A 492,214-nucleotide genomic window follows, 5' to 3' on the forward strand; every position below is an offset into this window, starting at 1 on the left:
TACCGAGACGCAAACAGCAGCACTGGCAGGAATCCTGCCCTGTGTGCAAATTGCACAGCACCCATTGCAGGGCTGGGTTTCGGGTGGCCATTTGATTGACTGGTGGAACCTTTTGAAAGTTCAGCACAGTGATGACTTCAGGACAGAAGTCACTGGAATTATGTCAGCTGCCATTGATGTCCCCCCATGGAGGCTGGAGAAGGAGGTGGCTATTGACTCTCCCAATGCTTGTTTTGTACTGAACTGCGCAGTACAGTGTGCACTCATAACATATCATTAGTAACATTAATATAAAGGCTTACAGTTTCTTCCACTGTGCACGTACCAGAAGTGTATCCTCAATAGCACCCCCTCCTCTTCGGCTGACAAGCATCAGGCTGCATGACAGTACCACAGAGAAAAAACTGTACCATGTAGCAATATCACAGTACGTACGCACCTGGCTCATAGGGCCTGGGAAGCTTTGTTACTGTGAGTCATAACGGATAGTTAGAATGTGAAAAGCACATTACCCACTGCTTCAGCATACTGCATTATTGCAAACATAACAAAACAGCTGAAAATGCCAGACCTCGGGGCATTTCAAAAAGTTTGATGTTAAACTTCAAAACAGGCAAACAGCATTGTGGTAGAAAGGGTTTTAGGTTGAAATAACAACGTAGAGAGGAAGTACTAAAGGTAAAGACAAAGAAGGATAGAAGTATACAATTCGAAGTGATTTTCATAGCAGACACTTAGCCCAAGTCAGCAAATAAATTGCCAACTGACAAGAAATTGGCATATGAACTCGGAAGGTTTCTCAAGCCAAATGTCCTGGAATAAAGGGATGCTAGTGAAATGACTAGGCAATGAAAGCACAATCAGCCACAAATTAGCTGGATACTGGCGGGCCTCTAGGGCCCTGTGGAGATTTACTTCTCCTAGTGCAGAGGGGGTGAAGCACAACGTCCTGACGGTGACAGTCAAAAGTCAACAGTGATGCAGTAATTAACATTAGTTCATTATATGGGTCTCTCCACTTTCCTTAAAATGCCATGCTGTAAAAACCACTTGGGATTTAAGGGACTAACAGTGCAATTCCAGCTATTTTGTTCCACTCTAACTAGCCAGTGCAAAACCCTGGTGAACTATGTGACGATGACTGGACTCTCTGTAAAAATCAACAAATCTGATGTCCCACACATACTCAGGCCTCCGCTCGCATAAACACAGGGAGATGCTGCGTGCCAAGGGAACACAGACACTTTACTGATAGCCATTATGGGAAAATCACACAGTGCATGTTCACTATTTTAGCCATTGATGTTCGTGACATAGGGGGTATTATCTGATCAGTGTGATTTTCGTGCCATTCATGGCACTGAAGACAAGGTTTAAACCCTTGGGGAGGAATCCTAAGAACAACACTGTGCTTTGAGTTTTCACGAACACAATCAGGCATCTGGTCTGTTAAGTGCGAAAAGACATTGCAAATTTGGCCGTCAAGATCAGTTAATAAACACCTTTTGCTCACTGTAGTAGGGAAAAATGGTTGAGTGTAGGTGTGGTTAGCTCAGTTAGCAAATGCATTTTGAACACTTAAAAGATTCCAGCCACTGTGCTAGGCAAAATGCAGTGCTTTTCTTCCAACAGCTTACTGTCTAATAAGGTATCTTGTGATTGGAAATATGGTAATTATATTTAGAGACACTACACATAATGCATCAAATAAAGATGCTTTCTGGATACCACTGGAGTTGCATTCAGCAATTTTCTGCATAGCTTTCAAAGTTTCTGATTCTGGATCTAATACTGATTGAAAGAATTAAGGCATTCAATCTAAGATGATATGAAAATAATTTAAAAAACTAAATCTTGGTTCCTGTTACACACACTTTTCTTTATTTTGGAACTTTGACTAATAATTAGGAAAATGCACTGCAAATCCAATACGGCAGTGGTGGTGATTTATTTTGGTCTGACTGACCTTCCCAAACCCTTCCTGGATTCCAAACATTACTAAATCACTCTTCACACGAGGTACGGGTAACTTGGAAATTACCTCCCATGATGCTACCAGCAGAAGGTAAATAATTAATCTGTTGGTAAAAGACAGTGTTGCTTTTGTAAAATTAATCAAACATTTGTATAAAGTTGTATAAACATTTGTATCAAGTTGAAATCAGTACCAAAATAAGCACGGGTCTCCCTCTCTCTGGTGCTTGCCACTTTGATGAGCATAAGTTACCACAAAAGGACTGACCACTGGTAGGTTTCAAATGTGCCGTCTGCACATGCAGGACAGAAGAGGATTCCTTTCCCATTCATGCTTTCCTCATATTTCAAACACCTGGTTTACAGACCCCAGGAAATGCTAACTTATTCTCTTGTCGATGCCTATTTTGTTTCCTGTTCACTTGTTATCACTCTCTGAAAAAAGCAATAAATAGTAAGTATTTAAGGGTAATGAAAATTTAGCCTGAACATCTACGTGCGCGAACACTGCATGGGAAAGTTTTTCTCAGCTGCTCTCTGGTACCAGTATCTGCGACTGACTACACATCCCACTGAGAAATATAAAGAGTCCCAAAGGGCAAAACATCTGACCTCAATCATGGGCGTCAGGATAAGAAATGCATAACACATGGTCGCAACTCCAAAGCAGGGATCTCGAGGTTACTGCAGAGGATGGCAGCTGTTCAGTTGGACATCTGCATCTCGGTGGCTCCAGAACTGGATTGTTCTCACATGAGATCTGTCTGAGAGGCTCAGCCCATCCTCGGTCACGGTTCTGAGAATTTGTATCTAATCTGCACGTAGTGCCCAGCAAATGATACATTTTCACATGTACACAAAAGATTCATGTTTCTGGGAAGTAGAGGTTGCCCCAAAGAAAAATGTTAAGACAAGAAGCATCAGTTTTGGGTTGTATGACTGTATCCAAACTGGCCCTTCACCTTTAGTGTTGATACTCAAAAAAGATCAAGATTATGTAAGAGCCGTGGCTATCTTCCTGTATTATTTATGATATTATGTAAATATGTACATAACTTTTTATCTGCTTTTTAAAAGCTCAGTTTCATTCTTTCTTCTAAAAAGAGCAGTAAGTAGCAAGATGTTGATGGATAATGGAAGTTTAGATATGCAATTCTAGTTGTTATCAATTTCAAATGGTATATAATTGTTATAGTTTGTAACTAGGAATTATAAAGTATACACATATTTAAACATATATATGTCCACCTCATCAACTTTATCAGTGCACCAAATGAAGGAAATATATTTCAGTTCTTAAAAACTACAAGGTTGAGTCTGGTAATATCTACAGACTTTTTTAGACAATTAAGCAAGACATACTAGGCTTACATTAATTTATTGATGAATAAATAAATGGATCGACCACTTAATTAATAGCAGTAATGCTTTCTTGGGTGGATGGCCACAGCTGCTCAGTGACTTATGGATGGTAAGTATGTTGTTGGCAGAGTCCCTGCTCAGAGATAGGCAATTTTTCCAAAGCAGGTAGCAGCATGTGTAATAAAACACATTTCCATAATCATGTAGCCTGTTTTAAATTTTATAAATTATCTATATAACCATTTGGTACAAATTCCAAACCATAAAATACTTGAAGACATTTTAAACACAGTTTGAGGGGTTATGCGTTGGCTAGAGTCTCTGGGCATTGCTGTTCATGTAAGACCTACCCTTGTATCTCTGGGACTGACCAGGCGGAGGCGCTGTCCTTGGCAAACACTTTGAACGGGATCTGTCACATTGTAGTTGCTTAATAAATAAGCATTCTTCCAGAAAAACACATTTTCTTTAATATACAACATAGTGTAACATTTATGTATTTTTTTATATTTAAATAAAGTATTCAGAAGTTGAGAGTTATTGAAAAGATTTAGGTAAAGATACTTTAGGAGAATTCTGTGTAGATTTCTTATTTAGTCCATCCCTAAGCAAATAAGGGTAAAAAGAAGCAGTGTGATTTGACACAAACATTTCAAATTATTAATTATGTAAAATTGGGGGGTATAAAATGTAAGATAAAAGGACAAGAAAAATTATTATGAGTCTTTCAAGAACAAAGAGATGGAATGATACAATAAATCCCTGATCTCCGTTGTAAAAAATGAGGAAAAGCTGGTTGAGATGTGAATGTTCAGCGTTCATCAAATCAAAATCTTTACATGACAATGTCAGTCTGGAAATGTTACTCTGATGGATGACTGTGAATGGTTGGTACAGAAAGGAAAAAAAAAAAACCGTATGTGAAATGGTAACACATAACTAAGGCCCTAAATCAGGTTGTCCTCAAATACTGGGAAGAGAGGAAAAAGAGGCTAGGAACCCAGCCCCACAGAAGTTCACATCCTTTTGATAATCAAATATTGGTTCTACTCTTGAAACCAGAGAGAAGAACTACACCTATAGGTCGTGATTTAGTTGAATGCCTCAATGGTAATCCAGGTGGAGAGTTCTGGTTAATGGAAGTCACCTAGGCAGAGCAGGTGGGGAAGTGACCTCTGGTAGTAAATTAACTACCTTTGGAAGCTGCTTTAAGTTCCATACCTGAGTCATCCTTGGACTGGGCTCATAGCTTGGACACCTAGGAGAATACATGATAATAAAAACCAAATTTTAAAAGGGCGCCCTTGCACATCACTTGGAAAAGAAACCATGTTCTTTTCTTTCCTGATGCACTAAAACTCAGAGAATGTTATAATCAAATGAAGGCAACTTGAACTTGAGCATTCCTCAGAGTCATGGGAGGACTTGTTACAACACATACTAACTGGCCCCAGCCCCAGGGTTTCTGAATCACCAGGCCCTGAGATGGCCAGAGAATCTCAAAGTTAACCAGCTTCCAGGTGCTGCTGCTGCTGCTGCTGTTGCTGGTGTGGTGGTTTGGGGGCTACACTTTTGAGAACCAGTGCTTTAAAGAATACCACACAGAAGGATATGTAGCTTCCTCACAGAACACTCTGATTGATTCTCAATGAAATCTAGTGAGTAGGTTTACATGCAGTTAAAATTAAAAATTGAGCACTGACCACTACTGTTAATTTGGAACACTCAAACTAACCTCACAAAAGACTTCTCCGATGGAAAAAACGGGAAACTCTTTCCACGGTACACATTGGCTTTATTGGCTGTGGTCTTACTCAAAGCACAGAGCGAACCTTGGCCAGCAGCATGAGGTCTCTCAAGCTTGCAGCTGTCGGGAGGAGGCAGCTCTGCCAGTGACTGGGGGCAGGAAGTACCTCGTTAGAACTGATGCATCTATTTTGCTCAGCTCAGAAAAAAGAAAAGGGCAAAAATTCCTAGGGTTCTTCCAACTTTTTTTACAGCCCAACCTCCCCAAGGCCACCATGTTAGATGGCTATTTGACTTCTGGTAATGGACAGCCTAAGGTTCTGTTTGATGGGAAGTTTTCCAAATGCTAAGCCATAAATCAAGCCTGTATCTGCACTGCAGTGGGCTTAGTGATCGCACAAATGAGATGAAAATCCACAATGACACTCAGACTGAAAACTCTCTGAAGGGAGGCCGCTTTGCATCCACGCCCATAATGCCAGCCGGAAGTCCATAAAAAACAAGAAGGTTCAGTGCCACTTTCATCAGAGAAGGACTTTGCAGTGCACACCAAGTTCAGCAGGACTTCTCACAATGCCGCCTTCCAGGACCCTGCATCAGACACAGGATGGAGTGCTACTGCAGGTTTCTCTTTCAAGAGTGCTGTTTAAAATGTGTGTTGTTGAAGGCAACCTGGCTTCCTCTGGGTTCGTATCATTTTACAGAACTCCTGCCATCCTTCATGTCCTTATCTGGCTAAGAGCTCAGCAACAATGGACAAACAAAATCTAAATTAGCATTCCCACTATCCTAGGGATAACCCTGAATATGAGTTATGCAGAATGATTGGAGAATAGCTAGCTTCAAGAACCAAAAAGAAAAAAAAAAGCTTGCTAAAGGGGTATCTTAGACATTTAGATTTTAAATAGTATGTGCAACACAACACACATTTTCAGAATAAGGTAGACAAGGTGATTAAATAGGTTCTCCTGATTTATGAAGTACATATAAACACTGCTCTAAAAATTAGCTGAGAGCCAGGACACAGGGATGAAGAGAAACAGTCTTGTTTTACCAAGAGTAGCCTTTCACACCTGGGTAACAGACCAGCCCGCACCATGAGAAAAAATTTGTGTTTCATGTATTAATCTCACTAACTCTCTAGGGTTGCCTGTACTCTGATGGCTTAAAATGCACGCATAGGACAAGCAAGCATGACTCTAGTCCACAGGTTGGCCCAAACAAAGGATACGAAGTCACTTCCAAAGACCCTTGCACAAATGACTGTGGATCCCAGAGAAAGAAATAGAAGAGAGACATTTGGGGGAAATATTCATAATTAAATTACAGTATTTCAAAAACAAAGAGATGCACTATGTTGAAGTGCAAGTTTTCGCATTGTTGGCCAAGTGTTTGGGGCCTTTAAAAGCCATTTGAACTCTTGGTGGCTTCAGTGACTCAAACATACACCTGACTCTAAACTGAAAAATTTCTAAGGAAAAAAACAAAAGGAAACTGTAATTGGATGGAAAACTTGATACTATAAAAACAAGACTTGTTCTTTAAAAAAGAAAAAAACTATGATTTTAAGAAAATACTAAAAAAGAATTTAAAGAAGACTGTCAATTAGTGACTAATAAGAACATAATATTACCCTCCTTTCCCTAAGAATAAGATATTTTCTGACTTTTAAATTATAACATCTGAACTGTTGGTAATTTAACATGCACTAATTTTGTTCTAAAAAATATTGCTTCAAGCCAGTTTTATGATCTTTTATTTCCAGTGAAGTGTACAGCTAAGATGCCACACAGTGCCAATATCTAAGGCTCCATTGTGACTTTTGTTTTGACTTAAATATTCAGTCAAAATGCTTTTCTAAAGAATACAAAATGAGTGGGTGTCAAGTTGTGGGAATCTATTGAGAGATGATAGAAGACAGTGTGGGCAAGAAAGTCCTGCGTTTGCCAGTTCAAGAAAACCAGGGAATAGCAAATAGTGCAACTTCGACTTTTGAAAACATAGCACGTTATTGTTAGAATTACCTTTCTATTATGGTCAGTGTGCCACGGCTTTATGTTGGCTGTAGTGGCATTTTTCCCCATGTTCTCACTTATAGGCTCAACAGCATAAGATTCTACCTTTTGAAAGGAAGAGTTCATTGGATTATATATGGCTTTAACTATCCTCCTGAGAGGGAACGAACATACTGTGTTTAGAAACTCAGTACATTCCTGCAGAGAGCAAGGCAGCAAGTTCAACACCCATGGTTGTCACGTGACTTCGTACCACCTCAGAGTCAAACTGTGTTACAAAGAAAAGATACCCAGCTACAAAGGTATTCTTAGAGTTTCAACGTGAGAGTAGCAAAAGACATGTGACATTTAAATCCTTTTCTAATTGGCTGGTTCTGACAGATATGCAGATGCCCCAGTCTGCCCTTTGGTTGTGGGTTTTAGAACCACTAGACTGTGGAGGTCAACAGTAGGGGTTGACTTGGTAGAACACTGAGTGAGCCGGGTTGGGTTTTGGTTTGGGTAGGATGTGAGCGTAGGCCTGGACTGAGCAGGAGAGACTAAGATGAGGGCAGATGAGGTTAGAACTTGAAGGTCGGCTGGTTTCACCAAAGCAGAGCAGACTGGTTTACTTTGCTACTAATCAAAATCACGGGAGACTTCTGTGAAATTTGTTTGGGGGCTTGGAATCTACAGTTCTGCTTCTAGACGTAAGCATTTTTCCTAGCCTTAAATTAGATGTGTCGTGTTTTCTACGGAAGTGAAACTAAATGGAATCTTTCATGGTTTAAATTTCTTTTCTCAAAAAGGGATAAGTTGATATGTTTTTATTGCTAAATATTCGAGAACTTAAAAGTTGAAAGACGTAACTATTTTTATATTGAACTTTAGTGCATGAAATGTCTTTATATACAAACTTTCCCAAATTTACTTTCCAGCTTAAGGTTCATGGTTTAGTTTTGATCCAAGAAAACCAGATGCTTTCATGACAACAACTTCCTCATTTTAAGGCCATTAAAATCACAAATTTTCTGTTTTGTTTTGAATGGACAGAAAATACTGGGACAGTTTGTTTGAGGAGCAGTGGAGTAATCTTGGAAAAGGAATCACCCAATGATCACTCCCGTTCTGGGCTACCATATCGCGTGTAGTTGGGGTTAGTACAAATCCTGACTAAAACAATTTGAGATATTTGCCTGTTCCCACCAAAGGGTTTTGCTAATCAATTTACCATATAACTATATGTAAGAATTTGGTCCCACTTAAAACAGCATTTGTTATTTCACTATAAGGTTCAGTATAGATCAGAAAAAAATGTAACAATTACTGTAACTCTAAATGCACTTTACATATTAGTGACCCAAGCCTCAAAATGGAAAATGGATTTACTGTAGTTGAAAGGAGAAAAATGAAGAAAAATAGGGTTAATTGTTTTCTTAGCTAAGTAGGTAGGCATTTTTTTTTATCCATGTAACCTTTAAATCCAAATGCCTTACACTATTTAGTTAAGCTACAGATTTTATCTCTTTATTAGTAAAAATGTGTAACTATTGTATAATGCTAAGAAGACAAGTCTGTTGGTTCTGGGAAACTGGCTGCATAAGATGTTATATAAGTTGTTCCCCACCTTCAAATCAGACACTACTAAACTAGGAAGTAATGATGACCTTAGCCAATGGGAAAAACATCAAGCCAGATTTCTCCCAGCTGTTTCTCCTCTCTGTGGCCTTCAGTAACTCCAGCGGAAGCTTAGTAAGTTTAGCGAGAAAGATGGCCAGAAGATTCAAAATTATTAAACCAAAAAAGTCAATCTCCAAATTAAGTCTTGGACCAGGCTCATTGAAAGACTAAGGCTTATTATCCCATCCAATGTCCCAGGGCTACAAGCAATATGGCTGACCAGCCACAACTCAGATGGGGCTGATATCACAGGCTCTGCTGCCAAAGGGGTGAGTAAGGGAGGAACAGTTGCTGGCTTTGAAATGTACAAGTCAGTCTATTAGTGTTTTCCTAGCATTCCTTTTGATTTCTCACTCCAGCTTATGGGACTGCAAGAGATAGGAAAAATCTTCTGAGAAGACAGGTCCTTGAATTTAATTTCATATAAACAGAGGGCCAAAGAATTTTCACAACACATTGCTCACAAAAAGTTGACTTTGCCTTTGAAGTTCTTGTGTGTTTCATATTTAAAGTCAGACACCTCCATTCATCCAACAGTAAGTAGCATAAGGCCTTTAATAATGTGACATAGTGGCTTTATTTTATTTTTCAGATTTAAAAAGGTCTTTCATAAGATCTCTCTCCATTCTGTTATAAAACCATCAGCTAATATGTTTTCAAGGGTTTGCCAAGTAAATAATCTGAGTTACCTTAAACTTTCAGGTCTAACTGTCCTGACATAATTTTTTAAATGACCACAGATGTGCTAATAATGGTTTAAATCAGTTCCTATGAAACAGAATGTACTGCATAAAGTTCCTACTTGTACATTAAGGTAAAGCTTTTCAACTGTTATCTGTAGGGTTTGAATAAAACCTGTTCATTTTCTCCCCAGATCCAAGGAGACAACATATTGTGATATTGGTCACAACAGCAATGACAATACTGCCACAATTTCTTAGTGGCCCAGAGATCACCAGAGAGTGACAGAGGTGGTGTGCTGCACCAGGCGTGCGAGCTGCTCCTTCAAAAAAAGACCGTCCTCGCTAAAACCCCAGAGTGCTCATCAGCACATTAACGACCTGAAGTCCTGAGATTAGACAAAACCAAACCAAACCTCTTCAATGTTCTCTAATCCAGAATTTTGCCAGCTAGCCTGGGCACATCAGCCCTTTTCATGTAATTCCTCACCCAAACTAAACTTGAGACATGAACACCTCCTTTTATGTTTTTTTGTTTGCCTTCCTAGCACAATGACTGGCCTCTAGTAAGAACTCAGTAAAAGGTTTAGGGAGTGAATAAATGATAACATGCGTGCCTGTACTCTCGGAGGTTATGTAGTTTGCATTATGTGATTTGGGGATATAAAAGCTTCATCTTCTGTGGTAACTGTAGCATTTATGTTCATGGAATGAGAGTGTCACGTCTTCTGCCCATTGAAATATTCTAAGTTAGGAAGACACATCTTGAGTGGCAAGGGAAGCCTCTCTATGACAGATGAGAAATCTAACACACACAAAATGTGATGCGCATTAGGAAGGTATTGTTTTATTGTCCTTGCCTCTGTGCAGAATTTTTCCACCATGACCCAATGGGGATTTAGTTCCTGGATGTTTGCCATTGTTTAGCATTGAATAGAAATCCTTCTCCTCTGGTACATCAGCGTGCAATGAAGATAAGCTCTTAAAGACACCTTGATGTTGAAAGAGCTGAGACGCTGAAAGGAGAAAGACAGTACCACGTCGTATGAGGACTTTTGTGGAGCAATCTCATGGACACAGGGGTTCGGTACTATGATTTTGATCAGAGTCAACCAAAGACGGTCCAAGACATAACTGAAGTGATCACAGTGGGATATTTGGCCACAGAAAGACAAATAAATAAATTGTGCAATGAATTCTCTACAGTGCTCTACAATTCAGATAGCATTGTAAATTAAATTCTTTATTGCTATTTAATATGGGTGACTGGAAATAATGTTGAGATACGGCATGTAGTAATAGACTGCTGAGATGATGAATTTAACGATCCTGAGCATTTATAAAGTGAGCTAATATTATATTTGCATATTTCCATGGCATGTTATAACACATGATAATTTACTAGGAAGAAAGCACGTTAAAAAAATCAATTGTATATAAATACTCCCTGAATCTAAAGTGTTGGCAAATTCTGCCTGAAGGAGAATTCATTTCCCTCCTTTTTAGCCAGTCATTTTTGAAAGACTTCAATTATAAATCTGAATTTTGGTTGGAAAGATATGACTGACCACACCTGAAAAAGAAAATGCAAAGTGAAAAATATTACTTTCTCTGCTGGTGTAAGTTGCCAATAAGTTCGTTGTAAGTCATTCACAAGCTGATATTATTTGGATTGGTTTAATTATATCTTTCACAAGGACCAACTGTATTGTTATCTTAGTTGGTGTTTGGCAATGCTGAAGAGCATCAACTTCAGATATGTCTGCCGATAATGTGGGCCAGGTTGCAGCAACGGTGGATATGCTATTATTTGTAAAACACTCATGTAAAGCAATTAATTACATTTTGCTTTTTTTGCTTTCGTATTCCTCCTTTTTGGATAGTAGACTTGCTCCATCCATTGGTAATCTTGTGGCATCTTCCTTGATTGAAGGTGAATCGGGAGCAGATATCCTTGTGGTAAATGCTGATGACATAAAAAGAGAGAGAGAGAGAGAGAAATAAACCCAGTTGAATGTAATCCCTGGACCGAATAACTATCATTGTTATACCAAATCATTGATTCCATCTTGTTTCCTATAAATTTACGTGGCCTAACAGACCTTCAATGTAGGAATAAATTTAATCAGTTTACTATATTTTCAAAAACATTCATGTGATTTAATTTAGGGGAGGTGGATTTGAAGGATCTGAGAGTGGGAAGATGTGTGTGGTCAGTATATAATGATATAAAGCACACAGAATTTTGGAAGGAGAAATCTTAAGCAACTCCTTTTTACAGAATATACTTTGTTATAGGAAAGGAAATTGAGACTAGATTTGGAATCTTCATTTACTTGTTTTCTACCACCTCCTAACATTTCTTGTGAGTTCCAGCTATGTGAAATCTTCCTGCCTGATTTCTCATCTCTGATGCCTGCCCATCCCGTACTCTTCTCCATCTCAGAAAATGACATACTCAATCACCTAGTTTCTCAGATCTTGCTTCCTTCCTTCCCTTGTCCTGCCTGTTCCACCCATCCAATTTAGGAGTAAGTTCCAATGGTTATACCTCCAAATTCTCCTGAGTTCTTCTGCTTTACACCATCTCTATCACCATCACCCCAGCCCAAGCCACCGTTTTCTCTTTCCCTGTTTTGTCTTGCCCCTTTCTCCACACCACAGTCTGAGCTAAATCAGATTAGGTCATTCTCCTGCTTATCTACACCCCACCTCCACCTTGCCCCAATGGCCTCCCAGCAAACTTAGAGTAAAATCCAAGCATCTGACTTTAGCTCCACTGGGACCTCCTCTCTATCTCCTCTTCTCTCTGTCTCTCTCACTCGCTCACTTGCTTGCTTGCTCAGTGTCCCCTCTCTCTAGATCATGTCCCTTTCTTCTCTGGGTCCTTTGCACTTGTACTGCTCCCTCTTCCAGCTCAGTTTTAACTCAGCTGCTGCTTCTTGCCTTTCAGGTCTCACTCAACTCAGTGGGAACCTCCTCAGAAAGACATCTCCTGGTCACTAATTCAAAGTAGCGGTCCTGTTCCAGGTATCTTCTACCATTTTCTTTGATTCCACCAATCACCATGTTAAATTGTTTGCTTGTTTACTACCTATTTCCTTCATGAGATGAGGTGATCCTGCCTGTCCTGTTCACTGCTGTAACCTCCGAGCCAAACAGAGAGCCTCGTACTTAGCCTCTTAGTAAATGTTGCTTGAACAAATGAATATATTATGGGATTTTTATGAGATAGCTCTTTGGGAAATTTCCAGTTGCTTTCGAGAAAGTACCTTGTCAAATTGCAATAATCAGAACTCAATTATTTAAAAATCTCTGGCACCTAACTGGTCAGGGAAATATAGTCACACAAAAAAATCCCTATCATGTAAAATGAACCTATGAAATGGAGAGACAGAAAGGCCGTGCTGTCATGAAATAAAAAAATCATCCCCCCCAAACAAAACCAAACATTTTTTTCTTATCAGTACTGCAACATTTTTCCTGCCATAAATCCTTGTCATTTTATTCTACAAGTTCGAGGACAGACTCCATGTGAAGTGTCTACTCAGAGTCAGCTGGGTGGGTCCTGAAGGACAACGCGGAAGTGGAAAGAGTGTGCTGTTCTTGTGGAGAAATTGTCTTTCATCCGAGGGACTTAAACTCCCACAACAGGCACCTCATCATATGAACTGAGAATATTTAACTTTTCTTTTCCTTTTATAGCAACGAAAACTGAGGTGAGGAAGTGAAATAGAGTTCTTTTTTTTTTAGCAACGTTCATTGACTTGCTTTTCTGAGACTATCAAGTTAAACCAACAGGCATGATTCACTTCCAATGCCTATAATCATCCTCAGATAACATTTTTCCCTAAGAAAAATCAGTCCTGTCTTTTTGGGATCATTTATTTACTATAATAAACATTATTTACAACAGTTTTAGAATCACAGAAGATTTGCAGGCAGCATGTCTTTTTACAACTCAGTTTAGAGATACCAACTCCACAACCATCAAGCATCTTAATCTCCAAGGACTCGAGAACTGGAGAAGTCGTCACATCACTACAGACCTCACTCAAGTCTGGTCTGCAGGCCTGTCCTGAAGTGTGTTCCTTTAGACTAAAAGGAGCTATACATGGGAGACTAGCGGTCAGTCACTACTTATAAAAAGTAAAAATGACAGTTTAAAAGCTGGCGTTATGAGTCTCTCTTACTAAGCCCCCACTGTCTACAGGCTGAAGGTAATGGAATCCAAGTCTTCTAAAAGAGTGTCCTGAGTCACGGCCACGACTTCTAGCCAGCCAGGATAAATTTGGTAGTAATCACGGCTCGAAATAATGGATTTCTGTGTTCCCATTTCCAATGGTAATATAAACTTACAATTTATACATTTCTCCCCTTCCTCCTGGCAGAAGGAATCCACCTTTTCTTGAATTGACCTGAACTACACAAAGCTGACATAAATTACTACTTAAAACAAACTTTCATTAATGCTGGATCATTTCAGAGACCACAAATTATGCAGTATTTTCCCATTTCCTTTGTTTTTTCCATGGTCAGTGATTGTACGTGTTAGTGATTCTACAGTTTGACAGGGCGCCGAAGGCAGCAGAATGAATGCCTCAGCGTCTGCAGCATAGACAAAAGGGTCTCATCCAGTAGAGATCCCAACTCGAGTGAAAAGGAGCCCGTCCTGCAGGCTCATGAACTCATCGTGCCGCCTCAGCCCCTACAGTGGTCCGCTCCTCACGTCTCCAAACTCCAACCCCTGGCTTTCATGTTTGGAAGGTAACAAGAAAATCAAACACTTGCTAGTCAGACATAAAAGCTGGGATTTTCTTAATAGCATTTTATTTTAATCAGATGCCTTTCTTAGCCTAGGTATACTTCATAAATATATCAGATAGCACCAAAGGGCTACATATTGTGGAAAGACTACAGTCTCTTGCCCCACCCCTCCTCCCAATCCCACAATCCTGCTCCCTAGAGTCAACCACAATCAACTCTTTTTGATTTATTTTTCTGTATTTACTTTGATTTTTGTAAATAAAAGAAGCTTATATTGCTATTTTCTGATTTATCATTTTTAGACCTCTCCACACCCACCTACTTCTCCTCACCCCCTTCTCCCTATATAGTTACCTCTGAACTTCAAGTTATGTCAATAGTGAGTGTTTATATTACTACAACTATGTAAACACGGCTCACGCAAACTTAATAGGTATACTATGAAAATGTTTCCTTTCTTGCTCAATTTCTTCCCTGGAATTATTAATTGACTCATGTTTTATTTTTGTTTTTTATTTGCTGTTTCTCTATGACCACCCTTAATTGTTTCTAACAGCTCGATTAGGTCTGCTGTATTTCTATTAGTAGTTTGTTTCTGAAGCCCTCAACTGAAGCAAATAATCTATCAACTCTTCTCTGTGTTTATTTCTCAAAGATTTCCCTGATGGAATCTTTCCTTTCTTCCTTCAATATTATAGAACAGAAGAAGATGAGTGCCCAGATTAAAAGGGCCCACCCAGTAAGTAGCTTGTAAAGTAAATAAGACAAGACCCACAGGGAGGCATATCATTACAAACTCAGTGGGGTCAAAAAGATCCCAGAAGTTCTCTGGGCTGAGTAAGTAGTTCGTGGTGATGTAGCAGATTACTTCAAAGGACTAGAAGTCAAACAATAAAGACAAAAAGTTTTCAACAGCAACGTTGGATTTTGAAAAATAATAGTGCAATCACTTCAGAAGTCACTTCCCACCTAAAATTTTATAACCACTCAAAGTTTTCACTAAGTACAGGGAAAGAAATACATTTTCAGAAATAAAAAGACAAAATATTCACCTCCCTTTTTTTTTAAAGATTTTAATTATTTACTTTTAGAGAGAGGGGAAAGGAGGGAGAAAGAGAGGAAGAGAAACATCAATATATGGTTGCCTCTAGTGTGCCCCCCCACCAGGGACCTGGTCTGAATCCCAGGCATGTGCCCTGACTGGGAATCGAACCAGTGACCGTTTGGTTCACAGGACAGCACTCAATCCACTGAGCCACACCAGCCAGGGACCCTTTTGTTGAAATGAGCAGAGAAAGGCACGGGGTCTGGGGTCCATGGGCATCAACACAGGAGGAGGGTGAAGGGAAGTCTCTGGAAGACAGCAGTGCAACAGGTCTTGTTGGCTGGGCCTTTTGAACCAGCCCCCTTCTGGCCCTTGTCTGCTCTCTGTTCTCTTATCCTAAGACTCTCATTAATCAGGTATATTGAATGGATTTTCTAAATATTGGGTTGGCCAAAAAGTTCATTTGTTTTTTTTTCCTCTGTGATGGCTCTATTAGTGCTTAGTTGTCTTTAACTTCATTTGAAACAATTTTGTTAGATTGTATTGTGACAGATGTCATATCAATGTGTATTTAAAAGAAACTTATCAAAATTGGTGAATTTTTGTGTAGCCATTTTAATATTGAAGATGGAAGAAAATATGCAACATTTTTGGCATATTATGCTTTATTATTTCAAGAAGGCTAAAAATGCAACCGAAATGCAAAGATTTGTAAAGTGTATGGAGAATGTGCTGTGATTGATCAAATGTGTCCAAAGTGGTTTGTGAAGTTTCATGCTGGTGATTTCTCGATGGGCAATGTCCATGGTCCAGTAGGTAGACCAGATGAAGTTGATAGTGATAAAATCGAGTCATTAATTGAAAACAATCAATGTTATACCACACGGAAGATAGCCAACATACCCAAAATATTCAAATCAATAGAGTTATTGTGAAAATGAAAAATGTGTCTTTTATGGAAAAAAAAGTAACAGACTTTTTGGCCAACTCAATATCTTATCTTCTCTCTCCTATTGCCCATTCTTTATTTCGTTCGTCTACTTTCTTTGTGATTTTCTCAACTTTGGTTTTCACCTTTCTAGTGTCACATATTTTAAATTATGAGACTTCTTATCTTGTGTTCCTTTTTCTTAGCATCCTGCTCTTATTCTATGAGGGCATTAATGATACTTTTAAAGACAACTTCAATTCTCTTTATCATGATTTACTGAAGGCGCTGTTTTTCTCTTTGTTGGGGTTGACATGTCTCCTTTGTAATTTCAGAAGTTTAAAAGGAGGTTTAAGAAAAATTACAGAACAATTTCTATAAATAAGCTGACATTGTTTGTGATACAAAAATGAAGATGTATTCAGGGTGATCCTAATCCACTTTAAAACACCACATTATGAAAAATATATAGAAAATTCAAGTTATATCAGAAAAGCAAATAAGAATAAATGTGATTTCTACAAATAAGTTTAATTCAGTAACATAAAATGTTAATAATAAGGTGTCTATTATTAAATTTTAGAAGTATCCTGGAAAACATTTAGGTAAGTATGTGAGAAAAATCATTAAAAACTTGTCAAGAAGATTAAAACAAGGCTATGAATTAATGAAATGCTGTATCAATAAACTAAGAAGGAGATTTACTTTTGAAGCTATTTTTTTACAATATAGGCAACACCTATTTTTAATCCTAGTGACATTTTCAGTGATTTTTTTTTCCTATTCTTATTCAACTGTATTCTAGAGGAACGAATGGCTGCCTGTGAGGAATATGTCTTTGAGAAATGACCACGGCTGCTCATGAAATGCTACTGAGTGGAAAGCTGAATACAGTTTCTCTCACTGCCTGTCATAGTAGTAAATAAAATTCTACAAGTCTTGGTGTTTTCCCCCTAATGCCTCCTACCCACTTTCTTCCAGGTGCCTTTCTGCGGAGCCTTACGGGAGTCACAACGGCAACATTAAACAGAAGTGGAGCAATGACTGGTGTGCTCCTGTCGCAGTGCTGTTGACTTCCGGGTGCTCGAATGCCCTACTGGCTGGGACAGTACGTCTGACAGTGCTTCACCCCCACCCCCTCCTCCACGTTTGCGTCTATCACGCAGACCTGAGAAAATGTTTCCATTTCCTAATGGGAAAAATAAAAGAAGGCCTGTGTATATTAGATCCTGAGGTACCAAAACCAGCCTGAGATACGATCCGCAATAAAGGGTGGCTGCCTGATTAGAAGAGCAGAGGGTTTGTGCAGATATATAAAAATCACTTGCTAAAAATGGTTAAGAAAGGAAAAAGAAAATGCTTAGCTTTTGGAATAAAATAATCATGATGTAATGAAAATCAAACATTATTAGAAACTGATAAATATTTATTCAATGAATCCATAAATATAAATCAGCAAAAAATGAGAGATCACTTTTGGATTTGACCTACTTCCTTCTGGTTTATTTTGGTATTTTATTTTATAGCAACCTAGATTTTGTTTTTAAATAAGAGCATTGTCAGATGTAATGTACAAACTCTATGCTCATGGTAAATCAAAGAGCTGTGTGATTATTTACATAATCCATTAAATAACGTTTGAGTCCCACTGGTTTGGATAGAAGTGATCTAAAAACACAAAGCACCAACACGTACGCTCATTCGTCTGATGCTAACTGAGCCGTTCACCATGTTCCCGATACTACGCAGGGGGGCGGAGAAGCAGCGGGGAGCAGAACATACATCGCACCTATCGTCATGGATGCAACTCTTTGGTGAGCAGAGGAATCAATAAAAAGAAAATAATAATAATAAGGCACTCAAACAACAAACAACTCCATAATTATTCTCAGAAGGGTTTTAAAGAAAAATGTTAATGTACTATGGACACTCATAACAGAAACCATGCTTAAAACTTTACATTCCACGGCTTCTCTAAGGGCATGAAATAGAAGCTGAAACTTGAAGAATAAGTAGAGCAGGGAGGGGCGGGAGTGGGTGGTATCCTGGGTCAACAGACCACTCACTTCTTGTTGGTGCGGATGGCATTTTATCAACACCCAACAACACCCCGCTGTTTCCTGTATTCACAGCATGAAATGTGGCCTGTAATCATACTACCATCCTGTTCACTGCAAGAGATTATGCATTTCTGAATAGTTCTGCACAAAGGTTTTCCACTTTTTGATGATCTGGGTTTTATTACGATACCCTCTAACTTCCCTTGCCCACTCATCCACACTTACCAGTGACCTCCACACAAAAATGTTACTTAAGATTATGACCTTGGGGGATTTATTTTAAGTTTTTCTGATAAGGGTAAGGTCTACAAAAAAGGTATCTCATATGTATCTGTACTAAATTGAGTAATATTGTAAATGTACTTGGGGGGCATTATTTGTGTGATTCATAATGAAATCTCTTTCAAACACACAACGTGATTCTTACTATCATGTGCTAACCTTGCATTTCAATCTTCCCATTAGTTGCATTTCCTTTTTAAATCCAATTTAAAAACGGGTACGGGACTTAATTACTCACAGCTAAAGTGTGAAAACTGTGGACTAGACAGGAAGTGGCTGCGGTCCTGCCAAGAGGCTGAGTGATCTAACCCATGATGAGCGTGGGAGCTGTCGGCAAAGGCTTGGTCGTCCTAAAAAAAAAAACAAAACAGTGCAGCATTTCAGCTCACTGATTACAAACGTAAGAATTGAGATTCATCTAAATGTACTGTGAGTGAAATTAAACCTCAATATACAAGTTAGGCTATACCATAATTTAATATAATTATAACCCTTGTAAAAAAATAAAACCTGTGCATGTACAAAAAAAATTATTTTTAAAGAGAAGGAAATCACCCATAGCCATTAACAGCATGACCCATTTCTTTCCAGTCTTTTTTTCCTGTGGGTTGGATTTGTAAGCATTGTCATAAAAGTCTGTGTTCATTTATTTACATTCATAATATAAACATTTCTGAAGCCATTGTATTATCCTAATCTTTACTATTTGGGTTACTCATATACTATCTAGTGGATATACTTACCATATTTTGCTAGCATAGCATGCTTTACTGAGCATTTAGGTGATTTCCAATGTTTTACTCCAATAAATAACACTGTGAAAAATATCTTTAAATATATAACCCTTTCAGTATTTAGGACTATTCCTTGTGACAAATTCTTAGGTGGAAATCTGGGTCAGTAAAACCAATTTGATGTTTTAAATACATTGAGCTAGATGGCTTCCCATGATTATATTAATTCTCTTACTCATTCAATAAATATTTAATACATAAACAAAAATGAACACAGAAAAGGTGCCTTCCTTGTGGATTACATGAATGTGTCCCTTTCCCTAAATCTTAGCTGAAAATTGGAATTATAACTTCAAATAATTTTACTAATATGATTAAAATTAGATGTTTTAATATACTTTTCTGTGATACTAAAGTTGCAACTTTTTTTCTCTTGAATGTTTTTTAATAATTTACACAATTCATTTTTTTCTTTCTTTTATTCATTCATTCAACAATAATTTATTGGTACCTACTATGTGCTGGTCAAATAATAAACAAAACATTGAGGTATATGGTCATGAAATCTTCCAGCTTGCAGAAGAGAATGACATTAAACATGTAAAATAAATAAGAATAAAATGAAAAACTATAAGTGCTATGAGAAGAAGAATAGGAAATAGAAGGAAACTAAATTTGTGGTCCAGAAGACCCCTCTGGGAGGTGGTATTTAAAACAATACTCGAATGCTGAGTATAAATCAATAAATCAGCCAGGTGAGAACTTACGGGCGGAAGGTGGGAAAGTTGGAAGTAAGGGGAGCGGAAGACAGGGCTCAGGGGATGATGATCCAGACACACGTGAAAGGGTCTGGGAAGGTAAATGGCGTAAGAAACGGTGGCGGGTTTGAAAACGGAAGGCAGGCCCCATGGCTTAGGAAGACTGAACCCGGGGGAAGAGGTTACAGTGCGACCCCGGGGTGACGCTTGGACTTGGGGTATTTATTCTTACATAAGTCAGAAAGTCAGGGGTTTTGAAGAGAGGAATGGCGTGCTTTGATTTATATTTCTCCAAGATTCCTCTGGTCTCGGTAAGAACAGACTGGAGTGGCACAAGTGCTGACATGGGAATAGCCGCTAAAAGACTGTAATGGAGGATGACTGCGGGGTCGAGGGAGAGGGCGGATCAAGAAGGCTGCCGAGGATTCCAGGTGAAACTGCGGGTCAGGGGCCCAAACAGAAGCCTCCGTGTCCAGCAGAGCCTCACATAACAGGACAAGCTGCTGATTTAGTTGCTGTTCTCTATACCAAGTACCAAGTTTGTATTTTATTTCTTTTTGTGTGTGTGAGCTAAGACTTTATTTATTTTTATTATTGTTCAAGTACAGTGGTCTCCATTTTCTCACCACCACTTTCCCCTGTCCGACCCATCCCCACCTCCCACCCTCAATGCCACCCCCCCCCCCCCCCCCCCCGTTGTCTTTCTCCATGGGTCCTTTATGCATGTTCCTGGACGACCCTTCCCCTTCTTTCTCCCATTCTCCCCTTCCCTCCTCCCCTCTGGGTACTGTCAGTTTGTTCTTTATTTCAATGTCTCTGGTTATATTTTGCTTGTTTGTTTGTTTTGTATTATGCAAATGCAAAAGAAAGACCAAAAAGGACATGGTTATATACGTTTGTAAAAAGCCCATTGACTCTGCACTCATATGGTTTAAGATCACTACTCTTTATGTACTGAAAAGGGAGTTCAAGTCTATTGAAGAAGAACGCCCTGAAGTTTTTTTTTTTTTTTTTTTAATATATTTATTGATTATGCTATTACAGTTGTCCCATTCCCCCCCCCACTCCACTCCATCCTGCCCACCCCCCTCCCTCCCACATTCCCCCCCCCCCATAGTTCATGTCCATGGGTCATACTTATAAGTTCTTTGGCTTCTACATTTCCTACACTATTCTTACCCTCCCCCTGTCTATTTTCCACCTATCATCTATGCTACTTATTCTCTATACCTTCCCCCCCTCCCCCTCCCACTCCCTTATTGACAACCCTCATGTTCTAGTTGTTTGCCTAGTTTGCTCTCATTTTTGTTTTATGTGTGGTCATTAATAACTGTGAGTTTGCTGTCATTTTTACTGTTCCTATTTTTGATCTTCTTTTTCTTAGGTAACTCCCTTTAACATTTCATATAATAAGGGTTTGGTGATGATGAGCTTCTTTAACTTGACCTTATCTGAGAAGCACTTTATCTTCCCTTCCATTCTAAATGATAGCTTTGCTGGATACAGTAATATTGGATGTAGGTCCTTGCGTTTAATCTTGGGTAATGTAATTATGATGTGCCTTGGTGTGTTCCTACTTGGGTCCAGCTTCTTTGGGACTCTCTGAGCTTCCTGGACTTCCCAGAAGTCTATTTCCTTTGCCAGATTAGGGAAGTTCTCCTTCATTATTTGTTCAAATAAGTTTTCAATTTTTTGTTCTTCCTCTTCTCCTTCTGGCACCCCTATAATTCGGATGTTGGAACGTTTCAAGGTGTCCTGGAGGTTCCTACGCCTCTCCTCATTTTTCCAAGTTCCTGTTTCTTCATTCTTTTCTGGTTGGATGTTTGTTTCTTCCTTCTGGTCCACACCATTGATTTGAGTCCCAGTTTCCTTCTCATCACTATTGGTTCCCTGTACATTTTCCTTTGTTTCTCTTAGCATAGGCTTCATTTTTTCATCTGTTTTTCGAATAGATTCAACCAAGTCTGTGAGCATATTGATAACCAGTGCTTTGAACTGTGCATCCGATAGGTTGGCTATCTCTTCGTCGCTTAGTTGTATTTTTTCTGGAGCTTTGAAGGGTTCTGTCATTTGGGCCATTTTTTTTTTTTTTTGTCTTGGCGCGTCTGTTACTTTAATGGGCAGAGCCTTAGGTGTTCACCAGGGCGGGGTAACGCTGGTCTGGTCGCTGCGCTGTGATGCTGTACGTGGGGGAGGGGCCGAGTGGGAGCAATGGCGGCCGCCTCACTCTCATCCGGATTTCAATCTTTCACTCTGATACCCACAATCAAACTGGGCCCCTCTGGTGCTGGTTCTCGAGTGGGTGGGCCTGTGCACACTCTAGGCCCCTGTGGGTCTCTCCAACAACCTCTCCTGTGAGGCTGGGAGTCTCTCCTGCTGCCGCCCCAACCCCCAGGGGCGCTTTCAATCAGAGGTTTGAGGCTTTATTTCACCGAGCTGGAGCCCTGGGTTGGGAGGTCTGCTTCGCTCCCTGCCGTTCGTCCTGTTTATCTGTGGGCGAATGTGGTGCCCACAGATAGAGGGTGCTACCCGCTGGGTTTATGTTCTCCGCCACTCTGAGTCTGGCCCTCTGGGTTTATCTGTGCAAATGTGGGGCCGCAGGGCCTGCTAGTGCTCGGACTGCCTGCGCCATTTGTCCCACACTCCGCCAGACTCAGTCCTGCCACAGCCACGAGAGTCCTCTCCACCCCAGTGCCCGTCTCCGCCCCTCCTACCAGTCTGGATGAATGTCCATTTTCTATTTCCTTGGTGTCGGTGCCCCCCGCTGTTCGATTCTCTGTCAGTTCTGGTTGTGCGAGGAGGCGCAGTGTGTCCACCTATGCCGCCATCTTGGTTCTCCTCCGCCCTGAAGTTTTTAACCAAGTGATTGATGGGGATTTCATAAGAAACCAGAAGTCATTCACACAGGACTTTCGGAAAGGAGGGGATATATACTGTGTCCCAGCGACTGTAGAGGAGCTGGCCCTGGGCAACTGGAGGCAGGGCAGTGGGCCTGGCCATCTCAGTTCCGATGTGAAGTACCAACGGCCTGGGCAGAGCTGGAAGATGCACCAATGAAAGGAGAGTTACGTTATCAACCAATGCTCGCAGTCTCTATGTAATCGTGGTTTTTATATGAAGCATGAAAGAGAAAAGCATAAGAAAGGGGGTTCCTGGTAAAAGATGCTTTAACAATTATGAGCCAATAAGAGAAAGGAAAACTTAAGGGAACACAAACACACTCACGTTTTGCCCACTGACACCCGGACAGTCAAAGGCAGTGAGAGAAGCAGGTGTGGGCTGCAGGAAACAGATGGGGCAAAGACAGCCTCACAACATACCAGCTGGGGGAAGGAGACACCACACAAAGATGTAAAACCTTACTCATTTTTCCCAAAAGGCATGGTTTTAAATTTCCAAAGCAAAATCAACTGGAATGCAAGCACAGGTTATACCTTTTCTGTTCACAGCAAAAGAATAATTTATAGTTTTAATTATAAAACCAGTTTCTTGGCATATGACAATTGAAATATGGCGTTGATATTTCATTTTTAGCAAATGTGGAAAATACAGAGAAAATTGAGAAGAAAGTAAATTAAACAAATTAAACACAACAAATTAAAAATAAACCCATTAGCCTAGTTTAAGGGTAAATTTTTTCTAGTTCTCATCTATAAATATCTTTATAAATTGAGACCACCATTTGTTGACAATTTTGTTTTTTTCTTTTTTGATGTAACATTATATTTGGAAATTTTCTGTTATCATTATCATCATTATGGTTAACCATAGTTTTATTTTACTAATCTCCTATTGTTGGAAATTTAAGGTTGACTTAACTTTTTTTCTATTATAAATAATCACTCGATAAACATACTGGTGCATAAAGCTTTGTCCACATTTTAAATTTATTGTCTCAGCATGGATTCCTGGAAGTAGAGTCACCAGGTGGCACATTTTTAGGCTGTTTGTATCCATCTCATCTCAGTTATCACATTGATTGGCAGAGCAGTTCATATGTATTTCCTAATTATCCCTCTAATGTCTGTAGAAATTCTAGTAATATCTTTTCATCCCGTTACTGAAAATTTGTATCTCCTCTCTCTTTTTTCCTAATCTGGATAGAGGTTTTTAATATTATTGATCTTTTCAAAAATCCTGGTTTTGATTTATTTCCTTATTTTTATAATTTCTATTTCATTGATCTCTGTTCTTTAATATTTTCTTTTTACTTAATTTAGGCTTGATTTGCTCAACTTTCTAGTGTCTTTTTTTGTTGTTTTTAAAGATTTTATTTATTTATTTTTAGACACAGGTGAGGGAATGAAACAGCAGTGTGTGGTTGCCTCTCATGCACACCCTACCAGGGACACCGCCTGCAACCCAGGCATGTGCCTTAGACTGGGAATTGAACCAGTGACCCTCTGGTTCACAGGCCAGCACTCAATCCACTGAGCCACACCAGCCAGGGTAACTTTCTTGTGTCTTAAGGTGGAAACTTATATTATCTATATGAGACTTTTCTTCTTTTACAATATATAATTTAATGTAATAAATTTCTCTCTGAGTACTCTTTATCTGAATCTCATAAGTTTTATTAAACAGCACTTTTATTTTCATATAGTTAAAATATTTTCTAATTTTCTTTTTGAGTTCTGCTTGGACCCACCCATGGGTTATTTAGAAGTATGTTATTTAGTTTCTAAATATTTGAGAACTTTCCAGATATCTTTCTGTTATTGATTTCTAGTTTCATTCCATCATGGTTAGACAACATCCTTTGTATAATTTCAATAGTCGTAAACTTATTGAGATTTGTTTTGTCGCCCAGAATGTAGTCTGTTTTGGAGAGTGTTTGATGTGCACTTGAGCGTGTGTGACCGGCGGTTGTTGGGTGGAGTGTTGTATAAACGTCAGGTCGAGTTGGCTGATGGTGTTGGTCAAGTCTTCTACAGCGTTAGCGATTTTCTGCCTACTGTTCTATTACTTACTGAGAGAGGAATGTTGAAATCTCTAACTGTAATTAAGAGCATTTATTTTTTGCTTATAGTTCTATCACTGTTTGCTATATATATTTTGACACTCTATTAAAGGTACATAAAATTTAGAACTGTTGTCTCTCCCCTTTAAAATCATTGACTTATTCCACCAGTCACATTTTTTTTCACGTATAGCAAATAAGGCTAACCTCTGATATATCTTTAAGTTCCAACATTGTATCACTCTTAAAAAGACTGCCAGAATCCGGAGAACCAAGATGGCGGCGTAGGTAGACACACTGCGCCTCCTCGCACAACCAGAACTGACAGAAAATCGAACAGCAAGGGGGACCAACACCAAGAAAATAGAAAATAAACATTCATCCAGACTGATAAACCGGACGAACGGCGGGGAGAGAAGCAGACCGCGTAACCCAGGGCTCCAGCTCAGGGAAATAAAGCCTCAAACCTCTGATTGAAAACGCCCGTGGGAGTTGGGGCGGCAGCAGGAGAGACTCCCAGCCTCACAGGAGAGGTTGTTGGAGAGACCCACAGGGGCCTAGAGTGTGCACAGGCCCACTCACTCGGGAACCAGCACCAGAGTGGCCCAGTTTGATTGTGGGTAGCGGAGTGAAAGATTGAAAGCCGGATGAGAGTGAGGCGGCCGCCATTGCTCCCACTCGGCCCCTCCCCCACGTACAGCGTCACAGCGCTGCGACCAGCATTACCCCGCCCCGGTGAACATCTAAGGCTCCGCCCCTTAAAGTAACAGACGCGCCAAGACAAACAACAACAAAAAAATGGCCCAAATGACAGAACACTTCAAAGCTCCAGAAAAAATACAACTAAGCGACGAAGAGATAGCCAACCTATCGGATGCACAGTTCAAAGCACTGGTTATCAATATGCTCACAGACTTGGTTGAATCTATTCGAAAAACAGATGAAAAATGAAGCCTATGCTAAGAGAAACAAAGGAAAATGTACAGGGAACCAATAGTGATGAGAAGGAAACTGGGACTCAATTCAATGGTGTGGACCAGAAGGAAGAAACGAACATCCAACCAGAAAAGAATGAAGAAACAAGAACTTGGAAAAATGAGGAGAGGCTTAAGAACCTCCAGGACACCTTGAAACGTTCCAACATCCGAATTATAGGGGTGCCAAAAGGAGAAGAGGAAGAACAAAAAATTGAAAACTTATTTGAACAAATAATGAAGGAGAACTTCCCTAATCTGGCAAAGGAAATAGACTTCTGGGAAGTCCAGGAAGCTCAGAGAGTCCCAAAGAAGCTGGACCCAAGGAGGAACACGCCAAGGCACATCATAATTACATTACCCAAGATTAAACGCAAGGACCTACATCCAAGATTACTGTATCCAGCAAAGCTATCACTTAGAATGGAAGGGAAGATAAAGTGCTTCTCAGATAAGGTCAAGTTAAAGAAGTTCATCATCACCAAGCCCTTATTATATGAAATGTTAAAGGGAGTTACCTAAGAAAAAGAAGATCAAAAATAGGAACAGTAAAAATGACAGCAAATTCACAGTTATTGACGACCACACATAAAACAAAAACGAGAGCAAACTAGGCAAACTACATGAGGGTTGTCAATAAGGGAGTGGGAGGGGGAGAGGGGGGTAAAGGTACAGAGAATAAGTAGCATAGATGATAGGTGGAAAATAGACAGGGGGAGGGTAAAAATAGTGTAGGAAATGTAGAAGCCAAAGAACTTATAAGTATGACCTATGGACATGAACTATAGGGGGGGAATGTGGGAGGGAGGGGGGTGGGCAGGATGGAGTGGAGTTGGGGGGGAAATGGGACAACTGTAATAGCATAATCAATAAATATATTAAAAAAAAAAAAAAAAAAAAGACTGCCAGAATCCAACATATTACCCTGAAAGACAACTAATGGAATGAAACCTAAATGGATACTCTAAAAGAAAAATACTTCACAATTCTTTGAACAATCAATATACTGGAAGGTGAAAAAAAAATACCTTCATGTCTTCCAATTATAAAATGATGTTTAATTTGTGGAATTTCTATAATAGTAAATTTTACAAGGTGATCATAAAGTGGATTTTTTTTGTAGCTCCTACCTACTCTTTAATCAAATACTTAAATATTAAAAAGAAAAATATTTCTTAAAAAGGAAGGTTTTTTGCAACTTTAGCAATCCTAGCATTTGCTTTTTACCAATTCTTATATCCTTAGCACAAGGACCTATTTTTATTGCTGTCTTAAGTCTCAACAAGTTAGCTAGCCAGAGTTCTCTGAAAAAATTCCACTGGGTGAAGGGACTTGCATTTTCTAATATTTTCCCTGGGTTTCTTCCACTTCTCTTTCATAACCCACATTGTAATTGGTTTCTTAAAAGCTGTTCCAACCTGACTAAAATGTCTTTGCTAAACTGATCTCTAATGATTAATATTTAATGACGCCCACCAAGGACTTTTCTCTCAGGAATATTATAAGTTCAAAGTTTATAAGACAAATGATACATTTAATTTTTTAAGAAAATTTAATTTATCCAACCCTTCCCCTGGAGAGAAGGAAAAAACATTTATGTGTTTCTGAGTCTGTGGCAGAAATGTTTTCCAGAATTTGTCTCCACACTAACAAGATACTGTCCCTCCACCTCTTCTCCGTTCTTTATTCCCAATTCTCTATCAGTGCTTGAAAAAGCTTACCCTCTTCCTCAGTAAATTGTGTTCCTATTTGAAAGATAAACCTGGGCAGACAGTTTACTCTGAGCCTGCCCTCCCTATCTGCCACTGCATGGCTGCTATTTTAGCTTTTAACCTCCGAGGGCGAGCGAGGCTTTCACTGTCTTTTTGTTCTTATCTACCCATCCTATAGCCCACAATTTGGCACAGGGCTATTGGCATTAAGGAACTCAAAATGGTCAGATTCACAGATGTTCATTTTTCTTGACCAAAGTACAGAAATGAAAGTTTGCTCTGGTGAAAGCCGGGAAATAGAAAACTTCCACTCTTACATTCTCTGTTTCTGCATGTAAAAAAATGAGGATGCCGGACCAGGTCCTCTCTAAGTCTTCTTGGCACTAACATTTTATGATTCCAACCTATCTGAGCAGAACTACTAAACAACCAGTACTTCTAACTATGCAAACTACCTTTACCACAAGAAATCCAAATGCATACGATGGTACTATAAACCCAAAGCCACACGCATTCACAGATGAACAGACTCATGAACATACTGTGCTAGATCAGGCCATTGGATCAACTTACCTTTATCCAGTTGATATCTTATTATATAAAATTTAACAATCCTAGCAACTCACTAATGAAAAGGATCCTACTCAGTTTTTTTTTATTTATTTTTTATTTTTCCAAGTCTACTTCAGACACAGCTCTGCATTGCTTTAATCCACATTCAGAAACCCTATCTACTCACGGTGGATACAAATTTGCCATAAACAAGGATACTCAGCAGAATGTGCCACTGACTTAACAAAGGCAAAGGTCCAAAGATATTTTAATGATGGTACTGCATTGGACTTGGTGCTTTTTCTCTTAAAGTAACTATTTTAAAGAAAACATTGATCGTTTGCATGAATATGTTATCATATTAAGACATTTACTTGGTATTTCTTGTGCCTTTAGTATCTAGAATTTTGAACTTGAGATTATTAAAAATAGTATCTTTATACATGAATTTCTTCAGAATCTTTCCTTTCTTAATGCTCTTGAGTAAATTAACGGGCAGAGTGAAAGCAGGTGGCTTGTTAAGGGAACTGGGTTTGGTAGGGTGGGGTTCAAGGAAGTTAAAAAATGAATGCACTCATCTAAGTACCCATATTGATTCCTAAATAAGCACTTTTGATCCATTGCTATTTTCAGATTTTACAATAAAGGAAAATCCCACTCATCTGGCAACCTTTTGTTTAACTTTTAAAGAGCAAAATGAAATCAACCATTTAAATATTATGGCTGGCAAGTTAGCCTTGATCACTTCAAAAGAGTAAAAATCTCTTCAGATTTTAGCAGGATTTGATTGCCTACCAGGTTTCATGTGTCTGAAATTAAATTTTTGTTAGAATTTCAGAAAGCCTAAAGCTGGAAAAGAACGTTTCATCACAAATTTAACAGGTTTGTGTTTTCTGCGTGTTCTGGAGTCAAAGATGAGCCCGACACTATCTGCCCTGAAAGCCACACCATCTAATAGAGCAGCAGTTCCCAAATTTCAGTATTCATCTACAGTTACACTTCCTAGCTTCTTTAAGGTAACTCACAGGCTAGCTTTGCACCCTAAGTCTCTACATGACAGGCTTAAAGAATGGCCAGTTGGCTGAGGTTGGGGGAGGCACACAGCTATATTTGCACAGCAGTTTACATATGATTTTTTTGGGGGGGGGGTTCTTGGATTTATTTTTTATTTTTTATTTTTTAAAATTTTTATTGGAAGAGGGGATTACAGGAACTACATATGATTTCTTATCGCAGCATGGAGAGAGGTGGTTATAAACGAGGTAATCCGGGTGTTGGGCGGTTAACTCTCCCTCAAATCCCACCGTGTCGCCACTGTTATTCCCAAGTAATGTTTGTAAAGTTACCTGAATAACACACTAGTGACATATTTTAATAGTTATTAAATAAAAGTCACCTACGATCTTGACCTGCGTCAGGAGTTATGTACGCATGCGTTGGAAGTTACTATTGTAAAGATTTAAGGCATGTGCAGAAATAGTTGACCTGAGAGAGAAAGTCGAACAGCCATTAACTGCTCCGAGCAAAGTATAAACAACTCAGGAAGAGACTCAAAGAGGGCAAAACAGCTCCCAGGGGCAAAGCGTACTTAATACCATACACATGCTTGCGCTGAACAAACATGACAAAGGGCTTTGGCAAACTGTGCTTTCATAAACTGCTGCTGAAAGACATTATCAACACTTCCTCACCCGCCTCATCTGATCCTACAAAACGTCTGCTTCTTTAAAAAGAACGTACGGACCAACTCCTCAACTAAAACTGAAAATCATGAGTTTCCTTTCGGGAGGAGGAAGGATGGGAACAAAACATGCCTTCTGTGATTTTACTAAAACCCCCTGCTAATGAAGACCATGTATTTAGTGTGGGTAGAGAGCACAAAATGCAGGCGGCGAGTGGGGACTTCTTAAACAAAACCATGCTCCTCCGTGAATTCAGATTAGCGATGCTAGGCTATTGGCTGACTCTGGAAACAGCTGGGACAGCAAGGGAAACTGTCCCACAGAAACCTCCTTCGGCCTGATCAAAGGGAGGCCCTGGCATGCTACTCTTGTTGACACAAAGACAGAGACAATGTGTCAGGTTCAGCTTTAAATTAAATCCTAAATCCAAACTTTTAGATTAGACTTTGTTCAGTTACTCGGTCAGCTTAGAAATATTACATTACACTGACCTGACTGGTGAAACTCAGTGGGTTGGGCATCGTCCAGCAAAGGGAAAGGTTGCTGGTTCGATTCCCGGTCAGAGCATATGCCTGGGTTGCAGGCCAGGTCCCCAGCTGGGGCTATGCAATAGGCAGCTGATCGATGTTTCTCTCACATGATGTTTCTCTCCCTTTCTTTCTCCCGCCTTTTGTCTCTCTCTAAAAATAAATAAATACAATCTTAAAAAAGAAAGAACAATATTATATTATGCTCTCAGCAATTGTGGACATTGGTCCTGCAGAAAAATCCCAATAGGTTTCTAGAAATCTGATCATTTCTGTTCTGCTGATTGCCGTGAGAGCAAATCGCAGGAGGCGGCTCTTGCCTGGGCTGCAAAAGAACCTGACTTCCTGCTCACCCCTCCCTCCATCAGCAGTGTGGTCAGATGGACGTCTCACTGCCTTCCTACATTGGCAACAGCATGAGAAGTCAGTTCCCAACATGGTTCTCCTATTCCAAGAGTTATTTGTCTGTCAATAGTAATACAGTCAGGGTTGTACAGCTGTAACACTAATAGCCACTCTCTTCCAAAGAGATGGGGATAAAATATTTCCCTGTACCTTGTCATCTCAAACTTTTCAAAAAAGACTTTGGAGCTCCTTTCTTTTCTTTGAACTCCCATTGCGGTCTGTCGAGGTCTCTGCAATAGCATTTATCCCTTTCTCCTTTGCATGACAGTCATTTGTGGGGAGGCTTTGAATTCCTGAGGCCTTGGTCATGATTTTTCCTATTATGCCATTCTCTTTAGCCCTAGCAGAGTGCCTGTGTACAGTGGAAACTCAGTAAATGTTTGTTGAATGTTATATTTAAACAACAACAACAAAATGGGTATTCTACAATTAGAAGGGAAGCTCCAAGAAGGCAGGGATTTTTGTCTATTTAGTTTAATGATGTGAGTCCCATGCATCTAGTACGTTCCTGGCACATAGCTGACACTCACTGAATATTTGTCAAGTGAATGGATAAGTGTTATGATTTTCCAAAGAGCTTGAGCAGTATTTATTTGATTGGTAAATAAAGAAAAGGGAATATTTTATATATGTGCAAAGGAAGAAAGACTAGATTGGTAATTTCTCCTTTCTCTGGACAAGGAGTTGGCAAACTTTTTCTAGAGGGCCAGAGAGTGAATATATTAGACGTTTTGGACCATACAGTTTCTCTTGCAACTACTCAAGTCTACTGTTGAGTGTGAAGGCAGCCATATACATTATGAGAATAAATGAGTGTGGCTGTGTTTCAATAAACCTTTGTTTACAAAAGTAGATGGCAGGCAAGATTTGGCCCATGGGTGACAGTTTGCTGACTCCTGCTCTAATCCATAAGGGTGAAGACAAATTGATAACTATTCCCTCCTAGAAGACAATACTTTCTGCACCTTTACACGTCCCACCTGCCCATCTCTGACAGGTGGCGCAGTGCTGTGCAATTTGGTAGCTGCACAGTATATGTTCGTCGAATTAAACTAAACCCCTTCCGTAACTGATTTCCAAGAACCAGTTTTCAGTAGAAGCAATAAACTCAGTCCTTGCAACGTGCCTTGTCTTTGAACTCTGTCCTTGCAAAACATGTGGGAAGTTAATAGCTGCTGAAATAGTGTCTTATAAAAGTGGGGCATGTTCTCTCTTGATAGAAAGAGTCCCAGTGCCCCTCATTTGAAGCATTTTCTTCAGGATGTCAGTGATTAACCAGAAGTAGCTCTCCTGATTATCCAGAAGCCCAGAAATGATTAACAACTTTCTCTCTGCCCATATGAGCTCATGCTTCCTTTGAAGCTGCCTCTCCTCTCAGTCTTTTTAAATAAATTATTTTCATAAAAAGCATCTAAGTAAATGATCATTAGTATTACAACTGGCAAAAACGTCCTCCCACATTTCCTTCTCTAATGACTACAAAAAACTTGATATTTGCATAAGTTTTGTTAGATAACTGTACTATTTCAGTCCAGACACGTGCTACCTATGGTGAAAGTCTACATATTCATCACTGAAAAGAATCAATGTTTTACAATGTTTAAGTAGTACTAATGTGGAACAATGTTATCATATTAATGTGGCCCTTTCCTATACTTGCATCACATATTTGCAAAACATATTTCTCATTTTGCTAAGTGTTGGCCTCACTTACGAACCAGGCCTGATTTCTTCTTCAGCTGCAAATTTAATTTAAAAGAGAACTCCAATGAGATTACTTGCTGAACATGTTAAACATTCATATGCTATTATGCAAAATGCCCTGATTCATATCAATTTGGGTGCAGCTAGATAGCGCTGATTTCACCGGATAGCAAGAAATCATTTTTAAATGCAAATAAAACACTTTAAAAAAGAAATAATTTTTAAAATGTTGTATTTGCATCTTGACCTTTGTTGAATTAAGAAGAATGTATTGTGTTTATAAATTTGTGGAGACAACTGACTTTTTACATATTAAAAACACAGTTCTAAGTGAAATAAGCCAGGCAGTGAGGAACAAATACCATATGATCTCACCTTTAACTGGAACATAATCAACAAAAGAAAAAAGCAAACAAAATATAACCAGAGACATTGAAATTAAGAACAATGTAACAATAGCCAGAGGGGAGTGGGGAGGGGATAGTGGGGAGAGGGGTTGATAGGAGGAGCTACTATAAAGGACACAAGGACAAAATCAAGGGGGAGGGTAGAGGTGGGGGAGGGAGGTGGGACTGGCTGGGGTGGGGTGGAGGGATGGGGAGAAAATGCAGACAATTGTAACTGAACAAAAATTTTTTTTAAAAAAAGAATAAAGAATCTGCCAGTAAAAAAAATAAATAAATAAAAACACAGTTCTATACTTGGTGACTTCCAGAAAAATAAGATGTATAAAAGTCCAAATTTATATTGTAATAACCTACTAGCCAAGGGCATAGATTACTAGAGCTAGTAATCAGGTTTTAACTCTGATTCAACCACTGGATTGCTCTAAAACCTTGCTTTCTTCAATGGTAAAAGACAAAAAAATGAGGCCAACCCAACAGAGTTGCAATGAAAATTAAATGAGATAATGCATATAAAGCATGCGACACCTACAAAAAGAGTAATTTCCTGTGACTGGCCCAATAATGAGTAGTTGTTATTATTAGCTATCGATGTCTAGACCTTGTATTTCTGTTTATGGTCAGCAGCACCATTGTAAATAAATGGAGGAGAGATGCTTGAGTATATGGGAGCCCAATGGGAATGCTGGAAAATGATTTGGCAAACTTAAAATTTGCTGTATAAAATAACAAGGTCCCCACTATAGTCCACAATACCAATCTGTAAAAAACAAAGGTAAAATGGTAGAAAGTCACAGGATTCCCTCTTCACAATAAGGGCATCAACAATATGGCATAATAGTGTTAAGTTTGGGGGGGATTGAGGAAATGGAGTGCTCATTTTAAGCACACTAGAGAGGAATAGAGAAAGGAACACTTTTTATATCCACTGTATATTCTATCACATTACATTCAGAGGAGACAGAAGCTCCTTAGAAATCATTATATTTGGCTGTAATAAGTAAACATAAACAGTGTCATGAGTATTCATACATACTTAAGTTTGTAAGAATATACAAAAGCCCACAGAGCCTTTAGCTTTCCCCCCCTAAATTGACTCGGAGCAAACATTCAAATATAGATGGATTCCCTCTAGATCAGTGTTCTCGGTGGGGGTCAGTTTTGCCCTCCAGGGGCCACGCGGCAGGGTCTGGACACAGTTTTCGATGCTGCAGCTTGGGATGGGGGATGCCATTGGCATCCAGTGAGCGCACTCTAGGGCTGCTGCTAAATATCCTGCAATGCGAGGGACAGCCTCTGCAACAGTCCTCTGACCCAACTGTTCGTAATGCCAAGGATGAGAAACGCTGCTCTCACTAATAACTGTTGAGAACAAATGGTTCTAACATCGCCCATAGCCCAGGTGGGTCTTCAGGAGAATGTAGGGAATGGTGGACTTTTTGTCAACATGGTCAAGTCTTTCCAGTGTCCTATATGCTGGTTCCGCCCTAATGAACCAGCCGCTTGAGTAGTAGTATGGAGTCTGTATCTTCAGGAAAAGACTGACGAATGACTGTTAATGCCAAGATCATAGTTTACAATGTACTACACCTACTTTACCTGCCGGGGACTTCAGCACTGACAGCAGCTGAACTTCTGCATAAACAACAGCAACCATCCACACTTAGCCTTTAACCGACCAGGAGACTAAGAGTTTCAGGGCCTAGGATTTCTTAAGCAACATAAATTCCCACAAACAACATATCAGACAACAATAGCATAAAAGTAAAGATTAGTTCCCGTGTAGAAATTAAAAGCACTATCTTTCGGTTCTCTACTCCCACAAAATGGGAAATCTATTTCTTGCATCAAATAGCATCCTTTCTTTTACAAGTACTCTTACACGAACCCTGGAGGAGCTGCTGAAAGGTTGTGGCCGTAAACATGAGTAGTGCCCAAAGACTGAAGTGTATATAATGGACCTTACTTTGAAGCTTCTGATTCTGTACTTGGGCTCCTCTCGGCGCTGCTGAAGAGACTCTCTGTGAACTCTGTATTTGGAGTATCTCCCATCAATTCTCTCGGATGAACTGTGCAAATCCTGGAAAAACAACAAAGTGTCTAAGCTGCTAGAAGAAAGGAAGCTCAGAACTTGAAATTAGAATGAGAAAGTATTGATATGTAGAAACACATAATTACAGAAGTTTAGAGAGATACTTAGGGGAATCATATGCACCTGGAAGGATAAAAAGGAGATGGTCACTTTGGATGATACCATAAAAATAAAACAGGGGCCCACATTGGTTATTTGCATTGTTTTTACAACTAGTCCCTCGCCAATCTGAAATGATTGACACCCTTTAGTAAAGGGGAAATCGTTTCAAGTAAACTGCCTGGAGATGGTCATTAATGACATCATGCCACCTTTGGATGTGTGTGCTGTCCTCGTACTTGGTATAGAAAAGGTTACCTTTAAAACCAGAGCCCTTTTTCTTCATTAATTCTTAAATAACAGTTTACTTTTTAACTATTACAGCACATAGATTTTTTAACTTAAGGATATCTCATCTGACCTTAAAAGTATAAAATACTCAGGTAATGAAGAAATTTAAAAAGCAAAAATTCCCAGGGCTGGTGGGTCTCCCTCCCTCACTTCTTTCCTTCTTCCCTTCCTCCCTTCCTTCTTTTCCTTCATTTTGGGAGAACAGGAAAAAACACAGCAGTCACTACAGCCATTTATTTAGACATTAACATTATAAATTAGAGAGAAATTAGAAAATTAGAATGAGGGCAACTGATTTTCATGTGTAAGAAAAATCACCCATGGGATTTAGTTTCCCAAATAGTCCCAAACTAGAAGTATTAAAATTCCAAAGTTCTCATTTTTCTGTAAGAAAAGCTATAGCGCCTGGGAAGCTAAGAATGAGCTGTCCAAGGCTAGGCAATTTGTGGTGGATGTTTAAACGTGGGCTTGTAGAGCTGAACCACTTCTTTCAAAATGCGGTTAAAAAAACGAGAGAGTATGACACATTTACAGAACAGTAAAGTCAAGACTACATAAACGGGATGTGGTTCGTATTCACACTTGGGGTCACAGACTATAGCATTACACAAGACAACTGCGAGTGACTCCAGCACGAAGCAGGAACATACAGATGATATTATTCAAGCCCCTCACTTTCTGGATGAAGAACATGCCCTGAGATGCAATTTTGTCCGGTGCATGGGCGCAGACCAGAGCCTCGTTCTCTGGATTCTTGTTCACAGCACACTGAGTTTTAGAAAGTTTTAGAAGTTTGAAAATTATAATCCACAACAATCTACATCTAATGATTTGAAGGCTTTATGTATTTTTATTTAAGGCTCTGTCTAGCTCAAACTAAATTGATTAAACGAGCTCTTTTTAACCACGTAGATGGCTTTACAGTACATATAGAATGGGTTTCGAGCTAGAGGCAGCAGGGGAAAGCAGATGAGCTTTGTTGTTAATACTGAGAATTACATCCCAGCTCCAACTAATTTACACACCCCAAGCCTCGGTGCCCTCGGCTGTAAGATGGGGGGCAGGGAGACCCTCAAAATATGTAATGCGATGCGCGTAGTCAGTGCCTGCCGCAGAGCGGTGCATAATACTCGCTAACAAACTCCTTTCCATTTTAAAGTGAAAGGGTTCAATTTTTATCTCCAATATTGGAAAGTACAATTCTAAACTTTGAAAAATATTCTCCCCCCAAATTTCACTATACAGGCATCTTCAGATGTGAGTATATATATAACATAGACTTGTGTATATTCAGTAGCCTGTATGATAAATATAATTAAAAAAACCCTTTAGTAACAGTAGAAGACAGAACTTTTAAGTTATACTTATGAATATTCTGTTCTATGTGGACCACTGGGGGAAAAGTGAACTGTCACTGAAGATTAAACTTTATATTTTTATGCTGGTATAACACAGGCATCTGTTTCTCAGTGACAAATGCCACCTGTTTCCAATGCCCTCTCTTGTCTGCCCTTCTTTCATGTAGACGACTTGTATTTGCTACAAAGAAAAAGGTAGAAAGGATATGGGTATAACATGTTGCCCGCTGTCCACATAGGGTAATAAGGGTGGGTACAAACCACATCTTCCCGGACACTGGTTTCATAACACTAGGGTGGGGCTTTAGGCTGCAAATACATAACCAAATCATGAAAAAGAACCAAAACTTTAAGCACTTGCTTTTGTTCTCTTTGTGACAGTCTAGATTTCTGCATGTGTCATCTCAGCTCTGGATGCCACCCAAAAGTGTTTAGTAAATGAAATACCAAAATATGCTTTGAGAAAGGTAAGGCAGTACAGATGTGGAGAGGCTCATCATACCAGCGCCTGCGATAAAGCGCTATGGCATAACTGAACTGCCTTTCCTATTCATATATCCTCAAATAATATACTAGATTTAAACAGAATATAACATAAGTTATATTTTAAAGACAGTGTGAAACAGGAGGTTAAAAGTTTTTCAAGTGAATTTTCACCATTGTTAGCTTCAGCCATACGGGGTGAAGAAATTACAAATCTCTGGCACTGGCCACGGCATACGCATCCCTAAGCGGGTGTGTGAGGATGCTCCTGGCCCGACCTTGTCTGGCAGAACTGGGTGGCAGTGTTATTTGATTTGCCTCTCTTTCTCTCTGCGAGGAACTTTGAAAAATTACGCTGGGTAAATCCACACATATAATTAATTGGATCTTTAATGAAATGCTTTGTGATTGGAATTCTATCAATGGCATGGGGTATAAAACCTAAAACTCCATGTGCACTTCAATTTACGTGTCAGTGTAGAGGTGACCTGGGCGCTGCTGTCACCTCTCTAAAGCAAACGGTACTCTGGAAGTTTGTAATTAAAAGAAGACAATTCCGAAATTGAAATTGTTCATCAAAACAGTTTATCAATGCACTGTGCAACCTCTTTTAATTCTTAGGTAATTCTAAATCAGAGTTAAAGCTTTAGAGGGCCAAATGAGCTTCTAGCCGTAGAGTAAAAGCCTCTATTTTCTTATATTGTGCTAACATGTTAGTTCCATTGGTTTCCACCCTGACATCACAAATGTCAATAAACTCTGACAAAATGGAGTGTTAGAAGTCCCCAGTGTTTTTTGGTCTTCCCTCCCCCACTACAATTTTCTTTGCACATCAGGAAGATGTCAAGTGTTCTCACTAAGATGAAAATACTAAAAGAGACAAGCCAACTCTTTCTCACTCGGAAGCCTTTGAAATCCTCTAGCAGGCTCAGTTTCTCGGGCACTGACTCCAGATGGTCCAAGGCCACTCGGGTGCTCTGGAAAAGAAGACATTAGGCGACCAACATTATAAAAAGTTTATCGACACTCTCAGAACCCAACTACTAAAATTCAGTTGTACCACTGGTATAAGCAGTTCAAGCTATAGACTTAGGGAATCAAATAAGAACACATATAATAGTATTTCTAGGATAAATATAACTTTTTAAATCAGAAGAATGATTTCCCTTTACAAAGTATATGAGACTGACTCAGAAATAAAAACTCTTCCTGGACAATTGCTCTCAACTGATATTCTATGAAACTTCATATAGAGTATTGCATATTAATATTAATTTACAGAACTGCCGCAGTGAATATCAAAAATAAGCCGCAAGGTAATATCAAGAAATAGATGAACTTGCAGTTACTTATCTACAAAGCACGTTAGAGATCCTCATGTGTTGCCATTATAACAAAGAAAAAGAGCTCTCAACGATTATTTTAGTTGGAAAAGGGAACAGTTTTCAAGACTTGGGGGAAATATCTGAAATTAAATATTTGCAACAAGAATACTAGATACTGTTAATTTATGAATCAATTACTCACAAAGTCTTTTGATTAGCTGGTCACTGATTTACACCTACCAGTATAAACACTACGAGGAAATGATCTTCTAAACGTTATTTCAAAGCCAATGTGAACTAGGGGCTTAAATAGTAGAATAACGCTGAGACCGGAGGCTGCACCACATGCATCTCTATGTCAGTGCTGTCACAGGGCCAGCACACACCAGGCAGGCAACAGGTATTAGCTTTTAAACTTGAAGTGAGTCGTAACTATTCAATGACATAAATGACCAACCCATGGCTGGTGCATGAGAAGGAAGTGAAGAGTCTCACAAGAACCTGGACATAACTTGGCACACGGTTGTAGAGAAGTTAGTGACCACGCACTATTCCATGCGCTCTCCCACATCCCCCAGGTGAACGGCACTATTCCATGTGCTCTCCCACATCCCCCAGGTGAACAGTTCTGAACACTACACTGCAGTTGCAAATGACATGTGTCACTTCTGGGATGAGAAAGTTAAGTGTGCCAGGCTCTTCCATCCGAGTCTCTACCATGAGGACTGTGGAGGCGCATGCTCTATATGGCATGGCTGCAAGATAGAGGAGGGCCACTGATTACAGTGAACTTCATATGAAGGAGACAACCTCTATTGTGTTAAGCCATGAGGTTTCAGGGACTGTTAGATACCAATCCATATAGCACAGCATTAATTATTGCAAATAATGCCTGAGACCTATATAATTAAATGTAGACTCATCAGGTGGTCACCGGCTTTTTTTTGGTGGGGAAGTGGGGCAGGAATAGGGTGGAGGCTCCAAATTAGGAATACGTGATTTTTTTTCCCCTTAGGGGAAGTTCAGTTTTTCTGAAACTAGAGGAGGTTAGGAACTGGTGTTCTCATTTGGTATACCCACTTTCACTTAATCTTCCTATTTTAAATCCTTTTTTCACTCCAACGCTGTTCTCTGTCATCATTTCCAATCCAAAGGTGCTCCAGAACATATCCCTATGTCTCCGCAGGGTTTGTGTGGGGACCAGCATGGAGACAGAGCTGAGGGTGTAACCCCTCCTTGCAGACACTTTCAGTGTCCTCATTTCCTCCCTCTCCTTCTGCAGTAATTCATACCTCCAACTCCAAAGCCTTTGCAAAATTCTCCATGAATGATACGTGCTCTCCATTGCTATCCCCTTGACAGACACCTGGTTTTCACTTTCTCTGTTCTGAGGCATTTTACCATTTTTCTCTCAGTGTTCTTCAACTTCAAATTATATATGTCTTCTAGCTGTCAACTCGTAAATCCGTGTTTCTATTTCTTCATATCCTTATTTTTCTAATGTTAATGTTTGAGAGAAGAGCAGAAACAACCTTAGTTCACCGTTTTGAAATTGGAAGTCACATGTGCTTTTTATTCAAGTTCACAAAATCTTCCTTTCCAAGTTAAAGGATTCAGTATTTTGCTCCTTCTGGTTAACATTTATATCAGTGAGTTTCAAACTTTTGCCTCTCATGGCACACATAAACTAATTACTAAAATTCTGCAGCATGCTAAAAATGTGTATTTTTTGCTGATCTGACACAAAAATTTTTTTGATTCATTCATACTGGACGGCTATTGTGTTGGCTGTTGTCATTTTTTAATTTGACAATCCATGGGAAAAGAGGCCAGTGCCCCTGACTAAATAAATAGTCAGGTACTGCATGCTTTAAAAATTCCTCCAGCACCCAGTGTGCTTCTTGCTGAAGCTGATTTATAGGCTAGTTACACTTTTTACTCACACGTGGTCACTTAGAGCACCATGCATTGTAAATGGCTTCACTTAACTTCTTCATGTGTAGGACACATTCATCAAAATGGCACATTTCTTAATACAGGTGCAACACAGAGGTTGAAGAGAGCAAGTAGTTCATATGTGCTATATGCATTTAAACAGTAAAATTGTAAATTTCCTCAAGAATTATATTGGCCCTTAAACAATACAATAAAAATGAATGCCATGGTGATTTTCAAGCAAAATTTTATGCTTTGAATAAAGTTTTCATAAAAAAATGATTCCAACAGACTTGTACTTTAAATCCTTATTTCTCTTCTTTATCCCATAATTTTTCACACTCAGAAGTGACACTCTGAATATGGGTTAAATATGTTAAACTCACTTTGTTATTTACATAAGCAATAATCTCTTTTCCTACTGTAAAATCCAACATATTATGCATATAGTTTTGCTTAAAATTTTCAGTCAACCAAGCGCTGCACGAGACATGTTTTTCTTACGTGTTCCGCACACTAGTTTATTTTGACTTTTTGGTTGTGCCTTTGGATGCACACTTAGATGCCTCCCTTTCTGAGTGAATCATAAATGTGTTGGCTCCTTCTGAAATGCAGTTACTTTTCTACTCTTCACCCCCACACTCATGTCTCTTCACTAATATCTTTATACTTTCTTATCATCCATTTTTAGTTGTGGCTTATTTCAGTTTATATGTTGTTTCTAAATATCTCCCTCGACATCACAAATACTTTCTGGTACATATGTCTTTCTGGCAAAGCAAATGATCTTCATCCTTATATTCTAGTCAGTCAATTAACATCAAATGCATATCTAGATACCATAGAAAGACTCACAAGACATAGTGTAGTTCCTGTTCTTTTAAGTTAATAGGAGGAGGAATATACATATGCAAAAGATGTAAGAATTACACACACAAAAAAGCCAACTGTATTTATTCTAAGGAAATTACACATACAGATGCTAAGATTTCTAGGTCACCTGCAACAATAAGAGGCAAAATAGTGAAGGCAGTGAGTCCGGGCCTCCAGGCATCTTAGGTCTCATAATTTCATGATTGAGAGATACATTGGGGGCACATTTATTTTCTGACTGTCCCCCCCTGTCTATATGAATGTAAGGGTGCTTAAAACCACCATGTAGGCATAGGGATTTAAGGGTGTCCATAATATGCTCAAACTTCTTTTTTTTAATATGAGATTGGCTGTCGTTCTGTGGTTAAAGTCTTGTCACATTACATGTCTTTGCAACCTGACTTTTTTTTTGACTGAAGTTTATTTTATTTTTGATTCAATATTTATTGTATCTTTTCCATTACCATTTAATCCCCTTATACTCCCCTTCCCCCAGCAATCACCACACTGTAGTCCAAGTCCATGAGTGCTTTTTCCTTTCTGCTCACTCTCCCTGCCCCTGCTAGCTTCATCCTGCTCTCCACCTATGAGTCTGTCCCCATTTTCCTTGTTAGTTTAGTTTGTTCATTAGATTCCACACATGAATGGAATATGAAGGAATTTGTCTTTCTCTGACGGGACCTTTACACAATGGAATATTACTCGGCCATACAAAAGAAGAACATTTTACCCTTTGTGACAGTAAGGATGCACCTGGAGAACATGATGCTAAGTGAAGCAAGCTGACTTTTCCCCAAGAACTAACAGTGCTAGAGAGGCAACGACCAGTAGCAGGTGAATAGTCCACATAAGAAACATGTTAGAATCTAGAGATGCCATGAGAGCGAAATACCTCACCTAGAGTCAGGGGAGCTTTTTATATTTTAAGTTGATTAATTTACAAGTCGCCACTGTTAGAATTAAGGGAACAATTTCTCAAGTTTATTTGATAAAGACACCAGCAAGTGACAGGTGCTTAACCTGTCTTTAATATCCTTAAATCAATTTTCTAGAAGAACTAAAGGGTCAAAGACTGTTTCTCTTTTGAAAAATGTTACAAGACCTTAAATTTCATATAAAGTCTCAAAACAAAGAAAAGTCCACAATTAAGACTTATTTCATAAAGGACTGATGGTGCATATAATACTTAGTTTGTCTCAGAGGCTTAAAGAGCCAACCTTCCACTGGCCTAGGAGAGGTGGCAAAGCAAATGATCAATTGTTCCAAACCCTGTTAAGTAGGCTAGTAAAAACTAAGCCATAAAAATGCCATTCAATTTTGAAAAATGTCTTCATCCTCACTTCACCCTATGATGTGATACTGTTCTTATCCCCATTATACAGATGAGGCAACTGAATAGCCTCCTCACAGTCTTCTGCTAGCAAAATGCTGATGTGCATCCAAGTTTTCTGTTGTAATGTGGCCATTTTATTATATAATTGTTTTGTGGTAAATCACCAGCTGAAAAGGAGACCAACCAGAAGGTATAACAGTGAGTGCTTTATGTAATTCCCAAGTCCTCTCAAGGTCTTAACTCTTAGCAGCTAGAATTCTGGAGATATGTCCTTGATGGACTTATTTCTGGGAGAGAAGTTTCATGAACCCAGGAAGAATTTTGATTTGCTGGTGCTAAAGAATCTCTCCTCTAGACAATGCATTCAGGCATATACACACACACAAAAGGAGTTAGGATATTCTTTGTGTTGATCAAAGGAAGTATGAGATCAGAGTTTTATGGTACTAACATCTTCTTTTGGTGGGGAGGGGGTAACATTTAGCACTAGCACAGTACATTATCTGGCCACAAGAGTGGTTTCAACAAATTTTGGCTGAATAAAGCCGAAGGCAGAGTTACCATGTTCTAATTAACCCTCCTACTCTTGGCCTCTTTATTAAAAACCCAAAAGCAAAATTTGCTGTTGCATTTGTTTTCTCTAGACTAAGGGCAAGATCAAGTGACAGAAACAACAGCGACGTTCAGAAATCCAGTCTAATAGGCCCTGTGGCTTTTGCACCTACACGTGTGTTTAGATATTTGTTGAAAAGGCAAAGAATAAGCTGGCAAGTTTACTCCCCTCAAATCTGCAATGCACACCAAACTGTGTGGAGCTGAGCACTGTGTACTGAGCCCACAGAACACTTTTCTTCAGTCGTCCCTTTGTTTCAGAAGACCAGACATACTGAATGGAGTAGTATGATGATGTAAGTAGTGGCACTTAAGACTAAGGATGGGGTTTCATTGCAGCTCTTAGATTCTTGGTTCCTGTAGAGAAAGCTTAAGAAACAAATTTAACCATAGGAATATTTTAATAAATATACTTCTTTTTATAAAAATGCATGTGCTTATTTCCTTATTAACATACAACAATTGCAATTTTCTTACAGTGCTATTGGAATCACATGTTTTGAGGTTCAGACTACAAATAAAGAAGATGCTGTCTATAATTTTATTTTATTTTAAAGTAAGTGTGTGCATTTTTGGCACTACACAGATATTAAATAAACAAGGTTATGGAGCAGCTTCTTTGGGTTCAAAAATGCAATTCTATTTCGTTTGGAAAGAGATCCGCTGCAAACTTTTGACAAATGGCTGAAAGATGGTAAAAGGACCTGAGTAAACAAGTTTCAAGGAGAGGAAGGGTGAGATCATAAAAAGGACAGACTGTCTGACTTTTTGCTTGTGGTGACTGCATCCAGCACAGCTGTACTGGCTTCACAGGGCCTTCTTTCCATCCAGGCTGTGGAAGGCGCTCGCTGGAACCGAGCTGCACAGTAGCAGAGAACAGGACGGCAAAGTCTTCTGCTGATGCATGTTCTTCAAAGCACCCCCGTGCTCAAAGGTGTGTGGATTTCCTGGAGTGTGAGGAAAATCTTCTATGTCTAGATTGTGCACATTGACAGAGGTCCAAAGATCAGACACCCTTTTTGAGGTGTTTGCATGTGTCTTGGGGTAAGAGGTGCAAGAGGCTCATTCAATAAAAATGCCAGTTAATGTGGCAATACAACATCAGTGACTACATTTGAGCTAATATCTCAAAGAATTTTTGTCAACAAATTCTATTTCACTTCATACAGCACTGTTCTAATCAAAAGCAACAGATCTTTAAAAAGTAAAAATGAATAAAAGTGGAGAATAATTAGTATATCTTTATTGGAAAACTTGGATGAAAAAGGCCTTCTAGGTATTTTCTCCCATTCATAATAATTTTTTTAATGATGAACTACATGAAATCTACAGAACCTGCCACTCCAGAATAGTGCTTTCTTACTTTTAGACATAAACAAATTATAAGTTCCAGTCAACCCATGACCTTATTGTTAGTTTAATTTGGGGATTTTTTAAAATGAATGAGTTGAAGGAGAAAGGAATACAGAGGGAATAAAGAAACATATCTCTTCCCCATGAGATTTTTCTTGCCTCTCTGACATAAAGGAAAAATCACAAACAAGAAAAATGAGGACTAGTTGAGTGGTCTCTGTATGCTGAACAGTGAACTAGACCCTCATAACTGGTCTGCAAAGAGGAGGGTCTTGAGATCCACTAACTAATTTCTGTAAAATAATTCACAGAAATTTCTTAAAATTGAAAATAAAATATACTTACAAAGAAAAGAAATTTAAGGATTTTGCCCCAAAATGTGATCTCCTGTTAATAATGGGCAAACAGTATAAGCAAAGGTTTCCTGGAAGAGACTGAGCTTAGCAATTTCTGTGAAAGTGGCAGGTAAAGAAACTGCTTCTGGATGTACCGGTCCCAGACAGGTGTTTCAAGCTGGCCAAGGAACAGTGGTAAGGTGGAAGGTATGCTGAACCGGAAATCAGCATATCTGCTTATGGATGGGCATAGCTCCAGTAATGTCACTTTCTTGTATTTTGTAGTTTGGGGTATACCACTTTTCCCTTTTCCCTGCCCCTCTAAGCTTTGGCCTCATTCATTCATTCATTCAACCATTCATTCACAAAATGAGGACAAATCGTGATGTCCTCATCATTTCGCACCCACAGGAGAGCTGTCATCAGGTGAGCCCATGGATGTGAGAGAGAGTGCACTGAAACTGGCAAGTGCTCTCCAACAGCAGGTATTTAAAAACAAATGCTGGTTCTGTGAGGGCAATCAACTCTAGTGACTCCCAAATATAGAAAGGGAGGTCAATGATAATTTAAAATTAGAGCTAATAAAAATTAGTCAACAGAGTAGAAAGCACGAACAAGGCAAACTTAATTAGCACTGTACCCAATATTTAGAAATATATCTACTGCTCTACAGACTCATCCAAAACATAAAAATAACAAGCGTAATGGCACATACATCACTTTTGTACATACGGTACCCTCAGCGGAGAATGTTCCCTCCAGTCTCCTTATCTGGTTAAAACTCCCTCCCCCAACATTACGAGCATTTTCAAGCATACAGGAAATCTGAAAGAAATTGAAAGAGATCACCCATATACCTACCACCTAGATTCTGCTATCAACATTTTCTTATATTTGGTCTATCACACATGAATCCATCTATCTATCTTTACTTCTATCCATTAACAACTTATTTTGGGTTTTTTTTTAAAGATTTTATTTATTTATTTTTAGGCAGAGGGGAAGGGAGGGAGAAAGAGAGGGACAGAAGTGTCAATGTGTGGTTGCCTCTTGTGCACCCCCCACTGGGGACCTGGCCCACAAACTAGGCACATGTCCTGACTGGAAATCGAACTGGCAATCCTTTGGTTCACAGGTCAGCACTCAATCCACTGAGCCACACCAGCCAGGGCCGACTCATTTTTTGCATACACTGGTACACTGTCCCCTAAAGACCTTAGCATGCATATCATTAACTCCACTTGAATATTTATTTTTTACTGTAAAATTTACATCTAATGAAATGTATAAATCTTAAGTGATTGGTTTACTTTTGTCTTTCCAATCTCTCATCACTTCTTCAGTGAAGGCAAACGTCAAACAAGCTCTCCCACTGCATCCTGAGCCTTCCCTTTGCAACATCAGAAAACTACTGTTACACTGGTTTGTGTGATTATTTGATTACTGTTTGCACTGACACTGGGTGGTAAGCATCAGGAGGGTAGGAAATGTCTGTCTTGCTCACCAGTGTACCACCAGCACTTCATTACAGTGCCTCCATAAAGGATGTATTGCTTCTTGAATGAGCAAATGAGTCATTCAACAAAGGAAATGCTTTCATTCATTTATTCAATCTGCAAACATTTACTGACTACCTACTCTATATTCTACAAATGAGCTGAGGGAGAGCACAAGATGAGAACAGAGATGCCTGGGGCAAGATCCTAGAGAGCATTTTAGGCCACAGAAAAGTTTTTGTACTTAATTCTAAATGAGACAGAAGGTCTTCTGACAGTTTTGAGCACTGGAGTGGCATGCTTGCATTTACAGCCAAAAGGATCCCTCAGATATTTCCTGCAGATTCCTAGCCCCTCATCCCCAACCAAGAGAAAAAGGGAAGTTTGGGAGTCCTGGGAGAAAATGAGACAGGCATCTCACTCCCAGGCTGGGGACCTGCTGAGTAGCAGAAACTCTGAGACCTTCCTCAGAGGGGCCATCTAGGTGGACCTCTATGAGACATTTATTGGGAGAACATACTGAATCCCGGGAAGGCCAATGGTGCCACAGCTAAAACTCTGGATTTACCCCAAATGCTATTACAAAACATCACAAGAACATGCATAACATTAGATTATTTATATTAATTAGATAAGATTTTTATTTGTAATAGATAGCTATCTGTTTGAGGATAGGCGGCAAGACAAAATTAATAAGATCAGTGGTTAGAAATCCAGAGATACAAAGTTATATCTCAGTTGTATGAACCCGGGAAACTCATTTAACCCATGGGCTTCAGTTTCCAAATGAGGAAAATAGGAAAGTAGGGTCTGAAGATGTCTAAGGGCCCTTCGGGCTCTAGATTTAGTCCACTGTAGCTTTAGCTTCTTTTCAGAGTGGGATCGAATCTGATTTTTAAGCTTCAGAAGTTGGACAAAGGGTAGAAAATGACTTTATAGAGAGGAAGTAAAATAAAGTGAAAACCATACATGGGATTCTAGGGGTTGATATTTACCCCAGAACACTGGTGGGGTGGAAACACCTTCACTCTGCAAAGCTACCGACTGCATGAGAAACGCAGGAGGAAAGACATTTTTTGTCTTCTTGGGCGCTTTCCCCATCAAACGACCAACTCCAAATATTGTCATTTTGTGTTTTTAGAAGAGAAACTTCCAAAAGTAGACAAAGAACTTGCTTGTTTCTTCCCCTTATAACTGTCCTAACAAAAAAAATATTAAGATTTTACCGTTTTCCCCTCTTCTACATACAGCTTGCTAAATAGATTTTGGTTCCATTCCCGTAAGTGTTATTCCATAATGTTGCTTCTCTCCTCCAGCTCTGTGCCATCATGCCTTTACAAATGAAGGCCCATCTGTCAAAATGTTCTCTACACACTGCCATCAGCTCACTGATGCTCCTGCTGGTAAGACCTGGCTGGTCACTACCTCCTCTAACATGACATTTAGAGGCACAGGCTCTTGAGCAGACCGGCCTGAGACGAAACCTAATTTAGTCACCTACTGTCTATGTGTCCCCACAGAAATGCCTGGAGATCTCTGCAGCGGGAGTCAGTTTTCTCATCTCTAAGGAGGAGTCACAATAATACCCACAGTGAAGAGTTATTGTGAGGATCACATATATTAACACAGGTAAAGTCCTTAGCAAGGGCGGGGCCCTAGTCAGCAAGGAACACTGGCTATGATCACAATGACAACACTAGTTATTGTTCTGTAAACTTCTCCCCCGAGGTCTGGGTGAGGTGCCCATCCTCAGTGCCTCCTATGCACAAACTTGTCTCCCATCACATGTTTAATCATTTCCCCTCTGTAGGTTTACTTGTCCCTTTTAGTAGACAGCAAATTCCTCAGAGGTAGGACTATATTCTTCCATATATTTCCAGTGCTGACTACTTGTATTACATACAATAGATTTTAGTGTTATCAATAAAACCTCCCCAAAGACCAATAAAGACACAACTAGAAGGTAGAAACGTGAAAAGAAAAATATAGCGCTAGTTATTTTGGAAAGTAGAATTTGAAAAAAATGACTGTCTTCGAGAGTCAGAGAATGTTTCCAAATAGACTCAAAATTAAAGAAATAATAATTTTTAAAAACTGGAAGAAAAATGAGGGACAGTCAAGTTGTGTCAAATGGTCTAGACAGTTAAAGAGAGGAAAATGAAAACAAAATCTTTTGGTGGACCTGACGAGATAAAGCGCAAATGCGTGATGTGAAGAGCAACCTGCTTCCTGTGGATGAGATGAGGAGGACAGAGAAAACAGGGCAGACACTGAAAGTGCCCATCATTTCCCGAACATCGCAAAGCCCTGGCCTCAGGTGTCAGGACGTGCTCCAGTAGGCAATCACATTTGCCTCTTGCATAGTTAACATGGAACGGGGGTCCTGATAAGGAGCAATGATAAGGAATTAAAATTGTTCTGGCTGAGGTAGGGTCCAGGCTAATTTACTTAAAAGCACTGAACATAATTAATCTTCTCTGTTCTCAAAATAAAGGGTTATTTTCTTTTTAAGAGATGCCCTACAATCTCAAAGGGAATGACAGAACAAATTAATCACTTTCCATTATTCCTCACACAGCACACGGACGCTGAAAGAGCATGTGAACAGTTAATCCCCCATATGGATGAATTTCTGGTGACAGGCAGATCAGATCTAAATAGAAATCAGGCAAGGTGTTTTATTTTCATTGTCGTGGCTTTGAGATTTCATTCAAAAATAACTGAGATCAACTCTGCCCACACTTTTAAAGTTGGCTTTCACAATTGATCCTTTTTTGAGCACTTAGAAACACTTTTTTGTATCTTGTACAAAGAATTTTCCTTGTCAACTGTTGCCAAAGCAGTGACTCTCCAGAATTCTTTAAAGCCATCGAAAATTCACCTGAACTATCTTTAAGGCATCGCAACTGCCAGGACATACTTAGCTCCCAGCACCAATAATTTGAAGTTACAGCAATATATCTTGGTAGATAGCTCACTAAAGGTGAACTCAGAGTATATTGATATGTTCTGCTAGTGTATGACCTGAATGGCTAATAGAAGGGCAAGAGGGGACATGTGAGTATACGAGACCAACTGTACAGATACTTAAAGTCAGTTTCTGAATGTGTAGCCATTGGCTGTGAAAGACGGACCACGAAAGCCAGGGGGCAAAATCCAGCTGACAGCATTATTCGGTGAGCAAATTCACCCGACATTTGCCACAACCAATTGTTTTCCTGAAATTTCAATTGCTAGAAAGTTTTTTTTTTCTCTTTTAGAAATGAAAGCCACAGTCATTCAACTGGATGACAGTGAAGCTTTGTGCCCTGGTGGTTAGTACGAAAAGGAGTTAGTCTTGCCAAAGCAATCCGAAATTTTGAACTTAGGTTCCCCCCACTCCCTGCCCCACTTCATTTTAACATCTCAACTGAAACGAACAAGTTCTGTAGCCTTTACTAGACACATTAAAGAAAATAAGTAGTAAGTAGGCAAAACTATGGCTTCAGACATTTAAAATTCATTATGAAAACTAGAAAACATGCAGTACTCTGGAAATTGGGCAGGACTACCCCACACTTACATAGAAACTGCATAGGATATTCAGTCTTTCCTTTATCCGACAAGCACTTACTAAGCATCTGCTGTGTGCAGATCAAACTATAGCATCACTGCAACAGACCTCATTCCTCAAACGCTGACCAGATTTAGATCAAGTACATTCATTTGGTTCCTGAATGAAAATAATTAGAGCAACAGCAAGAGATTGCAATTTTTCATTAACTGCCTCTTTTCCCACTCAATTCGGAAATTTTAAGGATAGGAACTAGGCCTTACTGTTTTCTATCTATGTATGGTGTTAATACATATAGCTATTCAATAAATATTATATTTGGTACTACAATTGCCTCTCAGTCACCTAGTAACTTTATATATGCAATGATATTTTGTAAATTTGCTAATGTGAAAAATCAGATAACTTCCACTTGATTGGGGAACAATGCCATATGCTGTCAAGTGAATCTGGGTATGTAAGTTCTAGGATACACTTTAGATGAAATAACGAAGTTGCAACAAAGATTAAATTATATGATGACTCCTGCTCCCCACATCTTCTTGGGATAGTCTAAGACAAAACACCTGTGAGAAGTCCCAATTAAAAAGACTAATATTCAAGTATTTTATATTGTTTTCCCCACCACCACCAAACTTCAGTTGGAAGCCAAAAGTGAGAGCTTTGGTCTCTGTTACTTCTAAGAGGATGCAGACATAGGTGTTATCTCAAAGTCGTGGAGAGCCCTACTAAAAGTACATATGCTCTCTCTTCCTCTTAAACTTAGAGGAAACTCAGTGGTTTAAAGAACTTTCTGGAGATGCCGACAAGATGCCTAATGACAGTGAAAACTGGGTCTGTGACATTTATAGTACTGTCACTTGGAGTTAATTGTAACTTGCACACTGTGTGAACCAAAGGAGCTTCATGTGTAACAAAAACAAACCAACCACAAGCAACAAACAACAAACAGAAAGGTAAGGATACGGAATGGCAGTTTGCTCCCAGATCCTATAACACGGCAGTGTGCTTTTGCCTAATCCTTACTATATTAAAAAAATTAGTAGTGTGGTCACCATTTATTATTGTGGTCCAATACGTGGAAGTTTTTAAAAGATATTTTAGTTGCTGATAAATAATTTAGAGGAAAAGAGAGAGAGTGAAAAACAACTTCATTCAAAATTTTCCTGAGGATTTAAGCATATTACATGTTCTCCTGGTTTTGAAGGTATGAATGCAATGGACTGCTCGATAACTGTCATTCACAGTCCTGGCAAATACCCATCTTATTGTAGAAATACTGATTCCAGATTTCAAATCTATTTCTAATGTGTTGTAGCTTATTATAACTTCTGGTTTGTTCTTCTTGGATTTGCATCTTCAAAACCCAGTATTTCTAAACTGTACAGCTCCTAATATTTTTAAATTGACAAGATCATCATCTTCTTTACTACATAATTACAATTTTTTCATTTTTCAGATTTATAAGCATGATTGATTCAATGAAAATTTTCATTGCTGTATCATCTTTTCCTTCCCATCACATTTTTGTACAATCTGATTTCAACATTTGCTCACTTAGAAACCACATGAAGTTAATTTTGGTGCGCAAAGATAATAAAAGATGAAAGAATACTATCAAACATTCTTTCAGCAAAATGGGTAAGTTCAGGTTCTTGTTGTAAAACATTACATAATGAAGCCCTGCTTGTTGGATAGCTAACCAGGTGAGGGCACTCAATTTTGTCCTTAGAAATATATTGTTCATTTATTGATTCCTGAGTTTGCATAAATTCATACAGGGTGTTATCATTTGAAGACTTTTTGCTTATGTGATCAATTTCCCCATCACCATTATTATCTAGAGTATCACTGTCTCTTTATGTTCATCCTTTGATTCACCTAGTACCTGAAATGTCTTTCTCTGTCAGTTTTCTTTGTCATGAGAGCAAGTGAGAACTTCTGAACTCTCAATCTAAGTTCAATGAAAGTAATAATACTAATGGAAAAAACTTAAAAACTTGTTCTTGAACGATAATACAATATTTTGTGGGAAGGTACTGCTCCAAGGCTTTGCATGATGACTTGTGATATCTGCTCAAGGACATTTGCACAGAGAACAGATCTGGAAAACAGAGATAGTGACTGTGTCTGCGACAAAGGTTGGGTAGGATTTTCTGTGGCTCCCTTTATAAAATCAGAGGTTGCATAAGCTCAGGGCTCCTCACATGTAACGCAAATTCCCTGTGTGTGCAACAGCCGCCTGCACGCATCTCCACATTGCCCCCACAGGACTCGGGAACAAAGGAACTGATGCAAACAGGCGCTCATGGGGCCTGCTGTGCTAGGAACAATGAAGTCTTTACCATGTCTTCTCCAGCGTCTGCGAAAGTGGCTAACTCGGTAACTTGCAAGCAGAGTAAAATCTCAGGCTCCTCCAACGATTGGACAACACAATAAGAAACCTCAGATCTTATATAATAGCTCACTTATTGTAACATCCTTCTATGTGATTCTATTATTCCTTCATTTCCATATAATTTGTCTTTTTTAGCATAGTTCAAAACAACTGATGGATAACAATAAAATAATTTCTAGGATGATAAAATAAGAAAATGCTACAAGAAAATAAGATCAAGAAAATCCATTATGTATCTTAGATTTATAACAAGGCTTAACAGACCCATATGGATTTTGTATGACAGAATGTGACTTTTCCTATTTTAAGAAAAGAAAATTTCTCTTTGTTCTTTGGAAGATCTCTTTAAAAAAAAGAAAAAAAGAAAAGTAAAAAAAAAAATCATCCCTTACCAAAAGAAATTAAAAAACCAAGAGTGAGTCCAATTGACCCTGGTGGTTTACTGAAGATGAAACCACCCCGAAAAGCCTTTTATCGTCACCTGCTCTCCATCCTTTAGCACCAAATTTCTCATTCCTGAGCCTTCCTAAACCACTTCTGTGGGGTCTGATGTGAAGTCTGAGAGTTCACAAAGTCTTTGTCCTACATGACCTTGCAAGATGAACTATGCCCCAATTGTCCTTTGCATGAAGTAGTTGGGTGTCATATGTTGAAAGGAGGAAGGAATAAAAGGTGTAAGTATGATGGCATGAGGGGATTAACCCAAAAGCAGTAAGGGGGAAACTAGAAAGAAGGGACAAGGGAGGCAGGTAGTTTACATAGTTTTAGTTAACATGCCCAAAGCAAACTAAATAGCCAATTTATCTATATAGTACTTACAAAATGACTTGTTTTTGTCATTGTTCATATAGTGTCCAAAGATACTGTTTTTGTAAATTGGCCAATTTGTTAAAATCAGAGAATTAGTGATGTGGTGAATTCATAACTGGGCAAATTTGCTCTCAAAATTAGGTCTAACAAATTTAAGTTTTAGTAAGATGCTAAAATTAAGTGCCCTAGATTCTTGGAAAATTAAAGAAAATGTTTGAGAAAGAAGCTCACAACTGTTGTTTTGGTAGATTAGAAAAAAATGCTGGGGACGGAATACACAATGTTATCAACTGAAAAGGCAGGAACGGAATTCCGGGGAAATAAACAGCACTGAATTCAGTAGACATGAAGGCAGAGTAATAGCATGCTCCAGGGGATGGGCATCCTCAAAGGGCACTTTGAAGATGGCCGAGCTCAGTAATTCTCAACCATGATGTCTCATTAGGACTATCTGAGAAGCTTTACAAAGTACTGGGAGTTACTCCAGGTCAACTGAATTTGGGGTGGGAGTGTGCTGAGCTAAAATTATTAGGATTATTAAATAAGGGCTATAAATTGAAATTTCTCAGAGCCCAAACTTGACACGTACAACTGAATTGCATTTTGGAGGTAAAATCTGTGTAACATAGAAAGCCCAGACACAACCCGCAGGGCACAACTGGGATGAAAATTCCAATGTCCTGAGTGATGAGTCGAAACCTCCCAGTCCGTGTACTGCTCTTGAGACTGGTGGTGGTAATGCACACATAGGGGGTAGTATCTTTAAAAATAGGAAAAGGACTTTCCCATCCACTATCTTCCCCGCCAACCTGTGACAGCACAAGACAAGTACTGGTGTACTTCATTTCATAGATGACATAAATTAGGCTCAGAGAGGTTAAGTGAGTTGCCCATTTCAAAGTGCCAGGATTCACAACCAGGTCTCCAACTCCCAGCCCACAAGTCCAGATATTCTCTAAGAAATTTGGAGTTCACCTGACTTCTTCCTTACCCTCTCACTCAACGCCTACTTGTCTGGGAAGAAACACATTCTCCTTCAGGGAAAAACTAATGTCTAATGAGCTCCTCCTTACTTTGAGGTATTACCGAGAAGAACAAATTCTGAGAAATAAGGAATAAAAATAGATACAGAAAGTTCTCTAAAAAATATGTAAGGGAGTACTTGATAGAATCCAAGTGGTTTAAGTCAGCAAGTCCATAGTTAATGTGCCTGTCTGGTTAATGTCTGAGGGCAATAAAACAAGCAAGTCAAGGATGTTCCACTGGGCTTTGCTGTAGCTGCAGGGAGACCCTAGCAGAGAAAAACATTGAAGAAGTTCTAGAAAATCATTTATGGAACACGAGCTATCCAAAATAATTAAGAAAAGAGCCTAAAGAGAATAATGGGAAGGGAAGGTCTATTTTGATGGTTTCACCAATTAAACTCTTTGATGTTTAAATACAATGTAATTGAGGGCAATGATAGGTTGAAATTGTTTACTAATGTTAAATAATTAACATAAGACTACTTTGGATATTTATATTAATAGTGCTAATAGTGACAATTTATATTCTCTCTAGCCTTTCATCTCAGATGAAAGTTTACTAAAAGCCCTTAAACTTTTTAAACACCTGTGTAAGTGGAATTAGAGCTGGTATGCAGATGCATTAAAAAAAAAGATCGACTGAGACATTTGATATCACTGAGCAAGCTCAACTCGTAATGCAACCGAGGGGCATGCCAACTCTTTTCTTTAAAATGATGAAAACCAGATCAAAGTGGCTTTGTGAAACTCCATTTACCATCAAGTTGAGGGCATGTTCTGACAACTCTGAACAGGGTCCAAGAACGACAGTAACCCATTTATGAGTCTACTTCTTGTCCTGCTCGAGGCAAATATAGGATCTGGTTGTTAATTATCTTCCTCTTCACTTTGTGGCATCCACTAGACATTGCAAAGCGTTCCTTGCTTATGACTTCATTACCCTCACTGACGGTCACAAGTGGAATATGTACAATGAAAAGAACACTGTCTCACTAATGAGAACACCTGATTTCTAGCCCAAGTTTTACCACATTTGGCAGTTTACAAACTACTCTGGCCTCTAGACTTCTCACTTGTAGGGTGAGGGGTTTCACAGGAAGCTCTAAGAATCCTTCCAATTGTGACAGTACCTAAAATATAAGACCCGTGGCAGCAGGGACCTACTCTGCTACGTGCCCTAGGATGCTACTGAGATACATAGGGATTAAACAAGTATTGTTGTATAATATGACTAAATTAGTTGATAGCAACTACTGACAGAATAGAAATCCTGTGAAGATCAGATTTTTAAGTCCTCCTACACTAGACGATGGCCAACTGGGGACAGGATCTTTCAAATACTGCTACCTAGTCCAGCCCACTCATTTAAAAATAAGAAAATTAAAATGTAGAGTTTAAGCAACTTGCCCAGGGTCGTGTGCTTGGCTATGGTAGAGAAGTGGCTAGAACCTAGCTTTTCTGACTCTCAGTCAGATATTATTTGTATCATAGCACCATTTTTTAAATTAGGCATATAATAATGTTCAACTGAAACTCATATGTAATTGACTGAAATTAGATGCAAAATAAGAAAATTCCCCAATCAGCTTTTGATTTAAAGGCTACTTCAAAAATGTGTATAACACACATTATTCACACCAACTATATGTACAATGAGGGTGTAATACTAATATTTTGTTTTATAGTTAAGTTAGGATCTTAAAAAACAACTTAATACGCAATTACTCTGAGATTTCACCCAAATATTCTCTCTTAAAGAGAACAGAAAGCATTTCATATATATATTTTTTCCAAAATACTTTTATTGTGTTTTATAATATACATTCATATTATCCTCACAATATAAAGCAAGAGATTTTACCCACAAAATGCATTATATTACTGATAGTGTTTGGAACAGAACTATTAAAATACATTCTCAAAGAAGGTCGTTAGAGAGGCAGTATGACTGCTTATCAGCATCAGATATGAAGCTGTCAGTCTGACCTCCAAACACTGAGCAATTCCATAATACTAAATTCATCTGCTGGCGAAGTTAACATTCACTAGGTAATTTCTCAATGATACATTCCCTGTGTTGCCGTGTATATGAAAAATTTGACAGGGCTGTAAGAAACCATTACTGCAGGTTGAAGTAAGTCTTACGTTTTTTATTTGGTCATCATCACCTTTTGCCACAAGGTTGCAACTCTGAATAAAGAGCCTACTTGTTTTAGTAGCATTTTTTTTCATTTGACCATAAGCGCGGTCATGTTGTAAAAATGTAACCCTTTGGAGATGACCCCATTATTGGAAAACATACATATTTTGAAGCTGACTAACACAGAATACTGGCTCTGTGTTTGGGGACAAGGTGGCGAAAGGAGAATGTCTAGATTGTTGCAACCAAGACCCCTCATGAGAGATTCATGAGGGCACTTCCGCTCGCCCTCGACGCGAGTCTACAGAAGGCAGGCGAACATTAGAGCAGTGGGGAACTTGGCAGAGCGGGCAGCACAGGGTTTGTGCAGAACCTTTTTCCGGTTTCAGTTTGAATGGGTTCCCAGGAAGTGTCAAGTTTGAACAAATCCAAAATTTTACAATGTAGCTTAGCCAAGACTGCTGAGATTCACCTGATTCTGGGTCAAAACTGTACAGAGCACACTGCGTTTTATTTGGTGGGAAGCCAATGTGACTGGACCTTTCAGGCAACCTCAATGAAGAGGCAAGTAGCCTTGGCAAAACCGAAAATGAACCTAACTTGATCTTTGGTTTTGAAACAGTAAGTTCTGGCTTTATAAAGAGATAAATGCAAGTTTTACTTAGCTTTAAGATTCTTACAAATCGTTAGAAGAGGCACTGCAAATAATTAACAGTTATTTGGCCAGATTTACATACTCAAGTCAGTTCTTTCCTGAGATTAATGGGGACACTGGAGTAAGTACATTAACTCTCTTGGGTCCACGTTCTCCTAAGTGCCCTAGAGCAGTAGAGTAGTTAGGGTTGTGACAAAGAACAATGACTCTTCTTCAATAACTCATGTCCCTGTAGAGTAAACTGCACAAGTAGTAGGATGAAGCACAGTTGATAGCTAGATCCAGGGTGGGAAGAAAAGGAAACTAAAAATAAAAACTCTAACAGCCACTGTCTATTCTAACGGCAGACACGTGAATTAAGAGTACATAGCGTCACTCAGTCATCTCCATGGAGACATATGGGCATATTTCTGTCCTTGGACACCAAGATCTTGAAGATAACTGGCGTGCATAGTTCAAACCTGTTACCACTGGCATTAGCTGAATGAATCCTTTAGAGTTGTGAGAAAGACTAACACGGCGTGAAAGATAAAAATCCTATTTCTAAAAGTTTTCCAGTGTTCTGTAATTTTTGTTAACACAGGCAAATTTATGTATGTTTTCCTCCATATAGCTACAGGTTAGCATTTATGCTATAAGTAATATTATCTCTGTAAGTATATACTGAAGATAAGGGAGATTAGATTGTTTTAAATAACAGTGTTTTGAGAAGCTGATTAAACACTGACAAATTTCAAACACATAATCACACATTTGCTTTATGGCAATAGTTTTCAAAATTTTGAGTAAATATTCCCTAAATAATTTTTTAAACTATGTATCTCCGTTGTACCCCCCCCCCATTTTTAAGTTGTCTAAATGCTTCCATCATACATTTAAGTAGTTGCAAAGGATGAAATTTCTATAATATTGTAAATATTGACATATTCAAAGAAAACTTTTATTACTCATATAAACTTACCCAGTGAATTTTAAATAGTTCAATAATTTGTTCAACTATGTTGATACCGCCATTTAGCCACTTAGAAAATAACTAAGATCCTTTTTAACTTTATATTGTTCCTCTTCCCTTTGAATTTATTTCCAATCTTTTTCTCTTACAGACTTTTATTCTAATATAAACTATATTTATGCTTGCAAGACTTTTTATTGGCTATCCTATCATACTACATTCTTTGCTGTAAAAAAATAAAACACATATACAGAGAAAACTGATTTTTAAAACTCCTTGTGGCAATAATGCTCTAAGTGTTATACATTTTTGTGATTGAATTATTAAGTATACTAAAAATGTAAATGTAAAAAAAAACCAACCTAAATCTTCTAAAAATGTATCTGTTAGTGGGATGGATATATCTTCCTGTTCTCCTGCACTGAATTAGCTCATGTATCCCGGGGTAAATGCTAATTTTTGTTTAGAGAAGACAGGGGTCAATTTCACCTGTGTATATTATTTCAATAGGTTCAATCACTGAGAAATCTTACTCACATAAAAAAGTACATGAGAATGGAAATAGTTTTGTTATAACAATGTCACTCAATTTCTTGAATGCCTTCCTAGTTTTATGCAAAGATTACATAGTGATCTGTCATCAAAAGTTAATTTGAATGATCTATTCGCTCAATTAGGTCCTCCCTTCCATTTTGTTGAAAGCAAAGCATTAGAAACCACTTGACTTGCCAAAGGATTGTAATGTTGTTACTAAGGTCGTTCACTTTCCATTTCTGGAAAGTGTATCAACAAGACTTTATTTACAAGACCTATCAAATGACTAAAACTGTTCCTCTTTCACTGGTATTTCACTAAACTCAACATAGGCAAAAGAAATTCAGGAAAATAAAAAATTTGGTAATTTTAATACCATTCTCCCAGTATAAAAATTTTAATACATTTATTTTAGCTTAACATTAAATATATTTTCATCAAAACCTTAGAGCTGCAGACTGGCAAAGCCAATTCTCATTGTCATATCAACCAGCCAAATCAGGTTTATTTTTTAGCAGAATATAGTCTCGCTTCATTTTTCAATTTGATGAAATGTGTTGATGTGTCCCTGTGACAACTGTCTCACTTTTCAATTATAATTCTAAGACAGATAACCAGATAAGACACGGGCCAGATCAGGACTTGTCACCTGAATGAAATAAAACAATGCTGCTTTCAATCACGTCTTCCCTACGCTTCCTGGTTTTGTTTCTGGAGCTATACATTCTCTGATTATAAGAGGGTGGTAGAAGACACTGGGTCATTACAGAAAATTGTCATTACTCCTCTTCAACACCATTTAATGATGTATGTCGATTTCAGAACACACCACTCCCAAATCCCCATATATCTAATAAAACTCTGTCTTATCAAAAAATACACAGGGTCCAGCACAAGTAAGGATGGTAGAGTAAATGATAAGGGTTTAATAATTTATAGTTTTATTTTGAACATTTTACCTCAAATGTCATATGGCGTGCTTGAGTGTGATATGGGTATGTTACAGAATTACACGCTTATGACTTTGTAATAAAAAAGAGGTGTTGTTTGTGCCAAATCCTATATGAGGGAGACAAGTAGTAATGGGAAAAAATACACTAAAAATTAAAAAAATAAAAAGAGCTAAAAAAAGGAAATATATAAAAAATATGTATGACTAAGGACAAGAAGCCTTCCTTACCTGAGTGACTTAATTAAAGGAGGACATGAAGGCAGCAAAATCTTAAATTGCCTCTCGTTTGGCACCTGAAGCGCCTCAGGGAACTGCCATCCTGGGACCCAGGATAGAGGAGAAGCAGGCCTTTTGTAAGATGAGAGCAGATTATGAAATGTTAACGTGGCCTCTTCCAACAGAGCCATTTTAGGAGAAAATGTGTGTAGAAGCTAAGGTTGTAAATTTTTTTTAAAGTTCTGCTAACGTTTCAATTTCCTTCCATTTGTTCTTTGGTAATGTGTTAGAGATATAAAAGAGTACATAAAATACATAGAAACCATTTAAAGAAATGACATTCTTTGTGGTTTTAATTAGCATTTCCCTGATTACTAATGAAGCTGAAATCTATTTTTACATGTTGTTTCTTGTTTAACTGAAATGCTTGCCCCTGTCTTTTTCTTTCTCTCCTCTTCTCATCTCTTCTCTTTCCTTCTCCTTCCTTCCTTCTTTCCTTCCTTCCTTCCTTTTGGAGATGTGGGTTGTTTAACTCTTTTTAATGACTTTATTGCAATAAGATTTAAATACAAATTGTACACATCCTCCAAATATATAGGTGTGGCTTTTCTCTTCATTCTTTTTATGTCATCTTTTGCTTTACTTACTCCCATGATAGGTGATGCTGGTAGTAACAGGCATCAAGATTCCACACGCACGTATTTCTGTTTCTGAACAGAAGGACTCTCTATTGGCCTGTTTATATATTGCTGTGGCAAGCCCACAGTATCTTAATTTCCATAGCTTTCATAGGGTTTGGGGTTTGCTAGGAAAACTTCCCTACCTTTTTCTTCCTCAGAACTGTCTCTGCTATTCTAGAGTGTTGTCTTTATGAAGGACTTCCATTTTTTTGTCATTACATTTTTTCCAATGTACTTTACATTTTTGTTATTTTCATATTAATATACTTTTAATTACATTTTCTCAGGGCCAGTACTGGAGTGAGAAGTAAAAGCAACTTTCACATACTGGTTTTTTTATCAAACAAACTTGTTAAGCTCTTTTTATTTTTCATAATTTAACTCTAGATTCCTATAACATTTTATAGACAATATTATTTGCATTAATGATACTTTTACTGTGCTGAGTAGGACCACTTGATAGCACCTAACAGAAGTTGTGGCATGGGGCATCCTTTGCTTTTCCTGGCCTGAAAGATATACTTTCAAATGCAAAGGTTCTGGAAGCAACTTAAGTGCCCACCAGTAAATGAGTGGATCAAAAAACTATGATACATTTACACAATGGAATACTAAGCAGCAGAAAGAAAGAAGGAACTCCTACCCTTTGCAACAGCATGGATGGACCTGGAGAACATTATGCTATGTGAAATAAACCAGGTGGTGAAAGGCAAATACCATATGATCTCACCTTTAACTGGAATCTAATCAATAAAACAAACAAGCAAGCAAAATATAACCAGAGACATTGAAATTAAAAACAAATGGAGGGGCGATGGGAGGGGATAATAGAGAGAACAGGTGAAGGGTTTTCAGGAACAACTATAGAGGACACATGGACAAAACCAAGGGTGGGTGGAATCAGGGGAAGGAGGTGGGGATGCCTGGGGTGGGAGGGAGAGGTGGGGGAAAAGGCAGATAACTGTACTTGAACAACGATAAAATGTAAAAGTATTAAAAAAATGCTAAGGTAATATATGCCATATATTTTTTCATATGACTTTTATTGGATTAAAGGAAGTTTCTTTCAATTCTTAGTTTGCTAAAAGATTTGTGATGATGATAATGGTATCATGGGAATAAATGTTTCTTATTCGTTTATTCGTTTATTGAGATGACCTTATTAAGTTTATTTTTCCTTAATCTTTCACTATGGTGAATTATTATGGTTGCTTTTCTCTATTAAACCAACTTTGAATTGCTGGAATAAACTTAACTTATTAATTCTGAACTATCCTTTTAATGCATTCCTGGATTTATTTTGCTAATATTTTGTGTATAATATTTTTGCATCATGTTAATGTGAAAAGTCCCTTACTTTCCCTTTTATACTTTCTATGTCTGGTTTTGTCTTGAAAGTTATTCCAACTCATAATGAGTTGGGCATGTTCCCTCTTTTTCTAGTTTCTGGAGGAGTTTTTGTGAAGCTAAAATGATCTGTTCCTAGAACATCTGAAAGAACTGCCTATAAAATTATTTGGGCTTGGTGGTCCTTTCTGGAGAAAAGTTTAATTGATTAAAAATCCTTGAGCTCTGGCTGGCGTAGCTCAGTGGATTTAGCGCAGGCATGTGAACCAAAGGGCCACTGGTTTGATTCCCAGTTAGGGCACATATCTGGGTTGCGGGCCAGGTCCCCAGTAGGAGGTGCACGAGAGGCAAGCACACATTGATGTGTCTCTCCCTCTCTTTCTCCTTCCCTTCCCCTCTCTCCATAAATAAATAAGTAAATAAATAGATATCTTTTTAAAAAGTTTTTAATTAAAAAAAATTGTTGATAAAACTGTATTCTTTTCTAAAATTTGGTTATGGTACTATTCACATTATTTGGTTTAGTTTTGATAAATTATATTTTCTATGAATTTAGTTATTTCTCCTAGTTTTCAATGTATAATAACAAAATTATTCACAGCACTCTTGTATGTGGTTAAGTTCTCCAATAGCTATAGTTATATTCTCTTTTTCACTCCTAATGTTGCTCATTTATACATTCTCTCTTTTATTCTTCATTAGTCATGTTGGACATTGGTCTTTTTATTTTTTTAAACAACCAACTTCACTTTCTTGGACTTACCTATGCATGTATGTTTTCTATTCATATTTTGGAGTCTTTTCTCTATTTTATTCTTTCTTTTGTTTTTTTAAAAGTTCACTGTAGCATCCTTTTAATATCTTAGTTTGGGTAATAAGTTCATTAATTTTTATCCCCCTTTTGCTGCATAAACATTTAAGCCATTATGTTTCCCCATAAATACTATTTTTGCTGTGTCATACACATTTTAATACATAATATGTTTATTTTCATTCAGTTCTATATATTTTATAATTTCCACTATAATTTATATTGACCTTGAGATATTTAGAAATTTACTTTGAAACTCCCAAAAGTCTATGGCTTATCTTGTTTTCTTTTTGAATCTTAGAGCCAAATACAGTCATGTCACGAACTTCTGGCTCATAGGAATGAAGAGAAATGGTGTGTGCAACTTCTGGTTTTCACTAAAGGGAAGTTCCAGACTCTCCCTCTCTTTCATCTAGTTACAATGCAGACTCAAGGGCTGGAGATAGATAGAATGGGTGCCTTGTGTCATGATGGGGAAGCAATATATTGAGGATGGTGGAACTAAAAGGCTTGGAGCCTGGGTTTCAGACACCATACCTGCCATGGACACCATATATTTAGATTGTTACATAAGAGAAAAATTCATTTCTAGTTTACATAACCCACTGTTATTTTTGGATTTCTCTGCTAACTGAAGTCATGCTTAACTCTAACACAAATATATGAGAATCAAAACTACCATGGTCTTAATGGAAATGAAAATAAGGCAGGTTTGAGGGGTGATATGAAAAATTGAATTTATATCATCTCCAAGCTGAACTGCCTTACATTGCCTTTAAACTTCCAAAAATGACTCTTACTGTCCTGACTGTAATTCTTCTCCCTTGACCTCCCACTTTGTAAGTTCACTAGTTCCTGTCTCTAGTCAAGGGATTCTACTTTAACCCCACCTTTCTGGTGTGAACTGTCCCAATCCCCAATTTTCGAAGCACGTTCCTAAAGCTGGATTACCTCCAACGTGTACTTTACTTATTCCCACTTGCCGTCTTCCCCCACTCTGCTCTTTCCTGCACCCGGCTACATTTGTGTTCCTACATACCACATTTAACAAGCCACAACCCAGTTAGAAACCATTAATGGCTCACTACTGGCTAAATAGTGGTGCTACTACCTTTCACCTCCTAACCTTGCAATGCACATGACAGAGAATGCAAGCTGATCACAGCACTCTTTCCAAAAGAGCAGCCAGAATCCTGCCCAACAGAATGTTTTAATATTGAGTTCTAACGAGGAGGAACTGGCACTCAGAAAGAAATCCATTTGTATCCCTAATGCAAAATATCAAGTCGAAACTACTTGGTCTGTATTTCAAAACTCCAAAATATCTTACTATGTTCTTGGAGTGCTATCTTGTAAGAACCTATAAAAAATACGTGAAAGACTTTGCAATTGAATAAAAACTTATCGAGTGTCTCTGATAAAGGGGGGGAAGGGTTTTCAGGAACAACTATAAAGGACACATAGACAAAATCAAGGGAGGCTGGAATCAGGGGAGGGAGGTGGGGATGACTAGGATGGGGGGGAGTTGTGGGGGAAAAATGCAGACAATTGTACTTGGACAACAATAAAATAATATTTAAAAAATGAAAAAAAAACCCTAGTTTTTGCCTAACACACTCTTCTTGGTATTCTGATTCTTCTGGGGCACAGGTGGCAAACACAAGGCCCATGGGCCAAATCTGGCCCTCCACCTTGTTTTATCTGGCCCGGCACCTTGTTTCTGCCTAGCTGCAGTGCCAAGCTCTCGCTTAACTGTTAAGGAGTAGTTACATGTATACGGTCCTAAACTTACATTTGGCCCTTCGAAAGCAACCACGAGGCTGATGTGGCCCCCGGTGAAAATGAGTTTGACACCCCTGTTCTATGGGATCTCTGTACCTGTCAGTGTCTTTGAGCTCTTTATAACTCCGAATTGTAGATAACCAATCCTTGTTCATAGATACACAAATAAATTTTGTCTAGGGAGGTCCCGTTGATTTCCTCCCTCCACTATGGAGAAGCCACCTTTGCATCTATTTTAAATTCTTCAGCGCTCTTTAGTGCCTAGGTATGTGTGGTTCATTGTTCCGTTCAGTCATGTATAACATCTTACTCATTCACTCATTAATTAACAAGTTAAACAAATTCATTTGTCAGGAGCTCATTTTTTAATTTGTATGAGTCATGATTTCGTGGTTTTACCCTTTAAAAGCATCCTTTTAACAAGTGCTTTGTTCATTACTACCTTCCAAGTTTGTATCCTCAATATGGAATGACTTCCCTGGCCCTTTCTACCCCACACTACAGATTCTTCACGTTTCAGAGATGCTTCTAGTCCCCTAAAACTAATCTAATCATGTCCTCAAACTACAAAATGCATTATTTTCCACAACGAACCTACACTGCCATGATGTTTTAATTTATTTTACAATTATTTTTTATTCATAATGGCTTCTACAATATGTATTATTACCTGTTTCACTCATGTGCCGTAGTACATTTTTATCTTACATTATTAATTTATTTATGTATAAGTAACTTCTCTTCTAAATGAAAGTGTAAATTCCTAGAGAGAACTGATCAGTTTATTTTTCCTCCTCTTCAGCGACAATGCACTGCTTTACACAGTGCCCAATAAACATCCACTGTAAGTCCCACTCATAGCCCATGAACTGGGCTCTCCATCAGGATTTTTTTCAGGCTATCACTTAGCTTTATTTGGGGAATCGCCTGCTGTCTTTTGGATGAAGGTGGTTTCTTCTTAGCAAAATTCACACTAAACTTTAATGAAAATTGTTAGAGTTTCTGTGAAACACCCCGTAAAGTACAGTGCTGATCAGAATGTTAGAAAGGAAAAGGAATACATTCATCTACTTCTGGGAGATTTCCCCCTAACTAATGGACTTGGACAAACCGGTACTGTACATACGTATACCCCTAAGTGTTCTCATGTACCCCTCTTATGTGAGGGTCATACATGTTCAATTCAGGATTCATCATTTCATGCTACAGATATTTATTGTCCACTACATAGAAATTTTTGACAGGCCCTGGGAAGCATTTGCAACTGTCATTTTTAATCCAAGATGCTTACTTGCTAGTGAAGGAGGAAAGGGGCAAGTGAAGGAAGAGGAAGAAAAATAGACCCAAGGCTGTGACCTAAGCATTCCGATAACTGATGACAAGACAAATCAGGTTGCTCACTATGATGAAAAGACATCTTGTCTTTTATAATCTATTATATATTATAGCTACTGAACTTTTAAAATCAATCTAGTGTAAATACTAATGAAACAATGGAATTTCAGACATTTGCAGAATTCGATCACCGTGATATACACCCTCCATTCAATGCCTTACGCACCCTTAACCACCAACCCAGCCAAATGTAGACGGCCAACACTGTCTTACGGTTTAAGTGCTGAGTAGTGAGAGAATAATAGATGAACTTGAGATCGCTTTCCGCATATCTGATCTTATGAACTACAAAGTATTTTACCAGTTGAGTGGTCTTCCAATGCATGTAAAGTCAAAGGACTTCATAATATTTGAGCATTAACATTATTACTTGAGCACATTCATTTTTATGGTTTTACTTAATTACTTCCAATTAAACCCATCTTGAGAAAATTGCCACTGTAAAAATCCTATTCCATTTAATCAATTTTTATTTTTCTCATGATGACTTTTTATTTTTACCTTTATTCCTAAAGGAATCCTTATAATAAGGCATTTATAATTCTACTCCACAGTAGCTTTAGTAAAAATATTATATAAATAAAAAAAAGACTCACAAGTACTAATGAATGTTATAGGCTTGTTGTTATTGTTGATATAATTTTCAGTTTCATGTGGCATATGGGTATAATTAAAATGTTTAAATAACAAACAATAAACAATCACATAATGATAACGATAAGCTAACATTTGGTTGGTCCTAAATATTTTCACATATATTTTCTCTCTTAATTCTCATAGTCTAATGTAGTAAGTTTACTTATAATCATGTTTACAGATGAAGAAATCAAGGGACAAGCGATCTGCTAAAATGTTGTATAAGTGGCATTTTGTATGCTGAGCTTAAGTCCTCAAACTCAAAATTTCTGTTCTTGTTCATACTTTTAAAAAGAGCATTTAGTTCCTAAGCCAAATCCTGTTGGCAAGACACTCCCCAAGGTTAGGTAAAATATACGTGGAGGAACACTAAACATTTTATTCCCCTCCGATGTCATCATGCTGAAACTGAGAAGGTCAGTGTACTTTCCAAATGGCCCAGTTAAATCTAAGGAATAGATTATTTACCCACGAGGGTCTGGACACTGTCAATCAAAACCACTTGTTTACACAGGACTAAAATGTGCTCTATTAGCATCTTTCCATTCCTCACACTCACAAAATAAATATTTCATTCTTCATTAGCCTTATTGTTTAAAAGTTTCTTATTTTTTTCCTGTTCATTAAATATATAAAAAGATAAAATAAAAATCACCCCTAGGCCCAAGACACCTTAATATTTTTGTGTCTTCTCTTAAAGTTTTTTTTTAACACAAAATATATACATTTAATACTTGCATCATCCTCTCCATTATACCTTTATATGCCACAATTTCCCCTCACATAACAACATGGCAATATTTACTTTTTTAAATATGATTTTTTATCTGAATAATATTTCATCATAAGGCGGTACCATAATTTATTTAACTGTTCTTTCAATTCACATGGTTTTTGTTATAAAAATGTTTCTTTATAAAAGTAATATAAAACTTTAAAAACAGAATAAATGAAATCACAGCCCTAATTCTTATCTAACAAGTCACTGTTATGAGTTTTGCTCATTCTCTTGTATTCTTTTCTCATATATCTCTCATTTAATGTTATCATGAAAGTAGACATGATTTTACACACTGAATTTGTTTCCATTTAACACTGTATTATACGTCTTTTCCATAACTGTTGTGGAAAACTGGGTGGAAACTCCACGCTATATCTAACCATTATTTCATTGTCAAACAACAAGCCATGTCCCCTTTTTATTCCTAAATCATTTAAAATAAATCATTTTTCAATTAATACTACAAGCATATAGTCTTTACATTCATGTACTTTAAATAATTATTTCTTAATACTAGATTCTGCAGGTAAGATCTTTGAGAAAAAAGCTGACCAGTTTTTATCATTATTTGAGCATTGGTAAAAATGATGTAAAAAATATTAAAGTTGAATATCCGGACTTCAAAGTATAAATAGCATCCTGATCTCAGTTTTTTATCAGCCAGTCCTTTGAAACTAATTATATTTTCCATAAATTAATACATCTTGGCATCATCAGAATAAAGAGAGCAGTGGCCACTTACATGGGCACATTTTTGTTTAAAAATTTTTTTTTTCATTTTGAAAGTCTGTACCCACATACCGTTCATGTACCATTTAGCTTATTTTACCATCTGAATCCCAGATGCAGTTTTAGAAATGCCCCCTGGAACTGCTTCCTGTGGGGGGTGCTCTGAAACCCACCTCAGGACACGGCAGTAATTCTGATGAAAGGACAAAGAAAACGCCCGCACTCACCGTTTCTAACACATTCACACGGTCCTGCAAATAAAGCATAGCATACAATTATAAAAACAAGGCTATTAAAATAATTTCAAGTTTACATAATAGATTTCCTTTTTATTCTCTATTAGTAATAACATTTTTAAGATGTAAAAAATGGAAATTCAGGATGATCTCTAAAATAGAACTAACACAAGAGCATCACTATCCCTTTTCCCATCTTTGCAAGAGTTAAGACTACAGGGTTGAATTTGACAGCAAATACCATAAGTTCATATATAATTATGAAATGGAATAGATTTTACCACTTTTGCATTTGTGAATTTATTTATATACTTAAGAATATATAATATTAGATGCATTTGAATACATAAACCATGACTACATAATAGCAGGGATATGAAAAAGGAATTTAGCAATATATCACTTCTCAATTAGGTGTCTAGCACAGTTTGATCTCACAGGAAGGCAAAGTTCAGGCATAAGAATACATTATCACGTAAAATTAATAAGTAAATTGTTCATTAAAACAAGGCAAGAAAAATAAATGAGAAATATACTACATGCAACCGATCCAGGACGCAGATGGACCTTCATTACTTACAGTACCTTAGATTTTACAGAAATATTGATCTTTAAAAGGGTTACTGAGAATAATGATTAAAAAGATAAAGAATCAAGAAAACTTTTGCATTCTCCAATCAGTGGTATTCTCAACTCTTCTCAGAGCTGAAGGGGTTTTTACAAAAGACAAAAGGCTGAATCTGAGCGGGAGGAGAGTCAACATTTAAGAAAGTGGAAAGCCATCCTTTCTAGGAGGGGCAAGGCCATTTTTCTTCCTCTTCTTTCATTTTAAGCAGTTAGATGAGGTATGTGAAAATTTTTTGTTTGTTTATTTGTTTAATCAAATTAATCATTTAGTCCAATGAGGAAAAGGGGCGGGTACGGTACAGAGAGCCACTCAGATCAGGGGCCTTGCGGCTCCACCGGGACCACCATAGATCCATCACACTTGGGAGCAGAATGAACTTGGCCCGCATCTCCATTCTCTCAGCCTCACCTAACACAGCTGCAGCCTTGTTCTGAGGACTTCTGCAACCCCACCTGCGAGCCTCAAACTGGGAGACTTGAGTTGCATATTTCTACCCTTTAAACCTTTGGCTATGTGGGAATGAATTAAATGAACAAATTATGCAAAATCAGATGGTTTTTAGCAATATGCTCTGTTTAACTACATTTTGTTGGCACACTTGAGAGGACCTCACCCTCGAACCCAGAGCTTCATGGAGTAACTGCTATTTTGCTGGTGACTTGTGAACTGCCACATTTCAGTGCTTCGTGATACATGCATCTACTGTCTCAAGTGGGCTTTGGTATGTTGTTGCCAGGCATCTTATCCACAGTGTACCTGGGACAAAACCATCTGGCTATACTTTACCATCCTTTGCAGACCGAACAGAACCTCACTAGATGCCTCCGGAGACAGAAACAGCCCTTGTGCCACATCACGTTTATCTGACCCATCTCAGAAGGCTCAATATTTTCACAGCCACTGTTTGGGCCTTAAGTTTTTCCCATAACATGCATTTATGGGCACATATTATTAGAGATTAGCATATTTTAAAAAGCACATATGCAGCTGGTATGTAATAAGTGATTTCATATGTCAAAGCAGAATAGAATAAAAATATGTCTAAATTCATAACCCAGTGTTTGGCAAAAATAAGCTTGAATATTTGTTACAGGATTTTAAAAGAAATGTGTACTGTCATGGACTACACATTTTTATCCTCATGAAATTCACATGCTGAAACCCCCAGTGTGATGGCATTTGAACATGTGGCCTTTGGAAGGTAATTAGGTCATAGGGACAGAGTCCTCAAGTGTCCTTACAAGAAGACACATGAAACACTTGCTGCTCTTTCTGCTCTCTGCCATGTAAGGACTTAATGAGAAGATGGCCTTCTCCAAGAACCAAATCTGCCAGCACCTTGGTCTTGGACTTTTCAGCCTCCAGAACTGCAAGACATAAGTGTTTGCTGTTTAAGTCACCCAGTCAATGGCACTGTCATTTGTTACAGCAGTCCAAGGTGACTCAGAAGACCTGAGCCTGGTCTGTAAGACTAATCAGAAATGGTAAAAAAAAAAAACCCTCCATTTTGTTAAATTATAAAGATCAATAAATGATTTTGATATTGATATAATTTACTTACATCTGTTTGTCTATAACCTACTTCATTCCCAATCAATAAATAATTATTCTGATGCAATTTACTTATGTCTATAACTGACTTCATTCCAATATGGTACTAAGACAGCTTTCCATAAAAAAGTACATTTCAGAAAAAGAAAAGTCAGGAAATAGAAACATTCAGTTTATTAACCTAAATTTAAATAATCCAATTTGCCAATCAACAACTAGCAGGATACCAGCCATTGCAGCCAATTAGTGAGCTCTGTCTAAATTGTAGTTTTTTGGTCTTAATTTTAAGACTATAAGTAAAAAGAACCTATACCTAGTCTTTATAAACTTATTAATTTGCTTTTAAAATTTAAGAAATGGATTTTGTAATTTAAATGATTATAGCTGACTTCTTTTTCGGCAGACGATATTGGTTATCATAATTCTGCACATAAAGGGATTAGGCTGCTGCACATCCTTATTCTCAAACAAAATATCTGCATACTTTCTCTCATGTTCTTATCATTAAAGCAGAGGTAACTTAAGCCAATACTGTGGCATTAATACAATCTATAAAAATGACAGTATATGTCCTAGAATTAACATGCAATTATAGCAGAATAAATTCTGTTCTTCTTAACCTCTCCCACTCTTACTAGAACTGCAGTTGTAGTGTTTCGTTGTTGCAGTCTAATCTCCATTTCAACAGATTTGACCATCAAGCTCAAATCAACCTTCTGGTTCCACACTCTCCCAGCTCCTCCTTCACAAACACCCCCAGCTCGAGCTTGGATCCTGAAAAGGACTGTTAGGACTCTGTGAGCAGGGTTAGGAGGTGGCAAGAGTAAGACACCTCCAGAAGTAATGAAGACACTCTCATTATAATCATCATATTTCAGGGGGGCTCAATAAGTCAGTGGTTCTTATTTTTGTAGTCATGGACTTTGAGAGTCTAATGAAACTTGATCTTTTCCCCAGGACTGTACGTTACCCGCAACACACACATAATTCTGCATATATTTTTAGGGGAATTGCAGACTCTTTGAAGTCTACCCATAGGCCTTCAAGTCCTTTTACTCTAAATACGGTGTGAAATAAGATGTAAGAATATTACGTAAATAAATTATTTTATTAAATCAAATCTATTTCTCCTGTATGAAATATTTCTAGATAAAAAACAGCAAAAACAAAAGGAAAAAACACCAATTGGGAATGGAGGGTCAAACAACAATGGAAGGAAAAATTTCCTTCAAGTATTTCGAAAAAAAAAAAAGTTCTTGGGGAAAACAACCTGTTTTGTTGCTATTGCTTTTTTTGTGATTGGATATTATTCTTTTCCACCACTGTTTAGTTCTAAGGAAGGAAAAGTCTAACAAACATATAAAATAGCAACAATTATTTTAATGTTTACTCTTAAAGATTATATGTGTAGTCACTGCATTGTCGTTGAGTTATAACAGAGCCAGCTGGTCTCACCAATATGAACACTGCCTTATTTCTAAGGGAAAATAATGCAGCTGCACCAAACATTTTATGTCTACTTGACAGATCAAATAGGGGAAGCCTATAGCATATTTACTATAAAAATATGTATTCTATTAAAAAATTCTTTAAAATATGTATTTTAACATTTTATGATGAGGTTAGTAACTTGCCTTGAGCTGTATATATTCCTTTGCTACTTGGTCATAACAGGGTGTACACTGGAATTTATAACTGAAGGCAAATTCATTAGTATCACTGGAAATGGGCAAAAATGTGTAGGCTAAGTTAGGATATGGGCACTAACGGATCTTTGCTACCTGAATCCCTGGTCATTAACAGTTTATTTGATTCAGCTGAGCCAATCAATTAGCCACATTGATTCACCCAATCCATCTAAGCGATGAATTGGAGGCCTAACAGGTCTAAATAATCAGAGTTCTTCTATCTTTGGTAATTATAGTTGAACAAGTCTAGCAGTTTCATTTTATCACAATAATGCAGCATTTTCCAAGAATACTTTAAATATATCCATTAGCATATGAAAAAGCACGATACTGGCATAAAAATATACCAAGTGTTTCTATCCCTTCCAAGGCTAAGAAGCTTTAAGAGTACAGTATAGAATGATTTTGGAAACTTCTCTAACACTGAAGGTCTATGGGAGGCAGATAATTTACAAAAAGAAAAACCCACAAGGGGGAATCCCTCCCATCACTGTTCTAAGAGCACAAAGCCTCTCTTCTGGAAAAAAAAAATCCACTTGGCTTCTTCCGGAGAGACCACCGCATGGCATTTCCCCTGTCAGTGCTAACTCTGCTTCATCAACACTCACATTTTACCTGCTACTTCCTCTATGAACGATACAAAATGAAATGCAAATATGTACCTTTTCTTCTTGATGCATTTCCACATGGCAACCCACTGCACTTAACAAACTGCCAATTGTTTTTTTTAATAAATAAAAGAGCTAGAGATAATTTCAAATGTATTCTTTTCCAAACTTCAAGATATTAAAAGAAAGAAAAGGTTTTCATTAACTACCACAGAAAAAGGTCAGCGTTTGGTGATTTAAAGCCAAGGAAAACAAAATAGAGATAAAAATCGCAAACAACCTCAACATTGCCACATCAAAAAAGATATAGAATATAGCAGAAGTTGGCTCTGAATATACCAAATGAATAAGCAACCTATACATAAAATTGTATTTGATCTATTACAAGTCAGCCCCGTCACTCCATACTTGGGAGAAACTTCAGGGTGGGCGACATCAGGCAGCGGGCAGTGGTTTCCCAACTGCCCAGTGTTGGACTTAGTCCTCATTAAGTACTGGCGGTCAGTCTGTAAACTCATCTCACTAGCTGTTTATGAGCCCTCTTCAAATAATCTACTTAAGCGTCCAAAATAACAAAACAAACGTTGAAAAGGAAACCACAGCAAGGCATCGAGATTTTTGTCTAAAATGTTGTCAATACGAATTCCTGAACATTTTGACTTATCAAAAAAAAAAAAAGTGGAAAATCAGAAGCAGGAACTATCAAAAGACTTAAGAACAGAGTCAGAGAGTGTGCTCCACACTTCGGATCTGTTCGCTCATCCACTACTATGGCCATGATAGGCCCAGAGGCACTCAGCTGTTCTGCTTGTCTGCTATGTTCCTGGGTTGGCATTTCTGCTTTGCCATCTTGTTTGTTATGAGTTCATTACTGACCATTATACTTCGGTTTGACACCTTTCAGGAAAGGCTGACTTTGCACTTACTCTGAAGTGGGGTGAGTGCCTGGGCTTGCAGGGTGGGAATGCAAGTAGGGTGGAAGAGAAAGATATGCAAACATGGCTCTTGGTTTGTTTCAAGAGATTTCACGCTGGAAAATGCAGCCAGAAGTTAGGTAAGGGTTTTGCTGAAAGTTCCTGCAAACACTTCCAGTCAACTGTATGAAACTAACACCAAAAAAAATCTCAGATTCACCCTTTATATTTCAGACCACAAAGCAATGTAATGGGGTTTAATTTTTTTTTCTTGAAAACGAAGAATCGCTTTAAGATTCTTCTTTGAAGCACAAATGCAATGTGATGCATAGGCAGGGGCCTATAGGATAAAACTACAAACTAAATGAAGGGCAGAAGACACAGAATTATCTTACCCTTGGAAGTGGTTTCAGTTCCACAGTGAAACTGCTGGGACCAGGTATCAAGAGTTCAGTGACTGACATTTGGACTGGGGAACAACTGAAATTTATTTGCAGGTAATATAAAGGCTATGATGGTGGTTAGGGGCAATGCAAATGACAACCAATGTAATTTTAAAGATTGACTGTCCCTCCAGAGAGACGTAGGAACTGGAGTTGAGTACTAGGGGGAGAAAGCCAACAGCCTAGAAGCCAACACACCGTGTGATTTTTTTTCAAGGATTTACATTTTAAGAAATAAAGTGCACGTCTCCCGTTGTAAGGTTAGTCATATATCAGCTGAATATGCTCTGAACTCTTATGCAAATCATAGTGCAGTGGTGATTAAGGCATAATTTATGAATAGGTTCGTGTCATACAGAACTTGTGGGAACAATAGGGTGTGCTTTTTTTTCAGGGTGTGCGTATGACTGTCACCAAACAGAGCTGGTCTAATGAGACTCCCTGAGGCTGACATCTCCTTTGTTGCCCTCAAGGGCAAATATCTCCCGGGCTTCCAGGTGAAGAAGGTTCACAAGGAAACCTACATAACCATATAACCCTATGTCCCCAGCTCCTTCCTCCTCAATATTTGAATCACAGCTCTTGGTTGCCGGCTATCATGCATGTCACACAGTTGAGTCATTAAATGGTACAGGCACTCAGTCCACGTTTGGAATTAAACTGCTTACCTTTGAGCAATTTCAATAATCCACATCCTAATTTAGATGCAGAGTCATTTACTCAATTCTTCTCAGGAATTAAGCACAAGGAACATTATATTAGAGACTCTCACTCCCATTTCCATATTCCTTCTGTGGGCTTCTGAGTACAGGTACCTCTCATTGTTCTATACTAAAGAGAGAGGCTATCGATAAGGATAAACAAGACATAAGCAGATAGTTTTAAAGAATATATTTGGCTGATGAGTTAAGTTTTTCTTGTTTCCTACTTTAGTTTGACTACAATTAAAGCTATCGTTCATCTCCATTTCCTAACATACAAACACAGGGAGAAAGGGAAAGGCAGTTGAGGATTTAAAACTAACCTTAAAGTATCTGTACTCTGAAAATCAATGGTGATTATTATAAGAAAACTGAGGAAAAACCCAACAAACTTGGTTTTTAGTTGCACTTCTGGAAAGCATATCTGAAGGCTGACTTACATTAAAATACAGTAAATGTATTTTGACTCTTAGTTTTAAATATCCTAAATATTTCTACCTATGAAATACTTAACTGCTTTTTCTTCCATTCGAGCTTCACTCTGATTTTTCACTGCAGTCTGACTAGCATCTTCCCAAGGTGGAATGTTAAACTGTAGCTTTGGCTGTTTGAGAGAGATGTGAGTAAAGAAAAAAAGTTGGAAAGCTCTACTGTCTTAAAATCATTGAAAGCACTATAAATAGTAATAACTATAAAAATAACACTAATAGGACCATAATTTCAAAACATTTTAATACTTGCATTTAGAGAAAATATTATCATATACACTTTAAAATTTTTCTATTTATTGATTTTAGAGAGAGAGAATTTGCTACCTCTTTATCAATTTGCTGTCCTACTTATTTATTAATTCATCTGTTGATTCTTATATGTGCCCTGACTGGGGATTGAACCCGCAACCCTGGTGTATTGGGACAACACTCTAACCAACTGAGCTACCTAGTCAGGGCTCATGTTGTACTTTGAAAATATTCTCCCAAATAATTCCTTACCCAACTTAAAGTCACAAATTTTAGGAAAAATCATTACTTGAAATTTAAAACATTTTACTCCTTAGGATTAGGAATAGAGAGTAGTGATTTAGTTCAAAGCATCCTCAATTGTCTTGTTTTCAAAATCATTCCTGGAAGGTACTGATCCTAAGTTCCAAAGTCTATGAAATGAAAGAATAAATGAGCTGAGAGCTTGCTAGGCACACCTGGCCAGTTTTAGTCAGTAATGAAATCTACTTTCAATACTGACAACCTTACCTGTGGATAATGAAGCATTGATGTGTATGATTTTAAAAACTTTTCAAAAAAGTTTAAAAATTACTCAAAATTATACTTTCCTTCCATATGCAAAATTATTTAAAATTCTACCAGTAGAAATTTACTCTTTGAGGAAGAACTCAAAAATGTATTCTTTGCCCACATTCCAGTTAGTTTTTTAAAAGGCAAACATCCATGAGATCAATAACCATTAAACTAGCTCATTCCAAGGCAGGGGTCAGCAAAGTAGGACAGTGGATAGGCCCATGAGCTAAGAAGAGTTTTTACATTTTTATTGGGCTGGCCAAAAATTTAATTAGTGTTTTCCATACAATGGCTCTAGAAGTGCTTAGTTGTCTTTAACTTCAATTGGAACAATTGCATTAGATTGTATTGGGACAGCTGTCATATCAGTATACACTTAAAAAAACTTATCAAAATTGATGAATTTTTGTGCAGCCATTTTAATATTGAAGATGGAAGAAAACACAACATTTAGGGTATTGTGCTTTATTATTTCAAGAAAGATAATAATGCAACTGAAATGCAAAAGATTTGTGCAGTGAATGGAGAAGGTGCTGTGACTGATCAAATGTGTCAAAAGTGGTTTCCAAAGTTTCTTGGTACTATTGACATTTTGGCCAAATAATGCCTTGCTATGGGCTGTCTTATGCATTGGAAGATGTTTAGCAGCACCCCTGGCTTCAACCCACAAGATTAGAAGCCAATAGCAGGAGATAGCCAACATACTCAAAATATCCAAATCAATAAAGTTATTGGTATAAATGAAAAATGTGCCTTTTATTTTACAGAAAAAACTAAATGGACTTTTTGGCCAACCCAATATTTGGCTGAAAAAAATATCAAAATAAGAATACCATTTCATGACATGTAAAAATTACATGAAATTCAAATTTCAGTTTCCATAAATAAAGTATTATTGGAACCTAGCCCATTCCTCTGTTTATATATGGCCTACGGCTGCTTTTATTCTATCATGGCAGAATTGAATTGTTGTGAGATAGTACATTGCCTGTAAGATTGAAAATATTTAGACTTTGCCCTTTACAGGAAGAATGACGACCCTCTGTTCAAGGGTGTCCGTATCCTTTAAATAAACATATGGAGATAGATAAAGAGACTGAGGTGCAGGGTGGGGGCAGAGGTTTACTTTGGACAGGTGGGGCAGGTTAAGTTCCCACAAGAGTTGACATTTGAGCTGGAAAACAAAAGGATGAAGTGAGCCCTTAGGAAAAGACCTACAGGAAAAGCATGGGAGAAGGGGCAGCGCATTCAAAGCTCCTGGAACACTAAAGGGTCCGTTTAACTTCAGGAACAAAGGGACTGGGACATGTGTTGTGGCTATTAATGAAAACATCCGTTTAAATTACCAGGATTATAAAAAGCAACATTTTTTTATTGAGAGGTTATTATTTGCCAAAAATTGTAGCTGGTGCTTTCATACATATGTTCTCATTCAATGCTAACAGAAACTCTGATTATTAGGCGGACATTATTAATTTTACTCACTTAAAGTCAAAGAAACAGACTCAAAGATATTAAATGCATTGAATTCCACACTGTGATTTAATGGTGGAGTTTAGACTGTAATCCAGGTCCACCTGAATTAAAGGAGTCTATACTAACTCTCAAAAACAAATTAAAGGTCCTTTGAATATATATATTTAATAGCTCCATGAAATGAAGCTAATGGAAATACCATTGCTAACAGTGTAGTTTTATGAGCAAATAGACAATAAATGCCTTTTTATTACCATTGGGGCTAGTGTGTGTGTATGTGTGTGTGTGTGCTGGAGATTAGGGGACAGACTGGAAAACTGCTCTGGAGCCTCTTTCTCAAAATTACACATGCCAAAACCACATTCCAGAATTTTCTTTTCAACAGATGTCAGTTATCAGTATAACAAAACACAACAAAATTTAATGTTCAAATAAAAACCATTATTGGTACATATTTTTATGTTTACTCACTGTATAATAAAAGGGATTATATTCTTGACATCTGCCTTTCTTAAGGAAGTGGCAAGACCTCCTTACTCCGGGGTCTGACATGAGGCCAGCTGAAGCACACACGGTCAACACCCCAGGGAACCACCAGAAGAAAGGACAAAGGAAAGCAGAGATCTGAGCTCAACTAGCTGTGCGGTTCTGCAGGGTAACGGCACCTCTACCTACCACGCTGCGCACTCCAGTCTTTCAGGTCTGGGCTGCAGGAGTTTAGATTCATCAATGGCTCATAAATGGCCTCCTCCCCCACGCCTGTTCCATTTGTCACAAATTCGTTAGTTCTTTCGAACAGTGAAATGAGAACTTAGGATTTCAATTACAACCAGAATGTACTAAAGATATGGTGTCTCTTCTAGGTAATATTTTTCTATTTCATTTATGAGCCAATATAGAAATAATGTTAACAGACAGTTGATGTTATTTATTAGCATCCTAATAAGCCTTCATACTTCTAATGGTAAACATTAAACTTCAAACAAATTAAATTTAGAATAGTAAGTGTAATGCAGATATTCTAGAAAAGAAATGCACTTCAGAATCAACTTTTTGAAAACAAAGTAATCACTGATTATGGTGAAAAGACAAAGGTATAAGAGGAGATGCTTATTAGTCACTCTTGCAGTTCATTTCAGTTTTATCACTTTTTGTACAATTTAAAATTTATGCAAACATTTTCAGTGTTGCCTTTAATTTTTGCCAGAATATTTTGAACCTGGTTTCAGACTGAAATTGAAGAAGCCCGAGGAGGGCTTTAATAACAACTTTCTTCAGTCTGTTTATTTAAAACATGATGAATAAGCAAAAAGAAAAGGTGCAGAATGGAAAAAGAAAAACGATCTCTTCTCCTTCCTAGAAGTGCTCAGGATTACTGGATTGTTCCTAATCTCGCACCAGGAATTAAATCTTCCTCATATGCCAAGGGCCAAATATATGTTTACATGACAGTGTCCCAGCTGCCATGTGTATGTGAGCTTAGAGCCCAAGGGTTTACAGTGGTTTCAAAGTGACAGAAAGGCAGTAGGAAGTTTCACTGAGTTTAAGTCCCCAGTATTGCCTTATTGAGGGCATTTACTAACACTTATTTAGTTTCTTTTGGTCTCTTTTTTTGAAGAAATGGGGGGGGGGTCAGTTGGTATTTTATCATACTAAACATTTGTTTTGTTTGCTAAAAAATCATTTTTGTAGGAAAAAGGGAATAAATTACAAGAAAGAAAGGCCAGGAACTTAAACAAACGAAGTGTAGACATTCAGTTCTCCACAAGCCAGCTCGTTGAGGCGTTAAGTACAGTGGAATGGAAGCCAGATTCTAATGCAAATCCTAGCCCGGCCACTTCCTGGCTGCGCAAGCGATGAGCCTCAGGAGCTTCTTTATCTGTACAATGAGAATACCAGTATCTACGTATAGAACTGTTGTAAGGAATAGACAGATGACCTATGTTTAGAAGTTGAGCACAGTGCATGACACAAAAGAACTGCTCATTAACTAAATATCATGCCTTAACAAGTCAGAAGGTTTCACTTTTTCTTCTCCTTTGACGCTCAGACCATCACCCTTTGGGGCCAATCTGGACCAATCCTGACAAGAATTAAGAAGTGCTAAATAAGTATTTTTTAGTAGAATGAAACATAATCTTAGTGAGTTTTCAAGGCTCCAGCTTGGGGAAATTGTCTGCAGCATTTCTTTACATTCTGGAAAATCAGCCAGAGGCGGGGATAGGTAATAGCCCTGAAGTGAGAACTTTTAACTTCTTCCAATGATGTTCTGTTAATGCTTTAAACCTCAGAGATTTGTTTTATGAGTCAATGGAAACAGTTTCAACCAGAAATGTATTATTAATGAGTATTTATTTCTAAATTTGTTGTATACAACTGTTTCATTACTTAAAACATTGCTTTTCACACCTGTCAATGTTATCAAGAGGTGGCAGACGAAATGGAGAACGATGTTATGACTGCATGTCTGTGTGCCCCCCAAATTCGTCAGCTGAAATCCTAACTCCTGATAGATGATATTAGGAGGTAGCAAGTTTTGGGAGTGACCAGGTCATGAGGGTTGAGCCCTCATAAAAGGAACTCGGGGTGTTCTCTCTGCTCTCTGCCACGTAAGGACAGAGCAAGAAGATGGCTATCTGTGAATCAGGAAAGTGGATCCTCACCCCCTACTAAATCTACTGATATGAATACTGAACATAGATAGTGCATCTGCCTTGATCTTGGACTTCTCAACCTCTTGAACTCTCAGGAATAAACATTTCTAGTTTAAGCTACCCAGTCTAAGGTATTTTTTGTTGTAGCAGCCTGAGTGAACTAAGACACACAGTTATCTGTACAAAGTTTAAGGCCAATCTGGGAATATGATGGGAGAAGAACAAGCAGATATACATTATAGAAAACAGTTTTGAAGCGATCACTTAATCTGCAACACATGGTGGACTCATGGAAACATGGCAAAACTCTCAGATAAGCTCAACACTGCAAAACATCATGACATGCTTAGATCATTTTCGTTTTCACAAGAAAGTGCAAGCTGCTCTTCATATTAGTCCCAGTGCCCAGGGAGCCCAGAACTCCGACTCTGACAAAGGCGCCAAGGGGCGTTCTATGGAAATGTGGCTTTTCACGCAGCAGCTGCAAAGGGGCTGGTGTACGGAGACAGACAGAACAATTTCCCTCCTTGTGGGAGCAATTTTAAAAATCTGTAACACATACTTGGTTCATTTTCACTACCAAGTTTTTTAAACTTTCTGTCACTGAGTAAAATTTGGGCCTTTGAGCTCAAAGACTACACTATATCTTTGAATTTTTAAATGTTTCCAAACGGCATCTATTCTTTTAGAGGCTTTTTAAAAACCTGGACTCAAGGAGATAGCCAAACCCTAAACATGCGTGTTTTCCGCCCCTCTGGACAAACAGAACTGGCCATGTTTTTATGTTTTTATCTTCGAAAGAAAATGATCTAGTCAGTCAACTTCCATACATTCAGACACATGAATACTTCACTCTTGGGGCTTTCTATTTCCCAGTTTAATTCTGTCATAAATTTGGAATTATAATTAAGTTGCAAATTTCAGGTAAAATAGGGTGATAAAATTTAATGACCGTGGACACTTCAAGTGGAGTCTATTTTACTGAGCTTGGTTGCCTGCTCTCCTGAGGCTTCTTGACATAATAAACCAGAGTGTGCTGATCTCATTGGTCAAGGCCCCGCTGACCCTGACAAACTTCTGAAGTTTCGTCTCCTTTGAGACCTCACACTGACTTTAAGTCTTAGGAAAGCCTCCTCATCTTTTGACAAAACAGATATTTTAATGAACCATTAAGTCAACACTCCCTGAAAGTGGCAAAGGGTTGCCCAACCGTCCCATCCTCCATAACCACCCATGTTTTGTTTTATTTATGTTATTGTTTAGAACAGTTTTTATCAAAAAAAGGAAATACATACACAGTGAACTGCCTATGTTCTGAGGAATGCATTTTAGGAAGAATAAGTAGGTATGCGTTACATTTCGACATTTGGGTTTCTAGAATTATATAAATTGGATTATAAATCTCGTGAGTCATCCTCAGAATGAACAGAATACTGAATTTACTTTTTTCTTTAACAAAGCCTTTAATCGTCAATTCTAATTTATCAACTTATTTAAATTAGGACTTACAAAATGTACTTTAGCATCTCCCAAGCAGATGAGAATTTCTGCGGACATTTAAGAGCTGCTTTCGCACACCTTCCGGAGACCCGGCGGCAGGACAGGGGGCCCACTTCAGCCTCACGCTCCCTCCGAAAGTAGCTCAGGGGTTCTCAGCCGCCCTGTCCTGGCATTTCTCCCCACAGTCTCTAAAATCTCCAAACCACGACGGGGTTTGGAGCTACAGGTTATGGGCATGCTACAGTCAGGCAGATGTGACTGACAGCAAAGCCATGGAGATCAGCCGTTTGGTCTGTCGCCAGTCCAGCTCATCACACGGTTGGCTACCAGGAGGACTGGCCATCCACTGGGGACTATTGAGATGTTAACGTACTCTGCTGTCAGCCTCCGCCAGGGCGATTTATTTGCCCGTGTTAGTTTTTTGTCTTTGGTGGTTTTTCTTGTCTAGTTAATCTCCAAAGATGTGTCTGCCAACTCCACGCTAGAATTCTTTTCCAATTATAATACCCTTATATTAATATTTATTAGACTCGTTCCAAGAGAACTGAGAAATTTGAGTTCTATTTTTTTTTCTTAAAAACAACATACTGCTAAATGCTGGCAACACCGTAGTAGCTGACACGAAGTAATGGCTGAGAAAAAGGCTATCTTCCCCTTTCTGCTCTTCCGAATGCTTTTGCCTAAGTGCTATTTAGGCGACAAAAACAAAATCAAATACCTGCCCTCCACTCCCAAAACATTTCCCAAAAATAAATAAAATCCTTTAAATGGCAGGTTCCGGACTATTTTAAAAGCTATCTGGGAGAGAAATGAAATATAATTACGGGTCATCTGAAAAATAACATGTTTATAATGTCATTTAATATCCTCCATGGGCATAGCTTCTGGAATGTCTTAGCGAAAAATATGTTACTTTTTTAAAAACCATAAAACCACTTTTTAATTAAACGAATAACTTCATTCATTTCTAGTGAAAATACTGATACTGAATGAAGTGGCCTGAAATATTTGTGATATTTAGATCATAAGTCCTACAGTTAAAATGCTTCCTTTTTCTTCTTAAAATAAGCAATTGTTACTCATATGTAGCCCATATAATCAATTTAATTACTGCCACATTGGGACATTGTCATTATATTTAGTAGTCATCCAAAGATATAACAATTCCTTTAGCATCATCTGACCACATCTGACCTTAAAATCATGGTTTCCCATGAAAGAGAGGGAGAGTAAGAAGGAGAGAGTAAAAGCCGGAGAGGGGCCTCGAAGGAGGGAAGAGGGGGCTCCAAGAGGGCAGGGACATTTCCTGCTTTCTCCCCAGCGGGTAGCACTGACCATGTTTGGGACACAGCAGAGGCAAGTAAATCGTCAGCGTGGGGAATCAGTATTTACAGAGGCCCTGCCAGGCACCAAAGTTTGCACACTTCTTATCCAAGTGAATCCTCTCCTATGAAGTCAGTGTTATTGTTGTCCCCAATTTACAGATACGGTTACTGCTTCAAAGTGACTTAAAGATGGCCTAGTAAAAGAGGAAAATGAATAAGAAAAATTGTGTTCATAATCATCTAGTTTTATCTTGGTTAAAACAAAATGAAGAGTGAGATAACTGTAAGTTTACATGAGAGAAGGGTCATGTATGTTTTCCAGAAAGCTACTCTTTTTAGTGACTATCTTAAGTAGCACGCTGAAGCTTTTCTTCACTGATATCTTTCAGTGTGGTTTGCATTCTGGGAAATCACACAACAACCCTGGGAAAAAGCAAGTAATCAATGAGGAGTATGGTAATTTTAAAATGAAAACAGAAAGCAATACCTACCACTATCAGCCATCACTCGCAAGGTGTCAGTCACTGAGTATTTTTCAACTAAATTGAGGAAAAACCAATGACCTTTTATATAATTTAAAACGTTTCAGCTGATCTCCAGAGGATGAAAGATGGGATCTGCTTGTTCAGTGTACCTCAAACCCATACACAAATGAGGCTTTTCCTGCCCCACACGTTTCTAGTCAAAGACAATATTTTGTTTTTTAGAAGAGTAGCAGGCACAGTATAACTGCAAATGAATGTCACATCACACACACACACACACACACACACACACAAGAAATGGAGTCAGACAATGTTAAGCTCCAGTGAAGAATCTTGGGAATTCCCAGCTGCATTGTGCAAATCACCTTCTAATATGTTTGATTCCGTTGTGTGTGATTCTCAGAAGACAGAAAGAGCTGTCCTCTCTGTCACCTGCTCCCTTCACCATTTTAACCTCTTCCATTCCCACTGCTGGACTCCTGCCGCATTGCTCACTCCTTGACCTTGTGTGTCAGTACATTCACAGAGGAAGGGCAAAGAGGGCTGGACAGAGAGAAGGGAGTGAGGTGTGTGTGTGCACAGGAATGACAGAACTTGGAAGGTGCCCCCCAGATTTTTAAACAAAAAATAAACTCTGGGACAGAGATGGTTGTTGTTTTCTAATAGACAGACCTTCGAGAGAACCAGGAATAAATAATACACTGGTACGGTGGCATTTATTTGCTCACTTAGTCAACAGAAATTCACTGAGTCCCTGCTATGGTCAGGCACTGAGCTGGGTGGTGGGTACTTGGGAAAATGAAAGACCTGAGAGCTGCTTCATGGGTACGATAGGAAATTACAACCCATCATATGGTAAGCTTTTATTTTAAAACCTAAACCCCTTAGCTAAGTGAATTCAGGGACTTAAATATTTATTCTATTTTATTGATTATTTTCCTCTTGAAATATTCTTGGCTAAGCTTTATGGCACTATACTCTCCAGAAATTATTTTCCTTACATCGTAGACTTCTTTGCAGGATTTTCATCCTTAGCCTGTCATTTACGTGTTGGCATTCCCTGGAGTTTTCATTGGTTTGTTCTGCACATTTCCCTGGGAGTTCTCATTGCTCCTATGACTTGTGGTATCACGTATGTGATGTGAAAACCAGATCTGATGACACCAAATTCGGCACGTCCAGTTCAAACTCTTCTCAGCTCATGTATAAACCCCCTTCTCAACACTGACACCTGATGTTTCAAGGCACCCAAACTCGAAATATAAATTGAACTGATCAACTTCTTATTTTACTGAATAACAGCCATCCTTGAAGTTTCCCAATCAAGAAACCTAAGTCATCCTTAACTCCTTCCTTTTTACTTCCTAACAACCAATCTCAATGTCTATAGATTTTTATACCCTAAAACACCTTAGGAAGTCACCCACTTATCTTCATGCTCTTTGCTACGACTCAGTCCAGGTCACTACCAGTCTGTGTGAACCTTCTCACAAAAATCTGCCTAATCGGTCCTCCTGATTTCAATCTCGCCTGCCCCCACTGACTTTACAGCCAGTCATTCGGTAAAAATGAAATTTTGATCACATTGTTCTCCTGTTTCAAACCCTTCACTCTTCTCCCATATACTAAAGGTAAAAGCCTGATGCCTTTAGGGGTCCTTCAGACCTCTGCTTACCTTCCAAACTCCTATCTTGCCTCTGCTCCCTCAGTTACTACATCCCACCACCCAAAACCTTTTTCAGGTCCTTAAACATGATACTGATGCTCTCTTTCACCTCAAGCCTTACCATAGCCATCACATTGCCTAAAGCTTTTATCTTCACTCCAAACTCATCGATGCTAACTCCTGGTTATCATTTAAATATTGGCTTCCTTTGGGAAGCCTGCTTGGATTGCCCCTCTACCCCAGCTCACCCTCCTCACCTTTAACTCACTACACTTACACCCAACCTACCATTATCTCCACCAAAAAAAGACAGATCTTCTTGTTATATGTTCCCACGGTGACTTAGAACAACCCTCTAGCAGCATTTTAAAACATTTTATTATAAGCTCCTACTTAACATTCTTTTCCACTAATTCTGATGTAAAGGACAAGAAGCTTTCCAGTGTAAGCAACTTGTCTTGGCATCCCTAGGACCTAGTACAGTGCCTTGCGCAGAACTGGTGCTCAATAGATATTTGTTTAATGAGTATATGGAGCATTGTTTAGTTACAGAGAACTGGAAAGGGCTTAGAGATAAACACCCATTACCCTTAAGGAGGATAAGATTCAGGCAGAATGTCTGTTACACATAATTATATGATGATAATGAGTAAATAAAATCGACTGCAATTTGGATACATGGGGATTTGCTAGCACTGTAAATTGGAATTAAATATTTAGTTCTCCCTTCTGGGATAATCTAATCCACACCAAACACTTCTGGAAGATGGTTTTATGATTTTATATTACAGACGAGAAAATAGGCACAGCAAAGTTAATTGAGTTACTCAAGGTTACCCAGTGAATCAGAAGCAGGGACAGGACTTAAAATTCAAAGTTGTCAACCTCCAGTCTTTAGGAGATTGAATAATCTCCACTCCTAAGGACTAGAGATTATTTTTTAAAAACTTGCTTTGTCTTTTTTCTCCCAAAGTTCTATTGTGGAACTGCAGAATTTCAATCTACATATTTTAATAGATAATATTCTCAAACTATCACCTGTGATACTGATATTTGGATGTGGGAAGTCAGGGATGTTGGCACCTTTTGATAGGTTTTCCTCTAGTCTGTAGCACGAAAGGTTTCCTGTGATGTGTCTCTGCGCTCTTGTGAAGGCGGCGAGTGTCAGTTCCTTCTTCAGTCTTAACAGAGTATTAGTGTTAGGCACTAGCTACCTCTACACAGTGCCAACGTTGAACTCTTCTGCCATCGGACATCACATCGGATGATGCCCTACATATAAAATGCCCATAGGTAGTTGGCTGGCACATTCTATTGCACTCCGTGGACATTTTGGTAGAAAATGCTGCCAGTACTTAATAAATATTCGAGAAGCATCATAGGCTATTAAAGTTAACAGGATTACTGGTTCCAACATTCATATTGTGAGAGAAATAATCACAAAAAGGTTTGTGCTGCCATTTCAAAAGGCCAGATATGTACTAGGTACTCAATAAGCATGTTGATATGTGGTATCCTGGGGCCAATGGCAGACATGATGCATAACCAAAATGCCTCAGAAAGCCTTTATTAGCTTCCCAATGTACACATTTAGTGTACATAAAAGCTTTGCTTTTTTATACCAACAGCTGTGCTGATAACAGTTTCTCTGAAATACACAGGGTGAGTGTGCACTTGAGATGTTTTCTGAGCCCCAGACTAGATCAAACAAGGCTCTTTCTTCTTATACCTGAATATAGCACAGGATGTTAAAGAATTTAATCTGTACCAAACTGTGGCTAACATAAGCCACTTCTGTTAGATATATAGATCTTCTTGATTATTTTCAGATCAATTATACGATTTTCTCTTTACAGCTACAGCATCACATAGAAGAATCCCCAATTATAGAACTTTTCCCTTGCTCTTCGGGCTTTGCCTAACCCATCCTTCATTTGCCAGGGCAAATAACTTTACCCCTAAAGCGCTCAAGACATTTATTACATCACTCCCCAGTCCTGTCTTGTATCTCCAGGCCCAAGCAGAACTTTAAATTTCCAAAGCATTTTCTGTTCTTAATCCACAATGTTGACGTGAAGTGAATTGCTGCTGTCATGTGAGTATACCCGATTATGTTTCCCCTAATGAAGACAGACACTTGAGTTACCCATTTGTAAGTCAGCCCAAGGCAAAAGAAAGAGAACTTCTTGTCAGATGCCAAGTTAATATCAATTGCTCATTCCTTGGAAATGTCAATTAAAATTCTAGGGTAACTTTTCAAACTCAATTTCCCAACCCAGGAAATGTGGATAAGCCCATAGTGAACTGAGAGGCACACAGGGTAAGTGTAAGGTCCATATATGTGTTAATATTCTGGGTTGGTCACTGGTACATGACATTCATGGAGTCAGAACGCTTTTAACTTTCACTTGAATGTGTAGATGCCATGAATCCATCCTCATTCATCAGCCCTGTTTGGGGGAAATGACATCACAAAGATGTTGCTTTCATTTCCTAATGCTGCAGCTCCTATGAAGTTATACCAAGGAATAAAGGTTCCTTTCACGAGCAGCATTAAGGCTGAGTTGGCTTCTTGCTTTAGGAGATTATAAATGCTCTTAAACACTTCTACAGGAAGCAAAGCCCAATGTGGGCTTTAAAGTTCTGATATATATTTTTACTCCATTTGCCACAGTGGTCTGAATGGGACAATATTAAAGGCTAACAGAGAAAAAAAAATGTTTTTGTCCCCAGGATGCCTGCCCTATAGGAGAATTTAGTTTACCTGCAGAGATTCCATTTCTTCATCTTTTCTGTGGCTCTCCTCCAGCAGATCTACAATAAGAAAGCAAAATACCCATCAAAATATGATGTAAAAATTGGTTGCATCTTATTATCAAACATGATTCAGCCAGTAGCTTGTATAAACTATTGCCAGGAAATAAAATTTGTGTTAAGTGTGAGAAGCAATGTGAACGAAATGTCTCTCATCCCATCGGATGAGCTGTGGCAGAGCTCTGGGCCCAGCCAAACCTACGCTAGCTGGGAAACCCTGGGAGGTCCCAACTCTGGTAGAGATACCAGAGAAGGAGACCAACTCAATTACAAATCCAAAATCACACCAGCATTTTAGAAACTGGGTCCAGCGCTCATATAACTCAAAAGTAACACAAAATTTTCCTCAAAAAAATAAAACAGTTTTTCTTTTGAAAGAAAAATTAGAAACAAACCACTTGCTCTTAAACTCCCAAGCCAAGTTCCACCTCCAGAGTCAGTTTTTATAACCATATTAAAATGCTCTGGAATAATGGGTGTTATTAATGGAAGTAGAACACCACCTTAACTGTAAAGTTACATTAATTATCATTTCACACTGAAAGGGTGGGAAGCACTGAAGCCGTATCTGACCAAGAGTCTGGCACCATCTCAGAGAACTCAGTGGCTGGAAGGGGAGGTAGTCAACTGAAGAGAGTTCTGCCTAAATGCCTGCGCACAGCCATGGTGTCTCGGTGCCCCACATTAATTTACGAACTTGCTGTAAAAATATATATGCATATATTTGGCAAGCAGAGCTTTCTGCCTGCAGCTACACCACCCGGCGGTATGATCTTATTAGATCTCACAGACCTAAAGAGGGCTGGGCTGAGTCAGAACTTGGATGACGACTGGCAATAGACACCTACCGCAGTGCACGTTAATATCAGCATTTGCCTTACGCTGTGATTGATACAGCTTACAAGGGGCTGTGCTGCCTAAAAGGAAAAGATAACTTACAGAAATTATATATATATATATATATATATATACATCCCAGAAAGGCAAATGCAAATGTGTTTAGCAAGTGTTACGCTAGATGCAGCAGGAAGCAATAATACAGTGGAAAGCCGAGCCATGCTGGTATATCTCGCAGCTGGGTGGGCAATACACTGAAACTTCAGGAGACCTAGTGGATGACATAATTGATGGTGATGGCCCCTTGAGACTGGATGGCAAGCAAGCCTCTCAAGACACAATGCACTGGGATTAAGCATAAGAGGTAGTTTTGCTCTGTATCTCAGAGGGGAGCTGAATTCTGCTCCCAAACCTCTCATAATCAGTTATAATAAAATTAAAGGAGCATGGAAATGCATTACAGTGTATTGTAAAGGGGTTTTTGGTGGGCATATAAGGTTCTTTAGCTGTACAGTGCAGAAACCAAAGTGGATGTGGTAGATTAAGTGCCCTCGATCATTCTTCTTGTGTCCTTAACTCACTTGCATTGTGACATTGTAGCTACTTCCATCAAGGGGCCACAAGCACTACTTTCCACATCTTGCATCTGGGCTGCTTCCTGACTTGATTTTTGTAAATAGAATACAGCAAAAGCAACTTTGTGTCTATCTGCATTGAGGGTTCAAAAGGTCACACATTTTCACTTTTCCACGTGGAACTCTGTCACTACTATCTGAACAAATCCAGCCCAGCTTGCGGAGATGACAAGAGACAGTGGTCCGGGACTCTTCCCACCCATGACACGCTGCAGGTTGCCCCCACTGGCAGCCAGAAAATGTCCAGAAGCAGAGCTGCCCAGCTGAACTGAAGATGACCACAGATGACACAGGTGGGAGGCCAGCTGAGCCCAGTGCCAACTCCAACTCACAGAACTGAGACCTAAATAAATGGAATTTGGAGATAGTTTTGTGCCCTGTGCTTGCTAACTGATAGAAACCAGTTGCTAACTGAACAAAAAGCCTTTGGAATCTATCAGAAGGCTATAGGAATAACTAATAGAGGTGTGGAGGAAAAGGACCCAGGATCCGGAGAGAATGACAACTGGGTCTGGGTGGGTAGGGATGCAGAAGGCATGAACCAATGGGCACTCTATCCTGGGTGCCTCTAATCTTTGTGCCACTCCACTCGAGGTCAGATTCCATAAAGAGAAGAGCTAATGAGCCCAGCTTAGGTCTCGTGCCTACTGCTTGGCTAGGGGAAAGCATGGAGTGCTTTCACTGATAATCCCAAAAGGACTGGAGAAAGGACAGAAAGAACAGTTGCCAAATGCAAAATCAGGGTACTGTTAACAGAAGAAGGCACAGTGGACAGGCCAAAGCGATAGATGCCAACTCCAGCTGATTCCAGTAAATTATGTCTTCACCACACCTCTCTGCAATGGTTGTAAGGTCACTATTCTACTCCCACATGAGGCAGCCGTTTTGCTGCACTCCTTAAGGATGTTAGGTGGTTCTCAGAGCTGCGCTCCTTGTATGAACTACATGGTTTAATGGTACTACAGAACGGGACTGATGGACAGTGGAGTCCATCAGCCGTTAAAGGAAACTGATTGTGTTCCTCCGGAGTCAGCTTGGTATGGCGAACATCACACACCTTAGCTAAAATTGAGTTTGTCCTCACGGGACAAACAATGAACACTGGATTGCTTATATAGCCCAACTCAACTCACACAGCTGATGAAATATAGATGTGAAGTTCAGTTTACCTGCAGAACTTCATAGTAGAATTACTGCAATTAAAAATTAGGTTCCCAGTTTTCTCCATGACCTTTCTCCAAAGGTCATGTTGGTCTTCCCGCAAAGCTGACACCAGGAGCACTGCTTGGTTTTGGATGGCTGAACAAAAACAGCCACAAAAGAATTCTTACACTTGGTGTTTAAAATACATAACCCCCCTCCTGTTCATCTCCACCAGCTGTCACCCCAGCTTATGTCAAGAGCACGTGTGGACACCTTGCGTTTCGGTGTTTCTTCATGCCACATCCGTTCCCTGTGACAACTTCCTGTCCCTTTCCTGCAAGAGATTCCTGTGAAACATTGAACCAAGGGGCCCAATGAACCTCTTCTGCCACAGAAGTGGGTCATGACCCAGGCTGGCTAGTCAGAACACCTTACCTGCCACAGCATATAAACTAAGCAACGCCAGGAGAAATCCTTTGGAAACTGAGAGAAAATCCCTCTCCTCCTGAAGCTGCAAGTTTATAGTAGCCTGTATTTTCTATGATGTAAAAGAAACCTGTACAATAGTGAAGCTGGCAAAGAGGAAAGCAGAGCCAACAGACAGAGAGTTGGCTGCGGACAAGACCACTCCTGCCTGAAGCACACCTAACTCCTGGACTTGTAACACTTCATTTTCTTTCACTTAAATTAGCTTTACTTGGATTGCTGTCCTTTTTCAAAGTTTCTGGGGAGGTGGTATTATTGAACCTTCTTCTCTATTCGGAGACTTGGGGAATTTAGAGTGGGCAAGAGCTTTCTATTCCATAGTGAAACGTTTCATTCTACCATAAGCAGATAAAGACGTGAGGCTCAGAGAGGGCAAATGGCTTGCCTGAGATTACCTGGGTAGTGCTAGAGCCACAGCTACAGCTCGGCACCTCTCCTTCCTGTTCTGCTACGTCACGCTCTCATTTGTACCACTCAGGACTTAATTGTGCCCTTTTCTGTACGGTCATTCTAAAAATTGCGCACGTTTTTGTTTCTCACTTCCTTTAGGAGTTTCTGATGTCACCTACCCTTCTTAACCATTTCTCTAGCACTGCTACTTTGCTTGCATCCCCAGGATTGCCTCTCCCGTCTACATCACTGCTCTGTGCAATTGCTCACTTGTTAGGTGCATTGTTCAAGAACATGCGTTTGGAATGAGAAACACAGTTACAAACCTGTGCTGATGAAATATGGCTATTGAGCACTGCTGAGAAGCGACTACTCTACTACAAACAGACACAAGATGAAAGAATACGGAAGAAACCTCTAGGAAGCTGAAGTGACATAATGCTTTGACAACAACCGAGTGTGATTAGTGCACCTTGCTATAACAAGCAGTCTTGTCGTTCGTCCTTGACCAACTTCAGAACACATGATCAGCATGGAAGAACTAAAGGGCCACTCTGCTCCCTTGCTCAGCACTGGCATGTTCACGTTTTGTTGTATTATTTTCTGGTTTGCTGTTCAATACAAACAGCAATTCCACTGCCATGCAAACTGCTGTGTCTAAATGTGCTTCCATCAACATTAGTTAATGAAAGATTTTTTTTCGTGAGAAGGGCAGCAGTCCTGTATCCTTTCCTTGGACTGGCTCCAACTCTTTAAAGAGCTGATATTAACTCATTATGATACATAGTCATTAAGAAGGAAGGGGGAAATCCTATTTTAAAAAGGACACCATGAACAAGAATTGGAGAATCGACTTAGTTTGTTTTTCCTCCACTTTGCATTTCTCTGGAGCACTCAGGGTAACAGATCACGACCACGTTTTTGGCCAAGACGGTCTTGTACCACTTCTTTGCAGTCCGTACAACTAGTGGTCTGACTGTTCAAGGAAGTTTGCCCCTGGGTTTTAATGTTGATTCTGGTTCCCGGTAGCCACGGAACAGATAGGTTGTTGGTCAGTTGACTTACTTTTAAAAGGAGGATAACTTCCAGGTGTGCATGAGCGACACACCCATCTAGCAATTCGGCCCCTCACAGGAAGGTTGGAGATCAAGTTTAGAAATATTTTTTTCCTTTAATCATTACAATTTAAAAAATCTCACCCAGGCCCGGGCTGAGTAGCTCAGTTGGTTAGAGTGTTGTCCTGGTACCCCAAGGTTGCGGCTCCATCCCTAGTCAGGGCGCATACAAGAAGCAACCAATGAATGCACACACAGGTGGAACAACAAATTGATGTTTCTCTCTGTCTCTGTCACTCCCTTCCTCTCTCTAAGTTCAATAAATATATATTTCACATATATGAAATACATGTGCAGATATAATATGTGGTTATATATATTTATTGGAATTAATATATAACTATATACATTAAATTCAATAAATGTATATATTTCAATATATATACATATACATATACATAACCATCCATACTATAAGTCAACCCATCTGGTAACCGAGAAGAAGTTATAGAAACAGGGCTTCAAACAGCAACAGTTGTAGCAACAGCGCTGGAGAGAGAAGCACTGGCAGCAGAATGTAGTGAATTAATCATTGCGATTTAGAGAAAGCATTTAGTTTCTGGCTTCTGTACCTCAGTACTAATTCAGTACTCCTGTTGAGTGTTACGCTATGTGTCCTGACACTTAACTAAAATGACAGATAATGTAAATTCTCAAAAGAATTCAATACTTTTTAAAAAGTAAATGTGAGCTATTCTTCTGTGGGTGGCAGTTGTGGTATATCAAGCTTGATTGAATTAAACAGTGTACTACAACCCTTAAGAGGTTATGAATGGACCTAGCCTCCCATGGTTGTATACTAGATACTCGAGACACTTGCTACTCGCTGAAGACTATGGTCAATTTCTCTTTTTCTTCCTTGGCTCCTCAGTTATTAGAAACATTGACATTTTAGGGACAGAAGGGACTGTGGGGATCAGGGTTTTTACACTTCTTTAAAAGAAGTAGAATTTTTTCTTATGAATAAAATCATATACACTTTCACATGTATATTATAAACATGTAATTTAGAAAGTTGAAAGGAAGCAGCTTTGGTGGAAGCAAAAGTGCAGGGCCTGGGGCCCAGCCTGATGGACTTCCCTCCTATCCTGGGCTCGACCCTGTGGTGTCATGGTGGAGCTTCAAGGCTCCAAATTATGCTGACTGAAAATCACTCATCTAATCCAACCTCCTCACATTTTATAGATGAGGACTGAGCTCCGGTAGGTCAAAAGTCACTGTCAATGCCACACAATGAACAGAAGTGCATGAACCTGAGCCCAAGATTTCTAAGCTGGACAGGTGCCAATACATTTTTCCCTAACAGTGACTGCTCTTCTTTGCCCTTCAATATTTGTATTGAAATGACGTAGCATTCCAACCTCTACCATAGATGTCTATACATTTCTGATGCCTCCCCAACCTAAAGGAAATATTGCTGAAGCACCTGTGTAGCATCAACCATCTGTGAGAAGTTAATGGCTGCCATATGAAATGCCTCAACTCTAGGAGATAACATCAAAAGACGTGGCTTTCATCACCCTGGGTAGAGCGTCATCCCCATATGCCAAGGTTGCAGGGAGGGTTGGGACAATACAAGAATCAACCAAAGGATACACACATATGTGGCCCAAGAAATAAATGTCTCTCACTCTCTCTCTCTCTCTCTCTGTTTCCGCTTTCTTTCTGGCTCTAAAAATCAGGAAGTTTAAAAAGTTGGTTTTGATGAAAAGCAAATATTTAGACACTTGAAAAAGCAGTTGTTTTTGGCAAGCTGTGTTCAATACACAACATACAGAATCTCTCTCTCTCTCTCTCTCTCTCTCTCTCTCTCTCTCTCTCACACACACACACACACACACACACAAACCCCAAAGGTTTTCTTTAAATGAATGACAGTTGAGTAGTTTCTCATCTTAGTGTAATATTTGCCAATAAATAGTCTTCCTATTCTATTACACTACTGAAAGTAAATAAATGAATAATAATGACTCTACATTAGCCAAAATACCTCAAAAACAATCAAATGCATTGGTTTTAAATTAATATACGTAAACCACTTAAAATAGTGTCTGGTACATAGTAAGAATTATATGTGTTGGTTTCTATTATTGTTTTTCAAAAATTACCCTTCAGCATGCCTGCCAAAATAAGGAAAATGTGTGCAGAACAATCAGTTGCATGTTTACACAAACAAGCAAAAGAGCCCTCGAGTGGACTGCTCTTGCGCTCCATCTATGATTGGCAGCTACATGTTTAGAACTCTGCCATACCTACCGCCACCCACTGGTAACATCTGGACACAGCACAATGTGTTAAGAGGCTCCCCCCAGGCCTGACCACAGAAAACACACAGGTGAAAATGAAGAGCAACATTAAAAAGTATGGCTATCCTCTGTGGTTTGTCTCAGACGCTGAAACAACATGCTGGTCTACGGATGGAGCCCAAACGACCCAATAAATGAAAGGTTTCGGATCCGCTGTCTGTCTCTGGGGTATGTGGTGAAACATCCAAATACAGGTACTCATATTTTACTTGATGTCAATTCATGTCTGGTGAAACTTTCCATCTTGTCAACTTGAGAGATTTAAAACCTCATCTCCACAAAACTGCTAACCTACAGAAAACAGCACAGTAATCGACCCCATTTCACCTCCATCTTGGCTCTGGCATAGAGAAACACCAAGACACAGAATGAAAGTTCTGACTTGGCCAAATATTACGAGTTTTGCCATTTCTATCAGCAACAACAGCAGAGAAAATAAGAGCAGACTCATTAGGAAACAAGCCATGGACCTAAATTGGTTCAGGATTGTCTTGGTTGAAGGACCGCATGTGACAGCAAAATGAACAAGAGAAGTTTATGATGTATTGTAAACAGCACTTCTAAAATAAGTTTCAAATCAGAAATAAAATCATGTTTCTTCCTACATACACTATATCTAATTGTGCTCATCTGAGAGAAAGGTTGGCTTTTATTTAAATCCTTTAGATTAGAAAGTAGTTTACCATGAACTTTGTTTTTGTTCAGGACTTAGAAGGTGCTAGTAGGTAAGTGTTTTTGGTCCTACAGAAATCCCGCATATTGGACTTGTTCTTCGATCATGTCCTGTTCACGGAAGCTACCAGAGTCTGTGCTGGTTTCCTGATGCACCTGCTATTAAAGTAGAGCTAGGTTTCTGAGACCTTCCAGACTCTCAAGGTCTGCCCTAGATCTACTCTAAACATGTTAGAGACAACGCTCTGAAAACCAAACATGAAGAAAAAGTCTTGAAAGCAGTGAGAGAAAAACAGATCTTAGGTACATGGGAAAACAATTCAAATGCTAGAAAATTTCTCATTGGAAACCACAGTCCAGACCACATTTTTTAATGCTGAAAGAAACAAATCGACAATTCAGAACCCTGCACACAATGAAAATATCCTTCAGAAAGGAAGGTGAAGTCAACACATTTTCAGAAAAAAACATGAAGAATCAAAAAATTTTTAAATGTAAGAGTGACTAAAAAATTTCTCAAAATAAAGAAGAAACAATAAAAAACATCCTAAATGACTAGGAATCAAAAATATGGAGAAATCCAAATGATGTCCCTTCTCCTATGCAGTTTTAAAACTGATGATTAAAGCAAAAATATTTAACACTATTTGATGTGTTTGTAAAATGTGTCTAGAGGAAATGTTTAAGAATTATATTTTAACATGAAAGGAGAAAGTTTCTACACTTCAAACTGGTAAAATAACAACAGCAGTAGACTGTACCTATAATCTAATGCTCAGAACAACCACTACAAAATCTACCCAAAGAGATGTACTTAAAAACACAATTGTTAAATCAAAATGGAATTCTAAAAATTGCTCAAATAACCCACAGGAAGGCAGAAAAAGAAGCAGAGAAATTCTTTTAAATGCACAGAAAACAAAGAAAAATGGCAAACTTAAATCCTAACATATTAATAATTACAATGTATGAAAACAGACTAAGTACACCAATTAAAAGAAATTGGCAGAGTGGGTTAATGACCTGCCGTTAATCCATGACACGACCCATGGACCCAACTATATGCTGTTTATAAGAAATTTACTTCAAATATAATGATATAGGTGGATAAAAGTAAAAAATAGAAAACAAATACACCCTGCAACATTAATGAAAAAATGATTTTGTTAATATGAGATAAAGTAGATTTCAGCACAAAGAAAATTATCCAAAACAGAAAGGAATGTTATATAATGATTTATAAAGGCTAATCTACCAGAAGAAGTAACAATGCTATATACGTATATACTAAAAAACAAACAAACAAAAAGGCTGCAATGTATGTGATGAAAAAGTAATATAATTGGAAGGAAAACTAGAAAAATTCAAAATTAGAGTTAGAGACTTCAATATCCCTCTCTCAACAACTGATATACAACGAGACAGAAAATGATCAAGCATATACAGAAGGATAAGTATAAAGAAGGAAAGCCTCTAAACAGTTAGAAACTAAACACTTCTACATAATCCATGGGTCAAAGAGAATGTCTCAAGGCAGAGAAAAATATAGCTGAATAAAAATGAAAACAGAACATATTAAAGATTTCAGGATACTGCCAAGGCAGTGCTGCGAGGGAACTGTATAGAATACTCTATGCTCCCATCTCAAGAAAGAAGAAAAAGGAAAAAAAAAAAAAAGTAAATGCCAAGCAACAGAGAAAGAAATAATAAAGATAAGAATGGAAATCAATGACATTGAGAACAAGAAGACAATAGAGAAAAATCAATGAAACAGATAGCTGAGAGACAGAGAGGGAGAGAGAGAACAGACACAAATTACCAACAAATTGCCAGCAGCAGGAATGAAACAGTGGTATTACTACAGATCCGGTAAATATCAAAAGGACATTAAGGGAAGACTATGAGCAACATACAAATTTGACAACTTAGATAAAATGTACCACTTCTATAGAAAACAAGAAGTATAAAACATGATTTACAAAGCCTTGTAACTATTAAGGGAATTGAATTTCTAATTTTAAAACTCCTAGAAAAAAAGCTCCAGGCCTGGAGGTTTTACTAGTAAATTCTACCAAATGTTTATAGAAGAAAATTAATTTTACAACCTCTTCCAGAAAACAGAATAAAAGGGAGTAATTCCCAATTCATTTTATCAAGCTAGTATCAACATGCTACCAAAATTATACAGACAGTTTAAAAACAGAAAAAAAGCTGCAGCTCCCTCTTCAACATAGTTGCAAAAATTCCTAACAAAATATTAATAAACAGAATTAGTAAAAGGAATTATATATCATGACCAAGTTGGGTTTATTCTAGGAATGTAAGATTGGTTTAATATTCAAAAATCAATTAATATAATCCATTATCTTAACAGCTAAAAAATACAAGTCACATGATCATATCAATTGATGCATAAAGAGTATTTGAAAAAATTTCATCGCACATTTATGATTAAAGAAAAAACTCAGAAAAAAAGTAGAATGGAACTTCCTCAACTTGATAAAGAATACTTACAAATCCCTACAATTAGCATTATACTTAATAGGGAAAGATAAAACATTTTCCCTGTAAGTTCAGAAATAAGGCAAGAATGTCCTCTTACACAATTCTTACTCACCATGGTATCAGAGGACCTATCCAGTGCAAGAAAGCAAGAGAGGAAAAGGTATACAGCTTAAGAGCAAGGAGATAAAAGTATACCTATTTGCACGACATGATTGTCTTCAGTGAAAAACCCCAAAGAATCTATGAAACAAACACACAAACAAAACAAAAGCTCCTGGAATCACTAAGTGGGCTCAGCAAGGCCACAGGATACAAGTTAAACATACAAAAATGAATTATTTTTCAATATATTAGGAGTTTATATATATATTTCAATATATTGAAATATATTGAAATATATATATATATATTTCAATATCTGGAGACCAAAATGTTAAAAATTATGGTACCACTTGACAAGACCTAAAAAAATCAAGCAAGTGTAAATTTAACAAAATATGTAAAGGATGTATTAGAAGATTCATATTGTAAGGGTATCAATTCTCTCCAAATTGATATACAAGTTCAGTGCAATTTCCATCAAAATCTCAATAATATTTTTGAGCAAAAACACAAGATGTGTTTGTAGCGAAATACAAGATTATTTTAAAACTTATATGGAGAGGAAAAAGAAATGGGACAGCTAAATCAATTTTTTAAGAGACGAATAAATGGGGAGAAAGATTGCTTTACTCAATTTCTAGACTTATTATATAACTACAGTATCAGGACTGTATGGTCTTGTTGGAGGTATATGTACATAGCTCAATGGACAGATAAAAACAGAATTATAGAAATGGAGAACAAATTAGTAGCTGCCAGAGGTTAAGGATGGACTGGGGATGGGAAGGAAGCGGGTGTGGCTTATAAAAAGCAACATGAAGGTTTTTTGTGTTGATGAAAATATTCTCTATCTTGATTGTATCAATGTCAATACCCTGACTGTGATATTTACAATAGTTTTGTAAGAGATTTTTATCAGGGGAATGGGTAAGGGAAATCTTTATGTATAATAGGATCTCTCAGTATTATTTCTTACAACTTCATGTGAACAGAAAATTATCCTTAAAGAGTTTAGTTTAAAAATCTAGAAGGACTTTGGACAAAATGACAGATAAAGATATTAAAAGATAACTGGTTAATTAATGACTTTTTAAGGTAAGTACCTCATCATCTGCCCTTTCCTATTCATCCTATGGCAAGCACCCTAGTCCAGGCAGCCAACTCCTCTTTTCTGGGCAACTACCATTACTCATATTCCTAAAGCGAAGTATCTGGTTTGATATCCTGCTGCTACTAAGAGAAAAGGAAAGATAACCTTGCACATACTGAGGAATGAATGTAGAGAATGATCTTTGGTGTCAGGGTCACTTGGATATATAATTGTATCCATCTCTCTTTCAAAGGGGGACAAAAATGACAATTGTTATAATGATTAAGATAATGTATATAACCTTTTCAAATAATAGTAATTGTAATCATAATTATTATTTCATCATACCTGTATAGTTATGATAATTACTATTATTATGAATATAAATTGTGTTGATAATACACCTGCTTTCGCTCAGATAGTGCATTCTGAAGGCTGAGATTCTATAATATTATTGCCTCCCTCTGTTCATATCTTACAAACTAGAAATCATATCCTTTCTTGTTGATTTGAATTCATGGGAATGAGTATACTGGGATGTTGTAAAACAGTGCAGTTGGTTCATTAAATCCAAAACGGATATTATGAGGGAAAAAGTTGTTTACTGAAACTTTCAAAAAAACAAAGAATGACATCTTCAAGTTCTACACATTCTATTTTAAAATGTATCCTGAAATTCTAGCTGTTCTATTACGGTAGCATTTGGCCTGTGTCCCTTCCCCTCCCTGTCTCTCCTATCACTCAGCCATTCCCCCACATAACATACCCCTGAGTTATGAATCTAAAACAGATACGCTCGCGTCATTTTTTGCTTTGAGCTGCTTACAGTATTGGATCTCACCTGTGCTGCCGAAAGTGACCGATCGATGACAGCTTCCTGGCGTGTGTACGGTCGATATTCTTGGGACAGACCTGAACTAGGTGGAAGGAAGTTCTGAAGTTGACTTCCGATGCCCTCCATGGATATAGGGGCAGGAGAGAACAGTGAAACGTGCCTAGTACTCCCCATGCTGAGATGTCCAAACTCCTGAGGATGTCATTTATCAAGCATCTGCCTACAAATTTACTTCCAACACATTATCTTCTGTCATCACTGCAGTATCTCCTCCATTATCGGGGATGTCCTTCCTAGACTCCACTAACAAGAAAATATCCAACCATTCTTCACCCCCCAGCTTAAAACAAATAATCCTCTACTGACTTTCACAAACCATGCCATGCCCAAAGACCACTCATATTCCTAGAGATACTGCTTCTGCTTCTGTTCTCCCAAAGTATTTTGTTTGTACTTTTATTATAGTGTTTATTCTACTATAGTTGTTACATATTTGGATCTGTTACTAGATTCAAACTCTTTGAAAAGTAATCAATTTCAGGAGCTTTAGTTCAGAATATAGTACATGCTAAAGAAACATTTACTGAGTAAATACATTTTTAATAAATAATAAAAGCTAAATTTCTTACCAATGTTCATACAGTAAATGGAGCAGTAAGAAGAGGAAACCTTTACTCCTACTTTGCTCTACCTGGTGTCTACTTCTATACTTGGACATCTGGAAAGCCAGAAAGAACCTGCTATCCTGAGCTAATAACAGAAACATCACAAAAGACTTCAAAAAAGATGACAAATCAGATGATACAAAATAGGTAAACACTACCAGCATTTCAAAATGATCATTCTGAGTTATAACTACAGTTTATTTTATTATGCTTCATACTTCTCTTTCTCTGTTTTATCCCTTCTAATCTTCCTGAAATGATTAAAAGCAGTTATCCTCTGACAAAAAGCAGAAGAATCTAGTCAGATTTGAAAAACTGTCGGTTAAGGACAATCGTGGCAAAACCCATACACTACAGGCCAATCGGTAATGCTCAAGTCAATGACCAAGTCTCTACCAAGTGCATTCAAAGACGACACAGTTTACTCGGCATGGTGGGAAAATACAAGAGTGGGAGCTGGAGACCTAAGTTCTCATTCTTCCTGTGCTGTTCGTTAGCTAACAAGATTGGTAAACATAGACACGTGATAATTCTTGGCCACAGTGATCAAATCAGTAACGTAACGGGAGTGGAATAGATTGTTGTGAAGACCCGGGCAGCACTGAGATTTCAAGCACTGTTCTTTGGTAGGTTGCTTCCTGCACAGTCTTTAAACGTTAGTTAAGTGGCTCAACCCGTAACAGTAACATTATTCAGAATTAATATGGACGGCAATCATCCCCAGAACTTTGCAGAAACCCAAACAGATTCTCACGTGGTTTAAGTAATTATTGTTAAGACTGTTTATAGATAATAAGGACATGGGAGAAATTCACTCTCATTCACCTCTGCTACCTATTCGTTTTCTTTTATACCCAGGGTCAATATACTTCAGATAATTTTAGGTCTTCCTTTGTCGTTTTTTAATTCTCACAATTACAATAATTCTTCTATTTCTTCTTATTCAGAGCCCTCTTTAAAGTCCAACAAACAAATCGACAGTGTCATCTGGATGTCGAATAACAGCACAGATGGATTTTCACACAAATGGGTTATACAACACAAGTATTCTTATTTGTTGCATCAGTTTCTTTTCTTGTCTGCATGAAGGCAAAAAAAGACCGAGAATGTTCTCAAAAGACAGCTTTCCCCCAAACCAGGCACCAGACAGAAAAGGCTGCTCATGAATAGGTAAGACTGGGAATTTTAGTGGCTTTAGTTTCTTACTATTAATGAGACATAAAAATGTCTCATTTAAAAAGAAGGGATTCAAAAATTACCCAATTAACTGGTAATAAAAAAAAAAGCAAACCAAACAGTTTCCAATGTAAGATTATAGCATGAAAAGAAAAATTTTAAATGAGTGTTTTCTTTGGCATTATATTCAGATGGCAAATGCTTTTCATGGATAATCTCACAGGTCATTGCTTCCATTAATCAGTACCTTTTCCCAAACATAAAAAAGCCTCAAGTAATTTTTAATAGTGATTACAATGGCCTAGTCCATTAACAAATTGTCATATTAACATTGGCCACATTGTACTGCCTATCTTTAAAGGTTACTCATTTCATTTTCATAGATTTTAATTAAATTTTCCTTTCCCATTGGACTGATTATTTAATAGCAGCAGAGGCCTCTTGCCTTTTTGTGTGTGTGGATCTGCCACATTTTGACTGGAACACAGGTCCAGAAAGTGCAAACAATGTGGATCCCAAATTAGATGGTAGTGGTGACTTGTAGATACATTATTCTAAAAAGCCAGGCTCTGTGAACTCCACTGGCATGCTGATCGGATCAATTTCTTGTTGCCACAATACTTCTGGAAGTCTCTTTAAAATTCCTCTCTTCATCAGCAGCTTCTCTTATTTGCATTAGCTAGAAATGGTATATATAATCCTAACAGGCTAGAGGGAGTCTAGGCTTATAAAACAGGGAAACGAAGAAATGAGAACTGCTCATTGTTTCAATTCCCTAAATTAGGAAGTGTTGTCTTTGGGAAACAGAAGGTACTGTACTCATAACTGAAAGCAGGTCCGGCTGCCCGCTGCTAGGAAAGCCAACACTCAAGAGGCAGGTGCTGATGTAAAGGAAAGTGGTTTATTCACATGCCAGCCATCTGGAAGGCAGGGACTCATGTCACAGAGCCCATATCCTCACCTCAGTGGAGGCAGAGGCTTCCATAAGGAGGGATATGGGAACAGAACAAAGAGATCAAGGGAGGGGTTTGAGAAGTTCTCTCTGTGCTGACCAGCACAGTCCATTCCGATAAGGCAAGTGATGGTCCGGTGTGCGTCATCCCACTTCACGTCATCCCTGGAGGGCCCTATCTACCCGGCATACCCTGGCTGATTCTTACCTACCTGTCCCTCTGCAACTTACCTGTCCCAAAGCTTTTTAAAGCAAAGCTTTTCACTTGGGGCTAAAACCTTCAATAACTGTGCCCACAGTCACCAACCCCTGCTTTGCTTTAACAGCATGTTCATACTATTTTTAAATAATAATAATTTTAAAAAAATATATCCTTATTTATCTGCTCCACCTTCCTCATTCCGTGAGGGCTCTTTGGAGAGTGCAAAGGGTCTCTCTGCACTTATTCAACACGGTACCTAGAATCCAGTAAACACATAATGAATGCTGCCTAAATGATTATATAAATTTGTGTTAAAAACAAATGTATCCTGGTTTTTGAGATTTGAGAGATTTCTAAACCATGATGGAGAATATTGCAGATATAACTGTGATACTGCAAAAGTAAGATCACAAATTTCTCCATTAAAACCTTTATTTTCAATAAATTACATAATCAAATACCTGTTTTATGTGATTTCAAATATAATACTGGGATATTTTAAACTTGGTAAAGCATTTGGGTAAGTAAATATTATGTAATTGGGAAGGGCAAGGCATGACTCATTTTTTTTAAAGCAACCTTGTTTAATATTTTAAGATTTACCTATAAACTGAAACTGCTTGCCTGTAACTGACTTTGAACCTTTTAAAACCAAACATTCGGTCACATGTCTTGAACTCCGCAGCACGAATACTGTGAGTTTTGTGTGACATGCGAATTTAGAGGTCGCGTGGTGACAGTCGCCCTCTCCCGTGCCCCCGCCTGCCTCCGCCGGGGGAGCCTCCAGGTGCCGCCTTCCCACATGCTGATGGATTTGCACTTTGCTTCATCAGGTCTCCCACGGGCCAGAAACACATTTTAGACATAATTATGGGAGCAGCCTGTGGCAGTGGAAAACCAAGCTAACTGAACCGCATGGAAATAAAACCCGTGTCATTGGTGTCATTACCAGCACACTCGAACCAGCAGAGCTAACCTCAATGCAAATAGCAGGCAAAGATAGCACAACACGCGGTCTTTTGCAGAAATCACTCCTGTGGAAAAAATGCAGTAACAAGAAAACACCTGGACTCATATTTTTCTGGACCAAAAGAGGACACAAGTATTAAATTTTTAAAATTACACATGTACGTGGGTTAAAAAAGCAAAACCTGCTTGTTGAAAAAAAGTTTAAAGTGAAAAGTAAGCCTCGTGAAGAGGAAGCTTCGTGATTCTACATAAAGAAAGGTAGAGCACTGAGGAAGAAATAAGTGAATGTAAAATAAAAACTTTTATTTTTCTTATTCTTTTTTTATTAAAAGATTTTATTTATTTTTTCAAGAGAGGGGATGGGAGGGAGAAAGAGAGAGAAAGAAACATTAATGTGCAAGAGAGACATCTATCAGTTGCCTCTCACTTACCCTCAACTGGGGACCTGGCCTGCAACCCAGGCACGTGCCCTGACTGGGAATCGAACTGGAGACCTTTTGGTTCTCAGGCTGATGCTCAATCCACTGAGCCACACCAGCCAGGGCAATTTTTTTCTTATTCTTAAGTGACCTAACATTTGTTCAAAGTAATAATAGCAATAATGTATTCAATTGTGTATGTTATATACATATCTTGTGTGTATGTATGTATACTCATGTATGCTTATATGTAAGTGAGTGACAATAATAATGTAAGGGAAAAAAGGGAAGAAAATCAGGTTACTTTGTTATTATAAGGTAGCTACATTATCTGTGAAGTGGTACAGTGCTAATAAAAGTGGACTTGTGTTAGTCCCAAATACATACTGCAACTCCTAGGGCAAACACTAAAAATAAAGTTTATTAAAAAATGTAAGTGATGTTCTCAGAGGAGAGAAAATAGAGTTATGTAAAATACTGAATTATAATCACAAAAGGCAGAAAAAGAGCAAAAGACAAAAAGAGGAACAAAGAATAGGAGGAACTAATAGAAAACAGTAACAAAAATGGTAGATATTAACCCAACTATGTCAAAAAATTGTTTTGAATGTCAATAGTCTAAATACATGTACAAACTGTCAGAATAGATTAAAAAAACACTATACCCCACCTATATGTTATCTATAAGGAATCCTCTTTAAATATAAAGACATAGATTACAAGTACATGAACAGAGAAAAATAAAACCTGCTAACACTAAACCAAAAAAAAACTGGGGATAGTTATACTCATTCCAGACAGAGCAGACTTCAAAGCAAGAAAAGTTATTAGGAATAAAGGAGGACATTATGTAATGAAGAAGCTATTATAATCCTTAATGTGCATGTGCCAAATACGAGAACATCAAACTACATGAGGCAAGAGTGAAGAGAGCTACAGGATAAATAGATGTGTCCACTATCATGGTTGGAGACTTCAACAACCCCCTATTAAAAATGGACAGTTCCAGTAGGCAGTAAAATCTGTAAGAATATAGTTGAGTGCAACACCACCAACTGGACATAATCAATATCTACAGACTCCTGCATCCAAAGCAGCAGAATACATATTTTTTGCAAGCTCACACAGAACATTCACCAACATAGACAACATTCTGTGCCATATAACATACCTTAACAAATACAGAAGAACAGAACATACAATGTCTGTTCTCAGACCACAATGGAATTGAACTAAAAATCAATAACCAAAGAAAACTAAAAAGAAGAAAAAATCCTTCAATATGTGGAGATATGCTTCTAAATAACACATAAGCCAAACAAGAAATATCAAGAGAAATTAAGAAATATTTTAAAGTAAATGCAAATAAAAACACAACTTATCAAAATTTGTGAATGCTATAAAAGCATCATTTACAGGGAAATTTCCAGCATATACTAGAAAAAATTAAAAATTTAAAAAATCAGTAGTCTAAGTTTCTATCATAGGAATCTAGGGAAAAAGCAAATTAAATCCAAAGTAAGAAAGAGAAAATAAATTGTAAGAATTAGAACAGAAACCAGTGAAATTGAAAATAGGTAATCAATAAAGAATAATCAATGAAACCAAAATCTGGTTCTTAGTAAGGTCAATAAAATATACAAGACTTTAGCCAGGCTAACTAAAAAAAAAAAAAAAAAGAGAGAGAGAGAGATAACACAAAGTACTGTTACAATGAAAGAGTGAACATCATTACAGATCCCATAGAAATTAAAAGAATAAATGAATACTACTTATAATTCTATGCCCACTAATTAGATAACCTAAATAAAATAGGTCAATTCCCTGAAAGACACAATCTGCTAAAATGCACACAAGACAATATGAATAGGCCTATATCTATTAAAGAAATTAAACCAATAATAACCTTTCAAGACAGAAAGCACCCAGCCCAGGTGGGTTCACTGGTGAATTCTACCGAACACTTAAGTAAGAAATTATACCCATTCTCTACTATCTCTTTCAGAGGATAAAAGCAGTAGGAGTACTTCTTAACTCATTCTGTAAGATCACAATTAACCTAACACCAAACCAGGCAAAAACATTATAAAAAAAGAACACTACAGACCAATATTTCTCAGGAACATAGCTGCAAAAATCCCCAACAAAATATTCATAAACTGGACTGTCTGGCCAAAATGGAGGCGAAGGTAGATATGCTTCACTTCCTCGCACAACCAAAAGAAGAATAACAACCAATTTAAAAGCAAAAAACAACCAGAACTTCCAAAAAATCAAACTGCATAGAAGTCTGACAACCAAGGAGTTAAAGAAGAAACATTCATCCAGACCGGTAGGAGGGACAGCCAGGATGGACAGTACACTCCACGAGGTGGTGACTGGTGGACCAGGGTGGGCAAGGTGGCAGCTGGCCAACCAGCGTACCCTACATTTACATGCAGATAAGCCAGAAGAAACAACTGGGGAGCAAGACAGACCATGCCACCCAGGGTTCCAGCGCAGAGAAAAAAAGCCTTACAACCTCTGGCTGTAAAAACCAGTTGAGGTTTATGGCAGCAGGAGAAACTCCCAGTCTAACAGGAGAGTCCATTGGGGGGGCCCACGGGATCCCAGAATGTACACATCCTAGAATGTACACAAGCCCACCCTCCTGGTAATCAGCACCTGAAAGGGCACAATCTGCTTGTGGGAAGCAAGGGAAGTGACAGAAAGCAGGGACAGGGGGGGGTGGGCAATGGGGAGCCAAGCAAGTGAGCAAGTGGCATTGTTGCCTCTCTGACCCCTCCCCCACAGAAGGTGCCTCAACGACACAAAGAGGGTTGCCCCGCCCTCATGAATACCTAAGTCTCCACCCCTTACCATGTAACAGGTGCACAGAGACAAAGAAATATGGCCCAAATAAAAGACAGATCAAAACTCCAGAAAAAGAACTAAGCGATAAGGAGACAGACAACCTATCAGATGCAGAGTTCAAAACACTGGTAATCAGGATGCTCACAGAAATGTTTGAGTATGGACACAAAATAGGGGAAGAAGTGAAGGCTATGCAAAGTGAAATAAAAAATATATATACAGGGAACCAACAGTGAAGGGAATGAAACCAGGACTCAAATCAATGATTTGGAACAAAAGGAAGAAATAAACATCCAATCAGAACAGAATGAAGAAACAAGAATTCAAAGAAATGAGAAGAGGCCAAGGAACCTCTGGGACAACTTTAAGCATTCCAACTTCCAAATCATAGGGGTGCCAGAAGGAGAAGAGGAAAAGCAAGAAATTGAAAACTTATTTGAATAAATAATGAAAGAAAACTTCTCCAATCTGGCAAAAGAACTAGACATGTATGTCCAGGATGCTCAGAGAGTCCCAAAGAAGTTGGATCTAAGAAGAAACACACCAAGGCACATCATAATTAAGTTTCCCCAAATTAAAGAAAATGAGAGAATCTTAAAAGCAGCAAGAGAAAAGCAGAGAGTTAACTACAAAGAAGTTCCCATAAGACTATCAGCTGATTTCTCAAAAGAAACCTTACAGGCAAGAAGGGGCTGGAAAGAAGTATTCGTGAAAGGCAAGGACCTACATCCAAGATTACTCTACCCAGCAAAACTATCATTTAGAATGGAAGGGCAGATAAAGTGCTTCCCAGATAAGGTCAAGTTAAAGGAGTTGGTCATCACCAAGCCCTTATTATATGAAATGTTAAAGGGACTTATCCAAGAAATAGAAGAAGATCAAAAACCATGAACAGTAAAATGACAATAACTCACAACTATCAACAACTGAACCTAAAAAACAAAAGCAAACAACTAGCAAACAACTAGAACAGGAACAGAATCACAGAAATGGAGATCACATGGAGGGTTCTCAGTGGGGAGGGGGACAGGAAGAATGGGGGAAAAGGTACAGGAAGTAAGAAGGATAATTGGTAGGTATAAAATAGACTTATGCTTAAGTATTTACAAAAGGGGAGGTTAAGAATAGTATGGGAAATGGAAAAGCCAAAGAACTTATATGTACGACCCATGGACATGAAGTAAGGGGGGAGGGAAATTGGAGGGAGGGAGGGTACAGGGCAGAGGGGGGTAAAGGGGAGAAAAAAATGAGACAAATGTACTAGCATAATCAATAAAATATACTTAAAAATATTCACAAATTGAATCTTACGATATTTAAAAGAACTATACTCCATAACCAAGTGGTGTTCAAAGCAGATTCAGCACTTGAAAGTCAATTCATGTAAGCCACCACATCAACGAATTAAATAATCACATGATCACACAGACGCAAGAAAAGGACTTGACCAAGTCCAGGACCCACTCATGATAAAGACTCTCAGTGAACTAGGGATAGAGGAAAATTTTTTCAGCTTGATTGAAAATAATACAAAAAATCTGCAGCTAATGTCATATTTAATGAGTAATTTGATTTTTTTTCCTCTAAGAATGTTCCCTCTCATCACTCCTTTTTAACACTGTAGTAGAAGTCCTCACTCATAAGTCTTGCAATAAAGCAAGAAAAGAAAGTAGATACACAGATTGGGAAGAAAGTAATAAAACTGTCTTTATTCACAGATGGCATGAGTTTCTACACAGAGAATCTGAATTTACAAAACAAAACAAAACAAAACTTCCTGGAACTAATTAGTGCCTATAACAAGGTTACAGGTTATGAACTTAATATACAAGTCAGTTGCTTTCCTATGTATCAGCAATGAACAAGTTGTATTTAAAAACACAATACCATTTACACTAGCATTCCCAAAATGAAATACTTAAGCATAAATCTAACAAAATGTGTACAAGATTTATTCAAGGAAAACTACAAAATTCTGATGAACAAAATCAAAGAAAAGCTGAATAAGTGGAGAGATATCCCATGTTCATGGGTAGGGAAACTCAATGCTGTAAAGATGTCCGTTTTTCCCAACTTGATCTATTGATTCAATGCAATCCCAATCAAAATCCCAGCAAAGTTATTTTGGCATATTGACAAACTGATTCTAAAATTTCTGTGCAGAGGCAAAAGACCCAGCATAGCCAACACAATTTTGGAGAACTAAGTCGGAGGACTGATGCTACGTCCCTTCAGGACTGATTATAAAGCTACAGTATTCAAGACATTCAGGAAAGTGTGGTATTGGTGCAAGGATAGATCAGTGGAACAGAATACTGAGCCCAGAAATAGAACCACGTAAGTATAATCAACTGATCTTTGACAAAGGATCAAAGGCAATACAATGAAGCTCAGATAGACTCTTCAAGAAATGGTGCTGGAACAATTGAACATCCACATGCAAAAAAAAAAAAGAATCTAAACAGACCTTACACTCTTCACAAAAATTAACACAAAACTGACCACAGATCTATATATAAAGTGTAAAATGATATAACTCCTAGAAAATAACATAGGAGAAAACCTAAATAACCTTCGATATTGGGATATCATTTCTAGATACAACACCAAGAAACAAGCATGCATGAAAGAAATAACTGATAAGATGAACTTCATTAAAATTTAAAACTTCTGCTCTGTGAGAAACAATATCAAGAGAAATAGACAACAAGGCTCAGACTGGGAAAAATATATGCAAAACATACATCTGATAAAGGACTGTTACCCAAAATATACAAGGACTGTTCATGCTCAACAATCAAAAACTAACTACATGACGAAAAAGTGAGTGAAATGAAAAGTGTACTGTTGACCAGTGCATCGTGTGCCACCATCTAGGTAAAAGTTAACAGGAAACCATGTATTTCTATTTGCTCGCATACGCATAAGTTATTCTTGGAAAAGTACATAAGAAAACAGGAGTGTGCAAATGTATGGCAAAGGAATAGGACTGAGAGCAATATTTTTCAATAAGTTCTCTAATGTATTATTTTAGTTTTAAAACTGGAATCAGTGGTAAACATAAAGTATTTATTGAGAACCTATTATGTTCTAAGAACAGTAAAATAAGTTTTTCACTTGTTATTATATTGTTCAATTCAGCTTTATTAAACACTGAAAGGCTAAAGAGAGAATATTAAGAACTTTCCATTCTCATGAATTATTGAAGGAGAGAATGAACTAGAGACTAGCATCAAGTACCAAAAAAAAGTGCTTAATTTTTTATCGAATGTAAATTTTGGTTTAGAATGAAAAAGAATTAATTATACATTATGAATTATGGCCAAGAAGATCAGCAGTGAAATCTAGTGAAAAGTACCTCAATAAGAGAAATGTATAATTCAGTTTCACACTAATGTCAAAACATTAGATTACAGTTCTTTTAAAGTAAAATCATCTAGATAAAACTATGGCTTTATTTCATGTACTCCTCAAAGTTAAATGATAAAAGAATGTTAAATATTTTAAGTATAAGAGAAATCGGTAAATACTGTTCTTGAAAACTTAGATTTAAAAGCATCTGTGACATAATAACAGCTATGGTTTAGTTGTTTTAAGTGGTACAAGCCACGAAAGTATGTCTGCCTTTTAATATTCTAAAACAATAGTAAACATATTTTTGTCCATAGATTTTGTCAATCTTCATAGATTTCAGAGTTCTTTTATTTTCTCTGATGAAACTGTGTCAAAATCATCTTGGAAATCTCAAAATGACTTGGTGAAAGCCATGAAAGGGGGAAAGAAAAACATATAGAGAGTTACGTATACATATAAAATTAAAAGAAAAGAGAATGTTAAATTCTAAGATTACAAATATCATGGAGAAAGAATGATCAAATAATTTGATCAAAGGACTTGTTATGTATGATGCCCTTGTTCATTACCACATTAGATCTTATTAGACCAGAAATTATAATTCTTATTCACTTAAATAAGTACCATAAATTTGCATTAAAGTTCACCAAAATTTCAACCTGAAAAATATCAAAAGGTAATCATACTATTTGAGCAGGTACTAATTACTTAATAATACTGCATCTTGCAAACTGAAAGCAAACTGGCATAATAAAAGCACTCGTAATGTAAACTAATCTGAAGAGAAAAAATGGACCTAGTGCAATTTGGATATCTTAATATTAGTGAAAATTAAAACATCACCACTTGCAGAATTACTGTTGAAACTACTGAATCTCACTGAATGCAGGGATGCTGCAATAGATTGCATTACATTTTGCAAGTCACTTCTAAGATCCTTCAAGATGAGAGAAACAGAAACACTGTCCTCAAAAGCTCAGAAAGAAGCACTTCTGTGAGGTGAGAACGGCTGGGGTCTCAGTTACGTGCAGTGCCCACTAGATGCAGGGACTGCAGTCCGCCTCAAGACTACTTAGAAACAGCAGAAACCATTTCACAAAAGTATCTTCCCAAATCATTATCCAAAAGATCTTGATGAGAGATGGTCTATGTATTCACACATCTCTCTCTTTCTCCAGGGTGGGGGGCAAAAGTAGGGCTACAGTTGTTCATGTGGAAAATAATACAATAATTAATAAATAATAATGCATACAGGAATAAACTCTGTGTTTGGCATATTCACCACTGTAAACTTACTTGTACCCCATGCTGTGTATATATACTTGTATTGTAATACATAACATAAACATGTAATATGCAACATATCCCTAAATATACATTCTACCTGGCTACATTATATTTTGACAAAACATCACTGGGAATTAAGATAGCAAGCCGCCCAGGGACAGGCCTGGAGTGGAGCACCGGGCCGAAGAGCATGGTGAGACCTTGCAGAAAACCGAGTTCCCCAGAACGGGTGGGTTGAGACGCGTGCAAACACAGACACGTCTCTTTGCCATCACCATACGGGAAGTACAGAGGAAACCACTTCCTTGTTTTCATAAAAACTAATCTCATTTAATAAAGGTGATCACAAAAAACATTTTATACAGTTTTCCAAGTAAAATCATCTCTTTCATATTTGACAAGATTTTCAATAACAGGCAGCAAAAGGTCACAGATAAAGGAAAAGAGAGATATAAGAATTAATGAGTGAGGTACACTAAATATGAATAAAATGGGATGGTTTTTAAAAATGAGAGGATGGAAAGAAAAAAAAAAGAGAGCAACGATTTCCAAATGACAAAATGATTTACTCAGCAATAATACAGTTTGTTTTATAGAACTACATTTCTATTATTGTTACATGACTTCCATATGCCGGAACCAATGGACACTTTTCTACTCAGCTCTTATTTGGCATCACGCAGCATTTGACACATGCCAATACCAGAGACTCGCCACCTCCTCGGCTCCCGTCACACTGCTCTCCAGAGGTCCCCCCAGCCTTTTGTCACTCCTCAGTTATCTTCTGAGGATTCCCTTTTCTGTGGTAAAATATTACTATTTAATGAGTTCTGTCCTTAATTCAGGTTAACACCCAGGGTTTCTACAGATCTGATTCCAGAACATAACTGCACGAATTTCAGCTTCCATGACCCACCTGTAACCACACAGAACCCCGTCCCATCTAGGTAGGTGGCTTCACGAGACCTTGTTTTCATGATTTTTTTTCTGAGTGCCTTTCTTTGCCTGTATAATTCTGATGTAAGCTTTAAGACTCAGGTACAGTGAGTGTCTTCTGTAAGAATTTTCTCAAAAACTCCTAGTATAACACGGCTTCTATCTGTGCTTCTATAGAATTTGCTCATGTAATAGGTACTCATCAATGCTTAAAAGTACTAATTCACCTGTCTGCTTTCCTACTAGACAATACCACATCATTTAAAAAACTTTTTTATTAAGAAGTATAAAACCCACATAGAAAAGGTTATCGAATGTATAGTTCAATGAATTATCACCAAGCATACACCTGTGTAACTACTCTCATAAAGATCACGCCTTATTTAAATTAGCATCCTCGATGATTAATCTAAGGTAAATAGTAACAAATGACATTAGTCAGGTTTGGAGTATATTAATCATTACAAGAAATCATCCCAGTGCTATGACACATGCCATTTCAACCTTAAAAACATTAGATTTTAGATACAAAGATCAAAGATCATTTATAATGGGGAAGCACTATAGTCATGTAAAGTAGTAACAGCAAGGAACTGAAATTTGCAACTCAACAAATATAATATTAAACAACAACTTTGCCAGGAAACCAAAAATGCAGAGTTTGGCATCAAAACCCAGGGAAAAATCAGGGTCAATCAAACACTACTCTTGTCAGCACATGAGCTTTTGGGCTGGTCACTTCCACAGGATAGCCACAGAGGATTCCTAGGAGAAAAATCCAGAGATGCCAATTTATCAGCAACTAAGCAACTTGGCTTCTTAGCTCTGCAGATGTCAAAAGGATTGATTAAAAGGGAGCAGCTGCCCACCTGCCTGCCCCATGGCGAATGGATGTTAGAAGCTGCAAGTAAGGTGGCCAGGAGAAATGCTATAGGACCACGGAAAGCACAATTCCAAGAGCCAATAGCTTAGAAGTGACAGCAGCACACAGGCCCGCCGTGCAGAGAGATTTGAGAAATAGATTGTCTCAACTCACGTAAGAACAGTTTGCAGATTGGGATCGTAAATAGCGGAAGCTTAAACACAGGAAGGCTATATAAAGCAATAGCAGCAGCTGCTAACCAATGGGACTAACTACAGATGCACTCCACTTAGAAAGGGCTGAAGGTCTCCTGTGGCCCGTACAGTTCCTTTCTTTCTGATGGGAAATGTATCCCTACCAGCCTCAAATAATTACTCAACAAAACTTAAAAATTTGCATTCAATTTCAGTATTACATTTTCACTTCCCCGATGGTTCATTCAGGGAGAGCTATAATACTAAGCAAAGATGCTTAATAGGAATCTTCGTAGTGACAATGACAATAAAAGTAGCTAAAGTTTATGAGTGCTTATTGTGTGGCAGACAGTATGCTAAAAGTGTTCCTGCATTTTCTCACTTAATCCTCACCCAATTATGTACAGGCTATTATTTCCCTCATTTTACAGAGCAAGAAACAGGCTGAGAGGGAAACTTACCTTCCTGACTAGGAATTAGCAAAGCTGGGCATCTAATCCAGGACGCAATTAAAACCTGCACTTTTCTCGGTTAGGCTCAATTGCTCAAATCCACATGATTTCTTTCTGTGATATAAGTATCTTAAAAATCCAGTGTTCTCATTACTAGTCATGATGATGGATGCCAATGGGATTCTTCAGAAACAAAGCGCTGGAGGGTCACATGAGATGTCCAAAGTTACTTTAGGTCGCCCGGTACCAGCCATGAATGTTTCAAATTCACATTGCTATACATCACAAAGCCTACATGGGGCTCAGCGAGGAAACAACGGTGAAGTATAGACTGAATTATGAAGACATGTCTGTAGTTTTAAAACTAAATCATTATAACTACTGATGTTGAGTTAGAATGCCAGAGCTATAAGAACATTCAGAGATGATGCAGTTTAAAAAGAGAGAGAGAGAGAGAAAACTAAAACCCAAGAAGAATAAGTGACATGATGAATGACCCCACTGTCTAGTCAGTTATAAAGCAAAGACTACCAGCCTCTCAGACCACAGTGCAATGATTCTTTCGATTAATCACAAGGCCCCAGAGGAAATTACTCGTCCCCTAAACAAAAAACTTCCAATAGTTGGCTGGCAATTTCACTAACAATAAACTACATTATAACCACATAGGAACAAATTTAGCCAGCCTAATTACCATGTGAAAGATGCTTTGGCTGCAAACAGACTTGGGTTCAAATTCAACTCTGCTTCACTGGGGAAAAATAGTCAACCCATGTGAGTATCATCTCTTACAAAACATAAGAGGGTAAGGTGATTGGGAGATAACTACTCAAAACACTGTGGTAAGCATCAAACAGGGTACAGGTCACAGCACCTAGCACGGCACACAAAACCTGCTTGTTCAGACACAGCTTTCCTTTCCTAACAGGAAGTGCGGAGCATTGGTTAAAGCATCAGCTTTGTAGTCGGGGTGCGTGGATGCAAATCCCACGTCACTTAATAGCCATGTGATTTGAGCAAGTACTCACTCTCTCTGCGCCTTAGCTTTCTCATCTATAAAACAGAAATGGACCATTCTTGAGGATTTAATTAGATAATGCTGGTAAAGCCCTTAGTTTACATCTCAAGACATAGTAAGCATTCTTGAGAGGAATTATATTGATTCTATTCTGTAATATGAAATAACTGTAAGTGTTCAATACTCCTATTTATTTTTTCCTATAAAAGACATGATTTCAATATATCCTTGCTTTAATTTTTATTCCCATGTAAGTTTTGTAAAGATTTAAAGAAACTGTGGTAATTAGGTAGCTAAAGTAGATATTATGAAAATCTATTATGGTATAAAGAAAACTGAGGGCCACACATACATTCTCATTTTCTTATTTCCAAACATAAAAAATCATACTGTGTAATCACCATTCAAAATAATATTAAGATATATCACGAGCAATTTAGTTAAGACCTCCGGCAAGAAGATGGCTTCAGCTATGCTAGACATCTTCTGGCTGCACACCTCCTGAAATCCAGAATAAAGCAAATATATAGGTAAGTTCACAAGAAATAAAGGAATTTTCTGGACGTGCAGAGTTCAGTGAAAACCTGAGAGGCACAAACAAGCTATTGCTGCAGCAGACCCTGCAGTGGGGATGCGACTGTGGGGCAGGGCAATCAAAGCGGAAGGCAGGGCAATCAAAGCGGAAGGCAGGCCCTAACGGCTAGAGTTTGGGACTTTAACACGCATTAAGTGACAGGAAATAATGCCGCGGGTCATTCTGAATGAGACAGGGACCTAGAACTGAGAGTATTGCATGAAGCTGGAGTCCTCTCTACGACCATACGTTCTCAAGCTTCAGTGTCCGTAAGAATCATGTGGAGGGCTTACTCATCCCTCAGACCTCCCCCAGAGGTTCTGACTCAGCAGGTCTGGGAATCTGCACTCTCACAAGTTCCCAGGTAATGCTGATGCTGCTGGTCCAAAGGCCAATCGCCGCTTAGCACTGCTCTAAGAGCTGCATCTTTACTGAAGGGGATCCTAAAAATGATCTTCACTGACCCAGGGAGCCTCTGACCAGGGCTTCTATGCGATGTACTGGTTTGGGGTAGAAATGCAAACGGCCTGCATGGCGTGTGAGGCTATACCTAGGGAGTTCACATTTAAAAATGGGTCCTGAGCTGGGGATTCCTGAGGCATGTGAAAGAAGACTGCACTGCAGGGAAACTTCCACAGGCCAGACTACGTAAAAGTCCCACTTAGATGACTCCCAGCCATTCACTACAAAACACACAAGTGGAGACTTACCGTGAGTGAGAGTCTACATAAATAATAAATGACAAGAGAACTGAAAGAACCCATAAGTTTTCATTTATTTAAAGATATAAACGGATTTGGAAGATGGCGGCAACATAGGTGGGAGCAGAATTCACTTCCCCTCAGTGCCAGGGAAATACCTAGCTGATCTGAGGAGCAGAGCGAACAGCCAACAGTACTCCAGCATATACGAAGATTAGAGACCAAAGATAGAGGACACTGAAAGATCTGACGGTAAGAAGAGTGCTCAAGGACAATAAGGTCCCCGGGACCCGGGACCGCGCGGTACAAGGGCTGCAGAGGCGCCAGCCCTGGCGCAGGGGCTGCTGCAGGAGTCCTGAGAGAGGGCCAGGCTGCGCTGTGAGCAGCCAGGTGCTTGATTGGACCAGGGGGGCTTGAAAAGGAGGAATTTCTCAAAAAGAAAAAGAAAATAGAGACACTCAGGGGCTAGTTAGAGAACTCTCGGTGGTGGCCGAGGCCCCTGGCGCCCCTCCCCCCTCCGCCCCTGGACTGCGAACGGGGAACGCGGGATAAGCAGCACCGGCGCTCACCTGAGGTCCGGTTGCGCACGGTAGCGCGCACGCAGATTAGCGAACGGGGCCCGTACGTGAAACCCCGGAGGGGCGCCCACACCTGAAACCTCCGAGATCTTTTGGAGCAGAGACTAGCTGCTCCACCCACAGACCCAAAACCTCGGAACCGAGGACCGCGTGATTCGGTCCCAGGGCGGCCCCGCCCACCCGAGAGTCTCAAGCCCCGGACAGCTGGATCGGGCCCCCAAGCGTAGAGCCTCTGGCTCGGCGGCGGGCTGCGCGCTCACCAAGCGTAGGGCCGGCTGGATGCGCACTTCCTAAGCACAAAGGGGCTGGCGAGAGACGTAACACCAAGGCGGCTGAACCAGCAGTTTGCGGCGCGCCAGCCTCCCTAGCCTGGGCGGCTCGATCGGTCGGCCGGCTGCGCGCTCAGAGCCCAAATAACGTCACAAACCCGAAGCGGCTGGATTCCCCTGCTGCGCGCGCACGCGTCCGGAGCCAAAGCGGCTGGAGCGGCCACTCGAGAGTCCCAAGAACAAAGCTGCTGGATTGGCTGATCAACGGCCTGATTGCCTGCCAGGGACCACACCTACAAAACAGTGAAGAGTGTGACCCAGGAAGGAAGAAAAGTGAAACCAATCCTTCCAACCACCGCCTCCCGTTGCACAGACAGGACAACAGCAGAAATAACCTGAACGGTTTAAAGCCAACAGAAGATTTTTTTTTTTTTCCCTTTTTTTTTTTTTTTTTCCTTTTCCTTTCCCCCTGAACTCCTTCTTCCTCTCTCTCTCTTTTTTTTCTTTCATTCCTTCTTCCTCCCATCCTTTACCATTTTTATGTCTTCTCCCTCCCTTCTTTTATCTATTTCTATGTTTTAATTTTTGTTAAAATTCCTTCTTATCTTGCCTCCGATCTTTCTTTAATCCTTCTTCCCTCCTTCCTCCCTTTCCTCCTTTCCTATTTCCTTTTTCCCTCCTTCCCATCTTTGGTTTTTTTTTTTTTGTTTGTTTGTTTGTTTGTTTTTTCCTTTTCTTTCTCCCCCCCTTTCTATTTTTCCCACAGGTGCGACAACAAAACCTGGAGTGCTGAAAAGACTAGAGTTAGACCGTGTTAAACACATAAACGTCAGCTCAAGACCAGTGAGCACAGGAGAGTAAGGAGACAGCACCACCGAATCCCATTGGCATTCTACCATAGAAGTTCATATCATAAACCCAGGGATTCAGAACAAAGCAATTTAAGAAGCAGAGGCCAACAAGAAGAGCCTCACAAACAATGGGAAGACAAAGAAACAATTCCCAAATGAAAGGAAAGGAGGAAGTCTCAGAAAGAATACTAACCGAAAAAGAGGCAAGTCAACTATCAGATACTGAGTTCAAAGCAATGGTCATCAGGAAGCTCACTGAGCTCTCTGAGCTCAAAGAGAACTACCAGAAACTACAAGGAAACTACAATGAACTCACTGCAAACTATATCAACATGAAAAAGGAAATAGAAAATATCAACAAGAGCCAAGAGGAAATGAAGAATACAATTTCTGAATTGAAGAACACAGTAGAAGGAATTAAAAGCAGACTTGATGAAGCAGAGGATCGGATCAGCGAGCTGGAGGATAAAGTAGAAAAAAACACCCAGAAGGAACAAGAAAAGGAAAAGAGGCTCAGAAAGAATGAAGAGGCAATAAGGGAAATGCAGGACAACATGAAACGTAACAACATCCGTATAATAGGAATACCAGAAGGAGAAGAAGAAGAGCAAGGGATAGAAAACCTGTTTGAAAAAGTAATGATGGAAAATTTCCCTAATCTGAGGAGAGAAAAAGTCACCCAAATCCAGGAATCACAGAGAGTCCCAAACAAGAGGAACCCAAAGAGACCCACTGCAAGACACATCATAATTAAAATGGCAAATTTCCAAGACAAAGAGAGGATCTTAAAGGCAGCAAGGGAGAAAAAGGAAGTAACATACAAGGGAGCCCCAATAAGGTTAGCAACTGACTTCTCAATGGAAACGCTCCAAGCCAGAAGAGAATGGCAAAAAATATTCCAAGTAATGAGAACCAGAGGCCTCCAACCAAGACTACTTTACCCAGCAAGGCTCTCAATCAAGATAGAAGACCAAATAAAGAGCTTCCCAGACAAAAGAAGTCTAAAAGAATACAGCTCCACCAAACCAGCTCTGCAAGAGATGCTAAAGGGACTGCTTTAAGGAAAGGAAGGAAAAGAGAAAGACAGAGGAACACAGGTAGGAAATAATGGCAATGAATAACTACCTATCGATAATAACCTTAAATGTAAATGGATTAAATGCTCCAATCAAAAGACATAGAACAGCTGAATGGATAAGAAAACATGACCCACACATATGCTGCCTACAAGAAACCCATCTCAGGACAAAAGACTCACACAGACTGAAAGTGAAGGGCTGGAAACAAATTTTCCAAGCAAACGGACAGGAAAAAAAAGCAGGGGTAGCAATACTCATATCAGACAAAATAGACTTCCAAAGAAGGGCCATAAAGAGAGACCCAGAAGGTCACTTCATAATACTCAAAGGAAGAATCCACCAAGAAGACATAAACATTATAAATATATATGCACCCAACATAGGAGCACCCAAATACATAAAGAAAATCTTGGAGGATTTCAAGAAAGATATTGACAGCAACACAATTATAGTAGGGGATTTTAACACCCCACTATCAAAAATGGACAGGTCTTCCAAACAAAAGATTAACAAAGATATTGTGTCACTTAACAATACCCTAGAGGAAATGGACTTAACTGATATATACAGAGCTTTTCATCCCAAAGAAGCAAAATACACATTCTTTTCAAGTGTCCATGGATCTTTTTCAAAGATAGACCACATGATAGGACACAAAGCAACCCTCAACAAATTCAAGAAAATTGAAATCATATCAAGCATCTTCTCTGACCACAAGGGTCTGAAACTAGAAACCAACCCCAAGGGTAAAAACCCAAAACACTCAAAATCATGGAGACTGAATAGCATGCTATTAAACAATGAATGGGTCAAGAACGAGATTAGGGAAGAAATCAAAAACTTCCTGGAAACAAATGAAAACGAACTCACAACAACCCAAAACCTATGGGACACAGCTAAGGCAGTCCTGAGAGGGAAGTTCATAGCAATACAGGCCTACCTTAAGAAGTTAGAAACAGTTCACACAAACAACCTAACCCTACGCCTACAAGAACTGGAGGAACAACAACAAAGACAGCCCAGAGCAAGCAGAAGGAAGGAAATAACCAAGATCAGAGCAGAACTAAATGACATAGAGACTAAAAGCACAATTGTAAGGATCAATGAATCCAGAAGCTGGTTCTTTGAAAAGATAAACAAAATCGACAAGCCTTTAAGTAGGCTTATCAAGAAGAAAAGAGAGAGGATCCAAATAAACAGAATTAGAAATGAAAGTGGAGAGATTACAACTGATACCACAGAAATACAAAGGATCGTAAGAAATTACTATGAAGACCTATATGCTAAGAAATTTGAAAACCTAGATGAAATGGACACATTTCTAGAAAAATATAATCTTCCAAAACTGACTGAAGAAGAAGCAGAAAACCTGAACAGACCAATATCAGCAAAGGAAATTGAAGCAGTCATCAAGAAACTCCCATCACACAAAAGCCCTGGACCAGATGGTTTCACAGGAGATTTCTACAAAGCATTTAAGGAAGAACTAACCCCTATCCTTCACAGACTATTCGAAAAAATCCAAACTGATGGAAGACTCCCAAACTCTTTTTATGAAGCCAACATCATCCTAATCCCAAAACCAGATAAAGACACAACGAAGAAAGAAAACTTCAGGCCAATATCGCTGATGAACATAGACGCTAAAATTCTCAACAAAATATTAGCAAACCGCATCCAGCAATATATTAAAAAGATCATCCACCATGACCAAGTGGGATTCATCCCAGGGATGCAAGGATGGTACAATATTCGCAAATCAATAAACATAATACATCACATCAACAACAGCAAAGACAAAAATCACATGATCATATCAATAGATGCGGAAAAAGCATTCGATAAGATACAGCACCCATTTCTGATAAAAACACTCAGCCAAGTGGGAATAAAGGGAGCAGTCCTCAACATAATTAAGGCCATATATGAGAGACCTACAGCCAGCATCACATTCAATGGACAAAAACTTAGAGCTTTCCCACTAAGATCAGGAACAAGACAAGGATGCCCTCTCTCACCACTCCTATTCAACATAGTATTGGAAGTCCTAGCCACAGCAATCAGACAAGAAAAAGCAATAAAAGGCATCCAAATTGGAAAGGAGGAAATGAAACTGTCACTGTTTGCAGACGACATGATAGTGTACATGGAAAACCCTATAGACTCCACTCAAAAACTACTCGACCTAATAAATGAATTTGGCAAAATAGCTGGATACAGAGTCAATACCCAGAAATCAAAGGCATTCCTGTACACCAACAACGAAACTGCAGAAACACAAATCAGGAAAAAAATCCCATTCGATATAGCAACAAGAAAAATAAAGTACCTAGGAATAAACCTAACCAAGGAGGTAAAAGACCTGTACTCAGAAAACTACACAACACTGAAGAAAGAAATTAAGGAAGATACAAACAAATGGAAGCATGTACCATGTTCATGGATTGGAAGAATTAACATCATCAAAATGGCCATACTACCCAAAGCAATTTATAGATTCAATGCAATCCCTATTAGAGTACCCATGACATATTTCACAGATATAGAACAAACATTACAGAAATTCATATGGAACCATAAACGACCTCGAATAGCAGCAGCAATTTTGAGAAAGAAGGACAAAGCAGGAGGTATCACAATACCTGATATCAAACTGTATTACAAGGCAACGGTAATCAAAACAGCCTGGTACTGGCATAAAAACAGGCTCATAGACCAATGGAACAGAATAGAGAGCCCAGAAATAAACTCAAATCTATACGATCAATTAATATTTGACAAAGGAGGCAGGAGCATAAAATGGAGCAAAAACAGTCTCTTCAACAGATGGTGTTGGGAGATCTGGACAGCTACGTGCAAAAAAATGAAACTCGATCACCAACTTACGCCATACACGAAAATAAACTCAAGATGGATAAAAGACTTAAATATAAGCCGTAACACCATAAAAGTCCTTGAAGAAAACATTGGCAGGAAAATCTCAGACATTCCACGCAGCAACATCCTCACAGACACATCCCCTAAAGCAAGGGACATAAAGGAAAGAATAAACAAATGGGACCTCATCAAAATAAAAAGCTTCTGCATGGCTAAAGAAAACAGCACCAAATTACAAAGAGAACCAACAATATGGGAAAGCATATTTGCCAATGATACCTCAGACAAGGGCCTGATCTCCAAAATATATAAAGAACTCACACGACTCCACTCCAGGAAGACAAACAACCCAATTAAAAAATGGGCAAAGGACTTGAACAGACACTTCTCCAAGGAAGACATACAGAAGGCCCAGAGACATATGAAAAGATGCTCAGCATCACTAGCCATCAGAGAGATGCAAATTAAAACCACAATGAGGTATCATCTCACACCAGTCAGAATGGCCAACATAAACAAATCCACAAACAAATGTTGGAGAGGATGCGGAGAAAAGGGAACCCTAGTGCACTGTTGGTGGGAATGCAGACTGGTGAGGCCACTGTGGAAAACAATATGGAATTTCCTCAGAAAACTAAAAATGGAACTGCCCTTTGACCCAGCAATTCCGCTGCTGGGATTATACCCTAAGAACACTGAAACACCAATCCAAAAGAATCTGTGCACCCCAATGTTCATAGCAGCACAATTTACAATAGCCAAATACTGGAAGCAACCGAAGTGCCCATCAGCAAACGAGTGGATCCAAAAACTATGGTATATTTACACAATGGAATTCTACGCAGCAGAGAGAAAGAAGGAGCTTATACCCTTTGCAACAGCATGGATGAAACTGGAGAGCATTATGCTAAGTGAAATAAGCCAGGAAGTGAGGGACAAATACCATATGATCTCACCTTTAACTGGAACATAAGCAATAGAAGGAAAAAGCAAACAAAATATAACCAGAGACATTGAAGTTAAGAACAATGTAACAATAGCAAGGGCGGGGGTGGGGGGGTGGGGGCGGGGACAGTAGGTAGAGGGGATTACAGGAACTACTATAAAGGACACATGAACAAATCCAAGGGGGAGGGTGGAGAGGGGGGAGGGAAGTGGGTTCACCTGGAGTGGGGTGAAGGGATGGGGGAAAAGGCATACAACTGTAATTAAATAACAATAAATAAATTAAAAAAAAAAAATAAAGATATAAACACAGAGAGGAATAAAAAAACAAAGAAAGAATTTCTAGAAATGAAAAATAATAGTCACTGCTAATAAAATCCCAACAGACAGATTTTAGGTTAGACGCTGTGAAGAAAGGCCTGGGAAACCAGCAGAGCTGTCTGCAGAAAGTACACAGAAGGCAGCACGGGCCACAGCAGTGAAGGTGGGTTAAGGGTAGCATGAGAAACTCCAACATGTGACCAATGGGACTCGTAGTTGGCTAAAAATAGAATATGGTTAAGAATCTTCTAGAACTAAAAAGAATTAAAGAACCAAAGAGACAACAAGCACAACAAATAAAAAATCGTCAGTGTACATGAAATAGCAGCAAAACAAAGCCTGCCAGATAAATAATCTTTCGAGTGGTGGGAGAACATAACTGTCAGCTTAGAATTCTCCACCCAGGAAAACAAGAATTTAATAATGAAAGCACAGAAAAGGTATTTCCAAGGCAAAGAATTTACCACTCACTGAAAGGACTACTAAATTATGCTTTTCACTAAGAAGGAAACTGAGCCCAGAAGAAACACTGGAACCTAGGGACAGTGATGAGCAATGAAAATGGTAAATATGTGGGTAAAATTAAGTAAGCATTGGGATTAACAACAACAACTAACTTGTGAAGGTTTAAAAACAATATAGAATAAAATTGCATAATTCTAACACTGAAAATGAAGAGAGTGAAATGTTGCTTTTTAAGTTTGAGACACTGAGTCACTGTAAACTTAAAGTAGAACTGTTACCCTTTGAAAGGCACACATTAAAATAATAGGAACAGAATGTAATCCTTCTAAACATGTACAGATGAAAAATGTAAAGAAATTCAAACAAGCTATGAACACATACACAAGTATTAAAAGTATAAATATGTCCACAAGAATGACATATACCAAGTTCAGGATAGTGGTCACAGCTGAAGACTGAGAGAAGGGGAAGGGATCTGCTTCAGGTCCTAACAACATCCAACAGTGCTTCACACTAATAGGGCAAGATGTTACCATCTGCTAAACCTGGGTTCTGGGAACACGAACTTCCATCACTTTCATTAGTATACATTATGTTTGAAATATTTCACAATGAAATTGTTTTAAGTTAACAAGGCAAAGAAGTTTAGAGCTAAGCTAACATAGTAAGAACAGCTTAGTTAGCTGGAAAATAAATAACTTACCAATGTATTTAGTTTCCAAGAAAAGTCAGAGTGGGCTAAACTAATCAGGCAGCGAGCCTGATAAAAACCAGGTTAAAAATATTTAATATATACTCTTTTTACTCTTGAATCCCTACTTATTGGGTTGGTCTAAGATTTTTTGATTGTGCAAGAAATTGTAATGGAAACTATGTATACCAAAGGTTGAGTTATTATTCTAATGATGGGTGCATCAGTGGTCAGAAGTGCAGATGAACAAATAATGTTAACATGACATTAGATAGAATTTAAAGCAAATTCTATCGATCAAGCAAAAATCTGCTAAAATTATTTGAAGGGTGACAGTAATATACTAACCAGCTTAAAACATACACGTAAGAAAATCAGAAATACTAAAACTAAGTTGCATTCTAGATTAATCCTTGAAATTCATTAGTGTCACCTTTCTCAAATGTCAAGTTCCAAATCTAGTGTATACATTCTATATATTTATTTCTATCACAGTAGATACTTTGATCACTCAATCTCTCTGGAATATGTAAGGGTTTTCTTTTTCCACTCAACATCATATGAAAATCATGCTTTTTTTTTTAATGACTCATACCTTACAGTACGCTGTTAATTAATTCCAAAACAATTCCTGTAAGCGACTATTATGATATCCCCAGAAGAGTGAAGGCTAAAATTAGACCTTTGGCTCCCATTTTGTTCACGGGCAGGTAAGTGCAGGCCTTGACCTTTCCCCTGTCCAGCTGCCCATTTCTTATGAGGGAGTTCCATAAGGGCAGAAGTCAGGAATGAAATTCCCTGCCTAGCTTTCAAAATTAAAGCTGACAGGTACAGTGGTGTGAGAGAAACACTGTGCACACAAATGTGGTGATAGACTTTGGGGAGCTGTGCGTGCCATTATTTATGCAGCTAAAAATAGGTATAGGTATTAAAGTGTGTCTTGTTTTATCTTTTGTTTTTTCCTTTAGATAAAATGGCATCTTCAAAAGATTTATTTTCATTGAAACAGACCCCCCAAGCTGCCCTATCCCTTGCCGACAAACCTTATTTGTTAAGGTTTAAAGCACAGTCTGTCTGTTTAAGGTTTCATCAGCTCTGGTTATGATATGAAATGTCATAACTTACATGCACAGTTTATATAACAAAAACAAGCCGCACTCACCCATGTCAGGAGGCAAAACAGGAAACTAGAGTGCCACGTGGCACTTAGCCCACGGGAGGAACTCCTAAAGCTTCGGTGGGTTTAACAAAGAACTACAGCACAGGGCAACAAACTTTTTCTATAAAGGACCAGTCATTTCAGGTGTGCGGGCCACACGGCCTCTTTTCAGCCCTGCACTCGGACATCGTAGTGGGGAAGCATTCTTGGACAATAATAAACAAAGCAAGGTGGCTGTTTTCCAGTGCAAAGGTTTATGGACACTGGAATTGGAATTTCATATAATTTTCAGGTGGCATAAAATGTTATTCTTCCTCTGAGTTTGTTTTTGACCTGTAAAAATGTAAAAACAACTTTTACTTGCAGGCCACACAAAAATGCAGAGTGCCAGAACTGGCCTGTGGGTTTTACTTTGTTGACCCCTGAAAGTAAGTTTAGTGATTTTCATAGGCCATCTGAACTTATTTTTCAAAATTACATGTGGACTATAAAGAATTAAATTGTAGAGCATACTAAGAATTGTAAATAACAATGGAAAACATAAGCAAAATAGTTAAGCCCATTAATTGATTTGAAGTATATATACATGTATTTTTCTTTTTGAGAAGCTTCACAAGAGACCCCTAACACTTGATTCAAGTACCTTCAGGTTAAAAACAACATTCATTTTGAAACTATAGCTACAGTGAAGTGAGTTGAATTTGGTAACAACACCAATCGAAGGCTGTATCTACGGCAAGACTTCTTAATATGGGAACTATACATCTATACCTAGAATCAATGGCTAGTCTTCAGGGGTTCCTTGAATTCTTGATTTTTGAAGTTATATATACTTGTCTACATGTGTGTTTTTCTGTAGACTTGGTAGAGCTTTCAAGGGGTCAGTGAGTTCACACACTAGTGACCCAGGAGATTGGAGTTGATTATCTAATAGGTCCAATGACTACTCTTGAATTTTCAATATCCAAAAGCAATGTACTTTAAATAAAAGCTAGTATCTAAAAGCTTGATATTCTAATTAGCATTAAATAGAATACATTTTTTTAAGTTTCCTGATTTTTAAGGTATAGTAGCCCCTCTTGTCTGTGATGGATATGTTCCAAGACCCCTAGTGGATGCCTGAAACCACAGATAGGACCAAACCCTACACACACACACACACACACACACACACACACACACACACACACACACACACAAGGTCTGTCCAGAAAGTATCCAGCCATGTACTATGAAAAATAGAGACATTCATTGAAGAAGATAAAAGATACAACAAACATTATACGTAGGACAATGACGCCTCAGTCTACTTCGAAGTAGCACCTTGGCACCTCACACAGTTCTCCTAATTGCCATCAGCTGCCCTGTCGTATTTTCCTGAATCTCATGGATACTCTGAAATCTCTTCCCTTTCAAAAGTGATTTTAGTTTTCGGAAAAGCCAGAAGTTGCAGAGTGCCAATTCTGGTCTGTAGGGGAGCTGAGTCACCTGGATGATTTGCTGTTTTGTCAAAAACCTCTGCACACGACTTGATGTGTGAGTGGCAGGGTGTGTTGCCGTGATGAAACAACCAATCACCAGTTGCCCGTAGCAACTGTCATTTTCATCATATTGCATCTTTCAACTCACGAACGACACTGAGGTAGTACTCCGTATTGTCTGGCCTGGAGGGGCCTATTTGTGATGAACAGCACCTTCCCAATCAAGAAACACAGTTGACATGGTTTTGATCTTGATGTGACTTTCCCGTGCCTTCTTTGGGTGTGGAGCCAGGTGACACTGATTGGGAGGACTGGGCCTTCATTTCTGGATCATAGACGGAGACCCACCATTCATCTCTGATTATGACCTTCTTCAGGAAATGTGGTTCATTGGTAGCAGTTTAATTAAGTCATTAGCAAATGCAGTACAATGTTCTTTCTGCTCTGCTAGCAGAAGCCAAGGAACAAAATTTGCCACAACACATTTCATGCCAAGATCCTGCATCAAAATCTCAGACACGGTAGTTTTGGGAATCCCCAGATCACCTTCTAGTTCTCATACTGTCGGTGACAGATCTTTGTGGATTGCAGCCCGTACAGGTTCAACATTCTCAGGTGTTCTGCTTGTTGCAGGCCTTCCAGAACATGCATCACTTCCAACAGGTTCTCAACCATGTTTGAAGTGTTCGTGCTGCACTTTTATTTGCACTATACTCATTGCATCGTCCCCAAAAGCCTTCTGAATCATCCAAATAGTTTCTGTGGAGGGCTGCTCAAGCTTAACACAAAATTTGATGCAGATTCATTGCTTTATTCGCTCATTTTGGATGTGACAGCCACACAGTGCACATGCTCACTCAACAATGTCTGCTGCCCCCACTGACTAGCACAGGGAAGTTGTCCTAGCTCACACATGCATATTCCAGTCCACTCCCCTTGGCTGTCAGGTTACACTGATGTCATGCAAAGCATTCTCATTATATTAGCATGGCTGGGCTTTTTCTGGATAGACCTCACATATATGATGTTTTTTCCTATATACATATAACTGTGACAAAGTTAACTTTACAAGTGAGGCCCAGTAAGAGATGAACAACAATAACTAATAATAAAATAGAACAATTCTAGCATAAACTGCAATAAAAGTCATGTGAATGGCTTTGGGGCCATCATTGAGTAAACTGCAGGTCACTTGAACACAAATACTGTGACACTGCAACAGTGGCTCTTACAACCAAGATGGCTGGTAAGCAACTAAGAGGCAGGGAGCATATATGGCACAGGTATGTTGGACAAAGGGATGATTCATTTGGGCCTTTTTTTTTTTGTCTTGGCACACCTGTTACATAAGGGGGTGGAGCCGTAGGTGTTCACGGGGGTTGGGTAATGCTGGTCGCAGCGTGGTGATGCTGTATGTGGGGGAGGGGCCAAGAGGGAGCAGTGGCACTTGCTCCACTTTCTGCCGATTTTCAGTCACTTCCCCGGCTACCCACAATCAAATTGGGCCCTTCTGGTGCTGCTTCCCAGGTGGGTGGGTTTGTGTACGTACGTTCCAGGCCCCTGTGGGTCTCTCCAATGACCTCTCCTGTGAGGCTGGGAGTTTCTCCTGCTGCTGCCTCAACCCCCACAGGTGTTTTCAATCAGTGGTTTGAGGCTTTATTTCCCTGCGCTGGAGCCCTGGGTTGCGCGGTCTGTCACCTGGTCTACCAGCTGCTGCCTCGCCAGCCAGCTGCAGCCTTGCCCACCCTGCTCCACCAGCCGCTGCCTCACTGGGTCCGCCAGCCACCATCCTGCCTTGAGTCCTCTCCACCCAGCTGCTCGTCTCCGCCCCTTCTACAGGTCTGGGTGAATTTCTTCTCTATCTCCTTGGTTGTCAGACTTCCATACAGTTCGATTTTTCTGTCAGTTCTAGTTGTTTTTTGTTTTTAATTGTCGTTGTCCTTCTTTTGGTTGTGCAAGGAGGCACAGTGTGTCTACCTATGCCTCCATCTTGGCCAGAAGTCCTTGTTCCTGATCTTAAGGGAAATGTTTTTAGTTTTTGCCCATTGAATATGATGTTAGCTGTCGGTTTGTCATATATGGTCTTTGTTATGTTGAGGTGTGTTCCCTGTATTCCCATTGTTTATCATAAGTGGGTGCTAGATTTCATCACTTGCTTTCACTGCATATATTGATATGACCATGTGAGTTTTATCCTTCATTTTGTTTATTTGGTGCATCACGTTTATTGATTACCGAATACTGTAACAACTTTGCATTCCTGGCATGAATCCCACTTGATCATGGTGTATGATCTTTTTAATGTATTGCTGGATTCACTTTGCTAATATTTTGTTGAGGATTTTAGCATATATGTTAATCAGGGATATCGACCTATAATTTTCTTGCTTTGTAGTATCTTTGTCTAGCTTTGGAATTAGGACAATAATGGCTTAGTAAAAAGAGCTTAGGAATCTTCCCTCTGCCTGAAATTTGTGGAGAAGTTTGAGAAGGGTAAGTGTTAGTTCTTTTTTGAATGTTTGGTAAAACTCTCCCGTGAACCCACCTGGTCCAGGACTTTTGTTTGATGGGAGTTTTTTGATTACCTCTGCAATTTTACTAGTTGTAATCTGTTTATTCAGATTTTATGACTATTCCTGATTAAGTTTTGGAAGATTGTATGTTACTAAAAATTTATACATTTTATTCAGATTGTCCCATTTATTGACATATAGTCATTCATAGTTTTTTCTTATAACCCTTTGTATTTCTCTGGAGTCAGTTGTTATTTCTCCTCTTTCATTTCTAATTTTACTTATTTGGGTCCTCTCCTTTTTTTTCTTGCTGAGTATGGTGACAGGTTTGTCGATCTTGTTCATATTTTCAAAAGACAAGCTCTTGATTTCATTGTATTATGGTTTTAGACTCTATTTTGTTTATTTCTATTCTGACTTTATTATTTCCATTCCTCTATTCACTTTGGGCTTTGTGACTTGGTCCTTTTCAAGTTCCTCTAAGTGTAAAGTTAGATCATTCATTTAAAGTTTTTTTTTCTTTTTTTGGGGGGCGGGGGGCGATAAGGCTGTAATGCTATGAATTTGCTGCTTAAAAATGCTTTTGCTGGCTCCCGTAAGTTTTGCATTGTTGTGTTCTCATTTTCATTTGTTTCAGGGTATCTTTTGATTTCTTCCTTGATCTCAATGTTAACCCATTCATTGTTCAGGAACATGTTATGTAGCCTCCATTTCTTTGTGTGTTTTTTTAGTTTTTATTTTTCCTTGAGATTGATTTCTAGTTTTATAGCATTAAGTCCAGAGAAGATGCTTGATATGATTTCAATCTTCTTAAACTTATTGAGAATTGTTTTGTGTCCTAACACGTGGACTTTCCTAGAAAATGTTCCATGTGCACTTGAAAAGAATGTTATTCTGATGCTTTGGGATGAAATACTCCAAAAATACCAATTAAATCCATCTAATCTAGTGTGTCATTTAAGGCCTCCATTTGCTTGTTGATTCTCTTTCTGGAAGATCTATCCATTGATGTCAATGGGGTGTTAAAATCCCCTACTGTGACTGTATTACTGTCAATCTCCCACTTTATGTCCATCAAAACTTGCTTTACATATTGGATGCTGCTATGTTGGGTTTACAAGTGTTATATCCTCTTGTTGGATTGTAGTGTCCATTTTTGTCTCATACTACAGCCTTTGTTTTAATTTATTTTTGTCAGATATGTGTTGTTATCCCAGCTTTTTAAAAATTTCCATTTGCGTAAAATGTCTTTTTTCATCCCTTTACTTTTAGTCTGTGTGTTTCTTTTGTTCTTTGGTGAGTCTTCTGTAAACAGCATGTATTTGGGTCTTCTTTTCTTATGCATTCAGCTACCCTATGTTTTGGCTGGGACATTTAAGACATTTACATTTAAAGTAATTATTGATAGGTACATATTTATTGCCATTTTATTTTTTCCAATGTGTTCCTCTGATTTTTCCTCTTCTTCTTAAAGAAGACCATTTTACATTTCTTGTAATACCAGTTTGGTGGTAACAAACTCACTTAGCTTTTATTTTTCTGGGGAGCTCTTTATTTCTCCTTTACTTTTAAATGATATCCTTGCTGGTTAAGGTAGTTTTGGTTGTAGGTCTTTGCTTTTCATCACTTCAAGTTTTCATGCCAGTGTCTCTGGCCTAAAATGTTTCCGTTGACAAGGGAGGTTGCAGAAAATGTTTCTGTAGGTCACTGTCTTTTTCTTGCTACTTTTAAGATTCTCTCTTTGTCTTTAATCTCTGCCACTTTAAATATGTGTCTTGGAGTGGGTCTCTTTGGAGTTCATCTTGTTTAGGACTCTCTGACCTTCCTGGATGGATGTGTGCCTTTTTCCTTCACCAGGGGAGTTTTCAGTCATTATTTCTTCAAATGGGTTATCAGTCCCTTTCTTCTCCTTCAGGTATCCATATAATATGGATGTTGGGATACTTCACACTGTCCCAAAGGTCCCTTAAACTATCCTCATTTTTATTTAATTTTTTTTATTTTTGCTGCTCTTTGGTTGTGTTCTGCTATCTTGTCTTCCAAGTGAGTGATATGATCCTCTGCTCCATCCAACCTACTGCTTATTCCTTCTAGTGTATTCTTCATTTCAGATATTGTATTCTTCATTTCTGACTGGTTCTTTTCTTTGGTTTCTACGTCCTTTTCATACTATTGTAGTTCTCAGTAAGTTCCTTGAGCATCATCTCACAGTGAGGTTAGTTTAAACTCTATCATCTGGTAAATTGCTTGCCTCCCTTTCACTTAGCTCTTTTCCTAAACATTTCTCCTGTTCTTTCATATGGGGCAATGTTTCTTTGTCTCCCAATTTTGGCTGCCTTTTTGTAATTGTTTCTATGTATTAGGTAAATCTTCTATGACTCCCAGTCTTGGCCTCATGGCTTTATGTAATAAGTGTCCTGCACAGTCTCCTTGATCACCTGAGCTGGGTGTTCCAGAAATGTTCCTTGTGTGGGTTATATGGGCCCTCTTGTTGTACTTGAGTCTTGATTGTTATTGGTCTGTTTGTGCTTGGGGTCAACTCTCTGCCTGGCTGACTGTGATAACTATGATCAGCTGCTGTGCAGGTGTTGATGACTCAAAGCAGAATTCACCTCAGCTGGGTCTGGTGCCTTCCAAGATCTCCCTTTGGATATGCCATTTGTGAAGCTAATTGGTCCTTCCTGTTCTGATGTTGTCTCAGATGGGCCACTGGTATTTGGTTTGAAGCCTCTTGGGTAGGACTCTGGTGGTGGCCTATGTCAGACACTACTTGTGAATGGCCTTGGGCAACCTGTTTGGAGCTACAAAGTGATCCCCAGTTTGTGGCTGCCTCTGCTGGGCCTGGGTATGTGCAGGAAGGACCAACCTGCACACCAAGACTGGCTTGTAGCAGCACTGGGCCAAGGGGCAGGTCAGCAAAAGTCCTAAAGCACCCCAAGCCACACAACTCAGTCTGTCTTGGATTCTGCTCAGACCATGGCAGGGCAGAGCCACCAGAAGTCAGGAGGGTAGAGACCAGAAAGTGGGGCTAGCAGATTTACCAGGAGAGGGAGGCAGCAGCCAGGTTCCTGAGAATGTGGGGGAAATAGCTCCCACCTCACAGCCACACAACTCAGTCACTCACACCCCCTGCATCTGCCCAGACCTCTATATCCCAACCCAGGTATCTGACTCCTCAGCAGGGAGCAAGCTCTACCCGGTGGGACTACAAGGAGTCTAAAGGGTGAGGCTATTGCATTACCATAGGCTGATGCCCTATGGAAGGGAACCCAAGAATGAGGGAGTCTGCCATGTGGGAGAGTGATTCAATACAAGTATCCTGGTGGCTGTCCCTTCAGCTCTCTCCCCAGAGGCACAAACCCCAGTCTCTCCTCATGTGACTCTAGTCTGCTTTGCCCACCCTCTGCCAGAGCCCAGGATGAGTATGAATGAGATTTTGTGCATTGGCCCTTCGAGAGAACACCTGTGACTCTAGCCGATTTATGTCTTTCCCTTGCATACAGAATCCCTGCTGATTTTCACAACCAGAGGTTATTATATGGGTGCCTCTTCCTAGCTCTGGTGCTCTGGGTTGAGGAGCCTGGCTTGGACTCAGAGCCCACACTTATCAGGGAGAATTTTTGCAGCTGAGATATCCCTCCGGAATTTCTGACACCGTCGGTGGGAGCGAGGACAATCCTTTTCACATCTCCACCCTTCCTACCAGTCTTGATGTGGCTTTTTCTGAAATTGCACGGTTACAGCTAGTCTTCACTTGATTATTCAGGCTGATTGCTCAATATTTTAGTTGTAATTCCAGTTTGTTCCTGGGAGGTGGTGAATGTAACATCTATCTACTCCACTGCCATCTTGGATCTCCCTGACCAGATTGATTGATTATCTATCTATCTATCTAATCTATTTATTTTAGGCCAAAGCCTATTTAAAGAAGTCAATCAGAGTTGGGCACATGGAGATTCTGAAGGGCAGGTAAGAGAACACACTGATTGCTGGAAGACGCAACATCTCAGAATAACAAGGAAAGAAACGAAGGAATGTTAGAGCACGGTGTGAGAACATGCAGTGCTGTATTCTCAGCTGATGCTGAGGACAGTCGTCAAGGTTGAAAACTACTGTCCCAAGTTATTAAATAAATGCTCAGCATATTCTGCTTAAGAATGGATGGAGAAACAAGAGGCTATAAGGGCTTTATTGAAAGACTCTCAGATGTAATTAAAACAAATATTCATGCTTAAGGAAGTAAGCATCGATCACATGGAACATTTATTTATGTACAGCACCTCATTAATAACGCTGCTGGCAGGACATTATAGATGTTCAATTAACATTTGATAGGTAAATTCATGAATGAATAGTACCTAAATGAATGTCATTTGTTATAGGTATCTGACACAAGTACAATAAATGATATGTTTATTTATATTATATTTAGGAGAAAAAATTTTAAAGTATCTAGTTCAAGAGCAGTTTTGGAAAAAGAAAATTACAGGAATGAAAATACTTAGGAAAATAATTTGAAGTCCATTTCAAAAAAAGCTTTAATAAAGTCAGAAATAGTGTTTGCTCACTCGGGCTTTTGGTATTGGATATAATAGAACTAGAGCAATAACTACATCAGGTTATAAATGAAAGCCCCATATCAGAGATTGCCTTCTATTTCCCTTAAGAGTTTTTCAAGTAACCTAACACATTTACTTCGCGCAGGCCGTGTGAGTTTAAGCCATGTTCAAAATCCCCTCAGCACAGTGCTACTGGAGGCAGTTTAGTTCTCAGGAGTAAGCAGACTAGTGAAAAAGCTTAGATTGCAATGGTAGAAAAATCAGAGAACTTTATATTGTTTTAGACTCATATGGCAGCTTGACAGATCAAACTAACCTCTGAAGGGAACTTTCCACATGAAAGGTAGGTAGTCAGTTATGGACATGTGCTTCCAGTTTTATTTAGAAGCATAGATTAGTGCATCTGTTAGGCTAAATAGTGCGTGCTCACAACAAAGATTTCCTTTCCCACACTTGGGAGCACTGTAGATATTTGTTTGGTAACCAGGATCCTCTTGTATTTTTCAACATAATCTATCAATACATTTTCTTTAGCTTGGTTGCATGTCTTTAAACATAGCATCAAGTATCAAATTAGGAAAAGCACTTGGCAAAAATGATTAGATGCAGTAGAAGCTAAAGAGAGGAGAATGTCTTTCAACATATTTAAACCAATTTCAAATATGAACTGATATGGCTTTATGTAACAGGCTCAAGTCTCAACATAAAATATAACTACAATGGAAGTCTATTATTTTTGCCTGTCCAGCATCTATTTTCCTCTTTCCCTGAAGACAATGCTCAAATTTTGCTTTGGCAACCACCCTTCCCCAAACTTATCCTATGAAGTTCTGCTAAGGTTAACTCCCTGCCTTGTTTTACCTTTGGACAAGTGACTGAACCTGGTCAGTAAGAGTGCCACAAATGGGAATGGTTTAAGGGTAGCATACCTGACCAGGTAAATCGAGGCCAACGGGCATCAGGACTTTCACTGAAGTTACTGGGAAGAAAGCCTTTGCTTGTTAAGATGGTAGGATATGAGCCTGAGGCCATGTTGTCACTAGTTAGAGCCTGAATGAGAATGAAGTTAACATAAAGGAAACTTTAAATATAGAAGATCTGATAGGTAGATGAAGTAAGATTTTCCGGGATGCCACAAATGAGTTTTCTTGTGCCACAGTTAAACACCATTGGTATTTTTATTTCCTAAATTAATGAATAACACCCCAGCCCCCCCACCCTCTTGCTTCAGAAAGTTTGTTTTTAACCAGGTTTAATGTCACTTCTAACAAGATTCCTGACTAATACAGTCACTACTTTCTTCCCAAACTATTTTGCATTTTTTTAAATTTAGCAAAAGTAGAAAGAATTGGGCTTTGACTTCTCAGGGAAACCTGAGTTCTAAACCCCATTTTCTAAAGAACCTAATTTCTACCAATAGATTAGTTATCACTTCCTGTGAGAATCTGATGAATACTAAGGACCCTTCCCCCTGGAAAGAACAGATATTCGCTTTACTGCTACAACACACACACATACACACAGTGGACATGATATTAAAGCTGTGTTGCCATCGAAATTTGAAAACTATTAAAGTTGTCAATAACAATTTTATAATATATAGGAACAACAGCTAGATTGTGGAAAGAAAAGTTCAGAACACTTACTACTGAAATTAATATGCTGAAAAAGCTTAGAGTGACAGCAGATAAAATTTAAAAATTAAAGACTACAAAGATGCTTATATGCTATTAGCAATGTTTATCCATATCTACTCTTCATATTCCCGTACAACACTACTGACACCAGTTTCTATATTGGATCCAGTGACTGCTAAGATCAATGAGCAAAGCTCTAGAAGACTGGTCTCTGATTTGAGGCTGTAATTGTGATTGACAAAGCCTGTGGCAATTTATATTTCTCTTGTTCAAAAGAAGTAAAAAGTACAGTTCTCATTTATTCATGCAATTCAATGCAATACATAAACCTCATCAATTCAATTGCATATACATACCTACTATGTGCCAGATATACAAAAATGGCTAAAATACAGTGCCTGTGTTTCAGGGAGCTCACCACATTAAGAAGAATCCACAAAAATATTTCCACCATGTAGAATGCAATCTGCAGGTGAACAAGAATTTTTGCCTATTTCACTTAGTGACATATCCCAAGTGCCTACAACAACCTCAGAATTATTGAAAGAAAGAGGCAAAATTTGAACTAAGGTTTCTCTGACTCCAAAGTCCATAATCTTAGCCAATTCACCTCTCCTCACCAATAATCTTCAGATTAAAAAGTGGCTGCTTCTATAATGTATAAAGTTATACATCTGAAAGACATCAGCATGCATGATACATAATAATGAACCCAGGAACATAATGAAAATAACCAGAATAGATACTATAAACACTCTTATTCACAGCTGTCATTTATAATTTTCAATATAGTATATATCTCTAAGTAACACTCATTTGTTGTTTCATTTTCTTGTCTTTAACATTATATAAATATAATTATATTGTATATGTTTTTGTGACTTGCTATTCTCACTCAACTTTATACTTCTGAGACTACCATGTTGGTGGGTTAATATGTACAATGTATTCATTTTAACTGTCTTTTAGCATCCCACTAAATGAATATACCAGTTTTTCTATTATTCTATGAGTAAGCATGTCAGTTGTTTTTAATTTTTTGCAGTTACAAATGGCGATTTGTCATCACAAAAATAGTGACTACTTATGTCCATAATCTCGTGGTTAAGTGCCCTGGAGCTTCTCTTGGGTGTATGCCTAGGAGTGGAATTGCTGAGTCATATGGCAAGTATACATTCAACCTTATTAAATAATGCTGAGTTATCTTCCAGTGTTCTAATACCAGTTTACAAACAAGCCCTGGGAACGAGTAAAAATTCCACTGTGCTCGTGCTCACAGCACTTGTTATTATACAGTAACACTTTCTAAAACATGTATCATTTCCTATTCTAAACAAACAAAAACGGCTTCCTTATGACTTCCCTCCAGAGGGATAATATATATTGGCACAAGAGGTCTGCTATGTTAATAGTAATACTTTTTATTGTGAACTTTTATTAAAAAGTCTTATATCAGTATTGACACAAACCTATTCATATCACTCTCCTGCTTAAAGTATAAAAGGTGTCCCACGGCTGGGGAGAATGGTCAAATCAAGGCTCCTTGCTTGGCTCACAAAGCTCTCCTGGCTCCGTCACTAGCCCCTACCTGCTTCTCCCGCCTCTTCCATCATCTCTCAATCAATCTCTCTCTCTCTCTCTCTCTCTCTCTCTCTCTCTCTCTCACTCTCACTCTCACTCTCTCACACACACACACACACACACACACACACACACAAATGCTGATGCCAAATGGAACTTACAGTTTCTCCAATGAAACTTTCAAGGTTAACAATCAGCCGAGCCTCTCTGCCTCCTGCACTCCACACCCCTGATCCTTCACCTAGGAGCAAGCAGGACTTTCCACTATATGTTCTCCTCCACCAGCTGAATTGCTGGTTTTACGAAGGGGGGGATCAGATCTCTCATTTACCCCTGTATCTTCTTGCCCAGCTCACTTCTAATTCAAATTAAATCCTCAATAAATATTTAAGTAGATGACTATATATTTCTAGTTCTAATAAATCTACTTCTTATGAGAGGCATCCACTCTTGGTAAGAAAAAATAATCTGAATCCGTAAGTCTGAGTATGAGACCCTAGAAGATGATGAATTTATTAAGGTCAAAGGCTATCTATGGAGCCCTCTGGGGTCGAGGAGTCTTTCCAGGGCATGCGTGTCTAGAATAGGAAGTGCCTGCGCCACATGTATTTCTTAATATTTAAAATATTAATAATTTCCCATGGCCAGAGAGCTGCATATGAAGGGGACAGGAGATGAGGCTGCAAATGTGGGTCACTAAGGGTCCTGTATGGTGCATTACCAAGTTCAGATTTTGCCCCAAAGGAAATGGCAATCACTGCAAAATTTAAGGTTAGTTATGATTAACTTAGTGTTTCAGGTCAACTATTAGGATGCTTTACAGGGAAAAAAAAACTGTTGAGAAACAAGGTTTCTGGTTGGAAACCCACAATACCAAACTTTTCCTTCACACTGACTACACTCTCATAGATGAGTGGATCCTCTAATGTTTTCCTCCCGGGAACACTTCTTGGACTTCGATGCCAGAGACTCCTGAAAGGCATTTCTGGGTGCGAATTTTTAAAGCAATGAAAATATTCTCCAAGAACACTTAACGAGTATTTTAAAAGATTTGAAAGTGGCATTAACATCAATACAGAAGACGTTCCATGAAGAAACAAATAGAAAAGGAAAGCAAAGACTCTGTGCAACTTTTCAATATTTTATATTTTCTCAGTTGGTGAGTTAAGCTTGGTAGGGATTTTTTCCAGATTGGATAAATTAGAAAACAGAATTTAAGTTGTTATTCTCCCTTTTTCCTGGCCATCATTTCTTCCTAATGTCTAGTTCAGAGAAGCCAACCTCAATCTTAGTTACCTTTATTTCTCTCCTTTTCATTCCTTCCATCTTCTCCTGCAAAGTCACTCACGTCTTTTGTTTCGTTTTGTTTTCTATTTCACAGCTTCAACCTCAGTCCACGTCCTAGATCTTGGATTATAACAAAAGCCTTTAAAAAGATTCTTTATCTACATCATCTTTGTACCTCAGTATATCTCCAACACAGTCCCCCTGACAGCGTCTCCCTTACACAATTTTCCTAACAATTTCCTCTTAGATAAGACCCACCAGTGGCTCCCTACAGCATGGTTTATCAGCCTGCACACGCCTGAGTATCTCCGTGTGCCGTTAATCTACAGCCCTATTCTCAAGCCCTCTGCCCTTTAAATTCATAACTTAGTATTTTCTAAATCGCTTCTTTTCCTAGAAGCTCATTCCCTCTGATCAATCCCTTTACTGGGCCTGCTCATCCCAGCTACCTATAATGCCTATCCCTCGACAGTCTTCAAGAAACGTTCCTGATCTTTCTTCATAAACTGTGATTCCTCACTCAGTCTGTCAATGAAAATTCACTGCAATGTTCTCCTTGGAGCCCATATTCAATTATAAATGAGACACTTACTAACTGAATTTCCCTTTGATTTGTACCTAGAATAGATATGACATGTTGAATCCAATGCCTAATACATTATAGGAAGATTTGACATCATCGAATCTTCTGTGCATCCCCTCTTCCCTCCTCAGATTTCAACTCCCATCAGAAAAAAAAAAAATAGACCCTCCTTCTGTCATACACACACCCAAGCAAGACTGTTATTACACGTATTTTTAAATTGTTAGTCCCTGAGACTAAAATGTATGAGATTAAAAGGAAGAACACTGGCCCATCATTGTATTCAGACAATATACGATACTATACAACAATAAGGACTAGTATTAGTATTTTCAATAAATTAATCAACCTACTCATTTATTGAGTTCTCGTTATGAGTCAGGCAATGTTTTAGGTAATGCAGATTTGTCAGTGAGCAAAGGAAATTAATTCTAGGATCTCCAGAATAAATAAAAATGTGCCTTCATGTTCCTGCTACTTATCACCACTTGTCCTCTTGTTTTCTGAAATATTTGATGGCTGTGACTATGTCTTCCATCTTATGATGTTACCCACAGAATGGGAGCTGTGTGTATGTGTGGTAGTCAGTGACTGCTTGCTGGATGAGTATAGGGAGCATTAGAAAATCATTGACTTACTAATACCCAAGTAATTAAGAAAGCTACCTCCCAGCTTAACAACCATTCCCGCCCCCACTCCCCAACAGCATGGTTCTTCAGAAACATGGTTCTCCGGGTTATGTTTTATAGCATAAAGATATAGTCCCTCCCTCCTATTTCTCATATGCAGTCACCAACTCATGCCAATCCTTACTGCAAAGTGTCTCAAGCTTTTTTCCCTGCTACTATAGTTGCTTCCAGGAATTACAGAAACACAACATACTATTCTGTCCCCAAAACCTGTTCCTCTTACAGTGTTTTCTGTGCCAGAAAATAGCACTACACACACTTTTTTGGTTCTGTATATCAAAAACACACCCCTTATCTCTAATCTATCACAAGTTTCCTCTGATTTTAACTCGCTCTCAAATCCAGCTGTATCTCGCCATTTCCATTAGTATTACTCCAAGCTAATAGTATATTTTCTTTGGGACTGGAATAGTCTCTTAAATGGCCTCCCCACTTCCATTTTTGCCTTGAGCTGTTCCAAACTGAGACAGAATTATCCTTTCACAACACAAATCTCACCATACAGCCTCCTTAAAATCCAGCAATTTACTATCAGTGCTGTTAGAATAAAACAAAAATGCTTAACATGGTCTATCCCACCCGGGATAGGCAGAACAGGTAGTCCCCGGAGGATGCCCACATCCTAATCTGAGGAACCTAGGAATATGCTATATTACATGACTAGGGGGAATTAAGGTTACAGATGGAATTAAGATTGTTAATCAGCTGACCTTAAAATAAGAAGATTATCCTAGATCACCCAGATGGAACCATTTAATCAGAAAAGTGCTTAAAGTAGAAGAGGAAGCATAAAAGTGAGAGGAGATAGATGCAAGGGCAGAAGCAAGGTTCTCAGTGTGATGCCATGTGAGGAGTACTCAATCCTCTCTCGGAGCCATGAGACCACAAATGTGGGAAGCATATAGTAGGAACTGGAAAAGCAACCACATGCTCCCCTAGCACATCCAGAAAGGAATGAAGTCTTGTCAACACCTTAATTTTAGCCCATTTTGGACTTCTGACCTACAGAACTAAAATTTGCAGAGATACATTTGTACGGCTTAAGCAAGTAAGTTTGCGGTAATTTGAGAGAGCATCAGTAGCAAACTACTACGAGACCTAACACTACCACTCCTCTCCTTTCTCAGAGCTTCCATGCTCTCTGCTGCCACAAGCCTGAGAGTGTTTGTTATACCTGTTGGTGTATCTTTGGATTAACAATACCATGTCCCTAACTAGATGGTATTCTATGTAGCTACAGACAGTATTTCCTTTCTGTACACCATTCTCTCACAAGATCCCAACCCACAGCCTAGCAGAGAATGGCCAAATAAACATTTGTTGAATAAATGTAGCCAGGTATCTGTGCCACCAATCCCTTGACTGTGCCCTCTAGTGGACTACTGCTCTAGTGTTTCTCTCCTCTCACAAGTAAATCCTGTACACTAATCTCAGACATAGTCTCCTCATCTACCACACACATGACTCTCAATTTAGGAATACACCATGTCTTACAACTATTCCCAGATCAAGGTCAATAATAGAGATGGACATTAGTGAAGACCACTGTAGTTCCCCTTTCGTCACTTCTTTGCCAAGCTAAACGGCTTTAGACAATTTAGTTAACCCCTCTGGGCCTCGGGTTCTTCCTTCTTAACTCACTATTATCTCATGGAGGTTAGGGATCTGAACAGGGAGGATGTGATTCTACAATCTCCAATCATTATATTACAGGCTCTCAACCTTTTTGTCCATACTTTATCCTCACTTTCACTTCTATGAGTTCAAGGTCTGTGTTTGCCTTTGTGTCTACCTTTGTGAATAACATGGGTGTCCATTTCAGAAATTACTAAATACTTTCTAAATGCATGAAGACAATCAATAAATATTTGCTAAATACATAAATGAAATAACTCTTATATTTTTATCAAATCAGTCCCTATGTTTTTTAATATGCTTATCTTCTCTATAGTGGGCTGAATAGTGGCCCCCAAGGGACATCAAATCCTGATTTTTGGATCCTGTGAATGTTACCATATATTGTAACATTTCTGCAGATATAATAAAGGTAAGGACTTTGAGATGAGGAAATTATACTGGGTTACCCAGGTGGGCCCTAAATGGCATCACAAGTGTCCTTATAAAAGAAAGGCAGAAGGAGACGAGACGTTACAGGCATACCTCAGAGATTCTATGGGTTCGTTCCAGACAACCTCAATGCAGTGAATATCGCACCAGAGCAAGTCACATGCATTTTTGGTTTCCTAGGCCATATAAAAGTTATGTTTACACTATACTGAAATCTATTAAACGTGCAATAAATAGCATTGTTGGAAAAATGTATATATCTTAAATTCAAAAATACTTTTTTGCTGAAAATGCTAACCATCATCTGAGCTTTCAGCGCATCATAATCCTTTTGCTGATGGAGGGTTCTGCCTTGACATTGAAGGCTGCTAACTAATTAGGGTGCTGCTTGCTGAAAGCTTGGGTAGCTGTGGCAATTTCTTAAAATAAGACAACAACGAAGTTTGCTGCATCGACTGAATCTCCCTTTCACCAACGACTTTTCCACAGCGTGTGTGGCTGTTTCACAGCATTTTACCTACAGCATAACTTCCTTCAAAATTGGAGTCAGCCCTCTCAAACCCTGCTGCTGCCTTACCACCTGCATATGTCATGTTCCAAATCGACATAATGATTGTTGTCATTTCCACAATCTACACAGCACCTTCAGCAGGAGCAGATTCCATCTCAAGAAACCACTTTTTTTGCTCATCCAAGAGAAGCAACTTTTCATTCAAGTTTTATCATGAGATTGTAGCAATTCATTACATCTACAGGCTTCACTTCTCATTCTAGTTGTCTTGCTGTTTCTACCATATCTGTAGTTACTTCCTCCACTGAAGTCTCGAACTCCTCAAAGTCATCCATGAGGGTTGGAATCAACTTCTTTCAAACCCCTATTATTGTTGATATTTTGACCTCTTCCTATGAATTACTAATGGTCTTAATGGCACCTAGAATGGTAGATCTTCCCAGACGGTTTTCAATTTACTTTGCCAACATCCATCAGAGGAATCACTGTCTATGGCACCTATAGCCTTACAAACTGTATTTCTTAAATAATAAGACTCAAAGGCATTCCTTGATCCATAGGCTACAGAATGAATGTGGTGTTAGCAGGCATTAAAACAACATCTCCTTCAGAGCTCTCGTGTGACCAGGTGCATTATCAATGAGCAATAATGTTTTTAAAGGAATCTGTTTTTTTTTTTCCTGAGTAGTAGATTTCAACAGTGGGCTTACAGTATTCTGTAAACCATGTTGTAAACAGATGTACTGTTATCTGGGCTTACTGTTCCATTTCTAGAGCACAGGCAGAGTAGATTTAACATAATTCTGAAAGGTCCTAGGCTTTGGGAAGTGGTAAGTGAGCACTGGCTTCAACTTAAGTCACCAGCTGCATTAGCCCCTAATAAGAGAGTCATCCTGTCCTTTGAAGCTTTGAAAGCAGGCATTGACTTCTTTCTAGCTATGAAAGTCCTGGATGAAAACTTCTTCCAATATAAGGCTCTTTCATCTACATTGAAAACTTGTTGTTTAGTGTAATCCCTTCATTAATTATCTTAGCTAGATCTCTGGTAACTTACAGCTTCACCTTATACATATTATAGAGGTAGCTTCTTTCCTTAAACCTCATGAACCAACCTCTGCCCTCAAACATTTCCTCTGCAGCTTCCTCATGTCTCAGATTTCACAGAACTGAAGAGACTTAGGGCCTTGCTCTGGATTAGGCTTTTGGCCTAAGCAGAGATTTTCAACCTTTTCCATCTCGTGGCACACAGAAACTAATTGCTAAAATTCTGTAGCACACTAAAAATATATATTTTTTGCCAATCTGACAAAAATTTGGTATAATTTTGATTTACAAAAAGAAACAATAATAGTAATTATCTACCTTTTTTTGCTCCAAAGTAAATTTTTTAAAAATCAGGTGTCTCTACTTGTATGAAACAATTTCTGGTACCAAAAATTAACCCATCATATGCAACCTTATTATGCGACATGACTGATAAGATGTAACTCTGTTATATGACCTATGTATTTATGATTTAAAACAGGGCATTCACACTGGACAGCTACTGTTGTGTTGGCTGTTGTCATTTTTTTGTTTGACAATCAAAAAAAAGAGGTCAGTGTCCCTGACTAAATAGTCAGGTATTGCATGTTTTAAAAATCCTTGCAACACACCGGTTGAAATCACTGACTTAAATGAATGTTGTGGCTAGTTTGAGCTTCTATCCAGATCACTCAGACCTTCCCTATATCACCCATAAGACTGTTTCACTTTTTTATCATTCATGTGTTCACCGGAGTAGCACTTGTAATTTCCTTCAATAACTTTTCTTTTTCACTCACAACTTAGTGCAAGAAGCCTAGTTTTCCAGCTATTTTGGCTTTCAACATGCCTTCCTTACTAAGCTTAATAATTTCTAGCTTTTGATTTAAAGTTAGAGACATGTGATTCTTCCTTTCACTTGAACACTTTGAGGCCATTATAGTATTATTAATTGGCCTAGTTTTAATATTGTTGTGTCTTAGGGAGTAGGGAAGTCCAGTGAGAGGGGGAGACAAGGGACAATGGCTGTCGGTTGAGCAATTAGAACACATACGCTAAGATCAATGATCACAGATCACCACAACAAATATAATAATGTAAAAGTTTGAGATATTGCGAGAATTACCAAAATGTGAGACAGAGACATAGAGTGAGCAAATGATATTAGAAAAATGGCACTGATAGACTTGTTTAACTTAGGATTGCCACAAACTATCAATATGTTAAAAAAAAAAAAGCAAGCATCCTCAATGTACAATAAAGTGAAGCACAGTAAAAAGAGGGGTGCCTGTACCTACAAGAGGAGGAGACAATGTAACAACAGAACAAGCCAGCAGACACCAGGAGCTGGAGGAGGCAAGAAATGAATTCTCCCTAGAGGCCCACGTCTCCCCCCAGGAAATGAGTCCCTGTTAACACTTTGATTTTGGCTCAGTAAAACTGATTTCAGATTTTTGACTTCTAAAACTGTTAAAGAATAAATTACTGTTATTTTAAGCCAACAAGTTTGTGGTAATTTGTTACAGAAGCTACAGGAACTGAAAATATACTCCCCTTTGGATCTTATCATATAGCCTTCTGTCCTGACATTATCTTCTTCCTTCTCTTCATGTGTCAATAGATGTTCAGTGAATAAATAAGAACATTTGGTCAAATCCTTTAGTTCTTTCAAGGGTTACTTCTCCCAGAAAGCATTCTTTGAATATTTCAGGCCATGTAAATCTCTCCCATCTGTATATAGAAATAATAAAGTCAATAGAATTTCATATTCTGGGACTTGTACACCCACTAGCAAGTTTTTTAAATTATCCCACAGAAGTAATTCAGTGTTTACTTTTTCCTGATGTCCTCAGACTGTGCACAAAGCCCAACACATGGCCATAAAGGGCCCCGTATGCCTTCTTTCCAGAAGTCCACAGGGTTCCATTCCTCTCTTTTCTCAGATGATCGCTCCATTCTCACCTTAACATGAAGAACTTGCCTAACTACCCCTCCCTATTTCTTTTACTTCCTTATCCTAGTTAATTTTTCTCTACAAGACTTTTCAGACCAACTGATACAGTTTTTGTTTATGACTCTTCCATTTCCATAATGAGACAGTGAACCCCAAAGTGTAGTAATAACAACTAACACATAGTAGGAATTCAAGAAATACTCATTGAATGAATAACTGAATGCAAGAAAAGGCCTAATATTTTTATTCTCTTTATGAGACTTAGTAGTCTGAACAGAGGTGATTTGCAATACAATGTCTGAATTCCACCAAGGTCTAGGATTTCGACTTCCACCAGACCTTTAATTCAATTTCTTCTAAAGTCAGTGACCCATCCCAAAGCCACTGAGAGGTTAAAATATGTACATATTTATAAAAATATATTAAGTATTTCCACAAATGAGATTTAAACTCATATTACCTTCAAATAACTGCAATGTTTCTGATTATGAATTTAACTGTATAAAAATAATTCAAACAATCTTCACTCTGGAAGATACATACAAGATATGGTTCAGAAGCTGAGTTCAGACAAAACAATTTTATGCAAAAGCTGACAAACATATGGGATAAGTTAACAAAAAAGAGTCACTGAAGCAAAAAACACCAATATGTTCCACTGAGAGCAAGAAGGGTATTTACATAAAATTCAAATGAAAAGTGAAGGGAAGAGCGAAATACTAGTTGAAGAGAACTGGAATTCTCTCCTGCAATATGTGCCTGAAATACACTCATTGTTTTTATTATAACTGAAATACAACCAAGTATTCTATGCCCTTCTTAAATTATTGTTGACATGCTAGATCCCTTATAATGAAAATCTGTGGACCACCCAGATCTTTTCACTCTAATACAATTTGTCTAAAATTGACACATTACTAGAAATAATATTCTTAGTTTGTATGTCTTAGATTACCATCATTCAATATTAATTAGTCTTTATCTTGTGTGATAAAAGAGAGGAGCTGAGGAGACTCCCCATCCCCTTTGAGTAGAGCTGTAATCTTATATGGAGTTACGGTTGGTTTTGATGAAGTGTTGTGCCCTTAGACTGATCCAGATAAGAAGAGCTGACAGTAATTATCACATGTTGTCAGAACCAAAGAACAAACAACAAAATTTAACTCAGTCTATCTGACTATAAAAGCAAATAACACATAATGAAATTCTTCTTATAAAAAGTCACTTTCCTTGGACAGAGACCAATGAAAGCACTCTCTTTTTAAAAATATATATATTTTATTGATTATGCTATTACACTGTCCCATTTTTCCCCCTTTATTTCCCCCACCCTGTACACCCCCTTCCACCCACATCGCCCCCCCTTAGTTCATGTCCATGGGTCATACATATAAGTTCTTTGGCTTCTACATTTCCTATACTGTGCTTAACCTCCCTGTCTATTTTCTATTTACCATTTATGCTACTTACTCCCTCTACCTTTCCCCCCCATCCCTCCCTCCCCTTCCCTGATGTTAACCCTCCATGTGATCTCCATTTCTGTGGTTCTATTCCTGTTCTAGTTGTTTGCTTAGTTCATTTTTGGTTTTTTGTTTAGGTTCAGTTGCTGATAGTTGTGAGTTTATTGTCATTTTACTGTTCATATTTTGATCTTCTTCTTTTTCTTAGGTAAGTCTCTTTAACATTTCATGTAATAAGGGCTTGGTGATGATGAGTTCCTTTAACTTGACCTTCTCTGGGAAGCACTTCATCTGCCCTTCCATTCTAAATGATACCTTTTAATGAAATTTATAGTAACCTCAATAACAAAGCATTGTTTCCAACCACTGTCCTTTGGAATATAGAAACATTTTTGTTTTATTATTTCAAATGCTGTGGATCTCTCTGTGATTAGTCAGTTCAGCACAAATCACAGCACAAATAAGTCTAATTCAGGTGCATAGGAGGCACCCTCATCTTTCTTTTCCAGATTATAAAGCATGTCATTAGTCATAGCAGAGATCAAACAAGAGGTGGAAGATATTCTTTTTATTCGACCATCATAACTGGTAAAAAACAAACTGTATGACCTATTAGTAATAAGTAAAGACTACATTCACATACGGACGACAGTACATTCTTATTATTTTTACTATCTCCTCTATTAATTCCTCAGGCTACTGTAAGAGGGCTCTCACTCCTTCTTAAAACCACTACTGACTCTCTGCCAATACTGAGTCCAATGGACATGTTAAATGACTTACCTAACTTGATGAATCTGTTGCACTGGATACTACGGATCATTTCCTCAAATTTTTTCTATATGTTTCCCAAAACCATTCTCTCCTCTTCTGTCTCTGAATTCTCACTTCTCTGTATGCTTCCCTAGTTCTGCTTCTTTTACCATCCCTTTAAAATGTCGATGCTCCCCAAGATTCCATCTAAAGTTCCCTTCTTTTCCACTCTAGACTCAGCTTCTGGATGATCACAGATACGAACGTGGCTTTGACAAGTGCCCACATGCAAACAGCTTTCAAACTGGAGGGGCTTTCTGGGTGGCCTGCTGTGAAAACTATTAAAAGGTCAAGAAAAGATATTTTCTCTCTACTCAACAGTATTTACCTCAACAATAAAAGAAAGCTGTACTGTAAATAATGAAAATAGCCATGTCAGAACAACTTGGCAACATAATTCCATATATTAGTACTACGTGTGGGGGGTGGGGGAATACAAAGAAAAGGTAGCCAATCCTACTTTGAACCCTAGCTGCAAACTACTGGCACTTATATCTACGACAGATATTTGAACAGCACGTAGAGAAGGGACTGCCATGACCCAGTTTGCTTGAAAAACAAAAGGATCTCCTGGAAAGACCCATCCTAAGAAGAGAGGGGGTCAAGCTTTGTCCTGTGATGGAGCTATAGCATTAACAAAAACAAGGAATTCTTTGTTTTTAAATCCTCATTTGAAGATATTTGTTTTTATTGCTTAGAGAGAGAGGAAGGGGTGAGAGAGAGGGTGAGCGAAGCATGAACGTGAGACAGAAACATCAATCGGTTGCCTCTCCCCGCAATGGTGACCAAACCTGCAACCCAGGCATGTGCCCTGACCAAGAATCAACCTGCAACCTTTAGGTTTCTGGGACCATGCTCCAGCCAACTGAGCCACACTGGCCAGGGCAAAAACAAGTAATTCTTACATGACATGGGGTGTGTAACTAGGATTTATTGCTTTATAAAGCTACTTCCACTCTATAAACTCAAAAGAATGCTGCTGGGTTCCACAAGTCTCCCGTGCCCCTGCAGTGGCGCCATGGAGGAGTACAGGGCCTGGGGGGAGATGGCAGCCACGGCCATGAGCAATGGGGGCTGGCAGGCACCACAGCAGTGAGCAGGGAGACTTCACCAATGTGGTGCACACCTAGCTGAGAAACGGGACGTAACAGTGGTGGCAGTATATGACCTACACAGCAATATGTAGCCAAAAGGCCAATGGCATCCAACAGAAGCAGCAAAGCCTGGTAGGAGCAGAGTATATGGCTGAAATAAACATACTCCCTTCCATGGGGACAGAAAGCTTGGCTTATGCCAAGTGCAGTGGCTTGAATAGTGACCCCCCCCAAAAAAATTTCATGTGCACCTAGAATTTCAGAATATGGCCTTATTTCAAAATAAGGTTAATTAAGAACTTGAGAAAAAATTATCCTGGATTTAAAGTGGGTCCTAAATCCAATGACTGGTACCTTTATGAGAACGAGGAGAAGCCGACTGAGAGACGGAAACACAGACACACAGACACACAGGGAAGAAGACCGTGAGCCGATGGAGGCAGACATGGGAGTGACGCTGCTGTATGCCAAGGGATGCCAAAGATTGCCAGTCACCACCAAAAGCTGCAAGAGGCCAGGAACCATCCGCCCCAGAGCCTTGAGAGGGAGCTTGGCACCGCCAACCCCTCCATTTCTGACTTCTAGCCTCCAGAACTATAAGAGGATAGATTTCTGCTGTTTTAAGTTGTGTCATTTGTGGTACTTTGTTATTAAGCCCGGGAAAATGAACAGAGCATGTGTATACCTGTACATGTATATATGGCATGGCAAAAGTAGGCTTACAGTTATTCATATGAAAAATAATATACACAATATTTAACAAATAATAACACAAGAATAAGCTCTGCTTCATGTACTCACAACTGTAAACTTACTTTTGTCCCACCCTGTATATATGCATGTAAGGATGTGTGTGTGTGTATATATATATATATACACAAAATTCTGAAAGGACTGTATAAAATGTTTTAAAATGCTTATATCACTACATCTTCCTAACATTATGTATGATTAGCCTTAAAAAAAAATCTGCCAAATTTCCCATGCAATTTGCATATCTCCCTCTGATATCTTTTCACTCCATTTTGCTGGGGGAGTTTTCCCTTAGCATGTCTTACTTATCCCATTTTCCAGCTCCCCTCCCTTGAGGGCCCAGCACTCTGTTGATTACTTCAAATAGTCCAAGACTTATTTTTTCCTTCAACTTGAAGTACATCACTTTCAAAGTTGTGCTTTCCCTCTGAGCCTTCAGGTAATATTTTCTTTCCCTTGAACTACAGTATTTGAAAAATAGACTCTCTATTGATTTCTTCCCCTTTACTGATCCTTAAATGAGGCAGTAGCTATCAAGACTCAATCATCCATCCCCCTTTTAAGATCTGCTATTGCAATTTTGCCCACAGGGAACACTTGGCAATGTCTGAAGACAGTTTTGATTGTAGCCGCTGGGGAGGGGAGCCGTGCTACTGGCATCCAGTGAGTAAAGGTCAGAGACGTGGCTAAATGCACAGCCCCCAAAACAAAGAATTATACAGTTTGAAGTATCAGTGGTGCCAAGGTTGAGAAACCTTGTGTTAAACGGTCAGTTGATAGTCACTTCTTCAAGTCACTAGTTCACAATATGTTTGACGCATTCATTAACATAATGCAGTTCTGCTGAGGGGGATGTTGCTCCTAATCTCACCGTTTGGTTCTCAGACTCTCTAATCTGGCAGAACAGATGATAAATTATATTTCCCTATTTTCCAACTTTAATGACACTATTTTTATAGGCAATGCTATAAAATGTAGATCAAAATATGCTTCTTGTCACAACCAGTCCACCCCTTACATCTTGATGAAATATTTTCTGGAAGTTGTGCCTCTAAATGACACAGATACATGGCTGCCTCAAAAACCAGCAGCAACTTTTGGGAGTGAGAGTTGGCTGGTTTAATGGTTTAATGATTGACTCAGAGAATTTGGGTCTCTGAGTCAAGGAAAAGCTAGGGAATAAGCAAAAGTATCTTCCTGCCTCTTTTCAGGGAGTTTGATTAATGACGTAAATCCGGATTCAATTTCCCTAGATGCAGTTTCACCTGCCTCCTGTTTATGGAGTTTAATTCTAGATTTTAGCATTAGCTTATATATTATTCTTGGTTCTTAGCTATTTTTGGCCATGGTAAACTGTGTGATAGATATTTTGTGGGATTTTGGAAGAGTCTTCAATAGAGGCTACAACTAATACATGATATGAATCAAAGCCTAAACTATGTTTTTTCAGTTATCAACAATAACAGATGTACTAAAATAAGGGAATAGTGCTAATCCTTCTTTGCTATTCTTCTCTTACATTATTAAACTAACTTCTATTTCAACTTTTCCCTAAAAGAGATCACAAGATGGGTTTATGAAAGTAAAAGTATGCTTATGAAAATAACCATTAATAAAGGAAGTCTGTAGAAGAGTATCTTTGGTACATATTTGTAAACTTTTAAAAAGTAAATGATATCAGAGTTGTAGAAGTTCAGCTGTTTACTCCTTCTTTCAGCCAGCAATATATTTATTAATAGTTTAAATATAAAACTGCATTAAGCACTAATTAATCAAAGGAAAATGAACAATATACTATTTGCCACTGGGACCTCAAGATTTTTTGCAAGGAGAAATGTACACTCTAATTCAGCTAACGGGGAACAATGATGAAGGAAAATAAGTGGGTTCACATAAAGTACAGAGAATATCAAGGAGGTTGCCAGCACGGAGGAGAATTTCTATGGAAGAGTTTCAACGTGTGTTTGGATTAACGGAACCTAGGCGAGTCCAGCTGATGTAAGAAAGTATAAAGTTCTGACATGATGCACATTCAAAGCAACAAATGAGAAGTAGGAACGCTTAATCATAAGGTTAATGTGAGCTTGTGGAAGGAGCGGACTGGCTAGCAGGTAAGATGCCGCAGTTGTTTCCAGAAAAGGTACCGGGTTAGAGAGATGGAAATGGACTGGGGGAGTGAGGTGGGCAGGCTCCAAAGGCAAACATAAATGGGTTCAGAGTGCACTTCCCAATTTCCTCCCCGCTTCCCCAGCACCTCCCCTGCAACTAACAAGTACACAAAACAGTGGCACCCACTTCTGAAGTCACCCATAATCTTACTTGTTCCACCTGGTACTAATATCTCTGGTAGAGGTAAAAAGTGAAAGAAAAATATGGTTTAAAGAGCATGTCTCTACCTTCTCACTCAAGAAAAAGAATGTCATATCTAGAGACCATAAAAAATTAAATAATAAAACAATGAAACTCAAAAGAAATATAGATTCTAATGCAGTAGAGAAAATGCCGGCCCAGTAAAAAGAATGAAGAGCAGGTGAATGACAGGAAGAGATGAAGGCAAGGAAGCAGGACCCATGTTTCTGTCACCTCAGAAAGAAAGATGCAACAGCTGTAACTGAACAATAAAAAAATTGAAAAAAGAAAGAGAGGAAGGAAGGATGGAAGGAAGGAAGGAAGGAAGGAAGGAAGGAAGGAAGGAAGGAAGGAAGGAAGGAAGGAAGGAAGGAAGAGATCTTTCCAAAGTGTGGTCTCCAGGCCACTTGTATGGGGCTTACTTAGCAAACTGTTATGTTAAACAGCTCATTCTAGGGCCCCATCTTGCAATTTTTTTCTTTAATTTTTATTTATCTATTTATTTTTACAGAGAGGAGAAGGGAGAGAGAAAGAGAGGGAGGGAGAGAAACATCAACTGGTTGCCACTCTTAATGCACTTCAATGGGGGACCAAACCCACAACCCAGGCATGTGCCTCGACCAGGAATCGAACTGGCAACCCTTCATTTTTGGGGATGATCTTTCGCTGTACAGGAAAACCAACTGAGCCACATAGGTCAGAGCCCACCTTGCAATTTCAAAATCAGAATCTTTAGGGGATAGGGCTCAAAAATCTGCATTGTAAAAAAGCCCCCCAAATATTTGTGTATATTAACATATAGAAACCGCTGGAATAGAAGGTGAATCCAGCCCTGATTAAAAAGCAATCTTCCAAATCTCATTTTATGGGTTTCAAATTGTGGAATTGATCCATTAGTCAATTAGTGTGTTTGGTTAGTTTCTTCACTTTGTAATGACACAGAATGCATAGCACAGTATTTAAAAAATCACATCCTGGCATAAGGAACGTACTGTTTTGTGAAGCTTTTGCTTCAGTCATAAGTACATGTGTAATGCCTATGTGTGTTTCTATTGCTACTCATGATACCAGGTAGTGACATAGAACACATTTTTTCGGAGGGTCACCATCAAAAAAAAAAATTAAAAACAGCATGTTTTACAGAACAATAAGAAAAATTCATAGGCAGTAGCATGTCTGAGAATTCAGTTCTTGACCTCAAGAAGAAGAGATGGGCATTCAACATTGCTGATTTCCTGCTGTGGGCTATATAGATCTGACTTGACGAACTAGAAAGTGTGCTATTTTCCTGCAGCAACTATCAGATATAGGACCTGACATAGCTTATCAAATCCACTGGCTGGCATTTATTTCTGATTCACTTGGCCATGAATAATATAATCAGGGAAAGAAATGAAATATATATAGGCAGTGACTCTGAAGCCCAAGATAGAAAGCCGCAGGGCTTGGGAGATACAGTTTTCATTTCTTCTTTTAGTTGGAGGTCAAGGCATTTGGTAGAAAGAGGAAATGGGAAGTGAAGAACTAGCTACACAGATGATACAGGAGACGATGGAGTTCATTTTCTGAACCAAGGATATAATGGCAAAATGGGCTTCTGGCAGGGAAAACATTTATCTCATCATCAGTAAGAAGAAAAATTGGGGGGGTGGGGAATGTTTCATCAGAATGCCAAAGAAGATTTGACTTGAAATGTGGATAAGTGGAAAAAAGTTTAAAATCAGATTCTATGTGAATCACTATTTAAGGTGAGCTAAATATTTTACAGGAGAAAGTAACCCAGGGGAAGGTGGAGGACTATAAACAGCTGTGGACATCTGCACATCATTACGGAGACCATGAGTGATGGCCATATGAATGTAAGAGTTGAATCGATGGAAGTAAACACAAGGTTCAGTGTTTCATCAGTGAAGCTCACTTACTCAACAGATACTCACTTGGTCTCTCTCTCATTTAGAGAAGAAATGGGCTTCACCTGGACGGAAGTTCTACTTTAGGAAAAGAGGCATCTAACACATAAAATCATGTTAATGGTACATGATAGATATCAAAAAAGGTACAGATTAATTGCAATGGGAGTTTAGAGAGAAGAAAAAAGATGCGGTAGAGAAATTAGGGAAAGCTTTCTGTAAGAGGTAGCTTATTTTGAAATAAGTCTCATAAGAGTGAGACTCAGAAAGCATGGCTGGCTTGGGGTAAAGGAATGGTGTAAACTGTGCTGGAGACCCAATCCAGTGAAGCAATTAGGGGCTAGCAATATCTTCAAATACATTTATATATTTATTTGTTTACTTCATGTATGTATATTCGTCTATCATAAATGTGTGTGCAAATACAAATGCATAAAAATTCATAAGGGTAGAGAACAGATTTTTCATGAATAAAGAAAAATAAATTGACATTTCCTAGGAGAACCCTATATCCTGCCTTGTTAAACATATAACATTAAAGACGCCTTCTCAGAACTATTATAAAGCCAGAACACAAAGCAAGATCTAGTGGTGAAGGAAGAACACAAGTATTATTAACACAAGCTCTCACCTTGTCAGCAACTGCCTTATATTTGCATTTCCTGTACATACCACCTATCCATTTATTCCCTCCCCTCTACCTTAAATCATGCATGGTAAAAAATAAGTATTTGCTGAGCAACTGACTGAAAGAATTTTTTAAAAATGAATGAAAGTTTCTAAAAAGAAAGCACTTGACATATTGTCTACCAGCCGGGCTGGGAGAACAGAGGACATGATCAGGAAATAGCATGAATTCCAATTTGGCTGGAATCCTGGGGGCCTGTAGAGGAACAAGGGTTCACCCAGGGGATTGGTGAGAAATTAACATCCAAACATGGGTTGGCTCTGGTTGATGATTTGAATCCAGGCTTAACCACTTAGACTTTGGATATTTACAAATGGGAAGCCACTGAGGACTCCCCAGAGAGTGATGCGATCGGAAAGAGCTGTAAGAAAATTAATGTGGTGATAGGTAATGGTTTGGGTTTGGAGAAATCCTGGCTAGTGTGAAGGATTTGAAAAATCACCGTGGTGGTTGAAAGTCCAAGGTCCCGCAGGAGAAGAAAATGACCGAGTTTTGGAGATTGCCTCTCACCCGAAACCTTCCAAGAGCAGACAGCACTGGATGTCTCCACTTCCTTAACACCTATTCAACTCCTGTACTTCGGCTTGAAACGGTCTCTCGAAAATCAATACTTACCTACTAGTCAAATGCAATGTCTTTTCCTTTTCCTCAATCTTCACCTTTAATTTTCTTGAGACATTTTATATAACTAGTCTCTTTCCTCCTTAAAACAATTTCTTTATATTTTTGTTACTCTCCTGGTTCACCCACCTGAAACAATCTTTTCCTGTCTCTTTTGGCTCTACTTTCTACTTCACCACCTCCCCCTGCCACTCCCACTCCCATCCTCCCCCACATGTTGGTATTTTTCAAGGTCTTATTCTTAACTCTTATTCTTTGTAAGCCATTTTTTTCTTTCATTCATTCCCTATATGCATGATCTAAATCTCCATGAGCTTTAACATATCCAGTACAGGATGGAGAAAAAGTAGGTTTACAGTTGTTCACATGGAAACAATACAATAATTAATAAATAACAATACAAGAATAAACTGTTTTGCAAACTAACAACTGTAAACCTATTTTTGCCAACCCTTGTATAAGCTGCAACTGCTCTTCTAAAGTTTGGATCCACAGTTTTAGCTTATGTTCTAATTGTTCTGAGAATGTAATTTATGTAAATAATCATCCACCTGAAACCCAAATCATCTTTCCTCTAAATGTCAACACAATTCCCAGTCAAAAGGACTCAATAAATATTCCTTTCCTCTTTCACCCTCTTACATGAGTTGGAAATTCCTTTTGATTCTTTGTTCACATTCACTCACATCCAATCACCTGTATTATTTCTGCCCCTGTGTAAACCCTCATTGTTTCATATTTCATATCTAGACCCTGACTCTCAAATCCACGCAAGGGGGGTTGGGGGTACACAAGATTATATTTTGGAATTCAGAAATAAAATATTACAACTCCCATATCTCTATCTTCTTCATATTGCCACAGAGTGATATTAATATAAATCAAGTAATGCCATACCACTCATCCATCTTCCAATTAAAGGATTAAAATAACATGCAAAATCCACAACTAACATGAAAGACTGTTCATGATATGGCTACTGTTTCCACTTCTAGACTAGTCACTCACAAAATTCCCTTCACTATAATCACATGAATCCTTTGTAATTATCCTGTTCTCTCCTTCCCCATCCCCCTTCTTCATCTGCCTGGCATCCTCCTAAGGGAGTCCAGGAGTAAATACATGACCCAGTCCTGGCCATTCAGAGAACAACTTCCCCCTGGCCACAGTGATTGGCTTCCAGGAAGACACTGATTAGAGCTGATATGAGGAATCTCCAGGGGGCTTTTGTCATAATGTTGAGGAAAGAGGCACCTTACCTCTGGGTTTGTTTGACAGATGTGGGATGTTGACAGTTATCTTTACCACAGTAAGGAGAGAGATCCGCCAGAAATGGGAAGGGGTGGAGAAGCACCAAAGACCGCACATGCTTGCATAGCCCCAGGCAACTGGGACAACTGGCGCAAGACACCGCAGAGAGAGGTGCGTAGGGCTGGTGCCCAAAAGCTAGGAAGGTAATTGGATCAGAGGGATGTACCCTCTCATCTACTTCCACTGCATAGGGGATGATAGAGGAAGTTTTAAAAAGTAAGTGCACGCACTTTTGCTCCCCCATTCCCTGGCTGGTGGGTCTGTGGCTTAAGGCTGAGGTTCCTGAGCTAGTGGGCCTTGCCAGGAGGATTCCCCATGCCCTGCTGAGGTCTCCAGGACCTGACTGGCTGGGAGCACAGCAGGTTCCAGTAAAGGAGGCAGGGAGGCTCCAGAGGGGTGAAGGAGCATGGCTGCTCCTACAAACCCTGCACTCCAGGTGGGAAGCTGTGATGGCTGCTACCTGTTCACCCATAGCCCACGCCAGTGCAGGCCTGTCAGGTAAGGCCCTAGAGAAGCCAGAGGAAAGGCCCCTCCACACTCCTCCGGGACTGAAGAGGAGCACTGTGGGTGCCAGGCTGGTAAGCAGGGTGGGAAGGAGGTTTGGGTCAGCAGGTGGAGCAGCTGGGCAGTGAGCCCCATGCACCACCCCGATGCAAAGCCCTGGGAAGCCACAGGGGTGGCCACTGGCCAGCTGCCTGCATGCTCTTCTGGTGTAGGGAGGCCCCATCAAGAAACCTGCTGTGTATATTTTAAATAAAAAATTCCCATTTTCCCTTCCACTGGACTCTGTCTCCAGAGTTTTTGCCAATGGGCAACAAATGGTAGGACCCCACTGGTCATCTGGTTACACCACCACTTGGATGAAATCTGCCTGAGAAACAGAAGAAAATGGGAAAGACACTGAGGCAGATGCCTAACAACAGACCTACGCTGGGCTTTTGGGTTACATGAACCAGTGGAAATGCGTCTTCTTTTGTTTCAGCCAGTTTGAGTCTATTTTGCTTTTGTCACAACTAAAAGTATCCTGTTAATAAGACCTCCTATAAGGAGTCTCTGCTGACCTCTCGTTTATTATCCTCACCCTGCGGTGCTGCGCGTTGCTGTTTCTGCGCTCCAGTTATCACGCATCTGGTAGCAGAGTTAGATAAAAACTGGAGCCTTTCAAAACCCTGAGGAGAAATTTTACACCTTTGGCAAAATCCAAAGTTAGATTGTTCTACAATAAAGCTCTTCATTGAGATTTCATGAGTAAGGAGGGAAAGGTCAATACAAATGTGAAGGATCCTCAAGTACTTCTTGGAAAATCCAAGATGATAGAAGGAAACTCATTCAGCACAACAGCTCCCTGCATTGAACATTCTTCTTCCTGTAGTTGGAGTTACAGGTGGCACTTAGCCAGCCTCACCGAAAGCGACAGCATGCCACCAGGACAAAATATCAAGAGCTCTGGGGGAAACAATAGGTCTGGAAAGATGGGACTCCTTCTTTTTGTCTCCCCAGCTAAAAAGTTCTTATCCTTCTTAGTCATGGAATTATTCAGAAAATAAATGTGCCTCAGTAGAATATTATTTACCTCTATTCTACCTAAATCTAATGGGAAACTTGTAATAATCATTTTTAAAACAAAAATCAAAATAAAATCAAATCTAAATTTAACCTTTGGTAACCAAGAAGAAGACCAGAATTAATAGTTATAGCGGGGCACTAAATTCCCCTCCGCTGGTCCTCACCTAATATCCAGGTTCCCATTGCTTTTTACTGGCCCTGGATCCGCCTAAGCTCCCTCATCCAGCTCTCTCCTGTTCTGAGCTGTCCTGGCCTCACTCTAATGTGGTGTAAATGGAACTGAACCAGATGTATGAATAGAACAACCAGCCAGGTTTGACTAGATAGAAATCCATTCATTCTCTGAAAGTAAATTGAATTATTTTTTAAATGGTGGCATCTCATTTTACTCAAAAGGTATAAATCTACTTTGGCCTAATATCTGGTGACCATTAAATGGAGATTAAGACTCTTTCGGGGAAATGACATCAAGAAATAGCTACACTTAATGTATGAAATAGACAAGTAATTCCCATTAACATCAGAAAACAAACATATAAAAGCTTTATGGAAGGAAGGGTGGGAAAAAGGGAAGTTTGAAACTATTTTTAGTAAGGCAGCCAATGGTCATTTTTGAGCAAGAACAAGATACCTTTTGTAACCAAAAAGACTAAAGGTGACTTATATTGATGTTAAGTAGGATGATATAATGTACCTTTAAAAATGTGCCTTGAAAAACCCTTTTTGAAGTCAAGGAGTCTTGAGTAAACCCAGTTCAAGTTGAAAGCCCCATTGAACATTCTGTCTCCTGTCACACTGTATACTTTAACTTTTCAAAGGTATCATCAAAGTGGAGTACTTTAGATTGATCATTTAGATCTTCGGAGAACATAGAGAAAAAAATTAACAGTTAATTGGTTTTTAATTCACCTAGTATAATGTTAAAAAGATAATTTGTCATTTTTGATCTGACATTGCTTAGGGGCATGGCAACTATAGAAGAATTATGGCAAAGGATATAGAAAATGATAGAAAAAGGAAATTGGTTTTAGGTCTTCTTCGGTTTTTGCATCACCATTCTTTTGTTGTTGTTTGCAAGTTTATTGCCCCATTCATATTTATACTTATCAGCAAATTTCCATTGGATTCCCTTACATTCAAAAGGCCGCTGTTTATCCACAGTCCCCAATGAGTAAAGGGTATATCAAAGCCAATTCTTGGCCCAGAGACATGATCTGATTTCTAGAAGAGGTGCCAGCTTCCTCCTTTTAAGAGACACATTGTGTCACTTGGATCCAGGCAGCTTACAGATTTATTTATTTTTAAATTAACTATTACTGTATTCCAAAGACAATACTGCAAATGTAAGATAATCATTGCAGAGATTTGAAGGCTCAAAGCAACTAATAATGCAATTGTTTATACGTCTCTTTAGATATAGATTGTCTGTTACATCTTAAAATTGGCATGACGCAGACTACTCCCTAAAATCTTATATTATGTACAATAGATGTGGTAACCTTCTGAGCAAAAGAGATACAGTGATCACGAAGTTAAAACAGGCACAAGCAATTGACAGAACCTGGCTCATTCAGTATATCAAGAGCTGTTTTGTTATGGGAACACCATGGGCAAAATCATTCGGTACAAAGACTTTCTATCACCCAAGATGAGGATTCAGCTCCCAAAGTAATGCTTAAAACTCCATTCTGAGGCAGCTGACAGAGGGCAGGGAGCAACCAGACTGCACAACCAAACTTTTGTTTCCATGTTAACTGACCCACATGAAGATAAAGTGTGAACATGTCCTGTGAATATTTGAGGAAATGAATTTAGAGACATTTTTAGAAAGATAGTAAACAGAGTATGGCAACAAGTGAATCTTCTTCACAACAATCTTATAAGGTATGTAGTATCATTTTGATCATGTTTTACGTGTAAGAGGAAACCGAGGGTAGGAAATGTTATATAATGTTCCCAAAATCACATCTGAAGTAGTAAAGCTGACCCCACTCTTTATTAGCCATTTGGCTATTCCGTGTCCCTAGTATATTTCCCTTATGCATATACTCTAATATATACAGGGACATTTTATCAAAATTATTCATTCTACTTGGAAAAAAGTTCTACCCAACATATGTAGCTGAGTTGTTTCTATGCTTAGAAAAAAATAAAATCCATATTCTTATCCACTGACTTGCTCCTGTCTCTCTACAGAAAATACCGGGAATCCCATCAATCCCCCTCCCCCTCCCCACATTGACAAGTATAGTAGGACTTTCTAAGCCACTCACCTTCCCATGGTCTCTGGAATCCCTTTGTGTTAGGGTGTTGATTTGAAGGGATTCATTTCTTTGGGCAGCTCATTAGGAATGTAAGCCCAGGACTCTCTTGGATAGTGTCATAGTGTCAAGTGGCACTTGGCTGATACAATATGGTTGTTATCACTAATCATTTTGTATCTTGCCATGGGCTGTCTAATAAACCTATTGCAACTTTCTTGTAAAAAAAAAATAGCACTATTGAAAATGGAGCAGAAGAGGAGAAAAGACTGATGCCATTGTTTTGTCTGGTAGGAGAACAACTTTTTATATAACACTCTTTTTAAAATACTAGTTCCATTTCAGGATTATGGGAAATAAGCATCATCATTGTTCAGGTAAAAATGAACTCAGGTAAAAATGAATTAGTCTTGGTTCAAGCTGATGACAAATTCAGTATCAGGTAGTAGAGAAACTGTTTACCAAGTATGAATGTTGCACACTACATCTGAGCGAGGTGGTGTCTGTTTGAAATATGCAGCTATGGAGGGAGAGTCACACTTAAAACATTTTGATATGAAAATGGCCAGGAATCCCATAAAAGCCAGGAGAATGCTAAACACTAAGCAAGGTTCAATGGAGGCTTGACTGTGGCATGAAAATTCATTTACCTGAATGCAGGCTCAGTCACCCAATGAAATAAAAATATGGGGTTAAGAACTACAACTAGTAGAGTTTTTTTAAAGTATTAAGTAAAAAGTATTCCCATGTCATACAAAGCAATAGCATCCGTCTGGTCTCTTCTGCTCTAGCTTCAACAGTGTGGCTGCATTATATCCATCTGTTTGAAACTAAAGAGTCTACTGGTTTGTGGTGCTAAGGTGTGTTACTCGTAGTGCCACCCTGAGACCTTAGAGCCACCTTCAATTACTTCAAAGACGCGAGAAGTCTGGATAATCACAGAAAACTTAGCAAATTCTTTTGCCTAATGGTCTAGGGCCTTAATTCTTTTTTAATTGGAAATACAGATGACAGAGGCTAAACTGAAATTTAACTCTTAAGAATAACAACAAAAATAAAGTACAAATTATTTTCAAGGGGAATATTTATATAATTGAAAGACTAAACTGATTTCAAGAAATTCAGATGTACTTGTTACCTAGATACATATAAATAATACAGGCCAACATTATCCCTTAAAAAGATGTTGTAGCCCTGGCCAGGTGGCTCAGCTGGTTGGAGGACCATCCCATACACCAAAAGGTTGCAGGTTCAATTCCCAGTCGGGGCTCATACCTAGGTTGTGAGTTTGATCCCCAGTTGGGGCGCATACAGGAGACAGTAGATGTTTCTGTTTCTGTTTCTTTCTCTCCCCCGCTTCCTCCCTCTCTCAAATCAATTTAAAAAATATATCTTCAGTAGTGATTAAAAAAATAGCTCTTGTGAAGTTATAATTCTTATCTTTTCTCTAGAGAAATTTTTGCCTGGGTGGTTTGACTTCAAATAACTATATGTATTAAGCAATATAAGTACTTTTCTCCAGAATGCTTAATACTTTATAATTCAAATTTTTCACTTATGTTGCCTCTCAGCTCCAACTAATGAGATTTTTTAAATGATCAAGATAACCAACAAAATATGAATTTGAAGTAGTGCTAGGGAGGATGAATGAAATTGCTTAATGGACTGAAGAACATTAATTGCTTAATTATATAGAATACATTGGGCAGAAACAATATCACTCAGTTCCTATCAAATCTCTCATCAGCAGAGATAGAAGCTTTCTAGCTGCTTAGAAAAGAGCTTTTTCCAGATTTGGTACAACTACATGATTTTTAGATGTGAGCGACCTGACCTGAGCTGAATGCATGAGAAACAGCAGTGACATTTCAAATGACCCCAATATCGAAGGATGACATTTAATGAGACATTCGATGACTAATTAATGAAAAATGAGTATGCACATCATTTGTGTGCACAAAAATATTAGGAATGTTAGCCTAAATAGTTTATGCCATGGAAGGTGGCCGATTTATATGTTTATAGTGGTGAACGTTTCTGTTGAGAATAGAAAATATTAAGCATACTTTCAAACATTAAGTTTTAACATTTAAAATTAAATTTACACCTAAACAATAGGTAATACTACAGTCTCTAGAGATGATTGTTTTACTACCTTTTAATTAATGACCTATTATAATTTTTAATAAATTATCTTTAAAGAATTATTATTCATTGTGAACTTAGTCTTTGCAAGATCGAGACAGACTATCAAGGTCAGTCCCTCCCTTGTCCACCCAGCAATCTAAAGCCACGTGTCCAGCCTTTAATTTGACAGCACATGTTAAACAGAAAACTCGCAACATCGCACAGAAGGACAGATGGGGAGAAGTAAGAGCAGCCTCTGTGATATATTCCACTATTTTCCCATGTACAATAATTAGATGACAGGCGATAATACTGTTCTTAAAAAAGCACTGAAAGAGGAAAAATGAACATCAGACATGTCCCTCTAGCTAATCGCAGACAGGTCTCAGGGACCACACCAACACTCGTACCACCGTTGTCCATCCGAACTTTCTGTGGTGACAGAGATGTTCTAGAGCTGCAGGAGCCAGTGGCCACACGTGGCTACTGAGCACTGAAAACTCGGCCGGTGCAACTGAAGAACCGAAAATTTAATTTTATTTAACTTTCACCAGCCACGCGGGGTAATTGCTCTTTACCATACTTGACAATGACAGTCTTGAGTGTCTGCAGCACACAACATGAATTCTGTCACTATGACAGACTGTCGCATAAACAAACGATCCCAACATCACGAGTGACGAAGGGTTATTTTTTCATCACACCCCATGCTACCTTCACTCTGCTCTAGGTGGAGGTGGTAGCCTTTGTCTGGGCTACTGGCAGCCTCATGACAGAGGAAAGAAAAGAGAAGCTTCTCACTGTAATCTGGATTTTCAAGTTTCTTTTTAAAAGTAATTCACGTCCATTCCACCCACACTTTATTCATCAAAACTAGTACGGCCACTCTCGATTTCAAGAGAACGTCCCAGGCCAAGCTGACGCCTCCACAGGCGGCAATACAACCCTCCCTCAGGGAGCAGAGGAAAACATTTCCAGCAGTGGAGGGGCGGCAAAAGGTTTACAGCTGTGAGTACACGAAACAGTTTATTCTCGTATTACTACCTCTCATTGCTGTGTTATTGATTTGTATTACCGCTGGAAATCCACATTGCTCCCCTGTGTTACAACCTATACAGGGTTAGGGCATTTTGCTTTACACTATTCACCAGACAGTCAGGATATAAAATGTCCTAAATCTTATAAATGGCTCCTTCCCAGCCTTCTTCCAATAACTATAACAGTAATTATAACAACAACAAAGTCATTTTAAAAAACAGCAGCAGCAGCAGCAGCAGTAAGAGCAGTACCAGCACCAGCACTCACTGGGCCTCCCTCTGTGCCCAGCACCGTCTCAGGTACTTCACCCACAGGACCTCCCTGACCTCTCCCACCAGCCCCAGGAGGCTGCTAGCATTTCCCTGAGCCCCCTCATAAGAGAGAACGCCGAGGCTCAGGGCGGAAGTCGGAGACCGAGGCAACTGCAGTGCTCCATCACTCACAGATAGCTCGGATGGGACTGACTTCAAATCTCATCCTGGTTCCACATTCCAGCACTGGTACCCCTGTGTCTGGCATCAAGGTGGCTCTTCGTTAACTGCACTGTCAGTATTTAGAGGAAGCTCCAGTGCAAAATTTACCTGGTGACTCCCACCCTGAACTCCTCGTCTCCTACATCTCTACTCTCCCAATATTCTGAACAGCCCACCAGGTAACCATTACCCATATCCACCCCTGGGAGGAAGACACTCAATCAATCTTCTCATCACCCTTCTTAGAAAATGTGCACTTGTAGGACCTAGTAACTACTTCCTATTCACTGCTGTTCAGCCTGACTTCAAATACGGGCTGCGATCTATATTTGTAGTACCTAACAACTGGCAATTAGAGATGCTCTCCAGTCTAGATGCCCTGGAAGGATGGTGAGGGGATGGCCCCAAAGCCTCCTGGCAGGTGGCACTGGAAGAGACAGAAAAGAGTTCAGGTCTCAAAAATAACTGAATAGATTCTAAGGAAGCAACAGTATCAGGCAGCTTACCAAGTTAGCCTATTAAACAGTGAGCAAGCTGAGAAACAGCTTTCAGAGGAAGGAAGCCAGCAAGCTGATGCTGTCTAAATGAAGAGTGACAAGCAGAGAGAGGAAACGAGGGCAATGAAAACAAAACTGCATTAATACTGACCACGCCAGACAATGTGCTAAACTACTGCTTGAAACAGCTCATGGATGTGGGCATCATTTGACTCCATTTTACAGACAAGGAAACTGAGGCCACAGGAGGATACATTCATTGCCCTGATCCAGATTTAATTGACTCTCTTGGTACTATGGTTTCCGACAGGGGTAAAATCAAACTTAGGATACCATACACATTTTAAACCTTATGTAGCAAGTGGCAAAAGCAAAAGTTGCAAACTCCACAAAGACAAAAAGGAGGTAACTCGAAAGTTAAGCATGAAGAAAGCCTGATAGGGTGCAAGCAATTCTAATCTTCCAAATGACCAGAATTACTGACTGAGTGACTGCCCTTTGTCCCCTAATCTCCCCTCAGAGAAAAGTAACAGACACAGGTACCTTATATGATATAATTATAGAAAGGTCTTTTTTAAAAAAACAAATGGGAAACAATTGGGGGAATTACATCAGGATGGCTGACTGGGAAAGTACGCCTCTCCACTCCAGGCCCTCAATCATGAAAGGACAGTCGTGAAATGAAATAAATAAAAAGAAAAGATACAGCTACACCAGAACTAGACACCAGAAAGTATGGCACAAACTGACCACAACATGAATTATTGCAACATTTAAAGTAGATGGAATTGGAATAACAAAGATGAAAGGAGCAAATATTATCTAAAAAAAGAACAGGAGAAAAATGCCCTTTGAGGTATGAGCAATTCCGGGACCTCCAACAGCGGAGTGAAACAATTGTTAAAAACTCAGAAGAGGACAACCACCAGGGTAATTAATTTTACAACTCCATTCAGCTGATTCAATCGGAGTTGCTTATAGTGAACAGAGCAGCAGAGGAGAGTGATAGGTGCCCCCAGGATAAACCCCCAAGGAATTCTTTTAAATAAAACTAATAGTATGACAAGGAAGAGGAGGGGCTAGAGCGGATTAAATTTCCAAGTCCTGCTGAGACTGGAGAAGAAACAAAGAGCACCTGAGTGTGGCCTAAGGGCCAAGGCCAAGGCCGTGAATTGCCTTGTTGGAACTGGAGGGCTAACACCCAAATCTCACATATTTGATTTGGGGGCAGGACAAATAAGCCAGTTCTAGGCAATTTACATCTCCTCGGAAATCAGTGATACTCACAGGTCTCTGGTCACATAGTCTGCCTCTCCCCAAATCAGAGCTATTCTGAGAATCCCAATTGCAAACAGTTTAGAGGGGTAAAAACCAACAGATCTTCAAAATGGCAAAGGGCAGTTTAAGAGTAGATAATCGTGCATTTTCCAGACATCTGCTCAAAGTCTGTGGGACACGGGAAAATTTGAAAGGCGAGAATTTGGAAATAATCAACTGAAAATGAATGTAAGTCTAATTAGTGAAGTCAATGCTATTATATTTATATGAAGTATTGCTCACTCCAGCAAAATTGGAAATTATATTGTATTATGCTGTGCTATAATATTTTTTATTGTATTGTATTGTATTGTTCAAGGCTTTGTCATTTGAGAAAAAAATCATCTTGCTGCTCTGAAATAAAGGACTATTTAAGGTCTACTCTCTCCCCAAATTCTCCCTGCTTTAATTGCATCCTGGTACTCAGTTTTCTCCCAACCAAAAGTCCTCCAAAGTAGACACAGAAAATTTGGAAGAACACGGTTATAGCAGATAATCATTCATTTTCACTGTGAGGTTAATGAAAAGGCACAAGACTAAATGCTTCAGTGTGTCTAACCTACCAGTGTTCTGTGAAACAAAAATTCCAGATATGCAGTAGCATTAAAACAGATCAGTATGTCTAAAACCTAAGGCAGTCACACTTCATTTAGAGCCATGGGCACATACGCTCACCTCCAACTACTGGTTCATTTTTATAAAGATCCATCACTACTTAAAAAATAACAATACAAACCTTCAAATTGTTACTTAAAAAGATCTTTATCAGTGATAAAAATTCTATACTTTCATATAAATTTGATTCATTAATAGTTATCTTGAGCAGTAAGAGAATGACCACATTCAACGGCTTTTTACCTTCTTACTTTTAACTTCTACTAAACCCGACAATCCTTACTCAAACCAGTGGGTCATCAGAGGAAGGACTACAAACATTTGGTAGCTCTTTAGAATGGTAGAGATAATCAAACCAAAGACAGACCCAGAAAGAGTATATGAGTTTGTCAGACAGCTACTTCGGCACTTTATTGGATGGTAAGTTATCAAATACGACAAATATAAATATTTCCACTAGGGAGATGAAAGCAAATAAATTTATAAAACACAGTCTATTAAACTGATTAAGTCTTCTTGAATTAAAAATAAGGAAGGGGAACTACCAACCACTGCCTGCTCTATAGTGAAAGGACCGGGACTGCAGAGAAGGCAGCGCAGGTGTCGGCCAATCCCTTGCAGACAGCGAGTTCCTTGACAAACTTCCCCGCTGGTTAGTGACATATGGCTCACCATTAATAAAGATATCGCATGGGAGATTGCTAAGCAAGATTATCAAAACTGAACCTAGCATCAGTTCACTCATTCTCAAGCTTTGGGTCATGCCAAAGCAGCACACAACACCATGGGCTCTACCATGAAAATAAGGCCCATGATCTTTTCTATGTCTTACAAATAATTAAAAGATAAAGTCTCTTTTCTGTGCCAAGATAAGCTACGGGGAATGGACACTACCTAAGCAGGCGATTGACTGCTAACAGACCAAAAGGAGTCTGGATGTGTGAAAAGTTCGAAATGAAATTCATCATTCTTTTTGCAAGCTGGGCAAATTGGATGCTTTACTTTAATGAGCCATGGAGAAGGACTGATTGATTATAGGGGACACTGCTTTCTGGTTTACTGTTCACAAATCACTGATCGCCTGATTGTATTGTCTATATATAGTAAACTGTTTTCTGCTTCTTGCTTTCTGGGAAAAGAGCAGAGGGAACAGGCTGGGAGAATTTTACATCTTCTAAACTATCCACATATATCCAAACTGATAGGCCCCTGAAGTTTAAAAGCACCTCTCACAATTCCAATTTTTAGTAAAAGCGAAAAACAGAGATTAATACCACGGAGATGATACATATAAACTGACCTTGAAACTCAGTGGCCTGCTAATTATAAATTACAGTTTTCTAGGCCTACTTTTCTGTCAATATCAATAGGACATATCAGCTATTCACTGGGTATAAAATAAAAAAGCCTATACAACTTATTATAAAAATTTAAACTAGGAAGAAATATTGTTTAAAATAATCTTTACAAGAAGCACAGAATTCTCCTGTTCTCTAATATTAACTTGACATTATCATTATATAAATTTTGAGACATTTATTAAGCAACAAAAAAAGTACAATGAAAATGAATAGGAAAGTGACTTTAAAATAAATAAGATCACAGAATTAATAATACTATAGTCATATATTAAAATACTTGTTCCAATTAGTTTCTATAAAAAGGAACTACAAAAATAACCAACAATCAAATAAACAAATCCAACATAGCTAAGGTTTTTCAGGTAAAATATTCAGCAACTAAGTGTGGGGGGTGTTGGGGGAGAGGAAGTCATAAGAATTTTGAACCAAATTTCAATGTTTTTAACATTTTTCTTGGTCCCTTGTTTTTCACTGCCAATTACAGGTAGATGTTTGTGCCCTTTAATGGCACATCTGTAGTGTGGTTTATTTTCTCATTTCTTCTAAAATTTCTTTGACCTCTATGCTTGCTAATTCGAATGTTTGTTTTTTAATTCAGAAGTGCTATAGCATCCAGAAAAATATTGTATCACATGAAGACTAAGTAAAATAGAAAGATGATAATTTCCTGTATAATCATGCCACTGAAGTTTGTGAAATGAAGGGACAATTACCAGTGGCAATGTAATTCCTATGTTTATCTTCCCAATATAACTTGTTTTGAGAGGTTGTAAACTTTGTCTCTAAAATATGTGAGATTTAAATAAAAGAGTAATGGTTAGAAATCTTCTTAGAAAAGGCAGGTAAATATGCACACTAAGACCTATACAATGGCACTTGTCATATTCAGGGTGCTTTTTTCACCTAAAACCTATTTTGGACCATAATTAACAATAACAGAGAAATTTACAGTAGTAGCAAAAATTAAAAATTACCATTTTACTAGAAGATTTACATAATTATAAACCATTTTAAAACACCTTTATTCTGAAATTATAAAGGAAACTTTGTGGGGTTTTTTGCACAAAGTCAGAATAGTCATTAAAAGAAAAGTATTATCATTACTTGCCTCACTCAAATTATTATTTTATTAATGAGCTGATAAGCATTTTTAAAATAAATTAAAGCAAATGAATATGACACTCCAAAATGTAAAATTGCTTACAGCTTGTAATCCGGTCCTACCTTTGGTTTTCTTAAAGGAGATAAGTATGCTTTCCCTTCCTCTTTTTTTTAAGCATCAGAACTCTAGAAAAGATAAGCTTTTGTAAATCCCAAGAAATTAATTAATTAATCCAATAATATACTATCTTCACAGCAAAAACAATAAATGAAGGACTTTGAATCACTGGTCTTTTGCAGGAAATTAATGGTTGGCAAATTTTGAAAGTAAACCAGCAGAGAAAATAAATAATTATAAAAAGAGGTTGATTTACCTTTTTTTCCTCAGAGAAAAGAATTCGAAAGAATGTTTCTTGAATACCCATTAATATTTTTCCACTTTGAAAAATGTACACATTTTTGCCAGAGAAATGATAAGGAGCTATAAGATTTTATTCAGAATATCCGGGTTCCAATGTTAGCTTTGACACATCAATTGTGTAATCTCTGAACAATATCTAAATCAAAAAGAACTGAAGAAAATTACTAAAAAAAGAAACACTATACTTAGTGTATAGTAAGTAGTCCATAAGCATAATAATTACTCCTGCAAGTATTCACCACCATTGTTATCACCTTATAGATATTTTGGAGATACCATCATTATAAAGATTTTCCACTTCTGCTCACCAACATGTAATCCTATAGTACTCAAAGTATGAACATATCCCATTTCCACAAAATGGACTGCGAGGTTCCAAAGTCAAATGTAAAGTCAATATTGAAAGTCAAATGTAAAACATATCTTAAAATTGGTTAAAGAAAAGGTTTAAGACCTAATTTTCTTCTCCTTATAAGAAAATTTCTTCGACCTTTAGAAAAACTCCACAGTTTAAATTAAGAAAAAATATGTCTCAAATATGTGTGTATGTGTGTATATATATATAAATATGCATAGAGATACACACACACACACATACCAGTACACGTGTGAATGAGATAGAATAAAGGCTATATATTTCATACTAACTTGCTTTACTTTATTTCCACATAGACACTGGCAAGGAGCTACCTCTATTACAGAGATGACACTAAGGTAAACACTCACAACAGCTTAACTACCAGAGAACTAATTTCACATTCTGCCCTATAAAGTGACCCAAACACCTTGCCCTACTTCATGAAAGTAATATAGACACAGTTCCCCATTAACCCATAAGGATACTATTTGTGTAGCACACTACTTAGGTATTGTTTAAAGTGCAGAGTTCTTGTAAGGCTCAAAGAGAAATCCTTAATGAAATCGTTAATTATAGCCATTTTGGTTTAATCTTACAATCACTCCTACTCGTTTTTACTCTCTCCTGCTCCCTTACATGATCTTTTGTATTTCAGTCATTCATTCATTCCTTCTATTTATGGAAAGTATCAAAATGCACATAACTGAAGAGAACACTATAATGCCTTACTTAGTATATTGCCATTCAAACACTCTGATGAACATTTGAGTCTTCCTGATTTTTGCCATGCTAAACAGTGATTCTATGAACATTCTTGAACATGCCACTCATTAGACATATGCAAGAGGTTCACTTGGGTAAGAATTCAAGAGTTATATAACTGAAAAATATGGCAAATGAGTGTCTTATTTTGAGTTGTTTATAGGGGTCTTATAAACAACTTTATAAGATAACACCATTTATTTTCAAGAGAAATTGTACCACTTTACATGGCACCAAGAATAAGGCCCTAGTGATCCATTTCCCTTTCTAACACTTCATGTCGTTAGATTTAAATGTATGTCAACTGAGTGAAAAAAGGGATTTTACTGAATTAGTAACCTGCAATTATCTCATTATTTGTTCATGTTTATTGGACCTATATGTCTTTCTTTTAATTAAATGTTTATTCATGTCTTCCACCCACTTTTGATTGAGTTGTTGCCTTTTCTTATTGTAGTTCATATTCTTGATAATAATCCTTGGTTAGTTCAATTTTAAAACTAATATGTACCTCTTATGGTAGGACTTCCGGCTAAGATGGAGGTATAGGTAGATACACTTTGCCTCCTCGCACAACCAAAAGAAGGATAATTTAAAAACAAAAATAAGCAAAACTGCCAGAAAATTGAACTGTATGAAAGTCCAATAACCAAATTGTTAAAGAAGAAAAATTCATCCAGATAGGTAGGAGGGGCAGAGATGGGCAGTGGGGTAGAAAGGACTTGCAGCAAGGCTGTGGCTGGAGGATTGGGACAAGGCGGCAGCTGGCAGAGTGGGCAGTCCAACATTTGCATGCGATAAACCAGGAGGAGCAAGTCGAGTGCGATACAGACCATGCAAGCCAGGGTTCCAGCATGGGGAAATAAAACCTCAAAACCTCTGACTAAAAAAACCTATGGGGGTTGAGGTGGCAGGAGAAACTACCAACCTCACAGGACAGTTGCTTGGAGAGACCCAGAGGGTCCCAGAACATTCACAAAACCACCCACTAACCAGGGAATCAGCACCAGAAGGGCCCAATTTGCTTGTGGGTAGAGGAGGAAGTAACTGAAAGCTGGCAGAGAGCCAAGAAAGCAGCATTGTTCCCTCTCAGACCCCTCTGCCACATACAGGGCCATAACACAGCAACGCGGGTTGCCCCACACTGGTGAATACCTAAGGCTCCACCCCTTACTGTGTAATAACTCTGCCCAGACAAAAAAAAAAATATGGCACTAATGAAAGAACAGATCAAAGCTCCAGAAAAAATATAACTAAGCGACAAAGAGATAGCTAACCTATAAGATGCACCATTCAAAACACTAGTAATCAGGATGCTCACAGAATTGGTTGAGTATGGTCACAAAATAGAGGTAAAGTGAAGACTATGAAAAGTAAAATAAAGGAAAATATACAGGGAACCGACAATGAAGGGAAGTAAACTGGGACTCAAAGCAATGGTTTGGAGCAGAAGAAAGAAATAAACATTCAACCAGAACAGAATGAAGAAATAAGAATTCAAAAAAATGAGGAGAGGCTTAGGAACTTCAAACATTCCAACATCTAAACCATAGGGGTGCCAAAAGGAGAAGAGGAAGAGCAAGAAATTGAAAACATAATGGAGAACTTCCCTAATCAGGCAAAGGAAATAGACTTCCAGGAAGTCCAGGAAGCTCATAGAGACCCAAAGAAGTTGGACCCAAGGAAGCACACACCAAGGAACATCATAATTACATTATCGAAGATTAAAGATAAGGAGAGAATCTTAAAAGCAGCAAGAGAAAAGGAGACAGTTACCTACAAAGGAGTGCCCATAAGACTATCAGATGATTTCTCAAAAGAAACCTTACAGGCAAGAAGGGGCTGGCAAGAAGCATTCAAAGTCATGAAAGGCAAGGACCTATATTCAACATTACTCTATCCAGCAAAGCTATCATTTAGAATGGAAGGGCAGATAAAGAGCTTGCCAGATAAGGTAAAGTTAAAGGAGTTCATCATCACCAAGCCCTTATTATATGAAATGTTAAAGGGACTTATCTAAGTAAAAGAAGATCAAAACTATGAACAGTAATGACAAAACTCACAACTATCAACAACTGAACCTAAAACAAAAACTAAGCAAAGAACTAGAACAGGAACAGATTCACAGAAATAGAGATCACATGGAGGGTTGTCAGCTGGGAGAGAATGGGGGGAGAGTGGGGGAAAAGGTACAGGGAACAAGAAGCATGAGGATAGGTACAAAGTAGACAGGGGGAGGTTAAGAATAGTATGGTAAATGTAGAAGCCAAAGAACTTATATGTATAACCCATGGATATGATGCTTGCTCAGGGTGGTACAGGGCAAAGGGGAATTAAGGGGAGAAAAAATGGGACAACTGTAATAGCATAATCAATAAAATATATTTTAAAAAACTAATATGTACCTCTTAATCTGTAGTTTGTTTCTTTGTCTCTTCTTTTTTAAAAATATCATCTGATGAACAGAAGCATTTAATTTTCAAATAGTCAAAACTGGCAATAAGTAAATGATCCTTTTTCATTTTTTTCCATACAGATTAACCATTTTCCCTACCATATACTCGACAGTCCTCCATTTCTCCCTAATATACCATGTAAACTCTGTCATATTTCAAAGTTTCATTTTTCTGTTTCTGGGATAGCTACTGATTTGTTTAACCCTGAAGCAATACCACACTAGTCTTATTTATTAAAGCTTCACAATAAACTTTGACATCTACTAGCATAAGACACCATCCTTGTTTGCTTCAGAATTGCTCTAAGCTACATTTGTTCATTTATACATCCTTAAACATTTTAGAATCAGCTTGTCAAGTTACATAAAAAAGATTTTGATATTAGAGTTAACATCACTAAATCCACAGGTTAACTTGGAACTGGAAACCTTTATGATATATAAAGTTTTCCTATTCATAAATATTAGCTATATCATAATTTATTTATCTATTATTTAAAGCATCTCAGTAAGGTTTTACAATGTGTATGTGTACAAATTAAACATCTTTTCATAGGTATATTCCAGAGCATGTTATCATTGTGTTGCTTTTGTAAATGAAATCTTAAAAACTATGTTTTCTCATTGTTCCTTGCTAGAAACTAGAAATGTAATTGATTTTAGATGCAGATACTTATTAATTTATTTTCTCATTTCTAATCTTTTGTCTGTAGATTATTATTCTTTTAATAATCAGTTTATCTATAAATCATGGTACTTTTAATTTTTTCCTATCCTTATAAATTTCTCTTATTTTATTGCATTGGCTATCAATTCATAATAGAATAAGGTTGAATAAAAGTGGTGATAACAAGAATCAATTCTTGTACCTTTTTTTAAAAATTAGCATGCTCCTATTTTAAATGATGGCTTTAAGGAAATTTTTGGTAGATATCCTTTAATTTACTAAGAAACTTTATAATGTGAATTTGTGTAGAAATTAATCAAATACTTTTTTCCTGTAACTCTTGATATGATCCTGTGATTTTTCTCATTTAATCTTAATTTCAATATGGTAAATGACATTTATAGATTTCCTAGTATTAAAGTAAATCTTTGAGTTCTGGGACAAAGACAACTTGACCATTATATAATACCTTTTTCACACACTATTAAATATTTGCATTTATATTTGTAAGTAAAATTAGTCTAAAATGTTCTTTTCTTATATTCCTTTTCTGATTTTGGTTTCAAAATGATAGTGGCCTCATACTTGACAACTTTGAGAGCCAAAAAGGAAAAGCACCACATCTAAAAAAAAAGTTTTTACATATGAAGTACTTCTGTCATTAAATTACCTAAAAAGAGTTTACTTCAACATTTCTTTAAACTTGGAGTGTGTGTGTGTTCATAAGTGTATATTTCTGTCTGCTTCTTTTGTGATGATAATCTGTTCCTTATGTATAGATGTCTTAGCATTAAAAACAGCTAGAAAGCAATTTTCCCATGCAAGTAGTTTTAATCCAAAGACAGTGAATTTAACCAAAAATATACAAAAGAAAGTTTTTAAAAAGCTGTGTTTTTAGGTCAAGTAAAACTAAAGTGAAAATGTAAGAAAGTAACTTTAGTTTTCCAGGAATTAGAACCTTTTGTATATTTAACAAAAAAAATTACTCATTCTCAAGAAATAGTCTAGAGTTGATGAAATGCATGAATTGCCAAGTGCGATTGAACCCAATGAAAAGATAAAGTAAAAGATTTAGATATGTATCAAAAGAAAAATAGAGCTACATTATTTCTTATGATATATACATAAAATTACAAGACCTTCATTGTAATTAAGCATTAGATTGGCAATGAAACAACAAATAATTTAGGAGCTTTAACAAGAAACATGTTTGGATGCTCAACAAAATGTTTAAAAGACATCCTTCATATGTTTTAGAATTGTATAGTAGAGTCCCTATTACAGAAAGCTAGCATGAACTAATCTATATTTTTCACATTTTCTTGGCTTAAGAAAAGGCTATTTGTCAATTGCTGTCCACCCTCTATTTTCAACATGGACAGTTACACTTGAAGAGATATTTATGCTCAAGGGAAAATTACAGAGCAGCTGAAGTCAGGAAGAACTGCCCCTCAGTTAAACGCAGGTTCCCACAGGTGACCTGAGAGCCCCAATTCAATTAAAATGAAATGGGACAGCATATATACCGTCGATCCAGACTTTCCATCACTTTTTTTCTTGGGTACAATCATTGGGGATAATCTGTAATCCTGCTGTGAAAGAAAATAAACTCAAATGCTATTTTCACATAAAAGATCTTCTACCGAAAATATAAAGAACACTTTTATATTACATCATTCGAAATGTTCTAACTCCATTCCTAAATTTAAAAAATAAAATTAACTTGAAATAAACATTTGACCACTGAATGTCTGCTATTTTCTGATGATATGCCCTATTCTTTAAAGAATATGATGAATGGGTAATTATTTTCCCAGATGGCAGATGTAATACAGGGTCTGGCAGAAGTAAGGCCTGCTTGAGTGTGGTTCATAGGGTAATAATACGGGTGTAATAATTTATAGTTTTAATTTGAATATTTCACCTAAAATGTCATATGGTGTGCTTGAGTGTGGTGATATTGTTATGTTACAGAATTATATGCTTACGATTCTGTAATAAAAAAGGGGCATTGTTTGTGATGGACCCTATATATAGTATAGCAATTAACATGAATGTTTTTATCCCTCTATAAAAAGCCTTAAATCATTTATTTATCTCTTCTCCCTCTTTCTGATAGCTGCCTCACCTTATTCTGGGTTGACTTTTAATAGATTTAAGTCTCTATCTGATTATCTATGTCTAGTTCTCCCTCAGTTCTTTTATAAAATACAGACTTGCCAGTATTTAAATTTAACCGCAACATTAAATATTAACCCTCAACCAAAATGCATGCTTCTCTATATTCTATGCTGGTTAGAAGTATTAAATATTATGTTAATTTTACTTCAAACAACAAAAATGTTTCCAGATGATCAGTAATTCCTTCATGAGTTCTTTAGGATTTCTTCCAATCCTTACACTTACTGTTTTCACTTGTCTGGTCCATAATCCACACTGACCTTAACTGTCTCCTCATAGCCTTGCCAACACATATGCATAAATTCAGTTACTCACTGCCCATTCTACATCCATGTAATTTTTTTTTAAGTGAAGTCAGCCACGGCTGGTGTGGCTCAGTGGATTGAGCACCAGCCTGCAAACCAAAGGATCACCAGTTCGATTCCCAGTCAGGGCACATGCCTGGGTTGCGGGCCAGGTCCCCAGTTGGGGGCACTCGAGAGGCAACCACACACTGATGTTTCTCTACTTCTCTTTCTCCTTCCCTTCCCCCCTCTCTAAAAATAAATAAGTAAAATCTTTTAAAAAATAAAAATAAAAGCGAAATCAACATTCTTTCCTCTGACTTAAAAGATAGCATCGGCTTTAGCAAGCTCTTCACAATATTTGTCAAACCTGAATAACTAATGTTTTTCTATAAACAAGCTGTCATATTTCATGTTGTTTCCCCAGCTCTGAGATCAGAGTAAGGCACCACACAGGAAGCTCACCAGAGCCCTCCACCGCCCACCTTCCTATCAGTTAATGACAGCAAATAGAAGGGTGTTTAAACACTGGAGACATTCCCCAAAGGTGGTATAAAAAGAGCAGCATTACAAGTCCGTCTCTATTTTCAGAGAAAAATAAGTGCGAGAAGTTCTTGCTTGTTTTAGAAAACTTTGTTATAACTAAATCAGATAACTTTAGTACATTTATTAGAATTGTCCAAAACATATTACTTTGTTATCATTTCACCTATACTGTTTCTCACCACCAATTCTGAATTACATCCACTCCTTTTGAGGGCAGCCAGTAGACGGGTGCAAGAAAAAAAGACCAAGATAAAGAAATCATAAGATAGAATTTTTCTCAGCAAAATAATTATCCCAAAATATTTATGAAGAAACTGTTATGGCACCTCACAATACGCCACGCACTTGAGACACAAGGTTGGACAAGAAATGCTTCTTACCCTCAGGTTGCTCAAAATCTCAGGAGGAGGAGATCAAGGCACAATTTGGAGGCACCACTAACGTGGAATAGGCAAGTGAACTTAGAGAGACCATTAGTAGGAGAAGACAGAGCTGGAGTCAAAGAGGGCAAGAATAGTGACAGAATTCTTGGTTACCCAAACTGCTACATATTTAAGCATTAGTCTTTCTAAATTCAGTTAGCTATAAGGGAGATGCAACTGCTTTTAAATAACAAAAATGTGACAAACTTTGTTAAATATACATTAGACTCAGAATACACTCATTAAAAAGACACTAGGCTTTGAGAAGCTTAAACAACAGTAGGGTCCTGTTGTTCATCTTGTGTGTGCGCACATTTATGTACATATACACACATGCGCACAAATAATTTGTGCACTCTATAAAAGGCTTATTATATTAGAGGCCAAGAAAGTTCTTTTATAAAATGGATAAAATATAAAAATATTTTAAAGGAAAGCATTTTTAACAAGTGCATCCATGAATTAAAGTTTATACATATAATCATCAAAAGATTTTTAAAATTATAGATTAATTTTTTTATTTAAAAAAATTGAATTGTTATACTTTTAAATGTTGCTTTGTAAGAGTTATGTTTTATTTTTATTTATTTTTTTTAATTTTAATTTTTTATTGTTATTCAATTACAGTTGTGTGGCTTTTCTCCCCATCCCTCCACCCCACCCCAGCCAAACCCCCGTCCTTCCCCCACTTCCACCCTCCCCCTTGATTTTGTCCATGTGTCCTTTATAGTACTATATTTACACAATGGAATTCTATGCAGCAGAGAGAAAGAAGGAGCTTACACCCTTTGCAACAGCATGGATGGAACTGGAGAGCATTATGTTAAGTGAAATGAGCCAGACGGTGAGGGACAAATACCATATGATGTCACCTTTAACTGGAACATTATAAATAGAAAAAAAAAGGAGACAAAATATAACCAGAGACATTGAAGTTAAGAACAATCTAACAATGGACAGGGGGGAGTGGGGAGGGGACAGTGAGGAGAGGGGATTACAGGAACTACTATAAATTATAGATTAATTTTAGTGATTTCCTAAATTATATCTGCTTTAATAATTATATAATAAATTGAGGAAAAGAACAAGAAGGTGGGGAAAATGCCAAAGTAACAGAGTACGTCAGTAATACTAAATACAAGGCATAGCAATCTGTCTGCTATTTCTCCAACACAGATCTACTCTAACAGTGGAATATTAAATAAGTCCACACACTTTCATGTGTTCAATTAGAACATGTATTATAACCTACAAGAACATGGAGTATTATTTCGCTGTGAAACCAATATTAACACAGAATTTTGTGTTAAAATACACAGACCAATGAATATAAATACAAGTCCTTCCTAAATTCCTGGCCTTCCCACTACATTAAGAAGAGCTTTACTTTTCATCCTTAAATGGGGCAACATTCACTTTAAAACTTCCTATAAGCTAACAAAGAAAAATGTTATTAATCAGATAAATCAGTTCTCTGTTTAGTGAGAAGTAATAGTAGTCATGCAGGTATCTGGGGGGGTGGGAAAGGCATGGGTAATCCCAACTCACAGTTAAACCACAACGTCCTCTCCCGTACCTGAGGTCAGACTCTCAGGGGAGGGTTAATCATGAGCAAATGACAGGAAGACCCAGGCAGGACATGCTCACCTTACGCAGAGCCGCAGCGAATAATCAGCAGTTGGCTGGGGCTGACTGCCAGGCAAGGGAAGAGAAAGGAGAGCATGCTGTTCTCTCAGAACAGCATACATATTCTTAGATGCATAGAATTCCAGCTTAAAAGAATGTTATCCAAAGAAAGGGGAAAGAAGGAAGTCACTCTCTAAACATTTTCATAAGCAAAGGCCAATAGACCAACTGCCCCCCTCTAGGGACAGACCAAATAAAATTATAGTTTTATAGGTCTACACAGTTCAATGTACGTTCCAAGAAGATTAAAATTTAAAATATGATAATTAAAACTAGATAGGGTTTTGTTAATATCTTGCATTTATTGCTGAGAAATAGTAATTTAAAAATATTCTACACCCAGAAGTACTTAATAAAGTTTTGTAATGGATGCAGTAGGGAGTCATCACAAAGTGTACGTGTACAGAAATTCTGACAAGATTAAAGGCAAATGAAACACGCAATACAAATAAGCAAGCAGTGCCATTCTTCTTGGACACGTGTCTGGTGGCCGTAAAAGTCCCGCAAAAAACAACATGCTATAACTAGTCGCCCACTTAGGTTTTTAAACAGAGGGTAGAAATTGGATTTGTGGATTTGACGGTTTGTTGAGACAGAGAAGTTGTGGCTAGTTGTCAAGAATGCACAGGTTGTAAGATCCGGCGAGATGGCGGAACTGGCATGTTATGAAATAGAAAGGAACAATACAATAGAGAAACGTGAGAAAAGTTTAGAAATACACTTAGTAAGCACAGATGAGTGCTGTCAGGAGAGCTCACTGAGAAGAGAGCAGCCACCAATGTCAAGTGCTACAGGGAAATGAAGCAAGTCCGCTGAAAAGTGGCCTTTGGATTTTACGATTAGAATATCACCACTGATCACAGTGACGGTGGTTTCGGACAAGCAGGACGATGACAAACTAGATTTCAGTGGCTTGACAAAACAGTGGTGGAGCTGAAAAGTCAATGAGCAGAACAGGATGCTCCTTTGAAGACCTTTGTATAAGAGTGAAATAAAGTTGTACCCAGATGGGGTGCAAAATTCAGAGAGGGTTGGGTTGTTTTTATTTTTGTTTTGTTTTGTTTTTGTACAGGACAGGCTGAGCACATTAACATAACAAAGGTAGGGAAGCATTACAGAACGTGAGTGATGACAGAGGAGAGAGTGACAGGTGATGATTCAGGGCAAAGAGGGACCTGTCAGCAGACTGTGTACCTTATCAGACAGGACTCCTTGATATTAGCTGTTCTTCTGAATTTAGGTCACATCAAATTACCAAATGCCAGCAACTAAACTTTGAGATAGGAGAAAGTTTTCTAAACATTGAAAGGAAGAAACTATAAATCAATGTGACCTTTCAGAGATACAAGATTTTCTTCTCTTATTTTAGCTTTACTATAAAACATATCTTATCGATGAACTAAAACTAGAATGGTATTTTCATTACACAATAAAAAGAATTCAGGGGTACTGAGGAATAGGTAATGGATTTTCTATTTTCATGCTGTAATTGTATTTCTCAAAATGTATCTAATAGTCATTCAATTGAATGTCTTTAAACACACCTTTTAAAATATCTGAGATTAGGGATTTTTAATGAAATACTTTCTATTTTTTTTCCTCTCTATACTTACTACTATTAAAATCACATTTGAAAAACACTTATTTAACTTATTTTATTCTTAAAATAAGGCACAGACATTTTCTCTTTTGTCTGTTCTTGAATTTTGTTTTCAACAACTCGGGCTAACTTGGAAAATGCTGAAGAGAAAACAGGCCAACATTTTTAAATAGAAATACGGAGGACGTGACACTGTAACATCTGTTCTATCTGTTTACCTCAAAACGTGAAGATATGTCAAATCAGAATTTGCATGTGCTTTGTTTTACTTATTAAATAAGTGTTGAGGGAAGATTACAAGAAGATTCACTGAACAAAGGGTTGTGAAGACAAGAGTGGAAAACCAGACACGCTTCAACGTTCGGGAGGTAACGTTACCACGTCCAACACGGCCACAGCTATCGCACAGGACTCGCGGACTCGCATTTGCTGAAACAAAACGAAACAAAACGAAACAAAGACCATGATACTTCAGGGGCTGTATGTACATACTACAGTTACAGATCTTGAAATTATTTGTTCTTCCCTTTTGTCTTTCTCGGTATGTAGGCTTTGTCCTAGTCATTCTAAGTGGACTGAGTGGAGGTTTTGTTTTGAATTAGTAACAGATTTTGTGACATGAGGAATTCAAAGGGAAATAACAATGTAATATTTAGCTTCTTTCGAGCAAAAGAGGATTTATGGAGCCAGACAGGCTTGTTAGCCAAAACACCAACTTGAGAGAAAATACTCTGTCTTCCATTTAAGCAAATCAAGGAACATGCTTGTCTAGTTGACCGTATAGATTGAATGTGAAGGATACCCAGACAGAAGCGGGATACATGAGACAGTCTGCTCCTCTGGTGTGTCAGAGGAGGGCAGGGAGGAGAAAGGAAGCCGGACATGACAGCCTCACGTGGGAACTGATTTTCCGTTCTTTCTCTGCCTACAGAAGAAGAAGCTCATTAGATCTGCAGGGGTAAAACTGAGGGCAGAGTAGGGCTCTAGCTTCTTGGTCCTTGTTCAGATCTCAGGGACAGGAATGCCTCTCAGATGCCCCAGACAGCAAAGCCACATCACCTTGGCTGATGAGAGTACTGTCAGGTAAAAAAGGAGGACACGAGGTTTAACTGCTGATTAGCCTTGTGTTCCTGTGTAGTCCAAAAGGGAAGCAGTAGCAGTTGAGAGCCTGGCTGGAACACCTACCTGAGAAGCTGCCATAATGTAGGGAGGCTGCAAAGCAGACATTTCTGTGGAATCAAAACGGTCTCAGAAGAATTGAGGGCAGCAGAGGGAGTGAAGGTGAGATCAAGTTGGCCAGTGCTACAGGGGACTCTGCCCAAGATGAAATGAAGCAGATGACAAGTTGCCCCAGCTACAGACTCCAGCCAGTAAATAAACACCTGCAGGGAAGCTACAGGCAAATGGATGAAGAATTCATTCTGTGACAGAGGAGCCACGGGAGCCAAGTCTTCTGCCCAAGGATGCATAACCTGGCCTACCCAGGTGTCAAGGAAGTTATCTGTGAGACTAAGCTTTCTTGGCCCAAGACAGAAAGGGACTGTTTTAAATTTTAAACTAGATCTAGTACTTAGTTCCTCTTTCCCACTAGTTTTCTTTCCTGCTCCACCATCAGTCTTCCCACCTCAGACATAAAAAAATCTGAGGTATCAGCTATGCAGATTAAAAACGTTGTCATCATCTTTGACTCTTCTCTGTTCTCAAACTCCACAACTACACTCCCCTTTGCTCACTCTATGCCAGCCACACTGGCTTCTTTGTTGTTCCTCAAATATGCTGGGCACTGTGCTGCCACAGGGCCTTTGCACTGGTGCTTCTCTCTGCCTAGGATGCTGTTCTCCCAGGCATGCACACAAATTGTCCTCTTTCATTCTTTGTTCCAATGGCACTTTTTCATTGGGTGAAAGCTACTCTGATAACCTTATTTGAAATAATTTGCCTTTACTGGCATTCCTCAACTCTCTAAGCCTCCTTCTTTGCTTTCTCCCCATGGCAATTATTATCTTCTAAAATACACTATAATTTACTTATTTTGTTGTTATTGCCTGTCTCTTGCCAATAGAAAGTAAGCAACACAGCTGCAAAGATTTTGTGTATTTCCTTCACTGCTATATCTTTAAGTTCCAAGGACAGAACCAGCTCTCGACAAACATTTGTTGAATGGATATTTAACCAAGGTTTCAAGATTCAGGAGTAGAATCTGATTAGTTATAGACCAAATTAAGGAAAACACATTTCCCTATAGTACATCCATTTGCCTTCAACATTACAGGTGCTCAAGATGGTGTATTAAATCTGTGTGAATATTCCCCGGACCACATTCATGTTGTCACTCCTGCCCATTCCCCAGGTCAGCCCCTAGACAAGAGATGTCTCATGAGACTAAAACCACAACTATGAGTAGTGGTAAAATAGCATTAACATTTACTGAATAATTCCTAGCTACTGTTGCAACCAATTTATGTGAGTGTGTATACACACACATATAACATCAATGCATTAATACCACTACTGTACCAGGGAAACAAAATATTAACACCACTAAACTGGGGAAAAAGAGGTTGAGATAGCTTCCCAAGATCACGATGTGGTAGAAGCAGGATTCAAACCCAGGATCCAAACCCAGGCAGTGGGGCAGAGCCCACACTCTTAACAACTTCATCCTGCAGCCCGCGCATTCCATTGGCTGCTTGAATGCCTTACAGCCACTGCCTACTTATTTTGTGAACTACACGATGGTAAGAGCTACTTTTTTAAAATCAGCACAAAAAAATTCTAAAAGAGGTACAGTAATACAAATAAATAAAACAAAACACTAACAAAGTACCCACACATAACAGGGTTTTTTAATCATATAAATGCCACCACCTAAAGACGTACACTCTGAAAAGATTATTTGTTTGTCTATTTTTACTATTCTTATGGCAAGTTGGAATGAACTAAAGGAAAAGTTTTTAAAGTACAGGGTCCGGCAGAAGTAACGCCTGCTTGGGTGTGGCTACTAGGGTAATAAGATGGGTGTAATAATTTATAGTTTTAATTTGAACATTTCACCTAAAATGCCATATGATGTGTTTGAATGTGATAATGTTATGTTACTGAATTACAGGCTTATGATTTTATAATAAAAAGGGGTGTTTTTTGTGCTAGACCCTATAAAAATGAACAGACTGACAGATGATGAAGGAAAAGGCCAGAGATAAAAGGTAGGCAATCAATTACTGCTGTGTTAAAACAATAAATAGAACCTTGGAAAAATAAAGCTTTTTTGATCCATTACTTCATTTGTAATAGAGACTGTTGTGGGTTCCACTTATAAGGGAGATCATATGGTATTTGTCTTTCACCATCTGGCTTACTTCACTTAGCATAGTGTTCTCCAGTTCCATCCATGCTGTCACAAAGGGTAGAAGCTCATTCTTTCTTTCTGCTGCATAGAATTCCATTGTGTAAATATACCATAGTTTTTGGATCCACTCATTTGCTGATGGGCACTTAGGTTGCTTCCAGCACTTGGCTATTGTAAGTTGTGCTGCTATGAACATTGGGGTGCACAGGTTCTTTTTCATTGGTGCTTCAGGGTTCTTGGGATATAATCCTAGCAGTGGAATTGCCAGGTCAAAAGGAAGTTACATTTTTAGTTTTCTGAGGAAATTCCTTACTGTTTTCCACAGCGGCTGCACTAGACTACAATACCACCAACAGTGCACTAGGGTTCCCTTTTAACAAACAAGCAAGCAAAATATAACCAGAGACACTGAAATTAAGAACAAACGGACAGTAACCAGAGGGGAGGTGGGAGTGAATAATGGGGGGAAAAGGATGAACGGTTTTCAGGAACAACTATAAAGGGCACATGGACAAAACCAAGGTGGGATGGAATCAGGGGAAGGAGGTGGTGATGGCTGGGGTGGGGGAGGGGGGGAGTGGGGGAAAGGTGGGGGGAAAAGGCAGACAACTGTACTTCAACAACAATAAAATAAAAATAAAGAAATAAAATAAAAACAATAGAGACCATTGTAAACAAATAAGGTACAAAGGGACTCTGCCAGTTCTCAAAATAATTAATGTCTCTTTCTCTCTAAGTCCCCAACGTAAGGCTGTATTCCCTTTAGTAACCCACTCTGTTAACATGTCTTCAGTCGCTGAAGACGTGTAATAAACTTTTGTGTTTGTCACGGTACATTAAAGACCCCTTTGCTGAACAGTATCAGTTTTTAAGAACTTATTCTAATTTAAAATTTTAAAAATTCCAAAGCTGAAAAATAAGAAATTTAAAAAAGATGTTTACTATTTTAACTAGGTTTGATATCTGACTTTTAGTCATTTCCAATTCAAAAACATTAAAATAATGTGACCTAGTTTTTCAGCTTTTTGGTCTGAGATAATTTTAGAGTCGCATGCAGTTGTAAGAAATTAGAGAGAGAGATGGCTTATACCCTGCACCCAGTTTCCTCTGACGGGACCATTTTGCATAACCACCATTCAACATATCACACCCAGAAAGCTGATGTAGGAACAATCCACAGGCTGCATCCTGCCACCAGTTTTTCCTGCACTTGTGTGTGTGCGTGTGTTTAGTTCCATGCCATTTTCTCAGTTCATCACATGTGCAGATTCACGTGAGCCCAAAACTGTCCACAAGAATCCCTCATCCTACCCTTTCTTAGACACAGCTACCACCCCCCCACCACCATTTTCTTTTAAGATAAAAGAAATGCAGAGGAATTATCTGGGCGTTGGTGTCTTAATTTAGGTTCAACCCACAAAAATGATCACTGATAAAAGTTTGAACTACCAGGATTAAGAAACTATTTAGATTAGATGCTCATGTAATGGGGAAACACACTAAAAATAATACCTTTATTTGTTCCTTACAACACTATTAAATTTAGAATGGCAGTTGGTATCTGTGGGAAATAATCTCAATATGTACTCCTAGATCATCGAAAGACTTTATTAAGTTTGGATTTAGGGAGCCTGTATTCATTTGGAGAATGAAAAAATATATATATCAGAAAGCAGACATTCCAGCCCAAAAGTTAACCATTTAGCAAAAAAAACCCCAAAAACAAAACAGTTCCAACACTTTTCTAGGACAAAAAAGAGGCAACACATTCCAAATAAAATTCAGATTTTAGTTATTTGAAAATGATTCTGAGTGTAAAATAAATGAGCTGTCACAGATGGATATGCGTATGCTTTCATATTTTATATATAGGTGCATTACACATACGTTAGAATTTGGAGGCTCAAATGCAAGTATTTATATTTTCTCATCACATCTGTACTTCAACAAATGCAAAGAAGTTCTTATGGAAATGTGCAGGACTATCCCTCACATGCTAAAAAACTACAGAAATATTTTAGGCCTACATTTTTATGCTTGAAAATGGAAAGGTATGTTGACTATAATTTTCTAAAAAATTAAGACAGCAATAATATGGAATCTGAAGTTATAAATTACCTTCAGAATAAATGATACCCTTGTGATACTTGAGCCTTTCTGTTCACAAACACGGTGTGCCTTTCACTCGGTCTTGCATACTCCACGCCCTTCAGGGGTGTTTAACAGTGTTCGTCATACGGGTCTTGACATTTCTTGTTATTAACTCCTAGGCGCTTTATTTTCTTTTTTGATAAATTAATAGGTTCTTCAATTTTATCAACTGAAGTTATTTGCTGGGTGGTTCAGTTCCTCATTACTAATAATTCTGATAGTTTGCAAAATAAATGGCAAATGAAGAATTTGCCTTGCTTAAAAATGCTCCCTGATCTATGTAAGGTCCTCCAGCGAATGTTTTATAGACAGCTACAATGGGAGGTAAAAGAATCAGGAGCTGGAAGAAACTTGTAAGAGGATCAATATGTATTTCACATTTGTATAATCAATTCACAAACACCACTAGTAGACTGTACCTGTCTGTTTCATATCACACAGTAATATGGCAAATCTAAAATCTAGGAGAGTAACTAAGAAGAAGAAAATGGATGAAACAGGAATTCTCTTATTAAAAAAATAGAAAAGAATAGCCAGTACAAAAATTAGTTCTGAGCTAATTATTATTTTCGGACCCTGAACCTTTGTGAGGGCAGAACCATATATTATACCCCTATAACTATTTGCAAAAGATGGCTACTGAGGACAGGAAGGGACAATCCTGGAATGATGGAATCATGTCATAAATTGGTACGAACATAATCTACATTACCAAAGGTAATGTTTAAACAGTTTTAAACAGTTTAAACAGTTTTTGTGCTGTCATCTGCCTTACTTGGTAATTTGTTACTAGGCAAGAGATCTTATTGACCTTGTTTTCTCATGGATCATCTCACAATTATATGAAGCTAGTGTGTAATATTGAGTGCAGGTTAGAAAAATAAAAATCTGACTAAACACTCAGAGAGGACACATGACATATCTATTCCCACCTACTGCAGACTTGACTAGATTCATACACATCTCTGTGCCACCTACCAAAATACTGTATTTTTCGGACCATAACATGCACCTAGATTTTAGAGGAGGAAAATAAGAAAAAAATTGTGAAGCAAAAGATGTGGTAAAATATTTAATAACATCCTTTAAAGCAGAATTCCTGTAGTGAGCCAAGTAAGCTACATTTGGACTATAAGATGCACCCCTATTTTCCTCCCCAATTTGGGGAAAAAGGTGTATCTTATAGTCCAAAAAATATGGTAATAATAATTTTTAAAATGTTGTAAAAATGTGCAGCATTATTTACAATAGTCGAGATTCGGAAGCAGTCCAAGTGCCCATCGGTAGATGAGTAGATAAAAAAGGTATGGTACATTTACACAATGGAATACTGCTTGGCCATAAAAAAGAAGGAAATCTTACCTTTTGCAAGAGCATGGATGGACCTAGAGAGTATTATGCTAAGTGAAATAAACCAGTCAGAGAAAGACAAGTGCCATTTGATTTCACTTATAAGTCTAATCTAATGAACAAAATAAACAAAGAAAATAGAAACAAACTCATAGAGAACGGACAGCTGTCAATGGGGAGGGGTGATGGAAGGGCTGGGTAAAAAAAAATGTGAAGGAATTAAAAAAAAAACATACAAACAAAAAAAAACCCCCTCAGACACTGACAACAGTACGGTGGTTACAGAGGGAAAGGGGGTAGCAGCAGGTAGGAGAGGGTAAAGGGAGGATAAATGGTGACAAAGAGAGACTCGACTTCGGGTGATGAACACAAAATATTTCTGGGGCATTTCCACAAAGTATTTTGGACTATTACAAATACTAAAGGAATAGATATTTTTATTTACATACTTTCATTATGTACTGTACAAATGAATATAAAATAAAGCAAGCCATCTGTCATGTAAAGGTCTCCTAAAAAGATCATCAAGGGAAGGGGCCTGAACTTCTCTGAGCAGGCTCTGGCAGTTTGCTTTGGGAAATTCTGGGGTCCTGAGTACCCAGAACATGGTCCAGGAAAGAGAGATATTATGGTTGCGAGAGGGTTGCCATGTACCCAGGGCCTCACATAGGTCATACCCCATGGAAGGGTGTTCAGAAGTATGAGGCCCAAGGCAGGTAGCTTAATATCACAATAATCAGGATTTCCACACTTGTTCAAACAACTTTCTTAAAGTTCTGCCAATCAACCTGTCTCAGTCAGGAACACATCAGCGATCCCATTATTAATACTGTGAAATGACTAGTAACCAAGTCAGTAGGCAGGATACATGTTCTTGGAGCTTTGAATTCCCCATCAGATCCAGCTAAGGCTGGACCAACATTCTACTTCCAAATGCCACGTATCTGCAAAATTATATAGCTGATCCGTCCGAAAAGTACAAGGGTGAACTAACCCTATCTTTTGCCAGGCAATGCCCTGACCTGTCTGGAAAAAATATAAAAGTTAAATTTAATCATATTGCAGGGTAATCAAAATAAACCCAGGCATATTACCATGTTAAACAATACTATTGCAATAAAATAGCTACCAAGAAAAGCACTTTATATATTTAGCATTTTAGGTAAAAAGCAGTTTTCCCATTGCCGTTAGGATTATCCTATAACCAAGTCAAATGAATCATCACACTCACTGACTAGAAAACATCTGGTAGTTAATATAAAACATTCTTCATAATCGGAAATCAATCCACATTTCCAGGTTCACTCTTGTTTCATCCTTCCTCTCCGGCTTCTCATCTAAGGAAAACATTTTCTATTCTGGCCTTGCTGAATTTCTTCCTATTTCCTGAGTGAGCACGGCCTCTCAGAATTCTATGACTTTGGTAGGTTAGTTCTTTTGCCTAATTGTTCACCTGGCAAACGCTTATTTACACTAAGAGTCCAACTGAAATACCTCTCCGCCCCCAGGCCCAGGCAGGCAGACCTAGTGCCTTCATTACGTGTGTGTACAGTGTTCCATTCCTGTCTGTAACAAGACATAGAACGGTGCTTCCCAGTAAATATCTGCACTCTGGGCTATAACCTCCTCCATGGGGATAAGGTCTTATTATTCTTTAAATCCCCCAGTCTTGCACATAGTAGGTTTACTTTTGTATGTATTTAAAGTATAAAATGACTTTTAATTTTGGAACTCCTGTCTACCGTTACTTACAAGTATTTAATAAAAGAGATTGACAGTTAATTATAGTGATTTTGTTTCTAATTTTATGTAGATTGTATTCATCATCCTACAACTAGCCTATTTGCACAAAGAATCAAGAGTCAGCCGCATGGAAAATGTTGGTTATTAGAAACTGTGTAAAAGTACGTGCAGCCCAGCATTCCATGATGCAGTTTCCTATTTATTTTTCAGCACCTAGTGTTTATCTTTCCCGCTCTGCTGAGTAGTAAGAAGTTAGAGAATTCAATTCTATGAATATTATTCACACACATGGGATCCAATTCTAATATTCCAAAAAAAAAATAAAGCTACTTATAAGAATATACTGAATTTGTATTCTTTTTCAGTATAGCAGAGGCCTGAAAAATATCAAAACGTCAATCTCAGACACCTAATTGTACAATATATATTCCTCTCTAAACAAGCTCATGTTTTATTTTGGATGTGTATGTACAACTGGAATTTTAAAACTTTTGCATGAGTGTACTTCAGTTGCATCACCCCTTCAAGGAGTCACACACACACACACACACACACACTCTCTCTCTCTCTCTCAAGACTATTTCTCTCATCTGGATATAAACTCCACCATTCTGAACTAGGAAAGGCAAGGAAAAAAGTACCAGAAAGGGGACCATGTCTGAAATGCCATTGTGTAAACAGAACAGTAGGGTGTGTTTGTGTGCATGTGCATCTGTGTAAACACACGTGAGCACGTTCGTGTCTGTCCACAGGAGCGAAGGCATATCCAATACAGCAGGTGTCTCGATGCTGCTGCAGAACCAACCAACATCAGACAAGAACAGACCTAGAAATTCGCCCAAACCATAAACTTCAATATTTTCCCCTTATTTTGAATTTAATCCTCACCCGAGGATATTTTTCCTTTGATTTTAGATAGAGAGGTCGTAGGGAGGGGCGGAGAGACAGACAGAGACAGAGAGACACAGACAGAGAGAAGAAAACGTGGATGTGAGAGAAACATTGATCGGTTGCCTTCCACTTGTGCCCTGACTGGGGATCGAACCACCATTTTTTTTTTTGGTGTACGGGACAATGCTCCAACTAATTGAGCCACCCAGCCATGCAAACTTCCCACATTTTCTCCATGCTGAACCAGTAGCCAGAACTGCTCCCTCTACCCTTCACACCCTCTCCCCACACCCCACACTTGAGAATAATAAAAACACATTGTACTAGCAGATAAACACCTTGAAAAATTGAATATTTTAAGAACAATATTGTCTAAGTACCCAAATATCAACTTATCAAGTCAGTTCCCACCTTAAACCAATTTAAGGCCAATGATTATAAGAAGGTTATATCAATCACATAGAATTATTTTATGTTTAAAAAGTAATTATAGGCCCTGGATGGTGTAGCTCAGTGAATTGAGTGCGGGCTGCAAACCAAAGGGTCCTTAGTAGGATTCCCAGTCAAGGCACGTGCCTGGGTTGCAGACCAGGTCCCCAGTGTGGGCCACGTGAGAGGCAACCACACATTGATGTTTTTCCCCCTCTCTTTCTCCCTCCCTTACCCTCTCTCTAAAAATAAATAAATACAATCTTTTTAAAAAGTAGTTATAATAACATGTGAAAATATTCTTGCAAGGAGTGATTAGGGCATGAAGATAGTCTTCCCATGATTGTGCTCACATACAGAGGCTGAAACTGAGTCTCCCGCTTGCGCCCTAATTCTGGTCTCAGTTTTCGCTTTAGCTACTGCTTACGTTCTTCATCCTTGACTGATGGGATAGAACCAGCTGATTGTCCATTGCCTTCTCTTGCCTCACAAGCTACCTATTTTAGAGGCACTAAAACAAGGTGGTAAAGAGCATGGCCTTTGGAGTTCAGGAGCCCTCGGTTCAAATCCCCTAACTGAGTGACTCTTATAAACTTCCTTCTCCTTTTAGGCTGTCAAATGGGGTCTCTGGAATGATGAAAAAGATAAGTTTGAAAGTGCTTGGGAATAGTAAATAAGTAAACAAATCTCACCTATTTTTTTAAAGTCTTCCCACATGCACTTTATTCTCTGAAAATTGGCCTCAACCATAATTTGAAAAATATATAAAATCCTCCTTTCCCACAAACCATACACAAATACTTTTTGAGCACCTACTATTTGTCAGATAATGTTCTACCGGGCAGGGGCAAAGCATATACAAATAAAAATAAGAATTTCAAGCACTGATAAAAGCAATGTGAGAGCAAGTTGGAATTACTGAAGGCTGATTCTCGGTGGACATGAAGTCAAGAATGATGGAAAGAAATAAAAGTCTAGGAAAAGAGCATTCCAAAAAGAAGAAACAAGAGCAAAGCAATAATGAGCCTGGCAGACTAGAAATTAGTAAAAAAGAGGAACAAAGGAGTCAGAATCCACCATCAGAAAATGTTAAGCAAAGGGGAGTCTTTATATAACGGCCATTTATTTGCTGTATGACTTCAGGCAAATTATTTAACCTCTCAGTACCTGAGTTTCCCCATCTATAAAATGGGGACAATAATAGCACCTAGTACATGGAGTTGTGGCAAGGATTAAATAAGCAAACATTATATTAGTACTTAGAGCAGTGCCTGGCACAGTAAATTGTGAAATGAGTTAACCACTATTTCATTAGCATTAATATTACCTACATCATCATCAATTAAAAAATGATCACCCTGGCTGGATAGATGGAAAAAATAACTGCATGAGTGCAAGAGTGGAGATGGGTAAACCAGCTAGCAGGTCACTGCAATAATGTCCAGGTAGAGTTGATTCTGAATCAATACTACAGAATGGGAACAATCTGGAATATCATTTGTAGAGGTGACAGGACTGTTCAATGACTTTAATATGCAGAGTAAAGGAAATAATAGAAATTAAATAAGACTCATATTAACCCTTTGAGATATAATTCATATACCACATAATTCAACCATTAAAATGTACATTCAGTGGCTTTAGGTGTGTTCAGAGTTCTACAACCATTCCAACAATCAATTATAGGACTTTTTATTAACCCCCCACAAAACCCCGTAGCAGTCACCTCCCAATCTACCTATCCTGACAAGCCCTAGACAACCACTAATCTACTTTGTTTCTTAGGAACATCAGATATAAATAAAATCAAAGAATATGTGGTCCTTTGTAATCAATTTTTATCACTTATCATAACTTTTTCTTCTTTTTTAAGATTTTATTTATGTATTTTTAGACAGAGGGAAAGGGAGGGAGAAAGAGAGGGAGAGAAGCATCAATGTGTGGTTGCCTCTTGTGTGCCTCCTACTGGGGACCTGGCCTGCAACCCAGGCATGTGCTCTGACTGGAAATCGAACCGGCGACCCTTTGGTTCACAGGCTGGCACTCAATCCACTGAGCCACACCAGCCAGGGCACTTATGATAATTGTTTCAAGGTTCTTCCATGTTGTATAATTTGTCACCACTGCATCTCTTCTTATTGGTAAATAATATGCCATTGTATAACTATACTACATTTTATTTACCCATTTACCAGTTGATGAACATTTGTACTGTTTCACATTTTGGCTGTTCTGAACATTTGGCTGCTATGAATATTTGTCTACAAGTTTTTATGTGCACATGTTTACATTTCTCTCGGATATGTATTTGAGGAGTAGAATTGAAGGTATTATGGTAGTTCTATGTTTAATTTTCAAATACCTGTCTATTTTCCAAAGTGGCTACACTATTTTACATTCTCACCAGCGATGTATGAGGTTTTCAGTATCTCTACATTCTCTCCAACAGTTACCATTCACCTTTTAAGTTATAGTTGTCCTGGTGGGTGTGAAATGGTATCACATTGTGCTTTTGATTTGCATTTCCCTTACGGTTAATGATTTTGAATATCTTTTCACATTCTGATTAGCTACTTTATATCTTCTTTGGAAAACAGTCTATTGACACTTTTGGACACTTGTAAATGAGTTATTTGTCATTTCATTATTGAGTTATAGGAGCCAGGCAATATACCTTAACGACAGCAACGGCTACCTGAGGCAGAAGTAATGGTCAAACCCAGCGTGCCGTGGCAGTCCACAAAGTGCACAGGCTTTAAGGGCAAGGACTCTACCAGCACACACTTCTAAGGATATTTGTCCCTTGCAGAGAAACTAGCAGAATCAGAAATAAAATACTTTAAAGAACAAATGAAAATACTGGTAATAGAACCCTTGAAACAAGAAGGATGTGCCAGGATGTTCATTTCAGATAGAAGGCTCCAACATTTAGAACTCATTTTCTACAGATACTAACAACTGAATTTCACTTCAAGGATCAATTCGAATCAGCTGGCAGTGAGCACCTCCTGTTATAGGAGGGATATTGAAGTTGTGGTGGACTCCAAGGAAACTAAATTTAGTAAGGTCTGTCCTAAGAATCAGAAAATGAGATTGGGAAAGGAGATACAAGATAGCAGAGGAGTAAATGGAATCGACACTAACCCCCTTCCAGGACCAATCTGGAATTACAGCTAAATTGTAGAGAAAACATCCTTGAATAATCAACTGAACACTCGCTGGAGAGAAGCCTTATTAACACAGACAGACAGTGGAAACCACTTCACCACAATAAGACTGGTAGGAAGTGCAGACGAGGCGCCAGAGGGCTGGCTGGGCTCCCATGGGCGGGCAGCTGAAGATCCCCAAGAGGATATTACTGAGGTGGGGGGGGTACCCTGAGAAGGGTGGGGTCTAAACCCCAAGAGAGGCTCCCCAGCCTACAGCCCAAGAGCCAGAAAGGAGCTCAGATAAAATACAACTATGAAAAGCAGCAGGGTTTCTGTCTGCCAGGGAGAGACAGCTGGAGGCTCAGAGAGCCTCTTAAAGGGCCAACACACAAAATTTCATTTGCAACCACTTACCCTGGGCTCCAGCAGATGGAGGGTAGAGTGGACTAGAGATGCTTGAGGAGAGTCTGGGGTTGGTGGCTCTAGGAATAGAATGGAAGGAACAGTCACCAGCATCCCTGTACTGCAGAGTCATTCCCCATACTGCAGAAGTCATCTTTCTTAGCCACAGCATTCTGCTCCAAGCAGCATCAGATGGAGGGGAAGCAATAGCCCCACCCTGTGGAGCTTAAGCTGCGCTGCTGAGTACAGCTTGAGGCTATATCACAGATTAGTTTAACAACTAAGGTGGATCTCGGGGAGCTCTATGAGACTTCAGCTGACCCCAGGTTCCCATGCTGCTAAAAGCAGTCTTGGTGTGCAAACTGGATCATTCTACTCACAAACAATCCCAACAAAGGGACCTCCATGGAGGTCAGGGAGTCTACATGCTACAGACCACTGATAGCTCCAAACGGGTTGACCAGGGCAGGTCACAAGCAGCTTCTGACAAAGGCCTACACCAGAGTCCGTGCAGATCTACCTAACACATAGAGGCAGCCAAATACAAAGAAGCAGTCAAATTAAGAAGACAAAGAAACAGACCCCAAATGAAAGAACAAGAGAATTCTCCAGAAGAAGAGCTAAACGAAATGGAGGCAAGCAATTTATCAAATAGAGAATTTAGAGTAATGATTATAAGGACATTCAACAGCATGAAAAAAGACATAGAAACCATAAAAAAGGACAATCAGAAATACAGAATGCAATATCTGAAATAAATAATACACTGGAAGGAATAAACAGTAGGTTAGATGATGCAAAGAACTGAATCAGTGATTTGGAAGACAAGATAGAAAAAAACACCCAGACAGAGCAGCAAAAAGAAAAAAAGAATTTTAAAAAATGAGGAGAGCTTAAGAAACATTTTGGACAACATGAAATATAAGAACATCCACATCATGGTAATATCAGAAAGAGAAACGAGTGAGCAAGAAATTGAAAATCTATTTGAAGAAATAATGACCAAAAACTTCCCTAATCTGGTGAAGGAAAGACATACAAGTCCAGGAAGCTCAGGGAGTCCTAAACAAGTTGGACCCAAAGAGGCCTACACCGAGACACATTATAATTAAAATGACGAGGCTTAAAGACAGAGAGATAATCCCAAAAACCACAAGAGAAAAGTAGGTAGTTACATACCAGGGAGCACCAGTAGACTATCTTCTGATTTCTCAACATAAACACTTCAGGCCAGAAGGGAGTGGCAAGAAAATTCATGGTGATGAAAAGCAAGGGTGTACAACCAAGGCTACCACCAAGGCTAATTTTTTATCGGACACATCTCCCCAGGCAAAGGAAACAAAAGAAAAAATAAACAAATGGGACTACATCAAACTAAAATGTTTGTGCACAGCAAAGGAAATCATCAACAAAATAAAAAGACAACCCACAGAATGGGGGAACATATTCACCAATACATCTGATAAGGGGTTAATATCCAAAATTTACAAAGTACTTACAAAATGCAACACCAAAAAAACAAACAACCCAATTAAAAAATGGGCAAAGGACCTGTATAGACCCTTCTCCAAAGAGGACATACAAATGGCAAATAGACATGTGAAAAAGATGCTTAACCTCACTAATTAACAAAGAAATGCAAATAAAAAAACTACAATGAGATATCATCTCATACCTGTCAGAATGGCTATCATCAACAAATCAACAAACAAATGCTGGCCAGGATGTGGAGAAAGGGGAACCCTTTTGCACTGTTGGTGAGAATGAAGACTGATGCAGCCACTGTGGAGAGCAGCATGGAGATACCTCAAAAAATTAAAAACGGATCTGCCTTTTGACCCGGCAATCCCACTTCTGGGAATATATCCAAAGGAACCCAAAACACCAATTTGAAAGAACATAAGCACCCCTATGTTCACTGCAGTGTTACTTACAATCACCAAGATATGGAAGCAGCCCAGGTGTCCATCAGTAGATGAGTGAATAAAACAACTATGGGGCATCTACACAATGGAATATTACTCTGCTGTAAAAAAGAAGACAATTTTACCCTTTGCAACAGCATGGATGGACCTGAAGAACATTATGCTAAGTGAAACAAGCCAGTCAGAAAAAGACAGGTACCATATAATTTCACTCCCATGTGGAATCTAATGAACAAACTGAATTAACAGGGAAAATGGGGACAGACTCATAGATAGAGAGCAGATGACAGCTGTGGGGGGTGGAGGTGAGTTAATGGGGAGGGTTTGAGCAAAAAGGAAAAAGGACTCATTGACATGGTCAACAGTGTGGTGATTGCTGGAGGCAAGGGGGAATAAGAGGACTAAATGATAATGGAAAAAATACAATGAAGATTAAATTGTTAAAAAAGAAAATGAGACTGGTGGCATGTGTGCTAGGGCACCATCCCTAAGAAGGTTTATATATCTTGAAAATGTAAAACAATTCAAGATTTTTTAAGACACAAAGGTTCATTTAACAAAGAAATTAGAATACTTAGAATAGGATACTTAAAATAAACTCTTAATATTTTTAAATGATTATATAAAAGGTAAGGATTTTGCTTCCACCAAAACATCACTGGGTGCCATTGACAGAATGAAAATGCTGACTAAAATGGATCACTGATGTAACTTAGTGTGATGTTTCATATGTATCTTCTCAGAGTCTCCAGCATCTAATTCTTATTTTCTATAATTTAATAGACTTCAAATGGTGAGTCTGTTATATTCCCATGTAGTTGAACATGTGAATCAACTAGAATGATATCAACAAGTCTTACACAATTCAGTAGCAATAATTTTTCTGGTATAAATAAAAGTCTGTACAAATCGTCAATTCCAATTCATTAATTCTAGTATAGGGATGATTTTGCATTAGTAGGTATTTATATTACTTTCATCTTGTCAACAAAAATTCCATATTATTTACTTATTTACTTTTACTTTTAAAATCCGATAAAAAATGTGCAATTTCAAAAAAAATTAACACTTCAGCAGACCTCAAATTTATATATCATAAAAGGACAATAATTTTAGCATGATATAGTCTATAAGCATGTAACCACTGTACCTCTCTTAGGTTTTCAGAAATTGAATGACTACTGGTAAAAATTCTGGACAAAAAATACATAGTAGCAAAAAAAAGTGGACCCACCATTTGCTAAGTAAATAAAATTAGTATAACATGATTTTATACTGAAGCAGAAAGTACCTTTTAAGTTAACACAAGAAAACAAAATGGATTGCAAGAGTCCCTGTCCTACGTAGTCAGGGATGTGACTGGGAGTATGAATCGGTCAAGACTCTGCTTGTAAGGGAGGCAGAGCTAAGTTTCACTAGCTTAGGCCCGAAAGGAAGGAATGGGACACAGGCATAAATGAGGGTAAAACGCCAACAAGCCTACCCTTTGCCTCACATCTTTAGGTTTTTTGTGTTTTTTTTGAGTGTTGGCTCACTTCTCTGCTATCACAGTTTTCTCCTCCTCACATGTAATGTGATCTCTGACAGAGAAGGTTTATAACCTTTTAATATCATGTCCAAAGCATTAAAAAGAGGTTCTCTCTCCTATTTTGAATAGAAAATTTTCAGTGGATGAATGACCTGGAATGGCCGAGACTGGTACACATCTCTTATAACAATCCCTGTGTTGAGGGGGGAGGGCTACCAGGCCAGCTGAGGCCTGGTTCTGTAGCCATGGGTCAGGACAGAGAGAGATATATGGGGCTAGGAACTCAATGACTGAAACAGAGAAGTGAGGACATGAGGAAGTGAGGAAGAACAGCTCAGGATGCAACTATGAAAGTCCAAGTACCAATAGAGAAATACTTATTTCCAACAAATATTAACTGCACCTACAACAGCAAGGGCAACAGATTTGGTCACTAGCCTTATGGAGTTTAGAGTCTAATGGGAAGGACAGACAACATGTAAATAGATACATGATCGCATATCTAAATAAAACTACAGCTTTCTGTGTGCTGAAGTAAATTAACAGGCTGCAGTAATAAAAACAAGGGAGGGACCTCTATGAGGAGCTGATGTTTAAGCTGAGATCTAAAGCAGAAGCTAAGCCATATGGGTAGGGGAGCGGGGAAGCCACGGGCATGAAGTGGAGTCAGGCAAACAGGTATGAAAGCTGAGAGGCAGAAATGGGCATGGTACATAAAAATAAAAATAAATAAGGCCAATATAAAAATGTGTTTAGAACATAATACACAAGTTGAGTGGGGAAATTGATAATCCTGGAGAATAGGCAGAAGCCAAATTGGAGGGATGAAAATCATGGTAATGGACTTGAATTTTTTTTTTTCCTTAGTGCAAGGGACATTGAAGGGTTGAGGTAGGGTAATAAGATGGTATGATTTTTGTTACAAAATAATTACTCTGGGCTGCTGAGTGGAAATGACAGGGATGGGCCAAGTTTAATGTGAACGAGATGACATTCTTGCAACCAGGTCAAGACACATTCACAAAGGAATCTTTTCTACAGTATCCAGGGACCCAAAGGCTTGTCACTAGGCCTCCATGAGTTTCAATACCATGTTAAAAAAAACAGGACTAAAAATGCCTACCTTCAAAAAAAGATTATCTGAGAAATTATGGAACATAGTTAACACAGAGCTTGGCGTGTGGTAGGTATTCAGAAAACATTAGTTCCCTTTTCATTTGTTTCTGTGTAGTTAATACAACATCTTCCAAATTCATTAAAAGATGCTAAACTTTTAAAAACTAAAAGCTAGAGCCAAACAACTTTGGGCAGTCAAACGGTGCCTAGGACTCCACAATCGGAATGGAAAACAGCCTTGGCCTGAGCAAAATATTTTCTAATCAATAAACTCTAAACCAGCAATGTTCAACCTTCCTCATCTCATGGCACACATAAAGTAATGACTAAAATTCTGCAGCACACCAAAAAAATACATTTTTTCCGATATGACAGAAAAATAGGTATAGCTTTGTTTCACTCACACTGGACAGCTACTATTGTGTTGGCTGTGGCCATTTATTTTATTTGACTAAGGAAAAAGAAGTCAGTGTCCCTAACTAAATAGTCAGGTATTGCATTTTAAAAGTTCTTGTGGCACATCAGCTGAAAACCGCTGCACTTAACTAAAGGCAATACACCATGTGTGCTGCAAAGAATGAACTCCGTATTTAATAACCATCCAGATTCTTTACTGCAATTTATACAATACAGAGAAAAATCTAAGTAAAGAGGGCAAATACTGGTAAACCTCCCTGAAATATTCTTTCTGATTTGCTAAAGTTATCTTTATCTACTACCAAACTATATAAATCATTGTGTTATTCTCCACCATTTATTTTTAAAAAGATGTGCAGAAAATCAGAAAATTCAAAAAGTCTAACCTATAAATCTTTCATTTCCTTTCTTATGTTTTGGTTTTAATGATACAGTATTTATTGTAAGGTGCCTTAAATTGTTTTTTATACATAAAATGAATAATATTTTAGAAATAGAAGTAACAGTGTAGTATATGAGCTTCTGTTTACATTCATCATCCTGGGCCTCCTAAAGAGTTCCTGACAATCCTGGTATTTCTACTACAGATGATGGACGAGGCCAAACAATAGCCAACACAGGTCTTCCGTGGCCGTGCCACACATGTGCCGACTACGCATACGAAATGCAGCTGGCAGGAAATGAGATATGCCGAACAGGTAAAATAAATGTCAGATTTCAAAAGCTTGACATAAAAAAGTGATGTAAAACATCTCGTAATTTTTCATACTAAGTAATGTTGAAATAATCACTTAGAATATTTTGGGCTATATAAAATATATTATTAAATTAACTTCACATTTTTGTTTATCTTTCTTAGTGTGGCTATAAGATAACTTTAAATTACATAGCTCACATTGGCATCTCATTTCTTTTGGACAATACTACTCTATGATGTCATATATTTAGTTCAATCGACTACGTGTAAATCTGTTATGTAAATCAGGGTATAGATAAATGAATAGAAGAATAAATAAATAAGCAGATAAGCTCATGATAAATCTCTGCTTAAATAATTTCACAATATTGCTTAACAATTGTTTGAGGAAAATGCTAAGTTTAAATGAACAGGTAAAGGGGAAGAAGCAGGGGAGGGTGAAGGGCGGGTAAATGATATGAAAGGAGATCGGACTTGGGATGGTGAGCGCACAATACAGTACACAGGTGATGTGTTATAGAATTGTACACCTGAAACTACACACTTTTATTAACCGGTGTCGCCCCAATAAATTCAATAAAACTAAATAAATAGGTAAATTTAAAGTTAGTATTACATTTCATCTGATGAATAAATGTGCATAAATGCCTGTGGATCACGCACTGTGAGTGGTCATGAAACACCAATGCACGTATTTAAGAAAAGGCCTATGCTCTCACGGGGTTCACGGTTTCATGGAATGACATACATGAGGAAACAAGTAAGTGCAATGTAATGTTTCTGCTGCTGTGAGAAAGGCGTCAGAGAGTTCTCTGAGCGAAATGTGTGTGAGCGTGTTTCTTCTTCCAAATAATGGACAGTGCTACTGGTCTCCCGCGTTTGAAGACCAGGATAAACAAAGGTCCTTCCGTGCGCACGGGCATCCTGAACCACAAAGAACTGCCCAGCTCAAAATATCCAGAGGGTCCCTACTGAGAAAGACCCAGTGTCATGGCACAGTGTGGTCAGGACAACCACTGCAGGACACACCACGGACATAGCAATTACTTTCTGATGCTGGTTCCTGGACACTGGGGTGATTCCAGGGCCAAATACTCAGAGACTCCATTCTAGGAGTGCAATCAGCATAAGCTGATACACAAAACCATCTCTGTTCTTTGGCATATAAATACATATACCCATACACACACATACCATACACATATCACATACACTTATATACATATGGTGTGTGTCAACAATAACATATTTTGCCATTCTCAGTCTAAGCAAAATGAGTTACTTGAATGAAGCCTTTAAACAGAATTTCCACATAGAAGCAAAATAACTTCTTTAACCTTTTTCCCATTTACAAATACTTTTGTTACTGAGCATTCAGGAATACCACCAGCCTTGGTATTCTTATCTGATTTCCTGATTGACAAGCGGGGGGGGGCAATAAAAACCTTCTGTCATTTGTTAATAGAGAGGTCAGTCTTTATTCCTTTAACCATTAGAAAAGATACTACCAACCTAGAATAGCATGGTGAGCAAAAGATAGTCACTACTCAACTCAAAATGACAGACTCTTCAAAGAAGTAATGAGTCAAACTACAATAAATAGATATTAAGGTATTCATTATTTGATAATGGTAACTTTTAAGTATGTATGATATCCATAAAAATGTCATACTTCAATGTCAAACCTCATCTCTCCTCCCCAAATCAAAGAAAGATACTTTGAAGAACTTAGATTCTAGAATCTTATTCAGGCTTGAGGCAACAGGAATGTTTTAATCCATACTTACATCTAGGAGAGCAAAACTATTTGCCTCAAAACTAAGGATGTAGTACCCTTTCAAAGTGCCTTACTACATAACTTAATTATCTCTATAAGAAGTGAAAAACTTTGAACCATGAATTATGGAGGGAAATCTAGCATAATGATGGAATAGTAGCCAAAAACTGATACCCTTTTTGCATTAAAATATTCAGGGCTAATTGTGATTTTAGCACTTGTTTTTATCCTTGCTTTGTTCACTGGCCAAACTTAAACACTTCTCGTCTCCTTCAATGAAAAGTGGCGCTATTATGTTTCCTGGAAGCATGACCAGGGTTCCTCAAAGCCTAATTTTAAGGTCTTAATTGGCTGAGGCAATGGGAGTCCATACAAAGCCCATTTCACAGAGAAGGGCAAGATTGCCAGGTCACTTGAGAACAGATGAAGAGCTAACTGGAAACTAATGCTGAAATCTTAGAGTGTTCTGGGAAGTTTTACCAAATAGTCACTTATACAGAATGAAACACAATCATCCATCATATCACAGAACCAAGAGGGGTTGTAGAAGCGGAACAGTAAAACAGAAACTGTCATCTTCACTTAAGAATTGAGTGTCATAACTAACCAGGCAAGCTTTCTGGAGATTGGGTACTGTGATTGGCTCTGTGGAGTATCGTTGATATCGAATATTTGGTTATACCTTCTCACAGCCTCTAAGACCCAGGAACCATATGTTCACATTCAAGAGGGTCACTACCTACTGACACATCTGTTCACGTGGTACTGCTGGGCCTGTCCTCTACTCTTACCTTTGCAAAGATGAATTAGTCACTCATCCATCCACCCATTTAGCCATTCAACACCTATTGTATGTTATGTAACAAAAGACACTCAAGATACTGAATGAAATTATCTTAGCCCTGGAGCAGTTCGTTATTATCTAACTAATAATAATTAATAATTCAACAACATGCACACATTAGAAAACATATAATTTGGAATTTTAAGTAAATTTATTCCTTTATCATCAACCCTAACCACTGATGACAGGTTCCCAAAACAAATAAAACCAGAGAAGAACAACTTTTACTTGAGAAATGCAAGACTACATGGCGAAGGAAAAGTTAAACATCAAGAATATAAAAAACTTTGAAATTACTTTATGTTCATATTAACAATAAATACACATAATAAAAAATACACCAGATGAAATTTTACATTTTGGGGGTTGATAACAGTGAGGATGTATTAATGATTTCCACATAGCATCAGACACTCCTGAAATTTCAATAAAGATGTTTATAAATTTGTTTTATTTTGCTGTTACAAAAAGTACAAGAGGCTTGATCTTTTTAGGATAGTACCCCATACAATTAATACTTTCTTATTATTTATTCTAGACTACCTACCCTAGTTGCTTGCCCCTTAGTTCATTCACTCATTAATTTACTCAACAACTATTTATTGGGTACTTACTACATGTTGCTGCAAAGAATTAGAAAAACCAAGGTGCCTGTTGGCATTAAGCTCTACCTCCACCGGCCCTTATTACAAACCAAAGGAGTTTTGTTTATTTACCTGATTTTATTCTCTGTCAACCACTGCAGTTCCATTCTGTTCAGATACACTTTCATTCTTATTTTCTCCAAGGCCATTTACTACAGAAAATTTACTCTTCCTTTATCTCAATGACCTATTGCAGAACACAAGTTCCCTCTTTTTCAAATTATCCCCAAGAGGAATGACTGACAATTGATGGAAATTAAATATATAAGCAAGAAAAGTTCTATAATTTCAAGAATTATAGCATGCTAGAATTCGGTACAAAATAAAGTGCACATTGATCAGAGGATACTATAATTCACAATCACAATTAAAGTCGAAGAGAAAAACCTCCCTTTGGAGAAAATATACAACATTAAAAAATAAAAATCTTAAGTGGTATTATTCTAATTAATTAATTTACATGAAATAATCAGACATTGATATTTTTCAGCTACATTTGCAGATCTTTAGAAATTACAAATTACAGAAAAAAAAAAAACTATTGCCTTCCCCCAAATAAATCTTTGCTAATAAAGCCTCTAACCATTCACTTATTCTGTTCCTTAACCTGAAATAAAAAAAGGAAAGAATATAAGGGATCATACATAAAAATAAATAAGAACCCTGTAAAACCTTTCTGTCGGTAATTAGGACATCTCTCCTTTTCCTTCCCAAACTCTAAATCCCCCCAAGGTGCTTCCTTCATTCCCTGTAGCTTAAAAACCCACAGACGTCTCCTGTCTCCTGTTACCATGACAGCTACAATGTTTCTGATTTAGCCAAAGCAACGGTGCTAATAACATGTGACTAGTAGGGAATCTTCCTAGTAACAAAAATCACAAAGAAAACGTCTCTTTAAGAAGAGTGCTACCGTAATCCACAACTTAAATTTCCTCCGAGCATTTATAGCACTTAATAGTCATAGGATAGGGGTGTCAAACTCATTTTCACAGGGGGCCACATCAGCCTCAAGGTTGCCTTCAAAGGGCCGAATGTAATTTCAACTCCCTAACAGTTAAGGAGTAGTTACATCTATACAGTCCTAAAACTATTCTGGCCCTTGGAAGGCAACCTCAAGGCTGATGTGGCCCCCGGTGAAAATGAGTTTGACATCCCTGTCATGGAAGACACACACAAAAAAAGATCCCTTCAGTGGCTGTTTCCTCAGGAGCAACAAACCGACAAGAAAAAAAGAACTCTAGACCCACCCAGTGCCATTCAGGCCACATTTCCCTTTTGTAAAACATACACCTACAACTGTCTTAATCCTTTTCATAGCTTTATACGTAAAATTTTCTGTAAATACTTATCTGCATTAGATTTACTAATCCTTTTACTACAAGTAAAAGTATATCTCTTTCACATACAGAACCCAATGGAGCAGCACAAACTCCACAGAAAGTAACAGGCAGTCACTAAAAATGAGTCCATTTCGCTTTCTCGTGGCTTGCCTGAGCAAGACCAGTGCTTTCGTCGGCGCCCACTGAACTGAAGGAGACAAAAGGCAAACCGCACGGCCAAATGGGCATTACCATTTGGTCATAGGTCTCGTTAATATTTCTACCCAGCTAATAACATGACTAAATGGGTATTTCCAAGAGAAGGGGTTAAAAAAAGTGAGCATAGTTAATGACTACATACCAATTTCTTACAACGTGAACTTTGGGTTTGAGATGCTGGAAAGTGAATGACATACTTGAGAACTAGAAATTTCAAGGAGTGACACATTTCAAGGTACCCCTGGAGGGAAAGTGAACTGAAGAAGGACTGCAAAAAAATAAAGTGCAAATGGAAAATACAACAGAGTTGTGGGAAAGTAATAGGACACCTAGCCACCTGAACAGCACTCTGGAGGCATGGAGACTGAAAGGCACTCCACCACCACTGTGAACGAGTTTGGGTTGGTTTACTACGAGTTTGGGTTGGTTTACTCGGAGACGCGCAACCAAGGCCAAATGGTAATGTCTTGTCTAACACGGCCCCATGGCAAGACCCAAGGCACATTAGTTTAAGAGGAAATAGAGATCAATTTATGGTAAAGTGTTTAAAATCAATTAACAAAACAGCTGTTGATGCAGGAGCCTCAGGAGGAGGTACAGGTGTCCACCCAAGCTCATTTCCGACGTTGGAGGCAGCTAGCTACACAAAGCCAGAGAGCGCAAATCCTGAAGCGCCGGTCTGCCAGAAAGTACATCTTAGCAGTTTACTCTACAGATTCCAAAAAGAAAGGAAAAGAGGGTACATTTCTATAGGAACTGTATAAAAAACATTAGTATTGAATTCAAACCCAAAAAGCAGGAAGACATTACAAATTCTTATTAACTCTTATTTTTAATGTATTTAAATCAAAGCATCTTTATTCACTCTTAATAGTTAATTAGATTATTACTCTGCCTGGATAAAGAGAAGGACAAAAAAAGTGGTAATTTTTAGATTTAAGTATAAAATTAGTATAAACATACATGCAGATATCAATACTGTAGAACACTATAAATGTATTAGGCCAGAGTTGCATTTACTTTGATTTCCAGCTGGAATGTAACCACATATTAACTAGTTATATTTTTTCCACCTTCAACAGTTGACATTTTCAGAATGACTTCGGCAGGAAGAATGTTTGTTTGGAAATGAGATATTTAAATGAAATTGCATCTGCCTCTCCTCTCCTCCCTGAATGAACAGCATTATAAAATATTTTTAGAGAAATATTGTATTAGTGTGTTCAGAGAGGATCTCTGAAGGTGTATTATATACACAGCAGCCATTTTCTCCCCTGTAATGTCCTAGATAACATTTTATCCTCACCACAACAAAGACGCAAATCTTAAAGAGAACCCATCAAAGCCTCACTGATATGGAGGAAGGAGATTGTGTGACTTAGACACAGACCTCTGTGGAGTGTTCACATTAAATAGCCACAGCCACAGAGTGCCTGGAAAGCAAGACCAGCCCCTTATTTAAATGAGTTCCCAATGTCAGCTGTAGAAATTAACTTCGGTATTTGTTCATAATCATGAGCACGCCACCGCAAATAAATCTCACTGCAAAGATGTCTCCCCTTCAGAAGATCTTGGAATAAAGGACTGCTTCCAACTGCCACAAACATTTCAATTTCGAATAACTTCATAGCTTCAAAGCATTCTTACATCTTAGCAAAATCTTACAAAGATGTGCTCCTCTGTTAAGGTATGCTGCATCACTCTCTAGTCAGAACGGAAGGGAGAGATGTTAACCTCAGGGCAGCAGTGATAACATTGCCGGTCTTGGCTGTGGTTTCAGTGGGAGATGTGACTGTGTTAAGGGGAAAAAGAAGGAGGAAACTGTGGATCATAAATTGGATATTCACCTGCCCTATCCTCAGAGAACTTTGAAAGCTTTGTAAGAGCCAAATTGCTCATGACCATAAAAGTAAGCCAAACAGAACAGTTCTTGGAAACAGCTGCTCCATGGGATGTATGTAGATGGATATGACAATGAATTGGTTGTCCTAAAAACTAGAGTCCTTTAATCACTCTCAATCTTAAAAACACAACAAAATGGTGTGGTCTTGGGAGGTAGATATCACTTTCATGGCGGAGGCACATGCAAGAAAAAGTTTCATCTTAAGTTTCCTGTTTATGGGAGAATCTATATATAATATTAAAATTAACTTAATTAATTGGAACCTGAAGCTTGAAGTTCCTATGAGCTACTCATGAAATTATAGTCTATCATGTACTAAAATAATGTGAAAGAAAATCTTGGAAATATTACAGCTATGACAAGTAAATAGTTTATAATTAAATAGCGAAGCTGACAATTTTTTTCTGGACAGCATTTCTAGGGGCTGTTATTATTATTAGCCAGAAAGACTAAGATTTTGACAGAGCAATTTTCTTTCTAACATTTTTAACAGAAACTTGATCTCTTTACAACTTCAGGAAACAGATCCCAACAAAATGAGGAAGGACAGGTTGCTTCCAGTTTGTAAGGCCTCCTGAAGTTGACTGAGTAGCCCTGGGTCATTCCCATAGGTGGTACGGCAGCAGGGACACAAGCATGGCTTTCACGAGTCCTTTCCCATCTATAGCGCACACTTCAAACACAGAAGAAACAATCTATCCTCACCTGCCACCCAAACTCCGCTGCGTGGCTGTAAAATGGGATTAATAATCTCAAATGGTTATTTTAAGAATTAAAGGAGATATTACACATAAAAAACTAATTAGCAAGCTCTCAAGAAATGTTAGCTGCTAAGGCCGCCTCAGTGACAATGAGGGTGAACAGCTGGACATAGAAAAGGTCTGACATAACCTGTAGGGGACTGTGGGAAGGAATCTTTTCAACATGTGACATGATTAAGAAACGAATTTTAAATACTAGAGTACAAGGTCAATAGTCTCAACAGGAAACAAAGCAAATCTGTCATCTTTCATGGTTGATGTGATATTCAGCTATGACGAATGATCAAATGATTCATCTAATCTAGAAAGGAGAATGTATGCATCAGTGTCTTTCCAAATGCTATGAAGAAGAACTTGAAGGACTTTACTCTAGAAAGATAAATAGGGGAATGGCTCTCTTATTGCCAAGTATCCTAGTTTCAAAACAAACAGCAAAGACAGCTTAGTAAAGAAGGATATCCTCAGAATAGTTTGGTGAGGTGATTCTGAGTTGTCTAATATTGGTCTTCAATATTGGTTCCCGTGTCTTAAAAAAGCAGAAAAAAAAAATAAATCAACATTGATGTTTGTCTTCTTTTCACTGGCTAACAGACCTAAATGTCCAGTGTAGACATGGTGAGGGGATATGGCTTGTAATAAGGACACCATAGTAAATGGGATTAAAGGGGCAGGAGGCTAATCCATGCTATCCATTTATCTATTTATCCACTTATCCATCCATCCATCCACCCATCCACCCACCAACCTGTCCATCTACCAAAACATTCAATAAGTATGTTTATTTCTTCCTTAATTATAAAACACAGAGCCAGATGCAATGGAAAAATAATGATCTATAAAACAAGAGATTATAACTTAATATAAAAAGACATGTTTAAAGTTTTAGTAGTAATGGGGTGGTTAAAGGAACAATACCGCTAGCAAGGGTGATATGGGTAGGGTTTTAATAGAAGGAGAGGGGGAAAATGGCGGGACTCCTGTAACAATCTGAACTTCATTTGTTCAGCAGTGAGGAAGCTCCTGAAGGTTTCTAAGCTGAGGAGTCACGGGGTCAAAGCCGTATCCGACGAAGATTCACCTGGCAGAACTGATTGGAAGAGCAGCTATGTGTGATGTGCATGTGTGAGTTTTCTCCAGGGAAAGGCTATCGGATGGAGGTCAACCGGAGGGTGTGTTGCAGGTAATTTATTATAAAAAAATACAAAACCGAAGTGTGAGAATGATGTACTTTCTTGTATTAATCTCAGCATATTCAAGGTTACTTCTAAAAGATGTAAGCCTTACCAAATGCTTTATCAAATAGCAGAGGAATGGACAGAGAGCAGCCAGGGCATGGGAAATGGGAAACTTGGACATATCAGCTGGTGTGCCTGCCTAGGAAAGTCATCTGTCTTGCAGCCTCTGGCAGACTCCCAGGTGAAGACCAGTCAAGTGGAAGGTAGAGACTAGAGATCAAGAATATCTTCAAGTAAGGAGGTTTTGCAATCTGTTAAGAGATGAAATAATAAAAAGCCAAATAAGACAGAGGTAATCTAACTGGAGAGGGAGGAGTAGATACGCAAGAAGCAAGGAAAACTGTAAAGTCATCAGCTTCATGGGACAAAGAAGTAGAAGAATGTAAACTTTCCCTTCAAATTATAAGCATAAGGATAGGTTTTAAGTGCTCTCATGTTATAGATCAATGCGTGAGTGGCAGGAAAACCAAATCAATCAATAAATAATGTACACACAAAACACAAACAATGTAACCCCATGTCTAGCCTGCATGTTAGGAAAAAATCCTTCAGTTCACAAGTCCCTTCCTGGTCTCTGTCCTACAACTAAATTCTAAGAAAGTATCCTCTGTCCAGCCACTCACCAACTGTGTAAGTGGTGCAGAGATTCAAAGGAGGAGCAAGGAAAAACAGAAATAAGCTGAAAGGAGTTTCTCAGAACACTAAGGAACAGTGAAACCAAAGGAAAACCCCTTAAGAAGTTGAGATCACTACTGACTGAGACAAACCATGCACATGAGAACCTTTTGAAATGCGGTGTTTTATAGAGTCAATGCCTTGAACAGCACGACAATTGTACAGCACTGAAAAATTAGCTTTATCCTATCGCTGCTATTTGTAAAAGTGCTCATCCTCAGAGACATCTGTGCGGCCAGAATAACGGTGTATGGTGTATCAGACTCATCACTAAGCTGGCTCTATGCCTTGGATATCCACACATGACATGTATTATCCTTTGGAAGCAGCCTGCCAAAAATATAACCATGAGAAATGTTCTAAAATGTGAATTAAAACTAAAAAGGTTTCTGCCAAAGCGGGTCTCTCAGCTTTAACATAGCAAATGCAGTAGCTACCACTCTTTCTATCCTCTTCTCCAAACAGGTATTAAGCATATACAAGGCAAAGACCAATTAAACCCAATCAGATGTTAAGGAGCTAATAGTCAAAATTTTTTTAAAAAACCCACTATACAAAATATTATGATGTGAAACTGCCAAAAATAGTGCTGTATTCAAAGTAAGGTAACAGCAGAGAAAATGCCTGACTCTTGCCCTTGTTCCTTCCAAGGCTCACTTCTCCACCGTTGCTTTTGACTTCATCCGCTGCCATGTCTTCTGGGATCCCGCTACCTTCCTTTCACCTGCTCAAACTCTCACATTCCTGAATTTTCCACTCAGCATTTACAGTCATGCTTAAGCCTGTCTACGATCAGCAGTGAGAAAATAACCACCCTAAAAGTTATATTTGTTCTACTATTCAAATGAAACAACTATAGACATGCACATATTTTTCATATTCTTTCTTACTTTTCTGATACTTGGGTATTTTTAAACTGTTTTTTACATGTTATACTAGAGTATACTAGAGAACCAACTCAAATCATAGCACAAAAGGGAGCTAGAGTCACTGCTGACAATGTTACAGTGTCCCTAAATGAATCGGGACGCTCTTAGAGAGAGTATCACTGTGAAGAGAATAAAAATATAAATGGTTTAAATACTTCTACTGTAAAATGTAATATGTAACTACAATATTACAAAAGACAAATATTACCTAGTCCCAGAGTGTCATAAACAAAATGTAAATCACTCCAATTAAATTACTTAATTTCTGCCAAATATTTGCTGATTTGTCTTTTGCTTATGCAGAGTTCACTTCGGTTCTGCAGAATCCACTGTGATTTCTTTCACTAAACGTTAATATTATGGCTCCCCTATTAACTGTGCAGCTGTCATTCATTCACTCATTCACTTACTTATTCAACAAATATTTGACATATTGACTATGTGTCGGGGTTTTTCTAAGCACCAGGGGATAGTGTTGAATAAAACAAAACAAAACAAAAATCACTACCTTCATAGGACCTCTATTCCAGTTGATATATTCAACTTAACACACTTCTGAATTGTGTCTACTCAAAACTGATTGAGGTGAGAAATAAGTTCTTTCTGGGCCAGGACGGTCCTCTGAGTGCTGTCGCATTGTTAAGGCATTGTTAAGATAAGAATTCAAACTGCTGAACTGAAAAAAAATGTGGGGCTAGAATGAATCTTTTGTCCACCACCTACTTCCTGGCTAGACACAGATGATAACCAAAAACAAACCACCAACCAACCTAAGCAGTTAGTCCTCTGCTGCAAAACCAGTATGTTCTGAAACAGCTTTCAGAACAGAGTCTGGAGGACTATTTCCCTTCTTCCACGTTCTACTAGCACTTCCTTTTTATTCAAAAAAGGCAGCTCCATCACAAAGAGGCCTTGACAATGGCTTGTTTCATCTTCACACATACATTCCCAGTATGGGACACTCTATACATCAGGAAAGAGCAGATTCAGGAAGCTTGAATCTACAGCCCGTACTGCTGAGAATCACTGTCTTCCTAGCACCGCATCTGTCACACTGTCAGGGCAGTGGGGAATTGGTGAAGACCCTACCTGATCCGACAAAGCCAAATGAGTGTAACACTTACTCCAAACTGAAAATTGGGTAAGAAATCTAATTTTATCTTTAAGGGAAAGGAATTTCAGAGACCCATATCAATTTCTAATTCCTTCGAAATGAAAAATTATGTAGACTAAGTTAGTCACAGCCAAAAACACAGCCTGGAAAGCACATTTAAATAAGAGTTCATACTTTCAGTTTAAGACAAAATAAGTTAAGAAAATTGTCTGCTTTATTTGTTCATAATCATTAGCATTTAATATGGCAAGAATACAACTACATTATATTATACAGATGCCCCTTCTTCTCAAGATTTTTGAAAAAAATCCTTCCGACATCCACATAATTTTAGATTTCAATAAACCTCATAGTTTCAAAGTATTCTTAGAGAGGAATACAGGTACAAACAGGAGCAGCAAGCTATCAGAACATTGAGAAAGTAGACAGAACTTGGTTTATTAAGAAATTATTAAAAATAACTACTTACACATTAAACCAATATCATGCTTACATCCTCCCAGGTTCAGTTTACAGCTCTCTACTCTTATCTTCATTGTTATTCATAACGATAAAAAATTTCTCAGGCAATAATTACTAAATTTCTAAGAGGCCCATGACATGAACTCTTTAATAGATTTTTTTTCTCCTTTTGGAACACTCTAGCACAAACCCACTGGCCCAGAAGCATAAGGCAACTCAGATCCACAAATGTGGCAGCACTCAAAGCTAGAAGCTCCTTGTACAGGTGCCTCAGTTAACCTGGCATGTGCCAGTTAATACGACGTTACATCAAACTAAAAAGGTTTGTGCAGAGAATGGCATCAATGCCAGCAAAGTGGAAGTTTCTCTGTCCTGTTTCATTTATAGATGTTAACCTTGTTGTACCTAACAAGTAAGTTTCTAATATGCTGAAGGGAACCAAATCCAAGTTTCAACAACTGACTTCGATACTTTAGAAACGTCCAAGTTTAACCCTCAGTCTTGCTGTGCCTTACGTCTCCTGTGTGCACCACCATAGACAAACGCTGATGTCTGCAAGGAGAGATTTCTAAGCAGACAAAATCCCGCCCGGAATCTGCCCTTTCCCTTCCTTCTGTGGAAATCCTGCCGCATTCTTCAAGATCTCAATCAAATCACAAGTTCTACTAAAAACCTCACCCTATGGACCTCAACAGAAGCAATCAATACTCCGCTTTCACCAGGAACCTGTTGCTTATATTTCTTATAACATTTATTCCACTCTACCTTCTAATAAATATGTTTATAAGTCTCCAGCTATAACAGCCTTTGCTTGGTCTTCATTACTTCTATCAAGGGACAGCAACATCTCACACACATAAGGCAAAAGCTACAAAAGTTGGGGTCTTCCTAAGACTTTTCATTCGCAATTTTAAAAAAACAGGTAAAAAATGGACCCCTCTTTCTCTCCCACCAAACCAGCCCTTACTCCCTTGCTTTCTTATTTCTCCCAACGGCAAAACCACTGAGGCCTTACAGCGCCTTTGAGTCTTCTTTCTTATCACACCAACCAATCTTGCGCTAAGGCCTCTGCAATTTCTTTGCATCTGTTGCCACTACAAACGTCCTTCTTCAGTCCCTCTTTTGCTTTTACTGAGACATTACAATAGGCCCCTAACTGGGTGACTCCCACGGTTAATACTAAGATAGACTGTAATTATAATAACAGTTTCCAAATACATGCAGCAATGTAAATGACACGCGTAAAACCCTAAGGTATAATTGGAGATTTTAGTAACTTGCAATTAGCTATTGATAGACATAAAGGAAATCAGTAAGGATATAGAAATCACTAGAGACAGAGAGCATGGTGAAGTAATTTGGCATAATTGACACCTATAGAACATTTCACAATAAATGCAGAATATAACTTATTTCATAGTGCACATGGAAAATTCACCAAGTCAGACCATATTTGGGGCCATGAAGCAAGCCTTGATAAATTTCAAAGCGTCGAAATCATGAAGAGTATGTTCTATGACCACAAGAGTAGTAAGTTAGACATCAATAATAAACTATCAAAAAAACTTTACACATAATTCAATATGAAGCCAGCAGAACACTTCTAAAAAGAAACTAAAAAAAAAAAAAAAGAAAGAAAGCCATGGGTCAAAGAAATCATAATAGAAACATTTTCCACTTCAATCTAAATTGTAATAAAACACAACTTTGCAAAATTTGTAGAATGCACTTAAAGTATTGCTAAAATGAAAATTTACAACTTTAAATGCTTACATTTGGAAACAGGCATTGAAATAAAGCTTCCAACTTAAGAAGCCAGAAAAAGAGCAAAATATAGTATGCAAAGTAAGTAGAAGGAAATAAAAATAAGAGTAGAGATCAATAAACTATAAAAAAAAAGTAAAGAGTAAAAAGTTGTTTCTTCAAAAATATTATGGAAACATTCACCAAGATTATAAAGAACAAAAGATAGAAAACAAATTACCATTATCAGGGATATAATAGGCATCAGTATAGATCTTACAGAAATAAAAAAGGATTAAAAAAAGATATTATAAAAAATTATGCCAATAAATTTGACAACTTAAATGAAATAGAGAAATAAATATCCTGAAAGGCACAGATTAATAAAACTGACTCAATAAGAAACAGAAATTCTGAACAGCCACCTATCTATTAAAGAATTTGAGTTCGAAATTAAAAACCTCCCAAATATGAAAAGTACCAGCTCAGAGGATTCATTGATAAATCCTATCATACATTCAAAAATAATAATGTAAACTTATTATATTATAGATAACAAGCTAGAACTAATAAATGAGCTTAATAAGGTTTCAGAATACAAGGTTAATATATTTTAAAAATTAAATGTATTTCCATATCCTAAAAACAATGTTGGAAATTCAAATTTTAAAGTGTCACTTAACATTATAAATCAGAAAAATTAGAAACAAATCTTAAAAACACATGCAAGACCTATTTTTCTAAAAACTACAAAACATCGCTGAGTAAAGTTAAAGGAGACCTAAATAAATGGATCAGGAAACCATGTTCCTGGATTGAAAGATTCAATATTAAGACGTCCATTCTCCTCAAATTAACCTAAACATTTAACACAATCCTACCAAAACATCAGCAGATGTTTTTCAAGAATGTAACAAGCTGATTGTAAGATACATAAAGAAATTCATATCTTCTGTAGATACAAAGCAAGCAATACATTTTCATTAAATTCAAAAAGCAGAAATAAAAGCAATCACCTTAAGAGACTACAAACTTGATGGACTTTTACGAAAAGTTGGGTATTGGAATATAATTATCTAAATGCACAAATATTTCTTTTTATTTCACCCTCACTGACACTTCTATGTATCTGTAGTACACCAATCCATATCCGAAGAAAGAAATCATTTTTAGGTAACAACACTGATGATGCTCACTAAAAGGAAAACTGGGTTGTGATCTAGTGTTAATTAGTGAATATTCCCTAACGTGTACGGAGACTACAAAATGTTTTATCTGTACGTTCCATAATTAGGTATCATTGTACTGGCCTTAAAAAAAATTACAAGGTCAGCCTCTGACTTCTGCTACTGGCACAGTTCACATCTTTCAATCACACTGGAGCATCACTGCTCAAAGAGCGATTTGGGGACTGCCCCAGACTGCTGAATAATCGCACTACGATATTATTTGCCTTTTTTACACTCAATTTCCCGTAAATGTAAAGTGCAGTTTTCCCGGAGGTTACATGACATGTAATATAACAACAGATTAAATGCAGAAACAAAACTGAAAATGCAGCTGTCTTCTGAGACAGCAATTAAAGAGATTCACAAAAGTGCAAAACTGCCACTTTTCAATATTTTTGTCCAGGAAAAAGAGTTAAATTTCATTAATTTTTATGTTACATGTAATGGATTTATGTTACATGCACTTATCTTAAAGGAATATTTTTAATTCTTAGTTTTAATTTTTAATATGGTAAGTACTGATACACATAACACACAATACAATTTTTGAGAACTCAAAGAGCTTTTAAGAATATAAAGTGGAACTGATGTTAGGAAACTTGAGAATCACTGCTACACAGTCATAGACAATTTTAAGTGGTACATGAAGAATAACTGACCACTGAAATGAGTGAAACGGATTACCATATGTCAATAATTCATTTTTTGTAGTGGACACTATATTAAGTCTCTTACTGGATCTTAAATTAATAAAGTTCACTAATAAAAGACAAGACCTCAGGCCAGCACAACATAAGAGACACTTAGGATCCCCATACATAATTGCTCTTTTTCTTCTTCCCCTTCTTGAGGCATCTCTAGAATAGCCGAACAGAAAAGTAGTTTTCTAAGTTTCTTATCTAAGTTTTAAGTTAAGCATTACCTATATATTATACATATTAACTCTGTCCCCCACTGTCCCCAAGTCTTCTCCCCTTATTCTATTGTTTTCACCATTGTGCTTGCAGCCTTCTATTATATAATTTACCTAATTATTACATTTTTTCTATCATCCCACTCACTAGTAGGTAAACAAGAGTGGGGCTTTTTCTGGTTTACTCACTAATGTATCCTTAGCACCTGTAACAGTGCCTAAGACAAAATAGGGGGGAAAATAAATACTTGTTGAAGGAATGAATACACATTTCACTGGAGTAAAATATAAATTTCACCAGGGGAGGACAAACATGTCTTAGCAAATTAACACTGTCAAATGGCTGGTAGGCACAGAGCGATGCAGACAGGAGGGATTCGGTAGCCGACAGGAAAACTCTCAGGGCAGAATGGTTTTCCCTCTTGGAACTGGACGTGAAGAAAGGAGAGATAAAGGAAAAGAGAATATGGAAATAATCTGAACTGGAGGTAAGAGAAGTAGTTTTTTTCCAATCTCAGATACCAGGAACGCAAACAAAGAAAAATAAGAGCAAGAGCAGCGAACATACCTCTCTTCTCCCGATGTATTTCTTCCAGAAGCTGCTCCTGCCTTTCTATCTGATCAAAGAGACACTGGAGCTCGGATTCCTTGTTCTCAGTCAGGTTCCTGAGCTGCTGTCTACACAGCATTAGCTCCTGCCGCAGACTTTTCTCTCTGTTTTCTCTCTCTTTCAGTTCCTCGCAGAGCCACTGAAGTTTAGTCTAAAAAACGACATTTATAGCTAATTTAGAAAAAAAAACAAGACAGAAATCTAAAAAAACAGTATTTCAAAACAGTAGAAAAAATAATATCATGATAATATGAACAAATACAGACAACTAACAAATTTAGGCAAAATGAAAAATACACAATGGTTCATATCAGTTCAAAGTTGGTGTGAAATCAAGCAATGATTTTCTCGGATTTTTATAAAAATTTGGTTTAATCTTTCATCTTTGTCAAGGTAGTACTACAGAAAAATTTGGCCTACTAACTAAAATTCCAACCAGAATACAATTAGCCCCCTAATTTGGTATATAAAACAGTTTAGTAAAGCATTTAAAAATCAAAACCACCCTGGAACAGGGCTAGAGATTTCCTATAAAAGGTTTCTTTTTTCTTTTAAACATGACATTTTAAAGATTTTATTTATTTTTAGACAGAGGGGAAGAGTGGGAGAGAGGGAAAGAAACATCAATGCGTGGTTGCCTCTCACATGCCCCCTACTGGGGACCTGGCCTGCAACCTACGCATGTGCCCTGACTGGGAATCGAACCAGTGACCCTTTGGTTCACAGGCCAGTTCCCAATCCACTGAGCCACACCATCCAAGGCTAAAAGGGGGTTTTACTGCAGAGAGTAAAAAAAAAAATTTTCTAGTTTTCTTGCTAAAAATGCATATACCCAGGAACTAGCTAATCAGGTAGAGAGTAAGACTTTAGGGAGATAAAGTCAGCCTTTCCCCACCTTGAAGAGATGATAAATCTCTATCAAAGCAACTCTCTTTTTCACAGACTCTTAACCTCACCATCTTTAATGTTTAATCCATTCTTGCCCAGTGATTGAACTACAAAAGTAGAAAATAACTTCATATTTCCCTTGTCTCAATGCTACGTACTCCATCCCAATCTTTGGCCTGTGCTAACTACCATCACTAAGAAGTGATAATGGAGAAACAGCAAATCTGTTTTGTCGTAGGAATAATCCTATTGGTTTGTGGGGGGGAAACAATAACCCCCCCCCAAAACTCCTCTGATATAAAGCACTACTCAGGTCTGATCATTGTTGTTATGAACTGAACTGTGTCCACCCAGAATTCATATGCTGAAGCCTGAAACCTCCGTGTGACAGTATCTGTAGACAGGACTCTTAGTGAGGTCATTAAGGTCAAAGGAGGTCACAAGGGCTTATAAGAAAGCTTGCACTCCCTCACCTTTCCCTCTGATTTCCAGCCCCCCAGCTTTACCAAACCACCCCATCCCACCCTACCATGCACAGAAGGTGGCAGTCTACAAGCCAGAAAGAGGACTTAACAGAAACCAACCCTGACGCCTTGATCTTGGACTTCTAACCATTAGAACTGAGAAGATAAATGTCTGTTGTTTAAGTCACTGCCCAGTCTGTGGTATTTGGTTATGGTAGCCTGAGCCAACTAATATTGTACAATATAACCTATGGCTTTAGTGTACTTGTATGAAACCTTTATTCCATTGCCACACAACATTTAAAAACAGGTTATAGTTAGATACCTTTTATGAATTGACTAAGTATACAGAATATACTGTTAATCCTATGAAACGAAATGGTATACCAAATTATGGGAATAAAACAAGACAATAATCAATTATGAGAATCTGTTAGAGAAACACTCAGCATCTTCATTAAGTAACTTACCGAAACAGCTTGAAACACAGTATAGGAATAACTTTAACAATTCCAAATAATAATTAGCTGACAAGACTATTAATCGCAGTGCCAACACCATTCTATTAACCACTCATACGAGCATTGTACAGATTATATAATAGGCTCATTTATTTAACTACATCAACAAGTATTGTTAAATAAACCGAAATAGAGAAAGAATTTCTAAATAAGGCAGTTTTTACCTTCATAGTTGACAGCTTGCAATTAGGTGGAAATACGTATAATGATCTAGTAAAGCAACCAAAATGGCCTTTTTAATCTATAACAATATCCTTACTGAGAGTTAGTGTAATAATACACTAAAGTCATAAAGGAACCACTCAAAGCTAAGAGCTAAGGCAAACAGCAAATGTGAACAAAAAGACTACAGCTAATCAAGTTACCAACATTAGGACCTATAATTACACTTGGCTAGCTTCGAAATTCATCTGCGCCAACAGCCTCCTTGCCAGCTTCTGTACACCTCTATCAAAGCCCTTATATATAATATTGAAAGTATTACATAGGTGCCAGCTTTTCCAGACAAAATATGTTCCTGAAGAGAATCATGTCTTAACTCATTTTTATGTCCAGAGCATACAACAAAGCATGTAGGGACACAGTAGTTTCTCAATAAATTCTGTATTAAAGTGAATAAAATTTGGTCTCTACATCCCCTGTCAAGACTCATGACAAAAACAAATCCCTAATCCCTGGGAACTCCTGGCCTGGCATTCCTTAACAAGCATGTCAACCCTCTTCCTCCCCACAATGTCTTCTCCTCACCATTCATCGGTTATTTTATCTGTGAGCCTGGTCCCACTCTAAGGTGAAGTTCATGTGTATGTAACGCCAACAAAGCAATAGTGACACAACCCCCACTCGATCCTCTAGTTCTTTTAGGATGAACACTAACAAGAAATTCATTTGGCAGATTTATGAAAACAATTACCAAAGGCCCTCACAGGTCCATCTAATACGGCAAGATGTCAGCATGGACTAACTGAATAGCAATTCTACTTTCCATACAGTTTTTGCCCTTTGATTTCGGATCTTATCTTCAATACTTATAGAGTTGCCCACTCGTAGTTCATGGGAACTACAGTATTGTAGCCCATCAATAACCTAAGCCATCTTTCCGGTAAATAGACTCAATTCCTCCTTAGTCAGCTGGTCAGTGTGGTATTGCTTATCAGGACCCTTTCACACTGTGGAGGAGCCGTTGTCTCATGCAGTATTAAAACCCATCTGATCCGAAACTCAATCCCATTAAATGATAAGGGAAAACTGCTCAGTAGCTCCCAAATTAAGGAGCTATGATTAAGAGTCATCTCTGACACTCATAATTTAGCTGAACAACAGCAGTGAAAGCTTTCTGTTCAGAAATGATAAAGGTTTTAACTTGAAAGAAAATTCCAAGTATATTGCTCTTGTCAAAAATGTGGAGTTTGGAAAAAGAAACAAGAGAAATGCTTTATAAATGCACAACAGAGGTTTCTAGTCCAAAAATTCTGGGACAGCAAAACATGCGTATTTTAAATTGCCTATGCAGGTGGCATAAATGCTAATTTACATTTGGTTCTATCAAAAATGGTTAGGAATGCACAGGATGACTGTTCTTAAAGTAGGACACAAAATTCTACAAGGTTGGGTCAGTTTCTATGCTTAGCCATAATACTGTTAAGTTTCTCATTAAGAATTTTTGAGGGGGGCTTCTCTAATGAATATCTGGCCTTCAAAGGTACACCTGGTCTTTCCACCGCCTGTACCTTACCCACCAATGTCAGGCATTATCTGTGTTTATTCAAATACTGTCATCTTCTCGTCATTGTTTTACCTATAATTAGCCAACTGGAGAACGTGTACATACTTTTTGTATGACCAAGCTTAAATATTGCATTTTTGCAGAAGCCTTCTGTGACACGCCGGCAGCACCATAACCCCATCCCCCCAGCACAGATACCATAGTTCTTCCTTCCTGTGTTCTTTTGCCAATGTTTACATATTTCTATAACAACACAACACACCTTAAGGAGATTTAAAATTTGTTAACGTCGCCATTCCCCCTATTAACTTCACTAACTTCCATGGCTTGCTAACACTTACATCCCCAATGTCCATATACCAAAAGTACACAATCGGTAATTCTCGGCTGAAAGGAGACTTTGGGTGGCAATACACACGATGGAAAGAACCTTCAGTGTGAAGCGACATGGCATTTAGTCTATGTTCCCATTATTCGTATGGCACTGGAAAAGTCACATGCCTTCCCTGAAACCTCACTTTTCACCTATTTTTAAATAAGGGCACTGTACAAACTTAAAGGTTCTATCTTGCAATAAAATCCTAAGTTGGACCATAATTGGAAGGGTTTACAGTACTGGTGGTTTTCTTACAGAATTAGAATGGGATGGAAGACTTTGCATATTAGTATGTTAAAGTTGAAAAAACTAGTCTGAAAAGGAATGCAAGTGCTTAAGTATTGATACTAGATAAACATATAGCTACATCTTATGTGGTCATAATTTTCTATATATTTGAATTTCTATATATTTGAATTTACAAATTGATTTATAAAGATAGCTGATAATTACACAATGTGTATAAAAATATTTAGGCTAAGATTAGCAAATGGCATTTGCTAATTTTACTTATATTTGCTTATCTTCCATTAAATTTGAATCATAATTCCAAAGAACCATGATGCAGGAAAGTTACCTTCCGAACTTAAAGTCAATCCCTCCACTTTTGCAAACGAGGAAACAAGACACCAAGGAAGGTGGGGGGATTTGCTTAAGCCACACGGACATTTGGCACGCTTTGAGCTCACCCTCAGAAACCAAAGTATAATAAGTATGGATGTGTACGGAAGGTTGGTTACAGCTGCCCTGACCTTTGTACACGTCGGAGATGTTGCCTATCCCAAGGAAAGGGCACAAGACTTTGTCTCTCTGGCAATCTAGTTTAGTATTTCAACAGTATTATTGCCTTTCTTTATTCTCCCATCCCATCCCTATACTATTCAGCTAATTTTTAAATGTTAAGTTAAAGGAACACGCAGGTTTCTTAAATGCATTACAATGGTATCTTTCCCAGCAATAAAGTACTGCAGCTTCATATGCTCAGTTACGTGACAAAAATAGATGGCTAGCCCAAATAGAACACCTTAAAGCTCATAAATATTATGATAACCTTAGGGTTCAAAGATTAATTACCTTGCTTTCTGCTAACCAGCGATGTGGGTCATAATTAATATCAGAACCAGATGAAAAAACCTGGAAAAAAAGGAGAAAATAGTCTATCAAAAGTAGATTTTTCTCTGAAATGAATTTACCTGTATGAAATTTTTCATTGTAACATCCAAAAGTTTAATACCTAAACTTAAGGGTTTAGAAAGAAGACAGTTCATACCAAGTACTGAACCTACTCCAAAACACCATTTATTTAACATGCCTATTTATGTAAGCATACATATGTATACACGTAATATATGTTCTGACAGTAAATATTTAGTTCAAGTGCAGAGACATGAATCAACTCTTAGTGCTATCATTGCTAGAATCTCTGGAGGCTGATTTCAGAGTTCTGCATGTCAAGCAGCCTCAATTAAACTGGTTTATCTCATTTTTTTTGTCTGTTTCTTTTCCTCAGTCTTGCTCCACATAATGTATTTCACAGTGGGCTAAATGTAATTACATGGAAACGTAATTCTTTGTCTCATTTATCCTTCTTTAATTTTATACTATGAGGGCCATTTTGTCGCATTAATGGTTGTATAGAAATGACAGGAACTAATCAATGTAACTTCATGCAATCATTGCTTTGTATTTCATCATGGTAACAAAATCCTACAATAAATAGGCTGTCTATGTCACTGACCTGATTTCCTTCACACCGACTCATTTATAAAATCATTGTCATCTGGCTCTGCATTATTACTGATGAAACTGTACTCAAAGGTTGCCAATGATTTTAGAATCGTAAATAAATTATTTTTTTCTCAATTGCTACTTTTGTTGAACCTACGATATTTGTGCAGGACTTTTTTCTAGAAATGTTCTATTAAAAAAATCCTATCTGCTGCAAAAGATGTCTCTTCCTGTTCTCAAATACTTCCATATTTTCTGATGTGTGTGCACATCTATCTCTCCCTTAAGAAATATCATTAGGTAATTCATTCGGACATATGACAATGAGTGCCGGCCACAGGGCACATACAAGAATGTTGTATTCTCATATCCAACCTTTCTCTTGTCTACTCTTTCACTATAAACGTCACCTAACTCTCATACCCTCTCTCCCTGGCTTTGCAATGAAATTTTCCCTAATCACTCTAGGGCAGGGGTGTCAAACTCATTTTCACGGGGGACCACACCAGCCTTGCGGTTGCCTTCAAAGGGCCAAATGTAATTTTAGGACTGTATACATGTAACTACTCCTTAACTAGGGGTGAGGAGCTCAGCGCTGCCACTGGGAAGAAACAAGGTGCCAGGACAGATAAACCAAGGTGGAGGGCCGGATTCGGCCCACGAGCCTTGTGTTTGCCACCTGTACCCTAGGGCATAGAAAAAAATTTGTCTTCATCCAATGCCTATCCTCTTTATGCTCTACACATAAATGAATACTCAGACCAAGTGTTATGGGAAAAGCTCTTGAATTATCAAAGACTGACCTGAGAAAATGACACCTCTTTTATTCAGACATTTTCCTATTTGTTTTATTATGGTGGTGGTGTATTAAGTGTCTATCCTTAAGTTTTCAAACACTATAGGCATCTACTAAAGTAGAATAAGTAATAAATACAGTGGTTGGAAAAAGAAATTTATAGTTAGAAATAACACCAATATCCCCAAGGACTTTCCCAGACTCGCTTGTTACATATCTATGATTCAATCTATTCCACAGCACAGTCACTCTCTACAGAAAATGAGTGAAAATTTCATCAGCAACACTTCAAAAAGTCGACAAATGACAAGGAATAATTGGAATTAATCCATTTTTAAAAACATTTTACAAGGATCACCACTCTCCCATAGGCCTCTCAACTATAAAGCAAAGAATTGATTTAACCAATGCCAAAGGGTGGTTTCTTTGAGGCAAGAGCAAATGTTATGTTCTTCGGTATTCCTTTATTTTCTTTTCCTCAAGTTTATAGAAACGAAACAACAGAAGTTATACATAGAAAGAGATTCACATGAAAAAAATTACTCTTAAAAATAAAAACTGAATAAAATTTCCAATCTTTTAAGTTTATTTCCACCCATCACTTCGAGAACAAGGGGGAAAGACCCATTACTACAATTATTCCATTCCTGAGAGCCTATTAAAGAGGAGGGTGCTTTTCGGAATGTTGGATGGAAGGACAATCTGAGCAATCTGTTGTGTGCACAGTGTTTTAGCCTGGAATTACCCACAGTGAGCTTTCTAAACCTCATAGCATGATCCAAATGATTCCACTTTTAGATCTCTCCTTGGCTGACAACAAGTCTTCCTGGCATAAATACTTAACTTTAGAATAAACATTACATTGTTACCATGTGATTCTTATAGATCAAATTAGGATTTCAAGGCTACGCATCCTGTAAATGTATGTAAACAAGAAAAATCATAAATAAACACAGCAACATTAGACCAGCAAAAAATTAAACCAGCATTATAACAGGCCCTAGAACAAGACGAAAGGAGTTACTAAAGCCAATTACTTCTCATATTTGGCTCACAGTCCCCTTAAATTGACATCTGATTTGTTTTAAAAATGTACATAGAAATGCATACTGCAGAGATTCCACCAACTCCACAAAATTCCATCAGTTAAACATTTTCATTAAAGTTCAATCCTAAGACACCTTCTACTTCAAGAGTAAGATTATAGTTTTATTTTCTTTAAAACACCACTTAAGAAAGTAAAGGAAAAAATAGTAGGAAAGAGCAGGAAAAAAGAAAGGAAAGTAGTATGAAATGGAATGATCACTTTATATGAGGAAAAGGATGAATGACAAAATAATAAGAAAAACGTGAAGAGTATTAAAAAGCCCATATGCATACTATAATATGAGTACTGTCATATCATCAAATGAAATAAACATTGGGGTAAATGATAGCCTGTGTCAGGTTATGCCATATGAAAGCGATCCAATGCTCTCTGTAGGTACCGCAACAGTTCTACAACCTAGAGATGATAGAGGTGCTTACCTTCAAGAAATTACGAACATCCATGATTACTTCTGTTTTTATCATTTCACCAAAACTATAAATTGAGTAGCAATCAATATTCCATTTTAAAGATAGAAAAGCTAAATTAAATATAATTTGTTTCAATAGGAAGGGCAGACAGCATAGTGGTTACCTGATTAAGCTCCAGAGTTAGAATCCCAAGGTTTAAAGTCTTAGTTGTAGCAATTAACTAGATATATAGGGCCAGGGGCAAGTTCCTTAACCCCTCCAAGCCTTGCTTTCTCTTACCAAGATAGATTTAATCAGAGTATCTAAAGGATAGGGCGGTTTTAGGGGTTAAGGGAGAGAATGCATATACCACACATACCACAGTACCTGCGACATAACTACCAGTCAATAGATGTTAGCAGGTAACATACCGACAAGAACAAAAATGGCCTGTGATAACGAAAAATTCAAAAATGCAGGCCTCATGACTCCAAGGACGTATTTTAATCAGCAGCACTGCCTCTCCGGTACGACATTTCCTTTCACAGAGTGAGGCGCAGGCAAGTCCAGGGAATCACAGCGCACCCATCCTCTCACTGTGACTGTGCAATAGACACAGCACCTCATTCTCAAAATGCAAGATGATACTCTCTTTTACAAAACTTTCAGGAGGGAAAATGGGATCACCATTGTAACCATGCGTTAAGATCTTATTATAATTATCTATTAGGAAACTAAGTGAAAGGCACAATGAGAACTCATAATTACTTTCAGTTTCTCCATCGACTCCCTGGAGAAGGTTTTACAAGCTGCATCAATTTCCTTTCCTATCACACCAAGAATGGATTCCTGTTCGGTCTCCAGACAAAGAAGTTGATCCTTGAGCTGCAATCTGGCCTCTTCCATCCTCCTTAAGTGCTCTTCTTCAGTGCTTATATGTTTCTCCTAAAGCATTTGTAAGAAATAAAAACAATTATTAAGTGGAGGCAAGAAACACCTGTAATACCTGTGCATCCAACTCAAACAACTGTATTAGAAAACAGACTGGACTCTGGCAGTCCCTTTACTGAAATAAAACATTCTGCCTGCTCGTTAACTGAGGTCAAATTATAGAGAATTCACATGTAGGGCACTGAGGGAACTGGTGAATGGATTCTTGATGAAGAAAATTATAGTTAATCTGTAGCCAAAAGAAAAAGTTGAAAAAAAATCCTTTACCATTTTAATAATTTAATGTCATTGACGCATCAAAGAGTAAAAGCTAACACTACAAACTGACTTTGAGCTTTCGACAATTAGTATAACAGCAGATAATGCAAAATGTCAAATAAGATAGTGTCAGCTCCTTCATTTCAGAAAAAAAAAATGTTACTACCTTTATCTCATCAAAACATCGTTTTTAAAAAGTCTAAGTTTTCAAATGCAGTATACTGCATAAATGCTTCGAGTCACGAAAACCTGATTAAAGCAAGACGGAGGCACTTTTCAAATAAGCAAATAGTACATTTAATAAAAAGGGATTTCTAAGGAACCCTGTAAGAAATTACAAGGGCTTGGGGGCCCCCTGTAGGAAAAACAATTTTCAATCATGATTACATAATTTCATTACTAGAGAAATTCAAGCTGTAATGCACAAGGCTTGGAGGGGAAAAGCAGAATCACTGAAACTCTGAGTGTAAACAGTGGACCAAAAAGCCATGATGGCTGGCTAGTTTCGCCTTCAGACATCCCAGAGTAGCCGAATCATCTTTACCTGCCCTAGAAAATACAACACAAATAGGAAGATTATGTGGCCAACAAACTGAGCCTGAATTTAAAATACCAAAGAGATCTGCTCAATTAAAAATAATCAGGAAAAGTAGAATGGTATTTCAGCAGAAAAATCACACATTTCCATTCAATTCAACTTGCTTCTAAAAACGAATGAAACACCCTCTGCCCAAAAGAACAGTCCTTTCACAACCTGTCTTCTGCCCTTCTCTCCCCCTTCCTCACCCTGCTCTCCACTCTCTCATACTTTAACATCTTGCAGCTTTTCAAGTATGCCTACATGTGTCTCCTCTGACCAATCTGATGTGTTCTACTCTGCTTCAAGTTGCACTATTTCAAATGGAGCTGGTAGCCAAGAGACAGCATTTGCCTCGATGAATACATCATTAAGCTGGTCTGGATCTCAGCTTTGTAAACTTAGGAAGTGGATTTTCTTTTCTTTTTAGGTCTCAGAGTGGAGTCATCTTTTGGCAGTAGAGTAACAGTAAGTTCACGAGAGACTTACGTGCAAACTAGAAATGCCCCTCCGTTAACTGCGTTAGTTTGCACTGAGAACCATAACTGCCATATGGATCAGAATGCTCGTATCAGCACAGCCAGCACCTTTAGGTCCTGTAGGCCACTCTAGACGGGAGAGCAAATTATGATCAGAAAGTGACTGAGTGAACAGGAAATTGGAGCAGGAAGATTTGTTTTATGAAAAATGTTTAAATGGCATCATGCTAATGGCCGCCTGGAGTGTCCATCTACACATCAGGGATTTACAAACCACGATAATAACAAGAGTGTTCCATCCTCCTGCACAGTGTTTGGGCGGAGATGGCGTAAGCCCATCTGCCTTTCTGCTTTATCCACCTTCGGATTCTGATGAACTTCCGTTCTTGATTGATATGGCATTTCTTCAGATACACTGATATCTTCACTCAGTCTTGATCTCATCTAGAAGCCTTCGCATCCTGGCTCTGCACGGTATGTGATTATTTTATAGGTTGCTCATCAGACAGCAACCTCACTGTCAAGTGTCTGGCGAGGACCCTTGCCTCTGGGTTGTTTCTGCACACCACAAGCACACAGCTCGACAAAGGCTGACTCTCGGCCACCAGCCCCTTTCCAAAGAGCGCAACTTCAGCACTCCTACACATCAGATGGGTAGAAGGGGACACATGTGGCATACCTGCCACCTACACTTCTTACCCTTCAAAGTTCATCCTCAAGACTCTTTCCTTTCTTAATTGCCCAATACAGAATGTTTTCACAGCACATTATTTATATCATAGTTTAAAAAAAGGTACCAAACTGTAATGTAATTGTTTTTGCTCCTGTCTCCTTCAATAAACTGCTTATTTCAGGAGTCCAGAGAACATATTTGTATTTATCTTTAAATTCCCCAACTTTGCTCCATAAGTGATCTCAACAGTGTTCTGAAGACTGCAGTTCCACACTGTAAAGGCCACACCATGAACGAGCCTGCAGATCTACACACACAGAGGCCACACAGGGGGGCTCAGAGGTTTCCTCTCCATATACACACACGCAGGTCCTTGGACTGCTGCGGTGTTCTCGCTGGTGTGACATTGACAAAGAACACTCCCTGTCAGGGGTTGCTGATGAACTTAGAGGACAACTGTCCATGATCTAAATGCAGGCAATTCCCAACAGTGTTCTAATTGACCGCTCTGTTCTCATCTCCCTCGCAGCCATCTTTCTTTTATCCACTATCACTTTTCTGTTATTTGACTCATTAAGAAGAAGACAAAACTACTTCCACACACAGATATTCTTAAAATGTTAATAATGTCATAAAAGGCTCTACCATTCAATTTCTTTAGCAAAGACTGAACATTTCATTATCCAATTCACTGTCCACCGTGAGATAATTAGCATGCTACGCCTAATCTCCCTTTGAAGTGAAACTCGGAACTATGAACTCACAATGGACCTCAGAGATCAGTGGGCTCAACTACCTGTGCTTTCAGAAAGCCCTTCTTTTACATTTCTGACAGAAGCTAATCCAACCCCTACACAAGCAGATGAAGTTTCAAGGAACAGAATACTTGACAAAACTGTAAAATCTCTCATTAGTCTAAGTGCTATACTCAAGAGTTAAAGTAAATAAATGAATCCTCCACCCTACTAAATCTTCTAAGACTCCAGGTCAAGTTATATGTTCTTTTATGTAATTAGGTTTCAGATACTGCACCATACCAGTTCTCCATCTTCTGCATGTGCTCTAAGACCATAAATCTAAGAGGTAAGTAAGCTTTTCCATTCAGTACTTAAGCAACTGGAATTTCACTTATTCACTCATTCAACGAGTTTCTGTGGCAGGCCTACTTCGGTGAGACATTCTCTGGGCCTAGGGGCAGAATGAATGAGAGAGGTTAGGTCCCCGCCCTCACAGTGCCAACAAATATCTCCATTAAATTTCATCAGTTTTGGTTTTTTTGTGGCTTGAGAATCTTATTTGTATACTAATTGTGACACCCAATACATTAGCTCTTTCTCTCTTCAGTTCATGTTCCAGAAATACCTCTACCAACGGAGCAAGCACAGCTAATTCTATGGAAGAGGTGGGAAACTGGCTGAAATTAATCCACTCATTCTGTCTGATTTGGAGGCAGGTAGATTAACAAGGGCAGGTGGGAATATTTAGGCACTATGATGGCTATTCCCTGGGCTTCCAGGGAATTCAAAGGGAGCAATAATTCTACAGCAAAAAGCTACCATATTTCTAGAGACCCAGAGGCAAGACAAGGTATTTTAGAGACTGTTTCGAAATATGGAAGACACGGTCTGACTTCATGTTTCAGCATGAATGGACACAGATACGTGGGTCTGGGGAATACAAGGAGCTTCTTTGTGAGGACACAGATAGATCAAGCTGACCAAAGCTGTTCGTATAATCCAAGAAGAGAGATATCCTAGACCATGGCTGAAAGTGAATGAGAGAATCAACCCTTAATTTTACAAGTGAGGAAACCAACGTTCAGACAAACTAAGTAACTTGACAAAGTTCAAAGAGCCTACAACCCAAACGCTGGTCCTCTGACTCCCTGAATAGTGGTTTCTGTTAAAAGGCTAGAAAGGTCAATTTTCACAAAGTGGAGTTTAGAAAGCCAATGTGAAAAACTCAGAAAAGTTATTAGCAGGTTATGTGGGGACTAATATAGTCTAAAAGTATAAAGAATAACACAAGAAAAATGTTTCTGAATGAGCCTCATCATTAGGAAAGAAAATATATGACATACCTGCAAATTCAAAATAGACCACAGAAAGGAAAAAAAACTCATCAAGCACACACAGTATCTTAAACTTTTGAAGGCTATCCTTCCACACTGGCGACATACCCTATGTACACATCAAACCTGGTCTTGGCAAATTTCCATTAGTAAGTGTACTCGTCACACACTGAGCATGTGCAGTTCCACCATCAAGACGGCAAAGGTTTCATGAAGTTTCCATTTCAGGACAAGAAAGCCTTATATTATTGACATTTATTTCTAAAGGGAATAAAAAATTATACTGCTCACATTTTGATCATACACACACACAGACACTGTTGACTGGCTTGATCAATGGAGCTATAATTCAAAGGGCAAGAAAAATACTCCCCTAATTATAATTGTGCTTCAGCATGCTCTTCGCAACTCAGAACATTCACTTGCCTGAAGGCTGTAAAGATTATAAGGAGACATGATCTTAATGGAAATAGAGTAACTTCAATAAAACTAGACCATATCCAAAATGTTATCTCCTTGGTAAAGCTTATGAGATTCCTTCAATGTCTTAAGAGTTCCAGAAAAGCTGCTTTATTTCCATTATGGTTATTGCATGAAATGAAAATAATCCTTCACACACCTTAACAGAAACATTATGGTAAATAAAGCACAGTCACACAACAAAATAAATCATTAATTTCCAAAGTTAATGTTTTTCCGTTAGAGAAAACTAACTTGAATAACCAAGTGTGGCAATATTTCAGCCCCAAGGCCATCTTTAATACATCAGCAGGAGCTGGGGGAGAGACAGGATAAGAGGCAGAGAGAGATCAAATACTATGGGATGGGTCAAAAGTAGGTTTACATTGTTCCCATTGGAAAATAATACAATAGTAAATAATATAAGAATAAACTCTGTGTTTCACATACTCACAACTGTAAACCTACTTTTAGCCCACCCTGTATTAAAAGCTGAAATAAAAACTACCACAGTGTAATTCAAAATAATTGGGAGCATGGACTGCTGAAATTCTAGACCTGCGTACATCACCTAAAAAGTTTTGAGGAAGAGTATTTCTGTAACAGAAGATAACTGTATGCCTAAGCCTTAAATCCAGGACACTAGCATTACAAGGCACATAATGGAACTAGCCTGAACAAAAATTGAATCTGTCTGGAAGCCATTTATCTGGCTCTTTAAAGAAGGCTCACATTACTTATGCCAACAGAGTTGACTCGGCTGTAAGGAAGTTAAGATACAACATGAAACACCAACCAAAGCAGAAATAGTGGCACAACTCAACAAGAAGGGTCTACTACAGATGTTCTGGGAGATTTTTTAATAAGTTTAATCCAGAAAATTACTACACTGCAGTCAAACTGTCTTGCAAAACAGCCAATAAATAAATAACACCTTAAATGCTGGCCACACCGTAACTACTTTTTTCAAGCTTACTTCTCAAAAAATAGATCGTATGAGAGTAGGCTTCTTAAGTTCAAAGTATGGCTTTCTATTAAGCACCTAGATTGGAATCAAAAATAAACAAAAATAATAACAATTCTAAAATCTATAGCTGCAATCAATTGAAAAAGTCTCCATGGACTTAACCTACGTATATCCCTTGCCCTCTGTGAACACACTATCTGGGAGTAGGGAAGGTCCTAAGACTGAATTTTTTTCCTCATTATAAAAGCCCAATAATATGCACCTCCTTCCTCAACCACATGGATATTGTAACGAGACAGAACACCTGAGCTCTCAGGAAGGCTGTGTGTCCTCTCTATCCACTGACACTTCATATGAGCTTCTGCTGTAACACTTAACCACTGGGTGTATCTTTTACATACATCCCCTCACCAGAACTGCTACGCATATGTTTTGTATATGTCCCCTCACCAGACTGTAAATTCCTCTAGGTTAAAAATCTTATTCTTCTCCATTCAAGCATCCTAACACTTACTAGAGTGTCTTCCACAAATGTGAAAGTCAATAAATTCTCTGGAATATATATATATTTATATGTATTACATATATATATACCTATATATATATGTGTGTGTATATAAATATACATATATATTCTTTTATGTTCCCTTCATTGCACAAGCACTTTTTAGTGTATTCTCTATGTGCCAAGCATAGTAGATCCCAACTATACAACAATGAAAAAAAAGAAAAATGAATCTCTGAACTCAAACAACTTTTTGTGTTTCAGAAAGCTCGTTTTTGCAACAAATTAATTAGCAAACTCATTGAGGGCAATCACCTTTTCAGTAGCAGATTACTGTGACTGTCAAGGCAAGCTGATGTTACAAAAGTAAGAGCGCTGCCAGGGGTACGAAGTAATCAGATATGAATAAATTTTGAGGATAAAACCAACAGGATCTGCTGATGAATTAAGTATTGGTCCATGGACGAAAGAATGAGGTGGCTCTTTATCTCTACTTAGTAACCAAAAGAACATTGTAATTACTACTAAAAGATGGGTTTCATAAAATAAAAACGGTACTATGTTGTGGGTTAGATATACTCTTTGTATTGTGAAAGTAGATGCTTTGCACTATTTCCTTCAAAGGAGAAAAAGAAGTTATGGCTAACAGCATGTTAAGAGTAAAGCTGAGAGCATCGCTGAAACAGTGGTGCCAACAGAGACAGCACAGACACAATCAGAACACTGGATGTGTGAACAGGATGCATGTGAAAACTTTGGTGTGAGGGACTTTCCGATCTGCATACAGCCTAACTGGTCTTAGGCAGGCTTGGGAAAGTTATCCCTGAGACAGAAACAAAACATAGAAATCCAAATTTAAACTTCTAACCCCATTTAAATAAATGATTTTGTGCATCAGGCCTTTTAGTATCATTTTCTGGGGGAATGTTAAGCAATGCAAAGATCATTGGCAGCATAAACAAAAAGGTGTTAGGATATGTATTGGATACATTCCTAGAAATTAATATTCAAATTTGGAAACAAAAATATCTCTATGGAGTACTTTATGTATTTATTAAGTTTTAGGACCATTTTGTAATTATTAGATATTTCTGTCAAGTCAAATGCCTGGAAACAGAAATAATATTCTTTAAAATCAGCCACTTTTGATGCATTATATTTCTGAAACAAAATATGGACAAAGAAACAAACAACTAGAGTTTCAAATTATGCATTTGGAACAAACACAGTTTAATTTTCAAAAGAAAAGGGAATGTATCATTCATCTACAGAGAAATATTTATTTGTAAGTGTAGTGTCTTTAAAAGCCATCAGAATTTCTTCCCCTCCTTCTTTTTGTTCCTAAAGATGCTTAAGCATGCATTTATTCTTATGAAAGAATATGATTAAAAACTTTTTTAAAAACCTCCAAATAATATAACTCATATATACAATAAGCACCTCTTAGCTGTTTTTCTTTCCTAAAATTTAAAGAATATTGCTTGTTTAACATTAAGTGACAAAATAGACTGAATGAACAAGCATTTTAAATCATAATGATAGAAAAACTCAATGAAAACAAACCTGGACTCTCATCTTATGTTCCCTTTTAGGGTCCACAAAAGTAACAAGGGACTGCTGAACTTAAGCAAAGGCCTGGGAGAAATGTGGTCCAGAACCCTTCATGAGGCCTATTCCCTTTGGCTTGCTATACCCAAACCAATTCTGTGCCATTATTCGGCTTAATTCCTTCACTATGCATATCACTCACAGTTTCAAAATTACATGAAATCAAACTAATAGTATACAGGATTTTAAAGAAAAGTGCCCAAACAGAACTACCTTCCTCTCAAGCGCTTGTAGTTATCAACCACTCACAGAGTTGAGTGGCGGGCCTCTCAATCAAGTTCAAATCACGAGACATAAAGACCCAGACTTTAACTTCACTTTTTAAATTCATTTAAAAACAAAGTCTTTGTCAATGGTTACTAGAGAAGTCATTGCAAAAAAAAAACAAAACAAAACAAAAAAAACCCAGACTTTGAAAATGGCTTTTCCACACCTGTTTCATCTTGGAAAGCAGAAACCAACTGTACTTCTATACACCCTTACATACTGCCCCTCCCCCTGCCACACTGTGTGTGTAACTGCCCCCACTCTAGAGTCACTTGACCTTTGCACTCTAAACTGGTTTCTGAATGTCGGGCATAGGGTTTCATACAAGGTAAGCACTCTGATGTTTCAGTCAGTTCTCCATAAAAGTCAAGGACTATTCTGGACTTAATGACTACCAGTAGTTCCATTAAAGATGCTTTATAAATGACAAACACATAATTTATAAGTTTACCTTTAATTTGATCATTTTATTACTTTCATTGTTGTTTTTCAGATGACAGAAATATGATAGGAAATTACTCATAACATCCTAATTAGTGTTTATTTAAAGTATCTGGTTTAAATTTGCCTCCACATTAATTTGTGGTAGCTACAGCTTTATTCTACTCACACAATTTCCAATAAATAGATGAAGCACCAAGAAAGAAGTGCAGTCTGTGTAACACTGGCCTGAAGTGTAAACATTAAAGTAAATGTTAGAGATCAACAGCTCATTCACTTCTACTTCTTTCTTGTTCTTATGGAAAGAATTTGACATCAGAGAATTCTGCCTTCTATAAAAGAGTTTTTGTAAAACTGTGGAACTGTGAGTTTGCAAAGTAGTAAATATTTTTATAGAACAGATATGTGACCATCACATATATTTGTTCACATCATGAAAAATAGCAACCCTAACCAGATGGTCAAATTAGATCTGAAATACAAAATTAAACAACACTGATTCATTTTTTCCCGTCACAGATATCTTTTATGTGGCAATACCAGGTTTTAATTAGATTTTTCTAACAAAATCATTAATGACTCCTTTCCAAAATTTGTGTCAGGCTAAAAAAAAATCAAAGAGTACACGGTAATCTGTTGAGTATAATAACCCGAAATTTAAATTCAACACTAAGAGTACACTGAAAACACACAAATGTGAGTCATTTCACTGGCAATAAATAAAGGGAAAAAATAAAAGGAATTTGTGTTCATGTCCTGTCCCCACCACAAGCTATGCCACGCTATGCAAGGCACAATACACTCTCAACCTCAGTTCCCACCATCTGTGAAAACGGGTGTCGTAATTACACTTGCAAATGAGAATTACATTTATCAAAGATCCACATTTTGTACAAGAACACTATTTCCTAAGAGTTTCTATACAACAGGGCTTTCAAACATGTTGCTAGATAAAACTTCGTAAATGATTTAAATAAAGGATTCCATGGGAAGGAACCAAAATGCCTTTTTAGGAGTCTTGATGTATTCAGTATTTAAGTTCCTGTGAACTGCTTATAGCCTTGGACGTGTCACAATTGGTGGTGTTAGGGTATTTCCTAACTGTTTCATTGTAGTTACTGTCATATCCTGAAAGAACTAGTAATAGAAAATAAGGTCCTTTAAAGAGAATTAAGTTTACCTATGGAAATAAGCAAGTATTACATGAGAGAGCTAAGCATCCCAAATAACCTACATAATCTATATACTGGCCAGAAAAGGTTCTTATAGATTCTGATACAATGAAAAAAATAAGATTGGTAAACCCGAGTCCTATTTTCATTTCTACCAATGGACAACCAGGAGCACTTAGACAAGTCAATTAACAATGTGGGCCAAAATTAACTCATCTATATAAGAAGATGTTGGGAGTAGGTACTGTTTACAGTCCTTCTACACTTTAGAAGTACACCAATGCCAACGTTTTGGAAAACAAAACCTTTGTATAACAGTTTAGTGCAACCCTGTCAACTCTGAGAGAAGGCTTGTTAAAAACAAAAGCTAACGCAGATGTTTTTCTTGGCGGGGGGGACACAAAAATCAGAAAGTGCTGAAGACTCCTGCAGCATTGCCATGGCTAACTATAACTGTAAGATACGTGTGTACCCAATAAAACAGCGTCTCCTGTGACAGAGCTGCTCCACATGTGGCTGTGACTACCGGTGGACTGAAGGAGGGAAGTAAAATGAGGGGAGCAGATCCTCTGGCTTCCTCCAGGGTTGGGTGTCCAGTGACAAGGAGCAGATAATAATTTGAAGCAGAATTATGAGAGTAAACAGTAACAAATACAAATGAAAGTTCCAAGTATGAAAGTACTGGGTCATACAGGATAAAAACTACTTGGTCTATAATTGTAAAATAGAAAAGACACAAATAATGTAATCAACAACAAAATAATGCTACATTTACCAGATGAAATGTCGGGTGGTAAGTAAAGTTGATTTTGAACAATGTTTACTGGCATGTAAATTCCGAGTACACAGCTGGGCACAGGGCATGATCCCCAGTGGGTCTGTATGTGTGGAAAAGAAGCTTGAAAAGAATTTCACCAAAACATACATTTTTAAAAAGTTATGTGGTGAGATTCCATGAGTTTTTACATCTTTCTAAAAAAAAAATGCCCTGCCTTTTTCACAAATTCTACTGTTTTATAATTTTTAATTGTTCCCTTAAAAATTTTTTTAATCTGTAATTTCAGAATTTATAGAAATAGTCATTAAAATTATATTATTCTCACTAACATTTGAAAATAAATGTTTTATTATGTTTGCATTGGACTTAGGAAAACAATTTAATGTCTATCATTTTCTTTATACCATTTTTCTACTTGCTCATAAATATACCTGCCCAAACTACTGTATATATTTTCCATAAAACATTCATGTTATAAAATGTAAGGGCCAAGACAATATATCAAGTATAAACAGAATACCAAATAATGTTGTCTTAATTTTAGGCACCTGTTATATCTAAAATATTATGCAAATATGTTCAAAATTAAAATCAATCTTTGAATACTTATACTACAAAATTACTTGTAAAGCTCTGGAAAGATGGCCAGTATTATTAATAAACTCATGCCTATGTTAATGAAAAAAAAATTTTAATTAGTTTATATGTAGGTCTATATAGATATTTAAAACTTTCACTACGTAAATTTTGATGATTTGCTAAGCAAAAATGACTTAATTATAAATAAACACTTTTGATGACTCACAAATTCCAGTAAAACTAATAAAAATATATTTCTGATAAACAGCTTTATGACTTTTGAGTACCAGAAGAATAAAAGGTTTAATATTGATAAAATCTTTCAGGACAAAAAAAAGAAATCAAGTACAGGGTCCGGCAGAAGTAAGGCCTGCTTGAATATGGCTGGTAGGATAACAATATGGGTGTAATAATTTATAGTTTTAATTTGAACATTTCACCTAAAATGTCATATAGTGTGCTTGAGTGTGACATTATGTTACAGAATTGCATGCTTATTATTTTATAATAAAAAAGAGGCATTATTTGTGCCGGACCTTGTATTTTCCTTTTAAATTTTAAGCAAAAGTATAATAAATTTTAATGATACTATAAATGGGAGAAAATTCTATCTGTATCATTTCATGTGAGCTTTTTCTTTTGTAAGGAGCTCATAATAAAGTCTTAAATGCACATGTAAAAATTCTGTGGGTTGCATAATACTTGTTCTTCTTTTCATGTAAAATTGAAAAATAAACATTTGATGTTAAAGCAAAATCAGATGCTGGAAAAAATGCCCTTTCTTACCACATGTCAACACTGAATACATGAGGAAAATATGCTAAAGTCAGGTATTCGGTGCATGTATGTGAACAGCATCCTCTTCACTGATTAAGGCTGCTAGTACTAATGCTGTATATGAATTTTGATGCAGTTTTAACATTTCCTAGCTTACCAAGTAATAACACGAAAAGAAACAAAGACCTAAACCAAAGTACTCAGTCAAAATTGTGGCAAGACGTTGAAAAAAACAGGGACGAGCGTTAGTGGCATAAGTAGTATTGTGTGTTTATGTTAGGGATGGGCCTGCAAGAACACTGCTTTATTAAGTAAAGAAGAAAGGCTTCCCTTTTGATTACAACCGAGTCCCATTACAAACCTCCTTCAATCCATAAGCCCCATTCATCAATTCTTAAATAGGTAATCTTCGGGCTACAAGTCAAAGGGACTTTTTTCACTGAGAATGTATTTTGGCTTGTGTTCTTGTTTTTATTCCCCTCAGTCAAGCCAACACACACACACACACACACACACACACACACGATGTGTATGTCTATATATATTTATTGGTTTGTCCAGAAAGTATTCAGCAACACAATATGCGAACTGGACAGACCTCATAAACTGGATATATTTGTGAGTGTGTATGCCTGTATATCTTTAAGATTATTCACCATTACAGACTTCAGAAACATCTCTTCTCTAAATTAGCACCCGTTGATGGGTTTCAACTATATAGCTTTCACAACTGAAAGGGATTTTATTTTTAGTGATCCCACTTTGAGTGTTCAGTCGCACACCTGTGTCTTCTCTATATTCTGTCCTCAGCATCCAGAAAAATGCCTGGCACGTACTAGATGCTCAATACATAGCAATAAAATACAATCATCAACTCTTGAAACTCTAAGGTGAGTGTTCCATGTATATGTCATAATGCCTCCTTACCTGACACATAACAAATAGAATCAGTAAAGAAACATTTATTTTAAGCAGAACAAGGTAAACTTACATTTTCAACACACCAAAATTTTCACCACTGTTTCTTAAATCCAAATAAGTAAATATAAAACGTGTTAATACATCTTCTGGCTAAAATTTTAATTATGAAAAAGTTGGAAAAATTAGCATTACCTCCACAGCAACTACAACCGGGCAGTAGACACATTAAGTATGTGTGAACATTAGATATAATTAAACCAAAGCATAACTTAAGAACTAAATTAAAGTGGTTGTCAAAATCACAGGCCTAAATTTAGCAACCTAGCACATTTAATCATAAATTGCAAACTATATTTTACTTTCTTGACTTTAACAATTACTAGAAATCTAATACACACACACGCACACACATATAATATGGGGAATTTTTCTAACAACAAAAAAGAGGAAAAGATGAGCAAAGCATTAGGAAAGTTGCTTCCTCGAGGTTTACAAAGGGTTTTATGACACCCGACCTAGTGAGAGTCCATCATAGTTTTTTTTCTCTCTTTTTTTTTATTTTTGTTCAAGTACAGTTGTCTCCATTTTCCCCCCACCACTCTCCCCCACCCCAGCCATACCCACCTCCCACCTTCGATCCTACCCCACTTTGGCTTTGTCCATGTGTATTTTATACATGTTCCTTGATGGCCCTTCCCCTCTTTTCCTCCCATTATCCCCTTGAGTAGGGGGTCCATCTGGCCAGGTCTTTTCTGCCTTAATCAATTATCCATATTTTAATGGTTAATTGACTTCTATCACACTCAACTGAAAATCCTTTTAGGAAGTTGTTGGAATAGACAGGAAGCAAATTTAAATATTCTGGCTTCAATTCTTCATTGACTTTGCCACGAAAGTAGTGACTCTCTAAAAGTCTCTCTAGTATTCTACCCAATGTCTGATGTGCAGCAGACACTCAAAATCAATTGACACCACTACAGATAGGAAAGCAGTGAGCCTGCCAGGACTGTTCCAGGGTTACCAACCCTCTTGCAAGCTTCATTCAGCCTCTGCAAGGGCAAAAAGGAGCAAAACAGTATTGATTTCATAAAACTACTATGAGCATTCAAAGTGTTTAGCATCTGGTGAACAATTAACTGTTACATGTTTTATTTTGAGCCTCAGTTTCCTCATAGGTTAGAGGTCAATAAAATCTAACCCAAAGGGTGATAAGAATTAAGTAAGGACACATATTAGTTGGCACAAATGCCAGGCATAGACTAGGTCCTCAGTAAACTATAATTTCTTTCTTTGATACCTTGCCTCTAAATTCCTATTTTAAGATCCAGAAGAAATTTAAAATCAAATATATTAGAATATTAATGATTGGTTGAAAGAATAAAAATCAAACAGCTTTCTAACAAACTATCTTTTTTTTTCTGGCACTAATACAACTTTCCTATGAAAGACTATAATTAGCATTTGTTAATATATAAAATATGCTCTATAAGAAATTCAATTAAGTCTTTTAAATTAGAATTCATTCACATTTTTACCTTTTCTTCTAGTTGGTCCTTCAAACTCTGATATTTTAGCTTCAGCTTTTTATTCTCATTTTCATTCTGGGTTAATTCCTCTGTCAGCCCGTCACACTGTGCTTTCAACTTCTCTAGCTGACAAAGATGGACTTTAGCCGTATTCTTATCTTCTAAGCTTTCTGCCTGAGAAAAAGAAAAGGAGAAAAGCCAAACTGTACACCAAACAAATTACACATTATCTCATCAGGCAAATACTTCAAGCTGTTGCTATCTCTAAGAGTCTGTACAGACACAGAACAAAAGAGATGCTCTTTGCATTTACTCAATTAATCCTCAGCATTCACTGAGCATTTACTAAGTAAAAGGGACTGTGCTAGGTGCTGTCAATAACAGATAGGAACAGTAAGAGACAAATGCCAAAATCAGTTTCTACAATGATGAATGAGAAGTGGAGGGAGGGTGTTGTGGAAACCCAGAGAGGGGACACCAACTCTGCTGAGAGGGAAGGGATTTAATTAATTAGAGAAGGGTCCCCAAAGGGAAGAGCTGAGATGTTACTGACCAATCGCTTTCCTCATTTATAAAAGAAGCTTGACAGCGTTACCAATCACCTACCTCCTCACTTTTGTGAAAGAACTGAGTACTTAGGAACACTCAACAGGCCCTAACATGAGTTAGCCTGAACGTGCTTGCTTTCTAGAGATACCGACAAACAGCCACACAACACAGAGGACTGGGAGACTCATCCCCACTCCAGCGAATCCACAGAAGAGACGAAAAATTAATCGGGCCTTGGAAGACTAGGCAGCACTGGGGGAAAGGACAGTCCCTAAGAGTGCCTCTTCCCAAGCCACGACCTATCAAATCACTACACACCTGTCCTCACCCAAAAGCCCTGCCTTCCTTTGAGATTCACAGGATTTCTCATCAACTCTCCCTCTCCTGCTGGCAGCAGCTCACTGACCAGTCACCTTTTTTGACATGTGATCAAATAATGCCTGCACAACAGAATCATAAATTACCCAAATATCTATCCAACAAATTAACATCAAAGTTATATGACCTGTTCTATTCCAACCACTTTCACCCACATTCCACAACACCCACATAGCACACACCTGGGCCTTAACTCTGAAAATCTAAACTATAACACAAGAATTCCTGACCAGATAAGCAACCTTTGTTCACAGATATCCCTCCACTCTCGCAGTCCTTGGCCCACGATACTTCTTCAGTGTCAGCCATGTCACTACGCCCCCAGACGGGTCTCGTGGTTTCTGCCAGCCTTCACAGAAGCGCACACCGTCACCATTCCTGAGTTCCTCACTGCACTGCTGCTCTGCTCTCCTTCAGAGGGAGGAAAGAGACTAGTCAAGACTCGCATCCGTAACCCCAGGCCATCTCCATCAGTTCACTCAGTCTTACTGGTTTCTTTCAAACCTTCAGAGGAAGATATGCCCTGTCTCCTGCCAAATGCTGTCCACTCTGTTTTTGACCCAAACTCCTCACATCTCCTCATGGACCATATCCACCAATCTCTTGTAATGAACCTGCAGCCCAGCTCACAGGCCACATGCAGCCCGGGATGGCTGTGAAGGTGGCCCAACACAAAATCATAAATTTACCTAAAACATTATGAGATTTTTATGTGATGATGTGTTACAATGTATTTAATGTGTGGCCCAAGACAACACTCCTCCCAGTGTGGTGCAGAGACGCCAAAAGGCTGGACAACCCGTTTGCCACATTTGACACTCTTGACTATTCCTCTCTTAAAATGTCCCACCTGACTTTTCCAAGATACCATTTTCTTCTCATTCTCCTCCTTTCATATGGTCCTTTATTCTTATTTGCCAAGCCTCTTTCTCAGTTCTGCCCCTACACATTGCTGTTCTTGGGTTTTCATCTGGTTCTTTCTCCCTGCACTTCATCCAAATCCCATGATTTCAACTACCACCAATGGGTTACTGCCTGTAAATACTTAACTTTAATCCCAACTTCCTCCTCAACACCCAACCCATTATGAACCAAACTGTTCTTCCTAGACTTTCACGGTTAGACTTAAGTTCCCTTCATCCTAACTCCACATGCTAAAAAACTGAATTTGGCATTGTTCTCTCCAAATCTGCTGTTCCATACGTATTATCTACCTCAGCAAATAGCCTCGTTATCTACCTACTCACCCAAGTCTATCCCTAGTCATCCTTAATAATAAACCTTTTTCAGTACAGTGATGTGGCTAAGAAATAGGTACTTGACTACCTGGGTTCAAATCCTGTCTCAACTACTTACTAGCTGTAAGGCCTTGGGCAAGTCACTGAATTTCCCTTGCCTCAATTCCCTCAACAGAGAGAAAACAATACCAAAAAATCTGCAGGGATCGTGTCAGTATTGAATGATTAATACATGCAAAGTTTTTATAGTAATGACTGGAACAAACTAAGTGCTAAATATGTCTTCTGCTATTACTATGATTGTCACAGCCAATCAATTAAGATAGAGTCTGTATTTTATTTTCTTTAAGATCAGCTCTTCTTCATATCTCTAATTCTACTTTTGTTCACATCCTCATCCACTCTGAAGGACTACTGTGCCATATTTAATCAATACTAAGACATGTATTTTTTCACCTTTTATCATTTCTATCTTAGGATGTTGTCTTACAGTTAATAGCATGTCACGTTTTCATAGGCAGTAATTTTTTTCCTTAGCAACATCTTACAATTAATGGTATCTTTGGTAAAATGAAATACAGTAAAGGCCTCTTATCTATTCTTCCAGGCTTCATTCTGCTCTGCCTACCCCAACTAATGACCCCAAATCCACGAGTGCCAGTAGGCTATGTAGGACTGGGGAAGAACTCATCAAATAGCTGAGAGCATTCTAAAAATATCAGCTATTTCAATATAATTTCATCTTTCATCATAAGCATTTTATGGTAGTTGCATTTCAAGGGATTTTGAAAAAATTACAATGAAGTTTTGAAGACTTATCCATTATTCACCTATTCAACAGATATTAACAAGGTTCCAGGAACTCTTTTAAGTACCTGAGATAGAGCTGTAAGCAAAACAGGCTCCAATCCCAGTCCTCATGGGTGTTCATTCTCCTAAAGACTGATTACAAAATAAATAATATGGCATCTATATGGTGATAAGTGCTACGGAGGAAAAAAATGAAGCAGAAAGAAAGGATAGTTTTGTCACACCCTTGACAGTCATGTTATAAAATTATTCCCCTGCATGGTTATAATGCTAACACCATTTGACCTTGGAAACAGTTCCCCAAATGCAAGATCTCAGCTATGCGTCTACCCAGGCAACTTTCATAAATCTCCAAAGCCTTGGGTTTACACAGCCCATAAGCTGGTCCACTTTAGTTACCAAACTAATAAGGACTGTGGTTATAGACTCTATAGCCTTGATAAGTCTTCGCATTTTATATTTCAGGAGGTCATAAATGTTGAATGAGGGCACATTTCAGGCCCACACTTACTGCCACCTCTGCCTTTCCTAAACTCCCCAAATAGCTAACGGTTCTTTTTAAAAGGCTTCAGTGCGCTGCAATAGGTGCTACTGGGTAGCTGCTATAACTCATTTCCACCTGGCCGAACAGGCATGAATAAGCCTCTTTATTGTTAGTTTTAGCTTCCCGTCAGTGCTTGGGAATACAGAATGATCTCTCAAAGTTTACACTTCATTAACTTCATGAGTCACCACAAGAAATTCCTTCAGTATCATCACTACAGTTCAGCGCAGGTACCTTCAATGTCCTAATGTGATTCTCAGCTTCACTCTTTTCTTTCTTGAAGTGCTTCATCAGCTCCTGGATATTTTGCTCGTGTTTAGTTTTCACACTCTGCAATGATGATGTGAGATCTTCCAGCTCCCTCTGGTGAACATCTCGTTCTAGCTTTAACTGTGCAATAATTGTAGCTGTTTCTTCATCTTTAGATTCTGCCTGTGTCTTGAGGTCAGAAAGATTCTTAAGCACCTCTTTCCTGGCTCTTTGTTCCTCGGCCAATTTATTGGCAAGATCTGCCCGGATGGCACTCAAGTCCTTGATGGCCTCTTGCATCTCAAGAAGTTGAGCTTTGTCCTTAGCCTGGCTCTTCTTTAGCTCTGCAATTTCTTCCTCCAGGTGAGCTTTCTCGACTTTCATCTGGCTTTGATTCTTACTCTGCTTTTGCAATTCAGTTTCTAGCCTATGGATGGTGTCTAGGTTACCCTTGACTTCTAGTTCAAGGTCAGCTTGATGAGCCTTAACGTTACTTAGTTTCTGCTCCTTACAGTGAAGCTCCTCTTCTTGAAGGGCACGCTTGGTTATGACCTCATTCAATTCCTTTCGAAGATTCTCTATTTGTTGTAATGCTGCATAAAGCTGGCTTTTCAATTCATCCTTTTCCTTTAGGATCTATCAGATTAAAAATATAATACAAACAAAAATATTACTATAAAATTCACCATAGACACTGCCAGAAAACAAAATAAAATTTAATCCACAAAGAGAAGAAAAATTTATCAAATAATACTTGCATATTTTCGATTTTTTAAAGAAAAATATTTTAGTCTAGAAAAAGAAAAATACAATACCCTGAAGTAACACCACACTGAAATATGTTTCAGATTTTTATCACATATCACTCCTCGATCATACATGATTATTTAAATGTAAGACAAAATTCATCAAAAGAATGAGGGAAGAAAAAGACTCTTATTATAATTTACCAGAGGTTGAAATAATAATATGCATAGTTTACTTAAAATAATGATGATTTGCATTTCAATGCCACACTTTCAAAAAAATGAGAAACCTCAAAACAGATATGGCAGATAATATAGGGAAGCACGCAGACACTACCTAAGAGAGGTAATATCACACAACAGTATGTAACTGGGAGTCTTGAAGCCCCATAAAGGTAGAAATGAGATTAATTTAAGCCTAGGAGAGATTGAGAAGGGACTGGACAGCCACCACCCTCTGCCAGCCTCTTTAGGAGGTTAGGGTTTACACTGAGGGACAGAGACCAAGAACTAACAACCCTCTAATCCTCAGCAAACATTGATGCAAATAAAAAAGCAAGCAGCTAAGGAAGTAGAAACTGACACACACACACCCCAACTCTGGCACCAAAGACAATCTCTACCTGCTTACTGATGCTCACCATAGCTTGAACCAGGGGAAAAAAAAAAATTCTCATTTTGAAATTTGAAATAATGAGTTAAAATGCAAATACTTGCAAGGCATCTCTGCACTTTGCATTTTAATACATCGGTGTGAAACAATTCAATGTAAAATGTAACAAGTCAATCACTAAAAACAAAATAGTGTCCTCAAAGCCCTCAGTTCCCACTGGGAGAAGCAGCATGATGCTGACAGGAGAAATAATAAAAGGAGGCGGGTGGGTGATTGAGCCGTTGAGCTCTGACCAGAGAGAATGAATTTGCTTCGCAGTCAGTCTTAAGTAGTTCTATGGTCTTAAGGAATTATTTCTCTTTATAAAGATAATAATAGTTACATCATAGGGCTGTGAAGACTAGTGGGAAGGAAGAAACAAAAAGTGGGGTTGGGATTTAAGTTCAAGGAGGAACCAGGATCTCAGAGAGGTATTAATGCAAGAGAGGGGTCAAAACTGTGAAGAGAGAGGACATCTGATAAATCAATGTCCCTGGGCTGAAAAGACTGGAACACAGAAAAATTGAGTTCATTTTGGAAAGACTATAAGTCAAGAAACATGGTTAGAAATATAGATAAGCCTAAGGGCAGATGTATTATTTCTCTATTGCAGTGTAACAAATTCCAACAAATTTAGTGGCTGAAAAGAATATCCATTTATTATCTCACTGTTTCTATAGGTCATAATTCCAGGTAAGGTTTTCTGCTGAGGGTCTCCTAAGGCTAAAATCAAGGTGTCAGCTGACCTGGGCTCTCATCTGGAGGCTTTGGGGAAGAATCCACTTCCAAGTTCACCCACGTTGTTGGCAAAATTGAGTTCTGTGAACTTGGGTTGCTGTTTCTTCCTAGCTTTGGGCCACAGGGTGCTCGGCCTCTGAAGGTCCCCAGAACTCCCGCGCTCACGGACCCCTCTGTCTCTGAAGCCAGCGGCACCACAAGGGCTCTTTCTCAGAGTTTGGAATCCCTCCAACCTCCCCATCTCCCAACAGACAGAAAATTGTGTCTGCTTTTAATGGCTCCCGTGATTGGATTAGGCACATCCAGATAATCTTCCTTATCTGAAGATCAACTGTGCCACAGAACAGAACAAAATCATGGGAGAGATACCCTACAAACGCACAGGGAGTTAGAGAGAATCACTCTATTTACCACACTAGAAAAGACAAAAACTGCTAGAATCAAGTATTAGCTGGAAGGATATCGATGCCCACCTGACTAAAAGGGCAGAAATGTAAATATAGTGATGAATTTTTAGAACAAATAACATAAGCCCCCTGGCCATGAGTTCAGAGACTTCCACGCAGCCCTGGAGATAAAAATCATATTTTCAAGATGAAGCTCCAGCAGGTAGAATGTCTGATTTAAAATGTAACACTGTCGAGGGGAAGATGGCGGCAACATAGGTGGGAGCGGAGTCCACTTCCCCTCAACGCCAGGGAAATACCTAGCTGATCTGAGGAGCAGAGCGAACAGCCAACAGTATTCCAGCATATACGAAGATCAGAGACCAAAGATAGAGGACACTGAAAGATCTGACGGTAAGAAGAGTGCTGAAGGACAATAAGGTCCACGGGACCCAGGACCGCGCGGTACAAGGGCGGCAGAAGCGCCAGCCCTGGCGCAGGGGCTGCGGCAGGAGTCTTGGGAGAGGGCCAGGCTGCGCTGTGAGCAGCCAGGTGCTTGATTAGACCAGGGGGGCTTGAAAAGGAGGAATTTCTCAAAAAGAAAAAGAAAATAGAGACACTCAGGGGCTAATTAGAGAACTCTCGGTAGTAGCCGAGGCCCCTGGCGCCCCTCCCCCTCCACCCCTGGACTGCTACGCTCACCTGAGGTCCGGTCGCGCGCGCGAGCAGATTAGCGAACGGGACCCACACTTGAAACCCCGGAGGGGCGCCCACACCTGAAACCTCCGAGATAATTTGGACCAGAGTCTAGCTGCTCTACCCACAGGCCCAAAACCTCGGAACCGAATGCCGCGTGATTCAGTCCCAGGGCGGCCCCGCCAGCCCGAGAGACTCAAGCCCAGGGCAGCTGGATCGGCCCCCAAGCACAGAGCCTGTGGCTCAGCGGGCTGCGCGCGCTCACCAAGCACAGGGCCGGCTGGGTGCCTGTTTTCTAAATACAAAGCTGCTGGCGAGGGTCCTAACCCCAAGGCGGCTGAATCCACCACCTGCGCGCCAGCATTCCAAGCCCTGGCGGCTCTATTGGTCCGCCGGCTGCGCGCTCAGGGCACAAAATAACGTCACAGACCCAAAGCGGCTGGATTCCCCTGCTGCGCACGCACGCGTCACGAGCCAAAGCAGCTGGATTGGCTGATCAACGGACTGATTGACTGCCAGGGACCACACTTACAAAACAGCGAAGAGTGTGACCCAGGAAGAGAGAAAAGTGAAACCAATCCTTCCAAACACCCCCTCCCGTTGCACAGACAGGACAACAGCAGAAATAACCTGACCGGTTTAAAGCCAACAGAAGGGTTTTTTTTTGTTTTGTTTTGTTTTGTTTTGTTTTTTATCCTTTTTCTTTCTTTTTCCTTTCCCCCTGAATTCCTTCTTCCTCTCTCTTTTTTTCTTTTTTTTCATTCCTTCTTCCTCCCATCCTTTACCATTTTTATGTCTTCTTCCTGCCTTCTTTTATCTATTTCTATGTTTTAATTTTTGCTAAAATTCCTTCTTATCTTGCCTCCGATCTTTCTTTATTCTTCCCTCCTTCCTTCCTTTCCTCCTTTCCTATTTCCTTTTTCCCTCCTTCCCATCTTTCTTTTGGTTTGTTTTGTGTGTGTGTGTGTGTTTTTTTTTTTTTTCTTTTCTTTCGCCCCCCCTTTCTCTTTTTCCCACAGGTGAGACAACAAAACCTGGAGTGCTGAAAAGACTAGAGATAGACCGTGTTAAACACATAAACGTCAGCTCAAGACCAGTGAGCACAGGAGAGTAAGGAGACAGCACCACCGAATCCCATTGGCATTCTACCATAGAAGTTCATATCATAAATCCAGGGAGTCAGAACAAAGCAATTTAAGACGCAGAGGCCAACAAGAAGAACCTCACAAACAATGGGAAGACAAAGAAACAATTCCCAAATGAAAGGAAAGGAGGAAGTCTCAGAAAGAATACTAACCGAAAAAGAGGCAAGTCAACTATCAGATACTGAGTTCAAAGCAATGGTCATCAGGAAACTCACTGAGCTCTCTGAGCTCAAAGAGAACTACCAGAAACTACAAGGAAACTACAATGAACTCACTGCAAACTATATCAACATGAAAAAGGAAATAGAAAATATCAACAAGAGCCAAGCGGAAATGAAGAATACAATTTCTGAATTGAAGAACACAGTAGAAGGAATTAAAAGCAGACTTGATGAAGCAGAGGATCGGATCAGCGAGCTGGAGGATAAAGTAGAAAAAAACACCCAGAAGGAGCAAGAAAAGGAAAAGAGGCTCAGAAAGAATGAAGAGGCAATAAGGGAAATGCAGGACAACATGAAACGTAACAATATCCGTATAATAGGAATACCAGAAGGAGAAGAAGAAGAGCAAGGGATAGAAAACCTGTTTGAAAAAGTAATGATGGAAAATTTCCCTAATCTGAAGAGAGAAAAAGTCACCCAAATCCAGGAAACACAGAGAGTCCCAAGCAAGAGGAACCCAAAGAGACCCACTGCAAGACACATCATAATTAAAATGGCAAATTTCCAAGACAAAGAGAGGATCTTAAAGGCAGCAAGGGAGAAAAAGGAAGTAACATACAAGGGAGCCCCGATAAGGTTAGCAACTGACTTCTCAATGGAAACGCTCCAAGCCAGAAGAGAATGGCAAAAAATATTCCAAGTAATGAGAACCAGAGGCCTCCAACCAAGACTACTTTACCCAGCAAGGCTCTCAATCAAGATAGAAGACCAAATAAAGAGCTTCCCAGACAAAAGAAGTCTAAAAGAATACAGCTCCACCAAACCAGCTCTGCAAGAGATGCTAAAGGGACTGCTTTAAGGAAAGGAAGGAAAAGAGAAAGACAGAGGAACACAGGTAGGAAATAATGGCAATGAATAACTACCTATCGATAATAACCTTAAATGTAAATGGATTAAATGCTCCAATCAAAAGACATAGAACAGCTGAATGGATAAGAAAACATGACCCACACATATGCTGCCTACAAGAAACCCATCTCAGGACAAAAGACTTACACAGACTGAAAGTGAAGGGCTGGAAACAAATTTTCCAAGCAAACGGACAGGAAAAAAAAGCAGGGGTAGCAATACTCATATCAGACAAAATAGACTTCCAAAGAAGGGCCATAAAGAGAGACCCAGAAGGTCACTTCATAATACTCAAAGGAAGAATCCACCAAGAAGACATAAACATTGTAAATATATATGCACCCAACATAGTAGCACCCAAATACATAAAGAAAATATTGGAGGATTTCAAGAAAGATATTGACAGCAACACAATTATAGTAGGGGATTTTAACACCCCACTATCAAAAATGGACAGGTCTTCCAAACAAAAGATCAACAAAGATATTGTGTCACTTAACAATACCTTAGAGGAAATGGACTTAACTGATATATACAGAGCTTTTCATCCCAAAGAAGCAAAATACACGTTCTTTTCAAGTGTCCATGGAACTTTTTCAAAGATAGACCACATGATAGGACACAAAGCAAGCCTCAACAAATTCAAGAAAATTGAAATCATATCAAGCATCTTCTCTGACCACAAGGGTCTGAAACTAGAAACCAACGCCAAGGGTAAAAACCCAAAACACTCAAAAGCATGGAGACTGAATAGCATGCTATTAAACAATGAATGGGTCAAGAACGAGATTAGGGAAGAAATCAAAAACTTCCTGGAAACAAATGAAAACGAACTCACAACAACCCAAAACCTATGGGACACAGCAAAGGCAGTCCTGAGAGGGAAGTTCATAGCAATACAGGCCTACCTTAAGAAGTTAGAAACAGTTCACACAAACAACCTAACCCTACGCCTACAAGAACTGGAGGAACAACAACAAAAACAGCCCAGAGCAAGCAGAAGGAAGGAAATAACCAAGATCAGAGCAGAACTAAATGACATAGAGACTAAAAGCACAATTGTAAGGATCAATGAATCCAGGAGCTGGTTCTTTGAAAAGATAAACAAAATTGACAAGCCTTTAAGTAGGCTCATCAAAAAGAAAAGAGAGAGGATCCAAATAAACAGAATTAGAAATGAAAGTGGAGAGATTACAACTGATACCACAGAAATACAAAGGATCGTAAGAAATTACTATGAAGACCTGTATGCTAAGAAATTTGAAAACCTAGATGAAATGGACACATTTCTAGAAAAATATAATCTTCCAAAACTGACTGAAGAAGAAACAGAAAACCTGAACAGACCAATATCAGCAAAGGAAATTGAAGCAGTCATCAAGAAACTCCCATCACACAAAAGCCCTGGACCAGATGGTTTCACAGGAGATTTCTACAAAGCATTTAAGGAAGAACTAACCCCTATCCTTCACAGACTATTCGAAAAAATCCAAACTGATGGAAGACTCCCAAACTCTTTTTATGAAGCCAACATCATCCTAATCCCAAAACCAGATAAAGACACAACGAAGAAAGAAAACTTCAGGCCAATATCGCTGATGAACATAGACGCTAAAATTCTCAACAAAATATTAGCAAACCGCATCCAGCAATATATTAAAAAGATCATCCACCATGACCAAGTGGGATTCATCCCAGGGATGCAAGGATGGTACAATATTCGCAAATCAATAAACATAATACATCACATCAACAACAGCAAAGACAAAAATCACATGATCATATCAATAGATGCGGAAAAAGCATTTGATAAGATACAGCACCCATTTCTGATAAAAACACTCAGCAAAGTGGGAATAAAGGGAGCAGTCCTCAACATAATTAAGGCCATATATGAGAGACCTACAGCCAACATCACACTCAATGGACAAAAACTTAGAGCTTTCCCACTAAGATCAGGAACTAGACAAGGATGCCCTCTCTCACCACTCCTATTCAACATAGTATTGGAAGTCCTAGCCACAGCAATCAGACAAGAAAAAGCAATAAAAGGCATCCAAATTGGAAAGGAGGAAATGAAACTGTCACTGTTTGCAGACGACATGATAGTGTACATGGAAAACCCTATAGACTCCACTCAAAAACTACTCGACCTAATAAATGAATTTGGCAAAACAGCTGGATACAGAGTCAATACCCAGAAATCAAAGGCATTCCTGTACACCAGCAACGAAACTGCAGAAACAGAAATCAGGAAAAAAATCCCATTCGATATAGCAACAAGAAAAATAAAGTACCTAGGAATAAACCTAACCAAGGAGGTAAAAGACCTGTACTCAGAAAACTACACAACACTGAAGAAAGAAATTAAGGAAGATACAAACAAATGGAAGCATGTACCATGTTCATGGATTGGAAGAATCAACATTATCAAAATGGCCATACTACCCAAAGCAATTTATAGATTCAATGCAATCCCTATTAGAGTACCCATGACATATTTCACAGATATAGAACAAACATTGCAGAAATTCATATGGAACCATAAACGACCTCGAATAGCTGCAGCAATTTTGAGAAAGAAAAACAAAGCAGGAGGGATCACAATACCTGATATCAAACTGTATTACAAGGCCACTGTAATCAAAACAGCCTGGTACTGGCATAAAAACAGGCACATAGACCAATGGAACAGGATAGAGAGCCCAGAAATAAACTCAAGTCTATACGATCAATTAATATTTGACAAAGGAGGCAGGAGCATAAAATGGAGCAAAAACAGCCTCTTCAACAGATGGTGTTGGGAGATCTGGACAGCTACGTGCAAAAAAATGAAACTCGATCACCAACTTACGCCATACACGAAAATAAACTCAAGATGGATAAAAGACTTAAATATAAGCCGTAACACCATAAAAGTCCTTGAGGAAAACATTGGCAGGAAAATCTCAGACATTCCACGCAGCAACATCCTCACAGACACATCCCCTAAAGCAAGGGACATAAAGGAAAGAATAAACAAATGGGACCTCACCAAAATAAAAAGCTTCTGCATGGCTAAAGAAAACAGCACCAAATTACAAAGAGTACCAACAGTATGGGAAAACATATTTGCCAACGATACCTCAGACAAGGGCCTGATCTCCAAAATATATAAAGAACTCACTCGACTCCACTCCAGGAAGACAAACAACCCAATTAAAAAATGGGCAAAGGACTTGAACAGACACTTCTCCAAGGAAGACATACAGAGGGCCCAGAGACATATGAAAAGATGCTCAGCATCACTAGCCATCAGAGAGATGCAAATTAAAACCACAATGAGGTATCATCTCACACCAGTCAGAATGGCCAACATAAACAAATCCACAAACAAATGTTGGAGAGGATGTGGAGAAAAGGGAACCCTTGTGCACTGTTGGTGGGAATGCAGACTGGTGAGGCCACTGTGGAAAACAATATGGAATTTCCTCAGAAAACTAAAAATGGAACTGCCCTTTGACCCAGTAATTCCGCTGCTGGGATTATACCCTAAGAACACTGAAACACCAATCCAAAAGAATCTGTGCACCCCAATGTTCATAGCAGCACAATTTACAATAGCCAAGTACTGGAAGCAACCGAAGTGTCCATCAGCAAACGAGTGGATCCAAAAACTATGGTATATTTACACAATGGAATTCTACGCAGCAGAGAGAAAGAAGGAGCTTATACCCTTTGCAACAGCATGGATGAAACTGGAGAGCATTATGCTAAGTGAAATAAGCCAGGAAGTGAGGGACAAGTACCATATGATCTCACCTTTAACTGGAACATAAGCAATAGAAGAAAAAAGCAAACAAAATATAACCAGAGACATTGAAGTTAAGAACAATCTAACAATAGCCAGGGCGGGGGTGGGGGGTGGGGGCGGGGATAGTGGGAAGAGGGTATTACAGGAACTACTATAAAGGACACATGGACAAAACCAAGGGGGAGGGTGGAGAGGGGGGAGGGAGGTGGGTTCACCTGGGGTGGGGTAGAGGGATGGGGAGAAAAGGCATACAACTGTAATTGCATAACAATAAAAAAAATTAAAAAAAAAAAACATTAAAAAAAAAAATGTAACACTGTCATGTCTTCTTAAAGTTAGTTTCAGCAGCGAGGATATTTATTCTTCCCACATGGCAGGAAAACTGGAGATTGGGAAGCTCAGGAGGAACCCTCCAACGCTCAAGCCCTGCTGCTCTACGATTCTGCGAGTGTTGCCCTCCGCTCCCCGTCACACCAACTCGTGACAAAGGTGACAGTCATAGACTGTGTTGGTCGTTTGGAATTTCTTTGGCAACACAGATACTGAAAACTCAGTAAGTTCTGTCCATTTGTTTTTGGTTCATTGCTTGGCTAGTAGCCACAGCCCAAGAGTTTGTCTAGACATTGCCTCTGAGTCTGAAAATGTCAGTGTCCTAACCACCACCTCAGGCCCTAGCCATTCCCAGGAGCCCTCAGTGGAGCAGCCTTTATCTTGAGGGCACTCAAAACAATGGGCTTGTGGCTTCTTCGGCCAGAAATGCTGAAGGAGAAGTACTTGAAAAGGGCCTGAAAAATCAGCTTGCTTTTTTTTTTTTTAAACAATGAATATTTTTAATTTCTTCATTATCTTATTTCTTTTTTTTTAATTTTTATTGTTATTCAATTACAGTTGTATGCCTTTTCTCCCCATCCCTCCACCCCACCCCAGCTGAACCCCCCTCCCTCCCCCACCTGCACCCTCCCCCTTGGTTTTGTCCATGTGTCCTTTATAGTAGTTCCTGTAATCCCCTCTTCCCACTGCCCCCCTCCCCCAGCTATTGTTAGATTGTTCTTAACTTCAATGTCTCTGGTTATATTTTGTTTGCTTTTTTCTTCTATTGATTATGTTCCAGTTAAAGGTGAGATCATATGGTATTTGTCCCTCACCGCCTGGCTTATTTCACTTAGCATAATGCTCTCCAGTTTCATCCATGGTGAGGCCACTGTGGAAAACAGTATGGAATTTCCTCAGAAAACTAAAAATGGAACTGCCCTTTGATCCAGCAATTCTGCTGCTGGGATTATACCCTAAGAACCCCGAAACACCAATCCAAAAGAACCTGTGCACCCCAATGTTCATAGCAGCACAATTTACAATAGCCAAGTACTGGAAGCAACCTAAGTGCCCATCAGCAAACGAGTGGATCCAAAAACTATGGTATATTTACACAATGGAATTCTACGCAGCAGAGAGAAAGAAGGAGCTTATACCCTTTGCATCAGCTTGCTTTTTTTCCCTTCATATTTATTACTGCTAAGTTTCCCTCCTCCCTCTCTTGCTTGGACTTCAGCACGGATAGATAATTTGGCTTTTCCAACTCTGAAAGACTCCAAATTGTCATACTCAAAAAGTTGGACTAAAGATTGCAGATTTTCAGTTTCCCCACACCAAAAAAATTCTTGCTTTCTGCTTTTAGATAGATCAGCCTGAACCCATACTTGTCTTTCTCTTATAGGTCCTTTCTGAAGGCGACAATAAGTACACCACATAAGCCAATTTCCTAAAGTTTTCCTGCTGGTCACTTAACACCACATTCTGAGGCACAGCTTCCGTGCCCCAAGGTATGCTTTGTGATGGCTGAACCACTATGGCACAGCAAGGTTTGCCACCTTTGCCTCTAGAAATGTACCATCCTTCCGGTCGCCACCCCGCTCCTCCATTTAGCCAATACCATGTTTAGGTTCTTGTATTAATAGCTCCTTATGCCTAGAATTGACGTTTCACCTCAGCTTGAATTTTTTCTACTGAGAGTAAGAGAACACTAGAAGTTGGCTTAAACCCCTGGGTAATTTACTGTCACCCCAGGCAGAACGGCCCCAGACACGTGTGTCAAAGCTCTAGGTTCGCCTTGCAGCACTTCTCTCAGCAACACCCTCTTCTGTATGAGGCTTCCTGCTCAGGACCACAACAAGGCAGCTTCTGCCGCTCCGGGCCTTGCAGCCAAACACAACAATGTCCAGAGAAGCAAGAAAACTCTCTTCCTGTGCATCTTTTTTCATTGTAAGTAAATGTTCCCCTGAAGTTCCCCAAAAAACTTCATAGCTCATTCTTTATTGATCAGAACAGGGTTGTATGCCTCGTAATTGGTCCCCATTAATTTCTGGATGGAAAAGAAATAGATTGGGATGGAAGGTAAGCAAGACCACTCCAGGAGCCAACGGCACTTCCGTGCAAGTTTTGCTGGCACTATTCCCGGAGGAGCAGGAATGGAAAAAGTGGAGAGCTGGGCTGACTGGAGACTGAAGGTCGGTAAATGTGTGAGGTGGGGGGGAGACATTGAAGATGCCAGTGAACATGTCATCAGAGCAGGTTTTCATGAAGTCCAGTCTCTCAGGAAAAAAGAAACTGATTGCAGGAAATGGCTGATCAACCAAAGGAATGTGGGAAGATTAAAATCAGATGGTAATGGCTAAAAGGGGAATAAAAGAAATGTGTCAGATCAGAGACTGAAATGTTAGAACTAAATACAGGGTCCGACACAAATAGCTCCCCTTTTTTATTATAAAGTCATAACCATGTAACTCTGTAACATAATAATATCACACTCAAGCACACCATATGACATTTTAGGGGAAATGTTTAAATTAAAACTATGAATTATTACACCATATTATCACCCTACCTACCACAGTCAGGCAGGCGTTACTTCTGCCAGACCCTGTATTTGAGCATTAGAGAAATTACAAATGATAACAAATTTTAGTCACAGAACTTAGCTGCTGAGTGGTCTGAAGGTAAAATAGGAAGTTAGTGAAGTACAAAGATACAGAATTCAATGGTTTGCTGAATTGAACTTGGAGGTCACCACAGATGATGGCAAAAATTACAGGTAATGAAACAGGTTGAGGGGAAGCCAGGTGCAAAAACCCATGGGAAATGTAGAGGCACAATGGAAAACTAAGTAGCAGTCAGGAACAATGGGAAGAGAATGTTCTAACCTAGTAAACCCAGCTTCCAAAGAACAGCTGTACAGAGAAATTATGAAAGGATTGAAAATGGCTGGTGAAGGCAGAGGAGTGATACCGTCTGAAACTATGGTGGACACGGGAATGGGGGCCAGTTCCTCAAAGGCCTGACGACTAGGTACACACCGTTTTCATGAATTATCTGAAAAGTGAACAAGGAAATTTTAAAAAGAAAAATAAGTTATCTTTTTGCATGTGAGAGAACATGGAGACAGACTGCTGGGTTATACGAATACAGAGTGGAACAAAAAGTAGGTTTACAGTTGTGAGAATAGAAAAGTTTATTCTTGTATTATGTATTAATTAGTGTATTATTTTCCACAAGAACAACTGTAAACTACTTTTGACCCACCTTGTATATGAGTGATCTAGTCTTTCTTAAGTTGCATTTGATAGGACTGCATACGTATTAAAAAAGCATGCACATTAGCATTGATCCTTCTCACTTTTAACCATTAAAAATTCAAATTTTATAAGACAGTATTTACTACATAAAAGGGGGGGCCCCCAAAAAACAGAATTATCTTCTGGAGGGTGGGTCCCTTGTAGTACATACAGGCTTCCCCTGCAAAGTGATTATTCTAGGTAAGGAAGCCATCTACATCATTGTACTAGCTGGCGTTGTTGTGAGAGGCTGCATTCGGCTTCATGAAAAATTTTTGAAGACTCTTTCAACACATTTGCCCATTTCACGATGGGTGATTTACAAGCACGCCTGCACTGAGTATTCAGCAGTTTTTGACTAAAAGAGCATTACTCCCATGCCCCACCCTCCCCATTCACCCAATCTTGCCCTGAGCAACTTTTTTTTTTGATTCCCTGGAAGAAAAAGTCCTCAAAGAGAAACATTTTGCCAATGTGGAAGACACAAAACAAAAAAAGGCAGAAGCACTTTTCAGCATCAAAATTGACAAAAATTGACAAGTTCAAACTCTATTTCAAGCAGTGGAAAAAAAATGTCTCAATAGGTGTATTTCATCAAATGGGAAGTATTTTGAAGGCGACTGAAGTTTAAATACAAAAAAATAAATACACAATTTTTAAAAAATGAATTGTTTTTAGAGGTTCCCCTCATATAGTTCTTTATTTTCCTCCGAATGAAGGCAATACACAGAAGGAAAAGATGACAATTTAAGATTCTTGAAGTCAAAAACTATCAAGCAAAAAGCTCAATACATGGCCAAGCCAAGTATTTCAATTCAGAAAATACACACACACACACAAAACCTAAGAGTTACTCCCATTATCCATGTTAAAAAAGAAATATGAATTTGGAAACACTCTAAAAGGCATACACTATGAATAGAATCAAAGCATTTTCTCCTTTATCATTTTCAAAGCAATGTAAAAAGCCAATGACTTCAAACAGCACTTTAAAAGAAAAACAAGCTTCATTCTTATTTGTGGCTGAGTAATATTCCATCAGATATGTTGTATACCTGAAACTAATGTAATACTGAGTGTCAACTAAAATTTTTAAATAAGTTAATTTTTAAAAACAAATACAAAAGCATCATTTATGAGTAGATTGTATCTATAAAAGTTTAGGTCTTCCAATATGCATTAAACATATCATTACAGACCTCCATGTAAACATCAGGGAATCATCTCTTAAGGAAAGTACACAATCAGACTTCTGGTTTTTTCTGCAATGATATGCATTTGTTTGATACTTCCTACCCTTCAGTAATTAAGTAGATTTTTAATATGATATATATCTAGTAATCTACCAAGATTTCAAAAATGTAAAAAGCTAAAAAGTAAATAATTCAAAGCAATTATTAAGAAAATAAAAACCTTAGGCCTTCCAATGTATTTTTAAACTGGAAAATGTTAAAGCAGAAAATAAATTATTCTGGAAAAAAAAATGGAAGTAGGAACAGAACTATTTTAAAAATGTAAAGATTATGTCTTTTGACCATGTAAAATACCCTAACAAGGCTACTTATTAAACAATTAATTTATTTTTTAAACCGTAATGTGTCTTATTTGTAAACCAGTATCATTTTTATTTTAATATATTCTTCCAAATATACCCTGGAGGCACTTTTGAAAATAATTAGTCCTAAAAAATCCAAAAAGGAGTAGGCTGTGTTACTACTGCCTTAAGAGGACTTTGGAGTTTTATTAAGAATTAAATACTTGTTAGAGGTATTATTCAGTAAGATATATTTTTTAAAATATACCTTTCTCCAAAATTATTTACAATGTATTTCCATATGACAGGTTTACTGGACACTTGAATTTGCAATGAGCTTTCTGTTACCCTTTCTTCTTTGATTAACCATTGCTCTAACTGTGGCATGCTGAATTAATTTTAAGGCTTTTAAAGTGGAAATTACAATGCCTGCTGTGATAATTGTGATACTACCCTAACTATGGCAATCACTTTAAAACTACTTCTTTGCTTATCATTAGCATTGCTAAGTGATAAAAATAATTATATCAGGAATATTCTGGGAAATGATTGTTTAACAATTTTTAATATTCTGAAAAGCTCGATCCAGAAGACTCTCAGCACCATGGAATAGGACACTGTCTGACGGCATGGACCCCTCTAAATTTCCTCTAATTAAGTAAAATCCCCAGATGGTTCTCTCCTAATCACTCCCTCAACTACTCTTCTCCTCGGCTCTACTTGCCATACAGGCAAGCTCACCAAACCAGTTACCAGACCAGGCTGACAACAGAATAATCAAGGGAGAGAGCGAAGTCCTGGGATGAAAACAGTTCAGATTCAAGTCTGAGAGCTGTCGAGATGCTCTACCTCTGGTTCCCCAGTATGAGTCGGATGGGTGAAATGGAAAAGCAGACACTCCACCGTGAGGGCAAAGTGACCACTTCCTCCATCTTCCATAAGTCCGAGAAACTCACATGTGAAAGGCAAGCACTCTTCCATGATAGCTCATTTGAAGTAAGGTCCTGTCACTTTTATGTGCTGACAATTGATTTTATAAATGTAACTGCCCTACATTTTGTTTTCTCTTGAAAGAAAGTCCAAATCATTATTCTCCTGGAATGTTCAGAGTTCTTGATAAGTGACAAATGACAAAGCAGAAATGATAAACCAAGACTAAACATGGATAAAAATCAATCATGACTTTCCTGCTTATTATCTTATAAACATCTGGGTTTAATTCAACCCAAAGATATAGTAGAGAATCAACATAGGAGCATAAAATCCATTTAAAGTAATTGATTATACAAGAGAAAAGATGACATGAATGCATACAAAGATCAGTGAAATGCTTTCTGTTGCCATCAACAGGGCACAAAAGCAGCCTTAAAGACGCCTGTGATCTGACAACACTGCTCATTCAGTCAGATTCTCAATGTCACCTATTTAACTAAAGCCATTATAGTGGCTGCCAGAAAATGGTCCAGTGGTAACTTCCACAACTTTAAATGCCTCTTTCTAACAAATACTTAAGTTGAAATATACAAATAAATGGTATTCTAAAATAAAAGTCACATGGTTGTTAAGAAAGATTTTATGACTTTCTTACACTTCAATATTAAAGAATAATTTCAGTTTAGGGAAGTAAAAACTAAACTGGGGTAAGAGGTTAGACCTCTTTTAAGGGCCAACTCTGAAAAGCCATAGAATGAAAAAGGCTTTAAAAAGATTTGTAAAAACTCAATTACTCTTTACCTTGAAAGAGTCAAGACATAACCCCTCTTCTATCAAGAACATCTCGATAGTCGATATGCACAGCGTGGCACCCAAGTGTTTGTTCTTAGGACTGAAGAATAAGTGCTTGGTCACAGCAAAAATCGTTCCTTAGGAATTTGGCTTTTATACCTGATTGTTCCTGTCTGTCAGCTGATCGAGAGTTTCAGACTGTTTCTCCAATGCTCTCTCCAACTTCTTATGCTTAAGCTTCCACTGCCGAATGGACTCCTGAGCTTTCAGTTTCAGCTCTTCTCTCCTCTTCTCCGCCTCCTGTCTCAGGGCCTCTGACTGCTGGAAGTCGAGGAGGTACTGCTCGGCCTGCTTGGTGGCGTCCTCAGCATGGTGAGTCAGCTCTGAGATCTGGAGGTCAGCATGCTTTCGCTTGGCATCACATGTCTCAAAGTGCTTCTGGATCTCCTGAAGTTGATCCAACATCTGGAGTTGCTGTTTTTCCTTGCTGTCCAATTCACGTGTTAAATTCTAAGAATAAAGCAGGTGAAATATTAGGAACGTATTCTTGTCAAAATTGGATGCATAATATATCAAAGAACTGTCTCTAATGTCACTGAAATGGGAATCATCTATATTAAATTCCGTTAGCAACCAATCTAGAAAATATAAGCCCTTTTCTACATATTTTATAATCATATTAGTTGAGAAAATTTTTTATAAAAGTTTTTTGTCCTACTACTTCATTCTCCAAAACAGGAAAATAAGTATTTTCCAATTGGCCATCGACAAAATAGAGAGAAGGCCTTTCTGATGAAAACAATGTGCATTACTTTAATAAGACAGTATTCTGTCCAACTAAAGAAATATCAGACAGATTACCATAGCAACTGTGTAATATTTCATTCCTCAAATTTTGTTAAAATAAAAATCCATGATAAGAAATGAGCATTGATGACAAAAACATCAGTATAAATAAGACTATACTTGAAAGTTCATTTAAAAAAAAAAGGGTCTCAATTAAGGATTTTCCAGCTAAATCAACATGTTATATGTTGATAAACTTATCTCAAGCTTCCTGATTCACTATAGAATAGATTTTTAAATAAACTTAAATTTTTTTGAATACTTATCTAATCCAGAAAATAACCTGAACTCTTAAAATCTAAAGCAGAGTTGGTCAATAATACATTTGGAAACCACACTAAATCATCATGATTCATACATATTTTTAATTTGAGTAGATTGGGTACAAATCTACTTTTAATTTCAAAACTGAGAGGACATTATTTTTAGATAGCATTCTATACGAGTAAAATAATATTGTAATCATTAACATTAAGACACTATTCTAAAGCCTTGGAAGGGAGTGCAAATTCAGAAATAAACATTTACAATGTGGCCCATAGCTTCCCTTCCTGCGCCTTAGTTTCCAAATACCTGGGGTGACAAAGTTAACATGACGAGGTCATGTGCCCAAATAAGATTGGGCTCAGGAGACCAAGATGCTGCTGCAAGCTACACAAATCATGAATATCACCTACATTGTACTGAGACCCCTACAAATGGAAACCGGAAGCGTTTACCAGGTCCCTCAGGCTCTAACAGCACACGTTCTGTTACAGAGCCCATTATTCCTGAACCGGGGCTTAAATAAAGTCAAATACAATTTCTCTCTTGATTAATGCTATGGTTTGACATTATGACAAAAAATATAAAAATAATGCCTCAAAAACAAGCTTCATTTTCGTAGCAACAGGTTTGCATGTGCTCAGTTTGCTAAATTCAGTGCAGTCTGAAAGAGATGAGTCACTCCTTATTTATGCAAAGGAAACAATAAACTGAGAACTGTGCACTTGTTTATGTGGAAAATTCTAAAATGAGATCAGAAAGCTCTTATTTAATACCACTATGTTATAAATCAACTTTATTAACAAGCAGTAACCAACAGAGGTACACATTTTATTTTTTTCTAACACACACTTGGAGAGTGGTTACATTTTCTCTGTGTCAGGCACATAGTCTACAGACAGGTAGAAAACAAAATATAACCAGAGACATTGTAGTTAAGAACAATCTAACAATAGCCAGAAGGGAGTGGGAAGGGGACAGTGAGGAGAGGGGATTACAGGAGCTACTATGAAGGACACATGGACAAAATCAAGGGAGAGTGGAGGCGGGGGAGGGAGGTGGGTTTGGCTGGGATGGGGTGGAGGGATGGGGAGAAAATGCAGACAACTGTAATTGAATAACAATAAAATTTTTTTTTAAAAATTTGGCTTCAACAACAAGGAAGCTAATATTCTCAATGGGGAGACAGTCACACTAAGAGCTAATTACACGGATAGTGCTAGGAGCTAAGATGAGATAGACAGTTAGCCAAAGGGGTCTATGTTCTGCAGTGTGCCGGGGAGGGTTTGTCTTTGGAGGTGACACCGTGAGTTGAGATCTAAATGAAAAGGAGAGAATAATAGTAATAATTACAACTATGACTGAAGTTTACTGGGCACTTGAGCTGTGCAAGGAATTGTGTAATTGCCTTATATGAATTATCTCTTTCAGTCCCACCATAAAACTGCAGTAAGGCACAACAGCAGGGACAAGAGCCACAGAGTGGGCCATCGGTGGCTGTTTGTGAAGAGTCGCATTTGAAGAGGGCTATGAAGACATTGGACAGTCAGGTCAGAAATCAGGTTGGGGGATGCTGAAATCCATTCCAAGCTTTCAGAGGTTTCTCAGCCTGGGAATAACATGATCAGATCCATGCTTGAGAAAGATTATTCACCAAAGGACATTATTCTAACACTAGGGTATTAAAATATTATGGCAACATTAAAAATAATTGAAAATCATCATTTTAAAGCAGGAATGAACTTTTAGAACCAATTCTTCTCTTATCTGAATTCATTTTCAGCAATCAAATTCAATGAGGCTGGCTTATAACAGATAAGAACCAATTGTGGTATTTAAGAAACAAGGAAAAAAAAAAAGAAAACTCTTGTCAGTCTTTCTGAAAACAATACAGGTGTGCTTCCATTCGGTCCCATACACATTTACGGCACCGAGCGCCCTCCCAGCTGCTGAGACACGAAGATGAGCAGGACCGCACGGTTCTACACCCTGCTGCTCTGGGGAACCATACAGCCCAGTTAGGGAGACAGACACACAGCAATTATTTTCAATAAACATAATATATATGAGCAATTCTTTCTTCTCTGTCTCAAATTTTGCCTCTCTTCCCAATTTTTAAGGCCTAATCTATACTTTCATTTCTTTTCTCAGTGTTTTTATCTGATTATATAATTTTTCTAACACTGATTCTTTGTCTAAAAAAAAAAAAGGGCCCCAAGCTAACACCATTAAGCGGTGGCTAAGGACCAAAATGAAGATATTGATAATTCAACAGTTGCTGCTGAAAGTAATAAAGCGAGAGAGAAATGGAGGGACAGGGAAGAAGGAGATAAACAGGGATCCAATATGAATGCCTATGCCAGCCAATCCCAGAACTCAAACAACAACCCACACCATTAAGGCAAGTGTGTGGCTAGCAGTTCTGCCCTCTGATGACCTTCAGTGCCTTCTTCCTTGATTAAAGAGCCCTTAACATTGGTGTTGGGAGGAAAAGGGAGTTAAGAATAAGAGGAAAAAAAATTAATGAGAGAATCTCCTGTTAATAAACAAGATCTCTCTCCCAAGCATTCACAAATAAAGCATTTTGTACTGTTGGTGGGAATGCAGACTGGTCCAGCCACTGTGGAAAGCAGTATGCAGATAGCTTAAAAAACTAAAAATGGATCTGCCTCTTAACCCAGCAATCCCACTTCTGGGAATATATCCAAAGGAATAAAAAACATTAATTCAGAAGAATGTAAGGACCCCTATGTTCATTGCAGCGTTATTTGCAAACACCAAGCTATGGGGGCAGCTCAAATGCCCATCAATAGATGAGTGGATAAACCAACTATGGGGCATCTAGACAATGGAATAGTACTTGGTCATTAAAAAAAAATTTTACCCGTTGTGCCAGCATGGATGGACCCAGAGAACATCATACTAAGTAAAATAAGCCAGTCAGAGAATGACAAATACCATATGATTTCACTCATATATGGAATCTAATGACCAAGATGGACAAACAAGCAGAATAGTAACAGACTCAGCTGGAGAGCAGATGACAGCTCTTGGGGGGCTGGGTTTAGGTGGTGGAGGGATCGAGCAAAAAGAAAAAAGAACTCATGAACATAGACAATAGTGTGGAGATTACAGAGGGGAGAGGCGTACAAGGGCTTAAATGGTATTTCTTTTAAAGAAGAAAAAAAATTTTTTCAATCCCAAATTAGGGCCAAGCCAAATGGAAATACAATCATTTGTAAAGCCTCTATTTACTAAAGAAAAATTAATGAACAAGCCACTTGTTCAATATTCCCAAACATTTAATAATATCCAAGGAAGCCCTCCTCCTAAATTCTAGGGGCAAAGTTAACTACAGACTTTTATTGTTAATGTTTACAACAGCTAGCCTGTAATTTTTAGATACACTGCATCCATCATACAATAGTCGCAGACACACACACAAGACTCCATATGCACACCTTTTAGTGTACTGCAGTAAACATGTACACTGAACATTTTTGTGGGTGTTTGTAGTATACTTATCTTACTGGAAATAAAGAATTTTAATATAGAGATTGAGTTTTTATAGCTTGGCATGGATAACAAGTTCATTTTAAGCATAGGTGTTTGGGTGAAAACTCCTCAGTTAGAAACGCAATTCTTAATTACAACATTTCTCATATAAAAACACACAAAACCCACATAAACTACAACAGTATTAGACAGACATGAGCAAAGCAAGGACCATGGGTCAGGCGTAGGTCACCAGGGCAGAAAGCCTCGGGTGCCTAGCATTGGGCAAACCTGGGAAAACAAGGACCTCGCCCCCAGAGGTAACCCTTCCACCCCTAGCATATCACTGGCCCCGTGGTTTAGACCCCCTGACATTCCATATCGCTGGTCATGTGGTTCAGACCCTCTCCTGACCTTTCCTACCCTGGCATGTAGCCAATCTTGCAGAAGACTCCCTTGGAGGAGGAACAAGGGGCTGAAGAGTGGTCTCATTCCACTCCCATGTGTGCCCCCCACCCTCCCATTGCATGACCACTCCCTTAAGCATTAACCCCTAGAGCACAGGTGGCAAACACAAGGCCCGTGGGCCGAATCCGGCCCTCCACCTTGTTTTATCTGGGCAGCACCTTGTTTCTACCCACTGGTAGCGCCAAGCTCCTTGCCCCTAGTTAAGGAGTAGTTACATTTATACAGTCCTAAAATTACATTTGGCCCTTTGAAGGCAACCACAAGGCTGATGTGGTCCCCAGTGAAAATGAGTTTGACACCCATGCTAGGGGCACCATCTTGGCCTCAGATTTGTTTCAGCTCCAGGCCCAGAAAAGCTGCAAAACCAGACAAGCAATGCCATGTCTGCCTCAGGACCAGCTGCACTGGCTGATGACCCCCTGCTCTGGCACCGACCAATCAGGAAACCATGACCTTGAAAGAACGCAGCTGGAAAGCTGATTAAAACTCTATTGAGATTCACCCCTGGGACATACTCTACAAATCTCCACCTTTAAAGCCCGTAGGATGGAGGACCCAGATCTCCCTCTCAGGAGCACACCCAGGCCTTCCCAGTCCTCCCACCCTCTTCCCCTCCTAGGCGCTTTTCCTTCTCTCTCTCCCCTAAGCTCCAAGGGCCCTTCCGTTGCCTCTGTAACTTGTTTCCTGATCCCACTGCTTCTACAGCTCACTTCTTCTATCTCTGTGACTTCCTGAATGAATTTTTGCTTATGGTTTGAATCGTGGCTCGGAATTCTTTCTTAGCTAGAACTCAAGTACCGAGGTTGCTGAACCGAGGTCTGGTCCTGACTCCACCAGTCTAACACCTGGTGCCATTTTGCCACCAATGTTCTGTCTGACGATATAGTTTCTAGAAATGCAGTACAGTAACAACTGTCTGAATGTATCAAAATGATACACTAAGACAAAAATGATGTTTAAAGCATAAGCATATATAGCTCAGCTCTTTATAAGAACAAAAGCAGTGACATAAACAAAATAAAGCTAATAAATAGCAAACAAGCCTCAAGTAGAACACCATTTGAAATAGAATTCAATTAATCATCCTTAATACTGACTCTGTGAACAAAGATGAGACTAATTCCAGCCCAAAATATGACTTTCTTAAAGCAGGGACACGAAGAAAACACTGACTGAAGAGAACAGGAACACTATATCCCAAATGAGATGCAAACACCCCAGGGAGGAAGATGACTGATTTGTACACAGGAAAAAATATTAACGTTTATGTTTTTTGTATTCATTGAAATTGGAACATTTTAGTTTCCATGTGGCCAGTTCATTGCATTTATAGATGATTTACTTTTCCCTAAACTAAAATGGACAGGAAGCTTTAAAAAGAAGCCCCAACATAGAAACTACACATTGACTATAATGTCACTAATGGATGGATATATATTTGTAAACGTGATATTAGGATTAACATGAATTCAACCAGCATTCACAGAGTGTCAACTACAAACACAAGGCTAGGTTCAAGGGCTATGAAAAATATAAGGCAAGGTCATTTCTCAACTACAAGAAAACCTGACTGCTGGCACTGTTGGGTATGACCCAATAGTAGCTGGTCCCTAACCCCCCATCTCCTTCTATATACTCACCTATTTCATGGAGGCCACAAAACCAAATGCTCAGCACTCCCTTGAGCTAGGTTTTGAGGACAAATTCAATGCAGTGTAGAGAGATTTGGCACGTGGAAGTGAGGCACGGACCACATAGTTGCTAATTTAGATACCATTTATTTTGTTCTGTCGTGAATCCCCCCCCCTTATGCTATCCTTTCCTGGAGGCCCCATCTGCCAATAATATAAACAACTATTGCATAAAATACCTAGAGCACTTCCATTTCTCACACTAAAACCTAACTGATGTTATAAAGTTTTGCCTTTACTGAGTAAACAACAGAACTAACAAGATTTAATAGGATTTCACCTGAAATTCTCAGATTCTTAATTAAGCCATGTCCCACTCACCTCTACTGGGAAATTAGCTTGATGTATTCTTGCATGTTGTGATGAACTCATTCATTCTGGTATAATTTAGGTGCTTTATGAACTGATACTGAGAGGATAACTAATCAATTTTCCACAGTCAGAAGAACTAAGGCAAGTCTCTTTGAATAAAAGAACTCAAATCAATCAAAACAAGTGTGGTAGCCCCAAAATATTCCTACATGCAGATACATGAGGCCATCACTCATTGGGATCACCTATTTAACACTTTTTTAAGTCATTATTGGTTAAAAGTAAAATATATACTTCAAATTTGTGAGTCAATTATTTTTTAACCCATGCAAAACACATATTAATAATCTTTAAAGCTGATTCAAACCCTTAATTAGTTTCGGATCAGCCACATAAAACACAGCAGTAATCAAGGCGCAAATATTCTCCCTTTAAAAATAGCCTTCTGTCTTTTCAACTGTACCAATTTTGACCACATTTATTATTATTATCTTTTTTTTGCCAAATGAAGCAGAGACATACAAAGAATATTAATTTCAAATAATAGGTTCCTCAGTCTTTCTCAGCGATTAAAAATAATTATTTCTCTACAAATCCTATGAGAACATATCTGCCTCATACAACTACAGTTTCCTTGTACTTTTTAATGAAACATAATACTAAGCTTAAGCAAAGTACAGAAAATAATGTTCAATTAATTAAATACATTCATCTCTTTGTGAAGAAATAAAATATTAACTCCTGTTTCATTTGCCATAATGTTCACTACAAGGAACATTTTTAAATACACATTTCTTCAGACTGTTTAACTTGAAACACAAGGGGGCATGTAATTAACATCCAGGCCCCAGCAACACACGAGGGAAATTCCGACCCCAGCACACACATCTCAGAGTCCATTTGTGTGTTCTTAATTCGCCTCCCACTCTAATAGACTATTAATTTAAACTCTGCAATTCTGATGTTTAAATAAAGTGGGCACCTTAAGAGGAGCAAATCTGAATATGAATAGGATAAAGCTGCTCTCCTTTAAGCAGATTGGTATTTGGGACTGCTTTTCACAGAGGTGGAACAACCTGTGGTTTCATATTTGCTGGGAATGTGATAGGCCAAAGCAGGCATCAGCGACAGACATACACATGTGTCCTGCCAACTCTGATGGCAGCTGACAGGACTCCTTGGTCCTGAAAGTACATAGTTCAACTAAAGAAATACTATTTTACTCCTAATTGTATGACATACGAGAGGAGAAGAAACTGTCACATAATATTATGACTCTACATCATTATAGAATAGTAATTTTGAACCTTTTTCATCTCATAGCACACATAAACTAATTACTAAAACTCTGCCACAAACCAGAAATATATTTTTTGCCAGTCTAACAAAAAAAGTGGTATAATTTTGATTCATTCACACCAGATGGCTATTGTGTTGGCTGCCGTCATAATTTACTTGATAATCTAAGGGAAAGGAGGTCAGTGCCCCTGACTGAATAGTTAGGTACGCACGTTTGAAAAATTCTTGCAGCACACCAGTTGAAAATCGCTGTTACAGAGCATTACAGCTCATTTGAAATGGATCATACACATTATTTTACATAACAGAACAACCTTGTGCACTTGGAAGAAATCAATTTTTCTATTTTAGACAAAAGGGGGAAAGAGAACTAAGGAAGCCTAAATGAGGCAAAAGAGCCCTATTTTTTTAAAGTAAATATTGTTTCACATTCCAACATCCGAATTATAGGGGTGCCAGAAGGAGAAGAGGAAGAACAAAAAATTGAAAACTTATTTGAACAAATAATGAAGGAGAACTTCCCCAGTCTGGCAAAGGAAATAGACTTCCAGGAAGTCCAGGAAGCTCAGAGAGTCCCAAAGAAGCTGGACCCAAGGAGGAACACACCAAGGCACATCATAATTACATTACCCAAGATTACACAGAAGGAGAGAATCTTAGAAGCAGCAAGAGAAAAGGACACAGTTACCTACAAAGGGGTTCCCATAAGACTGTCAGCTGATTTCTCAAAAGAGACTTTACAGGCAAGAAGGGACTGGCAAGAAGTATTCCAAGTCATGAAAGGCAAGGGCCTACATCCAAGATTGCTCTATCCAGCAAAGCTATCATTTAGAATGAAAGGGCAGATAAAGTGCTTCTCAGATAAGGTCAAGTTAAAGGATTTCATCATCACCAAGCCATTATTATATGAAATGTTAAAGGGAGTTACCTAAGAAAAAGAAGATAAAAAATATGAACAGTAAAAATGACAGCAAACTCACAGTTATTAACAAACACACCTAAAACCAAAACAAAAGCAAACTAAGCAAACAACTAGAACAGAAACAGAACCACAGAAATGGAGATCACATGGAGGGTTATCAATAGGGGATTGGGAGGGGGAGAGAGAGGGGAAAGGTACAAAGAATAAATAGCATAAATGATAGCTAGAAAATAGACAGGGGGAGGGTAAGAATAGTGTAGGAAATGTAGAAGCCAAAGAACTTATAAGTATGACCCATGGACATGAACTATAGGGGGGGAATGTGGGAGGGAGGGGGTGGGCAGGATGGAGTGGAGTGGGGGGGGATGGGACAACTGTAATAGCATAATCAATAAATATATCAAAAAAAAGTAAATATTGTTTCAAATAAAAGTAATGATCCCTTGTAATACAACCTCATATACATTAGGATGGCTACTATTAAAATTAAAAAGAAGAAGAAAAACAAAAAATATTGTTAGCAAGGATGAAGAGAAATTGGAGCCCTGAGAGTCTCTCTCCCTCTCTCTCTCTCTCTCCCTCTCTCCCTCTCTCCCTCTCTCCCTCTCTCCCTCTCCCTCTCTCCCTCTCTCCCTCTCTCCCTCTCTCCCTCTCCCTCTCTCTCTCTCCCTGTCTCTCTCCTTCTCTCCCTCTCTCCCTCTCTCTCTCCCCCTCTCTCTCTCTCTCTCTCCCTCTCTCCCTCTCTCCCTCCCTCTCCCTCTCTCTCCTTCTCTCTCTCTCTCTCCATGCAGATGTGCTGGCTGGTGCTTTGCGGGGCCAGCTAACCCTGCAAGCTGCATGGCAAATGTCGGCTCTGAAAAGGAAGGAGCGTGAGGCCCAACAGTGGTGAGCTGCTCAGAGGATGACTCGGCGGCTGCCTGCAATTCCCAAGGACGGTATTTTGAGTGGGAGAAGGAACTCTGGGTGCGGCCTGGGACTGGTCCTCATAGGGTGCCTGGGTTTTCCTCTGTGGTTTCTAGAGAGAATGGGCTTTGAGGTGACTGCCATCCTCCCAGATTGTGTAGCTTTTGAATAAAAGACCCCTTCCCTTTTCTCACCAGACCCCTGCCTCCAAAATTTGCCTATATGGGTGGCAGCTAGCAGCCGAACCCAACTTGCATTTAGTAACAAATTCAGAATTCATGGCCTGGTGGCCACGGAGGCTGTGCTTATACCCAAGGCCTCACCCTCTGAGAAGTGCCTGCACCCTGCAGGGAAAACAGGTTTCACAGAACTACCCCAGCCAATTCACTAACCTCATGGAAAAGTAAGTAACAACAAACCCCAGGAAGTGGAGAATGAATCAGTATCCAGACTTAATACACTATATTGCATTAACAGGAAGACCTCTACTCCGCTAGATTTGACAATTTTAGCCTCTGTCTGTGAAGTGTGGCTGCCAACATTTCTTTTCTTTGTCATCTGTTTAAAATCTGATTAAAAATGACTTAGTACTTCCAATAATACCTTATTTTATAACATGCACCTGGATAAGAAAGAAATTATTTAGATAAAAAGAAGTGCTATAGGAAATTACAGGCAGGGTAATTAAGATGACTACAGGTCTTTAAGAAGGGTTTAACAGTTGTGTTGAAGGGGGCATTATTGTAAAGTGGCCAGCTTTATATAAGTAATGCAAGAAGTTTATTCTAAAAGCAGAGTAAAAGGAAACTTCCTTCAGTTTCTATTTCACCAATCATCAAAAACAAAGTTTTCATCGATTACCATTTCTGTTTTCCACTACCCTTTCTCTTTTTAAAAGTCAATTCTGGCATTAAGTCCCAAGTTTATGCTAATGAATAATCATGTCAGTTGTCACTCAATTATCACTTTCAACATTTAATCTAAATTATGTACAGCACCTTGGGTTTTTTTTTCTTTGAAGTTCTTCATTGAATTTAAAAGTCAAATTTTTTTTTCAAGAAGAGTAAATTGATGGAAGATGGAGACTGAGATTAAATCAGGGGGAATCATTGATCAAGGATGCTTGAAATTCTTATGAATACAAATAGCCTATCAAGGTTAATGAGGTTCAACTCAGGTTTATAAGAAGAAAAAAAATGCACTTAGTATTTTCTATGCATACACAAATTTAAAATCTTAGATACAATTTGAAAGGTAAATTATGCAAACTCAAATGTAGCTTTCATTTTGGGTTTTTTACGAGCTATTTTCACCATGTTTCCCCCAGTGTAAAATAACTGCTTAAAATATACCTCCTGGACCAACAAAAACCAATGCGATTAGTGAGAAGCAGGAAAGGTCCCCCTGAATACTGACATTTTTGGAAGTTAATGCACCATTAAGGAATGACTGGATAACAATGTTAGCCTTAAAATATAACCATAAAAATGTTCTACAGCCCTGGCTGGTTTGGCTCAGTTAGGTGGAGCAATGTCCCATAACCAAAGTTTGCCAGTTCAATTCCCTCAGGGCACATGCCTGGGCTGAGAGTTCCATCCCTGGTGCGGAAGGCAGTCAGTTGATGTCTCTCTCTCTCTCTGCCGTTCCCTCTCTCTCAAATTAGAATTAAATAAACCTTTAAAAAGAAGTTCTACAAAATTTTATTTCAGTTGACAAACATTAATTCAGTGCCTAATACAGATAAGACATTGAAGGGGCACACAAAGGGATACAGAAGTAAGACCTGTTTCTTAACCCACACTCCTCTACAGTCTGAAAAGAGGTGTGTCTTTAATTCAAGTGGCTCCCAGAATGCCACAAGTTTGAATTGTAACATCAGCAGCATGCTGGTAAATGGCCCAGAGCAAAATCTGTGCACAGCAACATTATCAAAAGAAAATGTAAATACAAAATGTCAGAGTGAAAGACTGTTAGAAAGATGAAAGGGGCGGGGGGGGGGGGGGGGGGTGCCGGTAGTGGAAAGAGAGAGAGAGAGAGAGAGAGAGAGAAGGCCAAGTCCAAACATTCCCGAAATAAAGACAGAATCTGGTGAAGGATTTCTGTTCACAAGAACTCTGTTAAAGAGAGAAAGAGGGTGGGGAAGCCTGGCCATAGCCTTGAGCAAACAGTCCATTAGACATCATTGTTCTCTGATCCTGTGTTCAGCAGCAGCTTTCCAAAACCTAGGCATACGAAATTGGAAGACTGGTGCTTTGCTTAGGAGAATAGTGTTTACATATCCGTACAGTCTCCCACAGGGTCAAGGTGAACTGGCACTCTTATCTCTTAACCTCTTGTTAATTTTATTGTTAATCTGAACCAGACTCCCAGATCACCTTAATTCCAGGTCACAGAAAACTCAAGTTTCCAGATTGAGGACAAGACTTTGACACATGATGTCTTCACTATGGTAAGGATGTCAAAGCTGGGTTTGTCGTGATGACAGGGCAGCTTTCTTCTGCAGCCCCTTTCTCCTTTACTTCACCCCACTTTGAAATCCTGAAGAAATATACTCAGGTTACTTTAAGACAATGTGAGAAAGGTGCCATAAGAACATAGTGATGTGGGCAAAGGATGGCTCAAAAGGAAGGATTATAACTTGCAGCAGATATAATCCAAGAAGGCTTCAGGAAGAATAAGGTTTAGGATTTGCACAAACAGAGGATATTACAAAAACAGTGAACAACTGGGACAAAGGAAAAACAGATGGGATTTCGGAATTTTAAGAAAAAAATAAGTTGATGAGACTATGTATGACGTTCAGCAGAAGTGTTAGAAATTCAAGAAGACAATAATCGAACAAATAATAAGAAATGTGACCATATAAATGTTAATGGGCCTGGCCAACAATCTCATTTTGTGCGTCTTTTCTTACTTGTAATTGATCTCTTAAAAAAGAACTGAAAAAGATTAATTTTCATTTTTTATAAAATGTATAAGGCAATACCACATACCATACTACATAAAACTTTCTAAAAATTAAGCAGAGGCCAAATGCTTTTCAATTAAATGTCAATAAAATTCCCAACTGTTAGAGGTTAAAGTGAGTGACCCATGACATATCTCTCATCAAGTCTGCAGTAGATTTCACTTTAAGAATAGCTCGGAAATAAAGATATGCAATGGGCCTCTACGAGGTATGAAAAATCAATAAGCCATAATCAGAAATGTCACTAAATTTAAAACTGATGTAAATTTAATTAATTATTGTATTTTTGAATATAAGAAAATCAGAAAAAAAATAAATAAAACTGGTTAATTGTAATTTCTTCCAGAATGAATGATGTCTTTTTGTGATTACCTTTTTCCAAAGGCAACTGGGAAAAAATCTTTCATCATCCAAAAGGAATCTGAATTAAACTTGAGACAAACTCAAAGAATTTTCTGCATCAATTTGAAAATGTCACCTGCATAGGGACTGGGAAATCTGCATTTTAGTTCACTATTCCATCATCAGAACCTAGAATAGTGCCTGGCACATAATAGACAGTCATTAACTGTTTGATTTGTGAGTAAATGGTCAACCTTTCTCTCCAATTGTCTTTCACGTTCAAACTACACAAATAATCCAAACTGACACAAGAGAATCCCAACTCTTCCCTAACGCATGTGAAAATGTGAAAGAACTATGAAGTTAGGACAAGGGGAAAGCCAGGCACTTTAAATGAGAGCATTACTAGGTTATTATAAGTATTTGTTTAAATGCCTACATATTTGAGATCTTTTTTCAATTTATTCCACAAGTCATAAGTGGAAAGAAATGGGAAGGAAGAAAAGGAGGTACGTAAGGAGGGAAGGAAGGAGGCCAGACCAACATGTTGTTATAAACCATGGCAAAGGGGTTTTCCTACCTTTGATATTTACTAACACAGTTCTTTAAAAAAAATACTTAAAAATAATCATTTTAACACTTCTGTCAGTGGAATCAAGGACTAAAATAATATCCGTGAAGCAAACTTTAAAAGTCCTACAATTACAACTGCTCTGAGGATTTCTGATGGGTAATTGTTAAACATGTAAAGAACTTTGTAAAGAGTAGGTCAATATTTCATTATTTTAACAAGGTGAATCTTGAACCTAATCTAAAATATATTTTCCATAAATGCACTGACAAGGTGAAAGAGAAACTCGACTAGAGTCACATTAAGTGTTTCCTTTGGATTACATAAAGTTAGATGCATTTAACACCAATTTTCTACCTTTCATTATAATTTGGGAACTTCTTCAAACGTGGCTACTTACTACAACTAGAGTACAGCTTCACCAATAAAAACACACAGAGGAAGAGTGACACGTATCCACTTTCGAATGTGCCATCTATGTTTGCATAATGATAACTGACAGTAAGCCATTTCCTTTTTATGAAGTTCTCGCCTTTGATTTTAATATTTTCTGATAATGACCCCACCTGTGCTAGATAAAAGGTGAGCAGAAAGGGTAGCTGCCTAGCTGTACTTCGTTCATGGCTACATCATTCACAATTACTGTGCAACCCAAATAATACCGGCGTCACAACTCTCCCTCTATTGCAGAAGAGCTAGAGATTTGAAAACGTTTATGTTTCCAAAGGGGAAGTATCAGTAACACATTTTCGCTGTGAGTTCTGCCTGTCTCACCCCCCAAATAAATGATAATTCACTGTTCCTTCAGAAAAACGGTCCTTTCTGTCTGTAGGAAGGACTCAGTTGCTACTAGGACAAAACTATTTTCAAGTTTAATAGTTTCCTGGCTTTGAGGACAAACAAAAGAGAAATCCATAGAAATTTCTATATATAATCAGTCATCTACATAACTTTACATTATCAAGCCTAGAGTTCATAAAATATCACAATCTTCATATTAAAATTTCATTAAGCAATTCTATGAAACAAAACCAAAGTTCTTTGAATATGGCTTAAAAATAGCAAAGTCACCTCTATCTGTGCTGCCAAATGTGCTTTCTCCTTGTCTTTTCGCTCCACGCACCGCTTCACTTCCTCTAACTCAGAGGCCATTGCACTGAAGCTCAGCTGTGCTCTCAAATCTGACATCTGCTTCTCCAGATCCTCTTTTTCCCGCTCAATGCCTTGAAAGAGAAAAATGTAAAGCTTGATGGTTGTTCTTTATTCACAGGAGAATGTACTTTCAAATGGTACAAAGCCTTGATGTCTTAATATTCCAGATAACATAATCCACTTATTAACAGTGTCATTCAACAGACTTCATACTTTGCCAGTCTATTGTTTCAAATCTCATGCAGTTCTCTACCATTATTTCACTTTGATACTAAAGCAAAGTGTTATCTGATTTCTAGTACAATTTACTTCAAAAACTCCTACATATTTTTTTCCTAAAACTTTCCTTACATCCCTACATTACCTTCAAAGTCTAACAAAAACACTAAAAGAACTTTCAACTAAGCTACTCCCAACTGCGATTACTGTGAAGTTCACACAACAAAATGCTCTTCTTGCAACATAAACACACGATGCCATTAAATCTCTGATTGTGCATGACCACAAACTTACGAATTCTGGAGACTACAAATCTGGAGATTATATCCATGAACAAAAAAATTGAGTTAGTATTTAACTCAACATAAGACATTTGGTCTATGATGCATATTTTAATATAATCTTCAGAGAACACAAAGCCCCTTTCTCAAAGAGCTTGCACTCCAAGAACAGAAACAAATATAAAGTACTTCCTTGAATCTAAGATGTCAAAAATTGCAACATATAAATTTTAAACTACTATTTTCCCAGCAATTTCCTTTCAAGGAAAGATGGAAAGAAACAGTACCAACCCAAATATACAGATATTTATAAGACACACTTTAATTTTAGAAATATCAAAGTATTTAAAATATCAAATGAACCTTATATGGAAAGTACATAGGCATTTTAATAGCATGATAAGAATATTCCCAGATACTATATATGAGGGGGCCAAAAAAATGGAATTTATTTATAAAAAATTGTGTATTTATTCTTATATGTTTAAACTTCAGTCACCTTCAAAGTACTCTCCATTTGATGCAATTCACCTATTGAGACATTTTTTTTCCACTGCACAAAACAGTTTTTGAACTTGTCAATTTTGGTGACTTTTAGTGCTTCTGCTGTTTTTGGTTTCACCTCTTCCACATCGGCAAAACGTTTCCCTTTGAGGACTTGTTTCATCCAGGGAAACTAAAAAAAAAAAAAAAAAGCCACTCGGGGCCATATTGGGTGAATAGGGAGGGTGGGACATGGGAGTCATGCCATTTCAAATACTGAACACTCAGCGTGATGTGGGTAGGTGTGCTTGTGAATCATCAATCGTGAAATGGGCAAACGTTTTGAAACAGTCTTCAAAAAAAAAAAATTCACACCAGCTGGTACACTGATACAGATGGGTTCCTAGAACACTCACCTAGTGGGGGTGGCCTAAACTACAAGGGGCCCGCCCTCCAGAAGACAATTCCAGGTTTTTTGGGTTCCCCCTCATAGATATTTATGAATAGCATAATGGTTATTATACAGAAGTAGTACAAAAAATAGTGATTAACTCTATCTTGGTGAGAAGCTGAGGTAGGAAAAATTGGATACTAAGCAGATTTAAATATTGGATCCAAACTTCCACCAAGCAAAGGATGCAGTGGGGTGGTATTTCAAGGAAAGGAAACAGCATAAAGCACCAAGATACAAAATTAGATTTAATGTTTAGGTGACTACAAGCACAGCGGTTTTCTGTAGCTCACACATGTGAGGGATGGAAAGAGAAGTCAGCAGGCAGAGTATGCATTGCTAGGGAGCTTAAAAATTATCCTATAGACCAGGAATTAGCAAACATTTTCTGTAATGGGTCAGAGAGTAAATATGTTAACCACAGACCACTGTCACAACTACTCAACTCTGCCATAGTACTGCAAAGTACACAGCGCATAAATGAACGGAAGTAGCAGTATTCCAATAAAGTTTATTTACAAAAGTCTGGGTTTGGCCCATGAGTCGCACTTTGCCCACTCCTACTAGGTCTACAACCTACAAATGTGCATATTTGTTTAAGTGTAAATGTATTTAATCATTTTATAAATATATGTATGCATTTTATAAATGTTTTATTTTATAAATATATATATATGTGTGTATGTGTGTGCACATATCATATATATCTCCATAGTGTATATCTATTTATATGTAGATATGTTTCATAATATGCATGTTAGTATATATGCATATATAATAACATTAGTATGAATATATACTATTCAAAATATGGAGATAATACATATGGATACATATATAAATACATATACATATACATTATGAAGTATAATACATATTTGGTATAGAGACATATAATATTTTTCTATATTTTATAATATAGATACATATAAAATATTCGCACAGCTATATGTAAATATATAGGTATATACACATACCTACATATATAGTGAAACATTAACAAAATTAAAATACTTAAAATATGAGGTGTAACACATAAACAACGTTACAAACCCTCTCCTCCCACACGCAGAGTATTTTTTCTCTTACACACCATTTTGAAGAATAGTCGCTACACACAGTAGTGGGTAGTAAAGGATGGCAGTTAAGAGCTCAAGTTCGAGGAGAAAACCATTTGGGTCTGCTACTTCCCACAAATGACCTTAGGCAAGGTACTCAATCTGTTCTTCAGACTTTTTTTAAAACATCATTAAAACAGAAACAAAAATAGCACTTTTCTCACAGAGCAGTTGCAAGAACTAAACGAGACTATGAAGAATGAGTAGCATAATGCCTTGTATGTTGTTAGAACTCAGTGACTTACAATGAGAGGTTTTAATCAGGTAAACTGAATGGTTGTGTCTTAGAAGGGCCCCAGTGGCTGCAGTATAGAGGACCGATGACAGTGGAAGTAGAACAGACAAGTTAAGAGGGTACTTTATTTGACATGAAGCATGCCTAAACTGGGGTAATAAAAAGGAGGATAGGGAAAATTCAAGAGATTTCAAGATCTATAAATAGACAGGGTATCCATACAAATTACATGGAGAGAAGAAGAAATAATTTTGAATTTTCTTTGTATTTTAGGCTTGGATATCTAGATAAAAATAATGTCATCAACTGAGATAGGAAATAGAAACAGGTTCCGAGAAAAGAATGAATTCGGATTTAACTCTGTTGACTGAGCAACCGTGAAACAGCATATAGAGATGCCCAATGAGTAACTCCATCTAGAGAACTGCAAACAGCAAAAGCAATACAATGGACAAAAGACAGTTTTTCAACAAACGGTGCTAGAACAACTGGATACCCACATGCTAAAAAAATAAATTCAGACTTAGACTTTACACCTTCCACAAAAATTAATTTGAAATGGATCACAGACCTAAATGTAAAACACAAAATTATAAAACACTTAGAAGATAGATAAAAAATTTGGGTGGCCTTCAGTTTGGCAACAACTTTTTAGATGCAATACCAAAGTCACAATCTATAAAAAATAATTGACAACTATACTTGAACAACAACAAAACAATTAAAAATAATTAAATTAAATTAAATTAAACCTGCTAAACAAAAATAATTGATAAGCTGGACTTCATTAAAAGTAAAATTTTCAGCTCTGCAAAAGACGTCAACAGAATGAAAGGACTGTGAGAAATTATTTGCAAAGACATACCTGATAAAAGATTGTTATGCAAAACATATCAAAGACTCTTAAAACTCAACAATAAAAAAACAAACATGTGAAAAAAAAAATGGGGCAAAGACCTAAACAGACACCTCACCAAAGAAGATATACAGATGGCAAATAAGCATGATAAAAGATGCTCCACATCATTCGTTATCAGGGAAATGCAAATTAAACCAACAATGAGATGCCACTACAAACCTATTGGAATGACTACAATCCAGAAAACCGAGAACAGCAAATGCTGACAAGGATGTGGAACAACAGGAACTCTCATTGCTGATAGGAATGAAAAATGGTACAGCCACTTTGATAGACAGTTCGGAAGATTCTTATAAAACTAAACATATTCCTACCATACAATTCATTAATCACACTCTTTGGTATTTATTCAAAGAAGATGACAAACACATCCACACAAAAATCTGCACATAGATGTTTGCTTTATTCATAATTTCCCAAACTTGGAAGCAACCAAGATGCCTTCAGTAGGTAAACAGATAAACTGTGGTATATTCAGACAATGTTTACAAAAGACAGAGAGAGAAACAGAGAGAGAGAGCTACCAGTCATGAAAATACATAAAGGAAACTTAAAGGTATATTATAAAGTGAAAGAAGCCAATCTGAAAGATTATATACCATAGGATTCCAACTATATGAGATTCTGAAAAGGCAGAACTATGGAGATATTAGAAACATCAGTGGTTGTCAGGTATTAAAGGGGAGAAAGAGATAAATAAGCTGAATACAAAGAATTTTCAGGGTACTGAAACTATTCTTTGATACTGTAATGGTAAATAGATGTCATTATATATTTGTCCAATCCCATAGAATGCACAAGACCAAGAGTGAACCCTAATGCAGACTATGGACTTTGGATGATATGACGCATCCATGTAGATGCATCAGTTATAACAAACATATCACTCTTCAGGGGATGTTGATAATGGAGGAGGCCAGGCATGAGGGGAGCAGAGGGTATATGGGAAATCTCTGTACGTTCTGCTCAGTATTGCTATAAACACAAAACTAAAAAATAAAGCGTGTTGTTAAAAAGTGGATGCTACATTATTAACTTGTTGGGAAACCTTGTGGTAAATCAAGAAATAGATACGACGACAAAAGCATAACATAAGGAATGCGATTCTGAAAATGGAAGTATTTAAGAAAGATCAAAATCCCTACATAGTTACAAATCAGAGTGGTACCTCTCCTAAACCTCCAGTCATTTCCTTGTTCATCCTGGTGGTTTGACTGCTGCTGGGAAATCTGAGATGCTTGATGTTGTAAACCCTTTCGATCACCTTCTGCTTTCATAAGTTGTGTACGGAGTTCTTCTACCTAAATACAGAGTGTCAAAATCAAACTTTTGTTAGGTTTAAAAGTTAAAAAAAGAATAATTGAACTCTCAAATTATTACAAATTATTGTCCTAGGGAAAATATTTACTACAAGCACAAGTTGAAGCCAAATTAATCTCTTTGACATGCCAAACCCAGTGGAATAATCTCTTGCTCCATTTCTTTATTCCTCCCATTCCTTCCACAAAGAATGAATGTTTTTTCCCCTTCTCTGTGTCTACTATGACACAGAAGTTCATCACATTAAAAAAAATCCTTTATTTGGACCTCAGTTCACTCTACTACTATCAACTGAAGCCACCTCCAATTAAGTACTATATATTTTCATATTTTTCACTTAGTTTCTTTCACGTGAACATGGCCTACTGATTGCTAAACTGAAAAAAAAATAATCATGAGTTAGCATATTTTGATGTCAAAGTACTGCTCCATATAAATAAGCAATAAACACTATTGAATACACTATAAACTTCTTGAAGTCAAGAACTATTTTATTCATCTCTGTATTTCTAGAGACTAGGAAATGCCTAGCACATACCAGGTATATCCCCACTGACCGTTAAAAAAGTTAGCAATGGCAAAAAGACTCAGCTAAGTCAGAATGACAACCTAAACACAGAAATCTCTTACTTCAAAAGATGAAATTATAAATAAAATACAAATCAGAGTTCCAAAAAAATCAGAATAAAATGAAATACAAATATAAACCACCAAAAAAGAAAGTCTGAACTCTGCCGACATTAATTCCAATAGACCACTGGCTGCAGAACAAAGTCAAGGAATATTTTCAAAGGTTTTGTAAAACAGGTGATGTGGTATATTTTCAGCACTAACTGTCAAAATGTAATACTCCTTCCAAACATCTATATGATTTCTGACATTTTAGCCTACATAACATATTATATAGTGAGTTATGCAACCCACATCTCAAACCAGAGGAAGGCACAAATGCATTTTATATTAAATACAGGCAGAGAGGCAGTTAGAAAGCCACAAGCCCCTATGCAATGTATGTAAGATGGCTATTTCAACTTGCAGAAGCACCAAATATCAGAAGCACCAAACTCCCACTGTGGGCCAATGGGCTGCAAAATATTATGCTTGAAGAAAGCCTTAGCTTTGGTTAAAAAGGGACAGGCAGCATCTCGAAAATATGAATATAAGACAATGACGCATTCCAAGTAACCTGAACGTGCAAAAGTGCGTTGTAATTTATTGTACTTCCTCCTTCCCTCTCCAGTGCCTCCTTGAAGAAAATTAAGCCCCTGGGAAAACTTTATCTTACACACCCAGTCTCACTTTTACACTGGTTATGCTAAGAGAGATAAGTCCTAAACTGGAGCCGCATCAGCAAGATACATGGTCACCGTGGAAACTGGGGCTGGTGTTTTTACTAGCTTTCTCTAAATCTTCCTGAAAGGATTTAATCTTTTACTTTTGTATGCTGATATACACTAGTTACGAAAAAATTATTCTAGACCTAGGTTTTTCCTTTCACAAAGACATTTCATAGAGAAGAAGACTCAGTCCTGACTTAATTTAAAAGCAGCTTATCAGAGCTTGCATGGACTTACTTGATGCAAAAGTGTTTCTCTGCTGCCTTCTGACTGATTCAGTAACCTCCGAGATAGCTCCAATTCCTGGGCAAGCTGGAGTTTCAACAAAGGATGAAGAAAAATGTCCAATGAGACACAAGTTAACTAAATTGTATGAGCAGAGTTGAAGAGGAGAAAAATTGAAAAGTTTTCAGAAGATAATATAAAAGGATAAATATCTTGCTATGCACACATATTAATGCTTCCATTGAAATATTGTTGACTGTATAACACAAAGTGAACCAGACCAGACTTCAAGTGGGCTGCATTCCAGTCAGCTTCAGCTCAGCTATGACCTTGTTTAAATCTCTTTTCCTTAGGCTTCCTTTCTGTTACCTCTAAAATAAGGATTTTTAAACTAAACGACCTCTGAGATTCCTTCCAGTTCTAAGTCATTTTAATCTAAATTCTAAAGCAATTTTGTCTTTAAATTAGTACCTGCAGTATCATATGAACTGAATTAGAATAAAAACTTCAAAGACCCAATGACTCAAAGTATATTTCATCCAGTTGATGAATTCACCCATTTTTGACTCAGTCCCCCTACAGCTCAGATTTGGCACCCTGAAACTTCTGGCTTTTCCCAAAACTAAAATCACCTTTCAAAGGGAAGATATTTCAGACCGTTGATAAGATTCAGGAAAATACAACAGGGCAGCTGATGGCAAGGTGCCTACTTTGAAGGGGACTGAGGCGTCACTGTCCTATGTACCCATGTCCCATTACTTGACTGGATACCTTCTGCACAGACCTCATATGTCAAAAGTCCTTGGGTATCTAATGATAACAAAGGATTTTTCCTCTAGGCTGCTAACTATGACTATCTTCTATCATGAAAACAAATATATCCAAAATGCCCAGCCTTTAAGGAACAGGTCTTTCCTAACCCCGCAGCAAAGGCAAGCTCTCCAGGTGCTCCCCTGTAAGGAACAGTAAAGGTTCACTCACCTCTACAAAAGGAGAGTGGCCAGATGAAAAGGTAGCAAATAACCTGTACATGTTTCTAAGAGCAAGCAGCAAAATGGCAGAAGCTTCAAACCCAGTGACTCCACATCAATACATAAAGGCTGCACTCTCTTCTAACAAATGGCCTCAAAGCACTCAACAAATATCACTGGCCCCAAACAGCATTGCTCTTTGAAAGATAACTTTCAAATCTTACTCGACTCTTCTCAGTTTCAGTTTGTCTTAGCTTATTTTTCACTACTCCCTCATCTTCACGTGCTTTAGCTTCTTGTTTCTTCAATGCCTAGGATGAAAGAGATGGGAAAATATGTATTATACCAAAATACATTTAAAACTAAAAGACACCACTCAGACCTACTAAGAAAAGGCTGAAGAAGATGAATACGAGTTGTACAAAATATATAAAGGAATTACAACCTGCTCACTTACTGAAACCCTAAGAACATTTCAGTTGGAATCAAATGGAAGCAACTTCCTGATCTTCCTAATCAATTTCCACTTAGTTCCCCTTAGTTTCACCTTTTTTCCCATCTTTGGGTATTTTGAAATATAATTAGAAAGTGCAGACAGCTAACAGTTTTCTTGGAAACAAGCAAAACTTACTGGCTGTTGAAATAATAGTATTTAAAAGTTATATTATCTGCTCAACTATTTAGACATAATACTAAAAACTGGCTCATTAGTTTTCCAAATTCTGAAAAAAATCTCATCAAAGTAGAAACATGCTTATTGCATCATTATTACATATATGACATTTTATCACAACATATAACTGGCTCTTCAAAACATATATCACATGGGGGAGAATATTATTTTCTATATTTTTCTCTCATTAATAAAATGGAAAAAAACTTTAAAAATACAAAGTTCAAAAGTTAACCACAAAAGTGTTTGCTTGGGTTTGTTTCTATGTTAAAATTAAACTTAAGGAAAAACGTACACTTAGAGCAATCTTTCATGACATCTAAAAGACATTCCATTTGTTCAAAAGATTTTTTGACAGTTCTAGCATTTAGATTTAGAAGGTGTGTGTGTAGAAGCCATCCAAATTGAGAAAAGCCAAATTGCTACAAGTCTTTTCCAGCAGGATCTATGGTATTCAATCAACAGAAAAGCGATTTTTAGGTAAACAACAGAACATGTTAAAAACTGTTTTGATGTAAGTATATTCAATCATACTCAATTTCATTAACTTATCCAGCAAAAAACTTCTATGTGCATTTATAACGTGCCAGGCACTGTGCTAGGGGCTACTAATATCCATGTATATAAAATAACCATGGCCCCCTGTCCATGAATTTACAGCTCCCTCTGCTATGGCTCCTACTTCCACTAATAAAAAGCAATTGAAAAAAAAGACATCACCAGCATGAAAAATAATTTTGGTTTGAGTATAGTAATATAATAAAACTTTTATAGTGTTTACCATATCCAGGCATTCTGCTTCTCCTTCAATACATTAAAGAAATACATTATATATATTGAATATAACATTTAATCTTTGTGATAATTCTGTGAGTTATTACTAAGCCCATTTCATTAAGGAGGCAATTGGGGTACCAATACTGGAGTAACTTCCCCATCCTACTAGGTCACTCACCTAGTCAGTGACAGAGACAGGACGCAGATTCGGGCTGTCTGCCTCTCCACGGGGAAATCGTAATATCAGGCTTACCGGATGGAGAGGAAGACAAAGTAACCTGATACTTGTAAATCATTAAAAGGCACAATAAAAGACAACTATAATGACTACTGAATTGTTAACACTGATAAAGTATTATAATCATAATACTTTCAGGTAGTTAAGATGCCATTTTGATATTTGTTTTTGTTCTTTATTATAGGGTAAAATTTGTAATAATATTTAATTCTATATGCATAATCTATTCAATTTTGGCTTAACTGGAAAATTCTCCAGTGAAGAAATTTTTCCATTTTACTAACTGGAATTTATCCATTTCTTCCCTTTTTTATGATTTCCAAAGCTCACATTTTTAAAATCCTATAACACTTTACATAAGAAAAACTAGAATGTTATATTAACATTTTCCAAGTGTTTGCATACATTATTTTGACTAAATGCATTAAAAATGTTTAACTCATTTATATGCGTAATTTTACTTACTTTGATAGACATTCAAAATAATCCTGGCTTATCCAGAGGCCTCCATTGCCAAAGAGCAACACAAAAGCTTTGGAGTCACTACGGTATAAGCTTCAGAGGGCCAAAACCTCGACTGTCATGATCACATTTTACTTCTAACACAGTACCAGGCACATTTAAAGTGGTAAGGATATGTTATTGAATGGATAAACATTCCTTTATATCCTCTGAATAACAATTTACTTTGTAATTGGCCAATTCTATTCATCACATACACGTAAGTTTTCCAGATTTTTTCCATCTTTATTATTGCCATATTTGCTCAAGCACCAAGATGACTTTCTGGAAAAACAATTATCATGGTGTAGTGACATTGAAAAATAAGTATTTAGGGGTTTAAGTCAAAGAGTTAATAACCTTTCACTGCTTTTACAAGTCATCATTTTAGTCTTTTCTTTAGAAAAGAAATTTTGTGAATGGGTTTATTTTAATTTGCTTATTTTTGAAATAATTCATGTTGACAGAACAGTTGTAAAAAGAGCTTAAAGTTACTATATATCCTTCATCTACTGTTTCCAAAAATTGACATCTTATGTCCACGGTATGTTTATGAAAACTAAGACATTAACACTGTTACAAAACCATTCATCTACAGTTTTTACTCAACTATCAAATGTTCTTTTTTGTACCAAAATCCAGTTCAGGGTACTATGGAGCAGATTCCAAATTGTGGAAGTTTCTCAGTCTTTCTTTGTTTTTATGATCTCAGCATTTTTGAAGAGATACTGCAGGTACCTTCAGGTCAGGTATTTGATAGAATGTCCCTCAGTTTGGGTTTGTCTGATGTCTTCTCATGATTACACAGGGTTCATAGACTTGGAATGGGGGGACACGGCAGAGATCGGAGACCTTCTCAATGTATCACACTGCAGGGCACACGACATCAGCATGACCCAGGACTGGGGATGACAACCTTGCTCACTCCATGAAGATAAGGTGGTGTCTGCAAATTTCTTTACCATAAAGTTCGTATTCTTTCCTTTCCATACACTATTGGTTTAAAAGAGAGTCAATAAGCCCAGCCCATACTCAAAGGGAAAAATTAAGCTCCACCTCCCAGAGAGAGGTTTTCAAAGAATGTGTGGCGATATGTTAAAACCACTGTAGTAACTAACAAATATTTTACTAGATTATTTTGAGGCTATGCAAGTATCATTAAAGTTTCACTCACCATTTTTAGCTCTAAGCCAGACCAGCTATAACACTATTAGTTCTTTCTGGCCCACATCTTTGTCCCCCTATCAAACCTTACAGTCTAATGTAACCTAGATTCCTAGTAAGTTAACTCACATGCCAGTGCTCACCACTAAGCACAATATTGAACCTCTTTGTATTCACCCCAAGATAACCTGCTTACACCAAAAACATTGAGTGGTCTAGGATTTACATAAGACTATACAGTTGTACACACTCATGAAACCTCCGTCAAATATTGGGTGTTCTATGAATTCGCCTAGGCAACTCCCCCAACCAGGAATTACCCTTCTTCCCTGTTTGCCTACATCCTGCCCAGCCTCATTAGTTGATTTTTTTGCAGCTTCTGGACCTTCCCCACATGCTTCTAAATCTCCCTGTCCAAATAATGCACAGCAATCTGTCCCTTCCAGTTCTCAATTTTGAATACTTACACTCATAACCATGCGCAACACTCCCCCTTGCCCCACCCTGTACAGAAAGAACCTGGCAGTTACCAAGTTCCATTTTCCTTAAAGGGCAATAAGGGAAATAATTATCTCATTCTCATACTAACAGATATTTAATCTTCATTTCTTATAATAAGTATAGATATTAATACTTGGTATTAAAAGAATAAAAATCAATAGGTTGAATTTTAATTAATCAAATTGTCTTTTCTATTTCTAGTACATGAAATTATACCCTATAAAAACATGATTCTTCTAAAAGTCAGCAATTTTTTTAAAAATCCAAATTTCCATATGTGAGCTTGCTGAATAAGAGAACCTCTATTCTCTTGGATACCTAGGAATTTGCAATAAAATTTCCTTTTCTCCTCACTATCCACCTTCAACATCTGATCAGTTATTTATAATAATGCTTATCCAAAATAATATATTTTTCTATTGTAGCTCTACTTGGTGCCTAAAATGTTGTTTAATGCTCTTCGTTTTTATTACTCCTTTCCTTCTGAGGATATGTAAGTCTTGGAAAATTCAGTCAATGAGAACTTAAATTATATCATTTTCAGTGGAGGAGCAAAAGTGATATATTGAGGATCCACCCAAAGCAAATTACTGCATTTCCACCATATCATCTAGAAATGTCATTAAGCTTGAACATTATTTCTGCTTCTTCTACACCATGAGTCAGTAAACAAGTAAACACACAAGTGATATTCTCGCCTAGAATATTGAACACACTTTCCACATTATCCAGTTTAAAATGAAAGATGAAAGAAAATCAAACTCTGCAGACTTAGTAAATATATATTAATGTACTTTAAATTTCTGAAAACCCAGATAATACTCAATGAGAAACATTTAAAAAACTAACTGAATCAAAATTAGAAGGCATTTCTTTAAACCTTCATAGTAAACTTCAACTCATTTACGACCTTTTTAAAATGTATAAGCCTGCAACAGATTTCTTTTCCATTTGACTTAGATCAAGCAACTCAGAATTATATTAAAACTGACCCAGTAAAAGCCGTCACAAAAACGGAAAACACACATGCCAATGAATTTCTATTACAGTTATTTTGCCCTTTAAGGCTTGTTTTTGGGTTTTTTTTTTTTTCATAAAAGCAGTTTAACTATAAAGTTATCATGTGCCCTACTTGAGAATTCAGACTGTCTTTTACACGCTTAAGATCATAGCAACAACACTGAGCCTTATCAGAGGGTCCAGTTAACTAGGGCAGAGTTAAATCTTTTTTTTAAAGATTGATTTATAAGCTCCTTCTTTCTCTCTGCTGCATAGAATTCCATTGTGTAAATATACCATAATTTTTGGATCCACTCGTTTGCTGATGGGCACTTAGGTTGCTTCCAGTACTTGGCTATTGTAAATTGTGCTGCTATGAACATTGGGGTGCACAGGTTCTTTTGGATTGGTGTTTCAGGGTTCTTAGGGTATAATCCCAGCAGCGGAATTGCTGGGTCAAAGGGCAGTTCCATTTTTAGTTTTCCGAGGAAATTCCATACTGTTTTCCACAGTGGCCTCACCAGTCTGCACACCCACCAAGAAGGAGCTTATATCCTTTGCAACAGCATGGATGGAACTGGAGAGCATTATGCTAAGTGAAATAAGCCAGACGGTGAGGGACAAATACCATATGATCTCACCTTTAACTGGAACATAATGAATAGAAGAAAAAAGCAAACAAAATATAACCAGAGACATTGAAGTTAAGAACAATGTAACAATGGTTAGGGGGGAGTGGGGAGGGGACAATGAGGAGAGGAGATTACAGGAACTACTATAAAGGACACATGGACAAAACCAAGGGGGAGGGTGGAGGGAGGGGAGGGAGGGGAGTTCAGCTGGGGTGAGGTGGAGGGATGGGGAGAAAAGGCACACAACTGTAATTGAATAACAATAAAAAATTAAAATTAAAATAAATAAATAAATAAAATCTTTTTTAAAAAAGATTGATTTATTTATTTACTTCTTCATTTCCTTATCTTTACAGAGAGGGGTAGGGAGGGAGAAGGAGAGGGAGATGTGCAAGATAAACATGGATTGGTTGCACCTCACACGCCCTCAACCAGGGACCTGGCCCGCAACCCAGGCATGTGCCCCGGCCGGGAATCCAACCAGTGATCTTCCAGACTGTGGAGCGATGCCCATCCCACTAAGCCGCACCAGTCAGGGCTAAATCTTTAATAACAACAATTTTTCTTCTTTTCCTCAAGTGTGCCTATTTCCATTAAAAAGACTAACACTGAGTATTGTACTACTATAGTTCTTTACAGGAAGATAATTCTGAATTCTCACAGTTACCTTTTTTTTAGTGCAGACTCTCCTTTTAGAAGAGGGGAAAAGAGAAAAGGAAAATGTTTGTAGACATCTCATCTGACCATAAAAGCTCCCACAACTTTGACAATATGCTTGTTTATCAGGAGGCTCTAAAAAAGTAACACTCAAAAATGTAGAGCAAACAGGCGATACATTAAATGGACCAGCAAGCCTGGGTAAGAATGATGGACTTGGAATGAAATAAAGGTCACATCTTAACTCTCTTCAAAGAAAAAAAAACACGAACTGTCCCGTCTCACCCGAATCACTCAGCAGAGCCGCAGTGGCATGCCTTCGGTCACAATGGTAGGGACATGGAGCTGCTTCCCTGGTAAACCAAGGTGGGTTCATACCCAATAGGTCAGTAACATTATATACTTAAAGGTACTAACTTTCAAGTCAGATTTGTTTTTCCACTAACTATAAAGAATGAAGAAGCCATGTCACTGGTAACTGGAAAAATAGTTGTTCTTACTGTACATATACTTTTTTAAAGACTTTTTTTGTAGCAGTTTTAAGTTCCCAGGGGAGTTCCCATATACACCCTGCCCCCATACCTGCATAGCCTCCCCCATTATCAACGTCCTCCAAAAGACTAGCACATTTGCTACAAATAACGAACCTACAATGACACATCATCACCGCTCAAAGCCCACAGTACATTCTATGGCTTTGTACAAACATATAATGGCATGTATCCATCATTTTTATCATACTCTAATGAATCTTCACTGCCTAAAAATCCTCTGTGCTCTCTCCCTATCCATTCCTCTCCTTCCTACCCCAACTCCTGGCAATCATTGATCTTTTTATTGCCTCCATAGTTTTCCAGAATGACATACAGTGAGAATCATACAGCACGTGGTCTCTTCAGATTGCCTTCTATCACTTAGTAATATGCCTTTAAGGTGCCCCTATGTCTCCTTATGACTTCATTGCTCATTTGACTATATTTTTATAATTAAATTCTTCATGTAGGTACAGAATAAAAGTCAGCAAAAATATTTGTCAAGATATAATATTTTGATCCAAATTAGACCACACCAGCCATAAACAGAAGGTATTAGTTATTTGTATTTATGTATATTGAACATTTTAAATATATTTAAGGATATTTGTTATATTTTAAATTCAGATAAAATGTTATTAATTACTTAGTATGTATAAAACACTATAATGAGAACCTGACTTAACTGGAATTTTTTTAAAAGATGGAAATCTGGTGTCCATTTCCAAAATTCTCTCTTGGTAACCTAAATCACAGCTCTAAAACCATCAAACATCAATAGAATAGTTATTTTGAAAAGGAATGTATACACATAATACAGCAGGATTTTATTTCTTATAACCTATACTGTTCATTTAAATGAACATAGATTTTATTTCTGTCAAGTTCTAAATTTCTTAATTTTGTTTTTTCCTAAATCGCATTAGAGATTCCTCCCACATGAGAACTAGCTAAAGTCATGGAAAAGTTTAGCCTTTAAGTTCATCCAGTTGGGGACTATCAGTGCCAACAAAAACCAAACCAAAACAAAACAAGTTTCTTTTCAAGGCAGAAAACAATGCATTCGTATTCTAAATCCCTGAACCAATATCTAATTCAAAAATGGCTAGATGGATTTTGCTTAAGTTGTTCAAAGAAATTTCTTTTTCAGCCGTAATCAGGGAACACAAATTGCATACCAATATCTACAACTAAAAAAAACCCAACTTTAATATGTGAAACTAGAATTACATGACAGTGGCCCTAAGAGGATCCAATAGTGATCAGCACTATTAAGACACCATACAGATTTTCAGGACACCAAAATAGGAGAGAAATTCTAAAAAGCTGCTGCCAGCTGAACCGTGTGTATTTTCCAGGTGGAAGGGGTAAGCACAGTGAGTTGTCACAAGAAACAACCATTCCTGTTTTTCAAAGGCTAGAGTAATTATCAAGAAGGGGTAGTTAAGTAAGATTTATCAGTTGTTAAGGACAATGGCATTATTTTTTATGGTAATTGTAATCCTTAATAATGTTCTTTAAAGGTACCTGAGGTTTGAAACATAAAACTCAAAGCTTCTCTTTGGGAATGGCCTAGATGTCTATTTGTGTGTGGGAGCGTTCTTATGATAAGGTGTTTATTACTTCAAGAATTCAAAGAGCTCTTATAGGAATTATCATGGTAGGATACGTGGGCACTCATTGTTGACCTATTTTCCCCAATGAATAACAAGCAAAGTGACTGGTTTCACTACATCTATATTTATGGAGGCTGACTGGGTAAGGCACCCTGTGCCAATGAAGCCAACCAAGGTCATGGGTTCAATTACCATGAGAGCCAATACCCTTTATTCTGTTTCATGGTAATAGGCTTTATTCTAAAACCTTAGCCAAAGGCCACATGGAAGACTAGGCCAGAGACCATGGATGAATCAGCAAACCCACTACCATGACTATAAAAATAACTCAGAAGTAAAACCCCTATTGATTAGTGTCAGAATTTCATTCTTCAAATGTCAGTAAATTTGCCAGTCGGCAAAACAAAACCTTAATTATTGCCTATAAAGTTGGTATGCTGAAAAGACATACAAGTCTTTGACTGATTTAATTCAAAAGCAACAATGGTAATGAGTATTATTCCCTAAAATGCCATTGCTTTTACTGGAACGGAGTTTATTTTTATGCAATCTTTTACTTAATAAAATCTTGCAAGTAAAGTTAAATGTGAGCCCAACAAGTGCACTTTCCAGGATTTCCTTCAAAATCAAAAAGCCAATGCTCTTAGTGGAGGGTCTGTTTTTATCTGAGTAGTTTCCACTCAAAAAAGACACTATCAGTTTTATTAGAAATCCCAGAGCAAAATGATACTTTATTTGACTTTCTAAATGCAGAACCACTGAGTCAGAATTGTTGACAAACAGAAGATGATAGATAATTATGGAAATTTAATTTAGAACTTCTCAAGTTTTTATAGATATTTGAGCAGAATGCCCTATAAATATACAACATCTTTCATTGTTCAGAGTTAGAGGATGTTATTTTATGCCTGTGGATTTGTTTTGGGTTTGTTTGGGTTTTTTTTACTGTTTTCTAATCAAAATAAAACGGTATCAAGTCAATGAATAAGTCTATCTGTAGCAGAGTGGTCTTTGTTTGCACAACATTACTATGCACTCAGTAGTTGCCCAATAAATATTAATTGATAATGATGGAAGAAGGCTTTACAAACAGATGCTCCAGGATAAATTCACTGAAAATGTAGATAGAAACATTCTATTCTAAGAAAAGCATGAAGTAGAAATTAAACAAGTTCTGCACTCAGAAAACCTCAGCCTGTTGTCAGACAGCTGTTCAGTCAAGGAGAGCACATTTTTCATCATCATCACAGCATTAACGACATTAAATGTGTATCTTCATATGGCACTACACAAAGGGACTAATGCAGACTTAGCTAGCCTTATTTATTATAATTTACAATGCTAATATTGGTGAGAACAAAGTACACATAACAAATAAATGTGATTAAACAACACTTTGAGATCTAGTCATACAGTAAGGACATAATATATATGTCATACTTAAATGCAACTCACAGGAGCAATAAGAGTATTTATGAAGTAAACTCAATTATTTTCAAATAGAATTTGAGGTGCTTTACAAGAACACCTATACATATGCTTAAGGGTAGGTAAAATAAAGAAAGGAGTCACAGGTCTTATCAGAGAGGACAAGTAATGACTCTTCAAGAACCTAGAGAGCAAACAATCAGAACAAAACTGTGGGGGAGGGGGACAAAAAATTGTACAAGGACTAGCTTCAATGAAGCTAGGAACAAGAAAGCTACAAGCAAAATGATCGACCCAGGAACACATCCTGAAAAATACAATATTCAAAAACACTCAAACAATAAGAAAATATAAGTTAGTATACATGAGAGAATTTCGGAGAATGAGGGTTGAAATGGGGAGGTGAAAGTGTAGAAAGTACACTACAAGCATTTAATAATTAATTGCCTTAAATAATATTTTCTTAATAAAGTAAAAAGACTAAGAAGACATGACAAAGTGTCTGTTTATAAATGAGATTATAAGAAGTTCAGATTAATTTACATTTACACATCATCTCATAAAAACTGCACCCTTCCAAGGAATCCGAAGGCCTTAACTTGCAAGCTAACTGTCAACACGTTACTTCTACCATGTAGAGTATATTGCTAAACTGTCAACTTTTCTTTTACTAATATGTAATAGTAGGATCCTGAAATATATTATCAAAATGGAATATTCTTTAATCCAGTTAGCTATTACTCTCAGTATTTCCCAATACAAGAAAGGTAGCATGGGCCCTGGCTGGTGTAGCTCAGTGGATTGAGTGAAGGCCTCCGAACCAAAGGGTCACTGGTTTAATTCCCAGTCAGGGCACATGCCTGGGTTGCGGGCCAGGTCCCCAGCTTGGGTCACGTGAGGGACAACCACACATTGATGTTTCTCTCCCTCTCTTTCTCCTTCCCTTCCCCTCTCTCTAAAAAACAAATAAATAAAATCTTAAAAGAAAAAAAGAAAAGAATTCTTAAAAGAAGAAAGATAGCATGGCTTATGGATTCTGTGTCTGTGATACCAATGAACCATACAGAGGGTATGCTCCATGAAAGGAAATTCAAGAATCATTAGAAGGCTAAAAGAGACAAAATCCAAGATGCCTTCCAACTTCTCTTGCATAAGAAGTTTGGTGAAAAAATTATTTTCCACAGAAAGAATATTAAAAGTGTTTTAGTGTCACCTGAAAAGATCAAAGCCTAATAAAATAGACTGTAAGTTAAATAAGGGGAAGTGCCAGGTACAGACACTGGAGGCAAAGAGGAAAATCAAGAAAAAGACTAAGAAGAAAACTAAAAAACATGATATGTCAAGAAACTACACATTTCAAGCTGTGCCAAACAATGCTCAACCAGCTTTGAGAGACAAATCCCATAATAGCCAGTCGTTCTTCTCCATCTGTTTCCTTTTCATCGGCATGTTGACATTGATGGTTTTTCCACAACCTTTCAGAAAACAGTGTTTATCTTATCCTTGCAAAAAAAAATAAAATAATTTGTCCACAGGTAACAAACATATAAAAGCAATGATTAGTGTGATATAAAATAAGACAAAGAGCAATGTTGTGAACCAAAAGTATAGTGAATCAGAAATTAAATAAGCATTTCAGCCATAGATTGGTAAAGTGCTAATCACATAGCAATAAGCAATGGTGTAGAATCACATTCATAAAAGAATGCCTAAAATTATGTGAAAACCCAAAGACTCAGCAAAAATGCCACCCCTCCCACCAACATTTTCCCAAAGGGACAAAAACGGGTAACTCTCTCTCCCTGGGGTTAGTCTGGACCTATGCAAAGCTGAGATAGCACCTTACCAAATTACAGAGACTTTTTTTAAATTTTTTAATTGTTCAATTACAGTTGTCCCAATTTTTCCCCCCGTTGCTCTCCCCTGCCCCACCCCTCCTCCCTCAGTCAGTTCCCACCCTGTTGTCCATTACCATGGGTCCTTTATACATGTTCCTTACTAGACCCTTTATTTCCTTAACTCAACTAGGAGCCTCTAAAGGCCAAGACAGCATTTTACGTATCACTAAATCCCTAGACCCCAGAACAGCACTTGGCACATAGTAGATACATGAGTATTGGTCGAATGATATTTTACTATGTGTAGTACTGACTACATAGTATGTAACATTCATTCATTCCTTCCTTCAAGAAACACCTATGGGACCTTACTCCAGACTAGCCACTGCTCTAGGTGCTGCAGACACAGCAATGAACAAAACAGACTAAGTGTTAGCCTCCATAAAGCCAGCAGATGACAGGTAATGAAAAGCATAATAAAGAAAAAATACAGCAGTGTGAGGGGCTCAGGCATGAAGGAGAGGTACTTTATCCAGGGCAGTTTTCAAGACCTTTTTGAAGTAGAGCTCTGAATCACATGAGGGCATAAGCAATGCAACTGCTTTCAGAATTGACAACGCCTGGCCCTCCGAAAGGAACATGCAAATGTCCAGTCGCAGGAAGGTGCCTGACATGTCTAAGAAAAAGCACGAAGGCCATGTGGTTGGCCTAGAGTGGGCAAGAGGAAGAACGATAAAAAGATGGGGTATGTAGGGACTACCTCAGAGGGGCCTTGTAGGCTGAGGACTTCAGATTTCATTCTGAATGTGGTAGAAGAGGAGGAAGGGGGAGGGAAAGGAGAGGATGGGAGAAGGGTAACGAGAAGGGGAAGAGAACATTTAAGGGTTTTGAAGAAAGATGTAGCATTATCTGATTCTGTAGGTAAAGTCTATAAGGAGGTAGGAATAAAAACAAGGAGGCTAGTATAGTAGCCCAGATAGGAGACATTAACAGCAAGATCACAAATGGGAACAGTGGTGATAGAAGGGAAGGGTAGTGACCAATTCAGAAAATATGTCTGGAATAGAGCTGTCAAAATGTAATGATGGACTGGATGTGGAGTATGGGAGAAACAGAGAAGTCAAGGACATAAAGGAAACATGAATATTTCAAAACAAAATTAGAATTATTTTATCAAGATGAATATCCACATTTGTAAGAAGAAATGAATCATAGGAGCTACTTATTGGGATGAGCCACGCACAGGGCTGCGTGTGCACACGCACACGAGATTCAGCACTTTCTGTACTAGTTCACAGGTCAGGAGGAGGAAGGACAGGAAATGGAGCACCAGGGACCAGGTCTACCCAGGCTCTGTGGCTTTGAATCCACAGCATCACTCTCATTTCCATCCAAGATTAAGACTGGCTAGCAAAGCCACAGGATCTCAATCTCAGATAATAAACACGAGACTGTATAACGTTTTCTCACAGCCCTACAGGGCCCATTAAATAACTGTAATAAAGTTATAGCTATAATTTGATCATAATATGATGAAACATCAGAAAAAGATGTTAGAAAAATCTAAGTTTATCATGCCTTGAGAAATAATTAATGCCACAGATTCAATATTTAAATTTAAAAAAGGGGATACAGTGTACAGAATAGAAATGTAAATTAACTAGAAATGCAATGAGCCCTAATAGAGTTTTTCTATCACGCGAATCGTAGCGGCTGTCTTAGTACGCAACCCTCACTGTGTCATAATTTAGTTTTCTACAATGGAGAGCAGCCCTGTCCCAAACTGAAAATTCCGAACAGATATAATCAAATAATTAAGTTTTTTTCAGTTGCAATGTTTGTGCCAAGTATACTTTCAGGAATCCCTAAGAGTGAGGTATATATACTATAAAGAATCATTTTTCAACAAAGTTTCACAACTTTAATAAAACTTGCCTGCTGGGTCACAATTGATGGTTCCATACTGACGACTAGTGGTCAAAAACCTGTAGTGATTCCCTATTAAGTATCCTAAGACTTGTATCATCTAAATTTGAAACAAGTCATGGAAACTATGTGAAAAACCTAAGTTAAAAGACTTTTTTCTTACTAACATTCTGAAAATTACCATAGAAACAGCTTTATCTGCAATCTTTTAAAAAGTCTTTCCTGTCCATTACTTGCAGTGTCCCCAAACCAAAGTCAATCAGTATTTGTGCCGATTGCCCCATGAAGAGTCAGTTTATTGGCATACATGTGGCAGAATTACCATTCTTTCCAAAATCCATAATTAATATGTCAAAGAGTCTTACTTCTAGAATTCATGTATCTGAGCTGTTCTATTCTACTTTTTTCTAACTTTGTCTATTAGACACTAATTTATAAGAAATCCAGCAGTCTTAAGTACTCAATATAATTTGAAAAACAGTAAACTACTATATCAAAATGCTGCTTTTATAAAGCTGAAATATTTAAAATTTAATGGTGATTGTCTGAATTCTTGAAAAATGTGGGATTTTGGTTAAATCATTTAAATTACTACATATTAAACTTCAAAGAAGTTAAAATTAGTTACCTTCACTTCCTTCTCTGCAAGAATAAGAGCAGAATAATACAACAATGTGTACAAACCTTTCAGAGAAAAATATTTTTTTAACCAAAAAAGTTATATTCAGCTAAATGGTCACTCACATGTGAAGCTAACATTCATTCCTTCCACAACTATTCCCGGAACGCCTGCTAAGTGATGAACAAGGCACTACATGCCCCAGAAACAGGTGTGATGAACCAAGTTCCTGCCAGTGGAGTTCATACCGTAGTGAGGAAGACATACAGTAAGATAAGTAAACAAACAATTATAGGTGGCACCATAAAGAAGATTAATATGATATGACAGAAAACAGAGGGGCAGAAAGGGGCTATTTTAGAAAAGGGGGGGCATGGAGTTTCTCTCTGAAGAGGTGGCAATTAAGGCTGAAGGATGAGAAGGGATAAGATTTGCTGAGACTTAGAAATGTCCCAATAGGACACTGGGAGGAAATCACTGTGGCTAGAAGCACAGATTTCTTAGAATAATTTGTAGTTAAATATGTAATGTTGAAATTTTAGAATAGCCATTTAAAGAATGGAAATATAATCTACAGACTCAAAGCCAGCAGTGAATATAAAAATAAATATACGACACACTTCAATCCAGTATTAAACAAGAAAAAAAGGAGAAGAAACAAATTAAAGGAAAAGATCTTTAAAAAATAAAAGGACAAAAAACACTTCCATATGTATCAATAATGATAAGTATAAAGTCACTAACACAGCAATTAAAAGACAATTCATCAGATGAGATTGTTTTTAAGTCCAGCTATAAGATGTGTATAAGAAACATGCAAAATTAAAACTATAGAGGAAAGATTAAAATAAAGAGGAAAAATCATATGCCATGAAAACAGCAATTCAAAGAATGCTAATATCCAGACAAACACTAATTAATAATTTAAAAACTAACTGACCAATAAGTAATTATATCCATGAAACCACAGTCACAAAAGAGATAAAGCAAAACTGACAAAAACCACAGGGATAATTGATAATCCTTTTCATAATGGGAGGCTTTAGACTGACATATTTAATAAGAATGCAGAAGAACAGAACAAAATTAACAAAAGTGACTTACTAAATGTATATGCTTGTGCTACATATGTGTGTCAGACATACATAAAACTTTACACCCAAAAGAACAGAAAATACATTTAAATATTTTACTCAGAGAATACGACAAAAAAATGTTGATGGTACTAGGTCAAAACGAAAGTTTCAATAAAGTTTAAAGGAATTAAATTTACAATAAATAATAGAGTGTAAAAATATATAAACACACATTCTTGAAAATTCCAAAAGGCACCCTAAATAAGTCTCGAGTTATAGGAAATCATGAGAGAAATCATACAAGATTTAGAAATAAACTACCATAAAAGAATACCATGTAAATATATGGTAATTTGGTGATAAAATTACAGTGTTAAGTTTAAAAAAACAGAAAAATCAATCCTCTAACTTGCAAGTCTAAAAAGTAAGAGTAATCCTAAAATTTTCTTAAAAGGGTAAAAAAATAATAAATTTAAAAGACATTGATGAAGAAATAAACAAAAATAGTCAAAACAAAAACTAATAAAATAATCATATGTCTAGCAAGACAAATTTTAAAAGGGGAAAATAACTAAATAATACTAAAGGAAAAGGCTACAACTTCAGAAAAAAGACTGAAAATAATAAAGCAGGGCTATGATTGCTTCTTTAAATTCATTTCAAAACACAGGCAAAATGGATAAGCTATAGAATCATGAATAATTGTCCAACTAGACTAAAAAATAAAAGGACATAAAACCAAAACAGACTGAAGAAACTGAAAACCCTACAGCCACCAGAAAGATAACAGGTACAAATGATTTTATGGGTGAGTTTTAGCAAACATTCATATAATAGACAATCCCTCTGTTAGAGCCAGAGAATAGAAAAAGAAGTAATCTACCTAAATCATTTTATGAGATTAATGTAGCCTTGCTTACAAAAGCAAAAAGAACAGTGCAAAGAAAATTATCAAATAATTTCAATAATAAGAATAAATACAAAAATCCTAAACACTACCAAATTGTTTCAGCAATTCATAAAAAAAATGCATCTAACTAAATACTGGGTTGGCCAAAACGTTCACTTGGTTTTTCACGTACAATAGCTCTAGTAGTGCTTAGTTGCCTTTAACTTCATTCAAAACAGTTTTGTTATGTTGCATTGTGACAGCCATCATACCAGCATGCATTAAAAGAAAAAGTTTCAAAATTGGTGAATTTTAGTGTAGCCATTTTAACACTGAAGATGGAAGAAGATATGTAACATTTTTGCCATATTATTTCAAGAAAGGTAAACACACAACTGAAACATAAAAAAAGATTTGTGCAGTATATGGAGAAGGCGCTGTGTCTGATCAAACATGTCAAAAATGGCTTGTGAAGTTTCTTGGTACTACTGTCATTTTGGCCAACTAATTCTTTTTTTTTCTTTTTTATTGTTATTCAATTACAGTTGTCAGCATTTTCTCCCCATCCCTCCTCCCCACCCCAGCCAAACCCACCTCCCTCCCCCACTTCCACGCCCCCCCTTGATTTTGTCCATGTGTCCTTTATAGTTGTTCCTGTAAACCCCTCTCCCCACTGTCCCCTCCCCACTCCCCTCTGGCTATTGTTAGATTGTTCTTAACTTCAATGTCTCTGGTTATATTTTGTTTGCTTTTTTCTCTTGTTGATTATGTTCCAGTTAAAGGTGAGATCACATGGTATTTGTCCCTCACCACCTGGCTTATTTCACTTAGCATAATGCTCTCCAGTTCCATCCATGCTGTTGCAAAGGGTATACGCTCCTTCTTTCTCTCTGCTGTGCAGAATTCCATTGTGTAAATGTACCATAGTTTTTGGATCCACTCATTTGCTGATGGGCACTTCGGGTTGCTTCCAGTACTTGACTATTGTAAATTGTGCTGCTATGAACATTGGGGTGCATAGGTTCTTTTGGATTGGTGTTTCAGGGTTCTTCGGGTATAATCCCAGCAGTGGAATTGCTGGGTCAAAAGGCAGGTCCATTTTTAGTTTTATGAGGAAATTCCATACTGTTTTCCACAGTTGGCCAACTAATTCTTTGCTGTGGGCTCTCTTATGCTTTGGAAAAAGTTTAGCAGCACCCCTGGTCCCTACCCACTGGAAGCCAATAGCAGGATATAGCAGACATACTCAAACTATCCAAATTAATAAAGTTAGTTGTGAAAATGAAAAATATGTCTTTTATTTTACAGAAAAAAAACCTAACAGACTTTTTGGCCAACCCAATAAGTTCTCAGGAATGCAAGGAGAGCTCAACATCTATTAATAGAGTCTACCACATTTAAATATTAAGAGAGAAAACAACGAGAATATTTGATACATCTCACAACACATACATAATTTTTTTTTAAGAAAAGAAAAAAAACCCTCTCTGGCAACCAAGGAACAGAACGCAATGTTGTTAATTTAATTAAAAAATAGCACTCAAAACCAGGAGCAAATACCATGCTTTAAAATCATCCCTATAAATACAGAATGAAACAAAGATTCATGCTACATATCTTTGCTTTTTATTCAACATTGCAGTTGAGTTTCTAGCCAGTGCAATAAAACAACAAAAAGAATTATAAAGAGACTAAATTTCCTTTAATTTCAAATGATATTATCTACTCAGTAGATTAATATATCAGTAAATCTAATAAATCATAAGGATTAATAAAATCATTGAGCAAAGCTGTTCTATACAAGAGCCACATGTAAAACCAGTTACACTCCTATACACTACAAATAACCAATTACAGATGCAAATCTTTAAAAGAAGAAAAGAAAAAGAAAGAAAATATCCCATTCACAAAACAAAGAAAAACCATAAGGTGTCTAGGAATAAGTCCAGCAAAAGAAGTATAAGACCTTTATATGGACAATTATAAAACATTATTGAAAACATTATAAAACATGTTCCCTTCAAATTGATCTATATTTAGTATAATTACAATCAAAATGCCAGCAAGACTTTTCATGAAACATGACAGGAGATTTTCATTATCACTCACCAAAATAAAAGCCATAGTAATTGAGACAAAAAACAATAACACTTCATAACTAGACTAAGAGATCGATAGCAAAGCATGGAGCCCCAGACAGACAGATACCACAGGAAACTAGATACATAACCGAAGTGGCATTTGAATCAGAGGGAAAAAAAAAAACAAACTATTCAAAAATGATGCTGAGGTAACAGTTTTGTCATATAAAAAGACAACTTAGATTCTGTCCTCCTTCTATTAAAAAAATGAAATTCCTGGGGAAGCACAAATAATCCAGTATTTTAAAGTGAGCAGATAACCAGATGGTCTACTCAGGCACAAATGCAAACTGCTGCAAACACAAGAAAACATGCTCGAATTCACCAACAGGGAACGCAAATGAGTTAACATGTTATGCTCATCACCCCAGCAAAAATAAAAAGAATTATAATGACTACTACTGGTAGAAACATGGGCAGGGGGGTGCCATTCTCAACCACTTTGCCAACAGAAATGTGAAGAGTGAGAACCTTTGGAAAAATAACCTGGTAACCTCTATTATAATAAGATTCATCCATGGTAATAAAGAAATAAGTAGGAACCATGATCAGCTAGTTGGAGAAATTCCCAGAAAGTATTGGTCAGAGAAGAGAACAAGATGCACAAATATACATTATCCTACTTTATTAAAATAAAGCACACCAAAAAAAAAAACCCCCCTATATATGCAAAGTGTGCGTACTCTATATACTCATAGATCTGTCCAGGATAATTAAGAGCACAAAGAAAAATACAAAGGAGTATAGCCCAGGCTATTCACTCTGGTTTATTTTTTTAGGAGGTAGGGGGAGTGTTTGATGAGGAGAGAGCAAGGGGAGAGAGGCAGGAAAAAAAATGAGCCAAGTAAAGAATAAGGCTACACTAAAAAAAGAGAATGTTTGTATGATCATTTGTGACATGATCACATTTAGTTCTGTGTTTATTTAAAATATGTGTTAATAAATACTTTTTATAATAAATATTTAATAAAAGTGTTAAAAGAGTTATATAAGAAATAAAACTAAACCTTGGATCAAAACAATGTATTAATATAGTTACTACTTAATGCATTAAACAAATATTAAGTGCAAATTATGTTAAATGCTCAAAACAAGTATAATTAAAAGAGGCAACACATCAATGAATGGTAATTAACAGTAATAATCTAGGACAAAAAAACTTCATACAATTATCACTTTGTAGAAACTGGACAGTGAGGAGGAAAAAGCCATCTTTTATGCAAGAGAAGGAGAAAAGTCATCAATGGGATTAGGGTTTTTTAAAAGAATAAAAAGTGTTGCTCAAAATAAGGCTCAGATTTATCCTACACACACAGCTTCACCCATGAAGAACAAACTCTAGAGCAAGTTTCCAAATTCCCCTTGTTGCACACGTCCTCCTTCAGAGTAGTACCTGTGTGGTTGTCCAACTGGGACACTCAGTGCCGTCAGCGCCTTGGCACTCAGGGCCCTATGCCCGTCACCCTGCCTGGGTTACACTCTGCCTGCCGCACACCTGGACACCTGGGCCTGATGAAAGACTGAATTCTAGAGCTCATTCCCCTGGACTGGGGAAACGAGGTGCTCCTGTGAGCTTTCCTTGTGCTTTCCACAGAACTTCTATTGGATTTTTAAACGCTCATTTACTTGTAAATTCCACCTGTCTATTCTCAAAGCCCAGGGAGGCTATTGGGATGGTAATTGTGAGGGTAATTTAACAGGCATTTATATAAAATATATCAAATAATATCATGGGGTAAGGGAGGCTTTTGCTATGAAATACTGGTAAATATGTGCAAATATGTAGGGACAACCACAAAAAAGAGGGCATGGACTAGGGCAGGGGTGTCAAATTCATTTTCACTGGGGGCCACATCAGCTTTGAGGGTGCCTTCAAAGGGCCGAATGTAATTTTAGGACTGCATAAATGTAACTGCTCCTTAACTATTAAGCGAGAGCTCAGCACTGCTGCTGGGTAGAAACAAGGTGCTGCCCGGATAAAACAAGGTGGAGGGCCGGATTCGGCCCACGGGCCTTGTGTTTGCCACCTGTGGACTGCGGGCACAAGAAGAGGAGGGTAACGTGAACGCCCAAGTAGAAGCCTTCCAATTCATCGCTGGAAAGGTAAGTGCAGTGGAGTTCAAAATCTTTGTCTCCAAATTGAGTAGGATAACCACCAAAGGACATGCAGGAGAAGGTAATGGGACCACCTTAGAACATTTGTCAGAGTATGTTTTCCTCTGATTTGACACCGAAGTCTCAAGGAGACGCTAACACGCTAACACTATTAGAAAGACATCAGGAAAACACTCTTGGCTTCCTTGGAAACTTCTCTCCCTTAATGAGTCCAAACTAAATACATTAACAATAGTGCCCAAGGCTTTTCTTACATGAAGTGTCCATGTTAACCAGTGTCTCTGGAGCCACAGTTACATTTCTGAGAAGGAATGAATAGCTACTTCTTTATTAGGTTTTTCATAATTTGTACAGATGCCACAAGATGAAGAAAAAGAAGCCAATATCAATTACTTTAACTTTTCTACATATAGCCTTATTTTATTGATGAAGCTTACAAAATCTAGTTTTCCAGACTGAAAAACCACTGAGCTGAGCTCCCACCCCACACCGACTTCCTCACCTAATCTTCACCATCTTCCATTAACACTCTATGACTCGCCTGCCTCATAGACTGTTCCATGGAGCACCTTTAAACTTTAAGGCATCTCAGTCTCCCAGGTCATACACAATATTCCTAATGGGGGTAGGCAAGGGAACTGGCCTTTTAATAGGCTATCACATGTTCTGAAAAGCATATACAAATATACACCCAGCATTTATCTCCTGTTTTTCATTTTAAGTAATTCAATTGACGATGAAGAAATAACATTCAATTTACAAGAAACAACTAGTGAAAACCAAGTCAGAAATTTCCAAATGCCACAGTCAAGAGTTAGAAATATTATCTAGGATTCTATGTGGATTTTGCACCTGCAAGTGTTCTGACTTGAGATTACAGTTGAAATACCTCTTTCATGATCCTAGTAACCACCATTTCTACCAATCCACTATATTTAACTAATCAAGGATACCTTACTATTATGTATCTGATCAAAGAGGTCTGTGTTACGATAAGTGAATGTTAAACACTTTAAGTATATTTTATTGATTATACTATTACAATTGTCCCATTTTTTTCTCCCCTTTATTCCCCTCTGCCCTGCACTGCCCCCCTCCCACCAGCATTCCCCACCCTTACTTCATGTCCATGGATCATACATATAAGTTCTTTGACGTCTCCATTTCCTATTCCATTCTTAACCTCCCTGTCTATTTTGTACCTACCATTCATGCTTCTTATTCCCTGTACCTTTTTCCCCATTCTCTCCCCACTGATAACCATCCATGTCATCTCCATTTCTGTGATTCTGTTCCTGTTCTAGTTGTTTGCTTAGTTTGTTTTTGTTTTAGGTTCAGTTGTTGATAGTTGTGAGTTTGTTGTCATTTTATTGTTCATAGTTTTGATCTTCTTTTTCTTAGATAAGTCCCTTTACCATGTCATATAAGAAGAGCTTGATGATGATGAACTCCTTTAACTTTACCTTATCTGGGAAGCACTTTATCTGCCCTTCCTTTCTAAACCATAGCTTTACTGGGTAGAGTAATCTTGGATGTACGTCCTTGTCTTTCATGATTTTGAATATTGATTTCCAGCCCCTTCTTGTCTGAAAGGTTTCTTTTGAGAAATCAGCTGATAGCCTTATGGGCACTCCTTTGTAGGTAAGTGTCTCCTTTTCTCTTGCTGCTTGTAAGATTCTCTCCTTATCTTTAATCTTGCATAATATAATTATGATGTGCCTTGGTGTGTGCTTCCTTGCGTCCAACTTCTTTGGGACTCTCTAAGCTTCCTGGGCTTCCTAGAAGTCTATTTCCTTTGCCAGATTGGGGACGTTCTCCATTATTTGTTCAAATAAGTTTTCAATTTCTTGCTCTTCCTCTTCTTCTTCTGGCACCCCTATGATTCAGATGTTGGAACGTTTAAAGCTGTCCTGGAGGTTCCTAAGCCTCTCCTCATTTTTTTGAATTCTTGTTTCTTCATTCTTTTCTGGTTGGATGTTTTTTTCTTGCTTCTGCTTCATATTGTTGATTTGAGTCCCAGTTTCCTTACCTTCACTGTTGGTCCCCTGTATATTTTTCTTTATTTCATTTTATAGCTTTCACTTTTTTCTCTATTTTGCGACCACACTCAACCATTTCTGTGAGCATCCTGATTACCAGTGTTTTGAACTGTGCATCTGATAGGTTGGCTATCTCTTCATCACCTAGTTCTATTTTTGGAGCTTTGATCTGTCCTTTCATATGGGCCATATGTCTTTGCCTCAGTGTGCCTGTTGTGTTGTAAGGGGCTGAGCCTTAGGTATGCACTAGGGTGGGGCAACCCACATAGCTGCATTGTGGCACTATATGTGGGGGAGGGGTCAGAGAAGGAACAATCCGCTTGTTTGGCTCTCGCCCCACTTTCAATCACTTTCCCTGCTGCCCACAAGCAAACAAGGCCCTTCTGGTTCTGATTCCTGGATTGGTGGACTTGTGTATGTTCTTGGACCTTGTGAGTCTCTCCAATGAACTCTCCTGTGAGGCTGGGAGTCTCTCCCACTGCTGCAACCCCCACAGGTTTTTACAACCAGATGTATTGAGGCTCTCTTTTCCTGTGCTGGCACCCTGGGTTGCGCAGTCTGTCTCGCTCCCCAGTTGTTCATCTTGGTTTGTCCTCACACAAATGTGGGACCACCTGGTCCTCCAGCAACCACCTTGCTGCACATCCTCTCTGCCCCTGCTACCCATCCCCACCCCTACTATCAGTCTGAATGAATGTTTCTTCTTTAATTCCTTGGTTGTCAGACTTCTATACAGTTCAATTTTCTGGCAGTTCTAGTTATTTTTTGTTTTTAAGTTTGTTGCTGTCCTTCTTTTGGCTGTGCAAGGAGGCAAAGTGTATGCCTCCATCTTGCCCGGAAGTCCTAAACAACACTTTCTTATTTGCACAACAGTTCAACAAGGAAAGACTGATGATGGTTATGGGCTTATATTTGAATTTTACTAGTAAAAGTTCAGAATACTGGCATAACCATTTAAAATTGAAAGATATATGAACAGAATATTATTACAGAACTAAAACATTCATCTCTCTAAAGAGACCTCTGTTGAGGTACCAAAACAATGTGTTTAACCTGTGACACAGGAGGTCTGAAGGCCAGTGAAGACCCTCATAGGTTACGAAAGTCTGACATTCATGTGACATCAGTAGCACAGCACTAGAGCCTTAAAAAAGGGAGCGGATGCCAAAGAATGCATAGCCCCTTTGCTTAGACTAACAGAAAAGAAATAAAAATAAAAAACAGAAAAGAGTCAACAATTCCTTAAAAGCTCTAAACAAGAAAAGGTGAGTGGCTTTCCCACAACTGATTTCCAATGATCAATACTGTTCTTAATTAAATGGGAAAAGATAAAGCTCTCAGGACCTATTAGATCACTAAAAAGAAATGGGTTTTAGCCAAAGGCACAGATTGCCTCCCTGTAATATGACATTATACCTCAAAATCTCTGATGTCGTGGAATTTTTAATGAACACCCCTAATCTCCTAACTACTTTTAAATGTCATAATTTTCACTAATATTTAATTATATATTTTAGGGAGACAGAATGGCTAAAAGTGTAGGCATGCTTTGTCACCTACAGATTCAAGTTCTTTCCATAGCCAGAAACAAAATACACCAATTATTACTATCAATCAATATAGGTATTATCACAAGTATTTTTTAATATTGAAAAGAAAGCAAAGTATTTTCTCTCCTTAAACACAATTTTTGCCAGAAAAGTCTTGGCCACTTAACTTGAGAGTAGGGAAACACATCAGCCTAAATTAGTATTTCCCAGTTTCCACTGCACTATTTAATCCAGAGCCACCTTTTGAAAGCATATAGGTCACTGATTGTATTAAAGTGACAAAATATGAAGTTAAACATTTCTTATCAATAGTGATCCTCTATTGTATTGTCAGAGATAGAATTCCAAATCACAGCTCAAGCTTTCAGTCAAACTGACAATTACAATGCAAATATTCAGGTTCCAGTATCTCAAAGGGGAGGGGAAGCAATCTTCCTCTACCTCTTTCTTTGTAATTTTGTGCATTCTGCAAAGAAAGAAGAAAATAGTATGGAAAATTTCTCTAATTTTCTCTTGCAAAAGAGAACAATTGTCTCTTCAGTTACTATTATTATGCTCACCAGATGCAATTTGCTCTGAGAACAAATGTATAAAAATCAAGGTTAAAAAAAGGCTGTATCTAATTATTCAACAAAGTATCCTCTTCAAAGTAATTACCAACTAAAAAGGGTATGTCTCTTTTGTGAAATGAAGGAAAATGGAATTTTAGAAAACAAAAGCAGATTTTTCTATCAGCTTACATTATAATTTCAGCATTGCAATTTTTGTTCCTAATTTTCAATCAGCAATATATTTACTTTAATTTTTTTTTAATCTGTCAATTAATAAGGGTCAATAATCTTCAGGCACAAATAAGTGGATTTGTGGAATATCACTTTTGAAGAAAAATATTTGGCAAAAGAAAAAATTCCTTCTGTTTTTAATCTTTTTGTTTTCTTGTTTCTAATTGTATAATTTATATATAGATATAAAAAACATTTTAAGGGAATTTTGACAAATTTATTTTCTATAATAATAATAAAACTTTGGCCCTCACTGAGTAGCTCATTTGATGAGAGTGTCATCCTGATATTTCAAGGCTATAGGTTCGATCCCTGGTAGGGTACATATAAGAAGCAAGCAATGAATGCATAAATAAGTGGAAGAGCAAATCAATGATATATATTCTCTCTCTCTCTCTCTCTCTCTCTCTATATATATATATATATACACATATATATATACATACATATCTCCCCTCCCCTTCTTCTCTCTAAAATCAATAAACAAAATTTTTTTAAAAATATAACCAATGTAATAAAATGAGAAATCACAAATCTATACCAATAAAAATGAATGAATGAATGAAAAAAGAAAAAGGCAAAACCCTTCCTTACAATAGGATTCCAACTAACGTAAGTAAATAAAATGATGGAATTTTTTCAAAAAAACATCACTTAGCATCCCTTACAGTAATAAGTGTTTCACCACACAAGAATCAACAATAGGTGCTAAAATTCATGGGTATAATAAGAAATAGGCTCTTTCTAAGTCTCAAAGAGTCTCTCCACAAAATAAACATTAAAAGCACATAACAGTAACTTTACAGCGGAAGAACTTGGCAGACAACACCTAACCAAAGGTTCAGTGTTCATCGGCAACGAGACAAACCTACATTACGTGCATCCTGACACGACGTCCCAGGAAGGGCTCAGTACCAGTCCCCTGGGTTTCCTGCCAGAAGTCCATAACTTGAATCTAGTTGTGAGGCAACATCAACAAACCCGAAATGAAAGACATTGTACAAAATAACTGGCAAGTACTCTATAAAGTGTCAAGGTATGAATGACAGAGAGAGACTGAAAAACTGTTCCAGATTAAAGGAGACTAAAGAAACACGACAGCCAAATGCTGTACGTGACCCTGCAATGGACCAGGAAAAGACATTAGTGGCAAAACTGGAATGAAACCTATAGACTAAATCATACTACTGATCCCATGTTAATTGCCTGTGATTAAGGAAGAGAACATACATACCATATTATTTAAGTGCAAAAATATTTACATATGTGCAACCAACTCAAAAAAGTGTGTGTGTCTATGTATTGCATACAAACATGATAAAGCTAGTCTAGTAAAATCTGAATACTGGGGGAATCGAGGTACATAAGATATACAGAAATTCTTTGTTCTAATATTTCAACTTCTTCATAAGCCTGAAATTTCAAATTAAAAGGGTATCTAAAAAGTAAGTGACCTCTATTTTTAACTGGTTTGATGATAGTCTGGTCCAGGGGTTGCCAAATTTGTTTTATAAAGGGCCAGTCAATATTTTAGGTTTTGTGGGCCATACAGTCTCTTCCACAACTACTCAACTCTGCCACTGCGTCACAAAAGGACCCCCGGAAAAACTGGAAATAAATGAGAATGGCTGTGTTCCAATAAAATTTTATTTACAAAAATGGGGCAGATTCAGTTCATTTGGCCACAGTTTGTTGACCCCTGACATGTCAAGAAAAATTAATCAGAGTAATTATACTTTCAGGTAACATTTTTGAGCTCATTCCAGACACCACGTTAAGTGCTCTACTGACATTAACTCACTAATCCAGCACCAAGCCGATGGGGTTAAAACCATAATCACTTCCCTTTCCACAGAGGACATGGGCCTAGAAAACTTTAGAAACTTGCCTGTGGTCGCACAGCCAGCAAGCAGTAGACTCTGGGTTTGACCCAAAGAGGGTTGTCTTCACCTGTTACACTATAACCAATCTGCTACATCTCTCCTGTGGGCTGAGGACCGCCATGCGCAACAACTAAGGAACCACTGCCATTTTAACAATGGCTAAACAAATATCCAAACTCAAGATAAACATTCTGAGAAGGTGTTTTTCGCAAACCTCTTGCAGCTGCAAAGAAATGAGCCCCAGTTGATCCTGACGTCTCTCCACCAGCTCTCTTTCTGTGCGCATCTCTCTTTCTATTTCCTGAAGCCGTCGCTCCACCCGATCCGAAACCTTAACACAAACAAACAAAACCAGTGACATTACAGAGCTGCTGGGAAGAAAGGCTAAATTAAAGAGCTATTTTATGCTGGATACACAACTGCCTAAAGCTTTAACACTGGCTTGTTTGTAGAGCCCTTTTTCATGACCCAATTAGAAACCAGATGGCAAAAAATAAAAATGACTGACAATTTTCAAAGAAAACAATCATCAGTCTCAAAACAATCCAAACCTGGATCCCAATAAAGGACTTACATTTTTCAAAGTATAAAATATTAATTCAATAGATTAGTTAAAAATAATAAACTAGAAAAGAGTGCCCTCTGGTGAAATAGAAGGAAAATAGCAATTTTGCAAGCTATGGCATTTATTAATCTGATAAACTGTTCCATCTATTTAGTTCCTTATCATTTTAATTATCTATAAGCATGACCTGCCTAGGAAGGTTTTGATGTTTATGTGCAGCAAATAATTGAAAGGGCTTTTCATTAGTTTGTCAATCTTGTCTACTGTGATCTGCTAAAAGTAAGCCAGCTATAAAAGATCAAAAACTAAAGTCAAACTAAAAAATATTTAATTGGCACTCTCTAAAATAAACATGAAAGAATTTTTATGTCTGATGCAAGATTTTCCTTGCTCAAAGTTTGGAAAATACAAAAACACGTCATGCATTATCATTCTGTACTCCCCAAAATTAAAATCTGTACTATTTGACAATGTGTGTATTTGGTACAGGTGAACAGAACGTGTTTTAAAAGAAAACGCGCATTCATTTAAGAGAAACAATAAATACAGTCCTGTTATAAGAAATCTTTTGCCACCAAGTCTACGTAGCCAAGAAAGGTTCTGGTCACCATTTAAGAAAATGTTCTAAACTAGATTATGGTGACATTTGCACCAGTCAATACATTTACAAAAAATAATTGAACAATATACTTAAAGCAGATTAATTTTATAATAAATTTTACCTCAGATCAAGTTGTTTTTAAAAACGCATTGGTATGCATAAGCTTAATAAGTCAAAAAAGGGTGAACAAAAATATTCTCTCAAAAAAAAATCAGTAGTTACTTTTTACTAAAACTGGTGTTTCCAGTTTCACTAAGTCTGGTGTTTCCAACTTCTAGTGCTTAAAAACAAGACATTTACTATGATAGTCACAGTTCTTTAGTAAAAACTCAAAATTCTCCTCAGCATCAAGCTTCTGATTTATCCTGAAAATCAACCCTAATATCCCAACAAAAAATTCACTACTGCATATGAAATCAATGCAGCACCTGGTGTAAGAGAAATAATACTAAATAATAAAAAAAACCCCAAAACTCGTTAACTCATTCAATTCTTACAAAATGGAAGTATCTTTACTGCGCACTGTGAATGTAAAAAGTAATAGCAACACACCAAAAAATAAATAATACAGAGCCCTCAAAATCATTAGTATGGCTACTATAAAAAAAAAGTGGAGAAATTGGAACTGGTGCACTGTTGGTGGGAATGTAAAATGGTACAGCTGCTATGGAAAACAGTGTGGTGGTTCCTTTAAAAAATTAAAAATAGAATTACCATATGATCCAGCAACTACATGTCTAGGTATACACCCAAGAGAAGTGAAAGCAGGTCACAGCAGCATTATTCACAAGAGCCAAAAGATGGAAGCAACCCAAGTCCATTGCCAAAGAAACGTGACTTATACATACAATGGAATATTACTGAGCCTTAAAAAGAAAGAAAATTCTTACACATGCTATAAGATGGCTGAACCTTGAAGAGATTATGCTAAATAAAACAAGCCAGTTACAAAAGAAAAGTACTGTATCACTCCTGTTACATGAGGTACCTAGAATTGTCAAATACAAATATAGAGACAGAAAATAGAATGGAGCTTGCCAGAGGCAACATGCCTAGGAAAGGTTTGATGTTTTGAATGGGATCTTGTTACTTAATGGGTATTGATCAGTTCAGCTTCGCAAGATGAAAAGAATTCTGGATTTGGTTGTACAAGGTGAATGTATACAACACTACTGAATTGAACACTTCAAAATGACGCGGATAGTAAATTTTACGTTATATATTTTACTACAATTAAAAAGAAACAATCTAGAATGATTAAATGTAAGAAATAATCTGCTAACACCATCCATCAAAGAAAAACCACTGTTAACATTTTGTTGTACACTTCCAGAAGTTTTCTAAGCATATGTGCATGACTAGTCAAACACATATCTATTTCATTTCTTTTTTTGAACAAAAGTTGAGTATTTCACATAGTGTTTTACAAATTTTTTTGCTGTTCACGGAATATGGACAATTTTCCATGATAATAAACAAATCTACATATTCATTCTTAACAAGTGCATAGTTCTCCATAATTGATTAAAATAATTCCCTATTGATAACAGGATAACAATATTTATTTTTACTGGTACATGCTGTGACAAACACTTCTATATAAGATTATTTTTATAAACTAATGATACAAACTTTAAGTGAAATTGTTAAAGACATGAATCACTGATGAAGTTACTAACCAGGAATCACACAACTAATCAGTGAGAGAAATGAGACCACACTGGTCTCAATTTCCGGTAGTATCTTGTAATGCCAAGTCCATTTTCAGGCACTCCCTCAGGAAGCATGTGTGAACACTAAGCGGTTCCAGGTAGCGTGCTAGCTACAAGTTCACGATACAGCAATACACAAGCTGCATCCACAGACCCTGCCTTCTAACAACTCGCTATCTACTGAAGACCAACACTGAATAAGAAGTTAGGATTTCTCTAATTAAACTCGATGAGTTGGATCAGTTCTATACGTCAGGTAAGAAGGCTGTGCATATTAGCATCTTATCAAAATTAAAGTGGTTCAAGTAACCAAATACTGAAACCAAAATCTAAAATTCCTTAAACATTATCTACTTCACCACTTAGACATTATCATCACATGGGGCCAGTGCAAGTGATAATGTAAAGTTGCTGTATTTGGAGGATTTTCTCCCAGCTTTGAAATGTTTTTGTGAAGCAGCTTCTGACGAAGTTTCAGTGGTCCCTTCTTCCTGGTATTCGTGCACTTCTGTAATTTCTTCCTCTTGAGTGTGGATTGGCCCTAGTGCCTTCCTTCTAATGAACAACACAGAACAAGTGATGAGATGTCACTCCCATAATTAGGTTACAAAACACTGTGACTTCCATCTTACTAACCTTGCTGGCCCTCTCTCTGGCCTTCTTGCTTGCTTGCTCTAATGAAACAAGCTGCCGTGTTGTGAGATGCTCTGTGCAAAGGCCATGTGTCAAAGAAACCAAAGAGCCCTCTGACCAGTGGGTCATGACGAACTGACACCTTAGTCCAATAATCGCTAAGGAATTAAACAGGCTAGGAAGGAAATCCATCCCAGGCAAGATGTGAGAGGAGCGCAGCCATGACAGACCCAGAGCCAAAGGAGCCAGCTAAGCCACGTCTGGACTCCTAACCTACAGGAACGGTCATATAGTAAACATTTCAGGCCAGTAAGTTCCAAAAAAATTGATACACAGCCATAGGTAACTAATGCAATTTTTAAATCTGTTTTCAAATAAATCCTCACCCAGGAAATGAGCTAGTCTGATGAAAACACACACACACATATTCTCCACTCCATCCACAAAATTTCTATCCATTCTATAGAACTTTGTTTTCCACTCCAAAATACTTGTTTTCAGTGGTATTTGGCTTCTGTGTAATGCAGTGATAGATGACCACCGCTTTACTCCCCACTGTGCCACATACTGGCCTTGTGATTAGCCTTCTAAATCAAGCATGCACTATTTGAGCTGTGCAACTAATCTAGTCTCCAAAAAATCAGCAGCATCATCCATAAAATGGGGAAAATAACTTGCCCAGCTTGCCATACACAGTAGTGTGGATCAAAATGTATAGAAGTAGCCCATATTGGTCTGGCTCAGTCGGTTGAGTGTTGTCCTGCAAACCAAAAGGTCACCAGTTCATTTCCTGGTCAGGACACACGCATAGGTTGCAGGCCAGGTCCCCAACTGAGAGCATGCAGATGCAACTGATCCATGTTTCTCTCGCACATCAATGTTTCTCTCCCTTCTTTCTCCCTCCTTTCCCTTTCTCTAAAAATAAATAAATAAAATTTTTTAAAGCATAGAAGTTGTGGGATGGAAAATACAGATAACATGGTAGGGACTAATAGTTGTCTCCAATATCTACTCCCATACTTCCATGTCTTTCGTAATAAAGAACTCTTGTGGCAACCAAATGTAAACAATACATTTTCTGGCCTCCTCAGCTACTAGCTGGCCATGTGACTTAAATTCTGGCAAACGGAATACATAGTGTCAAGTGACAAGTGACAACTTCAAGAAACTATCCATAGGGATAGCGCATAGTTGCCTCCTGCTCTCATACTCATCCCTTCCTCCATCTTGCCTGATACGCAGGTGCTGCCACCACAGACCATGAATCTGAGGTCACAACAGCAGAAAAAGAAGAAGAGCATGACAGAATACCTTATACATTGTAGTTCAGTACAATGGAACCCTGAACTCCCTACTTAAGACTGTTCCACAGCGAGAAATAACTTTTGTCTCTTTTAGGCCACTATTAATTGGAGGTTTCCAATTATTACTACTGAAATTGACCCTTTTAATTTTTTTAACTTTATTTTTATTGTTGCCACTATTACAGATGTCCCCATTTCCCCCCTTTGCCCACCTCCCACCAGTGCCCGTCCCCTCTTCCCCCAGGGCCATCACCAAACTGTTGTCTTTGTCTTTGTCTTTGTCCTGCACATAAGTTCTTTGGCTAATCCTTTCACCTTCTTTCACCTAGTCCCCCCTCCTCCTTTACCCTCTGACAACTGGCAGCCTGTTCCATGTGCCCATGTCTCTGTTTCTATTTTGTTCGTCAGTTTATTTTGTTCATAAGATTCCACATATAAGTGAGATCATACAGTATTCGTCCTTCTCTGACTGGCTTATTTCATTTAGCATAATAATCTCCAGGTCCATCCACGCTGTCTCAACTGAAAGAGGGAATCGCTTAGTGAACCGCAAAATGCTAAGCAAGTACAACTGTTGTCTTACACAACCGTTAGAGCATGGGAGAATCATCATATCCTTGCTCTATTTTATTCTAGTCTGAGGAAAAGTCTAAGTAATAAAATGAACAGACATTATAGTAAGTATTCATAAAAATAAAGCAATACACACACACTACTAGCATGTCTTAAAATGAATAAACACACAAAGCCTTTTAAGGTTTCCAAGAGTGGTAAAATTATAAACCTCGAAATCCATGAAAGCATCTTTATAGATCCAATCATCCAGACATATCGATATGCTCAAAATATCTCCCCTTTTCTACTGCCAATACCCTGAGTCACACAACCCCAATTAAGTCAGCAACAACCAAAGACCTAAAATATACATTTGGATAGTCCTGGTTTTCTGCCTATTCTTTCTCACCTATTTCTATGAAACATTTCTGTATTAGTTAAGGTACCATCTAGGCTATTTCAAAGAGATTAAATCCAGAGCAGCTTAAATAAAAGTTTGTTTCTGTCTCCTATTACAGTCCAGAAGAAAGCAGGAGCACTGGCAGGCCACTCCGCTCCCTCAGGTCATTCAGGGATTAAGGTTCCTTCCATCTCTTGCTTCGCTATCCCCTAGGTTGTTAGCCTCACTGGCATTGTTTAAGCTGGGTCAGTACACATCCTCATTTCAACCCACATAAACAGAGACTGAGGAATCTCCAGACAAGTAGCTTTGTTTTAAAGAAGACAAGTCAGAGTGGCATGCATGACTTTCACTCACACTCACATGGTCTCACCTTAGCTGTGCATGGAATCTGGGAAATGCCATCTCTACTTGAGTAACCACGTGTCCGAAAAAACTGCTGGGGGTGAGAGTGGTGACAGAGGAGTATGGAGATCTGATCCCAAAGAGAATAGAGAACTCTTATACTACGGGCCAGTTGGAATTAGCAGAATTTCAACATATATTTTAATTTTACAGTAGGTCACCTTTCATCCTTCTCAGAAAAGGGTAAGATAAACACCAGTTCTCAGATAAAAATGCTAAAAGAGGACATTTAATATTCTAATTATGAAATTGAACAATATGTAACAAACTACAATCCATGCAGACTTTAATCTTATAAATCCACTTCTAGAGGTTTACTCCGCCAATTTACCTTCCCATGTAAAAACACGGCACATGCGCTGGGTCATTCACTGCAGTGCTGTGTATAGAAGCAGAAGACTGACACAACCTGACTGTCCATTAAGATGAAACTGGGTAAATAAATTACAAAACGTTCATTCAGTGGAATGCTTTAAATACTAAAAGAAAGGAATCAGAATGCTCATTAGATGCTAATAGAGAACAATCTCAAACCTCAAAAATATATTAGGTAAAAATGGCAAAATACAGAACAGTGTGTTTAGTATGCTATCTGCTACCAATTATGTAACAAAAAGGAAAGCAGAGGAGAGAGGAGTCTATCAGGGTGACGACATTTCACTGGAGGCCTGAATGATAATAGGGGGCCAGCCATGCAAAAATCTGGAGGAAAAAAGAAGCCAGTGCAAAGACGCTAATGTAGACATGAGTTTGGCAGATTCAAGGCACGGGGGAAAGACATAATACAGACACTATAATCTATGGTAAGGACTTTGGAACAGAACAAAGATTAGGGAGAATTTTTTAAAGCAGGGGAATAATTCACTGTAATGACAATTTTTGAAAATCACTTGGCTACCATCAGGAGCACAGATGTGGAACATGTAGGAGAAAGAAGACCAACTTCAATGGGGGTCACTGCAGTGAATTTGATGAAGTGATGGTGCTTCAGGAGAAGTATTAGACAGAAGAAGATGGAATTGAGCAAGATTTCAGAAGTAAAAAGGGCAAGATTTTATCATGGACTGGAAATGTGCTCTGAAGAAAAAGACGTATGGTGACTCTTAGGTGCCCACTGGACAGATTATGATGCCATTTTCTGCAACTGAGAAGACCAAAGAGCATGTAATACAGACACGTAATACAGAGCACGTACATAGGAGAGCATAGGCTCTGCACTGAATGACCCAGCACATATTTATCACTGTGGAGTAATAATTCCCAATAAGAATTATTGCAAAGACTGCATTCATTAACACCTCCTCATTTTAATTTTTTATTTCTGGGACATAAGGGGAAAATACTAACCAGCTAATACTAAAAAATACATTTTTATCAGAGACCCATATTAACCAATTGAATTTACTACTAAGATATCAAAAAGTCTAAAGTCTATATTTAGTTATAAAAAATAGTACAATAAGAATAAAAATTAGAATGGCTTTTAAAGCTAGCTTTCAATGAGTGGAGGTGAAACAAAAGCAAAGACCTTCTGTTTCTGGGATTGTGTTCTGACTTTTCAGTGTGTTGATTCCTGAGATCTTTAAAAAATATATGCTGCTATAGAATGCGTTTCAACAAATATGTGTTGCAATCTGTGCAATAACCATGTTACCCTAAATGCAGGGTTCAGAATTCTTACTTCAAATCATAGCCAACTCTTCCAGAAACAGCTGGATCCATGTTTACATTTTTTATTAAAATAATGATCTTTCTATAGAAAACTAAATTAAAATTGACTTTTCCCGCCATGAATAATCAAAGAATAATGCATTCATATCATATTCAACTGGGCAAATTCTAGAAAATTAATTTCCCCTGTAGTATAAGGCCCATGAAATATTATTACCACAATTAAGTGTTAACACAAAATATTTTCCATAATACCATGCTATAAATAATTATTCCCTTCCAACAAGAAGCTTGCAAAACAAACAAACAAAAATCTATGATTCACAAAGGATGAACAAATCAGATCTTGGCATGTATGATAGAAACCAGTACTTTTTGCCTCTCAAAGAAAAATGTGTTCTATAAACTTTCCAGATAAATTTTAGTTACTAAGAAAATGCATGATAAACAATTGCAGCCTCAGAATAATGCACAATAAATGAGATTAACAGTGGTTACCGATAGAAAATGAAATTGGTGAAAGATAGGGGCAGTCATTCATTTTTCTTTGTACAATATTTAAAAGTTTTCCACTGTGAACGTGCATCATTTCGGAAATTTTATTCTAATTTGGGGGGAAACAGCTGCAGTCTCTGAGAAGTTTAATGCTTAAATAACAAAACCATATCTTTTCTGACAGAATGCTACATAAATTCACAAACACAACACAATATATCAAATAGTTATAAAATATAAAAGTTGACTTCAGTTGGAATGAGTCACAAAAATCTATATTTAAGCCTGTACACACTGAAGTAAACACCATGTGACCTGCAGAAGACCTTCTAAAATTCACCAATATTATTTTTAAGTTTTTGCATTAGAAGTCTGTTTCTTAACCAGGACTCCATACACACGCCCACTTGCGGTTCGAGACGCCCTCTGTACAGTCATGAACAATCTTACTTTGAAAGCAAATTTACGTAAAGCACCAAACAAGTTGTAACATCACAACTTAATGTGAGGAACTGGCAGACGAATGATTCAATTAAGTGCACAGTTAGGTGTGTACAATTTTTCTGATTTAGACAATATAAAACAAATAGGTCCTGATGAGCTGAGCACACTGGACAGCAGAGTAAACTAGCCAAGTGTACGCACCAATTACACCAGTGAGCAGTGAACTAGTGAGGTGTGACATCCAGGTGTGCAATCATAGCTTTATCTGATGTGCAGTAATTCTGATCAATAGTAATGGTGACATGAAAGAACCCAGGCTTTCTTTAAATTTATCTGTTGACTTTTAGGTCAGTGGTTACACTTTAGAATTTTAACACTCTAGAGTGACTATGTAGATAGTACTTGCTAGCTAGGTAAAACTTAACAAATGTAATGTGCACTAGGCAAATTAGCATTTTCAAACTCTAATTCAAACCATCCCAAATATCTAACAATGTCAAAAAGACAGCATGACATGCCCATAGCTCCTCAGATCTACAAAGACCTTGGCAGAACACTGAGGATATTCAAGTCTGGATCAAAGCCCTTGTTACAAGCATGCTCACATGTTGTATACCCATGTAGAGAGTAGAAGAAACTTCATACAACAGCTGGAAACCTCTCAAATTTTATGCATTAGAAATAGCAAACAGAGTAACGAAATATGATATATACAAAAAGATTGAGGGAGTTTCACTTCCAAAAATGATGGGCTAAATAATTCGGACCAACCCTTCCAATGAAAATAACTTTGAAGGTAAGAAATAATATTTTAAATAAGTCTGGAAAACTAAAAAGAAGTAAAGACATATGAGACCACATGCAAGGGAAGAAAGAAATTCAGAGAGATTGGTCCATATTTTAGACCACTTTCTCCCTGAAATATCAGCCCACTTAAGAAATGGCAGCTGAGACACTGAGAAGCTAAACACTTTTTAACAGATATGTGGGGTCCAAGGGGTAAAAACTGAAGTTGAAAGCCTTTTCAAGGAAGGGGATCCCTGGCTGAACTTCCCCCAACCCAGCCCCTAGCCTCTGCATTGGAATCCTGAAGGTCGATACACTAACAGTACAGGTGAACCAGAAATAGTTAAAACCTGGCACTGAAGTTTAACATTGAAATATGTCCACAACAGCCCTGACTGGTGTGGCTCAGTTGGCTGAGTGTCAGTCAGCAAAGCAAAAGGTTGCTGGTCCAATTTCCTATAGGGGAACATGCCTGGTTTGCAGGTCTGGTCCAGGTCAGGACACATACAAGAGACAGCCAATAAGATGTTTCTCTCTCACATCGATGTTTCTCACCCTCTCTTTCTCCCTCCCTTCCCCTCTATCTAAAAGTAAATAAATAAAATCTTTAAGGAAATATCTCAACAACAAATAATAGGTAATCAATAATTGCTATGGTCTCTAGCCTATAACAAAAAGCAAGTATGTCCTCTCACATATAATAATTATCAAATTATCTAAGCAACTTATTTTTGCAGAGAATTAAATATATTTTCTGTCATCAACAGAAGATCCCACTAAAAGAGTTTAAAAATGAGAAGAAACAGTTTTAGAATGGGAGATAGTATTTGCAATACATATAATTGACAAAGTGCTCATACACGAGATATATGAAGACCTCCCACAAATCACTAACGAAAAGACAGGCAACCCAATAAAAGACTGGGCAAAAGAGCAAACTGGCGTATTTCAAAGGAGAAAATAGCCAATAGCCAACAAACATATTTAAAAAAGATGCTCATCATCTTTAGTAATCATGAAAATGCAAATTAAAACCATGATGAGATACCATAAACACTCAACACAATGGCTATTACTGAAAGATTAAAGAGTATCAGTGTCGGAAAGGATGAAAGCAACACAAATTCTCATACACTGATAGTAAGAGTGTGAATTAGTGCAGCCACTTTGAAAACCTGTTTCTCAGAACCTGCTAAATTGGAAGGCACCTAGCAGTCGCACTCCATGTTATGTAACAACGGAGATGCATGCACACAGGCGCTCAAATAGTAAGATCAGCCACCACGGCATTATTCAACAGCCCACAATTTGAAATAATTCAAATATCCATCAAAAAGCTTTACCATATGTCACAGTAAATTATACAATGGAATACTAAAGAGCAATAAAAATGAACTAACTGCAAATACATGACACAACACCCAGAAATATCACCATCATAATGTTTAGCAAAAGAAGCCACACACATACAAACACACACAAACAGACCCATGTCCTGACTGGCTGCATTTATATAAAGTCTAAAACAGGCAACAGCAATGTAAAGGGTTATAAGTCAAAATAATAGTCCCCTTTAAAAAGGAAAAAGTTACTGATGAGGAGGGGAAATAAGGAGGCTTCTTGCGTGCTAGTAATGTTGTAGTTCTAGATGTGAGTGCTGGCTACATGGGCATGTTCACCTTGCAATAATTAATCAAGCTATACACTGATATATGTACTTTTATGTATGTGCATTATACCTCCAAATTTTAAAAATTAAAAAAAAGAAAAAACTTCAGCAGTTTCCATTGTCAAGTAACAGATTCCATTCTAGAGTTTATGAGAAGAGCCAGAAGATCATTTACTAAGGTAGAGAGGACCTTAGGAGCTACTTCCTTGAAAGAGTGCATTCAGCTCCTGTTGAGATAGTATGTAAGACTGAGAATGGCATAAATTTCTCCCTGTGTGAACCACTGCAATTAAGAAAGCTACCGATCTATTAATCTCAAAAAAACCCTTCATTAGAAGTATATGATATTTTAGATATTTTAGACAGGTACAGTATAAATAAAAGGTGACCTTGGTGTGCCTGGGAAAATCTAGGACTTTATGTAAAATAAAAAAAATAAATACCCCATGGGCTGATCACATATTAGATGCCACACCATCACGCACTAACTGAAAACACCTGTCTACTTCAAGAGAAGACAGACATTGTATCTTCACCACTCTGGGGATGCCACAAAGAAATCAGCACTAAAAACTCAAGAGGAGCGTGTTTTATGTGGTCAGGTGCTTATTCTTACTTTTGAAATAGGCAGTAATTGAGATGACCTCTGATAATGCAGCATATCCATCTCTTAGCAGATGCAGCCAGGAAATTCAAACTCAAAAAAAAAAAAAAAAAACTTAACATGTCTATGTAAGGAACTATAAACACAATTAACAACTGGAGAAAAACTACCTGCTTTTACTGGGAAACTTCCGGTTTGAATAAAATGTTAAGAAAAAATAATCTGCTAACTTTTCTTGTCTGGAAAAAACAAAAGGTATTGTGGGAAATGAATGAACAGACATTGTTCCTGAAATTGACAAATGTGCAACACTTTTGTGAGAATATCTATTATTTTTCTCTTTTTTAAAAAAACACAGATGATGCAAAGAAATGGACACTGTATGTTCTTTTTTTTAAAATCGTAATTCCACCAAGAACAGTGATTCGATAAAAAGAACCCTCTGCATAATCAGTGTGAACAATCTGAGTATGAGATAATAAAACCCCGGAAGTCGGGGTATGTCCGAGCAGTACTACCTAAAACAAAGACAGCAAGGAGGTCTTTGCAGCAATTGTGTACGCAGTTCTGTAGGATGAGCTCAAACGAGGATGGGAGTGCTACAGAGCCGTTACCCACAAACTCTGTATTTCTCAAAAATCACTTCACAAAAGCTATAAAGGAATGACCGAGTCAGTAAAATTTAAATTATTCATAAAAAAACTCTAAAAACTAAAACAAATGATAAGTCTTTCTCTAATACGCTACCACTGTAAATATTTAAAACTTCAACACTTACAATTCGTGAAAATTTTGTAAGAGCTGTAAAATGTATTTTTAGACAAAATGACATCACCTTTGAAAGAGTTAAAATTTACTAAACTTCACTGTGAGTACAATGAGCCCAGCCACCCTCTCGACCATCTACATGAGAAACAGAACTTCTTATAAACAAGGAGTTCTCACCATTTCTTGTTTTTTGGTTTCACTGAGCTTCTCAGTCAATCTTTCCAAAGCCCTTTTTGTTTCAGCATCCGACCTAGGCAATAAAGAGAAATACTTTAATTTCGCTATTTGGAAAAATATATACAATTAAAAATTTACAGCATAATAATGTTATTATATACTATTGCAGTGGTTCTCAAATGTTAGCAAACTATGCGATACCTGGAGAGCTTGATAAAAACACAGTGACGAACCCAACCCCCAAAACTTCAGAATCTGTGATTCTGCAATTGGGCTCAAGAATGTGCATTTCTAGAACTTCCTAGGCGATGCTAATGCTGCTTGTCTGGAGACTACACTTTGAGAACCACTGCTATACTGGAACATCACCTTCGATAAACAAATGGGCTGCAATTCCTTCCATTTTAAATTAAGGAAGAGAGAGAGGGAGAGAGGAAAAACTCTTAATCTCACATCCTCTCCAGCAACTCTCCAGCAGTTCATAATCAAGTTACATGAGGGTATGCTGTTACAAACTCGGCCCTCACTGACGTGTCTCCCATAACCTTTTTTCCACCAAATTAATAACATACAGGATCAATAGAAAATAGTACAGAAAGACTTACAAAGAAAAGCATGCCTTCCTCTCTCACACTTCTTACCTCTAGTCCATACCCCACTGGCCCAACCATTTCCATTCTTAATTCTTTTGTTGGTTACTTCCGTCATATTCAATTCTAGACATTTTCGATTGGACCTGTTTTGCAATACAGGGTCCGGCAGAGGTAATGCCTGCCTGAGTGTGGTTAGTAGGGTACGTGAATGTCTCGCATGAGATGGAGAGCAATCTGAACATTTCACCTATAATGTCATATGGTGTGCTTGAGTGTGATAGTGTTATGTTACAGAATTACATGCTTATGATTTCATAATAAAAGATTTTGTAATAAAAAAGGGGGGTCATTTGTGCTGGACCCTGTATTTAGCTCACACACTCTTGTCCAATTTTGGATGAATGTATTGCTATTTTTACCAGTTATCTGTGTGACTTACGTGATATACTTATTATACCTCTTATAAATTATTCCACCATAGAGAATTGATGCTTTTTGCTCATATTCCGTCATGCTCACATTTTAGTCAGCTTCTTACTTGTATCATTAATGTTTTTGTGCTTTAGTTTTTTTCTAAAGTTTCTCATCTTTTGGCCTTATATGGGTCTTATTTATCACATCATTGATACTTTTCTCCCACTTGTTACTGAATCATTTATTAAGAATCAACTCCGTTCGACTAGATTATTCTCAATGACACTTCCTTCTCTAATTCGGTGAATAGTTCCTGAGCATGCTAAGTGGCTCTCATTCTGGGGATTATTTTCACTGAATTTCTGGGTTAGTTTTACTAACTTTTATAACCTCTACCTTCCTCTTTCTTGGTTACCACCTATTTTACTTATATATTCTTAGATAATCTCCTCAAAAAGATGTTCTTATGTAGGGGAACTCACTGAGTTGCAATATGGCTCCAGCAGCAAAGGCATCTGGGAAATGTTGAACTCTTCACTCTGTGTAGCCTCAGGCTTGGTTGACTATCCAGAAAACCAGAATGCCACCCAAAGATGAACGTCATGCCCCAGGAAGGAGGTTAATTAATGCATAGAGTATAACTGCTAGTTGTTATCTGTTAACTTAGGAATGTATTGTTCTTTCTGGTGGTCTACTGACTACCCACCACATGGTTTTACTATTAACCCCTGGAAAAAGGAACTCTGTCCTGGGAGGGGTGGGGATTCTTCCCAGCAGGCTACCACTGGAAGCAGCTGTCTTCCCATGCATGTAAGTTTCTCCTAATAAAGCTCTTATGAATTTGAGAATTTGTGAGTCCTTCAGATTTGATCCTGAATTTAGACTTTTGGGGATTTCCCCCAACACCTTAAAGGGTAAATTTTCTAAGTCTTTTTTTTTCCAGTGTTCTTTTTTTGTAATTGTCATGCAATTACAGTTCTCCCCGTTTCCCTCCATTACTCTCCCCTGCACTACCCATCCCCACCTCCCACCTTCAGTCCTCATCCCCTATTGTCATGGTCCATAGGTTCTTTATACATGTTCCTTGACAACCCTTCCCTTTCTTTCCCTCATTATCACCCTTCCCCTTCCCCTCTGATTAGTCAGTTTGTTCTTTATTTCCATGTCTCTGGTTCTATTTTGCTCGCTTGTTTGTTTTATTGGTTAGATTCCACTGATAGGTGAGATCATATGGTATTTGTCTTTCACCACCTGGCTTATTTCACTTAGCATAATACTCTCCAGATCCATCCATGCTGTCGTGAAGGGTAGCAGATCCTTTTTTCTTTATGCTGCGTAGAATTCCATTGTGTAAATGTTCCACAGTTTTTTGATCCATTCATTTACTGATGGGCACTTAGGCTGTTTCCAGCACTTGGCTATTGTAAATTGTGCTGCTATGAACATTGGGCTGCATAGGTTCTTTTGGATTGGTGTTTCAGGGTGCTTAGGGTATAATCCCAGCAGTGGGATTGCTGGGTCAAAAGGCAGTTCCATTTTTAGCTTTCTGAGGAAATTCCATACTGTTTTCCACAGTGGCTGCACCAGTCTGCATTCCCACCAAGTGTACTAGGGTTCCCTTTTCTTCACAACCTCACCAGCACTTGTTTGTTGATTTGTTTATGATGGCCATTCTAACTGGTGTGAAGTGGCATCTCATTGTGGTTTTAATTTGCATCTCTGATGACTAGTGATGCTGAGCATCTTTTCATATGTCTCTGGGTAGTGATGCTGAGCATCTTTTCATATGTCTCTGGGCTCTCTGTATGTTCTCCTTGGAGAAGTGTCTGTTCAGGTCCTTTGCCCATTTTTTAATTGGGTTGTCTGTCTTTCTGGTACAGAGTCATGTAAGTTCTTTATATATTCTGGAGATGAAACCCTTGTCTAAGGTATCACTGGCAAATATATTTTCTGATACAGTTGGTTCCCTTTTCATTTTGCTCTTTTCTTTACAAAAGCCATACAAAAGCTTTTTAATTTGATGTAGTACCATTTGTGTATTCTTTCCTTTATATCCCTTGCTCTAGGGAACATATTGGTGAAAACACTGCTTCATGGAATATCTGAAATTTTCCTGCCTATGTTCTCCTCTAGAACTTTTATGGTGTTTCAATGTATATTTAAGTGTTTTATCCATCTTGAGTTTATTTTTGTGTATGGTGTAAGTTGGTGATCAAGTTTCTGTTTTTGCATGTACCTGTCCGGATCTCCCCATGTCATCTGTTAAAAAGGCTATTTTTATTCCATTTTATGCTCCTGCCTCCTTTGTCGAATATTGACCACAGAGACATGGGTTTATTTCTGGGCTCTCTATTCTGTTTCATTGATCTATGTGCCTGCTTTTATGCCAGTACCAGGCTGTTTTGTTTATAGTGGTCTTGTAATATAGTTTGATATCAGGTATTGTGATCCCTCCTACTTTGTTCTTCATTCTCAAAACTACTGAGGCTTTTTGGGGTCATTTATGGCTCCACATAAATTTTTGAAATGTTTGTTCTATATCTGTGAAATGTCATTGGTATTTTAATAGGGATTGCGTTGGATCTATAAATTTTCTAAATCTTTATATCTCTGAATATGTCTGTACTTGTACCTCTTTCTTGGCTTTTGTGGCTCCATGTGCTCCTGGATTCCCCACTCCTTATTAGCTGTTCCTTCTCAGTCCACTTCCTCTTTGTAATGACCTCCACGTAGTGCGGTCGGTGCCTTAGCTTTCAGCCCTGTCCTTGATGCTCTCACCACCATTTCTCTCTAAATATCCTCCATTTCCATGGCTCCAAATACACTTCTCTATGCTGACCACTCTCAAAATCTCTAGAAGAGACTTCTTCTTCAGGCTCCAAAGTAAACACCTCGCTGGTATTTTACACTTCTATTTGTATGACTCACAGGCATCTTAAACCTAACATAGGCAGGGTCAAACCCTTAATTTCTGCACCTCACCTACTTCCACCAGTGTTCCATATTTTAGAAGTGGAATTACCATCTACCCAGTTACTCAATACAGAAGTCTTGGAGTCATCTTGGATTTATTCTCCCTTATCCCCTCCACATACAATCCATTACTAAATCCTGCCTCTTCAATATGCAAAAAAACACCTTGAAACACAACCCTGTCCAGCTGCCCCTTGCCATACTCCTGGTCAAGCCATAGTCATTTTTCATATTAATGCAAAAGTCTCCTAACTTGCCCTCTGCAAATCAGTTCTCCATATGGCAACCAAAATAGGTGACTTCTGATTGAAACTTTATTTATTCCTTCATAAAAACTTACTTTCCAGTGTACTTTTCAATACATGTCAAGAAAAATTAAAAAATTAATAATTAAATGAGCACATCAATCTTTCTGAATCACACAGAAAGTTAAACCTAGCAACTTCCCTCCAGGATATTTTTATAAACATGAACTGAAAACTTGCAAAATATTTTACAAGTAAAGCAGATTTGGATCCTAAAATCTTCCTCATCCACAAAGTTAAGCCACCAAGTTTCACAAGAAATTTGACTCCTGTTTTGGGTTAAATAATGTTTCTCTTCCTCACACATACCGATAGGCACACAAATGATTACCAGACGGTGCCGGCCTGTGGATCAGCGGATTCCCAGCCCACCACTGCACATCTAAATGTCCGTTTGAACTAATCAACTAAGTCATCCCTGCAACTTCCCCTGCATCTTCTTATAGGACAACTATTTCCGAAACTCACATTCCCAGTGCTTAACTTATACGCTTCCTTCAAGTGTGTAAAAGCTACGTAATAAAGCCACTCCAGGAACACATTATATTAGAATGGCGATGTCATTCCGTTGACTTTATCAACTTGTCAAAAAGAAATATGTATTAATTCAACTACCGCTTATCAGTTTAAAAAACTTAAAATATAGCTCAATGATGTAGCTCAAAATGCAGGAATTCAAATGCCTTATTCATATCAGGTATATATGAACACGATATTGAATCACAGTGCGAAGAGCACTCTGGGGTCTTCTTGCCTAGATTTGAATTCTGACTCCATCACATCCCCCTGTTTCATCTCCAGGAAACTGAGTTATTCCTCTCTCTGTGCCCATTTTCACATCCAAAAAATGGAGAAAATAATAATGACTACCTCATTAGGGTTGTTGCTAGAATTAAACCTAAACCTATCAGGCATGAAATAGCTGTTCAATAATATCAACCAGTAGTAGCAGTAATAATAGCATTAGTAAGGTCTTTAATTCTTATTTCTGAATTTCCTTCCTTCCTCATATAAAAGCAGTTAAGTTGTACAGACTATAGTTAATAGTCACAGATTTAACAGTTATAGTTTTGATTCTTTTTGCTATAGTAATACCAAATTGGCGTGTGGAATGATTTCATTAGCTGGAGTGGGAGTTAGCAAGTGAACTTGGTAAACAAATTTCAATTCAGCTTTGCTGTTCCATAATCATTGCTGCACACAGATTGTGACCCTTGAGAAGGGATAATAAAATCTTTGTTTTTTGTAAAAAGATGGCCCCCAAATGAAAGCCAACTGTCAGAGCTCATGATAAAAATAAAAAGACAATGGAGAAATTTTAAATAAAGTGATTCTTCTTGGGGACTACCCAGAAATGAAAAACACTGCAAAGACTGAGCAGACATAAATCACTGGCTTTTCAAGATTCCAACTGAAAGCTAAAATATCAAATTCTACAACGGGTTATGTCCATCAATCAACAAATTCTACATTGTGCCTTTTATTTTAAAGCTCCATTGTCAATCAGGTAGTCTGTCTGTCTGTCTGTCTCTCTCTCTCTCCATGTATCTATAAATCTACCTCTTTGCTAAGATCTTACCATGTATGTTTCTGCAGTGCCAGCATGCCACTGTAATAAGTTAAAGTGTTTTTTAAAGTATGAAATTAATGTCTTAACATTGAGTCATAATACATTCTAAATTCAAAGGGTCTTAAGCTATTCTAGTAACAAATTTTAAAATACTGCTATTAAAACACGGTACAGTTTTTTTTAATTCATGCAGACATATCAATTATAGAACCTATTTTTTTAGTCTAATAATTCATGCCTCCAATGCATATTTTGCTTTTTATATCCAAAGGCATATTTTGCTTTTTATATTAATATTAACTAATATTATTAGACCATATTTTGCTTTTACCTGCTCCTTCTGGCAATTTCCCGGTTGAAATCATCTCCAAGGCGAACTTGTTCACTGCTGAGGTCTCGGAGGGACTGATGAAAAGCATGAAGCTAGAAAAGGCAAAACATAGTTATCCATTTAGGATTTTGTGGAATTCTTCCATGAAGATTCACTGAGGGTAAGAATAAAAACTTGCTCTTTATAATAATGCCCAAATTTCATAATATTATTCATACTGAATAAAGTTAGTGTCTACTCTAAATATAAAATATATTTTCCAAAACAAATTTTTAAGCAATATATAACATTAACCAACACATCTCTACAGTACAATAATTCTACTCCATATAGATACCGTAGAAAAGGGATCAGCAAACCTTTTTTGTAAAGGGTATAATGGTAAATATTTCATGTTTTCGAACTACATGGTCTCTACCACAATTATTCAACTCTTCTATTATAGCACAAAAGTAACCATAAACAAATGAACGTAACTGCGTTAGAATAGAACTTTTTTCAAGTAGACCACACACCGCAGTGTGCCAACCCATGCTGCAGAGAAACTCTTGCCCACCCGAACCAAGAACCATGTAAAAGAATGTTTGGGGCAGTGTTGTTCATAATGAGAACACTGAAAACAAAATTCCATTAAAAACACAATGGAAATAAATAAACTGCGGAACATTCCTCCAGTTGCACTTCACACAGCAGTGAAAATGCAATGATCAAAACTACCTACACATTAGTAACGCTGAATGTCAAAAACATAACATCAAATGGAAAAAGTAACAAAAGAAAGTCTACAATATTATTCCAATTATATAAAGTTTAAAATCAGGTAGTACTAAACATAAGTAGTAAAAATGATTTTTTTTTAAAAAGCAAGATAATGATTAATATAAACATCAAGACCGTTGATAGCACTTGGAGAAAGAAGGAATAGAAAAGAGGCTTTGGGTGTATAACAATGATCTATTTCTTGGCCTGAGTGGTGGTTACATGGATTTTCATTCATATTATTGTACTTTTAATTGTAAATATTTACCTGTATATGTATATGTATGCTATAATTTATACTAAAAGATTTTCAGCTATATAGACTTGCAGACACAACAAATCAATTCGTTTCACCAAATGCACATTGAGCAATCAGTGCCCACAACAGGGCTGGGGACACCTGGCTCGCGATTTAACGTGGGAGACAGAGAAGTTAACAAAGGTGGCTCTGGGGCATTAAGAAGCACACGGTCACATGAAGTTAAGGCCATCTTAAAAAAAAATAGACTTAAAATAAAGAAGAACAATTAAAGGGAAAGGAGTGGAGGTAAAACAGGGGGTGAACAACAGACCACTCACTTGGGCTTTCCCATCATGATTTCCCATTTTGCACACCAGAATGCTAGGGTTCATTGTGGACACCTCCATTTCACTCATTCCCACCCTCCCCAAATGGTCATCTAATCTTCAAGACCTTTCATTTCATCCCCCAAATATCTTTCAAATCTATCCCTCTTCTTTCAAACTACATTTCTCCCAATCCAAGGGACCATCATCTCACACCTGGAATACAGCAATATCTTCCCAACGGTTTGCCCACACTGGCTCTCTATTTTCTGCACAGGAGCCAGAGTGATTTTCTCAAAATAGCTGCCACTCCCTTACAAGGCTATACATGGGCTCGGTGCTTCATATTTCTTTAGCTCCATGGCCTTCTTCAATTTACTCATAGGTGTATTGTCCTTCAAAGTATTTGTTCTACCTTGAATGACTCTTACTCAACCTTTGGATCTCAGTTCATCAGCCATTCATTCTTCAAGAAGCCTTCACTGAGTGGAGCAAGTCCCTCTGCTACATATTCCTGTAGCCTTGTGCTTCTTTCTGTAAGAGCATGCATCTCTGCACATAATTAAGGATGTGTTTATGCACTTATTTGACTAATATCTAGCTCCCACTCTAGATTATAAAGCCCTAGAAAATGCAAAGTTTTTGCTCATCACTGTTTCCAAGCCCTTTCCCAGGACAGAAGAACTAAACTAATACAATGAGACAGTAACTGAGTAGGATATTGTTCCCTGCTCTAGGTTTTATCATATTGTTCATGCTACCAAGTTCAACTATCAAAAAAATAACATAGTCAAGGCAAGGTCTCTACAAGGTGCCTTCTAATGCACTTGGTTCTGTTATCTCTTTATCTTATGTTGTAACGAGTGAAAGCTACAGATGAGTATCCTAACAAACTTTGAACCCTGAGTCCTAAAACTACCAAAACAAAGAAGTCAAAGTCAGCAATATCCCCTAGCCCTTATCTAATTAATTTAGCTACCCAAGGCAACCACAACGTCTGTTCAGCTCTTGCAGAGAAATTTAAAGCAACAGAAAAAGAAAAATGTCCACAGAATACTTCTGAAATCTTTAGTGAATACATAGAAAAAAGATGGAATTTCTCATTTAATAGAAAGGGGCTCCAGTGATGATTCAACAACCAGAAAAACATGAATGGAAAAATCAATAGGTTAACTACACAAGGACTAACTTGTTCATGCTAAACCACACTTTGCAAAATAGAAAGTAGCTGACTTAGCAAGGCTTACAGAAGAGTGAGCCACCTGAACAAGGAAACACAACATATCCAAATAAAACTCACTTAAAATTGTTCTACAAAGTATAACCCTCCGTAACAAAATTTGAAATAAACACATGATGATGATTAGCACATTGAAAATAAAACAGTTTACTTGGCGTTTAAGAAATGAGCACAAAGCTCCTGATGATGAAACTCATGGTTAAAATACAGCCATAAAATTGAAGTGTCAGTCACTTACATAGAAACGTAAGAAACACTGATTACAAACTGGCACAAAGTACCTGGCCCACGTCATCAGTCTCTCGAACAAATCGGACACCAGTTCTGGATCTAATTCGTTTACTACCCTGTTGATCCCCATAGTCCTTCAGAGGTGAGGTAGGTGGAAAACGGTGGCTTTCTTTACAAACGAAGGAAAAGGAAGAGGATAAAAATACTGCATGAGAGGAAACAATCTAAAACTTTACTCAGTAAATACACAGCAGATGTGAATATATACATGTGCCCGTACCCCAGACTATTTCTCAAGAATGTTACTGTGGCCATAACACTCTACAAAATTGGCACTAATCTTGTTCTTAAAGCTGATAAATGAACAGAAATAAGCTGGAAATAGAACATGTGAAAAGTTATAACTTGCTATACTTTTCAAAGAAGCCACATATTTTCTTATATAAAAATAACTGCTAAATAAAAATAACTTTTATGACTCCCTAAAGTAATACTAACAGAATTTTTCAAACAATAAATCAAATAATCTAAATTATAAATGGCACTTAAAAATCAATAAAAACTAACTACATACAAAAGCAGAGCTAATTGTGACCAAATTGTAATCCTTATCATCATGATCAGTAGCAATATTAACAATGCAAGCTCCTAATGTTCACTCTATCTGACCCCCCTTCACTGCAGATTTCCCTATTCTTCTCCATTCTAAGTCTTTTTTATTCAAACATAAACCTCAGTGCTGTAGATAAGTAAAAGTATAGTTAATTATAGGCAAACTAGGTGTTTTTACCTTTAATCTATCCATTGGACTCTAGCTGCACACCAAGGATAAAATTCACCTGTTCTTAAAAAGTGACATAGGATATTTTATAATAAGATATTTGAAAAACTATGAAACTAGGACTTCTAATCTAGAAAGTGTACAAATAGTAAATCCCATTTTTGTGTTTTGATTAATAGCAGGGGCCAAATCCAAGTTTGGTCAGGTAGAGCTCTGTCTGGTCTATGGCAGAAGTCCCCAACCTCTTTGGGACCAGGGACTGGTTTTGTAGAAGACAATTTTTCCACAGACAGGGGTAAGGAGGGGAAGGACAGGAGGCAGAACTCAGGTGGTAATTCGAGCAAAGCTTCACTGGTTCGCCTGCTGATCACCTCCTGCTGTGCTACCCGGTTCCTAACAGACCCTAGACCAGTACCAGTCCACGGCCCTAGGGTTGGGGACCCCTGGTCTGCAGAGTCCAAACACCAAAAGTAAGACTCATAATAACAGAGTTCTAATAAACATGTTTTTAAATATCCATTATAAAATCCTTGACTGCATCTTTTAACCCTTATTTGTATGATTTTATGTGTGGATTATACTTATCCAAAGATTAAATATATTCGCTATGTACTTCGGGAATATTTTTTTAATGAAAAGGTTTTCAGACCATCTGTAGAGTTTACCTGTCACAGTGCCACCATCAAAGTCACTTGCGCTCAGACTTGTAACAGAAATACTTCTCCCTCCTGCGCTTCTCAATAAACGTTGACTTCGCAGTTGGCCTATTGATTGTTCCAAGCTTTCTTTTAACTAAATTAAAGGATATAATGAAGGGAGATTTATTCTCTTTGAACGACTTCCAAATACAAATAAACTAGACATTTTTAAAGTATTTTCTAAAAATATCTCCCAGAGAGAATTTAGATCAGAAAAATTTTTGAACTAAGTTATGTTAGGGAATATAAAAATAGCTAGCATAAATATTTTAAGAACCAATTCTAACATCTGGTTATAAACAGCATCTGTCACCTAGTATTCCACCTTTTCAATACCAGAATATAAAAGACATGTCTCCTACCTCTGGGCTTACAGAACCAGACTGCAATGTCTAATCGACGTGCCACCCGTGCTTAGAAACATAACAAGGTCGGCATACCTGAAAGGAGAGAAAGCCTTCCTCCCTTCTAAACATTCCTTCCGAAACCCTTAACAAATAGGAAACTGAAGAGCTGTCGCAGGGACTGCTGCCATTAAAACAATGTGAACTGCGTAAATCCGCACCAGAACATCTTTCGTTCAAAGATTTCAGATCCCAGGAAACTATGTGTCTGATGTCAGATCGTTAGTACATACTAGAGATTATAGTTGTCCAGATGCTCTCTTCAGATTATTAGGGAGTCAGCCAGCAGGAGATACAAGGAGATATCTTTTTAGGCCTAAAGAGCTACATTAAATAAAAGCACGCTAAATACTAAAATAATGTCCAGACTTATACACAGCTATTTATCTTAAAAGAGGATTAAACTAAAACCCAAGGGAACAAAGAGTAAAGCTGAGGAAAATCCACATACCCTGAATTGCTAAGAAACGTCAGGTCCAGATATCTTATCCAAGGGTGAGTAAAAAATAATGTTAATAAAAATAATTCTACGCAGAAGAAGTCATCTATAACTGGTTAAAGAGAATGTCAAAACAAAACAATTGATTGAGGAGAGAGGGTTCCCTAAAGGCAGGCTGGACTAAAAGGCAGAACATCACTCTGGAGAAAGCACGTCGACTTCCTCGGGGAACTGTGCAGAAAGACATAGCCTCAGCTGAAGGGAAGCACAGATGAAAGGATATGAACCACAGTGAACAAATCCTTTTTCATTTTGGTTCTTTGGATTTAGCTCTTATAAAGAATCAAGGCTAAAACAGTCTGGACTAAAAGAAATAGAGTTAGAATTTCAGGAATGTACTTTAATGGTTCCTCTCATTTCTTAAAAAAAAAAAAAAAAGGCTAAAGGCTAATATTTCTACATCCTCTGCCCCTCTGCTCCCCTAAGTTGGCATATGTGCAATATCAACCTGCTTGACTGTTTATACAACTCTAGGACCCAACCTATCATCCAGGGAAACATACAGATGAGGCCTATATGGGAGATGGGAGAGGGGCATCTATCATTACATAGACGGGAGGTCGTACACAATGGACACAGTAATCGTGTATATCAGTAATCTATGACAAAGGCTCATGATAAAATTAAACAATGTCAAAGTTAAAAACTTTAATCTGTAACATGAGAAAAGGGCTAGAAATGGAAAGTGATTTTAGATCACACAAGTGAATGACAGCACCAGCTCTATTAACTTTTCCTGCATTTATCTTTATTATTCACTATTACAAGCTAAACTTGATGTCACTACCCTTTTGGAAGCAAAGTCAGCTGTCAATTCTTATTATTGCTTCTTTTGAAGGCAATCTGCCTTTTCTATCTCTGGCTATTTTTAAGATTTTCTCTTTGACTCTGGTTGTCAATGGTTTTACTAAGATAGGACTAGGTATAGTTTTATATGAAGTTATCCCATTTTTGACTCAGAGATCCTCGGAACTACAGCTTGATATCTTTTGTGTGTTGTACATTCTCAGCCACTGTCTTTTCAAACACTGTTGAAGCCCTTTCTCCCTTCTCCTTCTAAAACTCCAGCTGCATTTAAGTTAGAGCTTTTCCCCATACATTTTCCATGCGCTTCTATGTTGTTCACCCTTTCATTCTGTCATTCTTTTTGGATAACATATGCTGGCCAACCCTTCAATTCAAAATTCTCTCCTTAACTGTATACCAAATGTTTAATTCACCTGTTGAAAATTTTAATTAATTGATTTGTTTAGTTATATTTTTCAGTTTCTGAAATTTTCTTTTGGTTCTTTTTTACAGTTTCTAATTCTTTGTCCAAATTCTCAATCTGTCTTTTAATTTCTTGAGCAGATTAATCATAGTTATCGTACAGCCCCATGTATCTTTGTACCATCTGTTGTTTCCCTTGGTTTTCAGTCACCTAATTTTTTATGGCTGGGTATTTTTTTATCAGGTGATAGACATAGTATATGAAAAATTGTGGAGATCATTTAAAGCTCTGGATGATGACATCTTCCTCAAGGAAAGACTTGGTTTTGCTACTAGCAGAAAGTCAGGCTGGGGTCACCAGGACTCCCAAATCACCTTATCCAATTAGGAATTAAGGTGACTCAAAGCTGGACTTCTGTCCCTGTGAGGGCCAGGCTATTATCAGTGTATCACTTCTCTTGTTTTCAGTTCAGCATTTCCCCTAGCCATCTGAGTCTCTGTTGAAAGCTGGAGGGTTGCTGAACCCGTTTTGATCTCCCTCGCCTTTTGGGTCTATTGACCACTCTGATCTCAGCCTCTCCTCTTCTAGCCTCTTCTGAAATCAGCTCCTGCCCTGATGGAGGAAGGGAGTTCCAAATGCAGGACTTTGTTCTTCTGGACTCCCATTTATGCCAGATTTTTATCACAAAATTCCTCACTGTTTTGACTGGTCTCTGATGGGTTCATAATACTATTTTTTTACTTTACTTTTTTTTTTGCCTTTCTAGTTGATCAGAATTAAGACTCGATCCAAAGCAATCTTATCTACCAATGCCAGAAGGAGAGCATGCCAGCATCCTTTTTATGGAGGCTTATTTGCTAACAGATCCTGAGCTGAAACTAAAAGCTGATGAATAAAATAAACTTACACACAGAAACGTACCCCACTCACACAATCCCTAACAGAAAGAAAAAAGAAGCCACCTTGGACTATATGGAAAAACACTGCAGAACAAGAGAAATGATATATGTTACTCCAAAATACAGGAGAAATAACAGATGTTGGAAATAAATCACTTGAAAAATAAAGAGAAACTATTTGGCAACTTCATTTTAAAACTTTAAAAATATATAAGTACATCATTAGCCACTGAACAGTTGAACAGGATGATAAAAACCAAAATATAAATGTGAAAGGTAAACAAATGGGATAAAGGGTTTTTTTTCCTTTTTAAAAAATTCTATCACTATTTACCCCCTCATACCCTCCTCTACCATCTCCCACCCCCTTTTCCCTCTAGTAATCACCATACTATTGTCTGTGTCACATCTGAGGGTTTTGGGGTTTTTTGCTTAATCCCTTGACCTTTTTCACCCAGCCCTGCAACACCCCTCCCCTCTGACAACTGTCTGCCTGTTCTCTGTGTGTAGGAGTCTGTTTCTTATTTATTTATTAGCTTATCTTGTTTACTAGATTCCACATCTGAATGAAATAATATGGTATTTGGCGTTCTCTGACTGGCTTATTTCACTTGCATAATGTTCTCCAGGTCCTTCCATGCTGTTGCAAAGGGTAAGATTCCCTTCTTTTTTATAGCCAAGTAGTATTCCATTGTGCAAATGTCCCACAGTAAAGTTTTTTTTAACATTTTTATAAATGTCATGGCAAAAACATGTCCTCCACCTCAAATACAAAACTAAAAATGTAACGATTAAAATATACACTTAGAGTAGCAACCACACAACACTGCACAAAATTGAATCATGGTGTATGAAATCAACCTGGTCACACTTAAAACACAAAAACAAAGAGATAAGCAGATAAGATGTAAAATAACAAAAGTGATTTTGAAATATTTTAGGATTATAACTTCCAAATAGGTGCAAAAGCAAACCAAACTTGAAATTAACTGAAAACAATATTAATAAAACTCAATTTAACATTAACTTCGTGTGCTGTTTTGCTGAAACTGAATCAATGCTCCACACAAGACTGCAGTACGGATTCCAGGTGCAGATTCTTTAGAGTCTTGGATTTCAACATCGCCACGTACCGAGTGATGATTCCATCTCCCCACCCTTTCCCACATCGGAAATACTGTAAAACCAGCATCAGAGAACATGCAATGACCTATACTCACAACTTGATATAACTGTATCATTTACACGTTAGGTCTATTCTTTTACCTCTGGTCATTTGAGATTAGGCTAAAATAACTGAAGCACTACTACTATGTACCAGTACAAATACAAACAAACCTTAGGCACTGAAACTGCATAGTAATACCTGTTTATAAGGTAGGTATCCAAATTGCAAGACATGCTTTTAAACTTAGAAGTTAAGTTCAATAGGCTCCCTCTGCCCAGAGATGAAATAATTTGAACATCAATGGATTAAAATGGATTAAAACACTTCAAACATGCGTAACATGCGAGTTAATAATACTCAAGGAGAAAAACGTCATTTGGCCACCAATAGAAAATGCTAGGGAACCAACCAGATTATGAAATGGAAGCTAGTAAATAAATGAATTTCTTTAAAACTACATAAGCTTTTAGATGAACACTGAAATAAAAATACCAAATTTTAAAGTGCTCATTGAGATGTCTGAAAGCCTGCGATTTCTCTATTTCAAAAAGTCCAATTAGAGAGAAAATATAAGTCAAGCTCAGTGCATTTTTTTTAAGTCTATAACGCAAAAGGACTGACTACATCACAAACCAAGTCTACGAAAGAAGATTCCCCACACAGCCACGGGCACTTCAGACAGCAGATGTGGTCGTTACAAACATGATTCACAAGGACTAGAGACAAGCCTGGCAACGCTTTCCTCAGTTGTCCTACTTTCTCTTCTGCTTTTGCTCCTTTCCACACCTTTCACACTGAAACAGATAACTTTCACAAGTGCTTTATTTTGAAGACGAAATAAAATAATGTATGTAAAATAATTAGAACAATGCCTAGTGAAGATTAGTATGTTCAGGAATATGGTAGTTTTTACTGTTATAATTATAGGCAATGAATATAAGAGCAAAAAAGTACATGGAATGAAGAAACGGGATGTTCTTTAATCTGGAGAAGCTCTTTCTAAAAGTTCATCATCCCCTAAAAATGACTTCATCGAATTCCCTGGTTGCTCACACACTCTTGATAGGTGGCGGTGTCAATGTGGAATCGGCTATTTCTTCTATAATCCCACACACAGCTGCTCCATAATGTGATTCAAATTTCATTTCCAGCATCACCACTCCTCATTTCTTCACTGCACTTTCATCTTTGTTGACCAATTGCTTTTTTTGATTATCTATTTTTGTACGATAGCATGCAGAATTATCATTGGGACATAGAGGTAACACAACTATACATTTTCACTGTCTGTGACCAATCAGCAACAGACTTCAAAAGCAGTGATCTGTTATTCATGGAGAGATATGTGAATGGAAAGAGCTAGCAAGAGAAGTTTGTACTGTATGCAGTTACTTATAGTTACTCTACTGTGTAAACTGAAATTTGAATTATGTGTTTGGGGACTGGTGTTAATTGGCCAAGCAAGGCTAATGAACTTCAGGCACATTGGAATCATGCAATGGGACTGCTGTACTTACTTTACAGAGTCCTCAAATATCTGCGCCATACATTCAAAATAGGTTTTATAGCCATCTTCAGGGGAAGAGAATGCTAACCTCCTGTTCCCCTAGGATTGGGATGTTTGTCTGTTTAAGTAAATACTATTGGACTTTCCAAAATTCCTAATTACAAGCTTCTCGAACACTCTCTAGGAAGGTACGGTTTCCAAGCAGTAGTAAACAGCTAGGAAACTAGGTACTAGCTCCACAAACAGTGTCAGGAAAGCCTAAGAAATAAATCATTCAACAAAATTAGGCTTCAGTAAGACAAGATGAAATGGCAACAAAAAAAGCATAAACTTCCTTAGTCGGTATATAACATCAGTAATTGTTTCATTAAAAACCAGTGTACCTCATAAATTCGCAACCTCAACAAAATTAATCCCATTCTTAACTAATCTTATTATGAAAGGGAAAAAAAATCACACTAAAAACAGTCACTAGGAAATTCTTAAAAGATATCTACCATTATCTCACAAAGAGACAATAATAGAAATAAAGTAGAAATAGTGATTACTATATTTATGCATGAGTAATACATATAGTAGCTACCACGTATTCATCAAACAATTAGCTTCCGAACAACTGAAAACCCCAACTTCAAAAAAAAAGTCAGCAACAACCTTGGGAAAATTCTAAGTGCTGTAATTTAAAGTAGGCTTTAATTTTGGAAACCATTTAAAGATCCCATTTAGTTTCTTCAGATTGTCCCTTCTTTCATACTAAGAAAATAAATCCTGTAACATGGAAATTTAGACATGTATAGATAACTACACTTAGCTGCACAGCTGAGCAGGAATTGGAAACATCTAAATATTTTGTCTAGTCATTTAGTCTTGTTTTCATCTGACACTAAAGGGTCGGTATTTAGCAAACATTCACAATGTACAATATATACAGCACTGGTGACCATGGAGACAGCTTCTTTTGTAAGTTTACATATATCTACAATGTTGACAAAATATTCCAAGTGCTTCAACTTATAGAAGTTAGGGGTCAGATTGGCAAAGTACACGGCAAAAGCAGAAGCAGAAAATAAGTCTCTTTAACAATTGTGTCCAGGATAGTATTGCCTGTCACCCACAGGCACTCTGCTTGTTAAGTGCTTCATGCTTGGCTTTCCTTCGCCGCCTATTTCTCTGCAGAACCCAAGGCTGATCTAGCACGGACTGCAAAATAGACTGGCAGTAGGGTTCATTTTATCAGCTCTTTTTGAGTTCCTTACAATCTACCTATTTTCTACTATAAAACTAGAAGGAAGATGAGGAAAGGAGGCGGCAGGGGAGAGAAGTTTTATATAATTAAACAGGAGTGTAAATCTATGGTTTGCACACTTTTCTGGCTCCACCATCTGTTACTAAAATGTACTTTTAAAATGGCTACTGCTATTTTATTTACTAAAAAAATCATTAGCTGCGGCTGGTCTAACCTCTCTGTCCATATGCTGATTTATGGAAACATAACACCACAATAATATTCCTGAAATTTAAAAATTCCATTTCAAATGATACCATTTTTATTTATGTCACTATTTTATTTTTAAATGGAAATCCAAATATTCAAAGCCATATGTCACATTCTAACCACAATTTTTAAAGAATTTTTAAAATATTTCCACATAATATTTTGAATGTCAATAAATGAGCATCCATGGAAAACAGAAGGCACTCTTTATAGTACATGATTGTATTTTGGGTGGTCGAACAATTTACTCATGAACATAGAGGAGAAGAAAGCAACACTATGTATGCTATCTAATTTAGTATGTACTTTGATATCAAAATACTCAGATACACATATCACAATTATGTTGTTTATAGTCACAAGTGTTTAACAAGTGCCTTACGAACAAGTTGCAACAAGTGTGACAACTTCAGTAAATGTTATCATGAGGATATGCTTATGCTGATTTTTAAGATGATGAAACTCAAATTCAGAGAGATTTGATAGGTTGCCCAAGGTAACTAAATGGTTTCTAGCTGGAAAAACAAGATTCAGTTTGAAGTCTGACTCCAAAATCTATATTTTTCCACTAGACTCAAAGCAAAATTCTGTGAAAATTATTCTCCTATCCAGTAGTTTCATGACAGACTTGGTAACAATATTTTAAACATAAAAACTCTAAGAACCTAATTCCAAAGATCCAAAATATATTTACCAAAAAAAAGGAAGCCAGCAGAGTTTAACTGTGACCAGTTCTCTCCCTCAGGACAATTAGTAAAGCTCAGCCAGCGAGAAAAGGGCAGATACCTGCAGCTTTGAGATACTACAAGTGGCGTGTGCCTGGCTCTCCCATCGACATTATCCTTCTGGAGTGTCACTAAGTATATTTGACAACTGAACCCACTGAATAGAAGAAAAACCTGGACTGTATCATGTAACATTTAAATTCTTCCAAAGTTCACATACCAGATGGCAATATCCTATTAGTCCCAAAGGGAAATTTTAATCAGAGTACCTAATTAGAAGAAAAAATTACCTATTAATGTATGCCTCTAAGGTCTAATTTGATATTACTATATTTTAACACATCTTTACTTCAAAAATGAATAAACAAGCTGATTTGAATCAAGGGAACAGTATTTTCCTTTTATACCCAATATTAACTACCATAGCCTCATCAGCTACATTCCACGTTTGTACTACATATTAACCTCTTACGCTGAATAATATTTCTTGAGGGCATTCTACTTTATAGAATTAACACAAAAATAGACCCTGTTGTGTCATGAATAGGAACACAATGTTCTCGAAATATTCTAAACACTAAGCTAATTAATTGCACTATTTAACACTGGAGTGTAATATGTTCTAAATGTTCAAAATAAGCTTTCAAATAAAACCTTCCCCACAGGCCCTCTTTGACTCAAATGTCCTCAGACCTCCCAAGAAATTTACAAAATGAGAAATAATGCAGGGTGACAATTCCTCAAGGTCATCAAGTTCACTGAGCCCAAAGACCCTAAGTCATACTAGCCAAGTAAATATGGCTCATTGCCAGGCACGGCTACAAGAAAGGCTAGTGAAAATCAATAAATGTTACTTAGGCAGAAGGGGAGAATCGATGCTGGTGAAGGCTAGCTACAGAATCTACCACGATGCCAAAGCTGCCGACCTTGATAATCTGTCAATGCCAGTTCTGGCTCAGCGCCAGATTGCTTCCCAATTCTGTTTCTGCATTTGTTCCATCTAACTCCAATTTCTGATACAATACCAGCTATGATGTTAATAGCTTGGGTGACAATGGGCTTCTCTTTTTTGATCAGTTAAGATATTCGCCAAAATCTAGTTTATCAATGTAAATTACATGACCCTTCAAACTCTGAATGTGAAGTCCCAATTTTCAGAATCATAAATTCACAACATCACAGAAATTTGCACAACCGTGAGGTAAATGAGGTACATGAATCTGGAAGCTGGGTTTTAGAATAACATCTTGTCCTTGGCTCTGACTAGCTGGGCAAGTTGGTGGCCATTCTGTGCCCCAATTTTTTTATCTTGTAAATGAGGATAATAACAGTATCTACCTAAGAGGATTGTTGAGAGAATGAAATGAGTTGATAGAAGAAATAAAGCACCTGGAATATACCAAGCTTATGAAGAATTTCCCAAAGAGACTGTGACAAGGCAGGTAGGTCCTGCTTCTCCCCCAAACTCCACAGACTCCACTGCTGAGCCTCTAAGACTACTCAGCTCCTCACAGAGAAGCTTCACATTCATAAGCAAAGAATTAAATTTAGGGTTGGAGGCTATAAAGATTCAAAGGAACAATAGTAAATTATGTACATTTTTTTATTGCTGTTCAAGTACAGTGGTCTCCATTTCCCCCCACCACTTCCCCCTGCCCCACCCAGCCCCACCTCCCAGCCTCGATCCTACCCCCATTTGTCTCTGTCCATGTGTCATTTAAACATGTTCCTTGACGCCCCTTCCTCCATTTTCCCCCATTATCCCTCTCGCCCCTCCCCCCTGGTTACGGCGATGTGTTCTTTATTTCCATGTCTCTGGTTATATTTTGCTTGTTTATTGTGTTGATTAGGTTCCACTTATATAATGAGGGGATCAAATATTATGGTACATTTACACAATGGAATATGCAGCAGAAAGAAATTATGTACATTTTAAGGAAAAGTAGTCAAAAAGGTGACTCTTGGCCCTTCAGCCTTACAAAACCAACAGCAATGATTCTGACAGTTCTCTTGTTGGGGGAGAGCATCTCAGGAGGAAAACGTCACATCGATTATGTTCATTCCCCCTCACCAACTGGCGAATTATGTCCACAAAATTACACCCCAATAAAAGAAATATTTAAATGCCTATATGAAACATCCCTTTCCTGAGGTTTAGCAATAGAATCATTTATAAAACCTAAGTTAATAATGAAAGTTCTTGTCTTTTCTAGAGCAAAACAGTGGATCTCATCTTCTAGGAAATCTCCTATTTTAAAAAAAATGTTAACTTCCATAAGGCAACAGATAGTTAGCAGGGAGAAAATTTTTAATATTTGAACACTGCTTAAAATGACTTAAGCTGTTACAGGATTTATTTTAAAATATAGCAGGTTTCACAGCAAGAGGACTTGTAGGAGTTGCAGCGTAGTCTCAAAAGTAAAAATTAAAAAAAAACAATCTCCAGCACTCCTCCCTAAAGAGCACACACATTGATTAAAAGAAAATTTAAAAAGATAATACTACTATATACTTAATGGACTTCAAAAATATAAACAGAAAGATTCAGATAAATCATACGACCCCAGGCACATTATGTATACTCCTTTTAAGGTATAACATATTCCACAGCAGTACACATTTGAAGGCTAAGAAAGCAATGTTCACTGAGGAGCCCATCCGAATCCCTTGTGAAAAGCAGTCTTTCCGAGCTGCACATCTTCCCAAAGATTATGGCAGCTGCGTCCCAAGGTAACTTATAGGTGGCAGGGTGAAGGTCGCGTTCTGTCAAGGGAGTATAGCATCAGGCGAGGAGTGATGTGGCTCCCGTGATATGTTGGAGGGGAAAATCGCTGAGAACCAACTGTTTTAACAGCACAAAAATCGGGGGAAATTAAGAGGGAGACTCTACTAGACTAAGTTACAGTCTGAATCCAAAGAAAGACTTGCTCTTCCGTGTCTTATTTTTTATACGAGGGGCTTTGCGTTCCACAAACTTAAAACTCAGAGGGAAATGAAGTACCCGTTGAGCGTGTTTACTTTCCATATATAAAACCACACCCCAGAGTTCAGTATTATTCAAATCGAGGCCTACCACAAAGGCTTACTGCCATAGTAGAGCACATTTTCTGTTTTAAATGCTTATCTGCACAGAAGTTTCTCTAAAACATAATTTCATTTCCCAATTGCAAATTCAAAGATAATTTGCTACCGTAAGTAAGCATCTAATATTCAACATGACAAAGTAGGATCATTTTCTGTTGGTAGTTAGTGTTTAATTTTTCACAAACAAATTAAAAGGCAAATAACAACTCCCATTATTAATAAAGTAGTTTAATCTATAGCATTTCCTGAGCTATGCAAATACACAAAGTCTATAGTTCCCGCTGCCACATATACCATAAATCATAAAAATCTATTAGCTGCAAAAAAGTCCGAGTTTATTTTCTAAGTGAAAGTAGTAGAAAACCTTATGACAGAAGATATGTTTCCCTGGGTACAAGCAATTAGTTTCCAGTCAGAAGCAATTAGTTTCCAATTATGAGCAAATAATAACCATGCTTCTGTTTTATAAAAAGATAACAAATCACCAATTATAACTTGGAAGTTATGTGACAATTCAGTATAGCACAGATATATATAAAACAATCATTATAGTACAAATATAATACTAGTCTTCTTATTAAAGTGCATACACATAATTGGAAACATGAAGAAATAAATTTAATTGGGTTTCTAAGAGTTTGCAGATGAATTAACAAATTTCAAAACAGAGAAGTAATAGACTGAATTAGCAAAATATTAATAAAAAATATTCTATTTATTCCAGACTGTTGGATATGTTTCCTTTTACATACCCATGTGAAGTAAGTACAAACTGGCACATCCTTGAGAGAGCAATTTTGAAATAGTTAGCAAACTATAAGTGCACATATCCTTTAACCCAGCAACTCTGCTCCCAGGAAGCATGTGATTAAAGAAAAGCACATGTACCATAATGGTCACTGCTACATTATTTACAATAACACCAAACCAAAAAAAAAAAGAAAGAAAGAAATACTGGATACACCTATACTATGGAGTACTGTGTAACTGTTCAAAATAATGAGAATGTGTCATATGGAAAATGATATAAACATATATTACTAAATAATAAAAGCTGTATAACATTATATATGATTCCAGCTTTTAAACCAATCAAAAGTATGCTTATACAGGCATAGAAAATCTTTGGAAAGATATACAAGAAAGTATATTCGTTACTTCTTTGGAGGGGGACTCAGAAGAGCCAGGAGGGAGGAGTTTTATTATTTATTCAAACGATGAGTATGTATTACTTTAAAATAAACCATCCTTAAGATTCTTAACTCGCCATGAGAGGTATCTGAGCCCAAATTTAATAAGTCTCAGTTTAATTCATGCCCTGAGTTCTTCCCCCTGTGACTTAGCACTTTCAAATTCAACAGAATCTAATCAGCACGAGCTAGTTGGCAGTCCATCAGACCAGCTAACCTAAATTTAAACTATAAAACAATGAAGCAGTCTAAAAGTTTAAGCTGTTCACAATGATTATCTCCTTTAGCTCACACCCCTAATCCTCAACTCTGCATTTCCAAAAAGGTAAGAGAAAATACAAGCATGCAAACATTCTTACGTGTTCTATAGCACCTGCCTGTCCATTACTATATTCTCGATATTGTCCAAGCAGCTGGTCTACTTGTCGCAGGTTTCGACTGGTGTCCTTAAGAAAGAAAATGCACTTTATTAATTGTTCCAAACAACATTTTTCCCAATCAGTCTTACTAGTATGTCAAACAGCTAAATCAATCATTTGTAAAAGATATACTGTATATCATAGTTAAGTTAGATATCAATATACTTCATAAATAAATATCAATTAAATCTTATTGACACAACTGAAAGAAAAACTAAAATCCATCTGCAATTTACTTGTATGAGTTCTGAAGCACATAATTTAAGTCCTTATCCAAGGTTCTATAATAAATTGGAAACAAAACCAAAAACAAAAAAATATCCTCATTATCAATTTGTGCACCCTCTTTATGAAAAAGAATCCTAAAACAACAAATCTAGTAGATTGTGTGCAAAAGAAGCAAATCAGGTGGGGAGAAAATGGAGACGACAATAAAAAAAAGAAGCCAATCATTGGATCTATGTTATTTCAACTATTACTTTACCTCAGAACTTAATTACAAGGGGACTAAAAGCATCCTTTAACATTTAGCTATAAACAACAAATTTAGTTCTAATCATAGCAGGAATTGTATGTACCTAAATATGTTAGGTTTCACTTGAGATTTTAATGGAGGTATTTCTTTCAAAAACATATACTTACTAATATGTCTCACTGGTGGGAAAGTACAAGAATCTGTACTCCAAAATCCATTATTTTAGTTTCAATAAGTTTAAAAAGAAAAATCAAATCAAATTATGGCCCCCTCCACTAGAAATTAGCCTCTTTTTATCTAAGCATATTAACCCAAAATAATAAAAAGCCAAAATGAATGCTTATCCAGGCAAGGCAAAGGTAAGGGTTTAATGGGTAGAAAAAAATTCCATTTTTTCCTTTTTTTTTTTAATTTTTTATTGTTATTCAAGTACAATGGTCTCCATTTTCACCCCACCACAGCCCCTCACCCCACTCATCCCTGCCCGCTACCCTCCAACCTACCCCCTTTGGCTTTGTCCATGTGTTCTTTATACATGTTCCTTGGCAACCCTTCGCCTTCTTTCCCGTTATCTCTTTCCCCTATGCCTTTGGTTACTGTCAGTTTGTTCTTAAGTTCACTGTCTCTGATTATATTTTGCTTGCTTGTTTGTTTTATTGAGTGAGATCATTTAGTATTTGTCTTTCTCTGCCTGGCTTATTTCACTTAGCATAATACTCGGCAGTTCCATCCATGCTGTCACAAAAGGTAGGAGTTCCTCCTTTCTTTCTCCTGCGTAATATTCCATTGTGTAAATGTACCAATTTTTTGATCCACTCATTTACTGATGGGCACTTAGTTTGCTTCTAGCACTTGGCTATTGTAAATTATGCTACTCTGAACATTGGGCTGCATAGGTTCTTCTGAACTGATGTTTCAGGATTCTTAGGGTATAATCCCAGCAGTGGGATTGCTGGGTCAAAAGGCAGGTCCATTTTTAGTTTTCTGAGGAAATTCCATACTGTTTTCCACAGTGGCTGCACCAGTCTGCATTCCCACCAACAGTGCACTAGGGTTCCCTTTTCTCCACAACCTCACCAGCACTTCTTGTTCATTGATTTGTTTATGATGGCCATTCTGACTGGTGTGAAGTGGTTTCTCATTGTGGTTTTAATTTGCAGCCCTCTGATGGCTAGTAATGCTGAGCATCTTTTCATATGTCTCTGGGCTCCCTGTATGTCCTCCTTGGAGAAGTGTCTGTTCAGGTCCTTTGCCCATTTTTTAATTGGGTTCGTTGTCTTCATGGAGTGGAGTTGTGTGAGTTCTTTATATATTTTGGCAATCAAACCCTTGCAAATGAAACCTCGGACAATGGTTTGGTCTCCAAAAAAATTCAATTTCTGGGTTTTCTTTTTCCCTTCTCTCACTTCTTTCCCCAAGCCCCTTCAACAGAAGGATGAAAACTGCCCCACTCAAACTTCCAAACACAATCAAAGGTTAGCCTCTAAATCAAAATAGCATCTCATTATTATTCACCCATGAATAATCTACCAAACCAAAATATGAACCATTTTTCTAAAGGCTCATGTCCACAAAAAACTAAATGACGGTAATCCCTAATGGTTTCTCTACCATATTTTATTTGGAAATATGGCCTTATCCCAAAACACATTCCACAACCTATCATGTATTTCAGATACCCTTACTGACTACAGTAGGCAGAATAAGAACCCTCAGAGATGTTCAAGCCCTAACCCCTGGAATCTTACAAGGCAAGAGGGATTTTGCAGGTATAATAATACTAAGGATCTTGAGATGAGGGATTATCCTAGATTACTGGGAACACTCAGTGTAACCACTAACACCCTAAAAGTGGAGGAGGGAAGCAGATGAGGTAGTCAGGGTGATGCGATCGGAGGAGGATGTGAAGATGAGGGGCCACAAGACAAGAAATGTGGGCAGCCTCTAGACACTGGAAAAGGCACGGGAACAGGTATTTCCCCAGGGCCTCCAGAAGGAATGCAGCCCTACCAACACCCCAACTTTTTGTCCAACGAGACTAGTGTCAGATTCTGACCGACAGAACTGTAGAAAATAAGTGTCTGTTATTTAAGGCATTAGTTTTGTGGTAATTTGTTATGGTAGCAAAAAAACTAATTCACTGACCAGCTTACTCAGCTTAAACTATCTACGACTGATTTAATGCAAGCGTTGTTAAACTCACCTGTAAAGTATTTGTTATAGAGTTGACCTTCTCGGTGACATCTAGTGCAGGAGGATTCCCAAGTTCCCGGTGTACGGACCTTGCAGCCCATCGACTCAATCGGTCACGAGAGCGGAAGTGGTCTGAATCACTGGAGGATTCTGCCATTGATGTACACAAATCCTTAAAAATAAATTCGGGCCATGGTCAAGCAAACAGTAAACAGCATGGGAATAAGAGATTAATTTAACTGTTTACTTTTTGATCTTTTGAAGTATTTATTACATTAGTCCATGGGCTTATCGTAATATCAAAACACACAGTCTAAAACCGTAAGTCACTGCCCGATGTAATTCTCCCTCCTTTGTCTTTTCTGCTTTAAAAGAGCTATTCCTTAAATATTATTTTAGTCTTGTTTACAATTCCAAATAATAAAAATCTCTTAGTTTAGTGAAATGTTACTAAATTTTAAAAACACTTTCACACACAGTACCCCACTTAACCCTACTAACAGGTCAATAGGACAGATAGCTTGGTACCTCTGCAATTAAAAAGAAAAACCAGATTCTCTAAGACCTGAAGGTCTCGATATTATTCTGATGTCCATTCCACTGAGCTGTAAGAATATATGTATCTTTAAACAAACATGCAACGGACATGGAATGACCTAACATAAGAGAATCCCAGCGTACAGTGAATACTTTCATGCACCTTAAGTTAAAATACAGTAGCAGTAAACAAACGCTATAACAAAGGCACAAATTCTGTAACAAATATGTAGGAAGAAGGCATCATCAACATCTCCACCAAATTAGGAAGTCAAACATACTGAGGGTAATTTCATCAGTAAACAATTCTCTATATATGCTTTTCCCATCCTTACCTCACTTTTTTATTTAGTGCAAAAGAAAATCAGTTCAGGCAAGACAATCTCAAAAGTTTTAGAAAACCTTTCATAGAAGTTGAAGAAAGAAAATGTATTTGGGAAAAAGAAGTATCAGAGAAAACTCTCATACTTTATTGAGTATTCTCATAATTATTATTGAGTGTCCTAATAATTCTATTTCCTGCTTACTGGGGGTTACTGTAACCTTTAACATTAATTGTCATGCTCTTCCTCAAATCTACATGGCTGCTTTCTCTGGTTTATTAAATCCAGCGTGATAAAACCTTTCTTTAATCATCTAGAGTATTCTGGACTTTTTGGATCTTGATTCTGAATGCATCTGGGAAGTACATGACCATACATCTAAAGGGAAGGTAAAGAGAATTTGCTAAAAATATATTGATCCTAGAGCATTAAATTAAAGCAGTCATGATTTTAAAATACTAGATAAAATAAAACTTAATAAACAGGAAAAGAACTTTGCTGTGAGTTTAGGTTTTTCAAAGTGAAATACAGTCTGACCTTGTAGCATCAAAAAAAGAATCAATGGAAGATCCATAGTCTTTGTACTAGCTGGAAAGGGGCTAGAGAACGCCTGTGAGACTCATCCTCCCCTCTGCCCGAGGCCGCTCCACGCCGCTCCAGGCCGCAGCTACTTCTCTTCCCTATGTGATTCTTGTCTTACTTCTCCCGTCTACAAATACAAAGGTACAGTGCCCACAGTGTAGCTCCCTCCCACATCAGGAAACGTGAGCAAACAACCTGAGTTTCAGCTTGACTACAAATAATTACCACTAATAATTTTATGGTTATTTTTAATGATTTAGATAAATGTTTAAAATAAAATAGAAGTGATAACTATAACAAGTATGTGTGTATCTACCACCTGCAATAACTGTTACTTTTCTTATTCTTTCCTACTTCTATCATTCTTTTTCTGTTATCATATTTTCCCATTATTTCATAAGAATAAATTCTTGGGTGGGTTCAGCTGGAGTGGGGTGGAGGGATGGGGAGAGAAGGCGTACAACTGTAATTGAATAACAATAAAAATTTTTTGTAAAGAATAAATTTTTAATATTATTCTTGTTATTCCCCATTCTGATGTGTGTGCTTCTAATATTTTCAGTAAAATATTTTAGCATACTATGAATGAAGTCTTAGTACCTTCCCACCCCACCCTTCACCCAAAATTATTCCTGCCCCACCTCCCCTGGGATAACCGCTCGCACAATTTTGTGTATAACTCTCCTTACGTTCATACTTTCACCACAAGTCATATGTATCATACTTCACAGTCTCTCTTAATGGAACAAATGTTACAGCTGATTGATAAATATTAACAAGTAGAGATGTGGGGTATCTGATTTTAACTTTAAAACAGAAAATCTTAGCAGCATTAAATAAAATTATGAACATTAATTAAATTATGTCTAATTGTCATATAATACCAAAAAATGACCTATCACACCTACTAAAGATTACATATTTTCACTAAAATAGAATCACACTTTCCAGCATGAAGTCTGCTAATACACACACACACAGTCTTCAGCTATTAATTTCAATTACTTTGAACAATAAAAGATGTTCAAACTCCTGCATCAGATGGAACACTTGTGGAAATATCAAGATATAAAGTGAAATATATCTAAGAATTTACATATTTTTAGTAGCATATGAAACATTAGCAACCGTCTAAGGATTTTAATTACATAAGTGTCATAAATGTTAAACTAAGGAAAATTAAAGAATCTGCTTACAACACAAAATAGAAATTAGATTATTTTCATTGCTGATAAAAAGTTAGCACTTCCTTCAACTATTACTGACTGTCATCACTCACTGGAAGAATGCCTAACCTTCAGCGTCACCGCGCAGAAGGCAGCTGTGGGAGCAGAGGTCCGGCCTTCCCGAGGGATGCCAGTCTCTCATCAGCCACACCGCCACTCTGCAGACAGAGTTGATGGAAGGAGAGGGGAAGAAATGAGAAAGAAGTGGCCACTGGCATTCTCAAGAGGCTCCCGCCACATAACCAGAACCCAGAGTACAATGTGTTAAGGGCCATGAAAATAGTCCTGAGAGCCCCTCAATATAAGTGACTAAAGAAGAAAACCACAATGCAGTAAATACCAATCATACACCTTGTTCAGCATCAAAGATGTATTATGCTACCACTAAAAATTAATTACAAAAAAGTATATCCTAACATCAGTAGAATTAAAGAAAGTTGACCAGTCCTCTGAAAATCTTCCTAAAGAAATTATACCCAAAGTATTATATTCATTTTTGATAAAAACATACTGAGAATGGTCATACAAGAAATCGAATATGCATGGCCATGAAAAAAATGTTCTTCCTAATAAGCAATTAAATACTTTTCTACCCTATTAAGTTGTTTTACTTTAAACAGTGATGTTTATGGTCACCCTACAGGTCAAAGAGCACTCCTCTACTGTCCTACAGGGAATGTGTAAATTAATGGAACTTGTCTGAATGGGAGCAAGCCACACATATCAAGAGCAGTTTGTACCTTCGACCAAGTAACTACATTTTCAACGTTCATCTAGTAGAATCATCTGGAATACATACAGAAATTTATATTAAAGATGTTGACTGAGAAGTTATAATATAAGGAAAATAAAAATAATTTAAATTTCAAATGAGAAGAAACTGAACAGTTAAAACACAATACATTCATACAATGGAAGAGTACACAGGCATTACGCACCCTGATTCTGGAGACATTTAATAACAACGTAAGGGATAAAAGTATGAATCCCAGTTTTTTAATAAGCATCCCATGTTGTCTGCATGTGAGTGTGTTGCAACGGTTCAAGGAGAGAGAGGTTCATGGGATTCGGGCACACGGAAGAATGTTCACGGAGCCATTGGGATGTCTGGCACGCCTTTATTCAGGGGTGGGTAAGCCACACACACAGCAAGCCATGTGTCCCCCTGAATGTCCCTGCGTGTCTCTGCATGTCACCTGTCCCCCAGCAGGAAGTCTTAACTCCCTTACATACTACATATAGACAAAACCAGCAGGGTGCCAGACTATTGTGCAATACAGCAAGATTCTGCACATGCGGGCCCACTCAGTGTTATGGAAACCGTTTATTGGACCCACTCTCAAGGCCATGAGAACACAGCTTATCTTAGTTCCCCAGACATCTGGGTGATGGAGCCACACTGCCTCCGTTTACCCTGCAGTCACTATAAATTACCAGTATAGGAATTAGAGGAGCAGGAAAGGGTGATGATAAAAAGGGAAGAAGATACAGCAAAAGTACACTTAAAATGCAGAGTTTACAGTAGATTTCTATTTTTCTAAACATTTCTCTCTCTCCTGAAATTTCCACAAAGAATGTACTATCAACAAGAAAAACAATGTATGCTTAAAAAAACAAATATAAAGATGACCTTCTGAGATAGCAGATTAATAACAGGCTGACAGTCTGGAAAATGTGTTTAAATAAAAGCTATACATCCAGAATTCCCTCTCTCTTGGTATTCCTTTTCCTCCCTAACAACTTCTAGATTATACTTCCCAGTGCCCTCACATCAGCCTAGGTGGGGTCAGGTCACCAGTTTTCACCAACTGATGAGCTAAGAAATGGGATCACAATGCTCATCTCTGCTTCATACTCAAGGGTACCAGGAGTCCAAAGGAGCCATTTCTCATGAGTTTATGAGTTAAAAGAATACTTTTTAAATTACGTATATTTCTCACTTTGCAATTTTGCAAAAGGACATGAGTTACTAGATACAAAAACTGACTCTCAAAGAAACATTCTTAATAATGGAATGAACTTAAAAGTTGAAGGACTATGTGAAAATACATTAATGTGTACTGGCATAGCTTATGTAATCAAATTCTGCTTTGGAAAACATATTAAAAATGGTTCATGAATGATATTGAATCACAATTACAATTTGAAGCTCAAAGAATAATTAAGACTAGGAGAAAAACATCTATGTATGTACAAGGAATATTTTCATCATTATTTTTAAAGGTGTAAAAGGAAAAAGTTCAGTTGGATTAGAAATTCATTCTCATTATCATAAGAAGTTTCTCAGCATGACACTGTTGATTAAAAAAAGTTGTTAAATTTGAAGAATGAGTGAAGAACTCTTAAAGAACAATTTTAAAAAGCTGAATCACCTAAATTCTGGTTAAAGGTGAGAAAGGCATTTCCTTCAACTGGAGAAAAAACAGACAATATTCTCTTACTACCACCTACTGGTACAACAAAACGTTCCACTGATGAGCAAGCAATAATACTGATGCGGTCTGCTTTTCAGACGCTGAGCTTTTTGCAAGACTAGAAGGACTACGATGGGTGACCTTGGGTGAAAGTCTCGACAGTGTGAGAGAAAGCCCTGGGTCTGAAACCAGATGGTACAACTCTTAAAATAGTTTATTTAGCTCTTCCCAACACATCAGCATTTAAAGGCATAAATACTGTTGCTTCTGCCTTAATGAACCTTATAAAGAAGACATATCACCACCAGAGCAGGTAATGAACCCTCATCAATTCGCTCCCACTGAGGATCCATCAAAAACAAACACCGATGTGCAAACCTGCACACTGACCAGAGGGAGGAAAACTGCATTTCTCCTGGTAATGAGAGGACTGGCAGTGAGTCTTTACAAACTCAAGCCCACCTCCATTGTCATTTGACCTAAGAAGCCATCAGACTGTCTTCATTCTAATGATGCACATTTGTATGTATGAGAGCTGTAATTTATTGATTCTCAAGTCTCTTTTCCTCAGAGCCAGTTTAAAACAATTAGGATCTGCAAGCTGTTCCATAAAAGATAAGCACCCAGCATCAGGGGTGACATTTCACAAAGGCTGACTAGTGCATGTTAAGTAGCTGATTGTTTCTGTGGCCTCCAAGTGCTTCAGCTGTACCTGTCCAAAGCAACTGTCCTCAAAGAACATGTTCAAAGTAATGATGTTGATATTTAAGGGGGTTGCAAGAGGCGGGGAGTGTATTTTAAGCTTAATCATTATCCAAGTTCAAATTTTATAATGCACTTCTCACCATTTCAACAGCTGCAGGACTTCAGAGCTTTGCCTCATTGTTCCAAAGAAAAAGTTAACAAGCCAGGAAAGGTTATCGTGCACAATTTTCAACTGTGCCTGGCTTCTTGGTATTGATGCTCCTCTGTAACTTAATCTCCTCAAACCCTTTTGGAAAGTTCATATGAGATCAAAATCAACAGCCAACTCTCTGTTAAGTCAGTAGATAATGTCAGACATAGGAAACAATCAAGAAAAACTTAAGCAGATCGCGCATTCATCACTTACTGAATTACGTTTACATTAGAAATGAGAGGTGGAAGTAAATAAATTAAGTTAGCGTCCTTGATAAGAAAGAAAGAGCTGTAGAAGTGCTGCCTACAGGGAGCTGAGTAATACAACCCAATGCCAGGGCAATGGGGCCAGGATCACTCCACCCTTCGGGAAGGCTGAGTAGAAGTTTGACAGATGGACGAGAGGAGGAAACAGGATCCAGTGAAAAGGCCCTCTGTCTCAGGAACCAGAGGGGCACAAAGAAGCACAGCGCTGGCGTCCTTCCACCGTGGAAGGGATTGAAAACTGTCTCCAGTACTACTAAATGTCCCCTGGGGTGGGGAGGGCATGGGTGGGTACAAGCATCCCAGTTTGAGAACTTCTGACTTACAGAATTAATAATTTTAGATACATATATACTAGATTTGATTTTTTATTGTATGTTGCATTTATTCCTGTTGCTGTCATCCATTTCCACGCCCCCTCCCTCCCACACACACACTGCTATCCCCTGGGTGAAGCCGGTCAGGCTCAGCCCCCAGCTCCCCTTGCCCCAGCTCCTCAGAGAACAACAGCAGAGTCACATGGACCAGTGCCCCCCAAGCAGGGAGCATGAGCATTTCTGAAAAAGGCCATGCAGCATACAAAATGACATTCAGACATGGAGAAAAAAATGAGTTGCTGCTCAGATAATTATATATGTGCCAGGTGTTAAAAATCAGTGTAGTTTTAAGTTATTTAATAACCCCCTCCCTGCCTCACAAGCAAAATGACACAGATTTTACACTCATACACCCACACATACTTCTAAAATAAATGAGGCAGTTTACAAAATTAAATAGAAGCGTGTCAAGATTTAAAAAAAAAAACAAATAAAAACTCAAGAAAAAAAAAGAAAATTTACAGAGAAATGGATGCTAAGAGACCCATATGATGGATTTATTATTTGTAGTTGAGCCCTGGAATTGCACACTTGCATTTGCTGACAGATTAAAAATGAAATATGTGCTACAATATTCCTAAAGTAGCAAACAAGCATGAAATCCTCTGGATGGACAGACATCCTCTACTGATTGTCCAAACTGCCCCAGGTTGGGCAAGAAATCAGCCTGGACAAAGATGGAACTGGAATCCCTGAGTTTCTGACACCATTTTGTTTAAATCAGAAAGTGAAAACTGGAAGACTGACTATAGATCAAATCCAGCCAACTAACATGTATTTGAAAATACCACTATGCTATTTTAAAATATTCATTTGAAAACAAATAGATGTCACATAAAAATTCTAATTGCCTGCTTCTCTTGAAAAACCCAAAGATCTGGCAACACTGGGGATAAATTTTCCCATGGCAACACGGACGTCAATAACAGCTGCCCTAGAGTCAGACATGCACCTTCCTGTCCACCCAAACCCCCACTGGGCATGCTTCACCCGCTACCTGATCGGCCCCACTTACTGGAGTTGAGTTTGCAACCTTATTTCGGATAAAGAACCAAGAAAAAAGAAGTTTACTTTTTTAAAGGTAGTTTCCCTAATCAAAATCAGCAATTTGATTGGGAAGAATTAATCAAGGTTAAATGCTTAAGAGGTAATGCTTTCCTCCCCAGACCAGAATGGAAACTGGGTACTACCGCTTTGAAATTAGCCATGCCTATGGACTCCCAAACCACGGTAAGACACACTACAGCCAAAGGGCTTGATTTAAACCAAACTACTTAGAGTGTTTTCACACTATTGTATATATCAAAAACTAAATTCAGAACAAAAGTGTAGTACTGTGCATAATTTGCCTCCAATTCTTCACCCCTTCCTATACGCACTGTCCTCATACTATAGGTTGAATTACCTGCCCAGGCAGTCCCCTCCTCTGGCCTCAGCTATGTGACCTGCTTTGGCCAATAGGATTTTAGCTAACATGTCACAAGCAGAGTCTTGAAAAGGGATTACACACTGGAACTTGTTCCCCTGTACCTCTTCCATCACCTCGAGTGCATGGCCAGGGTATCCTGTGGAAGGTGTGGGACACAGGGTTGCACCAGAAGCTTCCAGCTTAGATCAGCAGACCAGCTGACCAGTTGGCTGAACCAAAATAAATGAGTCTAATCATAGGCAGGTAGCTCAGCTGACCCACTGTATAAGCAATAGCTGTTAATTGTTGTATGCCTTGTATGTTTTGTTGTGCAGCAAAAGCTAAATGACTTATATTGTGAAACCTGAAAAAAACGATACCTATTAAGAAGAGCTCCTGGTGGCAAATTAGGCTCAAATTTTAAAAAACAGAGCCTACCAGCTATTTCTACACAGGGGCCTCTCACATACTCCACTTCAGGAAGAAGTCTGCCCTGAACTGCCTGCCTCACTGTTTCTGCCATCTCAGCCAGCTCTTATGGAGGAGTTCCTGGAATCCTATTTCAACCAATGGGACTGAGGCCTTCCCCTCTCCAATCAGAGCTGCACAGTTATATCCTCATCAACATGTCCACCAACCAAGCACAGCAGCTCATTTATAACCAATCAGGAAAGTGCCTTTTGGACCAATCAAACTACGAAGATTTGAAGTCCTCATTTGCATGAGGACAGACCAATCAGGGGCCAGAGCAGAGACTTCTGTGATATCAGCCAGCTCCCCTCTGGCTCTGAGCATGCACTTTGCCTTCCACCAAAGACTAAAGAGTGCATTTCCCTGGCTGAGATAAAACCCTAAAGAGTCTCACTGGAGCAGAGAACATATCAATGCAAGCCATATCACTCTGGCACAGAACGCTGAATGGAACAGAGCAGACCAGCACAAAGGAGCCAGCACAGCACAAAGCAGACCAGCATGGAACAGAGTAGGCCAGTGAGGAACAGAGAAGAGCTATCTAGCCAGAGAGGGGCCTGGCCTCAGGGATGCCTGGCCCCAGGGCCACATCACAGCCGTGCTGTATCACAGTTGACCTGGTTTGCACTGAGTCAAGTTTCCTTCTTCACTGTACTCCAAACTGGGGATTCCTGTTGGCAATGAACTGGCACCAAGGACAATCCGTTGACAATATGTAGTTTATTAATAAATCATGTGATTTGATTGAGAAAATAGTTAATTTCCTGAAGTTTCCACTCCCTTCCAAGTACTAACCAGGCCCGACCCTGCTTAGCTTCCGAGATCAGACGAGATCTGGCGCGTTCAGGGTGGTACGGCCGTAGACCTGAAGTTTCCTCTCAAAAGTACTTTCCTTGAGGCCCTGGCTGGTGTAGCTCAGAGGTTGAGTGCCAGTCTGTGAATCAAAGGGTCGCCAGTTCGATTCCCAGTCAGGGCACATGCCTGGGTTGGAGGCCAGGTCCCCAGCAGGGGGAGTGTGAGAGGCAATCACACATTGATGTTTCGCTCCCTCCTTCCCCCTCTCTAAAAAAATAAATAAATAAAATCTTTTTTTAAAAAAACCTACTCTCCTTGAGAAAACAGGTTGTTTTCAGACTGTCTTCTAGTGGTGGGGTTGAAGGAGGGACAAATTCAAATTAGGATGCACAAAATAAGCATAAGCAATTGATATAACAGATGAAAGGCTAGCAATTTTTGAGAAAAAATCTAGCAATTATAAATAGCAGTTGGGGCTATTTATTTGTTCCCTACAACATTAAGATTTTCATGAGAAATAAACTATTTCTTAAATATATTATAAAGCATAATACTTGTTTTCTTCCTTCTAGTTTTTAAAGTATAAACAGAAACTCCTCTTGACCTCCCTAGTGAACAAACAATACTAAAAATTTTAAGAGAAGGAAGTATTTCTTATTGCTATTTATATCTTGCATTTGCACATTGCTTTATAGCTTACAAAGCATTTTCTTTAGCATTTACTCTTTTGATCTCCATTAAATCCTATAAAGTTGATATAATTACAACCCTTTACTTTTGCTACTAAAAAAAAAAACCAAAGCTTTGAGTAAAATACTTGTCCATGATTGCTTTGCTAAAAACTCATAAGAACAGAACTAGAACTCATATCTTGTGCCTCTAAGCCAATGCTTTTCCACTACATTTTCATTTTTTTAAAGGTTTACTTTAGGAAAGAGAGAGATTCAAGAAACACCGACTGGCTACCTCCAGCATTGAGCCCACAATGTGGGCATGTGCCCTGACCAGAAATCAAACCCACGACCTCTCCGTTACAGGACACTGGCCCAACCAACCGAGCCACACCAGCGAGGGCTGCAATACATTTTTAGGTGCAAAAGGATTGTGTAAATTCCAGATACACTGCCCAATCACTGAAATGTTTTCTTTGCCCTCCCCTATCATATTTCTTATCACCCCCATCCCAAGAAATGCTTTTAATGCCAGAGTATGCCATATGTACTTATTTACTTAGAACGAGAGATTTTTTATAATGAATACAAGATATAAAGGATTTAACACATAAATCTGCCATAAGTCCAACTTTCTACAGCTATTTTAAGATGTCTTTTAAATAATTCTTTCTCTTGTTAAGAATATTTACAACCTCTTTCAGGCAGAAAAGCATTCCTATTTTTTTTCCAGAAACCATATCCTAAAACCTTAAATTTTTTTAAAGCTATTCTTTTTGGTGTACATGTATTATCTATTTCTTCTTTTCTTACACTCTTTCTCAGTTCCCATAGTTCTTCCTTCCCCCACTCTTACTTTACATATTTAGATCTTTTCTTTAAGTCTTCTATATAAAGACCTGGAATACATTTTATTTACTTATTGGCATGTTTATTCAAGAGTTTTGTATTTCTTATTCTCTTTCATTAAATTTACTAGGATGGCATTGGTTAATAATATTATATAGGTTTAAGTGTATATTTCTGATACATGATCTGTATATTGCATTGTATGCCTACCACCCAAATTTAAATCGTCTTCCGTCACCGTATATTTGCCCCTCTTCACACTTTACTACACCCTCCTTCCCCTGGTAACCACCATACTGTTTTCTGTGTCTATGAGTTTCAGTTTTATATCCCACGTATGAGTGAAATCATGGTTCTTAGCTTTTTCTGGCTGACTGATTTCGCTTAGCAAAATATTCTCAATTGTATTTTTTATTCATAATTTTAAAAGTGAATAAACAGAATAATTGGCGTATTCTTTTCAAAATATAATAAGTTCTAAAATTTTTTTAAAAGGTAATTGGAGTTCTTAACTTTGACCCTATCATGAACTATTTCCTGGAATGTTTTTAAATGTATATATAAATATGTTTAAAGATACAGGATTAGAAAGAAATCCAATTACAATGAAATTTAATTGTTAGAAGTAAATGAATGTAGACTCCAGTTAAGAACCAAAAACCTTCAAAAAACAACAGTTGAAGTATTGCTGAATAACTAATGCTTCAACATCACAGACTGCAGTATGACAGTAACCCTACAAGGTAAACACTGCTGTCACATGCTATGTACCTAAAAGGCTTAAAGGAGCTAAGAAAGGAATACCAGTTACACAGCTACCAAGCAGCAGGGCTGAGTATTGAACCTTTCTCCAGGGTCCAGGTTTCTAACCATTTAACCCTTCTCATTGCCAGTGGCACTATTCATAAATTCAGGACTTTTCTTAACTCATTCTTAGCCACTTAAATGGTTTCTCTAACTCTGAATCTTTTCCTATACATTCCAACTTCATTGACACTCCCCTGGCCACATGACTGAATCTAGCTTCTTGAATCAGGAATTCAAGACCCTCAGCAAGCCACCTATGTCTTAAGGAAAGAATCATAGAAAACCTAAGACCAGCTGGTCTCCTAATGCCATTCCTCATTAATGTCATTAGTTCTGGCTGGAATGCCTTTTGCGCTCCACTATGGCCACCGACTTAAGGTCCACCCATCTTTCCAGGCATAGCTCAATACATACAACCTCAGTGAAGCCTTCCACCTCCAGCCAGAAGTGACTTTTCCTTCCTCTTCATTTTATCACTTTATAAATATAGCAAGACATTTATTAAACATCTCCATGAAATATAATTATTTGTGCCACAGAATTTTTGTCAATTCCTCGAATATGCCATGCTCAGCTTGTCATCAAACTTAGGCTGGATTCACTGCCTGGAACATTCTTTTCACTTTTTTTCCCTTGTCTAACTTCCACTTTTCTTTCAAGCCTTAACTCACAGAAAACTTCCCCTAGAAAGCCTTCCTTCACTGCCCCCACCCCTACCCTGGACCAAGTATCCACAGTGGATACCAACTCATCACAGCCCTAAGGTTGCTAATTGGTTTTTTACTGTCTGTCTCCCCACCAGACTCAAAATCTTATCAGAGACTCCATTTATTTTATCCGTGGTTGTATTTCAACAGCTAGCATAGTACCGGCCATGTAGCTGGAACATTTTTAAATAAATTTACAATTAAATTTCCTTATTATCCTGTCTGATTAATCCAGAGATAAATTTCAAAGAAGAGGACTTTGCAATTAGTACTAAGTAAATAATTGTTGGGTGAAATGATTCTTGTGGGAAATGGCCTAGATTAATTATCTTACATCCTCAAGTGATATGGATTAAACTGCCTAACAGTATAAATATGAACACTTGATAATGTCTTTTATAGAGAAAACAAGGATAAATATTTCAAATCCATTTAAATAAATGTGTTAAAACAACTGAATCAAACCTAGAAGCCCTGATTGAATTACTGCGAATCACTTTAATTCATCATTGTCATCTGCAGCTACCTGCATTCCTCAGTTATTACCTATCTGTACTGTACAGCACTACACTCCAAATTATCTAGGTTCTGTATCATCTGGGACTATTCTCAGCACTCTTTCAATGTACCAACTGCTGTTCACAAGCAAACCCATTTTGCCAATTCACAGCCTCCACTCTCCCACCATCAAGCTTTTGCCTTCCTACAATCTATGAAACTGCTTATCTCACCCAAAGAGTATTAAACTAAATGAAATAAGTCAGCCAGAGAAAGACAAACACCGTATGATTTCAATTGCACGTGGGATCTAAAGAACAACACAAACAGACAAAACAGAAACAGACTCATAGATACAGAGCACAGACTGGCAGCTGCCACGTGGAAGGGGGGTTGGAGGGCTGGGTGAAAAGGACGAAGGGATCGAGAAGTACAGACTGGTAGTTACAAAATAGGCATGGGGATGTAAAGTGCAGCAGAGGACATCTAGTCAATAATATTGTAGTAACTATGAATGGTGTCAGGTAAGTACTGGATATATAAACAGGCAATTCACAGAATACGTGTGGCCCTAACAAATATATAACATACTTTATTTTGCTAACTAAAGAATTGGACATTAGAATAATATCATGATATTCTTACTTATCTGTTTTGTATAGATGAAAAAAGAAAAAAAGAGCTCTCACCTCCAGGGTTGATAAGAGCACACCTTGCTGTATGAATATTAAATAAAATATATAGCTTTTCTGGAGAACGATCTGGCGAGACAAGTAAAATATAAGTAATATGCATCTATTTTGACCCAGATATTCTATGTACAGAGTGGAACAAAAGTAGGTTTACAGTGGTTTGTAGAGAAAATAATACAATAATTAACAAATAACAGTCCAAGAATAAACTGCTTCGCATACTCACGATTACAAACCTACTTTTGCACCACCCTGTACATCATCCTAAGGAAACAAAAGGAGATGTATGTAAAAGATGTACGTATACATGCCATGTGTATATGTATGTACAGAGTTTCATGGCAGAAGTATAGTCATTAAAAAAACTAAGAAAAAGCTACAAATCTACTGACAAGGGATACATTCAATGCAGTCAGCTGAAATACCACATAGCAGTTAAAAGAGACATGGTAGAATTTTACATGCTAACATGTAAATTATACATTATTACAAGAAACAAAAGCACACTACGGAATAACATGAATACATTGACACATTTCATATTAGAATCAACCCAGTGACATTATTACATGAACACTATTGAATCTACTATAAGATTTTTAAATTATTCACAAATGGGTCAAGATTGCAGTTGAGAATCTGTGGTTATACAATCCTATGAGGCTCCTCCAGCTTTAAAATTCTTTAATTCTAAGAATTTTGTACAGCACAGATCTTGAAAACTGTTATTACAAGGCCCCGATTGGTCTCCTCTGTATGTTTAAGTGCTCTTTATCAAAACACAGTATGAAAATGCTACAAAGGGTCCAGAATTTCAAATCTACTTTGCAAAATTTGGGTAGTCCTTTATTATCTGTGACAATTCATCATGTTGAATACGTACATTTTATAGAAATCACAAATTATAACCATCTCTTACCTCAATAATAATGTAAGAACCATTATAGCTTGAAAAAAAACTAAGGTAATAGAACCCTTTGAACCTTTAAAGAGTTAAATAACTGTAAGATTTGCTTATATGGGACTCCTCGCCTAAAAATGCTGACTGTCCACCAAATCTCATTAGAGGGCCATCAGAGACAAGAGTGGGGCCTCTTCCTACTGGGCAGGACTGACACTTGTCGTCAGACACCTGGGGATGAAAACGGCTCTTTGGTCTTCAGAACCCCACGCAAATCAGATAAGCTACCTGAGCCTCGACTGCCTTATTTGTAAAATGAAGAATAGCATAATAAAACCATTCTGCATGTAACACATAGAAGGTGCCTATTACTGTGCCTGCACAAAACAGCTTCTCAAATACTCGTCTAATAGAGACATTTGCATCGTTGTTGTTTTTGTTAAGGTATCTAGTTTCTTCCCCTGAATTTTGATACCACTCCATGCACAAGCATTCTATTTAATTTTTATACTACAATGTGAGAAAGGGGTTTCTTGCCCCCTTAAAAGCCTATTTGTTGACATACTCTCTTCCGCTATAAATAGGTACAACTTTGTTATCTCAGAAACGCAGGGAGAAAGCATACTTACAAAGCACACCCCCAAATCTCCGTGTTGCTCTCCACTGAGCTCAGTGCTCTTCTCAGGCACATATGTCTGCCTCCTATCATTTCTTCATGAGGTTCGGGGCAAAAGGCCTAGTCAAGTAGATGATCTTTGATTGCCCTTACACTTTCCCCAAACCACCTACAGATAAATAAAACAAGGGGTAAAACACACCCACAACCTTAATTTTTTTTAAATAACAGAACATGAAAATAAGCTCACCCTCACTATGTGCAGTTTATGGCGTATCAGAGAACAGGGGAAATGCTCCTTGGGTCATGCAAAAACCTCACTGAACTCATATTTTTCACATCCAAGTGCCCAGCCAGCCTACTCCTCACTGGTTTTTTCTGCCCATGCCTGGTCTCCCCTTGAGCTGGCTAGATCACGCAGTGTGAACTGCAGCCCAAGTCTAGCTAAAAGCACTCTCTCTCCACATGTCTATCAGCGAGTAACTAAGTCAAGTAATTAATTTAACATGTCTCTTCTGAATGTAATGACCCAATCGAATTTCTAAGCCTTTTTAATGCACTATATGCTTGTTCCCCTTAAAGGAAATATTTTATAAGCTGCCCAGTTCTTCCCACATCTAGTATAGCAATTAAATAAGTAAAATCCCTTTGGTTGTAAGAAAGAGCTGTGGACAGAAATATTTTCAATTCTTTGTGACTGGTTTTAAAGCAGTGTGTAAGAACACACAGAAAGTTATCCAGAGAACTTTGGAAAGTTATCCAGTTGTCCACATAAAAAGTAGATCTGGGACTACATCTAAAACCACTTCAAGAAAAAAGTACTCTGGAAAAGTTAATCAAAATAAACTGTGGAGAGTTCAAGTGACACAAGTCTTCAAATGGCAGAGAGGACATGCTGAGAGCAGAGGTTTTGCGCATACTTGGCTCTTTGAGCAAAGCAGCAATCCTCACCCCAAGAGTCGAGTCACAGACAAACCCCAATTTCTCTGTGCCAATATGAAGCTGCCAAAGTTTTAATCTTGAACCTACACTGCACAATACCATAGTCACTAGCCATATGTGGCTACAGAGCTCTTGAAATCTGGCCAGTTTGAATTCACATGTGCTGTGAGTGTAAAATACAAGGTTTTGAAGACTTAAAAACCATTTAAAAAAATCATTAAGGTCTTACAATATCTCATTATGTTACATATTGACTACATGTTGAAATTAACACATTTTGGATACATTGTGCTAAATAAGTTATTGAAATTAATTCCACCAGTTTCTTTTTACTGGTATAATGTGAGTACTAGAAAATTTAAACGTGTGTGTGAGGCTCACAAATACTTCTATTTGACAGCACTGTTCTGTATAATTAATAAAAACAAATAAATACTGAGCATTTGCAATGTGCCAATAGCTGAAACAACGTTACAAAGCGGTTCTACAGGAAGTCTGCGGAAGTGACTGAGCCCCATCAAAACGTGTCGGGTGTTCCACGAAATAACTCAAACCAGGGACTGTTAACGTTATGGCAACTCCCATGTTGGCATAGGAAAGACTGATACAGCGTTCCCAGAGTAGCAAACTTTTGCGACTATAGAACTGGTACAAAACGGCAAGTTATATAGCAGGCCAGGCAAATAATCTCCAAAATGAGGCCGATCTCCTTGACAGCTCAGGCTTCGCAGCTGCTAACGGCAGGACAAGCCACTCGCAAGAGGACAACGAAGTTCAAGTTCCCTGGATAATTTGGCAAAGACCTGACTGTGGATACCTATGCTGAGGGAGGGGGCGTCTCGATGCCAGGCACGCCGTCTCTCCCGACCCTGGCACACACTCTACCGCCACGGCCCCACTCCAAATCTCCGCGCGGCCACTGTCCCCACCCATGGAACAAGGAGAAGTGGGACTTAAAACATCGGCAAGACAGGGAAGTGGTAAAGAAAAGGCCAGGGGGCGGTTGGGGGAAGGTACCTGAGATAGAGAAGAGCCCCAGATCCTTAATGCCGGATCATCGCCGAGGCCTGCCCGGCTCCCACGGCCACCTGTGACCGAGAAGGTGCTACAGACCCGACGCTGCGGCGCAACCGACAAGTGCTCTGCCCTGACTCGCAGCTATGGCAACTTAAACTAGCCGCCCAGCCGCAGAGAACGTACAGGACCCTACTGGCGGCGCTTTGCCCTCTGGGAGTTGTAGTCCGTGTCCTCCGCAAAGCAATAATTAGTGAAGGACAGAGGCCCAGAAAGAAACTGCAAGTCCCAAGATGCCACACGACTGTCGTCTTGTGATTCTCCCGGAAGGAGCCGAATTAGTTGACAAGAGAGGCCCCGGGACGCGCCCTCTTGCCCTGGTCTTTTTTTTTTTTTTTTTTTTTTTTTTAAGGAATTAGCTGCCTTGGTCTAGACTACAATTTAATCAAAAAAGTCTAAAATATTTATTCTATTATTTTAAAAAGAAAAAGCCAAAGTAGTTATGATACTAACATAGACTACCTTTCTGTTACTCCTTGGCGAACAGGCAGGTGTAATTTCTAGCAGTCATATGTAAAAATCCCCTTACTGCCAGAGCCTAATGTCTTCTGGCTCACAAATTCTTAGAACTGTAAGGGAACAGAGGAGATTATCTAGACAAACATTTTAGGCCTGGAAAAAGTAAATGACTCGCATAAGATCTCGTAGCTCATTAATGACAAACCAAAAATAGAATATAGGGATATCACTAGGGTGTCACCTCCTCACAATTTCTGGAACATGAGAGAAACATATTCCACTTGGAGAAGTTGGTTTCAATCAGGAAAAGGTCATTGTAAAAAACCTCAACAAAGAACTGAGCTTTTGGAAAGGCTAAGAGGTGAAAGTCCAAATTAGTCACGAAGATGGTTCTTTCCTTCTGCTCCGCCAAAAAAAAGCCACTGATATTTTCCTAGTGGAGGCTAAAAGCAAATTTTACTTTATGTGTGAAGCTTCTTTCCTGGAGTCCTCAAGAACAGCTGGATCACATTAAATGATCACAGCAGGCTCCCTCTTCTCAGGATTGTGGGCTGTAATGGTCCGTCCCCAGTTGCTCCCTCACATTAGACTGGAAGCCTTTCCAACGCAGGAACCTAACCTTTGAAAATTCTCATCCTTCCCTCATATTTCCCTCTCTCTCTCTCTCATGCACACACAAACACAGACACATAAATATGATAAATCATAATTTGATATATTGGACCCATTCAAATATTTTTTCCAGTCAGCCAACACTGGGAGGTAGATGTTCTAAGCAGTTTCAACATGAAATTATTATTTTAAGGACCTACCTATGTATTTGCATCTATCTTCAAGCTGCTTGGTCACAGCTGTGTTCAAGCCACCTGCCACGAATGTGAACAAAATTAAGAACACCCATTAAATTGTCCCATATGCATGCGGAAGCATAACAGTAACTTCATTTATTTGTTAACATTTTAACTTTTTCAAAACAATTGTACTCATTCACTTAATTCAGCAAATGTATGCTGAATTTCTCTAGGATGCAGACATTGTATTAGACACTAGAAATGCAGTGAAAATGAGGAGATGACATAGTTTCTGCTCTTTTGTTGCTCAGAGACAAGAAAATACAAAAAAAGACCAGTTCCCTCAAGAAGTATTCCAAGTCATGAAAGGCAAGGACCTACATCCAAGATTACTGTATCCAGCAAAGCTATCATTTAGAATGAAAGGGAAGATAAAGTGCTTCTCAGATAAGGTCAAGTTAAAGAAGTTCATCATCACCAAGCCCTTATTATATGAAATGTTAAAGGGAGTTACCTAAGAAAAAGAAGATCAAAAATAGGAACAGTAAAAATGACAGCAAACTCACAGTTATTAATGACCACACCTAAAACAAAAACAAGAGCAAACTAGGCAAACAACTAGAACAGGAACAGAGCCTTAGAGATGGAGATCACATGGAGGGTTGTCAATAGGGGAGTGGGAGGGGGAGAGGGGGGGAAAGGTACAGAGAATAAGTAGCATAGATGATAGGTGGAAAATAGATGGGGGGGGTAAGAATAGTGTAGGAAATGTAGAAGCCAAAGAACTTATAAGTATGACCCATGGACATGAACTATAGGGGGAGAATGTGGGAGGGAGGGGGTGGGCAGGATGGAGTGGAGTGAGGGGGGGGAAATGGGACAACTGTAATAGCATAATCAATAAATATATTAAAAAATAAAAAATAAATGTAAAAAGTAAAAAAAAAAAAAAAAGACCGGTCCCCTGAAATAAAAGGGATTCCTGATGGGGAACGTGATAAGAAACAGAGAAGCGGGCTCCAGAGAGGGCAGTTGGAGAGTTCGGGGGGAGGCGGGTGCAGACCTGAAGGTGTTGGAGGAAAGCCCATGTCCATAGACTGCTGGGCCACTATTCAAGCAAGTACTATTCATAGCCTGAACTTGACCGTCCTCCTATTGGCATGAAAGGAGGACAGCCTGTATTTTGCCCAGTGATTGCCCAACACAAGTAATGCTATCTCTACCACTCGACTGACATAGCTTGGTTCCCTCTAGCCACCACAGATGGTCAAGCCTCCTCATAATATCACCAGACAGTTAGTTATAAGTGAAAGAAGGAAGATCGAGCACCAAAGTGGGATGCTGTGTGTAAGGTTAAAGAGCAATCCCCAATATCCTAGTTGTAACTACTCAAAATTCTCTCTGAACCAAGAGAGTCGTGAAAGCCACTCTGTTTACACCAGCACAAAACTATCATAAATGGTTTTGATTCCTCTTGCATCATCTTTCCAAGCTGACTGCAAATCTAGAATAGTCAAAATAAGGAACAAGATGTTGCAAAGATGGTATTGCCTGCTGGTCAAAGAATCATCTTTAGCCATTCATTGTGTACTATTGATCCCATAATATTCTTTTCAGCCACACACTTACTAATTACATGTATTTGTCACTGTCAAAAGCATTACAAATACAGAACACAACAATTTCTTTGCATTTAGGTCAAAATGAACAATTATTAATGTACAAATGTAAAACTATCAAACATTTTGTGTAGCTAAGTCATATAGGTGTCCACTTTAGTACCAAATAATCCAGTGCCAAAAGAGGTAAAACTTACAATATCTGCAATCCAAATAAAGATTATCAGGCATGAAAGAAGAAGAAAAATGCAACTCACTTTAAGGACAAAAATCAACCAACCCAAACTGAACCTAGAACTGATAAAGATGTAGAATTATCAAACAAGGACATTGTGAGAGGTTGAATTGTGTTCCCCAAAAAGATGTCTGGAAGTTCTAACATCCAGTACTTCTTAAAGTGTCCTTATTTGGAAACAGGGTCTTTGCAGATGCTCAAGTTAAAGTGAGGTTGTAATGAACTAGGAAGGGTCCTAATCCAGTGACTGGTATTTTTGTAGGAAGTGGGAATTTAGGACAGAGACATACAGAGAGAATATCTTGTGACGACAGAGGAGGGACTAGGGTGATGCAAACCAAGGAACACCAGGGACTGCTGGCGGCCATCCGAAGCTAGGAATAGGCAAGGAAGGGATCTCCCCTGAGCCTTCAGAGGGAGCATAGTCCTGCCAACACCTTAATTTTGAACTTCTAGCCTCCCAGATTGTGAGTGAATCAATCTCTGTTATTTTAAGCCATCAAGTATGTGGTACTTTGTTACAGCAGCCCTAAGAAATTAATACAGTCATCAAAAGTATGTTGGATATCAAAAGTTACACAGAGATAGGGAAAGCCTAAAAAAGGCCCAAACTGAACTTCTAGATATGAAAATTTCACCTGACATAAAAATATGCTGATGGAATTGCTGGCAGATTAACTATTTCAGAAAAAAGTGAATACTGAATTTGAACACATAGCAAAAGAAACTATCCAAAATGAAAAACAGAAAGAATTTTTTAATAAAGCATGAATGAGTTTTTTGTAAGACAATTTTAATCAGCCTAACATAAGTGGAATAATTGGAACACCCGAAAAGAGTAGAGAGAGAGATAAGGCGACATAAAAGTATATGGGGAAATAATGGCTGAAATTTTTCCAATATTGATGAAAACCATAAATGCAAAAATTCAAGAACCTCAAAATACTGCATAAGAAATATGAAGAAAAGTAAATTGAGGCACATGATAGTCAAATTACTTTCAAACTGTGATAACTAAAGCCTTAAAGGCCTCCTGAGGGAGAAACAATGCATGTTACAATACAGAAAAGAAAATTATGATAGAATATTTGTCCTTGGAAACAAGTAACAAGACAGTGGAGCAATATTTTTAAAGTACTGAAAGATAAAAATGCTTTCAATCTACAATTCTGTACATAGCAATGATATCCTTTAAAAATGAAGGCAAACTTAGTACTTGTTCAGACACAAAAAGGGTGGAATAATATATAACTAGCAGATTTGTAACACAAGAAATGTTCACGAAAGTCTTTCAAGCAAAAGCAAAGTGATGGCAGTGGAAAATATGGATCTATACTGGGGAATGAAGAACACCAGAAAGGATAATTAAATGACAAGTATATGAATCTATCCTATGATTTAAATTTCATTAAAAGATAACTTACTGTTTTAGCAAAGATAGCAATGTATCATAGAGCTTATAACTTATGTATAGACAAAATGTATGGCAACAGAAGCATAAAGCTGAGGAGAAATGGAAGGGATACTCTTGTAGGGCCTTAAACCACACATCAAGTAGTGTCATATCAACTGAAGATAGACTCTCATAACTCAAATATGTAAACCATAAGCCCTGAAACAACCACTAAAATAACCAAAGGGTTGTAGCTAAGAGTCAACAAAAAAGATGAAATGGAATCATAAAACGTCCTGAATTTACTCAAGAACTGTTGAGTAATGGGGGAAAAGGGCATCAAAAAAGCAGGTGGAACAAATAGAAAACTAGTAGCAAGATTATGAACTTCAACTAATATCAATAATAACACCAAATTTACATGTCCTCTGCAATTCAAATAAAAGACAAATATTGTCAGCATTACCCAACTCTATGCTAATTTGTAATAAATACACTTTAAATATAAAGACACAAAGAGGCTACTTAAATAAACACTCCTATATCTATTTTTTGAAATTGAATTTGTAGTTAGAAACCTTTCAACGAGTAAACCTCACTGGTGAATTCTACCAAATAAGAAAAAAATGATAGCCCTGGCTGGTGTGGCTCAGTGGATTGAGCACCAGCCTGTGAACCAAAGGGTTGCCAGTTCAATTCCCAGTCGGGGCAACTGCCTGGGTTGCAGGGTGGTTCTCCAGTGGGGGGCATGCAAGAGGCAACCACACATTGATGTTTCTCTCCCTCCTTTCTCCTCTCTCTAAAAAGTAAATAAATAAAATATTTTTTAAACATTTTTAAAAGAAAAAATGATATTGATTCATATACAAACTCTTATAGAAATTTAAAGAGAGGCTATTCCCTAATTCATTCTGTGGTGGCAGAATTATCCTGATACAAACATAATCAATAGAAGAAAAAAGCAAACAAAATATAACCAGAGACATTGAAGTTAAGAACAATCTAACAATAGCCAGAGGGGAGGGGGGAAGGGATAGTGGGGAGAAGGGTTTTCAGGAACTACTATAAAAGACACATGCACAAAACCAAGGGGGAGGGTAGAAGCCGGGGTGGAAGGGAGGTTTGGCTGGGGTGGGGCAGATGGGTGGGAGAAAATGCAGACAACTGTAATTGAACAACTATAAAATAATTTAAAAATTGGAAAAAAAATAAAATCTACCTAATGACCTCAAAAGAATTATCCTAATACAAAAACTAAACAAAAATACTACAAAAAAGAAAATAACAGATCATTTTTGCATATATGCAAAACCACTAAACAAAATTTTAGCAAATGTAATCCTAGAAAAAATTGAAAAAACTTAACACATCATTATCCAGTGGGGCTTGTCCCTGGAATGCAAATGGATTTAACACTCAAAATTCAATCACTGTGATTTATCACATGAACAAACTAAAAAAGAAGAATGTTGACTCATCTCAATAGATGTAGAAAAAGCATTTTACCTAATACCCATTGCTGATTAAGAACTCTAAACAAACGAGAAATAGAGGGAAGCCTTCTCAGCCTGATAAAATGAACCTATGGGAACTGTACAGGTAACCTCATATTTAATGATGAAAAGTTATTTCTCCCTATGATTATGAGCAAGATGAATATGTTTGCCTTCACTCTGTCTATTCAAACTTGTCTGGAGGTTCTAACCTGTGCAATCAGAGAAGAAAGACAAATGAAAAGCACCCAGACTGGAAAGGAAAAAAGTAAAACTGTCCATTCTCAGACAACTCAATTCATATTTGACTGATGGAAACTATAATACAACTACTGGAGTGAGTGAGTGTAGTGATATTGCAACTGAGCCATCAGATAACTGCAGCCCTTAGCTGGCATTTTGTTTACAGCCTAACACTCGGCCTTGAACTAGAGGCACCCAGTTAAACCACTCCCAAGTTGCTCCACAGCAACTCCGAGATGATAAGTGTTGCTGTAAGTCAATTTGGGGGGATTATTGATCATGCTGCAACAAATAACTAATATAGGCTTTGCAAACAGGTGCATTCAACATTTATTCTTTACTAACTCTGAGTGAGGAATTTTTCTTAGTGTTAGGAATACAGTGACCAAAAAATCAGCATGGTTTCTGTTTTCATGTACCATATATTTTGATAGTGATGGGAGAGCAGCAAGAGACAGGCAAGAAAATAAGTAAACTCATCAATAATAATAATCAAAGATAAGTGCTTTGGGAACAGTGAAATAGGTGACATGTTAGAGGTTCATTACTTCAGACAAGATTTTCAGGGAAAACCTTTCTGAAGAAGTGATACTTAAACTAAGACTTGGAGATGTGAAGACCTGGGCACAGATTGTTCCAGGCACAGAGTTCAGCAGTAGCAAAGGCCCAGAGGTGACATCTTGTCTTGTCCCAGGTCCAGCAAAGTGGCTGAATGCAGAGAACAGGGGAGCATTTTGTGAGATGAGACTGCACAGTTGAGTAAGGGCTGGATCTTGATGGCCAGGAATCAGCAGACTGTGGCTCCTAGGTCAAATTCTGCCTGAGGCGTATTTCGGTACAGCCTACAAGCTAAGAATGACTTCTACATTTGCAGAGGTTTATATAAAAGAGAAGGAGACATAACAAAGATGATATGTGGCCCATGAAGCCAAAAGTACCTACTATCTGATTCTTTAGAAGAAAAGCTAACCAGCCCCTGTATTGGGAGGTTATTGCTCAGGTTAAAAAATTTACATATACCATTAAAGCCCTAAAGGAGAACAAAGTCAGGAAAATCTCAGATATTCCATGCAGCAATATTTTCACTGATATGTCCCCTAGAGCAAGGGACATAAGGAGAAGAATAAACAAATGGGATCTCATCAAAATAAAAAGCTTCTGCACAGCTAAAGAAAACAGCATTAAAATGAAAAGAGAACCAATCATATGGGAAAACATATTTGCCAATGATACCTCAGACAAGGGTCTGACCTCCAAAATACATAAAGAACTCACACAACTCCACTCTAAGAAGACAAGCAACCCAATTAAAGAACGGACAAAGGACTTGGACAGACACTTCTCCAAGGAGGACATACAGAGGGTCCAGAGATATATGAAAAGATGCTCAGTATCGCTAGCTATCAGAGAGATGCAAATTAAAACCACAATGAGATACCACCTCACACCATTGGAATGGCTATCATAACCAAAGGAACAAACAAGTGTTGGATATGTTGTAGAGAAAAGGGATCCCTAGCGCACTGTTGGTGGGAGTGCAGACTGGTGCAACCACTATGGAAAACAGTATGGAATTTCATCAGAAAACTAAAAATGGAACTGCCTTTTGACCCAGCAATTCCACTGCTGGGATTATGTCCTAAGAACCGTGAAACACCAATCCAAAAGAACCTATGCACTTCAATGTTCATAGCAGCACAATTTACAATAGCCAAGTACTGGAAGCAACCTAAGTGCCCATCAGCAAACGAGTGGCTCAAAAAACTATGGTACATTTACACAATGGAATTCTATGTAGCACAAAGAAAGAAGGAGCTCCTACCCTTTGCAACAGCATGGATTGGTACTGGAGAGCGTTATGCTAAGTGAAATAAGCCAGGCAGTGAAAGACAAATACCATATGATCTCACCTTTAACAGGAACCTAATCAACAAAATGAACAAGCAAGCAAAATATAACCAAAGACACTGAAATTGAGAACAGGCTGACAGTGACCAGAGGGGGGAGGGGAGGGAATTATAGGGGAAAAGGGTGAAGGGTTTGCAGGAACAATTATAAAGGACACATGGACAATAACAAGAGGAGATGGAAACAGGGGAGGGAGGTGGGGAGGGCTGGGGAGGAGGGGAGGGGTGAGGAGTAAAGGCTGAAAACTGTACTTGAACAACAATAAAAAATGTTTTAAAAATATAAAAAATTACATATAATTTCATTTTTCTTAATTGTATTTCTTTTTTATGGGAGAACAGTATTCTACTGTATGGGTGTGTCACTGTTTATCACTTGTCTAATGGAGAAACACTTGGATTATTTCCAGTTTGGGGTAATTATGAATGAAGCCACTAAAAACATACAATTCATTGAATTTTGACAGAGTATATATTTACTTATCTCTAGTCTAATTAATATAGAGAACATTTCCATAACCCTGGTGAGTTCTCTCCTGTCTTCTTCTAATTATTCTCCCCTAAATGTTATTCTGAGTTCCATCACCACAGTTCTCCCTTCCTGTCCCAGAAATTCATGCAAATGGAATCATACAGTATGTGAAGAATTGTTCTTTTTACCCCCAAGATGAATTACTAAGCAATTGAAGGCTTCTAAGAAAGAAATTGGCACAATCTGATTTATATTTTAAATTAGTATTTTTTTTGGCTACTGTGTGAAGAATGGTGAGTAGGTGATAGCGTACTACTTAAGTATTCTTTTTCTTTCCATCTTTTTTGAGTGGAAGGGAAGTCTGTGGCTCAATAAAATTCCTGAGCAGATCAGTATGTACCTGCAGGCTGCAAATCTATGCCGCAAAGCTGGACTCAGTGCACCCACGGCACCGAAACTGTTCCTGCGATTCGCAGTTCTCCCCAGCAGATGACTCCAGAGCCTGGTTCCCCAGCCGCCTCGAGGAGTCCGCCAGACTGCTGCAAAGGGAGCTGGACGCCACCAGGTGACTCCTCGCTGCCATTTCTGCGTAAAGCGGAGCGGTTTTTCGCTGAAGTTGGAGAGCTGTGAGGATCCCACAGGAGTGTTGCGCCCCAGCTTCAGCTACACCTGGGGCTGGCATCAGCAGAGGTGCCTTAGGAACGAAGTAGATTGACCCTCATCTGCCCCGGACGGTTCATTCCTCGGGGACTTTCTCTGGATAGAGAGTGTGTGTGGGAAGGAGGGGGGGATGATCCTGGCAGCCAGTGCTTTTAGGAGTCTACCCAAAGGGAAAGGTGGCCCATTGGATGGATGTAGAGACACGGAAAGGAGGGGCCTTCTGAACTAGGCTTTGGAAAGAACTAATGGGGCTGGTTGGTAAGTAGGCTGGGGACAGCCAGGACTGGTGTTAAGTGTCCGGGAACAGACAGAGTGGGCTGCGTAGCTTCGGGCTAGGAAAGTAAAGCCAAGAGGGTTGTTTGTGCGGAGAGTTGCCTAGGGAAACAGAACACTTGAGAGCCTCTTCTGTCTCCTCTCCAGCCTCCTTTTGGTGCTGAAGTCACAACCCCAACGAGTCTTCTCCCACCTTTGTCTCACTCCTGCGGCCTGGGGAACCCGAAACGCAGAGGGCTGAGAATGAGACGATAGTGGAGTATGAAGAAATAGCTTTGGACCCGTGGAACATGAGGCCGATGCCCCTATTGCAGCTAGCGCTGCTTGTCGCCATGCCCAGGAACTTGTGGGGGAAAGGGTGTCTTTCTCCACCCTGCGAGTGCCACCAGGAGGACGACTTCAGAGTCACCTGCAAGGATATCGACCACATCCCCAGCCTACCACCCAGTACGCAGACTCTGTAAGTACCCGGGAAAGGAGAGGGTAGGTAGGTCCCGGAGGCCGAGGGCAACTGGAAAAGTAGACCGAAGTACACAAAAAGAACTTGAGAATGGGCCGAGGGGTCTGTGTGTGTGCACACATGCAACGCATAAAATCTCAATCCCAGAAATCTGGGATTGCTGGCACCATGTTACCAATAACACAGAAAAGGGTAATAAAACTTTGGTACAAGATGAAAGTGAGTGTTGTTCCTTTTAAAGAGCTAGTCTGCATCTTCCCTTCTCACCCAGGCTGAATCTTAGTTTTGCCTCAGATATTAATAAGATTAATAGCAATTCAAGAACTGATTTTTTAATCTTATATTAGGGAATAAAAATTGCAAAACATGTATTTCTCCTTTTAGTCTTTGTAGGTGGGAAGTCTTAGCTAGTCTGCTATTCATCAAATAGTTGACAAAATTTAATCAGGGGCTCTTTTTAAAGTATATCCTCTGTACTTTCTATGAAGGTAATTTTGTGTGAACTGAGTTACTGCCTCAAATGTGACCTGTCAACTGACATGATAGATCCAGAAATTTCCTTTGAGATATGCATGGTAGGGGGATAAAGAGATGAAATTTCGTAAGTTATATTTCTTTCTGCATATTAAATGTCAACCAAAAATTGTCAGATGGTTACTAGCCTTATTGGGGATGATCACTTCATAAGTTACATAAATGTCTAATCACTATGATGTATACCTGAAACTAATATAATATTGTATGTCAACTATAATTGAAAAAAATTATTTTAAAAAGCTACAAAATTAGAAACCATGTTAAGTAAGTGTTATATATGTCTGTTCCTTAACAGACATTTAAATCAATGATCATTGAAAGAATAATTGCAGACAAAACCAAGGTGCAGAGAAAGGCGTTCTTGAGTGGTTAAAATTAGAACAGAAAGAAAAAATAATTTGTTAAGCGATTAATGTTTCCATACCAGTATGTATATTTCTATGCTCCAAAATACCTCAATTTCTTATCTCTCCTGGATTAATTAGTGCCTTATCCTCCATATACAGCTTTATTCTCATGCTCCAAACACAGAATAAAATGTGTTCTTTACTCTTGATTAACCCCCTGAAGCAACTCTTCATGGCCTCCAGGATGAAACTTTTGTACAACTTACAAGATCCTTTAGGAGTTCAGTCTTTCTCTCAACCTCACGCTTCCTGATCTCTTTGACTTCCCTCTCCCACTTAGCAAAACTTCTGGCACTTTCCTCAAAGTTCTTTGCTCTCACAACTATCTTTGCCCTTCCTCCCACATTCCATTGCCCTGTCTTCACGTGGTTAATGCCTACTTCAAGATGCAGATAGAGGTCAGTTCCTTCAGGAACTGCTCCTGATCATGCCCCCGAGGCTGGGTGAGCTCCCTTCCACCAACATTCTGTGCAGGAGCCCCACCCTAGTCGTTATGCACGCACTGCGTACTTTTCTGTAACTATTCCTTTGCATGCCTGCCCAAGAAGGATGTGAGCTCTGCTAACACAGAATCCCTGTCATTCAACCCTAGAACTACTGTGATGTTAAAAAAAAAAAAAAAAAAAAAAAGCTTAAGTGAATGAATGAACAAACAAATATGCTAGTCTCATTATTCATTGTGGAAATAAAGGCCAGAGCTATCACTTCTTCAGAGACTTCTTTAAAGGTGACACAATCTCACATCACTGAAGAGAAATGAGACTCTGACAGTGGAAGGGAACTTCGAGTCATCCGGTTAATTCTACCAAATGATGAGGAGGAAGGGTTACGTGAGAGTAAGAGCAACGGAGCAGGAGTTGGGACACCTGCATGATCTTCATCCCCCTTCACTAACTGTGGGATGAGGTCAAGATCATTTATTTAGGAGGACCCAAGTTTCCTTCTGAGTAAAACAGAGGGATTGGCTAGGTGCTTTCTGATGTCTATGATGCTACAGAGGGAATCCACTGAGTCACAAAGGCTGGATAAAGACAGTAGGAAGGAGAATCCGACCTTGTTGCGGGGGGTGGGGGGCGAGGATCATTTTAAAAATGAAGTTATTCATTTTAAAAATGAAGGTATTCTGAGATCAGGAAGAGAAAATTCTAGAAAAGCATGGGTAAAAATGGTATGCTCATTTAAACAATGGCCACAACCATCTACAACAATAGCAGAGTGATTTTCAAAACTTTGGGGGCAGCGGGACTCCTGCTAAAGGAAACTTAATGAGATAAGACATGCGTGGCAAACTTTATTGTTACATTGCACTTACTACTATTCCCAGCCCTTTACCTAAACTCAACCCACTGAGTCCTCCCAACATATAATTGAGTAGGTGATTTTATTCTTCTCATTTTATAAACGAGAAAAACAGAAGAATAACAAAAATGATGCGATTTGCTCACAGTTTGTAAGGGGTGATGCCAGGTTTGAAATGCCACAGTGTTGCACTGTAAAACACTGCTCTCTGGTGACAGTGGGTGTCACCCTGGGAGCTTCTCCCCAGTGTTCTCATGGGGCTTTGGAGTGAGAAGATTGAAAGCTAATTAATGTTCAATAATTCCCAAATAATCTGGGTGGGGGTTGGGGGCAGCTGGTGGCTGAAGAAATATGCAAGAACTCGGGAAATAGGAGGTTAGGAGAAAAGGAAAGGAGGGAAGAAGAAAGAGAGGAGTAGGAGGGAAGGAGGACAATACAGACTATATCTATGTTATAGAAGTCACTCCCTGCTGAAATAAATCAGATCTTTGTCATTAAAAACTTGTTCCCGGTGGTAACTGCTTTTCTGAACCTAGATGCTATGTTACTGCCTAGCTGACTGACAAATTTTTATGGTGCTAAGACCAATTTTTCCTAAGCCTTGTCTTCTACCCATATATTAGGGTCCTGAAAGTCAAACAGACCACCTCTTTCTGCACCCCCCAGATACCTGCCACACAGTCTGGTGGGTGGGTGGGAGAGAGCGATCTTGTTTGTGGCTCACACCAAAACAATGGTTCTGAGTCTTTTTCCCTGCCTCCCCCTTTCAGAGGGGCACGGTGCCCTCTTACTACAACAGTGGTTCTAACTAGGTGGTACATAAGGGGGAGCTGCTATCCCTACGCCTGCCCGCCTTGCCTTGTGGAATATTCTACAATCTTTGATATATACGTAATTTGAAAAATGTGCTCCTCTCAATTGAGATTTACTGATCTATGGGAAATGAAACAAGAGAATAAAATTTAAACCTGGGCATATAATTATAGATCATATTACATCAAAACCAAGGATAGCAAGAATGACCCATCTCTCTTATTCAGAGTGCTGCCATTTGTGACCCATGTGCACAATCGGACCCTCCCCTCTCTGAAAGGGAAGGTCAGTAGGGTTTGGCAGCCACTCTGGATTTGTGTGGATTATTCCTCAGAGTGCTGCCCTATCGTGCCTGCCCTTTCAACCTACCTGCTTTTACGTTCATGGTGGCGACAATCTGTAATCACCACCCCACTCTTTCCACTACCCCACCCCTACCCCCCACTGTCTGGGGTCTAGCGCTTCAGTGGAGCAATGGTTTGCTTATCACACACTTGCGTGCCTCAGAAATGTTTCTGCAGGAGGTGTTGCGGCTGTTGTATTCAGGTTCTGCACTTTAGTTTTCAGTTATTTGCATGCTACGTCTGCGGCTCTAAGGGATGGGCTGTCCCAGTGTTTTCTAAGATGGAAACAGTCACTCACAGTCTTCAGGATTTTTGCCGCATCCCACCCATGCTGTTTGTTATTTGCTCAGTATCTTTAATTTGATTCACTTCTTTAATTGAAATTTATTTAGAAAGTTATATCACTACTATAAATGGGAAATTAGCATGACTTGCTATAGATAGGAAGTAACCAGAAAACTAAATACAATGAAGGCACAAATGTAGTTATATTCTAGCTTGAGACTATTGTCTCAGAATGCTCTGGGCACCTTCTCTTTGTTAAAATAGGAAGAGAATTAAGAGTTCAGGAGATATTAAAGAGATAAGAGTCCAACACGGTGTCCTTAATGGTATCACAAGGACCAAAAGACAATGGAAAAGGACCCCTTTCTCACTGTGGGGTTCAGCATTACTTAATGCCATGTGGGCATTCCATCTAAAATAATCTCATGTCTCTCCAACTCACACCTGTTCCACATTTCACAATTGTTTTAGTCATAACCTGAGTAACACTTGGTTTTCAACCTCAAGGGAAGCCATCTGCTTTAGCACCCACATGCTGCCCAAACACCTTGTGTCTTATACAGGTGGCTTCCCTTCATGCTTCCAGGCCCTATGATTTCTTTTTTATTCTGTGTGTGTGTGTGTGTGTGTGTGTCAACGTTTTTGATGGTAACAGAAAACCCAGTCTGTCTATCTTGAGGAGGAATGAAGTGTTTTAAAAGAATAACATGTCACTTACAGAGCCATTGTAGACCAGGCTTTGACAGTAAACCAGGGCCCAGGGCAGACAGGAAGTTGGAGCCACAGCCAACCATCTGGTTGGAACAACTGCATGGACAACACCTCAGCCACAGCCACTGGACACCTGTGGTGCTGGGCTCCCAGGTCCACAGCTGCCAAATGATCTATGTGCTGCCATCGATGATTGATCAGCTCTCCCTGCCTCTTTGAATCACTAGCTAGAGAGTAATATCCTACATGAGAGCATCTGATTGTCTGGCATGTGTTTCCTGCTGTGTCGTAGCTGCTGCGGGTAGAGAGAGCGAGGAGGTCTCCCCTCCCACTGTTGGTGTCTGTAGTGGCAGATGCAGAACTGGGTCTTTCTAATACTACACACAATGGGGAAGTGCCCCAAAGAGGGGTTATGCACCCTCAACATTGCTTATCACTTCCTTCATTCTGCAAATGTTAATTACCATATTTTTCAGACCATAAGATGCACCTAGGTTTTAGAGGAGGAAAATAGGAAAAAAATTTTTGAAGCAAAAAATGTGGTAAAATATTTAATAACATCCTTTAAAGCAGAAATCCTGTGGTGAGCCGGGTAAGCTACATTTGGACTATAAGACACACTCCCATTTTCCTCCCAAATTGGGGGGGTGCGTCTTATAGTCTGAAAATGCAATAAGCACTGGCTATATGCTAGACACTGTGCTACACTCTGGATTTGGTGAATGACATCAACATGACCCTGTCCTCAGGGATCTTACAGTCTAGCATGGAGGCTGAATATTAATCAAATAATCGCATAAACATGATTATAATTGAGTATGTGTGATGAAAGTTTACTTGGCGGTGATGGGGTGGGGGACTGACTTAAACTGGTGTTCAGGGAAGGCCTGAGCTACATCATGAAGTGGTAGGAGTTGGGTTTAAGCACAGATGGCAAACACAAGGCCTACGGGCCAAATCCAGCCCTCCACCTTGTTTCTACCCAGCAGCAGTGCCGAGCTCTCACTTAACAGTTAAGGAGTAGTTACATTTATACAGTCCTAAAATTACATTCGGCCCTTTGAAGGCAACAGCCAGGCTGATGTGGCCCCTGGTTAAAATGAGTTTGACACCCCTGGTTTAAGTTTCATGGGGTGGGAGATGGGGGTTGGAGAAGGGTGTGGGGAAGTGGTATTCAGGAAATGGAACTGCTCGTTTGAAGAGCTTCGAAGAATTCCAAACTGAACAGTGAAGGGGTTTGATCTATTCACCTGAGATGGAGATATTTATGGGCAACAAAATTTGTTACTACCTTCTTCATAGCACACCACTGGTCAAGGTGAATTCTGATGACTGTGGGGGCAACTTTTGTGCACGAGACGACTTACTGGGGCTAAGCGCTTTTAACGCGTGCAGTGGTGGGCGTGGAAGGAGGCCAGGGAAGTAGGGTGCAGTGGGGAGGCAGTGCTGTGTGTACTGCAGGGCCCAGACCCGCGGTCAGACCCGCTCTGCGGAGGCCACGCGCAGCCCGACCTGTTTTCTGTCCCCTGCATCCACACCACCTAGTTATTTCTCCTGTGTGAACAAGCCCTGGCTGTCCTGGAGTCTATTGTCTTATATCAGCTCTGATAAAGTAGTACACATAGAAAACACTTGGAATACTTCAAACATATTGTTGAATGAATGAATTTTATCTGGAATTATCAATTAATTAAAAAAGACTTTTCCCCTTCCAGAGCTGAGAAGTTGGTAACTTGAATTGATCTACTTGATCATTTTAATATTTCCTTGTTGTAAGAAGTATGTTTATTACCCTTCAGATTAAAATGTATTAACCAGAGGTTCATGGGCTGCCTGGGGGGCATAGCTATCCTCCTGGGAAGCTGCAATGAAGAGAGATTTTGTATACAAGCACCTCAGTGCACTGCTGAGAGAACCTATAACCTTCCTCGGATTTTCACAGGTATCCTTGGCGCCCACAAAAAGTCAAGAAATTCTGTTTTGAAATATTTTGGCTTTTTTTGTTTGACAAGTATATATTTGGTATTAATTATAACTCAATTTTTTTAATTTTTTAAAGATTTTTTTATTGTTATTCTGTTACAGTTGTCCCAAATTTTCCCCCTTTGCCCTCCTCTACCCATCCCATCCCCCACTCCCACAAGTCAATTCCCATATTGTTGTACAAAAGGCATTCATGTGTGATCTTTAACTAGTCCCTCCCCCCATTTTTATTTTATTACAAAGAACACTGAAACATGTTTTTAAAATACAAAAAAATTTCCTGACCTTGAAGTGTGGTAGTTTTTCCCTTTGGAATACATTATTACTTGGTTATGCCTCACACTTAGCCCTTCAATAGGCTCTTCATGCAAAAGTTCGCTAAAAGTACTTAAAAATAGCTTTAAAATGGGTTTTCAAGAGCCTACTGCCTCTTATCCACCTTAAATCCTTCAAACTAACTCTGTTTCCATTTTCCTTGATGTTAGGTGGTATGCTTAATTACTATATTTGCCTTTCATTACTACAATTAAAACATAATTGAAGGAAATTTTAAGTATGGGAAAAATGGTACTATTTGTTCAAGGTTGCAAATGGGATTTTTAAAGGGTTCCATTTAGATGTGCTTCACTTGATTTCTGTTGAATCCTTAAGAATGTTAGGAGTATACCAGAAATTGTCAAAACAATTTTTTTCCTAAAATGACAAAGCAGGCATTTGTGATTTTTAAACCATCTTATAAATGTTGTTCTCTTTTTTTTATATATGTAATGACTATAGTAATCAGTTTATTACACAGATTAATCATTCTTGAACGTACAAGCTCCAGAGGAGCAACTGGGTCTTTAAATATACACAAGTATTTCCATCAAATGAATTTTCACCCTTTTCCAGAGAGACCTAAGCAGTTAAAAACATAATAAAAATAAGAGCTATCAGCTATGTATTAACTGAGAAACCACATACAAACCAAAGAATATGGAAGAGAAAAAGAGGGGTTGAAAGGATGAGGGTTAAAGGGTGGGGAGATGTAAGTAAGAGGTGGGAACAAAGCCCATCACACTTTATGTACTAATAGCTCCAATCCAGTTAAACTTAGACCTTAAAATGGTAGGTTTTAATCTGGTTGGTCAAAACTTTCACCTAAGACGTAGGTCCTTCAGCATAAAATGAATATAGAAACAGCTTCGTGTTCTTCGCCTTGTTCTCTTACATGTAGTAACATGTAAATATGCCCTGGATTTTTCTGCTGCAGCCCTTTAAAAAATATTTTACCATCAGAATATTCCAGAAACTCAAATATTTCATCATCTTAACTAAACTTTCCACACCCCTCCTGCACCTGGAAAGAGCTCCCTATGTCCCAATTTTTCTTTCAAAAACACGATCTCTGTATTTATGATACATGAAGCCTTTGGCTTACATCTTGTAGCCATTAGCTTAATTTTACCCACACCCGAGTGTTATCGTAATTACTCAACTCCAGAGAGGGGACTAAAATTGTCTGTTCTTATTGCCAGCTACTGTCACTCCATATTTTGTTATTTCAATCTCTTGTGAACTAGGAAACAAGAAGGCTAAGTGTGGGGAAAGGATCTGCACAGGACAACAACCAGGACCTAAAGGGAGGGCGTAAATGAGGGGCTGTCCTGTGACAGAGTCCTTGGTGGGCTTTGTGACTCTCTATTTCTTCCTCAACAACCTTTTCAACTATTTCTGGGTACATGGCCACCAAAGATTGGAGATGACAGAAATCTTACCTCTAGATAGGTAGCACTTCATCATAGTTAGTTTTTCTTCCTTTCTACTATTCTTCTTTCTTTTTTCAATAAATATTTATTGATCATCTATTATATACAGGTACTATTCTAGGCATTGGAGATATTTAATAAATGACCTCATTGATCCCACATTCTAGCAGGGGGAAATAGCCCCTCCAAAATTAAAATGCATAGAATGTCAGATGGTGATAAGTATAATGAAGAAAAATTAAGGAAGGGGAAGGAAGAAGGAATGCTGGAAGTTGTGTTTTAAATGGTCAGGGAAGGGCTTACTGAGAAGCCGACACTTGAATATCAATGTTGGGAGAGAAAGTCCTGAATAAAAGCAAAGGTCCAGACTCAGGAGTGTATGGGAGGGAAGTGTGTAGTGTTTTCAAGAAGTAACAAGGAGACCGCATGGATGGAGCTGGAGAGCATTATGCTAAGTGAAATAAGCCAGGCAGTGAAAGACAAATACCACATGATCTTACCTTTAAGTGGAACATAATCAACAAAAGAAAAAAGCAAACAAAATATAACCAGAGACATTGAAATTAAGAACAATGTAGCAATAACCAGAGGGGAGGGGGGAGGGGTAGTGGGGAGAGGGGTTTTCAGGAACTACTATAAAGGACACATGCACAAAACCAAGGGGGAGAGTGGAAGCAAGGGAGGGAGGTGGGTTTGGCTGGGGTGGGGGGAGTAGTGGGGGGAAAATGCAGACAACTGTAACTGAACAACAATAAAATAATAAAAAAGAGATGTGACAAGGAGAGAAGCGTGGCTGAAGCAGAGGGGGTTGTAGGAGATAAGACCAGGGCAGTTATAGGACAGATCATGTCGCACTTTGCAGATCATTATAAGGCACTAAATATGTTTATATTCTAAATGAGATAAGAAGCTATTAAGGATTTTGAGGCAAAAAAATAAAATGTCCATGATCTGATTTACATTTTACTGGGATCGTGTAGCATGTGGCCTTTGTGCCTGGCCCCTTTTACTTAGCATAGTGTTTTCACGTTGCATCCACACTGCAGGGAAAGAAAGAGTGTGGGCGGTCAGACAAGTAGCCCAAAGGGAAAACAGCGGGGAACAGGCCAAGCTCTGTGTGCTTTCAGGACTTTGCAGTCAGGTTCATTTCTAACACACCGGTGTGGAGAGCAGCCTTACGCCTTAGATATGATCATCTGAGCACCAGTGATGCCCATGCTCATTCTCAGAGGTGTAGAGCCATGAAATTACTTTCCCATGTTGAAGGTTTTCAGAGCCCCCAGTCTGTGAGGGACAGTGCTCCCAGCCAGCTGGCTGAGGAACACCACGCACTTATCCCTTCTGGATCCTGTGACAGTCTTAGTCAACACTTCTGGAAAGAGGTGACTTAATAGCAATGCCTAGCGTAGCCGCTATTCATTAACTCTTTTACCCTTTAAAGAGCCAATACTTACTTACGCAAAGTGCTTTGCTCTGCTACAGGGAACGTGCAGAACTCAAACAATATCCTATTTGTAATGGTGTTTCTTATAATAATATTGGCTTCTATATCTTATTTTATGCCTCCATTAAAAATTTAACCAATATTCCAATCCAGAAAATCTGCTAAGAATTTTTTTTAAAGGTTATACGAGAAAAGTAAATTGTTCTTCCCCTTGTGTTTACCGGAGCTTACTTCTCAGCTATTTCTTTCCAACGCACTCTGGGCTTGGGTGTTGGGACAGATGTGTTTTTAAAGTCTAGCTCTCTAGCAACTCACTGTGTGGGAGACTGTCTTTGTGCAATTCACTGGATGAATGAACTAGGAAGATCTGCTATACCCACATCATGGAGTGGTTTTGAGGAGCACGTGAGGTGATGCTAGTACTGTGTATGTGAAATACCTGGTAAACCCGAATAAAGCCTTGATCACAGGTGAACTGTTATCCCTAATGCAGTAGTGGGTCTGAGACCTCTGAGCTCTGCCCCGACTTAACCCTCGGTGTGGGCCTTACACTTATTTAAAGAGGGAAACTTCCATGCAGGTGTGGGCTATGCAGCTTTGTTACGGACAGCAAACACCTGTCCACTATGCAAAGGGGACATTTTAAAGATTTAGGCAGTTTCTTATCTTGTTCCAGAGATAGTCATCCCTAGGGAGTTACTGTTAGTAGGGTAAAGCGGCTGAAATTCTGACTGGGATATCTCTGGCCCATAAATCTGTAAGGATGATTTATCTATTCTGTGTCAGATGTTGGCTGAAAATCCTGTTAGTAGTTTTAAACTCTCCAGATGCCCCTGTTTAATGCTTGGCTGGCCTTCTCATACAGCATAACCGAGTTGTCATTTCACAACCACCCTCTACCCCGGACATAAAACAACAAATCCTGGAGCTCAGAGAGGTGCTCTCCGAAGCATGAAAGGACCTGCTAAGGCTCCGATTCAGGTCTGTGTGACAACAGACCTTCTACCGTGCTTGTTACAGAAAGTAGGTCTCTCATGACCGAGAAAAGTAGGGTGACTTGGGGGTGCTATGCTTTCTTTTTATAGTGTATCCAGTATCTTCACGTTCAATAGCAACAAAGTAGGGTGGGGAAATATCTTGGATAAAACTCTGTCAGCTGAAAGCCTTGGTGAAGAGGAGAGGATGGATGTTTCCCCCACGATAAGGAAATTATTAGATGACTATGTAGAAGGACTGTTTATATGGTAAGAGTGGTAAACGGAAACGGAGATCCAAAGTCAGGAGGCCTTCAGCAGGTCATGAACATTGTAGCGAGGCACTTTTAATCTCTGTGCCTCATCTTTTGTATCTGGGGAATGAAAATTACAGGATGGCTCTGCCCTACTTCCAAGAACTGTTGGGAAAACCAAGGACATAATTGTTCAAGTGTACAAGGTGCTCTTCATTATTCAGGGCCAATCTTTCTCATTCAGCAGAGTAAAAATATGGAGGGTTATGCTTTTATAAAATATTTTGGAGAACACAGATTTATAATATAGGGATTTTGAGAGAATTAGACTACAAAAAAACCCCCTAAATTCTGAATTTAAAAGCATCTACAGCCATCCTTTGTTCCTGTATTGTACTCCTGTAACAATGCAAGAGGGGTGCCTTCCTGCTCCCTGGTCTCCTAACCCTCCCTTGACTTTGTCCCTCTGTCTCCTTCTCTCCCAGGTCATTTCCACTGTTATCTAGACACACTCAAGTCTCCTTCTGCTAAAAAAAAAAAAAAAATCCCTCCATAGTTCTCACATCTTAAAAGCTTCTAGTCCATCTATTGTTCCTACTTCCCTGCCTGTTTTCTTCGTTCACAGCTAAACATTCAAAGAATTTTCTCAAGTTACTCTATTGATGTTTTTACTTCCCATTCATTTTTTTTTACATTTAAAAAGTGTGAGTTTTAATGTATGTAAATTATATCTAAAAAGAAATGTAATCTAATGTACCATTCATTCTTTAGCTTAGTGCAGTCGGGCGTCTACCCCCATTACTCAACTGAAGAGGCTCTTGCCAAAGTCACTAATGACATTTGTTGCAAAATCCAGTGGACATTTTTAGATCTTTTCCTAGATGGAACCTTCGGTAGGTTTTGCTGGTGACGACCACTTCCCTTCCTCTCCTCCACATGACACCCCTTGATTGCCGGGTACCTCGGACTGGGTCTCTGGTCAGCACAGGAGGTAGGGCTGCGGCTGCACAGCGAGGGCAGAGAGTGAGACACTGAGCCGGGTAGGCGCTTGCCACCACCTCTGCCGCAGCCCAGCACCTGCTCTGTGTAGATCGATTTCTCCATGCACATTCTGAGAACAGGTCACCTAGGATTCCAATGGGTCTGTCTTCCTGAGGAGAAATTTAGAAGAGAGGTCAAGGGGGTGCATTCCAGCCCCTGTTGCTACAGTTGGTCTCGGGACCACAATTAATACTTACAATCTCTATTGTCCACTCTCTATTCTAAATTCCCCTGACACTCAGCTTTCCCCTCTCCTGGCCTTGATGGTTTATCTGGTCTGATCTAAGATCTCATTCCTGAGGGGTCTGAGCCTGTGGTAACCATATTCTTCTCAGGCTAGTGTCGCTGGACTTGTCCATTTTCATCATCATTGAGCAAGTACCACATGTCCAAGTGGATTCCTGAATTCCACACATATTCCTCCCCACTGTCATTGTATAACAACTGGCTTGCCTCTTCCTGCTGATCGGGATTCTACTCATAAGAATCTACTCTGATCCTCAAGTCCGTGGACATAAGGAGTCCAAAATGTCCAGGCAGCAGTCATTGCTTTTAGTTCACTGCAGAGCCTAGAACTGTAGGGATGAGAAACACAAAGTCACTCAGTGGGTCATTGGCTATAATGGCAACTGAGGCCACTCCTGCTTCTGTCCCTTGGTTCCCAGACCCATACACTCTTCCTAGCAAGATACAATATCCAAATAGTTTTTAATTCAATGTATAACCTGCATGATGATACCTTATCATGGCAGAAGTATTGCCCCTTTTGGCACTTCAGGTGTGCCTTTGGCAGGCTATTTTATTGCTCTGTAAAATCAATTGCTTTTGGATGCTGTGGTACTTGATATGACCAGTGGATTCATGACCATGGCTCACCTTCCTCTATCCTTCCCTGTGAAGTAAGGCTCATGGTAAGATGCTCTGTTAATGAGGTTATTTGTCTAGATAATACATTTTGAAATCTCCCAGAGAGTGGTGTTGGCTGAGGCTCTAGAGTCAGGAGAGGTAGACAGCTGCTGCCAAGAATAAAACTATGACAATAAAACACTGGCCCTTCCAGGAAGAAAGGGCTCCAGGTGGTCATCTTGCCATGAAATGGCCGTGAAGATTACTTGTGGTCCCCTCAAGTAGTAGTGTTAAATTGACCTGTCTTGCAAACTGGCTGGACTTTCACTGGCAGTAGTAGCCATATCAGCCTTGATAAGTGGGGGTCCATGAGATTGACATATAACGTCCACTCTGTTAATGTTCCAATCATGCTAATTCTGGGGTGGTCAATGACAAAGGGTGGTTACTGTCATCTGATCAAGTCATTTGTCCTTGGCTATTCAATGCTTCTTCTCTGGTGGCTACTCTCTGGTGGTCATTACTATATAATATAAACTTCTTCAGATTTTATACCACTTTCATATTTTTATCCACATGCATCTAGTGCAGACTTTTTTCTCTGAAGAATTCTAATCTTTTTCTTCCCAGGCCCCTGACCAGCTGGCCAATCCATTTGCTCACGTTTCCATATATATATTCTTCTCTTGGTCTACTTGTCCACAAAATGCACCCATTGGGAAGATGGTCCTTCGTTGCTGTCTCTCGAGGCCAGTTCCACAGGCAGCTGATGTCCATTTTAGGTGGACAATCTGAACCAACATCTACATACCAAACCAAATATTCCATTAACCAAGTTCTGGATTTTTCTTTTTTCTTTAGGCTGCCCGTATGTGATGCCTCATACAGCCATAGGTGTGGGTCAGGGAAGGGATGGTGCTGCAATCTTGGTGACTTAGGGTTCTGGGTTGCATGTCCAGACAGTTTACTCATGCTCTGTAGTCCTGCTCAGGTTTGCTCTGTATGTATCACTCTCCATCTGATTCATTGCTGCTGAGTCTGCCTGATATTATGACTTAGTCATTCCTACAGAACTCAACTGATGATGGGCAGTTTAAGAAGCATGGTCACTTGGTTTCTATGGTCAAATGCTCAGTCTTAATGGACCTAGTAGCCCAGTAGCGTACCAAGAGCTGTTTTTCTGCACTGCTCTGGTGTGGCCTTGCTCCAGAACTCCATGGGTCTGCATTTTGAATATTCTGTGAGGGCTTACCTCAAATTCCACACTACAATACCTCTTTTTCCACTATTAACACCTCCAGCACAACAAGTTCTACCAAGCGCTTGTATTACAATCTGGTGTGCAGAGTCCTGCTCAGTTCCTACTCCAAGCTGGCAGACTTCCACGGCAGCTGATACATGGGCACAGCAATCCTTGTACAGTTGTTCACTAAATGAATAAACCACATCTTATTCGCCCATTCTCCTATAGAGGGATAAATAAAAGCATAACTCTTAGCTATAAGTCCTAAGTTTGGTCTTCAACTTTTTCTGGTTTCCCATAGGATCAGATTAGGGTCTTCACACTTAGTTTTCAATTGTCCTCCACTTTTCATTATCTGTCTATACTAGCTTTAACACAACTCAGTCATTGCTTTCCTTCACTTCCCTCGCTCTTACCCCAACCCTGCTCAGACACATGTACTTTCTTGAGCCTGAGTCATTGCACACGCCAGGGCAGTTCACTCTGCAGACCATTCTTCCAAGCCATCACTGGTGAAATTTTAGTAATTAGGCTGCCACCTTGTGCAGGGACTGTTTCCCATGTGCTACCCAGTATGGGATCCTCATTACCAATTGACAGAAAGTGACTCATTTTACCTCCTACTCTCTCAGGCCTCTTTTGGTACTGAGTGTATCAGTTCAGTTACTCTGAGACAAATGCTGAGATGGAGTTGGGAATGAATGGGGTTCACTGGTGGGGTGTGGTGGTAACAAGTATGAAAGATAAGGGAAGAGGAAGAGGATTTGAAAGGGACAGGCTCACACCATGCTGCACATCTGACAAAGTCTGCCAACCCAAGGGGGAGCTCTTGAGTGAAGATTGCTTGTTAGAAGGGCTCCACATTGGACATCACAGCCAGGCTCTAGTGCCCCTGCCATGCTCAGCCATTGCTGTGGGCTGACCAGGGAGGTTAGGGCCTTGGTTCAGACATCAGTGGATCCCAAACATGCTAGTGATGGAGGCTGCCAGTAAATAACCTCTTGACAGCTCAGCAGAAAGATGTTTCTTAGAGGGTGACCAGGGTGGCATGTCTCTGGGGCTGCCATGTGCCACATCTATCATTTTTTTCATCTTTTCAGTTTCACTTCCTTACCGTTTCTTTTACAAGCTTATTTTTCTCTACCTAATACTTACTTGATGCTGTTTCTTAGGTTCTCTTCTCATGCCACACTTCCACCAGCTACACCGTCTACTCCCATTCGCACACCAAATGAGATTCTAATGAATCTCAGTGTCAGATCTTTAGGCTAGGTTTCTCCAGAGCACTGGTCTGTATCACCCGCCTGCCTATTTAGATATCCTACAGACTCCTAGCACACTTAGCATTTCCAAAAGTGATCTCATTATCTTCTTAGTCAAACTCTTTCTGTATACTCATCTCAGTGAACAGATCACTATTTGCCCAGATCTTCAAAAATGACAGCATATAGTTATCCTTAATATTGTCTTCTATTTCATTCCTAATACCAAATCCATAATCACTACCAATCTAAATATGTCTTCAATCTGTCTCCATTCCATTATTGTTATTGCCATCCAAGTTCATACCACCATCACTGTTTTCCACCTGAACCACTATAAATGGAGTTTCTTCTGTCCTTATTAAACATAGTAGTGTGAGTAATAAACACAGAATGTACTGTGGATGGGGTCTCAGTTCCTTGTTTAGCAGAGATTATTGGCTTCCATTGCTCTCAGGAGAGCCTAACCGTCCAGAATTCCTTTTTTCCAGAGCAATGCTGCCTATACAATTGTTTTATCTTCTCTTCTAGTCTATTGACGCCTATGGTCAGGGATTGAATTTTATTCACCTTTGCTTCCCTTATAATACCTAACCTAGTGCCTTGCACATAGCAGTTTCACAAAATTATCCTGGGTGGAAATGAACCTCTAATGTGCTGGCTAGTAGATATTTTTAACCCATAGCCATCTCATTCTGGGCCCCCTAGAAAACAAAGTCTGAGGCAGAGGCTACTTGCTGATGTGAGAGTGGGAAAAAATAAAAGTAAGGCAGGGAGGGCTGGGCTTCCTTCCCAATGAGATGTGAGAAACTGAGCGGGTAACGTGGCAAGTGCGTCTGCACAGCCACATGGGGTATCTGTGGACAGGCTCTGTGAAAACCCATGTTTCGGGGCAGTTCATTAGAAGGAACTTACCCGTTCCCTCCCATCTCCTCTTTTTCATTGACCAGCGTTAGTCCCCTGCACTTCCTTTGTGACACCTGGCCCCTTGGATGGCTCCCTGGAAAGCCAGCTCCAGGCCCTATAGGGAGGCTGCTCGTTTGAGTCCAGAGCGGATGAGAAAGCATGTAAGATGTGGCCAACAACCTATCCCTGCCCCTTAGCCTGTTTTGACTGTTACTGCGTTCATTTTTGAAATACACTGATGCTAGAAACACAAAACTGGTGGCAGTTTTCTTTAAGAGAGAAGCTTGAAACAGGAATAATTGTTCAATGTTTTATACAAGTAAACAGTGACATTCATGAATGAGAAGATTAAAATATAGACTGCACAAGTCCTGATTTTTCTCTCTCTTAAGAATAATTTGCAAATCCATACATGGCTTTTAAAAATCTGTATTTTCTCCTCTGATGTTATGATTCAAAATTAAAAGACCTATAAACTGGTCTTTAGAGTCCATCCTTTTAACCTGTTACTCCCTGTCCCCATGTGTAACTCATACCTGCAATGAAAGTTGCTCACCAGTGCACAGGACAAAAATCACTTAGGTGGGGAAAGAATTCTTTTTCTTTTTCTAAACAAGTGGTTTTACCTACTTACAAAAAAGACTTGAGAACTTGGACATAGTTCAAGAGCCTCTGAATGTTTTTCTTCAGCAGAAATTCCAGCCCAGATGTTCAATAACCCAGGTTTGTTTTCAAAGAGGAAATAAAGAAACAAATTTCATACAGACGGGCCAAAATTTGAAAGCAGTTCGTGATGACAGGGCCAAGGATTTGGCTTCATTTTATTATTGACCCCATCACTGTCTCCAGACTTTAGTGTCAGATATTGGAGAGGGAGAAGTAAACCATGTCTGGGAACTGGCGATGAAATTCAACTTACCGGGAGCATTTTAAAGTCGTGTTCTGAGTAGAGGAAGAGTAATTGAAGGATCTACCGACTGCCAAAGGACACTGTGAAGTTAGCAGATGACAAAGGACGACAACTAGGAGCCTAAGAAAGGTCTATTCATAATAGACTTCAAACTTCGAGAGGAGTATTACAGACCAAGGCCAGCTGACATATTGGTGGAGAAGCTGCTTTAAATTAATTCACACCAACAAGCCCACAGGGTGCTACAGTGATCCACTCATAAATCTCTGAGGTCGCTATGTGGAATTTCTGGGGAATCTTGGAATATAAATGTTGGACCAGAAAGGATCACTTAGTTCTGGTTGTCTAAAAAAAAAAAAAAACAAGAAAAGGAAAAGGTACTTCATATTTTCTAGGTCACTTTACTGCTCTGAGTCTTTGGTTCTCCTGTCAATTGAAGATTATCCTTCAGAATTGTTTTGAGAATTAAATAAGATACATAAACTAATCATAAATTCTAAATCAATATAAAAATGTTAGCAATTATTTAAATCTTTTTCTTCTTTTCATATTCATTGCCCTTTACCTCTGTAACAGATTTTAACATGTTGTATGACGGAAAAGTTTATGTCCAGTTTCCTGACTAGAATATGAGATACTCAAGGAGAAAGGATCTAGCATTTTTTCATATGGCCCCACATCCCAGAACACTCACTATCACTTAATGGATGCTTAATAAATACTCGTTGAATAAGGCAAGATTAAAAAATAATCTCAGCAGGCTGTGCTACAAATCAAAATGTGTGGGATGATACTTAACTTAGGTAAGTATAAACCCCACATTTAGCTCTAAATAATAAATTGCACAATTACAGGGGTAACTAATTGGAATAGTCCTAGCCCAAAGTTCATGGTTAAAAAAACCTCTGGGAGCTATAGTTAACTATCAAAAAATTAAAGAGACAGATGGAATTTCTAAAAAATATTAATATTAATTTTATTCATAGTACATGGATCGAATCAAGAGAAATGATAGTCTCATGCATTCAGTACAAGTTGGATCACATTTTAAAAGGAAGTTGAGCCCTCGCCACTGTGACTTAGTAGGTTGAGCATAATCCTGCAAAGCAACATGTTACCGATTCAATTCCTGGTTAGAGCACATGCCTGGGTTGCGGGTTCAGTTCCAGTCAGGGCACTTCTTAGAGGATTGATGATTCTCTTTCACATCGATGATGCTTTCCTCCTCTTTCTCCCTCCCTTTCCCTCTCTCCAAAAAAATAAATAAATACAATCTTTTAAAAGATAAAATTAAATTTAAAAATAAATAAAAGGGAGTTCACAAAGCAGAGTAAATTCGGGAGCTAGCCAAGTGGGCGGACAGTACCCCGGGATGCAGTGAAAAGAGTTGAAAGAGCCCACATAGGGCCCTGGAGAAGAGAGAAAGCAGCGCGAGAAGCGTTAGATTTGAGCTGTCTTCAGATGTTTAAACCTATCCAGTGTTGCCCTGGAGGTGAAACTTTGACCACCAATCAAATTGTCCCTCCAAGTTGCCTTGTCACGTGTCAGATGTAGGTGCAGTAGAAAAAGGAATGGTCTAATGATCACAGCTGTTCAGCCATGGAATGGGCTCCCCTTGGAGATGGAGAGACCGTGTCATGGGCTGCATTCGGCTCAGGCTAAATGCCTGTGGCTTAGACATTTCCTGTAGTCTCATCCGTGCCTACCTTAGCACTGTGCACACAATCCCTATTCCCTAATGCTTTTCACAGAGTGATGCCCAGGGAAATAACCATATTGAACTACGAGTGTATTCCTGCTCTGCTCAGTAGAGTTTAGAATGGGCTGGTCTTTATTTAGAGTACTGATCTCCAGATTTAATTCATCGTGCATACCTATCAGTGAAGTTTTTGAACGGGTATTCCTAATATACACATTCATTTATAAATTCCATACTAATATGCTAACTAGCACATCTTATACAGGTCTGTAAAATACACATAAAGGTGAAAAGTATGAGATGAGGAAATGTTCCTGTGTTTTCTTTCTGCCCGCACGGATCACCCTGGCCACTCTGCAGAGCACATACTTCCATCCCAAATAGCTGGATATTTCAGACCCTGCTTGGTCTGAATTACCTACATATCAATCTTAAGGTTGTTTTTACTTCCCACCCCAGCCAGGTAGCTTGGTTGGTTAAAGCAATGTCCCGATACATCAACACTATGGGAGTCACTGTTGCGGATTCGATCCCCAGTCCTGGCACATGGAAGAAGCAACCAATGGATGCATAAATGGGTGGAACAACAAATCAGTACTTCTCTCTTTCTCTGTCTAAAAAAATCAATAAATAAAAGTTTTCCTATTTTTCACTTTTCTTTTCCCTTTTCCCATTTAGATAAAATTAGGGTTTTTTGGAAGAAGATGAAGTGATTTTTTGGAATTTCTGTATATGTCTTTTGTAAGCCTTTATTTAAAAAATTCTTAAATCAGTTTCCTGTTGATTCTGCGTGCTTTTGATCCAAGTTTTCTGACTTGTGTCTCAAGAACATGCGTGTCCCCTTGTAAATACAGTATTTAAATGAATGCGTCCGCAGGAGCTGAGTCACTCATTCTTACTCTTTCTATCAAGCTTTCAGTGAAATCTCTAAGCCTCAGCATAAACCCAGCAGCCCTGCTTGAGTATGTAGATGATCTTTGCTTCCTCAATATCTTCTCCCTTTCCTGGGAGATTTCACACATTCCTTATTCCAATCACAATTCTTCCTTATTCTTGGGAACTTTCTTCTATGACCTAGGAAGTGACTATAGTTTGTTTATTGCAGAAGTTTCTGAATCACGTTGTTCCGTCACACTAACTTTTCAGCCCGCCAGCAGAGGGCACACCAAGAGATTAACAGATTTCATCTTAGAAGTTTACTTCCGTTGCCTAAGGGGACAAGAAAACTCCCACAGATTCAGACCTTGTCCTTACTGGGAAGATGTGTCCTGGTAATTGAAAAAAACCTGGGCTTTAAGCAATGGCACCACTAGGAATCCACTCTCTTGCCTAAGACTTCTTGGGGTTCTTACAGCAATAAAGGAGGGAAGTCTCTTTTGTACTGGTTTCTCCTTGGGTCTCCATGACTCCTGTCTTCTCAATCCTAAAGAAATAGATCTTGTGGACAGAGGTGAATGGGGCTGGGGGGATGGAGAGAAAAAGAAAAAAGTTTCTCTTGTACAGCTTCCACTCACCAAATCTGTTCTTCCAATGCAAATACAAGGCTTAACAGTGCTTTACCAAGCAAGTCTACTAATGCTCTACTCTCTGGGTACCCTGAGACCAAATCGGTAAGCTGCTACTTCTCAGTTTCTTCAACTATAAATAAAACATTACTACTATTATTATTTTAAATTATTTTTCTACCACTATTACCATCCTATTAACTTCTTTTTTCTGTTTTTAATCTCACTTAATCTGCATGTCTGCCCTAGGAGGCAGGTTTCATTGTTCACCTTTTAAAGATAAGCATACTGAGGTTTAATAAAGTTCAGGAACTCAGTCAAGGTCAAGCAGCTAGAAAGGAGTGGTGCTGGGAATCAAATGAAGGCTGTCTGACTCCGAAGCCCCATTCTCTTCATTTGTGTTCAGAAGTATTACTCTTCTTAGAGTGATACCATTTCACAGTTACTTTATACCATACCAAGTACTTCAGCCTTTGTGATCCCCACCTCGGAATAATCCCATGTGGTGAGCAGGACAAACATTGACATCTGCCCCTGCCCATCCCTCTTCACCTCTTCAGCCCCCATGTAAAAAAATTTTTAAAGAAAACTAAAGCTCAGATAATGCAAAGGGTTTTCCTGAGGTTACTTAGATAATAAATGGAGTTGGAATTATGTGGACTTTAGTCCTGTGGCTTCTACACTACACTGTTTTGTCTCCTAGAGATAAAGACACAGCATTGCCTCTCACCAGCACCTTAACCCTAAAATGGTCATTCAAACTCTGCAGTTTCTGTGCATGCAAAATAGATGGGAATAGCAATAATAATAATAATACCTATGTTAACTACTTCAGTGTTACTACAAAGATCAAATGAAATATTATACATGGGTATTTATGGAATAAGTAGACAATATACAAACCAAGGTAATGTTATTATTAGGACTATCCTGCCATAGAAACTAAATTGTCTGGCTTCCGGTAAAACGGCAAGACAGGCAGGTTAGTGTTTAATACTACCCATCTCCCCACTTTTCGATTCCCGGGTCCCACACGTGCTCCTGCTGACTTTGTCCTGCCTCTCAGTAAAAAAATGTCCCCTGCAAAGGCATTTGAAGGTATTTAAGAGGCAGGAGATCTTCCACATTTACTTACATTTTATGATGAGGCTGCTTGTCTTGACTGTGCAGGAGGTGGTATTTACCTCCTTGGAGGCCACCCACAGCTCCTGCTGCCCTGCATGGGACCCAAAGCAGTTCTGTTGTACTTTCGAGGGAAGCCTTAAAAGCCAGGTGAATTGTCCTTACAGCACGATGAATGGTCTCAGTGCCCACTGACAGAGCTGGCAACAAAGATGAATGAAGTTGTCTACAAGGAAGAAACAGAATCTTGGGACTGATCCAGCACATGAGGACAAGAATGTACTGCTTTTTATATGCAATTTGTAAGACAAAAAGTAGGCTGTCCCTATTCTTTTAAGAAATTGAGTGTGTGTTGATGTGAAAGAAATAAAGAGCGTTAGAGAGAGCAGATAATCATTTCCTTGCTAGATCAAGCAATACTTTCCTTTCAGTTCGAGGTTTTTTGAGGGCTAGCAGTATGCTAGGTCACAGAAATGGAATGGTGAGCAAGATAACTTGTTCAGGCTGCCACAGAATTGCATTCCAGATGGGTGGCCAGTGTTGGTCCAGTAATGACAAGTATGGTGTGTCTATGAAGAAGACAAATAGGCTTCCATTATGACTTTATTTCTGAGCACACTGCAATGTCTTGGTGTTGTTGCTTATAAAGACCAAGTAGAGGCTACCGCCACATATTAGAGAAGTCCAAATGATTTCCAACAATGAAAATGTTAAATTTCTTAAATAATAGCTATTCTAAGAAACTACTCTTGACTCTCTGTCTCTCTAAAGCCAATATAATGGCAATGAGATATGCATGACATTCTCTTGACCTCACTGACCACTAGATAGTCCAAGAAATAGTGCATGCAATATGGTAGAAGGAAGGATCAAAAAATGAGTTTTATAAGAATAATGAATTCTGCTGACTTTCCGCTTCTGGGCTATAATAACTTCGGCCTCTTTTGTAATCATACCCTGTTGGAAAGCCACACGGCTTGGACTGACTTTTGCCTACTGCAGATTTTGGTTTCCAAAAGTACATCTCCATGACTAAGGAAATGGGCAGTCCCAGGTTGGCTGGCTCCATCAAGAACACTTAAAACTTGATTGCACAATTATATGACCAACTAGGGTCTTAGCATCAACTGGAATTGTCTTACGGGCATCCAATTTTGAGGATATCTGATTGCTTGGGAAAGAAAGAGGGAGTAGTTATTATGATTTTCATGAACTTCTAGAGTTTTAGGATTGGAAGAGGGACTTGTAGACCATCTATGTTAACTTTCTACCCAGTGGGAGACTCTCCTGTACTCGATTCATGATATTCATCCCTTGAATACATATGGTAAAGGGAACTTACTATCTCATTTTTGAAGAATCCTCTTAACCTTTCCTACACTGGAGAAAATCTACCACCACGGAACCCCACTAGAACCCCACAGACAAACTAAGAAAGAATGCCACTTCCCTTCAATGACTCTTCTCCTTCTGGTACAGTAAGTCTTTTCTAAGCCAAACATTCCAGTTTTTCCTTCCATCACACAGAAAAAAACGATCCTCTGAACTGTTACCATTTTTGTTCAGGGAAATTGAGGAGATGGGAGAAAAACAAATATTTGCGTTTCTTGCTTAACATATTTGCTATTTCTCCCAGTTTTACAATATCATCAGGTTCCTCAGCATATCACCTGTGCCCCCCATTCCCAGTGATAATTCAACTGCACAGAGGTACTTTAATTGTAAAGGTAAAAGCAGAATTTCTCCATGAATATTGCCAGATGGAGAACCAACTCATTCTCTTTGGCTCTAGAAAATGCCCAAAAAAATAATACTGACTTTAAAATTAAGCCTGGGCTTTGAAGATGCTGCCATGCTGTCCAGTCACAGGAATATATAATTTTTTTTATTTCTATTACGGTACTAATTTTAGTAACTTTGGCAAAGGGTATATAAAAACAGGCAGTCCCCAATTTACGCGGTTATGTTCCAAAAGTCAGTTTGGGATGTATTTTGCACGCATACTCAACTTTCTGGCTAGCCCACCAAAGACTTTTTAACCCCTAAGGTGCCTGACATCTAATACTATCCCAGAAATTAATTGCAAACCAGAATTCAGTCTCCGGGTTTTTGTTTAACATGTACCTTAAGCACCACTAGAAATATTGTAGCATCCGACACCATGTTTAACAATGCTTTTCTGAATTAATATGTGCAAGAGACTACTGGGAACACAAGGAATATTTTCATGCTTCCCCTCTCCTACGCAAATGTGTTAACAACCCCCTGCCCCAGTCAGGTAAACTAAGAAACCTGGGCTCCTTGTGACTTGAGCCTGGTGGTGGTTAGGGAGGTGACATGTAGTGATAGAGGCTACAGACCTTCTGGGAAAAAGCACAGTGCTCAACTGTACTTCTCAGTCTCCATTGGTTCTATTCAGACTCCCATTAAAAGCTTCCATGTTAGCCTGATTCACACACTCTTCATTCATATTCATCCTTAATCTCTCTTTTTCTTTCTCTCCTTCTCTCTCTCCCCTCCCCCAAGGGTCACAATAAAGTCTTCCAGTTTTGCTTCACTTGTCCCTTAAGCACTCTCCAAGGTTTTAAGTTTCCTAATGTTTTTCTCCCTGGTGGGGAGCAAAATGAATAAATGAATGAATGAATGATTGCCACTTGCAAAAGGGAAATGAGACCTGTAAAGAACTCTGCAGTAGCATCCTCTATCCCTCCACCTCACTCCCCTTTCTCTTTCTCACTTATACCTGGAAGGTAGAGGTAGAATCACCTTGACCCTACTGGTTGGCCAAGTCAAATACAGAAAAAGCCAGAACAGGCCATTCTAGACCTTAAAGGAAAGAAGGTGGTGTCTGTCTGGCACCTGACCTTTGAGGAGAAAGCAGGACAGAGCGTTTTGCAACAGTTTCAAGTGAGGAGTTGGGGCCTAACCTTGTTGGCCTTCCTTTTGTCCTCTTCTCTTTTCACGAAGGCATGGGGGCTCCTGACCTTTTCCAGGACCAGACAGCCACCCCTCCAGCTTCCCCACTTCCTTTCCGTTGGAGACATGCCTGGCCAACTGCAGGAGCACAAGTCTAAACTTCGAGCAGCTCTGAATACTGGCAATTTTTTGGTAACTCATGGCAGCAGAACTTAGCCCAAAGTGATGTGAGGCTATTGACAGTCTTTATTCACACATTTACTACAAAAATATCAATTACCAATGTGACCATGTTTAAGGTTCAGCCCCAGATCCTCCTGCGTGGGTGAAATGAAACATATTCCATTACCTGTCTAAAACCTAAAAATTTCTGAGTTCCAAAATATATCTGACCCAAAAAAATTCTGGGTAAGGGATTATATGGCCCTTTATGCCCCCATTTCCCTGCATCTTCCTCTTTCTAGTGAAGTGTGGAAGTCCACAGGCACGGGAGCTCCAGGCTGGGTTCACACCCAGTCTCTGGTACCCGTTGTGCGTGGCCTCGCTCAATTTCCCTCACCTCTCTGTGCCTTGTCTCCCCATAGTTAACGCACTCAGTCTCCCTCCATTTTCTGTCTTAAAGAGAATACCACCCTTTCTCAATTTCATTTACTCTCCAGCCTCCTATAATTTGGTTAGTACCCCATTATTCAACTCTACAATCACTGCTGTCCAGAAGGTCTGGTGCCACTTAACCACCAAGCGGAAAGGTCACAGTTTAGTGTTTACTCTGCTTGATATTCCTGTAACATATGATGCTTCTACATGACAAGCAGGCTCTCCTCCTACCTTCTCTTTCTCTAGCTCTCCCCAGACTTGCTTGTGAGAGGGTGACCATCCCCAGGATTCCACCCTTGTCCTTCTACACCTGAGCTCCTTAGAAACTCGCATCCAGTGTCTGTCTTTCTGCAACTGGCGTATTTCATGTAGTATAATGTCCTTGAGGTTCTACAGGACTCCACTGATATGATGAATCTGAAATCCCCAAATTCATAGAATCAAAGAGTGGAACAATGGTTGCCTAGGGCCGGGGTAGGGGGAGATGGGGGGTCACTACTCAGTGGGCACAGACTTTCTTTGCAATTCAGCAAGATGAATAAGCTCTAGAGATTTGCTGGGCAACACTGTACCTGTGGCCACCAACACTGCACTGCACCCATAAAGTATTATACACTTAAAACGTAGGAAGGTGGCTCTCTAATCTTCTTACCACAATAAAAATAAAATTTAAAAATAATTAAGATAACACTAATACTTTAAAAAGTTTAAAAAACTGGCATTGTGTAATAGGCAACTAGGTATGTGGTAATATTTTCTTCCAATTTTCTGTAAGGAAAAGCAGTTTCTGAAAAAACAATGCCCAATATTCATATTTTAAAATAAAAAAAGAAATAGCATATTATGGTTTATGGTTTACTGTCTTTTGAACACTATTAAAACAATTGTTGTGCAGCTCAGTAATATAAAGGGCACATAATAGTTAACCTTTTAAAAGTCACTTCTGCCAGTGTGCCAGTGAAGTAATACAGACAATTGGCTACCTCGCTGCCTTATAAAATTGCCTGCTCATTCCACATTGTTTTTTCAATGTTCTTTCATGCATTATTGCATTTTATAAAAATTTCAAAGTTTCATCATAAAGCATAACTATATTGATCTACTTTAGTTCTGTTTACTTTTAATCATATCACCAGTGAATCACATTTTTAAATTTTTTTTTTATTGTTCAACTACAGTTGTCTCTATTTTCTTGCTACCACTTTCTCCCACCCCCACCTCCCACCCTTAATCCTACCCCCTTTGGCTTTGTCCATGGGTCATTTATACATGTGCTTTGATGGCCCTTCCCTTCTTTCCCCTGTTATGTCCCTTCCCCAACCCCTCTGGTTACTGTCAGTTTGTTCTTTATTTCAATGTCTCTGGTTATATTTTGCTTGCTTGTTTGTTTTGTTGATTAGATTCCACTTATAGGTGAGATCATATGGTATTTGCCTTTCACCACCTGGCTTATTTCACATAGCATAATATTCTCCAGTTCCATCCATGCTGTTGCAAAGGGTAGGAGCTCCTTCTTTCTTTCTGTTGTACAGTATTCTGTTGTGTAAATGTACCATAGTTTTTTGATCCACTCATTTACTGATGGGCACTTAGGTTGCTTCCAGCACTTGGCAATTGTAAATTGTGTTGCTATGAACATTGGGGTGCATAGGTTCTTTTGAATTGGTGTTTCAGGTGAATCACATTTTTTAAATGTTTATGCTCACCTTTAACAGATATTACCAACATGTTTGTACAGATTTATACTCCCACCAGCAGTGTATGGAAGTTCCAGTTTCTCCACAGCCTGTCCTTTCTCTACAACACTAACTTTTCTTTCATTTTAGCCATTCTCATGGATGTGTATTAGTATTGCATTTTGGTTTTGATTTATACTGATTGCCCTGATGATTGATATTGTTCATTGGGCTGTGTTCATTGGCCATTTAGATAGCCTCAGTGAATCACATCGAAAAGGCATCCTAAAATGTTATCCTTTATTCTTGTGCTAATCAGTCCTTTACCAAGTCATAAGAAAGTGTTTTAAGAAGCCAAGTGTAAATGAAGTGGAAGTTTGTGACATAAACCTCCTTCTAGCACAAAATCTGGATAAACCAAACAACAACAACAACAACAAAAAATCTCCTCCAATTTAACATGTCAGCTATCACCTGGATCATAATGACCTCTGATCAGGGAAGTAGATTATCACGTGCCAAACACTGTAAATGGGCTCCTGTGCCCTTGGAATTGCTGGGCTACAAAGTTTGAGTTGTGGGGTCCATTGAGAGTGATAGGAAGAGGACTAAATTAACAGCAGACAAGAATTTCAAATAATTTGACCTCTGCCTAAAATAACTATGGGACTGGGGCAAAATGGTTAATAGTAAGTGCTTTGATTAAATTGCTTTTACATGTATTACCTCCAGTGATGTCATAATAATCCTGTGAGTAAATAGGGTAGACACTACCACCTTCATTTTACAAATGAGCAAAGGCTTAAAGAGGGTAAATAACCTGCCCTCACAGTATAAGGTATAAGCAGGCTTCACTGTGGCCCTGCTTGGCTTAACCTCTTTGGGCTTCACTTCTTAAAAACAAAAGATATATATCTTAGAACAGTTTTAGTTCTTCATTGCCTCCTTTTAAGTTATTTTTATACATTTTTACAGTATCTGTACTCTCTTTTTCATTCTTAATACAAATATATATTATGTTTTAACCCTTCTTTTTTCTGATTAATCTTGCTGTAATGTTTGTCTGTTTTATTATTTTTTCCCAAAGAGCCAGCTTTTAGATTAGTGTGTCAACTTTTAAAAATGACGGTACAATGTTTATGGTCTAAAAGAAATATTCATTAGAATACTTAGTCATATATAGCAACTTATAGGAAAAAGTATTTCTTTAATGACTCTGAGAAGTTCCCTGGAAAATGTGAATTAAGATTTTTTTCCTATGTAGGTTTTACAAGGAGAATCTTAACATACACAGGATTGCAGATACATTTCAGTGTTGTTTTCTAATGAATGTGCTTACATAGGATTTATTAGATACGCACCATAGCAACAAACATTGTTGCTACAAAGATCAGCATGCAGGCCCTGTCTCCTAGGACTTGTCGAGCCAGTGAAAATTTATAGCCCCTCTTCATTGTCTACTCTACTCTGTTGTAAGTCGAGGGCTTTATTAACCAGTCCTCATGACACTGGGCACTGGCTTCCTGGGAGAGTAGCGACTGGCCTGGATCTCACAGCCAGTGAGCTTGTATTTCATCCTTTAAAGCTTATTCTTCGGACTGGACCACACATACGGCCTAAGGAGGGATATCTGCTCTGTCCTTCCAGAGTTCGAGGGAACAGTTTAGTGGTCTGGCATCACGTCTATTTACTTGGCTTGAGTTGGGATAGATATAATCCTACTTCCTGATTAAAGGATTTTTCAGGCCTTAACCTATGGGTCATGGTGTTTATGGGGTTATTTCCACTCATAGAGTGATTTGTGGGGGGAAAAAATGTGTACTAATCTTTAATCTGGGATTAAAATGAATACACTCATGAGAGATGGGTCTGTAAAATTCATCTGAATGGGAGAAATGCAATAAATGAATGTGTCTAAACTATCTAGCAGGTTCAGTTATTTCAGTCCAAAAGCCACTGGAGATCTGTTCTATAGCAAGGTTCCCCAGCCCTCCAGTGAGATGGAGCTGGTTTTCATTTGCTTGCAGCCTTGAAAAGGAGAGAAAACAATGTCAGGGATGGTTCTCCTCAGAGCCCTAGACAGTCTGCCTGTCTGGAAGTGCCAGTCTCCCCAAGAGGAAACCAGATGGTCTGAGCTTAAGGGTCAGACCAGAGAGAGTGGCTGGCTATTAGCAGCTAATCCATGACTTTAGGGGTCTCCCACCTGAGTCACATGATGACAAATAACAAATCTCTTTCTGTTGGGTGTCAGAGTCCAGAATGGGGCAGGGGTAGTTTGTGTCTAGTGGATTTAAAGGAGAATAAATGAGATAATGTATATGAAAAGCCAGCCAAAGTGCCTGAAAAAAAAAATGCCCTTCAATAGATTCCTTCTCCACTTCCTTTCTCCTCTTTGTCTCATCCCTAACAGCCCCCTGGACTTGTCAGTACAAGCGCTAAAGGTTTCATTGAACAGTTAATGCCACTAGACTCTTTAACTTGCTCTAATGGCCACAATTTCATTGGAAGAGAGCAGGGTTGGCAAACCAAACTGAGGCTAATGGATTTGATCGTAGAATTCCCACACCAAGCAGGAGACATAAAATGACTTGGAGACCTGGTCCTAGTTCCCGCAGCTATTAGTCACGGTGTGTTAGTGGAATGCGATCTCAAAAAGTTATTTCCTAAACGCTTTCCAGAGACCCGGTTCTTCACACAGAGAGTTTTGGCCAATTGCAATGCCAGGGAGAAACTAGAGTATCAGGAAGAACAGAATTTAAGCTTTAAGTTTCATTTTGTTTTGAGTCAGATGTTCTTTAAAAGTAAACCTTCACCTGATCCTAATTTTCATTTCCATTCCATAGACTGGTGATTTGAATGTTGGGGAAAGAGTTCTCAGAATCTGTTTATGTGGTATAAATACAGAAATCGTCTGGTTCCGAGTATTAGAATCAGTTTTTGATATAAACGCAAAGCTTCTCGAAGTCACGTGTTATTTTTTGAAGCATAGAAATTGGACTTTGCAAACAACCTAAATCCCTCTGTTTGAGAAATTTTAAATAAGCATCAAGTTTTCTTGCCATAAAGGTCTACGCTGCATCTAGAAAGCTTCTTGGGAAAGTAACTCTGAGAGGCTCTGATCCCAGAGCCTGGCTATGTCAGGTGGCCGCAGCCCTGAGACCTCTGAGGGGAACCTCTCTCACTGTACAGTCACCAATGTCACTCCTCTACATTTAATTTCAAAAATCAATTTTAAAAGGTAGCTCTTGAAAATGTGAGGCTGGCAAAGAAGTTGGATAGTCGAAGGTGGAAAGGATGGAAAACTCTGTTTCGTGGTAAGGAGGAACAAAAGGAGGGGAAGAAGTAATCATTGTCAATTTGAAGTGTGATATTAAATGTCTACCATGCAGTTTTCAAGACCAGCAAAAATTTCAGTTTATATTATTGAAACACCGTTCCAGTGTCAGATGTGTGTTAGAAACCCAGCACAGGAAAGTCACCTCCTAAAATTTTAACAGCACAGAAGAGGAGAACAGCAAGGACAAAAGGAAATAAACAGAGCATAGGCGTTGAGAGTCAGTGGAACCCTAGAGCACTTGGGGGTTACAGAGGTCAGCTAAAAGGGGGATAGAATTCAGGCAGTGGCTTACTTTCACCCACACTACAAGTCTCACCTAGTTCTAATGTTCTGCTAACATTCTGTGAGTTTATAGGATAGTGAGTTTGGATGGTAGAGGAAAGGGACTGGGCATCAGGTACGGCTGGAAGGACCCCAGTAGAGCTCTGAGTAACCCAAGGGCAGCTTGAAGGCACCATAGAAGGAGGGGAGGGAATGCAGAAAGGGAAACCTGCCCCACTTTACAATTTAAGCCTGGCACTACAGAGTGTTCTTTCTCAAAACGTGGCCCCTGGACAGCTTGCGTCCAAATTACCTGTGGGCCTATCAAAAACCCAGGTTTCCAGATGACACCCCAAATCAATGCAATCAGAATACTAGAAATGGGGCCAGAGAGTATGCATTTCAAACGAACAGCCTAGGTAATTCTTAGCCATGGTCTTGTTTGGACCTCTGCACCAGAGAGGAAGTCAAGAGTACATAAGAAAGGAACCTATAAACAATATACAAAAACGGCCACTGCTCAGGCCTCCACAGCCCACAGGTCAAGATCCCCTCTGCAGTTGCCTTCAGTCATTGGGAAATTTCAAACATAGGCCTTATGGAGAATCTCTAGTGCATCAAAGAAAGAAGGGAAGGGTGTCAACTGCTGAATAGTAGATAGCATGCCATTTACTGGGACAGACTGGCCAGAGCCGGTTTCATGTGTCTCCGTTCCCATCTTGAAATCCATAGTCTCCAGATGAAGCTGACGCATTTCCCCTAGTGCACCACAATCTCCTCTGCCTACACCTTTGCACTTGTTCCCTCTGCCTAGAATGTCTTTTATCCCAGGGCAGATTTCTATTTGTCATTTACATCTTAGTTCAAGTGTCACTTCCTCCAGGAAGCCTGACCACCCTGGATTCCATATTGTACAATTCTCTATAGTAGCACTTAACACCCTCCACGGAACTACTCACTTGTCTTTCCCATTAGCCCATGTATTTTTCAGGATCATTTATCTCTTCTATTCGACATAGAGCTTAGCTCATAAAAGATGCTCAGTAAATGTGTTCTTTAAATTAAGAAATGACTTAATGTCTTGATGTTCTAAAACATATTTCCTAGCCTGCATATTCCAGAAGGATGAATGTTTTCACTTCATCTTGCTGCTTCAGGTTCCATTTGAAGCAGCTGAGAATTTCAGTTCAATAAGTGAAATCAGTCAGTTATGCAACCGCATGAATTAATTCCACCCTTGTTTTTCCAAAGATGAGAGAGGGGCACACGCAGAATAAGGAAGAGGTGACGCGGGTCATTTTGACACAGAACGTTTAGGGTTAAATTGGTTCTGAGGGCTGAGTAAGGATGCCGAGAGGGATGGAGTGGAGGGTAGGAGAGGTGCTACACACGGATGGGGGTGAGCAGTGGCGCTGGGGTGAGGGGAGGAGAATGTAAACTGCTCACCTCAGAATTTTACCTAAAGGAACCCTGCTGTCAGAATGGAGGGAGAAAACTCCTCCTGTCATGCCACAGCCTCCTCACAGTTCCTAAGCACAGAACTCATACGGCTCCTAGTTCTGCTGCAAGAAGAGCTGAAACAGGCTTTGGGGGCCTGGCCTGAGACTCTGACCAGCCTGTGGAAAAATGCACTCCAAAGCTCCCCAGACAGATTTACAAACAACCTTGGAATCTAACCAACTGAGAAACTGAACAAAGCCTAGATTAGATTTCTCTTGCAAATCAATTTAGTAACCAAAGCAGATTATATTTGTGAAGAAAATGAGCGGAACTCCAGAGATACAACTAAAGACATTGTATGAGAAGGAAACTACATTCCTTAAACAAACAAATAGTAATAAAATAACCACATTTTCTGAACTCAAAAGCAGACACACAATCTTATAAGTCATGTAACACATGGGTGTGCCCATTCCAGAGAATTGGTAGCATGACCAATATATAATGAGGGAGACTCAAGTTGGGCCAAATATAAGCAAGATTGAACACGCAAGGAAATGTGGGTGGTTTTGTGAAGACAGCCACTAGTGACAAAGCTCAGTAACAACTATCTATTGATCATGTATGTGTGTGTTACACTTAGTCATATAAGAGGTGTTTAATAACTATGATTTCATTAATTAATTAATGAGCATCTACGATGTGTCAGGTGGGCGGTACACTGGCGTTGGAGAATAGTCCTGAGACACATATGGACCTTGGCCTATGGCATGGATGGATGTGCCGGGGATCATACTGGGCCCAGCGAGAGTCTTGCATAAAGCCTGTTTTGTCATAAAAAGCATCTCCTTGATGTTTAAGGAATGATGTTGATAGGTTCTAGAAACAGTACCTACAATTACTGGAGCATATTTATGGAAGCAGAGAGGGCAGTTGAAAATGGCAGATACAAACTCTGAAAAAACAAACTCGTTGACATTCCACTGTGAACCCTCAAGAGCCCTTGAGTGGAAAAAAAAATTACTTGCACAAGGAGCAATTGCCTGCTCTCTGATGTCTAAAAAGAATAGACCAAGTTCATATTTTTTTTTCCTTCTCTTTTGGCTAAAACACCACAGAAAACTGATGCTTCACTCAGTTTCCAGGAAAAAAAAAAACCTGTATTGCTTTTGGTAAAATTCATTTTTCACCTGAAGGAGAGACCTCCGGATTGTCCCATCAAAGTACATTTTCCTTAAAAATCTGAATTTTTACTCTGAAGTTTATTCTTAAAAGCAAATTCCACCTTAATTATGATATGGAATGGAATATTTTGGTATTGATCCCTTTCTCAGTCAACTGACATACAGAAGTACTATTTAAAATCATACTGGAAGATAAATGTTATTTCAATTATTGTTACCAAAGACTTCTCATTCTGGGAAACATCCATTAGCATTACTCCAAAAAGGACTGCACTGAAAATTGTTCCTAATCACGCTGAATGGAACTATCTAAATATGACCTCCCAGACTGATGCATTCGGGATTCCCATCCACTGAGATTATTTCATTCAAAACGGAAAATCATGTGATTTCATTTTTACTGGTTTCTTTTTCTTTTTTTTTTTTTTTGAGAGGATTGTCAAGAGGAAATGTGCGTGTGGCTTTATTATCTTTTTTGTTTTAATCAAGAAGCTTGGCAATGAGAAATGATTTCTGTATGTAATGGGCATGGAACAAACGTGCCTTTTTGGTCATGGCATTTTTCTTTGTGACACTGGAGGTCTTTCGGGGGTACACACCATGTTTTGCTGTCCTTTTCATAAAAAATTTAGACCTCTCGGTGAAAGCTGAAGAGTGTTGGGAACCAGGAAGCTCTGACTGATTGCCTTGAAAATAAAACAAACAGGGGGTCCCCCTTCCTCCAGGTACGCTCTGGGTCTTACAGGCCTGTCCACACTCCTGCCGCTGGGGCCAGGGGACATGGGGAGCTGACCTGCCAGTGGCGTACACGGCATTATACTTATCTCCACCCTGCCACTCTGCTCTTGCCAAAACTGCCATCTAGTCTGGGTCCCTACAGTCATAGCTGTAGAGGAACTCATGTATAGGAAGCAAAGTAGGCATGGGCTCTGGCTGAGCATATTCATTGACATTTTGATGACTACCCTTATCAAAAAAATCTTATTTTTAATTGAACAATAATTTGAGTCATAGTAAAAATATCAAGTCTGTTGCTTAAGAAAAATATTAAGCTTCAATTTGGGGAAATAAATCTATTTTAAGGGCAATTCTTTCTATCTTGTTTTTTATTGCTTAATTGGATACCAGATACAGTAATATTAATAAAGGTTGTCCCTACGGGTGAAGTAACAATGAAATTTTGTAAATCATTTCATGGGGGAAAATGAGTTTGGGGCCATTTTGAAGTGACTCACTTTGTCCTGCAGCTGAAATGACTTCAGAAAGTGGCTATTAGAAAACCTTACCATTAGAGTCTCATAATGTGGAGAACTGAGTGTTTGTAGCTTTAGAAAAAGTCATTGGTTTTTAAACTGTTGTAAAAAAGCATCTTAACGTTATTTTTTAAATAAAAAATATTTGCAGCAAGGACACTATGTTTAGCATATGCCTCCCTTCTTCTGCCAAAGAAAGGCTGTTTGTCAGCCATTTTTTTTTTTGTATCATTTGTGGCACAAAATCAGGAAAATGGGTAGAGTAAGATAGCATCTAAAAAGGAGGAAGAAATAGCCAGTAAGGCTAATCCAGTTTGTAATATAACCCAACATTTTAAAGAAGAATGAAGGGACTGTGTGTATGTGTATATTATATATATACATATATATATATACATATATATATATATATATATGAGAGAGATTTTATTACAAGGAATTAGTTCACACAATAATGGAGGCTGAGAAATCTGAGATCTACAGTCAGAAAGCTGGAGACACCAGGAGAGCTGAGGTAGAGTTCCAGTCTGAATCTAAAGGCCTGAGAATCAGGAGAGCCCCTGGTATAAATTCTAGTTCAAGTCTGAGTCCAAAGGCAGCAAAAGATAAATGTCCCAGGAAAATCAGTCACTCAGAGAGAAAGAACTCTCAATCTGCTTTACTAAGTCTATTGATTCAAATGTTAATCTCATGCAGAGAATGAACACCCTCAGAGACACTTCAGGAATTATGCTCAACCAAATATCTGAGCACTCCCTCCATGGCTCAATCAAATTGAAACATAAAATCAACCTTCGCATTTGTGCATACAAATATACTTTTGTACTTGACTATGCATTTCTCCACATCCTTTAGCTATTAAAAATACCAAATAAAAATGTTTACATATTTATGTACCAGTATGGCTAAAATATAAAGACTGATAATACCAGGTGTTAGTGAAACTGTGAAGTTAACAGAACTCCCATCCACCACTGGTAAGAAGAGTGAGCATGTACAATTACTTTGGAAGCTGTCAGTTTCTGTTACAGTTAAGTATGTATTTACCCCTGATCCATAAATCCCATTCCTAGGTATTTACCCAAGAGCAATGGTTGTATATGCCTGTAAAAATATTGCTGTGTGGATGTTCAGAGAAGCTTTATTCAGAATAGCCCCGAACTAGCAAAATATATCAACTGGAGAATGAATAAACAAATTATGTGTATTCACAATTAGCAATAAGAATAACTACTGATACATTCTCCAGCATGGACGAGTCTCAGTAACATTATGTTGAACAGAAGAAGCCAGAGAGAAAATGGTGGCTAATGTGTGATTACATGTGTGTGAGGCTAATAAACAAGCATTCTGTGGTGATAGAAGTCAGAATAGTGGTGGGCTTACTGGTGGGAGAGGGGCACAAGGGAACTTTCTTGGGTGACAGAGATACTCTACGTCTTGTCCGGGTCCTAGTCACACGGGCATATGTACAGTGTAAGTATCCTTATAGACTTGTAGACATTTAAGATTTGTGCATCTTACTGGATATAAATTATACTTCAAACTTGTGGGACAAAAAAAAAGGTTCAGTGTAAAATTATCCCAAATAATGAAATAACACCAAATTAAATATTTTTTAAAATCTGGAGACCTAAACCAAGCCTTGCAGATAAAAATTTCTCCCAGACAGCCTAAGCCGGCAGCTTCCACAAGCCAAGCCTGTGAAGCCATTGCCTGGGTTTCTAAGACTCAGATGACAAAAATAAAGCCCAGATGGAAATTGTCCCAGAATGATGACTCACAGGTGGCTTTGGAATCTAGGTGGTGTGTTACAGTATTTCAGCTACACTTTCACACCTCCCATTGTAAACCTCACCTGGCACCTTCATATTATTTGTAAATAATTCAGCAGCAACATTGACTAAAACTCCACTCTACCACCCAAAACAAAAAACATACCATAGTATAGTACAGATTTAAAATTTTTTCATAATTAAAAATACAGTCTATTTGTAAAGCGTCCAAGCATTTGACTGCATAATCTTTCTGGGCCTACATCACTGATTTTAGTTCCTGTGCTTGCTGCACTCTCTAACTCACTACAAACAATGTGTGGTTTAATTTAATTAATTAATTTATTTAGAGGGGGGAAGGGAGGGAAGAGGAGAGGGAGAGAAACATTGATGTGAGAGAGAAACATCGATCAGTTGCCCCTCACACATGCCCCAACCTGGGTTGAACCCACAACCCAGGCATGCGCCCTGATCGGGAATCCAAGCGGTGACTGACCCTTCACTCTGCGGACGATGCCCAACCAACTGAGCCTCCACTGCTCAGGTCACCACAAAGTATTGTTTTTTAATGCACAGTAGTAAAAACAAATTTACCAGTGAGAATTTCCCCTCAGCAAAGTAAAAACATGGGGTAAATGATAAATGGCACATTAAAAATACATTAATATTTAATGTCACATTAAAATATGTTAATAGAAAAATATATTATTTATTAATACATAAATGTATTAATAAAAATATAGTAACCTATTCAGCGTGGAGATTTATTGTAATATGCACTTCCACGCTGTACAAGTATCTTAACTATTTGCACCAATTCCCTTTTTCTACTACCAGTACCTTCTCTGGTCACGTTGGTAGTTCGATGTTACACACTTGCCACATCTCAATGACGTATCGGCTGATCGATGACACGGCTATTTTATAATTGAGATGCAGACGACAACATTAAACAGAGAAGCTTGATGCAAAATCACAAAATATTCTCAGCCTGATTGCCAAGAGACCAAAAACGTGACACACAGGAAGTTTGGTCTTCTTGGAGGGCGCAGGCTCGGCTTAGCCATGGCCGGGAAGGCCAACCAGACTTCTCAACGCAGTAAAATCCGGTCCTGCTCAACCACGCAGACGTCGCAATGTTTATCGAGCAGGGTCTGGAGTGGGAAACAGGCAGCCTTAATGAAAACCCACACGTGCACACATATACACCGACTGTGTGCTTATGACTTCGGAAACCTTAAGAAACAGTGTGTTGGAATGTTGATTGGATTTACATGTTGATAACATTTCAGGGAAATGAGCCTACTTTCTTGCAAGATTACTGTGAAAAATGTAATTGCATGAACTGTTCCTGTTGGAACAGATAACTCTCTGCTCCTTTTGCTTGCATTAACCAGATTTCCCTCTCCTACAGCTATTGCAAGAACAAAAAATACAGTACCTAAAGATGGATCCTATTCTGTAAAATTTGCAAGTCAATCAGTGGCATTTCACAGGCATTTCTATTTCTGCATTACGTTTTCCAAAGGTAGTCATTTGAGAAATATAAATCATGCCTCAACAAGACTCAAAGGAAACATTTGACTGAAAGTCGTGTTCTCACTGATCATTCTTAGCTAAGTAAGTCATAGAAAAAATAAATTAAATTGCATCATCAGTTTAAATATTTATTCTCCTTTATAATTTCCATATCCTAAAGCCAAATTGTTTAACTCTTAAATGTACATACTCCACTTAAGATATAAAGCTATAGCTGTAAGCTGTTTTTTCCTGATGAGTTGTATGTGGTGCCTTAATCACGAAGAGTAAATAGTGGTACTATGGGTACGGAGTAAGTTTTCTGGGGGGTTTCCTTATATTTTAGAGAAAATAATCATTGCCTTCTTATTTTGAACCATCAAAGACAAGTTAAAACACAGTCTCTTCAGTACCTAGTATATTTTCATATGAAACAAATACTATTTTGATGCTCATTCTTTGGACAATAAAAGACTACCTTTTATTAGAAAAACTAGAAGTTTTTCTAATGTTTTTCCGAAGAATCAATACTTATATGTGTGTTGTTCCCTTTTTACAAGTATCCAAGGTGTATTGTGAAAGTAAAATAAAATATTTTGGCCAAATACAATCATTTACATTTCTTCTCTCCCATCTTCTTTTAAGGCCATAACCACAATGTCACAAGGTTCTTTGAATAAAAGTTCTGCTTTTGAAAATGTAGACAGTGGAAAATAACATCCAGCTGCTTGCCCCACAGTGGAGGGACAAAAAGACAAGCAGGTTGGCAATACACACTCCTATCAGTTAATTCTAGCTACAAAATTACTGCCTAACAAAATGACCATGAAGCTCCCATCAGGGTTAAGACTCATGCATGTGGGGCCGGTGAGAGGCAGGCAAGGCATCCACAAATTATAGTAGCTTATTCTCCACAACCCTCCGAGTAAAACTCTATAAATAAATATGGCATCTTCATTATTTATTTAGCTAGATGTCATGTCCTAGCCAGTGATGTGCGTGCTTTACTTGAGAAATAGAAGCCTTGAAGAAAATTCTTCCTGTGTTTTCATAATGTTAATCAGGCGAATAAGATTTTAAAAGCAAGGGAAGAAGGTGAAGGAAAGCTTACACTGTTATGTGGTAGATTTTAGAGAGGCAACTTATACACCAAAAGTTTTAAAAAAAACAACATACTTCATTAGTGTTTTTTTTTTCTGGATTGTTTTTACATTACTATGAAGTATTCAGGCAAAATGTGCAAGCTGCTAAATTGAATTTGGCAGTTTATATGATCAGTTGCCATTCTGATCATTTATTTATTTAACATTATTGAAATCAATCTTCTGTCTCAGGCTGCATTAAAATCATCATGACATTAACAAAGTTTATTCTGTAAATAGATCACTCATTTTCATCTAAGGCTAGGGTTGCGGGCGTTCCCCTCTTTACTTTTGTCTAAAATTTATTATGTATATTCTATCGTCAGTGAGACAGCTGTTCCGAGATGCATAATCCTTACTGGTCTATGAGTATTGGTGGGCTTTTCTTGGTGAGAAATCTGGCTAAGGAGACTATCTTGTTTGTGGAATTTGGTGAAATGTTGGCATTTCAAATATTTTTGTCTTTTAAAACACATTCTGTTATGCAAGGGAGGAAGCAAATGTTTTCCATCTACCCTTCTAGATTCTCAGCTAGGGCTCTGTAACCAGGCAGATTAGCAAGAGAAAAGCCTACACATTTGTCTAGAGTGGGAAGGGGTGGGAAAATGTGATAGGACAAAGGGGTATGAGCTGGGAGTAGTACAATACGGGGAACTTAGCAAGGCCTGTCTGTTCAGATTCCTGGGCATCCCTCTGTCTTTGGACGCTCCTTATCTCCGAAGACAAGAAGGGCATCTCTCACAGGAGAATCTTATGACTTGCTTCAAGGAAGAAGTGGGGGTGGGGAGAAGTCAGAGAGTCCTTCCTACACTGGCCATTTCTCTAATTCCTCCAGCCTAAAATATTCAGTCCACCAAGGTGCCATATTCTGGGGTAACATCTCCTAAACCCCATCGTTCCTCAATCTGAAACATTCCCCAAGAAGTTCGACTGTCCAGAAACTCAGTTGATAAGTTGTCCCATGTCACGTTGAACCCGTCTCTCAGTCCTGGGAATACATCAGTCCTAGACAGCTGTGCCTCATTTCAGGAGGTGGTGATATGGGAGGGAGTAGGGCTCCCAGGCACCCGCCTCAGTTAGGCCTCTATGTGGGGTTAGTAATTGGGCATTTAACAAGGTACATTTTCAATGGGAATAAAAGAAAAGAAAGGTTACTGGTTAGAACAAATTATCAACTCAGTTTTTGAGTCCAGAGGGCAAGAAGATTCCAGATGTTGGGTTCAAGACATCTTTAGGTGGTCAGGACAGGCAGTAACAGTCCCATGAACTTCCTGGTTTGCAGTTTGAATATCTGTGGTGATAGCAGTAGGTGTTCCATGTTTGGGCTGAGTGGCCCAAACATCGGTAGACAGGAAGAGTACCTACACGTGATCTGTCGTGATAAAGTTGATATCACTCCAGCTTCAGTTTGCAGGGCTTTGTGAAATGAGCAGTTCTAGTCTTTAGTGATGCCAGGTCAGGAAGGTGGGAAACAACTGGAAACATCAATTATTGATAAAATGAACAAATGGCAGGATCCAGTTTATAAAGACATGAAAATAGCTCAAAGAAAATAAACATTCGCAAAGGTGGATTATAGTTTTGCACTGAAATAGGTTTTTTTCTCTACAGTTACCTCCATTTCTATCAAAGATAATCAAAGGTGATATTTCTATTTGCAAAAATAAGTCTAGTCTCATTAAAATTGGCCTAATTAGTTACAGGGCAGCAAGAAGAATGATTGATCATACAAACTCTTTTTAAATCTGTTTTGCAAGGGACCTCTGGGAAATCTGAACATTGGTTCAAAGTCAAAAAGATTTTATTTAGAATTTGATTTGGGGAAGTTTGTCAAAAATATCAAAAGATGTGAATACTTGATTAAATAAGATACTGGTCATCTATTTAACCAAAGTGACAATAAAAGATTTTAAAGGCTAATATAGAAGGTTACATAGCTATGAACAAAACCCCTTTAATATTAACACTAGTTTTCCTTTAATCAAAGGACCCAATAAAAGTCCTTTGATTAAAGGAAAACAGAGCACAGGAAGTTATTTTTTTATTTATTTTTTAAATTTTATTTATTTATTTTTATTCAGTTACAATTGTCTGCATTTTCTCCCCATCCCTCCACCCCACCCCAGCCAGTCCCACCTCCCTCCTCCACCTCTACCCTCCCCCTTGATTTTGTCCTTGTGTCCTTTATAGTAGCTCCTATAGACCCCTCTGCCCACTATCTCCTCCCCACTCCCCTCTGGCTATTGTTACAATGTTCTTAATTTCAATGTCTCTGGTTATATTTTGTTTGCTTTTTTCTTTTGTTATGTTCCAGTTAAAGGTGAGATCATATGGTATTTGTCCCCCACCGCCTGGCTTATTTCACTTAGCATAATGCTCTCCAATTTCATCCATGCTGTTGCAAAGGGTATAAGCTCCTTCTTTCTCTCTGCTGCTAGTACACTGTTGGTGGGAATGCAGACTGGTGAGGCCACTGTGGAAAACAGTATGGAATTTCCTCAGAAAACTAAAAATGGAACTGCCCTTTGACCCAGCAATTCCGCTGCTGGGATTATACCCTAAGAACCCTGAAACACCAATCCAAAAGAACCTATGCACCCCTATGTTCATAGCAGCACAATTTACAATAGCCAAGTACTAGAAGCAACCTAAGTGCCCATCAGCAAATGAGTGAATCAAAAAATTATGATACATTTACACAAAGGAAGTTATTTTGATAAAACACAGAATCTTTGTTTCCTAGGTGAATTACTTGGAAGGTAAGTGACAACCTGCACACCCTGGCAGGTGAAAACTAAGCCAAGCTCTTAGGACACAAATGAACCCATAGGAAAGTGACAGCTGTCCCTGGGATGGAGGATCAATCAATAACCAATGGGTACTCAAAACCAAAATTACAAGAATCACAATGCAAACAACTAACTTTTGTAAATGGTTTTTTCCTGCTAATCTGAATTTGCAAAGGAAGGGGCCAAGAGAAATTTTTATCTCCTTCTCTCAACTAAGCAAGACAGAGATTCACGAAAACGGTATGGTAAGAACTCTCACCTCTGCCAGCTTTTCGTCAGCTGTCCCAGACCTCAGCTGCAGTCTCCAAGGAGAGTGGAGTACTCAGCCTTTTACTGTCCCATCCTCACTGCCAGAAACTACAGGGGAGGAAAACACATATTTCTTTTTTTCCTCTACCCTAGTTGACCAACTGGAGCTTTCTAGCTGAAGACAGATTTACAAGAGAAAAGCATACAACTTTATTTCAAGTTTTATGTGACATGGAAGCCTTCATAAGGAAATGAGGAGCTGAAGAAGTAGTTAACCCTGAACTTTGTTACACTAGTTTGATGAGGAGTGGAAAGTCAAGGGAAAATGATAGGACAAAGAAGTCTGAGGTCAGGGCAGTACACTGGGGGAACTTAGCAAGGCATCTTCGTTTAGATTCCTCTCGCTGTCTTCAGAGGTCAAGATGCTCCTTTTCTTTGGCTATAGGGAGGATACCTCCCACATGAAGATTTTATAACTTGCTTTAGGGAAGAAGGAGGGTCAAAGAGTCCTTCCTCCACCTGCTATTTCTCAAATTCTTCCTGCCTAAAATATTAAAAATGCCAAGGTGCCATATTTGGGGATAGTGTGGCCTGAACCCCACCAACTACAACTAACTCAGTAGTAGGAAAAAGATCTTTGTTCAACTTAAAGTGTGTATGTGTTTATCTGTGTGGAAGAGAGGGAATTCAAGAAACATGCATTATGTATTTCAGGAATTCATACATTGGGAAAGGATGTAAATACATGAATCTTTACCCCAAAGTTTATTAAATTGCATTTAGATGCTATTTCTGCTCACAGTCAAACATCTTAGAAATGATTATTCTAATTTTCTTTTCAATTAAATACGTTATTTACTTTTAAACACAGCATAAACCCCAGATTTTTAGCCAGCGTAAGTTGTCAATAATTTCCATGTTACCTACACGCTGTGTGTGCAGTCTTACAACGAGTGTGCCTCTAGGACCCGCTCTGTGCGTCTGACTATCTTTGAGCTTGAGAAACTCAGCATCCCTCAGTGATACCCAGCACGTGGATATCTCAGCCTTTGTTTTCCTTTGCCGTGGCCCAGTTTTTCTCAGAGATTTTAGTCAGATGACTTGTTGTTATTCCCCTATCTTTGTAACTTCAGAATCTTGGGTCTGAACCAACAGGCTTTTAATCAATCCAATTAAGGGACTGCAAGCAGGAGTTCAGTGAAGACAGGCAGGTGACTTATGGGACCTGAATTTCTGAAATCACAAGAAGGCAACACTAGGCTTCATGCTGAAACACTGAGGTTTGCAAAGGGCTGACAATCTGCCCTTTTGTCTTTTACATCCTCTCCCACCCTCCAAGTTCATAGGTCCTTTTATTTGTTTTTATGTAAGTACAGTTGGTATACAATATTATATTAGTTACAATAGTTTCACGTGTACAATATGGTGATTTGACATTTTTATACCTCACAGTATGATCACCCCACTAAGATTAGTAATCATCTCTCACCATGCAAACATCACAATAATGCTGACCCTATTATCGACTAGGTTCTTTTAGCAACTAATTCGGTCCTGCTGAGGCTTTGATTTGGCAAGTTACAAATATAATTCTTAATAAGCAGGCCTAATATACCAAGTAAAAGGAACTGCATTACTAAATAGGCCTTTAGTAATGTGGTGGTGAGGTGTTGCGGCCGGGAAGCGTTCTATTGTCCGATGACTAGTCTTAGTCATTTAGCGAGCCTGTGCCTCTAGACTGTGAACTTCACAAGTATTTCTCAGTGTTTTTCTCTCCCCCCTGCAGGACAGGGTGCTACACTGGGCCAGAGTTGTGCATTTCCCTTCCCCAGGTCAGGTAGGCTTCCGTTAACTCGTCTCCCCTGTGGGCAGGCCTTGTTAAGAACGGAGAACAGTACCCCGGGGCACTTCCAAGCAGTTCCTTTCCCCCTCTCTTTGCTGGGAGCACAAGGGGATTTCTCTCTGATGTTTACTATTAGAACCTGGTCAAGATAGTGGAGGTAAACCTCACAAAACTGTGGAGGTCCCGCTATGCCTGGGTCCCCTTGTAGTGTCCAACTCTCACAATTGTCCACACTCTGGGCCTCCAGCAATGCATCATCACTGTGCAGGGGTTCCTGGCCGGACACTGCTTCCCCAGGCGCCTCCTCTCGGAGTCTCTGCTCCATGAAGCTGGACTTCCTGTGTTTGGGGCAGTCTCCTCAGCCTTGGGGGCAGCCGTTGGCCCTAGGTCAACCCTCTCTTATGGATACAAAAAGAGTTTTTGATTTTTCAGTCTGATCAGCTTTTTATTCATTGTTAGGTTGGAATGGTGATTTCCAGGGTCCTCACAAGCAGAACCAGAAACTGGAAGTTCTAAATACAGGGTGGGGCCAAAGTAGGCTTACAGCTGTGACTACGCAAAACACTGTGTTTATTCTTGCATTATTTATTAATTATTGTATTTTTTCCATATGTACAACTGTAAACCTACATTTGCCCATCCCTGTATTTAGAAGTTCCAGTTTCCAGTTCTGCAAAAATTTGTAGTTCAAAGAATGCATAGATCAAGGAAATAGATCATCGAAAAATATCCTTGCAGCCTAGAGAAGAAAATAACACAATTTCAGTCTAAATCTTCAAATAAGATACTAAATGGATGGTATGTGGTTACCGATATCTAAATGGCAAAACAGCCCCAGGGGGAAGATGGTAAGCACGATGCAAACTGACTTCGGACACTACGATTGTATTTTCCGTACAGTTGCTATAGCAAAGAAAGGAAGTAAAAAATGAGGTGGAGAGACATACTGGAATGCATGGAGGTGTCTCATTATCTATAAGGAAAACCGTTTCAGACGTCCAAAAGTATCCACAAAAGCAAACTGGAAGAAGAGCCTCAAACTTTAAGTTCCATGTGCAACAAAGATGACATGATCTTGAGGAGAATTAGCTCTCGTCAGTCAGTTAGTTCCAAACTGCAGCAGGAAGAAGATTTAATAAGGTAGTAGAGGAAGGGACTTTTACTCAGGCAAAAGTATTGTCACCTTACCACTATTTTTAATCTTTAAGATATATCAAATACTTTTAATTCCTCTTTATATTCTGACGGCACTCCAAGATGTTTCCGTTGACAAGCACGTGATGTGAATTCTGTAGTCCTAAGAAACTTATGACTATATTACGTTGCCCTTTAGTTAGCAAACTGAATATGATGTTAGACACAGCTTACCGATTTCCTGCTAATTCAAAGATGAAGTTTGAGGATTTATTTGCTGCATTCGAATCTCACTCTTAATTCTGGTTTTGTTGGGGGAAAATGTATGTTTGTTTTTCCATTGAGTATTATTTTTCTTGATTTTGTATGATGAAATATATATCATAAGGGCCATGAGGCTTCTAATAATGTGTTCTGTATAATTAAGGTGAGTTATTAGAAAAGTCCAATGATTAAACCTCTAATCATGTATCATTTTTACAGGAAGTTTACAGAGACTCATCTGAAAACCATTCCCAGTCATGCATTTTCAAATCTGCCCAATATTTCCAGGATGTAAGTCATTTTTTTAATAAAAATTTTGCAATTTTGACATGTTATTTTCTAAATGTGTCCTATCCAGAAAAATTCTCTCCATATGTAATGCATATGAACATTTTATGTACAAGATGTTTATTTGATTTTGCTACATGTCTATTCCCTAACTCCTGAATGATTTTTAAAGCTAAAATAAATTTAAATTAATTTGCTCTAGAAAATTTAATAATTCTTGATGTATTTTAATGTATCTCAGGATGTGGCAAAATCTTACCTAAAAATCTCTCCCATAAGCAGATTTCTCTATCTATCTATAATCAATCTATCTTAATTACTCACTTTTTAAGACTAGTACAAATGCTTGTATTTTTCCATAAGTGTAGCCAATAACTTCAGATTTCATTATTATCTGATACAACTAACTCCTAAAGGAGTATCTCCAGCCCTGACTTAGGCCTGCTTTACAAACTCCCCCCCAAATATCATCACCTCGATGTCCCACAACCAGGACAAACTCAACATACCCAAGATAAACTCATCATCTTCCCCCTAAACCACTCCTTCCCTAGTCCTTTTAACAGCACCACCATTTAGTGGCCTGCAAGCTAAAAACCTCAAATTCCCGTTCAGCTCTTCCTCTTTCCTCATCGCCCTATACAATTACCTATTTTGTGTCTCTACTTGTCTATATTCATGCATTCACTTGACAAATGTTTATTGAGCCCTGCTTTCTGCACATTAGGATCACCTGGGAAGCTTTATAAAATATAAGTGTTTGCCCCATCCCTCATAAACACTGACTTAACTATCCTGGACCAAGTCTTGGACTTCTCTTTGTTTTAATAGCCTTCCCAGTCGTTCAAATGTATGGCCACGGTTGAGAATCTCCACTATGGCTACAGGTGGACACCACCTGTTCATTGTTAATTTTCCCAAATGTCATAGACATTCCTCTCAATAAAAATCCAGTCATTGAACTTGGCTGCCTTAGTCATTCTCATTACAAGATGGAATTGGAGGAGACAATTTGAAATGTCATTCCTTATGTATTCTTGTAGTTAGAAGTTTCTCTTTCTCCCCTTTTACTGCATAAAACTTTGTTATCTTGTTGCTTAAAAGTTCAAAACAAACCTTGAATTTTTAGCCTCATCAAAATCAAGAACAAAATTGCTGAGATACAATGTAGTCATCACTCCATGGAATGCCCCACTAGAGCATTGTGGACTTCTCTTCATCTTCTTTGAAATTACACCTTTAATTCCATACTATTAGGCATTCCATTAAAAATGCCTCATTCATTCTTGAGTTCTTTTGTAATGTCTTTCATTTTCTTCTCTTTTGCGTACTTGCCTAACTTGCATAATTCATTCATTTAATCATTAATTCACTTAACACATTTATTAGGAGTCTGCTACGTGTCAAGCACTGTGAAGGGGATTTGCGATTCAATGGCCACAAGAAACACACATAGTTCTCCATTTCAGAGAATTTGGGGCATAATGAGACAACATAAATCAAAATCATCCAAACAATTGCCAAGTTGCACTGCGATAATTAGGGAAAGAAGTACATGCTGCCATGAAGATATATTATGAGAAATTTGACCTACTCAGGAAATTTGGGGAAAGCTTCTGAAGGAAGTACCAGTTAAATGAAGCCTTAAGGATGAGTAGATTTCATGTATTGGGAAACTTTCAGGTCTCACTAGATCTAAAAAAAATAGTAACTAATTTTAACATTATTCAGAAGGAACCATGAGTACTGTATATGTTTTATGATCTACGGAGCTGCTGACAAAGAAGTTACATGAAAATAGTATGCTTAGAGTTCATAACCCTACTAACTTTCTATTTTGTCTTGTGTTTTTGTGGTGTTCAGCTACTTATCAATAGATGCAACCCTGCAGCGGCTGGAATCACACTCCTTCTACAATTTGAGTAAAATGACGCACATGTAAGTACAAAGAAAAATGCAGCATAGACCCAAGCCACTGCCGCTCTTGATTGGTAATTTGGGGGTTCCAGATGGCAATAACAGTCCATCTATGGCTAATGGGAAGATCGTATGGGGGAGGTCCTTAGATTACATGATGATGGAGAAAGGCCCAGCTGAGCCCAGCCTTCTAGCAATCCCCAGGCATGGAACCCTCCAGATCAATACAGACACCAGCTAAATACCAGCCAGTGAACCCAGTGGATTCCACTTAGAGCAGAAGAATCATCGAGTTCAGCACTGGCTAAAATCCTAATCCACAAAATTGAGCTATAATAAAATGGTTGTTATTTTACCACTTTGTTTGGGGTAGTTTGATAGCCAAAAGAGGTAGCAATTATACTGGAATATCAGTTAAGGATGGTTAAAAGACATTGAGGATTTGCAAGAGAAAAATATGAGATTTACAGGTTTCTTACTGAGGGTCCTAAGGAAACATAAACCAGTTATCCCGGGTTTTAAACTTCCGCTGGGGTACTATCAGATGTACTATTTGGGGTACATCTGATAAAGTGTACATCTGATAAAGATTTATACTTGTAAAGTGAAACATTGGTGGCCACTTCCACCTATTTCATTTCTTCTCTAAAGAAGCCAATAGAAAATAAGTGATTGCTGTTGTTGCTCCTATTAATAATAGCTACCAAACACTGAATGCTTTTTACGGGCAAGCACTGTGCTAAAAGTGCTTCACACATACTGTCCCACTTGATCTCACTCAGCCCCAGTTTGTACTGTGTAAAATGAAGATGGTAACACACAGCTGACAGGGCTCCTGTCCAAGTTTACTCAGCTAAGAAATTACAGTCAGAATTTGAAACCAAGAGTGTCTGCCTCCAAAACCAATGTAAATGCATAACATCTCTTTAACGTAAGGCAGACATAATTAAATAAAATGCTGCCTTCACAAGGATGTTTTTACTTTCATGGGGATTTTTTTTTAAATCACAAGTAAATACAAATTCTACAGCTAGGTACATAAAATGTGTGATTTTTGGCGAACAGTGTAATAACACTTAATTTTGTCAATTCATTAAATTGAATCAAGTGGATTTATCATGAAAGGAGCAATATGTATCTTCCAGGCAATTCGAAAAATTATGTTCATAAAGTTCTATTTCCAGTGGGAAATCTTCTGATAAACTTACATTTTCCTCAATCTGCTTCAAAAATCTCAACATTTATAAAGAATTTGAATGAACATCTACTATTTTAAATTCCTCAGTAAGTTAGAAGATGCATCAAAATCATGACTATTACCCTTTGGCTATAGATTGTTTTCTCCCAGTTGCATCATGGAATGTTAGTGCTGAAATACTTCATTGATAATTATCAAAGCAGACTAATTAAGATTTACTTCATTGAAAAGCCTTGGTAATGTAGAGATGACTTATTCTGTGAATTATAGACTATTACTAAAAAGTGAGTGCTAGTTTAAAAATCAGGACTTTAGAAGCTAAAGATCTAATATATTCCAAGAACTTTGTCAGATGTTATACTTTTTGACCCAGTAATTTCATGTCTATAAATTTTCCTTAATACAGTAAACACTGGAGTGAGAAAAAGTTTACATAAAAAGCCATTTGTCTCAGAGTTCATTTATAATAGCAAACATTTGGAAACTACTCGCATGCTTAGCTAGTAGAGTGGTTGAATATGAAACACTGAGCAAGCACTAGAAGTCTGTTGTCATAGACTATTTGATCCCAGGGGAAATGCTTTTGACATAATGCCATTAAAAAAAAAACAGGTATACTTACGGGAAGGGAAAAAAACCTGATTTTCTTTGAATCATGGAATGATGGGAGATTTCACATTTTTTTACCTTTATAGTCAATTGAAGTCAATTTTCTAAAAATTAAAGTTTCCTTTCATATTCATTAATCTTGAAATTAATACTTGAGGTTTAAATACATGGATGTGATAAAGCCTATCATATAATGTTACTTTAAAATTAATGTACCTAATTCTAGTCCCAGTTTTCACCTTGGTACTGTACAGCATTTAAAGTATTCAAAGTAACACAATGATGGCTTTGCCAATATATACACATCTTGTTTTTAAAGTAAATAATTAGTTTCCTCTTCCCTAGATCTCCCAGAGCACGCAGTAAAGTTGTGCATAAAAGATGTCTAATAATGATTTGTTTAATTTTACTAGATCTTGCCCCACTCTGCTCACCAGGGCAAGCAGACCTAGGAACAGTCAGAGTGGCCTGCCCGCCCCCCCACCCCCGCCTTTTCTTTTGTACTATTGGAACTTAAAAGCAGAAAAATATTGAACATCAAAATAAAGTAAAAGTTAAAAAGATGCTGGGCACTGGCTGAGAGCTAGATTTTTGGCTGATATCTCCTTCAGTTTCTTATTTTAAACAGCATTATCTTACACATGACCTCATTTGTATTTCTTAAAAGTCCAGCTGTGCTGACCAGGTCAGCTTCTCTGCTCTTCAGAATGGACTTCATTCTCAGTCCATCTCCTTGCCCTGTGCAAGTCTGAAGCTTCCTCATCTCCCTTGGCCCCATTGAACTTGGCAGGTGAAATGCCAGCTCGGCTTCACCACTGCTCTCAATTTGCTTCCCAGCTTGGTGTGCTTTTTGCTCATGGACTGGGGATGCTTAGGGTGTGGGCAAATACCTCTAAGCCTGAGGATCACAGTCAAATGCCACGATCAAATGCCTGTTTAACTGCGGTGGGAAGGGGGCCACCAGACAATGGAAGGAAATCAGTAGTTGGAAAGTTCCTTAATTGGAGGGGTTTTAAGCCTCCCTTTCCCCTCTTTTGGCTCCCTGTCGCCCCGACCTGCGAACTCCCTCCGCCCACCTTGCTGATTGCCCATCCTCTCGGGGTTTAGGCTACTCAGTGCCAGCCGTAATGCCAGTTGTTTTAAATGAGCCAGTCTCTCTGTTCTTGGCTCTTACTGAGACTTAACAAGTGTTTCTCAGAAAAAAGAAAATAAAAACCAGAATCTAGACATATGATTAAAATGAACCTAATATATGCTAAATTATTAATCTGCTGGTTTCTGAAAACACTGCACACCTGGGCATTGGTGTTATAATCTTTGCTTAAATGTTTGTTTAAATTTGCTTAAATTTCATTTTATTTGAAATCTAATGAAGGGAAATTAAGCAAGTATTTATGGCAAGTATTTAAATTTTTTCTTAGTTCTGGTGGGTAATTTCCCATTACTTTAAAAAAAAAAAAAAGGTTGAATTTGAAGTTAGAAGGCCTAGATCAAGGCCCAGGGTAGCCCCCAGCTGTTTAACAGGAGAGCAGGCCCCTTACCTTTCCAAACATGTCTCCACTGCCGTGTCTGCAAATGGGGATGGTGTCACCTCCTTCGCCTAAGTCAGTTCTGCCGTTCCCTCACTGGCAGGACCATCTGGAGTAATACAAAGTATATATCCAGTTCCTTTTTTACCCTTTAGCCTTCCAAAGCTGGGCTTTTCTAACCAACAAGCTTCGCAATCCTCAAATATTTCCCTGACACAGGTAAATCACCCCACTCCACGGAAAAGCGTACTTGAAGAGTTGAACACACTATGTGGCCCAGCATATTTTTTAAAAATTGATAAAGAATCTCTATAGCTTTGCTTTGTTTTTTAACTTGATGATTTTTGCATGCCTTTTATTACACTTTTTTCCTTCTTTTGAACAAGATAAAATAAAAAGTGAAAAATCACACACTCCTAGTCTCCAACCCTTTCTACCAGAGCTGACCACCGTGAACAGTGTGTATACTCTGTATGTTAAGAATTTTGTCAGAGCTTATTGCATTGGTTTCGGTAGGCTGATTAAGGTAACCGAAGTTTATTTCTTGCTCCTGGGACAATACCGGGTGAAGGAGAATGGCGGCAGGACAGCTCTCCCCTACACGGTCATGCAGGGATCCAGGCCGCTGACCCAGCGGCCCCTCGACCTTCAGTTTTTGTTCACATCTACTAGGGAAGACATCTCCATTCCAAACCGCTGTGCTCAATTACATATAGGTTTCCTTCCCCTCGGTGCCCCCCACCACCGACCCCCAGCTTCCTGGCAGCATCACTACCCTCCTGTACGCTCGGCCACGATTGCTTAACTGAAAACTGTGACTCACATTCAATCTCCCAGGCAAGCTTGGAACTCACTCAAATGCAGACCCTCTTTCACCCTTCTCCTATGATCAGAGGTTCTGTGGTACTTACCTCTACTCCTCCTTGCTTTCTTCCTTAGAAAAGCTTCTTCTACCAGCTACATTCACTTCTGGCCTTGTCTGCATTTAATTAACTACTGGCCGTCCATACCCCTGCCCCTTCCTTGCTTCAGCAGATTTTTTAGTTTTTCTCTAGCTTTATTGAGCTATAATTAACAATATAACATTGTGTAAGTTTAACGGACAAGGTGTTGATTGCATACGCTACATATTTCATAATGATTTCTGCTACAGTAATAGCTGACACATCCATTCTGTCACGTAATCACCATTTCTTTTTTGTGAGAACATTTAAGATCTCTCTTAGCAACTTCCAAGTACATAGTAGAGCATTATTCACTATGGTCACCGTGCTCCATATTAGAGCCCTAGAATTTGTTAATATCATAACGAGAAGTCGGTTCCCTTTGATCGATATTTCCCCATCCCCCGTCCCCAGCCTCTTAACAACCACTCCACTCTCTAGTTCTCTGAGTTCGGCTTGTTTAGATTCCACATGTAAGTGATATCATACAGAGTTTATCTTTCAGCACAGATTTTTTTTTAAGTCACTCGTGAGCAAGTTTTGAGCTGACTGCCTTCTTACCTTGGAAAGCAGCTTCTTTTCCCTGGTGTTTTCTTGCAGTATCTCTATTCATCTTTCCTTTAACTCTTACGTTTCCCCCAGAAATCCATCTTCTCTGTGTCTCCCCCACGCCTCTCCCGTGGCCTCTCCTACCTCTTTCTTCTCTCACAACAGCCATGAAGGCTGCAGCTCATTTCATCAGCTGGAACCAACATCACTGCCTCTTTCCCTTTCATTCATTACCTGTAAAGACGATTCATTTGGTTGCACTTCATCTCATTGTAACATTCTCTTGGGTCACTCACTGAAGTCTGCTTATTAAACCACAGACTCTTATGGAACAATTTTCTAGACTACAAACCACACTCAAGACAGTTTCCTAAACTCTCCTAAATGGTTTACATTTGATTGTCTCTGACAGCAGCTCTGACCCTCCTCCCCAAATGGAAAGCTCTGGTGGGGAATGTATGGCTCACCCTGCAGAGACGGTGCACCACCTGGACAGTCTGAGTCCCTCCGAGGGCAGGGCGGGACAGATGTGAGAGTGTGCAGCAGGTGGCCAGTTCACCTGGGGGGAGAGGGAGTCTCAGGGGAGAGGGTTTTAGTAGCAAAACAGCACAAAAATTTAAATCTAGTTTAAAGTGGGTCTTTCAATGCAGGGTCTTGGTTGGGTAAAGATCATAATATGATAGGATTCATGGAAATAAGACAAAGGTTTTGAACTGAGGGTTTTCAGAGTTCTGGGATATAAACTATTGATGTTCTGTTGAAGCTTGATAGGTCTTTTAAGAAGTACCCATAATGAACAATAAAGTTATTTATCTGGAAAAAAGTTATGGCAATGAAAACAATGGGCCAGTAAGATTGTATTAACATAGATAGCAAACTGAGGTGGACGGTTTCTGTTCTCAGGGTTAATTCCATCCTCTCTTTTCCAAGGTCAGTTCCACACTCAACATCCTTAGTCAAATACCAAACTTAGTGTTTTGTTGTGGTTGTTTTGCTTTTACATTTTGTACAAACATTGCAGCCCAACCCAAGTTCTTGGTGTCTGCTCTAGCTTTCATCCCACTTAGGAGAATAACAATGCTAAAATGACTGTTTATAGAGCCCTCACTGTGTGCTAGGTCACACATCAAATTCCTTGCAGACAGTATTCAACCCTCACAAGAGTCCTGTGATGAAACAGGAGCTGTTATTGTCCCTATTTACATATGAGGAAACTATGGCTCAGAAGGTCAAGGAAGTTGCCCCAAGTCATGTAGCCAGAGTGTCAGGGCCAAGATTCGATCGCAGGTCCATCTGACTATTCAGCAATGAAAAGGAGCAAACCACTGATACGTGCTAAGTGGATGACCCTCGCAGGCACTATGCTAAAGGGAAGAAGCCAGACATACAAGATTACATATTTGTGATTCCATTTATATGAAATGCCCAGATGAGGCAAATTTATAGAGATTAGTGGTTCTTAAGCATGGCAAAGGGGGAGAGAATTAACTGCAAATGAGCATATGGTTATTTCTGTCATTGATAGAAAGGTTCTAAAACTGGATTGTGGTGATGGTTGCACAATTCTATAAATTTACTAAAAATCTGCCCTGACTGGTTGGCTCAGTGGATTGAGCATTGGCCTACAAACCAAAAGATCACTGGTTTGATTCCCAGTCAGGGCACATGCCTGGGTTGAGAGCCCAGTCCCCAGCTGGGGGCGTGCAAGAGGGAACAGTCGGTGTTTCTCTCTCTCTCTTTCTCCTTCCCTCTCCTCTCTCCAAATATAAATAAATAAAATCTTTTTAAAAAATTTAAATTTACCAAAAATCATTTAATTATATACCTGCCATGCATGAATTTGTGGAAATTCTCCTTCAGTATTCTAAGTCTTGTCATTGTCACTATCAGCAACTGAATGCAGGTCCCTTCAGGCATCAAGCCTTGGGTCCATCCCAAAGAGGAGAGGCCACGGGTCTTCCTGGGCTCTGGGCTCTCTCTGTAAGCATGGGGAGTGCCTTGAAACTCTGCTAACCAATCTACATATGTTGACTACATTTAATTTGACCAGTGAAAACTTATTTCTAACAATCACTAATTTCACTAATGCCACCCGTGCATTTTGATGAGGATGCATGCAAACCCAACTATGTAAATTACAGACATACATGACATCACACCACGTGGGCTGAAGAATCTTAAATTACTAATGTAGAAAAATAAACCCAAGGGAACTGTTGAGACTCACTACATCCACTACCTCTGAAATGGTAATTAACAGAGGGACCTCGCTGCCCTCATCACCTTGCTGCCACCCATCCAAGCCACTCAAGCTCCCAACCAGGGCCAGGATACTTGCTCCTGTTCACAATGAAGGTTTCTGTCCTCCGCAAACCACTGAAGAGGTGTTTCTTTCCTGGTTATACCTCAAAGTAAGAAAAGGCTCTGGGACTAAGGTTAAAAGAAAGGTTGCCCATAAAGGCAAATGGACCGAAATGAAGTCGATGATGTTAGAGGGCTGAGCAGCTCCTACGTCCCTGCGAGGAGCCCCGAGCACCGTGTTGGGACCGACTCCTGGTGGGAAGAGTCCGTGAGGTGTCACGTCAACGTGTATTCTTCTCATGTTAAACCTGATTTATGTTGTTTTATCTTTGATAAGAACAGAAATGGATGTATTATGGTGAATGTGCTCTCTGTAACTTTTATAGAGAGATTCGGAATACCAGAAGCTTAACATTCATAGACCCTGGTGCCCTAAAAGAGCTGCCTCTTCTGAAGTTCCTGTAAGTAGTAATGCCACTCTAATACTATTTTTAACTTTTTTTCTAGAGAATTATAATGTTATTGTCTACCAAGAATCTCCCTAGCATGATGTGGGACAAGTTTGTTTTTTAGTGGGGTAAGGCCTGGGGCAAATCACATCCTATGGCTTAGGTTGTGATTTCCCATCAGGCAAGGTATCAAGTGAAATGGTCCCCATTTTAAAAAACCTATTCACCCCTGGCTGGTGTGGCTCAGTGGATTTGGCGTCATCCTGCAAACTGAAAGGTCATGGGTTCCATTCCCAGTCAGGGCACATGCCTGGCTTGCAGACCAGGCTCCCAGTTGGGGGTGTGCTACAGGCAACAGATTGCTGTTTCTCTCGCACATCGATGTTTCTCTCCCTCATTCTCCCTCCCTTCTGCTCTCTCTAAAAATAAATAAAATCGTAAAAAAATAAAAAAACTGTTCAAAAGTAAGTGTGTAGTGCTAGGACCAGAGACCTGCTCCAAGAGACATGAAGGAGAAAATGCAAACATATATGTGTGTGTATATATTTGGGTGTGTGTGTGTGTGTATAATGTTTTTAAATAGAGTATAAGAGAACAAAACAAAATAAAGAACTCTGAGTGCCCACTGGTCAATTTTATTAGAAAAAGGCTTCACAAATACATGAGAGTAGTTGCAACATAACAAAAATAAAAAAGCCACAAAGGGTAATATCCAATCTCTTGGAGGCTGTGGGGACAAAAAAGGAAGGGGCAGCACTTACTGCTTTGCTTTGGTGACACCTTAACCATACTCCATGAGAGCAGGAACCACATTGGTGTTCTCTGTTACATCTTTCCTGACTAGCACAGAGTAGGCGCCCAACAAAAATGTGTTCGGTGGATGTACAGGTGTGGCCTCAGGTCCTCTAGGGCCCAGCTGGAAGAGCCCCTCCCACCTCCCACTTTCCTGCTCACATGCACTGTAAAAGGTAAGAACACAATAACATTAGGAGGAAAAAAAATAATAATCGACCTTAATCCCAATGCCCAGAAATAATCACTATTGACACAGTTCGTTTCCATCTAGGGATTTTACATAAAAGTATAGAGCCATGTCTATTTTATGAAATGTCTTTAATGATGAATAGATGTTATCCAGGAAAAAAGGGAGTTGAGGTAGAAGAGAAACACAGATGGATGGGAAAGCATGATAAAGACACAAAGCAGCCCTGGCCAGGTGGTCCAGTTGTCCGGGGCATCTTCCCATACACCAAAAGGTTGCAGGTTTGATCTCTGGTTAGGGCGTGTACAGGAAGTAACCGATTAATGTTTCTCTCTCACATCGATGTTTCTTTCTCTCTCTCTTTCTCTTTCTCTCTTTCTGTCCCTTCCCCTCCCTCTAAAACCAATAAAAACATATCCTCAGATGAGGGCTTTTTAAAAAAGACACAAAGGTGGTATTTGGGGGTGGGGGCAGACTTAGAACAGTTCAGTATTGAAGAGGTAGAATCAGGAGATTATGGAAGACTAGAAAAGGATATTAATGGGACATGTGGCTGAAGGGGTATCTGGGGAGTGACCACAACTTGTGGGACAAGGCAGCCACTCCTGTATGGACTTTGCATTTCGATCAATAAATAACTTTGATACGACGATCCCTCCTATGTGCCAGGCTCTGTGGGGAACACATAGGATGGTAAAATATTGTCCTTGCCTTCAGCTTAGGGAAGGCAAGGACAATATTTGGGAAGGATACTATATATGAAACTGAAAAGTTCCTCCTATACAGGAGAATAATGGTAAGTGAACAGTGAGATCTACATACATTATTGGGGGTAATCAGAAGAGGTATCAAAAAGGAGATGGACTTGTCTAGGTCTTTGAGTGGAGAGGTCTTGATCCAAGTCCCTAATCTGACATTTCAGCCCTTTCCTGTATGTTCCCTACTTAAATCTTGGGCCTTTTTCCCCTACTGTCCCACGTGAACCACTATTGCAATTGAACTAGCTTGTTCATGTCCCTCCTTTGTTCTCTGCAATGTCCCATTTGCTCTTTCTGAGACCTCTGGCTCCTGCTTCCTCCTCAAATCCTATGTCCTCTCCTCTAGAAGGAGTCAGGTCAGCAGTCACCTTAGAAGGTACATCAGTGGAACTAGAGTTTTTTTCTGCTGGAAGAATTTTGTTTAAGCTTCACTGCTAGTGTCTAGGTCTCATGCCATGCCATGCCAAACCTCTCAAAAAAATCTGTTTTTACTACCTACATTCTAGTAGCTACCAACTCAATCTGGGAGGCATCCAGAGCCTGAGAGTTTTTGTGTTTATGCTGTTAATGGACATCTTTTATCTTTGACATTTTGTCCTGACGATACAAATTTTGGGAAGGAAATGTGTCTTTGGCTGCTTTCTTTCCTTGGCTGGGCACAGTTTTAAAATGGGGCTTCTGCATGGTATTCCCAGTGACTGCCAGGGGGGAATGATCCCTGCAAAATGATGAGCACAGTACAAAGTAAAGTTAGAAAAAGGAAGCTTGGCTTGTAGTTGGGCAGCTACATTGTCTTCCTGCCCCACTCCCGTATTCCATCCCCACAACAAACACACATGGACACCCACAATGTCTTCCAATTAAAACAAGAAAATCTCTCTCACACACACACACACACACACACACACACAGAAATCTGAACACTTTTCCTTGGACTCTTACTTGATTCAAATAATCCCCAGGTTCTTCTAAACAAAAAAGATGTTTTGACACTGATGGACTGGATTAGATTATTGTACCTTGAGGGAATATCGTCTCACCCAAGGGTTAGAACTTGCCCATGTCACTCAGGTATTTAGTGGAGCAGTTAGGATTTGAGTCTGACTTCAAAACCTCGCTTTCAGGTATTACATTATTCTGCTTCCTATATGTTAATTTTCTTAGCTGATTTCTATTTTTTCTTCTTTTTTATTGTTTTAGTGGCATTTTCAACACTGGGCTTAAAATATTCCCTGACCTGACCAAAGTCTATTCCACTGATGTGTTCTTTATACTGTAAGTATACACCTGTGCAATGTTTGGCAACATTTTATTTGTCACTGACAAGGAATAAAGTGCATCCATTGGTGCTGGTTGAAGCCAAGTAGAGCAATTGTTTAAGAAGGAAGCAGTGACCAGCAGTGACACCAGCTGATGACTGAGGCATGGCCACTGGGCTTAGTGATGTGGGCACTGGTGACCCTGACAAGGACAGCTCCAGGGGAGTGCTGTTGGTGAAGTCTGGTTAGAGTGGGCCAGAGGGAGAATCACAGAGAGTCATCACGACAAACTCTTGAGAAGTTTTACTGCTACAAGGGAGCAGAAAGTGTCTCAGTAGTTGGTGGATATTGGGTCAAGAGAAAAGGCTGGGCGTATTTTTTTCCACTGTAGAAATTATGGCATGTTTGTTTACTGGTAGGAATGATTAAATAGAAGAAAATGTTGGTAAGGTTGATACTTTAATTTTCACCTAGCTTTTGAATACTTTTTAAACACTTTCCAACACATTATCAAGGTTGCTCCTCTGGACCACCTTTTTAAGTCATAAAAGGAAGTTGAACCACCTTTTTAAGTCATAAAAGAAAGTTATAATTTTTCCATTCTACAAATGAGGAAACTGAGGAATAGAAAACCTAGGTGATTTTGTCTGAGCATAGTCCCAAGGAGCAGTCCCTAGAGGTGCTCAAACTACTTCCTATGACTTCTGACTGGCTATGTGCTCTTTACCAAAACCTGTGACATAGTGAGGTGTCTTACCTAGCTGTACAGAAGTGAAGGGATGGAGAAGCGATCACTGACTGGACAAGCCTCCGCAACCTCTCGTGCTTCTGCATGCACTTCCAGGGATCCGGTGATGGAGCACATCACCATCCCCTCCTGAGAACTTATAAAAAATTAAGTGGATGCACCAAGACAAAGAAATATGGCCCAAATGAAAGAACAGAACAAAACTCCAGAAAAACAACTAAGTGACAAGGAGATAGCCAACCTATCAGATGCAGAGTTCAAAACACTGGCAATCAGGATGCTCACAGAAACTACTGAGTTCAGTTGCAAAATGAAGGAAGAAATGAAGGCTATACAAAGAGAAATCAAGGAAAATATAGGGAACCAACAGTAAAGGGAAGGAAACTGGGACTCAAATGAACGATTTGGAAAAAAAGAAAGAAAGAAACATCCAACTGGAACAGAATAAAGAAACAAGAACTTTATTTCAGAAATGAGGAGAGGTCGAGGAACCTCTAGGATACCTTTAAATATTCCAACATCTGAATCACAGGAGTGCCAGAAGAAGAAGAGGAAGAGCAAGAAATTGAAAATTTATTTGAACAAATAATCCAGGAAAACTTCCCTAATCTGGTGAAGGAAATAGACATGCAAGTCCAGGATATTCAGAGAGTCCCAAAGAAGCTGAATCCAAGAATCAACACACCAAGACACATCATCATTACATTACCCAAGATTAAAGATAAGGAGAGAATCTTAAAAGCAGCAAGAGAAAAGGAGACAGTTACCTACAAAGTACTTCCCATAAGACTATCAGCTGATTTCTCAAAAGAAATCTTACAAGCAAGAAGGGGCTGGAAAGAAGTATTCAAAGTCATGAAAGGCAAGGACTACATCCAAGATTACTGTATCCAGCAAAGCTATCATTTAGAATGGAAGGGCAGATAAAGTTCTTCCCAGATAAGGTCAAGTTAGAGTTCATCATCACCAAGCTCGTATTATATGAAATGTTAAAGGGACTTATCTAAGGAAAAGAAGATAAAAACTATGTACAGTAAAATGACAACAAACACAACAATCAACAACTGAACCTAAAAAACAAAAACTAAGCAAACAACTAGAACAGGAACAGAATCACAGAAATGGAGGTCACATGGATGGTTATCAGTGAGGAGAGGGGGAGAAGGGGAGGCAAAAAGGTACAGGGAATAAGAAGCATAATTGGTAAGCACAAAATAGACAGGGGGAGGTTATGAATAGTACAGGAAATAGAGAAGCCAAAGAATTTATATGTACAACCCATAGACATGAACTAAAGGATGGGGGGAATGCTGGAGGGTGGGGGGGATGCAGAGAGGAGGGGAATAAAGAGGAGAAAAAAAGGGACAACTGTAATAGCATAATCAATAAAATATACTTTTAAAAATTAAGTGGATATAAAACAATGTTAAAAGTTGCATACAAAGAGAGTTACAGGTTGAGTTTGACCTACAGAGTCGGCAAAATGTGGAGTGATAGGATCCAAACCGTTGGGATTTTGCTAGGAAAAACTGACCATGCTTCTTTGCTGCAGAAGAGCTCAGTTCAAAACACAGACAGTCTCCTGGCAACTAGATTGGCACAGAAATGTTCTCTGGGAACACCCTCCTGGCAGTGTTTTCCAAGTGGAGAACACTTACTCGCGAAATGAAACCCATTGACTCTTTTTAGAAGTGCCATAAACTCTAGTTGATATGGACATGTCTGTCGCAGATTCACAAGAAGTCTCTGAGACCCACCTGCCCCCCTCGCAGATAAGGACTGAGTCAGGGACTTCAGCCAAATCCAACGCCCCCTCACATACTGGACCTTTGGGGCCCTGTGTGCATATCTGTCTAGGATGGCTCTCATCACCTCATTCTACCTCTCAGCCATCAGCAGCTAAGTCAATGAAATGTAAAAAGAAGTAAGATTAAACTAAATTGTGTCTGGTTATTTATTTAAGTGCATATGTGCAACAAGAGTCCAACTTCAAAAAATAAAAATAAAATAAATTACTGGTTTCACCAAATGTTTTTATATTTCTCTTGCAGGGAAATTACAGACAACCCATACATGACCTCAATCCCTGCAAATGCTTTTCAGGGACTGTGCAATGAAACCTTGACACTGTGAGTATTGTTATAATTTTTCATTCTACATGAGCTAACACCTGAATTTTTATATCATCCTATTTTCGCAGGCCATCTAAGACTCACACTCCCTCATAGTAACTGTTCTATGGTCTACGGAGGGTTTCACATAATTAAACAAGAGCATTCATTGCCCTACAGTATGGTCCTCAATAGATGACAAAATGGCTTCGGTAACAAGACAAGAGGACGTTCTTGTAGAAAGAGCCAGCTTGCTCTATCTGTAAAATGCCACTTAGGTTTTACACACCATGTGGCCTTAGTGGCAATGGCTAAACTGCCATTTCCGGGCAAACACAGCTAGGAACAATTTATAAACTGATGAGCATGGCTATATTCCAATAAAGTTTTCTTTAAAGAACAGGCAGCGGTCTTGTAATGTTCCGTGTTTTAGTATCTTCCTTGTGCAAGGGGAGAACCCAAGGCTAAAGCTAATTTAAGTGACTTTCCCAAGGTCAGTGAGTTAGAAAATGGTGTCCCTAAGGGGCTCTCATAGTCTGCATTCACACCTTACCTCGGTCATCACCCACTATTACTAAGCTCTTATAAAGGGATATTGAACAGAAAATACAGTGCTGCTCGACATCGTTTTTCAGTTTGAACGGTTTCTACTCTGTAGGTGTTCAAAAGGAGGTGCCTTATCAGGGAAATTCACAAAATGTTCTAAGAAGAAGATCAAACAGAGGTATTAAAAATAAGTTTACTCTCTAACCTGGTAAAGAACTCCCCTCTTTTACTGAATGAGCCACAAAGTAGAGTTGGGACCAGGTGCAAAGGGCACTCTCTCTCTTGTTTTAGTACCATGTCCAAGTGCAGGCGTGGTGGGTGTCCTTCCTGCACTGTCACCCGGCTCCCTCTCTCTGGTCACACTACACTTCAGGGGCTCTTTATCATGTGCAGACCTCACTGAATTATTCCTCAGCAAAACTGCTCCAAGCTTCCACACAACTCTTCTAAGAGGCTGTCTCCAAGCCATTCTAAGTCTATCAATCTAGGCCCCACGACACTGTCTCAACCGCTGGGCCTTGAGCCATGCTCATCCTTCTTGAAACAGGAGGGCTCTCTTAGAAAGAAGAGAGCCCTTCTCTGCCACCACTTCATGTGGCAGCACAGCAAGGACCTAGGGTCTTAGGCTGCTCATACCCAGACCTCAGGGTCTTTTACTTCCTCTGTAAAACTTTCCATTGTACCATTTACCACGCATCATACCTAAGGGCGGTTCAGTTTCTTTACAGAATGTTACCTTCCCTTTTGGGCACTTTTTCCCCTAAGGACCCTATATCCCAAGCAGCTCTCTCAAGTGAGAGCAGCTCATTGTCCCACAGCTAGTTTGGGACCCAGCACGTATTTGATAAACATGTAAATGAGGATTTCCTGACATCTAGAGGTGGGGATAGCATGGGCTGTCCATTGTCTTTTCAGATGATTATTTCTACATTCCTGCAAAAGTCCTTGCTTCTTTGAATTCATGATCAAAAAACTATAAACATGAAAGGATATGTTACAGAATAGACCGGCAAGGGGTGGGGGGTTGGTAGGGGGCAGCAAATGATAAGCTATTACCGAAAGGACCCCCCCTTTCTCTCTGGGGGTCCCCCCCACCTACTGGGTTCACTTTGCCCACCACCAGAGGAAAGACATCTCTCAATGCCAGAGACTGGTGAAAAGGAAAGGAATTATTTATTTAAAAGTTATACAGACTTAGAGTAATGACTTAATGTCTTCATTAAAATACTGAAGTTCTTTAGAATACCCACAAACACACACAGTCCTTCCTTCTTCCCTTTGCCCATTCCAGGGTACCCTATCTCAGGAAAGAAGTAGAAGTCCGTGGTTCAGGCAGCCTCTCTATTCCGGCACCATCTGCTGTGTCGCCACTGTGATCTCCAGTTAATCCAGACACATGTGGCACCTTCTCATGGCCCACCAGCAAGAGTCCTTTCTCCCCTTTTCTTCCAGGCAAAGTCTCTCCTGCTGCCTAAGCCATGTGGCAAAAGGGAGCACCCCAAAGCTGCGTGGTCCTCTCTGTCGTATGGCTGCTGCACCTGGGTTTAAATGCCCATGCCAGTCCTCCTCTGCAGCCCCATTTCCAACTCCTCCTACAATCAGTTACACCTGCCAGCATTCCCCTATTCTTCCAGCTTTACTGGGCTGCCATAGTAAGGCTGGGCAGGTGTGGCCCCATGGCACGGAGGCAATCTTCTCCAAGCTCTCACACAGGCTCTGTAACCAGGGGGCATTGCTTCCCAGTTACCTTCTGGGTTGAAGTCACTCCCATCCCCCTGGCTCAAAGCATGGCCACAGCTATTTAACATGTCTATGAAACCAATTAAAGGTTATAGATATGTTAAATGACCATGCCAGAGGTTAGCTGCAAAGCTGTTGCTATACAAAACAGCTCTGAATGGTCCTGTTCCATGTGTCCCTTCCCCCAGCTCAGACTGGTGGGTGTGAGGACATCATATATATTTTTTTTCTCTAGTATTTCCTGAACATCCTGACTTCTGGACCCCTATTTGGTCCCACCCCCTTGGCTGCACCCTGTTACAGATATGTGTCCCACAGCGGAGTTTGTACCCAGATTCCTGGTAGAATAGGGTTTCAATTAAAGTTTGTTATCCTTTATCTTTCCTTATTATTTTTCTTATTGCACTGCTTTTTCTTTTCAAGACCTACTTGTACAATACTTTCTTTTAATCTCTGAAATGTAATTCCAACAAAGGACATTTTTATCATCTAGGACTCTGGGGTAAATAGAAATATCATATGTGTCATTCTCATATCTTCATAAAAGAACTAGGGTTCACACACACAAAAATAACTATCAGTGCTTTCTCAACCTCTGTGCCCAGTGTCCCTGGGCATTGAAGTCTTTGCCTACGATACCTTGGTAGCTGCAATTAAACTCATTGTGTAATTATTTAAAACAAGCAAAGATTACCTCTTAGTTCAACACATAGGATAAATCCAACTTTTCATAGCCATCCAAGTGTTTCTCATGGCGTTGAACATATAGCTACTTCATTGTCCCAGTGACCTTTTGATTGGGTATTATTATCATATTTTTACAGATAAGGAAAGTGAGGATAATAGACGTTGAGAAATTCTCAGGATCATCTCATCCTGAGAAATTCTCAGAATCATTCTCAGGTCAGAGCCAGGTGTAATTCCAACTTTGGAGTCTCTTTTTATGCTTCTTCGTGTGTTACCAGAGTATACAGGTGGCACTACACTGGTGTTCAAAGTTCCCCCACAGCTGCCCCTCCCGGTGCCTGACTGTGGTCACAGCTGCCTTTCTTATTGCACGACAACGTTTCCCAATAACCCCCATGCACCCTCTCGTACCTCAGAGTTCCCATGGCTGGGGCTCCTTCTCCTGCCAAAAGGGTGTGTTTCTGCTGAGTTGGAAGAATAGTTTTTGAGGTCAAGAATCCTGATTCCTGACAGCTCTGCGGTACTTTCAGTAGGAAAGAGAGGTGGCAACACCTAGGTCCAGTCCTGGAACATTGTATAAATTAATTAGTTGAAGAAACATAGCAACAAATTAAAACATTAAAATTTCCACAGTGGCCTATCTACTTTCTTAAATCCACCCTATCTACTATCTTATGTTTATCTTTAAAGTTCAGTTTAGTTTGGCCCACACAATTAATCATTTAATCTATGATAAGCCCTGAGATAAAAATATAGATAAAATACAAACTCAAAATTGCACTTTAAACAGAAAGTTATAAAGCCTATGCCTTCAGATGAATAATGTCTTTAAAAGTGTTGATCTTGGACATGAACAGTGGTGTGGGGATTGCCTGAGGCAGGGCCGGCTGGAGGGGAGCAAGGGGGAGAAAACTGGGGCAACTGTAATAGCATGAACAATAAAAATATTTTTAGAAAAGAAAAAAAGTGTTGATCTTAGGGGACTGCACTTATCCCTCCATTATTGATATTGGGTTAACTATTAACTAAAACCAATGTTTTTTGAGTGTATGTGGGATATTCTTTTAAAGTCCTTAATGGTGGCAAATCATTGTTCCTCCAAGTGAATCTGCTTCTGAGAAGCAGTGCAAAGTTACTAGAACCTAAGTCTGGAGAATGGGAATTCAAACTGAGAAGTATTATTCTATGTCCCAAGCAAGACATACTGTAAAGTTTTCTTGTGGGCTCAGATGTGGGGCCTGAGAACCTCCAGGCACATTTCTGACTCTGAAGAATTGAAGCCCAACCTCTGAAAAGGGCCAGCACCACCTCTCCTGGGTCACTGATTTCTCCTCTCTCTCTGTTTGTAGGAAACTATACAACAATGGCTTTACTTCAATCCAAGGACATGCTTTCAATGGGACAAAGCTGGATGCTGTGTAAGTCAAGGGTAGCCATGGAAACCACTGTCCTCCCCATGGTCCCACCCCAAGAAGGACCTTCCAATGGGTCAGACTTCTTCTAGAGATAGCTTCTGCCAGAGCATTCCTTAACTGCAGAGTTAGTATGACCAAAACTTGGGGATAATGTTAAGGATCTTGGCAAGAGCCAGCTTTAGTGGACACCTACATGGACTCCAGTTCTAAATCCCAAAGCTCTTACCCTCATTAAAATGATGGCACTGGGGACATAAGAGATTTTCATTAAGTTTTTTGAACTTAATTAAAATACCCCTTTACTTCCTGCACATAGCAGACAAACATCGACACACATACATCTCCAGTTATCTTGTAGGACCTGTTGTCGTCCTGCAGTTACCTTGTGTGTGTGTGAGGTCTATCTACTGTGTGCAGGAAGGAAAGGAGTACCTTTAATTAAGTCCAAAACTGTTCCAAAAGTAAGGTTTTTCCTTTTGGGTTTTTTTTTTTCCTGACATATTTTCTGGAAAGGTATCAGTTTATATTCGATTGACTCAGAAAGAGCTGAGAAGCCATATCCAACTTTTGCCTTCCCCCCAAATAAATAATGCCTACAGTAGAATGTTGGCAAAGAGACAGCCATTGACATGGGTGTCTGTCTTTGCTGTACTTTTCTGTGGGGTCCTCGTGGTCCCCAGTGTCCAGGCAGGGGCACGCTATGGGTCTCTAAGCACGTGTGGGTAGGTTCTGCCACGCCGGTGTGTGTTTTCACCTAAAATCTAGCAAATGAAAAATAGCTCTTTAGTAGAGCATGCTTCCCACGGTATGGTAAACTAGTTCATTTGTAAGGCCCTCCTACTACAAAACAACTAGATCACACGTTTTTCAAAAAACAAACATTTTATTTTATAGCTTCAAGACAGGCAAATAAAACAAACTCACAAACCAGGAGCTGAAACCAAAGAGGTGAGCATTCACAGAAGGTGTAGCTCCCACATCAGTTCTGCCAGAAACGACCATTGCAAAGCCTGAAGGCTTAGGATTCTAGATCTGTTGTGTCATACACAGCTTCTCGGGCTGTAATGAGCATATAAACCATCTTGGGGACCTTGTTAAAAATGGATTCTGATACAGTAGGTCTGGGGAGCCCCAAGATTCTGCACTGCTAACAAGTTCCCAGGAGACGCTGATGCTTCTCATCTATTGCCACACTTGAAGTAGCAGGGCGAGGTAAATGACCTACAGAACCGTCTGCAAGGGCCCTGGATGCAAACAAATGAAAACCCACACATGTAGACCCAATGGCAGTGTTCTGGTTTAGGCGTTATGTGATGGGTTCTGGTATCATTCCATTTTAAAGGATAAATGCTCATAAGTCTTGAAGTAATTACACCTCGGGATGGCTTTCTCAATTCTGTTGGGAGTGGGGTCTTATCTTTGCCAGGCTTTTGGGCTTCCTAACAGTCTTTATCAAATGAAGAGTTAGAGTGCCTTTCTCTAGATGGTCTGGTTGTGGGCTCATTTAAGTTGATTTGAGTCATTTTTTAAAGTACATAATTATAGAGGAAGTCTAAAAAGACTCATCAGAATACTATGAATACTTACATATCAAAATTCATTTACAAAAAAAAATATCATTTACAGTATTGGAGAGACCCTACTTCCAATTTAATTTATGGTACATATCTCACACAATCCTACATTTACTTTCAACATATTTATTGAGCACCTATAATGAGCCAGGTGCTGTGTTAATCATTGGTGATACGAAGATGAACAAGCTCTCTTCTCGCACTGAATTCTGGTGGGGTCACCTCAAGGGCAGCAGTATCAAGGGTCAAAGCACATTAAGGAGAAATGTACCGAAATCCAAATATGCATTTCAGATCGAAAATAACTGAATACTAAATATTCAATAGCATGGCCTCCTTGCTTAGAAATAATAAATATGATTTTCCATAGACTTACTATGTTTTTTAAATTATTAGCATTTCATTTTGATATTACATGGATCTAACCAAAAATTTTCCTCTTTGATTCAATTATTCCTAGAAAGCCTGACCTGAGGGAAATGATCCTCCCAATTCAATTTTTCTATGACAGAAGTAGGGTATTGGAACTTCTTAAAATAATTAAGACAGTTGGTAGATCCTTAGGGTATAAAGATTTCAGAAAACTGTCGTGTTGTTCTAGAGATTGGGGACATCAGAAGATTGTCATTAAGGCAGCAGAGAACCACATGAGCAAGGGAACGGGTAGGAACGGTGCAGATACCTTCAACCAGAGCTGATAACGTGGCTCCTGAGTTCAGTGTCTCCAGCTCACTCTTCTCTGAACCAGCTCTGCCTCTCCAGAATGTTGGATGAGAAAAACGACCTGAAACCAACCTTGGGTACAGGATAATTCATTTCTAAAACTTTTTTCCCATAAGCAAAAGATTTTAAACCCAAAATTAGGATCTGTGCTTTAAATTATTTGCTTCTTTACTTTGCCATATTTTGTCATTGGAAGGGACCGCCCTCAATCATCCTCTGTTATCAATTTTTAAAGACAGACATTTGGGGTATAAAATTCAGGCTTTAAGGTCTACAGAGAAATGGTTCTCAATGATGGCTGCAAATTCAAATCACCTGAAGAGAATTGGAGGCACTGATGTCTAGGTTTTACCACCGCACATTCTAGTTTAATCAGTCTAGGTGTAGCCAGGGCATGGGGATTTTCCTACCCCGGTGTGTCCCACGGAAAGCAAACAGCAAGGGCTGCTGCTGCGGAGTACCTGTATTAGTCTTCTTGCCCAGTGGGCACGCTTTACCTATGAAGCCCAAAGTGAAGACGCGGCTTTTTTTAATGTGTTTTTTTTAACATGGCTTTTTAAATTTGAAAGAGTTGTCTAGCTGCCGAGCCAAAGTCAAAACTGGGACCCCCTGGCTGAAGACTTTTCCCTATGTCCTGCTGTGATTCGTCATTGCTGACTTACAGGCTGCCACCAAGGCTTGGACTCCCAACTCCTCCTCTGACCACTCGTTTCTTCGCTTAGGAGAATGTTTAGATTTCTTTGCTCGGCCCAGGACAGGCATGAGATATAGAAGCTAAAACATCTTGCAATAGGGAAGAGTGGACTCACGTGAGAAAACTGAGGCTACTTGAGGCTCAAGACACAACCGGAAGTTTCAGAGGACACTCACTCCGAGCAATGGGATTATTAGTCAGTGAGGACCTGGCTTCACCCACGTGGTGGTCACCAACTTAGGGAGCTTCCAAATGCGGTCTCTCGACCTTGATGAACATGTTGGCGTGGCCAAATGTCACTAGGTTCAAAGAACTGGGTTTGAAGTTGGCCCACATAGGTTGACCATTTGCTTCAAAAGCTCTCATACCTGCTCATAAATGGCCTCTTAGAGGTCATGTTTAGAGAAGACTTCAAAAGGTTTCCAAAATGTATTTTCTATGATTAGGAGACTCTGCTGGGCTAAGTGGATCTCAGTGTAACTCTCTTAGCCTATTACTTTACGGCTTTGGCCCTAAAATCAGCTGCAAAATATCAAAGGAGTTTAGAGACATTTTCCCTTGAAAAGAGAAAGACTCACAAGGAAACAACAATTTCTGTCCCAGATGCTCTTCTTGTATGGTAAGAGACAAGCTCGGGTGGCAGGGAGTGTTCCCAAACTGTTGTTCCTTGAACTTCCCTTTCACGGTAAATGTATGAGTGTTGCTTTTAAAACGCTATTCACGACCTTATAAAGTGAAAGTACCCAGGTGGATGGACTACTCTGGTCTTTTAATAGAGCAAACTGAGTAAGCTGTATTCAAGAGAGGGATACTGCATACAGAATGTCCCAGGGAGTTCTTGGGGCCAGGAACATTTCTCTCTTCTTCTGGGGTAATGCTACTCAGGAAGATTATTTTAATACACCCCCTTGTGTGAGGCAGGTAAATTTAATAAGGTTTATTGTAGAGGTGGACCGTTCAGCAGCTAATAAGAGCTCTTAAGAGTCTCAGATTATCTGGTGGTCTCTGAAACTAAACCTCTGGAGAGATTATGTAGGGACACTCAACATTCCCACCCCCTTTCTCCTCAGACCGTATCATGGGCTCTGTGAGAGGCCTGGCTGGCGGCAGGGAGAGGGAGTTATTCCATTGGAGACGGTGGATTTTAATTCAGTGGCTCCCTCAATTACAGTCTGTTCTAGTCATTGCAACTGTCCTTGAAACACAGGAAAGAAGTCTGTGCACCATTTTTGCCATACTTTCTTACCATTTTCCTGTAAAATAATAAAGTTATATGAAGGAGTTTCACAAGTGTGGGAAATATTTCTTAATAAAAAATCATTTGTTTCTTGAATTTGAAGTCTAGATCAAAGACTAGCGAACTCATTCTGGAAAGGGCCAGAGAGCAAATACCCCTGGCTTTGTGAGCCAGCTACTCTGCTCTGCCACTGGAGTGTGACAGCAGCCACGGACAATACATCAAAACGTGTGTGGCTGCGTTCCAGCAAAACTTTACACACACAGTCAGCAAGCAGGATCTGCCTGAGTGGCCATAGTTTGTGAACCTCTGGTCTACATAAAGGCGTTCACTGAGAATGGCCCCTGTGTGATGAAATATGTACTCTATTTCTCCCAATTCCTGGTAAAGGTTAATAGGCAGGCATGGGAGAAAAATAAGAAGTGTCTGGATAAAAATATTTGGGGGGTTGAAAGTTCATATCCAATCATAATAGAAAACAAAGATCTTGGGTTTTTTTTTTTTTTTTTTCAATCAGTGTTTTGAATCCAAACACTGCTCCTGTTATAAAACAATGTTCCATGTATTCATCATTCTACCCTAGGTTTCTGATTTCTGGTTGGTAGGAACTTATTTTTTTTCTTGGCTTTAAGCACTTCAGTAAGAGGTACCATGTAAACCCAAGGTGAAATCCGGTGATCATGATAAGGAGGCCTGGGACTAGAGGAAGACACGGATTGACCTGTAGACGAGAAAACAGAGTTCAGGTTTCCATACAATAATGAAATAGTGATCGTTTTGTGATTTTCACATAGGACTGATGCCCCTGGTCTCAGGGCTAATTATGACTTTGAACTAGTATAAACACATCGACATCCTGTAATTACCCTAACGTTGTTCAAAGATCACACACCTCACATTAGAGAATTGGTAAATTCTCCAAAACTGTGTTCAAATATCTTTAGGTTCAAATTTAAGCAATATGTTATCAAAAAGAACAATTATTCCCCATCATTTGCCTCATGCCAATTTACTGAAATTAGCAGATTTGGCCTCATTTAGACTGATTTTTGTTAGTAAAACTGAAGAATACAATTGCAGCCAAGTTGGACAAATTCCACAGTGAGAACTAGCTCACACTGATGGCTCTGCAGCAGTTGGGTAATTAGCTAAAAGTTCATGAAAACTATGGCAGATGTGTAAAAGCACGTGGTCCTGTGATTTCATATGGAACCAAGCACACTGTCATCACTCAGACCTGAGATTAATGAAAACACACCATCCTTTGTTCAACAGAAGTTGAACCGCGCGCAGTCGCAAGTCACACATTCATTCCACGGAACCTCTTCCCTTCCGATCTGGTGTGGCAATATACTGCTTATCTGAAAGTGTCTAATACTCCACATTGCATTTTCTAGTGTCAAATTCTACTAACTAGCTACTATCTGACAGTAAACATTTGGCTGGGGGAAAATATCATTTTGATGTGCTGCGAACGTACCAAAACACTAATCATTGTGAGCAGAGAAGTCAACACAATTCATGTACTAATTAAGATCACGTATTAGCTGATTAAAAGCAAAACATGGCATCTTGGGGCATTGGGGAAGGACGATGACAGAGAAGATTATAGGACTAAGCAGGTCATTATTTCTCAGTAAGTACTTGAACAGCTTGTGGGCGGGCTTTCTCTGCCTATTGAACCTTGTGCATTTTCTCACCTGTGACCTGTGCTAGCCTGATTCCGGCTAGCCAAGGATTTCCATAAAGCAAGGAGGGCTGGGCAGGGGTTCCCTTTAATTTTCCAAATAACAAATGCTGTGGCAGAGAACCACAGTTCCCCACAGAAGTGTTCCCATGAGGGTCTCACAACATAAACAGGTGCCAGCCCACGTGTCCCCTAAAGGGATTATGGAAACACAGGCTGAAATTCCATCTTGGAGCTGAACTGCATCCTAAAATCAGCAGCAACCACAGCTTTCCTTGCCACAGTGTCCTACTGCTCCCTCTGCCATGGGTCACCTCCTCACCTAAATGTAATATAGGGGATCCTCCAGCTAGGAATTACCCAGCAACTGGACTTTCATTTATTCATCCTGCATGTTTACATTGAATGGCTTCTCTGTCCCAAGAATGAGTCCAATGGGGAAGGATGTGAGCCATAATATTGTATCTGTTGTACTGGGTTCTCCTATTGGATGTTCTTCCCCAACTGATGCCTGACCATCTTCATTTTCCTGGTTACAGGGTTCACACACACGGCACTCGAACCAGGGCAGTTTCTCCACAACCCCCCACCCCGAAAAACCTGACTCATCTTTTCTAGGCAGAGCTTCGTGTTTTTCCGAGAAATTCTCAGAGGCTTAAATCCTCCAGACAATGAAAGGCATTGAAAACACACATGTAGCATGTCTATCTTATTTGTAAAGGCAGTACGAGTTATTTTCTCATAAGCCCTTCCCAGTATTTATATTCAGAAATCCTCAATTTCAAGGTCTTTCCTTTCAACTCTGACTCTAGCCTTTCTACTCTGTTCTAAGTTCATTTCTGTCCATCGCAAGAGATAGTTGAAATGATCACATATACCCTTATGAAATAATCATTGTCTGGAGTAGCTACCCATAGAGCCTACCAAGATTTGTGATTGATTTACCCTAGCTGGTTTACAGACTGTAGATTCTAGAGAAATCAGGGTAAGTCAAGGAGTCCCTTTAACTAGACTGACATTCTCAGTAAACATGATGTGATAAATGGAGCTGATGGGAGCACAGCCTTCCTGGCTATTAAAGCTTCTCTGCATGTTTCCCCATCTTATCCCCTTAGATTCAGATGGAAGGTACGTCAGCAATCAGAACCCACAGTTAAAAGCTAAATAAGGCAGCCCTCTGCACTGCTAAAGGCTGGCTGACGGTTTTCAATCCTAGGCACCTAAGAGGTAAAGTGCCCAAACAACCATGTTGGTTTTAGAGGACACAGCCTCCTCCAAGACCCAGTTCATCTTCGTTCAAGTTGGCTGTGCCCCCGCTCATCCTCCTTCTCCTCTCCTGGACTCTGGCTGGCTTTCCCAGTCTGAAATCTTTTGCAGCGTTTCTGGTAAACTACAACACTTATCAACCCGCCTCCTTATCCTTGGGGGCATATTGAATATCAGAGAAAACACTGTGGAATTGGACAAGCAATTATTTAGTTCTACAATAATTTCTAATGATTAGAGCAAGCCGATTTTTGCTCACAGCACTTGGAGGTGATGAGGATGCAATGAGATGAATTCACCAGTTATTACTTGATTTTCAGCAGTCTGGGAACAGAATGTGCTCTGTAAGCTGCGTGGTCCAAAGAATACAAAAAGAGACACAAGCCAGAGAGACGCCTGTGCTGAGCTTAGTTGTCTTTTTACGAAACCATGCTGTTCAAGATCTCTCCAGTTGTTTGGTCCAGGGTGGCTCTTTGCCTGCTGTCTCTGAGCAAAAGAACACTGAGGTCACAGTGAGTTAAAGAAGAGTCAAACAATGACCAAATGAAGCCTGTGGTTGAGACTCATAGGTGATAGCCATTCATCCAGGAGGCACATATTGGCTGCTATGGCATCTTTGTTGGACCCTATATTCATATGTGATTAACTGACCCCTCCATTTCAGACTTAGTGCCCTGGAAGCTTGGTGTCCATCCACTGCCTGAAGAGGCCATGTCTGAGCCATACCCTTGTGACATTTGTAAACTAGCTGCCCTGTCACAGCCATCAAGAAAGTCAATTGGCCACCACACCATATGCTGAATCTTCTTTCATCTTCCGTTATTTTTCCCTTAAGGCAATCACATGTATCACACTAAGAGTTTAGCATCACCTACCTTACTATTTTGAAGGACATGTGCATTGATTTTTTTTTATTCATTCATTTACACATTCATTCAATAAATAGTTATAGAGGCATTGAACTCAGCACCGACGATATGGCAGTCAATAAGACAGAGAGCTTCTATTCTGGGTGTGGAGACAGGTGATGAACAAATAAACAAATAACACATAAAATAATTACATGTTGCGAAGATGCTGTGAAGCAAATAAAGACACCAACAAGAAAAACCAGTGGCAGCTACTTAGATTGGCAAGTTTACCACCTCAGTTTGAGAGGAAATGGGATGAAGCACAAAATCTACACCAATTTAGGAGACTTCATTGTCATTGGGATAATCTCTCACCCTGCCCAGGAGAAGGAGACTTCACGGGTAAAGTTTGGTAAAACCCTTCTTCCTCCAACTGCTCCAGTGAGGACCCATGTCTGGCTCTGAGGCTGCCATCTCTTGTTTTAAGTGAGTCCCAGCCTCCACAGAAGACTGTAGCTGCTGGACCAGGAGGGGCTGAGGGCAGGAGCCTCGTGGAGGCTTCTCCTGCCTTTGCTGCAGAACAGTAACAGAGGCTGCCTCCCCTCAAGTCAGCCACAAATAGAGTCACCCTTGTTCTCCAAAACTCTGATTCCACAAAAAGAGGAAGAGCCAATTAACTAAGAAGTTTGTCTGTGAGAGCTCTGGAAAGGGATCCTCTTGACAGGAAGTCCTCCTATCACACTATTATTATTAGCTATCGTCCTTGAGAACATTCCATCGTGAAGAGTGAACACCATAAACAGAATGATGGCAGCATTATCCATATCGAGGCAGACTCCCGAGGGCCTCCGCTGCATTCGGTCTGCATCGACAGGGGACCGCTCATTAACTCTTCAATTGACTAGGCTATGGGGTGTATTATTCTAAACGTGTGTAGGCTTAGATCACTTACAACAAGGATGGATGGATATATATGTGTATTCATGGTTGGATACACATATATATGTGGATGGTTTTATATATATATATATATATATGCTTTGTTTCTTTTTAGACAATTTGTCCTCTAAAAAAACCTAGGGGGGGAAAGCCAGTTTTAAAATCCTTGCAAGCTTTTATCCATTTTGAGGTAACTTTGTGTTTCAAACACACGTTGTGACTTAAATTGCTTCAAAACTATTTTACCCTCAAATGCCCAGTGCGTTCTCCAAATAGAAAGATCAGTGTGCCCGTCAAACCTCTCCCATGAGAGGTGTCCTCTGTAATCTGAACTGCATACGCTAACCCCCCAAATAGGATTGTTAAAGAAAATACAGGTTACCCAATTAAATTTGCATTTCAGATAAACAACAAATAACTTCTCACATGACTGTCAAAAGTTGCACGGGAAATGCTTGAATACATTCATTGTTTTTCTGGGCTGCACTTTCACTGGCTAAATCTGGCAACCCTGCCGCAGAGTCCCTGACAGTCCGTCCGCATCACCACTCGCCACCTTCACCACCTTCCTTCCATTCCTACTGAGGCCCCGTCTTTTGACTGGGGGTGCTGAACACACAACACGGCGTCCGTGGGTTATGGAACTGTGCACCTGAAAACTGTATAAGTTTGTTAACTAGTGTCTCCCCAATAAGTTCAATAAAAAAGGGGAAAAAAAAGAAATAGGAATATTGGACCATATTGAGAAAAAGTTTAAATCTCTTGGTGCTGAAGAGGATTGAAAAATACAGTTGCCACTGGCTGGATAAACAGGGGATTAGGCAACTTGTGTAAAATCTAGATACACGAAATGGACAATAAACATGCTCACTTTGAAAGATTTCTGCCAATAATTAATATGTATAAACAATTAAAACCTAGAATTTTTTGAGTGCTTAAGCCATAGAAGGTAATTCTTAAATTTCCAGGTTCCTAAAAACCAGTTAATAGCTACAAGGGACTACGCTCACAATTTATTTTGGTATTTCTATTAATTTGCTTAACCTCACCTAATGTGTTTTCTCTCCCTCTAGTTACCTGAACAAGAATAAATACCTGACAGTTATTGACAAAGATGCTTTTGGAAGAACATACAGTGGACCAACCTTGCTGTGAGTAAGACAAACAAAAGAATATGTAGACTATTTTTTCTTTTATCTTCTTTTTCTGGATGGGAGGTAGGCATTCAGGGGAGCAGCTGATGTTCATGGTATAGAATATTGGTTGGGTTGGATAAAGACCTCTGATAGGACTTTTCTGCCCAGGTATACAGGCTACTGGTGGAAGAAAGTCCTTGTTCTTTGAGATTCAGGAGGCCCGGCCTCCCCCTCAGGAGGCCGCTTTGGTGTGGATGTTCATGGAGGCCCTCTCGTAGGAAAAAACAGACATTTTTGAACACCTGCTATTTGCAAAACTCTAAGACATGGGGTCTAGAAAAAGGTGGAGAACACTTTTGTTTGCACAGAAAACCTCTGTGAGCAATGCCTGGCACAAAGAGGGAAGAGTATACATGATAGTTGTATTTATATCTGGATGAACTTATCATCATTGGGGAAGGTGGGATATAAACCTTTTTAAAAACAGCACAGAAAGAAGTACCTACGTGTGCATTTGCTCTGATGTACACCTCCACGTCCCGTTGGTGATCAAGTTCTGTTAGTTCAGTCTCCCTCCAGCCTCTCTATCAGTGCCGTGTGCTCATCCCCTTGGTTTGACCTTAGTTCAGAATCTCATCATTGAGAACCTCAGTCAACTCCTTGCCAGACTGGAACACAGCATTCCAGGAGAAGCATGAGACAATCCAGTAGAGGCAAAAGGAAATATGAGAGGCTATGTATATTTATGTTTTTGAAAATAAGAACAAATTAAGTTTTACTAATATTTTATATACTGATGACCACTACCACTCACCTGTCAGGTGGGGAATGGATGCAGCCTATGGAAACAGTGGGTGATCCAGTCTCAAGGACTTATCCTCACCCTCACTGTTACCAATTCTACTCTACTTTCAGATGAAACGCAACCACTTACTTGTGTGTATGGCCTTATTCTCTTAATACATAGGCTCCATGTAAGAGGGCAGAGTGACCCTGAAAAATTGCCATATCACATGGAGATTCATTGTCATTCATGGCAACTACTTTAAAATAGTATCATTTTTCTTTTTACAAAAAGACAAGTGGAAAAAATGCATTGACCCTTTGTGTGATATTTTTTAATATGAAAGATATTTTTCAAAGCCATCTTTACTCCTTCAAGATAAAGGTGATAGTTCACCAATGAATGAGGGAAATTGTTGCTGTTCTAAAGAAATTTGTGACTTGGAAAGAGCCTTTACAAATAGGTTTTTGACAACTTTTCCATTTATGTAACTTTTCTGATGAAAATGGTGAATGTCACTTATAAAAACTGGTTTTGTTAAAATCAGAAATTTAATGTTGACCTGTATTTAAATCTTCCCATGAGAATGAAGTTGCTCAAACTGAGCTGTGTGCTCAGTGAAGAAGGTGGCTTACGTTCCAGTACAAGCTTCCTACCTTACCAAGGACTTGTATGAAGCAGTTGGCCAAAGGGCACCACACTTTAGCACTAGATTGGAGGACAAGAGTCTCCAGATCTCCCCTTGCCCTCCCTCTTGGTCCCTCTCCATCCCACCAAGAAAGAGAAAAGTGAGGAATTCAGAAGTGAGCAATGATGAACACAGGAGAGAAACAGATGTAATTCCCAGGAGGACCAAAAAGGGAGGTCCTGGGAATCTTGAGACTCAGGCATCTATACCAGAGCTAAAGGATAGAGGGCACCAAGAGAAACTTCTAGAAATAAAAGGGACTGATAGATTATCTGACAAGATTGACCGTATGAAGAACTGGTTTGAGAGGGTTTTTTTATACAACTTTACAGCACGGGGCAAGACTAAGCCAGAGGGCCACTCAAACCAAGAGATATTAATAAAAAAAAAAGAGAGACAGACATCTCATGAAGAAACAAAAAAGTTTACAAGGAAGGAAATCAAATTACAATATGCAGAGTTGTAAAAACTGAAGTACTGAATATGGGTTTAACCAAATATGTCCTCAAACTATTTCAGGAGAGTAGAGGGGGTAACAGGTAGGTGTATGCAGGGTGATGAGAACTAAACCCTCGTTATCCATAGTAGGGAGCTGGTGGGTGGATCAAGAACCAATAAATCAAGACATATTTACAATTATGGAAAAATACCAGTTGAAAGTGGTTGCATCTTTAAACAGCAGAACGCAAGGAGGGTTGGCACAGGAGGCAAGCTAGGTGTGCTACCAAGCTTCCAGTGTAACTTTAAAAAAATCGATCCATGCATAATTTTAATAGAAATAAAAAGTAAATGTAAAAAGAAAGATGCAAGCATAGGAAGAGAGGGCAATGGAGCTGGCAGCATTTGAGAGGCCGAGAGGAGGAAAGTAAGAAATGAACAAGGGTGAGCCCAGAGTTGTCTTAAAACTTAAAATGCATCTATTTGTTAACTAATTGTGCACTGGCATCACTTTAATTCTTGTCTTTTTGTCAAAGTCTTCATTACTTTATTTCCTACATATCCTCTCCTCCTAACTACATTTTAAGATTCTAAAGGAAATGGGCTATGTCATATATTTTTGAAATCTCCCCCCCACTTCAAAAAAAAACATACCACATACTCAATAAATATTTGATAAATTGTAACTGGACAACAAACAGCCATGATTTGGTTGTGATTTGATGTAAAAGCCAAACTGGGACAAGCTTAAACTCCATCTAAAAAGGGAATTGAATGGCATATATATTTCTGCCTCATAAAGCTATTGATGAAAAAATACAGTTGTCTCTAACAGTTGGCAAAAACAAACTTGCCCTCTTAGTTTACCACCTTACTGCAGAGTAATTTCTCAAAAAAGAATCTAATTTTAAATAGGTGCCATGTCTAAAGTGAGATCTTTTCTCCAAACTTTGCTATTTTTAAAATAAGCCTTTTTAATTTCATTTAATGATATTTTATTTATTGATTTTTAATCAAGATATGCAACCTCATTTTCTATTTTTATACTTTCCATTTTTTATTATCTTCTTTTCTTTTCATCTTATTTTGAAAGAGAAGCTCTCGGCGTTTATAATCCCAAAGGAAAGAACACAGTGAAATGTAATGCCTTCCATAATAATCAGAGTTCTCTAAGGCCTAAATTATGTAACCCACACTAAGAAGCATTAACTTACTGTCGAACGTGACTATATTATTCCAGTCCCCCTTACTATTATTAGTATCTCCTAAGAAGAGGAAATCTCTGTGACAATATCCTTGTTTACATTATATGTATCAATGAAAGTAAACTTCAAAATTAAGTTTTGTTCTTTTAGCTAATCAAACCAATGTTTTGCCAATCTAAGGGTCACGGCACTGCCATCTTGGTTTACAGGAAAAAATAAATCTTCTATTTTTTTTCTGATGCTTAATGATTGTCACAAGATCATACTGTTAGATGGCTGAAAAATTGTGACGGGTTCTTTTGGGTATTCCGAAAGTCCGCAGCTGTGTTTGAATACATGAGTTTCTACGTCGCTCATTTTATTGGGGTATAATTTATATACAACACCACGCAGAGTTTTCAAGTGTACAGTCTGATGAGTTTTAGCAAAACCATGTTACCCTATACCCGTCAAGGCTTCGAACAGTTTCATCACCCAGAAAGTTCCCTTATGCCCCACTGTTTCACAGACGCCTACATATCTTATCTCATACAAGACTCTAAGAGGAAAATGACCAGGTCACAGGATAAATATGTATTTAGCTTTATAAGAAATACTCCCAAGCTTTTCCAGGATGGTTGTCCTATTTTCTGTTTGCACCAGTGAGGTATGGGAGTTGCAGACTGGCCAACTCTTTCATTTCATTGTCAATCTTTTGGATTGTAGCCATTAATGGGTATAACGCGGCATCACGCTGTGGCTTTACTTTGTGTTTCCCTGATTGTTAATGATGTTCAGCATCTTTTCCTGCACTTATTAGCCTTTTGTATATTTTCTTTTGTCAAGTGTCTGTTCAGCTATTTTACCCACTTTTAAAATTGGGTCATTTGTCTTTTTATTGAGTTGTGACCCTGGGTAAAATTTTTGGCCTAAATATAATCAGCTTTATTCCTAACTACCAGCTCTCCCCCATCCTCCTTCCCTTTTCTCCCCCCTGTCTAAGAAATGGCTAATTTGAAACAAACTCATGCAAGGTGTTCATTTACTTATTCTACAGGCTTTTTACTGAGCACCTACTGAATTCCAGGAAAGTTAGAAGGATAAGACACAACCTCTGCTTTTAAAGAGGTTGCAATCAAATTCAAGAGAAATGTGAGTAAGTAACTATACTATAAGTTTCATGTAAAAAGAGCCATAAGAGATACTAGAGAATCAAGATATCACTTCTCACTAGGGTAACCAGCAAAGGCCTTATTTCAAGAGGTGGTATTGAGATGGTCTTCAGATGAAGGGCAGAAATGCAACAAAGATAGAGTTAGGAGGGAAGGAACAAAAGGCAAGTCTAAGGATAATACAGGGTGTGTTCAAAGAAGGAGAAAGAGAGAGAGAGAGAGAGAACAAAAGAAAAACTGGCAGCTCCAAAATAGTCACAGGGATGTACACCACAGCATAGGGAATATAGTCGATAATGTCACAATAACTATGTAAGGTGCCAGGTAGACATCGGGGGAATCACTTCGTAAGTTATATTAATATCCCACCACTATGCTATACACCTGAAGCTAATACAATATTGAATGTCAACTGTAATTGGGGGAAAAAAAACATAATTTGGGCCAAATGACAGTATGTAAAAGTGTGTTATGTTGAAATCATATTGTGAGGAATATAACCTGACCCAGTAGGTAAGCTGACCCACTGAGAGGTTACCATGGAAATATTAGTAATGGTTGCCTAATGCACAGTGTGTGGCTCTCTTCAACTCTTCGCTGTGCCTTCTTTCCTTTGCCTCTTCCCGCCCTCAGCCCTGACTCTATTAGTCCTGGATACTCTGTCCCAGCCGCTGCTCCGGGCGGCTCCTCTGCACCTCCTGGCTACTTGGCAGGCACTGGACCTCCCTCAGCAGGAGGGAAGTGGAGCCTAGAGACCTAAACAGTTTGGGGTTCCTAGTTTTCCTGTCCATGCTCACTGAGCAGAGCCTTTGGAGCAGCTCTCTTAGAGACGAAGGGAACCTCCTGGGGGTGGGAGCCGGAGGAGGCTTGTCTGCAAGGCTGCTCTGCTCATGGACTGTGAAGTGAGTGGCAAAGATAAACAGACTTTTGCAGTTCCCCTTTGGACACCAAGCTACACTCATGCCAAGGGGCCAAGTTGCTGAGGTAGCAACCGAAGCAGGTTGTCCTTCCTAAGTCACACACACCCCCGTCTTCAGAGGAGAGGGCCTGTGTCCATTTGATGGAGTTTCCCATTTCTCTGAGAGCTTCCAGGGAGCTCACAGAAGGACTTGAAGAGAAAGAACAACGATCTTTCCAGAATTGTGTGCACGCTGGCTTCTTGCTGGGAACAAGAGGATGGTCAATTTCAGCCCTAGGACTGGTCAGGCCACTGAAGTTGTGTCAACAACTCAAGATCATTGATTTGTCCAAAAATTCGAACTTATTGATCAGTAACATCTTTTACCATGGCCATCGACATGACAAAAACAATTAATACTATAATGATCGGGTTACTTTTTATAACTACCGAGAAATTTGCATGGCAGTCCCCGACCAGTGGGCTTGCTCTCGGTGGGAGAGGCAATGGAGTTATTGCAAAGATCCCCAAAGTCATGCAAACCTTTGTGATTCTTCAACTGACTGAAAGCGTGGCTACTATCACCCTCAAAACGTTTTACTTTCAAAAAGGAGACGTTCTCCAAAGCACAGAGAGCCACTGTCCTAGAGCGATGGCCTCCCGTGATCACACATTTGGCGTCAGGGGATTCGGTCCGAGTAAAGGTTCTCATACCTATGCCAAGCCAAACAATAAACTAAGATGACTTTTCATCTTTAAAAAGAAACATTCACAAGTCCATTAACTGTTTCTTGTGACATGGTTTTGCCCAAGTTTGTTGTTTAAATAAGAGCTTTTTACCTTGATCAAAACTGACAGAACATAAAGGAATATTTGCTGAGTCTGAATCCTAGGAAAATAATATTTGTAAAATTTTCTCAATGATATAAATTCTGAATAGTTTTATTAACCAGTCATCACTCTTTAGCCAGGAAACTGTCAACAGTGATGAATTTTCCAAACAAAAAAACAAGTAGGAGCACAATTTTTTTCCTTGCAACTTTAAATATAAATTGATCTACCTATTAGTGTGTGCCTACTAGGCTCACCACTAAACATTTTTATTTAAATGGTTGTATTTCATCCTATCAATCACAAGTATTCTGACCTGCCCAACACCGCTCCTCTCATAATTTCTATTGATTTCACCCATATCAAGTTCCAATTGTTTGTGTGATGGAAGAAGAGAAATGAGATTACATAGGGCCAAATAGACAAGGCAAACATTATGTCTATGCTATTGGGTAGCACGTTTTACTTGTGACTTCACAATTAACTAAAAGATGCTGTGAATAAGCTAATCGACAGGAAGGGATAAATCAACCTGTGATTAAAATCTTCCATAAATAACCCATAATATAAACACAAGAAGCAGTTTTCAATTTTCCCACGTGAAGATTAGATGAGCACCAAATTCTCTGACTCCTCTGGGAGTTTTACTCTAAGCACAGGTGGAAGGAAGCAAGGCAGTTAAGGGTTTTCACGCTGACACACTAGCTCTGCCAAGTCTCTGAAATCCATTTGGTAAATTATGTTCTGCTTCGGAGCACTTTTCTTTAAGTGGAGTTTTCATTTCTCACAGAATTGAGGCTGATCCTTTGTCACTATAGTGATGGTCATTTTGTATGTCAGTCGGGGGTGGGGAAGGAGAGGGAAGAGGATTTAACATCAGGGAGGACTTACTTCTGTTTCGGCTTCTGACTACTGGAAGTAAATGGGCATCACTTCCCCTCGTCACTGTGTGGAGGAGCTCTGGCCTCACTGAGCTACGGTACACAGGGAGTTTGTCATTGCAGCATTGTTATGCTGCGACATTAGACCCCATGAGATTTCAAAACCTGTCATGGAAACCATAGGCTTAAAAAAAAAGTGTAATTACACAAACTCAAGAGGGAGAAAGAGAGGGTAACAGTGATTACAAAGCCATCTGAGTTCCAAAGCAATTTCGCTTGTACACACACAGTTTGCAGAAAGACTGGTAATTTATCTTCATCTGAATTTGTAGACAAGTATTTCTAAAAACTTTTAGTAGCAACTATTTTTGAACTTCAGCTATGTGCTGGGTTCTTTTTCACCTCGAGCCTTTTTAACTATTTAGTGATGGACGTTATTATCTCTACTTAACAACTGAGAAGACTGAGGTGAACAAGTAACAGCACTTGAGGGACCCTTATTTTAAGACATGCTAATTGTTGACTCAGGTCACGGAAGCATAAAATAGGTTCTATGAAATGGAGGTGAGTTGGAGGTCCTCCCTCCTCATTGTTGATTTTGGATCCTTATCCCCACCTCCTCCTTAAAACCCCTCCCCAACTTTGGTCTCATGTCATCAGCCGTTACTATGCAAACGTGTTTTCGTTATCCATGAACTCCAAAGTAATTCTGTCTCATTTCTAAAAGATTTTGGCTATTTTTATTCACTGTGAGTGACTTTTCTAACACTATTGCTCTCATAATTTTTGGTGATTTCAATATCCATATACATCATCTTTCCTATACTTTGGCCTCTGACCTTCATTCCTCCAATAAACTCGCCCTCCACTCTCCCTCCAAGTTGCCCTTCCACGGTCTGACCCTGGACCTGCTATTACCAATGACTGCGAATCCTCCAAAATCTCAACCGCAGACACCCTGCTGTCTTTCCATCTCTTTCCTTATAATACATCAATCCCTTCAATTTTTTTTGGTCCCACGAGGATCTACAATCCGTCACTAACACTGCACTATATTTCGCCCCTCTCATATCCTCACTCCTTCTGAGTGAGCTTGGATTCCATGGTCTGTCATTTCAAACACTGACATGTACCCACAGCCAACTAACTGAATGCCCCTCTCTCTCATAATCCTTTCCTAGCCCCTTCGCATGCTTAAACACTCCAAGGTCCACTCTCACCTCAGGGCCTTTGCACTGGCTGGTGTCTCTGCTCACAATGCTCTTCCCCAGGTATTGGCATGTCCCCCTTGTTCACCCCTTCAGACCTTTGCTCAGCTGTCTCCTCAGTGCAATCTTCCTCGACAGCCTCCCGTACCTCTAATTGTGGCCACACTTCTGGGCTCTTCCTTTCTTCTTCTCTGTATTTCTTTTCCCCGTGGTACTAAGAATCATCTAACACACTGCAAGTTTTACATTTATTTTAAATTCTCCCCTCTGGAATGTAAGCATGAGAAGAAGAGGAATGGCTGCCTGTTTAGTTTTCGGCTCCAGCCCTAGCGTCTGAATTGTACCTAAGACGGAAAGCAATGAATGCATACTTGCTGAATAAACGCATATCATGTTTTTAAATTCTCTTAAACAAATAATTAGATAAGCTCCCTGGCTAGAACCTACAGCTTTTATGCCCTTAAGTTATTTTCAACTTAGTATTAATAAATTAATTAAACTGCCTTTTAAGCAGTAAGTTAATCTTCTTTCTGCTCTTATATGTATTTCATCTACCAACATACAGAGGCGGCTACATATTTACAACAGATCAGCCTCTACACGGTGACCTTTCAAAAACCCACATTCATTACAAGCAAGCACAACAGAGACTCTCATTGCTGCTGAAACACGGGTGAACCAATTAGTGCTTATTTAATTTGCAATGACATTCACTAAAGGTTCACCTTAAATAATAATGACAAAATATCTCACCAAAAAAATGGAAATTGTTCCAATGTTGGGGGATACCACTGTACATAATTGCTTCTGAGGAGCAATCTGTTCTTCCTATGACACCGAATATCAGTTGGCTCTTTTTGTATTTCCTAGCATCACAAAATCCAGTGATATTCCTGCCTTGTGTGGAACCCTGTAGGACTCACTGTCTCCAAATTCAGGTCCTGGTAGTTTCATCGGACGCTTAACTGGAGATGGTTCCCATGACCTAGGCAATTAGACTTCAGACTGCCTGCCAGGCTCCACTCAGCTGCATTCTGTTTTGCGAGTAAATACGTGCCAGAGACAAATTCTCCCAGAGCTGAGTGCCCACTGCTTAATGAACTCCGTGTGGAAAGTGCCAGAGTCAATAAGAGAGAGAGAGGCCCTCCAGCTTGTAGGTCTCCATCCACATGGCTACATTCACCAGTTCAAGATCCCTTAACTGCTGATAGCTACTCTCTATATTCTTTTCATTCTGAAAGCAAAATTTAACTACATTTGGAAGATGTTCTTTTATAAAAGAAGGTACATTATTTAGACATTCTGGATTCAAGGTGTTCTAAAATTTTTAGATGAATGAGGAAAGATGCAGCTTCATGTAACTTAAAATCATCCCTGCCCTCTTGAGTTTTAGGATTTGTCCAGACTGAGGCTCTTCCTCCAGCAGTTCCAGAGTTGGGAGAATGTGCAGTGTGGCTCAGTTCTAACCCCAGGTGACAGTTATGGCTCCACTCTTGGTTTACTGCATCTTTGGACAGAACATCCCTCGTTTCTTTGTCTTAACTTTAGCATCCACCTGCTTCGTTAAAATGCTGAGAACTCAGATAAGATTCTAAATTATCTACAGAGTGTTTTAGATAATGCCAATTCCTGGGCCGCACCATCAGAGATTCTAATTCAGTTGGCTTGGGGCAGCTCACAAGTATGTATAGCAAGGTGGTTCTGATATTGGTCCTGGGTGGCGTCTGAACCAGAAACACTGATTTACAGAGCAGTGAGCTACCAGTTTTCACCAAATATCTGCCTCAGTGATATCCCCACCTCTTAGATATCCACAGTGATAGCCACACCATCACTGTGGTGGTGTTAAAATTAGGCATCAAATTCTTTGGCACTCCTGCCATTGAGAAATGGGTTCTGCGTCCCCGGCCCTTGGACCTACCAGTTCTCTTGAAACGCTTGCTCCACATGCTCCCTCTCAGAACCCAGCTGCCATGAGGTGAGATACCCACGCCACCTGGAGAGTCACCGAAGCAGTCCCAGTTGAGCTCTGCTCTGAATCATCCCAGTGCTGGCCCCAGACATTCAAGCAAAGGAGCCTGCAGATCACCCTGCCCCCGGCCACTGAGTTGCCCCAGCCTTCGAGTCTCCCCAGCCGAGCCCCAGACACTGCAGAGCAGCGACAAGTCATCCTGCTCAGATCCCTGACCCATAAAAGCAATTCTTAGAACAAAGGATTGTTGCTTGATGCCACTTAGTTTTGGGATGTTTTGCCCTGCAATAACTGGAATGGTTACAAAAGTGTTTTCTCAAGAAATATCTACTGAATCCAGAGAACAGACTGACAGCTGTCAGAGGTGGGTAGGGGAGCTGGGTGAAAAAGGCGAAGGGATTAAGAAGTACACATTGGTAGTTACAGAATAGCCACAGAGACGTAGATTACAGCAAAGGGAATAGAGTCAGTAACATAGCAGTAACTGTGCAGGGGTGGGGGATGGCGGGGGCTTGAAACATTGGGGGGACCATTCTGTAAAGTACATGATTTGCTAACCCCTGTGCTGTGCATCTGAAACTAACACGGAGTGATTTTGAATGTAAACTATAATTACAACATAAAAAATTTAATTTAATTTACGAAAAGAAATACCTGCTAAAACACACACACAGTACTCGGAAGGATAAACCGTTTCGAAGGAACACACACCGTCAGTGTACCCAGCACTGACACAAAGCATCCCTGGATAAAGAGACACACAAGTTGCTTCCAGGAAACTGGAGGCAGAAAGGTGGCCACGCCTTGGTTAGAGCATGACCAAAGAAAAAGACTTCCATCAGACAGACAGGTGAGGAGAGCAAAGGCCAGCGTCACTCATGTCACAACTGTGCAAAATCCCTCAGCCCTCTCGCTAACTGCAGAGTTGCTTGTGTATGACAGTTTTTTCCCCAAATGTACTTGCTTAACATTAAAACTCATGACATGAGAATCAGACAGTAACAAGCATCAAAGGTAATTCTTACCACCAGGCAAGTGTGGGAAATACTGAATCAAAGAAGTTTTCAATGAAATACAAAGCAACATAGCAAACGTGGCACCCTTCTCTGAGAATCACAGTTCTATGGTGAGAAAGGGGTTAATACATGAGCTTGTGTTTATAAAAACTGTGTAGTAAGTTCTTGCAGATTTGAACCCTGAGAATGGTAATCTCAGCGAAGACCAAGTACAGGGATGTGCAGGAAGGAGTTGTAAATATTGAAATTCATTTGCTAATCAGACACTACAATTACATTAAATAATTTAAAATGTAATTGTAAAGAACAGTAAAATATGTAGAATATAGGGAATAGTTAGCAAATATTTTAATTGATGAAATATAATAGTAAGTTAAATATTCGTGGTCTCATTCAAGCTATTATTCAATGCAACTAAAAACGATGGGGCAAGATCTGTAACCCGGACCCTCTGGGACTGAGAAAGGACTGGGAATGCCGCCCGAGAAGCCGCGCACTGATCCTGCTTCAGTAACCGACGCACTAACGTGCGCAGTGTCCCAGCTTCCCACCTCCCCCATTGTTTTCAGAGAGACTGGAATCTTACTTCAGATTTCTAATGTAAATACTAGAGTTTTCTCTCCAGGAACACATTTACAGCCTTCTAAAGAAACTGTGCGGAAGCTGTTCTGAGCCACGAGTTCCCCATGCAACTGGTATGACTCCCAAGTTCTGCATCTTCGGGAGATTTCCAGGGTGCTGGTGTTGACCTGCATCATTGAGCAATTTATTAACCCCAAAACCCTAGTCCCCACAGAGACTGAGAGCAATTTTGGCCTTTTTGAGCCTGTTCAAATAGATTTCTCTTGCCTTCTCAGACACTATTAATTGTTATAGATGTAGTTTCCCCGAGTAGAATTGACATCTGTCTCTGACTCCAAGAGTTTGTATGTATTGTGATCGATAAAATAGCCCTGGCTGGTGTGGCTGAGTGGATTGAGTGCTGGCCTGCAAACCAAAGGGTTCAATTCCTAGTCAGGGCACATACCTGGGTTGTGGGCCAGGTTCCCAGTAGGGGGCGCGCAAGAGACAAGTACACATTGATGTTTCCTCTCCCTCTGTTTCTCCCTCCCTTCCCCTCTCTAAAAGTAAATAAATAAAATCTTTTTAAAAATAAAAAATAAAATGAAATGTCTGATAAACAGTTATTTGCATAGATAATGATGGATATTGGAGCTCCAAGCAATAAAAACGAGAGTCCTGTATCCTGTCATTTAGAAGCAGACTATCCTTTCGTAGACCAGTGGCTGTGTACAAAGAACTCAGAGTGCATATTCAATAGCAGAAAGGAGCCTGTGATCTCTCTGTTAATCTCAGGCCTGTTTGACTTTCTGGCCAAGAGCTAGAGGCTCTGGCTGCTCACCACCTGTGTGTGTTACTCTGTTCTCTCCCCATCCCACCCAGGGACGTCTCTTATACCAGTGTTACTGCCCTGCCATCCAAAGGCCTGGAGCACCTCAGGGAATTGATAGCAAGAAACACTTGGACTCTAAAGAAACTTCCACTTTCCCTGAGCTTCCTTCACCTCACACGGGCTGACCTTTCTTATCCGAGCCACTGCTGTGCTTTTAAGAATCAGAAGAAAATCAGAGGGTAAGTGGCAGGTGTCTGGAATAAGTGACAAAAGGCCTCATAAAAAGTTGAATTAATTTCTGGGTTTGGAGAAGAAGCTTTGTGGTTGGAAAACCACATGGGAAGAATTAGAAGGCTCTGTAAGAAACATGAAATCCATGGGGCACACTGACTGCAGGCTCAAAGTGGCTGCAGATAAGAAATAAGGCCAAGGTCAATGGATCACAGCAGGGGAGGAGCGGAGAACAGAAGGTGACGTAGGAGAGACAGGAATGACCAGATCGTGTAGAATCTTACCAAGATTACACTACAGGATTCCTGGCCTCCAGATGCAAACTTAGAAACACAAGCAATTGGGTTACCTGGTCAAAAGGTCACAGCTTACTGGTTATGTGTGTGTGGACTTGGAAGTCCACTGGGTTTGTAGCCCACACCTGCCACTTCCGAGCTGTGTTATCCCAGCCTACTTACTCAACCTCCCTGAGCCTCTGTGAATAGAGATCATAATGCTATCATTCATAAAGGTTTTGGGAAGATTACATGCAAAACTGAATAGAAAACACCTATCATGATGACCTGGAATATGATAAGCTTTCAATGTGCATCATGTCACGATTAGACTGCTTGTGAGGCTGTACAGGAGGGATGCCCTTTTTTTTCTCTCCATACTTCCTCTGAATCTTCTCTTCACCTACACTTTCACTCTGAGTTATTTCCGCCTTTGTCTCATGCAATCCCGTTCTCTTAACGCCGCCACCATTTATAGCTTATTCACTCTCTCTGTCTCTAAATAACACCTACTGGTTGACTTCTGCACTCATACTTGCATTTCGAAGTAAACTGGACCTAGTAGTGGGGCAGAAGCACTACTTTCAAGTGGGAAAGTTGAGCGGCTGTGCAGAGGCCAACACAGGCATAACACCTGTAAGAAACTAGGAGTGGGGTACAGGGGTGATGATAGCAGACTCTACACTGATGCCCTAGGAGAGAACTAAGGATGTGCGGGAGGCTAAAATGGACTCCAAGGGCAGGGTCTAGATTTCCTGTTAACCTCCAAGCAGGTTGGAATAGGCAGCCCACAGGGCATTTTAGCCCAATAGATGAGGCAACATCTGCTCAGCAGCTGCAGCAAGGTAAAGAAGCACTTTTGAGGTCAGTCTGGGAGGCCAGTAATAAACTAAGTCTTACTCCCATGAGTGTGCCTGCGTCATAGTGTACACTTATTCATTTGTTCAATAAATATTTATTGAAGACCTACTATGTGCCTGGCACTGTCACAGTAATAAATAGGACAGACAAGAGTGTTTTATTTACACTCCAGTGGCGGAAGTTAGAAAATAAACAAGCAAACAGATAAGATGTTAGATAACACTATGAAGGAAATAAACAATAGGATAGGACAGTTCATTTAAGGAGATCATGGAAGAACCCTCTGACGGAGGGACATGTAGTTCAAACCTGAATAATGAGCAGAAGCGTGAGTTTTCCAGGCAAAGGGAGCAAGGCATTCCAAAGCTCTGAACAGGAGCAACGACAATAACCGCACACATATGGCACTAAGCACATTCTAGGTGCTGCAGAAGAGCTTTAAAAAGATGAACTCATCTATTTCTTTAACAGTCTTATATGAAATAGATATTTTCATGATTCCATTTTTAAAGTGGGAGAAACCAAGGTTCACAGACCTGCCCAAGCTGAAGCAGCCGGTAAATAAAAGAGCCGGGTCCTAACCGAGGCAGACTGGCTCCAGCATCCACACCTTTCTTCTCACTACTGTTCTTGAACTGGTTGCAGATGAGGAATAAGGGGCAATATCACTGGGGCACAGCAGGGAAGGGGAGGGTAATAGGCAATGACATAAGAGAGATGGGCCTGACCAGGTCATGTAGGACCTCATAGAATCATGTAGATCATGATAAGCACTCCGCATATTTTGCTAAGTGTTGTAGGGACCATGGGTGGGTTTTCAGGAAGCGGTGACTTATTTCTGTTGCCTTGCAGGATCCTTGAGTCCTTAATGTGTAACGAGAGCAGTATTCGAAGCCTGCGGCAGAGAAAGTCTGTGAATGCTTTGCATGGTCCCCTCTACCAGGATTACGAAGAAGATCCAGGTGACCGCAGTGCTGGGTACAAGGAAAACTCCAAGTTCCAGGATACCCACTCTCATTATTACGTCTTCTTTGAGGAACAAGAAGATGAGATCATTGGTTTTGGCCAGAAGCTCAAAAACCCACAGGAAGAGACCCTACAGGCCTTTGATAGCTATTATGACTACACAGTATGTGGGGGCAATGAAGACATGGTGTGTACCCCCAAGTCAGATGAGTTCAACCCCTGTGAAGACATAATGGGCTACAAGTTCCTGAGAATTGTGGTGTGGTTTGTTAGTCTGCTGGCTCTCTTGGGCAACGTCTTTGTCCTGCTCATCCTCCTCACCAGCCACTACAAACTGACCGTCCCACGTTTTCTCATGTGCAACTTGGCCTTTGCAGACTTCTGCATGGGGATGTATCTACTCCTCATCGCCTCCGTAGACCTCTATACCCACTCTGAGTACTACAACCACGCCATCGACTGGCAGACGGGCCTCGGGTGCAACACAGCTGGTTTCTTCACCGTCTTTGCCAGTGAGTTGTCGGTGTATACACTGACCGTCATCACCCTGGAGCGCTGGTACGCCATCACCTTCGCCATGCGCCTGGACCGGAAGATCCGCCTCAGGCATGCATCTGCCGTCATGGTTGGGGGCTGGGTTTGCTGCTTCCTGCTTGCCCTGCTCCCTTTGGTAGGAATAAGCAGCTACACCAAGGTCAGCATCTGCCTGCCCATGGACACCGAGACCCCTCTTGCCCTGGCATATATTATCCTTGTTCTGCTGCTCAACATAGTTGCCTTTATCATCGTCTGCTTCTGTTATGTGAAGATCTACATCACAGTCCGAAATCCCCAGTACAACCCAAGGGACAAAGACACCAAAATTGCCAAAAGGATGGCTGTCTTGATCTTCACCGACTTCATGTGCATGGCCCCGATCTCATTTTATGCTCTGTCAGCACTTATGAACAAGCCTCTCATTACCGTTTCCAACTCCAAAATTTTGCTGGTTCTCTTCTATCCACTTAACTCATGTGCCAATCCATTCCTCTATGCTATTTTCACCAAGACCTTCCAGCGGGATGTATTTATCCTGCTCAGCAAGTTTGGCATCTGTAAACACCAGGCTCAGGCCTACCGGGGCCAGAGGGTTTCTCCAAAGAACAGCACTGGTATTCAAGCCCCAAAGGTCGCCCATGACATGAGGCAAAATCACCCCAACGTGCAAGATGACTATGAACTGCTTGAAAAATCCCATCTAACCCCAAATAAGCAGAGCCAAATCTCAAAAGGGTATAAGCAAACAGTTCTGTAAGCTGACCCTACACTCACTACTTGCCGCTGTTGGGGGCGCTTAAAACATGCTGGTTTCTTGAACATGTATTCCAACCGCTCGGCACACACAACAGCTCACTAACTCTTGTGCAGGTGACATTTCATTGGGCAAGAATTCATCTCTTGAGAGGAACTAGCATTAACCTAATCATCACCCCAGAAGGAAGAGAGGCTACCAGCATGTCTGAACCCCTGGTAATATCAAAATAGTCTATACTTTCTGGAAGGCTTGCTTGATGCTAAGTGCAGAGATGACATTATGTAAGATGCTCAACAGATGTCAACTCATCCACATCAACACTGACCTTCCTACTGTTATATAGCATTTCTTACAAAAGATTCAGCAAATGGCAAAGGAGTACCTTGTGGTTGGCAGTCACAAAATAAATCAGCCACATGTAGCCTTAGTCCAAGTTCATGTTTCCTGATACAACCAAAGAGAGTTTGAGTTCACTGAAAGTGGAAAGTCGAACAGGACATCACACAAGGAATGGTTATTTTGAGACCTGAATGAAGGAGGGGAAAGGCTTAGCTTTGAGTTGATTGTTTCAGACTCTGGAACTATTAATCATCTCTTTGCAAGGACCTACCTGATGTGACCCAACTCTAATGTGCTGCCCAGAAAAACTGGCAGGATTTCAGCTTATGTGGCCAAACCAACAAAGAATTGCTCATCTTGGCTCATCTCATAGCCTAAAAGACATGAACTCAAGAAATGCTTCTAAGTAGCAACAAGTGGGGATTACAAGCAGAGCACACTAAATCAGCCACTGATTAATTTAAAGGCAGGCTGGACACCAGGTAACTGTTGAACCTTGGGCAAGTCACTGGGCCTCGGAAATCTGTAGAAATGAAAAACTTGATGGCCTCTTCCAGTTTTAAAACTTTACATAGATCTCTTTCCCTAAAAACATATGTTTCCATGACAAAGAGAAAGAAAGGCATTAAGGAAGAAGATTCTGTTGTTCTCTCTTGTAGGGCTGCTGTATCCTTCTCTCTGGCGCCGAGACAGATGACCCAGGGAACACTTCATTGGTTTCATTTTGGGTTATGATATCTCTACCAAAAATTCTCTTGAATGATAATATTGGGCTAGATCTGAGTCACTCATCTAATTACTAGGCCTACACAGCTGTAATTACCAGGCCAAAACCAGATTGGTGTTCATATAATAGAATAAAAGGTAATTCTGCATGTTTTGGTTATTTAGAATTAGTCTTTCACTGTGCAGATTCACTTGAAAACAGTTAACTTGTCTTCAGGGATTGGTTACTTTATTTAGCTGTTTCCAACCCACAATACAATACTAAAGCTAAAAGGAGACGTTTCTTGTCTCAGAAACTACCAGCTCTCTCCAACCTCACTGGACATAAAATTTCTCCTCCATCGGTGCTCCCTTACTTACAATGGTCAGGATCTTTACCTATGGATGTATTCTCCGAGTTATCAGTCAAAGCAGCCCCTAATTTCATCCCAAGCAGAGATGGCATTTAGTTCTCAGTGCTTGTGAACCAACCGCCATGAATTAAAACCACACCGTGAATCAACAGTTTTTGTTGTTTTAAGTCTGTGGAGTAGGGTTGGTGGGCCCAGTGGGCCCCCAGAGGTGACCCACTTCTGATACCCATACCCACTTCCGATTATCACTGCAACTCAGGTGTCGTAATAGAAATGGCATACACACCTAAAATCATGATTTATCCACCAGTTCACTTGCAGCTAATGAAATTAAACATGTGTTACCTTTTGGCAAGAGATTTCTCACCTGTGACATTTTGAAATGTTACATCTTGATAAAGGATATGTTTTATCTTGAGAAGTTGAAATAGTGCTTTGATAATAGTCCTAGAAGAGTAACTTCAAGAGAACTGTTACTAAAATTTGCATTAACAACATGAAATTAATTATTTTCCTAGGAAATGACTGTGTTGGGTCCTAGAGTATTGACTTTTGTAATTGTGAGCTTTTTTCAGGGTCACCATTATATGTGTTAAAACTAAAAACAGGAAAAGACAATTGGCACATTTACTAATAATCCATTTTAATAAATAAATTATTAAGTATTAATAACTTCATTACATTTTATCCTGATTATAAATGATCTTTATATGAAAAAACTTGTATTAAATTATGATATATTGACAGGCAGTGATGGCTAAGGGAAAAATAGGACTAGTATTACTGCCAGGAACATAAACGACACCTAACTGAAGGTACTAAATCTATAAGACCTGGTCAGAGTTCACTTTATCTGGTGGCTTTTAACTACCTGAAAATAGACCCAAATCAGTGAGGACAGACGGGCTCAGGCCTGTCATAACAGATGTCGCAAAATGCATGTCCTAAAGTGTATGCATTACTCCAAAGAATGTCTCTCGCAACACTCTCAACGTTCATTGACTCTTGCTTTACAGATAATCTACTACTACTACCACCACCAGCAGCCAGTTGGAGGAAGAGAATGCGCTTCAGGGCAGTACCTTGAGAGTGGCAATAAGGTAACCGTGAGGGCAAAAGATGAAAACTGTAATCATACAGTTTTTGAGAATTCAAAACAATAGCAGTTTGAGAACAAATATTCTTAACTGCTTGAAGTTTGGGGGGAAAATAATGTATTATAACACAGTAAGTAGAGTGATTCTTATTTATTCTGATACCTAAAGGGACAAGGAAAACTTGGGGGTAGAACTGCATTCTGTTTGAAAGATATAGAAGTTCCATCTCAAAGCGGTGGACCGAGTCCCAGCATCTCCCAGGCTTCCTCTTTCAAATTCCTCAGAAGTGCCAGCGCAGACGTATAAAATGGGATCAAGACACCTGTGCTGTGCACAGGAGGATCGGCACCAACAACACACCGGTCTGTGATGGCCTTCTGAAAGGTGGGACGTCTGTGGCGCTGCGTTGATGGCTAACTTTGGGCTGAAAACGCTGCAGCCTAGAACATACCTAGAATAAGGCTACGGCTGTGGATGGACAAGTTCGCCTCTGCAGATTCCCAGAGAGACCCAAGCCTGAAAGTCACAAGACTGAGGGGCTAATTAGGGTTAGCAATCACACGTCTATCCCATCCCCTCTCACTCCATTCAGTTAGGACAACTGACACACCTCAGTGTTAGCCCCAGGCTGAGATCAGAAACTGATCTTAAAAACTGGGAACAGTTGGTGTAGATGGAGCCAAGTTCCCAGAGGGCAGGGGGCAGGAAACCAGCCCACTTTCCCATTTCCTGCTCTCACGTCATAAAAGGAAGCCTGGACGCAGGCACAGAGGCGTCAGCCCCGTGGGGAAAGGTGTGCTGGGGGAGAAGATACACCCCATCTGCTCACATTAACCATCCTCATTCTTCACTCAGAAACATAAATGAACCACAAGAATTACCAGACACTTGAGGAAAATACACCTCACATCAAAAGCACATACAAAAAAGAACAACTTGAACAACAGAACATTTCACCAGAAAAAAACATATGGTCCAAAAACAGAGCATTTTTTAATTCTAATTAGTAACATCAGAGAAATTTGAGAAATATTCAGCCCCAAAACAAAAGTGAGCTACTATTTTTTAAAAATAGTAATCAAAAATGAAATAGAATTTTGGCAAATTTAAAATTGAATTTGCCAAGCAAGAGCTTCAATAGAAGGATTGGGAATTAAAGTACAACAGAAGAAATCTCCTAGAATGTTGAACAACTAAACAAAGATGTAAATATGAGATAAAAATTGAAAGATATAGAGGATTATTCTCAAAGTCCATCATCTAGCTAAGGAGTTCTAGAGAAAATGTGGAAAACGATAATCAGGGAAACAAAAGGAAAAACACACTTCTTGAGCTGACAAAGATTGATATGTCTCCTTCATGCAAAGGGGGATGAATGAAAAAGACTCACTTGTAAAACAGTTCTTATGCCGTGGACACAGACTACAGTGTGGTGGTGGCCGGAGGGTATGGGGACGTGGTGCTAAGAGGGGGGGCTGAAGGGGAGGAAAAGGGGACATCTGCAATAGTGTCAACAATAAGAATAAAGGAAAAAATAAGAGTTCTTTAAAAATGTCAGAACACCAAAAGTAAAGGGAGATCTAAAATGCTTGGGAGAGTAGTAAGGGAGAAAGAACACTCAGGTGTTGGACAGGATGAACAAGCAGACTGGTCTTTAACTTTGCACCAGCAACGCTGGACACTAGATGACAATGGAGCACATTTTGGAAGCCTTAGGGAAAAGGTATTTTACATACAAGATCCTATACCCAGCCAAATTATCATCCAAGTATAAGGTGAAATAATGACATGTTTATATGTGTATGTAAGTACTTGGAAAGCTTACTTTGTCAGAGAAATTATTCAAAACTTGGAAATAAGCAAAGAGATAACCAGGTGTTTTGTGGGACTGCTGGGGGGTTTTGGTGCAGTGCTGGGCTTGGCTTCCTATTGTCTGGGCCATTTTACGACTCTGTAGGAACAGAGGTTAACTCATCCAGAGGATGTGTATCTGAGAGAGACTCGAATAACCTCTGCACTGTTTATGGCCGCATCACACGTTAACCAGTTTGTACTTAACCCAGCAGTCTAACCCCAAAGCTTGTACAACTGTGTATCAATACCTAGCTTCTGAAGTGCTTTTTGGACCAATTTTGCTGGTTTCTTCATTAAATTATAAATTGAATAAAATGTTTGACAAGTGTTTATTTTATATTTACCTAAATAATTCCCTGTATTATTTACACAGGGAATAAGTTCCCCATATTCCCCTTTCTAAAAAATTACTTGAAATTCATCCCTGGCTGGTGTGGCTCAGTGGATTGAGCACCAACCTGTAAACCAAAGTGTCACGAGTTCGATTCCCAGTCAGGGCACGTGCCCGGGTTGTGGGTCAGGTCCCCAGTAGGGTGCACGCAAGAGGCAACCACACATTGATGTTTCTCTCCCTCTCTTTCTCTCTAAAAATAAATGAACAAAATATTTTTTAAAAATTACTTGAAATTATACTTCAGATAAAATATAATTTCTTTCTCAATGAATGCTAGCACACTACCAGTTTATGTTAATAATATTTTATGCCATAATACTGTAAATACTGTTGGTCTTTCATTTTTAAATCAAATCATGTGAGATACCAATAGAGTGATATTACAAACCCTAGCAAGTCCCACAAGTCAGGAGCGAGAGGGGGACGCAGAGAGGGGCAGAACACGGTCAAGGGGCTAATTTCCTCTCACACGTGGGGGAAGAGAAGGGAGACCACCACAGTTAACAGAATAAGAGTGGAAATTTGTTTTCTAAGGTTACAAAGTCAACCAGTTGAAAAAGTTAAAGTTAATACTGGCAAAAACTTTTTAAGCTGGGAATTAGGAGATAATGTTAAGTCAACTAATTTCCTAGTCATCATTATATGCAGCCAAAAGATATAGTGTCTATATCTATAATTCAAAAAATAGGTGCGTAAGTACATAACAGAATTACAGTACAAACCATCATAACTAAAGTCTGAAAATGGCTGAGAGTGGTCTTCTCTGGAGATTGGGACGATGGATCGAGTAGTGTTTTGGATGGAATTGTGTCCCAGTCAAATTCACGTGTTGAAGTCCGAACCTCTAAGGGCACTATATTTGGAGATAGGGCCTTTATGGAGATAATTAGGTTCTCATGGTGAGGCCCTGAGACCACAGGACTAATGTCCTTACAAGAAGAAGAAGAGACACCAGAGACTCTCTACTATACACGCACAGAGAAAAGGTCATGTGAGGACACAGGAAGAAGGTGGCCATCAGCCAGCTAGCAAGAGGGTCCTCTACCAGAAACTGAATCTTCCAGCACCTCCACGTTGGACATCCAGCCTCCGGAAATGTGAGAAAACGAGTGCCTGTTGTTTAAACTACTCAGTGGGTGGTATTTTGTTACAGCAGCCCAAGCAGACTGATACATATGGAAACTTCCAAAGGGGCTCTTAGGTACTGGTGATTTTTTAATGTACGTAATTTTTTATGATATTCAAATGGAAATTATTATAATATTAGGCTTTAAGATAATTAACAATTACAAATGTGACATTTAAAGAAAGGGAGAGAACAGATAATTTTACCAGGTAATTGACTACCATGCTTAGAGTGGTAAGAGGGGGAGGCAGATATCACATTGAAGGAAACTTGAACAGTTATTTAGCCATCATGAAACTGAGATTCTTAGAATGTACTAAATCTGACCCAGTGAGTTTTAAAGTGTTTACCCTGCCTTGGCTGGTGTAGCTCAGTGGATTGAGCGTGGGCCTGTGAACCAAAGGGTCACTGGTTCAATTCTCAGTCAGGACACATGCCTGGATTGCAGGCCAGGTCCCCAGTAGGGGGTGCATGAGAGGCAACCACACATTGATATTTCTATTCCTCTCTTTTTCCCTCCCTTCCCTTCTCTCTAAAAAAATAAATAAATAAAATCTTAAAAATAAAATAAAAGTGCTTACTCTGTAACAACATCTGGTAAGCTAAACAAAAAGAACATAAAATCCCTTTATCATTTACTCTATTTTCTAGTCTAATCATATTAAATCAGAATTTTTGTTTCTCATATACAAAGGGGGGGCCAAAAAACCTGAAATTAGTTTATAAAAAATGTGCATTTATTCTTATGTGTTTAAACTTCAGGCACCTTGAAAGTACTCTCCATCTAATGCAATACACCTACAGAGACATTTTTTCCACCGCTCAAAACAGTTTTTGAACACACAGTTTTTTATGCCTTTTAGTGCTTCTGCTATTTTTGTTTCATCTCTTCCACATTGGCAAAACGTTTCCCTTTGAGGACTTTTTCATCCGGGGAAACAAAAAGTGTTACTCCCGGCAAGGTCAGGTGATTAGGGAGGGTGGGGCAAGGGGGTCCTGCTGTTTTCAGTCAAAAACGGCTGAGCACTTAACTTGGTGTGGGCAGGTGCACTCATAAATCCCCCAACACGAAATGGGCGCATTGAGATTCTTCAAAAAACAAAAAGTCACTGAAGCTAAACACAGCCTCTCACAACAATGCCAGCAGGTACACTGATACAGATGAGTTCCCAGAACCCTCACCTAGCTGGAGAAGCCTGAACTACAAGGGGTGTGCCCTTCAGAAGATAATCCTGGGTTTTTTGGGTCTCCCCTAGTATACATTGGTCAACCGACCAATTCACAGTCAAAAATAGCGTTACAGACCTGCCCACTCCATGGGAAGTCATATTTTGACAAAAGCCTATTTATAAGGTATTCCTGTGACTCAGTTTTCTATCCCTACAGGCATTGTGATGTAAGGACTAACCCCAAAGGGAGCTGTGAAACAGTCCAAAAGAGCCACAGCTCTCTAGGATGCTTTTCAAGTTTCTCAGCAAGGGGCCGTATTAAGTAGATCAGGAAAAAGTTTGAGAAAAACAAGACTAGTATAGAGTTATCCCTGGGCTTTGTTTTTGTTTTTTTTCCAAAGCAAATCCCAGGCTTAAATTTTATTACATGCCACTCGAGTTGTCTAGACAGTATGTGGAAAACGCTTCTGGAATGATAGCAGACAAATTTAAATATTGTTAAACTAGATATTGGCGAATGATTTGTGGATCTGGGCACAGGGGGCTCCTAGGGTTTGTTGTGAGCGACAAATAGAGCCGTTTCATTACTCACTCGCAGCTATTTCTCTGATCTCTCAGAATGTTCCTTAAGCAGTCTCACTGAAGAACTAGGGGAAGTATTAATAGCTTCAGCAAATGTTGGAGAAATGAGATCCCCTGGCCATGTGACGCCACTGTCCAGATGAAAGAGGAGATGCCTGACATCATACCTGTTTTCACCATCTGCGGGCCAGCGGAGACAGGGAAAAAGTGAGCACACGCCTCTGGCACTCATAGCCCTTCCCAGACATCCAAGTTGCTACTTGATGTTGTTTTAATTAGTGCAGCTCCCACTAGTGGGAGCACTACTGGGAGGAAGTTAGAAGTATTTTCTTCTGCTTCTTTAATTGTTTGACCATCCAGCCTACAAGGTACCAATGGGTTGTCTGTAGCCACACCCTGTAGCCACACTCTCTCTACCACCTACCTGGCAGACCCTCAACCTACACCAACCCTTCCAACCTATCCTAGTCCCCAAACCCTCACTCTAAGCATTCATGCTCTTCTGTCTCTGTCTGAATCCTAAAAATGACATGACTCTGCCCCTGGGGCCATCATAAAAAGGGGGAAAGGGGCAGTGTGGTTGATGCTGCATCTCGGATATATTCAGAAACTTTTCAAGAATCATTTTCACAGACTGGCCATGGAAAAGGTGAGAAGGTGAGGAGTATAGGATCGGGAATGGCACAATGGTTTTGGAGTAAAGATAGTAATTGTATATGAGAAAGAAAACTGTGGCTAGTGCATCTTACCATATGCCCCAGGTAGCTGAAAAGGAAATGCAGGGGCTAATAATTTCACAGTTACATGGCTGCCTCTTAGAGTAATTAGTATTGTCCACCATGTCTAGGGAAAGACTCTTTAACTTTTGATATGTTACTAACAACCACAACAAAATCAGTGGTTGGAAGATATGTCCAGAAGCATTTAATCCACCTACTTGCTTTAAGGTTTTATTGAATGAACCTTCTCAAAAATACGTAAATCAACCCTCAGCTTTGTCTTGTACAAAGTACTCTCCTGTACTAACAGACGTCCTCATTTAAATGATAATTAATGAAAGACAAAGCTCAATTCGTTCTTTTATTCAAAGAATGAGTTTAGGGAGACACCAACAGGCTGGAAAATAAGATTATCTAATGATCTTAACTCCACAGGGATGTTTGGAAACTACTTTTGATAAATCTCAGCTTGTCCTGATAACTGCTTCTGTGACTTTGGCTTTCGAATGACAAAGCTCTCGGAAAGCTGTCCACTAAGTGTTCAATGGAAACTTGGAAGTTGATAACCACTGATTTGTTTTCTTAGACTGTATTTCCTCTGCGTGTGCTTGCTCTGTATTAACTAACAAGGAAGGGGAGGGCAAAGTGAAGAAATCAGTATTGACCTTAACATATAGAAATATTTTTCAAGGAAAGAAACCATCATCAACTTTGTGGATAATAAAATTACTGGTAAGTAAAGCTAATGATAATAGTTCTGTGGTCAGTGAAATAATATCACATGCTTCTGTTATAGGAAAATTTCATGAAGAGGAAAGCTAGGTACCAGCTCAGCTTCTTTAACAAAATTGGGTCATACAATTTATCACAAAAGAAAAAGTTCTTCTAAATTCTGAAGGGGCAACTGAAATAGTCAATTAAACATCAAAAGGTTTTACAGGTAGTTATTCAACTAAATTAGAGCATTTTTATGTAATCTGTACATTGTAAACCTAGTACAATTATAGACAAGGATGCCAATTTTCTAAGAAATGGAGTATAGATTTTCCTCTGAGTTAAATAAAATTACCATACTTTGGATTCTCCTCTATTGTTAGCTGATCAACCTAGAAACAGACATTGCTTTTCCCGTGTTAAAAAAAAAATCTCCTCTTGATTCCACTTCTCCCCCATTTCTTTGGTTCCTTCCACCCGACTCCATCCCCTCACCTCGGCTCCTTTGTCACAAGACTAGGAAAAAAAAGTAGTTGCCCTTTCTCTCTGCTGCAAATTGCTTCCCTCCCATTCCCTGTTAAATTCACTCTAACTAGGTTTTCCATCCCAGAGCTCCATGGAAACTGACTAAATTAAGGTCACCTATGAGCCCAAGTTGCTAAATTCAATGGCTGTATTTCTGTCCTCATCTTATGTGACCTGTCAGAAGCACGTGATACATTGTTCACTACCTACGCCCTTTCTTCCCTTTGCTTCCAGGGAAAGCACCGTAATCACCTCTCTGATCGCTCCTTTTCAATGGCCTTTGCTGCTTTCTCCCTTTGTATCAACCTCTCAGTGTTGTGACACCCACGGATTTAGACTTCAGTTCTTCTGTCTTTTCTATCAACATTTGTTCCCTAGGGGATTTCATGCAGACTATAAAGCTGTCTCTCTGTGATCATTCCCCCAAGCGTATCTCCGTATCAGACTTTTCTCCAAACTCCAAACTTGTATATCCATCTGCCTCCTTACCATCTCCGTTTCAATGTCTCAGAGTCAACATGTCTGAAACTAAACTCCCAATCTTCTACCCCAAAACCCACTTCCCCTCCAGCCTTCTCCATCTCATGCTTAAGGTAATACATACCACAAGGTGCTCAGACCCAACTCGTGAAGTTTTCCTTGATTCTTCTCTTTCTCTCACGCCCCACATCCAAATCATCAAGTCTTTCCGGCTTAACCTTCGAAGTATGTTTAGAATATGACCACTCCTTAGACCACTACGGCTGTCATCTTGGTCTGGATTACCATCACCTCTCTTCCCTGGGTCACTAAATGGTCTCCATGTTTCTTCTCTTGTCCCCTTACAGTCTACTTAAGACAAACTTCTGCCTGCTGGCCAAATTGAGCCCACCATCAGGTTTTGTACCTCCTAAGAGCTAAATGATCAAAGAAATCAAAAGAAGAGCATTTTGAGGCACATAAAAATTATACAAAATTCAGATGTTGACGTCCATAAAGTTTTAATGAAACACAGCCACACGTGTCCATTTACATATTGTCAGTGGCTCCTTTTGCGCGACAACAGCAGAGCTGAGTGACTGTGAGATGAAGTGGCCCACAGAGCCTAAAATATCTAGTCTTCAGCCCTTCACAGAACAATTTGCCGACCTCTGATACATTCTCAACAGACCAGCTGGAGCGGTCCTTTTAAAACTTAAGTCAGATCAGGTCGTTGCTCTGCACAATGTCCCTTAAGTGGCTCTCCAGTTGTCTCAAAGCAAAAGCCAAAGTCCCCACAGTAGCCAACAAGGTCCCTATGATCTGGCCCGACTGCCTCACTGTTTTCATTTCCTACATCTCCCCTCCTGTTGGCTCTGTTCCCACGGCTCTGCCTTCCTGCTATCCCTTAATCGCAGTGCCAGACTCCCTAACCAGACCCTCGGCATTGCTCACCACTGTCTGGACCGCTTTTCCCCCAGATTGCTCTACGGATAAACCCATCACCTCCCTCAGGCCTTTGCCCAAATGGCACCTTTTTAGTGAGTCCTGCACTGACCACCCCACTTAAGATTCTACCCTGTTCTTGTTGTAAGCATGATCCCCTTACCCTGCTGTTTTTTTTTCTATTGCACTTATCGCCTCAAAACATTCTGTGGAATTTATGTCATGTTCTAATAAACATAATAGAACACAGGCTCCACCAGGACAGACGTTTTTGTTGGTTTTATTCACAGAACTATCCCAAAAGTCTAGAACAATCCCTGGTACCGCGTAGACACTCAGTAAGTATTTGTTGGATTTAAATTACTTTTCCGATATATTATTATTCATGTCTATGTCACAGACATGATGCTGAGCCCTTAAAATGCATCCTCCCAATATAACAGCTTATCCGGACTAGCTTCACTATTTGGTAAGTACCTGCTTTACAATATAGTTAATATAGTTGGGCATCCTCTTTGGTTAAAAATTAGAGATGGCTTTATATATCCTTAATAACTATGAGAAAAGTTTCAACCACACACCCTTTCCTCTGTAAGAAGCCTATCTTTTGAGGCATCAATCTTACAGGAAGGATGTACTTACGATCACCAAGCTAAAAACCCTGAAGATCACTGAGATTCAGTCTAAGCTTCCCTTTTATAAACCTAGAGTTCTTCTGGTCCCCCACATCCAATAACAAGCATTTGAATGAATTTTTTTTGGCTCAACTCACGCAATTATTAAATACTGATTACATGCAAGACATGTAAATCAGAGACTTTTTTTGTTTCCAAAATGTATTTATTGGGATGGTTCCCACTCCTCTTGATTTGGGGAGCTTTCAGTGCTGCTTCCTTCTGAAGGAGCATCCTTCTGGAAGCCTTGCTTTTCCCCCTGTAGGCCAACAGAGGACCATGGAGCAGCAAAAACACAAAACTTCCTCTGTGCATGGCTAAAGACGTAGCCACCGACAATGTGTAAATGAACGAGTGTGGCTGTGTTTCATTAAAACTTTACAGATGTCAACATCTGAATTTTACAGCATCCTGGGCATTTCGCATCCAGGAAGTAGGAACTGGGGCTCTGCACCAAGCACTTCTTCTTGTGTTGCCTTTTCCCTTCTTCTGGAGAGGGAGGAAGGAGGTCCTTAGCGGGAGGCATGGTGTCATGGGGAGGACATCACCACCAAAAAGGGCAGAGATTTTTAACTACCTCCCAGTCTTTAAAAACTTAACATCTAGAGAGGGAGACAGATGTGTTCACAGCAGAATAAAAATTATTACAAAGGGTTTCTGAATGTTGGTATAGAACAGTGCTACCCAAAAGGAGTATAAGGCAAGTCACCACGTCACTGTAAATTTTCCAGTAGCCACATTAAAGAAAGGTAAAATGAACCAGGTCAAATTACTTTTAATAACATATTTTATTATGTTATTTATTACTATTATGCTAACCTAACATATATAAAATATGATCATTTTGACACATAATACAAAACTTACTGAGATAGTTTACAGTCTTTTTTCTTATTGCTAAGTCTTCAAAAGTCAATGTGTAATTATGACACTTTGAAATTTGGAAACTAAATTTTCTTCAGGAAAAAAATTGATCTATATTCGAAATTCATGAAATGTACAGTTTGAAAAATAGATTTGCATACCCAAGTTGTTCTAAAAGGACTTAAAAATTTTCCCATAGCAAACTGAATGTTGATTTTTTTAACTTGAAATTCAATGACTGTATTTTGCCATGTATAATGCTCATCCATGTTTTTGTACACATTATACATGGGATTATTATACCCATATATAATGCACATCTTTATTTTTCCCTCAAAAATTTAGGCAAAAAATGGTGCACACTATACATGGCAAAACATGCTAGTTAATATTTTAAATTATGGTTTTGAGTTGCACTAGCCACATTTCACCTGTGCCAACAGCCACACGCGGTTAACGGCTCCCACAATGGGCAGAACGGGTTTACAGCAGGGACTGCCAACTCTTCCTGTAAAGGGTTGGAGAGCAAGTATTTTAGGTTTTGCTAGACATACGTACCCCTGACCTAGATTAGGCTTGGGGGACAGAGAAATCTTTAAGAAAGTCAACCTTTACGAAGGTTCCCTCAACCATACCCATCACCGTAAAGAGTCTGCTCATTAAATTCTTAGCTAACCTCTCTGAGTGGGCTGTCTGTTTCCTGCCAGCACCTTCACCGATTCGGGTAGATTAAAGGCAGATCACGGAGTCTTGTGTGCCAGACTGTACAGTTGGGCCTCTGTTCAGCAGACGACGGAGAACATCAAGGATCTTCACACAGAGTTGTGTGGGTTGTGGGTTGTGCTGTATGACCACACGTGGAAGCTCTTCCTCGTAAGAAGGGGGTGACAGGATTACGGAGAATACAAAGAAGGAGGTTGGCTGGGGAGGTATTTCAAGAAGAGAGTGAACATGACAAAGTCATCGACAGCCCGATTATCATGGGTACACACTACTGCCGCGAGGAGGAGTAAGAGCGGCCTGTCGGTTCTCGGCAGAGGCCGTCACGCCTCTTAAGCGCTGAGTGAAACGGCTCACATCCCCTCCAGTGTTCCAGAGTGCAGCCCACTGCGGCACTTCTGGCTCAGTGACGGGTGTAGCCCAAGGTCCCCACATCACCATTTCCTGATATTAGTCTGTGGTTGGTTCTGGGGACCAGATAACCCAGTATAAGGACGACTAGACATTTCCTTCAAGCTGGTAAATGCTTGTCCTCTGACAAGTGGCACTTTACAGCGGGGTTCCCCAAATGTGTTCCCGGAACATTGAGAATATGGTTGTACTGCATGCACACTAGGTAAATGGACGAGGCTGCTCTCAGCCAGAGGCGACCGCTACAGAGGCTCCGGTTGCCCCAGACCTCGGCCGGCTTCCCTGAGGGTGAAGTGGTTCGATACAGAGGCACAACTGCAGCACACCTGTGACACACTAGTTGAGCAGCTCTGCTTTGGAGTGCCAGCTCCGCCTGCACAAGAGTCTCTTCCTCTCGGGGGTCTCTCATGACTTATTGTCAACCTCATGCAAGGTGTTTGATCTCATCACAGACACGGGACTCCTCCCTTGAGCCTCTGAAGCACAGCCAACGCCACAGCTAGCCCACAGTGGACATTAATGCAAATTACAAGAAGGTACCCTTGCTCTGGTCGGACATTGCCCAGCACCAGGGTGTGACAGCAGCCAGCTGAGATCAGGAATACTTAAATAAGGTCTTATTAAAACCTCATGGGATTATAGAAATAAGAAGTGACATCACTCAGTAACTGACCTTACGAAAGGCTGGTTACTCATGCTTAACTCAACTTGGGGCCCACGAGAAGGCTTGCCTCCTTACCTTGCTGGGGAATTCTCTAGCTCTCCTGCCCCTCGCTCTGTCCTTGCGACCCTTTTAGCTAGGAGATTGACTGTCCATTCCTATTGACTGGCTCTTCCCTAGGTAACTTGAACTCTGATGAAAGCCACATCTGCATAGCAAATATTGTAATACATTTTCAACCTCCAATGTTGTACTAAGCTTTAGGATCTATCTTGATGATGCCCAGGACCTCATGGGAGCTGGGCCAGTTATCTGACCTTTCTTGAAGCTCCTACTCTGAATCTGGGCCACCCAGTAGCTAGGCTAATCCCACTAATCCAATAGTGTAATCCACTAATCGTAGGTGCAAGGCCTTGCACTTTGGCCAACTTGACCTTAGGCTTGATTTTATTAGGGAACTGACAGAGATGTGTACTTTTTACTTTGTATAAAGTAAGCATAAGAGGGTCTCCCATGAGTCCCTCTAATGCACACAGGGATCAAAAGCCCCCTCAACTAGTTACATGTTGGATTTGTGTTCATCTAAGTTCCCACCTGTGTCCTAGGAAACTCCAGTTGCTGGATAGATGGAGTCTTCAATAGCAGCCCAAAATGCACCTGGCAGGCTGAGCCTCAGAGTGAAAATGTGGCAAGTGGCGAGCTTTTTTCCAAGTGTGGGGAAGGTTAACATGACCTAAAAGCAAAGCTCCTCTGTTCCTTGCCAGGTATGAATGACCTTTTTGTGAGGAATGAAAGAGAAGCTGGGTGACACATACCTGCGTCACGACACTCAGCCAGTCTGTCAGATCAGTGGATGAGGTCAGAACTTGCCCAACTTGTCACTGTCAGCCAGTGGAACAAAGGGAAGGAGGAGAAAGAGGAGGAAGAAAATGAAGCACTTTTGAGCTGAGACATGAGGCACAATCTCCTCTCTAGAGCTGCCTTAAAGTATGCCTCTCCTATCTTCTTGCCAAAGAATCAGGGGGCCTCTCAATGTACTCCCAGCTGACTGGAGTCAGACACCGAATTCTCACCAGGATGGCACTCCCTCCCTCTGAAGGCTGCACCTTGGAGGCACAAGAGAGGCACCTCTCCTTGGCTGTCCCCAAGCGTGACTGACAGCAGTCCTGTGCCCCTTGCCCTTAGATGCGTTCTCTCAGTCAATATATTATTGTAAAGGCCAACAGCTCTGCTGCTCATTCATGACCAGGGAACAGAAAACCATGGCCGAACAACATGTGGGACTGAACTTCAGTTCTGTTCTTTACCTTCCAAAACCTACTTTTTGACATCTGAAACTCATTACAGTGCTTCAAAATTAAAGGGCTGTCCACTTTGCCCCTATTTCCTAGCCACAGCCCCAACACAGTAGAGGCTGTGACATCAGTCGTTATAGGGTCACACTCCTGCAAGTGGCTCCCTCGCCCGTCAACGTCTTTAAGGAGATGGCAGCGGTAGAAAGACTCATCATTCCTATCATGGGAATTACGCCGCCTCCTCCTGCCATCGCCCTTGAAGAACCGAAGACGGTCCATTTTTCGTTTTAATAGCAAGGTTTCCCGTCCCAATGCAGGGAAAGATCCTTGCTCTCCAGTGGAAGCGAGGCTTACTCAAACTGCCAGGCCTATGTATGTTAAGTGTAGGTAGGGACATTGTCATCGCTATGATTTTTTACTGGTATTATTCCCACCCCTTTCCTTTTGGAAATAGTGATTTTTTAAAAATGGAAATACATCGTGCTATCCTCTGCTTTAAAGTCTCCATCAGACTCCCACTGTACTCAGAATATAACCCAACATCTTTATCACCAGGGCCTACTTTCTAGCCCTTTCCTAACTCTCCAACCTCATCTTCTGTCACTATTCCTCCAGTTTATGACACTCCAGCACATTGGTCTTCTTCAATGCTTTCATTCCAGAAATACACATTGACCCCTGACTGGTGTGGCTCAGTGGGTTGGGCATTATCCAGCAAGCCAAGGGGTCACAGGTTCGATTCCCCGTCAGGGCACATGCCTAGGCTGCAGGCCAGGGCCCTGGTTGGGAACAGGGGTGCAAGAGATGGCTGACAGATGTTTCTCTTGCACATTGATGTTTCTCTCTTTCTCCCTCCTTCCCCTTTCTAAAATCAAAAAACAAAACAAGGCAGAGATCAGAGTTTTGCAGATCTAGGTCAAAAAAAAAACCGCCTGAGCCAAGGAAGATTTCTCCCCCTAGCACCTTCAGAAGGAACAGAGCCCTGCTAACACCCTGACTTCAAACTCCTCACCTCCAGATCTGTGAGGACAAGCTTCTGTTACTTTGGTGGTAAATTGCTATGGCAGCCCTAGGAGACAAATACACTAGCCCATATCATGCTTACTCTGTGCCAATGCCTGTGCTAGGCGCTTCGCATTCATTTTCTCCTGTATTCTTGGGAAAACATCCTTGCAATCCCCCTCAATGAGACAAAGGGTTTAAACGCCTTGCTCAAAGTCTGCCAAGGAAAGGTGAAGCCTATATTCAAATTCAGATCTATCCAACTCTGAAGCCCATGCTCTTTCCACCAAGCCCCTACTTCTGCATTTAATGAAGTGTTTTCAAGTCATTAAAGAATAGGGTCTGGGGGTCATGATGAGCAGTAAGATGGCGTCTGCTAGCAGGGTCATTCAGGTAGTCAAGCCACGTACTCCATTAATAAGGTTCCCTAACAGAAGAGACCATCCTAAACCCAATGTATCAGAAGTTCTGAGATCAGCAGGACTACCATCTCACTCTTCTTCAATTTCACAGCATTTTAAGGGAAGTAAATCACCAGTTTGGCTGACGCATCAGGGTCCACCAGACACTGCAGAAATAATAAAAACATGACCTCAGAAATATAGAAGGAAACCTATGTCTCAAGAAGAAATCGAATTTATCCAGCATGGAGCTCCAGAATAATCACTGACCCTGGCTGCTGTTTGTCATCAGACAAAATAATAGTCTTTACAAGAAAGGACTTCCAACATGACAAATGAGAAATTGTACACTAAACAACCTTAATAAATATTCTGTAAACAAAACAAAACAAAAAAAAAGAATAGGGTCTGTCTTGGCTGGTGTAGCTCAGTGGATTGAGCACCAGCCTGTGAACCAAAGGGTTGCCGGTTCGATCCCCAGCCAGGGCATATGCCTGGGTTGTGGGCCAGGTCCCCAGTAGGAGGCGCATGAGAGGCAATCACACACTAATGTTTCTCTCCCTCTCTCCTTCCCTTCTCCTCTCTCTAAAAATAAATAAAATAAAATCTCTAAAACAAATTATCTGTTTAAAAAAATAGGGTCTGATCCTGCTGCCCTGTTCTGAGCACATTCGACAGAGACTTTCATTTTGTTGACTCCTCCTCCTCCTCCCTTATGTGACAACTATTTTCAGCGATAGTCATGAAATGAAATTATTGTGTTTATGACCTAAAATTTCCATTTACCAAACGAGCGACTGCACGTCACAATTTGCACTCTTTCACCCTTTTATATTGAAGCACAAATAAAAATTCCTAGTGGTCACGTCCAAGGATGTAATTAAATAACTAAATTCTGTTTCTTCCAGTTGTGCCCCAACTGTTTCTTTCTGCTCTCTCTTTAAACGCAGAAACCTATCCTAGCACAAGACCTGGATGCATGCGCTGAGCCCTAACGGGGTGTGAACAGTGCTGAACCCGTGGGGACTTACTCTGGAAAGAAATGAGCATGGCTGTGACCCGGGTGCCGGGGTCTGACTGTGTAACTGCGAGTTGTCCAGATGAACTCCACACTGAACACAGTGTGTGCTAGAAGATACGTATGCTTTTCTTTTTATCGTGGTAGAAGCACACAACACAAGATTTACCTCCTTAACCATGTTTAAGCATACAGTTCAGGAATGTTCTGTAAGTATATTCATGTCGTTGTGCAACTAAGCTCCAGAGCTTCTCATCCTGCAAAACTGAAACTCTCTATCAATTCAACAGTAACTCCCATTGCTCCCGGCCCCCAGCCTCATTCTACTTTCTGTTTCTATGAACCGGACTGCTTTTTGACACCCTGTATCAGTGGCATCATGCAGTCTTTGTATTTTTGTGATTGTCTTATTTCACTTATATGAAATGTAGAAAATGGAAAAATGTTTTTAAAAAATATATGTAGTATAAGTGAAGCTAGCAAACATAGTATTATGAAAACTGAACAGAAATTGTGGTAATTAGGCCAATTAGGATTGTACCAAAAATTATTTCTTGTAGGAAGCGTTTGCTCACTGACATTGTTTAGGACTGCTGGTGCGTGGTAAGAATGAAAACAAGGAATTTAATCAGCTTTACTATAGTGTTAAACTCTCTGCCAATAGGTCCCCCCTTTTTGCCTGCTCTGCTGCAAAGCATGCCAAGGAACGCTGCATCCGACAGCTTTCCCCAGAGACAGTCCGGGAAATGAAGGCTTTTATGCCCACATACTTCAATTACAAAATGAAAGTGGGGCTTTTCGGTGATCTCAGGGCATCAGCTCCTGGGTTTCTACTTCCCTGCTGCACCCTGCTACGAAACTCTCAACGCCCACTTTGATTGCATTAGGGAGCTCTCTTAGGAATAAACTTCCAGAAGACAAGTGGTGTGAGCTGAGGAGAGCCAACCCGCCTCAGGCAAACAAAAATAATTTCTTTTTCTGAAAACATGCTCTTTTCCTTTCACTCGTTTAACTTCATACTCTTAGTAGAGGGGGAACCGGAACTGACCCCTTTGCTGATCCCCAAGCCAGCACAGGACCGCTCTCCAGAGCGACTTCAGGGTCATGCCCTGGCGGGTGCATTCACCTGTCTCAGCGTCCCTTTAGAGCGGAGAGTACAGACAGTGCCGAGTGGAGCAGTGTTCCCAGAACGGCTCCTCTGAGCAGAAGCAGGAGCCCAGGCTGCTGCGAGGACTATGACCTCTGTCAACAGGTATGGCTGAGGTGGAGACCACTTGTTCCTGCAGAGGGGGAGGGGAGACCTAGCTTGTCCTAGCTACCACCTTGACTTCATTCTACCAACCAGCCCAAGCTTTTCTGTATGATCTTAGGCAAATTACCTGACCTCCATAAAGTGCAGTCAACCACTGGTAAAAGGAAGATAAAATTAAACACTCTCAAGGCGATTTGGAGAACTGAAAGATCAGGCAAAGCATTCGGCACTCAAGAAACATTCACTCCTAGCCTCTTTCCCTTCCACAAAACTGGTATTTCCAAACTCTCTTTTCTGCCCCACTAAGAGCTGTGGCTATAAAATCTGCCGGATACCTCTCCTACCATTTTAAATGCCCTTTTTACTTGAGAACAAGAACTCCCCACACCAGGTCCCCTGACTGTGGGAAGTAGAATTCTATGGGGAGGCTCCAGAACATACAGAACACGTTGAAAAGAGGGTTTTAAGGGCGTGGAAATAACTTAAGTACAAGACACACACTGTTCTTATAATGCAGGCCATATAAACTAAGTGCCATCTCCGGACAGGGCACAGGGTCCTGGGATACTTTTGGAGTTGAGGGGCCCGATGCTGGCAGACTTGTGCTAGAACAGGCTTGGGGGATATGAGCAGACTATGGGAACTTCAACTCCTTCAGCTCCTACAAATGGGCCTCCAGCGGCCTCACCCAGGCAAGCCCCAGCTTGACCAACAGGGAGCAGCTATGATAGGGATGTGGCCGCTCACCTTGACTCTGCCAACCCTCCCAACCAGTCGCTCCACCAACACGGCACAGGGTTGGACTTTGGGTCTGGCTGTCGTGGTGCTCACAGTGGGTACTCAGTACGTGAGTGCCACAGTAAATAAAGAACTGGAATGTAACTGAAACTCTATGCTCAAGGATAATTAGTCTTCCAACCACAATTGTAACTAATCAGTAATAATATTAACAATAATAATGTAAAGATACCACTACTTTATGTATCTAGTGAAGATTATAGAATATTAACTATCTAACAGGAAGAGGGGTTCATATGAAGGTAGAAGACTTCCTGCAAGAAACAGGTAAGACATGCCTCATTGTTTCCACCGTTTTGCTGAATCAAACCTTGTTTACTCTAGCTTACCAAGAGATAAATACGGAAGCATTTGAATACCATACAGATGTGCAACCAAGGATGAACCTTGCTGTTGAGCCATGCAACAGACTGATTTGCATGATCAGTAAAGATTTTCATCTTTATTGCTCAATGCTCAAAGTGGCTCAGTCCTAGGTGAACTGAGCTGCACTATCCGGGGTTCTTGGTTGCAAACAACTAAAACAGATCCTGGCTAACAGAGGCAGAAAGAGAACTGATCGGAAGGGTAGTCTGCCAACCAGTGGGAAGCCTAGAAAGCCAAGCCCAGGCAGGAATCAAGCAAGGGCAGACGAACCACAGCCCTGCCCCAGCAAAAGGCTGCCGCTGTCACCCCTGCCCAGTCACCATCACACGCTGGACTTCAACGTGTTCACTGCAACTTCATTCTATGCCCTCAAATTCAACGTCCTCTGGTTTGCAAATTTAGTACAAAGACACAATAATTAAAAGTATGTCATGGAATAAAGACAAAATATCTGTATCAGTGGGATAGAGTGTCCAGACACAAACCCTCACATGATTGGTCATGTAAAAAAAATGTTTTTCTTTTATTGATTCCAGAAAGAGGGGAAGGGAGGGAGAAAGAGAAGAGAAACATCAAAGTCTGAGAGAAACATAGATCGGTTGTCTCTCCCACGCGACCCAACCTGGTAACTGTCCCGTAACCCACACATGTTCCCTGACCAGGAATCCAAGTGGTGACCTATCACTTTGCAGGATGACACCAGACCAACTGAGCCACACCGGGTCAGGGCTACAAGTTACTCTTATTTTGAAAAGGCAACAAGGTTTTCAGCAGCTTTTCACTGATAAGCAACCCCACCCTGAAGAAAAAAAAAAAAATACCCAGAAAGGTCTAGAATTCAAATTGAACAGAACCTTTTTATAAACCATTTTGCCTTTGTTCTTAAAACCAAGAGGAGGGGTTGACAGGCTGCCACATGGGACCGCAGGCTCAGTGCCGGGGAACACATGCAGTTAGCATGGATATGCAGGCTGGGCGTAGGAAAAGGAGAAGTGCTACCCTTGTGTTGCAACCAAGCATAAAAAACAGCCATTGTATGCATTAAAACAAGTTCAACAAAACACGGCCATGGAACATCACTGCCTGTAGGCTGCCGGTCTTAAGAAATGAGAAGGGAATTCATCCGGGTCTCAGGGACCATCTGTCTACACCTTTTATTAGTTGCACAGCATTGGCCAATCTGCACCACTTCTTTGGGTTTTAACTGTGGAATATGAAGGTCAAACCAGAAGAAACCTAAGGCCTATTTTGCTAACATAATAAAATATTTTCAGAGTCCAGTATGTGCCATACATGCTATACACATTGTACCTGACAACAAGGATGCAAGATAACTGTTATTGTACCCATTTTATAGATGAGGGATTTGAGGCTGAGAGAGAGAGCAGGTACAGCTGGTACTCCCCCCAGATCAGTCTGGTTTCAAAGCCTGGGCTGTGTCACACTACACTGTTCTCCACTAGGCGTCTAAGAGCCATGCGCTAGGCCTCTGCAGCTCCAGGGAAGCAGGAGTGTAAAGACACAGTCTCACAGCCTGGGCCTAAACCAAGTAACCAAATCAGCAGGGGAAAATGCAGAAACTTATAAGCAATTAAAAGAAGGCAGAGAGAGACAGGAACTACTATAAAGGACACAGGGACAAAACCAAGGGAGAGGGTGGAGGTGGAGGAGGGAGGTGGGTTCAGCTGGGGTGGGGTGGAGGGATGGGGAGAAAAGGCATACAACTGTAATTGAATAACAATAAAAATTAAAAAAATAAAAAAAGAAGGCAGAGAGAGAAGAAGAAATAAGAAAAACAATGGTAAACAGAAAATACAAAATCAATTTCTCTGATAAATGAAATAAGTTACCTATTAACAAGCCTATTTATGTCATTAAGGACCCTGTTTCTTTCCATCTTGTGCTCTGCCTCTCTGTGTCTTCTTTACTGCAGACTTGGTTCTCCCAAGGTCAGAAAATAGTGGCTAAAGCCATAGGAGCTACACAGTTCATCTTTTGTCTGAACATTTTCCAGTAGGAGTCCTGAAATTCACTGAATAAGACTTCTTAAGTCACACTCCCACCGCCTGAATCAATGACCATAGCCGGTGAAGTAAATGGCTTAAGCCAACCAGGGCCTAATCCTTACTAAGGTAGTCAGTCCTCTTCGGCAGCTTCTCCCCTTCCGACTGCACTGGCCTTGCTTGCTCACTCTCCCTTCCTGACTCCCAAGGCCGGCTTAAGAGTGTGTGACAAGTGCAGTCACACAGGGCTCCACTCTTTTGACTAACGGCCTGCTGTCACCATCCTGACATTCTTGAGTTTGGAACACTGGGCCCCACGTTTTCATTTTGCACTAGGTCCTGTAAATTTTCCAGCCAGTCCTGTTAACTACTCCACTTCCCAATCCTTTCTCAGGAGTGCCTTTTGAGTAGGTTCTGGACTTTCTTCCTTTCTCTATGTTCTTGCTCAGGTGAATCACTTCTATGGCTTTAAATGCTCTCTCTCCCCACGATAATATAAATCCTGAAGACGCTACAGAGCTCAGACGTTCCCCCCTGAGCTCCACCCACTCACACCCATCTTGTCACCTTCATACCTCACTTGGATGTCTAATGGGCACCACAAACTTAGTATATCAAATATGGATCTTTTCATCTCGTCCCCCACATATCAGTCCTCTCCCACGCTTACCGCACTCAAGCCTCTTGGGTAACCTTTGGTACCTTGTTCACACCATCTCCCTTTCCTGATTTGAAGCATTTGCACTTCTTGTTCCCGTGGTCCACCGGAAAGTTTGTACCAATTTACACTCCAACAAACAATCTAGTGTAAGGCCCATTTACCCACAGCCTATCCATGATGAGGTATTATTCCTAGTTATCTGATAGATAGGAAAATGGTTTCTTATGATCTTTTTTTGTATTCCTTCAATTATTAAAAGGGTCAATTAATTGACATTTGCCTTTCTTCTCTGATGAACTGACTTCCTTGTTCTATGGGTCCATTTTCCCCAGTGGAGTATCTTATTAATTTGTAGGAGTCCATTATACATTAAAAACATCAAACATTTGTTTCAGTAAGTTACCACAAACCTGGGACAGGGAAGCAAAAATCATTGAGAGGACTCAGTGTGAGACAGATCACGGTACAAGCGAGAGAAACATCCTTGATCTGGGAATATGATGACCTAAAAGGAAAGTACTGTAGGCAAAGGAAAAACTCAGGGACAAATGCCTTGCTTAGGAACTGAACTTTGAGTGTGTGTTACCACGTGGGTGCCTATGTGGTCGCCACTTGTGCACTGTGACTTTGGAAAAAAGTTCACATGGACATGGGTTAAGAAATGGGCTTTAGCAAGACAAATCTAATCTATAAAGGCAGATCAGCGAAAACAGTCAGGGACCGTCACAGAGAGGCACGCCATAGCCAGGGACTCTGATGAGCACAGCTGAAATCCAGCTGAGGGCGCCTGCCCCACTGTTTCTCTCTTCATATGAAAGATCAAGTTTAACAAAGCAACTTTGTCAGACTGGTTGATGCCAGTCTGGTTTGGGCTTGACCTAGACTAGACACTAGTGAAAATAAATAGAAGTTGTCACAACAGTGTGGTGATCGTGGCAGGGCTTTGGACGGGGGTGGAAGAGGGGATGGGGGGATAAATGGAAATGGAAAAAATACAGTAAAAGTATTTTTTAAAAACTTTTAAAAGAAGTCAATGTATGTCATGACAGTAGACCCAGAAACACGTGCTCATTGGATGTGGTAAAAATGAGGAAAGGAAGGGGAATCAGAGATGACTCCTGGGGTTTGTTTTGAGCACATGGTAGACAGTGAAGAACTGGACTAGGATTGGGGAAGAGGAGGGAAGCAACAGATTTAGATGACACTACGTTTCAAATCCCAGTGACTGGGAGAACAGTAGTCACAGCTATTAAGGTTTGGAAATGGGAAATAAGGAGTAAATTCGATTTCTATCACATCATTTAGTAAAGTGGGGTATTCCGAGTGCTCAGGAGGTAACTAGTATTATTTCAAGCCAACAGCCTTCAAAAAGGTGAAGTTTGAAGGTAAGTAAACATTCAGAACGTTCTTGACTCAAGAACCCAAAATTCATCTCCAATGTGAAAATGACAACTACAATTAAGTTTCTAGAATTTTCTGTTTCTATTAACAAAATCAGCACTCTATAATTGCTAGTATTAAGTCCTCTGATCCCTCATTTCAACGTGCGGACGCATCACTAGTCTGTGAACCCATCGCTATTAAGATATGGGAAAACTCAATGTAAGTAACTTGGCAAATCTAAGATCTTTTCTGAGACTATTATTCCTAACTAAAATGCATTTATTGATCAGTTACCACGCCGTACCAAGGATTTGCCAAACGCAACCTATGCATTATCTCATTATCTTCACAACAATCCTACGAAGTAGTCAGGTTTGGTAAACATACTCAAACCCACACTGCTATTGATCCAATTCTCACTGCGAACAGAACTCAGACAATGCAATCTAGTCCCCCCACCCCCCCGCCCTTTATATGTATTTAACAGCTGTCGGGAGGAGGTTGGGGGCTGGATGAGAAGGGTGAAAGGATTAAGGGCAGGGGGGGAAAAAAGACAACTTATGGACACTAACTGTTTTTTAAAGGCAGCAACTGTCTTACTCACCTCTGGGTCCTTCAATAGCACTGATCACAATTCCTGGCCCAGGGTAGATTGCAGAGTTGAATGAGTTAATATACACTCTGTTCAATTTCCTCTTAACCTAAGAAACATTGTATTTCAAAACAGAAATGAAGGTAAGCAACTACTTCCATCTGTCTCCTCCTTGGCTGGGGAGGAGGGTTGACACAAAGGCCATTTGCCTCCAGAAAGAAACAGGACTGCCAACAAGCACTAGGAGGATTCAGGTCAGTGCAGAGTGAGGTAACCACGGCTTCAATGTCTTTTAATAACAATATTTCCACACCTATGTTTTTCTCCATACACAAATAGGACAGAACCCATTGACATTTGGGAAAATCATGTAATTATTAAAATGCTCTAGTTCTACTATTAGTCTTGGGAAAAGTCAACCTATTTTAATACATAATACAGGAAATATTTACTTCAGGGGGAAGAAAGCCTAGAGGCTTCTCACTATCCCTTCTCCTGTACTACTACAGCCAGATGAACTGCTTTTCTAACTGAGCCTCCCAGGCTCAGTTTGTCTGGTTCTAACCGAACCTTTCACCGGCCCTTCTTAATCAGACCACATTCTCCTTTGCTCTTTTTGACTGTTGAAATTTTTTTCAGCTCCACTAGTCATTTTAAATTATGCAAATAATTATGAATTAATAATTTAATTGTGACATCTGAGTGCTTAAGTGTACCAAAAACCACTCTAAGAGCTTTACACGTCTTACCTCACCCAATCCTCAGAACCATATACATTACAGATATAAAAACTGAGGCCAAAAAGTTTAAGATTATCAACACAGGAGCTTGTATTAAATTGCAAAATGACAAGATTTTTCTGGCAATAAAATATCTTTATTACGATTGCTTTAATGGTTAAAATTTGCATGTTTCCTAGATAAAGTAGTCTGTAACAGGATAAAAAATTACAAAAAAGCAAGCTTCTTAATGTTTCACTTGAATTAACTATAAAATTAAAATACTTGCTAATTATTTAATACCTTCAAAAATAACACAAAATATATCCAATATGTAATATAGACCTCAGAAATCCAATTCTTCTATTATGCAATTATTTACAAACTGAACTAAAAGATTTAGCTAAACAGAGAAATTAAAAAACATGTTCTCAAAAAAATTTTATCCTAAGTAATCTATTCTTTGGAGTAGAAATACTCATTTAACACAATATGTTAATTACGTCAATTCTAGTTACACTTTGTTGGTGTGAATTTAGCCCAACTTAAATTCCTGTGTGCCTGGGGAATACAATTATTTTTTTTTAAAGCAATTAAGAATTCCTAACATTGTTCAATAATTCAGACTGATATCCCACCCTAGTTAATTTTAAAGTACATAGTATAATGATACTCCCTTTTTGTTTCTGATAAGTGGAACTCATTCTCATTAATAGTATAAAGCATTTTCCTTTCTAAACTGCATAATTTTACTCAGCTATCTATATAACAATGTTATATACTAGTAAGCAAAGCAAGCAACATTACTTTTTTTAAATAACATCTTTAATTAAAGATTTTGCAAAGGTAAAATATTAAACTTAAAATAGGTCTTAGTACATCAAAATACTAAGTTCTCTAATTGTATTCCAAGATGGTCTTTAAAACATAATATTCCGTATATCACAGAAGAGCGATCTTGATCTGCAATTGTACAGAATGAATTATACAAACATAATAAATATATTTACGCCCTTACACATAACAGTATGTACAACAGCAGTTGACAATAGTAGCTCAGAACAGCAAAAAGGATTAGTCCCACCCCCAAATTGTAGCCCTGGTGTATACTGGACCAATTTAAGGAACCTTGACTGAAAGAGTTACTTACTAATAGTAGTTACTAACTCAATGAGCTCTTGCCTTAAAAGAGAAGGGGGAAAAAAGTTTCTTTTGTTTCTCAAAATAAACAAAAATATTAAGTTTGGTGTGTTGTTCCTTAAGCCATAAAAAATGAAAAATTTAGACTAAGATTTAAAAGGAAAATAAAAACTTCAGAATAATTTCCATAGCATAATAGATTAAAATGCAAAACTTTTTAACATAAACCCATGAGGAAATATATAAAGTAACTATTTTAACCAATGAATTCAAAATCTGAAAGAGCTGATTCAGACAGACGGGTGGAAGACAGACAAATGAAATAAAATGAAAATGTACAAAGATGGAGCAATAAAATATAACATTGCACAAAATCTCAAAAATGTTCAAGATGAAATAATCTGAAAAAATAGGAATTTTTTAAGTGGAAGAAATGGAGAAAATTATGTCTGTTTTCCTGCACAAGGCATATTTACCTTCTGAAAAAGAATGGTGA

The 492,214-nt window shown here is 38.8% G+C and overlaps 3 protein-coding genes and 1 pseudogene across 10 annotated transcripts; 2 read left to right on the top strand and 2 right to left on the bottom strand.

Annotated features, from left to right (window-relative positions):
- Positions 1–10,256: 10,256 nt before the first annotated feature.
- Positions 10,257–363,910, bottom strand: CEP128 (centrosomal protein 128). 8 transcript variants are annotated; one of them, XM_045201900.2, is made up of 26 exons: positions 363,755–363,910; positions 361,809–361,964; positions 346,771–346,932; positions 344,033–344,119; positions 331,460–331,586; positions 330,064–330,182; positions 327,217–327,308; positions 321,031–321,103; positions 308,456–308,572; positions 281,889–281,975; positions 280,706–280,780; positions 278,980–279,112; positions 274,025–274,176; positions 259,032–259,382; positions 242,765–243,415; positions 239,021–239,185; positions 224,771–224,947; positions 221,056–221,115; positions 215,965–216,157; positions 87,846–87,895; positions 68,139–68,162; positions 38,153–38,230; positions 34,897–35,010; positions 18,757–18,868; positions 11,279–11,402; positions 10,257–10,452 (listed from the first exon to the last, which is right to left on the bottom strand). In XM_045201900.2, the coding sequence occupies exons 3-26, from the start codon at positions 346,915–346,917 to the stop codon at positions 10,419–10,421; spliced, it is 3,342 nt and encodes a 1,113-aa protein (XP_045057835.2). In that variant the 5' UTR covers positions 346,918–346,932; positions 361,809–361,964; positions 363,755–363,910; the 3' UTR covers positions 10,257–10,418. The 8 variants fall into 8 exon arrangements, with proteins under 8 accessions (XP_045057835.2, XP_045057836.2, XP_045057839.2 ...); XM_045201901.2 differs by lacking the exon at positions 361,809–361,964; XM_045201904.2 differs by lacking the exon at positions 344,033–344,119.
- A 9,628-nt stretch (positions 363,911–373,538) lies between these two features.
- Positions 373,539–464,921, top strand: TSHR (thyroid stimulating hormone receptor). Its single transcript, XM_024567866.4, has 10 exons — positions 373,539–373,816; positions 418,747–418,818; positions 420,679–420,753; positions 428,249–428,323; positions 431,252–431,326; positions 434,110–434,187; positions 438,492–438,560; positions 448,602–448,679; positions 461,180–461,368; positions 463,349–464,921. The coding sequence occupies exons 1-10, from the start codon at positions 373,647–373,649 to the stop codon at positions 464,754–464,756; spliced, it is 2,289 nt and encodes a 762-aa protein (XP_024423634.2). The 5' UTR covers positions 373,539–373,646; the 3' UTR covers positions 464,757–464,921.
- Positions 464,922–476,638: 11,717 nt separating this feature from the next.
- On the bottom strand, positions 476,639–476,958 carry LOC112311521 (small ribosomal subunit protein eS27-like). Its single transcript, XM_024567908.2, has 2 exons — positions 476,815–476,958; positions 476,639–476,749 (listed from the first exon to the last, which is right to left on the bottom strand). The coding sequence occupies exons 1-2, from the start codon at positions 476,956–476,958 to the stop codon at positions 476,639–476,641; spliced, it is 255 nt and encodes an 84-aa protein (XP_024423676.2).
- Positions 476,959–481,736: 4,778 nt separating this feature from the next.
- LOC112310959 (alpha-ketoglutarate dehydrogenase component 4 pseudogene) lies at positions 481,737–482,048 on the top strand (annotated as a pseudogene).
- Positions 482,049–492,214: the final 10,166 nt, after the last annotated feature.

The sequence above is a fragment of the Desmodus rotundus genome, chromosome 7 (assembly GCF_022682495.2).
Source record: "Desmodus rotundus isolate HL8 chromosome 7, HLdesRot8A.1, whole genome shotgun sequence".
NCBI classification, from domain to species: Eukaryota; Metazoa; Chordata; class Mammalia; order Chiroptera; family Phyllostomidae; genus Desmodus; species Desmodus rotundus.

Excerpts from the sequence above, each read along its gene's own strand:
- TSHR (XM_024567866.4), top strand. The coding sequence starts at position 373,647 with ATGAGGCCGATGCCCCTATTGCAGCTAGCGCTGCTTGTCGCCATGCCC. Across the intron at positions 438,561-448,601 it reads GGGACAAAGCTGGATGCTGT|TTACCTGAACAAGAATAAAT; the intron begins GTAAGTCAAGGG and ends CTCTCCCTCTAG. Across the intron at positions 461,369-463,348 it reads AATCAGAAGAAAATCAGAGG|GATCCTTGAGTCCTTAATGT; the intron begins GTAAGTGGCAGG and ends GTTGCCTTGCAG.
- LOC112311521 (XM_024567908.2), bottom strand. The coding sequence starts at position 476,958 with ATGCCTCCCGCTAAGGACCTCCTTCCTCCCTCTCCAGAAGAAGGGAAA. Across the intron at positions 476,750-476,814 it reads AAATTCAGATGTTGACATCT|CCATGCACAGAGGAAGTTTT; the intron begins GTAAAGTTTTAA and ends CTACGTCTTTAG.
- CEP128 (XM_045201901.2), bottom strand. The coding sequence starts at position 346,917 with ATGGCAGAATCCTCCAGTGATTCAGACCACTTCCGCTCTCGTGACCGA. Across the intron at positions 327,309-330,063 it reads AGACTGATGACGTGGGCCAG|CTTCATGCTTTTCATCAGTC; the intron begins GTACTTTGTGCC and ends TGCCTTTTCTAG. Across the intron at positions 243,416-259,031 it reads TGACAGACAGGAACAATCAG|ATCCTAAAGGAAAAGGATGA; the intron begins GTATAAAAGCCA and ends TTAATCTGATAG.